This window comes from Orbilia oligospora, assembly GCF_000225545.1.
Source record: "Orbilia oligospora ATCC 24927 unplaced genomic scaffold scaffold00097, whole genome shotgun sequence".
In the NCBI taxonomy this organism is placed as follows: domain Eukaryota; kingdom Fungi; phylum Ascomycota; class Orbiliomycetes; order Orbiliales; family Orbiliaceae; genus Orbilia; species Orbilia oligospora.
Genome location: NW_011645654.1, coordinates 179,230 through 715,360, shown reverse-complemented (window position 1 = coordinate 715,360; position 536,131 = coordinate 179,230). Strand labels below are relative to the sequence as shown.

Sequence of the window (536,131 nt, the reverse complement as noted above, 5' to 3'; positions counted from 1 at the left end):
TCAAATAGGCAGGCAATGCCCCCCAAAATGTTTCTGAATAATAATAAAAAGGGGAGGGTTAACTTACATATCAAAAGAGAATTTATGGGCAGCGTCAAAGTCGGCATCCGTTAACGGACGGTCTACTTTGGCATTACATCTCGAGACCTGAAATTTTTTTAAAAAAATTTATTAGTATATCTTATTTCCCTTTATATTATGAGAAATTAGAAGTAAAAAAAATAACATACGACAAAACGGATACCAGTGAGCATGTTGTACATGGTCACGTAGTTTGAATGATTAATGTCGACTTTGGTACCAACGAGGACCTCATCTTCGACTTCTTCCTCCTTCTTCTTTCGCTTGCTAGCACGTTTCGCGCGAATCGCTTCGGTCCATTTAGCGGAGTCTTCATCTTGGGGAATTTCGTCGAGATGAACGTCGGAGTGGACCGATCTGGTTTGACGTCTTCCTAGAGAAATAGACGCGCGACGAGGGGTCGACGAATGGTGGATCGGAGAGATTTGGTCCCTGTTGTGGAGAATGTCGTCGGATTGACTGGTAGTGGCTAGGATTCCAGCGCTGGTATGAACGGGATGGTTGTGATGATGCCTCGACGAGGAAGAGGACGAAGACGAAGCCTTGGGGACTTGGAGAGTGTGGCGGTGTTTAAGGGGCCCGTTAGGGGAGTGGTCGAGGGCCATGGGGGAAGAATGACGTTTCGGAGAAGTATTCGAAGTTGTAGATTGATTGGAAAAGGAAGAATCGTTTCCGGCGACGAGAGTTCTGGAGGTGTTTGTGCCATTAGGGGAGGCGGGAGTGGTGGCTAGAATTGGAATTTCATCTCTTTGGGACCTCTCCTCCGACCGTTTTTCGTCGGACTTTTTCTCGGCAGGTGACCTGGGAGAGGCCCAACCGTTATTTTCAAGGGAAGAAGACATGATTCTCTCTTGGGAGAAGGTTTTCAGGTTGACGTTGAATGGCCTTTCATGGTGATGATGATGTTGCATATCCAGGGCGACGTCTTGTTGGAGGATATCGATGGGGAGTTTCTGGACGATGACCGAGTATTGGTTGTTTTCCTCGACGGTCATTATAAAATCGGACTTGTTTTTCTTCTCCTTCTTCCTTTATTTCTTTCCCGGTACAGAGACAGAGAGAGAGAGAGAGACGGACAGACGGTGGATCCGAGAAGTCTCGTTTGAATATCCTTTTTGTACTTTTTTGTATATGTTTGGTGGTGGTGTCTAAGGGAGGATCGGGGTCAGTGACAATCAAACCCACCACGGACAGACAGACAGACAGGCAGACAGATCGGTCTGACAGAACAAACATACGATTTATAAAAATGAAAAACAGACACTGTCGTTCAGAGACGGAGAGAAGTGTCAGTTAGCCATTCAATGATCCCAAAAAAAAAGAGGCTGACGTGCGTGGTAAAATGTGTCCGAATCCACGTGGAAGACAAGACGGAGATGGAGGTGATTGATTGACTGATGGCAGCCAGATGGATGGGAGATGGTCGGAGATGCACTTTTCGCAGGCAGCGGGAGGGGGTTTAGTTAGTTACTTACGATTCAACCAACCAACCAAGAAAGAAAAGAAAAACAACCAAGAAATTAAATAAAATAAAAATACTTCGAAAAGGACAGTGAATGTGTAAATATGAATATGAAGATGAATATGAATGTGAATATAATGAATACTAAAAGAAGGAGAAGAATTAGAACAAAAAGAGAGAGAGAGATAGTAGAATATAACTAATAAGAAAAAAAAGGCTGACGACTTTCTTGGATGGTTCAAAAGGGAGAGGCTGAGTCTCCGTTGGAATAAAAACGGGAAATTGGCATTGGCATTGGCTGTGAATTTGAAATGAAATGAAGCGAAACCACAACAACTTCCCTTAACTTATGCCTCACCCTCACTCTCAGCCACTGCACCGTCATCATGTCCCTGTCCCGCATGTTGTGGCTGGAATGCGGCATCTGATATGTTATATGCCAATCCTTGTTAGTTAGTTAGTATTAGTGTCAGTGTCGGTGTCAGTGTCAGCGAATTGCCTGCATAGCTGGTTGCCGAATCCCGATCTCCAAACAACGTTAACGTTATAACCCCTGGCCAAACCATACAATACAATACGATTATACTTATACTTATACAATACAATTAAGTATATAAGTATATAAGTATATAAGTATATAAGTATGTATTATCGATATCCTTTTGTCACTTTAATAGAGTAAATTATAATTATAATTATAATTATGGCATTGAACTGATGGTGTTCGATCTTATCGTTGTGAAACACCATATACATACTCAAGTACTTGTTATAATATATGGGAATGTTCAAAGTAATCGATATCTTTCTTCTCTTATTTCCTCTCTCTCTCTCTCTTTCTCTTGGATTCTTCGAATTTAATATGCCGATGCTCTCACGTTAAAAGAGATATGATGGAGTATAGGTACCTACTAGTTAAAACGTTAGCCACCACGCTATAATCTTACAATCACAGTACTTTTGAAAACTAACAAATTTGAACACCATTCCGGACGGGAATCATATTGTAACACGGTAAGATTTTAGAGGCACTCTAGGCGCGATTCGCGATATCTGTGCCATATTAGGCCGATGGTAATAAGTATTCAGAATGATATGCTGGTGGTGCTGGAGTCGTTGTAAGGTTTTATCTCTCCTTTTCTTCTTCTTCTTTTGACTCCATTAATCTCTTTCAGATCTATATATCCTGATATATATTTATATGGATATGGATATCGATAGTTGGCAAGCCATGCATGTCGTATTGGAGTATGAATGGTGGCTAATGATATGTGACGTATGAAGGGAGAATTGGTCGACAGAGATATCGACATTTCCTATATATTTTATTAGACCCATAAACAACTAGACTAGATATCCGATACAAATAATATATCAAAGTCAATAAGTATTTAGTATCGATGCTTCTGGATGTGGACTTACTAGTTTTTAGACAAATTAGGTTAGTTAAGTGAATAAGTACTTAAGTAAGTACCTCGGGTAAAAGTGGGCGGTGGTAAGAAACGGGCCCTGGTAAAACGCTCAAGCAGCAGCAGCGGTAACAAGCAGGCTCTGGGCAACTGTCAATCAGCTGCTGCATCAAACAACTAAAAATTTATTAATTACCACCTCACTCTACATACATTTGACATTACATACTACATCACATACATCACATACATCACATCGACACTTGACACTTACTTACTTCTCACACCTACATGCACACCAAGACACATCCTCTCCACTCACACCTTCGCCCGCTCTTGTACTTGCTCCTGCACTATTCCATTCTATCCTTCAATTAATAATACCTCCCATCCGTCAGAGGATAGAATAGGAGGCCGACCGAAAAAAACACCCTGTGAGAGAGAGGCAAACCTAGATGGCCTCGAGGAGTGCCAGCAGAGACCCGGGCAGGACCACCAATAAAACTTCCTCCACCGGCGAGGACGACGCCTCTATTCTATCAAATGCCCTAACAGCTGTCTCCGTAAGTTAGCTTCTTTATCTTCTCTTCTTTCTATATTTTATATATACTCCCCTCTCTTCCCAATTGCCCTTTCCCCGCTTTCTTTCTTCTCTCCCTCTCTTCTTCCTTTCTTCCCTTCCTTTCCTCTACACTTTTATATACTCGTATACATAAATACATACTATACATCTACATATTCCCAGAAAAAATATATATATCATCAAAGAATATATATATCAAGCGGATATAATTGTATAAGAGTATAAAAGATATATAAAGTGGTGTTATTTCTTTTGATTTGATTTGATACTTTTTTTTTGTTGGGAAGATTGCTCGATATATATATAAAAAAAAATGGTCCGCCGGAGACATGGCTCACTCGTCTTATACCACCAGAACACAAACATCTCCTCCTTCTCCCGGAAGGTCTCCTCCACCGCCGGAACTCTCATCGGTCCTTTCTCTGATCCGGGCTCTCACTACCATAATGCAATGTCTGAAGTTTCAAAGGACCTAAAACGCCCTTCCATCCAGAAGAGGGTCTTCTCTTTCTCGAAAACTTCCCCCTCCGAGATCGTCCGTTCAAAATTATCCGCCACCGAAATCTCCCACCGTGCCCTCACCTATCTTCCTGACGATCTCCTCAAGGACATCCCCGAAAATGATGCCTCTTACTCCCTCTTCCAGGGCTTCAAGGCCTCCGTTGACACTGCTGCCACGAAAAAGCACCGTGAAGGTAAAAACTTGCTAGAGGAATCTACCGCCGGAGGTCCAAACAACGTCACCCGTTTGTCCAAGGAAAGAGACCGTACAAACGAAGAACTCGACCTCCTCGGCGTCAGGAAAAGCATTGCCTCCGGTGAAATAAGAGAAATCGACCGCAAGATTGCCCAATTGACTGCCATCCGAGGTGTCGTCCTCGAGAGACTCGCCAAGCTTGAACAGGAAGAAACCCAACTCGAACATGACTGTACCTCACCCCTCCCAACCCTTTTCTTCTTCTTTTAACTATAATAATGCTAATATATTTATTTGCGTAGTATTGGAACTCGACAATAAGATTGAGGACATTCAGTATGACATGGTCGAGGAGGGTGGTTCCCCCATCGAAGCTGAGGAAGCCGAGGCCGGCTTCATGTCCGAGAGCATCTACTCCAAGCTACCCAGCCCTAAAGGCCGAAAGCGTCAGAGTATGTTTTCCTCTCTTCTCTCCTTATATATCCCTATAATATAGATAGGTACTTATATAATTGATATAATACAGAGAGAAAGGCCATGCCTATCCTCCACGAGCACATGTCCCCCGGCAGCGAAATCAAGGAAATGCAATGCCACGCCGACCTCATCACCGCCCTCGACTTCGACTTCCCGTTCGGAAAACTTGTCACCGCCGCTCTCGACGACACCGTCCGTGTCTGGGATCTCAACTCCGGCCGCAGCCTCGGCCAGCTCGAGGGTCACCATGCCTCCGTAAAATGCCTGCAGGTCGAGGACAACTATGTTGCCACCGGCTCTACCGACGCTACCATCAGATTCTGGGATCTCAGCAGATCGGACGGACCTTCCCTCCCTGGCTCAAACAGCGTAACTCATAAGCGTGGCCCCCAATCTAACCAGGAAGAAGACTTTGAAGACGACATGTCCGCCATCTCCTCGCCTACCGGACCTAGATCTTCCGCCGGAACCCAGGATTGTCACCTTCTCACTCTCGACTCCCACATCGGAGAAGTCACCGCTCTGTACTTTCAAAATGGCACACTTGTTTCCGGATCTGCTGATAAAACTCTACGTCAATGGGATCTCTCCACCGGCCGATGCGTACAAACCCTGGATATCCTTTGGACCGCATCGAGCACCGCTGCATCCGAGGATAGCGGCTGGAGCTTCGCCAGTCTCGGACGGTCGAGTAGCAGGTCCAACCTACCGGAGGCAAATGCCGACTTCGTGGGAGCCCTGCAATGCTTCGATGCTGCTTTGGCTTGTGGTACCGCTGATGGTCTCGTCAGGCTTTGGGATTGTATGTTCCTTCCCTTTCTGTTATCTACCTGGGAGTGGTGTTCTAATTATTACTAGTGAGGAGTGGACAAGTTCATCGATCTCTCGTTGGCCACACTGGCCCCGTCACCGCCCTCCAATTCGACGACACCTACCTAGTAACCGGCTCAATGGATCGAAGCATAAGAGTATGTCACTTTCCTCTTCCTATACTTTCGTATCGATTACTAATGATGATGTATAGATCTGGGACCTCCGAACCGGCTCTATCTCTGACGCTTTCGCTTATGAACACCCAATTACATCAATGCAATTCGACGCCGCAAGAATCGTTTCCGCCGCCGGTGAAAATTACGCAAAGATCTACGACCGTGTAGACGGAAGACACTGGAACTGTGGAGCTGGAGCTGAAGGTGGCAAGGAGGACCGGTTGAGCACACCGGCTATTGTGGAGAGAGTTAGAGCTAAGGAAGGATATTTGGTTGAGGGACGAAGGGATGGTGTTGTTGGCATTTGGACTTGTTAAAAAAAAGCACATATTACGTATATATAAGAATGAAAGTGGGAGGGGGGAGGGGGGTATATAGAGTCTTCGGGCAGTGGTGTACATTAGATACCTTTTTACGACCAACTTTTCTCTTACGTTTGGATTTATTGGGGAGGGACACGACTAAAGACCAGCCATGCCTGCGACTTTGCATTGCATGAAAATTTGTATATAGATTTTATTTTCTCTGAAAGGGTCTTTTTGAGCGGAGCATCATTTCTTCCTTCCATTCATTTTTCTTTCTTTTTAGCCATCCTTTTTGGTAGACCTTGGTTTGTTGGTGCGGCTTTTGTCATCCTTTTTGGTCTCTTGGTTCTGACGAAATCGCGCTGCATGCATGCATTTGCTTGGGTTAGATGAGTAGATAGGTCGCCCACCTCTCCCCCCCTTGATGTGTGTTTAGAGATTCGAAGCTGGTATATGAGCCCCATACATCTACATTCCTTCTTTCATAAATCCTTTTCTGTCCTTCTTAATCATTTTTTTTTGTTAAATTCAGAAATATATCCATACGAACAGATGCTTTTTAGCTAAAATTACAGGTCTATTGCTTTTGAACATTCCTATTATATCCTACACCATCCAACGTCCACACTAAATTATTCCTCCCCCCCACTCTCCTCAATATCGAGAGAGAGAGAGAAAGATAACCCATAAAAAAACACCCCCCCCCACCTTACAACCCCTCCACCGCCTTCTCAAACCCCTCTTTAGTCATCAACACCATCCTCCCTCTCGGTAAAATCCCGACATCCTGAAACGCCCTCTTAGAATCCGCACTTTCCTCTGGTGGCTCGTGTTTATATTTATACGTCAACTCTCCTATCGAGTTGTTCAAGAATACATCATCTTCCGGATGGAAATTGAATATTAAACCCTTGTTATTGTTATTTTTCGACTTTGATTTTGATTTTTTAGAAGAAGAAGAGTGTTTTAGACGTTTTGATGACGGTGGCGGGGAGGAGGATTGAGGTAGTGAGGATTCGATTTCTGTGTAGACTTTTGAGAGGAGGAGGTAGTGGGTGAAGTTGTATGGTTCGTTCTGGTACCATTGTTGCCATTGTTAGTATTAAGAAGGAATATAACTGGTTGTTCTTTTTTTTTTTTGGTAAGATGGGGGGAACATACATCCTCAACAGCGTAGCTTATTTCTTCCAATAACATTTTATAAGATGGAGGAGAAACGTCCGGTGGCATGTTTATTAACCTTTCGGAAAGGATTATAGCTAATCTAGTTTCTTCCTGTTCTTTTCCATCTTCTTTTGGAGTGAATAGTGGCGTTAAAAGCTCATGTAATGGTGTCGATGTACTCTGCGAATGAAGATAAGTAACCAAAGATTTAACAGCCGGAGTATCCTATTCTCTCATTTATTAGTCCTTCCTCCCTCTCAATCAATCAACTGTCACAAATATACATATTATAATAGGTATATAAGAAAAGAAGGAGATGGATCATACAAAATGCAACCCCAAATTAACCACACTCAAAAACGAATAAGGATCCCCTTCCCTCCCATCGACTTTCACAGTAGATCCGACAAGTTTTTGATCTAAGATTAAATCCGTTAGGGCGGATAGATCGAGGAGTTGGGAATCTGCGTCGAATAATTGACGTAATAGGAGTTTTATGCCGTGGAAATCGTGGGGTAAAGGGTCGAAGAATTCGAAGTCGATGTTTATTAGGTCTTTTTCTGTGTCTGAGGAGGAGGAGGAGGAATCGGGATCGGAATCTGAAGAGGCGGTGCGTTTTTTTGATTTTTTTGATTTTTTGGTGGAGTGGTTTGTGGGAGGGGGGTCGATGTCCATTGTTGATGGGGAGGGGTTTGTTTCTGGGAGGGTTGGTTGGTTGGACATTGTGGATGGGTGGTGATGGTGGTGATGATGATGATGATGGTGGGGTTGAATTGAAGGTTTGGAGGTTTTGATAACTTTTTTTTTTTAACAGAGCTGTCGCGAAAGCATCGAAAAGAGCCGCGAATCTGACCTAGAAAAAGTAACTAGACCATTTTTGGAAATACAACAACCAACAAATAAATTATCTGTGTTGACAACTCTTTTGCAATCAATCCTACGACATCTTTTCAATATAGCCCATGGCCAATCGAAAAAAGAAACTCGAGCTCGGTATAATTTTCCAATTTGACAAAGAAAAAAAAAAGGATCCAAGCTAGTCTAATCACAATAATCACTAATCCCCACCGAAACCACTATCCCGAAAGAAAGTCACTTCTCCGATCACTCGCATACGCTTCTAACTACAACAAGCCTTTACCCAGTAGAAGTTCATGTATCACAACACGGAATATGCGTGGTGTGACCCTTTTCCCTCACCCAAAAAAAATATAAATGCAAGTCGACGTGGTCGGGTGGGGTAAACTAAGGTAGATCGTTATCTTAACACTTCCTTTTTTGGATTGTTTTTTGGAGGAGTATAGTATATATCTAGGCCTGGCTTTTGTTATCGGCGAATGATTGTCGATATATTTTTGATTCGTGTTCAAGAGTGGTTTGGTGGTTTTGTTTTCTTGGATATGTCGTACTGCTCCCTTTCTTACCTATCGATCACGATCATCAGGCCGGACACGGGAAAAGTTGGCTTGTCGTTTTTTTATTGGTAGTAGGTTTTTATTGGCTGCTTGGGAAGTCTTTAGTTAAATACTAAGTACCTAAGTACTTGATCTATCTGAATTATTACGACCATTGGGTAGTATAGTCGGGGAACAATTAAAAGTATATATGGGCGGATGAGGGTCGAAAGATAAGTTATCAAGGAACCTCCTCGGGGTGGGCTAATTTAGGATTCCTCGGGTGCTGTATAGCTTGGGACAGCTCGGGAAACCGACATAGCTAGGAAAGATCAGTATGGGCTTGAGCTTGAGCTTGAGCTTGGGCCGCCAACCAAGGAACCGCTGCACATTTACATACATAAATAACTTAGCTAGGCGTATATCTAACTTAATTAAGACAAGGGGGGATGCAATGCCGCATTATTTATGAAAACTGCCAATCTAGAACAGTGAAATCGTAAGCGCACACATATACGGCAAATAATTTGCACATTTATTGTCGCTCATCTTTCGATATCATCAATGACTCGACATATACATTTTCTTTTTTTTTAAAAAAAAAAAACGGGGAAAGAAAAAAGAAAGCCATAATCCCGCCATTCACCCCCCTCCCAAAGCCTTAGGAATCTCACCAAACCGCCAATACTTATACCTACAAACCTCCCCTCCCCCTCCCCCTCCCCCTCCCCCATCCCCATCCCCATCCCCACAAAATGCACCCTCCCCGCTTCCACCACTCACCTTCCTCTTCAACGCCTGTAATTCAGAATAGTCCCGTCGGAAGGGACTAATAACCTCCACCTCCCCTCCGCCCACCTCCCTCGCCAAAGCACGGGGCTCCGAATCCGACATGGGAAGTAAAATATCCCTCGTATCCCTGCCCCCCCAACCCAATGATTTCCTCCCATAGACCAACCGTCTAAATCCAACTCCCTTCAACATCTTCAATGAATTTGCCCAAAGGGCGAAAAAGTCCCCCCAGGTTAAATCTGGAAGGGGACAACCAGTCAGGTCGAGTGGAACTATTTCTGCATCTATGTACGTAGGATAGTAACCCGTCGCTGCGAGGTATGATAACCCCTCGGTCTGTCTGATTGCTGTGGGAGTAGTTATCGGTTTTGTGTCATACGTCGGAACTATCACTATTGTATCTAGCTCTAGGTATTCCAGCAGGGAACACCCTGCTATGGTGTTTTGAAATACTCTATATACTAGGGGATTGTTCCCCTCGAGCTTAATGTTGGATAGATGAAGGGATGAGAGCTTTGGACAGATAGAGGCGGGAGGGGGGAAGTCGAATGAGATGAGAGGGTGGGAGTTTTTGAAACTGTAGGAGGTGAGATTGGGGAGATGAGAGAAGAACCCGGTAAATCCGCGCTTTAGGATGGATACAGGCGCTTCTTGCGATAGAGAATTAGCGTTTATTTTGAAGGATGTGATGCTGAGAGAGAGAGAGTGTGTGTGTAGAATTAGCTATCCATTCCTTCTATTATCCAATTTATGTATTGTGGCAGTATACACGGTATACTGGTAAGGGAGGTAATATACATACTTCGGAAACACCACAGCCCGACCATCATCGGCCTTCTCACCCCCCAGTAGCCTCTCCACGTCATACCCCCCGAACATCAACCAAACCGCCTTCACAGCCCGCGGTATTGAAATCTCAATCTCACATACCCCACCAGTATCAGCAATAACCCTCCAAAGTGTATCTCTAAACAGAATACACCAGTCGTCCATTCTCAAGGCTGCCCAAAAGACTCCTATAGCTATATGGATCCTTTTTAGGTTTGGGAGCGATTTAATAAGATTTACTAATGAGTTGGTATACTCATCTCGTTGCCGTTTGTATCTTTGTAATTTGGGGTTGTATTCAACCCATGGCCGGGAGGGGCTTTCGTGGAAGATCGTGGGGTTCGTTTCGAGATCGCGGTATCGCAAGTGATTACCGCGAGCATTGCTTTTTTTGGGTTGTTTGAGAGCATCTGAAGTTCTCTCGGGATTACGAGTCCAAGGGAATTTGGTGTACTCAGGGAATGTAACTAGTTTGTAGCCAAGGAGACGTTAGAAAGCTACGTACAAATAGGTATATACCATACTACTAGTATATATCAATCCCCCCATATGCACCCAATAACAAACAACGCGGTAGTTAGGTAGGTAGGTATATATATCTCCACACTTACAGTCTTCGGAAATAGGAAAAAACGATTCACCAGGCAGAAATAGCGATCGTACCGATGGTCGTACTGTAGGTGAATCTGCCAAACCATTCATTTGTGAGACGGAGCGGGTGACTCCATAGTGTATGCTAACTTCTTCGAAGAGGACTTCGGTGGTTATATCATAAGCCGATTTCGTTGCCAGGCGAAAGTTACGCAAGGCTTCACGATTTGGTTTTAGGAGTTTGGCGATTTGGAGACATAGTTCTGGTGGGAGGGATAGGAAGGACATCCCTTTTTTTGATCATATGATTGAGATTGGATTTTATACTCAGGTACTAGTACTTATAGCCTTGTGGATTGAGGTTTAATTTGGTGTCTGGTTTGTCGATGGAGAGGTTGTTTTGTGGTTGGGAGTCTGGCGATGAGTCGACAATGTTGTTGTTGGATATTGAAATGCATGTTTGGCGCATGTAAGCACCCAATGCCGGTAAGTAAAAGCCGTTCTGATATCGATATCGCCTCGAGACTGATGATGATGACATGCAACAAACCATCTTGTTGTGTTACTATGAACCGCATCTTATTAGTTCGGTTTCTTTTTGATAGTTAGAATGATTCCAACTAATTGGATCATTAAGGTTAGTACATACTTAAGTAGTTAATTACTCTATTGGTTTTGTTTTATAGATATGTGGTTAGTCGAAGCGAATGGTCTCGTTTTTAGACGTCAAGATTAGAAGCGAGAACTATAGCTAATGATCAATGATACGACCCTGCTGGTCCGCTGCTCGATAGCTTATACTTTTTTCACTAGAGCACGGGGATATTCGAGTTTATCATGCACTAATACTGGCGAGCTTGGATGTCGATATACCAAGGTGGTTTGCTCTTACATCAGCGCGATGCGGCATCATGGTATCATGCGTTCAACCATTGCTAATGTATCGATATCGCGATATCAGATCTAGATACTCGCTAAATTAACGCAGTGCACTGCACCTAAGTACTTATTTGTTACTCTGTGATGGATTAGATCATATCATTAATTCTGATCTACGAGATAAGATTAGATCCTAGCCAATGTTAATTAATATATATTAACTAAGTTTAACGATTGTGGCCTACTAAAAACGACCTATGCTTGCAATAGACCGCTCGGAATCGATTTTTTGTACCTACGTGCACATGTGAAATAATTTGATATCAATATCTTAGGACAAATCTTAGTAGATCTGACACTTTGGTTTTTATTTTGTTTCAAAATTTATTCCATAAGCTTAAGGGGCAGTGCACGCGCGCGCTCTAGAAGGTATATCTAGCTATGTAGGCCTAAAGTCTATAGATATCTAGATCTAGAATCTTATATCTTAAATCCGCATCATTTACTCATTCAACGGATTACAAACTAACACCCTCCCTTTTGAGTTCACAGAAATTCGAAAGCTATAACCGATTCTGCAATTGATTTTCAATTCACCATATGTATTAGAATAAACATGCATGAACAATTCAACTATCACTTAATTTTCCGCCTCCTTTCTGTTGCTGCCCATGTGGAGTCAAGTTCGCCACGTAAGTCAAGCATTAGCCCAGACGTCACACCCCTCATTTTGGTATGCAGAAATGCAAAGGAATTTATAATTTAAACAAATGCATCGTGTGCTGGACGTTTCACGCGCAGGAATACCAAGATAAGATTCCAACGGCGGCGGCGGGGGTGTCGCGACCGCGTTAGCTAAGCTGTGCGTATAATTTCCCTCGTGGTCGTGGCTAATGGTTCGTGCCGCATTTTATTAGTTACCTATGTATGAATGTACATACATGTACCTGCATGCGGCCGCCATGAAGCTGGGTCGAAGATCTCTGGTTTCCCCCTTCCTTCTCGGATGGAATTCCGAGATACAAACAACATGGGTAAGGGCTTTTAAACTTTTAATCTCGTTGATCATGGATACTCGAGGGGCACGGCCGGGGTAGATGACGAGAACGCTAGCGATTGACAGGAGCTCGAGTTACAACCTACTACCACTCAGCCTAACATGTTTTTTTTTCTTCTTGCGATCGATTTCAAAATTTAAAATTTATAAATGCGAAAAAAAGACAGATAGCAGTGGAGTATGTAGATATGCATACATACGGAGTACATACATATACATATGTACTAATACCCAATTATAGGCTGCTTCAAGACAAATAGTGAGTCTGTAAGATTAACCTCCGCGATTGAGGAATATATAATTTCCAACGCAGACTGCATAGATCTAGATCTATTTTCGTTTTCCAGGTCGCGAACATCACAGGCGGTGGCGTACCAGCCTCAAATAAGAATTTATAAAATAAAAAAACTTTCATTTGTTTTGACGTGACAAGCGCCACAGAAAAAAAATACCGAGAATGTCACACTGCATGAAATCGACGGTGATCTCACGTTCGCTCGGCCCCTGACAGAAAACCCGTCCGCCCACGCTGACGATGATCTTTTTTTCGTTTGGAAAAAAGAATCCATGCGGCAGTTATGTAAGTTCGTATTTTGTTCCTGGGAAAAGCATCAAAAGTAAAAACAAAATAATCCAACGGATTTTTTTGTCTGTGTGAAGCTATGCTGTATGGGGGAAGATAGCCAAAGCTCGCACGTTCCTTTCATTTCGGTAGGCCCATGGCATCATAACATTCGAGGCTAAAACTGGACCAGGCTTTGCGGTTTGGCAAGGCAATCCCGCGCGCGTTTCTAAACGATTGAAATTTTGCTTGATGACCTAAAAATGTGAGATAGTATGTGTAGCCCCAGAATTAAAAAAGATGAGACGAATAAGATGAGACGAAGTTGGAGGGGAGAGAAGAGAGAAAGAGAAGAAAAAAAGACTGTTATTTGTTATGTTTTGTGTATCATTGTTATAATGTTATTTATTAATCTCTCTGAAGCGCACAGCATGAAAGATAGTAAATTGCGCCGCTAAACGGGCGGGATAATTCGAAACCTACAATCAATTTCTGTGAATCCACGGTTCTGTCAAATCAGAAATGTTCATCCGCCATCCAGGCACAATCGGTAAAAGGGGAAGAAAAAGGGAGACGGCACGTAAAAGCAAGATATCCGGCAGGGATTTCCCTGAGAACTTGAAAACTGGCCGGTCTGACTTGCCCTTGAACGCGGTGACATCTGGCGCGGTCTTTATTGAGGAGCTTGTTCAATAAGTGCTGTGTAATAATATTCCTCAGGAACAAATAGTAGTAATCCCGGGCGATGGAGCCTCGAGTCCCACCCACAGCACACTCGCGGTTTAGTGAGCAAGTCAGGCTGCGAGATTATTTTGTATTTCTTCTTCCACTCTGATAGGTAGAAAGGGGTTATCGACTTTTGCAATTGGATTTGGACATTTATCCATCCTTCATTGCATAGTCACGCCAACAAAGAATGCTCAATCGGAGTTTTGTGGAAGGCCCTTGAACTGCGAGACGGCGATATCGATAGCACTCTTTCTTTCTTCCTCAAGGGCCTCTAGAAAGGAAGGAGCCCTGATACCGGAACGGGATCCGAGGGGCAGAAGCGACCAGGAACAGGTTGAGAGGGGAGTGAGCGAGCGAGTGTAGCAAGCACCATTACTTACAGCCAGCGGAGTGAATTGAAGTGAGAGTGAGAGTGCAGTGGAAAAAGAGAGAGAGGCTGAGTGTTGCATTCGATTCGGGTTTCCCCCCATCATCTCCCGCCGTCCCACCACCATCACTCATCCTTCCTCGTTATTATTCTTCTCCTTCTTTTTTCTTTAACCATCAACTGTGGTCGTATTCTTCCTTTCTTTGGAGAGTGCGAAGGGAGTTTACGGGAAAAAGAAGCTGAAGAAGCAGAGAAGAAGACGAGAGAGACAATAATAGTTACTTGGACCGGACTCGAATCAAAGGGCGGTTAGCAGGCTTCCTACTGGCGACGGATTGATCACCAGAGCCACCAGCTCGTATGTCTCAACACGCTACTAATTCCCATCGACAACGTCAACCATCCTTTTCCAGTCCTCCAACCACTCCGTAGCCTTCTTTCCCTCATCGACCAAGGCTGCCTCGACTTCAACTCCAACAATAATAATAATCTAATCGACTTCCTTTAATACCCATCGGAACGACTCTTCTTTCCAAGTACCAGCAAGCCGTTCTTTTACATTTTTTTTTTTGTGTTTCTTTTTTATGTTTCTTTCGCTGGTATTTTGACGACACCTTTTCGCCATCCACACGCCAACCTCCTCGTTTGGCTCTTACGATCGTTTAACTTGCCGACGCTTGTTCTTTGTCCGACTAGCCGCTTTCGTCTTCAGTTTAGTACCATTGCAATCGCTATTTTAAGACTTCGCGATAGAATCCAGGCTACTTGATAAACCTTTTTTCTGATACCGATAACTCGCCTTTTTGCCGGTTGGATTTGGCCTTTTTTTATCTGTGAATTTTTTATTGTCTATTCGAGTCGGAAATTTGGATAATATGCCCGCGGCTCTTCGACTGGCCGTTGTGGCCATTTTTGGTGCAGCATCGACATCCGCAGCCTGCATCTCGCTTTCCGGTTCTCGCCTCTGCCCGGCATTCAATGGCTCGTCTGTTTCTACCGATAGTGCGGGGAATTTGTAAGTTGAAATAATGTTATAATATGCATGCAAAGGGGGTGCATGTAGATGTTGGACCACGAGGACCACGAGGACCACAGCACTAACATAACACATCGAAATAGTCCATTCCTGGCCTTCGTCTCCAACACCCAGGATTTTGATACCAAATTTGCTACATACATAACGGACCAATATGTGCAAACAAAATACCAGGACCTACTCGGCTGCACCGGACTGAATTTATCGGATACGTCGAACTTGTACGCACGATTTACAACCAGCATTCTTTGCAATCGTATGGTGCAGGAAGCCCAGGGATCGTGTAGATCGGAAAATGCCCCGGCTGTGCTATGTGCTGACAGCTGTGTAAGTTTAATATGGAAGAGGATGAAAACCAAAAGACTGGAGCTAAGACTTCGATAGGCACAATTCGCTACTAGCGAACAGATTATTGCGTCCGATCCTATGACCTGTAATTCGACACGGTCCGACAAGACTGATCAAATTCGCTCCGACTTTACAATTTGTGCGCTGCCTGCCGATTCTCTTAGTGGGAGATGCATACCAGCTATTGAAAACGAAAGCAGTAATTGTGGTTATAAGTACGTCTCGAAAAACCAGCATATGAATAACCAAGCTCTTACTAATATTATGTAGTAATAATCTTCCCGGGCTATGCTCTTATTGTGGCACAAGTTCTCCTAATGCGACAGATACTTGCTGCTATAATGTCGACCTTAGCGAATGTGCCGGGGTCCGACTACCTCCGACAACTTCGCTGCCTCCTCTGTTCACTACGACTGTAACTGCTACCCCAACGGGTGGCGCTGGATCTGGCAGCGACAACAAGCTATCGGGCGGTGCTATTGCCGGGATTGCGGTCGGTGCCATTGCAGCTATCGCCTTAATTGCATTACTCGCCCTCTGTCTGGTCCGAAAAAAGAGATCGAAGGTTACCAAGGACGAAGGCTCAATTTTCAACCAACAATCACCCCGCCGACGAACATTAGAGCAAGGTCAGATGGTGTATCCACAGGGCAGTCGAAATGAGGGGTATGAGGCTCTTCCCAGCAACAGAATTGCTAGGATGTCTGCGCTGGAGAATAATAATACCTCGAGCGAGGTCGGTGCTACACCTTCGACCCGGGGAGCACGTAGTGGGCGTGGACGGTTTAGTTCTTCGTCGCCCGCTCCATACGGAGAGAAGGCGTTGATGCCACCACCCAGAGGCTCTAGGACTGTTTCGGTATCCAGTGGCTCGATGCTTGATACTATGAACTCGCCAATGTCGGATGCTCGGGGTGGTATCTCATCACCGATGTATAACGGTAGTTCCCAGTCGGAGCAGTTGCCAGCGTTTAAGGTAAAAATCCATCCAAATCCTTTGGGGATTTAATATTTGTGTGATGTTCTAACAGCTTGCGTCTAGGATTATTATTCGGCTGACAACATCAAACCGGGTGACGATGTGGCGACTCTTTGGGCGTATGCTCCCCGTGCCAAGGACGAGTTTGAGCTAGAGAGGGGTGATATGCTTCGGGTCCTGGGCATCTGGGACGACGGTTGGGCTACTGGTGTCCGCATTAACGGTCGAGCAGAAGATTACGTGCAGAGGAGACCGCAGCGGGACAGTGGCCTTTCTGCTCAAACAGATCCGGAACTAAACGACCCCACAATAGGCGCAGACGTTAAAGCTTTCCCAGTAGGTTTTTACCTCCTTATAGCAGCTTATAAAGTCTTTACTAACATATGCAATAGCTTGTTTGTGTATGCTTGCCACAACATTGGCAATTGACAATCGAGCGAGAAAGCGAAGAAGAGTTCGGCGGGCCTGGAGTAGAACACCGCAGCTCGGACGAAGTGAATGAGAAGGCCAGCTCCTCTGCATCGAGAAGGAATCTTGGTTCTGATCCTGCTTCTGATCCTAAACGGTAATTCTCAACTAACAAAAAAAAAAAAAAAAAAAGTAACCCGGTTTAGTTTGCTATTAACTCCCCATTCCACCATACATTGCTTGCAAGAAAGCCGACCAGAAAATAAAAGAAGATTCTGATAGATTGCGGCTGCGCACGCGGCAGTTAATAAACAACTAATCGATAATGTATATACGCACGCTTGTTGACAAAAAAGAACCAAAGAAAAAGCTTTTGTCCACGCGAGATTGGCTGTCGTTTTTGCTTGCTGATATCCCTTTGCTATTCCCCCTACCCTTGAGCCCTCCCCTCTTCCCTTCCCTTTTCTTTCCTATTCTCGTTCCTCTCTTCGATAGAAAGAGCTAGCGGTTTCTTTTTTTCTCACGGAAATTTTTTGGTTTAACGGATTCATGATGACTATTAACTATTGGAATTATAGCTGTCTCCTTTTCTTCCTCATTTTTCTTTCCCCTATTCCTTGGTCGGTTGATGTCGTATTTTACTGTTTGTTTTTTGTTTTGAGCCTTTGGAAAGCACCATTATACCAACTTATACCTCTCCTTCGCGGTTTTTTTTCTTTTCTTTCCACTTTTTCTAACTTCTAATGCCTTGGGAGAGATTGTGGTATCTCTCGACGACTATTCGGCATTCTATGTATTAGTAGCTATAGGTTTCCTTCTTTTATACTTTTTTCTCTTTTTGGTTTTTTATTTTCAGATCGGATTTATACTTGGGGGAGGTGGAAGTCGTTCAGCTTATCCTCCTACATCCATCCTATCTTGTATTTATGGATGACAATGACTTAGCCACCGTGCAAGTTTGCACCCAAATATCAAATATTTGCCAATACAAAGTTGACCTATAATATCGGGTTGGTTAAGGATCCTGATTTTCTATATGCTATAATCTCTTGTTGCACTTTGACCCAGTTAGAACTGGATCATGTTAACAAACCACCAATGATGCATACGCAATGTCATCCCTTCTAGCCACCCCCGCGGAAATCTGCGATCAGATCCTAGGCTATCTTTATAAACAAGATATTGGAAATTTCTCGCTATGCTCGAAAGCATGTCGAAAAGTCGCCCTTCCTTCGTTGTTTGCTGGGTTGGATCTTACGCCTGAATCTGCGGCTGCGTTTGGAGATGGGGCGGCGTTCAGTTCGCTTCGATCAGATGTCCGGTATGTTGCATTGGTTTTACTCCTGAATCACAGTTAATCACATTAATTTGAGTCATACAATACAATTTAATATAATTAATACTAACGTCCCCATTTCAACTTTAATTTAATATATATAATAGCAAATTATACCTACAAGGGAGGGTATATTCAGGCTTCGGTCAAGAAGGCAATAAAGACACCGTAGCATACGTCGAAACATTCCGTTTCTGCGTCGAGTCCATCCGGTTATTCCCTTCCGTAAGGAATATCTACATCGAGTATGGTTCGTACCTCTGGGAGAACCTATGCGTCGCTCTTTGGAGAGAAGTCTCGATGTTACCAAACCTCAAGGAAGCCAGTCGCAAAGTAATCCACATAGGATTTTATCAAGGTCAATATTGGAAGAGTTATGGGGATGCGTACCCACATTTATCTCCGATTACCCAAAGCTTCGTCGGGTCGGAAGAAGTAAATCATGACGAGGATATGGAAACGTCCAAGGATGCCCAAATGCCGGGCGGGTTGGAAGTTATCCGTCTATACTCAAGGAATACATCGCTCGACCGAGATGAAGAACCATATTTCCAAGGTTTTCCGATTAAACACTCCATCGAGAGTTTACGAGAACTACACATCACCGCCCTAACAGTCAATATAGAAGCCGGGCCCGGAACTCTAATACTCCCGAACGTCGTCAAGTTCAGCATCGACGGCCACGAAAGTAATTACGTACACCAATGGGTCTTCCAATGGGTTTCACGCCACTGTCCTAACGTCCAATCCCTCAGTATGATCAAAGATATCGATTCCCGTCCGTTTTACGTTCCTGTGTATTTCTCACCGCAGGATCAATCTCCATACTTCCCCATGCCGAAGTTGGTAACTCTTACTTTACAGTGGTTTTTGGAAGATCCTATTCCTGGTGCGGGGCCTACACAGCCTCCCAAGAAGTATAAAAGAAGACGGTTGGAGGCTCTCGTTAGGGAGTTTATGGATCAGGGGATGGCGGGGTTGAAGGAGGTGAAGTTTTTTAGAAGACCGGCTTTTGGTAGTCCTGATCATATTATCGAGGGAGGGTGTAGGATTAGTAAAGATGAAGGGGGTGGAGGGAAGATAAGAGTGTGGTGGAAGAAACCGTTTTATATAATGCTTGGGCAGAAGAGGTTTGAGGAGGAGGAGGAGCTGGGGGAGAGTGTAGAGGGAGTGGATAGTGATGCTGACGATGATTTGGATGAGAATCTCCCGTGAAGGTATGATGTATTGAAGCTGCTAGAAGTAGACTATTATGTAGAATTGAATTGAAGGCTCAACGCCAAAGTCGGTGTCACGACATCTGACGCATCCCCAGAATCTCACACTGAAAAATCAACTTACTTAATACTCCAACAAATATCTTTATTTAAATTTTATTAGAATCGCTGAACTCGGACAATTCCAAATATGCTATTTTTGTGTGATCCGGATGATCCGTTCTTCTTGAATGTGGAGAAAGCCATTTTGGATCCCTACCAGATCAATTCGTCTAAATCTCTGCTTTTGAGCTTCAAAACGGTCACGTGCACCGGATTCCTGTCAGGCTCAACACAGAAGTTGTTACCTAGTTGGGGGGGTTCATGTAGGAGACAGAGGTCCATGCATGCTTTATAGCTATGGCAACGTCTGCCCCTCCGTTTCATTATGTCTGTGTTGTTTTTGTTGTAGTCGATCGATGATTTGCCTAATTTAGCCTTGGATCAACGGTTCAGTATCTGATCGATGATCATTAAGCTTAGTCTAGCCATATGTGTGAGATATTCTTGTTCTCCTGCTACAATGCAGTTACCGGTCTTACATGAAGGCCAATTATGTGTTCTAGATTATGTCTTTGATTTGACTACCACCTCGATATCAATGGTAATACGTAATTGATAGTGAAAATAATTCTCTAGCACATGAATATGCGGGTTTGAGAGGGGATTGGACTACTCTTGCTTCATGACGTATCGGACGGTATACATTATATACATATATATATATATATATGGGCTCAACATGATCATATAGATGGCTGTATAGCTATGGCATTCTTAGCAGTGTAGATGTTATAAAATATGCCTTAGAGGGAGAGTGTATTACTCTGAAATGCATATGACATTTTCGATCTAGTCCTAGCTAGGGAACTATACAATCATAGATATTTTATGGGTCTGGTTCGAGACTGGAGACGACTGCACCGTATACGATGCAACGCACGGTTGCTGTTGCATTGTTGCATGGAATCAGCTTGCCAAGAATAAAATGAGTCTGAAGATGATTCTGTAGAGCGCAGGTCGATGGATCGAATATCCTGCAACCTCTCGGAATTTACAGAATTAAAAATGTTAAAAATACTGATATGTATCCACATTGATAGTATTCTCGGTATTGGCGTCTAGAAGTTCAATACATAATCTTCGGGTAGAATAGAATTCTGCTGTGTATGGTACTAGTAGTACTTTATCTGCTATACTTTATATAAGTATATACTACATATACCTAGTACTTAGCTCAGTAAATAGTAAATAAGAACCACCTGTTATACTCCGTACATAGTATGTAAACCGATCCAGGGGAAATACATATCGGATGCTGCAGGGCTCATCGCAGCGGTCTGGCGGACCAATGCTTCCGCCCATGTGTAGCCTTCGATTCTGGTTAGCTGTCTCCGGTTCGGCAAAAACACCAGCAAAACTGACCAACCGTTTTCGCCGCGAAATTAATGACCCGAGACAGACTGTGAAATACACCACCGCCGCTAAACCTGCGCGAAGGCAAAATATCCATCCTTCCCTCCCCTCCCTCTCCTGTTTTATATATAGCTGGTCCTATAACCCCAGGAATATTAATTATCTCTTTTCCTTCTTCAATTGTTTATTATTTTTTTTACGGTCGATATACAGACTTATTGTGAGTCAATTGCAGCTAATAGCTACCTCTATTATAGCTTCACCCCGCTAACATTAACTCCCCTCCATCCATCGCAGAACTCCCCGCCAACCAATCCATTCTCAAAAAAAAGACCACCATCGCAATGGTTTCCGCACAATCATACCTCAGCACCAGAGGCGGCTCCTCCGGCGTAAGCTTCCCCTAAAAACCACCCATTCAATTCTTCATCATCAATCACTAACAACCAAAAAAAACGGATAAAATTAGTTCTCCTTCGAAGACACAGTCCTCAAAGGCCTCGCCAGCGACGGCGGTCTTTTCATCCCAGAAGCCATCCCAACTCTCCCCTCAGACTGGCAAACAACCTGGTCCACCAAATCCTTCCAAGAAATCGCCTTCTCCCTCTTCTCCCTCTACATTTCCCCCACCGAAATCCCCTCGGAAGATCTTAAAAACCTCATCGAAAAATCATATGCCACCTTCCGAGCACCCGAGATCACACCGCTAACCACACTGCGTAAATCGGAAAACCTACATTTGTTGGAGTTATTCCACGGACCTACTTTTGCATTCAAAGATGTTGCGCTGCAGTTCGTTGGAAATCTTTTTGAATACTTTTTGTCGAGGAGGAATGGAGGGAAAAGTGAGGAGGAGAAGGAGACGTTGACGGTTATTGGAGCTACTAGTGGAGATACTGGTAGTGCTGCTATCTATGGATTGAGAGGCAAGGAGAATATTTCGGTGTTTATCTTACATCCTAAGGGAAAGATTTCGCCGATACAGGAGGCTCAGATGACTAGTGTTCTGGATAAGAACGTTCATAATCTAGCCGTCGTGGGGACATTTGATAATTGTCAGGTAAAGCAATACATACCCCCCTCCCCCCTTTATAACGCTCCACTACGATCTATAGCCCCCCAATTCTAACAAGAAATCTACAGGACATCGTCAAAGAACTCTTCGCCGACACAGCCTTCAACGCCCGCCACAAACTCGGCGCCGTAAACTCCATAAACTGGGCCCGCATCCTCGCCCAAATAGTCTACTATTTCCACTCCTACTTCGCCCTCCAAAAGGCCTACCCGGGTCAAAACCTCACCCCACGTTTCGTCGTCCCCACCGGAAACTTCGGAGACGTCCTCGCCGGTTACTTCGCAAAAAGAATGGGCCTCCCCATCGAAAAATTGGTAGTGGCTACGAATGAAAACGATATTTTGAATCGATTTTGGAAATCCGGGACTTATGAGATTCATGCGGTTTCTGGGAAGGATGCTGAGGGTGGGATTCCGGCTGATGGGGTCAAGGCTCATGAGTTTGGGGTTAAGGAGACTTTGAGCCCTGCTATGGATATTTTGGTGTCGAGTAACTTTGAAAGGTTATTGTGGTATTTGGCTTTCGAGAGGGAGACTACTGCGGACCAAGAGTTGAGTGAAAGACAGAAGAAAGCGAGCGAGAAGGTGAAGGAAATGATGGTAGCATTGAAGACCCAAAGAGGCTTTAGTGTCACACCCGCTATGTTGGAAGAAGCCAAATCCGACTTTGGAAGTGAAAGAGTTAGCGATTCTCAGGTAGGCAAATCTACATTTATTTTCACTTTATCGCATCCGAAAAGAGAAAGGAAAAAAAAAAAATAAGAAGAAAAAAGCTAATCCAAAAAATCATAATCCAGACCGTCGAAACAATCCGAGAAATCTACACAGCCTCAGACTCAAAATACGTCCTCGACCCCCACTCTTCAGTCGGAGTCACAGCAGCACTCCGACATATCGCATCAAACGGATCACAAATCCACCAAGTCTGCCTCTCCACCGCCCATCCAGCAAAATTCAGCCATGCCGTCGATCTGGCGTTAAACGGACTCGATGGATATAACTTCGACGACGTGCTTCCGGATCAATTCAAGGGGTTGGCCGTAGCCGAGAAGAGAGTGGAGGATGTTGCAAAGGCGGACAAGGAGCTGGTGAAGGAGGTTGTTGAGAGATTGTTGGAAGGGGAGAAGGCTTAATTGGTTGATCTTCAATTAGAGTAGCATACTTGGTATTCATGCGTATGAATTCATTGCATGTCGGATTGAATTGATTTAGAAGATCAAGATCTAAGTGTCGAAGTTGTATATAGACTCATATAGAATCATATTTTTCACACGATATCGATATCCTTGAAATTATATAAGTTCTCTAATGCGATAGATTCAATCAATTGGGTATTAATGTAATGGTAAGGGTAATAAACAAAAGAAAGAAGAAGAAATGGTTAGCAGCATTATTACATGCCCAAATCCGGAAGAGAAAGAAAAGGAAAAAAGCGTTACAAGTTATGTCGTCTACCTTACCGCCGTCATCGTCGTCGTCGTCGTCGGTACCATCTCGTCGTATGTACATACCGCCCTTCCCTCCCCAAAATTAAACATATCGACCTTCTTCCCATATCCGCTAAACTAAAGGAAAAAAAAGTAGAAGACGTAGAAAATTCCATCTCCTCTAAGAAAGGAATATAAAGGGCATCGGTATGTACCGCTATTCGTCCGCGTATGTATGAAAACGCCTGCCAGCAAGCCCATAACAAAATAGACCGTTACCTATGTAATACTTAAGGGTAACCCTTGTGTCGTCGCCAGCCTCCTCAGCTTGTGGTAAACTCCCTCCCCCCTGGTATTTATTTGTTTTATTTATCGGCGCCCGGTTGACCGGCACCAAGCCCCACCAATTCAAATAGAATGGGAGTACCCTCGACAGCCCACCATGCAATTCCTATATCAAAACCCCATTCCTCGTCAGTTGTGCCATAAAACAAAAGGGGGGAGGGGCCTAGGTAACGGATACATACCGCTATAAACCAGCAACTTCGTCACGACCTCTACATCGTACCTAACCCTAGGTTTTTCAATCTGACTCAACATATCCCTCTCCTGCTTCTCATAAGTTTCTTCAGAAGCCTTCTCTTCCTCTTCCTTCAACCTCTGTTGCTGTTGTTGTTGTACGTAACCCCCCAATGAGTTATTAACATTATTATTCCCATTCTCCTGTCCTAGTGGCGACCTAACCGGTGATCTAGACCCAGGGCTCATCCCTTCCTGTCCCAAACTCTCTCTTCTCTTCCTTTCTCTAAAAGCCAATGTTTCATAGGCATCCGCCGCACTCTGAGGCCCGACACTATCCGACCTCCCGCGCCTAATCATCCTCGGCAGCTGTCCGATCGGCGGAATCGTCTCATCCGGCAAATGCGACGGAACGCTTTTATATTCCCTCGCATCGATAAAATGTCTTCTGGGCAGAACCAATCCAATTCTTCCAATAAACCGGAACAAAGGTGGTAAATACCTTAACAAAACTGACTTCGCCACTTCCCTCCATATGAAGATTATTGCCACCCCCATCACGAATCTCAAAGCTGTTGATACCAACCCGACGGATTGAAATGAATACGGCACTGTAGCGGGCACGGGCGTATTCCACCCAAATGAAGTCTTCGAATAATGCCATTGTCCAACTTCAATCCCAACAACCACACCAGCAAACGCAACTCCATCATCAAAACAAGGACACGGATCCGCCGGTTCCGGATGAATCCTCACAAACATAAGAATAGCCAACGTCACCGTCACCGGCGCAACCCAAGTTCCATACCACACCCATTGGTTCGTAAGAGGTCCGTATACCCACTCTGCAAGCGCAAGTATAACACCGAGGATCGAACCGACGACCACATCGAGGAATCCATGCATACCACAGTAAACTCGGCCGAATACGATGGATGTGGCGTAAAGAGCGGCAAGGACTATGTAGATTATACGTTGGTTGTCGGGGATTGATGGGTTATCGCGAAGGACGAGGAGGGAGTAGAGAGCGACGGAGACGGCGTTGGTGCTGTGGGTTGATGGGAAACCGTATTCGAGGGCCGCTGAGCCGGACTATTATAATCCCCCCCAACCATCAATTAGCCACCTGTATCCACCTTTATTCGGGATAGATTTCGTCGAAAGTAGATTCCGTACCATGGTAATCCGATGTAACGGCGGGGACAGCGGCCGAGGTAGACTGGATAATTTCCCAACTCTGTTAGCCATCAAAAACGAAGGATAATAGGTAGGCAAATAACAATACCAGAAGAAATCCTTCATAAACCCGCTAAAGAACACCCCGGAAGCCAGAACATGAACCAATCTATCCACCGTCACCACCATAAAATCAGTCATTTTTGAACCCCACCCTCCCTAGGCGCACGCCCCGCTCCTCTGAAAGAACTAGATGACGATGACGATGATGATTATGGACCACACACCCTCTCCCAAACTCAGTATACCCAAGCCAAAAGCAAATCGGTAGAAATATCATGAAAAATGTATGTGTCCCCAGATTGGCCGTAATCGCAAAGTAGGTATCGAGAGGATCGGATCGTAACGATTCCTAATAGCCACACACAAAAAAGCCATTTACGTCAACATTAAGATAATCCCTTCCATCTTCTATAGAATATATAGAATAATATCGAATCTTGTTTGTGGATAACGAATGGAAGGTGAAAGTTACCTGGATAGCAGCCAGATAAGGGGTCTCCCATCTTATCAACGGAAGCAGCTTCTGTCGCAGCGAGTATCTCCATTTTGGAAGTCGTATTTTATCTATATATTTTTGCGTTGGATGTATGAAAATAGTTTATTAGTTAGCGGATTTATTCTTTTTTTTATTATTATTCTTCTTTTCCCTGTGGTGATGACAGAACAACGTGATGTAATTGGAGAACATAATTTATTGGATGAACAGGAAGAACAAGGAGGGGGAATTACAATGATCATGAGGCCTAAGACCAGCATCCGGGTCTCCGGCAGATAAAGGCGGGGCCATAATGCGACTTCTTCAATGACGCTTTTAACTATCGTAGACTGAGGGGGGAGCGGGGAGGATGAGAATCAGAAAGGGAAAAGGTTGGAAGATGAGAGAGAGAGAGAGCGTGTGTGTTTGATGTTTGATGTTTGATGTTTGAAGGTTTGCGCAAAAAAGAATAGGTAAGCAATTAATCGATCATTAGTTTAGTTAATAATATGGAAGTGCAAGAAAGGCGAGTTTTGTGGGAGGTCTTGGCTTCTGATTGAGCTGGATTTAAAATGGAGTTAAAACTTGCAGAAAAAAAAGCCTCGGGTCATTTTGGCATCTGCATTTTCGCTTCGAATCGAATCGTGTTCGATGGACTAGTAGCGGGCTTTCTTAGCTTGAGCTTGGTCTGATTGAGAGCTCCACTGCATGCTATGATACCAGCTACCCTTTTTGGTAACTCTAATGGTCACTAGATTTTCCCGAAGGGCTTGGAGGGTTATACTGTGGCGCTATCTTTGTCGGATATCTTATGCATGTATCATGTGGTTATTTATCGTCAGAGCGGAGCTGAGGGTATCGAATCTAGCTTATATTGAATGTATCTCTCCATCTATCTAGAAACAAGAAGGAAACGAAGAAAAGAAAGTGAAAGTGAAAGTGAAAATGCACGATACCTCCTTCCCATTCTAATACTTGATCACAAGAACTCAATAGTTCCAGGCGGCTTCTGAGAGACTAAAACCCCATCGCATAAAGAATTAGCATCGATATCCCCACTCGGTAAAAATCAGGAAAGCCCAAGCTTGCCCCGCAATACTCAACTAGATGAAACGAAGGAAGCAAAGAAAAGAAAAAAAAACTTACCATCATAAAGAACCCTGCAAACTCCATCCACCTCGTTCACAATCCGGTTGCTGACGTGCTTCAAGAACTTGCTATCAAAATCATACCAATCCGCTGTCATGAAATCGGTAGTCGTAACCGCTCTTAGAGCGATAATCTGGTCATATTTTCTTTGATCGCCCATAACACCAACGGCACGGATAGGTAGAAGGGCGGCGAATGCCTGTGAGATTTCTCTGTAGATACCCGCCTTCTTGATTTCTTCAATGAAGATATGGTCTGCTCGTCGAGCAATGTCGACTTGTTCCCTGGTGACCTCTCCGAGGATACGGATGGCAATTCCCGGGCCCGGGAAGGGGTGGCGCCAGACAAGATCGTCTGGAATACCCATCAAGGTACCGAGTTTTCGAACTTCATCCTTGAATAACTCACGGAGAGGCTCAATGAGCTTCAACTTCATGTTATCTAGTAGACCACCGACGTTCTATTCAAAAAAAAGGCACTGAGTTAGCTCCAAACAATTCCCATACCTCATGTTCGGGACGTGTGAAATACGTACGTGGTGTGTCTTGATAGTCTGACTTGGTCCCTTGAAGCTGATACTTTCGATAACATCGGGGTACAGAGTACCCTGCAAGAGGTAATCAATATCCTTTCCATGTCCAGCAGTCAACTTCTCAGCTTCCCGCTGGAAAACATGAATGAAAGTATTTCCGATAATCTTCCTCTTCTTCTCTGGATCCTCCACGCCAGCCAACTTCTCCAAAAACTCATCACTAGCATCAACAACAGTCAAGTTGATTCCAAGATGCTTATTCAAAGTTTCCAAGACTTGTTCACACTCATTAAGTCTCATAACACCGTTATCCACAAGGATGGCATGGAATCGGTTTCCAATAGCTTCATGCATGAGCTTCGCAGCAACGGTGGAGTCGACACCACCGGAGACAGCGCCAATGACGTGACTATCCGGACCAACGATCGTTTGGATTCTCTTAATTTCCTTCGAGATGAATTCCTCCATAGTCCAGTTTTGCTGGCATTTCGCAATCTTAACGGCGAAGTTCTCGAGGATCTTGCTACCGAATGGGGTATGTGTGACTTCTGGGTGGAATTGGATTCCGTAAATTGGGATTTCTTCGTGCGCAAGACCGGCCCATGGTGCATTTGGGCTGCTGGCAATGGTTATAAAGCCAGGTGGAGCAGCGGAGAGCTTGTCGCCGTGGGACATCCAGACCTATAATTTCGTACTTATTAGCAAAGAAATCCTTCCAAGATGGAAACTCTGATACAAATCTCACATTTGTATCATCTTCAACACCATCGAACAAGGCATCAACATGAGGAGCCTTATCATTGTGTCTCTCAATACGAAGTGTCGAGTTTCCGTACTCTCTCTTCTCTCCGGCAGCAACATTTTTACCCCTCTGCCAGGCAATTTCTTGCAAACCGTAACAGATACCGAGGATTGGAACCTATTTAAACAACCATTAATACCCAGAATCTTTCAATTCAAAAAAAAACCTGGTATCTTTCAGGGACATACACCAAGATCGAACACAGCAGGATCGGCATGAGGGGCTCCCTCAGCGTAGACGGAGTATGGGCCACCAGAGAAGATGATAGCCTTAGGTTTCCAAGTTAATTCTGCAATCTTCTGCGTGCATGGCAGCATTTCAGCGTAGACATTGATTTCTCGGAGTCGTCTTGTGATTAAATGGCTGTATTGGGAGCTATTTCAAACAAAAACGAATCGTTTTAGCTTCCGAAGTCGCAATTCAAGCTTATTTAAGTAGTAGAAAGAGGAGGGAATAGCTACCCAAAGTCAAGAATCTACATTGTAGAAATAAACCGGTATCATTTGTTAACCAATATTATTCAATGGGATGAGGTGGACGCAGAGTTTTTTCGAGAATTCGGACCGAAGGGTACATACAAGTACGGTATCGAAAAGCTCCGAAACCTAGATATAATGATATGTCCGATTTAGCTTATAGACCCAGTTTAATAGATATGTAGGAGTATTAAAAAGAACTTACAGCTTCGGGACCAGACCCGACTGAGGTCTTTTCAGTTGCCATCTTGATTTCTTTCTATTTTGTGAATAGCTTCGATGTCTACTTCTTTTCAATGAAAGCAACAAAGGTAAAAAATAGATAAAAATTAGATTCGTCTGAACAAATATCTTCCCAATGAGATTATGTAGAAATATACCTAAGAGAATACTAACAATAACTTGCGACCCTCAAAAGATCGTAAAGTCAAGCTGGATGGAGGGGTAGCGGGGTGGTGGAACCCAAGAGAGAAGAGAAGAGGGAAAAAAAAATTTGGGTTAAAGTTTCAGAGCAGTACAGGTGCCCCCAGCCAGCCAGCCCAGAACCGGAACCAGAGCTCGGACCAACCAATCAGACTAAAATCATCCTCGCATTTAGACTAGTGTGAGCGCCGCAACTTCACCTCACCACCAACCACGAACCATCACAACCATCACAACCACCAACAAGTCCAGCATCATCATCACACGATCCAATCAAGCTCGACTGATCGTTCCTTGGAATCATCACGATCAATTGATATCTGTTGTTATAACTACTAGATATCTTTAAAGAGGACTATCGGTTCTCGTTTATACCAACCACTGCACACCACCCACCGCATACAAATACATCGACAAAATGCGTCTTTCAGCAGAACTACTGGCGGACTCACCGTCGTACCTCAATCCTTTAAAAGAGAGAGAACTAGACCTCAGAGGTAACCCATCTCCATCTCCATCTTCTATCAGACCCTCTAGCTTCATATCTAACATTAAATCCTCTTTCAGGCCATAAAATCCCCATCATCGAAAACCTCGGTGTCGCAAAGGTACCACCAAATCCGTCCCACCCACTCACCCACCTAGAACCGCGTCCTTCCATATTCCCCCAAATACCTTATCTCTCCCAAACAAATAAAACCAAAAACTCAAAGATAAAAATAAAAATAAAAATAAAAATTCACAACCAGCTAAAACCACGAATTCCCTTCTCCAATTCGCTGATTTACTAGGATCAAGACGCCATAGACTTCACCGACAATGACATCCAACAACTCGGAAACTTCCCTCTCTCTCCGCGTCTCAAAACCCTCCTACTCGCTAGAAACCGTATCTCCAGCATCCAATCCACCCTCGCTTCTTCCGTTCCAAACCTTTACTGCATAGCTTTGCAGAATAATAGCCTCTCGGAGTTGGTCGATTTGGTCCCCTTGGGCAAATTGAAACTGTTGGTTCATCTGGTCTTGTTGGACAATCCTGTTGTTAGGAAGGATAACTATAGACTTTGGGTCGTGTGGACGTGTCCCACCGTCAGATACTTGGATTATGAGAGGGTGAAAGACGCCGAGAGGAAAGAAGCAGAGAAACTGTTCGGAACAGAGGAAGAACCATCACCAACCGCTGCAAAGGTACATTATAAACTATATATACACCTCCCCGCACCAACTAAAGACAGAGAGAGGTTATAGAAAGCTAACAAAATTAAAATCACAGATCCTCGGCGTAAAATCACGTCACTTCGACGTCTCATCCGGCGACTCCCGTGGTGAAAAGAACTTCAAAACAACATACACACAAAGCGAAAAGCTTCACATACAAGATATGATCAGGAACGCGAAATCACTCGAAGAAGTTGCGCGATTAGAGAAGCAGTTACGCGACGGAACTCTCGTCTTGGCATCTGCTGATGATGTAGAAATGAAAGGTTGATTCGAAAGGATTATTCACCCGTGGAACGGTTACATATTATAATCTTATACGATTCCTACTATTTATCTATGCTTCCCATATTTTATTCCTAGTGGAGGGCACTTCCTTAAACGCCAGCGGGTATCATATGTACAATATGCATGAGCATCATATATCTTCAAAAGCTACTGGTGAACAAGCACAACTCCAGATCGGTCAGTAGAAATGACCATTCCGTATGGTAACTCCAAAATTGCAACCTAGAATGAGAAACCACAGGTTAGAAATCAGTAAAACCATGAAGATTTGAAGTGGGAAAAAAACTCACATCCAAAATCGAATCCAAATGCGACCTCAACATTAACTGCTGCTGCAAAGAAATAACCGTCGATCTAGATGGCCGACTTGGCCCTTTATGCTTCTTCATGTCCTTCGGATCTTTTACAACCGGCGGCTTCTCCGTTGTAATGGCCAAATTCGGCACCGGTTGTGTAAACACGTAACTCGGCTTTCCTTCCTCAGCATCCAACCCACTAAAGACCGCAGAAGCCTCAACCTTGCCCAAGTCCCAAAACCTTAACTTCCTATCCGCACCAGAAGTGACCAAGAACCCTGCACCACTCTTAGTCTCGTCGTGATGTGCATCAAGTCCCACCGCAATACCTCTAACCCCACGGTCAACACTAATAACCCCGCTAGGTTCCAATATCTGACTCGCAAATCGCGATAGTACAGCCTCAGGTGTCTCCTCATCCACTCTCCAGGGCTCATAAGTCTTTTCGGATTCAAGCTCGCCATTGGCACGATAGACTTCCCGACATTGACACTTATCCACATCCCACACTGTAATCTCACCTTGTCCGCTGCCACCTGCTACGCATATCCATTTGCCTCGCCCCTTTGAGGGATGAACTAGCAATCTGTGGATCGGTGTGGCACCAGGAAGACCCCATGAACGTAGTCTCAATCGGAATCTAAGATCGTAGAGATCGAGGATACCATGTGAGGTACCCACTAGCATCCATGTGTGCTTGCGATCAATATGGAAGCAAGTTGGAGTACCGTGGTGTACTGGATTAGGCAGACTATATTCCTCGCTCATCGTACGAAGATTCAGCGCCACGACCCGGGCCTTATTCGTCGCAATCATTAAAATGGAAGTCGTATCTATAATAAAATTAGTAAAAGGCGCCACTAAAGTGAACTTGGAACCAACTACTCACCAGCCCTGAAATGCTCAATCCAAGTTGCAACCTCCCCGCTTTCAAAAATATACTCCCTCAATAACGTAAACTTCGGCGCCTTCCTGCTTCCACCGTATTCAATCCTAACGATATTCAAACTACCATTCGACGCCGCACTAATGAAAGTATACGTATTCTCCACAAAGCAAAGGCATTGAACCTTCGCCCCATTGCTATGCGTATACGTGCCTCGAGCCTTTGTTGCTACATTCTTCTCCAACCGTTTCGCATCCCATACTTTAACCGTCCCGTCATCGGAAGCGGTCAGGAAGAAGGTATGATCCGGCGCGACCACAATCCGGTTTACGGCTCCAGTATGCTCGTTTAATTGAGCGACCAAACCACCATCCGGTTTCCATATTCCCGCCGTAGATCTCCCAGTATTCCGTTTAATCGGTTGTCTTCTGGTCGCCGGCACAATCATGGGCCCAAACTCTGCAATGTCCGAAGGATAATTATCCTGGAACATATTGTCTAGCAGCCCAAGAACATCCGGATCACCGCCAGAGTAAGAATGTGTCGGTCCGGAAGTATCGAGACCAAGAGGTGCCGGGAATTGTAGTTGTCGCTCACTGTACGGTGAATGAATAGGTTGAAAACTTCCAACTGCGTTCTGGGCTTCAACTCCAATCGATGCAGCCGCCTTTGCCGTTTTGAACGGTGGTAAAATCCCGTCCTTAGAAACCGCACGGTGCGATGAGCCTGCAGATTGGATCGATAGCCGCTCGTCGAGACTCGATGGGGCTTTTTGTAAACTTCTAGAAGTCGGTACTCTCTCAAGTGCATTATCAACCCCTAGCCTGGCAGGATGCCTATCGATCTGCGGCGTCCTCGGTGTAACAGCTCCGGACGACATTTGTGACAAAATCCCATTCCTCCTTACATCCCCAACAAGCTGCTGCCTCAACCCATGCCTATCATCATTCAGCTCCTCAAAGAAGATCGTCTGAGGTGTAATATTCAACGACGACAATGGCACCACATTATTCAGCATTGATGTCGTAATCTCCGTGCCAGGCTTCGCTCTTCTCTGTGCTGTCCGATAAACGTAATCCCGCAACAAGAGCAATAGTTTCTCCTCCTCCTCCACCATCCCAAAGTTGCGTAGCTTCTGCAGCCATCCCTTGTCTTCCTCACTTCTGGCTCCGGATTGTACCTCCGCCAACACCATCTGCCACTCCTGAGGGTTAGACAGAAGTGCAGAATCCCTGAACGCACCGGCTCTTGAGTTGGCGTTCTTCGCCCAAAAGCCGGTTTTATTCGTCCCACCGGCCCAATTCACAGCTGTGTCGTAGACCGCCCGCTGAATTGGCCGTTTGAGGCTATTCACTAGCGCCACGTCCGACACATCGCTAACAGATCCCCTCAAGAACGGCACGAGCATCGGCTCAACAATCGTTAAAACCTCAGCCCTAGTCAGCCACTTCGAGCTCGTTGCCAAAAACGACACAGCAGCTTCGCGTATCCATGGGTTAGGATGGATCAAAAACCTTGATACTGTGGTCATGAGTTCCCAAGTCTTGTTCTTCTGGAATAAACCTAGCTTCGCCATACGCCGAAGTGACTTGATGACTTTTGCGATTACAAATTCTTCTGGATCCGTGAGAGCTTGCATCATAAGTGGTAGTATGAATTCTTCCAAATTCGCAGACCCGACGAATGTAGCCATGCCCACAATGGTTTCGAAGAAAGCGCATTTCAACCGCCAGTCCTTGTCATTTAGGTATGTATTCAAATGACTTAAAAGCACGTCGTTCGCTTTACTTCGTCCAAAGAAAACGCAAAGTCGCGAAACGCAAGGTAGAAACGCTCTTCGGACAGAGGAGTCGCCATCTGTAAGGAGTAATGTCGCTTGTTGTTCAAAGTATGATATTAGGTCGTTTTTTGACATATCGTATGACGAGGAGTGCATCCCATCTAATTTTACGCTAAATTCTGCTTGCGGGTCAGCGCTAGGCAAAGATCCGTCTGCACGTAATGCTTGTGCCATATCGAGGAATCGGGAAGCAGATTCCGCAAGCGATGCCATGCATGATCCCAATGTAGCCCGCGCAAGTGAACCGTGCAGTTTAATCCCCATGAAATCATTTCCAGTAATTCCAGCGAGATTTGGAAGAATATAGTCAGGAAATACAGACACGTTCACTGGCGATACTACCTTGACTTGTTCCATCTAGAAGCTCTCAGTTAGCACTAAAAGTGTTATAAACATTCACAAAAAACTCTTAAACATACCAATTGTGTGATTGCCTTCACAGCAGCAACTTGTACTGGCTCTGCTGCGTCTTTAAGTAAACTGATCAAGTAGGGCAAGCACCTATCAACCTTCGATTCGTCTGTCACCCTCTCCGCAAAAGCTAGTATTAAATCGCAAGCTCTCAACCTCGCCCTAGCTCTAGCCGCGTTCCTCAAGGAAGAAGTGATAAGGGTCAAGAACATTAATGTTCCATCATCAGACTCGATATTTGATCTCTGGCCATAAGCTTGATAATTTGGAATATCCAACGTCACTGGAAACATCTCTCCATGGAGTTCTGAACTTGGTACTGGGTTTTCGGCAATGTGACCTAGAAAGAAGGATATTTTGTCGAAATCCTGATATATCCTATCTATTCTCTTATCGCATTCCCCGAGATTGACGTGATCAGACGACATCGGGCTCCTTCCGGACGTTGGATCATTAACAGTATTCATATACTGGTGCAAGAAGCTATAGAAATAATCCGGAAAGGCCTTCTGTCGCCATTGCCTCAGATACCCATCAGCGCCCAACCGTTGTGCCGGATTGACATTGATCATATGTGTAACCAGTGAACGTATCTCCGGGTCCTCGATCTTGATCAGATGCGTAAGTGCCGGGTCATACTGCCCCCTCTTATATTTAAAAAGTGTCGACAGGTTGAACAACGTAGTCCCTTCTAAAAATAACTCTGCAATAACACAACCCAAGCTAAAGATATCCATCGCATCTGTGATCTTATCTTGTACGATTTTTGAAGGACTATAAAACCTCTCCGGTGCAACGTAACAAGTTCTCCTCCCCGAAGAATCGAAGAAGTAAGAAAAGTCCGCTGGATTATCTTCTGGTACATAGGTTGGCTTGAAATGCGCAAAGTCAGAGAGGTAGGCCCAGTTCGAAGTTGTAACTAGGATATTTTCGGCTTTAATATCGCCATGATGAAGGCCCTTTGCATGACAATCTCGTAGGCCGCAAAGAAGTTGGTAAGTTATCCATCGCTTTTCGATGTCCTCGAGAAACGGACGGGTGCTTATACGATCGTAGAGACTGCTATAAAGATGCTGACGGATAAGGTATGCTGCACGATCGGTTTCATAGACTCGGGAGTATGTCAAAGCGTTTGGAATATCGGCGACGATGTCTCGTTCCACTAAAAACAGTATGTTAGAGCAGAAGGAACTAGATAGCGGGGTGGTGCGGGGCATGTGTACTTTGGATCTCTCGCCGGTAATCATCGAGCGGTAAAGGTTCTAGGGGCTTTGCGAAAATTTTAACAACCAGTTGGCCTTCTTTATGCCGTACTCGTATCGATTTCATGAATCGTGATGTGCCCATAGACCTTTCGTAGGTGACATCGTGGAGCTCGCTGGTATCGACGCTGAATGCGCCGGCCGAAGGCGCAGATGTAGAATAGCCTTGACCCATATTTTATGATATCCGGATTTTAAATATTAAGAATATAAAGCGTCGGGTATATTCTATATGAGATATCGGGAGCCTTCGATATGTGGGGATAATAACTGGGAGAGCTTGGGAAGCTCCGTTGATGTAGTGTATTGTGTAAATGCAAGGTTAATAAAGCGAACCTAGTGGACGTCCAAAGGGAAATTAACATTCGATACGAGGCCGTTTCTCATTATAGCAAAAGCATGTCGTAGAAGTATCAGAAGTTTGAACAATTCGTATCATCAAGTAAGGGAGTAGAGAGATTTTGTGATGGCCTGGAGCTATCCATCACGAAGCCTAGAGCACATGACGCGTGTTGGGCTGCTACAGCGCCAAGCCTGTTGATGCCGCTTAGTCACCCAAATATCACGTGACTTGATAGAGCCCAAAAAGGAAGCCATTTCGCTCACCTCAACACAATTGGAAGTATGTACAAGTACTTAGGTAGCTCGGTTCATTCATTGTCTTGTGTCTCGACACTGAATCTACTGTCGACTCGGATATGAATTTAGATCACAATATATATCTATGTTCTCGTATCTATGAAATTTGACTTCCGTTGAGAGGCTTCTGGTAGCTTCTTCTCATTCATTCAAATTATGCTGCCAAAGTTTAGTCTGTTTCAGTGGTCAAGCTAGTTCCTGTTGGCAGCAAACTAGGTACTTAACTGAGAATTCCAACATTTTATATTTATGATACAATGCCAGGCTGGACTTCCATCAGAACAAAGTCCCGTCGCTTCGCATGAGGATCGGGCTGGACTTCGTAGTAGGTCTCTTTTGTGCAGCTATTTCTCTGCCAGACTTCCAAGTCCCCGCCTCGAGGACTTGGGCCATACTCAAGTGCACCTTGTACCTTTCCTCAATACTTGCCACAATCTTCTCATAAACAGCATCGAGGAGTCCAAGCGTCAGCGCGCGCCATTCCACAATAACATCGTCACTAGCGTCGAACAGAGGCAACTCCTGACCAGATGCCTTGAGCCCTTTTTCCAAAGCCTCCGGTTTCAATGTTATAGCTCCAAGGTCGACAAATAAACCACCATTTCGATATTCAGCAAGTGCGGTCAATGCATCTGAATTCGCCCACCGCTTTTTTAACAGCCTTTGGAACGGAACCATCAATGAATAGGTGAGCCATTGAGTCAATTTGTGGAAGGGCTGGATTCCGGCCGTTGTCGTCGTTGCCTTTTTTTGCAATGTGCTCAATGGCCATGCATCTCCGACGGGCACTCCATTAACTGTTGTTCTATCCTTAGGCCAGCTAGGAATTAAGACATCTTGAAGTGCGTCCCATAGGACGAGAACATCGAGGTCGTCCGATGCCCCAGCATGTTTCAACATATAATCTAGGAGAACATTAGCAAAGCTCTAAACCGTCTGTCGGGTTTGAAATAGAAATATTGAATGTTTCTTACCAACGACATTTCCTGGTCTACCTTCTTCTCCAAACACCTTGGGATGGTCGAGTAAAGACGTTCCAAGACTCTGTAAAAGAGCGGCGCGAGACTCTACCCCGAGCATCTCGTTGCTCCCCGATGATTGGAACCCTGCGGCTAGTGCGTCCGCACTAAGGTTGACGAGACCTTGGCCTAGTATTCCCCAAACAGGGTTAGAACTGTTGGATTTTACTCCGTCAACGAAGCAGATACGGAACAGCTATACGCTTACCATTTACTGCTGGAATTTTCCCTGTGGTAAAGGCAAATTCATTGAACATATATAAACTGGCTACAGCAATGCCTTCGCTACGCTCATATTTGTTCTCGGTGCCTGGTTCAACATAGCGCCAAACATCGCCTGCACCTGCGTCTAAAAGCACAGAAACGAAAAAGAGATCGATCAACCGACGAGTAACCTCAACCTCATCGCTTACACCCTGACTTTTCCAGCTTTCGATCAAGTTAGCGACTCGAGGAACTCCTCCAACTTCGAAGTGTTGCCAGCGGCCGTGAGGTGGGATAGTATCGAATTTATCAGGGCCAAAATCACGCTGTGAGTTTGATTCAGTATGTCAATATATATCCTACGTCAGGCTAATTGCAAAACGAAAAGGACTTCACTGAAAAATATAGGCAACTTTTTAGGAAGGCATATTTTGAATATCTACTAACCTCAATTACTGACAGCACAAATTTTGCGACATCTTCAAGGCGGTCCTCGTGAAGGTCAAAATGACTGAGGTCTCCAGCTTGTGCTGCCGCCCAAACAATCTTGGCCCTCTCACGAATTGCCCGCAAAGATAGGAGGTGCTTAGTCTCGGAATCCATCTTCAAATATTAATGGAAAATTTCAAAGTTGCAAAATTGGTGAGTTCAAATTTAATTTAATATGTCAGTGTTTTTTTTGGTGTCTTCGGATGGATATTGAGCTTCATTCACAGAGTGGCCTAGCCAGAATATAAAGACCTGCGGCTCACACTGTAGGTTTCTCACGTCGGCAGTACCCCGCGCATGCAGAGACCTTGTTCTTGGACACAATGTGATAAGGTCTCGCGTTCTTCACCCTCAGAGAAAAGCAAAGTAGCCGAGACTTCGTTTGCGATTTATGGGCGGCTACAAAATAATTGTGTTTGGCCAGATTCTGCGCCGCAATTGGTTCCGGATGGTCCCGTCAGGAGCGGGGGGCACCGAAAAATAGGTAAAATGTTCTTTCCCAATGGTTAAGGAAAATAGCTCGATTATCTAGGTCGCTTTCCTTCGGCTCTTCGTGCAACGACTTACGCATTTAGATACAGATGAGAGCGCTTGTACATGGAGGTATCTCATTTGTCAATCTCGTCTGACCAAGGAATCGATTCCTGAGCTCCGAAGTGTTGGATGGTCATGGCAGATGCTTTACATGCTCGTTTGACTGCTTTCGCGATGTTCCACTTTCCTTGGCCCTTAACCTTGCTCGTTACATACCCTACCGCATACGCTCCCACGAAAGTATCGCTATATTGGTGCAAGGTTGCTCATTAGTCAAAGGGTTCTGGATCCTTTAAATTCACTGGGGATTACGTACCCTGCTCCTGTCGCATCGACAACCGTAATGTTTTTCTCTGCCTCCACGTATCCAATCTCACCTTCGTGTGTCGCATAGAAAGCTCCTTTTGCGCCGAGTGTGATAACCACATTCTTGACACCAAGTCGTATGAAATACAATCCCGCTTTCTGCCATGCAGTGGGGCCTTGAAATTTCTCAAGACTTTCTCCAGATAACATGGCTGCCTCTGACTCATTGAGTACCAAATGTGTGAGGTGTTTATAGGTACTGCTATTCAGAGGAACAGCGGGAGAGGGGTTGAGGAGGGTGTCCACTCCTGTCTTTGCGGCCGTGTTCAGCACACCTTGCACAACGTCTGCCGGAATTCCAAGATGGAGAACAATGAGATCTGGTACCCCGCTTCCACCCCCTACAAAGCAGGATACCGAACTTGCTTCAAGTGGTGTCCATTGGAGATTTGCCCCCTGATATGCTATATTCCTGCTTTCACCAGTTCTCTTCTCAACGAAAACGCAGCATGTTCCACTGACTTGGCCGTCTAGAACTCGCACGGCGGCCGTGCTGACGCCGTTGTTTTCTAGTTGCTGCTTAAGCTGTGCTCCAAATGCATCACGCCCAACTGCGCCGTTCATGAACACTCGGATGTTATCGCTAGTACTAGTGCTGCTGCCGCCCTGTCGGCCAGCTCTTCCCTTCTGAGATGGGTTGGTATGACTTGCTCTGTAGGCAGCCACGGCTGTGTTCGCGCCTTTGCCGCCAGGGCATTGAACAAGTGAAATTGCATCTTTTGATTCACCCACATCTGGAATGCGGTCGACAGAGTATATCATGTCCATGTTAAGCCCGCCGATTATGGCAATCGAATGGGAAGTCATATTGCTGAATTTTAACTTTTAAGGCTATGAAGGTTTCGAGAAATATGTGTATAATATAATATTTTTGCGTAAAATAGGGTGATTCCAAAGAAAAAATATATTCGAGAACGGGGAGTATGAGAACGGCTGCGCTGAGTATGAGCTTGATCTTGAGCAAGTTCAGGAATACAATAGTAGAAAGGAATTGCCGTTTATATATGCACCTTCCCATCTAGCTGCAGCGCGGCCTGCCCGACCTACTGGCGAGACTGGCGCTCAAGGGTCGACATGCTGACGAAAAATTACTGCTTTCGAAACGCAGTTGGATGGCACAACGATTATATATAGCAAATTCGGACATCTTTCAGCTGGCTATGGACATAGAGCGGCGGGTACTCGAAGGTAACGCCTGTCCGTAATATATGATGGTATGAACCAATACAAATGGATATTTTGCAAAATGATCTCTTGCAATGCCGTGCCCATATTCGTGAAGGTATTAGCTACTGTCTCAACGGTTTAAATTACTACATGATGATAATCAAATACGCTCTCGAAGTACACAATTACATACATTTATCCATGAATCCGGCTATACAACTAAGACACTAAAAATATATATAGTTAATGTCCTGAGTTAGGAGTGTGGCCCATACAAGCGGCGCAAATTTAGGTCAACTAGTCCCATCTCGATCCTCGACGCTCGGAGTAATCTTCCTGCTCCCAAATACTATTTGGTGTCCGTGGCCTCGACATTGGCGAAGGCGGGGGCAGGTTTACTCTCAGTGAATATTCACTAATCTGCCCTATGTTCAAGTTGTTCGAGGTCAAATCGAGACGACACTCACTATGCACGAGTTGCTTTACCCTCTTAGTGCTTCTCCCAGGCGTTGTGCATAGTACCTTGAAATTTAACTCAAGATTATCATTTTGGATGATATCCTGAAGCCTTCCAAGTACTATTTTCATACCTTCGAATAAACCTTGGTAATCTTTATCGTAGACTGAGATTCCATCGATAATGCAATATATGCTGGTCCCTACGGGAAATTGGTTTATCAATTCCTCAACTGCAATACAGAGGGTATCCAGGTCGTGCATTTTCAGGCGCCTAACGTATCTTTTTGAATGGATAAAGTTGAGGTTCGGATCACCCCTCTGATCCAGAGCTCTTAAAAGTTGGATGATCAAAGAGCGTACTAGACCGCTGGGGCCGTAAAACCAATCTCTTGCGGAAGTATGTAGGCCGCAGAAGAAATGTACAAATACGTCCTCCGTGCGAATAGATGCCATGCTGATGGCGAATGTTGCGTTGAATAGTGACATTGCTGAGAGGTTATCCGAAGCCGACGAATGGAGGTTTCCATCTACCAACAGGATATCGGATTCATCATTTGACATCCACATAAGGAATCTTTCCTTTTGTACTATCGACTGGGCTTGACTTTGAGATCTCGCATCGAAGTCTTCTACTCTACTTAGAATACTTTTGATGTCCCTGTGCGGTTGGGCTAAAACACTTTTTATGTCATAGCTTATGGTTTCTCTAGTCTCCGGATCTTCTCTCGATGCTAACAGCATAATGAAACCTTCTAGAGGGAGGGTTGATTCCGTGTTTCTGTTTTTCCGTAAAGCAGATGAACTTGGTCTTCGAATATTAGACGCTATTTCTAAAAGCTCAGTCTGTTAGATCTATAGAACTTACATCGGAGAAATTTTTTTTTTGGATTCCCCACTAACCTTTCTTAATTTGGTCGACAAGTAGTGTATACATGCTACCTCTCGCTTGTTTGGTGAAGAACTCAGCAAAAGATTTTAAATCCTGATATTGCTGCTTTTCATCCATGAGGAATTTTAGTTCCTCTGGTGGGAGACTAGCCGTTTTTGTCCGAAACATATCTTCGTATCTTTCTAGATAACCTTTTATCTGCTTCAATTCGGTCCCTTGTTGGTCTACGGCTTCACTGATGTGTTTTACATCAGCTTCAGTCTGGTAGAGTGTTTCGCTAATTCGTTCAACCTTTGACCCTGTCTCTTTCACATCTTGACCAATTGTTCGCGCATGGATTTCGATGTTCTTCGTATTATACCGTATTTCTGAGACTTGACGGTTTCCTTCCAAAGTGAGCTTATGCGTATCCATGATCGTTTTATCGCGCCGGCTACCAACAAAAGACTGCAAGCGAGCCGCTTTCCCTTCTGTTGTAGCCAGTAACTCGTCCAAATTACCCGAAGGCTTCTCGCGCCTGCTAGACTTCGTCATCTTCAAGGATTTAGAGGAAAACATGGAGCTCCTGGATTTAGGAGAAGAACTTCCGTCGGAGTCTTGTTGAACTATTTTAGGTCCGAGTTTGAGAAGCTCTATGATTATATCCGCTATAGCGCCAAACAAATCTAGTGCACTTTCTCTCACAAGCTTGTCCCAGTTCAGACTGGTTGTATTTATCTCGATCTCAGAGACCATGTCATTGACTCTTCGAAAAGTTTCAATGATCTGGTCCCTATTTTTGGCAGACTCCTGTGCCATCTGAATTCGGTGCATCCGAGTTAGCAGGTAGCGCTTGGGTCAGTCGCTTCAAGACAATCCTTACACATGCATACGCATGTCGTAAGATTTTTGCATACCTCGAGTATAACACCGAAACCCGCTTTCACAATATTAAGTCCATACTCTTCAGGGAGAAACTCGAGCCACGCCTTCAGTGACTCTGCTTTGTTACCAAGGAATAGCCATCCCTTCTGGACTTTACTCAATCCCCCAGTGTAATGCTCGCCAGCAGTATTTATCCGTGCTAGAACCTCATCCAAGGAGTAGTCTTGATCTTTTATGCCATACTTTGATTGGAAATGCTCTCGCAACATCTCTTCAAGGATCCTATATGTATTTTAAAAGTTTAACAATCATCCATAAAAATACCCACTACATGTGCAATAGAGACGAGACTAATGACTCCAATACATACTTAAATGCGGGTGGTGGCTTATATTGGGCTCTTTGTTCGTCGAAACGTGGACTCCGAAAAGCAGGGTGTACTTTTGGCATCTCATTGTCGATAAACGACGCTGTGATGTCAACATATTGTCGAGTTTCTGTGTTGTTCATGTTGGAATATCTTCCGTCCTGTACAGTGGTTTCGGCCTGGTCGGGTTCGTGCGGATGTATGCTTGAGCTAGCAGGTCGATACGAAATTAATGATATCGATAGTTAAAGGCTCTAACCCATATTGTAGGATTTCCAACTTTAAAGCTAGCCGGCCCATGGTGGACAGTGTACACTTGGTTTCCGTTCCATACACCAGCATAGAATGCTGCTATATTTGACCTGCAAAGCAAGTTCTCAGCTCAGAAGCGCCGGCGCATGTGGCACAGCATGTACTAGCACCAATTACCATCCCACTCAGTCACTGTTGTATTAATAACCATGCTATATGCTACGCCTAATGAGCCATTTTCACCGCATCTTGATGACCAAATACTTCTTGCAAAGAATGGGCCGGAACTTGTATACAAATGTACCTTTTTCATCGGCTCGTCTTCCTCACATTAATGGTGCAGATTAATGTTATGCACACATCCCTGCAGTCTACAATCCTAAAACAGTCTAGACGCTTCACTTCGTCCCGTCCCGTCCACTCATTGTTAGTCTGCGAAGCTAGTCTCTTTCCTAATTTCCAACAGACGTAACGAGAGGCCAGCGTGATTGTATTATATCGTCTGTCTGTGCCTCATTCATACATTCAAAATTTGCGCCCCATATATGCATGTCTGTTTCGAGAATCATGCACAGTAATCGATTAGGAAAAGGTTAAGGGCGTATCCACGAGATTTCCCACTGCATCGTCGGTTCAACTGTCGGTAACATTATAATGTAATCGATCATTTGCATTCATATCGATATCAAGGTCATGAGGCTCGAGGTGCGGGGTCCGAGTTGTCCGATGATGCATCCTGCGTCGCAAAGTTGAGCCGCGTATGGGCAGTTCCCTGAAAAAAAAAAAAAAAGAATTACGGCTGAAAGGCAATTCGTATTTTATGTTTTCCTGGCATTCATTCCGTAGGCCGAAGCCCAATCCGGATTCTGCTAGCACAGGAATTGCCTAATGCTCGTGCATGCATCGGAGTTCAGTCACGCCTATTTTTTCTATTATTTTCTTTTCTTGTGCATGTGCAGAATAGTTGTGCTTGGAGAAAAAGAAAAGGCGTGGGGATACTTTCGAGTCTCAATATCTTCCAACCAGGAGATCATTGCAAATAGTTTAGCGATTTCAATTACAAAGCGCCTCTGTTCAAAATTGAGAGTCTGGAACCTAAAAAAAACGAAACTAGTCACGCCGCTCAAAAGCATTCTGGGACTATAGTAAAACAAAAGAATCGACACTAGTACTTTAATTTTCTTTCTACAGGTTGGTTATCCACACGAATTCAAGTGCCTAGAAACTCTTCTCTCGTTTATTAACTTAAAAGATATTCCTTAGCTTAGTGAGCTAGAGGCCCCAAATGGCTTCCGGGCTGCCGCCGATGAGCCCGAGTAGTTTTCTACTTCCATCAAATGAGAATCCAAGTTCGTCAGCCGAAAGAAAACGTAAGGAAGCCTCACACATATTGTCGGCATTTACTTATGCATACAGTGTATGATACTGACTACAAAACTTGGACCGGCGATGTGAATATACAGTACCATCAGGCTTGGGAATATTTACGAACTTCCAAAGCCCACAGCCACCTGAGCCATTCTTTTCTGCTACTAGTCCTATTGGTGATGCAGCATGGCCGTGGCCGCTTCGCCGAGAAAGCAATGCAAATACACTCAACAACTTGATACCCTCTGTCAAGTATATGGACTTCGAAAGGTTCAAGAACCGATACACATCTGAAGATGGACATAATATCATCGAAGTTCTTAGAGGTGGCAATGATCTTATCAAAGAAGTATACCGAGAGGAAAAGAGAAGAAAAGGCCGCAAGAAAGATTCATTTGCAAGAAGAAATATCAAGCCACTAAGCGATGATGTGAACTCGAATGGTTGGATTCACAGGATTAGGATACAATCCCCTCCAGTTCTTAAAATCCTCGGGAGGATTGCCAACGGCGATTTTGGCCGTTCGACAACCCCTTTGACCTTTTTCCGACCTTTCAAATTATTTATCCATTACCAGCCTGAAGTTAAGAAGGTTCTCAGTATATTAGAGGAACGATGGGCGAGTAAAGCGGAAAAACCGGGTACTAGCGAAGCGAACCCAGAAAGTACAGCACAGGGAAACACGAAAGATGCCGATACCGATGATATAGACCCCGGCGAAGAATCCGACGAAGAATCGGTCGACGGTGGCGGTTCAACACTTGGGATCGAAGGCTCGGATATCGATACCATTGAAGCCTTAGAACATTTAAGATGCTATGTCGAATTCGTTGACAAAGAACTTATGCACTTGCCGGAATCATTCAGCGGGACTACTCGTCGTAGAATCCGTTTTAGCGACTTATGGTACCTTTTCAAACTCGGAGACTATGTCTACTGGCGTCCCGCTGGGGATTCAACCGCATCGAAAAAATCCGATAAGTTCGATGCTACGAGACGACCTCCCAGTACATCTGCTTACCAGTCAATATGGATGGTATATGGTGTTTCGTGTTCAAATATAGATGATGACGACCCGGACGACATAGAAGGGAAAAACAATTCTTTTACGGTTTGGGCATATAGTATTGACTATGATGGACAGAGGTACGGGATGATCACCAAGCGTTTCGATATGGGCCAGTGGGCTGGAGAGAAGGAAATAACATCTCTCGATGTGTACCCTATTCGATACTGCAAACAGCCAGATGTTATTCTTGCGGATCTTAAGGACCGAGGGAGAAGATTTCAAGCTTGCGTCGAAAGACGACATCTCTACTATGAAGGATGGACAATGGCCGACGATTCGAACGGACTAAAAGAGAACCATATCGATAGCCTGCCCCAACATGTGGAGAGCGATGTCATCGTCGATTTTTTGGAGACTCTGCAGTCTAACCCCTCCTGGAAACCTGAGCATGCCAATTTGAAACTACACCCAGATGACTATCCCATCGGAGAGGACAGCATGGTAATATTCGAATGGCTTGATGCTAAAGGTGGTAGACAAGAGATACAAGAGCGCACCCTCCGCAACGACAGCGTGGTTGACCGCCAACAAGAGGAATATATAAAATCAAACCCTTTCCTTCTTACCGTCCTCAACGGCCTCGACCCGGAAATAACGGAGAACGAGTACATTCTTTTACCACGGCGTTTATTCGTCTACATTTTACGCGAGCGCAAGTTTGCCAAAATCGATGTTACATACGTGAAGGATATATCAGTAGACTCTAATCCCTTCGACGACTTGAAGCTTAAATCTGGATACAAGGAGCTGGTGCAAAGCTTAGTCGACTCTCACTTTAAGAAGAACAAAATCCAGAAGGAGAGCCAGAAACTACGAACGAATCAGGACCTAATACTCGGAAAGGGTGCAGGGTTGATTATCTTACTTCATGGCGTTCCTGGCGTCGGGAAGACGGCAACTGCTGAGGCAGTAGCACAATCTAATCGGAAACCACTCTTTGTGATAACGTGCGGAGACCTTGGATTCACGCCTAAAGAGGTTGAGAATTCATTAACCGAAATATTTCGGCTTGCCGGCCTTTGGGACTGTGTTCTACTGCTGGACGAAGCGGATATCTTCCTTTCAAGAAGGGAAAAATCTGACCTCAAACGAAATGCACTCGTCTCAGGTATGGATACCCTCATTTTATATGAGAAACCCATAGGATCTTCGAGAGCTATAGCTAATACATTTAACGTACAGTTTTCCTCAGAGTTCTAGAGTATTATAGTGGAATACTATTCCTTACTACTAACAGAGTCGGCCATCTCGATGAAGCATTCAAATCCCGTATTCACATCAGTCTTTACTACGAACCTCTCGACAAAGACCAAACAATCGAAATCTTCAAAATGAACATGGCAAGGCTCGAAAAGATGGAAAAGGAACGTGTCCAATTCCAAGAAACTTCCGACGAGAAGCTTCCGGAAGTATGCATAGAGGAGAAACGCATCCTCGACTTTGCAGATCGCCATTTCGATGACTCCGACGAGTTCGAAAGGTGGAACGGACGTCAGATACGCAATGCTTTCCAAATTGCATTCTCACTCGCCAATTATGAGTTCCAGAAAAGTCAAGCCGCCGATGTCAATAAACAACGAGTATTAGAAACCGCTGATACCACTACCCTCAAAGTTCGTGGATCGGTTACAAAACGCTCATCATCTAGAGCACGGTATCATGATTTCCCGGTTCTCGACGATATCCACTTTAAACAAGTCGCAGAAGCAACTAGGAAGTTTAGCCAATATATGCAGGCAGCAACTAACAGCACTGATAGAGATTTTGCCCAAAGTGGTGGTTACCGCGCAGATGATTGGCACTATGATGACCGCCAGTCTCCGTGGGCACGCCAGCCAGTATATCCGGGCCCAAGGATCTCCCAATATGGGGCCCCTCCACCACCACCACTTCCGCGAGGAAGTGGAGGAGGAGGAGGAGGTAGGTACGGCTCACGCCCGCCACCTCCTCCACGGGGTTATAGTAGAGAGGCCGACGGTTATGACTGGGGTATCTCATATGAAGATGCGGCTCCTCCCTCGAGAAATACATATATTGAAGGACCATATGATGACAGAAGAAGAAGGAGAGACGGTGCTCAACTCGACGATGATTACTCACAAGCTTCGGCATCCCCCCCGCCAAGAAAACAAGGGGACCGGAGAGGCAGTAACAATGTGAGACGAAAACCCAGCGACACAAGGGAATCTGGCCGGTCAAGAAGGAAGGATTCTCTATATAGGGATAGCGAAGATAATAACCCGTCTGAGGATGAGCTGTCACACTGAAGATATAGGTACGAGGAGCTCGGAATACGCGGTTAAATATGTAGAGGCATTCTGCTGTACGAGTCCTGTATATATCAAAACAATGAGGGGGTCTTAAGCTTATCTCACAAGTCATATGCTCCGGATATATAACCGATCCGAGTTCCCAGGGTTTCAAAAATGTAACATGGTGCACACTACCCCTACCGCTCTAGCCATCAAGATTTCTATACCTCGAAAATAGACGGGGATTCGTTTCGTTTGTCGAGAACTCACATCTGTCGAACTCCAAGCCTAGACAATAATCTAAACGTTCTTGTTCATTAAAGCTTAATTCCTTCATTCGAGTTCTTCATGTATTTCATGCACTATATTCTATGCAATTCATCTTTCATTACCACTAAACACCCCTCACCCAAACACGAAAAATCATCCGACAAATTTCGATAACGAATGTTTCTCGTCATCGGTAAGCTGTCCATAGATCTCATTAAATCCCCCAATATTATTATTCGATGCCTCCCTAAAGAAGTTGACAATAAATGCCTTTCCCACAAAGGCCGATTAGCAATGCTCAACATTGGGAAGAAAGGTAGGTATATCACTCACTGTTGTATCATCATCACCGCCCCTTCTTAGTCCCGACGCAGATCTCTCAGTCTCCTCTCCAAGTCCCAACAGGGCCTGCTTGACTGCATGGCTACCCAAGTCAATCACATCATCGTCATCCTCCCACTCCGCATCTTCCTCTTCAATAGGCTCTTCGATCGCCCCCTTGGCTGTCCCTGCCATATCAACCTTCCAAGTAGAATTCGAAGGCGATCCTGATCCCAGCTCATTGACAAGAACCTTGATGATCTTCAATGGTGCAGAAACTGAAGTATATCGAATCGGATCTAAGTGTAAATCAGTACCCATAATATAAATTCCCAAGCGGGTGATCCGACAAGATAAAGTTTAGTAGTCTTACTATTCTTCCTTTGCGCTCTAGTCATGATTCGTGTCGTCTGTTCTACAATCTGGTCTCCTTGTACCGAAATAGCCGCCACTCGAGGATCATTCAAGGCATACAAATTCGCCAGAGCGACAACACTAGGGGGCTGGTCAATATCTGGAACTCTCTCGTTGTGATCTTCGGGTTAAAATCTTACTTTTGCTTAATTTCCGAATATCCACTAAAGACGCCAGAGTTCTCAAGCCATGCCGAGAGAACGACCTGTAAACCAGATCTATCCCCGATGGAATTTGTGGCTAGGAAATCAACAACATCGCTAGGTTGCTTGATCACTAGTCTTGCGAAAACCACGATAAGGCTCTGAATGAGATTTGGTTCAGCAGCAGTGGCGAGCCTTGTGGCAACCCCTCGCAGTAGAACGGGAAGATAGGGGCCAAGTTCTTGCGCAGCCTGTTGTAGAACATTAGAACAAACCCACCGGATAGGAAGACGAGAGACTGCGTACCTTTTCAACGACTTCCGCAGCCAACCCTCCAATTTCGAGGGCAGCCGAGTCTGATAAATCCGGACCAAGGAGACGGTCGATAACTAGAAGAACCAACTCCAAACCCGACTTTCCGTTTTCATCGTGCCTAATAAAAGTCAGCATCCCCCGACATAGATTTCACCAGAACCATCCTACCATTGTAATAGCTGTGCGCTATCATTCTCAACAATCGATTTCAATGACTCTGCACCAGCCTTCAGAACTATTAGTAAAGTTTTTTTTTTTTTAGGTTTTTTTAACCACTTGTCTGCTCACCTGGAGGAGAGGTGTCTCGCTCGAGACCATAAGGAACTGAACGAGACGGGGAACTAATGTTGCAACGAGACCTGATGGCAGGGATCCCGGTGCGTTTCGAAGCATGATATTAAGGAGGTCGGCGGCCAGCTAGTTTAGGGTTAATATGGCTCAATCAATCTAGATAATCATATTACTTACGTTTGTGAAAGAGTTGTCCTCTTGGTATGAATCACGGTCTAAGATTTCAACGATCGGAGGAACAGCCTGATTGCAGAGTCCAACAAAGTCATCCGGAAGGCCTTCCGTAACATCCTCAATGATCTCTTGGAGTTGGTTCGAAAGATAGATGTTCGCTGCACCACTTTCGCCCAGCATGAGGATGAGTTTGAAAATCGGCGCCGAAGGATCGAGAGCAATACGTGGGTCGACCCTTATTGTCGCCTTAAGTGTACTTGCAAGCACGGATAACGTATCCTGTGCTTCTTCCCGATCTTCTGGCGATTGGCTTGAAAGGAAGTTACCAATGCTCATCACGATGTCAACCTGGAATCGAAGAATATCATCTTTGTTTGTGTTCTCCGCGATACTAGAGTTATGGTTAGCTCAAGTCACTGGTGCGGGTTTCGAGTTGACGAACTTTTCAACTGCTCTAAGAGCGGATATTTTAACAATATCAGATGCATCGTTTGAGGTGGCCTGCAAGCAAGCTGGCACGAATTTACTCAAGAAACTGGACAAAAGATGTGATTCGATACCGGTCAAACTGCTTCCGAGTAACCATCCTCGGGCCCGAAGGAAGATGTTTTCTATCGATCATTAGTGACCCGGATTGCATTTTCATTTCAAGCTCTTCTCAACTCACCATGCGTCAATGCCTTTTCGAGATTCGATAATATCCCGGCAATAGTATCGGGACTAAGCTGGGCAAAGGTGTTTCCGCCATCACCGTTTTCAATGGCCTGCTCTAGAAGGTAAAAGGCTGCTTCTACTATTTTCCAGCTAGCCTGGTCCTGGGCGGCAAACCTCGAAAGCGAGACCAGAACGGGGCTTTGTAACCAATCCCACAAGCGCTAAATTGTACAGAATAAGCCTTTCTATTCTATAATGAATTGCAAACCAACATTCTAGCTTACCATCATTAAGTCTCCAGCTGCTGTTCGCGCTGTATAATTCGCTGTCATGGCTGTCTCCTCGGCAACAAAGACATTAAAGTCTAGTTCCCAAAGCCCCTCATCCTCTCCGGTGATTTGAGCTAGGAGTATGGAAGTATAAATCAGTTGCTCAAGCGGCTGTTGGTTTACCTGGAGGCCCTGCATGAACTTCTCTTTTACCGACTTAGCACGTAAGCAAACTTGGAGGAAATCTGCTTCCTCGAGCATAAGAAGGTCAAGAGTGAATGGAAGACCATCGATGTTGGAAAGCCTGCCATCAGCATCCCCTACGACGAAATCCTTGACATATCTCTCCGTCGTTCCATTAAGCTCAGACCAAGTAACCTCGAAAAGCTCTGGCATGTACTTTGTCATCGTATTTGCAAAAACACTGACAATTTTGCTGATTGTCTGCAAAACTAAATTAGCCTCAAACGAAACTTAACTAGTGACAAAGTACTTACCTTATACGATTGCAGCTTCAGAGTAACCAACCCGTTGTACTCTTCAACGTTCGTATCCGCCAAGTGAAGGAACGGTTGTTTTAGTATTTGAATAAAGAATGACATCCAGCCGCCGACAACTTCAGTCGCGAATTGCTCAACCGGACCTGGGTGGCCGTCCTTGACCATTTCTAGAAGCTCGATGCATGATCTTATCGCCTGCACTGCCAAACTTCGAATATTGGTTGGGCGCTAGATATCCCCACGCTTCTTAGCACATCTTGATACCTATTCGAACTTCACAGGGATACTATAACTCACGTTTTCGGAGACAGCAACATGATGCAGAACCTCAACAAGTTGGCGGGCCACCGGGAAGAATTGGTCTTCGCTGAATCCATCCTCGACAAGATCTGTAACAGTTAACATCAAGTGTATCCCGCAGTCTAACTCACATATGCCTTACCTGTAAGAACCTTAAGTAGACCGTGTAGTTGCTCATCAGTCGCCGTTGGAATGGCATTTAGCAAATCTTGCAGCAAAGAAGGCCATTCCTCGGGGAAATCTATGCACCTGTCAGAATACCACCATATACCACCCCAACTCGACTCTGTAGAAACACCAACCGTATGAAGCGATTCTAGAAACTGAATAAGCAGCCGCAGCTCTTATTTTTCGTTCCTTATCAGAGAGCAATTGTAATAGCGATGTACGGATCTGGTTCTTGACTTCATCCTTAATAGGCGGGCCGGTGTATTTATCGTGTGGAGGTGTCCATGTTTCATCGATAAAGGAGCGTAGATAGACAATAGCTGCCTGTCTACCTGTAAAATCGAGTTCTATGGCAGCTGCAATATTGATAAGGGCGATCGGGAAGCCTGCGAGGTGACACAGAGGTCAGATACGTTCAGGGTAGAAAAGATCGTTCGAAAACTATATCGATGACAATTTCGGAGGGCGAGACAATGGGTCTTTACTATCTTCAGGGTAGAGTTGGAACAACTCTGCCTCTGCGGCACGGCGTGGGCCTTCTTCAGACGATTGAAGGGCGGTAAGGAGGAAGTGGACTCTACATTGGTGTAGCAGACTCGTAAGCTTAGAGTACCTCAAGAAGAGCTTCACCGAAACAGCCTACGAACTGCACGAAATATCGCGAAAAATTGTACTAACTTTTGCTCCATTGCGACCCGGGATTAGAGACTCAGAAAAGGCGAAGGGTAAACACTCTAAATTGTTCTCAGCTGCCGTGTGAGAGCCCTGGAATGTCTCCCAAATTAATTCTGAAGTCGGTAGGGGCTCGAATCAACGGAATGGAAGTGATGGGGCTCCCCAATGGACGGGGTAAGATGGAATGGTGTCGTGATAGATGATTGGTGGAGTTGGTGGGGTGGGATGATTTTAGTAAGAGTTCGCGATAGTATATTTTGGTGGAGCACGCGTTGAGCGGTTTACCCCTCCACCTCGACCTCATCCTTGCTCCATTCCACAGACTCACTTACGGACTCACTCACGACTACATACCCCCGAATACGTCTCTAATAGGGTCGGTTTAATATCATTCCGCGACGATGTAGCTGATTGACTAGGCCTCCACCCTTCTATGAACATATCTACAATCCTAGCCTCGAAGGCGCCTGAGCCAGCGGCAGGTCTCCACCAATAGCCAAAATGCCACCCATGGACACTTACGCCAACCTCATAACTTCCTTCACCGACCTTCTCCTCGTTAGCATCCATACTATCCTCTATGAACGTGAAATATACCCTTCGACGCTCTTCATTCCTGCTCGCAAATACAACCATCCAGTCCGACAAGCTCGCCACCCACTTGTCTGCCAATGGATCCAAGAAGCTGTTGACGCTTGCGCCGAAGAGTTAATGAAATGTACGGTGGACCTCATAGCGGTTAACATCATTTCTTCGACAAACAAACCTCTTGAAAGATTTGTATTTGATGTGTCACGGTTCCCAGTCATCGCTACCACAGATATACACTCTCCGTTTGTAGTGACGGACGAGGATGGGAATGAAAGGGGATCAGGCACGCTGGCGGATTTGGAGGAGCATATGAGGGCGGTTATCACGAAACTTTCGTACTCGACGAGGAAATTAAGGAAGTTACCGAAAGGTTGCACATTTTCTGTCTCAGTTGAACTAAAAAACGAGGCTACAGCGCCGGAGGGGGTATGTTAGAATAGACTACACCAGGATACCTAGGCAAGTACTGATTCAAATCTCGCTAGAACCCGCCAGTCTGGATAGCTGCCGAGTACCAGGAGGACGATACGCCTCTTGGGAGAAGAGGGACTGCTTTAAAGACACGGGATACTAATCGGACGATACCAGTACGCAGCTTGGTCATGGGTGCTCTGGCACTCGAAACATGGATAGAAGAAGCGGAGGGTAACAAGGATATGGCAACAGACGAAAACTAAAGGGATATCTTCGACCGGTAGAACTCATTACTATCTCGTAATATGAAGCATCGAAACCCGTGACACGACGAGGGTCACGGTTGACGTACCGACATAAACGGAACCTGCCGTAGTTTGAACAACTGTCTCTTTTATATATCGACCTCGTGGGAAACCCCACTTCCATCACATAGCTACAGTTACCAACAGAAAAGAGAAGAGCTCCAAAAGGGCGGAAGAAAGCGCGGATGTTCGACACATGGCATCGTCGCCAACGTAATCTTCCTGACAATACTAAAATTCAAAATCGCTCAATAATTTAGACATAAACCAACATACAGTTGGTAGCACATGACGGAAACCATTTGTACACACGCGCGCAATTCTAGCCTGTATCTAAACATAAACCACGAAAGTCATAATTGTCTATCTTAGACCCATAAGTTGCTTCGAGTTTTCATACACGAGATAAGACTTGATAATTTCGTATTAGCTTAGGCATTCCAAAGATAGCAAGGATTGGATAGCAAGGACTTACAATAGAAACCGCGGGAACAACCTTCATCAAATTAGGCGTTAATCCCTTGAACAGCCCCTTCACACCCTCCTGCTTCAGTGTTCTACTAGTAACATCCCACATACCTGTATAGGTTTGTGGGTGTTGGGCAGTCCCCTGTGCTTGTAACCTAGTCCTCAAAAGATTAATAGGATAGACGATGGTCGCCCCGACACTACCGGATGTGGCGCCAATCGCCAATACAACAAAGTTGGACATTTGGAAATCCTCCTCTCTAATTCCCAAGGTTTTCGATCTAGTAGTGATGTACGACCTTTTCATCCACTCGAATGTTCCGAGGTCGATAGCGGAATATGGAAAGATACCGACAAGGCCCAGCGGTAAGCCGCGGTAGAAACCGCCAGTTGACCAAAGTTTTCTGGCGGTAGCGACAATAAGCTGGTTTCCGCGTGGGCCTCCGGCAACCATCTCACATTGCATCCGACTATAATAACAGTCAGCTTCATCCTGGATTCGTATTTCGCGTAAGAGGCTTACAATTTCAAAGTGTCGATGGGGTAAACGGCGAGTTGGCTAACCACACCGCCCACACCCCCAGCCAGAAATCTCGAGCCACCTGATATATGTTTAGGGTCGTCTGCGCCCTCGAGCCGAGCGAAAAGGCGCTTGGCGGCCTAAAATATTTCCTGTTTTAATTGTCTGAAAAACCTATGAATTAACTGGAAGGGAATCAAACCTCGAATGACCCAAATTTGATGGCACTTTCAGGTAAAACCTTTACAACATTGAGTCCATTGCCAGCAAAAAAGGATCTCACGCCACCGGCATTCCAGAGAGTGCGAATAGCGTCTCTCATCGGCCTTGTGGCAGTTTTGGCAAGCTGCCCGACTTCACCTTTGACAGCTGCCGTCTTAACTGCCTCCTTCGTTTGGCCAACATCAGTCTGCGCTATCAGGTAGACCTTGAGTCGATCAAATGGAGCCGTGGCGGTCCTTGAGACCACACCAGCGGCACCTCCTGCTAGGAAGAAGCCTACAATGACATGATAGAGGTAAGCATCTGATAGAGTTTCTACCTACTTCATAAATATATGGGAGCCGTATAGCTCAAGGCTTACCTATGCTCTCAAACAAATCGTCATTCAGAGTAACATCGCCTAGGCGAAAGAATCGACTAATCAGCGATGTTCTCAAGACTTCCATATTTATTCAACCCGCGCGACGCTGCATTTTATATTGGGAATGAATTTATTGGTGGTAGTGTTGAAAATGATCATTGGTCGATGGTATGAATAAAAAAAAAAAATTTCGCGATGTGTGGTGTCCAGGCGAATGTTGTGGTGTCGATGGAAGATGGAGGGGGTAAGAATACCTTCAGGATTGACATTCACAGTAGCCAGGTAGTATGAATATATTGCCCTTATGCCTGGATCCAGACCGTCGTCTCCGAACTGAGGGATGAAGACAAGAAAATCTCTTCACGGTTTTATACCCAGTTTAAATTAGTCTTTATCCTACTAGATATCGCTTATCGAGCATTCTCGACCAAGACTAGAACTTACCTCCACTCCTCAAAAGTAATCTGTCCATCACTATTTTTATCTAAACGATCAAAAAAGGCCTGCAACTTGTGCGGTTCGACCTTTATTCCATTGCTCTCAAGGGCATGTGCCAATTCCGACCGGTCTAGCTGACCATTCTTATCCCTATCGATAGCATTAAACAGACCTCGTAGGTGCTGTTCTGTCGCCTCCATAAACACTACAAATTCATCGAATTGAATGAAACCATCACCACTAGTATCGCAAATATCCATCAAGTCTTGCAGCATCTTATCGGCATTTTGGAGAGCTATCCGGATGGCCGATAGAAAGCGAGAGAAGGTGGTCGTCAGCCGTCTGGGTTCTTCAAGTATTCCTTCAAGGAATATGATATTCGAGCTGTTGGTTCTTCTATTTGACTGCTAAGGACATACGGTGGTTGATTCTCTTCAGACCGTTTCTCAGACCCTCGAGGTCCAATTGGCCTTGTTGATTGGTATCTAGTGTCTCGAAGAGCCTGAGCAAGCGGGCCCGCCTGGCTCTTTCCGGCTCTTCCTCTCCCTTATTCGTCATGAGGATCGGCTACCCGGAGGGAAGGGGGTGTGGTTCGAGATGTGATGTTTAGGGAAGAGGTTTATCTCGGCGAGTTACGGTGGCATCTCGCGTGCTCTGTCGTCGCTTACTTTTGGTCGAGCCCCGCCTGAGTGGGTAAACGCTTATGGGATAACGTGGATTGCGGCAGATTCAAATCGTGGCTCCCTTGTGGGTAGGGCATGCGCATACGACGACAATACGAAAGGTTGAATGTAATGAGTCGGCGAATTGAGCTGAACGTCGGACAAGGCGTTAAAACAAGGTCTCGAGGTAATGTGTGGGTGCTGTTCTAAACTACTTCTATCGCAGAACCCGAGCCGAACCGGAGCAGTAGGTTTTCAAAGATACTAGTAGTTTTCGAGATATTTTGTAGAGGAACAATACATTACGGTCTGGTTGAAGTTGTTCTGAGAAACCTTGAAGCAATATCTGGTAAACCGAACGGTGGAGGTTCGATGCCCAGCCGGCTTTCTCGTGTGATATCATACTTGATCCAACAACGCGGCGCAACTGGTCGGCCCCGGCTCAATGTCTTATTAGGTGCAGAGCCAAGACGAAGCGGCTATCGCCAATAATCCTTCCAGTCCTCCAACCTCATGACACAAGCTCATCGATTTGACATCGTGTGCCGAACAGCAGCATCCGCCCTTATTCCTGGTGTTCTTCTAGACGGGAGTACCACAATATGTTAAAAATGTTCTAGGATTACTTTACCATCATTGACCGGACCGATACCCACACTTGGCGATAGTTCTCGATCAGTCGCGACTCGCGCGTAGCATATACACACATACCCATATACCTACACAAATATATACTAGCTAGGGTGCTACTCGATACCAGTATATATCTGGGCTTCTCCAACCACCTCACGTTCATTCCTTACCATATTGCTATACTAGACAGCTTTCCCTCTTACAAGCTTCAAAAATGGCGGCCAACTTCTGGACATCCACCCAACGGGCACACTGGCAGCTCACCCGAGAGAAGATTGCAGATATGCGAAGAGGCCTTGATGAGGAGGACACCAATAAAGGGCTGGGCCTTGCTTTCCCATTACCGGATCATAAACAATTACAGTTGTATTTTCATCACTGTAAGTTCCCAGCCACCAGCTTTATGAGTGTGGCGCCAGGCCTTCATTCTGGACACCCTGAAACTCAGATTCAGAGAATTCTACAGGTCTGCAACGTTTAGCTCGTCGTCTTCAGCTCCGGCAACAACCCCAAGCCACAGCAGAAACATATCTTAAGAGATTCTACCTCAAGGTTTCAATACGGGACACCAATCCGTACCTTATGCTGTCAACTTGCGTCTACCTGGCTTGTAAGATGGAGGAATGCCCCCAGCACATCAGAAGCGTCGTTAATGAGGCGAGAACTTTGTTTCAGGGTATGGCCGCAGTTATTTCCCAGCCTGCGCGACTCGCGTGGCTGGCTGGCTTGCCTCCAAACTATAGTCGAACGTTATGCTGATCCGGATCGTTATATAGAGTTTATCCCGCAAGACATCGCCAAGCTTGCGGAATGTGAATTCCACCTGATATCAGAATTAAACTCTTATCTGATCGTCCACCACCCCTACCGAACACTAATGGAGGTACAGGTACCGTTGAAATTGTCTCCGGACGAGATAATGGCTGCATGGTCGTTTCTAAATGACTCCTATATTACTGATTTGATATTACTTTATCCGCCACATACTATAGCATTTACTGCTATATTTCTAGCGGTGTTTGTCCGACCTGCAATACACACGCAAGCAAATTTAAATGCTTCTGGTTCCACGGCGTTAGGTATGGGCACCGCTGCGGGAGCGGGTGGCAGCATAGTTCAGCCGTCGGTTGGCCAGAGTGCTGCCGTATCCGCAGCATCCGGTATCAACCCTCAGAACCATAGTAGCGCGAGATTGTCTCAGATGAGCGAGTGGTTTGCAGAATCAGGTGTTGAGATGGAGGCAATAATCGAATGCACACAAGAAATGATCTCGCTATATGATGCCTGGGAGACATGGACGGATAAAGTGTGTAGGGAAAGTGTTGCCAGATTGATCAGGGGGCGTCAGCTATCATAGTCGCCTCAGCTATCGCTTCAGAGGCGAGTCGCAAATCGCTTCAGCACTCGGGCCGGGCTATGACAAGAAGCTTGGAACCATTTATCCAGTCGCTCCTTCACCGAACAGCATCGATATCTGGATCATGCATAAGATGCCTGGGTCAGGTGGGTGACCTGCCATCTCGTCTCGACTAGCCTTATTCGAACGGATGTGGATCTCTCTTTGATGTGTAACAGGTGTACATGTACATTCCTGCAGTGGCAGGAATTCAATTTTGCCAACGAACGACTACCCTTGGCTGCGACCGCTTACCTGTCACGCAACTCAAAGCACAACAAACGTCTATCTGAAAGAAGCTTTTTTTACTGTCATTTTGGATCTTTCTTCGCTAATGACTGACGGAACGGGCGAGATTGGGTATTACGAAGGGGGCGTTGGTGAGGGCCTTACATAATTCCTTCCAGCTGGTATTTGATAGCGAACCCTGGTCGGGGACAGGCGGTGCACTCCGGATTTTATCAAGCTTCGACTTCGCCACTCACAGGCCACACCAACAGATGATGGAATCATCGTCGAGGCCGCACCGACAGGGCAGGACAGACCGAGCACTAGTCTGATTTTACAGTTGGCCAAATGACCGGCACCGGACCTGTTTCTTGCTGCATTGCGAGCTAATGCGCCAAGCCTGTGTAGACCCCGGTGATTGGCCAATCAAGGAGGGGAGCGCACACCCCTTTGCCCCCTTCTCCCTGAGAATTTTACCCAGACCTTCCCCAAAAAGAAATTTTCCCTTGTCCAAAGCAAACCTTTAGTTCCGTACCAGTACTAGTTCTGTACCATGATTGTCATGCTGCAGGAGTGGTGCATCATCGCAAGCAGGCCTCAGCGTGGAATTACGGGTACATTGTACCAACAAAATACCTGGTGGCTCATAGAATTTGGAGCCCGAAAAAACCTGAAAAACCTGCTGGAAACCTGGAGGGCCTGCCACGATACCTGCTGGAGGGAGTCAGCGCGCGGGGTAGACGTTATGTATCAGATACAGCCACCGGGCAAAAATGTTGGAGGGCGGGTCCCATGTCCGAAGCCAGCATCACCCTTGTTGAGACCAGTGCTTGAGAAGCGCTAAATGTTGCCTGACCCATCCGCCAGAATCGGGTGTGCAGAAAGATGTACATGCACGAAGACCAGATTCTGGAGAAGTGTCTACGGACGATGGATCTGAAGGGAAGTACCGGAAGCTATGATATCGATCGACCAGAATCTGACCATGCCTAGCCACTACACTTCCCAATTTATCCATGCCATCCATCCAGGGCGCCGTGTGGACAGACCCTTTCCTTTTATTGCTTTGTAATAATTGTTTTTTTTCTCGTTCTGTTAATTTTTCAGTCTTTCGAAGAGGATGCTGCAGGACTAGTTTTAGAATAGAATTGGGTCCATTCCTCTGAATTCTCCATGCAGCCAGCATCGAGGGTCGCCTAGAGAGACAGCAGGTGTATGGTTCGGAGACAGGCCAGAGCCAGAACCAGGCCAAAACACCCCCAACAGCGGGCGAGACTGGCTCAGACCAAACTAGCCCACCCCGGCTGGCATTCGGACTGGGCAGAACAGAATAAAACCTGTGCGCCGTCCGCTGTCTGTCTGAGTTCCTTCTTCTTCTTTCCCACAGTCGCATTGCCGTAGTACATTTAGACAAGAGAAAGTTAATCCCAGTCCACTCACAGTTGCCCCTTTACATACTTTTTGCCCCCAAATCAAATCAAAACCAAAACCTCCGTGCCATCCCCCGACACACACCATCCCAACCACCTTTTTATCTCCCTCATCTCCCTCTCTATCTCTCTATCTTCGCCCCTCATCGACATAATAATATAACCCATAAACATCATCTCTTCTTCATCTTCAGAATCAGTTGTCGTCGTATCTTAAAACATCATCATCATCTCATCTTTCGACATCAACTCGAAAACAACAACAAAAAACAATAACAACGCAACACGCAACACAACAACACAACCTCCTCTCCTCCCCTTTCTTAATCCGTCGCATAATCAAATCCAATCTCCTTTCACTTTCTCCAACCGAACTCTCCTGCCCAAACCTTCCTTCGACCTAATCACTTGCCCAACATCTCCCTCATCTCCCTTCCCACCACCCCCCACCACAACCACAACCACAACCACCACTTCTTTCTGATACATCTGTCCTTCCCTGCATTCTCTCTGCCGACGACAATATTTTCCTCTAAAATTCCCATCTTAATAACAAATACACATACTTCATCATGTCGTACGCATACGCTTCCTTCCAGGCTCAGTCACGATCATGTAAGCATCTTCCATCCCTTCCCGGGGATAAGACTCGGTGATACCCGGGTCTTCCTTTCTTGTGATTCCTTTGAGTTCCAATCCTAACGGAATCCATTAGTACTCAACGCTCGTTTCCGTTACGAAGCCGCGAGGTCCTTCGACCTGGATGATGATCTAGAATTCTGCCCGGCGCTGTTATCGGAAGAAGAGGTATGTCCAACAAAAAACACACGCAGACCAAGCTCTCGGCTTTCGCTAGGGACCCCTCGCTAACCCTGCTGTGCCTCAGTTGCAATCCGTTCACTCCGGATCTGATCGCTCGTCGCTATCGAGCGGATCTCCAAATGGCTCTCCGTTACAGCATCAGATTCAGCCATCTTCCGCTTCATCCTCCTACTCCTTCTCCTCCCACTCTTCCTTTGGCGGTCCGATCAACTACCATCACCACCACCACCATCAGCAGAAGTCTCAACAGTCTTCTCAGAGGATTCGCAATGCCATCCCCATCGTTAATCCCAATACTGGCATGCGAGTCTCCAGCCCACCAAACATGATCCCTCACCCCACACAACGACCTCATCACCACACCAACTCCTCCCGCCGATGGTAGTTGGTGATCAAGTCATCAAATTAAACCTCGCATTGTAAATTTCAACATAAATCTTTTTTGTTTCACGCTTTCTGGGTTTTTCATAATCAGGAGTTCTGCTTTCTAGTTCTTCTTCCTTTGTTTTACTCGGGCACCGGATGAAATGGCTTTAACGGAACATTATACTATACAACAAACAACCCCCATCGTTGACAAAAAACATCAATACCCTTTTGGTTTGCTACGCTCTGCCGCTTGACGGTTACATATCATACTTAATACTCTTTTACTCGACCTTTCTCGACTCCCCGACATCCTTCGACCATGTGTACATATGAGATCAGGGACAAGTACCACACCTACTCTTGTCTCTCCCTCTTCACATTCACATTCAAACATCACACTACCTCCTACCCTGTCGTGCGAATGAAATTTTGGAAACTAGCATTTGGGTGTTTCTCTTTTCCTTTACTCTTGTTTTTCTCTTTTACTACCCTCCAAAAAAAATCCCCGCGAAATAGATCGAGTTTCACATCTCCTATGTTTTGTTTCCGGAGTTTCTTTCTATTCTTCCTCCCACCCACCAAAAAAACCACACCTTTTACTTCGTTTCCGCTATTGTATTAACGCGATACCTCATTATCTTTTTTGTGTACAAAGCTTTGATTGCGACATTGGTCTGGGTGTTTGCGTTTTATACGTTAGGCGGTTGAAATCAGACGGGCGGGCAAAGGTGTTTTACAACAGTTTTCCTTTTATGTCGTTCTAAGGGAGTATTCGAAAGATCGAGAGAAAACCATCAGAGCATTTGCTTATTCATTTGGGTCATTTTTGTTTATTGCCATCTACGGGGGCTTGTTAATTCTCTACCTTTCTGTATATCTTCTCACCTTTTTTCCTTTTCATTTTCCTTTTCCTTTTTACCGTTTTTTCTATATCTTTTGGGTGTACCGTTGGAAATTAAGGGTTTCCGTTAGCGGGTGTCATATGGTTTTTTGAACTGGTTTGGCCGGCCTCTTGATCGTTGCTTGTACTACTTTCTTGAAAAACACTGGAAATCTGGATGGTTATCTTTTTTTCTTTTACAATTACTATACTATTACTACTATTACTACTAGTTTTCTTTGTTACTTTCGCTTGCTTCAAAAGAAATGAAATTGAAGAGGAGAATTGCTTCGGCGCTCCCCAATTTGCATCTTATCAAAATCATATCCTCACTTCGTAGAATTCATAAATGGTCATAGTTGTCTGGTAGACTTGGAACCCCAGAAATCCCCAAATATCCCAGGAATTTCCCAGGCATGACAGACAAGACGGACGGGCTTGAAGGATTCATCCCAGGCCCACCCCGGATGGAGGATCAACTGAGCTTATTTCCACCTCACACCTTCACCAGCTGCTTTAGCTCTAGCTACATCAGTAGCTTCTGTGTTTTCACATAAGATAATAGGAAGGTCTTATACCATTGACCAATAACTTCATTACAAAATATCTAGCTTCAAGAAGTGAAACATGTTGGGGCAACGGGTCATGCGTTTATTGGGTGTAAGCGCGAGGATATTTTATTTTAAGTTGTTGTTTTTTTGGTGACTATGGTATGGTGATAAGTGTGAATTCAACCGGCATATAGATGAAATGTACAAAGTCTTTCTTTGTTTTTTTGGTTCCTCTTTTCCGAGGTTTGTGATGGGTTCTTTTGATGAAGTTAGGTAATTCATTTCTTGTTCTGTTCAGGAAGATTCTCTTGCAACGTTTAGGACCCAGGATTGATATCTTGGGAGGGTGGTTATATCGTGATGGTCATTCTTGGGCTTCTGAATATACACCTAGTCGTATAACTTTTTTTTTATCTGATTAGCTAGCTGGCTAGCTATCGAGCTGAGCTGGTTCGGGGGTAACCGGTCAACAGGAAAGAGCTAGGATCTATAGCTAGGATCCAGGATTTGGGACTTCCCGAGGAGATAGGCTTTCGTTGGTGGAGTGACATTTCCGTGATACCACAGCTATCGAGCTTTTAAACGACCAGAAAAACAAAACCGTTTAAAATTTTTACAAGCTTTTTTGTCCGAACTCCGAAATTTGCGGGTAACAAAAAAGACAATCAGAGATCATAAGATCGTTTAAATTTCAAAGAAAATGCAGGCGAGCTCCGTTCGCGATCTTTTTTGACAGCCTTGAGTCTTCTCCCTTTGCTCCTTTCCTTCTCCCTGTACTCCCTGTAGGGATTTTAAATTTTTACTTTGGTGGAGTTTAACCTGTTGGGTATAACATCATCTCACATCACATACCAACATCATATGTCAAGTACATAACACGCAATAACAATAACATAACCATACAAACCCTGTTTTCCCTACATGAATGCTTGGTATTCGGATCTACCTTTACATAGTAGGTTTAAGAAAATGGCGTACATCCTTCGAGAAAAAAACCACCCCTTTCCATGAATATTATTAAACAAGAATGGAATGTTCAAGGCCTAAATGCTTAGGTTTGGGTATTATACCTTAACTAAGGGTCCTTGAACACCAACGCTCCGCTGTCGCTAAAGTAGACAGACATATGTTAGAAAAGGTTATACGCAGACGCATAGAACCCGCTCATTCTAGAAGAAAAAGAGAGAGAGAAAAGCCATCAGGAAACAAAACGATGCCTACCCCTTAAACATTTCCCCTCTACTCTTGTTTAAAATGGAATAGAAGAAAAAGGGAAGAAGTAAGCAATCAGGGGTAAAACTTCGTAGACGGCTAACCCGTCTACCCTAGCAAGTCGAGACGATAAAACGGTCGTTGTTGTCGGATTTTGGTTTGTCGATGCGAGAGAAAACAAACGGTATTACTTGTTCGTCCGGAAAGTATATTTAGCTTAGTTAGTTGCTTAGCGGTTTAGGGATGCGGTCCTAGTACGTAGGCGCTAGGAAAGGTGTTAAAGGGTGGTAAGACATCATGGGGCTGTTGGTCTTTTTCTCTCTCCTTCTTTTCTTTTTTTTCCCACTTCTCTTTTTATTTCTAATTTTCTTTTTCGTTTTAGGACTGGTGTCGAAATTCGAAGACCTTTCTGGTAGATGCCGGATTGCGTGTATGCGAGGTTTGTTTTTCTTCTCTTTGTTTTTCGAACCTCTAGGTTACCAGGAATCCCGTTTATGGACGGGATCATGTGCGGCGTTTAGGCGTGGTTGGGAATTTTTTGGTTGGATTCTTCCTTTCCGGGGAGCGCATGAGCGCATAGTAACAGGAGTAAGGAATTCTGAAAAACGAACGGTTGGAGCTCCATGTCTTTGAATGAGTTTCTTAAACGAAGTTTTGTTTTTTAATCTGATCTCATGATCTGATAATGGTGACTTATGGCAGCTGAGGTTTTTGGAGAAACCCAAGACATTTTGATATTGATATTTATATTAATAGTGGATGCATATGCTGGGATGTTAGTTAGTACGCTCTTCTCAAACTGAGACGTTGAATTTTATGGGGGTGTTTCAGAGGGGTGTTGGATATTTTGCGTTGTTTTGAGGTGGGTCATACTAGGGTTTTGGAGTTTCTGAATATGAAGATCTATATCAAGGTGGACATTTCAAGATGATATGATATCATGATCATGATACCGAGGACCTAAGATCTCCTTGGACTTAGCTTTCACAGGTTCTCAAAGTCTCGGGAAATAACCTCCCACAGTGAATACCACAGGAAAAGCCACAAATATTAATGCATAAAATTCAAAACGCAATCGCTCGAAGAGTTCCCAAAAAACCGATCCTTCCGAAACTCTCACTTATAAGAAAAATAAGAAAAAATCAATTAAGTTGTCCTAAAACTTCTACGTTGTACAGCCGTTAGCCCTGCAGTAGCTCTTGTGTACCATACTAAGACACCCAGGGTATCAGGGAATAATAAGAACATGTAGATCATAAAAGCCTTCCCGCACGGTTGACCAGCCTAGCGTAACGTCCACAGCCTTGTGTAACGTAACGCTACACGAGAGAGGAAATTTTTATGAAGGATCTAATTGGGCCCCACTGCGCGCGCTTTCGTACATTGCAGAATCAAGTGAGTTAAAAACCGTTTGTATGTTTGACTTTATCGATTACATATATAGGTGAGTTCCGATTGGAGCGTACGTGGGGGTTGTTGATAATTAATGACAGCTCTGGGCTGAGGTGAGCTCCTGGCTCCCGAACCTGAAAGAGAGAGGGAGGGAGGATTAGTTAGTAAATCGGCGTTGACGGTGCCCCGACTAGCCACTCGAGCTCACAAAATCTCCAATATTGGCTTGTCAACTGCAACGGCGGAGCTGCGAACAAAGCCAGTTCATCGTGCAGATATTTTGCATCACGATACCGGAATCTTTGGTGTTAATGTTGGCCGGTATGTATATAGGATACATAGTACTAGTCTAGAGGCAAAACGAGTACGAGTTCAACATGCATAGCACATAGGTTAGTACTGGCAACTAGTATTTTCGCAAGGCTATCGCGATATCGGTAATCGATATCTTAGAGATAGCTGGTCTCGTTGATAGCCGAGTAGTTAGCCCGCGTTTGACATTGGCATATGGTATATAAACCAGAGGTGGTCACGTATGTCTGCATATTCATATGTACTGCTGATTGTATTAATTTGTTCAGATATTATGCAATAGGTTTTGAGCATCAGCTATCCCTTGCTGTAGCAAAAGTGTGATCTAACATCTTACTAGACAGGCAGATAGTAAATGGAGTAGAGCAGCCACAGAAGGAATAATGCAATACATAAGCCCTATATTTCCTGTCGTCATTTTTATCGTTCATCATCGCTTCCGATGACATGGAGCACGTGCCCGGTTTCTCTAATCTATCACTTCACTAGGAAGATATAGATGCTCAAGGTAACAAAATTTTCACCAAGACTGAATCGATGACAGACGGTATCGATGGCCATGGGATTACAAAACCTGTGCCCCCGCGACGACTATAATTAAAAATAAGCCAAGACTACGCTCCAAGACCAAAGAAACTCTAAGAATGCATTAATGCTTATAACGCGCAATTCCTATCACTCAATCTAAAATACGAGCACCAGGAGACTCTTAATTGATCAATTATTATTTAGTCATAATTATATAACACATCCGGTGATGCTTGTTGATACGGCCCCCAGTCCATCAGCTGTCAGGCGGGTTAATATTACCAACACGCTCTTTGTGCGATTGTTGAAAACTCGCCACTCTAAATAGCGTCTGCACTGCATCTTTTCATCGATTCAGCCGCTTTCCTTTTGTGTGCCTGCAAGTCTTGAATTGCCCTTTTTTTTTTCGAGCCCAGAGATCCCATGTATCAACCCCGTAAATACGACAGAACTCTCTGAGAATGATGTTGGCCTAAGATTTATTGTCCACTGGCTCAGTTAGTCGCTCAAGTCCCAACAATCATATCATATGGATATATCTAGTCTCGTGGATATATCCAGATTCATGTGGATAGAATTACGGGATAAACCTACCAAAAGCACATATCTAGCTCAGCTGGCCGCAAGTCCACAAAATAAATACCAGTTTTTGAGCTACCTTAACCACTTGAATACGGGAGGCAGCAGACGCACTCACATATGATTTGAATATGTTGGACTCCTTCCTCCAGGGATTTAAAGTCCATAAAAGGAGACTAGAGGAACAGCGATTGGGATTTTTAAAAAAATACGTGCATAGTATTGTGAAATGTGTCTTTGACCGCTGTCGGATGACTATTAGAGCTGTAGCGCTGACGTATTCAGATTAGACCAATAAATGTGCTAACATCAACCTACATGTTTGCGACCCAAACGAAAATAATTGATGGAAAGAGTGTATTTTTTTTGAATTATAACATAAGGAAGGGGTGGAGGCAATGTGCTCCTGCGGGGATTCTGGGATCTTTCGGATCTGAAGACCAATTGGATGAGCATGAGTCGAATATGAGAATCCTGGTTAGATATCTTGATATAAATAAATAACAGCTGATGAAGCTTGATAAAAGGTTAAAGGTGGTTTCTGAACTTAAATTCCGGGTGAAATTTCCATATAAATTTATGCCTACGGCCTCATAGTCTTTGAAAAGAGTAAGTAAATTTCGATTCTATATAAATAACTAGTTGTTTAGCTATGATGCTAACGCCTGACCTTAGGTGGGCTACATATATATATACTTAGTATATATACACATATACACATACATACTGTCACGAACTTCTCTATCATTGCCCTTTCAACTACCTCCTTCTGAAAGAAAAAATAAATTGAATTTACAGATTAATTTTGGTTAGAATTCCATATACTACTTATATATTCCACTTACCATGGAACCGCCAATGTTGTATTTTCCGCGTTGTCCCAACATCAGATCTTTCCCAAATGGGTGGTCGTTTTGGCATCCGTTAACAGGAGCATTTTGACGTCATAACCCAGTCCGGGACAACATTCGGAGAGATCATGATATCATGCTCAACATTACAATTGTATACAACTCCGGGACTTCTTTGATTGTGCTATGTAATAAAATAAAATAAACTATCCGAGGTAGCCTAAATCCTTGGCCTGACATGCTATCAGTTATTTTCAGCCAAAATATTTAAATAGTTTACAAAGGCTTTCCGACTGTTTCCTCACACTCCTACATCTTCCTACTGCTCTGATATTGTCCAATAGTTGAACCACTATATAAACATTTATATCAGAAGACATCTTATTCGCTGTTTGAGCGATTGGTAATTGTATCTACGGAAATAGTATCCCGACTTAAGTCTTGCATATCTATTTCGGTTAATTACTTATTACGTCAATCGTTTCTTCCAGAAGTTGATTCTAATAACTTCTATTACGATTACATCAATCATTTCTTTGACCTTTTTTATCAAGTGATTCTTACTTGTACGACTCCCCTCCCAAAAAACCCAATTGTTTATCATATCACAAGGTACCTTCCGTACATGCATATTACTTCCTCACTTTCGTTTCAAAAGCTTCTAACCACCCCCATCTATCTAATAGACTCAATTCACATTCAGAAAAAATGACAACCATCTCAAACATCTCCCGCCGTCTCCCGGCCCTCTGCACCGCCCGTGGTTCCTTTGCCTACACAGCAGCCACCAGACTCTCAGTATCATCCCAACAGCAAGCGAGGTACTCATCTTATTCCTCCAGTCACGAAAACGATCCGGAGAAGTTGGATGATTACAAACGCAATTCCTTGAAGGAGCAGAAGGAGGGGAAGGGACAATGGCATGAGGAGTTGGCTAGTGATGCTGAGGCTTTCGTAAGTTTTTATCTCTCTCTCTCTTTTTTTCCCTTTTTATTTCTCCTTATTTCTTGGTTATTATTTGATGTTAACAATTTTGGAATATGTTATATAGATCAAAGCAGAACGACAAGAAATCAAAGCCACAGGCGAGGAAATCGAGAAGTTACAACGGGAGACGACTAAATTGCTAAAGAAGACAGGTTTGAAGGGATAAACAAAAAGTTTGTGCTAGCATTGGAATAATTCTATAAGGAGATGTGGTTTATTGTAATTACCTCTAGCTACTTTTGATAACGCGTTCATGGTGTCATTAATCAATTTTTTTTTTTTTTCATTTTTCATTTTTTTCATTTTTGATTTAGTTGTGGGAGAGATTGTAAATTTGCATGAGACACTTATTCACTTACTCAAAGTTTAAAAAGGAATCAATGGAGGTTTAAGTGGGAATAAATTCAAGATGATATAGACATCTATGATCAAAATAGAACGTAGACATGAAAGTGCTATGATATCTACAGTATAAAACCATGCAAAAAATCGACAGGTCCTGGTTAGCACCTATGTGAAAACCAATGGAAAAAATGAGGAAGAAAGAAACACCGATATAAACAAAAAGGAAGCCCCAAACAACCCTGACGATTCAAAAACCTGGATGATTATGTTACCGATATATTGGTATTCTTTTTCCGAAACCCGGGACCGTGATACTCGCTAGCAAAAGGCCAATATACAATCGAAAGAATCAAAGAAGGAAGAAAATGAAAAATCCGTATGATAGAAAAGAAAATGAAAGACGAGGTCTATTTCAATAGCGCGATCAGGAGTACCAGGACTATGATCAGTACTACTATCGTGACCATTGAGCCTGTGGTTTATTGGTTAGATTTCTGGTTTGTATGAAGTTGATGTCTGGAAGATTGGCTGGAGTCTTACCATTATCCTTTGCTTTCCTAGCGAAGGTATCCAGCCTCTTTCTAGCTCCCGTTATTCTCCTTTGTGCCCGATCAACTCCATCGTCTAGATCATCTAGTAATTCTCCTTGACTATCTAACTCATCACCAATCTGTATACTCAGTTCTCTTTGTCGGGTTATACTTTCTGATAACCTATCTAATGTATCATCCTGTTCTTCTATTATCCGCTGATGAAGAGTCATGACCTGTGGATTCGACATTTCGGAAGTATCCACCAGAGAATCTGAGAAACGAACTTGTTTTGACTTCCGTGTGGAGGCTGTGAGATCTGCGCTGCTTCCCATGAGGGAGCCTCTGGAGTCTGTGGTGTCATCGTCGGTGTATGATGCTAAACCTCTTGCAGCCTTGTGATGATGATGGTCTGGATCGTCCGTATAAGGTAGGGAATTTGGATCTAACCCTTTCTTGGAGGTGACATTTGGGAGGTCGATTGTGGATGACGATGTAGAGTCGGATTGGGAAGTAAATTGGGATGTTAGGGTGTCGTAATGAGATCGGAGTTTTATGAGGGTATCTTCACGGTCTTGAAGGGATTTTGAAGAGCTATAATAGGTACTCCGGTAAGCATTTAGAATATATCTTTTAATACTGTGATTTTATTGGTGGAATGCAAGGGGTGGAGGAGATTTGAAAGTGGGTTTCATTGTGATTGTGATTGTGATTGATATCGGATATGATCAGGGGTGTTTCTCTCCGCTGTACATACAGTTCGCCATCTTGCTCGAGTCTTGTTTGCTCCTGTTCGATTTGTTCGATACCTTGCCGTAGAGTCTCGAGCGACCGGGTAATATATCCATCGGCAGTATTTGGCTCGAGTTTTAAGGAGATGGCTCGAGATCTTTCGAGGAGGGAGAGTTTTATATGGTCGGCTAGCAGCAGGAGACGGTCGGCGTTTGTCGGCATCTTGTTGGATGACGTCGGCGGTATACTACCTGGTGGATAGCTATAGATTCGTATGTACAGGATATGGCGAAGATATGGAGAGTCGAGAAGATGTCGTCGTCGTCGTCCTTGTTGGGCCGGTGGAGAGGAGGTGAGTGGGTAAGGGAGGGAGAGAGCGAGCGAGCGATGGAGGTTTGGAGGACGGTTGTTTAAAGATGGATTGAAGGGGGTTTCGAGGAGGGGTGTTTGGCAGGCAGTTGGAGGTCACTTGGCGGCATTTAGCCGTTTGAGGGCCTCGTCATGCGCTGTTGGACTGTCCTTGGACCGACCCGTCTTATGCTCTAACCAGACATCTTCTCAGCTTACTTCTAGTGCTTAATTTGTTCTAAGGCATATTAGTATTGTCACTGCTATTTGAATATGAGAAATTCAAATGCCTGCAATTAGATACTGAATTGATAGGTTAACGGTTATAACGGTGGTGTAGTTAAATATTAGTTGCTCGGTCAGGAACTGCGCCGCTGCAGACTAACTGACCCACTGACCACACAGATCACGCCGATAAGGCATTACCAGCACAGTTAATTACCAATAGGAACTAGCACCGGCGATAATAATTATTACCTAGATGACAGGTACTTCTTTATCAAGTATCTTGATTATTCTTTTTGTGGTCGAGCCCCGCTATTTGTTTACAGTAAAGTACAAAAAAAGTGGTCTGCTGTCTGCAGCTTTTAGTGGCGGCATCTGGCATGGGTAGAAATTTTCGACCGAACCACCAAAATCAACTTCAACTTCAACCTCTTCTTCTCTTTCCTTAGTCTCCAGAAACACAGCTTAACGGCAAACTTTCGACCATCAAATGCTTCTTCGCCCGGTCAATGGTGTCGCACCATTCCGATAACCGCGGGCGAGAAGGCTTCCTTGGCTGAGATGGATGCAGAGTTATGCTCATCGGACGACCGCTGCTTCGAAGGTGCTGCAGTCCCTCCTCGAAGCTACCTGACACACGACTACTCTCGAGCACCAACAACAATTTCAAACCTGTTAATATAGCCATTGCCCGGTACGAACACCGACAACCTGTTGGTATAGCCTTTGGGAGTGGGATAAATTCGCATTGGGGGTTAATACGACCGTTTTCGACAGAAAGAGGGGAAGGAGGGGGAGGATATCAGGATGGAGCTCGTGGGCGACATATCCGTTCGAGGCCACATACCGGCTCTTCAGCCAAATCTTATAGAGCACCACCATTACCTACGGAACGAAAGCTCAAGGTCAATATACCGCCGGAACTTGAGAGGGATTTTGTTGATTCGGTAGCCGAGGATCTTGTTGACGACTTTGACGACCTTGAAGAACCCGGTCCCAATTCTCGACTTTCAAATGGTCGAGACCGACAGGCCGATGAGGAGTTCTTTGCTATCCTCGATAAACAGCGTAGAGAACGGGCAAGTCAGAATAAGGATAGTGTAAGAGGTGCCGGACCGTCCACGAAAACTCTCGAAGATACATCCAGGTTCCTTCTGTCCGAACTACTGGCTACAGAGACTGCCACTAAACCAGGTTATAAGAGAGGAGATGCAAATGCCGATAGTGAATCCGACCTTGTCCTTCTCCAGAAAGCCCTTGACGTCAGCATCACCAGAATCCAAAAGAACGCGAAGCCGGGATACCATCCTCTCCCATTCTACCTCCATCAAAACTCCAAAACCCTTGACGAAGCTCTAAAGGTGGTTCTCCAAGAAAAGAAACCAGACATAGTCAACAAAGTCTGCTACAATCTACTAATTTCAGATGCTGCACCGTCAATCAAAACCTTTAATATCCTTATTCGCCGGTTCACAAGACTTCGTATGACCTCTTTAGCACATGTAATCCTTTCAACGCTCTTCGCAATTGGATTCGAACCAAATGCCTACACTTACTCTGCAATACTACAATACCTCACCGTCACCCAAAACTACGAAGCTTTCAACCGAGCCGTCCAAATCATGCGCGACACTTTCTTGGATTTCAAAAATCCCGTCCTCGGAGCAGCCGAACTCAATGGTTGGTCAAAACTAGGCAACTTCATGGGTATGCGCCGAAGGTTGAGGCTTTTACAGGAAGAAGGACTACGGGATGATATATACGTCCTTGCTATCGAACTCAGGTACTTCGCAAAACGACATATGTGGGAGGGAGGATTGCCGGCTTTGACATTATTATTGAAGAAAGAGGCGCAAGATATCGATCATCGGGCTTTGTTTTGGGCGTTCAAACTGTGCGTTAACTGTCACCAAAATGAGTTCGCAGATCGATTGAAGGCGGTGGCGCAGGAGAAGCGGTGGCCGGTTGAAGCTTTGTGGGCGAGGCCGACGAGGACTCGTGGGTTGCCGTATGGATATAAAGGCAGGGAGTCTGGACAACTTGTGCCGAAGGGGACAGATCCACCACAGTGGACGGAATTGTGGAATCCTGGGGTGAAAAGTAAAGAAACGTGGGAGTTGCAGAAATTCAAAATTGGGTCAATGGCGAGGGTACCAGATGCCTGGAGGGAGTATAGCTCTGTCTTCTGGGAGAAGGCTAATGGAGAGGATGGAGGTGTGGATATGAAGAAGTGGGAGGGAGATGCTTTAGAAGATACCGTGGATTCATCGATATCGGACGTTAAGGCCAAAGGGATGGCTGTAAAACATCAAGGACTAACTGTTCTTGAAGATGAGAAATCCGAGAATAATGGGCGCAGGTCCTCCATGTTTCAAAATACGAAAGGAGGGACGATTGCTGCAAAGACCAGCAACCTGCCAGAGATGCCCGAAAGAGCGTTTAAAGCGCTTGAAGAAGATAATGTCTGGAAGTCGCTTCTCAAAAAGAGGAAGCGCGAGCTGCTTCGGCCTGAAACTCGGGGCCCGAAGCCACGTTAATACCGAAGGTACAGCATGCATTGTAAATATGAAACGTCTGGTTCTGTAAATATTTTTGATTGAGAAAAGCTTCATTTTGTATATATTCCCGATTGAGGGGCCATATATTTGGTAGCCCCCTCGGGTATTGGATATAAGTTTAAAATATATCTAATTAGAGAAGAGTACAATTTTGTTTTGTCTATACCGTATCATCTCATAAAAAGGATAGAAGCGCCAGTCCGTAGTACATGAATGCATGGGTATCATAAGAATATGGTGATAACAAGAAAGGATGAATTAAAACGTGTCGTAGTGGCGGTACCACGGTTTGTTAGGGTACTTAAGAACCTTCTTCACTGCATCGTCAAGTCCCCATCGTGGTCTCGTGATGACTTCTTACCCTTTTTCGTCCCCGATCCGCTAGGTTGGGAGAGATGCAAGTCCTTGAGCCGTGTAGTCTCACTACTGGGAGAACCACCATCAGAACCCTCCTCCTCCTCCTCGCCCTCCTCGCCACTATCATCCACGACAGCACCCTTCACCGCCCCATTTCCCTTCGACCTTCCTTCACCAGCACCGGAGCTACTTTTCTTAACCGTCGTCGTCCCCATCTTTTTCATCATAGCTTTCCCAAACGGCACAGTCCTGGGAATAACATCCGCCAAAAACTCCAAATTATCAATCCTAGCAACTGCATTTGCCAAATCTTTATATTGAATATTTTTTCTCGGTTTCTTCTCGACTTTTGTCATCTTGTGGGCTTGCTCGGCAATATGCCAGATGAACTCTTCAGCTGCGACGGAGATTAGGAATGCGGCGGCCGGGGTACAGGCGTCAATGTCGTCGTCTAGTTTTATGATTTTACGCACGCGGGCGACTATATTGGATTTACATTGTTAGATGGTGGTTTTTTGGGTAAAGGGTGTGAGGTTTGAGGCGCGAGCTTACGCGGGAGGTACGAAGTGCCATCCCATTCGCCTTTGCGTTTGGGAGGAATTGAGTTGGTATTATTTGGCATTGTTGTGAGGATTATATATTGGTGGTCTTGTGCTGCGACGATAAATCGGATGGTTATAATAGGCTCCACTTAGTTAAGGCCTAGATGCTATATTTTGCTTCGGCTGATGAAGTCTCGGGATGGATGTTGATGATGAAGATGAAGATGAAGATGGAGAAGGAGAAAAAGGCTTAAGGGCCGCCCGTCACGTTCGATTTCGGTTGGCGTCGTTAAGGCAGGGCATCTGAACAGGTACTTCTGACTTGCTCCAAGTTCAAACAAGCTTACGCAAATGACAGAAGCTAAGAGACCAACTTAACAAAACCTGCGCAACCAACTAGAACAGGACATCCTCAACATCCCTTCGTTTCCCACCTCGTCGACTACACGAAAAGCTTCAAGACCTAAAGGCCTTCCGCGGATGTATGCTCCAGTTTAAATAGGCGGTCCTGACGACATATGCCGGACCCTTCCCCGCGGCCGCCACTACGGCGCAGTTCTTTGGGGTCTCGCTCTTCTCGACTGTCCCTCGCGATATCGGCTGTGGAAGCTGGACGGCATTCTCATGATTCAAGGGATGACAGGCGCGAACATATACAAGAGATTGAAGAAATTAAACGATATGAAGTATGTCACTATGATTTATTGTTTTAGTGTTTTTAATCGAGATTCTAGTAGAGCTAACGATTGATACCTTAATGTTTAGGACTTTACTACCATAGGTACTCCTCCCACCGCCCTCTCGCCCTCTCGCACATACTCCACCCCTCCCACCTTTTTATTATGGCTATGTCTTCTCGATCAAAACAGGAGCTGCTGGCAAAAAGTTGCTTAAGTAATTCTAAATCTCTAGCAAATACATAGACTGGGTCCAAGACGCCGCAAAAGCACAACTACAACGCCGATTACAACAACGGAGTGCCGGGAACTTTATATCCGGCAGAGTTGGGTGGAAAAGAAGGATATGGGAATCTTATGAAGCTGGACAGGCATGGATTGTGGTTAGTTTGGTTGGTTAGTCTCTTTTCCTATCGTGGTTCTTCAAAACCAAGAGTTTGGGGGAAAGACTAATGGGTGTTCAGGTGCTTGTATTGGGCTGAATGCGGCGTTTTTGAGTATTGTGACAGAATGGCTGTCAGATATTAAGCTTGGACATTGCCAGACGGGGTTTTACCTCAACGAAAAGTTCTGCTGTTGGGGAGAGGCTGAAGGTCTGCAAATACACTTATGTCTTCATTGAAATATAGTTCTCTTTTAAGCTAACTTATCGTTATAGGTTGCGAAAACTGGATACCGCACAGCTACTTTAGCGGCGTAAACTACATAATTTATATTCTATTCTCAACATTGTTCGCCTTGATCAGCGCCACCCTCGTTCGCTCTTTCGCACCCTACGCTGCCGGTTCTGGTATTTCGGAGATAAAATGTATTATCGCAGGATTCGTCATGAAGGGGTTTCTAGGCTTCTGGACGCTACTTATCAAGTCTATCGCCTTACCATTAACAATAGGTTCTGGGTTGAGTGTTGGGAAGGAAGGGCCTAGCGTACATTATGCGGTATGCACGGGAAACGTTATCAGTCGATTTTTTCAAAAGTATAAGAGAAGTGCCTCGAAAACAAGGGAGATCCTTTCGGCTTGTGCGGCTGCTGGAGTGGCAGTTGCGTTCGGTAGTCCTATCGGTGGGGTGCTGTTTTCGTTGGAGGAGATGTCGTCAAAGTTTCCGTTGAAGACTATGTGGAGGAGTTACTTTTGTGCTTTGGTGGCTACGGCGACGTTGGCGGTATGCTCTAATATCCCTGGTTTTGTTTTAATATATAAGGGCAGAGGCTAATAGGTGGTTGTACTAGGCTATGAACCCTTTCCGCACAGGACAATTGGTCATGTTCCAGGTCCATTATGATCGTGACTGGCATTTTTTTGAGATCGTATTTTACATCATCATTGGTATCTTTGGTGGACTGTACGGCGCCTTTGTGATCAAGTGGAACTTGAGAGCTCAAGCGTTCCGAAAGAGGTTTTTGACATCCTATGCAGTCGCCGAAGCTACCTTTTTAGCAGCAGCTACGGCGTTGATATGCTATCCAAACCACTTCCTGAGGATAGACATGACTGAGAGTATGGAGATTCTGTTCAGAGAGTGTGAAGGGATGGATTATAACAATCTTTGCGAGTACGTGTATCCCCTTTCTCGCATACTATATAACCCTCTCAAGACTAACTATGATTTCTTGGGAAATAGCCCGGACTACCGCTGGCGGAACGTCTTATCGCTCGTTATGGCAACCGTGCTCCGTTTATTCTTGGTCATCATTTCATACGGCTGTAAAGTTCCTGCTGGTATTTTTGTACCTTCCATGGCGATTGGTGCATCGTTTGGGCGAACGCTTGGAATAATAGTACAAGCGCTCTTCGAAGCATATCCGACGTCAAGTTTCTTCTCTAGCTGTGCGCCTGATGTTCCCGTAAGAACTCTACACTCTCAGATACTTAGTTGAATAGTTACTAATTTGTTATATTGTACATAGTGCATAACACCAGGCACTTACGCCTTCCTTGGTGCCGCTGCCGCCCTTAGTGGGATAATGCACCTAACCGTATCCGTTGTCGTCATAATGTTCGAACTCACGGGCGCGTTAACCTACATCCTACCCACTATGATCGTAGTCGGGGTTACCAAGATTGTTAGCAGTAACTTTGGAAAAGGCGGGATCGCGGATAGGATGATTTGGTTCAATGGGTTTCCGTTTTTGGATAATAAAGAGGAACATAGCTTTGGTATTCCGGTATCGCAGATTATGAGTGAGCGTGTGTCCGTTATTCCTGCGACGGGTATGGGGTTGAATGAACTAGGTAAGATTTTGAAACGGAATTGGGATAGTCCGGAAGTTTTCTTTGGCTGACTTTGAGGGCGGTAGAACATCTTTTGAAAGACCATGATTATCGTGGGTTCCCAGTTGTCCAAGATAGATCTTCGAATCTCTTGATCGGATATATCGGTAGAACAGAATTAAAATACGCAATAGGTATGCTTCCCCCGCTTTTGCCAACATCTAGCATACAAATTCTAACCAAACTCCCTTCGATAGAGCGCGCAAGAAAAGAAAGAGCGCTATCACAAAACACCCGCTGCTTCTTCACAATCTCCACAAACCCCAGCTCTCCGACTCTCTCCCCAATCACTGACCAGCCCCCACCACTTGCCTCCTCCTCTTCCTCCTCAAATAGCATAGACTTTAGTCGTTTCATAGACGGAACACCTATAACAGTCCACCCACGCATGGCCCTCGAAACCGTAATGCAGATATTCAAAAAGCTCGGGCCGAGGGTAATACTCGTAGAACAAAGGGGAAGATTATGTGGACTAGTCACACCGAAGGATTTGTTAAAATACCAGTTTAAAGTCGAGAATAGAGAACATCCGAGGGATGATACTGGAGAGGCGGAGATGCAGGATAAAGTTTGGGCGTGGATTGTGGGGGCTGGGGACTGGATATGGACTAGGGTTAAGGAGTTGAAGATTGTGGGTGTTTTCTTTGGGAGGAGGGGTAGTATTGGTGGTGATAGAGGGAGGGGGAGGGGAAGAGGTGGGGAAGGGAGAGGATATGAATACTCGGAGTTGAATGATGGAGTGGAGTTGGAAGGGGAGGTTGATGAGGATGGGGATTTGGGGTCGCCGAGGCAGGAGAGGGTGAGATGATTTATGTTGGAGGATTTCCTTTGCGGGTGATTGGCTAGATGTTGAATTATTTCGCGGTGACCTGGATTCTTAGTTTTGATTCCTAAGGTCTTTGTTCGGTTTTAAGTTAAATTTAAAGTAGCAATTTCAATATTACAGATATTTAAAAGACCTTATGATCAATTCTCTTTTAAATCTTGAGGTTGGTAGATAAGAATTCGCCAAATATTAATCACGATATCAACTCAACTCAGATAAGAGGCCATATAATTATAATTCTAGTATGAAGGCGTATATAAGAAATCAGAGCATCGGTAATGTACTTTAATATTAGGTAATATTACTATGAGAGAACTTAATATCACATCGATGCATTCGGATCGTTACTTCCTAGCGTGAATTTGCAAGTACATTTGCCAAAGATACAGATAAATCTCGAAGGAACCTTGGATCTGGTTCCTCTATCTTTTTTAGCCCACCTCTTAGGTTTCCTATGAAACTATTACCCCCGTTTTCCTTAATTTCCCGAATCACCCTATCTAAGTATTTCTCGGGTAAAGAATAACCATATCTGTAGATACTATTCAAGGCAGCTGGGATATTGCGGCATGTTTCAGGCACAAAATATGGCGGCCCCCATTTGAACTTTCGACATTGATCTTCCATAAATCTCCAGTAGAAGACCTCGGCGCCTTTTATTTGCAAAAAGTCAAAGGCCTGAAGTATGTTATCGATCTTCTTCAGCGTGGTATTAGAGAAGAGATCATTAACTGTTTCCTCCTTTTTAAGATCCGTGTCGTAGAGAGGGGTGAGGGGTACTCTGTAGAGCCAGTTCAGAACGACGGTCATAGTATCTAGCCCGATATCATGTATTTCGATTCGTCTTTCATGAGACTCTTTAAGACCAGAGTTAAGAGCGGCTTTGAAGAACCCGGAGTACACTACGATTACAGTCTCATGGACTTTGATTTCTTCTTCTTCGACGACCAAAGTCGCGTCGGGCTCAAAATAGAGATATAGAGGCGACCTGACCAAAATTACGTTAGTAAACATGTAGGCAAGCGTACATAGAGCCGGTTCTATATGGATATATATAGAGGTAACTTACTCCTTGAACGACATTGTGTTTGAACAATATAAAAGGAATGGGCCGTGAGAGTGCGTACTTGGCTGATGCTGGACTGAGAAAGAAGTCAAAGGTGGGGTTTGGTTTTGTACTACTATGTATGTACATGTACGATGACGAGGCTGGCTAAGGGCCAACACAAGCCAAATTAAACAGCCTGGTGATCGATGAGACAAGGCCGCATGTTACAGGCTGAACACAAACGCTAGCTAAGCTATAAGCCATTATAAGGGACCTATCACACACGCAACAACTAAGAAATGTTCTGAAACCTCCCCGCATCCAAGAACCTACTGGCTCCCACGTACCAGCAGATACCCCAGCTGTGACCTACAGAGCTGCGGACTATTAACCTACCATGTCTAGAGAGGACCATACATATAATTATCGATCATCTGAATCAGGAACCAATTCATTGTTTCGAAGCTCCTCCCGACACATTTCCCTTAGCTCTGTTAAGTCGAGCTCTAAAATCCTATCAGGGTCTACGCCTTCCGGACACTCCCCACCATATACCTCACTGAGATCCAGAAAAAAGACCTCTGTCTGACTTGAACGAGGTGCAGGAAATATCGTCTAAAGCTTCTGATTAGCCCGCTTTCTCTCCCTTCGGCGTTGTTTCGGTATCCGTCAAAAAAAAATACATACGCATCTAGAAGAAGTAGATATCCCATTTGCCGCATGGGGTCGATGAAACCAAACATCCGCCATGACTGTCCCCCTCCCAGTCACCGCAAATTTTGTAATAATCACAACCTTTGTTTCTCCATTGGTGAAGTTTTTCCAAATCTCTTTGTCACGTTCAAGGTCTATTAATGGTTGAGTGTAGCCTGTTTCCACAACGACCGAAGGGAATGGTTTAGACCACGGTTGAAGGCAGAAACATGGCGTTTTGATGATTGTATCAATCGTGAAAGTTCTTAATTCTGCACAAAAAATATATCATTAACATTGGGAACACAATCTTGCATTTGCAGGTTCTCCCAGGTCCTGGTTTGAAAAGCAATTTGAGCATGGACGGCTGGATAGGAGCTTTCGAACATACCGAGTCCACCGTAAGATAAAATATCATTCTGATATGTGAACATCTGTACAGCTCTATTCTCTTTCCATTTTTTCTCCTGCTTCTGTAACCAATTCGCCGTAACATCGATCAATGGACTGCCCCTTGTAATCCTAATTTGCCCGAACATGGGATCATATGTGAACCTTGCGTATGCGGCGTCAAAAATTGGATCATTGTCGAAGGCGCTTCTAATAGCATGAGCATTAACAGCGGAGATGTTACTGAAGGATATGTAGTCGGTATTATCTGGAACAGATTCTGGTAGTGCTATAAATGCCTTGATAGCGGTGATTATGGAGTCTTGCTGGGCCGCTGAGGTGAAGAGGTCTGCCATTTTCTTTTGCCATTGATGGAAATGTATATTTGGGTAGGAATACGAGGAGAACTTCCATAATTGGAATAACTTTAGTATGGTCGATATTCCAATGTTGAAATATTGATGTTTTTTTTTATATGATCTGTTTGTATCATCATCAGCTCCTCCCCTCGTGGTTATCTTGTCCAAAAATGAGCTATATATGGAAATGTGTTGACCCTGTTGTGGGTTTCGAGAGCTTGTTTGGTTTGTCGTCCGAAATTGCTTTAATTAGAAATTCTTGGCGTGACAAACATTCTTAACTGCTTTGACTCTTCGTCGTTGGTCAAGCTTCCCAACTAAGCTCTCTACATCCATCCAACCTACCATAGCTCTCCCATCACGCGTGCAAAGTTGCAGGCCTACAATCATAATATGTCTGAAGTAATCGATGACGAGGGTTCCCTCACTCTTGTGAGCAATGATGGGTTTCAGGTTCGTTAAATGTTCTGTTCTTTTACTAGCATTAATTCAAGTTCTCTCTGTTTGCTACGATAAGGTACTAATTGCTGTTCTGTATGGGAATAATAGTTCGTTCTGCCCAAAAAATGCGCCTTCGCGTCGAAGACAATAAGGAATATGTTCAACAAAAACAGTATGTATTGTTCATTTTTAAACCTTTTCGAGCCTATTTATGATTTGCAAAATAGCTAAATCGGAATATTGCTGCTATAGGTGGATATATCGAAGCTAAAGAGAACTGCGTAAAATTCGAGGATATGCGGTTCGTAATGACTTAATTTTGCTAGATGCTTAGATACTCCGAGGACTAACTTTGGATCATTTTATAGCGGTGCCGTTTTAGAGAAAGTCTGCGAGTACTTTATTTACAAACACAAGTACTCGGGGTATAGCGGACAAGTTCCGGAATTTCAGATCCCGGCGGAAATGGGATTGGAATTATTGACCATTGCCGACTTTTTGGAGACTTGAGATATTGGATGTTTGTGGCTGTCTACTGCGATATTGAGGATTTGTGTATTATATATACAGCCAAGTGTCATCTTAAAGATAGATTTCCAGCCATCACATGAACAGGCACAGATAATCAAAATATTCTATGACTTCAAACCTCTCACTTTTTCACAGGAGGCCCGCCTTTTCCTCCTTTATTGCCGGGTTTCCCTTTACCTTTAGCAGGCGGATCAACTTCCAACATTTCATCTCCAAACCTCGAGTCCGAAAACTTCATATAGCTGATAACACCATAATCCACCGTTGCCAGAATCACATTCCTCCTTCCTTCTTTCAACCCTTGATACAATCCCCTCTGCTTTGCAGTTGCTCTATCCACTTCTGGAATATCCTTGAACAATCCATCCATCTCCGCTAATGAAGGTAGCCTCGTATCCAGTGTCGAAAGCACACAAACATAAAAGTCTGGCGGTCCGGGCGCAGATTTCTTGAAGTTCGGACGAGGTTTCCAAACATGATATGTAACCGTAAATCGATTAATCTTTGTCTCCTCCTCTCCTGTCTTTGTAGTTGGCGTCCATTCGACCTCTTTTCTTGGAATCGCTAACCGTCGATACATCTCCGCATAACTCCTATATGCTCCCGGTGCAAGCATAGACCGGAATGGATCCCCCTTCCCAGGTCCCCAAAAAGTTCCATTGAATAAAGCCCCGAATATTCCTAATCCCCATAGATTCCATCCTCTTCCAGCTGGAGGAGGGGCTTTATACTCATACCCCACATTCCGGAACAACTCATCGTACTGTCCCTCCGGATCGCGAAAAACGATATACCCGCTTCTTTTCAGGTTCGAATAGACTTGATATCGTTCCAATCCACCTGTAGCTTCTAGTGCGGCTGCATAGACAGCTTGTACGCTCATCGGAACATTAATGGTAATGCCCTGCTTATGTTCTGGCTCAGCAGGATCCTGTGGTCCTTGTTCTTCTTCGTAGAAACACTCCAGACTGCCGCGTTCAACCATATACATCAATTCTTCAGGAAGCAGCCACATCGTGCCGGTTTTGTCGGCACGGCCCATGGCTTTGAATAGCACACCGCGTTGTTCATGGATTTGGGCGAGGCGGCGGGTGGAGTGCCAGGTTGCTGTCGCGCGGGTTTTACTGGAGAATATTGCAGTGGGAGGTTAGATGTGTATGCAATATTCGGTGAGATATGTTATATATACCCAGTATGTGAACGCTCCACGGAGAGAGCCTGGAACATGGCATTTCGGCTGTCGTCTAGTGTGTTAGACTGGAGGTTTGTGCCATCGGGTTCGAAGTCCTTTTCTCCACGTTTGGGGATCGAACCACCACCTTTTCTAGATTAAATAAATGTATTGAATTAGTTTTGAAGAAACTTTTATGCATAAATACGTCTTTGGTAGGTGATGGTGAAGTACTTTGTGATGTTGGCCAAGAATCTGAAATCTTGGGTTTCATCTGAGAGGTCAATATCGCCGTCATCAAAGCCAGAGGTTAATCCGTCGGTCTCCATGATCCACGAATAGAAAGAAAAGGTCTGTTGGGGGAATTGACGATGAGAAAGGACCCTTGTTATGGTGGTTGTATATGTCTTCGCTCTCGACTAGCTGGCCACTCAATAGTGTGTCACCAAATTTGAAGATTGTGGTTGTCATCAAAAAAACGACACAAAAAATGCAACAAATGCCAAGACATTCATTAGTCAACCCCGAGTCGGAGTCTCGCGAGCTCGTTCGGCCCTTGCATGCAGATCTGGACCGGGACGCTAGGATTCAAATCCATTGGGCTAAGCTATAAGCTTGGACATCCTCTTTGTCGAATTATACTTTCTTCCTCTTTTTTACTTTTCATTTCTCCTTACTTGTTCTCACCATTTTATTCGGATTCTCTCCTAGGTCCTGCCCCGCAGCTTATCACTATCATTCGAGACCCCACCATGTCGTCAACACAGATACCCCCGGCCGTCGTTTTCAGTGATTGGGATGGCACAATTACGTCGATTGATTGTATGTATCAGCTCCAATGAGCGAGAAGTTTGATTTATAAGAGTCATGGATAGCTAACATTCTGTCCTTTTAGCCAATGATTACTTGGTACGACTTTTCTAAGCTCTGATCTTGATTGTATATCCCTTCGTTAGAGGTGTATAGAAGAACTACATGCATAGTTCTCATAATAATGCGTATTCTAACATATTCAAATCCGAAAACTAGACCGACAACTTAGGTTTCGGCAAGGATGAACGTGAAAGACTGAACGAAGAGATGATCTCCCTCCGCTTCAACTTCAGGTAATTACAAGACCTTGTATAACATATCCTAGGATATATAACCTCAAACTCAACTATTATTCAAATACAACTAGGGATGCATTCACATTGATGCTAGAATCAATCAACCACCCCTTTTCAGAATGCATCGACCTCCTCAAATCCGAAATCCCTCTGGACCCAGGTTTCAAGGGTTTCTACGAATGGTGTAAATCACAGGGAATCCCTGTCATTGTCGTCTCCAGCGGGATGCGGCCAATCATCAAAGCCTTACTTCTGAACTACCTCGACGACCCTTCTGCAGCCGAAGAACTAGAGATCTATGCAAACGACACTGAATTCGGCGAAGACGGGAGCTGGAAGATTAAATGGCGACACCCGGAAAGTGGGTTTGGACATGATAAGAGTATTACTATCAAGAAATATATTAGTGATGCGGCGTATCCAGAGGGGAAGAGGCCGCATTTCTTTTATTGTGGAGATGGGGTTAGTGATCTTAGTGCGGCTAGAGAGACGGATTTGCTGTTTGCGAAGAAGGGCATGGATTTGGTGACTTATTGTGAAAGAGAAGGGGTGCCGTATACCACGTTTACAGACTTCCAGGATATTTGGGATGGGGTGAGGGATGTGGTTGAAGGGAAGAAAACGATTGAGGAGGTTAGGCAAGAGAAGAAGTAAATTTAGTCTTCATACAGATCTATATGAAGCAATATTTGGGGGGATCAGGGAACACGGCGTTATTGTTATAGACATATACAGATAGAGATATAGGGATATAGCTTCTAGCATTATGAATAACAACATGAACGCTTACTTTTCTTGATCCGTAAATACATACTCTCAAAAATTAATCCCTGGATCTTAAGTTGGCACTAGCTCTTTAACTATCATAACCGTACAGCTAATACCTCTCATGAAGTTGGAGTGCCTGTACCGAACAATCTAGAGTCAGCGCCTTTGATAATATGGAATTTCATCAGCCAACTAGTCTGGCAATCTGGCTCTATAAAATCACGTGTATTCGTTTTAAATTTCAAAGGGAGGTTTTACAACGTCATCATGCTCTGATTTGGTGAGCCTCCAGGGGTACATACTAGTCTCTAACCCAGATAGCAAAATTCCTCCAAATATTGGCCCCCCACGTACCCCAAGACCCACAAATCGCGTTGCAAAACGTTGCATTCCCGATGACTCGGCATCGCCAAGAATCCTCCTTCGGGGCGGCGCCGGCTGAAAAAAAATCCGCCAGCTGCATGCATTAATATTCCAGATACCGTACATCCGGCTTACTGATCGATCGTGTGACACCCGAGAAACTGCAAAAGAAGCTGTAAAAGAACATTGTAAATATTTTTTTTCTAGGTGAGAAGGATGATTTTAGTAGATCATATTTTATAGAGAGTTCTTTCTATCGTCTCATTTAATCCTTGAAATAAATTTAAACGCACTTTGTTAAAAAGGCGCACTCATCCTTACGTCTTCCCGGTCTATCGGATAACGAACCGAACTAGATTTGTGAACTGAAGTACAATTACTATTCACTGAAAACTAAACATACAGTAAGTACCATGCAAAGCGGAATCTATATTAAAACAAAAGGTTCAAAGAAGAACAAAAACGCTCTGAAAAAAAGATAGCCATTTGAGTTAACGCCCCAGTGTATATTCCTCCCTTCTCCCAGTCATTCTCTCCTGAATTCTATCATTGGGGTATATATAATATCGTCTAAAGACCAGACATAGCAAAAGGCCGGCTAGTCTAAAACACCCTGATGCCGCTCGCCAGCACCAAAGTAGATCTACCCCACCACTCAAAGCGGCTACTTCATTCTAGAAAAGATAAAAGAAGATAAAAAGAAGTAATGACCACCTCTCCTACTAATATAAACGAAAGGTATTAAAGTCATTTAAATCTTCTTCTCAACAGCCAACCTAGCTTCAACACCATGGAACCGTTCAATAGCCTTCAACACCCTCAAATGCTCATGCTTGAGCTGATCAAAGTCATCATCCAATCGCTTGTGCCATGGGTATAGCACAAAGACTTGGAATGCTAGCGCCGACGATGCGACGAAGAAGTTTGTGAAGGAGATGCCGCGGGTGACAATCATTGTTATGGTACTTTTTGGGTTTGAGGTATTTATTCTTTTAAAGGGGGTATTTAGAAAAACGGTTATTTGGAGGGATGATACTAGATATTTAAATAAAAATGGTTAGATATTTAATTATTGGAATTAGATAAGGTAAAGAAGAAGATCAGAGGGGAGTAAATAGAACTTACGAAGCTATCGTTGTTCTAAGTATAAATAAGAATGAAAATAAGCCGAATGAATTAACGCCTGAAGCCTTTTTTATTTTCCGAGGAAGAAGGGAGGGAAGCCGCCGTAAGAAAACCTGAAGAGAAAAAAAAAACGAAGAGAAAAAAGAGAGAGAGAGAAAATACCTAAAGAAACAATCTTGAGTTCTTTTTGCCAACGGGGGCAACCGACCCTTCTTATATTCCCCCAGAAGCAACCTTTTCGAACGAATCGCTCACAGTCCGAAGGCCTGGGAAACTCGTCACATCACATGCGGACAAAAACGTGCAATTGGCCCCCCCAGGCTACCTGACTATTATCCATAAGACATTTCTTTTTAAGAAAAAAAATCTCTAACTCATAAGAAAGGCACTTACCAAACTGGGTACTTCAGGAAAGGTCGCTTTTTTTTTTTTTTTTTTGCGCTGTCAGCAAAAAACCTAAAGAACTTTTTGCTGTGCTTTGCTTTACTTTGGAAAATGCGCAAGTGCTTTCACACACAAAAAAGGTGTCACACCACTCAAAGTTGCGGCATCCCGTATCGAGTTGCGGATTGTTGGATATTTTTTGTTGTTTTGCCAAGACCGTGAAGCATCGACAGGGGTCCCCGAAATAGCCTCACTGAATCAAAACGGATGGTCGATTTTGTCCATGCATGCATGCTTGCTATATATCTGGAACAACAGCTTTTAGCTTAACGGCCGGAACGGGATATTAAAAAAAAAAAAATACTGGGTACCCGGATGGATTGGCAATTAAGTCAGCTTTAGCAAGGGATCGTGGTACTTCAACTAGGTAGGTAATTTTAACTCGTCATATTCTCTATCCTATCTTCAATCAATTGCAATCTTCATCATGATCCGTCGATAGTCCGTCTGTCCGTCAATATACCCCATTGACCTCTTCTGATCCCGCCCATGCCAAATCTTTCTCTCCTCCGACTCAAACCTGCATTCAACAAAAGTTGGCTTTATCCTCTGATAGTTTTCCTTCTCATCCTCCCACGCACCCGTCGTTTCTTTTTTTAATTCAAAGACTAGAACTAGTTTTTTGGAGTACACTGTATTTCCAGACATCGTGATGCCATAACAAAATGAAAGCGGATCTGGCGGTGAAGAAAAGAAGTCGAAGAAAAACAAACGAAATAAGCCGCCTTTAAAATTTATTTTGCCAGCGTAAGTAGAGAAAGGGGCAGGGACAGAACCGAAAGTGTATATATATATATATAATAAAAAGGGCGAAAAAGCAACATGACTACTGAAAGAAATAGGAAACATATAAAAACAGTACTTGACCGCATAGAGTCGCGTAGAAAAGAAATAAAAAGATATAAAAAAACCAAACTTTCTTTTGTATCACCATTCATACCGCCTAAAAATATGGGTATGAAATGGCTTTGTCCCCGATGTCCGCCATCAAAGAGGTTAGCCCTTCCCTAATTTTGGGGCGTTGAGTTCCGTAATTTCATATACACAATAAAAGAATGGCAGAGGCGGGTGCTGAGAGGGGCATAGGTATGCTATGAGATGATCAACTATGAAAGGAGAAGCTGTATGATATAAAGGTACGTTAGCATGTCTCCAAAACCCTACACTACGAAGGGCCAAAACTTACGTCAATATCCAGACCCAAGGCCCTCAAAAACAAATTCGTATTCGCCAGTTTATGCTGCCCCATCTCTTGTGGCAAAGTTTTGCTTGCCTGTACATTGTCGTTGACACGGTCCCTAACATCATCTATTAGTCCAATATCCAGTAGCTTAAAAAACACCCGAGGAAACCTACTTGACCGCCGAAACCATCTTCTGCTGCTGTGACATGTTCGCCCCAACCGCCATGCTTGCCAAAAACTGCCACACATACATATCATCCACCTGTGCCCCATGTGGCGGGAAGATATCCAACAAATGATCTTCGAGTACCTCGAACAATCGGTCGTACGTCTGTGTCCACTTTAATACACCCTGATCGTCCGCCTGGTTGGCCTGCTTTATGATCTCTGCACGGCTAGTGAACATTGTCAAGAAAGCGAGACCGATTTGGGTCTGGCTGAGCAAGAGGACGTTGACGCGGTCGAGGAGGATGCCGAGCAGGCCAGTTATAACATCGAGTTGTGCGTCTCCGACATAGGAAAGAAGTGGTGGGAGAACATATTGGGAAAATCCTTCGATTTTCTTCTTGGTTTCATTGGAGAGTGAAAGAGTGTCGGGCAGGTATCGGCCATCCTTGATGACATCAACTTGGTCGAGAGATATTGTGATCATAGTGAGAATTGTGATACGTTGTTGTAGATCGATATATCTGAATACTCGGGGAATAGCCTCCTTTGCTTTCTTAACGGAAAGGATGGCGATGAAGGGATGCAGTGCGTTAGGCCTAGGAGTGGTTAGTAAGTCAAAAAAAATCAACAATGGTGATTTGTACTATACGTACTCCTCCTTAATGGGTTCCATAATCCGCATAGACCTCCACAACTTCGCGATTAAGGCGTCCCTGACTTCAAACCATTGGATTGTATTGGCATCGGGTTGCTGGCCGGTCAGACTAGGACCTGGGTGTTTTCGTTCATGGGAGTCTAAGTCAAGTAGGCATCGATAGATGTCTTCGGCAGCCGCTAAGATACTCCTCCTGTCGATGCCGGCGAAAGCATGTGCTGGTTTTTGACCCGGTTCTACTACGCCAGTGCTGTCTTGCTTCTTGATGCTTAACAGCGGTTTCGGTGTCTTCACGTTGCTGAATGATATCTTTCCTAGTGAGCCTTCTAGAACTAGCTGTGACGCCTTTGGACGAGCCTTAGCAGCAGCAACGGCACGTTGAACCTGTTGCTGCATTCGGAGAAGATGGTTATCCTGACGACGAGCTCTACCGCCCCGGGCTCCTTGCTGGCCGAGATATGTCTGGGCGAACTGATTCAGGGGTTGTTGAGGGTTATTCCGGGCTCTGATGGCCATGTAGACTTGGTAGTAGAAGTCCTCATTAAAGGAGTCTTCGTTAACCGACACCAGTTGCTGGAGCTGGATCCTCGTAATAAAATTCTTGTCCGAAGGGGTCATTAGACCGTTATATCGGGACTTCATATATTGTTAGCACGACCGTATGTATTTGACTGGGATAGAAGCCTTACCAGTTGAGCGATCTTATGGTTCCGTTTCAGCCGCTTGCTCTCCTCTTCCAAGAACTTAACCCTCTCCTCTTCGGTCATCTGCATCATCTGTGGCTGCATAGGTGGCATCCCTACAAACGGCGGCTGCGGTCCTTGCGGTCCCTGTGGTCCCTGTGGTCCCTGTGGTCCCTGTGGTCCCTGTGGTCCCTGTGGTCCCTGTGGTCCCTGTGGTCCCTGTGGCCCCTGTGGCGGGATCATTCCCATTGGGAATGGAATATTGTTACCTTGGAACTGTGGGTTGGCCGGGATCTGTGGAAATGGTAGCTGTCCACCCGGGCCTGGTTGAGGCATGGGCCCACGTTGAAGATGCTCTGGGGTCCGGTCATTTTGAGGTGGGCGTTGATTTTGCTGGGGTGGTGGCATGCCCCGGGGTGGGAAAGGCAGCTCGATCTGCTGGAGGGGTGGTTGCTGCATTTGCATCTGTGGATGTTGAGGGAATCCCTGCACGGGCCGACCAGGCCAGCCATCTTGTTGGTTTAATTGGCTATGTGGAGGGAGTTGAGGTTGGGGCGGTTGTTGTGCGGCAGCGAGCCTAGCCTGCTTCTTCGCCAATATTTCAGCTTCCACTTCTTCTAAGCTCTTGTACTTTCGAGTAGCTGGTGCAGGTTGTGAAAAATTTGGCTGCGTTGGTGGAGGTTCCTGCAGAGGGTTATCGATATGAAGGTAGTGAACTGCGGCATGAGCGGAGAGGTTCTTGGCTGGGGTAGCTTCTGGGGACGTGGTAGCCCATAATGACATCTCAGGCTTCAGCTCGGGGATCTCCGTGGGAATTTGGTGCTTAGGAGCAGGCTGTAGTTTGGGTTTCGTGGCAGCGGCATAGCTAGGAGCTTTGGGTTGGTGATCTTGGTGATACGAAGGAGGGGCAGTTTGGGTGGGCTTTTTGGGACCACGAGCGTAGAGGAGCTGTTCTTCGTTGATGGCATTGGCGACCTTTGCGGTGGAGCCGAAAAAATCGAAGTCCTTGCCGGGGGCGGCTAATAGGAAAGTTAGAAAGAACGAGATGATATGGGAGATAACAGCGGTTTACCAGCATTGCCTCCTCCAAAGGTCTCATCATTGAATTCATCATCTCCTTCATCGAGTTTATCGCCTAGACCGTCGTAGGTATCCTCAAAGTCGTAGCTAGAGCATTATCGTCACGATTCTCACGGTCAGTTCGAATCCTTTGTATCAAACCCTGCACCTCTCTCCAAGACAATTTTCCGATTCGGACATACCCATCATCGTCAGCCTTTTCGTTTGAGTTCCCTGAAAGGCCAGCGAAGGCGTCAACCTGCTGCGAGAAGCCGGGAGCCTGTGTCGGGTGAGGAGCATGGGCAGCTCGGTCCCTCGGCAGGGTGGTATTGAAGCCGAAGAAAGACATCCGGCAGGGTTAAGGCAGAAAAGGATTGACCTTAACGGCCTGATCGGCAAGAAGTTGTGAGCTCTTTATAGGAGTGTAATGTAGTGCTAGATTGAAGGATGGAGAAGGTTGGAAGCTTGGTGGAAACTATTATGGTGGGATGGATGGGCGGCAGCAGGAGTTTAGCGTGGATGGGAAGGAGGGGGATTTCGGCGAGAGGGTGCCAAGCTACAGGTGGGGAGAGAAAGAGGGAAAAGGAAAGACTAGTGATGATATTGATGACGATATCGATGTAGCAAGTGATAGTGACGAAGCGGATAGAATAGGGAAGAAGGGTGGTTAGGGGAGAGGAGAGGAAAGGAGAGGAAGAGAGAGGTTGGTGATGGTGATGGTGATGGTGAAGATGAAGGTTGGAAGGTGGGATAGAAGATGTGTGCAGCAAGCAGATCGTGGTGGAGTTGAGATTGTTTGGTGTGGGCGAGAAACAGGAAAAAAAATACAAGTTTCGAAACCACCACGAACGTTATAATTACCACCACCAGACCAGACAATTGAGATTGATATTTACAAGCACTACCTCTAATAGCTACTGCTTCACTACTTAAGTATGTCTACATCCCTGGACGTCTTCATTATTACTACTGCCACTATCACTAACGCCTTTTTTTGGGTCTTGTAGATAAAATATAAAAAAGGGTGATCAGATACTGACGTTACCAACATGGCCCGGCCAAGGTTGCATTGGAGGTCGGTTCAATACCAAATAGACGAACATTTGCCCTGAACCTTGCCGAAAAAGTTAACCATTCTCAATTGAATTGCAATTACAATTGCAGTTTCGAGACCCGGGCCATATGCAGATATTGGTCATGGCTATGAGACGATGTGGTTGAAAGATATCGATATATCTGTCCACGAGCAGCCCCTATTAATAATATATTGACATTACATGCGGCATCGATGCTTACACACATATATATTACTACAGATGCACATGCTATTCCTCAAAAGATGTACTGCCGTTCGTCGGTGGAGTTTTAAAAAGCGAAGAAATTCCCGACAATGCAATTGTAGGGCATGCAGGCAGGCAGGCAGGCAGGCAAAGAGCCTATCCATTGATCAACTGCTCAGCTGTATCTACATATGTATGTACACACTGGACAGTATGTACTTATGTCGGTATTGGACTGGATCGGACTGGACTGGACTGCAGCAGGATACATACATGTGCACATACAGACAGACAGACAGACAGACAGACAGACGCCACAGAACGGTGTTTCAACCCTATCAATTGACCGTATCAGATCACATCATACATATCCGCATCCACAAACCCACAAAAAATCCACAACCGAATGCTACATTGTGATACCCACAAGTATTTGATACAGCTAGTCAGGGCTGAAGAAGAAATGGAAAAAGGCGGTTGAATCAAAACGCCGAAAGCGAATGGACAGAGCTAGAGCCAAGGCAAGCCAACAATTTTTTTGCAGAAGCTTGCGACGCCGAACAGGGCTTGTTTGAACATAGGTACACGTCTGGCCGAAACCGTCGAGAAGTATTTATCTACTGGCCATATTTCTCGTGGGTCTCCCTTTTTTTCTTTTCTTTTCTTTTCTTCTCCTTTTCTTTAAAGATCAGACGCGTATTTATTGCTGTAGAAAAGTGGTTGGTATATTTTCTTAGTATAGTATATATGTCCATTGGGTTCTGTTCATCCATCCATTTTACCTTTGGATTTCAATTCATCCATCACTCGACATCCATCAACTCCCGATTGAATTAAAACTCACCGGATATCAGCATAGCTGAAATTATTTATTATCGTCTCCACTTAATTTGAGGGAGAGGTGGCCAAGTCTTCTTAATAAGGACGTGGGCTAGCTATACCGGGTACTAGTTGTCTGTAACATCGGCTGCTTGGCTGCATCCATGTGGTAGTCCCACGCTGTTGCACGATCTGGCTCCTATTTCTGTCTGTTTCTATACAATCTAAACTGAACCCTTCGAGCTTCCTCTCAACCTCCTTAACATCAACATCAACCAATTCCATTCTCCGACCGGATTGTCAGACAAGATATTCTTCACGGGTCGAAGCTCTGGCGCTTCTTCCTCAGCCATCATGCCTGCTACAGCTAACGTCAGAACCTTGAGGTTCATCTTGCTTGCATTCTTCGTATGTTGCCTTATCACCCGTCATCCCCTTTTTGGCGGCTAAACTGCCACCTTAACCTTCCCTTTACCTTGGTTCCGTACACGCATAACCTGCATCAAACACGAGGTTATAACAACTAATCCTATCGTCATCAATTAGTCTATTGCCGTCCTCTACAAAATCTTCACCAGTTCATCCTCAAACTATAGTCCTTCCCTCAACGTTCCGCCCGCCGGTGGAAGCGACATCGGGAAAATCCCACCACAGCTTCCCAAATCAGAGCTCAGCAGTGGCGACACCAAACCCGATTCCGAAGAGGATCAATCTCCATTCTCCCATGGTACTACTCCAAATGCCAAAAACAACTTCCCCCTCACCGGAACTGCTCCCGGAAAGCGCGCAAATGCTACTTTCATCACCCTAGCTCGTAACAGCGACACTTGGGAAATCGCTAAATCTATCCGTCACATCGAGGACAGATTCAACCGTAAATACAACTACGATTGGGTTTTCCTTAACGATCAACCTTTTGATGAGCAGTTCAAAAAAATCACCACCCGTCTTGTCAGCGGAAAGACCAAGTATGGCCTTATTCCAAAAGAACACTGGAGCTTTCCCGAGTGGATTGACCAGGACAAAGCTGCCGCTGTTCGTGAAGACATGGTAAGGACAACGTGATCATAGAAAAGGAGCTCATAATGTCAGTTAGAACCGTAACTAACAAACCATTATTAATACAGAGACAACGAAAAATCATCTATGGTGATTCCGTCTCCTACCGCCATATGTGTCGATTCGAATCCGGATTCTTCTTTGAACACGAGCTTCTCGCCGATTACGAGTTCTACTGGCGTGTAGAACCCTCAATCAAGCTCTTCTGCGATGTCGACTACGATCCATTCCTCTACATGAAAGAAAACAAGAAGAAGTACGGCTTTACCCTTAGTTTGTACGAATACAAGGACACTATCCCAACACTCTGGGAAACCACCAAGAAGTTCATGGCCGAATACCCCCATCATATTGTTGAAGGCAACAGCATGAAATTCATCTCTGATAACGATGGAAAGGATTATAACAACTGCCATTTCGTGAGTCAATTTCTTCCGTCATATTTCTCTAGCCTTATAAGGCAAGGCCTCTGAAGCTAATTTTTTGTAGTGGAGTAACTTTGAAATCGGCTCGCTTAACTGGCTCAGGTCGCCTGCTTACAGGGACTACTTCAAGTATCTCGATAGGGCCGGCGGTTTCTTCTACGAGAGATGGGGTGATGCTCCGGTCCATTCTCTCGGTGCGGCTCTCATGCTTAAGCAAGAAGAAATCCACTTTTTCGACAACATTGCGTATGTTACCCGTCTTCCTCTTCCCTACCCTAGTACCAGGAATACGTAAAACTAATCGACCGATTAATAGCTACTGGCATGTCCCGTTTACCCACTGCCCCACGAGTGAGGAAGATCGCGAAAAATACAAGTGCAGCTGCAATCCCAAGGACAACTTCGACTGGAAGGGATATTCGTGTACCTCCCGATTCTTTGAGATGAGAGGATGGGAAAAGCCAAAGGGGTGGGAGTATCAGATGAACTAAAAGTTGTGTCTCAGAACGTCTTTTCTTTTCTTTTTTTACCAAAATCCTTCCTACCTTTTTGTAGTCCTTTTTCTTCCTTTCTCCCTGCTTTTTCTTGGGAACCTTCTCTTCGATGACCGAATAACGTATACCAGAAGGAATGAGATATTAGTAAGTAGTAGTTATAGTGGTCATAATTGGCGTTTTCATCTTTTACTCTTTCTTCTTCTGGGTTCTTTTAAATAAGGGAAAAGGGAACGTGATTGTCATTGCTTATCTAGAAACTACCGGCTGATTTACGGGAGGGAATTCAATATGATTGTTTATTTAGCAGTATTTCCTGATATTTCAACAGCATAGCCGTGTACAGTGCAGGTCGAAGCACTTCTTTAAGTCAGTAAATAGTAGATTCGAGGCTAACTAAATAGTTGAAATTGAACCCCGAATACCCAAGTGTACCCGAACACTGCACTCGGGGCCATATAAATACGGAAAGGGTAAATTCCAACCTCACCGGAGTCATCCCGCCTGAGAATGAGACCAATCCCACGCACCCGCCTAGACTTGGCTAAGTATACAACACTCCAAAACGGTGATAACAAATCGGAGCGGGGCACATAAGACTCACTACCTTATATATCCCTGGTATCAGCTCTGGCAAGCATGGGAGCTTCAGCTCGGCCTGATCAAGCAATTTGTTTATAAAGCGGGCATGTTCACCTTTACATGAGATGAACTTCTTGTTGACTAGAGTAATTTACTCCGTTTTCACAGCTTCTATTCGGACACGCGGAAAGCCGTGAATTTAAGCAGTCTCTTAACCAGACATTGTTATCCCCAATCACACCAATCGAGAGCGTACCATCTTTCCCAAAATGGCTGCACAAAATCCAACAGATGCAACCCGGACACCCTTTTACACGCTACCCAACGAAATTCTAGTCCAAATCTTCAGTAACAAATCTTTATCAAACAAAGATCTTACAAACGCCCAGTTAACATGCAGGCTCTTCAAGGATAATATCCAATCTTTCATTACTTCTAATCGACACTATATCTTTAGAGTTGATGAGGTCTCACAGCCAACCTGGAAGCTCATCCGTTATTTGATAAATAACCCGGAGTTAAACTCAGGCCACCAAATCGTCTCAATTACGGTGGAATGGCACCGAAGGGTCGCAAAGTCGGAAGATACTTGGACAAAACCTTGGTTTTGGATAGCTGCCGATGAATCAAAACTCGAATCCCTCTTCTATAAGTACCGATTAACCGACAATACTCGATCAAACATTTTACACCATGGCAGAAATTCGGAGTCCTTACTGCCCCTGTTATTATATTTTACACCGAATTTAAAAATTTTGGATCTTGGGAACATAGATGGACGTATTGTTGATGGTACTAGAGCAGAATGCACCTCGAGTTTTGACGTCCTTAGATCCTACTGGGATAGATCTCCTGACCGAGCATATCGCGACGAGCCAGGAACACTCGAAAGCGATGGAACGTTGTTTTTCTTCGACAACCTCGAATGTTCGGATTCCCTACCAGCCCTGAGAGGTCTTAAATATTTCAGCATGAAATGTCGAGATGAAACTAGTAATCGTCACTCTGAAATGACTCTCCCACCCATTCTGGGACTACCTAGTATTGAAAGTATTCAAGCTTCGTTTACCACAAGTGGCAGCCGGAACATATCTGGATACGGCCCTAACTACGATTTCGGTGCCAAAAGCACGTCGAGTGTCAAATTCCTGGAGCTCAGCGTATCCGGTACCGGCGGCCATTCTCAAGAATACTTTTTTTCGCTCGCAAAATTAACCGGCAATCTCTCTCACGTCAACATAAGCAGAAAATACAAGGCTGGCGAAATTACGAGGACGTTAGAAGGTGACGAGGAAATCGCAAGAACTTTCCTTCAATACAACAGGACCACACTTCAGTCGTCTAAGATATTTATCAATGGTGGAGGTTTCAATGACGATGGGAAATATGCCGGAGATGCGAAAAGACGTAAAATGGTCTTTGAGAAGCAAAGATTATTCGAACTAACCCGCTGCCGTGGTCCGAGTTCACACCCGCCTTCACCATTTATCGCTCTGAAACCGCTCCTTCTTTCACATATAATACCTCATCTCAGCCGAGCCGACATCTATAACCTCATGTTATCATGCAAGGTCTTAAAAGATATTTGCCAACGGAACCTTTGGTCCATTTTTCTATTTCCTAAAGCCGAGGATATAAAGACCCGTCCATTAAAAGAGCGATGCCTCAACGTCAATAATTGGGCGGAATTGGAAAAAACAATCGAAAAATATGGAATAAAGGACATCGAAAATCTTGAAACCCTTGGTGTTGGTGACGAGGTTTTCGTCCCCAGTGACGGAGGCATTTATGACACAAGAGTCAACAAAAAGCGGGTGTTTACCATTTTCTCGGATCAACTTCGAAACGGCAGTACCCCGAACCTCAAGTTGGTCAGTATCCAACTGGGCTGTTATGGTGGACAGTGTAGTCCTTTCCATCCGCTCTTCGATACGTCGAGTTTTCCTTCCATGTTTGGAGGGTTCGGATTCTCTTCCAGGCCCCCTTCCACAATGCCATCTGAAAACGCCTCTGAAAACGCTTGCAAGGATTTTTTGACGCTGATAAAAAACTATTCTGAACCACTTCCTCCCTCAAAATTCTCACTTCACCTTACAATCAATATCCAGAGCCATTACAACAGCGAAGCCCTCCTAGCGTACTGCGATCTTACAAAACTAACAAAGCTCCAGTTAATCGGCAAAGGTTGCAGAAATCTGACAGATGCTACTCTACAGCTCGATAGACTAGTAGAAATCCTTTCAATAGTGTCCTCAGTACCAAACCAACAACTAAAAGGCTTGGAAATTGATGCGTTCGGATATAAAGATAATGAAGATGCCGAGCCATCGGAATATTGGGAAGGCCTACAAGAAAAGCTTGAGGTTTTGCAGGGTTTGGTCTTTAGATTAACGAAGTTAAGGAGATTGAAGGTGGAGGGCTCTATCTTCGATCCATCATTTATCCTCCTCCCACCACCCAACGTTAAGAGTCTATCCTACAGCGGTAGAAACACGCCCCCGATATGGTGGGAAACATTCTCGAAATACCCATTTACGGGACTGGAATATCTGACTCTGATATTCAAATATTGGACTTCAAACGTCAAACTCCCCGCCCTAAAAAATATCCAATTATCCAGTTTGAGGGAAATAACAATCAATGACGATGCTTATGACAAATATTCCGGATCTCATCCACCGGGGTTCATAAATCTCATTGTCAACACTAACCCCGGTTTATCACCCCGTTGCCTCCAGGCCATTGCGGATAAAAAAGCCGATAGGTGCAATTATTACATGTCTTGGAGGATCCCAAAGATTATAGAGTTGTGTGGTGGGGAATTGGAAGGGATGCTTAAGGCCGCGGTGGCGGGGTATGCGAAGAAATTGATTGATGAAGTAACGGTGGAGAAGAAAGGGGTGTTGAACGAAAGGTTTGATGAGGAGGTGGAGGATGAGGTGGCTGGATTGGTGGCTGAAGAATTTGAGAAAGTGATGGTTGGGATTTTTGCGGAGAAGTGTAAGGAGATTATTAGGGGTGGGTTGCAATGGAGCGATTGAGGAAGGAGCGGCGGGAGTTATAATATATTTGCCTTTGGCTTGGTCCAATTTTTTCTTTTCACACGTAGACATGTATAGCTGAGAACATATGTGATATGGAACTGTCTGGTTTCGCTTGGACGTTGCCAGATAGCACGAAGTCCAGAACTTTCTAACTATAATAACTAATTGAGGAGACCGCGGTTGTATCGATTAATTCCTCCTCCCTGGGTAACTATAGCTATAAAACCCAAGGCCAGGATCCTTTTCCGCGACGGAAAAGCTCAAAAGATCCTAATAATTCTTGGCAGCGTACTCCAAGTGGGCCGATCCCGACACTAGTTCATATTGGAACTAGTCTTCGGCTAGCCAACGACATTGCATTCCAATTGAACCAGCAAGTGGTTTTTTGTTGAAGTTTGAAGAACTTATCTCTAGAAAAACATCAAGATCTGGAAACGGTTCTATTCCATTAAGTCCCTTTCAAAATTAGATCGGTGATCGTGACTTCATCTCTCTTCTCTGCCCTACTGGTCTGTCGTAAGTTTTCTACCGTTTGGGCTCCGGCCAAAAACTAGCCCTCCACCGTCAACATTTCGTCCCAATACGTCTTACCTAGCATCTTATCTCGTACCCAGACCTAGAAGGCTAACACTTGGAAAAAGATGACTTTTCTTTCTCCTCATCGACGGGTGTTGATCACAAATTTGAAGCAGAGGGGTCTCGTTGAAGCAAAGATAGAATTGTTTGGCCAAGAAAAGTGTTGTAATTGTTGGATTTTGTTTGGAGAATATGTTCAGGTTTGGTTACGAGACTGGGTTCAGGTCGAGAGATCAGAACGTTTATAGATTTTATAAACTTTTGGATGGAGATATCATATAGTTTAATTAATATATGTAATGAATTGATCATGCATGTTACCAGTATTATATTAGTACATCTGCTTAATTATAAATCTAGTCTCGTTCCCAGACGTCACAAAGGGCAACACTTTGTTTGGCTTAAGCTTAAATCCTTCGTGATGCATGAAGTAATTGAATTGCGCATCGATGCTGTGGGAGGACAGGAGGTATTAAGTTACAATGTTTCGTAAACCAAATGCTATAGAACTAAGCGAGTACTCGAGTTTCTCGATAATGAGTATTCATACAAAAAAATATTCAATGCAACAGTAGTTATGTGTGTGCATAAGTAGGTATATACCTACATGGTTCTAGATTTTAAAATACCCCCAAAGTAAACAGACTCCAAGATCAATATCTTCCAAGACTAAATATATCCCCTGGCAAGATTCATCATTTCAAACAGAATCACCACCACTCCCAGTCCAACTTCTGCCTTTTTTGTGATATACCCAACGAGGGTACCACAAACTAGGGAAGCCGCTATACCGAAAAGAATCCAACAGAGCATCTTGCGTTGGTTTATAACCAGAGCCATGATGAAAGTGTAGCGAGTCCTCGATTGTGGAGCCATATCGTGAATGTACATCTGATGCATGCCCCAAAGGTCGATAGCATCAGGGAATGTTATTTGTCCTCGAAAGGCTGCTGTCAAGTGCGGACACTCTTCGGAATCGACGATTCGGACCGGCAGGTTGTCAAGAGGATAAGAAGCATTCGCTCCCATACCAAGAACCTAGTCGATATCATAAATTTGAATAAACAAGATCACGTGATGATATATAAGGAGGAAGATAGTCTTTTTTGTACATACCTCGACCTCTCCAACAGATAGAGTAACATCGTATAGGAGATGAGCGAATATATAACTCTGATATAGTGTTTCCTCAAATAGCATCATGGTTTGCTCTGAGGTCGCGGTTTCTGGGAGGGTGCTGCTAAAGAGGCGGTTTTGACCCCGAGAAACGACTGTGATATCGCATGTAAGGTTGTGAATTGAAGCCATGGAATTATTTGACAAGTTGAAATAAGCTTAACAGAGCTGAGTCCGTTCGCTTTTCACCAAAAAAAATCAAGAAGAGAGGAACACCAATTTAGTAGCTAGCTGGGGAATATTTCATTGAAAGAATATATATTAAAGAGGGTAATGTATTTTATTTTTTGGCACGGGTTGGAAGGGACTGGGTCTTATAAACTGTTCTCACACCTAAGCGACACGAAGCAAACGTAATGTGGGATGACCATATGCATGGCGAGGCATGAGCGGAGAAAAGTGGACTTTCAAATAAAACTACGGCCGTGGGTGTGCATATTGTACGGTAACAATTTTACTGCATCCAAAAAAAAAAAAAGGAACTTTCAAAGGAAGTAACCATTCCAAGACAGTTACCGACACCCGGAAATGTTGAAAGTTGTGTTTCGAGTATTTCCATGAGAGTTCGGGCTGTCAGAGTTAAACTATGGCCCGCCGCTTGAAAACTTCGCGATCTGCACAGGGACGTACCTTCTCAGGGTATTAATTTTGGCTAGGGGAGGTACTAGATATCAACATGGCATTTATATATCGTCTGTTGGTATTATTCGAATGAACTCCCTGGATTTCTTATGGAAGCATCAATCGATCTAGAGCTTCTCCTAGGATATAAAACTGCCAACTCGAATCGAATCCGGATCTGCTTCGGTTCAGTATGCTGATGGTATCATGCATAATGCCTCTCCCACATTCAACACAGAGCCTCGCTGCGTTTGATGATGATCGGAACCGCACTGACATTTCTGTACTTTCAGCTTGGTGTCCCAGACGCCGCTCAGCTCAGCCAATGTTATCTTTGGCGTAGCCTCGAGACCGGGCGCAGGGGGAGCTAAGGGTAGGGTCTCTGGTGCAATTGGCCTGGTGGTTGTTGTGTATGTACCCTGGAGGGAAACTGGACTTTCACCCCCAGTCTACGGAATATGTACTTTCACTAGTCTGGGGTTTCTATTGGACTGAGTGCAAGACGGGAGTTCAGGGGACTATTAAGTGTAAGGAAAAGCAAAACTGTACTTTCATCTATCGCTCCATTCGGCCACCCACATCAATATGTGACAACCGAATAGATCGAAGCTCCCCATGGAAGAAACGGCGGCGGTGAGCATAAATTACGAGCGATTCATCTGCCAGCTTCCCATTTCATTAATTATTATTCTTCAAACCCACAATTCTATCAAATTCTAGATTTCTTCATTCGAACTCAAAGAAATTTATGCTGAACATTTGCTAGCTAGCTTGCTTAGCTTAGCAAATGTTATAACAAGGCTGAATTTCTACTCCAAAATATATCACATTCTTCAACACATCCTGAAGATTGTATCCATTCAATCAAATACACTACACAACCACGACCCACACCTGCTAGGCTGCACCGCTACCATTACGTTAAAATCAAGAGAAGAAGGAAAATGACATATGACTGGAAAAAGCATAAAGAAACTCTCCGTGATCTCTACAAGTCTAGAAAGACCTACCATGAGATTCGAGAGTATATGATTCTCAATCATGGCTTCAAAGCTAGGTTGGTAACATGTCCCTCTCCATATTCACGCATTGCGCATCAATCGATCAAGACGTGGTCGTGTTACCCAAGAGAATACTAACGGGTTAAAAAAAAAAAAACTTAGTATAAATGCGTATAAAGATATGCTTAAAAAGCAATGGGGATGGGATAAGTATATTCGGTACGTGTGGCAGTACACCTGTTCTATGCCGGACTAAAAAGGAGTTCGAACGCTAATGTAATCTCCGTAACAGCGGCACGGTTGCTGGCCATAATATCGTAAAACGAAAGAGCCGCCCCAAGCGACAGACGCTAGAACTCGGTCAGAATAGCGTCCCGGGGAGGCTACGAGAAGATCCTCTACCTAGCTTCCAAGGGCAGCATAACGGAGGGCAAGAGAACACGAGTTCCTCCAGTCAGCCTTTTCAAAACATGGCAGACACTCAAGCGGCCCGGAATACAGAATCTCCGCCTTTAGAATCCAACGATATAATCGATGAGCGTACATGGCCTTACATTGAAGGCAGCCCACAGTGGTGGAGAGAGGGAAAAATTGATCCCTATGATGGGCATGTTACCTCCAGATGGAATTATTTAGGATGCTTTTTGCTGTCACCAACTAGCTCGGGCACCGTTTGCAATTGCCCGAATTTTTCTAGCCCCTGGAATCGCTTTCGATACTTTAGTCTCCCCGAAAAGCTGCGGCTCCTTAAAACCTTTAGCATTATGAGCTGTATGGGAGAATACCATAGGACTGGGTATGGGAAAGATATGCTGCGGGTCCTATACACTGTACTCGGCACAATAGAGGTATACTATGGACAATATAGTGTGGACACAGACAGTTTTGGCAAAGGGATGAGGTGGAGTTTGGACCTCATCAGAAGAACTCAGCGCCGCGTTGAGCGAATGGGCCAATTAGTTTTAAGGTACCCAGCAAGATACCCCCTGGATATCATTCGTTTAGGGCATTTGTCCTTAACACTGGTCTTACCCACTTTGACATTTATATTTCGTGGGGAAGAGTTCATCGCCTTGATCGAAAAGACAGCCTCACTGTTTTGGTGTATGCTTCGTGTGGTGGGGGAAGGGTGGAGATCATCTCTCCGCCAGCAGGCACTAGAAGGGGGTATTGGGGGGCACGATCATCTAAATAGTCTGCTTGATGAAATAGGCCAACCTCAAGGTGGATCGTTTGCTTTACATTGGGACCGATATATATCCCTTGTTCTCCAAACTAATCTTGGACTATACGAAAACCAAAGAACTGACGAACTGCGACAAAGTCAGACCGCCTTTAACCTTAGGCAACTCGGGACCGAAATTCTATCCGGGCAGGTTCCATTCGGGAAACTACACCTGCTTGTTGAAACTAGTGCCCATCTATTCGAATTGGGTACAGGACAAAGCCCCAGTTGTTCAATAAGCTTGGATGCCTTTGTTAAGCTCTGGCCAAAAGATCTACAGCTCGAGGAACCACAATCAAACCCTCTCGAGTTGAAGATACCGTTACGAAGAAGCCCTGGCGGCAAGCCTGGGGCACGAGCATTGGTAACCACGAAATTTGCGGAAACAACAAAGCTGCTCGCCGGCAGCTGCCAAAAAAGAGGTGATCCACAAATCGCCGTCGATATATACTACGTGTTTCATCGAATACTAGTTGATGTCGATACGGATTTGTATATCTACGCTCTCCAGACTGGACCCACGAGTACCATTTTATCTAGCATTTCTATGCTCCTAATTGAGGGAAATATGCGAGGTGAGGAGGTAGGTTTTTGGGGAACGCATTTCGATATTGTTATGGGCCTCCATAGCCCCACCTGGTGGTTTCGTGGATTTAGCCAGCGTGAAACTAAGAGAGATTTCATTACCGCCTTTTCAATACTTTTCAAATTATCGACTCAAGATCCTAGAATAAATAGGCACCAAGAAGACAACAATCGGCTTAGGAAACGGTTGACTGAAACCTGGGATTGTAGAGTCCTAGAAATACCTTGGCCATGGTACCACGAGAGTTCATTAGGATTAAATCACCATAACTTTCTAAGTCCAAACGATCTAGTGCTGTGAGGACACTCGGCAAAAAAGCTACCGGATTTCTTAGGTTTTATGTACATAGACTTTCTACTAAGCACGATAGTTGGTATTTACAATCGAAACTAGTCCGTCTTGGTCTTCTTTGTTCCATACTTCGACCTCGAAGTCGCACGATTCGGTACACCACCCTATAAACCCATTAGTATTTCTCCCATAAAACCAAAATCCCCTCCCCAAAGGAAGAACTTACCAAATCATAAGCACCTCTAACCAAATGATACCTCACACCAGGACAATCCTGACTTCTCCCACCTCTAACCATAACCACCGAATGTGTCTGAATATTATGCCCCTCACCAGGAATATACGCCGTAATCACATTGCCCGAAGACAATTTAACTCTTGCAATCTTTCTTTCTCCTGAATTTGGTTTCTTTGGCTTGACGATACCGACACGCAGACAGACTCCTTTCATCGATGGACGGTTTGTGAGTTGTGGAGAGACGGGTTTTCGGTTATAGTCCTTTTTCTTCTTACGACAGCCTCGGAGGACTTGGGAGAAGGTGGCGGAGAGGGGTGGGGTGGTTGTGAATTGTCGGAGAGGGGTGGTTGTAGTCGTAGTTGTTGTGGGGAGAGCGAGACGGGAGGGGAGGGATTGGAGAATCGATGAAGGACGGAGAAAGGAGGTTAATTGACGGGAAAGGAAATGGAGAGTTTTCCGGGTAATCATCGTGATAGTAATTTCCCTGTCGTCGTGACAGTGACGATGAAGCTGGTAGATAGATGGTCGTAGAGGTGAGGTGAGGTTGTTGGAAAAAGAGAGATGAGGTTGGAATTGAAGAAACCAGAATAAGATGTCGTAACAGGAACAAGCGAAAAATTCCGACCCGGAACCCTCTTTCTCTTTTCCCTCGTCAACAATGTAATGTACCGACCACCACCATGCCACCGCCACGATTACCCCTCCTCCTAACATGCCTCTTCCACCCTCCCCCTCCTACCGTCTCCTCCTCCCAAACCGCCACTCGTTCGTTCTTCTGCCTATCAGCAGCCAAATCGTTTAAACCCCCAATTACCGCCATCCGACAATTCACCACCACTCCTTCCCGGAATGAAGCGAATACTCAATCGGAGTTACCGTCGGAGAAGGAATCGAAACGGTTAACCATCGTTAAGAATCTGACGAGTCGATTGGATCATCTTCAGGCTGCGATATTTACGGCTGGTCAGAAGATCAATGATTTGACCGGTTATTCTGGAATTGAAACGTTGAAGAAGGATATTGAGTTACAGGGTAGTTATTACATCTGATGTCCGTTCCTCGCTGAAAAAAAATAAGATGGAGAAAGTGAATGGAGTAGAAGATGTTATAAGGGTTAGATGCATGGTGCCTTTTGGACTACAGAGGCTAATAATATCTCTGGGATGTTAGAACACAGACTATCGACCGCAAAATTCCTAGTTGTCGAAGCTAAAGCCGCCTACAAAGCCGCCATTGCCCGTCGTTCCGCCTCTCAAAAGGAAGTAAACGAACTCCTCACCCGTAAAAACACCTGGTCACCCACAGACCTTGAACGATTCACCGAACTGTACCGTTCCGACCATGCAAACGAACAAGCCGAAATCCAAGCCCAAAACAAACTCACCGAAGTCGAAAAGGAAGTTGAAAATGCTAGTAGTTTACTATCGAAAAGTATTTTGACGAGATACCATGAGGAACAAGTTTGGAGCGATAAGATTCGACGGGCAAGCACCTGGGGTACTTGGATGTTGATGGGGATTAACGTGGTGTTGTTTGTGATTGTGCAGGTCGGCTTGGAACCTTGGAAGAGGAAGAGGTTGGTGAAAAGCTTTGAGGATAAAGTTAGAGGAATGTTGAAGGAGGACAGGGAGGTTGCTACTGCTGCCGCTGCTACCGTTGCTGCTACTGCTGCTATGGCGAGTGAGGCTGTCGCTGTGGGAGACGAGGTTGTTGAGGTTGTGAAAGAAGAAGACGATGAAGTTAAGAAGATTATCGAAGAGGCACCAGTTGAAGTTCCAGTCGAGGTACTAGAAGAAACGATTGAAGGGGAGACGACGGAGACAATACCGGTGGAAGAAGAGGGAGAAGCGACAACAGTTGAAGCTGAGGCTACTGCCGCCGGTGAGGGAATTTATGAAAAAGAGAATGAAGACGAGGGGAATGATATAGGAGTTCTGGACCTTATTATGTCCCGATTGAACGAATACTTTGCAGAAACCAAGATATCTGTGCCGCAGATAGACGTGACGTTGTGGGTGATCGAGGGGTTTGTGGTGGGGGCGATAAGCTCGATAATGATACTCATGGTGGTCACACTTGCGAGCGAGTAAGCTACATCAACAGCTATCGCGCACATGGACCAGACCAGACCAAACAAAACAAAACAAAACAAAACAAAAACAGAAAAAACAAAATCTCTTGGGGGGGGGCCTGTTTATAGGAATGATATTGGACCGGCGCGGAGACATCTTTTTACATATTTTCTCATATTTTATATTTTGTACATTTTGCATGTGCATGGCATTGCATACCAGCGGCAGATTCATACAAATTTTTTAACATTCTGGACTTGTAATTAATTGCGATAGACGAAAAGGAAAAAAAAGGGACAACTGAACTAGAAGCCTGGAGTGGGTTTGTACATACATACGGGCATACTGACATATATTTTGTATATGATATCAAGCCAGGCATCGACAAGAGGACGTAATTGTAAAGGTGGGCCTGGAGGATTCCAAAGAGTCATGGAACGGACCCATACGAGTACCTAGGTACTTACATATGCTGACCGCGGGCTTGTACCTACCTCTGACATATGCATGGAACTTACTTACTTGACATCAGATCTGTCAGCATTTGAGTCTGCATGAGATTATTATATATTCTAATTATCTATGGCGCTATCTGCTGATATGATTTTATCAGTCAGGCCGGTAAGTAAGTAAGAGTATTTAACATAAAAAGTATTAATACCGACCATATTTGAAATCCGACGAGCTCGAGATATTTTATATCTATTGCATGTATGCACCATTGCAATTGCGTCCAAGGTATTTACCTAGCTGATCAGAGCGGAATAGTGTAGTTCGTCTCCACGAGATTTCCCGTATTCGTTTCAGCCGCTATTCACGTTTCCATGTCCATGCATGAGAATGCATCGGAGAAGCCAAGCCAAGCGCTGAACGTGAACTGAAGCATGCCGCCCGAATATTAATCCATTCGGATAGAAGTATATAAGTTAACTGGATTCTGCTATTTATTCCGGCCGGTGTTCTACTGACGGCTGAACTGAATTAATGCTGTTGATGCCCTTCGTGACGTCTAGAATCATGAGGGTACTTATACATAGTACACTATTAGTTACTACTGTAGCATTCGCATAGCTTTCTTTAGCACCGGCTGATTACAATCGCCCAAATCCCGCCACTTTCCTTCCCTCCATCTGCATCATCCCCATCATATCGTATCGTATCGTATAGTATCATTATTTCTACTATCATTCGCCGAGGATTCAAGCTTATAAGACTCATTCGCACCTTAACCTTCCTCTCTTCTAGGATCTTGGGATTATCAGCTTCCCTCGAGACTACTTCCTAGATATCATTTCCAGCCGCGGCTCCCTTTTCTGCCCCGCATTCTTCTCTTCCTTCCTTCTCATAAGCTTTTTTAAGCTATTCGATTCGTCTCGTTCGATTAAACAAAGCAAATAATAATAATAGTACACACCTCCGTCTGGCCTGCTTAGCTTACTTGACTCCGACGAGAGCACCATCCATCCCAGAGAGTACAATCCTTCTCAACAATAGAAAATTCGGGAAAGTGAACAAAGGACATTTGAATACCCGCCCGTTTCAGGAACCAGGCACCATCGATAACGAAGGGAGCAAAAAAAAAATAAAAAATAAAAAAAAAGCGGGGGAACGGCTGTTATTGATTTCCCGCCTTATTTCCCTCTCCGGGCGTCAGGGACCCTAAAGAGGTGGGAGGAGGGGGACTCTTTCTTCTTCTTCTTCGTCCTAGCTACTGCTATTGTCGCTGGTTCTCGGACCTGCCCTTCTGGCCTTGCGATTTACCATACGGTTTACACTTTGCAGTTTACAGCTTACAGCTTACAGCCTCCCAACTTTTCGACCGAAAGAGAAAACCGGACCTGATCGATCTCGTCGTACAAGACCGTATTCACTAGTTACCCGATCAATCCAATCCAATCCAATCTACTACCAACCACTCCGACCACATAATTTTGGGGGTTCTCTTGTTTTTTCTGCTCTTTTGTTCACGGCTGCGTGCTATCAGCACCTGGGCCGGATAGCCAGGCGAGGCTCTGCATTCTGGGGGAGTGAGAGTGAGAGCGAGAGTCAGAAAAAGAAGGAGAAAGATAAAGAGTGAGCGACAGTCGAGAGTTAAACGGCGGCTTCCTCCCCTAAAATACACGTGCGATGACGACGGCGCGGGTGAGAGTGAGTGGTCCGCCGAATAGCAACTTCCTGGTTGGATATCCAGGCATCTCGGCCACATTGGTATGCACGTTTCCCCCACCACCACCACCTCATTTTAACCTTAAAAGCATCTCAGACAAAAATGTCGCATGGCTTTTAAAAGGATAAAAATAAGAAAAATAAAAATAATCGAACCACTTAAACTGACGACATCGTTGGAAATTAAAAATAGCCGCGAATAGAAGGCAAAGTCGAAATCCGCCCCGCCCTAGGTCACAGCGCTCCCTTCCATATCTCCTACGTCTCCATAGGCCTCTACCGCCGCGAAACTGTCCACCCGCACGCCGATACCAAAATCGTAAACCACCTCGCTGCTCCTCGCAAAGAATGGACCGACCTTGTTGGCAAAGAGCTCATGCTCTACCGGTGTCACCCTGGCGTTTCACACGAAGAAATACTGTACATGGATCTACCTTTCGTCCTATTCATCCCCTTCAACAGACCTGGTTACGATGCTGTACGATTACCACCTGCGACGATATCACTTCCCAGCCGGACCTTAGAAACATTCTATGAGCTTGTCGTATCTTTACATCAAGGAAATCAGAATAATAGCGAGATGAAGCGGTTCGCGTTCCCTGTACCCCTCTGCAGGTATGACAGTCTATCGACATTCGGAATGTACAACGTACAGGAAGTACAAGAGAAAACAACAGACCACCTCGTAAATCTCGGTATCAAACTTCCACGATGGAGTTACGGCCCCGGCGATACAGTGCAGATTAATATTTATGTCTCCCCAAATCCGGACTGGTCGAAAGCGAAGCGAGTATCGATTCGAAATATTTCGGTGGTGATTGAAGAGGCTATCACGTTTAATCCGGAGGGCGACGAACCGAAGACCGTGATCAATAAGATACAGCGACAGACGCTGAATGTACAACGAAAATTACCGGCTGAGGGGTTTCAGACACATTGTGCGCTGTTATTCCCGAGAAAGGAGGCGAGAGATAATGATGGGTGTCTACCACGACAAAAGCAAGGGTTTCCATTATACCATGTTTCCGGGTTCACGACTACGGCGTACCTTTATAAGATTGAATATTTTTTGACTGTCAAGGTTAGTAACTCCGTCTCAAGCTCTGGAATTGTTTATTCGTTTTTCTCTCTCTCTAACTTTTTGGGTGTTCAGGCGACATTTAGTGCAGCGAGAGATATCACATTAAGACAGAGGATAGTGGTTTGTCCACTGGACCATGAAAGCTGCAAAGAAGAGATGGATGCGATAGAACAGGCGGCGAATGATGCGAAATACGTGAACCCAGATAACCCGATGCTGCCCTCGCCGGTGATTATCAGACCGAAGGACCGAAATGCATTACATAAGCTGGGGATGACTTATGTGGGGACGGATAGGAAGCTGTTGATTGAGTAGGAGTAGCGTGAGGGGCATTTATTTGTTTTTATGGCGATGCGAGGGGTTTTTTCTTATCAAAAGAATCATGGAGGGGTCGGAGAGGGCATTGTTTTTTTATCATTTACACCGTAACGAGCGATGTGGCTAGGCCTGCATATTCGCTTGTGTTTTTTTCTGCTATGCCCAAAACATGACCGGACCATTCGCATTCACATTTTACATCTCTTTTGTTTTTCTTTTTCGACGGACATTTGCAAACTAACTAACTGTATATTGGAAACGGTTCACACTTTATGGCTTTCCTTTGATTTTCCTTTCTGTTGTTTTCCCCCTTTTTTTGTTATTGGCGTTGGAGTATTTAGCCACCGACGTCGTATGTTTTTGTTCTCACTCTTCCTCCTCCTCTTCTACCCTGACCCCATATGCATCTTTTACTGGCATACACTTACTTCTTCATCTTCTTTCTCATCATCATCATCATACCTATCATACCTCATCCTGCCAGGGAATTTTAATGACAACGATCGATTCAAGAACAAGTACTGATACCATTGAGACCAAGTTTCCATTTCCACATAGAAGGTCGTTTTGTGTCTCTCTTATGTTTTCATAATTTTCTTTAACTTCCTTCTCGGTATCATATCCCGGGGCGTATACTGAGTTGATAGCACCGAGTATCGGGGTTTCTTTCTATTAATTCTAGATATTTCCTTTTTATATACCCCTTTAAATCCTGCTTCGAGGAGTACATATAAGTATCTACCATACCATCAATACTGACGAATAATATCATCCTTCTGCGACTCCCTCCTTCCAATAAACAACTTTCTATTGCGCACTGCATCTTCAGGTGATATTACATTCCCCTGTGTATATTCCAATATCTGCTGGAAGATTTCTTCGGGGAGTAAAGTACCTATTTTTGATTTTCGAAGGAGGTCGGAATGGAGGTATTGGGATTGTTGTTGCGGTGGGATTGTGGTTGTTGAAGGTGGGGGGAATGGGTTGAGGGGGTCGAGGAGGTGGAAGAGGAGGAGGGTGGAGGGGTGGGAGTTGGTGGAGAGCTGGTATTCGTAGGTGTTTGGGAAGGCGAAGGCGGTGTTTTGCTGTGAGAAGTAAACAGTACTAGTAAGTATCTGCCTACCAGGAAATTCAGTGGAATTACCCAGTTACCTTTATGAATATGGGCTCGGAGACAAGAGTGTTGGTAAGTTGTGTATCGTGGCTTGGAATTGGAGGTCTTCGGCGGAGGCGGATGCTTGGAGGTATGCTTGGAGAGGTGATGGTGGTGGTGCAATTGTAGATTACTGTTGCTGTTACGAGTTCGTTCTATATAATACACCTCACATGATTATATATTATTACCATACTATTTGTATCATCTGAGAGAAATGAACTTACGGCAGCACCATCGAAATGCCAGTCAAGGCACCTTGTATCGTCATGTCCAATATAGCTATCACCCTCACCCTCGCCGGAGGCTTCGGCTTCAATATTGACCAATCTCGTCACTACTTTAGCAACTTTCCCTTCAAGTCTATAATGTTCCAAAATCTCAGGTCGAGTCCACATCCACCTATTTGCCAATTCCCTTCTTTTCCCCTCATACGACCCCGGTGGATGCCATCCTTCCGCCCACGGTGCACGGAGTAATTCCGCCAGTACGTGGTTAAACAAAGGAACAACCTTCGTAAAGATTTCCTCGAATATCGGGTGGAATAGCTCTGCTTGGCCGGGAAGGGTGAGGTTGTTGATGTAGGATAGGATATTTGTTTTTCCATCAAGCGTGATTTGGAAGTCAGTGGGGAGCCAGCAGGAACCACCGTCTGTTGGGCAGGAGCAATATGGGGGTAAATCTGGAGTTCGGACTAGCTGGAAAGGTGAGGGATGTAGAGACGAGGAGAAGGAGGAGAAGGAGGAGAAGGGGGAAGAGGAGAGGGTTTGGTGGTAAATTATTGGGTACATGAAGGGATCGAGGAGATCAATGGCTTTGGAATGGGGTATGAGCAGACCCCATCCTCGGGTTTCGTAAGGTGTATTTTTGAGGATTGTTACGGCTGTTATTCAATCGATCCGTTTAGTATAGTCGATATGTATAATAGGTATAGATATACTCATGCTCAATCAAGTGCTTAGGTATTATACTCTATAAGATGGGTATAAAACTCACCATCAATCAAAGCCTTCCTCGTTTCCTGATCCAAAACGTCATCTTTTTTCCATACCGAAACTGCCGCCGGATCAGGTTCAATAGACACCCCTTCCTCTCTCAACTGTAAAATATACTCTTTATACCCCATTAAAACCTCATACACATCTTCCACCGGCATCCACACAGGTTCATTTTCCTTTCTTCTCCTTTCTTCTTCTGCCTTTTCTCTCTCATCTGTACCATATGCCGTTATTAAAGCCTCTATTTCTTGGTCCAACCAAGCTATCGATGCAGTTCGATCGGAAAGCTTTGTGAGCCATGAAGATTGAGATTGGAAGTTTGTTATGCTTTGTAGGACGGCCCTCCGACGGATCGTGGCGGCTTCGAAGGGGTGGTAGCTGGTTTGATCGAATATTGAGGGGTAAAATAGTTGATGGTCGGGGGCGGACATTTGTTGCATGATATGCCATCTCCGCTTCCAATCAGCAATTGGCATTGTGTAACATATACGTATGCGGTGGAAAAGCTTAAAGTAGGACTTTAAAAAAAGATATGGGAGGGTTATGCCTGAATTTGTATAGATAAGTACTTACTTACCAGATATATCTAACTAGTACTTGTTTGGTTTTTATAGAAGGCCTATTTGGGTTTTCTTATGTACGTTTAGGACAAGCGGGAGGGTTTAGAAATGCGTTAATGTGCTGTATGCGCTGTTTGAAAGTGCAGGACTGGATGAGTCAGGGTGGTCTGCGTTCGGGTATACTATAACATGCCGGTTTGATCTTATTTGGTCTATTTGTAATTACTAGACTGTTAATTCGAATTAACTCAGAAGTAATTACTTCACTAACTAGACCTTTTACATACTTGGGTCTATATGCATTGACTCCCAGGAGGACCAGTAAGCTGAGTCTTGTGCTACAGGACTTGTGGCTGTGGAACTGTTGCCATCGATGTGTTGAAATTGTTGTACTTTAGACCGGTTGGAACCCTGGTACCAATGCAATGAGACCATTGAAACCCGATTCGATTCTTTGGTCAATCACCTTGCTGAACTTAGGTTCCTGCAAAAGTCAGAATAGCTTTTACTCCAATTACTTTAATTATATATCTACAAGTTAATATCGTTTCCCCAGAAGAAGAAGAATGGATATATCCATTGTAGAGTCTCCGCCATAAGTATCACATGTAATGAATGTAAAATGGACTATGTGTTGAGTGTTGTCGAAGTGTTGTCAAACACGCGAAACAAGAAATCTGATCGCAGCTTTCCCTTTCTTCCGTTTCACATCCCCCATTCCATCCGACTCCTACAAACCCAAACCCAACTGCATCCATCTCCATCACAAAACACCTACACATCCACCCACACATCCACCAGATACAGCTTCCTGTCCCTCTCCTTTACCCATTAGGCCTCTGGCGCTACTTTATCCACTTATTTTCAATTGCTGCTCTCTTCCACCTTCTTCAGCGCCCTTTACTTTTCGCAGCAGCAGCTCCCTGACCCCGCGCGACTGAAACTGCGATTAGTTATAACAGGCAGTGTTTCTTGTCTTGTCTTGTCTCGTTTATAACTTAACTAGTTGGAGGTTGTCCCGTATTTTTTTCGCAGGGTCCGTCAGCCGCTAGAATACATCATCACCTATTATCATTATCCCAGTTCTAACGCCCACCCGCTACTTCTCTCCACGGATTCTCTAAACGCCCAATAAACAAAACAAAAAAAGAGACATATTTATTTATCGCTCTTCCGGCATATAGAATAAGTTTTTTGGGTGGGTTTTAGTTATTGCTTGGTTTTTGGGATGGTACAGCGAAGCAGCCGATAAGAGACGATACGGACTCAAACCGCCCATCGCGAAGCGAGTTTTATAGGAAGGAGGAAGGAAGGAAGGCAGGGAGAACACAAGGGGTCCACGGCAGGGCAAAGAAGAATAGGCGAAACAAAATTTCCGAATTCCGACTTTTTTGAATAAGAAGGTTCGACTTTGACGGAGAGGGGTGTTATGTCTGAATCCTCGAATACAACGGCGGTATCTACGGCGCGGGACGACAGTAGCACATCCTCAGCATCTTCATCGTCATCTAGTAGTAGCATTGGTTCCGACGGAAAAGACGACAAGATAAGTTCGACGCAGCCACCACTGCCGCCTGGTCAGAAGAAGGAGGAGTCGGTTATTATGGAATTGGCCACAAATTTCAAGAGCATTCTGAGGTGGTGTAAGATGTCCCTTTCTGTGGTCTAGGGAGTTAGGGGGGAATGTTCTAGGACGTGCTTTACTGACGGGTCATTAGGTGTGAGCTGGGGCGATGATCCGAAAGATAGTAAAACTGAAAAGGAAGAACGAGATGATTTAGTGGAGGAAAGGCAGGACACAGGATATACCTTGAAGGTCGAAGGGAATTCTAGGAAGCGACGGCGGCTTACTCCACCCGGCGAAGACGATGAACTACCACGAGTCAATGGCGGGATACAAAAGTCAAAACTCCACGTGTCGGGAATAACGGCGAAGGTCGAACCCTCGAGAAGCGAAATTGCGGCGCCCAGATATACTTCCGAACAACCGAATTCTGTCGCCACTACCAAAGGTGCCTCGGTACTTGAGAATGGCACTGCAGAACCAGTGTCGTTAATCGAATTTACTGAATCGAAATGGAAGGAGCAATCGCAAACGCCGTCGTTGGAACCCTTGAGGACTATACATGCGCCGTCGGGGAAAGATCAACTTGCCAGATCGCTGGCGAGACGGAATAAAGCAACCCAACAACCGAAATCGGTTAGTTCGATTGCGTATTACAGAGAGTCGCTATTGGGTAGTAGTCGGATTAGCAAGAGGTCTGCGACGCCGATGTCGATGAGTGTGAGGAGTCGGAGACAGACCTCAACACCACACAGAAGTGTGATAGGATCAACGCCTAACCGATGGATGGAGCCAAGCCAGTATAGCCCGCCGTCGGCATCTCTAAACAGTAGGTCATGGGTCCTGTGCGTCTGTTAAAGGGCGTGGAGCTAATTTAGGATATAGCATCATTCAGGAGTTCGGTTGGGTCGGTAGGGAATACTTCTAATTTTAGAAGTTCGGTCGGATCGGTGGGACGGAGCACCGCCTTTTTACCTTCGAGGTCAATGAGACTTGAGCAGTCGAACCTAAGAAGTGCCAAAAAACTGGAATCCAAGAAGAGACCATGGCTCGACCAAAAGGTTTGTGGTCATTTGTTTTTGGGGATGGTTTTGATACAGTATGGCTGATATGATTTGGTACTAGAAAACGACGTCCGGCGATAGTTTTGATGGTGAAAGTCTAGTGCTGCTTATTCAAAAACTGCAGGAAAACAAAGTCGATGGATTCGAAAACTATACTCAGATGGTGGAGAGGCAGAAGATTATCGACGAGCAGATTAAGCGAATGAGAACAATCGCGGTATGAACTAGGAATTTCTCGTGAATATTTGATTATATGGTGCTAATTTTTAATGTGTAGAAACCGCCAGCAGAGGTTCTACGGAAGATTTCAGACGGGACACTGCGCGAGTTGCAAGGATTCCTTAACGACAAGAATCAATTGAAGGAAGCAAGACGAGTTGGTAGGGATCCAGTCACCCCGCGAAGCCTGAAAACTCTCAACGGCTCGCAATGGCTCAACGACGAGGTCATCAACTCCTACATCCACCTTGTCAAGGAACGGGAGAACCAGGACGGCAGTCGGAGGATGATTACCATGAACTCGGCGTTCGTCAGCTCCTTCAAAGAATCCGGGTACGGCCGAGTAGCGCGGTGGGCGAAGAAGGCAGGCGCAGCGGGCGAGGAAATCCTAGGATTAAAGGGTATTATTATTCCAATACATCGGAATTTCCACTGGACGCTGGCGTTTGTCAATGTTGAAAAGAAACGGTTCGAATACTACGACTCACTGGCGGGAAACTGGGACCCCATTTCACTTTTGAGGACCTGGATGAAGAATGAGGTTGGATCGAAGTACATCGACGGTGAATGGGAGGACTTTTATCCCGGATCCCAGACCCCACAACAAGGGAACGGGTATGACTGTGGAGTTTTTCTTTGTAAGACGGCAGAGGTTATCGCTCGAGGTGGTGTTCTGAATTTCTCACAGAAAGATATTCCGGTGATTCGAAAGATGATGCAGGTAGAACTGCTGAAGGGAGATCTGGCGGCCCTATAGGACCGATTGTCTATATGATGCGAAAAAGAAGCGACGAGATCAATGTTCTAGAATCCAGAGTGGATCATACGCATGTTGAAGCGCGGTGATACGATATAATGCTTTTTTACATTTCGGGGAGTGCATTTATTTTCTTTCCCTCTCTTCCCCTTTCTTTTAAGCTTTGTTTTTTGACCGCGGCTGGCGAAATTCTGGTGTCTTGAAGGCTGTTTAATTTCTTTAATTTCTAATTCTTCTTGCCTTGTCATACTCTCCCTTCTTTCTCTCTTCCTCTATACATATTAATGATGATAAATGTATTATCTAGCGGGCTCCTTGCATGGCATCCTTCTTAAGATCTTGCTAGATATAGTGGGAGGAAATACCTATTTATATTACCTTGATTTGTCGATTTTGGTTCGATGCACCGATCCCTCAGCTCAGGTGTGTATTTGCGATGTTGCAATTGGGGCTGCTATTCTCGTGATGTCATGTGTGCAGGGAGTGGCGTTCAATTGCTCAAACCGCTTGCGCGTTCCCCACAGTGCGATGGATTTGGGCCTGGACCCGCCGCTTCTCGTCCTGTGACACCTTCCAGCCACAACCTCCTCTCCCTCTCCTCTTTCCCAACAATCGTAACATTCTCCCTTCTACACCATGTACACATTAACGATATCAAAATGTACGCCCGATCAATCGCGATAGCACCGCTTAAAATGCCGTCTGCTAGTTCGACAGCTGTGGCTGCAGCTGCAGCTAAGGCAGCGCCTGGCCTGGACATCCGTCACGACGAATCGCTTGGAGAACTGGTAAAGTGGAGATTGAGAAATTTTACGTAATAGCGAACGGGACTTCTGTCTTCTAACTTCTATTCAACCGAAATTTTTTCTTCTCTCCTTTAGATATATAAACTTCAAGCATACTTTGTCGATATTATCGATACTCCTTTTACTTTCGATCAATTGCGAACTACTACGTTCTCCACCCGTTTGCGGCCCCTGATAACAGCACTCTCTCAAAATTGTCACCACCCGGCGATTGTTGCTGCTTTACTCTGCTGTAAAGCCATCTTTGCGAATGAAGATGACGACCGAGGACTCAATGAATCCCGTGGTTATGCTGCCGAAATTGTCGCCTGGAGGTTCTGCGCTCATCTGAACCAATTCACCGAGGTTATCGACTACCTCTGCTACGAAATCCCCAACGACACTAAATCGTTGTCATCGGACTCCCGTCGTCCTTCAGCCGTCAACGAATCAAGTCCCTTACTCGAAGACTCCTCCGGCTACTTCCCCCGCGACCTGGATGGTACCCCTGCGAAGCACACTTTTGCAGGACTCTCAACCCTTGAGCTTGCTGTAGTGTGTGATGCCAAGAAATTTTTGTCTCAGAGGACGGTGCAGAATGTCGTCAATGGGATTTGGGACGGGAGTATAGTGTTTTGGCAGGACCTCCGGACTGATTCACAGAAACGAGCTTCACTTTATAATCCTAAGAAGACGGATCCGTATTGTAGGCTCCGTGTCCCACGGTACCAACGGGTGTTTGAGGCGTGTTTTAATGTCATGTTTTTGGCATTGTACTATGGAGTTCTTGTGGAGAGGAATATGGAGAAAGTTAGTGTGATAGAGTGGTGTCTGAATGTGATGTTTTTGAGCTTCTGCTATGAGGAAGTTAGTCAGATCACTGATGCTGGAACATTGTTCTACGCAGCGGACTTCTGGAGTTGGGCCGATATATTGATAATTATCATTTATACGGTGTTCTTCATATTCCGCATGGTGGGACTGGCAAAGCATGATGCGGATTTGATCAATACATCATTTGATGTTTTATCACTGGAAGCACTGTTACTACTACCGAGGATATTCTCGTTATTCTCACTGACACCGTTCTTTGGAACGCTAGTGCCGGCACTAAGGCAGATGACGAAAGACTTTATCAAGTTTTTGGCGTTGGTGGTTATTTTATATTTGGGATTTTTGACGACGTTTACGTTGTTGGCGAGGGATACGTTTAGTTTGGGGGATATGACTTGGTTGTTGATTAAAGTATTCTTTGGGAGTAGTTATGTGGGTTTTGATATGATGAAGAAGATTTCGCCGGTGCTTGGGGCGCCGTTGATGGTGAGTTTCCCTTAATTATACCAATAACCCGGGCCTTTTATGTGAACTTTATGACTAACAATTTGGGATCGGGATAGTTGATATTTGTTACTATGACGAATATTTTACTTATCACCTCCTTGATATCATTGCTTAGCAATTCATTGTCGGTGGTGATGAGTAATGCAAGGTACGATATTTACAACCTGACCTCCTATCATCATCCTATACTAACATATATATCATAAAACAATAAAGAGAGGAATACCTCTTCATGTTCTCCACCTTCGTTCTTGAATCCGCTACCTCCTCATCACGACTAACATACTTCCAACCCCCACTAAACCTCCTCTCCCTCGCCGTCCGCCCACTCCGCCTCATCCTCCCCGCACCACATCTACGAGCTTTACGAATCAAACTACTAAAAGCTACACATTTCCCTCTGGTGGCGATTATAGTAATGTATGAACGTATGAGGGGGATGGAAGGGGAGAGTCTAAGGGATAAAGTGTTTACCATCGGTGGACAGAAGAGTTTTAGGAGTAGTCTAAAAGCGGCGGTTGATAAACGGGATCTTAGAAGTCAGGTTGGAGCGTTGATGGAGAGGAGTGGGAGTGCTGGGAAACATGATGATGGTCATAATCATCATGTTGGGGGGAGTGATAATGGCGGGAAATGGAATTCTGGAAGGGCGGAGAGGAATAGACCGCCGCCAACGCCGGGGACTGGACCGTTGGAAACGGGGTTTGTGTGGCCGAAGGATTCGGGTAGGAAGAGGGAGGTGGAGGATGAGGGGGATGGGATTGGAGATGGGATTGGAGACGGGCTTGGAGATGGGCTTGAGGAGAATGTGGATGATGGGGTTGTGACAGTAAGGGATTTGACGGCGCAGATTGAGGGGTTGAGAGAGGAGTTGGGGAGGAAGATTGAAGAGGTTGCGGAGCTTGTTAGGAGAGGAGGGAGGGGTTAGAGATTTCTGATTTTGAGTGGGATGGATATGAAGTTGAGATGTTGAGGGCTGATGATGCTTTTTTTTTTTTGGTTGGTTAGACGCTTGGAGTGTAAGATTGTGGTGATGGACTGGTTTCGTACACCGGTCTTTCATGATGGTGTCGGTATGGGCCTTTTGTATTTGATTCTCTTGTATTTGACGGTTTAGCGGGAAGTATTACGGTATGTACGTGGGGTTTGGAATTTGCAAAATGTCATAAGTTTGTGGAATAAATCTCATTATTTTATTTCGATTTAAGATGGATATAAGATACTATTTGATAAGGTTTTTGAATACATGCATGCATGCTCGAGATGGATATAGAATTACAAGTTTACAACGGTTTGGAGGGGCTATCTATCGATATTACGACCTATAGCCTATAGATAGACCCGGGAGTGTTCTATCATTGATCAATTCTTATGACGGTATACTGGTAATCACTACTAGAGTGTATTTGCATGGCTACCGGCCTTGTAGATGTCATGTAAGGATATCGATATCGCGATGCTAATTAACTACTTAACGATGGGGGTTACTACACAAACAGTATACGTATTCTCGTCAAGAGTGAGATGCGCATTTGAATCCTTTTCTAGATTGCCGGTATTATATTTTTGTTACTGGTTTTAACTCACACAGAGGTATGCACGCGTGCAGTATCTTGATTCTGGAGATTGAATTTACAAAATTAGTCTGTTGGGATACATGTCGTGAGATTTGAGATCGAGGTTATATCGTTCTATGCCAGTAATTCTATTTGGCTATGTAGTAGTACTCGTGGCGTGTGATTGATGGTGTCCATTACATTAATTCTTTAGCTTTTGGGGTTTTATTGGTATTTGTGGTCTTTTTGTTGGAATTTTATGGGTGCGCCGGTGGGAATGAGTCGTGTAGACGGCTCGATACCTGCGATGTTTGGTTCGAAAGGTTAAAGTTGTATCAATTGGCCAATTGGTATTCACCCGCGCGGGAAGTTCCAGTTAATTCATGACCATAGGCCCACAGCTACGCGTATGGTCTCCTCAGATGAGCCCATGGATTCATAGAGTTGGTATGTTCTAAAGTCATATTCTAGATTCGATCTAGCGCTAGCTAGCTAGCTAGGTTGAACCTTAACGGGATCCAATCGCGAGCCGATTCATTTCCAACATAATGGTTTATACCAAAGTCAAAGCTAAGCATGGATATAATAAATATCATATAATGCAATCTCTGAACTCGAGCCGCCTTTCAACAAAGAGCTAGCGTATATCATAGATGTTGGATTCCGAAGAATCGGATCGACCGACCGATCGATCGATGTATTACTTGAGAGAGATGGAGGGCGGTAGTATCAGTGGCTATCTGAGGTCTCATTGAAAAGCTGAAGAGCCATTACTATAAGTATAGTATACAACAGTTTGATTTTTTTTTTTCTCCCCCGTACATGTATACAACGAGTCATGAACATGGGCACTGAAGGTGGTATTTACCGTTTTCTTTTTGAGGCTAGCGTAGTATTGGTTAGATCTGCAGGTACGGCATATGTATGTACCGTACGGGGTTTTGATGGGTTTTTGGGGTCGCTTTTAAATTTTAAGACGCTTTATCCAGCAGTTAAGACGTCTTAATTTCCCAAAAAGCAGACTTAAGGCGGAATTTCTGCCCTAGAAAACCCTCAGTTTCCCCTACGGTACATACGTAATGTTGTACCGGGATGTTATGTGCATGAAGAAATGACGGTTACGATGTTTATATATGGGGATGCATGGACGCAGGTACTACTTCACTAGTCTTGATGTTGGATAACTAGGAAGATAGTTGAGGATCGAGCTAGAAGGTCGAACTGAGGAGGTTCTTCCACAAATTAACCGCACATGCATAGAAAGAGAGACTACAATTTCCCTTCTTACCCCGCCATAGCTATCTCATAACCCGTCACGTCAAGCAGGATGTTGGTGATAACAGCGTCGTGACTCGTAATAAATATGTTTGACAAAGCGATATCAAATCGAAAGAGAGTGCGAACTGAAACTTCCAACAACCGGGAACCTTCTCGCTCGAGTATGAATGAATCAAAGTCGGCTAACTAAGCTATCGAGCTCGAGTGTTAATCGAAAGGAAGTATACGCCGAAAGGAAAATTTCGGCTTCGATTAAACCCTTTGTCGACTCTCGCTCTTGTAAGGCATACTGTAGTACCCGCCGGCACTATCGGCTTGTGGGGCGTGCGATTCAGTTAGATTTTCGAAATAAATCTACAAGTAACATGACGTCTATACCGAACCAATCAGGTCTTTTACCTAAAAAAAGTTCGATACACAAGATCTATATCTTCTCAAGCCACTTATGCGCATGCAAAGGGCGTGGTTAACGTTAAGCGGGTACTGAAATCCTAGGAATGGGCGGTAACATGCATATATCCACGAGCTGAAAAAAGACAGCGTTATGTATAGCAATATGGTAGATAAATCTAGGCAAAAAAGCATTTTAAAACGTATGGATATGGCAAAGTACTTCCGTCGAGCACTTCCTAGCGATTGGAGGGGAGATTTTCAGGCGGGACCGAGAGGTATACTAGCGTGCGCCTGTGGCAAATTTACTAAAATCTAGAGAAACTTGTCTCCAAAAGCAAAATGTAAAAATACTCTACTATTGGAGAAGTATATCGTGGTGGGTTACCTAACATATTGCATGCGTGATTTTGTGCGTGCGTGCGTACCCGTTGGCTCTAAGGGGGAGTGCAGCTCAGGGTTTGCCTAAGCGTTTTGTGGAAGTCAAGAAGCGGCAGGGGGAGTAATTCCTTGTGAGGGGGGGTATTCAAGACGGCTCGTTATTGGCTCCAATATATTTAGAAGGGGGGTAGAAGGGTGTACTACATTCCCGAGTATACCTCCCATCGTAAAGATCTCAACGGTTTTCTGTTCTTCCGGGGATCAAAGCACGTTTTGGTTGTGGGTACGGGGAAAAGTATCTCGTGGACCAGAATTAGTGCTGCTGCGAAGCAGTAGGGAAAAGAAGAAACGATATGTTGCCTGAAGTGAAGCCGCGATGGGAATCATTCTTGAGTCCTATCGAATCAAAATAATCAAAATATGATCTAGATAGTTGTCTCGTACCCAGACTTGGAAGTCCGGATAGGTCATAAAAGACAGACGGGAAGTTTGTCAGGGTCTGGGGTTCAAACGGTTTGATAAGTTTCGAAAGGAGGGAAAAAATGGACTCGTGGGATAAGTCCCATGCCAGTACCTACCTAGCTCACCAATAGAAGATCTCTCGGAAGAGAGAGACAAATCAAGGGAGGGGGTCACTAGGCACATTCTGGTTTAGAGGCCTCGAGGTGCCCAAACTAGGTATGTTCATATGCATCTATTCCTTTCGTCAAGAAAAACTTTGGAAAGGAATTAACCGTCGCAGAATAGTTTTAGGGAGCTAGGATCGAACCACGTCAAGAAGAGGTGATCTGCAATTGGAAGCTGAATAATCTTGTCAGTTTGCAGGAACATACATACATGTATGAAGGGGGTATGCGGGTGGACTAGGAAGGACTCAAAGGTTTGGTGAATATGACAGCTGTACAGGGTCAAGAAGTATTTCAGCTGGAAGGGGGAACTGGATCGAGAGGCCTTAAGGACAGGGGGTAAGAGCTAACTGTCTCTTCGATTGGTACTACAAGTACACGATCTGAACGACAGGTCTGCTCTCGAGGAATGTTGGCAGGATAGTTCGGGATGTTTGCTGTCAAGGATCCATTAGCCTAGTATAGTAGCCTCGTATGTGGTACTTCCTTTCGCTTGTGGGCGATCTTGAGAACCGTTGAACATTTGCCCTCGAGATGGTTAATATTTACCCGGCATGTGCTCTCGGAAAGTATCCTTTTGTGTTAGTTCTTTTCCAACTCACCTCTTGGGGGGCCTCGAGGGGGTCTTCTAGCTACTACAACAATCCGCGCGGTTTCATGAACTCGGCCTCGGGGAAATTAAGTCCTGTAAAGGATCAACCGACCAATGAACATACTTACAGCTATGTAAAGTCTCGGAGATACTAGGACGGCCTTTCTCTATAGAACAAAGCGACTCTGTGTGATGCAGCTGAACAATAGTCTCACGCTCAGATCAGTAAACGTTAACGGTTAACCTCAAGATGAATTTGTGGGCCGCATGTGGTACAGCCAATTGTCTCTGAACTGAAATTCATGAAGCGAGGAACACCGCTGTTTAGACAAGGCACGGCTGTCAACTTGATCTGTGCCAGCTGCAAATATTTCGCAAGGTGAGCGCCGCCGGTGGCAGAGATGCCTTAACAGAACGTTTTGAAAAGAGACAAAGGTTTTTTGGTCGGCAACATCATCATACGGCGTCGTCCACAGCTCTCGAAGTCCCCAATAATACATCGGATTAATAATTAAGTGTCTACAAATACGCCGGCGGCACGATACCATTGGTTGGAAGTTTAAAAATATCAATCAAAACCCGGGTTGGGGGATGTGTAAACAGTGCGTCTGTGCCGCAAATTCGCGATATTCGTGATGTAAACGATGTTCAAATTGGGTTAAAATTTCAAACGGTGCCTCTTCTGTGCACTCATGACACGCATATCCGAATATTTTCTCTCTCTCTTTCGCTGGCTTGACATGCGCTACCACCAAAAAATGACATGATTTATAGACACCATCTTAATTTTATAGACATTTTTGCCTAGAGATCCTAGATCTAAAGTTATCTTGCTCTTCGTCAAAGCATGTCGACCCTTGATGCTGCGGGCGGTTAACATTGTTCGACGGGTGCGAGCATATTACCCAAACAATGTGATAGGGATCCATAAATCAAAAAAAAAAAATTTAGGACATCTGAGGATTGGTCTTTTTCAGTGGCACAGAACGGGCAATCCGATCAGTATTCATGGAAGGCAATCAAGTGTGCAGACCCGGGTCCTTAACATTGCACGTACATACTTTGAACCGGAACTCGGATGCGGTTCAGGCTGAGGAGTTTCGTCCTGCAAAATCCAACATTGTCGAGCTGTTTGGTGGGCTTTCCTTGTAAAACTTGGCAACTGTTGGATTCTGAATATGATATCCCCAGACTCCAACATATGTCAGATTTTCGAGTATTACACTGCGAAGCCTTGCTGTTTAAGAAAAAAACCCCTCATTGCCATGCCCTTCTCCACGGCTGGGCTCCGATATACGAGCGAGCTGCAAGCCTGGGCTAGAAGCGACCGAAGGGCAGTGAGATCTTTGGGAACCGAATCGATCTTGGGTGTTGGGTGGAGGTGCGTCTGGCCGCAGCGGCCCTGGAAACTACAGGGGCGGCCAACAGGGTTTCAGCTTTTCCAAGCTCATCCGAAAGCTCAACCAGCAGTAACGAAAGGAAAAGAACGATGTCGTAAATGAATGAAACTTGTTTATCACGCCATCTAAAATCCTTGTGTGGTTCTTCTTTTTATTTTTATTTTTTTTTCCCTACTCATATATTGCGTCTGTCAAAAATTTCGCCTAGCCAAGTTTGGAGAAGGCTGAGTGGTCAGTATGACCCGCCCGTCCATCGAAACGTTAATGCTCCTGCGGGGGATGGGCAGTGCCGACTCGTGCCTCGTTAAAACCTTCGGGTTCTGTGAAATCCAAGGTTTCTGTTTGAATATCTCACACTAAAAAAATATAATGCCCTTGGGAAGCATCCGGTATGTATGCGGGGTAGTGTTTTTTAAGGGGCTCCCGGGTCCCGGGCAACTAGCTGGCGCACCGGGCTCATGACATTCTTTTCCTGTGGGCTTTGAGTTCATGATAGAAAGAGGGGAATGACTAAGGCTATGCTCGACACCCTTGCCGGAGCAACTGGACTCCGGGGTTCGACCGAATACCTCGTCTAGAACGCCTCTACCTAGACGATCGATGCTATATCATAGATTTCTATTGCATTCATGATGCATGTAGTAATAATTCCCTAACATCAATTATCGTATGATACATAGCGTATAGTTCAAAAAATTTAAAATATAATGTTACACGACGTTGACTGATACGACGCCGATGCGCGGAAAGACTCAAGTAAGAGATTGGCACAAATCTTAAATGAAGCCAGTTATACTTCATGGCAGGTATGCTTTTTGTTTTTTTACCCTCCAATTTTTAATACTTCAAGACTTGTCTTAGCCTCAATTTATTCCGAATGGGTGTGCATTGCATACACGAACGGTTCCGCTGTCCAAATGCCAGTTCAGAACCAAGGGTTTATCAATAGCTGCATGATAGCAGAGTCACGGGAGCTAAGAAAGCAAATTTGTGGAACAGTGAAGCCTCACTATCTGTCCTCTTGCGGACTAGCCCGATGATAAACGGCGAGAAGCCTTGAGGACGGGGGGCTCAATAATTCTAGCGAGTTGACTAGCCCAATTGATCGGAAACATTCGAGAAACTAGATTCTACGGCTGTAGTCGGTAATAAATTCTGGTTATGGGTGGGAACACTGCCCATTAGTTCGAGTTAGCGATCTCGAAGGAGTAAGGTATGTAAGGTATAGAGCCTCCCTCATATGCTCCATGCAATGCAATTTCAGGGGAAAAAACTGGCGAGAGCTCACACAAATGGCAGTGCATCTGCTAGCTGGCAGGCCCGCTTGAGGCGGAGAGGAGCGGCAGACTTTAGTCGCAGAGGTGTGATCCACAAGCTTTGCTGCCACAGGCCTCGTCGACCCCCCAGCGGCCGGAAATCGGAATAGTTATGAAACTGCAGCATCCGAATTGGGCGAAGGTTAGGGGGCTTATCGAGATGCACATGTAAGAAGTAGCCTCGCGCACACCTCGAAATCCCCTGTGAACTTGGAAAAAAAAAAATAAAATAAAAAAGGATAGGTGGGAGAGAACTGTTGGGGAGAGATACGAGGTACCCGACGGAACGAGGGATGAATTGAATGAATACGAGCCGCCGGGTGCGAAGGCCGTAAATCACATTTTGAATCTTTCCGCCAGTTAAAAGGAGCCCCACTTTCAGAGGGAATATCGAATTTAGAAATTCAAAAAATAGATGGCCGAGGCAAGCGGGGAGGCCCAAAGTCTCGAAACTTGAGACCAGACTAAATTTAGTAGTTGTTAAAGGTGGGAAATATTAATACCTGCCGCTAGTCCGAATTTAGGACTTGACTTCACAATACCAAGGTTGCGTTTAGATCCCCGAGAGGGAGGTGTGCGGCTCACAATCCGCCAAGGGGGGGCTACAAGGAAGAATGATGTTGTCGGTTGAGGTCGATTCTATTTGCATTCATGTGCATTCGTTTTCGAGGTGCATCGAAGCGACATGTCGACTCGCGGGTACATGTACATGAAAGGTATTGTTTGCGGTTAAGAATAACATTGTAAGCTGCAGTTTGATGTCAACGTCGGAAACTAAGGATGCGTAAAGCAAGCAGAGTTACATCAATTCAAAATGAAATCAGCTGTTCAGTGCTGTGAGGAAGCGGCGAGCCCGCCTCCTGGCATCGAAATGTAGTTAACTCGAGCGGCCAGAATGAGTTGAGTGTGTGGTGTTAAGCGCCGCTACAAAAGGCAACAGGCAGGTCTGGCCCTGTGAAACATGACAAACTTTCGCCCACATCCCTGCGCATGCTTGCATCCATTCGGCTACTGCCCAATCAAGACCATCTTCACCCCTTCAACCCCCATGGGCATGGTGGCGTCTTACCCATGCCAGAAACAGGTTTCCCGACCTGCGCCCTGGACGATTCACAAATTCGACCTCCCATATTCTCAGATCAGGCGGTCTGCCTTAACGAGCTTCATGATCCCGTTTCGAACTTTCTGACGGACGCAGCTCGTATAGATAATGCAACGGTTGGTTGATCGATTAAAATTCTGACTGCATGTCATGTTGTAGACATACATATGTTCTTACAATACAAATTTACAGGAGACAATAGATGGAGCCGGGGGGAGTAATGCGAAAGCATCAGCGACCGCGTAGTCGATTTTGGGGGGAGTACCGTCCGCCAGCTCACAGGTTGCGTATCTCTGGACCTACTTGTCCACTTCGAGGAAATACCAAGACGAACCGTGCAGGCATTCCAGCAGGGTTGCGTGAACTGGGCGCTTAGACCACTGCACACTCAACTGCAGTTTAACCGCCTCTAATAATAACATTTGATCTCCCACACACCTTTTCTTGCCCCATGCAATGCAGTAGTCCAAAGTGCAAGGTGGGTGGGACATCAAAAGATAATATCACAGTCGATTATCAAGAAACCGGTTGTCCATTGGCAACGATCGATAAGCGTTCAAAGTTTTCTCTGCCCGCATTTCCGAGTATTCTGGCCGGATCGGAAATCCCATGCACGGATGACGCCAAGGAGTGGAAAGACTGTGGCATTCGGAATGGGCATCGCTCGTAAAGCCCTTCAGGGATATCAGACAACCTCTACCAAACCGTCGGGTCGCACTAATATATCGACATGATCATTTTTTCCGACCAAATTTTGTGAGCCGGGGGAATTCCGGACTTCCTTCTTGACCCTGCTTCATTATTGGTGAACAGACACCACACCACCACTTTAATTGGCGGCGCGGAGTCGGGAATACTACACGAGCGACTCTGAAGTCCCCACGCGGGAAATTCGTTTCTAAAACGCGGTGTGATTCCTTGCCCATTCGCATCGGCGGATCCGACAAATTATTAGGGGTATTTCTCTTCCAAGCTGAAAATACATGGTTATTGCAAGTATCTCAGCAGAAGAGAGGCATTTAATAACTTTCCAAGGACGACGTCGGCTCAATCCTCCACGGATGCCTAAAATCAGGTTTCTTTTGCGGCGGAAACCATTACATAGACGATTGCAATGGCGGGTTTGCGGAAGGTGCGACTCGTTAGCCCTTAGCGGCCTTTTCTTGGAACGCAATGTAAAACAGGTTTGTCAAGGTACCGCCGACAGGCGCAAATATCGCCTAATGTAAGGATCGGTCCCCTCCATGTCAGTGACCACCTGAATCCAAAGTGTGGGCCCCACCCAGCGCAGCCATACTCTTCAGTTGTACAGAACCCGAAACTAACTGATTGGTTTTCCGTCCCACCCAGCACTCCTAGCTCGAAATTTTGCATGATGATAGGCACACTGTGGTGTGGACATTGGAACCCACTCTTCAGCGCAAGCGGTGTTTTGAGGCTTACTTAGAAAAGTGTATTTTCCTGTTCTGTTGAGCTCGCTAACCCTGTCCAATGTGCGTGCTTTGAGGATGCGTCCTGGCGCATTTCTTAGGTTCGTCTACCGCTCATACCGATCACCCGTCCCTAAATTAAGTGCGGTCGAAACATGCGCGAGGAGTCAGAAAATTTACCCTCGACAAGTACCCGTGACTTTCGGGCCCAGACTAGACGCACAATTTTTTGACACCTCATGTCATTTTTCGAAGTACTTGGTGGGAACATCCCTGCTAATTGCGCTTTCAGCGGAAATTGAATTTGGAGTTCCTGCTGCATGGTCTTCTTTTATCCTGTTCGAGCGAATCGATAGCTGCAGGGCGGGGATCCGGTTTCTGACACCCAAAACAGCCCGGCTTCTGTGTCTCCCTTTCACGATCAAATCCCTGAAGCTTATAGCAAACTTCGGCAACCGTATGATACAAGGACTGGTCAAGGGTCAATCTTTTTTAAATAATTTTTCTTTTAGTGTACATACAGGCCATGCATGATGGAGGACTCGAGCTTGTGGGGCAGTTTTCCTATGAAGCCGCAAGCACGAGCTCAGAGGATAACATTCGGGTGCTGCGCCTTGGCTGCTCACGGGTGGTGTCCAGGGAGATAATGGCTCGAAAAGTTAGGCCAGGTTCGAAGGACCATTTGAAATTTAAAATGGGAGCTTAATCCTTATTCGTTTCGACTTTGCCATGAACCTGCTTCTGGCAGAAGGAAATTCGGCAGCTAAGCTCTCTCGTGGATGCATACAATGGATCGCATGAAGGGACGTACATGGGCACCGCCAACATTGGTTTCCTAAACGCGAAGCGCTTCTACGTCGGGCACCGCTAGGTCGACATCGCCACAGCCCAGTATCGACCGAACAAAGCCCTACCCGGACTCCATCAGGGAAATATTAGACGGTCTTTGCATGAACGTTGGAGGCTTGTTTCTTCCAGGGCCAGTACAGATCTCATCGTCTGTTCCCTGGGTCAATTTGCCTTGCTGCATTTAGCTCCCCGACGCCAGGTACCGTATCACTGTTCCCTGGGAGAAAAAAGATACCATTCTACGGGTACCTTTTGACACCCTCCCATACAAAGAGCAAACTGGACATAAAGACTCGCGTATTTGCACAATAGGAAGACAGCAGCTTTCCTTCTTCGTCGACGCAAACTACATAAGGACCGTCTGAGAACAATCAAGGCCCTCCACACACTCCTGACAAGCCTCAAAGTCTACTCACTCTAAGACAAGGCTCTTACTTTACTTCCTTTTTAATTACACATACCCTTCTTTACCTTTATCGTTCATCCACCTGCTTTATTTTGTCCAAGCTTTTCCACCAACATCCAGCAGGAATTCTTTTGCCTCAAACGCTTTTTGCTTCAACTTCAACAAGCTATTTTTCGAAATTCCTTCACGCCATATTTTCTCAAAGAAAACCCATCACAGCTCTCTTTCACCCGCATACCTCACAGCTTCAGTTTGGGTACAGTAGATTATAACAAAGGGAGCATAACCGTCCTGTTGGTTTGGGTCCATTGTTGGATTTTTATCTCCCCGGCTGGGAATATTTCGCCTACTACAACCTCGTCAACACTATATCCAACAGAGCGCACCGATATCACGGAATTCGAAACGGTTAACTTCAACACCAACTTGAACTGTCAACAGCAACAGTAACATCTCATACGACAGACAGTAGGCCCATAGTGGAATAGCTGTAGTAGCTCGTGCATCTACACCAACAGCAACAGTGCATCAAAGAAGATCAAGGAGCCCACTCTCAAACGGACACAGCCTACTTTTTCCTATCGAACCTTCATCGATTCCTTGCTTTCCCACTATACATCTATAATAGCATCTGCTGTGCACGAAAAATTCTCTCTCGATTCCGAGCGCCATACCTAGACTACTCCGAGTTTATTTCAATTCAGTACTTTCACCAGCGACGTCCGTGGCACTGCGAAAAATTTCCAACGACAATAACACGATACGCACATATTCGAACCCTTGAAAACGGCTTCTATTGGACGATCTGAAACGTATACAGTTGGGGCCCTTTGGAACAAAATCTCGGTCCAACGTTATTACTACGACATTTGCTGCCTTTTCAAACGCACAGTAGCTATATCCTTTTAGTCGAGACTTTCGCTCACCCTACACCATTGTCGACGCTGTCGAATTTTTCGCCTCAAAGTAAACACCGACGGCGTAGCCTTTCTCTTCAGAGACTCTAAGTTTCGTAAGTGAAACCCTGTTCTGTGAATACATTTCTGTTCTCCGATCTTCAGATCGCCTCTATTCCTATATGGCGGTTCTCTGTGTTTTTTTCTCTCGGTCCGGATATCATCCAACATAATAGAAAGACCTGTTGAATCGAAGAACAAATGCGAAACGCATGGACCTAAACCTTGCGACTTTCTGGGATCAAGAAAAAAAGAACATGCTAACAACACCGCACATTTGCAGCATCTAAGCCTTGCTTAACATAGAAAGTCTAGCATTACGCAGTTATAGGCCAATAGCTCGTTCAAAGGTTTGTTTGTGACATTTTTGCTTATAAGTGTGGGTGAATCTCCTACTGACAAATGACGCCCGTTACCAAGAGTCTAGATACCCACTCTCCCACCAATTTCTACCTCAGCTGCTTGGATACCACACTTTCCCAAGAACAAACATAAAATAATTCCATTTTTCAACCCTCTTGATTTTAGTTGTGAGCTCGGGTCAGTGAGCTTCTTCAAGTCACTGTCAGTTTTCAAGGTATCCTCATGACTGAAGTTCTATACCCTATTGCGTTTCCTCAGGAGTACGCATACTTTGGAATGCCTAAGAGAAAGACTTCAAACTTGGGCATGTCATCAAGCTCCGAAGACGCACAGGACTATGGTATCTTGGATGAAAGAACCCTTTTCAAACAACCTCCAGAGAGTTATTTGAGCACACCAAGGACGTCGCTATCATACCACTCTAGTGTCTACCAAGACGATTCAATCCATTATTCGTACTCTGGTGTTGACACGGCAAATATCCCAGCTGGATACTCAAACCATTCGAGTGGTCCTGTCTATATGCCATCTCCAGAACACAGTCTTCATACTTTCCAAGACGATTACAGTATGAGCCCGAACTCTCTTTCAATCGGCAGTGTTCCGATGCAACAGCAACTCTCTCATGAGAGTATCTATTATCATACTCCTGCTCCTTCTACAGACGATGGTAACTCTTCAGTTCCACCATCTACTCAGGGCCTTTCAGACTCTTTTAATCTTAATGGTGCGCTTTCTTCATCTTCATCATCTTACTCTTCATACCCTCAGCACGATAGCGAAACTAAGACAGAGAACCCAGATCTCTCTATGGCTTTGCATAGATCTATGCCAGGTAACCGTGGCGATAAGCCTAAGCGTCAGTTTACCTCTGCACATGAGGCTGTCTATACTTGCCATCTTGACAATTGCGGTAAACACTTCAAGAGGATATGGAACTTTAAGGCGCATCAGAATACCCACGACCCAGATCGCCCTAAGCCATTCCAGTGTTCACACCCTACTTGTGGCAAGTCTTTCGTGAGGAAGACGGACAAAGAGAGGCATGAGACTTGTGTAAGTTCAACCAAGTGCTATAATTACAACATCAGTTGCTAATATGAGCAATCATCTAGGTTCATTCTAAGAAGAAGGAATTCAAATGTCATCTTTGCAACAGCATGTTCGCAAGAAAGGATACTCTTCGAAGGTAAAAAAATTATTATCCAACCCACTATCCAACCACATCCAACTAATATCTGCGTTCTAGGCACGAGGATGACGGTTGCGCAAAGCGAAGTGGCTTCCCAAAGTCCAAGTCAAAGAAGAGAAGAAGCCCAATTATTCCAAACCGTGAACCAAACCCATCTCCAATCAAATCTTGCTCTTCATCAAGGAGCGGCTCCAGGAAGTCATCCTTCGGGTCCCGGCCACCAATGGAAGCCCATCTTTTGATGGGCCGTGCTTACAGGATCGACTTGGAACGGTCTCCCAGTCTGCATCTCTGATTGCCTCCCACCACATTTGAAAAAAAGTTCTTGTTTTACTATGAAGCATTCCTCTAGGCATTTGTTTTCTGGAGTATCATCATGCGGCGTTTATGTGGGAGGCACCCTCATTTGGCTCTCTGAGCTGTTGCTTGCTTTGCTGTTCTTTCCCTTTCTTACCATAAAATTTCCTCTTTAGGATATTTGGAGTTAAGTACTGGTGTCACTCGCTTCCTCATACACATACAAACATGTTTTTCCTTTTTCCCTCTAAGGCGTTTTGTTAGAAGAGCTTACAATGTATCTGCAAAGAACGCCATTATTACTTATTTTAGTCTGCGAAGCAAACTTTCGACCTGTATTTGTCTTTTCTTATTCCCTGTTACATTTTTTCGTTTATCATTTATCATTTTTTTTTTTTCGGCGTTCTGGTGTTCTGCTTGCAACCCTTGAATTCTGTTCAAACGCATTGACTTTGCATCTTCCTTATTGTAACTGGGAGGCCAACCGAGTTTTTGAAGGTTTCGTGAATATTACTTAGTTATTCAGTTGCTTTTACTTGTATTTACTACTTTTTTTACTTATTCGTATTTCTCGGGTACCTTTTATCCTATTCCTTCACTTCTTCTTTTTGTCATTTGGTGGATCCCTTCCGACTTTTTTTTTTCTCTTTTATTTTTCTTCCATGTTTGGATGGTCACTCGTTGGGGCTAGGCCGCCAAAACCATATTGTTTGATAGTTATCTTGGTAAAGTCCTTCACGCTTCAAGATTTTCTTCCTTTCTTATATTCCAAATTCATGTATTTAGCACTATACAAACTAGGCATATTGAACCTTTAGAGGCATCAGATTTGATCTAAACCCACGGCGAAGTTATTCGGCATCTCCCATTCACGTTCAATCCAGGGTGTTCCTGATAGTTATCCCGCTTTTACAACTTGGATCCCGAATACCCGTTCGAGGATCCTGAAAAACTCCGTATCCTTTCATATTTAACACACCCTTAACCCTTGTGCATGCGTTTGCGATCTTGTTTCCAAAGAAGCCGGCATCGTATGTATGTGCAACCCCAAACCCCAAACCCCCAATGCAAACCCAGGCCAGGATAATATTACACCGAAATCGAACTTAAGGAGAACTGCGTTAAGTCCTTTCACCCATGGAAAGGGGAAAAAAAGAATGCGAGGAAGGTTTTGGTAAGTACATTAACCAGTTGGGTAGTATAGTCGGGCGGAAATTTATGGTGTTGGCGCCGTTAAGATACGAGATCAACAGCCCCCCAAAAGAAAATGGGCCTGTGTTACTTTCCCTGTGCAGCCAAATACCCAATTGGTCTTAACTCTTCCGCCATTTCGTAAAACTTCAGCCCTCAGAGACCTTGTTACTCTTTTTTTCCACCCTGCTAATCCCTGGTGCCGATTTGTAAAAAACAAAATAAAATAGTGATAAATAGAAAATAAATATATATATATATATAAATAAATAAATAAATAAATAAATAAAAGGTTGCTTTGACCTTCTATTCTTTCTTGCAAGTACGGGAGATATTTCGGATTACCGGTATAATTAATAGTAATTCTATTCAATTGTAGGTATACATACATGTACTTTACCACAATATTCGTGCTTTGAATATATTAGGATCGGATCTAGGGGACCGCGCAGATACGAGATGGTAGATTCACCGGGATAATATGCTGGCTAACAGAAATTATGAGCAATCACGCGGAAATACCCAGACGAGCGTGAGCCTGAAGGCGACTGACCGACCGCGGGAGGGCTACCATCCGCGATAAACCAACAGTCAAACCATCACCCCTCTCTCTCCCTCTTTAGCTTCCCTGGTCCTTGTGGAGACCAATCTGCAAGAGTCAGGCCAGAAGTCAAAAAGAAAAAGAATTAACAACTTTCTTTGCTTAGTTATTTGTGAATATGCATGGATATCGATGTGTCGTTAACTCGAAGAAGAAGAAAAGATAGTCGATGTACTCGTTCGTATAGACGTTTCAATATTCGGATTAGTTAGTCTTAATGCTCTTCTTTTTGTTATAATGCGATTATGATCGGGGATTTTCTTTTCCCTATGGAAAGACTTCGACAAAAACGCATGCCGACTCGCGACCTCCTCGACCAAGACCGCCAATCCATCAATTGGATTGTCGGGAACTAAGGAAGTAAAAGTCAGTAAGTAAGTAGTAATCCAACAGGGACCAGGGTATTCGAAGAACCAAAAGCAAAAGTAAAAAAAAAAAATCTCTCAAAAGCGCATGTCATGGTCTGTCGTCTTTTCCGTCTATCATGTCAGATTTCGTCTAATACCCCTCCTCTATCACTTCCAATTTCCCGCTAATCCAGAAACATTAAAAAGAGGCGGATATGTATGTACATGTATCATCGCAAAAGCGATGAATGTTGGACTGCAGCCCTCCATTGTAATCAGTGCAAGTACCAGGTACCTTTTTCTCATTCTTTGCGTATCACGTCCGTTTAGTAAGGGTCGAAATCAAATCCACCCGCAAGAAGCAAAGTTCTCTACACGCAAAGCCATGCACGGCCGCGTCAGATCTTGGGAAAACTTTTGGTAACTCTTTTTTTGAAAAATGGACCCTCCCTGGTCAATGCATACACAATCCATGTATTGCATATGCACGACGAAAAGAATAGGCCCTTCCATCTTTAGGCGGCGGGTGCAGCGTAAAAATAAAGAGGGAAGGAAGTGAAGATGCATGTCTCTTTTTTTTTTTTAGAGAGAGAGAGGAAGGGGGGGGCGGGAAACCGGCTAGTTTGTGAATTTTTGGAAATATTTGTGATCATGGGTCTTTTTTGAGTATTTTTGCGTAGACGTCTACGGACCCACATGCACAGTCGGTCGGAAAACCCCCCCCTTCATTGATTGTATATTTGGAAATGCATGATACAAATTTACAAACTTACGTGATTACATCCCGACAATATCGCTTTGCAGCACACTAGCAGCATCCTACATAGGCGCTGTATTCAACAGGTCCGCCGACGTCGTGGTGGTCACCGATCCGCAGCTAGCTAGTAGCGATGACGAAGCCGGCAGGCGGGAGAGAGAGAGAGAAAAAACTGATATGTTTTAGTTTTCAAACGATATACATGTATGTAAGCGGGCAGGAGTTCCGCGCACCTCGCCTGAGGTTGCATTGTCACTCATGACCCACTATTATTAGTGTTTGTCCTTGAATAGCTTCTCATATCTTCGATGATCGATCTTTCTCTCAAGACTTTTGAGCCGAGGACAAGGTGTCATATTTCCTAATCTTTCTGAAGGAATCGAATTGCAAATTACAGGGGGCGCAATTTGACAGCTGGGGGTTTTCAGCTCGTCCAACAGAGGATTACATAGAAGGATTTAAGAAATCTCGATCTCTGATGTGATTCGTCGGCAGGTACTACCGTAGATAGCTGCCGTGGAGCTAATAAAAGGGTACTAAGCTTTTGCGGACAACTCTCAGCCGTCCGGAAGTATCGATCCCGTTTCCTAGTGGCATTGTATTGTGAGGTTCTATTCATGTCGAGGCATTGCATTGTTCTTGATAAGGTAAAAATCGAATTCCCTTTCTTCTCAATCAAGGCCTTTTGGGGTCGAAAGTTTTTCCCGATACGATGCCAATTCGCCTTGCCCAGACAAGCGGGGGAGCCGCAGCATCGATGAAACAGGCACCTCGTGTCGATAGCTATCCGAAGTTCTGGAACATCTTGGACCACGCACAAACACTTTGCGGCAAAAGGTTCGAATTGAGCCTTGTATTATGCGGTCTTTCCTTTTCAGCAAAAAATTATATATTTTTTTTCTTAAAAAAATAAAAAATATATTGGAGGCGTGTAATCAATTTATTCGAACCGTCAGATTGTGGCCATGGCCCGTATATTCTGACGACAGCTAGGAAGGCCTGGACGGCCTGATATCTGATTCATTCAGTGTTTTCGCAAGCACTTGGTTTTTTTTCGCATTACATACATAATATTGATACTTAAATATGTCGTTTCATCATTCGCCGGGGTGCAGTGGTGTTCGGTGTTTGCTCTTGCAAGCTCGGTTCCAGCGCATGTCCAGCCTTCCCCTACACGATGATTGAGAGGCTTGAATGCAAATTTCAAGCACACACATTGGAATGAAGCTGCAGCGCAGCGGGCCTGCAAATATTGTGGATGAAAGGCGATTTGGCAAATTTCTAAACAGCCATTCGCGTCTGTCGTATAGGGCGTCCCCGAAATAATATTTGAGATAGTGCTCGGATACCAATCGGCATCAGCGTTAGTAGGGGCCACCAACCGGGCAACTGTGGTTTGGCCTGAGGAGCCTTGCCCAATGCAACAATAGAGGAAACCACGAGCTAGTATTTTGAGGTGATGTAAGCTTAAGGATCGTGTCTCTGTAATGCTGACAGAATCCAAATCCAAATACTTACTTATCAGTATCCATCCGAGCCGTCGCCCTAGCGTTCTAAGATCGAAATCTGATATCTGGCAGCCGTGAACTAGTTCATGATAAGGGTAATCTGGTAAGACATGCAACTTCGAGGTTTTGAGACAGCCCAACCGTTGTAATCTTGTTCGACAACACATTTTTCTGTACCAAACCCGAGAACTGGCAAGTTTAGGCTGACTGACGAAGCTAAGTATGTGCGCATAAACTTCCAAGCGCCGTTAGACAAACCAACCCCCCAGCACTTACAGGCTGTAAGGGAAACATGTTTTAACGTGATCTATCTTGATCCCGATTGCCAGAACACTAATCGGACGGCATTAAATTCCTTATGCACGGTGTCCAAGGTGTCAAGTAGTCGCAGCTATAATAGCTCAGTGGTCGTTTGGGATTCACAGGGGACTGGCAACAACTGGCTGCAAGCGATGCATATGGAGTGTGTGTGTGTGTGTGTGGTCTGCCTTTGTCTCGATCCGCCTCTTCAAATTCTCGTTCGCTCTTCCATACTATTCAATAAGCCTAGCTAGGCCGCAGTCTGTACACATGAACGGCAGACCATACCCTCAAGGTAACTAAGGACAGATTGTACTATAAACGGACACTGGAGGTTTCCATGTACCCCTCCCTCGCCAACAATTGGTCATTATCATTTTCTGTCATTTGACATTCAAGGCACTAAAACTGATACCAAAAGCAGCTAATATGACACAGCCTGCTGCATCGACGGTGTCCAGATCCTCTTGTCGTAGAGTCATTTCATTGGTCATGCCGAAAAATGAACGGATAGGGGGTCTTGATCAAGGAAGCCCCACCTCGCGAATCCTTTCCGTACTGCCTCTCTACCCCCCTCTCGCTCGCTCTGCCCTTGTCGTATTCCGTGCCGTGATAAGGCATCCTTGACCTAGCTGGGCTAGATGAAGTCACCGGACCCGAATCCGCCAAAGCCACCACCTGGACCCCGTGGGAACCCCCCTCGAGGTCCCCCAAACCCTCCCCGTGGACCCCCTCCGGGTCCTACGGGGTCATACCTCGAGCCGGGCGGGAACCTGTACCCAAGTATCAGCATCACCAGTATCAAGGGCCATACGGCTTCACAGCCTTCTCCATGATCCTAATTTTTTTTAAAATTTTTTTTTCAAAATCAGAAATTATTTCATCACTCACCGCGGATCCGGCACACCGCCGCCCTGCCTTCCACCGAACATAGGGTGATTAGGACCCACAAACATCCCATTGCCTCCTTCCTCCCCAAAGAACGGACCTCGTAACGTCGGATTCGCCCCCAACCCAGGTGGATTCAGATCATCATCTCCAATCCTATAGGGATTCCTTCCGCCTCCGACGCCACCACCAGGGAAGCCCCATGGGTTCCCAGGTGGGCGATTAATCTCGTATTCGTCTTCGAAGCCAGGAGGGTCTTCAGGGCTCCGGAACGGTCTAGGTGGACCTCCCCTCGATGGTATACGTAAAGGATCGTAGTCACCAGGACCTTCCATCCCTGGCGGGCGGGGAGGTCTTCCGCTTCCTTCTCTTCTTTGATTTGAGCTTGATGCAGCAGTAGAGGCAGATGTAACCGCTTCTGCCGCCTCCTCGTATCCTGGTTTATGTAGTCCTGGAACAAGTTTCTGTATAATATTTGATTTGAAGGAGGCAATTAGGTCACTAATCCTTGAAGGGGATATGTAGGCTTCCTCTACTGGTCTCCTAGAGTCGGATGATGATGTGTCTTCGGAAAAGAATGACTCCGATATCCAATCCTTTGTGACAAGTTCCAGCGTGGCAGTCTTGTCATCCCCCAGACCGAGAGCCATGATGACTATCTTGCCACCTAGTCGGTTGATCCTTAATAGAAACTTCATGGCAGATTGATTATGAGAGTACCGGAACCCAAGTGATGATGTTGAGGAGCTCCATTGTGATGGTAGTGCCTTCAACGATTCTAGGTCAATGGCCTCATCTGTATATTCGAAGAAGTACCAGTACATTAGTTTTTTTGTCTGATGCAAGATATCCTGAGAAAGGAGAAGTTAACACACCTATCCTATCATCCTCTTCAAATCCTAATAATTTGAAGTCGACTGCTACCATGCATGCATGTGAAAGTACTGCAATAGCTTCAGTAGCGTTGCGGAGCGGGGCTCTCGACGCGGGGTTCTCATCGGTCCCGCCTAAGCTTTTCGTTATTATCCTAGTGACATTCGATCGATCTAGTGGGTTAGACGCCATTTTTGAAGACGTGATGGGCTTTATAAAAGGAAATATTTGGCGGTATTGTCTTTTTTTGATACGATCGTTGGATGGGGAGCTTTCGTTTCGTGAAGCTCTAGCGAACGCGACTTTGTTGGAAAGGTTGACGTCGTCCTGATTCGTCATCGACGGTTCCACAAGAGGCCACTAGTCCTTATTCGGATATTTCACGTGACCATGTTGGATTTTGTGCCCAACCAACACAATATGTTTCTCAGACGATTTAGAAACGGGTTTGGGACAACATGCAGTTGGTGAGGAGGTTGTCTATGTCTGCCTACGAGTCTTTGATCAATGTATGAATGTTTAGCCCTAAAGCTACCTATGAGCGAAGTGTGGACCGCGTCTGCAACACAAGACTAACCTATGAGCTGTATTAGAGGTTGTGTCTTAGTATTAAGTTTTTATAACATCTAATACAGACACCTAGCATCTTAGAGGTCGAATAGAGTGGTTATTTGTCGGAGGTCACCCGTCTTATAACTCTCCACCTTGTCGACCGTAGACCTAGTAGCTATGACAGAGAAAAAAGCGCCTTAGGCAAGGAATATTCGAGACTATAGTGATGCCATAGTCCCAAATTCAAGCACCCTTGAAGCGGAGATGGTGTTGCACTACCCCCCAGAAACCGGGCAAAGAGCTCAGTAAGGATCGTAACGGTGTCGTACCCAACACAGTTTGGTTACGGGACTGGGTCGTAAGTGGTACTAGAAAACTGTTAGAGTCGGTAAACAGTTTGTCTTTCTGGGTGTCGTCCTGTGTAAACGCGTGAGGAAGAGAGTCTTGATCCGTTGCCATCCGCCTATTCTTCAACGACTAGCCGACTCCGAATTCAGATGAGGCCTCCTGCGAAAGAGACATTCTTCTCCGAAATACCTATTTAATGTTTGTCAAAATCCGCATAGGCACAATACGCATAGATTAATGGTTCCAAGCGCTCATACCGTGGATCAGGGCGGAAAGACTCATTGGGGAGACTTCAAGTGTGTACATCCTGGACGTTTCTATAGAATTATCCGATCTCGTTCCTAGATTGTCACAAAGGGAAGCATGAGTTACTAGGGTATGGGGTTCGCTATGTAGTTCTTCGGGTGATTTTATACCCTCGTAGGTACCGGTATTTTCAATACCATGCCTAGTAAGTATATGTACCTTGCAGGTATGCATTATATTGATTAATTATCGATATCTCGAAGCTCTTGTATACAAAATGGATGCAAAGGCCCCCGTGCTGTTCAGTTCTGCCACTGCATGCTAGCACCCATAATGTCGACATTGACATCATAGACTTGCCCTGTCCCGTATAAAAAGATGGGTGATAGATGACAGGAATGAAAACACGAGTATGTAGGGAAATCAGAGGCTTTTGAACAAGGAAAACAGTAAGTTGTGCAGTAAACCATCGCCCCCCTATTTTTGTAAACTGTTGAAAACCCTCCACCCTAGCATCATGAATAAATAAAAGAAAAAAGGAGAAGCAGAAGCAGAAAAGAAATCGCAGCCCATCATGAAAACGCCGACGCCACCGCTCCCAAATAACAGATATATTCGCTAAAAACGGCACACTTTCGGGAAATTAGTAGTAAAGGTTGAGTAACCTAAAAAGAAAAGAAAAGAGAAGGAGTTTTGAAGGCGGGGTGGGCCTAACATAATAGAAAAGGAAATATAAGGGGTTTGGCAATAATGATGAGATGACATCGACTAAGATCAACTTGAGTTGGTGTAATATGAGAGGAACACCGCTCTCTACTTCCTCTTCATGATCTTCGCTGGACGACGAACGACGGGAAAATCCGGGGCAGGTGCGGGCTTAGCGCCGTGAGTTGCGGGCGCACCGGCTCGCAGATCGGGAACGGCAGCGTTAGCAGCCCCTCCAACATCGTTCCCATTGTCGGGGATAAGCTGGGGGTGCTGGATAGCTCGATTGTGAGCGGCTTGTCGGCCCCTGGCTACCAATCTATTCCCACCAAAGTTTCGATGGATAAATCCGGGATTGCCGTTGGCTCGCGCTTGCGCGTATGCCTGGGCCTGAGCCTGGGCCTGAGCCTGAGCCTGAGCCTGAGCCTGAGCTTGAGCCTGTTGTGCTTGAAGTTGAGCCTGTTGTGCTTGAGCTTGGGCCTGTTGTAGACGAGCTCCTAATTCTGCTTGTGCTCGCGCTTGTACTTGCTCATGGGGTTGTAGACCAATCGGTTGTTGGGCAACCGGGAACCCATATTGATTAAAGGGGTCTTGAAGAGCTACACCATAGATACCGTCTACCATCTGCGGCTGTGGAGGGGCCGGGATAGGGGCCGCTGGCGGCCGCTGCATAAAACGTTGGATGAAATTCAGAGGCTGGGGAGGAGGAGCCGCGTATCCGGGAGCACCTTGGAAGGGAACAGCATTACCCAAGTATGGGAGTGGATTTACCTGGATCATTGGGTTCCTTAGCATTTGTAGTTGGTACATCGGAACTCCAATTCGGAATCCTGGATCTAGGGGGAATGCTGCGGGGACCTGCAGCATGGGTTGGAATGGTATCCGTATCATGGGGTTCATTACCTGAAGAACCTGACGTACATTGGGTCCTGGTTCGGGTGGAAGCACTGGTGGTGGGGCTGGTTGACCAAGTGGGAAGCGTCCTGGTGGCATGTGCTGGATTCTACCATGGTGGATTTGGGCCCTAGGAGCGTGGCGATTCCCTGCCTCAATTTTCTGTCGTTCATCATCGATAATGACTTGTGAAAGCTGAATCCGCATCTGTTCTTCCGTAATTTCTGGATTCTCAGCCCTAATTTTAGCAATCGCAGCTCGCTCTGCGGCTTCAACTTCATTGTGGTGTCGTTCTTCGGCTGCAAAATGTTAGTATAAATGGAGCAAAGGATGGGTCTATGAACGGCCTTACTATTGTCGAATAGAAGACAGTTCCCGGACCTCCCCCCTCGCGCAGGGTCATTGAAATGATTGTAATCTCTAATTACTTTCGAGCATAGGTAGCTAGCGGAGAGTTTAGAGTTCGATCATCTAATCAAGAAGAATTTGACAATCTTACCAATTCATGGCGCCGCAGCGAGTGCAAATGCTAGAATAAAGTTAGTAAAAGCGCTCTATTGGGGGGTTCTAAGTGAAGTACATTTTGTTGCATCCAGAACTTTCCTTCACATAAGGAAGCGAGCATTTCCTAGTAAAGAGCGCCATGAGTAAGGCTCGTTATCTTCCATAGGAGGGATTCATACCCGCATTTACGAAGCAAAGCTTGAGTCATCGCTTCTTCAACGTCCTTCCTCAGGTTTTCATTCTTGTTTTTGGCGCTCTCTTCACAAGTATAAGGGATGTGAGTTACTTTGTTGCAGAGTCGGCAGCTGATTTGTCCACATTCGGGGTTTTGGCATCGGAATTCCTTGTCGTCTTCAGCAGACGACTGCATTATAAGAGCAAATTCGCAAAAAGGACATTCTACGAGGTCTTCGATGCCGGCCTGTCATAACATTAGCGTGAGTTTCCTTTGTGAGAGGGTGGTCGGCAACGGGTAAATACCTTCATAATCATGTCTCGTTGCTCAAATCTTTCCAATGCTGAAACCATTTTCTCATCACAGAATCTTCGGATTTCACGTGGCGAGAATTCCTTTCGACACCCCGATGTATCCATGCAAAACAGCTTGTACCTTTGCTGGCCAATCTCTGTTTTAGCGTTTTGCTTCCCACATTGGAGACAGAAGAGATGGCCATCCGTGCATTGTGTCGCCTGTGAAGGGGGGACCTCGCCGAAGCAGCATCCACTGGTTTACCGGTTTTCACGTTAAAAATCAACTAGATCGCAATTCTAAGAGAGGGTGTAACTTACCATTCAACTAGTTCTTCGTCAGACTGGTCGGCTGGCCCTGCCCCAGCGCCCCCTCTGACTATGCCAATGGTTAACGCTTCTTCTCTGACCAGTCTTTGGGCACTTCAACTTACAGGTTATTGGCTCGTATATTCTCTTGGCCTGTCTCAACTCCTCCATGAAGCTGTTGTATTCCTCCGGTTGTATTTGATTAACATAACCCTTGAGTAATTCATCTGGAACCGCTTTTCTGACCCTAGTAAGCTTCTTGTAAGGCTTGGCAGGGTCTGCATCGAACTTCGATTCAGCTTGAGCGAGCGCTTGGAATGCACCAAAGATATAATACCGGCTCCTAGACAATTCCTGATCGATATAGGCGGCGGGAATCAATGGGAATGCATTCCTGAGTAGCTTAGAGCTAGGCAGATAAATTGTTTGTTAGTGATTGATATAAAGAGGACTTTTTTGTGTTTGGGATGGGATGAAGCAAGTAGGATGTCATTTTCCATGTATAGTGTTCAATTTCGAGCAAAGCAGTGTAGCCGGAAGTGTGGTAACCACAGGTCCACAATGATGTCGAAAGATGCCGATATTCCCGGAAAGGAATTTACAATTTAGTTGTAAAAAATAGCACTTACCTTAGCTGGCGGACAGGCATCGAAGGAATAAATCTAGTGGGATCGTTGCAATATTTATCTTCTAGCTCTTGTGCATTCATTTCGGAAGGACTTTGCTCTCTCTTCCTTTTGGCTGCTCGGTCCTCTCGCTTTAACTTAGGATAGCCGCCATTTGTCTCGAGAATTTGATCAGCTAGAAAATCAACCATGTTCAACCCTTGAAGTTGGACATTCTCGAAATTGTTTTCGTAGAGACCCATAACGTAAGTGTGATCGATATCAGGGAAAAGACCAAGTAGCATTGCAAGGCATTGATCTGGGGAGGGAAATTCTGGTTCTGGTGGGGGAGGTTGCTCCACCTGCATTTCTAAATCATGGAGGTTGAATGGAGGGAAGAAGTCGTCGTCAACAACAGGACCGATGGGGCCTTCGTTCCTAGCCTCTGGAGGAGGAGAAGGTGAAGGAGATGGAGATGAAGATATGACAATGACATCGGCCATGTCAGGCTGCGGTTGTGGGGGACGTTGAGCTGCCATGTTAAATGAAGTTGGAAGTATTGAATGTGAGGTTGCTGTGATGCAAGTAGGTTGGTTGTGAAGTGATGTCGCGTCAAGATAATAGGGAGTCAGAGAGAGAGAAGGAAGGAGGGAAGGAGGGAAGGAGGGAGAGAAAGGATAGAATCGTCAGTTCTGTATACAGATGACTTCCTACGCTACCAGGTTCGAGAGCTCGAGCACAGAGCTATCATCGTCAAAAAATAGACTGCTGGTGGATAGTTGGAGGTTCTATAAGAAGTATGAATGCGAGAAATATTTGTCTTGTAGACGTTTGCTTGGTTGGGAGGTTAAGAACTAGTGGTTAAGGAAATGGTTTGGAATCGAAAGACGTCGCCGAAATGCAGGCACCGTTGAACAGCGTCGTATGAAGCAGCCCAGCTACCTATGTCCTACTCCTACCACCCATTCACATCGTCATCCGCAGCCACAACTACATCAAACAGATACGGTAACTTCCTACTCAAGTGCTAGCCTTGCGAATGTTAGAACCAGTCCAAGATCCTAAACGAGATCCTGTTGTAACAAGGAAGCCGAAACTAACTTACTACTTCGAATATTCGAGAAGGCGACGGCGACGGCAACGGCGACGACGGTAACGATAAAGAATACACTCCGGCACAGCCTAGAACAAATATTTACTCGAGTCCCAAGTTCGAAAGCCTTCCTTCTTCCTTCGCGAAAGCGACCGATGCGTATGAGGGTCACCCTGCACGAGAGGGGAGAAAAACCACACGATTCAAACCCAATGGTAATTCAAGACCGAACCAAACAAAAGCCAGCGAATGAGCGGACGAACATCGGTATATGGACGCAGACAGAATATATGATGCTTGTGATGATGATACAACGGTCCCCGGAGGACCTTCGAAGCCCTTTCTTGCGGCTGAATAGATGGCCAAGCACAGGGATTGCCTGTGTCGTCGGTGTTGGTCGCCACTGTGCTGCTCAAAGCGGTGGATTGGATCGGTATGATGGGGTGATGGAGACGTCAAGATCAGACGAAAGCAGTCGGACTGCGGGGTGGTCTTCTTTTTATCTAAAGGAGTCGATCGGCTAGGCTAGCCGTTGGCTTCCTCTCGAATCGCTGGAATTTGAAGTGTGACCGGGGTCCTACTTGCATAGAAGCAAGTCTAACTCCTTGTCTGTCAGCTCTATCTTGTCTTGTCTGGTCTGGTCTTGTCTGGCTTGTCTCGTGATGCACTTACTCACTCACTAACTGCAGGAGCTACTGCAGCGGTCGACGCGTGAAATTGTTACCCGCTGGCTGGGCCTGCCAATGGTACCGATAGCTTAGCTTGTGGGAAATTGGCCCGCCGGAAAGGTCAGCCCTGAACCTTTGTGGGCTCGCTAATGCCGCCAATTGCAAGGGGAACTATAATTGGCTCCGGAAAAACTCTCGAAGAGGGAGAAGAACAAGAAGAGGCCTCTGGAGGAAAAATGGTGGATTGGTCGAGGAAGGCTACGGTGCGGACGCTCCTCCTTATATATACTGATATGTATCTATGGTTTAGAATTGTACGGAGTACATTTCTATTCTAGAATTGAAAGAAAGCGAGGGTTTCTAGCTCATTCGACTTCCAAAACAGGCACTGTATAGTAATCTGGGGCACTACCTGGCACGCTCCTATGTTTTACTATCTGTCACGGGACTATCTCCTCATTCCTGGAAACTCATTTGAGTATTGAAATATATATGTACTTACCTACTTCCAAGTACCTACTTAAGTATATACTCAGATACTACTGTCCGGGGGTGGCCTCAACTCGATCTTGATCGGGTCTACGATTAACAAGCATCTTCCCTTTTTAGAACCCTTTCTACCGGCCGGTTTGCCTTCAATTGAAACCCAAAAGATTTAAATACTCAAGGTAAATATGGTCCATGACTGAGTACGTAAGTACTTACTTACTTACTTACCTAGGTAAGTACTCAAAGATATAAATATAATCAATTAGGCCACGTACATGCAGGGAACAATTTTCACTATCATAATAATTGCCTCAAACCTGTCATCTCACCCATTCGCCACCGTTTTGGCAATGCAATGCGAAGCGTGGCTTGTAAGGATATGATCATAGTCACTTTTGATAGAAGTTGTTTTAGCAAAAATACACACACGAGTATGTGAACATTCAAGGCAGATGTACTCGCCTTTTTTGATTCATTCAGACGATATCAGTCTATTATATGTTGGAAAAAAGTATTTGTCTGTGTCCTCTCTTCCCCCCCGGTTCCGGCAAGCTCGATAATGCATTTCACGGAATGCCTAATGCCCCTCCGCCAATTGATATTCGCCATGCATCGACGTTTTGTTTCGATCGCATATGGTGGAAATTGATGTTGATAACTTCTCCTTCTCTCCTTCTCTCCTTCTTCTTCTTGTTATTCGGTCATAACTTTTGATGGGATAACAATAATGTCGCCTCTCATTCCTTCATTGCCGTATCCTCCGTCTTATCTTGGTTGGCAGCAGAAATCCACAGGACATTGTTACACCTGTCGCAAACCCTCTCATCAGCTTGAAGTCCATTGATAAGATACCGGTATAAAAACATTATGCTCTACCTGATCATGACTTGTCCCAATGTACCAGTGCTTTTGTTGTCAATGAACTCCTCGGTGTCGGAGAGCTGGATGTTCATGTACGAGTCCACACTAACAAGTCGGCCCTTGTATTCGGTCTGACCCCATTTCAACCTGACGATCACGAAGTCATTGATGCTATGCGTCGTCGAAAAAGACAATTAATTAGCTTCCTGGTATCCGGTTTTCGATCGGGATTCAAAGGATTCGGTGTTGACATACAGGCCTTGCAGCATCGGCCGCGGGTTTATAGGTTGGAACTATCACCAGCATCAATTAGTACCACCCACGTAATAATCATCCGGGAGAGGGACCTACACTCATGATGTCTGGTTGGGAGTGTCGCGCGATAATATCGTAGCTAAGCTAAATATCTGGGAATGATGGGAAGTCAAACGCGTCTGGTTGTGGCCAGTAAATTTGCACCGAGCGCCAAGACCCGCTACAGGGCCGACCAATCAGACAACCGACATTCCGACGTCCATCCAAATATTTCCGTCATAGAAAGAACAACCGGAAAGACCTCACTCATCCCACTTCAGACCACCGACAGACTACCAAACCTCCTCTGCTCTTCTCTCGAAGCAAGAGCCTTCAATTGCTCGCCTTCTCCTTCTCCACTCCTACCATAGACATCGCCCACAATGGCCGCCCTTCGGTCCCTTTCGACGGCCGCCTCCAGGTCACTCCTCCGCTCCTCGACATCTGCTACTCCCCTCGTCCGAGCGACCGCTGTAGCCTGTGCCGACCAGCGTCGCCAAATCACCACTCCAACATATGGCAAGCCGACGACTACCATTCCCGACTTCAGCAAGTACAAGTCAAAGAAGTCCGAGACCTCCAATAAGGTTTTTGGATATTTCATGGTCGGAACATTGGGTGCCTTGTCTGCCACCTCTGCGAAGGCTACCGTTCAAGGTATGTCGCTCCATTCTTCTCGGTTCGATGTCGCTATCTATTATATTCTCGGTCGCTTATAATTTTTCTTGCCGGAATCTAGACTTCTTGGTCAACATGAGTGCATCCGCAGACGTTTTGGCTATGGCCAAGGTTGAGGTCGCATTGAGCAGCATACCGGAAGGCAAGAACGTAAGCCTTATCCAAATCCACCACTATATCATAAGATTACAAATCTCTAATGTTGTTTTTTCAGGTTGTCATCAAATGGCGTGGAAAGCCCGTCTTCGTCCGACATCGTACCTCCGATGAAATTGAGGAAGCCAACAATGTCAACATTTCGTCTCTAAGACATCCAGAGACCGACGACGAGCGTGTGAAGAAGCCTGAGTGGCTTGTTATGGTTGGTGTTTGCACGCATTTGGGTTAGTTTTCTGTCTAGTCTTTTCATTTTAGAAGTTCTAGAACTTTTGATATTGACGACTGGAAACAAATAGGTTGTGTGCCAATTGGTGAAGCCGGTGACTACGGTGGTTGGTTCTGTCCTTGCCACGGTTCTCACTACGATATCTCTGGTCGTATCAGGAAAGGACCAGCTCCTCTAAATCTTGGTATGTTAAATTATACCTCCTACTGTTAAAGCTTCTTTGAACCCAGTACTAACATTTCCTCTAGAAATCCCTGCCTACGACTTCCCAGATGATGATACCCTCGTCATCGGTTAAAAAGCCATCTCCCTCATGTGCCAATGGTCTTTATAAAACTACCCCTACTGTACAGATAAGTTTTTGAGACTTTGAAAAGAACAAACACTCTATTACAGCAAAATAGCTTTGTTAGAAGCGGACGTTTTTTTAAACCTCTTTATTTTTATATTTCTTCGCCTGTTTATACCTTTCCAATATCTCCTCTAGTATATATAAATCCTAAGTAGAAGTCACCGGAGATCGCATAAATACTTCATACATAAGTATATCTTGACTAGAAATTAGTATGGAAGCGCTGAGAGACTACTCTGTCAATGCTTCGACCAGCACGCCTGCCTGCTCTCTCACTAGCCCATCATCATCCGTTGCTCTAGTATACCCCAAGACCCTCACGATATCTTCTAGCCGTTCCCTCGGTATAACCTTCAATAGTTCCACTGTCCCATTCTTCTCTAATCCGTTCAAAACACTGGATACCAAATGTACCGCGGCCCTCCTAACCGTTGCCTGTTCCTTCCCCCTCTCAAGTTCCAAAATCCTCAATGCAACTTCCACCGCGGCGAGGGTAACACCCACCGGCACGCCAGAGGCATTAGTCTCAAATAAAATACCTAAAACCGATAAAGCCGAAGTCCTGACCCTATAATCCTCTTCCCCAACCTTTGAGATCCACTGTTCGTCATCTTCCACCTCCTCTATCTTAACCTTCTTCCCGCCTTCGACATCAATCCCCGCTTCAACCCTAGCTTCATTTAATACCTTTCTATATTCTTCATCCATCTCCCCTTCCTTTTTGATTCTTCTTTCCGCTTCTTCCTTCTCCCTTGTAGCCTCTCCGGCTTCTTTATACCTCCTCTTCCTCCTCCCCGCCAGCCCAACCATAACATTTCCTACCTCTTCAGCAACCTTTCCCACCGCCGTCTGCCCAAGCCTTTGCACTGTTCCCATCAAAGCCTCTCCAACTTTTAGTCGCTCATCGATCCCCATCTTTTCTTCCTCGTCCACATAAACGCCCACCAGCATCCCAATCACCGTACCAGGATGTTTATCAGCCAATTCACAGAGTGTCTTAACCACACCCAGATACACGAATGACTCTTTATCTTGTAACATATCGATTAAGAGCTTTGTAATCGTCTGGACATCAACCACTGAACTTCGTTCCTTGATCAACCCCTTCAATATCTCCAATCCATGCGCACGGATTGGTACCATCTGGTCTTGTAGATATAATAACGCAGTCTGTAACGTCTGTTGTTGTTTCAAAACTTTCTCGTCGACTGGCTTGACATCCCCATCTATTGGACCGGTTAAAGGAATATCCTGTGTCGAGATAAAGAGTCCCAAACTCCTTGTTAGAGATGCAATAGATCCACCCACACCTCTTTCCGAAGATAAATACTTCAGAGAAGGTTGTAAAGTCGATAATAGTTTCTTCTCCTGTTCAGATACAGTTCTTGAAAACGATGTCGATACGATAGAATTTAGGAGTTGTAGTGCAATACCTATTGCATCGCCACCACTAGAAGTTTCGTCATTGTCATCGGCAACCAGAGAATCAAAATCTTCCTCTCCATCCATTATTTTTCCAAGCGTATTCATTGACGGATTCTGCAACGCTTCAAGTCTTTCTCTTTCTTTCTCCAGCGTCCTAACATGGGAATCCAGGATTTCCTTAACAAGGATGATGACTTGTTCTGGCCGCCGAGTCAACCGTTCCGAATGATGTTCCAGTATCCCCTCCAAAACTTTTAACTGGAACAACAACCCAAATGCAGCTCTATCGCCACCTTCGGCACTTATTGTAAACCCACCACCTAACCAACGTCTACACAAACTTAAAAAGAAGTCTGTGAATACATCATCATTCGCCGCCAACGCTAGAGATATAAAGCTCGGGGTTCTTTCTTCGATATCCTTTACTTCAATTGCCTTGGATGGGAGATCTGTATCTCGTGCTACGATCTTCACTTGTCCCATTTCTCCTCGGGTGAAAATCCAGTGGTCGTCTCCGTCATAACCAAAGTTTTGTACTATTTCGTCTAAGACTGTTGAACTAGGTTTGAGTTTCATGTAAGCTATAAGGAGGTCTTGTGGCGTCTTTTTAACTGTTGGGCTAGTTGCTTTTATTGCAACAGCGAATTGCCAGAGACCCCAGAGAGGGAGGGTTAGGGTGTCTAGAATCCGTGAGGCCAGGTAACTTTTTCCGTTTGACGATTGGAAGAGGGATGATATTCGATTAATTGCTCGTTCAAGATCTTCTTCCTCCGTCAAGGTGATGATATCACCATTTTCCACTTCTTCCGCCACTGGGATCTGTGATTTCGCTGGTCGAAGCGGACGTAACAACCTCGGGAAAAAATATTTTTCAACTCCTTTCTTCCGTCGTTCAAATACATCGTTAATAACTATCCCCGCGGCGAGCCCCAGATTTCCGACTTCGTCTAATAACTCTATTAATTGCGGTGCAACCACAGAGAAATATTGGTCGGGAGTCGAAGCGGTCGGTACGGATCCTATGAGCTTTGACGCCTGTTGAAGTGCTACCCGCTGGGTTGGTATCTCGTTAGTAGGATCTATAAAGAACGTTATTTCGTCTTTTACACCACCTGGACGGGCTAGTGGGATGCTTGAGAGGTAGGTTGTTAATGGTTTTTGGAACCATGGCGGGGTCGTGGGGAGGATGAGGGGGACAAGGAGGGGTAGGAGAATAGGCGTTTGAATACTATAGTAAATATGTTAGCATACCTTGACCATATAGAAGCGGAGCGTTGAAATCTGAAAAATAAAGAGACATACTTATCTAAAGCACTATAAAACTTTTTCCGCCATTCTTCGGTTCCATTCTCAGGGTTAAATGCTAATTCACCCAGACAAGCAACTAAATCCATCTGCAGCCTTTCCCGCACAGCATCACTAACCTCGTTCGATGCTGTTACCAATATAGGTTGGATGTTATCCACTATCATCGCAAGTAACTCGACATTGCGACTATCCGTCCCATCCTCATGCTGACTAATTGATGCGGCGGCGGCAGCAGCCTGTATTTGTGAAAAGTATCCAGAGGATTTTGTACGCCTGTCTAATGGCGGTAAGATCCCAGATGTAGTATTTGGGTATATTCCCTCTAGAAGTATTAGGTCCGCCAATCCGAGGATTATACGTTGATCTCTAGGTGCGAAAAGGGCGTCTGGAGATGAGTTCTTAGGGGTGGCGGATTGGTTGAGCTTTGAAAGAAGTGATAAGGCATATAGTATCACTTTCGAGGATTTAAGATTGTATGAAGGAGCTTCTACCGATGAAGAAGAAGCTGATATGTCATTTTTAGGGAGGGTTTGGTAGAGAGATTCGATGATAGAGGGGTGATGTCTGTTTGATGCTTGTGAGAGTTAGAGTCGGATATTGAATGGAACCTAGTAATGTCTGAAGAATATTCGGACCCACCATTTTGAGGTTTGAAGACTGGCTGGAGGAATGTAGCAGCTGTATTGAGGGTTGCTTGAAAGGTCTTTTGGCTGGACATGAAGATTTATATTCCTTAAAGTCGAGATCAGTTTTTAGTGGAGTCGTGGTGTTCTGGGGTCTTGAAGTCGCGAGCTAGATTGGAGGTTGAAGTTGGGTGGAAGCGACAAAGCCAAGCCTGTGTTTCCGGCGCTGAACAAGAACCCTGTCCAATTTTTTTCTGATGACCAAAACCACCACCATTCTCGTCTTCTTCCCTCTATTCCTTCACACTCTTCCATCTTATCTTCTCTTCACTGTCCCTTCAGAATAGTTGGTGGGAAGGAGATAGAAACAATCGCCTTCGATTGAATCCGTGGCTCCTTCGAAGCATCTTTTTGGCTATCTCTTGACTGCCACTTATCAGGCGGTTAGCAGGCACTACTTACGAACACTGCTCTCAACGGCTCACCGACTGACAATCACCAAAGTACCTTTCATTAAATCGCAGCAGCTACAGTAGCCATCACAAAGGCCCGTCCATCCTACTCTCTCGCTATGCCGGGAGAACGTGAAATCCTTGATAGCGACCGACCGACCAAAAAAGCGAAGGTTAGCACCGCCATAAACGGGGCTTCCAAAGACATGGACAATCCTTACTTGGCTCACATGTACGCACCTTCCACTGCCTCGTCGGCAGGTCAAGATCTATTTGCTGGGCTTACTCGCCATCAGACAACCACCGCACAGGCGCAGAAGGCCGAAGATGGACCGTTCAATCCGTTCACTGGGACACAGTTGTCGAAACAGTATTTCGATATTCTGAAGAAAAGACGTGATTTACCTGTTCATGCTCAGAGGTAAGGCTCCCTTTATTCCATTTAGATGTTGCTCGGTAGAGCTGTTGGGTATAAATTTGCTAACTGGTATTACAGAAATGAATTCCTTCGACTTTACCAGGAAAATCAAATCCTCGTCTTCGTCGGTGAAACCGGTTCCGGCAAAACCACCCAAATACCTCAATTCGTTCTGTACGATGAAAACCCCCTCCAGACCGGAAAGAAGGTTGCTTGTACCCAACCTCGAAGAGTCGCTGCTATGTCCGTCGCAAAGCGTGTTGCCGATGAAATGGATGTAGTTCTTGGAGAGGAAGTTGGTTACAATATCAGATTCGAGAACAATACGTCTTCCAAGACCGTTCTACAGTACATGACAGACGGAATGTTGCTTCGAGAAGCGATGAACGACCCAAATCTTAGCAGATATTCGTGTATCATCCTCGATGAAGCTCACGAACGTACCCTTGCAACAGATATTTTGATGGGATTGTTGAAGGAAGTGGCCCTGAGACGGCCGGATCTGAAGATCGTAGTGATGTCTGCTACTTTGGATGCGCAGAAATTTCAAAGATACTTCGGAGCTAAAGAAAATGACTACAATGCTCCTTTACTCGCTGTTCCCGGTCGAACCCACCCAGTCGAGATCTTCTATACACCAGAACCAGAAAGGGATTATGTTGAGGCTGCTCTGAGAACTGTCTTGCAGATCCATGGAAGTGAGCCGGAGGGTGATATCCTCCTCTTCTTGACTGGTGAGGAGGAAATTGAAGAGGCTTGCAAACGTCTACGTGCCGAAGGGGACGAGATGCAAAGGGAGTATGATACTGGTCCACTAAAGGTTTATGCACTTTATGGTACCTTGCCTCCCAACCAACAACAGCGAATTTTCGACCCGGCACCCCCACCAGCCCGTGCTGGCGGGAAGCCAGGACGAAAGGTCGTCGTCTCTACAAACATCGCCGAAACATCGCTTACCATCGACGGTATTGTGTATGTCGTTGACCCTGGATTCAGCAAGCAAAAGGTCTACAATCCACGTATCAGAGTGGAATCTTTGCTCGTTTCACCAATCAGTAAGGCCAGTGCACAACAGCGTGCTGGTCGTGCTGGTCGTACACGGCCTGGAAAATGTTTTAGATTATACACAGAGGATGCATTCAAGAAGGAACTAATCGATCAGACATATCCCGAAATTTTGAGGAGCAACTTGGCTAGCACCGTGTTGGAACTGAAGAAGCTCGGGATTGATGATCTGGTTCACTTCGATTTTATGGACCCTCCTGCTCCAGAAACAATGATGAGAGCACTTGAGGAGTTGAATTACCTTGCTTGTTTGGATGATGAAGGTGACTTGACAACCATGGGGCGTATGGCTTCTGAATACCCCCTCGATCCGGCCCTCGCTGTCATGTTGATCTCCTCGTCCGAATTCCAATGCGCTAGTGAAATTCTTTCTATCACTGCCCTCCTCTCTGTCCCCCAAGTCTTTGTCCGCCCATCACACAAACGAAAAGAAGCTGACGCAGCAAAGTCTCAATTTGCGCATCCGGATGGCGACCATCTTACCATGCTCAATGTCTATCATGCCTTCAAATCACTCGATTCGGGCGCCGGGCAAAGATGGTGTTCGGAGAATTACCTTTCATTCCGTTCACTCACGTCGGCCGACAATGTTCGAAACCAGTTGAGGGTTATTATGGAAAAGCAGGAAATCGATATGAAGACCACAGATTTCACGGACCGAAACTATTATAACAACATAAGACAGGCGTTGTGTGCTGGTTTCTTCATGCAGGTTGCGAAAAAGATGTCCACGGGGAAAAGCTATAAGACAGTGAAGGATAACCAGGAAGTTCTTCTGCATCCTAGTACAATGTTGGGTCAAGAGAACGAGTGGGTTCTCTATAATGAATTTGTTCTTACGACTAAGAACTATATTCGAACGGTTACGAGTGTCAAGCCTGAGTGGTTGATGGTAAGTTTCTCTTCTGGTGTACACAACCCCCACGACAGAATATTATGCTAATGGTTTTTCTCATAGGATATTGCCCCCAACTACTACGATATTGACTCCTTTGAAAAGGGTGAGATTAAAACGGCACTTGTGAGAACTGCTGAGAAGATTGCAAGGAAGGCGAAGCTGGATAAGAGGCTGCAGAGGTAGACATTGGGAAACACTTGAATGGTTCCTTGGCTCTGGTGAAAATTTTCCTTTGGGTCTTATTACTGCGTTAAACTACGAGCCAGTGTGGCCTTGTTTTTATTATTATTATTTCTATTTCTCTGATGAATGACGTTAATCGCTATGGTTAAGTTAGCAGTTGTCACGATATGAAAATGGCGCCAATTGGCGTGGACCCTAGTATCGCTGGTATAACTTACCATATGTTTTCTTTGTTTCATTTTTTTTCTTTCCCACTTTGTTCATAGAACGGTATTATGCGATGGGCCGAGGTTTGATGGAAAAATAGAAAAGGAAAAGTTTGAAACTGGACCAAGCTACCCCATAATCTGAAGATGTCTTGGAGTGATGCATCAGATAGCGAGAAGCCCCAGCCTCTGACGCCACCGCCATCCGGTCAGTGCACCAATCCGCATTAGCGGATAAGATTCCGTCAGTTGGCAATAGATCGCGTGCCTTCATTGATAACCAGAACTATCTGACCAAACAGATTCGAACATGTACAGCAATTACAAACACCAAAAATACCATACCAGAACACATAACTCGGTGAAATGGGATTACCATTGACATTTCGTTCTGACATGGCCCCATTACATACATGTACTTACTTACTATTATGCATCTTATCGACATGGGAGTGCTCCGTAGTGGTGGTTAAAAACGGCCCCCAATAATCCACAACCAACGAATTAAACATGCATGCAGGCTTTAAACACTGCAGAACGGTGCTACCCTTGCAGTCGTGGCTCTTCCCCGGATGTTCCCATCCTTGTCAAGGAAGTCAGTCTGTCAGTCAAGCTTGCAAGCTCTCAAGCTTTAATTCTGGCCAGCCCCACAACGTCTATCTACCACCCATAACGAACGTCTGATGGCCGACCCACCCAATGCCCAATGTTCCAGCCCCCCCTTCCCTCAAGCGAAAGGGTCATCGGTTGGGACTGGTGGCATCTGAACCAATGGTTTTGGCACGTTAGAGGAGCCAATCACGTCAATTTGCCTGTGAGAAGATTACATGGGGTGGAGAAAGATTGGGGGCAAGAACAACACCATGAGCTTCGAGTGATGCATGTGTGCATTCTATTCCATCGATGCAGGCAATGGTGGATGGAGATATATATTTTTGGACATCGGAAGTACTCGGGCATTCATCTAGTTCTATAGCTAGTTCTAATTTTTATTTAAAACTTCCCCTCCTCCTCTTACTCGACCTCCTCTTTTTTTTCCTCCCAAACCCTAGCTTATTCTTATTCTTACTCTTGTTCCTTCTCCATACCGATGTCTTAAAGAGGTGGTTCCAGAGCTCTGCATGATCACATTCTCTCCAGCAATAACTCCACTTTCCTTTCCTCTTTAACCAAGCCCGCATCTCATCATACATATCAGCTGAGCCCTCAAAAAAATTGCAAAAAAAAACAAAAAAGCAGCTACACAATCTAGTTAACATTCGGAAAAACAATAATAAGTAGGCTAAGCTTTCTTTTTCGTTCAGGGTCCATCGCATTTTCCGGCGCAGAGAGGGATCTCCAGGGGTCAAAGACCTTAAAAAGAGGCGTTCCGTCGAGATTTATAAACTTGTGTGCGTCGGCGAGTTCCCGCGAATAAATTTCGTTTCGAACTCACCACCAACCCCTAAAAGAAAAGAAAAAGAAGGTTCGAAAGGGAGGTATTCAAGCGAAACGAACTCCTCTCTCTCGCTGATTGTAGATTTTTTTTTTCGGATTTCGGACGTTTATTCTTCAAGTGAAAAAAAGGAAGTCACGCGGCCGTTACCAAATTTAAACATAGCTTATTTGAACCAGCGAGAGGGTTTGAAGATACATATAAAAGTATAAAGAGCAACGTGTGAGGAATCTAGAATCTACTACCTTAACTCTTTTTTTTTTTTTTTTTCCTTTCTTGATTCCCCTCTGCCTTTTTTGATAATGGACATTTCGTTACCTAAAGTATCATCACGACATCATTGGCGTTTCGACCGTTTGTAACCCGCCTTTTTTCCCCTTCCTTTTCTTCTTCTTTGCTTTGCCGTTTAAGCTTCACGCCTCGAATTACAACAAACCTGGCAACTTCACCCAGTTCTGATTGATAATTTTAAAGTTAACCTCGAACTCTCTCCCCTCAAAAAGATTAATAATTCCCGAGCAAACCCGGCAAACTCGCCCAAACGCATCAATTTACCCAACTTTAACCAACTCTCTCGGAGTTCGGAACTACAAATCATATCTCGTTTCAGGAAGGCGTAACTGTCAAGTACAAGTTCCTCGTACCCATTGCATTGGATACAGAACCACGACCTTGGTTCTTCGAAGAAGGAATTGGACCGTTTGGGAGGAGTGGTCTAAAAATCCTCAACCATCATATCACAAGACAAGCAAGCTTTAATTGCTTCAACCATTTCCCTTTTTCTTCTAGGAATTTTTAAAACGAAGAAGACAGGATGAAGTTTGGTCAGAAGTGAGTATTTTTTTTTGCTCTCCCACCATTTATTACCTAATAATTTTTATGAATATTATGAGCTAACTATCTCCCTCCCTCTCTCTAGCCTCTACCGTAATGTAGTGCCAGAATGGCAGGCGTCGTATATCGATTACAAGGGCCTTAAGAAGCGGATAAAGCGTATCTTACGTAGTACACAAGATGAAACGGATCCAGATCTTGCTCGTACGTTCCCGGAATCCCCATCATCTACTCTACTTTTAAAAGAGAAAATAAAATTCTACATATTATCACCGAAGACTAACATCATTATCACTATCAAGCATTCATATTCTCCCTTGACCGCGAGCTAGAAAAAGTCGATCAATTCTACAACAAACGGTTGGCGGATTGTACCCGAAAACTAAAGATCCTGGGAGAAAGACACAAAGAACAGTTTGAGAACGTAGATAACATCCCCAGACATGAGCTTGAAGAGCATGCTGAGGTATTGTTGGAGCTGAGGGGTCAGTTGAGGAAGATTGCTTGGTTTGGAGGTAAATGACTGGTTCCACGAGATCTACCTATATAGGTAATGCTGGGATAGATGCTGATCTGTTACTGAGTGTAGACGTCAACCGGCGGGGGTTTGTGAAGATCCTGAAGAAGTAAGAAACCGAACGCTCGTGCAACATACTTCCTTAGGGAATACACCTGACTAACAAGCTCCTTTCAGACTCGACAAGAAACTTCTAGTCAAAGTCCAACAACGCTATCTAAACTCCAAGGTCCTTATCAAGCCCTTCGCAGCATCAAGTGAAGTCACAGCTGCCGAACGAACTGTAAACGAATGGCTCGAAAAGCTTGGTTTGGGAATCCAAATCAAGGGGAAATCGGAGACAGAGAAACCCGATGGCTTGTCCTTCAAAAACTCGTCTGCTGGAGGTGTTAGCGGATTATCTCAGGAAGTTCTAAAGACCTTCGATGTCTCAATCAAGAACGATAATAGTGAAAAACTGGATAAGGCGCTGAAGGATATGCACCTCTCGAAAGACCAGTTTTCACAAAACTTAATCCTGAATCTATTACAACGTGCCGCTTACGCCGAGGCATTCAAGTGTATTGATTTGCTGCTCAAGCAAACAGAGAGTTTGAAGGATACCGAAGATATCAACGAAAGGAATCTACTCCACCGAATCGTCAGAGCAATGGGAAGGAGTACATCCACAAAGATGAGGAATAACCTAGCGAACTACTCAGAGCTATCGGTATCCTTTAGCCGTGGTGACGCCAATCGAGCATTACCCGAAACTCCTGAGGAACAGGACGAGCTACCGGGAAGCTTTGATGGAATATTCAAGGTTCTCAAGTACCTCCTCGCGAATTTCCCACCTAGCTTGCGAGTAGCTTTGACAGATCGAGATGCCTATGGAAGGATACCATTGCACTATGCTGCCGAATATGGTATTGTCCAGGTCTGTCAGACGCTAACAGAGTACATGCATAAATGGGGTCAAATCGACGGAACAGCCGGTATTGATAGTTCACCGTGGTGGGATAATGAGGGCCTTGCACCCCTTCACTTGGCGGTTATAGGGCAACACCCAAAAACCACCAAGATCTTACTTGATGCGGAAAGGTTGGAAGGAGATCCGATCGAGATTATCGAGGCTCGAAAGAGCGTTTCCAAATCTTCGGCTGTCCTGTGTCTAGCTACACGGAATAATGCGCCAAAGCTAGTGGAGTTGTTGGTAAAGGCTGGTGTGGATGTCAACTTTGCGGATGAGAATGGAGAATCGGCTCTCTTTATCGCAGCGAAGTTGGGACATCTTGAGTGTGCAAGAATTTTGTTGACAGAGCCGGAGACGCAAAAGGTTGATATTGAGTTTGCAGAGGCGGCTTTTGGCTGGACCCCTCTAGTATGTGACCCTCTTAGGTGTCGATCTTTCTTATGCAACTGCTAATATCCGGTGCTTAGTTTACTGCTGCCGTACACGGCCACGTTGAAGTTGTAGCACTACTTCTCCAATACGGAGCAGACTACGAGCGCCTTGACTCGTCAGGATGGTCCGCCGCGGAGCATGCTACTCTCAGAGGTCATCTCAAGATCACATCAATGATATTTGATCAATCTCAGCCATCCGACGGGTCCGACACTCTCTCTGATACTGCTAGCACAGTCCAGCAGGCAGTCTCGTCCCTATCTACATCGCCGTCAAGGTCACTGGCTGAGGCTGGTTCTCCGCTTGAGAAAGGGAGGTTCACACAACCGAACACCAAGCCGATTAAGACGTTCGGTCACAGATATATTCGAGATAAAGCTATGGTTCTCGTGACCCTCGGGTCGAAGGACCTTAAAGCTCCAGTCGACCCTGTGAAACTCGAGCAGATCCCTCTGGCGCTAGCTCATGCCACACAGTTGGATACTGCGCTTTCACTGGTTGTTTCCGCAAAGTGTGCAGAGGGTGAAGAGAATATCATTGATCTCCCATTGCAGGATTCAATCCTTACCGAACCTCTTGTTTTTGAAACCTCGGACGTATCAAAAGTCAAGTTGATATTTGACTTGGTCCCAACTTACTCCGGTAGAAACGACAAAGTTCTTGGTCGTGCCGTCGCAGTTTTGAACAGTCTTCGTCCCGAAAACGCCGGTGGAAAAGTTGCCCTGCAAGGTGGACATACCCTCCCGATCCTCGAAGTTAGTACCCTCGAAGTCATCGGCTACGTCAACTTCGAATTCTTGGTCATAACTCCGTTCTCTCACGAGAACATGAGTGTCACTCGTGACCACACCTACTGGAAAACACTTACTGTTCCATCGATCATTGGTCACCGTGGTCTAGGTAAAAATATCGTGGAACGTAAATCCCTTCAGCTGGGCGAGAATACTCTTCAATCCTTCATCTCTGCAGCAAACTTAGGCGCCAAATACGTGGAGTTCGACGTTCAGTTAACAAAAGATCATGTACCAGTCTTATACCATGACTTCCTCGTTTCGGAAACCGGTATCGACGTGCCAGTTCACAGCTTAACCCTAGAGCAATTCCTCCACCTTAGCGAACAACAAAATGGCCAGTCTCGCCCTGTATCCCCCGCCCTCTCCGACAAACCCGGCGACAAGGGCCTTCCTCGCCGCTTCAGATCACTTTCCGTCGGCTCTAGCAGCGACGACAGAACAGTCGACCTCCTTGAAAAGATGAAATTCACAAAGGCCCTCAAAACCAAGGGATTTAACGCCAACACTCGTGGCAGTCACATCCAAGGACCTTTCCAAACCCTCGAAGGCGTGTTCAAGAACTTGCCAAAGGACATTGGCTTCAACATCGAACTGAAATACCCCATGCTTGACGAAGCACAAGCAGAGGAAATGGACCACCTAGGAATCGAACTAAACACATGGCTTGATAAGATCCTAAAGATAGTATACGATCACGGCGAAGGAAGAGATATTATCTTTTCCTCGTTCCACCCTGATATATGTCTTATGGCGTCTTTTAAGCAGCCTAGTATTCCTGTTTTGTTCCTGACGGAAGGAGGTACGGCGTTTATGTCGGATATTAGAGCGAGTTCGTTGAAGGAGGCGATTAAATTCGCCAGTCAGTGGAATTTGATCGGGATCGTTTCGGCAGCTGAGCCATTGGTGAAGTGTCCGAGGTTGATTAGAGTGGTCAAGGAGACGGGGTTGGTGTGTGTGACTTACGGGACGTTGAATAACGACCCGGAGAACGTTAAGGTGAGATCCCTTCTTTTCCTTTAATCCACTAAACCGGCATAACAAAAGTTTACAAGATTGCTAATATGTGACCCAATATGATAGATTCAAGCAAGTCAAAGCATAGATGCGGTGATTGTGGATAATGTTTTAGCGATTAGAAAGGGGTTAACATCCTATAAGGACGGGGCTACAGATAGTGGAAAGGATGGCGTTAAAGATGTGATTATTGAAGTTAAGGCGTAGATATAAAAGGGGTTTTTATTCATGTTTTTCTACTTCTTTCTTTTTCTTTCGATTTCAACTATCGGGTTTGTGCTTTACACCTTTTGCATGAAGGGGAGGATCGAGGGTTACCATTGATACGATGGAATGATTGATACGACAATGCATTGTTTTCTCCCTCTCTTCTCATTTCTGTTTCTTGGGTTCTTTTCCTAGTTGGATTTCCTTCTCGGTTGATTGTATTATTTACCTACTTACCCTTTCTTTCTTTTGAAATTTTCGTACTTTATACGTGTATGGAGATCTCGAGAGCCTATCAGGGCTAAAAGTTCAACACTAGTTTTAACTATTCTTACGGGTGGAAGGAGGATCTATCTTGACGTTTCAATTGTCCCATCAAAGACAAAAGACATGATTTTAATAATAGCATATTCTCTATCTTCAAGCCACTGAAGATAAAACTCGCGTCTCTTTTTCTCTCTCTTTCGAAATTTCTTTTTTGTTATTGATATATATCGCGGGATGACGTTCAAGTCCGCGTGGCCCAATATTCTCCCTTCGGCTAGATCCGAGTTAAACAAAAAAAAACGTAAAACATAAATTCGGATGGAAGAACCGAGAAAAGTCGTGAGAGCCTCAGGTGACATCAAAAAAGAATTCTAACGACGGGATTATATAATCGGATCAATTAAAGGGCGCTGGGAGAACAACCGACGCCCTAACGTTATTTAATCAGATGGTCTAGACCTAGACCCTCGAGATATATAGAAGGCGAGAATTGGGATATATTTAAACCAGATCGATTTAATAACTTCAACATGCATGTGTGTAATATGTGTAATATGAATGTCGGTGGAAACATATCCCCAAAGTGGTCAGTCCAGCTGCAGTCAGCCCAGTGTAACTAATAAAAAAAATTATTAAAAAAGAGAGACGGCCAAACGTCCGACCGATTAGTAAAGCTTGTTCTGGGAAAGATTGAACATGATTGGCTAGTCGGCGTCTAAGTTGGCCGACATGTTCGACTTTGGACCCCTGTTGCCCCAAGAACTTGAAATGGCCGACTCCCCGATGCCATAGTTACTTACTTAATGCCCCAGATGTTGGGGAATCCTTTTTGACCTCATGAGAGCGCCACTATGCTGGTGGTGGACATTTATTTCGCACGAGAAGAAAATCTTAAAGGAGATGGCTGCAGGTTTCTCCTAGGGAATAGTTACTCATGCATGCATCCTTATGCTTGGTTTCGTAATCGATCCCTTCTGAATTTATTTTTCTTTCTTGGGGTTCCGTTTCCCCATGTAGGATTAGTATTCCGATAGATCGAGATGTGTGTGCATTGTTCATTCGATCGGGTCGCAGGACGAGATTACATAAATTGAGAGAGTTCGCTGTTGGATGGTGGCCTGTTAATTTATTAACTTCACTAAATTCCTATCATATCATATGATTCTATATTTTTCTACTGTATAAGCAGTATTTGCGCGACTTGCGATCTATTTTTCCCCTCTTTACGTCTCCCGATTAATTGTTTTTGTCAATTCACTGACTATATCAATATATCACGGTTTGACAAGAACTTCAATCGCCAGTTTCAACCACGAGAATCGAATCGCGATTACAACGTCACACAAACCCACTATCGCGGATCGACTCCAACAGCCTCAACTCAATTCAACTCAACTTTGTACAACCCTCCCAGTTCCTCGGGTCTTAGCACCCACCAAACAAAAACCCTATCTATCTACTACCTATTTCATAAAACCAAAAAAGTATCGAAATAAGCGTAGCTAGTAGCAGGAAAATAATATAAACACCGCCCACAATGGCCTTCCTAACCCCCATGGCAATCCTAGGAGGAATCCCCTCCAAAATCCCCGACTTCCCCGCCTCCCTCGTCCTCGCCATCTTATTCCTCTCAATCGCCATAACAAACATCATAATCTTCAGAGGCAATCTCTCCAAAGGTCACAAATTCAAACTCTCAATCTTCATGATCGGTTTCTCCATGTCCCGAGTCGTCACACTATCCCTCCGAACCGCCTGGAGTTTCAAACCAACAGATGTAGACCTGGCGATAGCAAACCAAGTCTTCAACGCCGCAGGTGTAATAGCTTTATACATCCTAAACCTAATGTTCTGTCATCGACTTTTCCGGGCAAGACATCCTTCCGTTGAACATGGTAAGAGGAGGAAAATATTCTATGGGAGTTTTGCGGCGATATATGTTGTTATCGGGTGTACTTTCGTATTGGTCATCTCGACGACTATTTGGAGCTTCTTCACCCAGGATACTAAGTTACTAATGAAGTTTTTGACGATAAGAAAAGTTGGTGGCACGATTTTGGCGGTTATTGCCTTTTTACCGTTTATTATCGTGCCCATTGCTTTGTTTACGCCGCATAAGGGCGTGGAAACGAGTTTGGGGGTTGAGAGGAGAGCTGAGGGAGGGTTTTGGTTGAAGGGGTTGATTATTTTGGTTGGAGCGTTTTTCTTGGGTGAGTACCCCTCCATCCTTCTATAAAAATTATATATATATATCATCTGTTTTAGAGGTAGAAAGTACTAACTGAATATTGCGAATATATAGCATTCGGCGCCGGCTTCAGAGCAGGAGTTGCGTATACACCCCCGAGACTAAGATTTAACCCAGCATGGTACCACTCGAGGGCCGCATACTACGTTACATACTTCGTATTCGAGTACATCGTCGTCCTGTGGTTTACGATCATGAGAGTCGACCAACGGTTCTCGGTTTACGATAAGGAGGATAGGTTGGAGACTTTGAAGGATAGTTCTGATGGAACTTTGAAAAGAGCGGAGGCTGGGGAGGGGAGTGGAGAGGGTACTAGTGTATAGCTGGTCACCAAATAAAAAAGAATATGGAGAAAAGTGGTGGAGAAAAAGCTGATGAAGAGCATAGTAGGAGGTTGTTTTAATTTCTTTTAAAGAAAAGCGATCGATTTTGAGGGGTCTGGCTTTTGTTCTCTACGTGCAATCGGTTTTGCGAATGCCATTTAGCGGTTTTTCTTTCAAGGGGTAGATGGGCTTTACTTTTTTTATTCACATGATACTTTTAATGTTTACTACAGATATCTCTGACGAGATACGGTTTAATGCTTCGGATTGGATTCAACGACGGTTCTAAAAGACACTGCAAATACTGTATATATATATCAACTATATCCTATTCATACCATACAAATATCATTAAATACATAACCAAAAACAGAAACAATCTTATCCCCAACTATCAACTAACAGCCCTCTATCGATCTATCCAAATACCTAATATGTACCCAAGCGTATATATAATCATCATGATCTAGAAACCCATCTCTTCAAGAATCCCATCCCCGCAGTAAACTGATTATTCGTAAGTGGGAACGGCGAACCACCCGCCATTCTACTAGGAGTAGCTCCCACGATCTCCGAGAAGACAGCTCCGGGCCCTTGAGTAGCAAAATCGGCGATTTGATCACCGACCCATCCCCAGAATTGAGGGATTGGGAGAGCGTTGGTGCCGGTGACGGCGACGACGACGACGAGGATGGTGGAGAAACGCATTTTTGATTTTATCTTTGTGGGTTAAGTAGTTGAAAGGTGAGAGGTTTTTTTTTTAGGAATTAAGGCGGATTGGTGGTTGAAGTTAAGGTTGAGGATTTGATATAAGCTTAATGCAGTGGGAGTGATTGAAGAATTGAAGAAGGAAGCGGTACCAGCCCGTCGTATCCTTTGTAAAAATTAAATAGAAAGATTTGTAGAATGGGAAGACCCCGAAGATGTAAAGCTGTGAAGATTGGATTGTTTGATGATGATGGGGGAAAAAAGAGTAGCTAGGGAGCAGGACCATTGAGTATTTATAGACGAAGTTTGTATAGAATGACAATTCATACCATTCAGTCGTTATAATCAATCTCACAATAATATCACGAGATCTAAAATTAACTAGAACGTATATGAGCAATAAGCTATAGCTAGCCAACTAGCTAGCTCGTCGCAACGTCGGAAATCCCGATGTCTCGTACTAAAAATTCGAATTAATCTTGCTCTGAAACTTCGCCTATTCATCTAGATGTATTCCATAATACCCCCTCTTGTCTTTGCCACAACATGCATCTAACCACTTACATCAATCTATAGTTCATAATATAGAAAATATTATTAACGTAACTCTTCGCAGAGGCTATAACAGGTGTATTCACATATGTACAAATCGTAGAAACAATATATCACACTGTATAATATGGTATGGAGTGCATACATCCATATACATTTTATTACTCTGAAACAATAAGAATCTCAATTTCGTTCGTTACACCAGAAAACGCACAGGGATTGTTGGAGTTGTTGTGGTCTTCAATTACTTTATTAAGCTTAACTGCGGGTCATTATTACTACATAAGGCTTAGCGCTTTACTTTCTGGAACAGCGCTAGTGTACATCCGTATGTTTGGGAATAACTCGATTCAGAATACAACATCTTCCAGCCGACATTCCGACTGCCAAGGACCAATCGATAGTATTATAGCTATAGCAGGACATATTATATTATCATGATATCATCGGAAAGTGTCAATTTGATCTGGAATGCTGCGGTCTAAGTCATTCCTCTCTTGACATCTCGGATATACCGATCTATAGCTATTATATCGAATGATATATATATTGATGAATTCTAGCTGAATATTCAAAACTTCCAGATGTTTTACAGGGTTCCTTTAGATCATGAGCTTTCAAGTCCCGTCTTATGACAATCGTCGACAAAGTGATACTGCAGAAATGTAGCTAACAAGATCAAAAATCTTAAGCTTCAGAATGAATCACGAGGAGCTTGAGAACTTCTAGAATCTAAAAATACATCTTTCAATACGTACATACAGCTATAGACGTACTGATAGTCTAATCAATCACTTCATCAGACTTGGTATTCTATAAACCAAGTTTCTCTATATAAACATCAATACCAGACCCAATTCCAACATTCCCTTCACCATCACCAGCATCAATCCATCAACTCAAACAATCATACAACAGTCTAAACCTCTGGCAGGTCCCTAGATATCTTCACTTCGTCTCCTTCCATTACCAATCTTATAACTTTTTAATTAAAATAAAACCAATCCCCTCACATCACTCCCACAGGCCGGCCTACCAACCACCATTAAATACCCCTTCAAGCTTAACTTTCAAACTCAAAAATGCAATTCAAAAACATCATCCTCATCTCCACCACCACCGCTCTCTTCATATCCTCCGCCGCCGCAGCTCCAGCTCCCAAGCCAAACCCATGGGTAGACCTCTACGGCGGTATAGTCCAAGACTTCACAAACTCAAACGGTCAATACTATAACCCCACCGCCGGCGCGAACGCCGATACACCACTCTACGGTCTTCTCACCGATGTCAAGAACTGGTGGAACAATTTCAGGAAGTAAACCTTTTCCTAGATTATAACACAACATCTTTAGGGATTTACAACCTATACCGGGTGTTATTCTGGGGTTTAAAGTACGGTATACTTATATCTATCACACTTATAATATACTGAGATATTCATACAATATGTATGCATTGAGAAGGATATATATACTACACTAAGTACCTATTTGTATAAGATATATTCATATAAACCAAATTGTACCGTCTGCAAGCTGTAACTATATTTATATATATTTAAAAACATCAAAATTTTGAGAATATCTTTTTTTTTTCTCCCTTCGCAATCAATCAATCAATCAATCAAGATCTTCAAAAGAAATAAACTGGTGCAAATCGTGTCCACTTGAACAAATACATATATATATAGGTACTTTGTATATCCTTATATATGTATATCTTTCAAAGCCCGCATTCCTTCTCTTTTTTTTTGTTCGATTTAAAACCATGGGGAACAATCGTAAGGCAAACCAAATAGTAATAATAGTAATAGTAATAACACACTAGAATCAGAATATAAGTAAGACTGATAATAAAAATAAATTTGTCGTGGACAAGCCACCGGCACCAAGAAGAATCGTTAATCCCAAAGGGAGAAAAAAAAAAAAAATAGGAAGAAGAAGAAAAAGAAGAAAAGAATAGAAGAAAGTCGATATCGCGAAAAGAGAACCCCTAGATAGCGAGGTATCGATTGGCACAAGACACAAAGAAAAACGATAAAAAGGAAACTCCGGTGCCAATTTCCCACTCCAACGGTGTTTAAAACATGTCCGCAGCTGCATCCCTTTCTCAACATATAAAAAGAAGAACAAAAGTCAACAAGGAAGGTACGCAGTAATAGTTTTGTTCAATTCAACGCCTGAACCCCCCAAGAATTAATCCCAGAAACGTAGCAGTAGCAGTAGTAGAGGGGGAAGCTCTCAACAAAAGAAACCCAGTCACAAGTAAAGCTTTCCAACCCAACCCAATTCAAACACCATCATCCGTCCCACTCGCCCTCTGCCTGCCAATTCCCAAGGAAAAAGTAAAAAGAAACCAAAAAAGCGTCCGGCAAAATCACCATTAAAACCAGTAATTTTAACTCCCAAGAAAGAAAAAAAAGGGGTCAAGAAAGGAAAGCTCATCATCGCTTGTTCGCTAATTCGAAAAATAAGAATAATGATTTAATGTTCTGTTCTTCAACAAACCACTGTCGCAATACTCCGTCCTTAACTATACTGGTCGAACGGTAACAGTTGCGTGATCGGTGGAAAATTGACACATCTTACCCTATCGTGAATATGGTCGGTTCATCAGTGCAATCTCTCGTGCGATAGACGGCCATTCTAGTTCGCGCTTGATGCCGAGATTGTTCTCCGTTCGTTGAGCTTCTTCCCATTTCAGCAATTCATACATGAATCGAAGATGAGGTTGAATGATGACGTTTAGTCGTCGAGCTCGGACATAACAACTGTATCCATCAGGTTAGTATATATATATATATATATCATGTTGGTAGATAGGTGGGAAGTCTTACTATGCTCGGGGAACGGAAAGGTTGAGTCGTTTCATGACTTCAGCTATGCAAATGGTTGCGGATCGTGACACACCGACACGACAATGAACGAGAGTCGCCTCTCCAGCCTCTCTACCAGCATCTACAAACTTTTGTTAGCGCTTATCGTGGAATATAGGAACAAGGCAGAGGAAAAAAAACATACTGATAAAGTCTAGGCATTTATCTAGTCGGCAAGTCAAGGGGTCTACGCCATTATCTTGAATATTCTCGACCTTCATAATCTTCTCCGACGGCCATCCTGAGATCTCATCAGCTGACCAGTTTGTAAACTCGCCAATGCTCAAAATGCGTTTGATTCCAAGCTCTTTTAGCATCTCCGGATTATTCGCATGCCCTAGGTTACCCAGATACATATGTGGCAGGATCCTACTAGGCAGAGATCCATCCAATTTCGGTACCCATTTAGGGATTTCAATACTGGCGATGAATGCAGTAGCGTCTGCTTCATTCTTTAGGGCCGGAGATGCCTTGAGAATTTCAGTTTGTGCATGTAGGAGGATTTGGAGGTCGGTTTGGTAGGCGAAGAAATTACGTCCCTTTTCACGGTGGAGATGGATCCATGCGTCGTGAACAGGGAGGCCTTCAGAGTACATGAGATACGCAAGAGCCAAGAGTGAAGTTTCGGTGTACCCGTCCATGCAGTGGATGAGAACACGTTTGCCTTGGTCGTGGTCCTCCATGGCAGTGTCGCCATCTGCGTCTTTGATTATGATTGGATTTGCCGAGAAGTATATCCATCGGCACATATCAATGATAGCATCAATATCGAATTTTGCCCAGTTGGAAGTCGCAACGCTTCCGGAGGCTGGGAACTCAATATCCTGAACACTGGTGTGGTCCCTCATACGGCGGGAAATCAACCGTAGCATCGGTGCAGTTGGAAATGGAGCGCCATCGCAAGATTCGATACAGATGTTGAATGGACCAGAGGCATTTACGAATTCCTTGTCGCTTGTCGATCCTAGCCAGACATTGTGTGCGATCTCAGTAGCTCTCGACATCGTACACATTTCTTGGCGTTCAAGATAAGGAAAGTCAGGGATAGACCCAGAACCTAGACCTCTCGAGTCGAAAGCGACAAGTTCAGGGTGGTTCTGTTCAAATTCGGAAAATGGACTGGATACGACAAATGTGTTGTACTGTGGATAGTCGAGGTCTGGGTGGCTCATATGCATGCTACGGTACTTAACCTGAGCTTGTGCGATCCGCCTGGCAATATTTTTGATGGCATCCTTACTCGTTCGGTCGTCGCCGTAGACAATGATGTCAGAAACAGCGGCGAGTTTGGCGGTTTGAATATGGAAATTCCGGACACAGAAACCCTCTTTCGGATCGACTTCCAGGAAACCCCCCTGGTATCCTGGGGCGGTGGGGAGAATCTCAGCGGGATGAACCGCTCCACGCAACTTGGAACTTTCCAGAGCTCTGCCGGCTTTTACAACAGTAACACCTCTCCAGCACGACGGCGTCCTCTGGTGTATTTTTCTTCGGGCACTAAAAAAGGTAAGTTGAACGGCGTTATCCGAGTGAAGACCATGAAGCCATGGGAAGACCTTGTCGGCAGGAGGAAGGGGATGACAGGCAGCTTGGTGGATTGCAGCAGCAGCCGTAGCAGCATCAATCGAATAGATAGGAGGTTCGACAGATATCTGCTGGTATGCACTGGGTGGGTAGAGGACTGATGAAATTGGAAGGAGAGGGGTGGCCTTCTCGGTGGGTGGTGATGCAGGCGGGGTCACAGGTGACGGAGACACTTTGGTAGTAATGGTATAAGTAGGAGTGGGTAGATGCTTGTTAGGGATCGCGAGAGGAACCGAAGATGCTAAAGCGAGAGCCATTGGAGACGGTGAGTCTTCAGGAGGAGAAGGAGGAGGAGTGATGGATCGAGCAAGAGTCGAAGGACTGAGAGTGAGAGTTGCGGTCGCCATGATGGGCAGTGTGGTTCGAGCGATAGCCTGAGCGCTGGCTAGCCAGTTGGCTTGTGAACGGCGTGAGCGGGTCAGGTCAGATCAACTACCAAAGAAATTCGACTTCTGTCTATGCTGGGCTATATTATCATGATAGTTAGTATCCTCAACCAGTTACAGAGTATAACAGAAAGCAATCAAAGAATTCTTTTGCTTTTTTTTTTTTTTTTAGAAAAAAAAAGTCCTCTGAGCAAGAAATGACAAAATAGAAAACAGCGACAGCGAACTACTAAGTACTCAAAAAGTGGCGAATCGAGAGGTGCGCTGTTTCGAACATCTCACTCGATTCTTCTGTGTAACTTTCGGGGCAATTGCAAGCATGCGAGACAGACCAAAAAGGCGACAAACCACATCTGACACACTAACTCGAACGAAAAAAACCCCGCAGGGAAGGGGAGCCCATGTAACAGCGCAGGGAGAGGATTTACATTGATTAGAGCTGTAGAAAGATATCAGAGGGAAGGGGTATGGACAGGTGTCTGTGTAGACGCAATTTAATTGTGGATGCATCATTTATGCATGAAAATGCGAATAGGTAATAGCATATCAGAGCTGGAAGTACCTCATGGCCGATAGGATATATAGGACGAGCAAACAAGAAGATGGTGGGGTGCCCATGGTTTGGGCACAAGGGATAATTGAGAATTGTAAGGATTGCATGGTGAAATCATTGCACGGCACTTACCTTTGGTTTCTTTATTCTTTCCCATGCAACTATGATATCGATATCTGACCGATCCTAGCGCTGTAATGCAACTTTGATTCTTCTAGGCGAGGGATTTATTAAAAGACAATGTTCGAGAAGAGACTACAGCTTAGTTGACTGTACTGACTCTGGCCCGCAGGTTAACTTGGCACCAAGGCGAGAGTTGAATCGAATCTTGCTGCCAGAATTGAAACTTCTCTTTTGTTCTTTTGCAAGAAAGTTAAACTTTTTTTTTAGAAAAAAGAATAAATGAGAAGGCCTGGAAAGATAACAGAATTATATATGTTCCGTAGGATAGTATCGTGTATTGTATGCGTATGTGTATACGGTGAAAGAAGGTTCCAGTTTCAGGCTATTATCCAGATAGGTCCTAGAACTAGTTTGATCCCAGGAGATAGCAAAGATATGGCTGAAGATATCGGGTTTGATATAGTAATGGTGATGGTTGTGTTGTTCTGTTCGCCCTGAATGAATGTGCTACCACACAAGATAAGACCCACAGCTGGTATCTTTCGCCAGATTACCTCCTGCAGGTTCCAATGTGTCGGTGTATGGGTGTAATAATGGAAGGGAACAGCCACGATCGATTGTGGTTCGTGCGGGAATAGTTCGATTGCGCTGTTGTAGTGAAGATAGCTGAGGGGCGAAATAAAATAAAAAAGGAAGTATTGCGGCGCAATTATATTATCTCGGAGCTCGGAATAGGATGGCAGAAAACCATAAAAATAATGATAAAAGGAGATGAAAAGACTCAGAGATCTAGACCTTTATTAAAGCTGATCTCGTGATGCTTCTGTGTAATTATGTCAAGCCACCCTTTTCGACAGTCTACAACATCAGCAGGGTATAGCGTCCAGTAGCCGGAGATACCAAGCGGTGATGTTCCGAGGAGCTCGATTCAAAAGAGAGAGTCGGGCCAGAGTTAGGTGATACCCGTTTGCTTTAGGCCCAAATAAGATTCCCTCCGTCGTTTGATTCTGGTCAAGTGTGCAGTGGCTATGACTATGCCGGGGAAACTCGTCGTTCGGAAGTTTTCAATTAGGAAACCAAATAAATTTCCTTGAGAATGAACCTGGATACCGGGAAGCCTTTAAGGCTTTATGGATTTCTATGGTGGAGTGAAATGCGGTTTCGTTTTCCCTCCTTGATTGATTGATACGGATGAGATGATGCTGTGGCGGATCGAGAGTGGGCTAATTTGCGGACGGGCAGACCAAACTCGTTTGCGGTTTTTTGACTTGACTTGACCTGACTTGACTTGGTTTGACTTGACGGGGGGTAATTTTGAGACGGTGGATACAGAAATAGAACGGGTTCGATGGCAAAGTTCAAATACCACTGCTATCAGGAGGTGAATTGAGGAATTTCAAACTCGAGTAATGTATATGTGTCAGACAGATCTTCAATAGCTTTTTGGATTCAGTTGGGACCCTTCTTTTTGTTATATTGCTGTGCCGCTGTCAGTATTCGAAGTTTGGTTATCAAAGTTGTAAACAAGTGAAAGTTGGCTTCGGACAAGACTGAAAGGACTTTAAATCGATCGAGAGACGTGAATTGTGAATTGGACAAAGTTAACAGCGCAGAAGACCAGAACAGAATGGAGACAACTTTAACAGCACAGAGCGACCAAGAATAGAAAAAAGAACAAAAAGTAAATGCTGGTTTCCTTTCTTTCTTTCTCAATGCAGGCGAGCTGGTATTGACAAAGGACGGAGAGGAAATAGGCACTATTTCAACAGTTCTTAAAATAAAAGGACAAAATAAAAATAAAATAAAAACGTGCGTGCTGTTGTCGCTGTAAAGCATCGACAAAGACCGCCGACTCGAAGAAGCAAGCTAATGGCGGAAGCAGAATCGGTTGTGCAGTGCAGCTACTAACTCAGAGGTAAGCTGGGCTGAAAAGGGTGGTGGGGAAGCTCTCACACCCCACTCTCTGTAATCCACTCCAGGCACTCTTGAATCATCGGCTAACGAACCACCCCGGACTAGCCAGAGCAGAACCAAGATGATAGGTACTGTGTAGTAGGTATACGAAGATACTGAGGGAAAGAAGGAAAGAAAGGAAAGAAGAAGAAGAAAAGAAAAAAAACTACCACACCAGCATGCATTGCATAAGAAGAGGGAACGATGATGTACCAGGGCCAAATGTCAAATCGTTGCGGACCACACCTACCTACACTACAGATACTTTCATCTAGCCTTCCCTCATCCACGAGACCTGCAGCGGTTCGAGGACGCACTGGTTGATTGATTGATTGATGGACTGATTTGATCCCTGTAGACGAGACGACGGCTCTCGAAACCCAGTTTTTCTGTGCGGAATAAGGTACAGTCTCTCGGAAGCAGTACAAGTCTGTCGGTACCACCTCCCTCAATCCGTATCCCAGGCCTCCTTGTGCGTCGGAGGGGCGTAGATTGATATAAAAAGAAGCAATATAATATGGCTGCTACGGCTTATCCACGTCGCTAGATGTTGGAGCTGTCCTGTCGTATGTTCCGGCTGCTCCTTCCCTTATGTTTTCTGCAAGCAGTTAGCGAGCAAGCCACAAAGTCCGAGAGAGAGCATAAGACAAATCGAGGTAATCGGCTTTTTAGTTGGAGGTCTTGAAGATAGATAGTGGAGCAACGCCGGGTATTTGCGAGCTCGAGTAACTTATGTATGAAGGGAAAGATGCTGTGACTTCTTGGAGCTCGAGAGATATGTATTCCGTACCTATGTGGGTAAGGTGGGTGGGTATGGATTCCAAGGAAGGAATCTGCTCACGTTGATAGATAAGTAAGTCAGTAAGTACTTGCCTAGGTATATTCTATCAATATCAAACGGCGCTCTAACATGCATGGAATGATATCGGTGTCGTTTGAATATCTCCTTGTAACGGCCAGAACAGATCGTTGAAACGGTGACTGCACTGGCGACAAGTAAACTATTGGAAAATCGAAAGGGACAATTGTCAGAGACTGAGAGCTGGGAACCTGCTACTTTACATACGGTTCTCGCACGCTGACGACTAGGAAGTACCAAGTACTATACATACTTCTTCTCCTTCCACCTACACGGGAGAAAGCAATAGTCAAGCAAGCAAGAAAAGCAAATCTACGATAGCAAAGCAGCCAAACCTTGCATGTAGGCCTATTTTGGGCCGAGACTTTGAGCTTGTTGCGGAGAAAACCACAGACTCTGAGGAATTGGACCCGATTGCTTGCGGCCTTCTCTCTCTTCTAAGATCATCGAAAGCATTTTGATTCTTAACTGCTGTTCAATTCCTTCCAAAGTCCCCGTTTATCTACTCTTTCAAACGACATATTCAGTGGCAGCGTGATCCTTTATTCACATACCAATGACCCGATTTGTGGTTTGCCTAGCTCGAACAGTCACCTATTCGCTGCTTTCAGCATTCCGAGCCGTTGAACGATCCCCTAGAATCGAACGAAAGTGCAAAAGAGGGAAAGGGAGAGGAAAGGTTGGCGGACTGCATTGTGGAGCACATTTCGGTACCTGTAGAGCATCTACAAATACACTCCGGTTGGTACCAAAGTCAATTGACGAAAATGGTACCTTTTCTATCATTCGCTGCAAATCTCAAGGATGTGGACCTAACCTCGACCCACACAGTCCTTTCAAACAACGAACCATCAATTGCAGCCGGGTATGCCCATGCTGACAGAATCAAGAAGCTCGAGAAGTAGTTAAGTAAGTGGCTACCGGTACTTATCGCAAGTACGCTCGAGAAAGACAGAAGTATATTCTGGCTGAAAGCTTCTTTCCAACGAATTTTCAGATCGAAGCCGTAGGGAACGTGGAAAACATGGCGACTGGATGGCGACACAGAATATTCTTTCTCGAGGCCATCGGATGTATCTGTCTCACATCCACTTTGTTGAAGCTTGCTTTTACCTTCCTTTTGTTCTCCAGACCCTCATCAACGCTTCAAACCATCGATATCTAGACTCTCAAGATCGGCAGAATCCCATAGAAACTCTAACCTAAACATGTTAACACAAATAGCCTTGCTTATGAGCTATAACCAAACCTATTGGCAAGAAAGGTATAACGGGCCTGTTATCTTCCGCAAACGACCTCACCAATTCCAAAGGATACGGAAGTTGATCGTCAACATGGATTGTATTGTGCCTGTGGAAGAAGTACCACAAGTTCCTGCCGGCCGCCTACACACCTCCTACCCTCCCCTCCCCTCCTTCCCTCTTCCTGGAGGCCTTGCAAATGTTTCGCGGCATTGGATGCTCCCTTCCCCCCGAAACGAACTAGGCCTCAAATGTCGTAGGAGAACTGAGCTACTTTCGATTCCTCTGGACTCGTTGCATTTGGTAGTCTTTTCGGCAACTTCGCTCGCTCAATTCTCGCTCGCTTCTGATCTGCCTGCAGTAGTATCGCTACGAACTACGGGGTATGCCTTCATCCTTGTTAACACCACCCTTGTCCGTATTCTGGTAAACCAGCCAACGCTGGTAAAATCTATTCCCGCTACGGTAAGTCAAGTTAAATCGATGTTGTAAATTGCTGTCTGATTACGCAAACTGGCGTTAGTTGCGACAATACTTGGTAAGATTATCTGGTGAGGCCGACATGATCGTTAGTTTACTTCCCTATTCCTTGCTATTCAGCCTAGATCATGGAGTTGGCAACAAAATGGTAACTAAGAACGGCATGTTCATGATCATCGAAAACCCAAGCGACGCACAAGCCAACGCCCAGAAAGGGGGCTGTGAACTTTAGCTTCGGAGGTCTTACATAAAAGCCTTGGTTCTTTTTTGTTTCTTCATGGCGCCCTTGTCGATTTAATGACGGTTGGAGCCAGTGTAACATTCCAGGAAGTTGGATAAAGAGGTGTTTAGCATGCATCAACGTTGGTTATTCCCGCGGGGTTTCCCATACGTTACTTACATACATTACATGACCTATCCCAATATATCTCAACCCAACAGTTGATTGTATCATCGATCGAATCTGGTTGGAAGGCACAGCCGTCGGGACGTTGGAGTGTCTTGATCTTCTTTGCATTGCGTGTGATGGGTTTTATGGGGATCCAATGAAAGAACGCCTATGAGGTCCTGGCCTGGTCGCAGTTGTAATAATCCTGTGACTTGCGGCGCGATGACAGCTAAGTGTATTTGAAACGGGCGATCTGATGATTTTGACAGGTAAGAATGATACCGATATACCCGAGAGTTCGGGATGTTAGCATTATCATGTGTAGAAGGCGCCTAGCTTTGCCTTGAAGTTCTAGGCCAGCATTGCAAGCTTAAGATTGTATCGAAAGCGTGCATTGTGTTGGGGCTGGTGTCATACACTGTCGAGCGCATCTAGCGCTAGCATCATCATCTACGAGCTACTACCAGAACAACAGAATCAACGTTAGCTTTAAGAATCTCAAAAGTGAACGGGTTTCCGAAAGTCTTTTGCACAACAGTTCCTTTGCTTTCGGGTACTATCATCTCCTGCTACGTTTCGTATATTAATGTCACAATCAAGCTCGCCTACGTAGGCCTACTATTAGGTGCTCGACGTCTCGATCCAGTTTGCAAGTTAACTTTGCCCAACATCCAGGCTATCTTTGACTCCACTTCCAAGGCAAAATGCAGCAACATCGGGATACGGAACTTGGCTTTCCCCAGAAAAATTAAACTTACTTTTGATCATATCAAGCCATCAAACTAAAAAAAATTACTAAATCGTTACCGATATCACACGAACAAAGACCCTGGATTCAATGTGGATCCCATCTTCCTGCAACCTGTGTGACAGTCCAGGATCACATTTGCCACATGATCCCATGCCCACTTGTGGAACGAGGCCTTCAGATTGGTCCTTTGGCTCCCTCTTCTTCTTCTTTCTTTTTTTTCTGGGGGAGGCAAATGCACTTGAATCTGCACGGAGCACATCGATGGCAATTAACATGCCAATGTCACGAAATCGGAATCATTTGCTGAATTTCAATCGTTGAGAATACTCTGGAGGCAAACCGTTGGATTTCAATTGGCTTTTAATAGTCCATGGCTAGAAAATACTTGGTTTCAACTACGCCTTGCTCGTCCCTTGTGAATAAAGTTCACAGAATCAGAATAGAGCAATAAAGAGCAGTCACGGAAATATCCTGTTGTTCAACTTCCGTCGAATCAGAACGCTACGAAATAACACCGACGATCACAAAGCTCCCAACTAAACAACGTATCCTTTTTCTTCATACTTCCTTATTCAAGGTTGGTGATAACCAAGATATAGAAAACCCCTCTGGAACGGTGTTTTCCGAACCACCAAAACGAATATCAGACAGTACATAACCACTTGGTTATCGTTTTGATCGTCTTTTTTCAGCTGTTGATATCATGATAAACGAGACTGTCGTCATAACCCTCAACTTTCCAACGGGGTGATATCATAGCGCAGTGTTGTGATTCGCATGGTCGTCATAGCAAGTGTGCCCATGTACACCATGCATCAAATAGTCGCAGCAAGAGATATTGGTTATGGGGGTGGATAGCCATGAGAAGAAGGAAGCTATGGTATACATGGTACACTGTACTGCCGCATTATATCAATAATAGCGGCGGGATGGCATATAATCCCGCATCTCAAGAATGGCGCACTATCGAGGAGAGTGTTAACCACAGAAGCAAATGAACTAGACATTGCCCGTCATGCCGCATTTCAAAATGAAACATCCTCCTCTTCAACAAATTACCGTACTGTATAAGTAAGTACAGTTCAGAGGGACTTCAGGCCCGATAATCCCCTAAGCGCCTCCTCCAGTATGCCTATCAATCCCACAGCTCCAACCATTGAAGATCCCAGCGAAAAGAGGCATCCAGTCACATGCAGCTTCAAAAAAACAAGTACTTAGTTTTCCCGATCGCAAGTACCCTTCAATCGAAAGGTCTCAGAACCCTTTCGTTGAAAAGATCTGAGATTCTGGAAGAAATATAAGATCTTGAAGGCCAAATGGGCCCTTAGCCGTAGTGGTGGATCGTCATAGTGCATGTGAGGGTGCATGGCAGATCGCGCCACTATCGACCAAATGTGGCATGCCTTTTTTTAATGTCTCATATTCGCGGTTGGGGAGAAGGGTTATGGGAATTCAAGTTTGGCATTTTTGTCTTTATCGAGGATTTGAGAAATGTGATTATGGACTTGCACGTTCAGGTTCGTATCCCGTGGACAGTTTGAGGAGGTTCGCGATATCATTGGGTACTTGTCTGGTGATTCCAATCTTTTCTTTGACGTGATATCTTAAAGAAGCCCGCGCGTGAACGAAAATTTTTTTACAGCCAAAGCCAGTCATTCGGGCGTCACTTCAAAGGGTGCCAGCCATTGAATCCCAACGTGGAAAAGAATGTCGAAAGTCCATTCGCAAGATTGACCTTATCTATTTCGTAACCCAGCATGCCATAAATATCCATCCTAACTACAATCATAACAACCCAATGCATTATCATTAGTTTCTGTGTAAAATCCCATAGTTTTAGGAAATTGAAATGCGCCCTATTATGAAATGATTGATACCTTCGTAGTGATTCCTAAAGTTATTCGGTCTCTCGTTCCGAGTGGCAAAATTGATATTCGCCTCAACATAATATCATGATTCCCGGTAACGTTGAGAAGCCTCCTAGCGCGCCAATTGATATCAGCCTCTTTGTCCATTCGAACTCCTTCCCTTCCACTTCTTTTTTTTGTCGTTTTTGATGCTTGATTCGTGATCCCTGTCGTTTTCCTAATCGGGTTTCAACCGTCACAATGTATCCCACATTCACAGAGGACCTTACATCTACGACCACAGAAAGAGGATTATTACGTATCCCGTCCGCTCTGCGCTATACAAGCCTCTTATCGATCAGCCAGTACTACAGTGGGTGACCATGTGGGAATCCTGATTGTTGTAGATTCAATTTTCTTTTTGAAGTTTTGTTTTTGGAGGTCGTGATGATTTTTTGGTGTTTCTGAGTTCTCATTTTATCGACCCCAAAAGTTCGGCACAAACGTGATATCAAAGCAACTATTTTGACCCATCTCAAATGAACTATTCGAATACATTTCTGGGATCTATATCCTACACAAACCCATACTACGATATGTTTGTGGTTTCATGCATGGTTCTGAAATCGTTGCGTTCGTGGGGAAAAGTTTTGGCTTCCACAATAAGCGAAAGATATAACCCACACACTTAATCGAAATGATATCTACGACCACAGAAAGAGGACTACTACGTATCCCGTCCGCTCTGCGATATATAAGCCTCTTATCGGGCGCTTAGTATTACCGTGGGTGACCAGGTGAGAATCGCGTCTGTTGTAGATTCAATTCTATTTTTTTTTTTTGATTTTTGAAGGTTGTCAAAAAAAAAAAATCTTTTTGCCGTTTAAACCCGTAAGGTTTTGTTGACTCCAGAATTGAAGTTAAAGGTGATATCAAAGCAGTTCTTTCGATCCATTTCAAATATGAACCTGGGCTTTCAAGTAATATTTCAATACGTAAGCATATATAGATATGTATTCAGCCCGTGATCTGGACTCTGGGCAAGCCTCAGTTAGGATATTCGTGGTTCTGTGCATGGTTTGGTATTCGCCAAAAAAAAAAAATGAAGACCTTCTAGATCTGTAAAGAGTAGAACTATATTACTGGCACACCTAAATGAATTGATATCTACGACCACAGAAAGAGGACTACTGCGTATCCCGTCCGCTCTGCGCTACATAAGCCTCTTATCGGGCGCTCAGTATTACCGTGGGTGACCAGGTGAGAATCGCGTCTGTTGTAGATTTCTTTTTTTTGTTCCCACTTTGGTTGTCTCGTCCACTTTGGTATCAAGTCCAATTTCGCGAAGAAAAATTTTTTCCCTCTGGTGTTTTGAAGGTATAGATTGTGATGTCCCACCAGAACGAAATGGTCTCTTCACCAATAGCAGAATTTGGCAGAATAGTCTCTGGATCTGAGATTGGGCGCGATGATATCTAAAAGCTTTCCGTTTTGTTCTCCACTTTCTTTTGGTTCATTGTTGTTTTATAAATGTAGTGGCGACGTATATGATAGATATGACTTCTTGAACGATATCAATATCTACGACCACAGAAAGAGGACTATTACGTATCCCGTCCGCTCTGCGCTATACAAGCCTCTTATCGACCCCGTAGTAGCAAAGTCGGTGACGATTTGCGAATTGGGATTGTTGTAGATTGGAAACTTTCTTTTTGCGAATTTCTTTTTCCATAGTCCTCATGCCGTGTTTGGCAGCTGGAGATATTTTTTTTCATGGTTTATCAACAGGGGTGTTCAACCAATGCATTAATCTTATAAGTTCATGACGGTAAGTATAGTTTGTGTGTACGTACTAGTTATACGCTGCTCAGCAAATTGATTCTGATATCATTGTATAGAACGGGCTTCGACAGCGTATCGATAATGTTTATATGGAATCAAACCGTCATGGATTAACCAAATTCACTATTCGGTCTAGATTGAGGTAGTCTCTCCGAAGAGACGGGACATCGATACCAGTGATTTCTTCCAGATTATGGTCTAAGACTAGCTGTACTTTTTTTTTGTTGCGAAGTCTGGTTTCAGACAATAGCTGTATGAACAAAAGACTAAGCTGTACGTACACACGTATATGCATATGTAAACCTTTGAGATATCTTGCAGGTGTAATTGCACTTCCTATATACTGTTCACCATCTACATATTTGATATCCATATAGGTAATAGTATACTGGGTACATACGAAAGCTTTCTATCAATATTTGAGACCTTTGACTTCATGCCGCCATCGTTTGTGACGTTCGGGGATGGGACCTTGAGGCCATGCACCGCCATCACATAATCATCAAACCTCCAGATCTAGATACTCAGTGAGGCAGATCTTCACCCATTTAATCCATACCATCTCCTCGGTATCCTTTACTCGACGTACCTGCGCAGTATAAAATCTTGCTTCTACGTTGTGCCCTTTCTTTCTGAGGATACTAGCCATCAAAAAGTGTGCAACGGTTTTCATCTGTGCGGAAAACACTTTTTCATGCTGTTCCAGAACACCAATATATCGAAATAGTTTGGTGCAACGGTCCTCTGCCATCTCGGAGTCCGAGTTACAAACCTGAATTTGCACATTAGTCAGGCTTAAAATAACCCTTTCAAGTGCTGCTCCAGGATGTGTTACGGCAAGCTTGGATGCACCCGCACAAATCCTGCATCTTACTTCCCCCTTTGGCTTAATAAGTTCAATTATGGTCTTGAATATGCACCAAAATTCGTATATTAGGCGGGTATCTCTAGGCCAATCATGGTAAGGTACTTGATTTGGGCTTCCGCCTTTCCTTAAAGAGTCTGCTTCCAACTCTAATAGTTCGTGGAAAAGCCTGTAGGCTACCTCACCACTCTCTTGAATATGCTGCCAGTCTGCGGCTTTAATGCCCTCAAGAGTTTCAATATGGTGAAATCTGAGACGCTGAACTGTCATTGATTCAGACTCTGAGCCTTCGGGGTCTAAATCCATCGGTTCGTAGTTCCCCGAAAGCCATTTTAAGATCATAAGAGTATTTCCAGGATTAGCAGCGACAGAGTCCATGAGGAACCGATTTTGGACTTTGAATTTGGACACTAAACTGGGCTCTGTAGCTTCATCTACCTGTGGCTCCTCAGCGAATGGTTTTGACTTCTGCCGTGGCGGTTTGCCTGTAGGATTTTGAGTGGGTTTGGTCCCCGGGGCAGCTCCGCTGGTGGCAGCTACATCAACAATGGGTTTCAGAGGGACTTCTTGGGTAACTTGTTTCTTTTTGCTGGCCGAGGACTTGTTCTGCGGTGAGTCTCCTGGAGAGAGAGATCTTTCCCGGTGGGGTCTGTGAGCCTTCGGTTGCGGGGAAGCTGGTGGGGTAGCTTCTGGTTCTGACTGCCCGGATACGGGTTTCTCCTCATCTTCCGGAATACTCATGGGAATGCTGTGCTCTTGAATCGGCGGTAGGTCGAAAGCTGCTGGATGAAGACTATTTGATACAACCCCACCCACAGGTGCCTTGATGACCGGAACAACTACATGCTCTTGGCATTTGGTAACTTGAGACTTTCTAGCGTGCTCGAGAACTTTACTCCCGGAAGCTATCCTTGCATTGTTTTCGGAGCCACTAATTTTGGAGCCAGCTGCTGGTTGCACAGCGGTTTCTCGACCTTGTAGCGGGGAAGCCTTGTTGGGGACCGAGCTCTCTAATTGAGGCATATATGTATGATTGCGAGTCCTATATATCGAATCGCCCAAGGATCTCGATATCTTGATGCTGGGAAGTAAGTACCTAGCGACCAGACTGCCTAGGTTTGTGGCTCCGCGTATTGACTTTGAGTGAGATGGATATGATCGTGACCAGTATTATATTCCCCCATTATATCGCGTTTCAGCCGGTTATCGTATAATAGTTTTTGGGCACAATTCAGAAAAAAAAGGTAGCCTTGTCAAACAATGCATAGCGCCAATGAATCTTCTAAAGTGGCGGCGCTTAGCATTGAGGATCGATCAATGTAGGAAACATCTATTTTGCTTCGATTGACCAAAATATTTCAGCGTACTGTTAAAGTTCACTAGTAGATAAAACATGTAAACTGAATAGCTTTGCCCGGATACACCTCATAGGTAAAGGGCTAAGCTACGGTATCTGATGCGGGCGCAACATGGATTCGACAATGTTCTCGCGATCCGCGACTGTTATCTAGACAAAAAATTTGTAAATTGTTCTTATAATACACAATACTACTAAATAGAGATACATTAGCGGACCTGATTTAAAGTTTCATCTCCCTCGATTTACCTATATGATTAACGAAATCTGATATTTTGGCATCAACAGGTTGCACATTACAGACATCCAGCTCTGAGCACCAAGGACACTTCGGTACAACCATGTTGTGTTGGTCTCGTCAACGACCATGTGGTATTTTGGCCATGCCCGTTCGTGTTGTGTTGACGATCAAAGCCCAAAATAGTCACGTGGACATCGGACTTAACCCGCTTCGGGACCGATCTTCTTCGCCAAGGCTGCTGACAACAATATTGTTTTCCATTTCTAGTAATTGAGAGGGATGTAAGCCAGCATTTGATGACAGAGACAACGCAATCCCACCCAGGCTGAAATGCACAAAGCTGGCGCCATGCGTCGCCCTGTATGGCTACGATAACGGAGGAATTTGAGGTCCGAAGGATAAGGGAGGCTTAAAACCGATTTTAATTTATAAACTGGTGGGTTTATTGTGTGTGGGATTTTATATAAATTGGCAATGGTCCCCCGTAGATAATATCATGATTATTCTAGAGACTTCAGTATTCACGATAGATCTAAAGAATCGGATATTGCTTTCTAGCTATAACTATTCTATACATCCCAAGAATATTTTCTTCTGACCTAAATTCCCTTTCTTTCGATTCTTTCATATTCCCAATTTGAATTGCCGATATACCACTGTGCATCAATTCATGAATTCATAAATTCAAAATTCTTCCAATACCACCCAAAAAAGATAGGCTCTGAAAACTGATATATACGCCCACATGATGTGTTCATCATTCTCAGTAGATTCATTGCCGGATCTGACCGGTCGTGTTTATATTGTCACGGGAGGAAACGCTGGCATGTAGGTTTCCTTATAACCTGAGTGCCTTATCGAAATACAGTTGATATACTAACTTCAACCTCCCCTGTAGTGGCTATGAAACAGTCTACGGCCTCGCCTCTAAAGGCGCCGCCGTCTACCTCTGCGCCCGATCCGAGTCTAAAGCCACAACAGCCATAACCTCCCTTCGCGAGAAACTCCAAAACCCCAGTGCACCAATCCACTACCTACACATGGACAACATGGACCTCTCAACCGTTGTCGCAGCCACAAACACCTTCCTCTCCAAAGAATCTACCTTACACGGACTTATCCTCAACGCCGGAATAATGTGTACTCCCTGGGAAGAATCAACAGACGGTTACGAATCTCACTGGCAAACAAATTACCTCTCGCATTACCTACTCTCATACCTTCTCTTACCGACTATTCAATCCACGGCGTTGAATTGTGAACCTGGTGTCGTTAGGATCGTTGAGCTGACAAGTGCAGCTTGGCAGATGGCTAAGGGACCTGGTATTTGGTTTGATCAAATAGCTTTACCGAAACATGAGCCATATGATCGGTATTGTCAAAGTAAACTTGCGAATGTTTTACATATTAGAGAACTGCAGAAGAAAGTTGGCCCGAAGGCTGGGGATCCGGTGAAGGGCGAGATTTGGGTTGCGTCTGTACATCCGGGGTTAGTCGAGACGTAAGTAGCCCTTCTTTGATTAAGTGTATAAACTTAATTTCTCTAGGTACCTAAACTAACTTTTATATTTTGCATATGATGTAGGGGTTTATCGGCCAACTTTGCGACCACCAGCGTTCTCGGACGTACGTTGCTCCGAATGGGTATGGGAGCACCTCCAGATAAAGGAGCACTAGGATCGCTGTTTGCGGCGGCAAGTAACGATTTTAAGAGAGATTGGTCGGGGGGTTATATGGTCCCTACAGCGAAGAAAGGGTGGACGTGGAGATGGGCGAATGATAAAGACTTACAGGAGAAACTTTGGAAGTGGACAGAGGATCAAATGAGGTGGAAGGGGTTTTTGAGTAGTTCGATTCGGTTATAGTGGGGTTTTTTCGAGATCTTGTCGTGTAGCTGTAGCGTGGGCTTTTGTTCGAATTTTTACAAAGATAGTAGTTTTGTAATCACTATTTTGGGTTTGCTTGGGAGCTTTATTATACACTTTTGATTAATACAATTGCAACGGCGTTCGCTAGTGAGAAGACTAGTCACATATCTGATATGACAATGCGCCAGGATCAAGATGGAAAAAAAAATGGATTGATAGGAGTAATAGCTATAATAATATGAGGGTACAAGAAGTTCGAATTGAACAAGGTAGGCGATTGACAAGAATGGTGGTTAACATGCTTGGAAATGGGTAAGGGCCAAAAAGTCAGATAGCTAATTTCCTTTGTAGGATTCCTAGTACTGATGGAAAAAGTAAAAGGCTGCAGTACCTGAAGATTGAGATAAAATACTACGTAACATCCAGAGTTGAATCTAGTCGAATAGCATAGTCACAAGTAACGTTGCGTAAGTGAACAGAATTCTTTGGAAATTCAAGGCTCAGTTGGACGTTCGACAAATTCTTCTTCTATTTCAGTCAGAGTAATATTAGTTCAAATTCCACACACAAGGTCATCACGCTCTTAATCATACGAATCTTTAAATATGCCTTGGAGTATCAATTTACTTACGAATCCAAGGCCAATTAGAGATATCAAACCGCCTGTAGGGTGGAAGCCTACCTCCGTGGGACAACTCGTCTGGTAATGGTAAATCAAGGCGAATTACTTTGCTCAGTTCATCATAGAAGAACCTACGAAAACAGTACGTGTTCGGTTAGCTACCAGTATTTTCATTCAGAAAAGAAAGAAAATATTAAGATATACATACTTGTACTCTCCCTTCAATTGACTTTGAGAACTCAAGGCAGTTTCGACTTGGCAGGCCATTTGAGGTTCAATACCTTCAACTGTCATCAGGATAGTGCCATACGTCCTCCTTGTTTTGATAGCAAAAATGATTTCGTGACAAAATTCATTTGACTGTTGGCACGGCATTTTTGCAAGTGAGATATCTGTCAAGAATTGATTGATAGCTTTAATTTGAGGTGATGGCTTATGAATCTGGATAGTGGGTTTGGTGGATTGTAGATATGATTAGATGGAGAACAGCTGGAGGGGGGTTTGGAAGTAGATGTTCTGGTGATTGTCAAGGAGGATGGAGATGATGGCCTAGAGCTGAAGGTAGGCGACTAAAGATTTTTCCCTCGTTCAGGTGACGGTATACTAGGTGCAATGATGTATTCATGATGTTTTTCATGCGGTATGTTAACGATATACTACGAGGTTTCCGCGATGCACACATTTCCTATCGCGATTTTCGACATTAAACCTAGTCCCGGGACCAGACACCAGCGTTGCCGTGTGCAGTAAACTATAGAAATTATGAACTGTAAGTTTAAGTGCGTTCGAATTTCTAGAATAATGTAATAACTAGACTAGATCCGAAACTAGGGGTAGTTATCTCGTAAAACAGAATTAATGCTGCTGCGAAGCAGGAGCGGGAACGGTTATTCCAAGATAAGCACTTGAATTAAGCAAACAATTGGTTTCGATAGGGGCCAAGTGTCGAGGCTAGGCCCCGCGTCGCTTATAATTCAGGATTATTATTGCGGCCAATGCCTTCTATTGGCCATCATAAGGAAATATCTCGCGCTTGGGCTTGCATGGTATCTATATACTATACAGTGGTGATATATCATGATTAGTTCGCTCCACTGTCGTGTATCGATATATAATGTAGTGAGCGAGAGGTTTCCAAAGGAAGTCAATCGAAACCATGCCTTATCCGTCGTAGCTAGCCATATATATATATATGCGTGCACGTCACCATGGTTCATATCAATCCCCGGGGTAGCTCACGGGGAGCCAAGTTCGATAAAGGCAGCGAAGCACTGTCATGATACTGACCGGCAGTCCTTCTTTTCCTCCTGGGATCCCAAACCTCTCGAGCTCTCGCGATCATGCTACGGAGTCAAAAAAAAAAGGCCAATAAAATACCAATAAGGACCCTGTTAACGAAGTTTTTGCCTACTTAAGATGTCTCTTATACACATCTTGATTTTACAGATTTAAATATTTGTTGGTCTACTTGGGACCCCTAAAATTTCTTGCCGCTCAAGGCGGAAGGAAAAAGTGGGGAAAGGACTCTCGAACTACATGGAAGACGGAGCAGTGTCTTCTGTGGATCTTTGCAGATTGAGGTGGCGAAATCATTTGGTACGTTGGACAAGGGCTCGAGGCTATTCAAATGTCCGTACTAAATGTGGGCTGTAACTTTCTACTCTCCGACGAACAGGGTGTATAGGCCTTGTTAAATAAATCTACCTGGCCGAGCTGTAAACTTTGCATGTAATGGGTATAAGAAAGTTATTATCCTCTTGTAATGTTCGAGAATGTGGCGATGTGACGACTTTAACATCGTTTTTTGCTTATGAAACTTGAATGCAACGAACATGCACATATATGACCAAAGTGGCAAGTACCCCAAAGCGGAACCAAGCTGGCAGTTCCTGACCAACCCGCGCTTTTGGCCAGGGCAGCACAGGGCTGTGCATTAACTCGTTCGCTAAATCTTTTGAACCGAAACTGTGAATGGGTTCGAGGCTGAAATCCCGGCGTACTTGCGAGGTCAATCCTTCACAACCCCCCGCAATTGTACATGAGGAAACCTCTAAGTGTTAGGGTTTAGAAGTCTCGGAAGATGCCTAGCTATAGGAAATAGATATGCGGCTTTTGGTGACTCATGATAATAACGTGTTAGCATGACTGCGTAATGCCACTTTGGGTTTTCTCGGGATTACTTTTTTATGAAGGTTTGAATACGAAGCTAAGTACTTACTTGAACATAGGCGTACAAGTTGGAGGTTTAAAAGGCGGGTTTATGTCACGTCGATAAGTCTGCTGTATCTCGCACATCACTCATCAAACCACCATAATACATGCTTCATATCCCGCAGGCAAGAATATAATTAATTCCAAAATTAAAAGATAAACCACAATGAAGGTCGAAGTCGAAGACCCACCACCATACGAGGAAGCCGCTGGAATCAAGCTCGACATCTCCGAGCACGGTTCCAACAACTTTCTCGTCTCTGTGATTCCCCCGCATCAGCCGGAGAAGACGGACAAGGGTGACTTCAAACGGGCGCCACTCGACTTGTGTTGCGTTATCGATGTCTCCGGGTCCATGGAAGAGAGCGCTCCCGCGCAGAGCGAAGATGGGAAAACGAAGGAAGACACCGGATTGACAATTTTGGATGTGGTTAAGCATGCTATGAAAACTATCATTGCGACTTTGAATGATGATGATAGGTTGGCTATTGTTGCTTTTGATACGAGGGCTGAGGTAGATTCTTCATCCCATTTTTTCGATATTACCATTATATTTGTTCTGTTACTAACAAGAATTTCCCATTGCACAGCTTATCACAGACTTCCAGTACTCAACTGCGAGTGGGAAGAGTTCCCTAAACGGTAGTGTGGACCGTCTAGAGCCGAAGGCCTCCACAAATCTCTGGGATGGCTTGAAAATGGGCATGAACCTTCTTCATGATCTCCAACATAAATCCGAGGCCTCCGGGTCCTCGACCACGGCAAAGAAGGCAAACAATCGTCTTGCCAGTTTGTTCATTTTGACAGACGGCCAGCCAAATGTTAACCCTCCTCGTGGCCATATCCCCATGCTCCAGCAATGGCTAGAGTCTCACCCGGATACCCGATTTGCCATCAACGGCTTCGGATTCGGGTATGACTTGGACTCTTCGTTGATGTCTGATATCGCCAGAACTGGAGGTGGCCATTATGGTTTTATTGCTGATGCCGGAATGGTTGGCACTGTTTTCGTACATGCCTTGGCAAATCTCTTTTCAACATATGCCACTACCTGCCATCTCAACGTCGAGGTGCCGGACGGTGCGAAGGTCAAGAAGCCTCGCGGTGAATTCCCATTCACTGAATCATCATGGGGCGCAAAGATTGACATTGGCGACATCCAATATGGACAATCTCGAGACTTTATCATTGAAATCGATGGTCTTTCGGAACCTAAGCCTGAAGATATAATCGTCACACTTGTGGCCAAGCCATGGGAGTCTGAGGATGTTGTAAACCATGCGGTCACAATCACCACATCTCCAGAGCCAACTGATACAAGCAGGGATTACGAATATCATCTACATCGTCTAAATTTCGTCACAACGGTCTATGCCCTCGCGAAGGATGCCTACAAGAAGGTCGGCCAAGATCTAACTGATGCCCTCAAAGAAGTTCAAGCAACCTTTGAGGAACAATCGAAAACGATCAAAGAGAATCTAGGAGATCATCCCGCAGCTGAACCCCTCGGTACAGATATCGGTGGTGAAGGTCTTCTGGCTGTAGCCCCAGATGGTACAGCCTGGAAAAAATGGGGAAGACATTACTTCCCCTCGCTTGCTCGGGCTCATCAAATGCAGCGCTGTAATAACTTCAAAGACCCGGGTCTACAGGTATACGGCAAGGACTCGCCGCTTTTCATCAAATCTCGAGACTTTGCAGACGCGGAATTCGATAAATTACCACCTCCAACACCAAGCTCTACACCAATGCCTGACTTCTCAAATTTTGGTCGTGGTGGCGGAGGTGCTTTCGCCTCAGCCCCGAGGGTAGCCTTGTCCAGCATGTCTCGGTATAACGTCAGAGGTGGAGTATGTTTTACCGGTGATTCGCCTGTTACCCTCGTAGATGGCACCAAAGTCCGAATTGACACTTTAAGACGAGGAAGCATTATCATGACCGGCCGAGGAGCTGGAGAAGTCAGTGCTATCGTCAAGACAAGAATTTCTGGAACAACAGATATCTGCACGATTGGAGATATGAAGGTCACACCCTGGCACCCAATACACTATGACGGGGCTTGGAGGTTCCCAAGTGATATTTTACAGCCGGAGGAAGTTGAATGCGAAGCGGTATACTCCGTTCTCATGATGCCAAGTCCATATGTCGAGGATCACTCGATGTATGTTGATGCCATTAGGGTGGCAACATTGGGACATGGATTGGTAAATACGGAGAATGTTGAGAATGATGTGAGGAATCATGAGTTCTTTGGAAACTATTCAGCAGTATTTGACGGCTTGAGGGAGTTGAAGGGGTTCTATGAGGATGGGGTTTGTGAATGCGAGGGTGTTTTGAGGGATGCAGAGACTGGATTGATCAAGGGATTCGCCAAATCAGCCGAGAAGAGGGAAACCTTGGTTGATATGGTTCTCGGACAGCCCGTCCGTGTCCATTCTTAGGTTTTTTGTATACCGAGCTGCATGCTTGTAATGCATATGAAGTTATGATCTTTGTAGTTTAGTCATAGTATTCCTAACGTAGCTAACTCGAGGCGGTTCCGTTGTTGGATTTTGGAATTTCAGACTGCGGTGCAGTGTTGATATGAACATGATCGTGTTACTCTTATTATAGTTGAAGGAATTAATGGCAAAAGTTACGGATTTGTGCATCATACTATAGCACCTCGTTGTAGCTTCTCTCGTCTCTAGCAGTCTAGGAGTGTTCTTTGTTCGAAAACAGTCTTAGGTTCAGGTTGAAGCTGAAAAGGTTAAAATTGGTAGCGCAACACACAAGTCTGGTTACGAGACTGGAGAAGGTTATAGTTAATCGTGAGACCCGAAGACGGTGTTGCGACGTTGATTGATACTTTATATATCGAGGTCTATTTCAGGCTCACTATAAGCTCCACCCACGGACATCTAACGTGCAACTTAATTTCTACACCCAAATTTACCTTAAATTACTCCCTCACTGTTTCTTCCTTGCTAACGTTACCTACCTTGCCAACATCACATCGTGGACTAGAAACTTCAACTTCATCAACCTTCAATGAATAACCACGCTTAACTTACCGTCTCAGCTCTGTAAACCAAAATGCCAATCCATCCATCGACACCTCCAAAAAAGAACGAACTCTCCACCATCAGTCCTCGTTTTAGCACACCAGATCATTGGAACGAAACAGGTGAAGAGATTGAATTCACACCGTGGGAACAGGTATCTTCCTACCTTCTTACTAATAAACCTACTCTTACCATCTATATCATCAACTAATCACCATCGATTCCCATTCTAGGAGATAATTATACTAAAACCAGGAACTAACATCCAATCCGTACTCCCAAAGCAACCTAAAAGACCTAGAGGTCGACCACCCGGCAAATCAAAGGACTCTTCGAAAGCAAAGACTCCTGCTAGGACTTATAAATCTCGTTGCAGAAGCAAGCCCCTTGACGAGTCCAAAGATCTAGCAAAGACAAACCTCCCTCGAAAACCGATTGGCAAACGAGTCCTTCTGAGTCCTGAAACTTTGACGTTAACTAGGTTTAAGCCGGTTGGATACTTGGATCCGATTGAGAAGGCTGCTACTAGGGTAGGTGCTTTCTCCTGCTGTTCGTGAGATTGTATAAGAAAAGTGAAATTCTGACATATTTATGATATAATTCAGTCAAAGATCACATTAGAGCCCAAGAAACTCGAGACAATGAAGAAATCAGAGAACACCAAGAAGCTCGAGAATACGAAGAAACTTGTGATTAAGAAGAAGAAGCCACTACTTCAAAGTGAAATGCCGCCACAGCGATCGGTACCGATTGAAACTGTTCCAGATAAGCCTGGTAGACATAAAAAGTGGTTCGAGGATATTGATGAAGATCTGCTGAGAGGAACCAAATGGGCTAGACAGGTATGTTTCCTCATCGGTACTACTGTAGCTTAAGCTCTGTCGCTAACTTGGAAACCTAATTATAAAGCTGAATCAAAACTCCCTTCAAAGACAGAATGGAAATCCCGGAGTTCTCTCCGAGTCCAAGACACGAAAAGCATACAATGAGAGCATTTCTGCGAAGCAAAAGACGGTTACTGTAGCCAGGCCTGTCCCTCCTCCTAAAACTAGCGCTCGAAAGAAACCCGAACAGGCAGCCACAACAGATCAGGCACTCGAATGTATACGACAGCACTCTCCCCAACTCGGTGGCATGGTATCTCCTCAGAGCGACCAGCAGCTACAAAACAAAGCCATCGTAAAGGTGAAAGAAAAGGCAAAACCTCAATCTTTTGGCTTCGAGAGCTTCCAATTCGAAGACGTTTCCGAAGGTGATATTGAGAGACTCGGAAACCCCGATGATAGTGCTCAGGAGGGTGGTTAGAAACCATCAGCACTCCTCGATGCGGCGCTTAAAATGCGTGGGAGAGGCAAGGAGCAAAATCCTAGCCTCGAGATGTATCTCAATGATATTGATTTTTCTGATTCTGAGGTTGAAATAACCTGGAAGACCATTGACGCTGCCCGGGATATTCCCGTTCACAAACTCACTGAATTACCAACGAAACCAACTGAAGCCAAACAGCAAGCTAAAATCGATAGCTTTGCTGATTTTTCATTTGAGAGTGTTTCCGAATCAGACTTCGGACTGCCACGGCAGCCGGTTAATGGCGTCCAAGGAGACGGATCAAAACCCTCTATCCCTAAGAAACTTCATGAAGGCACCAACTACAATAACACTGCAATCGTCGATATTGACTCAACAGCTGTGACAAGAATTCCTCAGACGTGTCTTCCAGCACCGAAGTATAATTTCGATTACGGCGACGATGGCAACGATCTTAAACAGATAGAGCTTCGTCTGAGAGACCTTGAGGCTCTTCGTCGGGGGAGGGGAAGGGCATTAATGCATAAGACGGAACCCTTACCTGCTGGAACGCCTTACGTTCAAGTTCCTAAGACGCAGCCGGTTTCGGAGGTTGTCAAGAATGCAGAGGTCATCAATAAGACAACAAGATCGAGGGCCACGAGTGGGAAGAAACGAGGACGTGAGAGCAATGAAGATGATGAAAAGGATGAGAATGGGGACGTTAAGAGGGGGAAGTGGAATACGGGTGCCCGCAAGGGCAATACCGGAAAGCCCAGCTCAGATGCTGGGCAGGGTGTGGACATGACAGATGGGGAGGGAAATGGGAAGCTGGCACAAGAGGCGAAAAAGACGCAAAAGCCTCAGGAAGGAAACAAAGGAGCGAGGAGGAGGAAGACAAAGAAGATAGAGGCGGACGTTGAGAGGGCACTTACGCGGGAGGAAGCTAAGCGCCTCGCACGCCAGAACCCGGGGAAGCAATTCGTGTTTGATCTTGATGATAAGCCTCAAGGTTAGACATCGGAGCCTGTAGGCATAGCAGTTTGGAATCTCGAGGGACATACAAAGGAATATAGACGAGCTTTTGTGATAGCCAACATAGAGGCCTCACAAGAAATAAAATAGAGAGATAGATAGAACGCCAATAAAAACAACTACGGGTATCATCTATAATACATACCGGGCTTCGTATCGTACAACCACACATAAAAGTGATAAACGCCGCCCTAAAGCTTATAGCAAAATAAGCTATCCCTAGTCGTCATCACCGTCATCGCTGTCCACAATATCAACCAACATTTGATCCTGCTCCTCATCAACTGTAGTTGCTGGTTGCCCTAGCTTCCCACCACCAAATAGCCCAGCCACACCTTTCTTGTCACCAGCATTAGTACCGCCGGCACTGGCACCAGTTTTTGCGCCTTTAGCCTCCTTCTTGACCCTCCTTATTGCATCTTCTGCCAGTTTTACAGCCTCAAGCTCGGCCTTTCGAATGGTTCCAGATATCCTTACGACTTTGATGACAGCCGGTTGGCCACATAATTCGCGTATGTATGTTAATGCCGCCCATAAAGTACGATAATTATCGCGTGTGATACGAAGTATCCCCGTTGATGTTGCCGAAGAGAAATATTTTACTGTTTTTCGATCCAATTGTTCTCTTGTTAGTTACTTTCGATGTCTTGGCATTTCAAAACTTTTTGTGAAGGGCAAAGAAAAAAAGATATATATACCGGCAAAACTACCACATTGTCCTATACCCCAGTCGCCGAAGTTGGTTGATATCGAAGAACGGATTATGGAAGCTAAGGTTGTTCTGGTGAGGTTTTGGGGGGAGGGAGAGTGGAATGTCATGGATTGGGTGGGTTTTGAGGATGTGGTATTGTTGCTAGTGGATTGAGGGCCTGATGGGTAGAGGATTGTGAAGAGGAGGTAGCGCTGTTTGACGCGAACCATGGTGGGCCACTGCTACTACTATTACTACTACTACCGATCTGTCATTGAGGGTGAGAGAAGCATTAGTGGTGATAGTCCGAGGTGAAGTTGGTGATGTTGGAGGTGTTGAACGAAACTTGACCGGGGTCTGGGCATTGAAGTAAAGTTGGTCGAGTCATCTCGCCAAGATGCGACCTGACCTTGACCTCATACCACTTTCTACCACGACTTCCGCCCCAACCTTCGCTTCAACTCCACTGCAACCTCCATCAACGACTTTATTATCACCGTCTTCGATACCAATAGCGATGGCTAGCGCTTAAACCAACAATTGACGATTATCACGATGAAAGGAACCTCTCGATCAAGCAAGCTCTTCCTCAAATCCCTCCAAGTGCAATCCAAACCTCTCGGCCCCTTCGCCAAACTCGCTTCCGTCTTCAACCACCCGGTCCTCACCGACAGTGAATCCAAAGTTTTTCTGAACGAAGTAAACTCCTCTTTCCGAAATGCTCTAAAGGAATCCCGTCATCCGGATGACATCCGGCCTCCTCCAAGCATCCACAATGCATATGCAAATAAAGCCGACAACCACATCTACCAGGTCCTAACAGACCCGCGACCAGCATCTCCACCGCATGTTGGCAACTTACGAAATCTCTTGGACTCCGAGGCTCTAGTTGATACTGGGAACAGGTTGGAAAGACATGAGTGTTCCCCGATAACAACTTTCCAAAACCACTTGCTTCAGGGCACCGCCGACCTTAATCTTGCCACTGAATGTTGTAAAGAATACGTCCTAAATCAACTCAAATCGAAGCCTGATCAGGTCTATGGAAATGAAGGTTTCCGAATGTGCAATATGATACGCGGGAACTCACTATTTCTGGACCGCTTTGGCATTCCTCACCCACCGTTACGTGGATGGCTCATCGCTTCTCTGCTCATTTCCCGGCGACCGTTGATACCTTTTCAATGGCTAGTGGCATCATTGGAGGCTTCCCACATTAGAACCTTCCAATCGGTGCTATCTGAAATCATTACTTCATATGGGAAACTATATAATACACCGGAATCACCAAACGAAGATGTCAAGTTCTTTGTTCACATGCTCAGAGCCAAGAACAAAGATTATAGAATGAGGGTATCAGAACATCCCACCACCAAGACTAGTGTCATCCTCAAAGCTATCCCGCTCTTAAATATACATATTTCAATGCAAAATCTGAATAAATCGTTACCAACCTCGGAACCAGAACTGCAGCTATTCGAAGTTATGGCGGAAAAACTTTATAGGAAAAAAGACGACGAGGGTAAACGTATGCTAGCCGAAAGCATGGGTTTCTGGAATACGACACAAAGTCCATTCGGCATGGAAGTTCTCATTGAATCAGGAGACTTTGCTGGCGCGGCAGAGTACCTTGCGAATTTCCCTCGTTCCGGACCACCGATCGAACTATGGCAACATATAGCGGTTGGGTTATTGCTCGTTAGACAATTAAAGCACATGCACGGGGAAAGTAGGCTGTTAGATCGAGTTAAAGGCTTATTACAACTGATATTGGGGCATGTTGATGATACGACCAGTGTCGAGAACGATTCTGAGTCAATGGATTTGTCGTTCCCGGAGACGGTAATGTCGAAGTGGAATCAGTATCAAGGCAACGAGTTGAGATATGATCGTCATATAAGATTAGAGTTAGATTATCTGAATGAAAGGATACGGAATAGCTTGGATATTGAAGATAAATAATTGTTTTGCATTCATTCGCAGGTTGGACGGTTGGACGGTTGGACTTGGACTTGGACTTGGGATATGGGGATTGGGTATCAGTTCTTGGGCGGTTTTCTTAGGCGTTTTTCTTCGAGAGCTCGCTCTCTTTCCTTCGACTTTACGATCCAGGTGGTATCGGGGTTATTTAACATATTTTGGCGCTTATTAGGATTCTATTTTATGTCATATCGTTTATTTAATGATACCTGCAATCTTGATTATGATTTATATCAATTCGTCTGTGGAGAAATCGAATATGAGCAGTTGAAGTAAGAACGTATTATATTCATTAGTCATCATTTTAGTGGCGCCGCGTTGGGTTCGATGTCGGTATAAAGAAACCTTGCTCGCTCGCTATCCTTCAAACTATCTTCACTGCACACACTAGCTCTAGCTACTCAAGTACCTGTACCTAGATACCTATCCATCAATCAACGACACCAGTTATAGCCATGCCGTTCGCGCAGGTGCGCATTACTCTTTCCTATCATGATAACCCCAAAAGCGATTCCTTTTTGTTTACGAAGAACTAACGTCGACTATCAAGCTCGTCATAGGCCCACCCGGCTGTGGCAAGTCCACCTATTGCGCCGGCAGTAAGTCTCTCCAACTCGAAACCTTCACACCAACTAAAGAATATCTGGAAAATTAACATAAAGAGTGTCTTGTTAGTGCACCAGTTCATGTCGGCCATAGGACGTAAATCTCAAGTCGTAAACCTCGACCCCGCGAATGATGCAACGCCGTATCCATGCGCACTTGATGTCCGGAAACTAGTCACTTTGGATGAAGTTATGGATGAAAACGGACTTGGACCGAATGGAGGGATTGTCTATGCTCTTGAGGAGTTGGAGGAGAATGTGGAGTGGTTGGAGGAAGGGTTGATGCAGTTTGGCCGTATGTACTTTTTCTCTCTCCGTCTACCATCTTTCTACTGCGTAAGGACTTTAAGAGTTAAGGGTACTGATTTATTGGTGTATACTAGAGGATTATATTCTCTTCGATTGTCCTGGTCAAGTCGAGTTATTCACACATCATAACTCTCTTCGGAATATATTCACAAAACTCGAAAAGCTCGGATATCGCGTGAGTATACTTCTCAAACAATTGCCTAGTCTTCATGCTAATCCATTTCATTCATTCATACAGTTAGTAGTAATCCACCTTCTCGACTCCCACCACCTCGCCTCCCCATCCCAATACATTTCAATCCTCCTAACCGCCCTCCGTTCCATGCTCCTCCTAAACCTCCCGCACATAAACGTCCTCTCCAAACTCGACCTTTTAAAATCCCACGGTCCCTTAGACTTCAATTTAGACTTCTACACCGAAGTACAAGATCTATCACACCTCCTACCATTCCTAAGCAAAGAACAAGGATCTCCCAAATTCGAAAAATTAAACGAAGCAATCTGTGAATTGGTAGAAGGGTTTGGATTAGTTGGATTCGAAACTTTGGCGGTGGAGGATAAAGCTTCTATGACGCATTTATTGCAGGTTATTGATAGAGCTGGCGGGTATGCTTTTGGTGAGGCAGAAGGTGCAGGGGATGGGATTTGGACGGTGGCGATGAGAGAGAAGTGGGGGGAGGCGGTGGGGGGTGTTGCTGATGTACAGGAGAGGTGGGTGGATGCTAGAGAGGAGTATGATCGATTTGAGGTGGAGAGGGAGGAGAAGTTGGAGAAGGAACGGGAGAAGGAGTGGAGGATGAAGAGGAGGGAGGAAGAAGAGGATTTGGAGAGTAGTGATGAGGAAGGGGGTTGATGTTGCGGACAGTCTTATGAGTAGGAGGAACCACCACGAGAAAAACGACGGAAACAATCTTTTTATCTTAGGGAGAAAAAGGAAAGAGAGGATTTGGGGACTTTAGTTGAGGGTATACCGTGGACCTGAAGTCAAAGGATTTCTCTTTCTTCTTTCCAACCCCTGATACGGTACCGAGCAGAGGAAGAAAAACGATACTATACCGGAGGCAAAAAAACATCGACAAAACCCCATAAACCGAGTTTAAAGACTCCGAAAACAATAAGAGTCCCCAAAGAGAGGTTTGGGGAATTTGAAACAGAGATAAGCATGCATACCGGTGTTAATGGCGCTCAAGGTTCTCATGTTTGGATTTGATACCATAGCCACTACAATTAATGTCTTGTAGTTACTACAACTTTCGAACCAAAAAAAAAAAAAAGAAGAAGCACACTTTACAATTGCATTGGCCGCATCTCCTACTAATCCTTGAAGATCACTACCCATGGTGTATCCCATCCCTCAAAAGTAAGGGGTGGGGTGGTTGTCTACATACCTTGCCCTCAGGCTAATTATAAATACCGCCGATACGCGAGTTATATATGGGGTGATATGTTATCGATACCGATATAGCCCCACCACCATCATCATCATCCCACACCATAATCTGTCAAGCATATATGCCCACACACGTCACTCTCGCGTCATTTCATTTGAAAAATAAAAAAACGTTAATAATGATAATATCAGAATTCCAACGCTTCATTACTGTCTAGATAGGGTTTTCCATCGGACGGTATAGGTAGTAGGTACTAACACGAGGAAGAGGGAGAGAGAGAAGAAAGACATAAAGGGCAACGAATACCGCAAAAAGAAGAAGAGGTCGCAGTTTTTCACACGATAGGAACGAATACAAAAAAAACATCTCCGCCAAACTAAGGAAAATAGACAAGGGGGATAAAAAAAAACTGGGTTTAAATAGAGCGAGAGCGGTATGAAGAGGAACATGGTTGTTGTTTGTTTTTCATATAAAAAGTGGGTGAACTAGACAGAAGGATATAAGAACGTCTAGAACGGAATTTGTTTCAAAACGCCTCAATAGCTTATTTGTTTTCTTTTTGTTTCTGACAGGTTAAGTTGTTAAGAAGATTTTGTTCTGGATGCGTGAAGGAGGAGAGGGGTATACATAGAGGGGTTACAAGGAGGGAGAAGCCATTGTAGAGAAGAGGAAACCAAAACGAAAAAAAAACCATCCAAGCTTCAGACCGTCGTTAAAAGCGCCCTGGCTTTCGCCATCCATGTCAGAAAGACACAAAAATTCGAAACAGTGAATCTAAGAGGGCTTTTGTTGGTGATGTTTTTAGAGGAAGTAATCAGGTGTTCGCCTTGAAACCATCGGTTCCCCGGCTCTCGGACATGGGTCAAATTGCAAGCTGGAGGGGAAGCTGTTGTTAGCACTGAGTTTGTATGGAAATCAAAAAGGTATACATACAATGAATACTTAAGATGTTCATCAATTTCCATGATCGCAGCCTGGTTACCACATCTGTAACAATAGTTTGGTGCTATAGACAGCCATTAGTCCTCCTGTTACATTTCTTGGCGTCCTGCTGCGAAACTTACCAGAAAATATCGTAACAACGTTACGATCTTGCGACCAGTTGTATCCCTCCATAACCAACTGATGTGCTCTGGCAACGAGCGTCAACCCATTGTTATGGTTGAACGCTTCGGAGATATCCTGCCCGAATGTGTATCCAGCACCTCTTGGCGAAATTCCCCACCCGCATCGATCATCAGGATCACTCCATAGCAAATCGCACATGGGGCCTTCATGTGGAACTTCTTGAATTCGATCCAACGCTCGGATATTATCAAGCGTATCGATGCTCGGAGATAGTCCTCCATGCAAGCAGAAGATCTGATTATCGATTAATGCGGTCAAGGGGAGAAAGTCGAAGAGGTCTGTGAAGTATTTCCAGACATTTGCATTGCCATATTTTCGGAGACATTCGTCGTAGAAGCCGTAGACCTGGGTGATTTGACGGGATTCGTGGTTACCACGGAGGATGGTTATGCGATTTGGGAAGCGGATCTTGAGGGTGACCAAGAGAGTAACAGTTTCGACAGAGTAGTAGCCTCGGTCAACGTAATCGCCTGAAGAGTTTGGGAGGTTTCTTTTCATTAGTGATAATGGTGTTGTGAGGTGTGCACGATGGCCTAGGAGGGGTACTCGTGAGACGTACCCATGAATAGATAGGACGTGTTCGGGCAGCTACCGCCGATTCTGAATAACTCCATCAAATCGTGGAATTGGCCGTGAATATCTCCGCATACTGTCACCGGACAACGCTAGATGGATAGGTTAGGCATTTTTGCGTGGCGGTACAGTACAGTGCAGCGGGCTGAGCAAACATACCACAGGTTGCACATTTGACTCCTCTTGTAAGATCTCTCGTGCCTGTAGATACCACCGTCACATCGTGTTAGTGCTCTCCAAGAGGAACATTATGAACCCTAGGTGGGGTGTCACCACCCTGGGATGATTTTAGGCGGGAAAAGGTCGATAAAAAAGGGAAGAGGTGGTAGGACATGCCTTCTCGCACAACCGCAGAATATCAGCCTCTGCGAGCTGTTTGCATTGCAATAGCTGATCTATCCATGAATCCAATGTTGATATTTCAACAGCATCAGGTAAGGAAGCTGGAGCTGGGGTTTTGGTTTCGGAATCTACTTCCATCATCTTGCCGAAGTTTAGATAAGGAAAGGAGTAGGAGTGTGTCTCGTGATCGGGCGGGGGGTTTTTCTAGCTATGAACTGGCTGTTTGGGAGAAGTCTCGAGGATTAGGCGACAAGGATACCGTTTATAAAGACACGTAGAAATGAATTGACGGTGGAAAGTTCGACGTGAAAGATGGCGATGTGATTTGTCAGGGTTATTAAGAAGGGAGCTTGGCTAGCAAAATGTCTGCAGGGAGGCTTTCGAACAGCGGGGAAGGGTCACAGCCCAGATAGACTAGCTAGACAGGCTGGTAAACGGAGTCAATACGCTTGATTGGATGCTGAAGTTCTGTCGATATGCGCTCTGGAGAGCCGTGGCAGATGAGATACTTGCTTTGACGATGGTGGCGAGCTAGGTGGCGGGTGAGGTTGAGGTTGAAGTTGGTCTTTTGAGGAGGATGGTGATGCAAGCAGGGTTGGCGCTTGTTTTTGGTGAGCCAATCCGAGCTCTCTACCACAACAACAACACCATTGTCATCCACTACTATACTGTACCAGGACGTCACTATAACGTATATAACTTCTACAACTTTCGAGATCTCGGTATATATATTGGGAGAAACTTATAGACGACGATAGCAGCTACTATACAGTTTACGCTAAATGGCATAGCAGTTAATATAATATTTGGTGGGATATGGTACAAAACTATTAAATTTCCACGATGATATACGTAGGAGAACCCAAATCTCACAACCTTCGATATTTGGCTTAAACTTTTATATAAATTTATGGACATGTCCCCCAGATATCCCAAAAGATTTCTGCTTTTTGATGATTCTTTGCCCTTTCCTCGATTCGGCTATAAAAGATCACTCAAGCTTTAAAATTTTGATATCGGGCTAATACTATATAATTAGGTTGCAACGGAACTACAGACTTAGAAGGAACGTCCATACTTTTATCTCACTACTGGTAGGTGGGTCCACGGATCCATCACACCCTGCAAACAAAGCCAAACGATAGCTTGACATCGATAAGAAAGATAAGATAAGAGGCGGGCCAAGTTAAAGCGTGGCTAAGGCTTAGTTAGTAAATATTGCTACTGTATATATTCAAAAGAGGATCAACTGGTTAGATGCACCGACCAATTCTGTATACATGTCGACATGAGCGCACATCCCGAGAATCTCAAGTTGATTTCCCTATACCTAATCCGGCGAAGAGACTTTGAATATGATATACATTGCGAGAACGCGAAGCATTTATGTATTTGAAGTATAGTATGAACATTAAATTTATAAAAGTCACATGTTAAGTCGAAAGATACTGGGAGATCTGTTCGTATGCATTGCCTGATATCGATATTAAAATACAATATCCAGGCTCAAGGATAGAGAATAAATTACAATTTACAAACTAATTCCAACTTACAAGAGCATTTAAAGAAGGTGCCTCTATTAGCTTTAGAGCCGTGAGCGCTTGACTCATGTTAGTACTAGGAATCAAAGACTCTCTAATAATAAACGTTGCCTCTAGATGGTACGCGACACCACGAGCCCAATGATGTGCATAAGTTGTACATGCATCCCTATTTATCCTTTAGCTCTGCGTATCGCGATATTGATACGTAATATATTAATATAATATTCAAAATCAAGCGATGTTTGGTCAGTCGTGCGTAATAAGGTGCATAGATCAATATGCCAGGAGAATGTGCGACTTCGATCTTAATTAATTCACCAACTTATAGAGAGTTAATTAAATAGGATCCTAGGACATGCATTGATTTCAACGTTAATATTATTACTAGCTACATGGTTTACAATCATGGTACTAGTGCTACTTTAATTTCCATGCTGTTCTTCGTACGTCTTGAAAAATTTCTGCATGCTTGTGGATACTCCTGCCTCTATCCCTAAGCCTGTGAGCCGTTGTGTATACTGCAGTATTGTCAATTATATTAATCTTCAGCCGGCTACATTAACGCTTCGAGCATTCAAAGGATAAAGAAAAACTTGACTCAAACCGCAGTTTTGGGCACGGCAGCAACTCTACGTCCATAGCCCCTGGGTCTCACTTTTCCGTCTTCTAGGCTGTGTCACTGCTTTGCCCGGGTTCAAATATCTAGGGTCTGGGGGGGCTGTTCCTGCGTACAGCCATCGGATCCCAGGTTTCAACTTACGTTATATAGATAATGTTAATCAAGTTAACCCGTCAATTTAGATGATTTCGTGAGAAAATATTACTAATTGCTCCAAAAGATCCAGTTCCCGGTTCCGAAGCAAGGGGCTCTCCTTCGCTCGCGGGTTCTAGATCTTACGACGCTCATATGCACTCATCTTGCGGATATCTACTTATCTCTTCCGCAGTTTTAGATAACTGCCCATGCACATACATGCTTAGTGAGTAATTTCCTGCCTTTGATATGATTAAAAGAAACACACCTGGCATCGTACCTGCAGATATGCACATATTCTGATGCGTGTCACGCCTTGTTGGGGATGTTGCAGAATTACGAACTCGAAGTGTTGAGATTTGCATGTTGATGTTAACCGTCACAATAACTCGAACGTGTGTCATTGTATCGGAGCTTTGACCTCATCACATCCACATGGCCATGCCCAGCTAGCATCAAGCAAGATCAGTTATCGCTAACTACTTAGTTAACACCTGGGAGTAACTTGGTTTCATCGTTTTTACGCTGCGTATGTATTATATCCTACCATGTTCTCACTGCAGTGCTCAGGAGTCCACATTCCTGCCCTGCCACGATAATACCTCCATCTGCTCAATGCAGGAACGAAAAAAAGAGATCGGAACGCCACTGCATGCAAGGGGTAGCAAGGCTGCTTGGGACTACGGAACTGGGATCCAAGTACTAAGGTCTGGCTTCTTCCGTCCCAGCTGGCTAGTCCAGGAACAAGGATCGTGGAAAGCTGACTTGCGATAAGGGCTCTGGCCATGAGAACAGCGTCCGGCCAGCGAACCGAGAGCGCTCGAGCAGCTGTGCAGAATGGCAACATACCTATGTAAGGCTGAAAAATCTTCCATCGAGTTCTTTCGGGATTCTTATGAGCCAATCTCGAAATGTGGCTTCGTCTCCAACATTCGGCATATCTGCTCTGGCCTGTAGTGGTGCATATGCATTGGATATCGTCGGTGCGGTGTCACAAAAGGCCACTTGGTGAACAGTATTCTCCTTCAACCAAGTGAAGGTTGTGCAACCTGAGCAAGCATCAATGTATGTAGGTCTCATTGTTACGGTCGGGCTCCAAACTGCAACATTTTTGAACAACCATCTCATTCCAATTTGTACGGGGTGCTCTTTGCCCAATCTTACGATAGCCAATGGGATTCAGTGTAGGCTCACGATCGAGTCGAAAGCCAGGCACCAAGTACCCCTCTCAATATGCGATTCAAGTTCGAGACTCTGGGAAATACCTCCACGTCGTACTTTGTTTCCGAATGAAAGAAACTTGCCCAGTCGTTGCTTCGTGCCACCTGTGCGTCGAAACAGGTGTTAGTTTGACAGTGGCGCGCTTTGACTTCTGCTCACGATCCTGTTAACGGCGTTTTATTGTCGTTCGTCCCGTGGCCTGTTGACAGGATTCCCCACTTCTGCCCCAACCAACCACGAAATTTTGCACTGCATGAGAAGGCAGCGATGAGTATGGTGGGTGGTGGAGATGGCTGCCCTTGCCCTTCGAATGCAAACCACTGTTGTGTTATTGGCTGGGCACATTCGACGGGCTTCATTTCGCACCATCTGTCGTGCTGCTCTATCTCACTGTCCCGAAGCATCGAAAGATGCGATCTCATCGTTGGGAACCCACCAAAGTCCGAGTTGTACCTCCCGCCTTGGGTCCTCCTGCAGCTTTCTCCTCTGACACGGGAGACCCAAGTATGTCTCCATGGGTCCATGGATTTGGTCGCACTTTTGTCAAGTTCAACGTCATTGCGGTCTAAGCGAGGCCGCCCGATGCTACAATCAAGATACGAGACGCATCTCGTCATCATGGAGCTAGCTAATACTGTATTTTATCCAGAGACGCCGCTTATGTGTATTTTCTCTTTCTGAAGCTTCATCGCTTTTTGTGGGCGGCATTGCTCTTGCATCTCCTTCCAGTACCCCTCGGTTCTCACGAATCGCTGCCTGGCGTCATATCTAAACCACACAGCATCGACGGGGAAGAAGGCAGGTACAGCACATGCATAGACCTGGTATTGTTTATGCAAGGCCAACATCAACGTGCTCCTGCTGTCACCTCACATACAACCTAACCTGGGGCGCTACCTTGGGAAGCGAAAACCATGACAAAAAATACCGCTCTATGGGTCAGGTCACTTTTTGTATGAATGGTAAGTACACCATTGCACAGCCGCCACTGCCTTCGCAGAAGCCCTCCCACGAGACAAAAATCCTGCTTTTTACTGGAAGAGAAAAGAAGGGATAGAGATAGTGAAAAAAACAAAAAGGCCAACAATTTTTGATGCTTCAAAATTTTCGTCGCGATACGTTTCCAAAGATAATCGCGTCGGGCTACCTCCATCGGTCATTGATTCCTTTTTCCTTTCTAGATCCCCACCCTTCCCCACTGTTTCCCTTTTCTCCTGGCTTCCCAGCTGCAGCCACTTGGTAACGTTCCCACACCCTGCTCTGACCCACCGGACTAAGGGACCACCACACCTTACATTACATCGGCTCGACGAAGGTGTGTGGGTTTGCGTGTGTCCTGTACGAGTGGGAGTGTCGGGACCGTTCTGTTCTGTGTGCTCATTGCCACCCCGATAAATATAGCACCGGGTCCTCGAATTCCTCACCCCTGGCCGCTCTTCTCGTTTTTCCTTTCCTTTCTGTGCTATCCTCCCGATACTCGTTCTTTGAGGATTTCTTTCTTTTAGTGCAGAACTTTAAATTCTGCGGGCAAATCTCTTCCTGAACATCCTTTCTTCTCGAAAGTATTCTCACATGGACATATTTTAAAATTCTCGAGACCTTTCTTACTGCGCAATCTTAAAAGCGAAATTGGATAAAACGGCCCGTGCTAACTTATCGCAGTAGCCCCGGGAGACTTTCTTTTAAAAGCAGGCAGGGCAGGATTATTAGCATGACAACCGACCTTTCTTCACGCCATATCGGTTTCGGACATTTTTTGATATCGACAACTTCATCCTCAAAAAAACTTGATAGCTAACGGGGTAACCGTCGTCGGATAGATGCTATTACGGGCTTCAATATCCTCAACTACACTTACAGTGGTCACTCTTACGGGAACTTCGCAAAATATATGTTTGCGACTCGACACGTCCCTTGAAATAGCACACACCCTTGAAGACACACTTCCTGGCACATTTAATTAAAAAATTTCAGAACCCTGAGGTGGCAGCCGTTAGATATTAGGTCACCATCCTCACCCTCTAAACCCACGCAGCATCTCGGCCCCTCTGCGTAGAGGATCAACAAGCGGCGCCGCAATGGCGATATGGCCATGGAAAAAACGGTCAAAGACCAATTCTGGTGACAAGCGACCCACAAACGGTATAAATGATGAACCTCATGCTAGGTTTGATATATCGACACGACCTCGATCCCCATCAATTCACAGCGTTTCTAAGTCTAAACGGCGAAATGAAACTCTCAAGTCCATTAGGAGGGCTGCCTCACAAAGGAAAAATAAAATGTTCAAACCCGCGCAAGCGGGCCCATCGACACCTACATCCAACCTTCGCGAGGTGCAAGTAGCATCGCCTGCGCCTCCTCCTCCTCCTCCTACAGAACCAACGCAAAGTCCAGTCGCACAACTGCAAACTCCGGTTCAAACCCCTCCACCGTCACAGGCAAGATTTACTCCGGCGACCCCTGAGAACCTGAACCGTCGTTCGAATTCGTCAGCGTCATCCAATCGCCCTAGAAAGCGAAATCTTCTCAAGAAAGCACCAACTTTTCCTGCTGACTATCCTTCCCCATCACCCGATAAAGACCATCCCAGGTTATTCCGCTCGTTCTCTAAAAGATCACAGAGGGGACCTGATAGTAGATTCCGCCCATTCTCGCGCAAGGAACAAATTGACCGCCCTCTGTCGGAGTTGTCAATGCGAACGCAAGAGTCCTTGCATTCAATCATGACGTCGCAGTCGCAGAATTCTCCATTCCGTGCGTTCAAGGTCCGAAGCCTCGATGTGCTCTCTCCACGGCCGACACTTCGTTTCGCGTCGAACCCACACGCTGGCGAGAAGATGCCGGACTATCCATCAAACCACGAGAGGAAGTCGTCAAAGTCCGGTTGGAGAAAAGATCGCCAATCGCCGATCGTAGAGGAATCGCAGACGTTTAAGCGAAACCTAGTATATGGTTTAGCTGACGAACTGGATTCACGTGGGATTCGTGAAGCTTTGGAGAGAGACACCCGAAGGCGAGAACGGAAACAAAAAGAGGATGAAGCAAAAGCACAAGCAAAGCTCGAGCGAAGGGCTGCGAAACAAAGGGCTGATGAGGAACAGAGGAACACGGTTAATGCATTTAGGAAATCCCAAGGCCAGCAGATAGAGAACAGCCAGGCTGGGCCCTCTCGACTTGCCGGCGCAGAAAGGATAACGATACCAACTGCGCCCATCCCTCCTCATGAGCAACCAAGCCCTCGTTCTCCCAATTCCGGGACTCATACTCCGATGTCCTGGCTCCACGGCCCCTCTCAAGAAAACCTTCATCTTCAGTTGCCCATCCAACCGCCGTACAGCAGTGGCGCTTCTTATAAATCCGAAAACGACACACCTGTCGTGGAAACTGCGACCGCTATCCGGCTCTCGGGCTATAGCACAGCGTCGCCTCCACCATCACCTACAATTATGCGTGGCCAACTTATTGACCATTCTCCAACCCATTCAAGAAAGATGTCCCGCGACCAAACTATTCTCGATAATATTCCAGATCCAGAGGATAGACCAGACATCCCAGCTTCGGAGAATGCTTGGATGACTTTCTTTCGAAGGGCTACCGCGGCGCGAGTTCAGAGAGAGCACGAAGCGCAGCAACAAGCATTACACGGACGAGATGAGCTTGGGGATACACATGGACATGATGAAGGCTCTCTTACGAACGGAGGGAGCACAGTGCCAACTGGTTCCTCTAGTATGCCTCGTACTTTCTTGCAATCGCCCACACCCAAGTCTGCAGGGTCAAGAGTCCCGAGCGATCAATATCTACCTGATATGCCTCTTCCCCGGCACTCGCAAATCGCAATTCCAGTTCCTCACGATTACACACAGGAAGAAGTCCAAAGTGAAATTAGGATGGCTCCCCTAAGTCCATCCCGACTAGGGCATTCCAGCTCACTAAGCCGAAACCTTTCCGAAGCGAGGCGACCTAGCAAAAGGGTAAGCGGGAAGGCGCCATGGTCTAGCCAGGGCGATATAACCGATCGATATGCATCCAGTCATTTTTCAGAGACATCAAGCAGACAATCCTTCGGCCATGAACGAATTAGATCTATGGCATCGATCGATTCGGAAGGCTCCTGGCTGTCCGGAAGGCTCACAAACCCCCCATCGGCGCGGCGCATTCCCTCGCTAAGGGACAGTGCAGCATCCCTTAAGCATCAGTATCACGATATAAAAGTTCATGAAGACAGGCGGGCTTCTACTGCCGACGACCAATTCTTCTCCGGCGTTCAAGACGCCGAGTCTGATGAGGATGAAAGAGATATCCTTAACAGCTACCTCGACGATGATGTTTCGATCAGAGGCGGGCCAGCAGGAACTTTGCAATACACTTCTCCGCCACACAGCCCAACGTCGGACCACGGCGATGAGAGCGATACTGACCCCTCGGTCGATCAATACCTCTGGCGGGATGGACTCGGACGGCAGCCGTTTGTGACCCGTGTTGATAGCAGCTTCGTACGAAAGCGTGAGGAGGTCGGAAGTCTTGAGGACGCTAGTTCTCTAGACGAAGATAGTTTTTCCCATGTTCCAATGGCCGCCGAGCTGATTATTGAAGACAATGATGGTAACATGATTGTTCCCGATCGTCGAAGAAATAGCCCAAGCCCAACTTTGGGGAAGCATCACCAAAGCAAACTTCAAGCTGCTAATGGCGCAACACCATTTCTCAGTTCATAAAGTATGAACTTATCTACACACCAACCATTTCTCCTCCTGATATCCTTTCTATACCCTTCATGATTTACGTTTATTTTATGACCATTTATTCTTCTTTTCATTTTTTGTAATGGCTCCTGACCTTAGGGGTTTGTATTCTTTCAATATTGTAATTTTTAACTTCTAACTTGAAATGTCCAACTTTCTCATGCCAGCCACATTTTGATGTCCGTTGTTAATAACTACCCTTCCTCATTTCATCTCTTCTCCGAGAGCGCCTTTTGACGGCAATCTTCTCCTTTGTTTCTTCACAGCCCGCCTGGGTTGGCCCTTTTGCTATTTTATAGCATGTTTCTTTTTTTCTCGCTCTCTTCACAGTTGGCAGTTCTATGCCGCAAGTTTATCCTTTAGAGGATACCTTTTACGACTTGGCTTATACACTATTTATGGATTTTGGAGTTCTTCTTGGTAGCTGGGTTTCTAGGGATGGTTTTTCTCTCTTCTTTTCTTCTTCAACGTTGTTTCCCCGAGAAATCTTTCAGGGCATAAAAATGTGGCAGGTTTTTATTTATTTTTTTTGTTTTTTATCTCTTCATCCCCTTGATTCTCACAGATGTTTACAATAGAAAGATATCGGAGTAGCCAGTGTTTATTCTTTTCGGAGAGTTTGCATGCAGGAAAGTCATATAAAATTCAGTTATCGTTTGATGTCTTTTGTTGGGGTGTGGATATATTGGATGTCCAACTTGCTAACCCTGGTGGGAACTATTCTCAGAAAGATTATTCTCGCCTTACTTCATTCCTTCTGACATTATAATTATCCTTCACCTTTTTTCATTTGTTCCTTCTCGAGGTTGTGCTTTTAAAGTTGTTTTACTGACTTGCATTTTCTGGGATCGGACTGTTGGGGTTATTGCTTTTTGACTTCTGGTATCACTATTCGACGGAGGCCCCAAAATTATCTAAAAAGCTTATGGTGTTTTAAAGTTTTTTTTTTTGATGACTTTGTTTTTTTAGTGTTCGATAGCCCTAGGGAATGCGAATTTTACTCTTCTCATCTATAGTAGATATATCGGATTCAAGGTCGTCCGTGACGCCCAGAAGATATTTTTCTGATGACTCGATACCGCGTTATGGGATCTGAAAACTGTGTTGATGTTGCATTTCGGGCTCACATTGAGCTCGAAATTTGACCTAAACTGAAAGATTCCAAAGGGAAAAAGCTGCGCCCAACCACCAACCATCATCAAGATCATGATAATTACACCGTATACATTCAATCTTCCCCAGGCTCCGAAAAGCAGAATCTATATCCCACCATGAGTTTCCGCAAGCGTTCCGTTGTATTAAATACGTCCGGTGGTAATAATCCCAATCCGACCACCGCTGCATCGGGTGCCCCGCCATCCACCCCGCCAACCCCACCAGCGAAGGGTGTTCGGCCGTCGTTTTTGACCGGAGTACCCACGACTTCCACGGGAACTGCGTCATTGGATGCATTACTGTCTGGCCATGAAGGTCTACCACTTGGGTCGATGATGTTGATTGAAGAGTCCTCGACGACGGACTTTGCAGGGGCCTTGTTACGATACTATGCTGCTGAGGGGATTGTTCAAGGACATAATGTGGTCGTTATAGGAGTTGGTGAAGCTTGGGGTAGGGAGTTACCGGGACTAAGTGATCGTAAAGAAGATAATGAGGATATTAAGAAGAAGGGGAAGGAAGAGAGAATGAAGATTGCATGGCGATATGAAGCACTTGGGAACCGAAGAAGTATGATATCGATTGATATCCTAGTTTTGATACAGTTCACCTACACGAGCTCATAAACTGACATGAAATATATATTTCCACAGCTAACGATTCTTCACCATCTCTACAAATGGGGACGGATGCTTCCGAGCCAATATCTCTCTTCTGTCATACTTATGACCTTACTAAACGGCTCACGATCCCCTCGTCTTCGAAGCCGCCAACATACATTCCACCCCCACCGCCAACCTCTTCTTCTCCGTTTTCTTCAATTCTTTCAGCTTTATATGCTATTCTATCGACAGCATCTTCTACAAACACTATCACCCGGGTTTTAATTCCCAATCTTCTATCCCCGTTGTTTTACCCCCCGTCATCCTCCCACCCTACTCATCTCCTCCAATTCATCCATACCCTCCGCTCTCTAACCCGTCAATACTCCCATATCTTAACCATAATGATATCCTTCCCTCTACCCCTCTACCCTCGCACAACAGGCCTAACCCGCCACCTTGAACACCTCTCAGACGCAGCCATCGAGCTACACCCAATACCCACCTTCCTCGCTCGGTTTGAAATGACAAAATCATCTTCATCGTCCACATCAACAGACGACATCCCACAAGGGCTTGTAAAAGTCTGGAAAGCGATAGAAGGCAAAAAAGGCACAGGGATTGTAGGGAATAGTAGTAAAGGTGATGGAAGCGGTGGAGTAGTGGGAATGGAAGGAGGGGATGATCTGGCATTCATGTTGACGAGAAGGAGGATGAGAATTGAAAGGTTTAGCTTGCCGGTTGATGAAGGGGATGATGGCGGTGATGGGGAGCATAAAGCGCATAATCCTAGTAGTACGGTCGGGGAAGGGGTTGGAGGGGTGGAGACCGGAAAGAAGATGCATAAAGTCGATTTGGAGTTTTAGAATATTCATAATATTAGACTATATAGAACATTTCATTCCTTATATACCCGTCCATTACACATGAGCGAGTTGAAACAGGAGATTATCTTCCGAGTTTAATGGGGAAAGGTGATTTGATGATAAAAGAACCAAGTCGATCAGCTAAACGTTACGACTGAACTGCTCCATGAATATGTCAATTCTCATGCCCGTAATTCCTCATCCTTCCTCGGCCCCATCATATCCTGCATCTCCATAACCTCCCAAGATCCTCCATAGTTATCCCTCATCCCGTCATAAAGCGCATGTCGACTCGCCGCAATATCCCGATCTCTATCCCTTTCCATCTGCCGCTGTCGACGCGACGACGCCCAAGTAGAATTCCCACTTCGTTGATTCGGTCGTAATGAGTCTCCGAGACAAGACGAAAGTGCCAACCATACTATATAATTTAGTTCACCCGACAATTAAATAAGTAAAATCCGATTAATTAATCTCAAAAAATTGATATACCATATATCAGAGCTATGGGTTATATATGTAAGATTGGTTGACTTACCAACAAACAGGAGCAGCGGTACAAAGAATAGAAGGCCGACGATGAATAATACGTTCATGATATCGATCGGTCCCCGGTTTTAGAAATTACTTCTCTTAGATTATGGAAACTGTAATATCTCAATTGAAGAGACCTTTTACGCGTATTGGAAAAGTATTTGGAAGCAACTAAGGTTGAACTGGATTACGTGAGTCTCTTGGCCTTGGGAATGCATCGTTGGTACTACAGGGCCTAATTAGTAAACTACCACATCTCCAACGCAGTTTATGGCTTCAAAGCTAAGTCTCTCTAGCTAGAGGTACCCCCCACAAAACTCCCTCACTATGCTATCCAGTAGTTATAAACCGATAGAGATTACTGGTAAAGGCAGTTCGTTGCACTTTAAAGAGGAAAGAAGAGAAAAAGAAAGAATTGCATTTGAATGCTGCTAAAAGGGGCCAAAAAAACCGGCCTCGAGCCCATTTGCTCGAGGCGAGGCCCCAGGATGTATAGTCATACACGAATTGATGAAGAATAAAGGAAAAAAAAATGGCCTAAGCCAAACACCCCCTCCCCCTCAAAACGACCTGTAGCCCCCATCACCCCCGTACACCTCCACAACACGGAGGTTCCCTTGAACCCCGTCGCCCCCAGCCCCCGAGGTCGCATCCCCCGCGGCCTCCACCATCTGCGCCTCGTGAATGGCGCCTCCATGCCTGGCAAAAATAATTGAGACTGCCAAGGCAGCCAACGTCAACATGAAAAGGATCATGTCGACCGCAAAAACATAGCTCTCCATTCCACTCCTCAACCGCCAACCCCTCCTATCGCCACCCTTCTTCAACGTGGCTCGGCCCCCTTGCCCCCTTGCCTCCAAATCGACGTCGGGGCCTGGCCCCGCGTCTGGTCGTGTATCCTTCTCGGTACACTCGTTCTCGTCCCCAACCTTTTCGGCGTTGCGACGGCGACCCCATGGTACGCCGTGGATCCGGAAATAGTTGGCCTGTAACCCGAGGCTTAGGACGATTATAACCAACATCCCACACGAGTATAGTAGTGGGAGATTCTCGGGGTGAAAATCATTTGACGAAATTTTCAGTAGTGGAATTAGTGTCCACCAATTAGAGAGAATAAAAATGTATATGAATCGTAGGATCCATGGAGTGTGGAGGTAAAGGATCCTGTCGCTGCGCGGGAGCGATGGCGTCATGTTCATTCCGGCTACTTGATTGTAAGCATCATGATGGTGGGTACTGGATGGATGGGTCGTATGAAATGACAACGAGGGGGGAAGCAAAAACTTACCTTGGATTTCCCTCTCTTCGAGGGTTGTACTTTGTCCGTCCTCGCTCGACTCGAAGGACAAAACTTCCGTAAACGCACTGATTCTCCTTCCAATTGGGTACCTGATAAGGGTATCCGTCGATTTCGAGGGGTCCTTTTTGAAGTTGGGAGGCAAAATAGTCATGTCCATTGAAGAGACCTCCCCTGTACTCTTCCATTCCTCCCCGATTTCATATTCCTTAAGAGGTGGCGAGAGGAATTCAGCCCGGTTGTTGGCTGCAAGATCTCTTTCGCGGAAAACGCAGTAGCCATCCATATTCTCTTCGCTATCTCTTCTTGACTGGCTAGCCAGGTCGGATTTGTTCCCGTCTTCGGAGTATCGACAGTAATACAAAGCGGAACCAGGACGGAAAGAACGGATCGATTCTGAGCCCGTGGTTGGTGGGTACGATGGCAGAGCCGCTGGCTCAGGAAGCGTAATGATTTCAGAACTCGCGTCTACCTCCGAGGGTGAAGTGGATTGGTGTGGTCTTGCCCGTGGAATAGGCCGAATCTCAAGGGTAGGTGCTGGAACTACTCTCCTTGGGAGTTGTGGGGCGATGAGATTCTCGCCGTATCTAGTGACGTTGACATTTTGAGGCTCAGGTCTGGCACTCTGCTGAGTTGCGATCTCTGGCTTTCTAGATCTCCAAAATCGAGGCATTTTGAAAAACAAAACAGGGTACGAACAAAGATAAAAACAATCGTAATAATAAGAACAAAAGCAAGCTGGTAGTAAACTGAGAGGACTTGATAGGCTTTTCTGGGTGTTATCGCGGGAGGTTATTCTGTCTGAGGATTGCGGTAGAGGAAGGATATGAGGATGAGTGATGATGACGGAGTCAGGATTGGGTGGATGGAAGTTGAGGGGAGGTGTATAATGGGCAACGACCTTTGTTTATGCGCAATAATTGGAATGATTGAGACTGATAGTCACAAAGTCTCCAGGTCTGTTACCGTGCAGAATCCAATTTCTCCCACGTGGCTCGGCGTTTCTTAATATTTTCATCATCGCTAGTACAGAATATTCGGGGTGTGATAGAAAAAGTGAACGAGTATTGGACAGGGTATGTGTTAGAAAGCGGTCGAGAGAAAGCGGGTATCAAGTGATAAAGCGGCTGGGAAAAACAGTGGAAACGGGGCTAAAAGGAACTATAGACAGGGCTAAAATATATAGGAAAACCCAGATCTCAAAACAAAATCAAGCCAATAGAAGAAGATCTAGAAAGGCCCTGTATCATATCCATTATCCAATATATTGTCAAAATAATCAAAATGGGGGAGTACTGGGCTCTCCCAGAGCATCTGGTGTGCTGATAGCCGTGACCCTAGGCAACATCAGATCCCTAAAGTCCAATCCGACATCTGTAAGCAGAGTAGAGTGGAGAAGCGTGTACTGGACGCATTGTTCAAACACATCATCTTCTCTAGTAACTGATGAGAGCTGGCGCGTAACAAGGTCGGAGTAACCTTCCACATGCTCCTTAGCCCATTTAACGAGAGGACTCGATAGGCGATATTCAAAGCAGGCATTGTAGATCTCTACCGTATTACGGATGAGGGTGAATTGAACGAGGGCAACCTGAGAGACATAGGATGGAATGTCACCTTCGAAGCGAACTTGTCTGTTATACCCTTATATTAGTATACGCATTGGTATTTAGTTTTGAAATAAAATCTTACCTAGTCCGTAGTTTCATAGTGGCACTTCGAGCATCCAACAAGGCCTCTCTAGCTCTATCCTCAAACTCCAACCGTACTAGCCAATCCGCATTCTTCTTTACATAGGTCTTCCAGGAAGCATACTCCCTTAGATCCGCTGTGATCTGTGCACTTAATCTCAATGCCCTTTCGTCTACTCTAAATGTGATGAACTCGCTAGCAACTGTATTACTCTTAGCGTGCTTCATCGCAATACCTCTCAAAAACTCCAATCTCCCGACTGCATCTTCAAAATTTCGTCGGGAGATCAATTCATCCAGTTCATCCATTTGCGTTTCGACCCATCTAAGATTCCGTTGGGTTCCATCGACGTCAATCATTATATTCGGTCGATCTCTCCCCATGGAAGCAGATATAGTTCTCAACAGGTCGTCCTGGTCTTGGAGCGCTGGATCTCGTGTGGAGAGGAAAGTAACGTTATCTTTAACCTTTTTCTGATCGTCCGACTCTGACTTAAGAGCCTTCCGCATCTCATCAACGGTTTTCTTGAACGTCATCAGGAGTTTGGCTTTCTTATCAGCCTTATCACTGCGGTACACGAATGATTCCTTAGCTACTCTAATATTAATAGCGCAGGTTTCCGAAGATGAGGTTGCGAGATCAATCATGTCGACTTCATTCAGCTGCCAGCAGTGTTCCGCGAAGAGCTTAGTAGGCGGTCCGCCGCGATTAGCTGCGTCTGGACGACGTTTTTTCAGGGATGCAACGAGGAGGTGGTCATTAAGAAGAAACATATGCACCTGCCGCGTGGGTTTCCAAGTAGCAGAGTTCAGTTCGACCCACTGGGGGCTATCCATTACTATATGCCTTCCTGGGGATGCTGGGAGGTACTTTTGCGAGTTTTCAACTCTTTCCCAAAGGAGTTTTAGGTGTGTAGCCCACATCTGAGTAAGGTCGGCGATCGAAGTACGATTTCGTTTCTTCCTAGAGGCTGCACTACCACCGCCACCCAACATGCTCTCCATACCACTGGCCTCAAAAGACAGTGGTGACATTAATTCGCTATCTGCATTGCTGTTGAGTGACTGAGTAGTAAGATCCAGTTCAGCTAAGAGGTTTCGGAGAGTCCTCATTTCTTCTTTGACATTTCCAATTTCTTTAGAGATAGAGATAAATTGTATACGGTTGACGTAGACGTTAGTTTGAAGGTCGGCTGATGTACGTTTCCGGGTCCGTATAAGATCGGCCTGATACTGTCGGACCTCATCTTCGGTTGCATCTCGGAGGATCGTAGATATATCTATAATATCGTTAATTAAACGTATTCCACTCAATGGTGGTGATAGAACCAGGTGGCCATACAGCTCGAAGCATCAAAGTCGTCCACCATATAATCTTCAACATTGACAGGAACCCCTTTTCCTTCCGGTAGCTGGATCTTCCTCCCACCGGATGTCCCCGGCCGCCTGGTACTAGGTGCTTCGGTCCTGGAAGACCCAGACGCTCCGGTGCCTGAGAATTGTGAAGGTATAACCGGTACGCCAGGGGCATCCAGCATAGTCTTCCCCACAGGAATGGGGGCAGAAATGATTCTTGTAGATTGCCGTCGTTTTAATAGTTCCGCTACACGGTCTTGGTCCTGTTTCGACGCCTTAGGAGCACCACCGCCGAATGCTATCGATTCCTTTCTGTTATGGGGAGTTAGCGGTGTCGTGGGAAGGTGTCTTGGGGCTACTACTTACCTAACGGAGCCAGCTACTGGCCCGCTAATCTGGTGTTTACGAAGAGACGCCATTGTGAGTGTCGGTTAGGATAGATGATTTGATGGCGATGGTGGAGTGCAAGTGCCCTGTGAAGGGAGACGTATCTAGCAAGCGAGACGACAGGGGAGGCTGATCGTTGATTAATTGAAGGAGGATGAGATGCGGTGGACCTTAGTATGGAACCAAGCCAGGCCAGGTTACCTCACCAGGTAGGGATCAGCGCGTTCAGATGGGGCAGCGCAATGCAACGCGGCAACACAGTATTTTTAGATTCTTCTAACTTTTAACTTAATTGATATCGTGAACTCGAGTATATGGATTGAAGGCTCAAATCTTCTTTCTCTATCTTCTCGGCCCCTTGGAGGCAGAGATTATCGTTCTTGTGTATAAGGTATATAGGTATTGTTTCCCCTGTATCTATCCGTCCAATCTCCATATTTCTTCGGATAGGTGCCCTGTTCTTGGCTTCTGGGAGCCATTTCTGTCCACGGCGCTGCTTATTCCCCGCAACATTGTCGACTAAACAGTCTAGGGTTAAGTAACTTTGAGCAGCTTCAAAATCGTCAGTTATATCTTGGTGAGGATTGTGCAGCCCTTGTTTAATCGGATCGGCGGGTAGTGGTTTGGGTGCCCTGGTCCTAGCTTAGGCCTGGTAAATGGACATGTATGAGCACCGGACGTTGTATTTTGAGCCAACAACACAATTCTAACCTAATCTGTGTAGATCTAAAGGCCCTAATATGGTCTGGCCCCTCGAAATTAGACTAGCTCGTTAAGTGCAAAGTAAGTTACTTAACTGTCTATCCGAATGCTTGAACAACCTTGCCGCAAATCGATAGAACTCCGATTAGATGATAAATTCAAGTTATTTGATGCATATGGTGCCATCTAAGCAACTACTGATAAACTTGGTTCGAGAGATATACAACAATTATTATATATGTTCCATGTACCTTAATACCGGCTCTAAAATTCACAACGTACAATACAAGAACTACCAAGCGGTTAATCACCCAAATATCCAAAAAAAAATAAAAAAATACATAGAAACCAAAGGGGAGGGAGAAGAAATGGAAAAAAAGAATGTCAATTGAATTGCATTGCACCGCCCCAGTTTTGAAATCCGTATGCTGATGCGTCGAACCCACTTGTATCCAGAAGGTGGGATTGTCCATAATACTGATGCAGCAATCTGCGATATTTTTCTTCGCTAACGCCTGTCGCTTCACATGTTTCAATTGTAAGACGTAGGATGGGCTGTGAGTAACGAACAAGCCCCCTGTGTTCCATATAATCAGTAGCATTTTGTATACTATAAAGATACCATTGATCATGTTCTCCAAATTTTTCCTTGCGAAAATCCATAAACTTTTTTTCGTGTTCTATCGCAAGTTTGTATTCTCCAAGCTTGCCACACGCTTCGGCTATCCAGGCCAGGCAGTCAAAAGCAGAATCCCGATATGTATTATCCTCAGTGATGATATGCTGCATAGACTCATAAGATAGTTGAAAGCTCGATCTTCCTTCCAACGGAATCCCAATACCCATGCTCTCCATGCCTATTCGATACCAGAAGCCCCCGTATGACCACCAATCAAGGGTAGTAGTTGGCTTGCTGACCCTCAAAAGTTGATTTTTGGCATATCTCATGATTGATAACCCCCTTTCGGTCTCTTTATTGATGAAATATGCTGTGCCAAGCATATGTATTGCTGAATATTTTGTGTAGACGATTCGGATCGGGGCACCCTCTTGAACTTTAGTTTCCAGTATTTTATAACAAAGTTGACATAATGGTATAAGATCTTTTAGATTCCCGCTATCTTCAGATTCGTTTAGCTCATTGCGGATTTTATCATAAGCGCAGCATAGAAGAGTGATCGTTCTCATGTGAATTTGCATGCCTAGCTTTTGTAAAAGGCAAAGAACCTTGTAGAGCATCTGGATGGGGACTTGATGCAGCGTATGTGCCGAAGGATCATTTATAAACGATAGAAAGGCCCGGACAGTCAAATAGTGATCTGGTCCAAAGCGCTTGACAAGGGTTAGATAATGAGCACCAGAATATTGAAACTGTATGTTGGCCATATGAGATGTAGAATGACTTAGAGCACGTTGCGCAACGTCGTCAAGGTGCTGTGTATAAAATATGCGCATCTCCTCCCAGACGGCAAAGTTTCGTCGGTTCGGATTCCGCACACGTTTGCTAGGATCCGTATTAAGTTGATGTAGTTCCTGGTATATCGAATAGGGCAACGGATCCCAATCAACTGGAAATGTTGTATCAAGCTGTTTCTGGTACCATCGCGCCCGGACCCGTGAATAACATTCTAATCGATCCAGGACCCTCGTTCCGGGTCCTTCAGAGCGTGCTTTTTCCTCTTCCACTTCTTGCAAAAAAGATGACGCAACACGCTTTTCAAGCGCGATCCACTCCTCTAGCTTAACAGAAAACTCGGCTGAATAATCTCTTGATCGTTCTTGCGTAGTCTCTGATTCTGCAGATGTCAAGACGGCTTTGTTTGTGTGGATACGATCTACTGAATTCAAGATTTCTTGGCAGACAGTCTGAACGGCTTCGGGGTTTTCGTCTGTGTGATCTACTGGTTTGGGGATATCAATGGTCTCGTGTCTTTCGTTTACGTTTTCAGATTGGTGCTCGAGCCCGTCCGCCTTCAAAGCGCTGGTGTTCAATTCTCGAGATAACTAGATGTGAAGAAATTATAAGATCAACGCTGTGTTCTGTAGTATCTCTACAACCTACAGTGCGACAGCTTTCTATATATATAGATCTGTTGGCATCTGATTTATTTGCGTACCTCAATTGGCTCGTAGACATTGGCATTGTCTGTTTCATTTGCCGCTGGACTGACTATGGAGTCAGCATGGCTGTTCCTGTTTTCGTCAACGTGAATCTGGTTCTCAGTTGCTGGATCACCATCTACCGGTACCGCGAGTGGTATGGCATAAGACAGCCCTGGGCTTTTGGCATCGTTGTCTTTATAGTCTATCATATTCCAACGGCTCTAAATTAGCTCCTAACAGTATTTCGCTATATATAATATATGTATGTATAGGTAGCCACTATCAAAGTTCGGGATTCTAGACGGTACTCACTCCGAAACTCGCTCCCGTCCCCTTTAAGGGCACTCTCAACCTGACTCTCCGGTACTACTTGATTATTGTCCTTAAAGAAAAACACCGGCCGCGGGCCCGGATTCCCCTCAGGTTTATGTTTCTGGAAAATAGACCAGATGAAATGTCGTTGTTTGAGTTTGAGATTTCTTTTGCTGAGTCCCCAGTCTCCAAGGCACCGCTTTAGTTGGTGCATTCTACAGTAGTCACGTATTGTCTATCAGATACCTAGGTAGATAGCTCTACTCATCATCGTAACGTGTATATATAAAAACTCACTTGATGGTCACCCCTTTCTCATCTTTTAGAGCATCGACAATAGCTTGAAGAGAGCTATTAGATTCTAGCTTATCCTCAATGAATTCCTTATATTCGTTCCATTGTGTCGATGGGACATGAGCCCTTTTTTTATTTGTGAAAAATTTGAAATTTAATCCGGTAGACATTGTAGCTTAGGGAACCCAATTGATGGGAAGAGGATATATCGTTAAACTTTTATCTGTCTGCTAGCTATATCTATTGGCTAATTAATTGGGTAGGTGTAGATGTAAAGATGGGTTTCGACTCTACCGAGCGCTCGAGCGGTATATCTTTGAAAGAACGGAACAAATATGAACGGCGTTCTGTCCACTTATATACATCATTGTATCCTGAAAACTAGTAGCCTTTTCACAGAGCGCGGCCAAGATCATGTCCGCGGTAAACATAGTATACTCCCCCAAGTGTTGTATTGAAAAAGATGGCATTCCTATAAGCCTATAAGGTGCACTGTTCGTCAGCCGCATCCTTAGAAATTCATTATGTGAGAATCATGCGAGTTTCAAGCCGTCCGTATCATAATCTGCATTTCATCGGAAATCGACAGACCAGATATGGTTAGTGCGTCCGCAGTGCCAGTGCCACATGCGTTCGCGTTCACGCAGGAGGCAAGTATTATCCCGGGCGCGGTGATCGACTGAAGTGGTTAGTTGAATATGTCTTGAGTCGAAAGCCTATTCCATGAATTCATGGTGAAAGTGAAAAGAAATGCATATGCATATGCATGCACATCAGTCTGGATATCATAAAATATGAATCTTTGGAACGAGGCTGTAACGGCATAACAAATTCTAGTCTACTAGCAGCGGGTGGTGCCTACTAACTATCAGTTACTCTGCCATATGTGGCCAGCCTACCTACGGTTTAATAGGCCAACGTTGAAGTTAAAAACACAGGCGTAAAATACATGATAGGCATGACCTAAACTTGGAAACAATCTTATCTCTTAGATCGTCGCCCGACGAGATCTCGAGACATACGACATTCCTACAAATATTAAGTCTATTTGGTTGGACCACTTGGCTGGCAAATTAAATTAGTGACGTAAAAATGGCCTTTAATTCAGCGCCACCGGCGTCGGTGCAGGCAAACGCCTGGCCAGCTTGAACTAGTATCCCAAAACATGGTTGCCGCTCTTTAGTCACTGCACTGAGGTCGGCACTCCGTACGTAAGATCCATAGTGTAAAAATTTTGAAATTATTCTTAATAAACCAACCCGACAGAAAAAAAGAATAGGAAACAAAAAGAAACCCGGTTAAATTCTAATTTGAGAAACCACGTCAACAGCTTTGCAATGGCTTTGAATAAGGGCACAGTTCTTGCAATTTTTGGAATCTTGTGTTGCAGGTGTGGTCCTCATGGAGCTACTGACTACTCTAACGCTGCAGCGCTGCACAGCACAAAATTTAAAGTGGTCTCGTATGCACAAAGCTTCTAAAGTCAAAATTAAAAAGGCTTCGTAGTACCTCTGATAACTAGTCTTAAAGAGCTCTTAGCATAGGTTGGGGAGTCAATATTTCTAGCATCACGAGTTATCTCGTTGAAATTTGTATTCTAGCGTTATTTAGGTACCTAAGTACTTAGTTAATCAAGTGGTACCGTGATTCGTTAGATATATAAATTGCTCTATAGATATACTGAATCTCTCTATTTCCTGGATATCACTTGATATATACACTAGCTTATTCAATGATAAAAGAACAGAATCTCCTGAATAGCTGTACCAGGATGCTTCTAGCGTTAACAGTGCGAAAATTTCACTCTACTTATCATGTTTACAGAGTCGGCCCATCTTTCAGTTGGTCACGTCACCAATATCAATCGATCTTGAAACTATAATATCTTACCTATCAACTTACATTCTCAGATTTCTTTAACTGAAATATAGTCCTTGGATGAAGCTTTTGAAATTGTTCTTAGAGGTATTTCGAAATACTGTCCATGCTGTATGTAGCATATTGTGGTTTGGGGCGTTGGTCGTCTCGGGCGTATGCGGTGGCGCGGGGGCAGTGGCGGTGTGCACGTATATATATATACCAACTAATATACTAGCTAGCTAGTAGGCCTCGGCGGATGTAATCTCGGGGGTCCGGGGAAACCTGCTAGGCCATTTGCATTCCGAAGATATTAAATATTAGTATGACAATTCATTGTCGACGATATGCCGACACTGAAACGTATAAACTGGTAGAACACTAGTATCGTCAACATGAAATAAACAATTAGCTCCTAGTCATAGATACAAGAATAGCTCACACCTGATCGATGATCATTGAACAATTAAGGCTATTCTATTTTTTACGACTCAGAGCAGGCAATTACAGCCTCATATGTATCGTATTTCAATCGTATCAATACGCAAGCTAAAGCGTCATGAATTCGAAGGCTCAGCTTAGTCACTCCAAACAGCCAAAAGTGCGGTCCTCTGTTGCATATTTCCACCCCCAACACGAATCCACCTTCCCTGCGGTGTCACCGATATACGTACTCGTCTCACTCAAAATTAAAACTCGTAAGAGGAATTACGAAACCACAGACCTCAGCTAGCTTACCCCGCCAAAAGGAAAAGCCGTGATACAAATATCAATTACCCCATTACATTGTAATCTCGTAAGCACCTATTCACTTCAGTCTAAGAAAGAGAAAAGAAAAAAAAAGACGATTACACCATATCAAATCGACACCCCTCCCGCCTAGCAACTTCCAAGAGTAGTGCAGACGAAGGGGTAAGCGAGAACTGACGATATAAAAGGAAGTTAGAAACGTCAAGGGATGTGTGGGCGGTAAGGCACAATGCAACTAGCTCAATCCATTGGTGGCATTGCATTTTGCCTACGAGCTTTGTTTTGAAGAGCCTTTTTTTTTTTTTTCAATAGTAAAGGAGATGCTTTGGTTAGCTATAGGAGAGATAGATAATTCTAGAAATAAGAAGTTCAATTGATGAGGAGATTGACTGGGTAGCAGGGTGCGGGAGTGACGTTGAATCTTGAACTTCTCACTCATGCATGTTAAACTTTTAATGGCAGGAGACGCCGCGAGGATGTGAGTAGGTAGTTTGATGATAGAGAGTTGTAAAGCCTGGGTACTTTTTGATTATGGGAAGCGCGGGAGTCTCGAAATACAGTTAATCCCCAAACCGATTTGAAATCATGCAAACAATTCTACCTGGGTTTTCTAATAACGGCTGTAAAGGAAAGATTGGCCTTGGATATTTGGGCACAATGGCTACAATCAATTGAAAGATTTTAAATTTTCTAAAAACAAAAAGTTGATATCGTCTTCCCGAAGTGATCTACTAGCTAGACTAAGTAGGGTAACTTGTAACCGTAACCCTGATTCCCGCGGTATCCACCTGCAGATATTGAAAACCCAAAAGTAAAAGGGTACAAAGAAAACGATGGAAGACTCGTAAGTACAAGCATGTGCTTTTTATTTTCGCTCCCAGCTCGGTCCATTGCAGCAATCGAATCCCGCGCGGAGTGGCAAAAAAACTTTTGGTCGATGACTAACTCGAGATTTTGACTTTCAAGGTCTTGAGATTGTAGTGTGATAGTGTGACAGTGTGATAGTGTGGCTGATAGTTTTGCAATGATGGTATACTGACAATCAAGTGGTTTGAACGTCATATATCGATAAAATGTTCTGATAATATGATAAAAAAAGGTCGACAGTAGTGATGGACGGTCTACTACGAAGATGAAGTAGAATTGAAAAGCCGGATAAGAAGAACGAAAAGTCTTTAGACCATGAAATAAAGTGGTCTGTATTCTGCAACCAGAATGTGATTTGTCGAGTAGGCTCGACGAAACGATAGTAGGAAATGGAATAACCTCCACAAAATTCCAGAACGAAACCCCTCTCTTTCACCAATATCATAAACGAAAGCCAGCCTGGAACAACTCCGATCCCCAAAGAAACCCTTCCTCATTACGTATATACAGGCGTAAAAGACGATAATATTTGTCAAAAAAGAAATAAAAAGGCAGCTTCGAGATTAAACATTCGAATTTGTTGCGCTCTTAATGTGCAAGTTGAACATCATTTGTTTGAAAAGGCATTTGTACTTGAAAAAAATCAGAACAGTCGTTGAGTTGCGAAATAAAAGTCAAGGTTCTTGCTAAAGAGCAAGAGCAGGAAGAATAAGAAATCGTCAAGTGATTTAAACGGACCCGAGTTCCATATTCTCAACCTCAGGATAGCCAGGGGCGAAGATCTTAGGCTCAGCCTTGAAGTTGCTCATGAATTGGGCACCGGTCTTGGATGGTGGAGAGTTGTCCCAAGTTAAGCCCATCCAATCATTAGATTTAGAATCGATCATGGTCGGGCGAGAGCAGCTGCAGCGACTGGAGAAGTAGTCCCTGTGTACTTTGTTAGAACTTGTAATATTGATACCAAAGGTGGCGTGGCTTTTGTCACTTACGGTGAGTTGTTGCTTCTATTTTCGCTATCTAAGTATCCCTTTATTGGGCATCCATCATTATGCTCAACCTTATAGGCATCGAGATCTTCCAAATCATCGAGGTCTCCGATATTGCTAAATGTACCAGAGGATGCGGAGCTGAAAGACGAGAACTCTGGGGAGATATCGTCTGGGAGTTCAGTCTCTGGGGTATGTGGAATTGGGACCTCCTCGGATGGGGTTGAAACGCCAGAAGATGTAGTTGGTCGGCTGCTTGAGGAAGACGGGACTTGGAATGCCGTGATTTCAATGAAAGAGGTTCGGTTCTTGGTGTAAGATCTGCGAGCGGATGTCTCTGGAACGAAGTCGGGCTTGAGGAAACCCTTCTCGTCGGATGGTGCGAACATGACCTCTCCATCCATGAGTTTCGACTGATGTCTTCGCTTCTTGACAATTTGCATGGCCGGATCCTCCATCATATAGTCGGGCATGTCCATCATGGATGGACGGTTCCAAGAACTTCCTGAAAAGTAAGATGAGACTGCAGGACGAGGTTGGAAGAGAGATGACATCGGGGAGGAGAAGATGCTCTCAGACTCCGAGAAAGTAGCCTGCAGAGGAAAGTAGACCCTTGTGGCTGGTTGGACCACCGATTCTGTAAATTTCATGTTAGTCGAGTTACGTGTGTATTGATCGGGAACTGTGGAATGATAGCAACTTACCATAGTCGAGGTCTTGGAGATACTCCATAGTCATTGGTGTCACAGCGAAAGGCATCGTGATTAGGCGATTTTCTTTGAAGAAGTGATACTATACTTCGGAATGGAATGGTCGTTTAAGAGGGAGCACGGGTTTGGTTGGTCGTCTTCCGTGGGTGGAGGTTGCAGGCTGGCAAGAATTTATATAAATATATATATACGGCTTAATATCTTGAAATTCGATTTATGCCTTAATTCATGCGGAATAGGAACCTCTGAGTATTTTATCTGCGTAAACTTAACTACAACGAAGTAGTTCAGTTTTCGATAGAAAAGATATTTGTCACTCGAAGAGACTAGCCTGAGTTTGTAAAGGAGGCTTCAAGAGGTAAAGGAAGCTTGAAGCTTTGTGGTAAGAGTTGTAGATGGGGATAGACGGGTGAAGTTGTCTCCAAAACCTGACTCGAGAGGAAAACCCTTTGGAAGAGACGGGCTGTGCTGAGGATTTTAATATCAGAAAATAGAAAAGACGAATGAGCCACGGCTCCGAAGGTGAGATGCCTGTGAGGGCACTGAGACATGCTTAATCCCTGGAGAAGCCATGGGCGATATCGAGAGTCTAGGAGTATCTCCACAGCACATGTCAACCTGCATTTTGTCTGCATGAAACTTTCGTAGGAAGAACTCGGTACTGATACTTTTCTTGAGGGCCTGACATCCTTGCCTAAAGCCAGACATGGGTGGAGGCCAGGAAGGGGGAAAGTCGTGATCGCCTCCGCCTGTTAACATAAATGGCGAGAACTTGTGTTCGAAGTCGGAATCTGTGACAAAAGAAAACATGCCGTTGCTAAAGCACACCCGACGCACAGATTATAATCACAACTACGCCAATTAGTGTTCGTAATAAGGTTAGGCGTTAAAAAGGTTGCATGTACATGTACATGAAATTGACAGTCGATTCTGGGTTTTTGTCGGTGGCAGAGGCAGAGAGAGGTTGCTTGGTTGGGTTTCTCGTCTCGCAAATACAACGTTCAGCGCGGGACGCTACCGCATAGGGCAGGTGGGCCACCCTTGGTTTTTATAATTGACGTCTGCATGCTCGAGACGCTTGCACTACCCTTCCCTGTCATGGCTTGGGGCGGTCTTGAGCAATAAATGGCAGATATGTTACGTGATCGTGCGGACGAGATACGATATCTGGGCGGGGTGGACCTGCAGACTGTCATGCAGCCGGACATGCAAGGCAGCTCTGCCTTCGTCCAGCGACAGAAGGAACGATATAGAACTTCCAGAAAAGCGGGATGCATAATAATTATTCATCCTTTCGTGATTTTTTCCTCTTAAAATCACCGGCTTATTCTCCTCCCGCACTGTGGATTCTCGGTCGAAAGTTCCCCACGGGCCCACATTCTCGCGCTTTCAAATTTCTTTTTGCTGGCTTTGAAGCAAACAATGCAGCCAGTCGAAGATCTTGCAGTCTTTCGAGAAGGTCTCGAAGAAGCATTTGATAATAAGCCTGCACCGAAGACTTGGAATGTTCTCCTGGACATCGCCGTATCGATTCTGTGATCATCGATCATCGATCACTAGCCCAGCCAGCCAGCCAGCCAGCCAGTTAGCTAATGTTAGCCCATTTTCGACAGTGCCCGTTGATCAAATACTAACCTTTGACTGTTTCCCTGAATATCACGGGCCATACACAGCAAGTCCCTTGATTTTCCCGTCAGACCTTGGAAACTTCGCTAGATGGCTTTCTTTGTCACCTTAGTGCCCCTCGTCTTGCAACATTTTACGAAGGCTGCCATCACTGTACCTGCTGCTTTCGCTCTACCAGCTTTGACGGTGTGGTAGAGTGCAGGTTGGAGGGTCAGGTTTGCCTTGTCTTCCCTGTGCGGATTAGGGAAGTGCTATCTGGAACTTCTTCATGGCGCTGGACCATACTCGACAGAAAACACCAGGAAAAACAAGAAAGAAATAATAGATAAAAAAATAAAAAAATAAAATATGAGATAAATAAAGAACAAGCAAAAGACTTACTATTCCTTAGTGATTTTCGAGTTTCAAATATCTCGACACGAGCCAAGATTCGAATTCAAAGGTATTGTTGACGACCTTTAAGCAACGGTGATACCAACGGTGATGTCAATCAGAACAACGTAAGGACAACACATCCTGATTGGCGCAGGATAGCTTTCTTGGGTATACCCAGCTCGCCGGATCTTGATATTTGAAGCCTCAAATACTTGACTACTTGAAATAAAAAACTCTCTTTTTCCCGTGGTACCGATTATCAGTGCCCTGGGGGGCAGCTAGTGTACCTATCGTTCTCCTGGACCCGGGTATTGCATTGGCATCGTAATCTATTACATTGATACTTCCAAGACTTTGATACTAAAGATCTGGCGGATCAATGGAGCCATGGACGTGATCGACACAAGCTTTGGCGAGGGGAGAGAGAGGAAAACATAGAAGTACTTCCACGATAGTAAGTTGAGCGCTATTGGCAGGGGATCTATCATTCAATCTCGGATGCTACTGTTTCCTCGAAATATAGATTCCGGTATTATATCATAACACCCTTCTGTATAGTATCAGCTCTCCAGGGCAGGCTGTAGTGCGAGTCACTGCACCGAGCTCTCGTGATATACTTGGGTACGAAAATGTGACGGTTGAGGTTATTCCGGGGACCAAACATCTATATTTTTGCATTTGTAAGATTATTAGAACGTTGGCGCCTTAGCCGTCGGCGTCGCTGTTAAACATATGTCTAGATACATCCGCCGTATTGGAGTCAAATCTTGGTGTATAGTGGATCCTTAGACAAGGGCCTCTTCACATATATTAATTAACCAGTTAGTGAATTTTGGCCCACCGCACATTGCGAGGGTAGATCTGGTTTACGAGACAAATGCACATATGCATTGTATGATCATGAGATAGATTATAAAAATCAAAAAGATATATCGGTATAAGTTAAGCTTCCAACGCCACGCCAAACTTCGTTGAAGTGCTCCAAGTAAGCACCCGGTTTTCCCGCCTATACTAGCCATGGCCAGCCTAAAAGTCTTCGTCTTTCCTTTTCTGAAAATGCTGCATTCGCGCACTTTTCAGGCTGCCACTAGCAGTGTGAGTGGGGCGGACGGATCACAAAGACGAATGGTTTAATGAAAATTGTTAGTATTTTTACAAGTTATATGCACATATGTACCATCCCACGCTGTTGATGTACCCGAGTATTGTTCCTGCAGATTATCATAATACGTATGTATAAGAGTGGAGCTGAGAGATTGCCATATTCGGATGGAGGGAACTCGGGTTCTTCTGCACTTGGGCTTAATTTGACGTCATCTCGTGGCGTTTGGCTCCCGAATATGCTACTTTATGATATGTTATGATCGATCATGATATCTTAAAAGAAGACAAGTTAATGCATCTTGGTGGGGTGAGATAGAAGCTATTCAAAATGTATAATGTAAATGTTGAGTGTATAAGATTAGTTCAAGAAAGGTTAGCAGCTGCAACTTCGATACAACTAAGCTGACATCATCTGGTGTCCGTGATATTAATAATTTATTGACCTCCTCAACCACATGATCACAATCCCCAAGTTTAGTCAATCTCTGCCGAACCGGCTGACATCCGAGCAGCCCCAACCCCTCATTCTAAGACCCTTGGCAACGTAAGATCGAATACCCCTCCTAGGTTTTGCACATCTCTTGGACGTTCGGATGAAGCAGCCAATGCATTACCATGCGTATCAAGGCGCATACGACCTGTCAGAAAAGCAGATAGATAATACAGAAACCCTGGACCATTGAGATATCCTGTCGACACTTCGGAATCATATGCATGATACAGCTCATTGCCGTCTGTGGGACATTGCTCCCTGCTGTTGAACTGTACGAATGTCTTAGCCCCCCTGGGCCCCCTTGTCACATTTTATAGGAACTAAAAATCGTCAATCGGGTCACAATGCCGCTTCTGTAGAGTTAATACATGTCTCTCTACAATGAAAGGTAGAAGAGCATGTGAGCGCCTTAGCTCAGACCGTGAGATGATAAAGTTAGAAGATGTCGTGAGAGCGAGCTCTAGAATCGGAATTATTAGTATGAGATAGAAGGAGGAGAAAGAGGAGGAGTTAGCAGGCTTGAGCTCCCTCCAGCTCGCTAGCTTACTAGCCCTTGATTGAGTGAGAACTCGTTAGGTTCTTAAGCGGGTTCAACGGTCTCGATTTCTTTTGAGCGGGCGGAGTGCATGAAATTTGATCTCGCTTGAAGTTAGAATGTAAATATATTCTGGGATAATGAGACTCTGGGGTATTTTATTAAGGTGATTCAAGTTAGCATGTTAATACTACTCTTGCTTATAGGGTTATGGTTAGCGTAGTGGCGAATCGCTAACTTGTATCCTTGTCTGAGGTTTTTTCTTCCCTTGCAGGCTCAAAATTCGGTTTGCCACAAGCCTGAGGATGTATTTATCTTATCAAGCTGATGGATTTATGAGGCTGTATCATGTGAAGAAGATGAATTGATATATTTCAGTTCAATCCCGGTGATCAATAATCATACACGAGCTTCTGAATATCAAGGCAATCGCGCCTTTTATATTGTTATCTGTATAGATACAATGGAAGCACTCCGCGATCATGGTTCGATGGATCTATAGATTTTAAATGTATATATATCCTCATATAAAATCTATCAATTGCGAGATACTAGATATTGCAACATCCTTCGAGGTTCCTAGGGCTTAATATCCAGCTATTTTTTTATATAAAATTTTGACTATTCAAATTAATCTCCTCTATCTTCATGCAATTCGGTATCGGTTAGACAGCTAATATCCCTTTATTAGAAAATCAAACTAAAGAGAAAATAAAATGGCGCTTTCAATAAGTTTGATAAGTTCTATTTCAGGGTCAAGTATGAAAATTTATATCTTGCTAGTGTCAGCTGTCGATCCAGGTCGACTCTGTTGGATGTCGCGTGTTGTTTTCTCCGTCCAAGCTCGACTTTGACATTTACTTGAGCATTCAACATCCCACCTCTCTCTCGACCTCATCCTGAACAACATCTACATCTACGGCCACGCTCCAAACACTCGTCGCGCGAGAGAAAATCTTTCTCATTTACCCTCGTTGAAGTCTAACATCAACTTGTCGACATCAGGAAGCTCCGATCTTTGCACGCGCACTACCCTTGTCCCCTGCTTCTTCGCCCTTCCTGCTCTGGATCTTTCTGGTGTCAATTAATTAGCGCCCACGGACGAGCATCACCACAGCCTACGGAATACCGTAAATAGCTATCGCAATTTCTTCGAAAAATAAGCTATTTCAAGACATCTCGCCATCGGCCATCCGCGAGACGTAAGGCGCAAGAGACAGGTTTCACCTGCACGTTTTCTGCGAGAATCCGTTACTGCCGTATCGGGAAGGGAAGGCTGGTTACAGTTTACAGGTGCTTGATTTGATTCCCGGAATCTTGGGTGATAGCATCAACAAAGAAGAATAATAGGAGAGGGCGAAAACATTGGACGATCGTTTACGTTGTGGTAGCCTGCTCTTAGAGCGGCTTCATTCTGATCTTTTGAGATGCCTGGGCTTCCAGGTAAGAAGTTCTGCTTCGTTGAGGGGCCCTTGTGACTTTCAACGAAGTTTTTGAGCTCGTGTACTCCGTATGATCGTCAAAGCTACAACGGCAAAAGGCTAACCCATTCTTCATCTCCGATACCGCACCTCTAGTCGACCTCGATGCCTGCATTGAAAGGTTATACAAACGGGAACTGCTCGCCGAACCGGTAATAGAAGCAATATGCGCCAAGACGAAAGAACTACTGATGCGGGAGAGTAATGTGGTTCATATCCTCTCGCCCGTAACGGTTGTCGGTGACATTCACGGACAGTTCTACGACCTTCTCGAGATTTTCCGAATAGGTGGATTTTGCCCGGATACCAACTACCTCTTTTTAGGTAGGTCAAAAACTTTTTTTTTGTTATTTTTCTCGTTAAGCTTAATGCCCCTTCATAAATTCTGGCATTATATGTTTCGTTCGGGTGGACATTAACCGAAGGAAGGCTGTTATCTTGAGAAGTTGCGATATTCCTCCCTCCCGTTCAAACATTTCATTATTAATGGGGGTTGCCCCCCTGGTCTTCTTTCTACGGGCCGGATCTACAGTAATGCTACCGTGGAGAAAGCAGTATTAAAGTTTTGAGAAGAATATGATGAGATGAAGAAATTATTCTAAAACATATGGTTCTATTAGGCGACTACGTCGATAGAGGGCTATTCAGCGTCGAGACAATATCATTGCTTGTATGCCTAAAGCTACGGTATCCGAACCGAGTACACTTGATCCGAGGAAACCATGAATCGAGAGGCGTTACGCAATCATATGGATTCTATACAGAATGTGCTAGAAAATACGGCAGTGCGAATGTTTGGCACCATTTCACAGACATGTTCGATTTCTTGACACTCAGCGTTGTGATCAACAATGACATTTTCTGTGTACATGGAGGTGAGTACTTTTCTGAACGCATGAGATACCGGGTTAGGATCGGTGGCGTTTTTTTTTAAGGGAAAACCCGGGAAGGAGAAGACTTATAATAACCGTTGAACCTGCTGTTTTAGGTCTATCACCATCTATACATTCAATTGATCAGATCAAGATCATCGACAGATTTAGAGGTATGAGTTATCATAATACCCTAGTTATACACATCATATGATCTAATATTCCGCTGAGCTCACCTGCTAATTGCTTTTTGTGCTTTTTCATTCTGGGTGTATAGAGATTCCTCATGAAGGCCCAATGGCCGATCTAGTCTGGTCAGACCCTGACGCTGAGCGCGACGAATTCGCTCTTTCTCCGAGAGGTGCGGGGTATACATTCGGTGCGCAGGTTGTCAAAAAGTTTCTGGAGATCAACAACTTCTCACATATACTGCGGGCGCATCAGCTCTGTCAAGAAGGCTATCAGGTGCTGTATGACGACCGCCTGAGTACTGTTTGGTCTGCACCGAACTACTGTTACCGATGCGGGAACCTAGCCAGCGTTTTAGAGGTCGATGATGCAGGCAGTAGGTTCTTCAATGTGTTCGACCAAGCGCCGGAGAATGCAGAAAATAGAGTTGATCAACAACCTATAGAGAAGGCACAAGTTGAGTATTTCTTGTGATCTCTCTCCTAACCTTGGCGTAATTCCCTATCCTCTTCTTTGGGCATTTTTGAAATTTTGTGTAATTTACCTACTTTTGTGCTCTTTTTATCTTCTTGAAGATTAGCGAACAGTTGTCGAGCTAGATCTTGTTCATATTATAGCGGTGGGTTTTCTTATCTTATCATCTCTGTATATAGAGACCGAAGATCGAGAGTGCAGTGGCCAGTGGGGTGGTGGTGAGGAGGAGGCTGATTAATTAATAACAAAGGCATCTGGTTCATACTGTCGTCCGTCAGGCTTGAACTAGCATATCATTTCACAGATCACCTATATTCTACATGAAACGTATCTGCCCGTTTATATATGTCTTCTGTTATTGAAGTTCATGATTCGAAGTTGGGATGAAAACACATGTTCAGCCGCGGTATCAAATCCGGGGTAAAATCGTGGCGGGGGCATCGGTGGCGGTGCAGCCGGGACCGACAGCCCCACCAATGCCGCCCAAGTCCGAGACCCGATGATATCACCGAAACCTCACACCACACCACTAGCGCTCTTACAACATCTTTGCAACCTCTCCACAACCGCCATGGCTTGATGAAACCAACCAACATCATTGCTATAAACAATTAAAAATTGTTTCCTTCTACCCAACGTCCTTTTCGACGATGGCAGAAGCAATGCAAGGAGCTGGCCCTAGGGAAACCGGACCCTGGGCCAACCTTCCAGCCTCCAAGGACCCCGCGTCACCCCACTACCTATACCACCCTGAACATGAACGTCTCTCCTCGATGGTACCGTCGGCGATTACCACTCCATATATAATTCCAGCACTACCGGGGTTCATTGCCTACTGGACGGGGATAAATACGATGTATGGTGTCCAAGGGCGTGATAGCGTGTATGTTATCGCCATGCGCCGTCGCGCCGAGCTCTTGCCTAGACCGTTTACACAAACCGAACACGCGATATTAGGCCGTTACTCGCAGAACATGCAGAATGGAGCTGAGTACTTTGGATTGATGGGTTTGGTTGGTGGTGCTTTACACGCTGTTCGGACGGAGTATTGGCCTATGGAGAAGTCCGTGAGGACGATGCTTGGCGCGACGGGGACAGCGGAATCAGCTCCACCGTCTGGCTTTATATATCCTAATGGCTGGGGACAGAACGAAGGGGGTACAAGTGCTACCGGTGCTGCCGGTGCTGCTACTTCTACGACGAATCCTACGGCTGGCTCTGCTTCTACAGCCGCGAATTCCGCCGAGTCGACGATCATACCACCTCGTTCCGGGAAGTATCCACCAATTGATCCCCCCATGCCACGGATCGATGTTACCAAAGTATCAGAGGATTATCTCAGAGGTCCGCGTGTTACACCACCACCCCCATTGATGAATTACAGTTGGGGTTCGGCGTTACAGCGCTGGTTTTATATGTTACAGATGCCCCCACATCCCATGGTGAATTTTACGATGTGGCAGTTAACTCGGCTAAGAAATGCCCCCCCACATCGGAGGGATACAGATAAATACAAGCAGTTTTATGAATTGGTGGAAAGGTTTATCCTTTGGTCGAGGGACTGGGCGCTGTTAAGAGATAGATCTCGATTGAAGATGAAAAGTGATTTCGACAAAGAACGGGCGAGGGCCCATGAATATACAAACCCTATGGCTCAGAAAGAGATTATGACTCTAGGCAAGGAATTGGATGAATTTGATAAGAAGATGGCAGAAGCTAGGAAGGCTTGGGCAGAGAGGACAGCGGCAGCCGGTGAAATCGAAGCCGCAATCATTGCAAGGAGGCCTCTTGACCCCAATGCTAAACCTGCTCCTTTGCCAAGGAACTGGGCGGAGACGGAGGAATATCAAAAAGCATTGAAAGAAGCTAAGGAACTGGACAGGGCTGCGATGAAGGAGCGAATGGAGTCTGCTCGCTCTCCTAGCCTCCAGGATAACGGCGAGGCTCCGCGCAAAACTACTGCCACCGCAACCACCCGATCCGGGAATTTTAAAATGATTAAGGACGCTTTTCGAGTCGGAACCTGGGCTTTCTTTGGAAAATACGTTGTCGGCACTATAGGACTCATTTGGTTGACTTCCAGATCTCGTCAGACGGAAGTCGCCGACGAAAGGCTGCAGGAGTTTAACTACGACCGAACGGAATATGCCAAGCTTAGAATGAAGGAGGCGGCTGCGAGAAGAGGGCTACCAGTACCACCACCAGCACCATCACAGCAACAAGGGGAACCGACACATGGAGAACCAACACATGGAGATGAAGGCGAAAGTGGAACTAGGCGGCCAAATCGTTTCGATTCCGTGGATAATCAGAGTCTTGGCGGGGTACAAAGCGAGAGCATTGACTGGGGTGATCTCGTAAAGGATGATACCCCTGCGGTAGCGAGACAACAAAGTAACGACTCAAGATTACCCCCCCTAAGGCCAGGAGAGAGTGCATGGGATCGTGCTAGACGGGCGAGAGAGGGTCCTCAGGGCCCAGCTATGGAAGAGGATAGATGGGCCCCACAAGGACAGCAAGATACTGCACCGAAAACGGATGATATGGCCAATATGTCAAGATGGGAGAGGATCAGACAACAGTCATCCGAAGGATATGGCAGTGAACGAAGGGTTCCAGGTGAGAACCGAGATGGAGGGGATAGCTCTGGCTCCTTGAGCGGATTTGGAAGAAGGCAGCAGGGACAAGATAGGCAGAAGACGAAGGAGGAGTTACAGAGAGAGTTTGATGCGCAGGTAGAGAAGGAGAGAAGGGGTGAAGAAGGGTCGTGGAAATAGAGGCATATTTGTATATCATTCACATTTGGTTGTACGTGTAGATACTTGTTCGTGCTTGGAAGTAGGGGTTGCATCTGTACATATATATACCGACGGAGACAGCTGGAGATATATCGCAGCTTGTATAAATTATACTCTAACTTGTATTCATATTTGATTTATTTGTGACCTATAAACATTCGTATAAAAAGTCATCTATTTGTGCGATCGAGTGCTTACCGTTATAATATATTTCCCGGATAGCTGTTTAACATTTGGTATTTAACCTGGTATAGGCATAGCACAGTGGGAAATGCTTTTGACTTCATGCGAAAGATCTTAGGTCTATAGTAGGTAACTAGGAATCATCATCTAGATCTATTGATTTGATGTTGATGTTGTCTGGGATGTTCTCTCCATCCACCCATTTCACAACCTCGTCTGCTAGGAACTCGACCACTCGCTCGGGCACTTTGACCCATTCTTCGGGAACTTTTTCATCCCGATCCTCACGGACCTCACAACTGCCATCTTCCAAAACATAAAATGTCATTTTCGAAGGGTTTAATACCTCCGTAATAGCTGTGGTCCCATCTTTCACTCCACCCGACCCACTTTCTTCAACTTCAACTTCAAACGCCTCCAAAGCACATTTACATAGTCGATTTACCACAGAAACAGGGATTTCCAACCCTTCCGGGTGATACGGCAGTACATTTTCGGGAATGAAGTATGTAAGTCTTGTTTGCGGATTATATAGCGGAATTTTGGATAGGAAAGGTATGTCTAGATCTTCCACGTCTAGTTCGTTTGTTTCCAATGTAGCCGGAGTATGTACTAGATCGGGTTCAGACTCTTGATATCGATCTGGGTCTGTGGTTTGGCAGGCGGTGTCTCTGTATGAAGCCGGCCTATGCTTTGCTTCCGTTTCGAGGTTTGGCCGTCTATTGAAAATGTAGACAATCGATAGTATGAACGCTAGGAGTAGTAGGAGAACGGTGGACATTATATTTATGGGTTTTGCATGTCCGGTCTTCGTTATGACAGTGGATATTATTGTATTTGAGGTTGGTAATTGAAGTTATATATAAATCGAGAAAATATTAAATAGATAAAAGTGAGAGGCTAAACTAATTATTCTTAGAAGTTAGTTAGTGTCGTCGAAGACCACCGCACTAGGCTAGCATGTATATATGCCGTATACCTGAGGAATGGATAGCGAGACTCTTAAGATCTTATAATATACTTAAGTATATATGGTGATTTGAAGTAGCCATGTATTGTTGGACAGCTTAGTTGGAGATTCTTTACATGTAAGGCGAACCTCTAGATCTTAGCTACCTTTCTGTCAGAATTCAAGAGAGGAAGAGGGAGAAAAAGGTCCTAAATATTAGTTCTAAGGTGAAATCTTTCTGAAATTTAAATTTAAATTTAAAATATTGCAGCAGGTACGTTTACTCGGGCTTCTGTGACTAGTACGATGTGCACATGCACAGCTACACGGGCTGTCTAAATATGTGTGTCATGTCTTAAAGCTTCTTTGAAACTTTGTAACGTGATTCATATCCTAAGATATGTACATTACATACATCATACATTGCATTGATCATGTGATACACAAAATCGTCGGTTTGCGCAGGCGCCCTAAGATCTAGAGATATACACCTACAAAGATATTTTTTTAGAAGGGGGGCATATACACATATGATCAAATGCGTTCGGGTCCCAAGGGGCCTGACATGGCTAGTCTCGAGGCTATAATATATATATAATATGCAAAGCTTAAGAAGCAGCACACGGACATGTGCGGAACATCACTTGCGATATACTACAGGTATAGGCCTACCGACCTAGATATGTACGTTTACACACATGAGAGCTCAAGAGTCGTCAAGCAAGTAAGTATCTAGATATATATCTGTATCTACACATGTACGTACTATCTACATGACCATGGACAAGTCGATCCGCTGGCTACAAAGCAGAGACAAGAAGTGGCGCAAATAGTATGGCTGTGGCACAAGCGAGAGAGTTGTGGCGTCAACAGTGAACAAAATCCAACAAGAAACACTATTCTGCGTCACCAACTCCGAGCTTCTAGAATGCCGAGTCTACTCGATACATAAGTACATAGTAACAAAGAATTCTGACGATAGCAAGAATCGAAACAAAATTTGTATTCCACCTTGACAAGCCAGATACTCGAGGACTATCGGTACAAAGAGTTGCCAACAAGGCTGTTGTGTGTTAACATGTTGTAAATGGCCTATACGTATCCGGTGACAACGACCGTCGACGAGGCCGGCCAATTCTGTTTGTTTGAGGTATAGCCACAAAGCGACCTGAGAGATACTATAAAGTAGTTGATCTGAAACATAGTGAGCTTTCCGCAAAAAGTTTACGGCGAGGATGTATATCAATTATCACAAATTACGCTTCATGAATTCCAAGACGTCAAGCTCCGGACGGCATAGACCTCGCAAGGCTATCATCACGTCGTTGTACTTGTGGTTCTGTCGATCAGAACCCGGACACTGGTTTTCCTGGATTCTTTCACTCCAAATGACGCCTCAAATGTTTGTTAGCTTCAAAATAGCAATGAAGGCTCGCTAGGGCGCCGGAAGGAAAGGTTTCGTGCGGGCTCATGAGCAAACCACAATTGCACAAGCCTTCCATCGTTATCGTTTGCTACCATATGCCCTCAGTATCCTATTGGTGTGACGGAAACTACAAATTGTATTGAAAACCCATTCTCGCTTCTATGGCCTTATAATTGCTTTAGTTTGTGGGATCATGGGCAAAGAAAAGTATACATATTTGGAAGCACAAACAATGAAGTTTGACCTAAGACAGCTTCCTGTTTATCAAAGTTTAGGATCAGCAAGGATTAAGGAAAACATGCCATGAATGGGGATTTCTTGAAATTGTTACATAGAGTTATAAGGCGACTATCTGGATAGTTTGTCTCCAAGTGAGAGGATGTTTCAAAATTTCGGGGGAAAGATGGGGGATTCGAAAATTGAGGTCTACTGTCGTAATTAATAGTCGTAGTACATGGTCATAGAGAGGAGCGGCGAGTTCGGATCACCTGAGACTAGGCCCAAGATTACCCTAGCCCGTAGGACCTAGCTCTCGAACAATCGTTGCGCGCAAGCGGTGGGGATTCTGTAGATCTAGAAGGCCGAGGATCTCTTTTTCCACCGAACTTCAACTCGGGAACTTGGGTTAATATTGGATGGTGCCGAGGATGGGAAATCTCTAATTTTTGATGGATTGTAGATGTATGTACCTAATATCCTACCAGCCTGCAGGCAGATTTTTGCCACGAGCGGTTGCATGCAGTGAGGGGCTGTGAACCTTTAACTGTAGTTTAACGTTTGCTTCGACCTAATTCGGCAAGTACTTGAAACTTGGATTAACTGGATTGTTCACAAGATAATTCTGGACATTGCCCCTGTTCCTGCAGTTTGCTTGATCTAGCGTTTGATCTAGGACGACATTCAACGGGATCCGGGACAAGACGATCGATCCTGGAATTTCATTCCATCAAGTTCCAGACCGCCGCCCTGGACTAAAATCCGATATCACATGCATGGGCCTTATATTGATATCCCATGTAATTCAACTTCTAGACTCATTTTTGGCGTATTAATACAAGGGTACGGTTATAAATATAACTCGATGGGCCCCAACCTGCAGTTCAGTCCTAGCTTTCAACCCTCCCTTAAGTTCTACCACCATTACATTATATTAAACGTTAAAAGCATCAAACCCACCATCGATCCTCAGCAGTTCCACCTCAAAAAAAACTTCAGAAATCTTTGACCGCTCTCTCGCTCTCTCGCTCACACACCTAGTTTTCATTTCTATTCTCCTTTTACATATACCCCGGCGCAAAGTGCTCCTGCTACCATGGCCGAAGCTTTACTCGTTGCGCTTGCTCTCCTGGAGCTGGTCCATGTATCACTCGATATCGTATTGAAAATTTCGGAAGTCGATCAAGACCGAAGGCTCCGACATGAGGCTGATAGGTACCTCTATCATGGTGACCAAGGTAATTATAAACTAGTCTTTGCAAAAAATATCGCAGCATCGTGCTATTAAGGATAATCGATAATGCACTGTTTGGAGAACCTTTAATTTACTGATGAGTTATAACAATATATAGGAACCCGATCGCGATCGGATCAGATGCAACCCCCTAGACCGCGACTAGTCGTTCGACTCCTATCCCTCGGTTGTTCAGCTATCATAGGATGCCGTGGTATTGCCCAGACGGCCTTTAATCATGCTCGGGCCTTCTTCCGACCATTGCATGACTGATAACCCGATTAAACTCGTATCCGTAAGTACCTTAGTTACACGTATTAGCTTTAATTGCGATATCCCGTAATTTCTTTCATTGGCTACTTATATATCAATCCCCAGCTTTGACTTGACTGATAATCTTGGAAATAGTTAAATACCTTATTATATTATTATAGCCCTCAGTTATAACTCGGGGAGGTATACATGTATACATATCATCATTCGATTGGTCGCCGGGTTTCCAAGCAAGACGTATCATCCCGGACCGTCCATGCATGCATGCGATAGATTTGTCGACATCGATCTCAGCTTTACACATGTCATCTACAGGGCCCGCGCCCGGCTGGTATGTAGCAAGACTGGCCTAGCCTTCCGCGAAAAAAAAAATTATTATTATTATCATGGGACACCTCACCGCACCCACACTCTAGGATTCGCACCGTATCCTCATTCACCTTCGCGGGAGGTAGTTGGATATCAATGCGAAAATATCCATCCCAACTGGCATAGCAGGTCGATGGGACATGTTCCACAGTAGCATGCATGTGCATGATTACCATGGCGTCATCGGGAGCATTATTTGATGACTTCCAGGCAGGAATAATCTGATGACTATAGTACGCATCTCGGGACCGGGAGCTTTCAGGAAAATAAAAGGTGAGAGGCAAAAAAATAGGAAAAAATACGAAGAAGAAAGGGGGGGGGGGAATATAAAAAATTACAAAAGGGAAAAAAAAAGATTATTTATCTAGACGGTACCGGTGGGCTGCGAGGCCGAAGAAAATGAATGTTGATGTAGACTTTTTTTTGACCCTAATTGTTCATGTATCTATAGACTTTTCGAACTTTACATAGTACACAAAATATTAAATAGTATACGTATCCTTATTAAACCACAAGCCACAGATATATCATCTAGATTTATATATTATACCTCCACTACATTAATATCAAGTACTTGGGCCTACATGTATACACATGCCTGTCGACTAGTACGTAGTTACACGCGAGCCACCAGCTCAACTGACAAGTTAGCTGCTAACTAACCATTCATCTAAACTAACATAATGCTCAAACTTGTCAAAAAAAGAAGAATGGTAATAATAGTCAATCTTGGAGGCTTTGAAAGCAATTGGCGCACCACGGCGGTGCGACGCTGCACAATTGCACAAGGCCAACACAACATGGTAACAATGGTACCTAGGCCTAGTGTGGTTCGAGGCCGCAAGGCTGTGTATCACCTAGCTGAATTTAAAACACACCGCACTCTTGAATTCATGAAACTTATTTAATTAGCGCTAAGCAGTCGTGATATATATACCGACGGTTTCGGTTTGCGGTGTTTGTTGTTGGTATACATATGGGAGCTAGGGAGGTTCGTTTTGCGTGTGTACTTCATATATATGTTGGAATCATCCGAACGAACCCTCTAGGATAATATCTAGATCCTAGGATCCTCCCTCTTTCACGATGTATTCGAGCACCTTGAACCCGAGTTATTCGTATATCTGCATGCGCATACTTTTACGCCATGACTATTATGCATTTCATATTTGTTGGTAGACCTTGTTTCAGATTTTTAGCTAGTGGCGGGCCTACCACTACTAATATAACTTGCACATACTTGTCCTTAAGCTATACACGCTGTCATATGATCATGTTGCATTTTTTTATCATTTTGATGCTTCTGTCGAATGTTTTTCATTATCTCTGTTTTTGTTTCTTCCGTTCCGAAATTGCCTATATACTTTATTGGAATAGCTAGTGTCGATGTTTTGCAGAGGGTTCACAATATTACATGTATGAGTTCATGGCGCGGTATGTATAGTCCACTAATAGCTAATTAGAGGGTGGCGCTGCCAGGGTTGACATTATATTATAATCTGTTGACCTCTTCATTATACATGGCCATGGGCTTATTATAAAGTTTCAGGATATATTTCATAGATCTGTTTACAAATTTAAAGGGTCGCCTAGACCTAGAAAGTGCAAATGCGTGCATCATGGATTACTAAGCTAATATACCTGCAAAGTGTTCATGATCATCCTAACCAGCTTGCTGTAGGAGGGCTTCTAGAACGAGGCCAACAGTTCCAACTTCTATAAATAGATATGTAATGCATTAATTTTGTGAAGCTCATAACTAACAAATTCACTAACTGTATAATTGGTGCTCATGATCAGCGATATGCATTGTACATAATCTCGGAGCCAGATGTTCGCATTCTTATCAAAGCATCGTCTATCATTAAATACAAATCAATTAGCATTAGAAAGGATTCTATATATATAACGGCTGTGTTACGATATGGTGCTAGCCCGCAGACTATTCCAAACGGTACGGACACGTGTAAATGTACGCCGCTATAGGTGTAAACTAAACCAAGGTTCGATAGGCGTTCCTATTATATATAACTAGCTGTGCCCTATTTCTACACGCTGTATGTGTATTATCTAGCTCTAACCAGACCCTGGATCCGGACCAGCCGGAGTTCAAATTTCCTCAGCTCATGATAAGCTCAGTTTTAGAATATATATATCATACTAGAACCCCGCTTTTGTTCTAAAACCAATGCATACTTATATATGTGGCTGATATTTAAATATATTGAAACTATCCACTACCTAGGTACTTAGGTAAGTATATATGCCTATCTGTGTATATCTAAATTCTTCACATCAATCAACGATCCAACTGAAGACTTTAGCCTTCAGCTTTAGGGTGCCCATATATTATCTCAACTAGAAGGCCTTTCTAAATGCTTTTTAGGATATCCGTTCCACAAAGGGGCGACTGGATACGTGCCTACACCGGGATTCTCATTTTTGCTCTAAACGTCGGAAGGGTACACATGGCACCCACGCTACCAGGGGATCACCAGCAAATTTCTCCGGCCAACCTGACAATTTTCCATTTTGCAGCAAGTAACTATTCGGCTACTCCGGTACCCTCGGCCGTTCCTAATGCTACCTTTCCAGTATACATACCCCCATTCAATAGCTCTCGCTCAATGATCACCAATGAAGAGTCCTGTGCCAACTGCACTAGAAATGGTACAGATCTGAAGGGAACGGAGCCCCGGATCAAAGTAGGGCCCCTCCAAAACGATACCAGCCCTAATCCCATCAAAAAGGAAGTCCATCCAAGTTTTTTCTATAAGAGGGGTAAGATGAACATTGTATGCGCCCCGCCGAAGGTAGTAATGGATATAGAGCCTCATGAGAACTCACTTAACTTCCCGTTTGAACGTTGGCCCCGTTGGAAGAAAGAGTATTATGATAAGTCGAGAGCTCTTGTGGACATCGAGGTTTTCCAGAGGTATTGCAGACAGTTGTGTGAGTGCAATGATGAAGGTGCTATAGTCCCACGTGCCAGATACGGCGTCAATCAGGCTTGCGGTAGGCAGTGGCAGGCAAACAGGTGCTTCATCGTCCTCGGTAAGGGACCTACTATATATATTTATATAATCTCTCCGTAAACCCAGTTAGCTAGCTCATGGTTCTATAGCTGACTTGTAAATATTTGGCTAGGGTGTTATTGCACAGCTGAACTTGTTCAGCCAGTTGTGGAGGGAGACGCAGCAACTATTGAAGAGTACCAAGCTGCCTTAGATCGTATCCCACAAACTGTTCGAAACGATAACCCAGATTACTTCTGGCGTATGAATGGTCTTGGACGTCGCCCCTGGGAAGTTATGACTTGGGTGCCTTCTGAGATGGATATTGAGATGGCTTATAGGCCCCGCATGGCTGTGGACGGATCCGGGCCGGAGCCAGAACCTCCGCTAGTACCAGAATCAGAGCCAGGGATACCACTTTCAGGACCAGAACCGTTTGTTCCACCCCTCGTAACTTACCCGGTTGCAAGGCCAGTAGGTCGTTATTGGAGGGGCTTGAGATTTGGGCACTTTGGAGCCTACGGGGATCCTGCGCCATACAAGCAACCATGGATGAAGAAAAGAGATATTTCTGATGAATCTAGTGGTACTGGTTCTAGTATGCAGGATGAATCGGAAATCACCCGTGGTCCATGACATCTTATGAACTACACCGGCTATAAATTACGGAATAGCCAATAATGTTCTTGTATACAGAGAGTCGATGCAGAATCTGGAATATGGTGTCGTTTATAAGTTTCTACTCAATTTTGTTCATCACGCTGTCATCAAAACTATACTAGAATTCCGATGTAATGAATTCGTATAATATGTAGTACTGTTGCCTTTAGTCTCGATTACATGGCTCGAGGAAGTCCACGCATATCTTTTCATAGTGAGCGACATACTTTCGCTGTAGTAACCTCTATGGTGTGCTTTTAGTTAGCCTCGTGCAACTCTTTCAGCACCATGCTCACAGTAAGTACAAACGCAGCTCTGTTCGCAAGGAATAAAATAGACCTGCCCCGTGAAAGCGCCTGGGAAATTACTTTAGGTGTTGACAGTGGAGCTGCATATTTTTGCATCATTCTTGTATAAGTCTTGCGCCAAATTTCAGTTTGTGGAGCTTGGACCACCGTCTCCATCTGTGTTCGGTGTATCCGCTGTTTGCAGTCGACCTTCTTGTGGTGTTGGTGACAAGGAAATCCTCATATGTGGCAGCGGCGCCCATTTGTTATCAATCCCAAGCAACTGGCAATATGTTTCTGTTTGTGGGTTGTTAAATCTGTCCGCTAAAAGGGCGCTCGTATCAAGAGTCAGCGAAGGAAAACCCATATATTGAAATACAATTTTTAAAAAAAGCTGAAATCTTACGTGGGTTTGCGGCGTTGGTATTCTCATCAAACTGTAGCTTCGCTGTCCGCTCCCAGTTTTCCGGCACTACCAAATTTTCGTCCGTAATGTTGTCGTTGACCCATTGAAGTTCCTCGTTGATTCTTGTTGCGACTCGTCTACCATTTTGTGCAAATTTCATGTACTGGCTTAAGCCCACCCCACTAGAGACGTCCAAAGGCTCGAAAACTCGGCTAATGGCTAGCCATTCGCGATCATAGAGGAGACGAGTACGAAGGGGGTTGGATGTTGGTAAAGGGCTTCGAGACGGGACTGTCAGAATTTGGAGAAAATCCCGGCGAGGGAGGAGTTTATCGAGTGCGAGAAAGTGGGTTCTTGTGCCTGTTGTCGGCGGAGAAGGGTAAAGCACTGAAGAAGGCGCTGGCGTTATATTTTCCGGTAGAGTATTAGGCACAGGTTGTTCTTGTTTTCTTTCTTCTTGTTTTGGCGGTATACTATCATCATCCATATCCAAGTCGATTTCGTCTTCATTCTTCGCTTCTAACGTATCTTCTCCCCGCGTCCAATCGCCCTGATCATTCTTGGAGGTTAGTCCCGGGGCCTCACCATGATCCACCACCGCCGGAAACTTGATATGCATATGAGCTGCAAACCAATAAGTCGGTTTTAACTTTCTGAGAACCCCCATCAATGGCGGACTACCCAACCTGCCCTCCGCTACTTCTTTTCTGAAGTGTTGCTTCACTGCCAGTAGTTTCCCTTCATTTCCGTATTTCGTAATACCTTCAGGCCAATCGTGGGAGATAAATATACCCACGTCTCCACTCAAGGCATTCAATTTGAAGAGCTCGTGCGCCCGGTAATGGTATGCACTTCGCATAGAGCGATCGTCGAATGGAGGCTTCTCGTACCGAGGTCGCTTGTAATTATTCTCGTTGTAAATACCACTAGCTCCGGCAATCCTGATACCATTCACATTTACAACCCCGGTACCGCCCATATAATATATATTTGGGCACACCCAACCACCGAGATTTAACTCGTAAAGATGTGAAGAAGCTTCGTGGTTTCCACCGACGAATAGAGTGGGTATGGGAGCAACCTTAGACCCGTTGTAGTATTTGTAGAAGTCACCCATATGGCGGTATTTGGGTGGAACAGCCATCGAAAGAAGGTCACGAGAGTTACGGACGGCTTGGAAGTCTCCGCAGATTATGAGTAGGTCGACCTTGTAAGAGTGTATCCGACAAGCCTGCTCGATAGTAGCATAGATTTGGTCGAGCGCCCCATGTCCCTGTAATGAAAGTTAGATAGAGACTGATATAATAATACAGGAACGGCATCGAGACTTACACAACCTTGAATGGCAATTCTGAGACCATTTTTAAAAATCATGTTTGGATCTTCGATTTCAGAAGGTTGTACGGATGTCTCTTGCCCTGGCTCCGTTGATAGAGATGATTCCGGGTCCATATTAGCGGTGGTGTGGCGGGATAGTGAAGATTGAAGTTAGATAATAGGTATAGAGTGGAAGTGAAGATAGTACGCGACCCAAGAGCCTATGATTGGTGAGAAACTCGAATTCAAAAGTGCAAGCTCAGGTATAGAGAGAAGCCTTATAGACCTCCAGTACCCTTCATTGTCCCAAATACGCAGCTATGTTTGACTCACAAGGCCTATGCCTATGCCTATGCCTATGCCTAGTATATAGTATGTGCATTCCTAGGTTGTGAGCGAGGAGGATGTCGTGTCGAGCTCGAGGCTAATCCCTGGATCGCATCGCATGAATTCTTCAATTAAGGTGTTGGTGGTCCCGGTATCTTACCGGTATCTTCCGTACACGGGGATAAAGCTTCCCGAGCTAGCCCATGCACCACCGGGGACTCACGCCTTGAGCCAAAACCCCACAATCGGGCTGCACAACTTGTACATGCATGAATTTACATTCATCGTTCGAGTTCACGGTTCGGATTTTCGAACATGGCTGACAACACTGACAAACGGGCATCGTTGTTAGCTTCCACAGCTCTCGGGCTGTTCAGGGCCGGTAGATTAGAGGTAATTCTCTCGATGTTCCCCTAATCAACGACTCCGTTACATATTTCTTATTGCTAACGCCTATCCACATACACCTATAGGATGCCGCCAGGGCCCTTCGAGAGGCGATTCATCTTGCCCCGCAGAACCCACAAGTTCGTGCCGCGTTTCAACACATTCAAGAAACCCAAGATTCAGGTTCCAAGATCCCAGAGCTTTGCCGGAAGCTATTAGAAGATGGGGATGCCGAGTCTGGTGGCGAAGCTGTAAAGATAGTACAGAGTGGAGGAAGCCTGACTGCAGACCAAGCAAAGGCAATTGTCCTTGCAGTTATTCAGTATGAAGGAGAAGACAACGTCAAGGCTTTAGCGGGAAGGCTGCTTGGTGCTGTGGTCAATCAGAATACGGGTGGAAAGGCTTTACTTACGGCTATGGTCACCGACAAAGGAACGAGAGAACGGACTTTTGAAAGAGTGCTAGACCTTGGCATCGAGGCTGTAGAGTCTCTTACATCGACTGTCTTAGACGCAAAAACTTGGGAGGGTGAACAACGAGACACCGTTGAGAGGGCATGGTTTCGATATCTTGTTAGCCAATTGGCTAAAGGCCAACGGGGAGAGTCATCTATCCGGCCTATTTCGCGGATGCTGGCTGCGGATGCTCAAAAGCTACAATCTTTAATTGGAAAACATGAGTTCATAGACTTCATAACTCTTATTACAAACGGATCAAAGGAGGACACAAGAACGGGAGCCTTGTTGGCAGCGGCCAAATATCTCGAGTCAATCGAGTCCGAGTTATCCTTACAACTTCTTGGTGACTTCCTGACGACAAGGTTGGCCTCCGGTGATGACGAGGAGATGGCTCTGGCATTTAATGTCGCAGCAGCGCTATTTCCAGTTGCAACAAACAGTTTGTCAAATTTGTTCCATACAGATGGTTTTGTTCAGAATCTAGTACCATCTTTACAAGGGCGGCCCCAGACAGTCGAGCTAGCTGCTATTAACTTAATGTCTGCAGCTTGTATCGACAAAACTTGCAGAGATGCCGTGTCGAAGAATTGCGAAGACTACCTCACTGCAATGGCTTCCAGCAAAAGTGACGCAAGTACAGCCGCATCCCTCGCTCTTGCAAAGCTTTCAGGAGATACTCCGGCACCCCCCCCTGGTCAAAAGGAGCCAGTAAAACCGCCGAAGTCAGACAAGGAGATCGAAGAGCTGGCGTCAACATTTAAGGGCCTACTATCATCATCTTCTGATGCCTCAAGGCAACAATCAGTAGAAGGCTTAGCATACACTTCACTCACACCCTCCGTAAAGGAAACTCTTGCAGCCGACTCCTCAACTATAAAGTCTCTTCTTAGCCTTCTCAATCCTAGTACGAGCACATCAATAGTGTTCGGCGTCCTCACCACGATTGATAATCTCACTCGCTATACTAAACCTCTAACAGAGGAACAATTAAAAATGGCGCAGCTGAAAAACTATGCTAATGCCACACCATCCTCCAAAACTCCCGGCGAAATACCCAAGTTGGATCAGGATCCTTGTGTTAACAAACGTTGCCAGTCACTACTTGCTGCGGGTGTCGTACCGGCCTTAGTAAGGCTTGCTAAGAAGACGTCCCCGCAAGCTACGGCATTAACTTCATCTATTATTCTATCTCTCTCCAAAGTCAGTGCCCATCGTGGAATAATGGCACAACAAGGTGCTGTTAAACTTTTACTCCAAATATACTCCTCTCTCCCGACAATACCGACTCCATCATCCTCAGATCCCGAGTCAACATCCTCGGAAACCCATCCGGAGTCTAGTGTACACACTATCACAGCACACGCCCTCTCCCGGCTCCTCATTTCAGTGAACCCATCATTAGCGTTCAGCGCCTCGGTCCCCATCAACTCGTCTCTTCCACCACTTTTAAACCTTATAAAATCCATCCACAACTCCACCGCTGATTCAAGAGATTTATTACCGCTCTTTGAAGCCCTCTTAGCCCTTACAAATCTAGCCTCTACAACGGATTCTATTCGTTCGGTTATCGTCAAAAAAGAGTTCACAATCATAGAAGAGCTGTTACTACATGCTAATGATATGATTCAACGTGCTGCGGTGGAGTTAGTGTGTAATCTTATGGTTGCACCTGAAACCGTCAGTTTATTTGTTGAAGGGCCAAGGAGTGGGAATAGGCTGCAGATGCTATTGGCAATCGCACAGGCAGATGATGTACCAAGCCGTTTAGCGGCTAGTGGGGCATTGGCAATGTTGACAGAGTGGGATGCAGGGGTTAAGAAGATTTTAGAGAGAGAAGGTGGGGTACAGAGAGTACTTGAAGTATGTGAGGATGAGGAAGATGGTGTTGTGTTCCGAGGGGTTGTGGTGGTCAGGAACTTGGTTATTGTGGGAGGTGAGGATGGTTCAAAGAAAGTGAAGGAAGAAGGTGGTGTGGATGTATTGAAAAGGATATTGGAGGAAGCTGTCGCTGCAGAAGAGAAAAATGGGGACATGATATCCGCTTTGGTGGAGGTTTTGAAGGTTTTAGTCAAGTAGGGAGTTCAAAAAGGACCGAGCAAGCCAGCCATACACGGCTGCACTTCAGGTATCGAAGGGGGACACGTAATACTTTTGTAGAGGCATCTAGGTCATACGAGTAGCTCTCGAGATCTCATGATCTGCTGCTGTTTAACCCAGGGTTCGATTTGAGGTACACATAAGACACTTAACATATGATCCCATTACCCTCGCATTGAATAATAATACATAGTCCATCATGGTGCGTAAATTTAAAGGGGTCTCTCTCATCAGGGGCGACGGCAGCTGCTAGGTATTATCGGTTGGCGGAGTGGAGTGGACATAGTTTCCATGATACAATTCTCATTGCATAGCCGTGTGCAAATTACCAGGGAGATCGAGAGCTGAGGGTATACTAGGATTCGAAGTTAGGTATACCAGAGCCAGCTCGCTGTGTTGCTGTTGCTTTTCGAGTCTCACCGCCACAGTTGCTGGGTCAGCCACATGAACTTGCCACATCTGTGCAAGGATCGTAGCCCAAGTGCCAAGCCTTGACTTTTAGCTGTATTGCATCTCGAAAACCTTCAAACCTGCGCCCGCGTTCATTCCTCTTCACGCTTCAGATCTCCATCAAATTCCTCCCTCCAACCTCAGTCTACTGTCCCCGAATCATGTCTCGCTCAACCGCCACTTCCTCTGCCGGCCCGACAGGTGACGCAATTCTCCTCTCCGAAAATTTCTCCATCAACTCCATCGATTCCCAAAAGTATGACCGCGTCTCCCGTATCACAGGGTCCAATCCAGATGTAAAATTCCATCTCGACATCGCTCACGATCTATACCCTATGCAACCCGGTGAAACGATTGAATTGGTCCTCGCATCTACTTTGAAGCTCGATGGGAGCAGTGACATTGGCGAGGCGAAGCAAGGGTGGAGGGATATAGACGAGATGCCGACTTTGGCAGACGCTTACGAGTATGTTTGTTATGGAAAGATCTACCGGTTTGAAGAGGCCGGTGTGGACTCTATGTAAGATCTCCTTTCTCATTATTTCATGAATTTTGTCTGCGTCTGTGTTCATGGTATTTTGGAGGATCGCGACTGATTAACTGGTGCCTGGGCTATAGAAAAGCGTATATCTCGTTTGGAGGATTGTTGCTCTACCTTGAAGGGTCGGCGAAGAAGTTGACGACATTGAAGCATGAATACGTATACCTCCTCGTTAAGAAAGTCTAAGATGGTTGTATCATATGTGATGGCGATTGGTCGTTATTTGGCTTCGACCTCCAAGCTTGATATGGACTATAATACGGAAGCGATCGATTTGAACATATTTTTGCATATAGAGGAGTTCATGCGGCGCATTAAAATTCTCATTCTTGTCATCTCATAAAATCGTCCCGCTCTAACTAAAAAAAGAAACTAATTATGTCTTATACATAATTCCCGGGTCTGTCTAAAATCCCCTAAAGCGAGGGTAGTCTATCTAGTTGGGAACTCCAATCTCCGATGTAATCGAGTATAAATCTCCAGATAGTCCGTCTCGTTTTCTGCTGTTATAACGCCGTGTCTGATGAAGAAATCCAGCAGGACTGCTGCGCAATTCGGCTTGAACTTGCCGTTCTTAAGGTTCGTGATAACCTCGTCAACGTCCATAAGGATATGCTCAGCAACCTCTCCATCAAACGGCTTCGGTACTGGACCACCTTCACTGGGTTCCTTCACAATCATATCATAACAGTACTCAACTTCAGGCTGCAGGAGCCCTGCTTCACCCCCGGCTTCTTTGTGTCTGACGTAGAAGTATGAAACGAACCCGACAGCTTTCGCGTTGGCACGAACATAGTCTTCTTCCAAGGAAGCCTCTTCGCCCGCTTCTTTGATGATACATTCCCAGGGAGTTTGGCCATCACCCATACCGCCGGCGACGGTATTGTCAAGCATACTTGGGTATGTAGCCTTACCAGCTGCGCGACGGGGGACCCAGATTCGGAGTGGGGTAGTGGGGGTGGCGGGAATATAGACGGTCATGTGAGAACCGTATGCAACCACACCGAAACTATATGGCATACATTAGTTTTTTCTCATCCCATTCCTAGTATTATATACGAACATAGACTTACAGAGGATGGGCGGATCGTTCCATATAGAAGCATGGTTTACCCTGTGGCGCATAGACGGTGTATCTCTCATCTCTCCAGCCTATATAATTGACCCTTTAGCTTTCAATTGTCACCGCTTATGTATTTTGGTCGCAAGAAAGTAATCTGTCATACCGGATAGAATCTCGAATCTCTTCGCATCTCTCCATCTTCTAGTAGTTTCGTCGATATTCTTTGTTCTCTCTTCAACAGTGTCGCCCAGGAGTCTAACAACACCAGGCTTGATCTCCCACCAATCACCGGACAGAGCAACATCTTTCAGTGCATCTAGGACCATGGGAATAATGTACCCGACTGTATGAGACAAGTACATGAATCGCGAATGGTCGGCCGTTCTTTCGGCAAAGGCTACGGGATGAGTAGCAGCATTTGGGAAGCTATATAGACCCATTATTAGAACATGTCACAGATGTATGCATGTATATCGGATGTCTTAAACGTACCCGTCAACCCCGTTCACAAGGTCGAGATATGAAAATTTGGGAGCCATGATAGGAAATTATTTGCAGGCTGAATCTGGAACCGGATAATATCCTTTATTATAATATGCAGGAACAGTATGTGCTGTATGGATTTGGGCTGGGATTGTTACTAAGCTAAGTGTATTGTTATGGATAGAACAAAGAAGAGCCCTTAAGACTAAATCCATAGACCCTTCCACTGGTATTTATAAACCGCCGCTGGGAGCGGGAACTGGAGCTGCAACATGAATCACTCCCCGCCATTTGACTTCTAGAACGTCGATATCCTCGAGACAGCAGTTATCGATATCCCAACTATCATCTCCAAAAACTAAACCAGCGAATCAACCTTACGAAGTCGAATGACCGCTTTCCCAAATTAAACAAATTGGATTGCTGTGCAAAAAAACGCAAACGCTGTGCCGCATGTCTGCGTTCTTAGCCTTCCTGGGTGGATCCCATCGGCTCATCCCTTCGCCCGCGTTGGGTTGGTACGTTTGGTTCCGCAAATGACCTCACCGTTAGACCCGCTCCAATCCTTCACCCCTCCGAGATGGAAGAAACCCCGCTACGGTGAACTGTTCCCAATCCTTTTTTCAACCTCATTGCGATAGCTTTCGATCAATTGGCCAGTCATTTAAACGCAAATTCCTTTGAAAGCTGGCTAGTTTTTTTTAACTGGTTGTTCAAGGACGTCAATAAGAAAACTTCAGCCTGTCCACGTATTAATCCGCACTCATAAATTGAGCGAAAAGATGTCCGCGACAAAGGAACTGACAGTTGGTTTGCTGATCGTCTCCGACACCGCCGCTGCAGACCATGCCACCGACCGGGCTATAGACACTCTAACCGCGGTGATAGCCGAAGCAAACGCCCAAATTCATAATAACGCCTACGAATGGCTTGTTGAAGAACGAAGAATCATTCCTGATGACACAGAAAAAATTCAGGAAAAAATCAAGGATTGGTGTGATAACAAGGCGTTGAGTTTGATTCTCACGACTGGAGGAACTGGATTTGCTAAACGGGACGTGACGCCAGAGGTCCGTTGACCTTTTTTTTCTCTCTTCTGCTCTATGTTTTTCCCTTCTGTTCATAGTTATTATTGCTATGATGATCGAGGATGGAAGAAATTTTGTAATCCTATTGGAGGATGTGAGGGACTGAAACGCTGCGGTGGCACAGGCCGTTAGTGAATTATTGGATAAAACAGCAAGTGGATTAGTGTAAGTTCCCTCGAATATTTAAAATTCAGAAGCGTCTATGGAACTTCAGCTAAGGAATGATTTGAAATCCGGGGGCACAGACACGGAATGCTCGCTGCCTCTTTGAAAATTACGCCTTGTGAGATCCTCGTCCGTCCTAAAAGGTATATACAGCGCTTTGTGAAAAAACCACTAACACAGGCATAACCGCACTAGTCGCAATAATGTCCCGCCCAGTCGCCGGTGTACGTGGTGATACGGTAATAGTAACATTGCCCGGATCACCCAAGGGCGCAAAAGAAAATCTTGAGTCCATTATTAAGCTCCTTCCGCACGCATGCATCCAAGCTGCAGGCGGGGATTCTCGCGTTTTGCATTCAGGAGGAATTAAAAAGCTCGAGAAGGAAGCTGGGGTAGCTCCCCCTAGCGGAGCGCATGATCACCACTCACATTTACATGAGAGCGGAGGGCTAGCGTCGGACGACGCCGTCGGAATGACAAGTGGATGTGGTCACCATCATGGGGGTGGTGGGCATCATGCACCTACGCCACGAACCCAACAGGGTGGAGAGCTTAAGTCCAATGATTTGACCGGAGATGTCGCCAGACGGCACAGAAGCTCTCCATATCCAATGATATCTGTCAAGGAAGCACATAAACTTGTGGTTGAGAATATAACTGCGCCGGAAATTGTGAAAAGGAAAGTGGATGCGAATTTAGTTGGGTATATACTCGCGGAGGAAGTAAGGGCGAAAGAATCTGTCCCCGCGTTTAGAGCTAGCATCGTCGATGGGTATGCTATCGTGCATACCGACGGTGTCGGTATCTATCCTGTCGTTGGAGTTTCACATGCTGCACCGGGTGAAATCAAGCCTTTGGAGGCAGGGCAAATTGCCAGGATTACCACTGGAGCTCCTTTGCCGCCTGGTGCTACTGCAGTGGTAATGGTCGAAGATACAAGAATCGCAAAAACAACCGACGATGGGACTGAAGAGCTAGAGATTGAGATCTTAGCTAGCGGGCTTACTGAATTGGAAAATGTTAGAGAGGTTGGGAGCGATATGAAGACGGGTGATTTGCTCTTGAGTAAGGGGGCTGAGATAACAGCTGTTGGCGGGGAAATAGGATTACTAGCTAGCGTTGGAATAGTCGAGGTTGGGGTCTACAGGAAACCAGTAGTCGGTGTGCTATCGACGGGTGATGAGATTGTGCAGCATGACAGGGCTGGGGATCTTAGTATTGGAGAAGTGAGAGATAGTAACCGACCGACGTTACTAGCAGCGATAACAGCTCGAGGCTTCGAAGCCGTAGACTTGGGAATTGCGAAGGATCAGTAAGTCCTACATTGCCTCCGCCCTATAAATCAACAAAGGCTAACAATTTTGATATCTAGACCTGGGACATTGGAGGATGTTCTCAAAGAAGCCCTTTCGAAGGTAGATGTGATCATCACCACAGGTGGTGTCAGCATGGGTGAAAAGGATCTTTTGAAGCCAACTATTGAACGGACGTTTAATGGAACTATCCATTTTGGTAGGGTGGCAATGAAACCCGGAAAGCCGACTACATTCGCCACCATCCCCACCGAAGGCAATATATCGAGACCGATCTTCTCACTACCAGGAAACCCAGCCTCCGCAACCGTCACGTTCCATCTATTCGTTCTTCCTGCGCTCCGGCAACTATCGGGATTCATTGGCGAAGATATTCACCTTGCAAAAGCACTTGTAACTGTCGAGGAAGATTTGGTTTTGGATCCTCGACCGGAGTATCATCGTGCTGCTATAAGGATCGATAAGTCTGGAGGCTTAGTGGCAAGGAGCACTGGTGGGCAGAGAAGTAGTAGGATTGGAAGTATGGAGGCTGCGAATGCGTTACTCTGTTTACCGGGATTAAGTGAAGTTGGGGATAAAAGAACTAGGATTCCGCGAGGAGATAAAGTTGAGGCGTTGATTATTGGGGAGTTGAAGGTCTTGGACGTTTAAAAGAGACCCTTTGCACTAGTTATAATATAGATATTAGATTGTTTGTGGTGGTACTTTAGTGGCCTATTGTTGTTGCGAGTAAAGTAGAATAGGATCGATACGCCTGTGCTGGGAATATCTTGATAGAAGCCGTTTTTAGTATAGACAGAACGTGTGTTTTGAATTACTGGTTAACTTTCTAGGTAGTATAATATTCCGGGATTCCTTTTTGCTGTTTAGTATACTACTTAAATCTAGATGAACATTTGAAGAATTTCGAGATATCCTGCTCGCGGTGCACGTGCAGCACATCGTAGCCTAGGCACCCTATTGAGGTCGTAATGGTCTACATATATACAGATCTGATTTTATATACATAAATAGTCTAGAAGCTCGGTCGTGCGGTAACCAAAGTTTTACTCCTAATTTCGAAAATTTCATGAAACCTCAATCCACGCGACGGAGTTCCGATTATGTAAGTGATTATTTACTTTGTAGCTTGATCAATTGATTGATTTTGGCCCACCAAGCACGGAATTCTTCGGTATCGAGTCTAGACCTTATTCTCATAACATGCGTTTGTAAGACTTAGACAAATAGATCCTTCCGTATCAATATTAACTCTCACATATACGTATCTCTAATTAACAGGTCATTAACGGAAAGTATATAATTCAAAAATGAAACGCCAGCGCTGTGTCCAATGCATAGGTGGGGAACGGGTGTAAATGTTCGGGCAAAGGTATTAATTAATTGCTCTTAACTAGTCTCCAATCTATAGTTGTAAGATTTTGAAGTCAGCATCGTTATCAGGAAGGGAGAGAAGGAATTCAAGGGCCTACATAGTGAGCATGTGGATCCTCCCGCCACCGTCTCGCTTCCAATTGTGCATTCATCGTTTAGGTCCACTGAACTATAATTTCGGGCTCCTAGTTAGCTTTGTGACGGACAGACAGAACCATGAACTGGGAATAAGAGGGATGAATTTCTGGAAGAATATACATACAGAATATACCTCATACGCCCCGTTTCCTCAAACAATAAATGGACCGACCCCGTAAACTCGCAACCAAAAACCGTCGGAACAGTAGATTTCTTAAAATCCCACGCCGGAACATTGGTAACAGCTTGAGGCGCAAAAGTCGCAGTCGCAGTATATCTCTCGCCTTGAATGGTTACCGTAGTCGGCGGATTTGTTACTATGACTTGACTACTCGTTTGCGCCCATGACGCCCTATACCCTGTTTCAACATTACCATAAATCCAAGGTTCAACAATTGTAGATACTGGATGAAGGGCGTTGAAGAAAGTGCAAAGATCGCCAGAAGTCGAGTATTTGCTAAATGTGATTGTCCAGAAGCCAGTGCCTATGGAGAAGCGGGTCGCCTCGGTGGGAGCGGGGCCGTCAGGAGGCCTACTAGTGATGGATGTACTGGAGCGGGTGTCATCGGAAAGGGATGAAGACGTGCTAGAGGGGCCATCGGGGCCATCGGAGGTATTATCAGGCCGGTTATCGGTAGTTCTACTTGGTGAACCCGCACTCGCGCCTTGAGTTACTGTCACTGTTTTCTCTCCGCTGGCCCTGTCAGCCCCGGCCCCACTGGTTGTACTGGCCGCGCTGTTGTTATTGTTTTTACTAAGAGCGACTCCTAATCCAGCACTTAGACCCGCAACTATGGCAATTATAGCGACCGCGAGAATGACATAGAAAACTCGTCTTCGCACGCCGCATATTGTTTTGATCGGTTGCAAAAGGGTCGGATCGTACGCGATGCCGCCCACTGCTGAGGGTTTTCCGACATCATTGGGGAAACCGCTTGGCAGGGGGGGTTGCGGTTGGGGGTTGTGCGCAGGTTGCATTGCTATCTGGTGTAGAGCCGCATGAGTTTCTCGAATGTTGTCGCGAATGATAGCGTTGACCGACGGCGCGACGGGATCGGATCTGCGGAGTGAATTGATAGGATGTTTTTTTTTCAAGAATTAGATCTTAAATTCGAATTAATCTACGGATAACGTCGCCTGATATACATTTTAAATGCCGTTGAAGGCTGGATGGATTTATCATAATGTTATTTGCTGCGCCACTCGCCTAAGTCTTGGTTTCGATTCTGCAGGGAATCTGTCGATATTGTTGGCGCCTAGAGCCAATCGGGTTTTGGGGTATGCAAAAAGCGAAGGATTGAAAGGATTGTGGTACAGGGACTAGGACTTGGGAGGAGCGAAATATTGGGTCAGAACATAGCTATCCTACAAATAAGCGGCTCATAATCCCGGCAAAATTGGATATACACGGAGCGATGAAAGATAAAAGTGGAGTTTTATACACAGTACTGGTAGGTCTTTTTGATAGATTTTATAAGCATACGGCTATGGAAGCTATCCTTGGCTTGGCAAATACTCGGGGGCCGGGACTGCAAATAGTAAAATACGACGTACACAGAACCCAATGCTATGTATCTGGTAGGTACGGGCACACCAGCGATGTTTTACAACTTGTTAACCGGAATTATTGGATTTTGACAGTCCTATAAGTCTCTAGGTATATATCCAAACGTACGCGTGAATAATTTTGCTTTCGGTCCAGGCGTTGGCCAATCTCCTGAAATTACTCTGGTGATAATTTGGCTTCATATTTCGTACATGCTATTCTTTCACAGTCGTAGATGTACTCCATAAGACAATCATATGTCTACTTGTACAAAAGACTAATCTAGCAAGCACTGGCAGTACTATAAGGTTATAAGATAGTTTGGCTTGTGCTTCTGAAATGCGTTGACAAGGTTGCAGTTCCGTTTCGGTAGTTCCACAAGAAAGTCACACGGTAGCCGGGCAGCCCATGCGTTGCCGTGTTGCGTGGTTGAGATGTTTGACCACACGACCTTCCTGTCATAGCAATCCGATGTCTTAGTCCGCTTCCAAGTCGAAACCACCCAAAATTTCTTTGCGCGGCTCTTCCTCTTCGTCTCGACTGCAGCTATCCATAACTATCTTCATCCAATTCACCATCCTCGTCGACCTCCTCCTGTTTACAGTCCCTCAATACCCTTGCCGAAGTACCTATTCTGTATAATACTTTTCGTATATCCGGATATAGATACTTCATTGCTCTTTGCTGTCTACCAACTTCGACTATCAATATTTTACGATAAGCAGTTTTCGACGTCACTTGCGCAAGTTGATATCAAAGTTGCACCACCCACTTTGAACCTCATCTCAACCACGCCCCAAACGGCCACAACCTTATTCTTCCGCCGTTATGCAAACTTCTCAAATCATCACTGCTAGTGCGGTCACTGCCGTTGCTTTAACTTTAGGTATGCTTACCGTCATGTCTCCGTTCACCCGAATCCAAATTATCTCATCCTCTTAAAACAAAAACCCCCACTAACATTGCATGATATGATAACATAGCCTACGCTTTGTATTTCGACCACCGCCGCCGCCACGATGCTGACTTCCGAAAATCCCTTGCCCGTGAACGTCGCAAGCATGCCCGCGCCCAGAAAGCAGAAGTAGAAGCCGAGGTCGAGAATCAGAAGTCACAGCTCCGTGCCGCTGTTATGGCAGCAAATGAAGAAGGATATCCTGAAGGTGTGGAGGAGAGAGAAGCTTACTTTATGAATGAGGTTGCTATGGGAGAATCATTGTTGTCTCTGGGTGAAACCAAGGCGGTGGATGCCGCACTGTGCTTTTATAAGGCTTTGAAGGTCTACCCGGATCCTCCAAACCTGATTGGAATTTATGAGAAGACTGTACCCAAGGTAATTTTTTTTCCTCTCGTTGGACAAATTTCCACATACTTTTGAATATTATGACTAACTTATTTGTGCAGCATGTTCTTGATATCCTAGGACAGGCGATAGCTCTTGGTGATTCTAGCATCCTCAGCAGCGAGCCGATAGAATAACTGAATGCAGCTCAAGTTGCATAAAACCAACTACAGAGGGACACGAATTCGCAATATCTAATGACATAGGGCGACCCTCCATCACATAACTATTTCTGCCCATCCGACAAACTGTACATATTACAAACCAAAAAGCAGGGTGATCATTCGCGTTTTTCTGGCCTCGGGATTCGTTTAGTCTTTCTATTTATCTTTTGAATTATCTCCCCTCATATGACGGGAATGTTGATGGTGGGGAAGAGGGGAAAATTGCGGGGCATTTCACGGATTCTCCTTTATTTGGCAACAATACGACACCGAGTCTATTGGGGATTCCTCTGAGAAAAGCAGAGAACGTTATATCACCTGCTTATTTGCATATTTAATTTTACTACTATCTCTTGTATTATAGATTACTGCCAAACCCCTATTTCTCCACGCTGTCTGAACAAGGAAATCATTATGAATGAGAGTAGCATTCTAGACTAGAAATTGGGAATCTCTAGCCTTTTCCCCACGGTTCCTCATAGTTACTAGACTTTTAAGCAGAAAAACTATCCCATGTTCTTCGGCTTAGCCTCATTTTCGCCCATCTCTCTAACAAATAACTTGTTTTCTGGACTCGGAACTGTTTCCTTCCCATCTTCAAACCCATTGCAACTCGCGACAGCCAAATATTTTCCGTTATTTGAGAATCCCATTGCCGCGATTGATGCTGGGTATCCTGGGTACTGCTTTAATCGTCTCTTTGCTACACCGTCCCACAATGCCACTACACCGTCTCCGCCTCCAGAGGCAAATGTACCGTATCTAATACCAAAAATTAGCGGAACTCCCAAACGCAAAAGCGATAGGATAACATACGTAGGATGGAAAGCTAGCGCATTGACCGGATAAACGACATCGACATCACCTTCAGGCTGTCTATGACATTTAAACGCATACTTCCGACTCTGACTCTCCTTGCTCGGATCGAAAAACTCAACCGCAACTCTTCCTTCAATGCTACTACTAGCATAACCTTCACCATTCGGCATACATCGTACTGTCCTTGTCATAAACTTCAAGCTAGATTCGCGACGTTGGAGGGGTTCCGCCATAGCACGCAAGTCGTAGATGTGAATTGAACGGGATGCCATAGCAACTACTAGCTTGTTCGTTATTGTCGATAAGCTGAATATTTTGTGAGGGAGAGTATGGGACGAGGTTTGGGACGAGGTGCGAGCATCGTGGAGGTGTAGAGAACGATCCCAGGAGCCGGAGATTATGGTTGAGAGGTCGTCATTGTATGCGACGGACTTTACGGCGGAGGAGTGTGTGCTTAAAGTTGCGGTTTGGGTGGATCGGGAGAGGTCGAAGCTATATCGTTTATAGATATACGTTAGCATAATATCACAAACTAGAGCTTCATAGCTCAATGATAGCGGCAGAAAGGGCGGCAAGTACTATTTAACACCCTGATCCAATCCACCAGCAACAGCTTTCGTTCCGTCCTGACCAGCAAAACACGCGTCTAGTATTGGCGCCGAACTATCGATCTGTACTAGCTCACGACCGCTTGTTCCGGCATGCGTATCTATCAATCTTAAGGTTTGGTCCCATGATGATACTAGGAGGGTTGTGGACGCCGATGGTGAGTAGTTGACGGATGAGATTGCGTCCGAGATGGTGGTGGAGATTTCGAAATTGTCTGTTTGGAAGTTATTGAGGCTGGTTAGTCCCGGGGTTTTTGTATCAGCATGAGTGTCGGTTTGTGAGGTGTGAAGGGGTTGGAGACTTACTTGACATTGTTGAAGTTGAAGGTTGAAGGGGTCTGGGTTTGGTGATGATGCAAGGAACTAATGGGAGGACGTGATGAGGTTGTGGTTTGGTTTAGCGTGTTCGGGTTACACGATTTGAACGTTGTTGGAATTTGGGTTCGACAACACAGAATTTATTGAGACCGATTCAGTTCGAGTCGACACAGTCTCGTAACCAGAGTCGACACTAGATTTCTCAGACACTAGATTAGCTAAGGCCAGACGGATTTTATATGCTATCAGCTTAAACTTTCTAATCTTGGGAAGAATATGCTGTGATTGTCGACTACGACGAGTCTAGACTTTACCAGGCTGGGTTCCCTATCATTAATTTGTCCATTCTTAGTCGAATATCGAATCCGAAATTTAATTTGTTTCCTCGCTCAAACCCCTGGTAGCTAATATTATAACTATAGAGTATAAATTGATGATCTAGTTAATTAAGTACTTGAGTGAGCAATTGCGAAAAGATGCCATGGGCACACCCGACCTTGCATCAGTATAGCCTCGAAGTCAGGCGCCCAAGGAAGAGTGGTGACAAGCAGATATATCTAGATAGTGCTGTCGTCGAGAGGGATGTAAAAAAATCGTATGAGGTCAATTGAAGGTGGGCTGGCGGCCTCACACACATTTTTTTTACACCACTGCCGGCTATAGAACCACTAGTACTCTCTACCTCGGGAGTGCCTGGATTCGAGGCTAGCATCAACCCATGAATATACTTCTGTACATCAAGTAAGGATGTACACTATATGATAGTCTCGGGCATACACGAATCAGTCTCATATTGCGCACACGGTCTATACAAGGACAGCTTTACAAAGAGCCCTACGTGTGGGGCTAGTATATATATCTAGAACTGACATGAAGGAGGCAGAGCTATAAGCCTTGTGGCTAGCTACTATGTAGAGCTTCCTCTAATATTCTAATCTTCTAAAACGAATGAGTCTTGTTTTTGTGATAAAATATATCACTTAGGCCGTAGTTGGGTTAGGGAGGCCGATATGCTCGCGCACGATCGTACGACATCTTTGAGTGTGCCAAAGGTCGACGGTCGTCGCGTTAGATTGGTAAAATCATTTAAAACCCCGTCCACAACTCCCCCCTATTTTGGGTAGGGAAAACACCAAAATCATTGGTTCCGACTTCATCATCTTCACAAAGGTCTGCGGAGATCACTTGCTCGAGTTCCGAGTTTGCCCCACGTTGTTTATTGAACACTCTCCACCTGTTTGTTGAGCCGAGAACTTGAACTGTTCCCTCGGACGTCCGCTCGAATTTCACTTTCCGAAAGCATATTGCGTAAATTCGTTCTCCGTCTGTATCATAGCGAGGCTTATAGGAAAGGTTGCGTGAAAGTCGTCGGTTTTGGGGAGATTTTATCTCCTTCCCAATAAATTGTGCATCAGTGACTGTCCGGTAGCCAACGACAAAGTAGAGCGGCTTTCTTCTCGCCCAGGCATCACCTAACCAATCTTGAAATTCGGTTGTACTACTAATATTCTTGAATAAAGTTCGCGGCTGTAGTAAAGTATAGACGGAACTCTGTTTAGACATAATTTGAATATCTCCTTCAACACCTTTCGTCGATGGTGGTAAGAAAAGTTTCGCAAGTGCCTTTTTGAATACAGGACTTGATTTGGCACATGCCCCAACGAATTCGTTAAAATTTTGGTCGATGGAAACTGAAAAGTCCTCTCCTTTCTGTAAGGATATCATGGAAGACGAGAAGTAGTCTTGGTTTGGATAACGTCGGTCCAGAACAAGGCTAGCTAAGGATATACTATCCTTTAGATGAAACCTATCTGTCAAGATAAACGACGGTGAGGGCGGCGTTTGCACTTCTGCGGCGCTAACTTGTACATTACTCGAAGCTTTGAAACTGGTTCGAAGTGCTTTTAATTCCTTAGCAAACCCAACCTTTTAAAATTTAAAATTCTTCGGGAGGCTAACTCACCAAGAGTCGGGCTGATAACCTCAACACTGATGTCTCTTGAAGGTACAGCACAGAGAAGTTCTTTCGCATATGCCGCTGCTGCCGCAGCAGCATACTCTTGCCAAGCCTTATTTTTATGGGCATCTGCATAATCACAGATACCTCGTATTACGAGACACGGAAGCTGGCCCATTAGGCCGGCGGCCTCCATTTCGAAGCAAAGAATATTATTGTTTTCCTTAGCCAATCTGTCTCTCATAACACCGTCTTTGATAACCAGATTCCCAGACCCAATAGTTCCATAAAATATTGCTGGCTCTGTATTTTTTCGTGTCGCGCGAGGTACCAGTTTCCCCGAGTCGCATTGATCGCAGGTGGGGGTATCCGCAGTATGGCCGTAATCTGCCTCATATAGTAGGTCTTTGTCGGTGCCCGGATATGAGAATTTTTCTTTCATTCTCGGATACCGCTCTAGCATTTTTGATACATGAATGGAAATCTTGTTACCGGTCATCATGTGGCCCGCGGCAAGACTTGACATTGCTGTTAACAAAACTTTGGGCGGCATGTCCAAAGAAGAATTCGCGATAATTTCTCCATTTACTGCCTTTCCAAAGTCGTATTGGACGATACCCGGAGAAGTCCCTCTCGGTTTGCTGACGACAACATCTCCAAGTCTAATATCGTGGCTCACAGATGGAACACCACCACCGATTCCAACAATAAGGGCAAACTTTATGTTTCTAAAACTGGATATCATCCAGGTAATAAGCGATGTAGCCGCCGTCATGCCATAGACTCCTTCGGGGAGACAAGCAATGACAACGTAATGTTGACCTATTCGTCCCAAAGTATAGTTATTCTTATCTCGAGGGTCTTGCCATTCTGGTTTTCCATATACCTCGTCTAGCATCGCCGTCGTTGCTGCCATTTCCAAAGCTAAAGCGCAAACCATAGCAACGGTATACTCAAAAGTATCAGGTTTTGGCGCCATGGTATAGGCAGCCCTGGCGTTCCCGAACCGATGATGTAGAGTAGACCTTCGGTGATTGTTTCCGGAAGTAGGATTAGTGTGGGCAGAGGACTCGAGAGGAAACGACAATGCTTAAGGAATATAGGAATAGTTAAATATATATATATTGGAAGTTTTCTCTGTGCGATTGTGCTGATGTATATAGTTACTCCTAGATACAATTGCACGAACCTTTTAACTTAGCTACCTGGCTTAAATATAAATAAGTGGCTACCCCGCTTATAAGTTTAATTATGTACAACTAATCAAGCGCCCTGTATATCGTCATATGACGGCTTGCAGTAAAAAGCTCTAAGCAGTTACTCGCATAAGGCCCGAGACATCTGTAAATTTTTGATGTGCGCCAGAGGCTACATGTAGCCGTATGATTATTACTGGCCGTACCGCGGCCGCTGCGTCTTCAAAATATTTCCGCACAGCGTTGGTGCATTGTTTCAGCCCGTGGCAACCCATTCCCAATATTAATACATCCAGCTTTCAATACACCCCGGAGACTAAATGACAACTAAGATTTTTTTGCGAAGAAAAAAAAAATTTAATTTCTTATCGCTTCAAAGGCGTCTGGCCTTGAGTCCACTTACGCAATACGGGAACCTGCTGGTACATGGTTCCGAAACACAACTGCATATATACTACGGCACAGTACTAAACTGTCCTACTATTGTACATGTGCCCTTTATGCAATTTACTAGTCTTAAATCGGTAACTTGGTGTTGTATTTTACGTTAGTCTGGGAGTCGCTTCCCGGCGTTCACGATTTTAGGTAAATTTACGTCGGTTATAATTAAGTAGTACCGAAACTAAGGGATATCAAGAGGGAGCTTCCTTCACCCTTGAACCTCTCTCCCAACTTGCAACTTGATATACTAACCTAGACAGCTAGCAGACTTCCGGTTCTCGGTACGAGATAAACTAGCACGGCTGTAACACATACCCTAGTATGATTCAACACTTTCAAATAAAACAAGGCAGACAGTGCGACAATTAAGTATTTCCATCGGGTTAACTTGGGAATATGGAGGATTCTAGGATTTATCACGGCCGCCTCGATCAACTGCATCATCGATAGGAACCTCCTATCTAATTTCACCATCTTTTGGAGAAAACCTATGTAAGAAGCTCTAAAATTATCAAGAATTGCATTGTGCGTATACCTACGCACATATGCATGTAATGCGGCGGTGTTTATTGTAGTGAGCCAGGGCAGCTTGCATCAGGGTGTTTATGAGCTGTTCCGAATACCGCTCGCAAATTTAGCCATTAGCTAGTGGGATCATAAATGCAGATTTTATCAAGATTTTTCGGAAGCAGTAGCATTTCAATTTTGATATAGACCTCGGCCGACTGGATAGATTCTACTCTGTTATTATCTTGTCGTGTTAAAAATCAATTGGGCGTATTCAAATCCCTCTTGCCTGACCCAAATCTGCAAATCCAAGACTTTTGCCATCAAGGTTTCCTTTTTAAGTTCTTTTTTCTTTTTTCGATGACCTTGCTAGTGTTCTTGGTTCCGAGCGCCTAGGAATTGAAAGCCTTTCAACATTCCCTAAAAGCCTCTGGTGAACATGGCCATTTGATTATCATTCGACAACTTAGGCATGCTGCAGCTGTAATATTGTCGCACAAAATGCCGGTGAGGATGTTCTCGTTATAATAAGGCGATACTAACCTTTGCCCACCCCTTTGAAAAACAATGTGGGATTCGGAAACTTTCTAGTTGGAGAGGAGGTTATGTCTTAATGATGAGACACTATCGCGGCCGCACAGCTTCTGAGAGCATTACGGAATAGTGTATTCTGATCATGCAGATATTGCAGGGAATCGGAAATCGAATCCCAGTAGTGCCACTCGTTACTTTTTCCGACTACCTGGGGGCTGACTTAAAATGTGGTTCCTTTTACGAAATGAAGATACGAATCTCTGACTAACGAGAGCTCAAGCTCCGTAAATTGCCGACTAATCTGAGCTCGTGGATTCTGGCCGGCCGAATACTTCGATGGTCGGAGGGCTGATATAGTTACATTAGCGTAACGTTCGCGTCCTCTCCAGATATTCTTACATGTGCTTCCGTCGTTTTCTAATACATCCGGTGTCATGATGTACATCATAGTCGCATATAAGGTGGCTGATTATCAATTCCGACACTGTATGGGCGGGTATGTGCTTACTTGCTTCGGGAAATTGCGCATGCAGCTTAGATGATCATATTTTCCTTCGAGGCGCGAAGCAAGCTTCCCACAATTTTCCTTCGAGGCGCGAAGCAAGCTTCCCACATTCGCATACAAATCGATGGATGTGCCTTTGGTAGATTGCACCTTCGCGAATCCGAATCAATTCTGTACAAAGTGAGCTACATCTACACAGAGCCACAGCAAATGAGGGTTTTATTGACTTACTAGTTATCTGCTGAAGCCTGTGTAAGTATTAGAGCAAGGATCATTCTTCTAACCCGCCTCGCGAATTCGGTAATTTTCCTATAGTATTATGTGGAATTCAAACTTCAATATGTACAACTTGTATATATATCATCAATAGCAACGACTGACTTCGAAACCCTTGCTAACAATTTGACACCGTATGTGAGTTTTTACTTAAATATAGGGCTAAGAACTTGCGCTCTGAATCGTCCATCTACTTCCTGCACTAAACAGTCTAGCCATAAGTTCCTTTGCTCCTTTGTAGGTCTAGTGTCCCAGTCCATGCAAATTAAGTTGTGACTTGAGCTTAAGCAATATGCAACCAATCAAGGTGCTTTGAATATTAGTTTTAGTTAAAATAGGATGTGCAATTTTAGAATTTGATGTATTTCGAGTTGACTTACATTGATATTCCGCGCATTACTAAGCTGATCATTCTTGAGCAGTGCGTATTATGAGATCTAAAGTGCACAAGACGGGCCCATCTTCTTCATCAAAACAAGATTTGATCATGTTTCTGGATGAAAGCCCTTCATTATCCGTATTTTGAGCCGCTGTTGTGATGCCATGATACTGAGGGACTACCATGATCTCATTTAATGGATCCCTAGGGACATATATTTCCTCCATGGAGATATCTGGAAGTGTCAACTCTTCCCAAGAGACTTCTCTCGTACAGATAAACGCCCTGATCGTGTCTTCAATCTCTTCCGAATTATCTCCACCAACTGATGAAGCCTCTATATCGATCCTAAAACTCTCGAGTCTTCTTCGTGGTAGTTTTATGGCGGTTTGGCCAGGCCCCGGGTGTATTTTCTGAATTCCCCAGGCTGAACTGAGGCAATAAAAGCTGACATAGACAGATTCTAGAGGACAAATATCGTTCATCCTGAGAGATAATATCATTGCCTTACCTCCTTTCGCATGGTATCTGCCATTAACCTCCTTGATCGGCCTTAGGTCCTTACCCTTGGCCGTGTATGAGAACCAATCCACTGGCAATGAATTGCGGGACCGAAGGTAGTCATTTGGGAGGGTACGGAGTGCTTCGAATCTGGCCAGGTGAGACAGAAGGTACGCCACTTTTTCAACCCATTTTGTATCTTCAATCGAGATTCTTGGGACTCTTGGTATTCGCACCCCCATGCTCTCAATCTCAAGTTCGTTATTAGCATTAAGTATAACGTTGAAAGAAGGATCGTCGGCCATAGAATCCGTTTGTAGATACAGCCCTGAGGTTCGCTCTATTTCTATTGTTAATTTTTCGAGATTGATCCCCCGCAGTTTTTCGCTAGACTCTAGGAGGGAAACATCTATATAAACGTCCGAAGGGAGAGCCCAAGTTCGAAGAACAGCAATACCACCTAATCCTACCTCCATGCGCATATCTAGACCCCTCGAATCTTCAGCGAAAAGCTCGGCTGTGGACAAAAATATGGAGTTCTCAGCAACTTCTACGATCTGAGCCTGTAGTCGGGGCCTGCAACCGCTCATATTATCAAGACTTGAGTTCTCCGGATATATGTCGTAGATGGCACCTATAGACGCTCCTTGGGCCTGTCCGATATCTAGCTCGACGTAGTTCTCCCATTGTTTTAAGATTCGACATGCCGGTCTTTCGACAACCGCTTCGTTCCCAAGGAAAACATAGTCTCCATCACCATATAGTACTGGTGACTGCCGCAATCCCGGTTTCATGCGCATAATTTTTGATTGCACATAGTCTCTAATTTTCGCATGAGTCGGTCGCTGTACCAGAGGGTTGTCCGCTAGAGCTTTAAGCATCCAGTATGTCAGCACGCCATGAGCCCCATCCATGTCTGGAAATTTGTTTTCGCCTGCAGTTTCGTCGAACTGACAGGCGGTTAGGACTGTGCATCCACTGGGATTTGACAACCAAGATCGTTTGACGTGCGCTGCTCGGCCCGTCATGGTGGCATTTTTATCAGCTGAGGCAGCTGTTTGGTCGGCGCGGACATCGCTGTTTAGTAATGAATTGTCTGACTGTCCTACAATCGTCCGGGGAGCATATTTTGAAGAATTGCGAAGGCCTTGTCCAGAAAAACAGCTGTCCAGTACCAATGTCACCCGTAAGCCTTTTTCTTCAACCATTTTTTTGACAAAGACCCCTAGTTGATAGCCCGTAAGGTAGGCGCCTCCAGTCATGACGTCTGCCAGTGCCAATGCAGTACCAGTAATTGTATCATCGTCTTTTTGCCGTTGGCCAAGTACATCGCGGCGAATTCCATGTCCAGAATAGTGAAAATAAACAAGATCGGCTACGCCAGCATTATCGGTAATATATTGAAACTCGCGTTCGATATTCTCATATATTGGGAGTTCCCTGTGATTTTCGATTGGATCTTTCTCTCCTGACGCTGTGAGAGTCTTGATATTTTGCACTCCCAGTCGCCGCAGGTATTCCTCAACAGCCCTGACATCACGAACACAGCCGTTCAGCCTATGATACTCGAGCGGCCGTTCCTTTCCCTGGAAATAGGACTCTACTCCTACTAAGAGTGCCCATATTCTGTGACCGCGATCCATCTGCCTGTGTGATCATTCTCACCGTTAGCATCGCACCGACTCCCGATTATAGTGTGGCTAACTTTTAAATTGTTGAGAAGGCTGCGAAATTAATGCAAAATCTTGTACGAATCGATTCGACGGGTATCTAATGTATGGAGCAGATTTTTCTTTTTATTGGTGACGATTTGCAGTTAACGTTTTTTAGGCCATCCCTACTGATCGGGGTGGGGCTTGTAGTTGCTGGGTTTGGGAGAGGGAGTGGGGGTTAGCCAAAGCTCCTATATCGGATGCTTAACTAACCATTCGAGGTCAGTAATTATAATTATACTAACTAGCTATTAAAACCCACAAATAAATTTAACAAATGGACGAATTGCTCGATGCGAGATATTTGTTCTGGTAAGAACTTATGCAATTATGGTTTGATCTATGCAGTTGGGCCTTCGAAGGGTACGTCGCGACGTGGCAATGGTTTGGGTAGAGTTATGTCTGATCCCCGCCATCTAGCTGTCTGTGACAATGCGCAAAAATTCGAAGTATCGCGGCCTTGGTCACACTACTCCAGGTATGCGTATATGCGGTGTTAATTGGCTCCACAGAGTGCCCGGCTGTACCCTTGTGTGGATTGTCGACTATCCGCCCTGAGATAAATGCAAAACAGAACGGGCCGATAGGGAACTCGTGGAACCACATGGCCACAAGTGTACAAGTACATTATCAAAGAGCGATGTCCTGCAAATGCGGGTGCTAGGAGACCGGGTCCAGTGCGTGGAATAACTCATACATATGCATGTACTTAGTTATACATACATGCACGCCAGCGTGTTTGGCCACCTGTGCTCATTTGCGTTCGAGCGCCGAACTGCGTTTTCTTGCAAGGCTGGCCTAATCCTGCGTCTAGATCTGACTAGGTAACTAGGACTGTATACTGATAAAATAGTGATTTTTCAACTGCACCGCCAGCTAGCAGGAGTAGCGCCTTTCCTTTTTCTCCTTCCAATTTTTGGTCTTTCCAGTCCATCCCTTTAGACCTTTTTGGTTTCAAATTCTTGGAGGTTAATAGTTATGTAAATTATAAAATGTGCAACGCATTTAGTCTCGAGGCCCAGAATAATATTCCTGAGCCGTAGCAGAAAATCAACCGTGATCACAGAATTCAAATTCGCAATTGTTGACTGGTTAAGTCTTCGAAACCGAATAATCTACAGGTGGGCCGAATATCCTTTAAATACTCATAGAATCATATATTATAATTACAATTGAAATGGTGCTGTATTCAAACATTCTGAGTTCGCCCCATTTATATGTTTTTGGATGGATAAGTACCGTCCGGAATCAAGACTACCGATCTATATTATACTGATGCTCTCGGGCGTTTATAAATATCGGTATACCTATATAGAAATTCCTGTGTGGTTAAGCGGAATGCAAGTACTATTTGTTACTACACCGGCAAATTATGTCGGAGCGCTGCATGGAAATATATAAGGGGGTTTCCTTACAGCTAAAGACAATCATGACGACCGGACCATCTTGTCTTGTATCATTGGCCGAGTTGGAGATCATCTCACTCACTAAATTTGACTCTCTCCTCGAATCATTATTACATCTCACGACCGATATATAGTTTCGACATGGTAGAATTATTATCCTTAGATGGACAATGAATATATCTGGTACATAGATCTAAAATCTTTTCTAGAATACAAGAATACATCTATTGCATCATGATCTAAAATCATCATGATCTAAAATCATCAAGATTCCAATATATAATAACGTTAATCAAGAAATTCAATAAAAGTTTTACCAAGTTTACAAGGGGCACTGCTTTCAAAAGTCATATTTCAGGTGAATAAAAACTTCTAGTATATACATCCTCATGTCCATTGACACGGTTCTTTGAAAAAGATTCTTGCAATGAATTGTACAATCGTCCTCTTGACAATATGATAATATATATCAAGATTCATTCAAACAGCTGACTAAGAAAACTTAAGCAAGACACTACCCTCAAATCTAATTGCGGGTGACGCATATAGAAAATACTACAAGGGAGAGAAAATGTAAAACAAACTAAAAGAAAAGTCAATCGCCATTTCATTCCAGCTGAAAATGACAGAGTTATTCGAGTAGTAACTTCCACATCCGGGCGAGTCAAGTCTGCCATAATCTTGGGCTCAGGGATTACTAGCGGTGTAGTGTTCTCTGGGTTTATCGGTATACGCACCTCGCCTTCGGCGTCTTTTATGCCTGGTGGTGAGACTGCCGCCGCCTTTTCCACCATTTTAGACACAGTTAGCTTCGTTGTCCCCCAACTGAAATTAATGGGAACATATTTGACTTTGCGTAGCGCTGGTGTCATCAGCCTTTCCTGCAGTTCTTCAAGTTTATTTTTTGGAGAAGCTGCACGGGCTCTCTGGGATCTAGATCCTTTATCGACATCTTGCAGGCTAGGGATTTCCAACCATCGAAAGTTTGTAAGCTCGGACGTAGTGATAACTTTTATAGTATCAATTATGTGCCCTGGGGGGATATCATCAGGTACAGATAATTTCAACGGGAGAAGTAGAGTCTGGTTTGGCTCCAATGGCTCCGCTATGGCACCGGGGCCTTTGGGAAATATTTGTTCGACACACCAATCTGAGTCGAGGTCCATTACTGCAATATATTTTTTCTCTCCTGACTTGTTCACCACGCGGAGGAGGACTTCGCCATCTGTATCAACCTCCCATGGTTCTTCAGAAGGGAGGTCATCAGCCGGCGACCCTTCGCAGACACGAACAGATGTTGGGGAGGCTGGTGTTCGTTTTTCCAGCGTGGTAGAGACTTGTTCATTCGAATTGGCTGATTCATCGTTTTGCAATTCAAGAATGTTGTAGTATTTAGTAAGGTGCAAGATATTGCGCGCTAGCTTTTCCGCTGCACCGTCGACATTTGTAGGTAACGGGGGTATTGCGTTTAGAAGCCGTTGATTTCCGCCCCCGCAAATCACATAATTCCCGTCTTGGGTGTGGACCTCGAAGAAAGCTTTAGATAGAGTATCTGACAACGGAATTTTGTGTTTTTTGAATACGCCCCTTAGCCCATCCATTTGGTTCTCGGCTGTTTGCATGATATCAAGTTTTGTAGAAGAAGAGAAGTAGACTGGTTTTTGTGGCATATGGTGTGGCCGTCCTAAGAAGCCGGGTTTCAGTTGCTGTTCATGTTGACAATCCTTGTACCATTGGACTATATCAGCCTTCAATGTGAATTCTTCGACGTCGACCACTTTGAATCGCGCTACTCTTTCGGAAGAGTTGAAGCCATCGCATGATGAAGGCCAGATGTCAATCTCGTCTTCTTCGGAGATTCCTTGGGCAGAACCTGCGTCGAGTTCAATACTGGGTTGTTTGTTCGGTTCGGTATGAACCTTTGTTACTCGGACTGTATAAAAGAGTTCCCTGCGAATGGAAGAAAGGAACAAACGGTCTGCTTCGCCACCTAATGCTACCGTCTGCTGCTTATCATGCTCTTTAACCTTCGCACTGACAAGATGGTACAGATCATAATATGTAGGCTTTGTTGATTTGTATTCTCTAATGGTGTTGATGAAGTTGTAGGTTAGCAAGCCTTGTGTCTTGCCATTAAACGTAGCCTCGCTCGCAAATTCGTCTGCGCCACAGGCAGCGAGAAAGGCGTATCCACGAGGCTCGAGTGACCAGTGGTTTCCCACTTTGACCCCGCGTTTCGTATCCTTTGAACGTTTTCCCCATGTGATAGAATCCAGCTCGGTTTTTGGTGATATAGTATATCGGTCACGGTCGAGTATATTAAAATCTCTGGACGAGGCTCCCCTTGCAGTTTTATTCTCAGAGCTGCGGTTTGCACCCCCCGAATGGCAGGAGTCTAATATCAGGGTCACCAATAACTCTTTTTCAACCATCTTCTCAATCAACAAGGATATTTCTCTGTCGCGAAGATACTTCCCGCCCGAATTGATGTTCGTAGGTACTAGAGCTTCATCAAACTCACGGTGTTCTGGGTCCGGAAATATTGTCTTCACCCGAGCACCATGTCCAGAGTAGTGAATATAGACAATATCATTAGGCTTGGCCTCTTCTGTGACTTTTGTGAATGCTTTGATGATGTTTTCGTAGGTGGGCCAATCAGATTGAGGTTCCTTTGGCTCGTTTTCGCCATTTTCTGGTGCGGTAGCTGTCAATCGAATGACAGACAACTTATCCGGGGCGAAAAGTTCGTGTAGTAATTTTTCTACCTGATTGACATCCTCCACACATCCTTTCAAATCCGAAAAGCTCGTATCCTGTCTTTCCGAGCCGCGTATATAGAAATTTGTTCCAATCAATATAGCTCTTGTTATAGTTTCATGCTCCATATTCTGGGCTTAGCAGTACTAGCTGAACTGGGCCTCAGTTTTCTGTATACCCTCACTACTAAATGTGGCGTTTCAGCATGTATCACTTGCGACAAAGTTAACAAAGTGGCCGAGCAGAATTCCTACCAGTGCCTTGATTTTCCTTATCCTCAAATTGGGTCTATTCGCAAAAATACACTTTAAACACCGATTCAGGGCGAGATAAGTATCTGTATAAGATCTCACTCTATTCAGGGGTGCTTGCAGCAAAAGGTCCGGAAGCTAAAGTCAGATCCTCGCCGTATTGGTATGAAGTCGAGGCGGTTAGTACCTCGGGTACATGTAACTTCCGTGTAGGTGAGGAACGAGCAAAGTCAACCTCATGCAAGGATCGCTGCTTCGCTACAATCGTTATCAATAGCAATTGGTAGATAGCTAGATATAAACGGACATAGATGTAGGAGACAGAAATTTAGGTTGCATATTTTGTGATGCGTAGTTGTGGGCTTAGTGAGGTTGAGGGGGAGCGGCTTCTTATTAGGTGGAGGATAGGCCTTATGATATAAGGATCGAAATGCAGAAGGCCATCCAAGAACAAGGGAGAGAGACACTTGCTTTTTGCTGCGTAATTTCTAGCCTCGTGTGCATGCAAGCGGCCAATTCATCTTGCGTGGATGCTGTTAAGATATCTGCATCTGTAAGGCGACCACGCAGGCAGATTGCGGCGACGAAAGCAAAATCCTCAATCTTCAGCATCAGGGATCAACCTGTCAGAGAAACGGCAGTTATCGAGCCTCTGCTCTAGATTACGCGCTCCAGTATAGTACATGAGTCACTAACAGGATCCAATCTGAAGTCATATATGTAGCCACTGACATAAATTGCCAGCTCATCAATTGGTCAAACAAGTAGGTTGGTGAATAAACCGAGAATAGTTTAGCATGGATTTGGTTGGTTTGTGCTTTTTTCATTTCATGTTGACCTTGGTTTATGTAGGGATGTGCCAGCAAGATAGATAGTATGACTGAGAACAACGTTCGTAACTTCATTTTTCTTTCTTTTTCTTCTGATGGAGGGCCCTAGGGACAGTGATCGAATTATTGTACCAGACGTTTGCCCATGCCCATAATATATTTACACAAGATATCTAGATCTAGATACTTCGAACAGATACAAAATTCAAAAGGCACGATAGCGAGCGCTCGCGATACCACTATTGTTGACATCATCATCGCCTCTTATTGGCAGATTTGATTAACAAGTATAACAGTATCTCATTAAATTTATGCAGAGGATTGTAATCTATGGCTATCTATAAGCCGGATTGGCAGTCACCTTTATTAATTGACAAACCTTTTCCATTTACGTCAAGTGAGATCTCAAGAGACCCTCTTGCCCTGTTTCGTATATTCAAGACAAAAAAAAAACCTCGGAAGTTCACGCCACTGCATGGCATCGATAATGTCTAGGACAATCGACCCGTCGATAACCCGGGTCATAAGAATTAAATTAGAAGAATAAAGCTGCGTTATGGCGATAATATTTTATATGTGTAACAAAGTTTCCGTACACGGTTGAGCTTAAAATGAATACGTCAACGTCGAAGATTCCGGTCAGTAATTATATCGACTCCGATATGACATCTGCGTGAACATAAGTATTTCACATCAAGTAGTGATATTAATTCCAACTCGCAGCTTAGCCAGACATAGTATAAAAAGCACAACCAAGGCAGGTTTTAAATTTTAGAGGCTGGCAGATTCTGATCCGTCGAGGTTCTACTTCCAGCCATGCATATCTTTATCTTACAATCGCTCTTCCTCTACACAAAATAGTTTCCGTAAATAGTATCATCAAACCAATCCCTTTTCAACTGAGAGCTTATCAGGAAAATGATCGAGGCTGCTGACTGTACGCTAAAACATATCCCCGAGGGGATATTAATGTATTCATGTCATACACGTGTTAACGTGTATACGAGGCCCCACCAACCTTACCCTGACCAACTAGAAGCAATAACTTAGTTCTATAAGCTATCATAACTCTTGGAGAGGATAGTACCACAGGATCTTCCGCAGATTTGTGGCGTTGGTCGCCGGTGGGATTGTGACTATATGGTTGTAAGATAGTGCGCATGACCCAGATACCCCATTTTTATTTGTTGCTCCCACGCGCGCTATAATATCTATATTTATAATAAACAGGTACACGCATACATCAATCACACTTTCGATCGTGATATTGATTTGGATATACTACGCGCTCGCGAGGCTGAGCTGAGATTAATTAACCCCGGCTAATCCATCCGTACTGTCCTGCATAGGACAGCTTGGTACAGCACATGCACCAATGTATATGTACATATTTGAAACGTATGTTGAATCCACCTCTCCCCCGAATGATACTCTCAGCTAATCTCGGACTGCACTGAGCTAGCCCTCAGTATTTGAATGATCGGATTTTAGCATTATATGTGTCAAATTAAGCTTTTAACTGTCATTCAGCAAGGAAAAAGAAGCCGATTGGAAGTAGCCCATGTGGCCATTTCAGCATGATGGACTCTATACTGGTGGTTCAAAGCTGACCATATGCTTGAAAATAGATATTACTGCACTGAATCTCTCGGTTAGAGCTATCAATTCCATCAGAAATGACCGAGTCCCGCCTAGCTAGGCCGGCCTTCTAGTATTGATAGAACTAGCTGTCGGTAAGTAACAAATGGTATTCAAATAGTTTCTGCATACCATAAACCATACAGATAGCGTGCGTACCCAGTCTTGAATCCGGTGTGTAAGCTATAAGGCTTAGTTAACTGTGCGTACTTTTGCATACAACGCATGGAATATGCGTAACTACATAGTATTCGAACCTCAGCCCAGTACTGGCTACTAGCCGTCCATGCCGGTACACCTCGAATTAGCCCAAGTGTTTTTGAACATATTTTATTGGCGTATACACTGTATGTATGTAATTATATACGCATTCACGTCTTGTATTTTAAGCTGATGTATCCAATGGAACACAAAGGTGGTTCGCAAGATCGAATAGGCTGACGAATCAACCCGATTCCCGCCGCCTCCCCGCCTCCCCGCCTCTCCGATAAGCAGGTCAAACATTGCATTGCAGACCTTAAATTTGTTGCTATACCCACCATAACTCCTAGCACCAACAGGACCCAAAAATAACATACTGTTTAATTTATAAAAACCGATACCAAGATCTTTAAAATAATTAAATAAATAGTTTACATACTTTGTACAAATGTTGATACGGGAAAGTAACCTGGATAGTACTCTAGTGGTACAATATTTTTCTTACAACGGCTACGTTTTCTAACGTTGAGACAAGATCAAAACGTTGAGGTTTAATTTAAGAGATATCAGGATGCTGCAGTCAGCGTACTGTATTAAAAGTGCCATTAGATATCTAGATTATGATGTTAAGATCCGGTCGGTTACCCTGAAAAAGTAGGTATAATATCATCAGGCGTCGTTGTGATTATTCAAAGGACGCATGCAGGGATGGACAAATTCAATATTTGCCTTCTTTGCTATATACCAAGCACCAAACCGGGTTCCAGAGCCATTATTACCACGAACACGACAACTTGTCAAAAAGATACATAATTTAAACAATCGGGATGTCCTTAGCCTAGGAAAGTCTGTTGTATGTTGCCACTGACGTAAAAACTTTGTAAATTTGGAAGCACGTACATTGAAGTAGATGTAGAAGGCGGGAACGTGACAATAGGTTGATTTGGTCGCGAGTCTAACTCTCCCAACGTTGTTACGTAAAAGCCATTCAAATATGATCCCCGGATGAGACGGTGGATCGTGGCCTGCGTACAGAAGTAAAGGACGCAGGCCTCGAAGGGAATTCACGATGGGTAAAGAAAGAAAGAAGGTTAAAGCTACATTATTAAGACTCATTCAATATCTAAAACTTCTTTCTGACGTATATATAATAAAGACTGCTATAACCCAGACCAGCTATAACCATTAGTAGATATGTAATTATAAGTACTGGATGTCTCGTCGCCAGGCTCCTCAACTGTGGGTACTAGTGAAGGTCATTAATATAATAATATTATTAATCTGGCGCTAGCGCCAATCGAATCGTACTCATGTATGCATAAGTATATATGTTAGTCGAGCCTATTGAACGGGGTAGCTAAGTCTAATCTGAGCTTATATCCCCAAATTACCTAATTTTAACAAATTTCTCTTTTGTTGAATACCGGCATGTTTTAATATCCTTGATCCATGAATTTAATTCCGTTAGAAATGATTAGTGTAATATTGCAATGAGTTGCTGCTGTTGTATATTTTTCTGGGGCCTTGAGCAGCGCTGTTGATTAGCCACGTAAATTCATAACTACTACTGGAGTATCTAACAATCTTCAAGCGAAGGGATTGGTGCAAATTACTATTGGTTTTTATGATTTTCGGGGATCTATGTCATGTGCCATACGTAGGTAAGTTAAGTAGGCTTGAACACAAGGAAGTATTTTTGTGTATAAGGACATTCGGCTTATGTAATCCGAAGCTCGTGTGTGTTGATAACGTCACTTCGACACTAAGCTCCTTCAAGTCGTCGCCGTCCAGCTATCGCCATCCCACCTCGGCCTTCAACCTCATCCCTCATGAACATGGAGTCCTTCTCCAAAATATCGAATATCATCGGGCAGGGTACTTGGCCTTCCATCAAACTCCAGTTCCTAGAGCTAATCCAGTAAATTTTGATAGCCCGGGATCTCACTATCGAGGCAGCTACATCTGCCTCCGGCAGCCGTACTTATGGCACCAGAGTCGCCGTCGCACCCGCCAAGGCTTCGTCGCCAAAGGAAATCCACCGCTTTCTCTCCTCCCGACATGATAGGGATATTCTTGATGGCCTTAGGCGGGTCGTATCCGTATACCACCATTCTAGATAATATATATGCCGTGATATGATCTAATAGTTCTTAGATGATGTCCCGCGGCGTCGACTGTTCCGAATACTTCGCCGATGTCGTCAAGAATGTCGCTTCTCCTACACTGGAAATCAAAAAATTAGTGTATATCTACCTTCTCACGTATGCCGAATCTGAGCCAGACCTCGCTTTGCTTTCCATAAACACCATTCAAAAGGCCTTAACCGACCAGAACCAAGTCGTTCGTGCCATGGCTATCCGCGTTATGTCTGGGATTAGGGTGCCAGTTATTTCCCAAATAGTAGCTCTGGGAATCAAAAGATGTGTAACGGATATGTCGCCTTATGTTCGAAAAGCTGCGGCCTTAGCGATTCCAAAGTGTTATAGACTCGACCCGAGTACGTTGCCGCTCCTTACGGATCTTGTGGCAACATTATTGGGGGATAAGAGTTACTATGTTATTGGAGCGGCAGTGATGGCTTGGTGGGAAGTTTGTCCAGAAAGAATCGAAATGGTACACCCGCATTATCGGGGGTTGTGTAAGCTGCTAATCGATATGGATGAATGGGGTCAACTAGCGTTGCTGAGACTCCTAACTGTCTATGCGCGTAAAAACTTTCCACAAGGGAAGGTCAAGGAAAGCAATAAGAAAAAGAAGACTACTAGTGGAAGCGGTGGATTTTATTCAGATGAAGAAATGGAGGATGAGGTTGCAGTAGGGGGTATTGATCCAGACCTAAAACTTCTTTTAGACTGCTGTCCACCCCTCTTACAAAGCCGCAATAGTGCAGTAAGTTCACATCGATCTCTTTCAAACGGTTTCATGTTATTGATATTTTATAGGTTATTCTCGCTGTTGCGCGTGCATACTATCATCTGGCACCATCTTCTTATCTCCTCCCTCTAGCGCCACCGCTTTTATCCCTTCTAAGAAGCCCGCAAGACATCCAGCTCATAGCACTCACAAATATAGTCTTTATCGCCCTAAGATACCCTTCCATCTTCTCCCCACATTGCACTCACTTCCTCCTTTCACCAGTCGACACACCTCAAATCAGCAAGTTAAAGCTAGAAGCTCTCACACTCGTTTACCCTTACTCTTCAAAACCACATCAATCACTAATTCTAACAGAATTATCATACTACGCGGGGAGTTATGATAAAGAACTGGTACGAGAAGCCGTCAAGGCAGTAGGACGGTGTGCGCAGAATAATCCCGAGCAGTCTAGGCGTTGTTTAAAGCTATTGATGGAACATATAAACTCACCGGACCAACATTTGGTAGCAGAGAGTTTAACGGTTGTTAGGCACATTATCCAACAGCAACCCACACTACACAAAAAGACGGTAATAAAACTTGCGAAGGCATTAGATACTGCTACTAGTAGCACTGCCCGAGCCAGTATAATTTGGCTCGTGGCCGAATTCTCAGGGGTGGACAACGGAGACAATGTCTCTGCGGATGTACTCCGTATTCTAGCCAAAGGATTTGCGAATGAAGCCGAAGGGGTCAAATTACAGATACTGCTTCTGGCGGCAAAGGTCTATGCCCATTATTTGAACCGGACGAATACGGGTTTCGAACAACCATTGTCAGAAGATGAAGATGCACCTGAAGACTTTCATCCTATCCCTCAACTCTTTAATTATATATCTCGCCTGGCGCGCTATGATGTCAGCTATGATATTAGGGACCGGGCTAGGATGTATATGTCGCTTCTTTCAACACCGAAATCAGTGCAGTTGGCGACATTGATACTGCTGGCGCCGAAACCGGTGCCATTCGCGCCTAGTCCTAGCGCAGCACTGAGGGAAGGGCTAACAGTGGGCAGTTCGGCGTTGATGATTGGGAAGGATGAGTATGTGAGAGGATACGTCGGGTTGCCGGAGTGGGTTAGTGAAGAAGACGCACCTGAACGCCGGATCAGGGACCCAATCGAGAAGGAATATGGGTACGAAGAGGTTAAGGAAATCAAGAGTGTGGAGAGGAAGGTCGAGGCTCCTCGGCAGGTTGTCACTCCGGTGGTTAGTGTTGGGCATACGCAGGAACCCCTGGATGTGGTAAGCAAGAAAGAGGCCAATGGAAAGACTTTGGATGAGTGGTTGGAGGACTCCGATGGGGAGGGAGACGGTGAATCTGAGGATGAGGAAGAAGATGAAGATGAAGATGAAGATGAAGAAGAGGAAAGCGAATATGAGACGGATTCGGAAGAAGAAGAGACGGATGATGAAGATGTTAAAGAATCCTCGAAGATGTTACCTTCATGATATATCTTAGATTCCACGCGAATAATATTGGTAGGCAATTTAATACCATCGATTAAGCTAGTCCCACGGTTTTTTTTTCCCTTTTACATAGGAGCAGTGGCATAGAACGTCTGTATTAATATCGAGTATGGTACCTTCAAGAATTTTTATCGGCTTCATAGTCCGATAGGATCCTCTCTTGTCTCGTTGCCAGACTCCTCAACTGTGCGAGGTACAAGGAGGGGGACTAAAAAGCTCTAACAACAATGGTGGACCCCTCCCCGCTAAAAATTGATTATAAATCATGGTTGTGTGGCTAGTCTAGCAATAAGATAAAGCTTGTTATAGGTTCTATCTGTAGGAAATGGGGTTGCCAAGTCAGCAACAAAGAAACTGAAATTAGCTTAGATAGAACAGGTACATACCAGATAATAAATCTGCATTCATTTCGCTAAACAAAGAACCTCGCTAATCCTTCGTCAAAATGGGAACTATTCACTTCTTCGATTCTAGTTCTTTTGTCCATTTTCCTGTTCATTCTGCTTCTTCGCAGCAACAGAACGAGCGAGGGTCGCGTGCAATTCCGAGATCTGTTCAGACAAACTTCTACGCTTTTTCTCGATTCTGTCCACAAGCATGAAAGTATGTTGACTATTCTCTCGAACTTCGGCAACGATTTTGGCCCATGGAGTGGATTGGTGGATTGTTTTTTCCTTGGTAGGGGTGGGGACCACTGTTGGTGATATTTGCGGGGCAGCCTTGAGGACTTCGGGAGCTTTCACTGGGGATTTCGGTGAGGCTTTCTGAGTGACCAGAGTCTTTTTGGTTGATAACTTTTCGATAGGTTTGGGGGCATCGGGAATCTTTTGGGCTAGCAACTTCTCGAGATGCTTTGTTGGCTGCTTTTCAGTAGACTTCGTAGCTTCGATTGATTTGTTGACCGGGGCCTTCTTGATTTCAGGAACATTGGTAGTCGGTTTGTCCGGGGTAGCAGTAGCTGGCTTGGATCCAGTGACTGTGGTCTTGCTAGATTCGGATTCAGCAACTGGGGCCTTGACGGGCTTATCATTTTTATCCTAGAGTTTTGAGGTGAGTTAGAACGCTTAAATAAAAAGAGAGAAAAGAATACGTATTCTGACAGTTGACGTATTATCAAGGGCTTTAGCAGTCTCCGCTTTGAGATTGTTCCAAAGGTTGACCTTGATTTGCTTCTTGCGTGCACCCACTTTTGCAGCTGGTAGTTTTGGGGGGGTTAATTTGAATCGTGGTCCAAGGGTTGATGGTAGTAGGAGGATATTGTAATGGAGATAGGGGTTACTAGACGTGAGAGAGGTTAAGCAGACGGTGAGGAGGATGGCGATAAGTTTGTTTGTTGGCAGTGTGTGAGATATCGAGATAAACGTCGTATGTTGCCTCGAGGCTAGCCGAGCCCGCGACTAATTTCACATAACATTAATACATTATGTCACGGGTCTTGTTGAAACACCTGCGATTTGATAGTAGTGAACTAACTGATGGAAATTTTCATCGCGTTGCTAATCTATCAAACATTTGCTGGCCTTTGAAGAACATATTCGAAGATTCCTGACAAGGTATATAGCTCTAAGATCATCGCCCGCTTGTATAGACCCCTCTGGTCAACTGCCGTAGTCCAACAACACCTCACGGCGTTGCAATTTTGGGATTGTACAACCAGCGAAGCAGCCAAACATTTTTGTCAGTGCGCCGGGAACCGGCAAATCATTGTAATGTTTGGCCTTGAATTTAAGCAAACTGACCCGAAGTTAACACCTATAGCTAACATAATAAACTGAATACCCTTTGCTTAAGATTTTATTAGCATACGTTCACGATGTTTTCACGATGTTGCATGTTGATATTGCATGTTGATATTGCATTGATAGGGTCAATTCAGCCAGCAGAAGGTTGTTCCACAAAGCGTTGATCGAAACCTAATTGGGTCTCTCTCCTTCAACGGAGTGTACCTTGTGTTGAGTCTGGTGACACAAGGCTGAAGACCAAAAAGTCCTGGGAGTGTGAAAGAACAGCCCTGAAACTCTCGACATATAACACGGAGACCTGCGAGGCGAACTGACACTATACTGAACTATTCTCTAGCGCCACTCGGGTTGATTCGTTTGCAAGGCCATCCTCTCTTGTTCTGGTACTCCTTCTTAGCGAGCGGCTGCCAACAAGTCATATTTGTTGGATTTTCGGCAAGGCAGAGCCACGACACTGCCACCACAAAAGTCGAGATTGAAGCTTGGTAATTAACGGCCCGTGTGCAAAAGGGGGTATCTCGATTTACGATCGGGGTTGAAGGTTTAGGGATCATATAAAGTCAAAAGCGAACCCAGAAGTTCAGAATGCCATCAAACCACGTTAAAACCCCTAAGGATTTAAGTTTGGTACGGTGTCACGGGATATCGTTATCATCAAGTTCTTCCAAGCCCATACCGAGATCCATCGAACGCCATGCATATGCGCCTCCGCATAAGATCGCGGAAAACCGCGACCACTTCGGTTAAGGGAAAACAGCCGGAGACCCATCCCACATCCCCCATATTCCTAATACATGAGGTACTAGAGGGTATACTTCTGGAAGTACCCGCGATCGACCTGATATTGAATTGTCGCGCTGTTTGCAAAACCTGGAAAGATCTTATCGAATCTACATCCCCGGATCTAAAATATTATTCCCTTTCTGGCCTTCGACGAACAAACGCAAGTGCGAGCGCGACCGAAAATGAAGAAGAGAAGAGACCTGAGACACCGACCCTACCACCATGGGTAGATCCGACCCCAACCTATGATACCATCGTCAAACCCAATCCAATCCTGACCCCACTCGCTCTTGACATACTCCGGATATTCTGGAAAAGAATGGGGAAGAACAACGTCAAGACTAGGAAAGCGCCCCCAGTAAGACAAGAGGTGCCAAGTTTAAGTCTGCACCTCGGCAGAAAAGTCTATAAAGCAATGCACTGCGGGGCGAGGAGCTACGACAGTTCCCGAGAATCCGGCGTCGTCTACACCTCATTCATGTGCTTTATCTTTTGCATCGTTATGCCGATAGGTACCCCGATATACAAATTTTACGATTGTGTTCTTCGAGAAATGGGCCCGACTCATATTAGGCAAAGAATATTCAAGAGAAAATGCATCCGCCTTGTCAGAGAATTCCAACCAATCTGGCAAAAGATTCAAATATTCTATCCACGTGGCTCTGAACGTATTAGCGTCAATATTGGAGCCCATACAAACTGGAGATCTGAAGAAAATTGGTGGGATTACGATTTTGAACTCAAAACATCCTTCGACGGTCTTCCAGAAGCGGCACTAGGCTTGATGATGCCTTTAATCGCAGCGGCTTACTCTCACCGACCAAGGGTGGTAGACCCTATGCTAGCAGCGTCGAATACATATGGCGCACAGGCAGTAGTAATTGATTTAAGGCACCGGAGTGAGGTGAATCACGCGAATCGATATGTCGATTACTCGCCTAGAGAAGTTATTATATTTGGAGGGCAAAGACCGTATGATGTATCGCGAAGGTTCTTGAGGCCTCCAGATGTGGGGTATGCTAGAATCTCAGATAAAGTTGTGAGATCGTGAATATATCCGATCTCAAGGTCCTTTTACGCATTTTTTATTTCTTTTATTTCTTCAGCCTGCTATTTTAGCAGACCTGAGACCTATGGCCAAGTTGAAAACATGTTCAGCGGAGTTGGGTGTTTTTCTGGTTATTTAAAAAATCGATCTATGAAATCGCGCAGGAAGCCTGTGGCTCCTTCTACATTTATATTCATCTTGCATTTGTTGGTTATCCTTATAGGCCAGAGGGTTTCATTTGTTGTATAGTATAGCGCCAATTTCTATATATACCCGGAGCGCATTTCACAACCCTACAAGAATTTTTTTTTTATTGAATGTCAGATACATGCACGTTCTCTCAAATAGAAAAGGTTCCAAGATCGTTACTCAACCAGTATAGGCGTCTCCATAGACCCTACCATTGCTTCATCTAAACCTTGAATAACATGCGGGTCCCCATTCTCTCTCAAAAACCCCACTATCGCTTCCCACGCAACCCCCCTTCTCATTCCAGTCTCATCCTCCCAACTCGAATGCATTCCCACAACTGAACCATCCTTCCTCATACACAAAGGTGCCCCACTATGTCCCCAATAAGTCCAACAATCATGCATCATTGCACCAATCTCACTATTATCATGCACATCCGCGCCCTCCGCAATACCCCTGTATCTTCCGTAACTGACGTGAATTACGTCGTAATTCGTTTTGACGCCCGGTTTTGAGGTTTCTAGATCTTCATCTCCAGGGTGACCTATGCATATCATCTGGGCATTTTTCTTAGGCGGTGCTGAGGATATTGGGAGGAATGGGACAGATGTGCTTAGGCCTTGATTGTTGGCAGGAATGTTAAGTGGTAGACCTGTTGCTTGTTCCGCAGAGGTGATTTGTAGAAGAGCTAGATCGCGAATATGGTCGTACGCCGTGCACTTCGCCTGGACAATCTGCCCTGACGCGAAAAGAAGCCATTTGATACGATTTTCTTCCAATTCTGAGGGATCTTCGGAAACGCAATGGGAACAGGTCAATAGCAACCCCGTAGGAGAAATGCAAAAGGCAGTTCCTGCTTCAGACTGCGCGAAAACTAGAGTTGCCAAGAGGGCAGAGCTGAGATGTGGTTCCAATGATGTGAGGGCTCCTGGTGTCGAGGTTGTTAGAAGACGCTTTTTTTTAAGCAACAGCGCTAAATCGCGTTTTGAGAGCCCAGTTGACTTTGTAGACAGGCTTAAGGAAGAGGAAAAGAAAGAGATTTGGGATTGGGAAGAGGATGCATAGTTGGGAGGTATAGGTAGCAGTTTCGATATGGGCATAGAAGTGTCTGGTTGCGGCGATTTCTGAGACGAACTACGAGTAGTACGGCGAGTCGCCATCCTCTTTTATGGAACGGGCCGTAGCTATTACGCTTATCATAACATCGGATCCTAGTTAGTAAGTTCATACTAAAATTCAAAAAGCTAGAGACGCGCTTGAGAATTGTCCTACAAACGGATCCTAGATTAAGTTTTCGTTGTCCTAGCCAATGTACTATGTAACTGCTAGCAAGCGTGGAGTTCAGTTGCTCGGATGCTTAGTTACGTTAGCTATAGGCCGGATGTTTTTTTGATCAGGGGCTTATAACTACCAGAAGCAGCTAGAGCTAGCACTAGATACTAAATAGCTCGTATAGGGGTAGGACCGTAGTTGTGATCTAGGACGCGATGGCCGATGGACTGGATAACTTAGCGCCTACTCTCAATCATCATTGCATTAGCCAGAATCCGGTCTGCAGTGGCTATTGAATTAGCTAACGATCGAACTGAGCTAGCGTTAGTTGGCTCCGGCGCGCCTTCTAACTAGTTATACCCAACTACTTAGGTACTGTCAGCCGACAATTCGGAACTGTTGCATTTTTTTTCAACCACAACATTCATATTCTGCGTGTTGTCTAGTTTAATTTACGACGCCAGTCTCGACGTCTCGGTCCTAAGACTGGGCCCCACCAAGTGCATATGTTACTTAGGTTACCGTTTATTGCTGGATTCCTCAAGGCAGTGTAAATTATAAACCGTATTCTTATATTGTGTAAAATGGAGGTACCGTATTGCTCAACGCAATACCCTAGACTTATTATGAACTTAAGCTAATTAAATCTTAGTCCTTAAATTGTCAGGAGTATATTACCTCTTTAAACTTTTCTAAGTTTTAAATTTTAAAGACTCAATTGGCTGATCAAATTTTGGAAGCCTCGAGACTCCTCATTGAGATGAAATCGGTCAACTAGCTCTACCAACGATATATATTGGCCCAAGGTTCCGGGTCGTTACCTCTTTATCGGTATAGAGTAAGGGTTTTCAAATGCATCGACGTAAAGCCCCTCAAATGTGGAGCGTTTATTTTCAAGAGTAGCCGCTACTATTCTAGCCTGGTCGAACATGAAGACTTGTCACTTCTTTTGTGTTTATGTAATATATATTAATATATGCGTTCATCACTCTTTGATTTCGAAGCAACCCGGCTTTTCCCGATGACTATGACAAAGAAGCATGGCACTTCCCGGGTTTTTCTTTGGATGAAGATAATACATGATTGCAGGTATATACACAGCCATAAGGGCCATCCTGCATATCTATTGTTCTGATTTTAGTTTGTAGACTTGGTATACAGTTCGTGAGACACCACTAGACTAATCTTTCCCCCCTAGCTTTCCTGGTTTCTCGAACAGGCTCGTGCTACGCGAGTAGCTTTTCCAGGATACGTTGGTTTCCGAAAAAGTCCTAGTCGCACAAGCTAATTATTTGTTTAGATGCAGCACGTGGCCTTTAAAAGTCAGTACAGTGTGAAGTGACTTCCTTCCATTCATAATATCGCTCGCGCTCTATATCTCTTGTACTCTAGTTTTCCGTCACCATATGTCCAGCCTTCCAAGCGTTGTACCAAAAGCAGGAGATTAATACGAGATGATAACAGGGGCCCTCTCCCCGGAGCAGTCGTTATTCCGCTGCTGTTCGATTTGAACGTAGACAGCTAACTATAGTTAGCGCTAGCCTTATTACATGTAGGGAGGACTGTCTACTGCCCCCTACATAATTGAAGGCATATCAAAGCTCTCTTAGCTATGGGTTTATGACTGATAAACTAGTATTCAATAGGTCCTATTATTTGCCGCATGAAAAAACACACTATCTCTTTATTGTAAATGTACATGGAGCCCGCCAAAAGACAATTAATTAATATTCCAGCCAAGAAGTGCACGCAGAGCGACATCAACACATACAATAGATTCAGAAACGCTAAGATAACATGAGGATGATCAATGAATAAAAATAGAGATGGTTACCTGCAGACTCGCACATCAGGTATTATACACGCATAGCGAATTAATGTGGGTTTTTGGTAATATAGCTTTGGTACCAAGTTTGGCCAATCATGATCCAAAATATTGCTGTGCCTAACAATCCCCACGGTAGAATGGTTGAGAACTGGTACGAACGTGATCCCTTCATGACAGCACAAGTTTTCAGACCAGCGTTCGCCTTGTAAATGCTTAAGTTCTCTTCCGCGTAACTAGACATATTCTTCGGCTTGCTCAAGCTCCCTTCTGCACTCGAATCGCTCTCTTCCCCGGTCAAACTCGACTCGGTCTCGGTTGATATAAAGCTTTTCTGGCTCGAACCGTCATCTTCAGTCCCCGTATCCGAATCTTGCGGCATTGATAACTGGGTTTCCAAGGGCGCTGCCCTTGGAGCAGCTTCTTCTTGATTGCGCTCGAGATCCCATTCAGGTTTCCCCATCGACAATCTCAAAGTAACTTGCGCTGTGTCCCACCAAGCCGTGTCAGAGTTGCGCACCGACACACTTCGCGCCTTTGGTGCCGTTTCCCTTGTAACCTGCTGTAAAAGTTCAAAGGCATTTTCATGTTTCTTGTTGATGTCATCACCCCGATTTGAAGTTCCAGATTTAATTTTATCAAGACTTGGCAATTCCAGCCACCGGAAGTTAGTGGGTTCTTTTGTAGCAATAATTTTGATTGTGTCGATAATTTGGCCCGGTGCAACATTCTCCTCTGTAGAGTCCACGACCAATGGAAGGGATAGGGTCTCGTTTGGCGCTAGCAACTGCTGCGTTCCACCAGGTGCGCAGGGAAATATCTGCATAACACATCCCGAATCATCGAGATCTAGAACCGTAATATGTTTTTCGGTGCTGGAAATATTTGTCACAAGGACCGTAACTACATCAGCTGCCTCAACCTCACAGCTTTTGCTTTCTAGCGTGTTATCAGGTTGATGGTTAAATAGTCGAGCCATTGGTACTGGGGGGAGTCCTTTCTTCATAGATAAAGATGCGGATACCCACTGGCCGGGGGACCCTATCTCTGGGTTTGATAATTCGAGTATATCATAGTATTTTGTGGCATGCTTTATACAACGGGCCAGCTTTTCTGCTGCACTCTCATCGTCGATGGGTAGAGGTGGTAGTGCAATTCGATTGGGTAGTTTCTTGGTGTTGCAGAGCGTTTTATAGTTTCCATCCTCCACGTGTACTTGGAAGGAAGCGTTCGCTGGATCATCCGATATGGGGATGTTGTGTGTCTCCAGTATCCTCTTTACTTTGGCTAGATCTTGAGGAGGGATCAGGGTTTCTTTCTCTCCATGCCTCCAAAGTGGAGGTTTGGCTTGACCCATGCCGGAATTATTGATGGGATCGAGGTAAACTCGCTTCTTTGAAAATGTATGCGGTTGGGCTAAAAATCCAGGCTGTATCTGGTGCTCTCCTTTTGCACCCCATTTTTCTAGCTCGGCATCTAATGTAAGCCCTTCTATTTTGACCGTACGAAAGACGGCGCTTTTCTCAGAGGGTTCGTAATCAGAGCCGGAGTATGACGGAGGCCAAACGTCGATGCTGGCATCATCTGGAATCCCGTGGGTAGAGCCAACATCTAAATGAATATGAAGCTTTCCTCCTTCTTTGGTAACTCTTTTTATAGGAACCATGGAATGCAACTTGCGGCAATCTGAAGAAAGGAATATGCGATCAGCTTCACCGCCAAGTACAACGGTCTGTTGACTGTTATGTTCAAGCACTTTTGCTCTGACAAGGTTGTATAATCCGTAGTAAGTGAGGGAAGCCGTGCTGGCCTTAATAATATTTATCATAGTGTGCGTTAAGAGGCCTTGTGTCTTTTTATCAAATACGTCTTCCATGGCAAACTCGTTCGTCCTGCACGCAGCGAGAAAGGCATATCCACGAGATTCGAGTAGCCAATGATTTTCGACAGTTGCAGCACGTTGATTTTTAGGTTCGGGCTCCTTCCAGACTGCGATAAGTTCCTTTTGGGGGGATAGTAGCGAAAAATCACGTTCCGGAATGTTTTTTCCGACTCTATCTATTCCCCGAATGGTGCCGCCACTGGGACCACAACCGGGACCACCACTCCGGTTGGCCCCTCCAGAATGACAACAGTCAAGCACGAGGGTAACAATGAGTTTCTTATCCACCAGCTTGTTGATTAAGTATGCTATTTCTACATCGCGGACATACCGTCCTTGACAAGAAATATCAGTAGGCACGAGTGCCTCATCGAGGCGTTTTTCTTTTATGTCTGGAAAAATGGTGTCAACACGTGCGCCGTGACCTGAATAGTGAATGTAGACAATATCGTGAGGATTGGCTTCCCGGATCACCCTTTCAAATGCTTGAATAATATTCTCGTAGGTTGGCCTGTGCGGTGGGAGCTCCTTTGGGTCGCCTTGGCCGCTGTCCGGCGTGGTTGCGGTTAACCGAATTATATAAGGATCATTGAAGTCGAATCGAGTGCGTAGTAATTCTTCAATCTGTCGTATATCCTCCACGGACCCCTTTAGGCTACGGAATTTGATATCTGTGCGTTCTTTACCGTCTTGGTAATAGTCGACTCCGATCAATATGGCCCACTTAGTGCCTTCCATGATCGGGTTATGGCTCTGGAGCCTCAGGATCCAGGTTTGTAAAGAAGCCCGATGGGTAGCCTTGCGCGATGAGCTATGAGGGATTCGAAGAAGAGTAGGGCACAAAAAGGAAAAAAGAGGGTCTAGGAATATTCCTAGATAGATTGATGCAGCGCTGTAGCCTCTGACCGTGATGATCTGGATGGCGGAGTATACGAATGTGAGGTACTATTTTCCCTGTGTAGCCGCGGTATCAGGAGATCAGGAATGGCTTTATTATGCGAGCAAATTAACTAGCTGAGGATTTTTGATGAAAATAGCCCAAGGCGGTTGTCGAGGTGGAAGTTTCACCTCTAATAAGGAAACGAAGACCTGGATCCTTTTTTAATAACATACACTACAGGCGCTATAGCTTCAAGAGGCTCCCAAGTTCTGTTTCCACGTGCACATCAGGCCATCAGATATTTCAACAAATTCACCTTCAATGGATAGTTCTAAGCGCCCTGGCGAGCAGCTAGCTTCCTTTAAATAGCCTACTATCATATAGTTAAATAATTTTGGACGAATAGTTTCTACGGAAGCCACAATCTGTGGGAGGGGATGCTACTTTGTATCCGCCAAATCATACTAGTCATATCTTCCAATTTTAATTAAGATCTCGCATGAACACGTCAGAGGTATGACTATGAAACTGCGCTTTCTTCAGCTGACCAGGTTGGCCGTGAAATTTCGATTCGAAGGGACTAGAAATAAGAACGTACACATTTGACAATATTCACAACAGACCAAACACACCACAGGCCATTTGAATAGTTTCACGAGTCATGATACCTTAAATATTCAGCAGCAGTTAGCTCAAACGCTCGACTAAGAACGTATCATGATACTAGAGAAAGAGGGGTAATCCTATGACAAGCTGTAGAATTAGGTGCCACAGCTGGCGCACCGCCAACATCGCGACTTTGCCTTCAATTTACTAATAATATTCAACATCCATACATTCATCAAAGCGCAATTGTAAAGCGCTACGCTGCGGTAACGATATGCAGGAGTATTAGCAATGCAACGGGGTTGAATGCTGGATTTACGGATGCTGCCTGCTTTGAAAGGTGTTTGCCAGGAGGAATCATCGTCCCAAAGTATCCATTGACTGATGGCATGCCTCCCTGGAGCAAACAAACAAACATATTTACTTAAAGGCTTCTGCTGATCTGAGACCGTATCTCGAATACATTTATACCTGCAAATCTGGGTACGAGACAAACCTGCAGAGGATATTCTTAACTTACTGGGGGTAATAAATTCTCGCGATTTAAACAGTAGTCGTCACTTTATTATGCATTTCACAGCTGTAATTTGGAGTATACAGGTATTTTCTATGGTGTGTGTACTCGCCAGGATAGCTACAGGATTATACCCAGCTGCGGGGGGATACACTATATGCAATGCAATGTGCACGTGCATAGAAGGTACTAGTACATAGTATCAATCGTTGCGGTGTAAAGTCCAGATACGTACATGTACAGTACTCACTAATGACCTCTTTATTATAAGTTTTTTTCCTCCAGAATTTCCTTGATGTTCTTTCCTTTGTTTTGCAAATTGTGGGCGGCTGGATTACTACGGCCCGAAGAATACGGACCGGGACACACATAGCTAAAACTAAGCTGACTAATTAGAACATTTAAAGCAATCGACTACCAGCCAAAAAAAAAAGCGGGATTAATGTCGGGGGTAAATGGCGCCTAGTAGATATTAGCTAAAAGCCATTTCTTTCAATCGCCCAGCGGCCCACGGTCAAGAGTATCAGATCTGAAAACCACATTATGATTTCGGCCCAGCCTCGGCCAAGATTGCAAGATTTGAGGCTTTCCCAGACCTCCCGTGTACTTTTGAGTAAGGCGCAGAGTATTTGGTTTCATATCCTACGCAGGAAGATTCTAGCCTCACTTCAAGGCTAGGACGATGCACTCTTTGTGGGCGGTATGTATGTTTGCATACAACTCTGAGTTGGCTTGGCTGACTATTTACTTAGGTCAAACTGTTTCTTGAATAGTTAGAATTCATCACGGTGGCCCTTGTAGCTTCATAATTGCCATATACCCCCAAAGTTAAAATGGCTCGTCTAATACTCGAAGGTTTTAGTTTAGATTGCCTGCTTGCGTATATATGTATAGTCTGCCACCGGTCTAGGTGGTGGCAATGTATTTATAAATTTAGCGAATCGACCGAGATAGCTGTACTTGTCGTGGTTTCCCGATCGAAAGCTAACGAACCGAACTTAGCGGTAAACCATTTTTACGAAATATTAGTTTTAAAAAGAGGCTACGGCTGGTTGGAGGAAGTGACTAAAGGACACAGAGAGAGAGAGATTTTTATTGTTTGTATATTTGGGGGCAGACGCAAGAAAAATGACTGTTAGGAGTTCTCGGCTAGTCTATAGCTCTCGTTCTCAATGCTAACTGTATTTAAATGAGTATTTTGAGAGGAAGGCATATGTCGGTGTATTTATACGACCTTTGCAGGTTCCGTGTTCATTACCTATCATCTACGAAATGCTCTTCTGGCTCCCTGCTGTCTATGCTTCATAGCCATTGAATCAAGTATAGCGATTTCCGAAAAAGCACAGCAGATGCTACTTCAAAGAGCGCCGGAGCTCTTTTACACTATTTTCTGTATAGAGAAGAGATATCACACATGACGTGACGGAAATGCATGATTGCTTCGTGGGAGTTCGTAGGGCGGCTGTGCTCTGCTCCAAGGGAATAAAACTATCTCTAAATCCTACTACCAAAGGCGGCTATTCATTCAAGGAGCCAAAGCACTAAATCTGCTATGCACCAGTATACTTGTCCAATAGAATATGAACAGTAATGACGGATCTCCAACCTAGGGGTTGATTGAAAGATTCATTATGGACAAACAACATCGGGTGGATTCGTAGAAATAAGTTAGTTGCATTGCAAAGTGTAGTCTCAGATGGATCTGGGCGCCGGCTGTGGCACGATGAATCCTCAGATTGGGTGGTAGAGAAAGTTCAAAGACTGAGTGGTATAGTAAATTTGGGGGCCGGGGGCGATGGTGGCACGGTACATTAATCTAGTATATGGAACGAGTAATATTCTTTGATGGTCTATTTCTGTCGACGTTTTTAAGTTTGAAGTACTCTAGTCAGTCTATTTACCATCATATATCATGTGCCAACTGTTTTTACGTTTATACTCGGAGACCAATCAATCACGATATCAGCCCGAGGCTCTTATCTGTATCTAGATATATGATAACAGGATCTAGCTTCCCATGCTGCTCAAAGACCCCTCTCTGGGCGTCAACCTAGCATAAAACCCCCATGACCTGATCCTGGAGTGATGCTTTGGTACAGGCCATGGACCTAAGCCAGTCGAGCTAACGGGATATCTTGACTTTGGCTGAGTGATTTCATCCTGATGCAAGACTTTCACATATGGGACTTTCTATAGATCTATGGACTCTCAATCGAATTTGAATCCCCTTTCTTCTTATCGGAGCTCAGCATGTAATAGATCACAAGCTATCATACAAATAAGAGCTCCCAGAGTACACCCACCTAAACGCCGCGTTGACTTCACAGTTGGTCATATATAGCATAATTATATAACCTCTATAGCTTGGTAGGATTTGAGCCATTCGGAAATAAATTCCGCATACTGTATTTCGGAGGCTTTCAAAACCGAAGTCCTCGCCGTTTCAAAAAATTGCTCGATAGGAATCAGTATCATACTTCTTTTCCTCCGTTGCTTTCTCTGGACTCGGTTTTGAGGAGCTCTGCCCGCCTGGCGTTTTAACCCGGCTGCATATACATACAGTTATAGGCCTGGTTGATTAGTCAAAATCCCGCGAAAAACAAGGGTCCTAGAAGATCAAGTCAAAGCCTAGCAGTATGTCCCTAATTGACACCTCCTCGGTCCCTAGATTCTTTCTACGCAAAGTAGCTATAGCGCAATGTTGTTTTTACTCACATCAAACATCGATACACCCCAAACGATACAATGTTGGACTTTTTGTGTTGCGGGGTGTCCTTTCCAAACAGCCAAGCTTCCTGTGGGCCCGATATATATCGCGATATCGATAGATTAGCAATAGATTTAATTCCGCTACTCTTGAGCTCAAGCGACCTATCCAAGTCATAGTATCTTCATATTCCAGGGGTATTCCGACGGAAATCCGATTGAATCCCGCTAGTCAAAAGCGGGGCTTTATCAAACCTCAAGGTTAGTTACGTACTCCGGCCCATATTCCAATTGATTGATATCACGAAAATCAATTCCTTCCGCAAACCGTCCATGGCGCGAGTAATGTCTCGATGCCTGCAAGTCTCCATCCACGATAAAGCTTCAAATCCTCGCTATCGATAATCGGCATTTACCAGGGGACGAGCTCCCCCAGAAACCCGCAGGCAGCAGCCGCATTAGCTCCGCTTTAGGTAATCCCGCCAAAAAAAACCTAGGCTTTTCTTTCCCCAAAAGAAAATCTTCCCGCATCGTGCTCCATGAAGTACCTAATACATAGTATGGAATCCCGCGAAACAAAGCAAGGTGTTTCCGATTTACCGTTAATGTTACCCGGCCCACTCGTTTACTCCAAGGATGTTAACGTTTGACAGGTTGGACAGAACCAAAGAAGAAAAACAAGCACACAACCAGGGAAGAGCGCAGGTAGCCGGGTGAAAGCTTGTCCTGCTTATCGAACGGATGTCGCGCGGACCCACTTTTTTTTTCTAGGGCGGGAGAGGCAATCGAATCCAGACCATTAAGGACTTTGGGATATGGCCTGATCGATGCAATAGCTTCCGGCGGGATCAAGATACGGAGCTCAATAAACTAATTAGTTAAATTAACTAAGTACTTATTTAATGGAATATATATCTACCCCAGTGTTTTCACTATTCTCTTCTTCCATTTGTTGGAATCGAATCAATTGTAATCGTAATCCTATCTTTAAATCTAGCCACTACTTCAAAATTGGAAAACACATTGTGTCACCCAAAAATACAACATCACGATCAACAATGTCCTCCGCAAAGATCGTAGTTATTGGGTACAACCCCCCATAACATCCCCACTATCGCCGCCAATGGTACATATACATACTAACATAATTTCACCAGCGCCGGAGTAGCCGGTCTAACCACCGCCCTTCTCCTCGCCAAATCCAGACATTCCGTGACCGTAATCGCCAAACACATGCCAGGCGATTACGACATCGAATACACCTCCCCATGGGCAGGCGCAAACTACTTCCCTTTCTCCATAGCCGAAGACTCCAGTCGTAAATGGGAACGTGCCACCTATCCCGAACTAATGCGTCTAGCGACACAAGTTCCCGAAAGCGGTATTCACGTCCAAGATGCCAATATCTTTATAGTCGATGGTATCCCCATCACACCGTTTATGAAGGATCTTGTGGATGATAAACCTTGGTTTAAGGGTGTGGTTCAGGGGTTTAGGAAGTTTGATAAGGAAGAGCTGCCGAAGGGGATGAAGTCTGGAACTACGTTTAAGAGTGTTTGCATTAATACGGCGATTTATTTGCCGTATTTGGTGGGACAGTGTTTGAAGTATGGAGTGGTGTTTAAGAGAGGGATAGTAAAGCATATCGCCGATGCAGCAGATCTACATTTCAGCGGGAAGAAGGCCGATGTAGTTGTCAACTGCTCAGGGTTATTGGCGTGTAAACTTGGCGGGGTTGAAGATAAGAAGGTTATTCCGGCACGTGGACAGATCGTATTGGTCAGAAATGAGGCACCGGGAATGTACACAACCTCGGCAGTTCACGACGGAGATGATGAGATGCTGGTATTGCCCTCCCATCTTTTCTTTAACTATGTTTTAAATTATTTACTAACACAATAGTGAAGTACATAATGATGCGAGCAGCCGGCGGCGGCACTATCCTCGGCGGATGCTATCAGAAGGGCAACTGGTCACCAGAAATCGATCCAAACCTTGCAAACAGGATCATGAAACGCTGTGTCGACGTTTGTCCTGAACTTACCGGCGGTAAGGGCGTTGAAGGGCTTGATATCATCCGACATGGTGTCGGATTAAGACCATGGAGAGAAGGAGGTGCCAGAATCGAGAAGGAAGTCATAAACGGTGTGAGAGTTGTGCATAATTACGGTGCCGCTGGATGGGGTTGTAAGTTCTTTGATCCCTTTCGCCCCTAATTGAAAATTTCAAAAACGGAAAGATACTAATATGCTAAAATAGACCAAGCTTCGTATGGCATGTCGGAGGATACAGTCGCGCTTGTGAAGGAATCGCTAAATTTATCGGCAAAACTGTAGATATATTTCCCAATCCAGATGCGCACGTATATATACTTGGACACCATGATATCCAAATTTAGAGTCTTTTGACTCCATTCACAAGAACGATCGTATCACAGATGACTATTTTCAAAATTAAAACATCAAAGGTTTTTGTTGGTTTTGGAAGCCGATTGGTCGATCTTTGAATTTCCAAACACTTCTATAAAATACCGGCCCTGAACCCCCTGTGCTCGTAAAAGTTCCTAGCTTCAACCATTATACAGTATCTCACTGAACGAACCTCAATTAATAATTAATTAATTAATTATACTCACAAACTAACGAAACCATTGGATATTCGATATTCTCAAAATGTCTTTCGGCTTCGCCCCGGCCCCTCCGCCCCAAAACCCCACAGCGCCAGGCTACACCACCAACATCGAATTCCAACTCGATCCAATCGACCCAGGTGACGGAGCAGCCAATCGTGATGCAATCCTGGCGGAACAGCAGCGTATCCTTACAATCTTCAACGACTGGTTTATCGCCCAAAAACTCAAACTGCTGGGGCAAGTCAACGCCCGAGTACCCCAGATATCAAGCGAACAATCCAATAGAGATCAATTACAAATGTTGATCAAAGATATCGCAGAAACAAATGTTAATAAAGCTACTATGACCGGTTTGATAAATAACTTTGGACAACAGTATTGTAAATTCATTACCGGTATGCATAAAATGCCCTAAAATCTATCAAAAGCAATTATAATTGATTAATATTAATTACGAGAACAATAGAACGCGACGCCGTCGAAGCCCAACGCCAACTAAACGAAATCGAAAAGGCTCGCACGCAAGGAATCGATTTCCTCCCACCCGCTGCCCAAACCTACGTCCGCGTCTGTCAAGTTGGTGTGATTCTCTCCCTCGGCGGCACCTTCGGTACTCTAATAGCAATCTGGACCGGCGCCAATGCCGTAACCACCGGTCTCCAATCCGCCAAAACCGCCGGTCTCCAACTCCTCGTCATGGGTATACTCCAATTCATCTGTTTATGCATGCGAACCGTTGTCGTCATGAACGTGGGAAAGCTTATGATCCCACCCGAATCATACGGGAAGGATAAACTTTTTATCACACGCATCTGGGATGTTTATATTGTGGTTGTTTTGACTACGATTATTAGCTTTGGAGCATGGATGTGGACTAAGAGTAATGTGAATTTTGGGAAAGTAAACTTAGGTGGAGGTAAAGGTGGAGTCGGGTATGTCAATAATGATAAGGCTGCCGCTGATGCTCTTAGTGCTGCTGCTGCCGCGGCGGCCTCTGCGGCTACGGCGGCTGTTTCTAAAGTGCTGCAAGGGAATATCAATGGTATTAAAGCTACGATGTCGGAAAATGTAAACGTTAAGGCTATGGCAACGGGAATGAAGGATGTTATGACGGGATCGACTACGAGAGGTCTTTTGGCAACTTCGACGAAGGTTTTCAATGCAACTGCGACGACATTTTTGACGGCTACGAGACGTTAGGATGTATAGAAGGCTTCTTTGGTCATATTAACTATACTACAAGTTAACTACTTGAACATTTAGAGTAGTATTAGTGATAGTGTAGGCTGTACATCAAATGCATTTACATGCAGTATACTTACAAATAAACTACTAGATTATACGTACCCGAGAATATTTCAAGATGCGATAGTATCTGTCATCTGTCACCTAAAATGCTTGTCCCTGTAAGACTGGGTCTGAAGGGTGTATAATATAAAAGCCCTCATTAACCTCGATATCTCCGAACAACCTCAGCCATTCCACCTCGTCCCCATTACACGCCACCTATCAATTTCCCAATTCCTCTCTTATGTATATAATTAGACCAAAGGAATTACAACATGCACAGATCATCCCCCACGATTCAGGCGATCAAATCGTGTCAACACAGGTATTCTCCAAAATACAACAAAAATACAAAAACCAGAGGACTGGCCCCAGACCCCAGGATCCTGAAGATATATTGTAAAAAATTTGAATATATATGATATTTTATATTATATTATAAAATATATAAAATATGTCTATAACAGATAATTATTGTGAGGAGAATGAAATCGACGCCGACTCCTCAGACAGCGGCAGCACAATCCGACAATTCCGCCCTCCCTCCACCGCCACAATCCTCTCAAGGGCAATCTCAGACTTCGAAACCGACTTTAACACCTGGGATTTAGCATACAAAAGCTCACGTCGATTATCATCGCCGCCACCACCACTGCCTACAGTAAATTCAAGACCTTATACGCCTACTCCTTACTCAAATTTTCCTACATACCCTCCTTCCGCAATTTCACGAGCAACTTCGGTTGCTGGATCAATACACTCTACCAATACAACAAATAGTATTTCAACACAAAAAAGTAGTGAGGAAGAGGGAGAAAACGTCAAGGAGGAGGTGAAGAGATTAGGTGGTGTGGGCATATATAACCCGCATTTTGAACCTGGAACGACGTTTCCGAGACGGATGAGTCGAGTTGCTATTGTGGGAGATATCGATACCGATACTGGTTCCGGAACCTTGGTTGAAGGCTCTACGGGTACCACTTCTCGATCCAATCTCTCTAGACAGGAGGGAGATGAAGACCATGAGCTTGGGTATTTGAGTAGACTAAAAAAGGATATTTTGAGAAAAGCAAGGGAGAGGAAAGTTCGCAAGGAAGGTTAGTGTTTGATTTTACTTTTATTTTTTAATTTTTAATTTTCATTTTTTTGGGAGTTATCTTTGGCTGATATATACTGTTGGAAGTATATATTGTTTGAGTAAATATATTTGATCGACTACGGTTCAAAGCTGTTTCGATTCGAGTCTGTTGCCAACATGGAAAAGTGGAATTATCCCGGTTTTTTTTCGAAGAGGAAGAGTAAGACCCCAAGGGCTTTATCAGACGAAGATAACGACGCAGGAGAGGCTGGTGAAGCATCTGGAAGTACGCCCGCCGGTGATACCGCTGCGAGTGGATCCGGCGATGCCGGCTCGAGTTCAAACGTACCAACTTCGGGATCAAGCCAAAGACAAGAAACACCAGGATCGAGTTCTAGGAATATTGAAAATATACCATCGACCTCGGGAGCATCTGCTAGTTCTTCATCAACTTCAAAGCCCTCGGGAGGAAAACCTAAGCCTCCCTCTCTTACACTCCAGACGGGAAAATCCTCTTCAAATGTTAATAAAACGGCCGGGCCTCCACACACAAAAGCTCCATCTTCTTCACCGAAACAGGAACCTACAGAATCTCTGAAAGGCGGGCTAAAGGATCTTTCGAAGACGTATCCGGAAGGTATTCGTAGCCCTTTAGGCTGGGATGATGGAGGTCCTGTTCAAGAAGGGAGGAAGAAACCTAAGGGACAAGTAAGATTTGGCAACGTGGACGTAAGGGAAATTTCAGGTTCCAGCGGATCCTTTGGATCTACGCCATCTCGAAGGGACCAAGCGAGCAGTAGTACCAAACCCGAACCCGAGCGAGATTATTCTCCTACTTCTTCTTTTTCTCCTTCTTCTCCTTCTTCCCTCGCAAGGAGGTCGCCTCAAAAGCAAAATAGAGATGAGAGGGGACGTGGTGCTTCCGCTTCCCCATCTTCACTAGCAAGAAAGCCGTCTTCAACACGAAGAAGGTCTGGAGGTAGATTCTCCTCATCACTGAGCCCAAACCCTCGAGGTCGGAAAGGGAATGAAGAGGAGGACGCAAGTTCCATGAAACCAATGTCTCCACCACGACCCCGTGATACAGAAAAAACCCGTTGGGCAGAAAAATACGCAGCCTTCTCCAAATGGAAGACGAAGCAAGAGCGGAAAAACGCACCTGAGACTTCTGAACCGGCTAGACCATTAACACAAAATGAAGCTCGAAACCAGACGGCTTGGAGAACCCCCCGTGAAGCAAAGGCGGCAAGGGAATCGGAATTGGCTGCAAAGGAGGGTAAAATGATTGAAAAATTATCGGATTTGCTTTCAGATGAAGAAAGAGTGAGGGAGAGAGAACGGTCAAGGGATAGAGCTGTGGAGGCGGCGATTAGGCATGAAGAGGAGGAAAGAGGAAGAGCAACTGGGGTTGAGGCTAGTACTAGTGCATCTAGGGCACGACAAGCAAGGAAACGATCGGTGGATTCGAGATCTCCACGTTCAGCGATTCAGGATAGAGGTGCCATGGAATCTGATCCTAGAGGTTCAGCTGGTCGTTCTGGTTCCGCTAGTCGTTCTAGCCCAGCTGGACGTTCCGGTTCAATCGGCCGTTCTGGCACAACCCGAGAACGGTCCCAGGGACAACCACAAGAGCAATCTCGAGGACAATCACAAGGACAGTCGAGAGGAAGTCCCAGGAATAGTCCTACAGGAAGCCCAGGAGGAAGCCTAGGAGGAGACTCAGGAGGAGGCCCAGGAGGAGGCCCAGGGGGGGGTCCAGGAGGTCCAGGAGGAGATCCCGAGGGAAATAGCCAGACACCCCAGGGCACCAATAAACCCGAAAAGAAACCAAAAGACTCCAAGAAAGATGCACCCAAAAAACCAAACTGCAAAGATCGCTTCTTTACCAAATTCCGTGCTCGCGTTCTTAAGCCCAAAAATGGAAAGCTAACCAAAGTACCAGACAGGTATAGGCAAGCTAAAACTAGAGAACTAGAAGCCATGTCCGTTCCAGAAAAACGACTACGAAAACTCTTACAAATCAAACGCAGGTTGAATCAATACGGAATGCTCGCAACGGTGGTAACATCGGTATACCTCATATGTTTCGGCGTAGCATGGCAGGAACACCATCGTTGGAATAATCACGACAAAGAAGAAAGACCCCGAACTACATCACCGTTTGCGATGTGGTGTGTTTGTTTGGTGTGGATTTGTATGGCTACAGCGCTTAATATGTTGGCTATCAGGACGATTTTTAAGCTATGGTTGTTCGGAAGGAAGTATAAGACTTGGTCGTATGGAGAATGGAAATGGCAGTTGTTTTCGAAGGCCGGGTTGGTGATTTGTATACTTATTGGAGGGGTTACTCTCGCGTCGTTTGGAGGAACTGTGACGATGTTGAGGGAGGCGAGGACGTTGGAGATTGAGAGGGGGTATTACGTTCCATGATTATGAGGGGAAGTATGATTCTGGTAATCAGGCCGTCCTGTTGCTATTGTGAAGGGGTTTGGAATCATTGCGGGAGTCTTTTTTCTTTACATGCATGGAAGTATATTCAAAACTACCTCGAGTATATTGTACTTGAGACTAACGGTTGGGATTAAGTTCTACATGGTCATTGCATCGCATGCTTAAGTCGATTTTTTTTTATCCGAAGTTTCATAGGAGATCTCCGAAGAGCTACACGGGAGAAGAAGCTAATATAATTCCTCCAATGAACAACTGTCAAGGAGAATTAAGCTCATATAGAACATCTATCCGTACTTAAACCGAGCAAGTTGAACCGTTACAAGCCCCCCGGATATGTAGCTTGGAAGCGAGGGTGCCACGTTTTTTTTCACACGATACCACCGGAAAGGGAGCATAACCCCTGAAATTTTAACAAGAAAGCTTGGTGGTACCTGAGGCTGAAGCTTTCGGGTGAAACATAATTTTATAAGTATTGAGTAAAAAAGTATATCCAAGCTTTGGGGATAAGTTCGTTCGTCATGAAGTTTAAACTTCGAAGGACCGGATCCCAATTGCCTGCCGAAGAGAAAGGAAGAAAGGAAGAAATATGTGTTGATTCGGCAGAGCCGAGTTAAAATACCACACAGACTGCGGGCCAAACTAGATTTGGCTGGTGGCCAATCTAGTGACCAATCTAATGGGCATGCAATGGGGAAGGCTTCGGATTCCGGGGTTGGGTTCTAGACCTTCGATTCGAATTATTGTATCATCGATGATGAGATTGATAAATACGTACATACATTTAGTGTAATAACTTATGTTAGGGAATTAACAGGATACAGAGATGTTTCGAAACACCCTAATATGTGCAATAGTTCTATCTATTATGCATGTACGCATGTATACAACATTAATTAAACTCTTTCAGCCTAATTTATAATTCCAAGCTTCGCAGGTTATGTAAGTACAAAGATGCGCAGATGTTATGTAGTTCAGCCCCGCGCACACAGAGATCTGTAGATTATCTCAAATCTGAACCGAAAGGATTGCACGAGTCAGGCCGGTGCATGGCTGTACCACCGTCATCCCTACACCGTACATAGTCCCGGGGGTCGAAAGGTATCATGCCACTTTTTTTTTTACTCTCTCTTGCAGGAGGTGTTTAGCTCGAATGCGGTGCCGCGGTGCACGGGCTTTCCGTTTTTAAAATAGTTATTGCGAAATGGATTTGGATGCATTTGAAGATAGTTTTCTTTGACATTCCACGGGTTTTTATTTTTTATTTTTTATTTTTTTGGTTATTATTATTCTTCTTCTGATTTGGATCAAAGACAGTAGCCAATAATTTCGAGGCTATTCCGGTCAATTCTCTTTTTTCTTCTTTTGCTTTCTGTTCGGTAGCATACTGATTGATTGGTATTAGTAAAGTTCAGTCGGGGGTATTCGGGTCCGGGCTGCAAGTGGTAAAGCTGCCGAAGCTTCCTCGATCTTGAGTTTATCGGAGCTGGTTTGGCCCCACTGCACCGGCTAGCTCGAGCTCGTTTACTTTATACTTTATACTCAGATCGAGTAATAGCAATAGTAATAGAGGATGGGAGAAGGTTCAATTCCGACATTTCTTTATTTTTAATTTTTAATTTTTTTATCTTTATTTTTAAAGAATCTAGAAGATCTCGAGAGAAAGAAAGAGAGAGAGAGAGAGAGAGAGAAGTGTATATAGATGGGCACTTCCTCGAAGTACTCGACTCGATCAATTGAATCCCAGATCATATCATATCATATCATATCATATCATACCGGCCATACCGTACTTCATTACTCTACCAAAAAAAACAAAAAAAGTTACAGTTCCATCTTTTGTTTTTCAGCGCCGTCATCGTCCTAATTCATATTCCATAATCCCCGTTAATATTAGTCTACATCATCATTGATTGATTTCAATTTCGTTTTGGAGGTGCAGTGGTTGCATTAGTAATAAGAATAGTTCAGGCGTCGCTTACCAAGGCCCGCTGTCAACATCACCTCATCGCTTTTTCCTTTGCTTTCACCGCCTCTTTTTCTTTCTCTCCGTTTCTTTTTCCTCCTCTTCTTCCTTTTTTTTTTCAATCCCCCACACCACCTTTTTTCCTTTTTTTTTATAATTTCTTTCTGGATAGTGATAAACAGACCCCATTCGAGATTTTTTTTAGAAATCAAAAAGAAACACTGGCTTCTCCAAACTATTTAAGGACCGTCAAGTCCTTGTCGTCGTCGACTATTCGTCTTCAGAAAAGGTCTTTGTCTTTTGTTGTCGCTACGAGAAATTCGCTCATCGGACGATACCCCACCACAACTTCTACTTCTTCCGCTACCACTCCCACCACCACTTCAGCTACTACAACTTCAGCTACAGCTATAGCTACCATCCCATCTCGAATTACAAACTTCCAGTCTTCTAGACAGTTTTCTACTACATCTATCAAAATGGTTGCCGAAATCAAGAGGTTCGTTTGTCTTCTTCTCTTCCCTTCCCTTCTTTTCACTTCCTTTTTTTCCTGCTATGTTTTTTTTTGCCTTAATTTCACCCCGCGAATTGCCGTTTATCCGAACCTCCAATGAAAGATATCAAAAAGAAAGAATGAAGGACGAATAAAGAGACATATAGAAATTGATGCTAACAGAAACTACATTAAACAGCCAGAAGGAATTCACCGACCTCATCGCTGGGGATAAAGTCACCGTCGTCGACTTCCACGCCACATGGTGCGGTCCTTGCAAGCAAATCGCCCCATTCGTCGAAAAGCTATCGGGGGAATTCAAAGACGCCAATTTCGTCAAGGTCGATGTCGATGAGGTCACCGATGTTGCCGCCGAGTGTGGTGTCAGAGCTATGCGTTAGTCCCCTTTCCCCTCTCTATTTCCATTTCAAAACTTCAGTATATAAATATTTTTTTTTACTGACATGTTTTTATTTTATGGGAAATACAGCTACATTCATGATCTTCAGAGGAGGCGAAAAAGTCAGCGAAGTCGTTGGCGCCAATCCGGCTGCCCTCAAGGCTGCCGTCGCTACCGCCGTCAAGGCGTGACTAGCCGGTGAACCCGTAACTCCATTCTCGAAAGCTCCTCCGAACGCCGCCCTAGACTTCGTCAACACCTACGGTCGATTCATTGTTATTGTCATCGGATTGTTGATCTGGTATTTCAAGAAGGATCCTGCTGGGAGCCACGCTGGAAACCAAGATTCGAAGGAAGCCCCGATTGGATTTTAAGAAAAGAACTACCAGAATTGAAAAAAAGATAATAAATAAAAAATTCAATTAGACATGAAAAAAGGGAGAACAGGGGATTGAAGCATACCCGGTCGCTTTTGCTTGTTTTTTCTTCTTCTGTTATGACAATAATGTTTCTTTTGTAAATTCAAGCTTTCTTTCCTGTCTTGGTTTATTATCATAATGTTCTGCGGTAATACATTGTCGCCAAACATTGTTATTTTTGCATACTAGCACTACCTACCTACCTACTTATCTACTACTATTACTATTACTATTTTTTCTCACTATTTACTACTATTTACTACATGGGAAGGCCATGTTTGCTCTTTTCCTTCCTTTTCGATATTCAAAAAGGCTGTGGTCATTTGGTATTCATTTATCTAACGCCTTGCAATCATCTTACCTAGAACTGCTTACTCTGAAATGGAGTAAGGCTCTAACCGCCAAACGCTATCTAATCCACGGCAATCAATTTAGAGGGCGATAAGCACCAATCTATAAACGCTAGGAACCCCTGATCCTGTAAGCAAACCAGGGTTGTACAGTGGTAATAATTACTTATACATGTAGGGTCTTGATACCCTCGCCCGACGACATCGGTGTATTAGCCGACGTAGCGGTGGCAGCAGACCCCTTCGAGTCCTTACCCGAAGTAACGCCAGAACCACTACCGCCGTTAGCTTTAGCTTTCTTTTTCTCTATTTTCTCTTTCTGCTGCCGTTCTTTCCGTTCCCGTGCGGTTTCCCGTTTTGGTTTATTTCCTGTTTGCCTTGCGTATGGCGGTGGCTTTTTCTTCGGTCTATTGTCTTCGTTTATTGGCTTTTTTAGGCCTGTATCTTCTTCTTCTTCTTTTTCTTTTGATGCCACTTTTTCTCCTTCTGCGTCTATATCGGCTTCGGCTTCGGCGTCTGCTTCAGCTGCATCGAGTAATTTACTAACTGCCAGACCGACGTCTCCTTTACTCTTCTCCAATGCCTCTCTGATCTTCTGTTTAGTAACCACGCAATCACCCGGAAGACTCTTCTCGACCACATCCTCCATCCAGGGCATAATAACCACACCTTCTTCCAAAACCTTCTGCTGTTTCTGCCTCCCTTCCTCGGTCAAAGGTTTCGGACTAACATTAGGAAGTCCCTTATGCGGACCATCAATATTCCTCACACTGGAATAATGTTCCCAATCATGATAAGCAATATGCATCACCTTCCTCTCACCCACAACCGGTTCCTCCTTTCCCAACATCGAATTCCCACCATCATCATCAGATTCCTCACCGACATCTCTTTCACCAGAGACTAAATAAGCGAACTCTCGTTGGTAGATTTTGACATCTACACCGTAACATCTTGCGAAGGCTACTATTTCGAGGTTATCGCCGTATACGCCGGGTTTTTCCATTCTTTTAATATGATCTTGGAATACTCGGTCGATGGTGTCTTCGTTTGGGAGGGTCGTGGAGGATGAGGAACGGGTTTTGCGGGTGGGAGGGGGTACGGAGAGGAAGAGTTTGAAGTAGGAGGAGTGGCGACGCATGTAGGATGTTGTACGGAGACGGATGGTTGTTGCGCGATCCTGGTTGTATCATCTTTGTTAGGTTTTTATTCATTTAATTATTTATTTTAATTATATTTTGAATGCATATATATATATATAGATATATAGATATATATATACTTATTTTGGGTAGAGGAATTGAAGGTGGTGATGGGAAGGTTGAATAGAGGAAGGAAGGGGAGAGTAATTGTACTATACTTGATGACCGTACAGCTGGTCGCTGAAGCTGCGAAAGAGACAATCACCGTCACCGATGATGTCGGAGGCATAGAGCCCCTGCCCCTCGAGGAGGGGGAACTCGGAGGACATTTACATGTAGTTTTTATTTTATTTTAATTTTATTGGTTTTATGGAGGAGGAGGTTTGAAATGAATGTGGAACTGAAGAAGTGGTGATGTCGGGTGGGTTGGAAGAAGCTGTGCACATGTGGAGTGCTTGTGTGGGCCGGTGGGAGGATCCAGCTTCTAAAACTAAGAACTTTGTGCTGGCTGGAACTTTGGACGGGACAACGCGGAATATGCAACAAACGTCATCTTTGGATTCTTTTAAAATATTATAAATAAATAAAATTTAGTTTATCGACGATGTCTCGATCGATTATTTCAGGATGGTTATTATATTACAAGAAGTGATATGTATATAATAATATACTATATCCTTTGTTATATGCTATCAATGGTAGTATAAAAGAATATATTATATTATAGAAAATCAAATTAAGATACTCAATATATACATTACCATGTCATCCTCCTCGTCAGTAATATTATATTTATAATCAGACTAATACAAATGAATCCTACAAATCCCCTGAGGACTCGAAGTCCTACATCCACTGCCCCTCACCACATTCCTCCCCGTCGAGTTCACAACCAAATCCACTCCATCCCCCCTAAACCAATTCCCCAAAACCACATTCCCCCTCGCCACAACCTTCGTCCCCCCATTATCACCACCATCATCGTCAACAATAACAACCCCGTTCCTCAAACTCTCAAACCTATTCCCTTCCACCAGTGTCCCAATCCCACCTGATATAGTAACCCCACTCGAAAACACCGGTGTATTGGCAGGACACGATGGTAACGTATCCGCAAACCTATTCCTCCTTATCCTAGCCCCCTCAACCCCAGGATCAACAAAAGCACCCGCACATACACCGTGCACATAATTTTCATAAACATTCGCACGTGGAGTTTGCACGCATAAACCGATAAAATACGATGAAATATCGTTGCGTGAGATGGTAACGCTAGATCGATCGTCCATACATATTCCAATAAAATAGAATTGAAATACCCCCGGTACCGACGAAACTACATTATTAGATATCTTCGTATTCTCGGAACCGACGGTTAAAACTCCATATTGCGAGGAACTGGTAACCGTATTCCCATTTATCACTGTATTTTCACCACCGACGATGGCGATACCCAGACCTCCGAAGTTTTTGATGGTGAAGCCGGTTATTGTGGTTCCTTTTATGGATTTTCCGACGGAAAGGACTTTCAAGTGTTCTCCGTTGAAGTCTTTGAGGTCTTGTAATACTATTTTTGAACCGGAGATACAGATCCCGGCTTGTGTGCCGCCGCCGGCGAGGTTTGTACAGGTATTGTTTTTGAATGTTGAGGGAGGGGTTAGGATGCTGTTGTGCCCGATTAGGGTTATGTGGGAGGTGGTTATGCTTAGTTGTTCGGTGTAGACGCCCGGCGGGACTATGATGGTAGTGCCGGGTTTGGCGAGGTTAATGGCGGATTGGATTGTCCCACCGCGTTTGACATTGATTGTGCGATGAGGAAGGGAGAGGGAGAGGGATGTGAGGAGGGATAAGAGAAGGAGGAGATGTTCGAAGAGGTAGTTCATCCTTATATATAATTATACCGGTATGAGACTGGGTACATAGATCGATATCGCGATAATGAAGACATTTCAAACATGGAAGAGAAGACTTGGAATGTTATCTGTATTTATAGATTAGTCGATATGTATATACATCACATATAGAAAATCACTAAATGTAAAGAAGGGCTGAACTCGGCTTTCGCCGTAGTTCGTACGATATATATATCCAGATCGATTAAAATTCTATTTAATAGGAATAAATCTTTACCTAAATCTGATCCAGACTAACCACGTGCACGTTCTAGATCTCATGGATATTCAAGTTTAAATTCATGAATGTATGGAGAAATCCATATCTTTCGGCAAGCATTTCAGTACGCAGCTAGTCCCGCGCACGTACCCCCCCATTTCCTTTCCGAGACCGACATCCCAAGAAAAAAGCTTGTTTCTTTCAAAAATGTGGGAAATTCAGCCGCATGTTCTAGCTAGTTGCATCCTACTAGTATACTAGCTAGCTAATATTCTTTCTATAAGCGATAATTCTGACGTATTCCATTTTCCTGACACCGATTTAACTTAATTAATCAATCCAAAAAAGATCTTCTAACCTTCCCTAGCCATGCACTGTCTGAACAAAGCCGATAGAGATCAATCGGTCGTCTATGCGAAGCCTTGTACACCTTTCAAATGCCAAAATTCATTTACGGACTAGCTAGTACTTCATCCAGAACCTTCAGTTTTCCCCCGTATACAAGATATCGATATCAATATGTTTATAATTTATACATGAAAGTATTAATATTACATTAATTGAATGCGAATTCATCAAAAGACTCCATCGCAAAACTTATAATTATGGTAAATTGAGTAAATAAACCGTATACCACTCGGAAATCGGCCATAGATTTATAGCAATGGCTGATTGGCTCGGCCGGGCTTGGTATAGTATATTTTAAAAAGATAGATACTTACTATTATAGTCAATTGGTGATCGCGGCGAGGCACCCTTAAATTATAAACCGTGCTAAACACTTAATTATGCCAGCTAGCGGGCGAGCTCGAGACAACAGTAACTCCCGTTGCTTTAGATTATTAATTGTGTTAGCAGTTGTTAGGATACCTTTTATTTCATTCTTAAAACTCATCAGATCTATTGCAATTGACCGAGCTAAACAAGTACTAGTATACTGAAGTATAATCGATCGTTACAAATTACACATATAACATGGATATTGCACAATCACGAAGATTATTTCCAAGTCCCAGTTGTCCCGTTAGATATTCCTTGTATTGTCCTCTTTACACAGAATGCTTCATTCGATCTCCACTTCCTTTAATTGTTTTTATATCTACCACATCTCTAAATCAAAATTGCCAATCAAGTCAAAAACATCCCATCCGGCCACTTCCCAACCAACAAAGCCTTCGACGGCACCCTCCCAGGCACAGGGCTCAAAACCTTCATCCTCCTCTCCTTCTCATCAATCTCCTGTACAAACAAGAACCCCAAAACCGCACTCTCAGCCACCTCTTTAGCCCCAGCATCCTTAGCATCAACCTGCAAAACCGCCACCACCAAGTTTTCAAACCTACTATCCACATCCCCCGGCGCCAACTTCCTAACCACATCATCCTCCCCGGTCTGTAAACTACTCTCATCCTCTCCAATCGGTAAGAAAGAAATATTCTTCTTATCGGAAGACGAGTCTACCGTCTCCCATAACGAAAACCCGGGAGAATCTAGTTCGATACTAACGGTGTAAGGACTTAATGTACATTTATCATCACCGAAGAAGTATTTTTTCACTGTTGCGTCTCGAAGGGATTTTTTGTAAGGGACGTCACGGTCGACGCAGCCACCTGAGGTGGGGAGTTTGATGACATTGATGTTGGTTGAGGCGGAGAATGACTTTAACATGGTGTTGTAGAGACGTTCGGAACCTAAGATCGCGATTGTGGTGATGGAGAATTCGGCGACAATGTAGGAGATTAGATCGCCGTTTGTTTGGTTGTCGAAGGACGGGGTGTCGATTATTAAGCCAGTGTTTTTAGCTATATCATCCCGTATATAGGTATTAGTATATGTTACTTATAAACCCCCTCGATATAGAATGAAAGAAGGAAGAGAGAATAGGAGGGGGGGTAATACACTCAATATCTTCCTCCAAGCGGCTATTAACCGCCACCGCCATCCTCGAAATCAACCGTTTATATCTCCTAACCCCACCCTCCGGCGTCTCCAATCCATAATAATACACCAACGGCAACTTCACAGGAATAGCAGACGGAGCACTCATAGGACTATTCCCAAACCCATCCTCAACATCCATCACACTTCCAAAACTAGCCGCCGTAATCGTCCCAGGAACAGACAAAACCCCTTCTCCGCCCGTATCAAGGTTGATAACCATAGGCTTCCTCCCCTGTCGTATCGAATACCCCGTAAGGATCTTCGCCACTGTCGTTTTGCCCACATCCGGTGGTCCTATCAGTAGGATTCTGGGCCCCTGAGCACCTTCGGTGGTAGGAGGACAGTCGCTGGCTGCCACACGTAGCTTTTCGAGTGCGATATGGAGGTTTAGATATGTCGTCATGGGGGTTTCTTCAGCGATATACTCCACCGAGGGAGACCCTTCGATGGAGAGGGAACATCCCGTCCATGTGTAAATGGCGGATTTGCAACAGGTGAAGGTATACGGAAGACCCTTTGATAATTCGGTACCAAAGAGTTCGGCGGTACCTGCTGTTCCGGCGGTTAGTCGGATGGTGATGCTGGTGTTCGGAGCGACTTCGAAGCGGAATTCTTGGTTTGGTTTTAGTTCCCGAGTTAGGATTGTAGAGGAGTCCTGGATTTTTTAAAAAAAAGAAAATTTGTTAGAATAAGATGAGATAAAGGTTTGGAGGAGTATAGATGGGTGGTCTGGGATGGTACAAACAAACAATTGAGTCGGTTACGTCGAGGCCGGGGAGGGCCATGGTGGGCTGGCACGAGGCTGGCGATAGGTTGATTGCCTTAACTAGTACCCTTAACTGCTACTTGCTTAACTATCTAGTCAGATAATGATGAAGCGAGATAGATAAGTATCGGCACAGGAATGATTGTTTTATTGAGGTTGATAGCCGCCGGGTGATCAGTGGCGGGGATAGTTGGTTGTGAGTGGATCTTGAGTGGTTGAGCTTTGAGGTTGAAAACGTCGTGGAGTTGGGAAGACGCGATTGAAACGCCAATGTTTAGCGCTGCACAGACCAACATAAAATGCACGACACCAGCCAGTTAGCTGCAGCTTCACGAGAATATTATCGCCGACTAGTGCAGCTGTTCGGACTAAATAAAATAATTTAAAATAGAGTAGAATCGAAGATGGTTTATTTTAATTCAGAAGAATTCTAGTTATATCATAATTTGTATTAACTAATATCAATTAGTATAGAATCATAAGTCTGTCAGACATTCCAATCCACAAAAACCACCGCCAGTAAACTTCAAAAAACTAATTTTAAACCCGGTATATATCTTCATCTTACCATTCTCTTAATTATTTCCACCATTCTTTTCTTCTACCCCACATTCTCGCATCCATTCTGTGTACACAATAATAGAACTAAACGGTCTCTCCGAGTCCATCATACCCTCCTTCCCTCATATTCTCTGGCGGCTCTATCGATGGCACAAATTCCAATCCAATATATCCGATACCGACTAATACGATAAGGCTGCCAGGGATCCAGCTGTACCATGCCTTATGGTACAGGATCGAGCCGGTGAAGATGTAGACTAACACAAGCACAAATACATTAATTAGTAAATGAAAGATATGAGTAGAGGGAAGGATGATAAGGAACATACAAGCTCCACGGCCGATGAACGAAAACATAAAGTTCGCATAACGGCTAACGGGTGGTGGGATTTGGAATTCTATAGTATAAAGCGGTTAGACTTTCGTTAAAAATATGGTATCGATGGAGGATATATATACCGAGTAGGGCGGTGGCTATGATATACACAGTTAGCATTCACGACTTCTAGCTTTTCAAAAAGGAGAAAGGAAGTGTAGACATACCAGCACCGAATACGATGATGTAAATGCCAAGAATGACATGCTGCAACGTCAGGTCGAAGAATTGAGCGATTCCTATGAAAGACCATATATTAGCAACCATACAGTGGTGTTTACTAAAGAAAGCCATCTGGATGAGAAAAGTATAGAGGGAAACGACGAACCTCCGAATACCATCAACCCTCCAACGACCAAGTTCGCAAGGCGACTACAATACAATAGACGTCAGTAAGTGATACTGTGATGCAATGTATCGAATAGGTATATATCGCGAAAAACCCACAATGCCTGTCCGAGATCCATCGTGTGCGACTTTAACGAAGAAGAAACAAAAAGCGGGGGAGGGACTGGAATGAACGGTCCGATAAAAAAGGTACTATTAACACCGGTGATACCAAGCGATTATAGTATTTCCGTCCGAGGGGATGGTTTATTATTGACGATTACCAACGAGATCGAGATACTATGTATAGTCGAACGGGATGGTGTTCGGTGGGGGGAAGTCGGGTGTGGAGTATTTAAAGGTAAAGCGGGAAAGCTTGAAAAGGGCAGAGCTGCAGGTGGCCATGGGAGTGGAGCTGCCATAACATTCTTGGCACACGGATGACGCCTCTTTTCTTTTGTCGCGCTGGTTAAAACTTCACAGCATGATGATAACGTAGGCGGCTTCGTCAGCTGGTTCATTGTGTAAGTACATTATACGAGGTCAGGTGGGATATAAAATTAGCAGGGGAAGAGGTAGCCCAGCAGGTATTATGGTGGATGTATGGATATGGATGGTATGGGTGTATATGGTATGATATGGTATGATATGATATGGTATTGAAAAGACTCCCATTTGCGCCGTCTATGATATGAGCATTATAACATTCTCTCTTTCGTATCTCGTATCTTATACAAATCTAACATTCTCCTATTCGTTTCTTCCCTCGGTCGGCTTGTCCATAAATAAGGTCCTTTAACTATAGTACCTATCGATCGTATACTCCATCAGCATCGTCCTAGAACTTCATAATCATAAGATCAAAAGAAAGTAAAGCTCACAGCTCAATAGAACTTCCATTCCCAATCTCATAATCTCCAAGGGTGATATGATCCTTAAAAGTCGTGTACCATTTCTTCAAAATGATTTTTTCGGGAGATGTACCGATCTGGGCGGCCAACAGCTTCTTGAAGTCACCGATGGTATCGTCGGGTTCGCATTTTACGTTGACTTTCTTGCCGAGACGGTCGTTACTATTTATCTCACCCTCTTAGTGTTAGTAACAGTATATAAAACTACAGATGATAGTTTGTATGAATATCCTTACCAAGTAACTTCGATCATGGTGTCTATGGATGAGCTATATGTACTTAAGTATGTATGGTAGAAGATGGGGGATGGCGTGTTAGTTCAATGGCGAGGAAGGTCAACAGAGAATTGACAGGAAGAGGAAGAGATCGAGAGGGGCTGTTCTGTCGCAACACAATACGCAACACAAAGCATCTCAGACCCCGTCTACCTCGACTTCCTTCGACCAGTCTCGTAACCAGACTTCGACCTAGTCTCGACACTATGACATGCGTGGGAACATATCGACAGGCGACATCTCAAATAATAGATAGCAATTGGACCATTCAGACAAATAGAATTGATATGACCCTGAAACTAATTAATTTCGGATCATGGCTATAATACACATATCAATCCATTAAAAAGTTATAATTATTGTGTAGAATATGGGAACTCGCGGTGTTCAAAGCTATTTAGTTAGTTGAATAACGTCTATAGTAAACATCTATAGCGTTATATAACATCCATCCGCATCTATTCCTTCAAGACTACAACCTTCACAATTGCAAGCAATCACTCTACTATATAGATCTAGGAAAGCAAGATATCATTGTGAAGTATATCACTAACAACAGCCTTACAGAATGTCCATGAAGTTTCACTACAAGTGCTGTTATTGCGACGACCTCTTTCACGACAATGGTGACGAAGAAGACCAAGATCTTGAACCATGCGATGACGCCAATTGCAAAGAATACGAGGACGAGCCCCCCAAGAAGGGCCGTAGTGGAGTTAGGAAGAAGAAGAATGTTATCGTTCGAGACAAATACATTTGTATCAGTAAGTCTTCCTCTTTCTTCTCTTCTTCTTTGGAATTATAATTACAAGTATACTATACTCTTGCTAATTACTACATATCCACTTACTTAACCATTGATCGTGATATAAAGCTTGCATGAAGTCCATCTATCCAAGACCACAGTTCGGTCGACTCTTCGGTCTAGGACTGGTAGGAAAATACGCACCTATCGCCTCTCGTTCGATCTTTGGAGACCCGAAGTGGCCCGAATATCCACCTGGATGGAACTTTCACTGGAGTCCAGAAATCTTGATTATGGGAGCGAGAGCTAGGAAGTGGGCTAATTAGCTAGGTGAGAATTGATACTATAGTATGAAGTTAATGACCGTTTGTTTGTCTGGAACCGACTCAAACCAGGCTAAACTTTGGAAAGAAAAGAAAGAAGGACGAGGTTCCTTGCAGTTCAGGTGATTCCGGGTCCTTGGATTGGCTATACTAAATTAACCAGGATGACATTGGCCAATTGCTGTGTGTCTGTGCTCGGACTTGGGCCTGTAACAGCGTGTTCTCGAACTCGAAAGCGGGTCCGATCTCGTCTGACCTGACCGTGTTAAACTTTAGTAATATTACTATAGCTAACGGGTAGAGAAGCGACTCTTGAATTCAAAAAGTATCATCCATCATCTTCTTCTTCTACTTCACCTCCTTAATCTCTTCTGATTTCATTGTTCATTGTGTATCTCGAGTTTTTTTTCTTTCAATTGGAAGGTATCATGAGAAGCATACTCTCCGTCCTCTCCGTCCTCTCAATCGCCACTGGCGTTCTGTCTCATGGCTCAAAACCACACCGCGATGAGCATAAGCCCACCGGCGATTGGGCTACTGACCACATGATCGGTATATCTTCTTCTTCTTCCTCTACTACTACTACTCACCATCCCTACTTCATCATCCGTATATCTATGCTAATTCAATGCCTAATAAAAAGCCGAACATCACTTCGACAACTTCGACCCCGCCTCCTTCTTCCACCTTCACGACTTCGACCAATCCCACACCTGGACACACGACGAAATCCTTCGCACCTACGGCATAAACCCTCACACTGGCAAACTCTACGATGACACCGGCCACGAAGGCAAAGAAGTCCCCTACGAAGAACGCGAAAGAATCGTCTCCGAAGTCCTAAAACTAATGGACTTGGATTCGGACCATGCGATTACAAAGGAAGAGTTCGAAGCTGCTATACAAGATGGGAAAAGATTACCGGATTTCAAGTTAGGAACCGGTCATCATGGTGATGATGAATATGAATATGAAATTCATCACTTTGAGAAGTATCATGGTGATGGGGATGTTAGAGAGGAGGATTTGAATCATCCTGAGGATATTGCGCATTTCAAAAAGGTAATCTTCCTTCCCTCCCCTTCTTTCGCCTTCGGCTCAATCTGGAATATACGTTAATGATGGAATACAGCACGAAGAAGACGAGAAAGAAGCAGAACGCTGGGCCAAAGAAGCCGCCCTAAAAATAATCGAAAAGAACATCCCCACCAAATTCAGAGTCCAGCGCGCCGGTAATGCCGCAGATAATCACCACTAGCAGTCCGTGTATAACACTGCCGGCTCCCAGCGAGCCAGATTCTCCACGATCACCGTCTACACAACCCTTCGACCAACTATTACCTTAAATTCCGCCAAACAAAAACTAACACCAGATGCTACGAGAAAAACATTGAAAAAGGAACCCATGGATGATGATACACCGAGGAAAACTTTGAAGAAGGAAACGGGGGGTAATGAAGTTTCGCAGAGGAGTCAGCAAAGGATGGAGGAAAGGGCTAGGAGGAGGGCTATGGCTCAACAGAGTATTTGGAGGCATATGGGTGGGTAATTAATTTCTGGAAATTACTCCCTCTCCTTCTCTCCTTCTCTTTCTCCTTCTTTTGCTATGAATTCTTGCGATTGCATACGATTGGATACGATCATGATGGATCTTTTTCTTCTTTTTTTTATGTAAAAACAGCGGAATAGAGGTCTTTTGTTTTGTCTCAAGCGATTTTTTATACAAGCTTATCCAGCGAAAGAATCCAATTGACCCGTCATTGTCATCCCATGATATCAAAATGTATACTACATCCGCCCGAATCTATGAAACCTTCACATCAAAAACACAATGCCAAACCCCCGGCGCCCAGCTCTTCACAAACTCCACATGTTCAACCTCTATGCTCACTTCTTCCATCCCCTCAACTTCTCCTTTTAATTGCTCAAACTTCTTAATAATACCGTCCTTCATCTCATCAACATCTTCTTTTGCCACATTCTCATGAACATGTATCCAAGCCTCCCCGTCTCCATCATTTAACCCAAGAACCTCTAATGCGGTTTTATAAGCCCCAGAACTAGTCGGTAGTAGGCCCAAATTCACATGGAGTATATGAACCCACTCCTTTCCCGCTTCCGTTGTCTGTTGCTTAATCTTCCGTAGTCGATCGATGGCATATTCATTGCTCTCTTCGAAGATAACCAACCTCTCCTCTCTCGTTCCAACATTTTCACAATCACTACCCTCTCTACTAACCCTCACCTCCCATTTATTCCCAACTGCCCCGCGTCTACACCCCTCAATACTCCAGTGATTAATATCCCATCCATAAACAACATCAACTCCAGCCTTCAAATAACTAAACCCGAAATATCCAATCCCAACGAATAAATCCACCGCAGCAACTTTCCTCTTCTCTCCGCTTCTCCTAAGCTCCTTTAATTGCGTATCGACCAACCCATAGATCCTATTCTTCTCTGTAATATTTCCGCGAGAAAACATAGTATGTAACGGACACCACGTTTGGAAAACACCATGCTGTACCGTTGACGTCCAGAATACTTCTTCGAAATCGGTGGAATCGAGAGGTCCAAAGGAGCCGTAGAGAGGTGTTATCTGTGGCGCTCGGATGGCGTTTTGGTGGTCGACGGATTTGGAGGGAATCGGGGAGTTGATGGCTATGTGCGTTACGTTAAGGGATTTGGCGAGGGTGGCGTATAGGGAGGATTGGGATTGTGGAGGGAGGGATGAGATGTAGGTACTCCATGGTGGACTTGTGAGCGGTGAGGTCGGCGGGAGGAGAAGGAGAGGGCCGTAGATATCGTAACGGAGCTTGGAGGGCAGTGGTGGAGGTTGTGTGGTAGTTTGTGGGAGGGTGGAGAGGAAAGCGGCGAGAGCAGCGATTGAGGGGTGCGGTTTGGGAGGCTTTGGAGGCCGCGGAGGGCGGGTTATCGGGGTGGCATCGTTGGTGGTGGTGGACATTGGTGATGTGAAGGTTGTGGGGTGTGGCGGTGTGGCGGTGGGATGGTGATGATGAGGCTGGTGGGTGTGATATATGTGGCTGCGCCACAAAACGATATATGTTTGGATATTGAATGTTATAGCTTTGCAAGATTATGTTGAGTATTATTGTAGACAAATTCCTTCAATCAAAAAAGTCCTCGTCGGCCATAATATCGATCTTAGCTCTTGCCGGTGCTGCCTTCGTTGGTATCATTCCCGGCCGAGTTATCCGTGCTGATTTCTTCGGCTTCGTCTTAACTTCCTTCCTCTCAGGCCGTTCTACAGACTTAAGACTGCTCGTATCGGGTTCCCTTATAGTCGTCTCTTCTGACCCAAGAAAGTCGTCTAGTCCATTCGAATGTGCCCCTTCGTCCAATTGGATTTCTACCCCGACCGCCGTTTGCGAACTCTGAGACGTAGTAGGCCGCGATGGACCCCTCGAAAGTATAGTAGGCCGTGAACTCGTCCTCGGACGTTCGAAGTCTCGAGATACTGCGTATCGATCCCGTTGAAATGACATCAGCTTTTCGGCATACTCTTCTTTTTTTCGGTTTACTTCCGCCCTAAACACATATCAATTAGTTACTCTGCGAACCCCCCAAAGCCGTCGATGAAACTATTGTACCTTCTCGCTTTCGCATAATTCTCAAAAACAGCATCTTCGGTTTGTTGAAGCCTATCTAGCTCAACATTTGAAACGGCTGCTTCGGCTTGACCGAGTTCACGGTCGATTTCGATAAGTTGTTGGTGGAGTGAGTCTATATATTCGTTAGGTTCCCCCGTTTTAACCGCTACTAAAGAAGGAGGTTCTTACAAGCTTGCTCTCTTGCGAGGGTAATCTGTGCCTTCACATTCGATATCTCTTCCACGTACTTCCGAAAATCATGGGCTGCTGTAACATGGGATTGAATCTGTGTCCACCTTGTTAGTAACTCTCTTTCTCGACCACTGATAGATATGATACACACAAGGCCGTCAACTCGGTGGAGCAATTGAGTAGCTTCGACTGCCTTCTTATCGTTTTCGGCAGCTTTTTTGGATACTTTATGATGAGGAAGACTGTATATTATATATAAGCCACTGTTTTCATAGATATAGAAACTGGGGACTGAGGTAATCTCGAACCTTTCAACAAAAGCCTTGGTGGCAGGAAGCTGTTCGATTCTATCATCCAGACATTTTAGCATATGCCCTAAAGATCGTGAAGTATGTGCTTTCATACATTTTCTCAAGTTCATCCACTCGTTCTGGAGCTGGAGGTTGTGGGCTAGGATCTCTGGTTGAACTTTCGTCAGCATGCGTATATACTGTGCTAGGTGGGGGTTGGAGTAACATACCTTGTTCGGCTTAAATCCCCGACGTTGAGCTTCGAGACTAGCTCTCTGAAGCGGTCCATACCGTTTGATGTCCTCCCCCAGGGTGACTTTTGAGGTTTTATCTGCTTCAATCTTGATTGGAATGCATTCGTGGCGCTGTGCGGCGGTTGCTTGCACTTTACGGTTGTCTTGAGTGGTTAAGCTGGAGCTTTGGAAGCCGAGCAAGTTTAGCCGAGATGTTCCGTTTTGGGCATCTACCTCCAGAATCCAACGCATCAACACAAATATGCTAGTGCGTTGACGCAAAGTTCAGCTCAGCACTCCCCCCTTCAAAGATTCTTTTTTTTATAGCATAAGATTACCGCAATCCAGCTGCGACGCGTCTTCTCCTCCATCCCCCTTACATCTCACCCCGTCCTCCTTTTACCTCTACTCACCGTTGCTCTTCTGTCATTCTCGCGTCGCTCTAGCTCCCTTTTATACCGACAGAGCTGCTGAGGGTGAGGATGAAGCTGTCTATACAAGGTTCTCGACAATCGCATAGCTTCATTAATACGGACCAAGCATCGGAGGGGAGCTACGCAGGGTTAGAAGACAACGATTACCTAGAGAACCCCTTTGAGCCAGAGAACCCTTTTGAGCTCGAGAACCCCTTCAGGCTCCAGAACCCCTTTGAGTCGGGGGACCTATTGGAGCAAGAGAACCCTTTTGAGCCTCCAAACGCGCCGGAGCCTGAGAATCCTTTTGAGTCTCCACACTCACCGGAGCCTGAGAACCCTTTCGAGCCTCCACACTTACCGGAGCCTGAGAATCCCTTTGGACAAGAAAATCCCTTCGAAACAGCTGAAATAGTAGAAGAATCACTACCAATCCCCGTCGTTGAAGACGACGGTGACTACGAAAACTGGTTTGAAGAGAAAGATCCACAAGAACAGCTACAGCCACAACCATACCAAAGACCGTTAAACCCAAAGAAGGTTGAGTTTATCAGGGCTTTCAAACGCTGGACAAGGCTTCAAAAGCACAATAGACCTAATAGGAAACAAACTATCGAGTTCATTCTCAAGGCTAGAACTGGTTACAAAAGGCTTGGACAAAGATACCATTCGTATACTGGTATAATTGGCAAGAGTCGACAAATCAAGCAAAAATCACATTGTCTCCTCTTTCAAAACTTACCAGAGGAAAAAGAAATAACAAAAGATTCAAAGTATTACCGCCATCCAGTTGAAAGATTAAACCAAGGGCCGAGGTTTCGAACTCAAGCTGCTCTACACGGCCATCAAATCGCAGCTCGTCAATACGCCGACTACATCACTCGTGAAGTTTTGAATTTCAGAAAGGGGGAGTATAGAGCGGCGAAAGTTTACCAGGTTGTTACAAACCAAATTGACGCCATTTTAAAAATTGAGTTGGGACTTGCCCACGAGAAGGGATTGAGGTGGGGCTGGTATCTTTGCGAAGGCGCTGAAGGTGCTCCCTGGGAAAATTGTGAGAAATTCTGTGTTTGGCCTGGGTGTTTGGGACCTGAACCAAGCGAATCTTTTCATAGAAAAATGGAAAAAGCTAACGATAATATAAACGAGGTATGTATATTTTATTTCCAAAGATAAAAAGTGGTTGTGGATACTTGTGTTAACCGCCTTTATAGTCGGACAATCTTCCTGTCCGCTTCCCATTCCTAAGCGAAGTAAGAGGCGGGAGCGAAAAAGAGTCTACCAACAGATCAGGTCCTGGATCCGGCTTCAACGTTGGGTTTGACCTTAACCATTGCCTGGTCGGACTTCACCACACTGTACGACGAGCCCAGGACCTCATATACGATCATAAATCTACACAAGCCTTCGACCTCTGCCGATCATACCTCGAAGATGGCTGCGAAGAACTAATGATTCACCCACCAATCACAACTCTAGACAAAGCACATCTCGCATTCAGTGCCAGCTCAGCCGCTCGATTCGCCTACGCTGATTACTGGAGCGTCAAACGTCGTGTCGTCGAGATCGAGAAGTATATGACCTTAACGGTTTTTTATATGCTTTCCGACCCTAAAATATTGAAGGAAAACACCAATATGCACTTTTATGCTGATGTTAAGGCGAAAGTTCACTACTGGGGTGAGATTCACCAACTTCACTTTTTGATGCCTCAAAGGTCGTTGGGTGATTTGATGGATATCTTGTCACGCGAACGACTCAAGCGGCTCGTCCGTTTACATAAAAACAAAATGAATTTAAACAAAGAAGAGCTGAAGAAGGGGTACACGTTGCAAATTATATCTATCCCCACCAGAGAAGCGCCGAAGCCGGTGGTCAGCAGACGCAAGCACTTGGTAGCGAAGATCATAGGCCGCGGCGACAAAGTCAAAGGTGAAACCAACGAAAATGTCAAGAAACCGGCGGAGGGTCAAAATATTTTCAAACGACTTTGGAATAAACTCTTGCGTAAGGAACAACCGAAACCTGCTCAAGAGACTGTTCCAGGAATTCCACAGAACAATAAAAAGGGAGACCCAGATATAATCGAGATGCTGGATCTCCACGACCGCCCGGAGGAGAGCAGAATCACCTGGATTAGCAAGGATGGTATTGGGAGAAGACGAACAACCCCAATGCCCAAGTTCAGCTACCATGACACCATCCGCAAGGATCCTTATCACGACTATCCACCGACCATAGAGTACAGACAGGCTGTTTTGCGTTAGTTCTGTAAGTCTATGATGTTTGGATACCTTTTTTCCCCATTTTCATTCTCTTTTTTTCGCAGCAAGTCATTCGTCGGGGTTTAAATGTTTTTGTTCCTTCATTAATCAGTATAGTTGTTTTGATTTCATGGCGCATAGCGACTTGTCAATGGCGTATACTTCCCCCGTTTGTTGAGACATAACCCCCTTATGAGACGATAAACTACCCCTTCGCCCCTATTTTTGAACTAAAGGACAGATCTTTTTTTTTTACCCCTACCCCGCCATTGACATTGATATCATGTAAGCTAATACTATCATTGATATCACCAAACGGTGGTCCTGACTATTGAATACTGTGTCCTTTTCATTTCCAAATTGTTCAAGTTTTCCAAGATTATGAATCTTTTGGTTTATTCTTTCATTAGGGGTTACTTCTTTTTATTGTCTACGTGGCGTCATCGCATCGTCTCATGCTGGAACGGAATTAACAGTACATAATTTTTGAGTCATTCGATTTGATTAATCTCTAACAAGTGTTGCTGTTCAAAAAATACCACAGCGCCTGCTGCTGGGGCTGAAGGGAGAGTGGATAACGCCAAGAATATATATATTGAACTGGTACTTTTATATTAATATTCCGGGGTCGACGTAACGTTAGCTCGTATTGGATGTATCATGGTTTCGGCAATTGATGGTTATAGCGTGATACCCCGCGTTTAATCAGTATACTTCAAAGCATGAATGAAGTTGCAGAAGTTGAACGTTTAATTATAATTATTAGTTAGAAATGTTTTTGCTTGTCAGCTTTGCTATCAGGGCCGTGATAAATTCCATCAGGATATGATATCTTTGGTTTTATCAAGCCAAGGACTAGTACCAATACCGTTCGCTTCAACTGAATGTTGCATTGAGAGCCACAGGATCCGGTTTGGTTCAAAGCCCGCGGACAACTAACATATGGAAGCGCTGCTCTGCAGGATTCCTTTATGCTTGGCCCACCTGCAAACAGGATCGGGGCGATAAATTTACACTTTTGGATCCTGGTTATATAACACCCTTACGCCGGCCTTACTGCTGCCACAGTCTCCTCTTCCAGCTTCCAACTACCGTGCCGCATTATAATTCTGTTATTGCATTATATCGGCAATACAACGTAATCAGGCCTGCCCTTCTCAAACCAGAGTAGGTTTATATAACTAAGCCTTTCTCCCCCACGGCCCAAGGTTCTTAATATTTGTTTCCCTCTAAACCGTATTTAAAAAAGTGCATGGGTCTATACATCTCTGGAAGAATAATCGCCATGGAACACCAACAATCTACCAAATCAGACGATAATGAAGACTTGCTCTTCCACAAATCAAAGTTTTTGCGGGTTCTTCTAGGCATCGGTCTCGCTTTCCAAACTACCATCGGGTGTTCTGCCCTTTTTTGGTTGATTTTCCAAAACTACGGGTATAATTACGGCAGCGGTGGATTTACTTTTGAGATGTATGTCCAACTTCTCCTTATAATTACTATCGGCAATCACTACTTTAGTCATAAACGTCTATGAAACCTATCTAATGTTAATAATTCTATCAAATGTAGTTTCCGTCTCCTTTGTCTCATATATGCCATCGGCTACCTATGGAATTGTACGATCTGGTTTTTCTGCATATACTACAACAAAACCCTCCCTCGCGACAAACTATTCATTCTACTCGAATTAGCGAGATCGATACCATGGCTCTTGGCTTCGCTGGTCTTCTTTGCCGTTGCCATCCCGGAGGTTATTCGTGACTTCCGGTATATTGTTGAAGGAGGTTATTATGTCTTCGAGCGTATTGCTAAATTGGTGCTTTGTGGAGTGGTCATTCTGCCGTCTTTGTAAGTTTCCACCTTGACGTACCGTTTTTCTCTATTTCTCTTTGAGTATTCTTTGTTGTGTTCGGGTTGTGTTATGGAGTACTGGCTAATCCTTTGATGATAGGTGGTCTTTGATCTACATGTTTTTGTACTTCATTAGAGAGAGGAAGGAGGAGATTGTGAAGGCTTTGAAGATTGGGAAGAAGAAGGGGGAGGAAGAGGATAAGAAGGCTGGGGGAGATGCTGAGGAGACTACGGCTCGGGATGGTGGGAGTGATCACGATGCTGAAGAGACACCCTTGTTGATTGATCATGATGAGATGGTTTGAATATTTGATGAAGTCTGAATCGATCATGAAGAATACTTTCTAGATAACGTGGTATACTAGTTTGAACATGAACTCATGGTTAGCTTACATTTTACTTGTCACAGGGAAATTTGATTTATATCTTTGCATCTTTATGACCCTTGCGCTGGAAATTGAACCAGACCAGCTAGAAATATAAATTTGGGAGAACTTGGATTTGATTGTGATGGAATCATGCCGTATGATATTCTTTGTTCGCAGTTGGTATGTGCCTTGCCTTTGATCAGTACGCCAGTGTCTGGCTATCAATATCAATTGGTATCTAAATTCGCTTGCTGTTACTAGAATCTTATCAAAGGTTATATCCGACAACCTGAGTACGTATTCCCAACTCACTAAGGTTCCTTAGCTCAGTCGGTTAGAGCGTCGTGCTAATATGTTAAGTATCTTAACTGTTACGCGAAGGTCGCGAGTTCGACCCTCGTAGGAACCAGCGAGTTTTTTTTTGATTTTTTGCCGTTCGCAAACATGAACCAGCGCATCGGTCTGCCATTTTGCAGTCCCATTTTGTCTTGTGGGCGTAGACAACACACGGCACAGGGTTCCACCCGATACTGGAATCGTTCGATATGGTTGATCAAACTACCTGACGCTTAGCCTTTTTATATTTCGATTGGCGGAGATTCTGGTTTGGAGAGTTTACAGTTTTAATGACATACAGTTTTACAGTACTCTGGGGGACACTTACCTCTGCCTTGCTCGATAGCTACGTCTTCTATCACAGTTTAAATTTACTGTCGAGGCTACACAGTTTGGTTATGGGGCTGCTTGCTCTGGACTAGAATAGAAATACCACAAACTGCAACACACTTCTTAAATTCCTACATAATACCAAAGGGAAGAACCTAGGTGCGCGAGGAACTCAGAGATAAACTAGAATTGGTCTACGTCCAATACCTCTCAAGTGGTGTTACCTGTTATCTGGTTTTCTGCCCCAAACCATCCTCTTTCATAGCCCAGGGTGAAAGCAAAAAGTGACTAGAGTGTTCCATGCGTTACCACGATGTTGCAATGAAGGGAGAACACAGGGACTTACAGATTTGGGGATAGGCGCTCACCACTCCAACATTGAACTTGATTCTGAGACCAACCGACTGCAGAATATTAATATCAATATTATTCGTGTAGCGTAGCAACAAATCCAAAGGGACGCATGCCATTTTATTTCACGAAGATCATGGCTTTGATCGTATACGTCGGTCCTAGTTCATAGTACGGAAATGAAGGCCATCCTGCCTCAGGAGATGAACAATAATTTGCGGAAAAGTCTAGCCACCCACTAATTGGAATAGCCGAGTCGTTTTTAGGACTACCCAAAGAAGGTCTACAGTCTAACTCAAATAAAACAAAATGCGATATCCCCCCCTAAGAAGCCATTTCTTTCCAGGAACAATATTTGACGCCAACGCTTGAGACTGCTAGCTAAGACCAAACTATGGCTGAATAGAGGTGAAAATTAAGTACTAGAGGCGAACTTGTCCCTTTTGCTATCACTACAAAAAGGCATGCCCCGATCTCTTCTCTTTGATCTCAAAGGATGCGGTATTGACTTATACTTCAAACGTTGACAACCGATTCACCTTTATTGATACTGCTGAATGCAGGTCCCACTCTACCAAAGCTGCTACTACGGTATCCTTGCCCAAGATAGTTTAATATTTCATAATAGCCAGATTTTCAGTCGTCCAACACGAGAAGGGTTCTAGTCAAGTCTCCACCAGAACTTCTTATATGTATACAGTTTGAAGCTTTATTAACTCTCAATATCCCGTTGTGGGCGAGCTGTACAAAGAAAAGATATCTGCGGTCTAGCTGTTAGAGCAGGGAAATCCCATCAAATGTCTGCAGAAGTGTCTATATAGATCAAAGAGAGACGTCAAACTTTCGCAAAATAAGCTAGGGCTACTAATAAGAAGGACAGTTATACTTCGGAGCCCTCATAGCGTAGGCGGACCTAATATTTGGGGCGTAGAATCGTCCGCCTTTGCTGGAGCTATGTTCTAGCCCGAATTCATCGCCGTACGTTTTTATATAGGTGTAGAATTGATACTATCTGTCTATCTATACTACTGCCGCCGAATCCTGACCCTCCAAGTCGGCTCATCGGTTTCTCATGGTTCAGAAGCACTGCTCACAAAGTTTATGTAAAAGGAGCAAAAAAAAAAATTAAAAAAGATTCTGGTTCCTACGAGGGTCGAACTCGCGACCTTCGCGTAACAGTCAAGATCTTAACATATTAGCACGACGCTCTAACCGACTGAGCTAAGGAACCCTACTAAAAGGTATGGTTCCTACGAGGGTCGAACTCGCGACCTTCGCGTAACAGTTTAGATTCTTGAACTTATTAGCACGACGCTCTAACCGACTGAGCTAAGGAACCTTTGTAGATGGTATCGCTCGATCCTCAAGCGGTAGAGGTAGCTGGGTCCGTTTTGCAGCTTCTGAGACCTTCCGAGTCTAGCTTAGTTGAGTAGCTTCTTCTTAGTTCGTGCATTTAGCGCTAATTAGCCGGATACCCCACAGGCAACATGCAACATCGTGTTTGTTCAGATGTTGCAATGTTAACATATGTTAGGCTTCGCTATTCTATATAAAATTGTTTCTCACCTATTGGGGGCGCATCGAATATTTTGTATGGCCCATCTATGATGTCCTATGATTTTGATGGAAACATCCACTCGGTGTCATACGCAGAATCAATAGGACCGAATATTTATTGCTGCCATATTACATTAGCAACAAAATATTTTAGTGGAGTTCAAGTGGGAGTTAGATCTATAGGCAGCTATTGCAAAGGATAGCTTTGACGTATCCAAAAAATACCACTGGGAGATATATAAGTAGGGATAGAAAACGGTATACTTGATGGACCCTGTATTCTTGCGTTTAGCCCTGAGATTAAATCGTTAATTTTTATGAAGATGCTAATGATTATTCGGATTAAAATTTTGGTCAAGATCCTGATGGATTCATCATTTATTGATATTTTGCTTAGATCTTTTCAATATATTTATATTTACGAGATAATTCTATAGTACCTGTTGGGGAAACAAGAGTAATATACTTTGAATGTATTTTATACACTTGACTCCGTTCACGTTTCTATGTATGGTGAGGGAACACGTCAGAATGCATATCTGAATGGGAATACTCGAATTCATTGATGCATCCTAGAAAATAGGATACATCCTAGAAAATAGATTTGTGGGGGGTTTGATCGTGGAGTTCTCTACATAAAATACTTCCTATCTTCCATTTTTAATTATAAACTCCGTGGATCCGGAATACAGTCATTCGATGAGGCACGAGGTAATCCAAATCCAAGATGTTCAGGCTTTATGTTTCCTGAAATACAGTATATTTAATAATACCTCCATAATTGTATCTTCATGATGTCGGGAGTCGGAGAGGGATCCTAGAGAAAGAGAAGAGGAGACAGCGATTAGTCAGCAATTACATAATCCTAGGTGGTTTATAACGTTACGCAGAAATCTCCTTCCCAATTTGGTTGGGTTTGCAGGCATCTGTCGTCATGGCTTCGACAAGATCTCGAGACCATGCATATATGCATATGACCATTGAAGTTGAGGATGCATATACAAACCCTCGTTTGGACAATGTCTATAAGTATGCCAATGAATCTCACCTTTAGGATCATGTAAAAAGCCAAATCTGATTTTCAAAATATGATTTCACAAACTTGTTCACTTTGCAGTAATATATAATTTCAACCCCTTAGAGCTTTTTTTCCCCGTTGAGCTTAGCTTCGATCTTCACAGAAGACTAAGAATGGCTGCTCCAAATTCCAACACGATAATATTAACGGCGCGTTGTCACTGCAAATCCAACCAATTCACTATAGAGGTCCCCAGATCAGCACTTCCACTCCGTTATGCTCTTTGTCAATGCAATACCTGCCGTCATACCACTGGTAATTTAACTGCAGGCACCATATCATTCCCTTACTTCCTGGGTATCCCAAAACCAGATGTATCCAACCTTGTCGAGTACAAGACATCTGAAAACTTACCTAGATATTTCTGTGGAACATGCGGTGCTCATATTTGCACTATTGAGTCTGATTGCTGGGATGTTATGACAGGGATCGTTGATCAGACTGGGGACTTGGTAGAGAGGTTGAATATTTGGTCCGACGATACTGGGGATGGAGGCTTCGGGGCATATTTCACCGAGCATAAAGGGAAGAAAGTCAAAAACTATCGTACCAATGGCCGGGGGGGAACTGGTGAAATTGAAATGGTCACAGACGAAACCATCAGGAATTACAAAACAAAGTCAAAGATTGTTGCGGCAGCCGAGAAACACAAGTTTCTCGGGTCCGACGAAAAGCTACGCTGCAGATGCCACTGTGGCGGCGTCGACTTCTACCTTACGCTACCAAATCCTCATATCCCAGGACCAGATCCAAATAAATTGGACAAAAACGACGGTTTTTGGTGGTTGGCGGGGAATAAATATAGAACCGGCATTTGTTCCTGCGAATCTTGTAGATTATGTTCGGGATTCGAAATTAATACGTGGATATATGCTCCGAAGGCAAATCTTGTTTGGAACGACGGAAAGCCTATGCATTTTAACGAAGGTACGTTGAAATCGTACGAGAGCACACCCGGGACGGTCATTCGAGAATTCTGTAGTGTCTGCGGGGCCAAAGTGTTCTATAGAGCGCCCGCAAGGAGAGAGCCATCTGGAGTACTCGACATCGCCCCAGGCCTAATCGTAGGGATGGGCAGCCGGGCGGAAGAATGGTTGAAGTGGGAACCTGAGACTGGGTTTGAAGATGATGCACTAGACCCTGACTTTGTTATTTCTATTAACAATGGGATATCCAAATGGAACAAAGAAGCTGCGGGAACAGAATAGTTCTTCACAGCATGTATAGTATATATTACACAATCAAGGAGTTAGAATTCAACAGTTTTATAAAAGATGCTGGCTATTTATGGTAACGTGGTAGTGACTCCTAGCCCAATATCGAACAGACCGATCGTCGTCGCATAGCAACAAAGCTGTCGCCACGTTTCTAAGTATATAGCGATAGGGCTATGCTACTCACGACTGAGGCCACGGGATCTTCGTGTCATATTAGAAGTGTGCCACCTCTACTGAGACTCTTCAGTCCTAGAAACTCATCATCAATCGTCCATCAACTTCAATCATTATTGAGCAGAGAACGAACGCTAACAAGAAGGCTTAGGCCACAAACAACATGGCTCCTAGGGTAAATTCTAAGGTTTCTATTGCAAAATTGAGCACCCATGAAATACAAAAGAAGGATCTAGAGCAACAGATTAGCCAGCTGGCAGTCGACCTCAGATGGGCTGACTTAATCGAGAATACCCGAAGAACCCGAAAATTCACGGCCAAAGGCGCTAGAGCTAGAACTATCGGAACCTGGAAAGGACGCACTAGAGCCACATCGAAACGTCTAAAGATTAGGGTCAATCCGGATTTGCTCCCAAAGCCACTTGAAACCTATCCCCAGGAGGAGAACATCGTATGTTTCACCTGCGAGTCAACTATTCCGGGCTATCAAACGGTGACACTCAAATGCGGCCATATTCACTGCCACACTTGCTTACTTATAAACTACGAAACGGTTCTTAAATTCCCCACCGGATACCCACCACGTTGCTGTCAGCCTCTCGAGTTTGAAAGCACAGCATTTAATCTATCCGCGGAACAAATCGAAAGCCTCCTCCGAGCGAAGGCCCAGCATGAATCAACAAGAATTATCCCGTGCGCCTATTGCGGAGAGGACCTGTTCGACGCCAAGGCCTTAATCTCAGAGTCGGCGGCGTACTGTTTAAGCTGTAATAAACTTACATGTACAACTTGCCGAAAGGAGATGCACAAAGATGTATGCCCGGAGTCACAAGGAATGCTTGAATTTCAGAAAGCCGCCATAAAAGCGAAATGGAACCAGTGCCCCAAGTGTAATCGCATTATAGAGAAGAGCGGAGGGTGTAACCATATTAGTTGCGAGTAAGTATGACCCAATGCTTTAAATCTTTTCGCCGACAGCATCCTATCTAGAAGGCGCAGCTTGCTTATAAACTTTACGATAGGTGTGGACAAAGCTTCTGTAGCAAGTGTGGAGAGCCAATTCGACTCGAGGATGGTTGGGGTTGTCGTTGCATCGAAAAGGTAAAGCCTAGAAAAATAACCTTCGGAGAGTCGTTTCAACCAGCAACCGCAGATAGCTTTACTCCTATCAAAGGAAATTACAAAAAACTGCTCTATGCACATAAAAGGGCAACGATTAAGAAACAAACGAGGTTTCTCGAGTTGGGAAGTTCAATTATGGCTGCTAAACAGGAAAACGAGGATAACTCAAGAATGGTTCGGGAGCTTGGCGATCTCAGAGCCCAGCTGGCAAGGTTGAAGCGAGAAAGGGTTACTCAGAAACTTGATGGGGACTGCGAGAAGGCTACGGTTGAAACAGATGACGAGACTCTGAGCGTTGATCAATCTGTGGGGGAGAAGGAGACAATGGAGGTTGTTCAAAGCCCTGTTCAGAAGAAAAGACCCACTCTTCCAAGAAACAAAGGTACTTATTCTATGCCGTGACGCCAGATGGTTTATATACTAAACGGCACTTTCTAGCTTCCAAGTCTTAATAGTGAAATTTAGTCAGCTGATATGAAAATTTTGGCGTAGCGAGGCGGGTTTTTACGAAACTTCGAAAGATAGGGCCTGGCTTGAAGTCAGTGGTCTCATGGTTTCGCAAGTCAACGCGACGGTGGCATCCGCAACAGTCTTGATTAACTCGCTCATAGTATCTTGATACTTGATGTTTTAGAAAAACGTTTAAAGAATACTCTTTTCGCCTGCTTCGGCTTCTTTCTTTCTGTTTTTTCTTACTGCTTTCTTTATTCCTGTCTCGCATTCTCTCCTTGTTGTTTTTCAGTTCGGAATTTTCTTGGTTTTCCTGACTTTCTTTAAGCTTTTGATTTTGGCTATAAAATGATGGTCTTGTCACATACATTAAGTATATAAATGATGCACAATCATTTTATATTGTTTCCTGGAAGGTTAACATCATCTACGGATTTTTAGGTTCGCCCTCCGCGAAGCTGCACTTTGTGGACGATATATGAATATCATATTCACATACTGGTTCCAGAGACTCAAAAATTTGAATTTTTAATGTAATAGCTCGTTTTATTGGACAGTTTCAGTAAATTCAAACGATTGCACGTGGGTACCGTTGTCCAGAAATGAAGCCGGCGTGCTCTCACTAAACAAAGCCTGTTGGATTTTTGGCGAAAAGTGCGTTGCGGTGGGCCGGATCCGCCAGGTGCACCAGCCTTGACTTCGGTGAGTGGTGGTGGATCATACCGGATCCCTGTTCCGGATTTGCCTGGCATGTCCCTCGATACTCGGCGATGTTTCGGTCTGAGAGTTAGCCGCAGGATCCAGCAAGGAACGGGTTTCCTTTGGAATTTCGAATTTACGGGGTGGATCCTGTGATTTGGATGGCACTTTTTCGAAATATAAAAGCCGGCCAGAAATGCACTCAAAAAAGGCGATAATCTGGCCGTTCCTCTTCTTTAGATATTCCAGATTAGGACAACAGAACAAACCCTCTAAGTTAGATCCTGCATTAGCTTGGTCCTAGCTTTAGCTCCCACCCAACCCTTGTTTAACTTGATCACTTCTTCCCATTATATGCCAACACCAGGCCACCATGAGTTTGCGAAGCGGTAGGTTGCCCGGTCTAGGCAAGGATCCAACTACAGCCGCCGAGGCATCAAATCTCATACATGCACATGCCGTTGCCCTTCGCTGGGCGTCTACTCGGAATGTTACTAAAAGACCATTCTTTCCCGAAAGGAATGGCAAATGTACTATCTGCGGCGACAGCTTCCCTGGCTACGAGCTTCAGCGTTTAAACTGCGGCCATCGACATTGCCGCGATTGTTTGCGTCGAAATTATCAGCATGTAATCAATAATCCCGAGAATCACCCAGCGAAGTGCTGCCAAGGTCTTTCATTCTCAGAAACTTCATTCGTGTTAACAGATGAAGAAATGAAAGCCGTTTTGGAAATTCAGAGCTCCCATGAGTCCACAAAGATTATTCCTTGTTTTTCTTGCGAGGGAGATATCTATTTCAGTGATATTGGCAGAGACGCGGCTTATTGCAGTAGTTGCGATAAATTGACTTGTACTATATGTCGGAAGGAGATGCATGATGACTTATGCCCGGAAGATCCTGAGACAGAGAAATTGAAGGCGCTCGCTAAAGAGGAGGGGTGGACGCAGTGTCCAAAGTGTAATCGCTTGGTTTTCAGAGTTTCGGGGTGTAATAGCATGACATGCCTGTTAGTTTTTCAGATTCCCTTACGCTGACCCGAGCTACCCACCCCGCGCAGGTTTTACTAACTACTTAACTTTGAACGAAAAAGTTGCAAGACAAACTTTTGTTTCCGTTGTGGTGGTTTGTACGGGAAGTGCAACTGCGCTTTTATACCACGAGATCCAACCGAGGCCGCGAACAAGAGCAAAGCTGATATCCACTTTGGCGCCGCATTCACGAGTGGGTCGTCTTCGCGAAAGGCCAGCACGAAAGAGAGATTGAATTACAGGATCTTAAGAGATCATAGAAATTTAGCACTACGGAATCAACAGAACCAAAAGGCTAAGTTAAAGGATCTTAAGTTAAAGCGGCAACTCAAGCTGAAGGAAGACGAAATGGCTAGAGAAATTGTTCGGCTGAGAGTCAAGATGCATGAATTGGCAGCAGCTGAGAAGCTCGAAAAGAAGGAGAGGAAACAAGCTATTCGAAATGGGGAGGTTGTCGAAGATCTAGGACCAGATCCGTATAATCAAGTTACAAGGGTACTTGTTACCAGGAGAAAGATTTATACTTCAACAGGGGTGATTGCAGCTAAAGATATTGACCAGAGGCCAGTTTCAAGGCGAACTAGAAGCCAGAACTAGCGTTAATAGACTGTGTTTTTTTTCTCTTTTGATTATCTTAATCTTAATTCGACTACTTAAAGTGCTTTGTATCACGCAGTCTGTACTCAACTGAACGTTTTATATTTTGCTGCGTTGTATGCTGCTGGCATCCAATGGTCTTGGCTATCATGAGGTGCATGCCATGACATTAACCTATCGTACCCGAGTATAATTTTGTATATATGTACCAATACATTAGGGTTAAGAAACGGATGCTATTGAAGATGTTATTTTCGCGCAACTAAATGTGCTTCATAAGTTACTGGAATTATTTGCTTATCGCTCTACCCCGCATCTATCCATATCTTGATACTTCAGCACCGTGCACATGTGCAGCTCTGCATGCAGCAATTTGAAATTAATGCATTACCCCGCCCGCGAGCTCTATGGCAGTGAGATACAAGAGATCAAATATTTAAATGCCAATATAGTAGCCCACTGGGTCGATAGTTTAATTAAATAATACTTTTCAACTTGTAACTACATTTAATACATTAAATTTGCCTATAGCTACCTAGCAGACGCTGCTGTCGATTTAAACCTACAAGCGGATTTAACAAGTTGCGACTGAGGGCCGTCTCGGTCGAGGCCCGGCGTCAACATGGCGAGCAACCCGGGGATCCAGGATGTTACATTCGACACATCGATATGTTGGAAACTCGGCCGCGACAAGTTTGAGGAGAATATACGGAAAAGTGAAAAGATCCCGGAAGACCAACAAAAGGACCGTTTGAAGAAAATTTTTCAAGAAGTACCCATTGGATCAAGCCTTTAATAGCTGCGAAGAGACCAGAGGTCTTGCAGCCGAGAAGTATGGAGGCGAAGAAAGGCAAAACAAAATTGGGAACATTCTTGAAACCCTGAATACTTTCAAGGAAGCTGTGGATGGTATCCTCTCTCGTGCGCCAGAGTCAGTATCAGCAGTTTGGTTAGGACTCGGGATGATCATAAAAGTAAGCGACCCCAGATCTTGAAGCCTAAGACGCTGTACTTTTCAATTGGGAACCTACGCTAATAGTACGGTTGATAGATCGTATATGATGATTTAATAACTTGTAAAATAATCGTTGACGCATTTGACAGCATCGTCACAATTACATTATTTACACTTTTGGTAGAGAAACGGTATCTGCATGATGTGTCTCAGGGCACTGGAGACAAATCGATGAAACAAATGGCTTTTAAGAAGCTACAAGAGCTTGCTTGCGCAATTTTCGACTTCAGCTGGCATACGCAGTACCATCTCTCTCCTCAATGGGACAAAGGCTAGTTATTTCTCTTCAAGATGGGATTATCTATATGAGACTATCTTTTTCTCGAGGTTAAGACTAACTGCAGTGTGACAAATTAGAAGTCACCAATTCTAGCTCCCAAGCCCAAGGCTTCAGCGAAAAGGTCAAGTCTAGTGCGGTGAAAACTGGTCAAAAGATCAAATCAGCAGCCAAGACTGTCGGAGCAAAATTCAGAGAGGCAATTATTGGGGATATAAAATCAAAACATGAAGAGATCCAAGGCCTTTACGAAGAGATCCAAACTTTAGTCTCTAGCTTATTCCAAGAGGCTACCATTATTCATAACGAAGGTATTTAAATATTTCCCTGATCAATGACGATTTTCAGCTAAGATTATTTTAGCGAGGCTAACAACGAATAAATCCGATATAGATGCTGAGTAAGAGTGAGTACATCGCTTTGTTTTGGTTTGGGGAACATAAGCGGATGTCATGATATCATGGCCTTGCCCTAGCCTGATATCTATGAGCTTCGAAGAGGGTTTTGATTGCAAAAGCCTCCCTTAATACTGACTGTGGAAACATTTCACGACAACTTATAGTGGACAATGCCCTCCAAGCAACTGAATCCCGTATTTCACGAGGAGTTCAACAAATACAAGGTAGAATAGCTCATCTACGGAAGCCCCAAGGCCACGAGATCTTTAGCTACTAGGTAGTACTAATAATTGGGGCTTCATAGATAGTATTAAAGAAGGCAACGAGATGCTACGAAATGCAATTGAGACCAGCACAGAACGATTAGAAGGTAGTCCACACATAGAAAAAACAGCTGTATTATCAGGAACTAACGAGTTATTGTCCAATTTAGAAAAAATCAAAGAAGGCAACGAAATGGTTGTGGAAACAGTTGAAGCCACAATGCAGCATTCTACCAAAGTAATCATTGAGGGCGTAACAGCGGCCCTAGAAACGCCTGACGATATTCTCACTCGATACATAGAAGTCTTCCAACCTTCCTCCGCTCTCGAGAACTTTCTCCTCGGTTTAAATAATAAGAAAATGGTAGATTCTGCTCTCACAGAAAATTCCTGGATTCTCGCAAATGGTGATTACAAAAGATAGCAGGGCCTCCATAAAGCTGAGGATGTCTTTTGTATCAATGGAAGAAAGGGACATGGCAAAACTATGACCATGTTATCCGCCTACGAAAGTCTTCTCAGGTGCCACACCGGCGACGAAAAGGTATTAGTCGTACGGTTCTTTTTCAAACTCGGCGATAACGAGCTACAATCGGGTGTTAGGGCGTTTGAAAGTCTTATTCTTCAGGTGATCAAGATTATCAAAGAACGAGGGAGTTCCCGCGTCCCTGCGCTGCTGAACAAGATTCTGGACGGTAAAAACGAATTTGATATTCGGGACTATAAGACAGGTTCTGGTAAGAGAAAGTGTGCTATGATCCGATACTATATCACGGCGATATCGAAAATTTTCAAGGTTCAGATATATTTTCTTCTTGATGCTCTCGACGAATGTCACGACAGAGGCGAAATCAGACTACTAAAAAACCTCGAGAATCTTGTGCTCGCGCCAACGCCGACAATCAAAGTTCTTGTATCGGTTAGGGAAGAAATCGGTATTAAGAATGAACTTGAAAGATCTGGGGTTGAAAGGTTTTGTATCCTCAACCTAATGCCACAGGACAGTTCCAACGAGATGGAACTCTTCCTCAGGAAAAAGCTTGAAGAAATTATATTGACCAGGATAAAGGACCGAAGTAACGAAGATGCCACTAGAGCCGAAGCAACAAAATATATGCCCAAACTTCAAAAGAAGGTCGAAGGAGACTTTGCATATGCCAATATGGTCGTTGCCAGTTTACAAGAGCCATCTAGGATGAGCTTAGAAGCAAGGATCAAAAACCTACCCTCGAGCGTAGACGAAATATATCGGAGATCATTAGAAGGAATGAAACCAAGTCAACGACATCTCATCATATTCGCTCTACAGTGGATTGCGTGGTCATTTTCAGATATTACGGCTCTCGAAATTGCGGAACATTATCGAGGAGTCCTACAAGGCTTTTGATTACTCCGACCTTTCAAAAGACCCCGAGATTCAGGAAACAATAAACCATCTCAGGATAGTTGGGAGGAATTTCTTCACGTTTGTTGAAGAAACTGAGCCTATTACAGTACACTTAACTGTTAGAGAATGGGTTCAAAAACCCCTTAATCTAGAGAAAGCTTTGCCAAATACTCAAATGCAAGCTAAAGTGTTAAACTCAGTCGGGGGAAATTTAGTTTTTGAAGTGCAAATTCCTGGTAAGCCTAGACCCTAAAAAGATCTTGTTTTTTCGTCAGCCTGAGTGAGTTTCGTACTAATTTTGAAACCGGCTTTTCTTCCTTTATATATGCGAAGTGTCTGGTATGCCGTCTGGTCACCATGAACTCTCGTCGCTTTTTAATAAAGAAAAATCACACTTATCGATTGCGATAGATTGTCGTAAGCTTCCACCATAGACTTGCGCTACCACATCTCCCTTGGCTGATTCTATATGCTTTTGGTATGTATATAGTCCGGGCAATCACAAACCCCAACTTCCAAGAGCAACATCTACCATGGGATCCTCCACAAGATTTAATCCAGACGTTTGGCGACCCAAGACGCCAGAAGAGTGCCCCCTCTCCTCCGAAAAAGAGTCGACGAGTGGATGGACCCTCCCGGATTCGAAAATTACGCTATGAGACTGTATATCTTTGGAATCATTTAGAAGCTCTCGCAACATATTACTCTCGAAAGAAAGTCCAGAGTGACCCGGACTGGATGACTTTGCGAGAACTTTTTATTGAACTTACACACAAAAAAAATATTTGGCAGTCCTGGTATTCTTGGTGCTTATTCAGCCAAAGCCGAGGTAAAGACCTCAAAGTTGACGCCAGTGGCGATCACGGTTTTTATCGGCATTACCAGATCCCCGTTTCGCCTCTGTGTGCTCTCCTTCGGCTTCCAGGGTGCGAATATCTCATAGAACTGTATTGTTATGCGGCTGGCTGGCCCACTAAAAACTTAGTACACGAACCCCATATGGTATTCACAGACCTTAGAAGTAGAGATTATAATCAGCTTTACAGGTTACTCTCAAATCGAATGCCACGCTTTGATAATTGGGACGCGCCAGACTCTCTAAGTCTTTGTGTCGTGATATCGTGCAGCGAATCTTTGGGATTCGGGAATGGGACCCTATCCGACAGCCAAATATCTGATGCGCTTCGATTTTTTACGAGCAATTCATCTGTTCAGTTGACGACATCAGCGATAATGACGGTCCTCCTAACGCTCCCCTTTCTTGATAAGTACGAAAAGTTGGTAGATGACGCCGTATTTGGCAGGTTTCTACTAAAACCACCACCCAGTCTCCTTGATATCCTAATGCTAAAAGATTCTGATGTGCAATCGGTGTCAGCGAAAAGGGATGCGATAAAAGCGTTTGAAATATTCTTTGTAGAAGCGGTGCAATCGTTCATCGAAACTGAGTCGGATTATACCTATAGATTTAATAGATGGAGGGTTTTGAGGCTTCTAATCGCCAGAGGCGCACCATTTGACCCGAATGCCGACGGCGATGCCATATTTTCGTGTTTAGTAAAGAAGATAAAGCTAACTCCCAACTTTAGCACGTTTATGGAACACGATTTCAATATCTTCGAAGACTTGTTGGACCTAGGATATGGAAGTTCTAAGTCTGCGAGCAAGCACTTGTTTGCTGTAGCCAGGATTGGTTATCTTAACCTGTTCCAGAAGCTGATAAGGGGGAACCCTGGGATCTTGAACCAAGTCGATAAATCGGGGTGCTCCGTCATGCACGTCCTATTCCAACGAGTTGACAATAGGATGAAGATATTCGGCAACCTTGAATCTTTGTTCAACGAAATTTATACAATCCAACCAGTCCGTCAACGCATAGGATAACAAAAGCAGAGCGCCACTGTCATACGCAGTTGAAACTGGAAATTTGGAAGGTGTGGAGTTACCTTTGAGATACGGTGCAGATATCCAGGACGACGACGAACTAGGCCAAACTGCACTGCATACACTTTGTTCTCAGGATAACGTTCTCGACTATCCAGATGGTCATTTCGATAACGAACTTTGGCATACGCACTTTAGGCCCTGGTATTGTGATATCAGCGATAGCAAAGTTGAAAACGATCTTTTAATCCTTCAGAAACTTGAGTCCGCTTCTATTGATCTGAATTCTCGGACGAAGAGCCTCGCAACGCCACTAGCAATGGCGCTTCAACATCAAAGGCCCTCATTTCTATTACAATTTCTCAATGTCCTTCAACAAAGGAACGAACCAAAGGAATATCATTTTTCAGTCATACTGTCTTGCGACATCGACCATCGAAATATTTTACACTATGCGGTGGGCCGTGGCAGCTTAAGATGCGACAAGGAGCAAAAGGATTTAATTGAGGTAATAGAGACTATATTTGCATCTCTCAGCGAAGAGCAACAGCAGCTTTTGTTAAACGGTCAGAATCTTTCTGATGGTTTCACACCTCTTCATGCAGCCGCAAGCCAAGGGTATATTCATCTGATCAGGTTCTTTCTCCGTTATCGTCCCGACGTCAAGCTTGAATCTACAGAGGGATTTCCGGCGATTCACTATTTGGTTGATGGAAGAGCGTTCGAGAAAGCTATGACGAGTGAATGCTCCCATCGTCGGATACCGGCCACAGAGACCCCTACAGTTCATAGCGAGGCTAGAGATGTCATAGAAGGCGAGGACGTTCTAGTTTCACTACTTGGAGACATCCAAGGGACAGAAAAATATGCTAGGATGTTCGCGAATCTACAATGCCTCGTACTACAAGGGAATTGGGAAGACCTTCATGAAATATTAAATACGAGAGGCGTTAACCCGCTATATGAAGATGACAATGGATGGAATAAATTTCATATGGAGACCGTCTATAATGAGGTTTGGAATGAGTCTACCAAGCCCGCGCTCGATATGGGGCCTCTTCCAACCCCTTCAAGGTTGGAATACCACTGGGAAGTTGGGACGGGCAATGTTAAGCTCGATTCAGACAAACTTAGAATAAAATGCTTTGACAGGTATGCGCCCAACGGTATGTACCCTAATGACGCTATCACCTGATTATTACAAGTGGGCTCGACTGATTGCGGAACTAACCCATAATTATCAATACATAAGATGCATCCATATTTCTAGCTGACAATTTCATATCTCCCGTGCCCTCGCGATTCTACTTTGAGGCAACTCTCACGTCAAAACCTCTATATTCTTATACCGAAGAATGGACTGTGGAGTAAGAAGTCCAAATTCTGCTAGCTTTGGAAGCTTAAAGACCCATCTTCTATGGCAGAACTAATGGATATCTCTGAATTCTAGCTTTGAGATTGGGCTAATGGCCTCACCATTCGATACAAAGCAATGGCCGTATAGGGATAGCAGACTAACAGTTTATTGGAATTCCGCTGGTCGGTTTGTATACAACTATGCTGAGTTTCCGACGGCCCGAGTATGGGACTGGGAGTTTCCCAACTACCGCTTCAGTGGCGTTTTAGGCGTTGGATTTGATTATCCCACGGGGAAGATCTATTTTACTCGAGATGGCCGTCTAGTTGGGGCCATTTGCAAAGTTTCCAAGCGAGCTCGATGGAGGCCCGGTATTCGCTGGCCATATACAGGACCGGCGGATATGAGTTTAAATTTTGGCTCACGCAGTTTTAAATTTCTTGACTGGGAGGCACCCATTGAAGAGATTGAGGCTATTTGTGAGCAAAGAAAGGAGGAGAGGCTAAAACCTAAGCGAGAGGATGAAGTTTAAAGGCATGATTCAGCTGACTGAGCTAGCTAACGTGGAGCACATTCCCATTATAAATGCGTTTAAATGGAACTATGGTACTGGCCTAATCAATGCATGGAATGTCTAGCGAATGTGCGGGAATACGCCAGCCATAATTTTAAAACTAAATTGCATATCGATCTTAAAATTGTCATAAACCTTTTATCACTAGTAAGACCTGAACATCTTAATCTAAAAATCCGTGTTTGTCAACTTCATGGCGCGCCGTATATGCGTTGACCGTGTGTCATTCCGCTATCTCCGATCTCGGCCGTACGGGGCGCCCGTTTTCGGCTAAGCAGGGGGAGCTGTCACGTACCACGGAACCAGCGCAACATCCAAATGCCCTTTTTCCACCGTCGCACCGGCGGCTAAGTTTAGCTCTGTCTTTCTTTCAATACAGCCAACCAATTCAGCCATGGCTATGACCATTACTACCACCATCTTTATTTCTATGTCACCGCGCGTCGCTCTTTTCCATTGTACTTACATCCCCCCTTGACGGCCTCCAACTTCCATCTTGTATCGATCCAATTGAGCTTCATAACTGAATACACGCAGCTACTATCCCGGCCTTGAGACCAGGTAGATTACATATTATCTAGAACCACAGCGACAGCAACAATGGATTCGACAATCGACCTCCTCGACCCTTCCAAGGCCTTAGATCTGAACTATATCCGTTACCAACTCATGTCCGTAACCCTCTCAACGTCTCCAAGACCCCCCATGCCCCTGTTTCCAAGCTAACCACTCCCCAATGCGAACCAACAGTCGGCTAGAAGACACAATAATCTTCAACCTTATCGAACGCGCTCAATTCCCCTTGAATCCAACAATCTACACCCCTACTCCATCCCTGCCACTTCCCGATTTCAACGGTTCATTCATGGAATGGATGCTCTACCAACAAGAATCCGTCTATGCAAAAGTCCGACGATACCAAGCACCAGATGAATACCCTTTTTTCCCTGAAGTCAAGCAAGTCGAACCGATTTTAAAGCCATTGGCTTATCCGAAATTATTACATCCGAATAATGTTAATATAAACACAAGGATCAAGGAGGTTTACGTTAATAGTATTCTACCTGCGATATGTCGTCGCAGTGCGGTCGAGAGCACGGAGGGTGTGGATAGTAATAAATCGGGCGATAGAGGCGAACAGATGGAAAACTATGGATCAACGGCTGTGGCTGATGTAGCGGTTCTACAGGCTCTGTCCAGAAGAATACATTTCGGCAAGTTTGTCGCCGAAGCGAAGTTCTTGGATGATACTGAGGGGTTTACAAAATTGATCAAAGAAAGAAACTCGGAAGAAATCGGGAATAGGATTACCAAGAAAAAAGTTGAAGAGGAGGTTTTGAGACGGTTGCGGTATAAGACTCAGATTTATGGAAGGGATCCTACGTTGAAGCCTGGTGAGGGAGGTTTAGATGATGATGTTGGGGTTAAAAAAATCGATGTTGAGGCTGTGGTTAGGATGTATAGGGTATGTAGTATATACACATCTACGGATTCCACCTTTTATGAAGTTTAAGAGCACATTGCTAACAAATTTCTGTTAAATAGGACTTCGTGATTCCTCTGACAAAGGATGTAGAGGTAGACTACCTTCTACAACGGCTAGAAACTCCCCAAACCGATGAAAAGCCACCAGCCGGGATCGCCTAAATTGGTCGTCTAGAAACCGCCAAAGCCATATCTTCTTTTCAAGTTTCGTATTTAATTCCTATCTCGAACCAACTAACGGGGTTATTAATAAACCTTCGGGCCCGCGAAGCCTCCGGAAACAGTCCCGCGAAAACTTTCATATATACGACATTAATTAGATTTGATCTTCACTGCTGATTTGAATAGCAAATGCGTCAGTTGTAATTCATCCATATCTAACCAGCCGTTAGTAGGCGCAGCAACAGTACCCCCTATTAAAAAAAATAATTTATTGTTACCAGTCGCCGTGATACTGATATAATATAGCAATCTCTTTTAATATAAAAGCCGCTAACCCAATAAACTTTTCTTCTGATCTATAAAAAACCAACAACCTGGGTATAAGAAAATCGCCGCCTGTGAATGAATTCATGTCTACAGTCTCCTGCGAGAATGCTCTTTCTATTCCATTTTATTTCTTCTTCACAGGTTCTGTCACGACTTTTCTTCCTCATCCTGTTTCTCTTCTTGCTCATACCCCTCGGTCACCATATCATTCAACCCGAGGTCTTCGTTCTGCTCCTCAGTTCGATCGTAGTCCTCAGTAATCATGTTGGGATCCACATCCGGCGCATACAAGTTCTGCAGGTAACTCGCTGCCAAAGGATCTTCGAGGATAACTGTATATGGAATCTTTCCTTCCTTGGCAGCGAGCAATCCTCCAAAGAAACCTTCCCACCTAGCCTTCTCCGCGGGTTCCATGCTGTCCGACTCATCACCATCGAAGATTCTGCCCTTCAATTCTTCATAAACCTGAGCCAACAGACCTTCCAAGGTGGTGAAGCGACCTCCAAGGGTACCAGGGGTAAGGTCAAGTTTAATTTCTGGGATTGAAAGGGCGCAAGTTTCGGATTTGAGGATATCACGGGCAAGATCTTCGGGCTCTGAAACCTTGAGTGTGATTCGACGACCCCTGGAGGGGACGGCACCGCCGGTTTTGACCTCGTTTGATTTGTCTATTTTTAAATATTAGTATATATCGAGAACAAGTCTTGGCAAAGGGTGTCATACATCCACAATGGTCGCAGACAGTGCTCATGATGACGACCTCCTGGAAATGAGGAATATCCACCATCTTCATGTTAGTAACTGCGTGCATGGTACAGGTAGGACAGCTAGCCGGGAAGCTATAGACTTCGTCTTTATTGATCTCAACATTGTCTCCAGCGCTGAGGGTGGATATTTCCTGCTTTTGCTCGGGCTGTTCATCCGGGTTGAGCGACAAAGCCTCGTTTTGCTCTCGGCTTCGAGGATAATCTGTACGAGTCCATTTCCCTCTAAGATCATCGATAATAGGTTGAACCCAACTGTTTCCAGCTGGATCATCAAGCTCAAGGGTCCAAGGGTAGGTCCCCTTATTGACATCTTCCTCCAACATCTTCTTCGCCTTCTCCAAGAAAGCCTCGATCTTATAAAAATTCTCCTTATCAAGGTCCTTTCTCTTCTCTTGGTCTGTTTCCAAATCCTCCAAGGCCCCTCTCAACAACCCTTCAACGGTCGTGAGCTGCCCTCTCTGAGCGGGGATCTCAAGTTCCAAAGCAGGGAACTTGCAAGTACAACTATCGGATTTGACGACTTGACGTTGCAAATCATCTGGTTTTTCGATTTGGAAGGTGTACTTGACACCACGTGGTTGGATTTCGCCTGCAGCTTGGACTTCGGAGTTTTTGAAGTGACAGTGGGGGCAATCAAAGGACATGAGGATGACCTCTCGGAAGAAAGGGATGGAGATGAGTAGAAGCCTGGTGGTACCCTTTTTTGTATTATTCTAGTTAGATCGATCGACTTTTGTACATTATGGAAATCGAGCAAAGAGAAGAAAAGGTGAGTTTACATTCTCATGGCAGTTCATGCAAAGAGACTCGATTTGGTCAACAACTCGGTCCTCATCGTTATTGGCGTCCGTAGCTTCAGCAGCCGCACCGACAGACTGGAAGAGATCGGTTCCAGAGGTGGTGGTGGTGGTAGTGGCCTCAGCCTCAGCAGGGGGTTCGTTCTCGAGGAATGGCATTGTGGATGTTGATTGTTGGGTAGAAAGTGTTGTAGATGTTGTTGAAGTTGAAGATTGAAAGTTGCCTTGACGTTCTTGAGCGGATTTTATGACAAATATTTAGTTGCTTATGGTAACCAAGTAAGTAAGTACTATGTAACAGCTAGGAAACTGAGCTCTGATGCGGGTATTATGAGGGTATTTTATAGCCTCGACGCCCAGTTGTGGTTGTTATGAGTAATAGTCGATTATAATTCTTTCCTAGTCATAATAAGAAACTCTGTTTCCACACCCACCAAGTCTAAGAGCAATTACTAAGACACGGGGAGAGAAACTTTTGCAAGAAGGGCAAATCAAAAAAAAAAAATCAAAAAAAAAAGTTTGAAGTGGGATGTTTTAGTTTATGTTTTTTTATTTTTCTGTTTTTGCGCTATCGATAAGCCCCTCCATCGAACCAACACTTTTTCGCCGCTATCACAACACATCTTGGGGTTTGCCCCCTGCCACCTCAGCTTGGACAACACCTGTCCGTCATGGAGCTAGCTAGACAAGCTCTACTAGCTCATGGAGGCAAGGAATTCGAGACTAACCTCGAAAGAACTATGAATTAGACTATTAACTTCCGCTTATTACCGCCGACCTCCGAGTTTCAATATGATACCCCTGCCGTTTAAACTGTAGACCGTTAGTTGAAGAATTAAGCTTAAACGCCGCGCTGTGCGTTCTCGCGAACGTGAGGATCGAATTAAGCCCTGTGACTTTCGAATTGAGACGTACGAGTCCCTTTTTTCGAAATTTTCTGTACTATCAGAGCAAAAAACTGCTCGGATGTACACGTTCGATAACTTGATACTCCATAATATTGACTCTTAGTATCTTAAGGATATAAATATGTCGGATACATCGCCTGGGGTATAGTTTTTGTTCTCTTCGACATATCCCGGTTTACGCTTGTCCCGCTTGTACGCACTCGCACTAGCTACTCAACTTAGGTACTATACGAAGTATACATACAGTCGGACAACACAACATCTTGTTGTACTTTCGCCCAGAGACCCATTTTGAGTCTTAGCAACGAATTTATTGCATTGACCGGCCGGACTAAGTCTTTCTTGATACTCGTATCTTTTACACGATATCAATCTCTTAAACTTCAAATCTCGTACACGAATTCTCAATGTAGGACCATCCAAAAATGGAGTCTTCAGACATCACCTTCCTTAATCTCCCATACGACATAATCCATGAAATCTGCGACCACCTCACCGACAAACAAATTCTAAAGCTCCGTTTTGTATCAAAGCAAACATCTTCAAACATACCAAAAGCCCGTTTGGACAAAATCTTTGCAAAACGAACCTTACGATTCACAGATGTCGAAGCGATCAGGTTTCTACACCTCCTCAATACTAGCTCGGTCGAAGATTTGGCCCGTACAAGACATCTAGTATTTGATCTTTCAAATCCTTATGTTGGGCTTATATCATCCGAGCAGTTTCATAGAGGGAGGTGGAGGTACAGTGAGCATATGAAGTCCAAGATGATGGTTTTTCATAGAATTTATAAGGAGAGGAATATGCGAGACATGGCGTCCGGGATATGGAAGCCGCGAGATCCAAGGAAAGTTAGCATACCTGACAACTTACCGTCCGGAAGTCACCCAGAGTACTGCTTCAAAGAACTGTACAGGATCCTCGAGGAAGATATCGAATGTCCTGATCGCTACGACCAGCACGCATATTTCTCTTCTAAAACAACAAATAGTCTATTACCGTTCAACAAGTTGGCATTCTTTGATGCTTTAACCGCAGTATTCAGACACTTACCGAATCTAAGCATCATCGAATTCAAAATATCGGACCCACCCAAACGTCCAGAATATAGAATCCCACAGGCGTGGGTAAGACATAACTTATCGCTCAAAAGTTTTCTCGACAAGCATCCAGAATCGAAATACCTACCCTGTGGTGACTGGTTTGGTCCACTCGGTAGCATGATCGACCTCGAGGTCGCCTACACAGCTGTATTATACTGCGCCACACAGGCTAATTGCCGGATATCAGAAATTAAAGCGAACCAGTTCCCACACCTCATAGTCTCAAGCTTCGGAGCCGATATCAGAAACTTCGATTCCTTCAACTGCGGTACCACCACTTTACCAAGTCCTGGCTCCATAGATTATAAACATCTAGATAAATATCTTTCGGATTATCAACGTACGTTCGCCACCCTAAAACGGTTAGAAATATACCTGGCGCGGGATTATTGCATAAGAGACCATTCCGGGGCGCCCATGACACCTTCACGTTTATTCGGGGTGACATTACAAAACGTCGAAGAATTTGTGATCAGAGGGTCGCCGAAGTTGGATGGACATTTGGAACCTCAATGTCTCCCATTGAATATACGTTTTCCTAGGTTACGAAGGTTGGAGACTATATACGTCCACATGGACCATAAAACTCTAAAAAGCCTGATCGAACCCAACAAATCTTCATTGAAAGAGTTAATATCGACTTTCTCCCTTACCGAAAATATTCACTACCCAGGAATTATCAGTTTTATAACAGATATTCGAGAAAGGTTCGACCTTACAACATGCAATATAGACTTCTTAAATAGCAGGGATTATGCGTACCATTGCTATACATTTGTGGAAATTCAAGCAAGTGATTGGAAAAGCGACGAAGGTTGTAAATATAGAGCCGGGAGCTTAGAGACTTCTGGTATCAAAGTTTTTGAGAACAGAATGAAGAATGAGGTTAAGTGGAAGGAGGAGAGTGGTTGGGAAGAATTTTGTGGGCTTTTTGAAGGTGATAATTTGACACAAGATATCGGGTATTGGGATGGATGACAATACATGCTGAGGGAAGCGGCGGAGCAAAGGGCTAGTGAGTATTGGTATCTTACATTTGGAGGTCTGTGTACCTTATATTTCCAAAACTATCTGTACCATCAGTATCACAGAATGAATTAAAGCATAGCCTGTAACTTTAAGCACCGGTACACGAGATTGCTATCCAAATTTTTTACTCCAACCTTTGAAACCATTCCCGTAATTTCCCGAGGGCGTAAATATCATGTTTCTTCTCAGAAGTGAAAAATAATTCCTCCCTCCAGCCCTCCGTCCCATTCGACGTCACCCGTTTACCGAATGGCTGGCATCCACCAAAGTCGATCAGTACTGGCATTCCATCCTTGATCATAATATTGTCAGGATTAATATCATTATGAGCCAGCCCCAAAGAATGTAAATAGTCTACAGTCGACTCAAAAGCCTCAAGGAACTTTTCTTTGTCGAGGGGTTCCCGGTTCGGTGTAGATTCATACTGCGTCAACGTCTGACCAAGTCTTTCAAGAAGTATTGCCGTAATTCTACCCCTCCTCACACGACACCCATAATACCCAACAATACCTGGATGAGGTGTCTTTGAAATTTCTTCCATAGTAAGAGTCTCACTCAAAAGAGCATTTGAGATATAATCTGTCCCCCTCATCGCTTCATAAGAAACCAACCCAGGCCGTTTGACGAAAACCGAATCTCCGCCCCTCAAAACGTCAGGTGCGATGGTTATCTTCACATCCTTCGGAATCTCGGGGTATATTTCATTATCCCTGACGCGATAAAGTAAAGAATTATATTCTTCGATGGTGATTTCTCTTTTGTTCTTTGGTGATTCACCAAACCACAGTTCCTCGTCGTCGGTGACGAGATAGAATGTAGTGTATTTAGGTTTGTTTGTTTCCCAGTCCCATGCTTCTATGATCGTGAGGTCTCGCAGGGATGTGACGGTTGGAGGTTTCTTTGTTTCCCCGCCGCCGAAGGTAGATGGTTCGGCAGTTGCCATTTTGAATTGATTTCGGTGATTATAGAACTAAACTTGCCAGTTTATAGACACAAATAAGCCTAAGTAATGAGAATGATGATAGAAGCCTGATGGCAGGACTATGAATTGAAGGGAAGGCTGATGATGATGAGGCTCAAGTCCTGTTACAAACTGATGTTGTCTGAGTGTTGTGGGAGGGAGGTGGAAATCAAACAAAACGCCTTTTGGCCGTTGTGTCAACTTAAGAGTGTGTGTATCGACATGTACAGACCCTAGTTCTGAAATCTATCAGCCATTTTAGTTATCGAAACTGTCAAGTAGAGAATCCCAACAGAAAGAGTCTCAGGTCCACGGAGCACATAAAAAATTGGTAGGGAGAGCCAAAACATTACTCAATTCAACTTTTGTGATATGATACTGATTTGTATCGGTGACTCGCCGGACATCGACCTGGAAACCCACCACCAGAACGGTGTCTTATCCTATCGATTCTTTCAGATTCTACGGATGGTAATCAGAAAGATTATGGAAGAAGCAGGAGGTTAGGATTTCATTACTCAACCCTCGGTGCCTTTTTCCGGAATAGTTGCGATTGCGTTTTCTATCCATATTATGGAATGGATAAATCTCCCCACATGGCCAAACAGATCCTGAACTTCAGGCAGGATAGCTTTGATGCAATGGAAGACAAGGCTTAGTTAAAGACTACTAAAACGTCCAGGATGCATTGTGGACTAACCAATTAGACATGCATGCCAGCTGAACGAGTCTTTCGGTTATTGCCTTAAATAAAGGTGCTCCACTTTTATAAAGTTCTACTCTGCCTCGTCGCCGGACTCCTCAACTGTGACTTCTACTATGCATGCATGCCATGGTTCCACAAAATGGCTTATGTTATCAAATTCTCAAGGCTATCATTGATGCAGCTTCAAAAATATCAATAACCCCATCACAATTACCCCTCACTTATCCATATCATTTATGACACTTCTTATCAAAGGACCCGGTTTCTGCCGTCCTTCGTAGAATACAGTTAATACCAACGGTTGAAATCCGACGGCTCCTGTCCGGCGGCTCTAATTTCAGTGATATCGAAAATTCCTTGATGGCACATTCTCAAGCTAGTTCAGCTGGTACCAACGAGATCAGTTCGAGTATATATTTATGTCGTTTTCTCCAGACATAGCTACCCCGCCCATCCTTTAAACCTCCACCTCATAGATAAAAGATATTTTAGTCTACCATACTTTCTAACCTTTCACCGGCCTCCTTGCTACTATTCCACTTCGGAATCTGCTCTCAGAATCTACGATATTCTATTCTCCTCAACCCAAACAATTCCGATCATCTTTAGACCAACTCTCTCAGTACGAATCAAGATGTAATTCAAATTTCCAATCTTTTCTACTTGATATACCTTTAACCAGCTTTTTATCTAATAATGGCTTAGGTGCACTCGAACTACTACTACCGTAACGCATACCAAGCCTGATGGGTCGGTGATTGTCACTCAAGTCGGAAAAATCGTGGACTGTAGAAGCAGTTCCTGCCCAACCTCGGCATCCTACGTTGGTCGATAAGCTGGTTAATTGGGGCCCCGCATATATGTGAACCGGGCCTTCAAAGCTTTTCAGGCCCTTTTTTTTCATTTTTCATTTTTCATCATCCTTATTTTTACAAAACGCAAAAGGGCAGGGAGAAGACAGAAAAAAACTTTAGTTGGCTGAAATTATTCATGTCTGGTAGCTTCTAGTTCCAATGTCCCCATTTTTTTGGAGGATGAAGAGATGCTGGCATTTTGGAGGATGGGAACTTGAAACTTAGCAGCCATTTTCATTGTTTCTATAGTTTGTGAATTTCGTACATCAATTAAACAATCACTCTCGTTAATACTGATACCTGGCTCAATTTTACGCTCTCATATTTTCGAAATATTCCCTTTAACCACCGTGCTGATCAGCTAAGAGCTTATCTGAGTGTGTATTATACAGTAGGCTACTTAATTACCTAACTAGTAGTTAAAAAAAAAAAAACTAGTGTTTGTAGGAGTATGGTTCTCTATGTGTACAGCATGCTAATAGTGATGTATTTGTGAGTGTGGATTAAAGTGTTGCGGTCGGCAGAAGGCTGTGGTATTTTAACGATCGACAACACAAAGCGCGGAAATATTCTTGTCACATTAACAACCGACCAACCACGTTCCGGCCCAGTCTCGTAGCCAGACTTTGTTAACAATTGTTCCGACCGAGGAAGTCGACATGGCCAATCGATTCAGCTTATAAATTTAAATAGCGTATGTATCCTATCATGAATCCCTCACAAACACGAAGATATCTTCATGGGCATAACTTTATCCAATCTCCGCTCTTTTTCATCTTTACGGACAAATAATAGTTAATAATAATCAATAATTCATCCGCACGTAAACGCTGACTGTGATCTCCTGTGCTGCATAAACCCCCTTTTATTGTTGTTCTCCCAAAATAGTAAGCTTATATGGCAAAAGACAGCCGACGGATTGGGAATCACGGAACAGGAGCAGCCACTTTGCAGGTGCTCGAACCGCAACTCCAAAAAAAAAAAAAAAGGAAGGGGAATCCCTAAAAAGGGTGTCGACAGGGGAAAGATTGTGTCGGCGATGCGTGTAGATGTCGTCAGCAGTGTCAACCTTAGGAATATTCTATTCTCAAAAGCGGTCTAAAAAAAGTCGAAGCGGATTTTAAAGAACCCTTTTTAGGGAACCTTCAAAAGAAAAATAGTGACGTTCTATAGAACTCCTTTATAACACAGCCGACGGAACTAAAGGTTCCAAAATAACTGGTCAAGAAAGGGGCTTTAAGGCTAATATATTCCAACTAATTGACTTAATACTCCCAATCCCGTGGGAGAAAACCACTACGCCTCGGTGTTTCATCTTGTCGCAGTCTGAAGCAGAACCTGACCACATACGTGCATATCCCAACTGTTCGTCTACGCTTGCGTGGCAATGGATAAGTAGCCGAGTCGAAGGAACAAAGGAACCACTATCGATCGATATTCTTCTGATATTTTGGGAAAATGGGGTAAGGTGTTGCTTTCACGCTAACTAGGAAGGGATATCCAAGGGCGCTTCGAAATACCGTAGGATGACGGGGGCGGAAGGAGGATGTACATGCGGTGAGTGGGAAGCCTTCGGCACCCGGAAAATACCTATTAGAACTGAGTGGATAGGAGAGAGAGAGGAGAACTCCTTCGAAAAGACCAGAGTTTATATATATACTCCTTCCACCAACCGGCCTTTTTTTAAAGGCCTAGGAAGGAAGGTGCAGTGGCTTTGTTTTCTATTCGTTCTTGAGTGGTTTTGGGATATTTCGAGTTCAGGGCAACATTGATTGTTGCATTTTTATATTAGACAACGCATATCTTTTTCTCTAAATCTTCGAATCGAATTTTAATTCCCCGCATCCCTTCGAGATATTAATTTCTCCATTGACCGTATATCGTTTATTTGAAACCGCTTAACTCCCGAGTATAAAAAGTGCGGGGAATAGTCTGGTTATAGCAAGGGTTGGACATACAAATTCTTTGGATAAAAAGTAACAAACCCTGTAACCATCATGGCGGCCATAACGTCTCCAACCAGTCCACGTCTACCTGTACCACCTTTCACCAGAGCATCTTTCTCTTCACTCCCACACGACATAATCTTCGATATCTGCGAACGTCTCTCCGACAAAGACGTCCTAAAACTCCAACTCTTATCCACTACAATCCGCCAAAAACTCCCACAGTCGCGGCTAAACCTCATTCACGCAGAAAAGACATACTACCTCTGTTCCTACAGCATTCAAAAACTCGAAAGATTAGTCCGAGATCCCATACTCGCCGGGCGGGTAACACAAATAACCTTCGACGTCGGTGTTCCAACTGTTCGACTCCGGTCTAAAAGATCTTGCGTCACTGACGCACGAGAATACCCTACCGATGCTCGAGCTAGAATACACCGCTGGTCTAGCACCCACATGCGAAGGCAAAATAGTCTGGTAGTATCGCCAAGAAGTTGTAGGCCATCTGCTTCAACCAGCAGAGTCGATCCTAGAGCCGCAATAAGCTACGAAACCGTCCTGGACCAAACCTACAACCTCTTCAAAACACATTTCCTAACCCATGTCGATAACTCAGAAGAAGATGAAAACGACTTTACTATCTTCACCAGGATAACAAAGACTTTTAAATTACTACCAAGCCTAAGCATTTTAACATTTTCACATACAAATCCCAAAATGGTGGAACGCTCGGAAATGTTATCTCGCTGGAAAGAATACAACGACCACCTTTATGCGTTGTTATACATCGATCCAAAGATAGAATTACAGTCAGGAGCATGGCCTTGGTGCTCGTGGTTAAGACCTAAGACTCCGACATTTCTATTGTCGACGGCTTGCCCCGCGATATTATTCTGTGCTACACAAGCTGAACGAACAATTTCTGAAGTTAGAGTGGGGAATACATCATGGGGACCCCAGAACTTTGGATTTATGATTTCGAAATTCGAACCAATGCAGGTTAGGTTGAGAGATGGGAGTAAAGATGGTTGGGAGAAGGCTTATTACCACTGGGTTTGTCGATATGTCGACGACTACAAAGCTACATTCGAAAACCTCAAACGATTCGACTTATGCTTAGAGCCCGAGGAACAGCAAGTTATCGTTGAACCAGAAGTCGAAAAGTCAGGAAAACCGAAAACAAAAACTAGAGGAAAACCACCACCAGTCTCACTTTGCCTTCTTACAATGCTAAAGAATGTAGAAGAACTGAAAGTCTGGCGGTTACGCGGTGATCCTGAGAAACAGGTTGAACAACAACCACAATTGCAACGCAATGGAGGCTTTGTGATTCCGACGGATACACAACTTCCCAGGCTTGAAAAACTCGATGTCGGAGAATATGCTGGAATAACCGTTGACGGTTTACTCGCTTTCTTAAAAACAAACGCTACATCAGCCCGTCATGTGGCATGCGATATGTTCGCCTTTCGCGAACAAATAGTGTCCAAACAGGAAATAATGCAGTTTCTAAACTCATTGAAAAAGAATGCCAGACTGGAAAGTTTAAAGATCGATTTCCTGGTCGATCAGGTTAGGGAAAATAATAAGAGGGGGGATGGAGATAACTTGAGCAATGTTTATCTCCGTATCGATATCCGAGGACCCTGGGATAATCCAAATTGTGAATATAAAGTTAGTCTTAGGAAGGTATCGGCGACAGGGTTCGGCGACGAATTTAAATCAAGTAGCTATTGGGCTAAGAAGCGGGGCTGGGAGGAGTTCTTTTCTTACATGTCAAAGCTTGATGTTACGAGGGCATTGTGGAGATAGGACCCCACCTATAGCTCCGAGTTTTTAGGTTGAAGCGATGGTTTACTAGGCTTGCACTAACGTTCTAACGAGGGTGTACTGGATGATACTGTATATACATATTTCTTTCTCGATACCACATTTACAGACAAGAATGCCTTAGGAGGCCAAGCAAATCACTTTTCGTGATGTCTATCCTATGTATCTTTCATTTTCAATGCAGCTAGATCTTCACAGTCACAAGGTGATAGCCGATCCGACAATATTTTATGCTGCAGAAGACGAGCCATATGCCACGTCTAGAGTGAGCAGCGCTAGGTTAGGGCATTTTGGCGAATTTTGGCGAATTTTGGGGGAGCTCTTCCTGGAACAAAGTTGACCTGCAGGAGGCTTAAAGAAATCTGTTGCCTTCACAATATAGAGAGGGGGTATATCTCTTCAACGTTTAAAGTCCCTTCATGTTTCCAAATTCTTCTAATGTCAGTTCCATACTTAAATGCAAAAGTCACTAGTGAACGTTGTAGACTCGTCGTTTGCATAGATGTCAATTCGCTCCGAAAGTGTGATCTTATTCGAACCTGAAGACTCCTCAACGCGGGGAAGACCGATGGGACATCCAGATTGAGGACAAAGATGATCCAAGGAAGATTACGAGCGCTCAGGGCTTCGATCTCCAGGAATTTTAGGCCCGAACATTGGCGGACTAACGCCACGGCGTTCCGGGCCGGGAGATTATCCTTGGGTGGGTTCGTTAGTTAAAGAGCGGGGTGTAATTTAGTTAGATGCAAATTTAAACTCACTGGATTATCCGGATCCAAATTTCCGACCGTCATCCCGTCGAGTGTTAGTTCTTCGATACGAGCATAGTCGATTTCGCAAAATTCCGCCAGGAACCTGTTGGTTGTCTCACTCAGGATAGGGAATTGCAGGGCCTTGAGCGCAGGCATGTTCCATTTTTCTGGGGGATCCGTGGTCTCTGAAGAATATAAACCAATTCCGTTTACAATATAATCGATTTTGAAGGTACGAACCGAGGCTATCGAAGTGCCAAATACCCTGCCTAGTATTTCGACTGGATATATACGACTCCTGGCATTGTCGTCCGAATCATCTGACACAACTTTCCACAAGGGTGGGTTTTCCTCTATAATTGATATATCTAGGGCTTTTAAATTTGCGGTGGTTGTGGAATTGTTATCAGGTAATGCCCTATATATGCTTTCGAGATAACCGCCACCTTCTTGTGAGATGATAAACAAGAGTTTGAGTTCCGCCAAAAGAGGACAATGCTCTAGAATGGTTTGTAGTCCTGGAATTAGGTGAATAAACAGACTTTCCGGAGTATTCTGTAGTGAGGCGATTGTTAAGTTCTGAAATCCTTTGATCAGATCTTCGTAGACTGTGTTTAACATTTTAGTTGAGAGGTCAAGCTCAGATTCCAGCGCATCCCGACTGTCACAGCTTGATGTTGAAGTATTAGACAATCGGTTCTGGCTGTCTTGGTACTCAGTATAAGTTTTCCGGAAACCGCCGTAGATGTCTAATTTTCTACGAATCAAACATCGGTGTTAGGCTCGAATATTTCCTTCAGTATGGAAGATCTTGATTCCTACTTCACAAAGGGACCGCGTGCTCCTTTAGTATTATGCTTCAAAAGCCGGTAGCTGATATTCACGGCTTTCCCAACTGTAATGGGCACTGTAGCACCAGCCACCGGCTGCCTCACTGGTATTGAAACCCCAACGTAGCATGTCGATTCTAGGAAATATTGCATAACCTGATGGAATCGTCGACATGTCCAACTAAGCTGGACGATCCCACTGCGGATTGTTTCTTGGGGCTTGATAACAGCCACAACATCTGCTAAGATTGGGACTAGAAGTTCATTAGGGAGGTCTAGGAGTGTCGTTCGCGGAGGCATACTGGGCATCCGCAGTCTTGAGATGGGGCCAACGGTTGTTTGTTCGGAGGTGGAGGGGCATGCAGGGGTCTTGTGTTTAAATTTGCGCAACGAGAATAGATACTTTGAGAACGGCATGAACTTGAACACTAATGGGACGATAACTCTTAAGTATTAATGCACCAGTCAATGCTGTTAGAAAGAGTGGAAATAGCTCGGAGGATCGAGCTCCGAATGCCGTCCTACACCATTAAGACGATTGAGCTAGATGTTGTATTGATCGTGATCCTAGAACTCGAACACCAACGTTTAGGCAGTCTGTTGGATTTTAGAGAGGTCAACGCAAACGGTCCTTCAGTCCGTTTCAGCCTAGAACTATAACTAGACTTTTGAAGGTCACAGATGGCTGGTATCAATCTCTAGAGGCTCCGGGTTTCTAGAATTCAAGAATAAAAAGTGCTTTTTGGTATATATATATATACTTCAAATCCGAGATAAAGCTGAATACCCAGAGTCTAGCTAGTGAAATCATGTTCCCAGACGGATAAAGATATCCGTTATCGACCCAGTCCCCTAGTAATCTGATTGTGCGATATAAATTTATTACTCGTAATAAACACGCCATAACGCTAATAGAGCACTTGGACTTTTCGAAAAGAAGTTCGTATATATCGAGTCACCTGACGGCTCTATGATCCGAAAGAGCAGCCATAACTGCCAAAATTGAATGCTGGAGCCTCGACCACAGGATCATTCAGCCTTTCGACCAACCCTCTTAATACCAACTCCAAGCTTGGCTTCAGCGGCTGGATCTCGAAATATATTCTTATTCGCCCATAGGCCACTAAACCTTGTCCAGTATAGAGACTTTTAACGGAGGTCTCCATCATCTCCCTAATCGTCGAAACTTGATCAAATCCAAGACGGACGTCCGTAACCGTCAAAAGATCGCTTGAGTATGGGTCTCGCTCCGAGTATTCGAACTTCACATTCCCCTGGGAAACTGACAACCGTCTTTTGTGGTTTTGTTGACCTGAAGCACTACCCTGAGATTTCGCCTGCCGAGCACCTTTATCCCGATCGATGAATTTATCTTCAAGAACCCCACCAGCCTCTCCAAGCTCAATATTCCAAATCCCCCTTTCTTCGACACTAGCATTATCAAGTTTCAAAAGCTTTGAAAATAGGTCTGTCGGTGATACCCTCATTGACTCGATTTTCCCGTGATTTATCGTAAACTCTAGGATCCGATGTGCAGCCTCGCCGTCGGTGAACAGCCGATGAATAGGAAAATCCAACGAATATCGTGCTTTATGAGCTATTCTTTTGAATGCAGCATCTTTGATCAGCCTTTTCCAACGTGGATAGGCCCGACCCATGGCGATATGGGTTTTCCATGAATCAATTTTGTAAAGGATATCGAGGTGAATTTCGTCTGGGATAGCGTCGAGGTGGCAGACGGTGTTGGTTTGGGAGTTTGAGGGGTCCGCGGGGATTGCGTTTGCGAAGATTTTCATCGTGAGAGTCGTGATGATTGTATATTGTTCTCGTTCCAAGATCAGCGATAATATGTAATTTGGGAATTTAGATGCAGACTTTGGCGTTCTGGGACAGATATAGTTTTGGGGCCAGACGCCAGCGTGCCGTGAAGATTGATATGGGGAGCTATACGACAACCAGGTGGCGGTTGAGTGGGGCGGTAGCTGAGGAGGCATCCTGGAATTTTCAAACGCGTTCCTAGTCATGTGGTGTGTCTTTTTCTTCCAACACAACATTTCAAGCAGATCGATATCAAGTCGCACATATAGTCTTTCGAATTCCGTCTTATTAGGAGTTATCCATTGAACCGTGCTAAGCTACTGACATCTTGGAGGCCATCTCGAAGTCAGACTCTCAGCCATTTCCCCATGAATATTCTATTTTAAATTTTGTAAAGCGAAGTATTCAATTGATCAAGTGGTGTTGTATAAGTTCATTTTCATTAATATGCTAGTTGTATAAATAGATTTAGTACCACTTTGGTTTATAGGTATTTACGGAGTAGCTCTTCGGGGATTAGGAGGGTTTATTGAGCTTGGTTTCGTCTGGCTTCGAGACTATTCCGTAACTATATCAAAACGAATAGTTTCGGTTGATTCCCTTGACTAGTTTATCAAAACACAAGCGTTCGAGCGTTCTGGAAAACGTATTGTAGTAAAGGGGCCAAATTTAAAACTACGTCAATCCAGCATACTGTTTGCTATGACTTTTTGCTATCCCAGTGCAGAATCTGCTCGGCTTGTGTTCTTGGTATCGCCTTTAGAGGTGGGGTAGAAGGAGACAATCTCAGGATTTAGGGTGTTTTAGTTAAGTGTGGCTACGTGGCCGGTGAACCTCGGATCAGAAATACGTTTCTTGAAAGAACTGGACAATATGAATTTAATTGCCATACTTGGTAATTTCTCAAGGCTCTGGGAATAAATCAATACTCAGGAAAACCCTGAGGTTAATGTTAATTGGTTCGTGTTTCGCTGGTCTGACTTCCGTGTCATTGGTCTCGTACTGAACTATCGTATTTTGTGACTTATCGTAGCATTCTTGTAGAAATTAAATGTGAAAGATATTTCTGAGAGCTCTCTTTGAGGTGCTAGTCTTGGGGTTGGCCACCAATCTGGAACTTTACTTGATAGTTATCACAATAGCTTCTTTTATAATAATTGATTTGTCTCGTACCCAGACCTGGAAGATAATTGATGTGTGAATCAACTAGTTCTGGTACCTTACACTAGTTTCGTGTTCTTCAATAAATTTATTGTGGTAAAAGGGTACTTTGACTTAGTATAGTATAACTAATGACCCAAGCTAGGACTAATTTATTCTCGTAAAATTAATAGACATACTGCCCACAAGTTTTGAGTCGTACATTATTCATGAGCTCTTCCCGCACCCAGGATAAGCTGGAGTAATAGTTGCGTACGATTTTGGAAAGTTAGGCGGAAAGAGGTTGACCGTCATGGCCTGCGCCTGGCGAGGGCAGCCGTGGTCGGAGGGGGATGGCAATGAAGCCGATTTCCGGAATGGCATCAATTCATATTTATTGTTTAAACTTTAATTATCTCGAGATATATTTCGTTCCAGTCTTCTATATTCTTCGATCTCTAGCCTCGTTCTTCGATCCCTAGCCTCGTCCAGTGACGTCCTACCACGCTAAAAGCTTCGAAAGTAAGAACTAAAGTCACCAGCAGTGGTGTAACCAACTCAAGGTTTCAGGACGTTTGTCGATTTGATAACTTCCTAAGGTGGAAGTTTCCTAAACTAGCGCTTCCTTGGCATTCACATTTCTGTGTAACGTCTTGACCTTCACCAACGTTTGCATGCATGAACGTTTGAACGTTCGCGTTCGCGAACGCGTTAACGTTCGGACATGCGACGTTGCAGCATTGCAGCATAACTGCAGCTGCATGGCATTAATATCGTGATATGATATGATATGATATGATATTTTGTTTTATGTTATTAGCGGCACAACGAATTGACTTTAACCAACAATAGGTGCACTGTGGGTTTGGTGCGTAGCCAGCAGTTCCATGGCCGGAACTAGCGCTGCTAGCATGCCGGGCCCATGGGCTCGTTCCTAGACGTCACAAAGGAATGAACTAGCTAACTTTTGATAGCAACACCCAAGGCTAAGATACTTTTCAGGTTTTATATGGCAAGCGGCAATGTAATCACATGTGCACAATGCATCCGATCTGCGGCGCGTAGTGATATTGTGATGGAGGATATCAATTACAGGCCGAGCTAAACAAATTCATTTAGTATCTTTTTTCAAGAGGATTTCATTTGTAGGCCTATAGGGGGAGTCGTAACGGGAAACGCTGAAATGTATGCCTCACTTCAAATGTTTCAATGCTACATAAAACGTGACGGTGAGGAGCGTTAAAAATTCATCAAAGTTAGATTCTTCAGTTATAATGAAAAATTAAATATACATAATTGGAATATTCATACTACATTAAAGTAAACTCGGTGCGGAGTCTAAATTTGGCATTTCGGTGTAGCCGAACTTCGACAGCGGTTCATATCGACGTATACAATATCTCAGTGCCTGCCATCTTGTTGGTCGGTGTACCAATCTCTGCATTAGACTGATATTTTTCTAGGGTTCTTTCAATAAGTTGCCTTCTTAGGCTCTCCCAGTATGTCTATAAGCTTCTTTTCGTCAAGGATAGGATCAGGAAGAAAAAGTCCCTCTGAAACGTTTCCACCTTGTCTCGTACCCAGACCTGGAAGGTTTTCACCTAGAGACACCTAAAGCTGGCCCTCCGAGTGGCTCCGGATCTCCCAGTGGCTTGGAGTTCCCCGCCTAATTCCAAGTTTTCGAGTGGCTCTAACTCTCGGAGCTCTTTTTCTTCCTCCATATATAGCTTTCTCATACCACTATTTATTTCATCTCGGGGAGTTTCTTTCCCTCCCCAGATACCTCCCAAAGTCTTCCCGTTTGAACTAGGTCGGCACTCGTACTGATTTATTCCCCACTTTTTCCCATACACTAACCTTCCCGCGGCTGCCATATCCCACCATGCCGTTTGAAATCCGCTAGGGTCATACGTCCACGGCTCTCCTTTTCCACCCTTTTGTGCGTCCTGCCATGTATTTCTCCCACTCGCACCTTTCTCTTTCATCATCAATTTCAACTTATTCTTGAGTTCCATATACTGCGGGGACCCGCACAACTTTCCCAAATCCTCTTCTGTATTATTTCGGGCTTTCCCGAAAAAGGCGCTCTCCGCATTTGGCACTGGTTTCGATAAATCGAATATATCTCCAACCTTCCTCTCCAATATTGGGTATCCCGAGAGCCTCAGCCTCTCGTAATAATCACAATCAGTAGCATAGTATGGAACAAATGTATCCCAGCTACCAACACCATTCTTTGGACCCGATGCGACACCAACATTTACCAAGGTAAGCCAATCAAAGTCGTACCAGACTATGCTCCAGCGGCTGCCCCCCTGTAGAGTCGATTTAGAATTCATGGTAGGGAGTAAGGAGATGAGAGACGTGAGAACCCTTTCATATAATGAGTGGTAGGGGATACTGAGTTCGTCGCTAAGCACAACAACATCTTGGTGTGTCCAATAAAAATGAGTCCAGTTTTGGTTGATTGCGGTGGCCAGCATGTAATTTTGAAGTTGAGCGAAATTGAGTAGGGTAGGTGTTCGGACGATATTAACGCCATAACGGCCGCGGAATAACTTGTAATTTAAATAAAAAGGGTTGGTGACAGAAAGAAGACCATTATAATTGGCATCCATGGTGCCACTGTTGTCGATGATGTAAATTTGATCGCGCGGCCAGCCAGCAGCGATATAAGAAAGGATAGTTTGACGTAGCATAACAAAATTTCGAGTAAAGGGGACAAAGAGTGGAGTAATAGGGGACTGCGAAGTCATATTTCGAGCGGATACAAGAATATCAGATGTTTCCGAGAGAATGTTGTAGGACGGGACGGCTGGGTATCGCCCCCCGTCCAAGGGAGGGTAAAAATAGAGATCTTTGCCCCATTTTGTGCCTGATTGTTCCGGCGATATAGGTTTATTGAGAGAAATAGAATGTATTTGATCGTATGAAGCTCCTGTGGACATTGTGTATCCAAGGGAGATCCCGACTATGAAGCCGAGTATCAAGAACTTAGAACGAGAGGTAAACACATTGAAAAAAAAGCCTAGGTAAACATCAAAAAACATCTCTTTCCAACAAGCTTGCCATTTGGGTGGTCCTTGCTCCATCTTTTCTTCGAGGTTTTCAGGATCACCGAGATGACGAGAGATATCATGATATTGGTTTGACCGCCACGGCCAGGAAGGTGGGATAGAAGACATTTCTTGCACTCTAGGTGATGAGATATGTATATGCATTCAAACTGAAGACTGGTCGATAATGAAGGGTAATATAAAGCGAAATCAAAAAGAGGAAGTTGAGGTAAAATCAACCTCTGATTTAGTTGAAGTATGTTTGTGAATGTCCTTCCCCCTTCATCAAAATTGTAAAATCGATGATAGAGGAGTCCCCTGTCCTAGGAGGCCTTTTTCTCATAAACTAAAAAGCCTCTTGGCATCGATGAAGGGCTCCCAACTAACGCAACGGTATTCTCCAAGTTTTGCAAGACCAATCTGTCAGTACGTAAACTGAACCGTCTGTCTGACCAAAGCGGGGCGTTTTCTGAAAAACAAAATGAACAGCATAATATGTAACCGCTTTCTTCCGTGAATACAAAAAAAAAAACTGTTTATCCCCGCCGATGATATTCTAGGACCATGAATTCATGAAACTAGTTCTGGGGCTCTCACTCAAATATTGTAAGGCACTCTAATTTCAGTCTCTATATACACTGTTGTACAAATGGCCCCACCAGGCAATTCGAATCAGAACTCGATTAGCCCCGCGGTTTTCTTTGGTGTCCGGTAAACCACGGTGCATGTGGCATGGGTACCCTGTGTGGTTTAGCAAGTGGAGTTTGTGTTACTACATGTCACATATACCCAAAAAAGGACAGTGGCTTACAAGAGAATGTGTTTTGTCAATTCAATGGTTATATGATCATTCAAATCAGCTTCAGAACAAATGGCTAGGATAAGCTCTGCCTAGAGGCTAGCTACCCTTCGCAACCATGCATGCATGGCACTATGAAATACTTGCAGTGAGCAGATACCTATATAACGGTGGATCAGAATCGCCTTAGATAGTAGAATATTGATTGAGCTGATAATCTGGAGAATCGTACGATATTCATGCATTTCGGAGAAAGCCACCTATACAACGCCGTTATATATATTTCCTTTGCAGTGTTAGCCCTGGCACCTCCAGAATATGCAGAGTACGCATTGCTGCCCCATTTAGCGAGCAACCCGAGGACCCGAACCACGTGTACCACATCAAGGAGCTATTTTTCCGCCCATGCCCATGTTTCTGTGCTTCACTGACGCATCAAATATTTCCCAACTACTCTCATGAGCCAACCACTACCATATTCTGCGGTACGACCCATATCTCAACAACTCTCAATCCAATGAAGTCCAAAAGTAATCTCATCAATTTTGTGATTACCTAGCTACAACATCAATTACTACCAGAATAGATAACCAACTTCTTTGATTCGAGTTATTGTTGACTTCATTATTTCGTTTAGGGTTTGGCGAGCTCAAATTCCAGGGACGGCTCACTAACCGGAATGAAACGTAAAACAGTTGAGAGGTTTCCACCGCTTCGCGGAGAAAGTGCGAGGACCTGCTACAAAAGGTATCATGAAGAGGCATCGTGCTTATGCCGACAGGTATAGCTTTCCCAAGGTGGATACTCGCCTCTGCAAACCACGCATGGGTGCAGCAATCATAATTCGTCCAATTATTACTAATATTCTCCTCTACAGGGATCAACTTCAACCTAGAAAGGCATGGCGGGTATGGTGGAGAAAAGGCCGACAGCGAATTCTAGGAAGGAGGTCAAGCAAAGTGCAGGGATAAGGAAGGGCTAATCTTTACATTCAGTTTCTGATAGTTAGTTGATTCACTAATGTGGCTAAAACTTCTTTGTATGCAGTTTTCTTGTCTGAGCTTATGTGTCGCGCCTGAGATAAGGTATAATTATCTAGTGGGTCGGCTTGCTGTAAGGACCAATGTTGCAACGATCCGCGAGGTACTATTGTCGGTTATCGGGCGCAAAAGTTAACGTATCATCAAAGCACATACTGATGCAAGAACTGTAGCTCGATTTTAGTCGTATGCTAATCTCATCAAAACATCCCGCTGAAAGCGCCAAAAGATGTCGAATGTCTCTTCTACTTTGCCAAAATCCACTGTATACACTTCCATAGACGAATCCAACAAAGAGAAAACGGATTTGATCTCAGATGGCGATTCTGTGTCACGAGTCCGTTCCTATTCGAAGGCACGGTCTTTGAAAGACCTTCTCGGCTTTCTTATGGGCTTATCTGTGATTATTTTTTTCATGGGGTACCGACTTGGAAAAATTATAAGCACGAGTAAAAATATACATCTCGAAGGTCGAATAAGTTCAATTGTAAGGTCCGAATCAAAGGTTGGCCCATTACTCTACACAACCTGATTGTATCACTCGCTGACTACGAGAAACTCTCCTATTAAAGATGCCATATCAACCGTCTATCGATTCGTTACAAAATCCGACAGCGCAAGCCAGATTAGATGATAGATCTGACGCCGATTTTGATGAATCCACAGGCCGCGCCTTAGTTACCTACGTTTACTCAGAAACCCCCAATTTTCGGAAGAATGCTCTCTTTTTCGTCAATCACGGCTTGCACGCCTACGCCGATTTTATTTTTATTTTGAATGGCCCAACCGACCTGATTAGCTATATTCCGGGACAACCAAATATTCAAGTTATTCGGCGGAATAATATATCATCTGATCTGGAATCTCACGCTGAGATATTACGAGCTAACCAAGGTGCCTTAATAAAGAAATATAAGAAATTTATCATGTTGGACGCTTCGATACGGGGGCCATTTTTGCCAGCTTGGAGTAACGAGTGCTGGAGTGATGCATATTTGGATCGGCTTACAGTTGAAACCAAAGTAATCACACTCCCTCGAATTTGGCTTTTTTAATCCTGCTAACTCTTAATACTCATCGATAGCTCGTTGGATTGTCTATGGATTCAAAATGCAACGCAGATGGAAAAAAGCACACAATCATACAGCCTATGCTGCTTGCGACCGATCGTATTGGCTTATCTGTGCTTCTTAAACCAATCAGAAAATCTTTTACAACCCTTAAGGATGTTGTACACATAGAAGAATCCACCGCTCAAACCATACTCGACGCAGGGTATGGTATTAGTGTTATGAAGGCCTCTCTTGCTTCCAATCGTGGCTATCGGCTTGGCAAATGCGCACAAGATGAGGTCCCCAGTTTTAATACAAGCATTCATCCGTATGAAACTATATTTCAGGAGGCAAATCAAGATAACACATCTCAGCAACTGAAACTATTGACGGAGCAGCATGGCCAAGCCAGGTATTCAAGCTGGGATACCTGTTGGATGAAGAAAATACGGAGTAACGGCTAAAGGCTACAGAGTACGTTATCTGAGAAAGCGGAAAGTCAAGTTCCGGCTTGCTTTCACATAATTTACTTGTTTTTTAGCGACAGTTATTTTCACCGATTACATCATTGTATTTCTGTAGGTTTAATTCTCTACCTGCATACATAGCGTTAACTCCACTATAGCTATGATACTGGTACCATATATTCGTATTTGTTTTGTATAGAGGGTGTAAAGATAATGAGAGAGGAGGGAACCTAGAAAAGGGGAGCTCATAGATTTTAGGAACAGGTCTTCCGTATGGATTACACGGAAGGGAACAACCCCATTGAGATTCACAAGAAGCCTCCGTATATCACCGGAGGCGGACCCTGAACTCGGTTATTCCTTAGCCTCAATTTCAAGAAATAATGAGCGGACGCCTACGGGGGGTCATATGAAGCACCCCTCAGGTCAATTCTTTTTTCTTAGTTCTTGCGGTTTACAACAGCCTCAATACATAAATTTCGTGTTTACTCCAATAAAAATCCAGAAATCTGGATTTTTGAAATGGAATAAAATAAAATAAAAAATAACTGGTTACTTTATTATAGCTATATACTTTCTAGCTAAATAACTGAGCAAGCACATAAGCAGTTTCACTAACTGGGTAGGTAAATAGGTAGATAGATAGGTAGATAGGTAGGTAAGTAGGTAGGTAGGTGGGTAAGCAAGTAGGTAAGCAGACTGGCAGCTGAATAACTGGGTAAGTAAATGGGTAGCTGGGTGGGCAGGCTGACAGCAGGCACTTCGGAATTTTAATTCAGTTTAGGCGTTGTGAGCAATTTGTATGTTATCTGAGTTTGTTCAAATCCAGATTTTCACAACATTTAAACCAAACTGAAAATTTAAAATACCTACCTAGTTACCTACCCAACTGCCGACCTGCTTAATTACCCAGCTAACAACTACTTACTTAGTTATTTAATCAGTAAAACTGCCTATATATTTATTTAGATACTTAGATATTAAATTACCTACATACCTGCCTATTTACCTAGCCAAAAATATGTAGCGATAATTAATTGGCTATTTTTATTTTATTTTATTTTACTTTAAAAATCTAGATTCTGGATTATTATTGGAGTAAACATGAAATTTATATGTTGAGGCTGTTAGAATCCGCAAAGACCAAGAAGAAAAAATTAACCTGAGGGGTACTTCATATGACCCCCCGTAGACGCCGCCAAAGCCACAACACGGGACATTCATGCACTTCTCTCAGCTGAGAGTATATTATATTATGTCTATATTTTATAAGATCTGTTCTTACTTGAAACCGTTAAGAAGCGGCTCAAACACCTTTTGCCCCTTCGGAACTTGCAATTTGTGATGGCAAAGTTTTCTCGACTTTCTACTGAATTGGTGTAGTGAATTGGTATATATGTGGCTCTCTTATGCTCTAAGCCGGAGGCCAGGCCGGTTATCCAGGCTGGCTTATAGGTTTTCAAGAATATATTCACTATATTCATTGACCAATTCCGTAACAGCCTCGAAAGAAAGGTTCCCCGCCGGATGTGTCGTAATGTTGCAAAAAGAAAGAAGGGTCTCGACACTAAACCAGCTTCTGAGCTAAGTTGGTTTAGTGTCGAGACTGACTTGTGAATATATATCGAATCAAGCACACTTGGAGCACACTTGCCCCACTGTGCTTCTTCCCCTGGTACTGTACGGAGATGGTTCCAAAAGTCAAGATAATCTTTGGTAAGCCCAATTTTCATGCTAACTAGACCCGGGTTGGTATTTGAGGCGTTTGTCGAATTCGATTGTCTAAATTTTTGGACGTGTGGAGATCACCCTAGCGTGATCACTGACAAAGGCCATGATATAGTTCAAGACTTATTTAATTCGCAGGGGTAAATTGAAGCAAATAGGAAAATCTCATCGATAATGCTGGAACTTTTCTAAAATCGATCGAGGAGAATTTTTCTATATCTCTACCACTGTGTTAGAATTAGTTATAACATTATATGCCGTCCGTCGAGTATACATACGCGTAGGGGAGATACTATTATATCTACGGAATCCTCCTTAGTTCTCGGGGGGCAATTAAGCTCGATGCATAGGTAAATAATATATATATGCATATACGCGCGTCTAAATAGTATATATGCATAGGCCGGCAGCTGTCCTTTCCTGTTTGTTCCGACCTATAAGTTTGCTTAGTGATATATATTCCGTGGTTGAGCCGGGAACTACACACTCGGGGCTTTCATGACTAGATTTATTGTTTTCTATATCTTTACTCTCAATCAAAAATCCACGGAAGGGAATATTAGATGATTCCCACCAGTTATAGGAACCCAGAAGCACTACGCAGAAGGCCTACCCTTTCGTCTTACAGCCGCTCGAAGCGATATATATCACACGACTACTATTCATCCGCCAAGGGTCTAAAGAAAAAAATATATATATATATTCTACTCGACGGAGCCGCTACTCGCCTAAAAAGCGCGTTTTAACGATGAGCACTATGTGAACCGATCTATGAGTTCTCATTCCCAGGGGGTATTTGGATCGTTTCTTCCCAACTCAACAGACGATATTAAGAAGCGCCGCGGAGGCACATCAGAAACATTATTGCAAATTTTAGACCACGGCAACTGCTTCTCTCGGTTCTCCTCTTCCTACTCCCAAGCTTCGTGCCCGCTCGATACACAAGGGTTCGTCCGGCACGGAAATTAACTTCGACAGCATGGTTGGACGGGCTACGCGGTATCGCGTGCCTTATAGTGTTCATCTTTCACTACCAGTACGCTTATTTTGCAGGCTGGAGGAGTCCTTATATCTTTGACGCCAAGGGAGATAGCTACTTCATACAACTACCTATAATCTACCTACTCCGTAGCGGGCCACCTATGGTTGAGATATTTTTTAATATCGGGCTTTGCGCTATCTTATAAAAGCGTTAGATTAATGAAGCGACCACTATCAAATGTCGATAGCCACGGAGTCCTAGTGAATATCGCGAGTTCAATCTCAAAGCGATACCTACGTTTGATATTACCTTGTGTGGGTGTTCATCTTTGTTCCCTTTTCTACGGCAGCGGGATGGTTTGAGACGGTGCCATACGGTCAACGAGGGTTCTTGCATGGGAAAGTTGAATCTCGGTTGCCAATACAGGATAGCTTTTATTTACAGATTAAATGGGCATTTAGAGATTTATACTCTTTTGCCGTCCTAATTACTCTATTTCTTACCAAGTCTGTATAACGGTGCGAGACTAATGTATTTTTCCTCTTCTCAGATGTTTGAAACCTGGTAGCTGATCGCTGACATAATATATAGCCCCACCTTTGGACCATCCCTACCGAGTTTCACCAATCTCTATATTTGTTCCTCTCGATTGCCGGCATGTCGCATCTGAAACGCTGGCTGCGCGTGAAGGTCCTTTTGCCCATTATCATTATCGTGGCATTTTACAATGGTTTCTGGCAACTGAGTCTTTTCCATTTCGGATTTTTCCTCGCTGAGATTCATGCTGACATTACACCGAATCATGATGATCCCCCAACTTCAGAATTAAATTTCGATTCACTGCCAATATACAAGCTTCAAAGGATGGTTTTCAAGCGGCCTTTCACGATTTTGAAAACAGGTGGCCCCGTTAGTTTATTTGTAATTGGATTGTACTTTTGCTCTTACCCAGAGACTCTCCTCGACGCAAACTTACCAACAGGTTACGGCAACTTGACATTATGGAGACCTCCAGCGTATAAAGGGTTGGATATCATGGTATTCTGGCGGGCGCTAGGTGCAAAGCTCATCTGTTTTTCGATCCTCTTCTTGCCGCCGATTCAAAATGTTTTATGCACAAGATTCCGTCAATATCTAGGCAAAATCTCATTCTCACTTTATCTGGCACACGTCACAATGAACTAAACTTTGGGATACAGCCTGGTGAGCTGGGTGTGGAAAATAATAGGAGTTAGTGGGGCTCATGTGGGCGATTACCAGTCAGATTTGGAGAATATGAAAGTTTTTTGTAGTTGTTCTGGTTTTCTTGTTCATACATTTGCCTGTCACAATGTGGGTGTCGGATGTTTTTTGGAGGGCTTTTGATGTGCCGGCGGTTAAGTTTGTACGGTGGCTCGAAGTATATCGGTTAGGCAATAATCGAGGATGCGTATTGTTTTCGCTCTGAACAGGGTCAACAATGTAATATAGGAGTGATGGGAGCTCGGATAGAGATTGGCAGTTCTTGTTTGTTCTTACGATTCGTCATGTCCAACGCCGAAGAATTCATGTATATACGTATATACTCTGTATTAATCTAATCCAAAAATGTGGTAAGTCAAGATAAGGTGTAAGAGCATATAAATATCGATACTTCTTGGCTCCTAACTAAGTATGTGGTGAAAAATAAGTTTGTATGTAGGTTGGTCAATTCGAACACGATAAATTTTATTAGGCTTATTAGAAACATAACTAATCTTTCGAATTAAATTACGATTTGAGCTAGTTCATGTGAGAGCTTAGCAGCTATCTTTGCAATATGTAGAGTTCATAGAGTTCATAGTCCAAATTTAGATTTCTAAGTTAGAAAAAGGAACGTTCATATATAAAATAAAGTGCCATTCATGTTGTCTCGTGCCCAGCCCCACCCAACAAAAGTCCCTGGGTGGTCATTCATGGTAACTATCATTACATACCATTAAATTGAGGGGCAATGATAAGAGTATTTGCGTAAGAAGAATGTAGGTATTCTAGAAGGTATGGGTTAATTCGAGGCCGGCCTTTATATTTCGCCTTATGCCCCAATCCGGCTAAGCCATATGGCTTTGAGGCTCGAGGCACAATTCAAGGCCTAGTGTTATTCATGGATGAGCTAGAACATGTATCATCAAACTCGAGTAATCTCAAGGGCTAATTAGAAATCTATACATATATATCTTTCTCATAGGTTCTTCACCCACGATGAAGCCTCTGTACCCATTTTTACTGATTCATAGAATTTGGGAATGGCTTTGAATATATATATTGTATATGGTGGCCGCTAGTGAGTTTAATAGACTCTAACCATTACGCATCCCAACTTTGGTAAATAAGGCCGAAATGTTCGAAAAGGCTTAAAAGTTTTTCCTAGAAGCGAATACACCGCTCAATGTCGGAGCATTCTAATACGAAGGCCAGCATTGAAAAACGAAACCCCGTTCTGGTCGCCAAGACAAAACATCTACATAACCTCAGGGAGTACATTAGGAAGGAATACGCTAGAAATTATTCTTGAGCAAGCTCTTGGAGAGTATGAAGATCCATTTGCAATGGTTGGCTGCGACCTTTGCGGGGAGCAGATGCGGCGGTTCCAAGCTCTTCGGATACCACAGTGCAACCACATAAATTGTTCAGACTGCATCACCGCTAATGTCAAAGCCGCGATTAAGCAGAACAGAGCGCCGAAATGCTGCGACGAAATTCCTCCCGGCTTAATCGCGTCTGCTGTATAGGAGACAGAGGTTCAAATAACCCAATACCTTACTATGGTTGAAGAATTAGAGTCACAGAGAATCATTCCTTGCTATAAATGCAGGAAGACACTATTAGATGGAACGATTTTAGACGGTGCAGCGTTCTGCCTCGATTGTAGCGCCATCACTGCACAAAATGTCAGCAGAGTATGCATAGCGGTGAATATGGCCAATCAGAAGCAATGGCTCTTGCGAAGAGCTTGGGGTAGTCCGTGTGTTACAAGTGTCAAGTTGTCGTCATGAAAAGCGAGGGCTGTAACCATATAACTTGTCGGTACGAGATGCCCCCGTTTTAATTCTTTCGAAAAATTTAAAGAAACAAATCTCTTAGGGGCATGGAATACATATGCATGCAGCTTATATGAATACTGATACCATTTTAGATGTGGAGCAGAATTTTGTTATATTTGCGAGCACAAGTGGCCAACCTGTGACTGTAGAAGCGGGAACAGAAGATCAGTCCTCGAAGAACAGGCATTGATCTCTGAGGGGCTGTGGGAAGGCTATAATATTTCTAGAATGACAACTCATAGAAAACTAGCGGAGGCGGCAAAAGCTTTATCGGAGAAGAACTTGGAAAACATGCTCCAAAAGTCGGGTCAATTTGCCTGCTTTCAGGAACTTTGTATCGAAATTTTCACCTTAAGGAACCTGTACTGTGACCGAGGGCAAGAAACTGCGAAACTTTCTCAAGAGCTTTTGCGGCTTGAGAAATGCCTAAGAAAGGCTGATACCGAAAGAGCTCACCTAAAAAGGAAGTTAGATTTATGCTTCCGACCAGAATACAAAAACAAAGCTAAGAAATCCGATTCTTCTTTTCCCACCAAGCTGCAGGACGAATTGAATGTTTGGTGCGTTAGAGTTATCCTTAAACTAATGGTTGCAGCGGCTTTCCAACACGTCCACAACATTATTGAGCGGGATCATATCTCAATGCTACAGAATATCTTCGGACTAGCTTGGCGGTGGGACACATTAATAATAGTATCATCCCAGCTGAATCAAATGATTGTGGTAGTACTTTATTCCATAGTGGTATATGGCCATTATGAAATGTTAGAGGCCGCGCAGGCGAGAATATTGATCTAAGACGGCTATTATTGTTGCCTCAACGTTTAGCTTTTTGTTTTAACAGAAACCATATATCTGCCGTAGTAATCTGCTGCATAGTCGATGAGGCAGACTACGAACGTCATCACAGCGAAGAAAATCTTTGTTGTCTATATACTACATTTACCAGTTGTTGACTATTTCGCACAGTTATAATTCAGATAGCTGAAGATGGTACATATTATTAATTAGACTGTTGAGTGGCATATTTAAAAGGGTAGAGGCCTTAGCGCGAGGAATAAAAACAACTTAAGTTATGTTTCTAGGCCTTGAATATATCCCAATCGTCTATTGGATAAACCTAGAGTATCCAGGCAACTCGTTTTGGTTAGTTGGTTTGGCCTGGGTAATTCGCGGTAGGGGTATTCCACTTCCTGACAGCACCGCAAGGCCTAGACCAAATAATCGATCTCCTAGAGAACATTTTATTAATGCTAAATCATCAGTGGATTCTATTATTACCGACTTACTCCGAACATCTGAGAAATCGACCATCTTAAATCCGTTTTTATAAGTTTGGATGTCCCGGGTACCTTGCCCGACAATCTGTACAGCGTATGTTGGTGCGGAGAACCTAGGCGTTCCTTCCGCCGTTTCCATAAAGTCTTTCGCTACTAGGGACAAAGGTTAATGTGGTGTGGAAATAAAAAGAACCCTTAGGATGACTAGGCTCACTCACAGTCTTGACTAAGTATGGTTCTTTCGTCCTTACTAGTTATGATGAGCCTTAAATCACCGGAAGTGTCCGATTGTACAATGGAGATTTCGCAGTCAGCCATATCCACTCTATCGGTATGAAACCCTTTTGCCTCCCTGTGTAATTGTCAGCCATGATAACACGGACCTGTGAATGTGACCTTGCTTACAGTTTAAGCGCAAGTCTTTCACCTGGCCTGGGCGCCTTGAGAGACATGACAAAAAGCTCTTCTCTCATATTTTGAATGCTGCGCTGGAGTAGCATAGCAGCTTTTCTCTGTCAGTTTACACATAAACTGATTTATATGCACCCAAAGGAAACCAACCTTCAGGCGATTTAAGCTGTATAGATACGTTTATTCCATTTAGGGTACTCTCTTGATTTTTGGTGGTTAACCCTGCGCATGCGATGTTCTCTAATATAAGGCTGTCGCTATTTGGGGAACGCTTTGATATCGTCTTGTATGTTACTGAGAGAGAACGATATTAGGCATAGAAATAACTCGTTGTAGAATAAAACTTACTGTACAGTATCGATTTTGCGATGTCTGAGTCCGAACCCTGTGTGTAGGTAATCTCGAGTTCTGCCGTATCTAACGGCAACAAATCTTTGGGGTCTACAACGTAATCCATGGACAAATATTCTCTCGTTGAAGACTTGTAATGCATCAACTTTATTGTCGTAATTTCGGTCCGCGTATATGATTGGTCTTTCATAGTGAATGTCACTTTTTCGACTTTATTTCGCACTTGGTCGAGGTCGCTGTGTACAGGCGTGTTAGAAATAAAGGCAATAGGCGGAATATAAAGCATCATACCTCAAAAAGTTTAAGATTCTGTGTTCAATAGGTTGAGATTTTCCTGCGGTTATGTATGCTAGCGTGGTACCGCATCCTGGTCGAAACATCGCTTTCGCATTGTTGGTTGCGAGGACGTCTATAAAAGACGTCTCAAATTCATGTATACCTATCGAAGAAATTAGATCTCATCATGACTATATAAGGGATTTCATTAATCTAACTTCTTGCGAGGACATTTTCGATCACCAATGATATCACCATATTGGTCGACCGGTTCGCTGCGTTGTAAATCATCCAGCTTTTGGTGGCCCCAGTTTGCCTCAATGCGAATGTGAAGGATGAGACTAAAATAGCAGATTAGATAAAAATCTCTCTTTGAGTTTCTGTGCCGCATTGGCTGGTAACTTAGCGGCCACTGGAAAACAGAATCATGATCACATACCCGCTAGAGAATCTACTTCGAAAGGGTGCGGTGCTGTCTGCCCAGGTAGTAGGGGGCAGTTGCATTTAAACAGTTTACGGTGGGACCAGCTGTTTTTTAGATCCCATTCGCTTCGTTTTTGATTCCACATGGGATGTATAGAGGCATTCGGGCAGAGTACCTCTAGACCTCGTAGTGATCTTGCGGATATCTTGAACTGGATCTCGGTCAACGGCGGCGGCGGCTCCGTTGCAGAAGGGTACATGACGTTTGTATTCTGGGCTGAAGTCACTACGCCCGACCCATTGTTATCACGTATGTTTGTGACGAACCATGTGTGGATTTCTGTTAGCATGAGCACCGTATTAACCACGCCTTTTTCCACCCGATCAGTTCGAGTACTAAGGCTTTTCGTTAGTAATTATAAATACATGCACGATATATCGATATATAAGCTGCAGCTGCGATTCGCACAAAGAAGTTTATGTTCGTTAGTGGGAGAATCACGTACTGGCCGATAACACCTAGGGCGAGGTCCAAGCAATTAATATGAATACTCAAACTTCGCTGGAGCGCCGCTAAATCCCCGCCCTCTGTCGTCCAGATTATCTTCTTCCAGTTCTTCTTGACGCCGCTCTTCCACTTTTGGAAACATGGTCTGTTTGATTGCTCGGGCTGGCCAATTGAGCTGTACTTTTCTACAACACCTTCAAGATTTTTGAGAACATCCTGACAGCCTTGAAGCATCGACAATAGGGCATCGTCTCCCTTATTGCCTCGCGGGCTTTGGACAGGATTTTGGAGCACCGTATTGTTGATTCCGAGCTCGAGACCGTTATTTCGACACGCATCGCCTAAAGCCGTGAGTGCGGTACTAATGGAATATAGCTGGCTTTCAACTTCTCGAAACTCAGCGGGCGCTGATTTTCGGCCCGTAGTGAACGTTTGGCCCAGTTTTAGAGCAAGTTTAGCCAATAGGAATGCATCTCCGATAGAAATTGGCGAAGCCATCGGTTTTTATTACAATATGGGTAGTTGATGAGAAGGTGACTTGTAGCGTAAAGTCAAATAGTATATGTTTTAGATTGGAGAAATAATGAAGTTAGGTTTGGGGGTCTGCGGCCGAAGTTATTTGAAATGGCAATTGTACATGTATATACCTAGGTATGTATAAGGTATCCGTACGTATAGTTGATACATCCAAGTAGCATTAACGTTATGAATGAATCAAATGAAACTGCACCTCAAGCTACGTACTCCGTCGGAGAAAGTTGAATCTGAACCCAGCCTTGCTCGTCTCGAAATCTTGAACCAATTATAAGTGTCTACGCACGGAGGCCGAAGGGCAGAAAGAAGGCTGTGACTTTACAACCCGCACAAAAGACTGCAGCAACGCGAACGCGAACGCAGACCAAAGATGCAAGTCCTGCGCGTCCGGCTATATGCATCTGCAAAAGGCTTCCTATAACAGACAAGACTCTAGCAATTTGGGATCGAATGAAAGACGACCGGTTTTTTATAAATTGACCTTTCGAGCGCGAGTTTTTCTCATCAAAGATAATAGTTCTAGCTGCCTTCATTGATTTTCTTCGAATTGGCGGGGCTTAAGCTTAAGCTAGCTTAAGCGCTTCTAGTACCTTAGCAACACTGTGCTCGAAAAGCACGAAGCTAAGCTTATAAGGTACTTCTTTGACAACGAATTTGAAACAACTATATCTTCGATTACTTACGGTTATGCTGGGCAAAACTTAGTAGTTAAATGCGCGGAGCATCACTTACAAATTATTCAAGCATAAGAGTCTACGGAGTGAAGAGATTGGGCGCAGAGGCTGATTCCCGGCGCCTGAATTTTGACACAGACAAGCAGAACTGGACGCGGACGAACTTACATATTTAAAACAAGGGCAGTCGTGCCGGCCATTAATTACCCTATGGAGGGCGGGCCGGGACTAAGATACTACGATCCCCGAGAGCCGATTCCACCAGAAGCATATCAATATTTTAATACAAAAAACATACCAGGGCAGGTAACTGAAATCCTCCGCGAACTCGAGGCCGCTCAATTACAAAACCGTCTCCGGCCACCGCCAAAAGACAACTTTCTCCCGCCGCTTTCCGCTTCGATTAAGGCCCAGATCGTTCAAGATACTGCCAGAGTTACCGTTACCCACCTGTTCTTGAATAAAACCGACGATATTATTCCCCAAGCCGCATACACATTTCCCCTACCACAGGGTTGCACTGTGACCGACTTTGTCTGCCACATTGGGGAAGATAAAATCCTAAGAAGCCAGGTCAAGATTAAAAAAGAAGCATCGCAAATTTTTAGAGATGCTGTTCAACAAGGAGAATCTGCGGCACTCCTTGAGCAAAATACCCCTGAGATATTTACTACAAAGCTGGGGATTATACCTGCACGAAGTAAGATCAAAGTAGGGATATCATTCATCTTTCTTTTAAAATATAGGATAGAGAAAGACCACGGGCTTACGACATTTACATTACCGGTTTATATCGCACCTCGCTTTGGAGACGCTCCAGTTGGCATATACGACGCATTGAGGGCCTCGACAAGCCTACAAAGCCTGAAGGTTGAAGTAAATATTCTTGCGCCGGCCAAAATAACGTCGGTCCGATGCGACACGCATAATTCGGAAACCAAGATTGATATGAGAGCCGGTACTAGGACATACCAGAGCTGGGAAGTGTTTGGGCAGTCTGGTGAGGGCGAATACGCGAAATCTGCTCTTGTTTGCCTTGAAAACACCGTTAAGTTCCTTGACCGAGATTTCGTACTCGAGATTGAAACGGATTTAGAAGATAGTCTTGAGCAGCCGCAAGCATGGGTCGAGACTCATCCGGACCTAGATTATCATCGAGCTTTAATGTTGACAGTCCCTTCGGACTTTTTACTGAAAACTGGGCCTAGGCCTGCTAGCTCGAGCGACGGGGAGATAATATTCCTTGCTGATCGATCAGGTTCAATGGACGACAAAATTCAGGCCCTGAGATCGGCTATGAAGTACTTTTTGAAGGGTATTGCCCCAGACAAATTGTTTAATATCTGGTGCTTCGGGTCAGATTTTGAGTGTCTTTGGCCTCAGTCACGCCGGTACAGCAACGACACCCTTCAACAAGCCCTCAACTATGTTGAAGAAATCTTTCACCCAAACATGGGAGGGACTAATTTGCTGCCGGCCTTCGAAGCCATCATAGCCACTAAAAGCCCCCATCAATTTGTCGATATCGTAGCCCTAACGGATGGAGAGGTTTGGCTATTGGATGAGACGCTTAACTTTGTAGAGAGAACAAGAAATTTGAGTGAAGGGAGAGTTCGGTTCTTTTGTCTTGGTATCGGTGCGGCTGTATCCCATGCCTTAGTTGAAGGCATTGCTCATTTCGGTGGTGGCTACGCCGAGGTAATACCTCTAGCCCATCAAGGGGGTTGGGAGTCTCGTGTCGTCGAGGCCTTAAGCGCTGCTTCAGCGGACCATATAGGTAAAATCGAGATACAACTAGAGGGCCTCCCAGTCCCCAATAATAACGCTAGATTGGCAATATTAGGTAAGTCTGCCCGGGAACTGAGTGAAACAACTTACAAAGCATTCAATGATTCACTAACTCGACCGGGTTATTTAAAATTTGTAGACGAGGGTCATAACTATCTTATCCGGACTCATAAAATGATGCAATCACCTGCAAGAGTCTCCGATCTCAGTCCGTTTTTACGAAACCGAGTTTTCATATTATTCGAGTCTCTCGATGCTAAATTGCCGCTTTCAAGAGTCCATATGCGAGTGGTGAAACCTGGAAGGGAACCCATATCCATATGGATTCCAATCAAACATCTAAAACTGCGGGATAATACACTACACAAGCTCGCCGCCCGAGCTCTTTTGGGGGATCTTGAACGAGGGCGAAGCTACATCCACCTTAGTAATCGTGCTTCAGCCCGGAATTTTACTGGACTGAAGGCTTTGGTAGCCCGTGAAGGCGAGCGTCTAGGATGTAAATGGTCTCTTGTGTCCAAATGGACCAGCTTTGTAGCTGTGGAAGAGCTCGTTGAAAAACAAGGTATTGATGGTAGAGGTACTTTGGTTGACCATGGAGACAGTTTTGTAACAATTGCCCCGGAAAATGACCTGGATCTTTTACAACATAGAGGGATCGGGGTAGGTCAAGCTATAGGATTTGGATTAGCATTAGGAATACCGGAAACAGAAAAAAGTGAACATACGGATACGGATGACAGCGATTCTGATGCTGATGGCTCACTAAACTCGGACCGAAGGGATAACAATCACAGTGATGATGAAGACGCTAGCGGTAGCGGTAGCGGGCGTGCTGGAGCACCCGGAAATAACTTCGAATTCCACAGAGAGAACGGATACGGGGGAAGCGGATACAGGAGCGGATACGGGAACCGGGGCGGTGCAGGTAGCTCCTGGTCCTCTAATTCCGATTCAAACAATGGTAGCCAGTCATCTGGCCCGTCCGACAGATATCAGCATACACCGACCCAAAAGCGTATCAGCTATGGCACTGTGAGATGTCAATCTGTAAATATCGCAAATTCACCTAGCCTTGATTACTACGAACAGCCACCATTGATACCGAAACCACTGATACCGAAACCATTGAAACCGAATTTAAACCAATCAAGGGAAGATACATGTTATAATTTCAATTTAGTTCCATTACCACCCGTCCCTAAAGACAATCACATAACCGAGCAGCGGGGCTGGAGACCACGGCCTCGTCCCCCAGTATCAACAAGGGGATTTTCGGTTCCGTCAACATATAATAATCATAGCTGCGAAAAGCTCTCCCTTCCACCTAGACTAGCGGCCCAGGAGCCACTTCAGAGCACTCGTCACGGATCTAGGTGGAAAGAACGTTCCTCCGGGCGTTTGAAGCAAATCCCCCTTAGTTCTGAATCCATGGTCAACCCAGATCCATGGAAATATTCTCCAGAATTAAAAGGGATACCTACGTCTAGTCTTGTGTTACCTACACCTCACCCTCCCGAAGTTCCGAACGGCCGTAACACCGAGACATCTAAAAGTAGTCAGGACTCTAAGAGCCAGAGCAGTCGGTACTTCCGTGGGAGTCTATTCCTACGAAAACGCCAGGAAAAACCTAACAGCCCGGCGACTTCGAGCGACCTTCCTATTATGCCAGCCCCCCCCTTGAAAGACGTAGCCGAACTAGCCTCGAGTTCAAGCGCTAGAGGCGGAACATTTGACCCCAGCTTGATGAAAGAGCAGGCTCAGCCCCGCATGTTTTTCCCTCAGACCAAAAACCAGAGTTCGTATCGAAGATTTTTAGAGCCAGAAGATCGGAGTCCAAGTACACTAGGTTTCTCATCATCCGCAGTTTCGTTACAAGACTGCCCATCATCATTGGATCTTAGCCCCATTGAAATAGAAACACCACATCATAATGTTCCCGCAACATCTGCAATGAGACAAATGCCTCAATCTCAGCCTTTATCAACCGAAATAAAATCACATCGCGGCTTCATTACTCACCTGCTAGATAGTCAGGATTACGATGGTTCTTTCGATATATCAGATAGCCATTGCGCCAAGCTATTTGGAAATAATTTCCCAGGAGTAGTCAGGAGGGTCGGTATTGATATTGAACAGAAGCTTAGGGCTTGGGGTAGTCCTAGCATCCCTAAAGTTGCTTTGACAGCCTTGGTAATTGCTCTATTAGAAACTAAAATGTTGTCACAAAAAGCTCTCTGGATGCTCCTCGTTGAAAAGGCACGAGGCTTTATCAAGTATTTCTTTTCCGTCGAATCGTTAGTTTTGGGTACCGGTGATTCGCTTGATTCGATTATCAACAATGCTAAAGAAGTAGCGGCACATATCAACATTAACTTCGAAACTTTTGGTGAAGAACAGCCAGACCCCGGGAATATAAATCTATTCACACAAGCCGGGGAAGACGATCGGGTTTTGAACCAGACTTTACTTCCATACCCAACTTTCACCCCTCAACTCCCTGATAATACTACAAAAGGCTCAAGAAGGACACCACAATATAGTGCCCCCAACATCGATAGTCACCAATCCAGCCCATATGGTCCAGGTGTGCACAGCCACAAAGACGCCCCTTCCCCGTCCCAGTATTCTAGTCCGGGCAACTACAACGTATCAAGCCCCAGTTCTGGAGCGTGGATGCCGCAGAGTGAAAGTCTCGGGGAAGACCCGGCCCCATTTTGTTTTGAGCCAGCAAAGGTCACACCACCGACGCAAAGGAAATTCTCTTCTACGGGTTACCTCGCCTGACATTCACGAATTCATGAGTTTTCTTTATTTTGCCTTCCCTGACCGCCGGCACCTTGTCCGGTACAAGGCTAGCCATATCCTAGCGATAGTAAATTTTCTTTTCTTCAAAAGATTTCTCCCTACGGTATTATGTCGCGTATGTGCATACATAGGCGATTAAATCCCATCGTCCATACTTTTTCAGACGAGGTTCAAACTGTCGTATACGTGTAATAATGTCTTCTTGATTTCCGCGGTTACATCCATAGCTCTTATCCTTGTTATTTGACTAAAACTCCGTTCGAGTTAAACTTCATTTCATAATATAGATGGTATGAACTGCGTTTGATGTTTACTATATATAAAATTAAATTTGGTACAAACTGTAAAATTGCAAAAATTAGATGTGCGAAGATTTTGGAGGTTGTCAAAGAGAAAACAAAGCAAATAGAGGTCGAGAATAACGCTATAAGTGGTGCTAGCCATTCAGCATATAACCTTTGCCTCCTCAACATGTTATAACGATTTCAATTATTTTCTGTGTCGATGTGAGAATAAATATTATATCGCAGCAAATCTCTAGCCTCGTGACCAGACTTTCGCAAGAATCTGGATTATGAGCCGGGGGATGTATAAGCGTAAACTTCGATAACATCGGTGTTAACAGTATAGGATGAAAGCGTAAAAGCCTGCGCTGCTACGCTATCTTGTGGCCATCTACAGTAACACTTTCCATCGTTTCCTTTTTCTCGAACGACCTCCCAATACTTTGCAGATGCAGTAACTGCTACCATGCAGAGCTGCCCCCAAGTCGGTTGGTCGCTCGGCCTTTTGCCGTTGTTTTCAGTGCAGCCATATGTACAGCCTGCAGTCAGTAGGTCAGATGTCGTTACCGCGAGACCCCCCCAATCATACAATGCTTTCGTAGTCGCAAAAATGCTTGGCCATATAACAAAACCCAAAAATTGAGTAGCTGGCGTACAAATCTGGTAGACCGGCGCAAGGTCGGATGTGATTGGTTGAGAAGGCTGCAGCGCGAAAGTATTAGTGCAGAGAAAGGCGACATTAGTACCATAGAACGATGTACCAGCATTTACAGGAATTGTACTGGTCATGGTGGCGTCGTTGGCCCCCATTTTCACACATTGATACATGGGTGAAGCTCCTGCTATTACTGTTGATGTCAGCACACCTATGCCAGAGCACGTTTCACCTCCCAGGCAATAACTCGAAATGCACTGATCATAAAATATCTGATTCGCTGTTCCCGTCTTGATAGGCCCTAGGGTGGATGCAACTGCCCACATACACCCTTCGCAGATATTAAACACACTAGAACCCCATGTATATAAATGCTGTGACCTTACGCCGGGGCAGCATGTGGCAGTAGAAGGGGTTGCTGCTATTGCTGCAGCACATGATGGCAGTGCGAAACCGTTCGGACATAGATGTTCTCCAGCGGTGAGCCATCGAAGAGTGTTTGCGACAGCAGGGTCTGTTGTGATGAGTGCCAAGTCGTCTCCAGTAGCCATAACACACTTTGCCCTGTATCCATTCGATAGTGAGGTCGAGTCGACAACAAGTGCGACACCCGGGCAAGTATTGGGATATCCAACTGCCGCTGAGCAGCTTTGAAGGCAGGTAGTCATATCCACTGGAATTGGGTAAGTAGTAAAAGTGGACCATGGAAAGAGGTCGGATGTAGTGGCGAACTTCGCACCGCGACATAAGGATGTAACGACTTGACCATCGCTGTATATTACGTTTTGCCAAGTATTGGCGGTGTTATAGGGACACCTTTTAAATGCTGAAACCTTGTCAGTTACAGGGAGGTAGCACTCGGATACTGGCGGGACTGTGATAGTATCACGGGCAGGGTTGTTTGTTGAACCGGTGTAGTCGAAGGTATTACTGCAAATAAAGACAGCGGCAGTCTTTGACGTAAACATACCAATCGGTGACACAGTTGGGAGGACAAAGTTATTGGTGGTCGTGCCGCACCCACATTGCCAGGTGTTTTTAGTAAAACCCCATTGAGCATGGGCACTGAATAGAGCACCTTCATAGCCGGCAGACACACAACTTTCCAGACAGGGGAGAAGGCTAATCGTTCCAGGATTAATAGCATCAGCATCGGTTGTGAGGCTAGATGTCAAAGAAATACTGTATCCGGTGCATAAGCTATAAACGTCTTTATCAAGAGTAATATAATCCCATTCAACGTGATTGGGGCAGCTTAGACTCGCTGGTATCGGGGTTTCAGTTACACAGCCCCAGGTAGTGCTACTGACCGAGCTACTGCTATCCGAGCTGGAAGATGAGCAGGTAGTGCCAGAACATGATTCAGGCGAGTCGGTATTGCTGGGTGAGGACGTTCCGCTTGAACCTGGGCTGGCGGAAGTCGTCGAGGAGCCTGAGTTTGAGGTTATCGGTCCGGAATCAGTAGAGCTGGGTAGATTGGAGCCGGAGGAACTAGATACTGAAGTTATAGAGTCGTTATCAGAACTATCGGAGCTGCCAGAGCTTTCAATTGGACTGTTTGAACCGTTAGAAACACCAGATTGACTAGGACTTCTTGATGCGCTCCTAGAAGCACCGCTAGAGCTTGACCCGGACGCAGTTTGCGTGTCTGTACCCGTATTTACATCACTGCTCAGTGAAGAAACACCGCTGGCTACTCTTGCAGATAGGGATACCACAGCGCAACCCGGCAAAGTATCATAATCATCTGCTGTACCAAACGCCAAAACCGAATCCGGGGCAGCCAAGTTTGTGGTGCACCCTGCCCCGGTCCCAAATAAAGATTCCCGTTGTTCCCATGTTAATACTAACTCTGTATCAACTTGGCGCAGAATCAATGTGAAGTTTGTCGATGCACCATCTGGAATTATTTCTGATGCCTTGATTGTCCCACGGTTTGTGGAGTTGGTTAAAGTTTGCCTATCGGCCAATCTTATGTTGCGGCGGGAAGCCTCGTTATCCGGTAATGCTAAGAAGCTTCTGGGGCTCGTTTCATAAGTCTTTAGAGTAGATTCTGACCATTGAAACAACTGCCCAGTTCGAGAGCCGATAAGGTAGGCAAACCCATCCGAGTTAATGGAGACATAAGCAATAGTTCCATTTTCTTGAGTGACAAAGAGTTGGAAAGCACTACCAGATAGAATTTGTTGGAACTCGGCGCTGGCGCTGGCGCTTGGCGATTTCGTGGTAGTTGTGGCACTTGGGTTTCCACCTGTGCTATTCATGGAACCGAACTCGTTAGAGTAGAACCATTGGGACCGGACATCCGAGCAGAATTCCAGGCTCCCTCCTACGTCGCAAAGTCCTTCTTGGCGCTCGTAGAGGGTTTCCACGAAAGAAGAGGTGACAATTTCCCATACTGTAGCAGTTTTAGTTGTAACTCGTCGAGGAGTAACGCTTTTGACTGCTGCCTCAGTACCGGTGGCCAGCAGTCCCCAAAGGAAGATTTGGGACCACAGCCGGAACATTATATCTTAAGTGCTTGCTGAAACTAGTTTATAGTTTGGTAAAATCAGTGAGATGTATATTTATATATATACTTATATATTGAAATATAGATGGAGATTTGCCCAGCGAAGAAGCATTTGGGTTGGAAGATAAGATTTGTGAGAGTATTGTACTTAGGCGCCAAAACAGATTTACGAGATAAATCAAGCATAAGCTGGCGGGAGAGACCGCTATATATCTGATCTGTCTTGCAACTATAACCTGCATCTGCAAATAATTGCGGCTTTTAGGGCTTGTGGCTCTTCTAGATATTAGGTCTCGAAATACTTTGAAACTATAAAAGTAGTGATGTGTCGTTAGCTAAACCGAATATAATTTGATCTTAGAGCCCGAAAATACTCAGTAAAGGCCCTAATTTGGGTCGCAGTATAGTTTATGGAAGCGATTAATTGCGCTAATGCTATGATGTGCACTCGTATACAGAGATAATACGACTTCAGTGTCCCCAAATCTAGGAATAGACCAATGAACTTCGATATATTCAACTATTTTAAGGTGGGTTGCCCGGAGAATTATTGTACATACACAAATGTTGTGCATATAGATCACAAGAGCACGATAGAGCTGCAGTAAACTGATCTTGCATACGTATATATTCACTGTGTCCATGTATAGGAACAAAGAGTCTTATAATTAGTTGGTGGCTAGTGTTCCTTGTTCGGAAACACACCGAACACATAACGTAAACGTGCTTTCACATAGCCGCATTAAAGGGCGGGGTAAAGGGATGGTATTAATTCAATTTGCTGTGGCATTAACGGGGCGCGATATATCCATTCGGCCTTTATATTGATCCTTAAAGTCTAACCAAGAAATTTCAAACAGACGTTTCGAAGTGCTGAGTCCTCGGAGTTCCTTAGAATATAGCTACTGCTAACTAGTTTATATATAATCTCGAAATGGCCTTAACTTCTAAGTACGTGCGAGAACTCTTTTATGCAGGCGCCAGTCTCAAATATATTAGCCAATACCGCTGCAGATAGTTTGCAACAGAAGCGACTCTTAGGTATATATGCTCCCTACGAATAATTAAGATAAAACAGTATGCTTTAGACTTTACAGTTTTGCGGTATAATCTAATATCGATACCGTGATGTGGGTTTAACCATACGGGAACTCGTTCCGAACCTCGGCCTACTCCAACTTAGCTACACCAATCATCTGGTACATCTTCACGTTGGGCACTATTCACTATGTTTTGCGGGTTTTATGTTAATAGATCTATGGTAAATCTTCAATCTTGATATATATAGTAGGTTACTACAGGCGTTCCCAGGGGATCTTATTAGGCTATGTGTCATCCACATGCAAGCCTCATAGTTGTTGATTAGTGATTTGTGGTCTATGCGGCTATGATCATCCAATGCAATCGGGCGTGATCGCACGTGAGCACAGCTAAAAATGCATGAATGGAAGTCCACGTTTAGAGATACCCCACAAATGTGGTCAACTCTTCAAGTTTCTCTTTTTGGCTGGAAAGAACAGAACGCACAAAAGGCTCTACTGGACTAGCAATTCACCCTTTGAGCTCTACTTTGTAATGCTAACTCTCTAATACCCGTAGCTAATTTGACGAGCCTCCCTTTCAAATATGATAGATATATATAAGTACCTGAGTTTAGGTGGCTCCTAGCGGTGACTTTTGAATCTAATATATTATGCTAGGAAATTATAATAATATCGTTATTTCCGCTTCTGAGGACGGCATTGAGGGCTTGTACGCTTGATTTGGGGGCTCTGATGAGACCACTCAGATCCACAGTCTGAATACGCTATGAGAAGGGGTGATCCTCGAGACCCCCTGCTGAAGATCTATCTCGTCATCTCGAAACACTAGAATCGGGAAAGGTAGCTCTTTTGGAGATTCAAAATCTAAAAAGGGTGTGGGCTTTAGGGTTTCAAAATTAGCGGAGGTCTTTGTCATCATATGCTCTACAGTACGCCGATGGTTTCAAGTGGGCAGGTTTTCAAAATGATGAATTAAGCTTTTTAGAGCGTTCTGATGGAATCCCAAATTATTTCCACTTTGTAGTATTCTCTCTACCGTATGTAGTCATGAATCTGGTTGGCTGAAAACCGAATCTTAGGAATTCGAAATGTACAGTCGTTACGTTATTATGGTAAGCAAAAAACAATCTACTACTCCAGGGTTCTTGGCTTCGCATCTAGTTTAGCCAAATATCTTGATCTCCTTCTTCAGAGCCAGATTTTATCAGATTCGACGTGCATGTTAATATCGATCGTAGCTGCCCCTCATGACGGATTGAACAAATGAACATCAAGGAGAACACCACAGAGCACCTACCTCATGCATATGAGCCTTTTACCCGTTCCTCGGCTTGCCATTGTGCACACGTAGATCGACGCCAACGATACTATACTAAATATACTTATTGATACGTTTACGTGTTAACATTGTATTCGAATCGACTTTTAGCGACTCGAGATGGCTTATGTCAGCATCCAACAAAGTACTGTGTTGCATGATCATGATCCTCCTCGCGGCTTCGAGAGGATTTGATTCATACGCCTCATAGCATTGTTAGCTATATTTTCTGTCAGCATCGGTAACTCATGGCCTAAAAGAAGACTCGCCCGGAGCTCTCCAGGTCCCCTATCAAGATCTTGGGACCCAAGAGGCCCGATCAATTCCCTATCTCTTACCAACATGCAGACCACATTCCTCGCTAACCCAAAAGCATCACATGAGGCCTTACATGTACCACCCTCCTTTTTTTTCAGCCCTTTTTGCCACGTCCACGTTGAAAGTGTGACATACCTAAAGTACTTAGTTTCCCCCGATTCTCCCTGATGAAAAGAGGTCTAAGTCCTCTTTAGCCGTTTTGATTTTCCATGACCTTGGTTCGAAACGTAGATATTACCGAACTTTCCAGTCCTATGATGTTATCTAGCTTTCTTTTTTTATTGTAACCAATTACATTGCTATCGCGAGCGAGAAAAGAGGAAAGGGTCTTGTGAATAGGTGGGATTATGTCGTACAGAAACGGGGTTTGTTCTTTTCTAGAAGGATGAGCTTACGGGTACTGCTCACACTTCGTCAGCCAGTCAGTGTTACTTCCGGGTCTAAGAGTCGACGAGAGAGATAGTCCGCGACTAATTAAATATGTCTCGTACCTAGACTTCCGATGTCTTGCTAATCCTCAAATCTACCAGCGTATCAGTACAAAGTTAGTGGCAGCGATATCGCTATGTCGCCATGATTACGCTGAAAAGGAAGAATGTGTACATACTTCCGACACTAGTGGGGGTTTTATTCGATGAAAAGGGGGGGTTGTTCAGGTTGGCGGCGCAAGGCTAGTGGGTAGAGTTCCCATGTGCCGGGTTATTCTATGATCACGTTGGATGGTATGGCGCTCCTTCTTCTCTTTTTTTGGTTTTTTACGTTTCATGTCGTCTGATGTGTCCGCGCCTCTGAGTTAGATTGTTAGCATGTACAAACATGTCCGCATTATGGATGTTGGCGGAGTGGGATCGTGGCATCATTCGGATGGATGGGTGGGTTAGTGGAGGGGCATGTGAGGATATATACTAGTATTCTCCGCCCGCTCCCTAGCTGGATAATTAATTGAAGTAATGTTTCTACCATATCCTTCTATTTCTCATATATAATACTACCTTTATTATTAACTACCTATACGGATAGAAATTACCTAGTTACTCTAATTACTCGATAGCGTTAAATTATCCGTCTCCACCCCCTCATTATATATAAAGTGGCACTCTGTGCATTTGGCGACGAATAAAAGGCCATAATGATGAAAGACCCACAACCCCCACAGCCTCCACCGACTCCACTCGAGCTCGATACCAAATCCTTCGTTGATCTCTCAGAACTCTCGCCTACAACCTTTTCCCCTACAAGCGAGTGTACAAGCGCGGATGGACTACTCACTGCTTCGTTATTACCCACGCTGTCTAATACTTTTATATTTCCCAACCCAGGCGATGACAAGTCGATGCATGGGGCGTCGACTGAATCTATTTCTTCACGTGGTACGAGACCAGAGTCAAGATATGGAGGGAGTAGAAGTGATGGAAGACATTATCCGGGGTACGAATGGGGTGGAAGGAGTTTAAAGAGGTCACTGGAACAGGAGATATATGTGCCGCCATCATTGTCTGAGAAAGAAGGAAGGGAAAAATTGGAATATTCTTGTCAAAGGTGCTGTGGCCGGGGTATACAGAATCCCATGGCCACCAGTTCTCCCGCGATAGATTCAGCGATGGAAGAATCCCCAATTTCGGAATCTAGAATTTTGAACTTTTTCCTCGCGACATCACGGATCCCACATATCCAGCCGACGGCTACAGATTTGTTTTTGGGAAGCATGTACACCGCCTCGGCTCTCCGGCTACTCTTCCAAGGCATTTCCATGACAGTCCTTCGATCTTCTACAATAGTATTGTCAACTGAAATTACTATTCTGCTCTCAATCATCTGCCTCACAAGTCTAACGGCATGGTTCGCATCCGCAGGACGAGCTATGAAGAGCGGATGGGCGGCATGGGGGTGCACCGTTACCTTCCGCTTTTTAACAACAGTGGCTGGGGGTTATGCGCTCCTACAATTGATCCCAGTACTCACAACCGCCCTTGACCCTCACAGCGCGCCCCAAAAGGTTGAAAATATCACAATCACCGTACCGAGTATTCTCGAGCGGCAACATATTCTAGATATACTTGTGAAACTGCAAGGGCATGTTAGCGAATATATTTCGACGGTCGAACGGGATATGATTTCTTATGTCAACTCAAATATCGATAGCGGAAATATGGATGAGAAGGTTATGGAAAGATTGGAGAAGCTTTATGCTGGTCTTGTCGCTCTAGGAGAACTAGATGGGGCAGTCTTAGGGGAAGTTTTAAAGGGATTGTGGGGTGGTGTTTAGGTTTCACCTAGGTGTTCACTTGGTGCGCATACTGAATTCATAAAGTTATAGCGTTTATAATTTGGTGTACACGTGGGTGTGGAGCTTTGGTTTCAAGGATAGATCTCTTGTATGTAACCTCATTTTCTGTATTCCGTACCAATTGAAAGAAATGTATAAACAAAAGATCCTCGCTACTATCACCAACATCCCCAATGATATCATCTAAAGTAAAAAGAAGAAGAAGGCTCAACTTATGCATTACCTCCCGGTCCACCGAGCAGAGCAAACCGTCTAACAATACTAGGTCCAATCTCATCGTATTCCTGTTTAGTATGGCAATAGCTTCTGAATTCTGGTGTTTGACCGAGCAAACTACCACCGAACCACGGACCGTAGCGTTGGCGTTTATGTGTTATAACCGAGACTTCGAGGCCGCTGGAGCGAACGGATGTACCCGCTCTTTGTTCGGACAGGCGGATACGTGCGTCGACGAGGTGGCGAATATCACGTTGGAGACGGCGGCCAAAGTCTTTGTAAAGGGTAGAACCACCAGACAGAACGATATTCTAGAGTCCAGTTAGTTGGTTTGAAGCATTGGAGTTTTGCCTTAAATGGTGGACTTTACCTTGTAAAGACCCTTCCTCACGTCGATAGGCGAACTTTGGATAACACCATCCACTACCTCTGGCAAAGGAGTCAAAAAGTCGCTGCTATTAATCTCCGGGTTGAAAAAGATCTCTGGTGCCAAGAATCGTTCATATCCGACGTCCACTGTCACTTTCCTACCAGCACCCTGATCCACCACGTACTTTTGGAACTTATCGGGTTCTCTGTCGTACTTGCTAAACTCCTTCACGATATCGGGACAGACGTAACAAAACTCTTCTTTGATACTCTCTGCAGTTTTGAGACTGCTGTCGGGTTCTCCACGGTCACGAAGGAGCGATTGAACGAAGTACGTAATATCGCGACCGGCAATAGGGATGGACCTAATAGAGGATCCGATGACGTAACCTTCGGCAACAGGGATTACGTGAGTTACACCATCACCAGAGTCGATGACTGTACCGGTTAGTGAGCGGTCTTGAACTTTTGAGGAAGTCCAGGAGGCAGCGAGGGCGAGGACGGCTTGGACGGCGATATAGAGACCAGCGCAGTTGAAGGACTCGAACATGATTTCGGCTGTCGATTCACGAGATTCTGGAGGGTTCAGAGGCTAAAATGTTACATGTTAGAGAAGAGCCGAGGTGTAGGAGTAAGACAGTTTGTGGTATTACTGGTTCGGTAAGGAGGAAGTAATGATCTTCGGGTTCAACACGAAGGTACTTGAAGATTGAGGATTGCCAGAAGCGTTCCATGTGATCCTAATACACTATTAGCTACGTTCATAGTTTCAATAGATACCCTTTATACATACCCAATTCTCGATTTGACCGTGTCGAATCGGGTAGTCAATTCCATAACCTAAACATTCTCGTCAGACGCCGTATTGCGGATATGTAGCTTCAGATATGCGTACCCGGCCCCTTAGCAGCATTTAAAGCCTCATCACCGATGAAAAAGTCGAGATCCTCCGTTCCACGCTTCGAAGATAGGTGCCCACTTGGTCCGGCGCCACCGGTAAGGAAACTGGGTTTCTGAGCAACAGCAGGACGGCCACCGCCGCTTCCGCCTCCGGCTGCAGCCTTGGTAGCTATAGCAGTTGGAAATACCCATGATGGAGCGTCATTGCCGGCAAAACCTGGGATAGTGGTAAAAATAAGTACGTGCCCGATGATAGCTGTAACTGGTATTGAATGGCGGACCTAGCTTGGAGTAACCCGTTCCGCTGAAGATTACTGGTTAGCTGGGTGTTCTTTTTGGGAGTCTGAAGCTGGAGGGGTAGCTTACTTGTCCATGACAACGGCGGGAGTTTGGGAGGCCGACATTGTGGTCGGATATGAAGCTGGGAGCTTCTACCTGTCCAAACAAGAAGACTGAATGAAGATGGAGTTCGTGAGAAGTCGTGAAACAGTGACGAAGTCTTGTGGGGGAAATGGTGATAGCTTACGTCGGGCTTTAACCAGGCAACCAGGCGGTGTGGACGAGTAGCTGGGTTGTTGGCTTGGCGGGAGGCTCCATCAGCCACATAACGCCACATTTATAATAACGCCACACTCATACAGCTTCCCGCCTTGGCCTTGGCTTTGTCTTGGACCAGTCCCTTCTTGGTAGTATGTACCGTACATACCATACGTATACTTGCGGAAGCCTGACTGAAGATTACAGTGACAGCTCGACCGTTGGGCCACGTTCTCGGCTGACTTTGAGACTTTCCAATGTGCGTTTGTTCTGCCGTATTGTCTGCGGTACAAATATCTCTGGTTTTACGTACGGGAGAGTCGAGTCTCTGCATGAGGCCAGATCGGTTTGGTGACGTTCTCCAGTTTCAAGAACCCAAACGAATCAAGGGATGCAATTAATGCATTGGCTGGTAGCATGTATCCGCATATCCCTAAGTATCTTGTACGGGGCAGATACATCAATTTTTATGCATGTCCAGCTCAGCCCGTCGCGTAGAATTAAGATCTAGACCATCTCGATCATGACCATGGACCTATTGAAATAGATGCCCGATTCTTCCCTCGCTTTTTCTAGTGGTTGGATAAATATACTAGTACCTATTCTCTATCTGTTCGAAATAACTAGATAGTAACCACGACCTGTATGGTACAAAACTGATCGACATAATATTCGAGCCTACTAGCTACTTACTCGCTGACAGGGGTTTCGAACTTGATACTCTCAAATAAGTTACCATACGTACGCCGCACGGTACGGCGAACACATTAACTTAGGCTTCGAATTCATCCTCCGCATTAATATTACGAAGTCGAGATGACAGCCAACACGGTTCCCGGCGAAACCCTCATCCAGATTTTCAATTATTTGAAAAGAGATGAGTTAGTACACGTTATGCATGTCTGTCGGCGTTGGAGGGTCTTTGCGGGGGTACGATTCTTTAGAGAATTACGGGTTCGACATCAGCGGGAGAGATATTTCTATCATCCCGCGTTCACGGACGTTGTAGAGGATTCAGCACATGTCAAGTAACCAAAATTATATTCCTCCCAGCCTTTCTAGCTACTCCCAAACCAATAAGAGTTGGTATCTTCGATTTTGATACTAATCAATCGGAAACATGATAGGAAGATTATCTTAGAGATTAGGAGTACAGAAGAAGTCCCTCGTGCCGAAGTTATACCCCGAATAATCAAAAGTATTCAACCATTTCACAACGTCCGATCGTTCATTTATGACGATACGAGGCTGGGATACCTTGACGCCTCGCCATGGTCTGTTCTCTGGAAAGTTCTTGATCACGTCATTATCTCGATGCCATTTCTCGTATCGCTTTCCATCCACCATGCTCTGACAAACCATGGGTGGCGCGTCTATGGCTCCTGTGACGGTTGGACAGGCCCTGATAAACTTCCCCGACGTCTACCAGACTTAAAGGAGATTGATATTACACTTATGATTGATGGCACCAACGCCAAAGCTGTTGATCGTTTTTTCATGCGTCTATTCGCTACCTTCGATGACGCCGAAAACCTCATTTCTGACGTCGAACTTCACTGGACTTCTCGCAATTTCGAAGACTATAATTCTAAAGCGCGCAGGTTTCCTTACATATGGAAGCTTAGAAATATCAAACGCCTAGAGACGACGACAGATCCTGAGAAGTCCAATTTGCCTGCGGATTTGATACTCGTTGATTTTTCGAAACTTACCGTATCGACACGAGATTTGCAAAGTTTTAGTATACTTTCGTCGCAAGTGAGTAGACATCCGTCTCCCAGAAATTTAAAATCGAAGATATTTGTTGATTTGGAGTATCCATCATCTTAGTTAGCTACAAGGAGACGGACTAGTGGCGATAGCGGTTCGAGTTCTATCCTGGCAAATTTCGAGAATACCGCCACCATATAATAAATAGTCATAACGGATGTCGCGCATGTAACGTTCAGTACGTCTCATGAAAGATCCGATTGACAAGAAAGAGAACAGGCATTCTGAAGTGCGCCGTGAACGTATGGCGCATGTCCCACTTTCGGCATTAAACGGCCTGCTTTAGACAGTAACAGTGTCCGCGGATTAAGCCCTCCTCAATGCAACGTGCAACTATTGTCGATAGATAAGTACTTAACACGAATTGTCAGCCCGACGGAGGCTATTCGTTGGGGCGCATCCGCTTCTGTAACAGACAACCAAATTGACAGAAAGAAATAAAATTAAACAAATAGAAGAACTCCCATTGAACATACTTCTCTAAAAACGATAAACTCTGATTTCAGAGTGTTTTGAAGATACATAGACGTGCCAAGCCCCTGATGACAAAGCTTACACGGATCCCCTCAAAGCTGCTCGTTAGAATATTGAATGTTGCATGGCACTCACGCAACGAGAGATATCGATATAGATACTGCAGTCCACTACCTAAGGAGTCCACGATCCGACTCCTGATACGACAAACCTACGGTGGAAAACCAGTGCAAATATTACTGTATAGTATAGGTCAGGTTGGAGGTTGAGCATCGGTGGACACATTTTGCGTCTCTTGCAGGGACACCGTGTGGTATTTTCGAAGATCTTGGCACCTCAACACTATTAATATTACTATTGCATGATTGCAGAATTCGAATTCTCTAGATCAATATCTACGACTAGATACCCTGTCTATGGCGCCGAAATAATACACTATCAAATGTCGATTTCATACCTAGCACTTTGAATATCATTGTAGCTAGTGAAACACCGATGATAATCAATACCGGCTGGTTGAAGTTGTATTTTGCTCTTTCGATCGTACGAAAGCTGAGGCAATATACGCAACACCGCGGTGATTGGCCTGATCTTGAGCTTAGGATATCCGGATAACTTATATGATATTGCGCATTTAGCCATCGACATATTTCCAAATATAACATCTTCATCCACTGCCATCTCCCTGTTTACCATCAATCAATCAATCACTCTACTCCACCTCGACTTCCGACAGCTCTCCTGTCGACCGACCTTAGCTTTCAAGAGAAATTTATGTAAAAAGGCTTTCAAATTGGTTTGCAGCTGTTGGTTCTGCGAAGCCGATCTGATCTGCCAATCAGCTGGTAGGTCCTACTTGCCCATTATTATTGGCTATAACCCAGCTGGAATTGATTGGCTGCCTCAGTTGTCTATGATAATTAATATGCTATTTTTTATAGGCGCTTGAGGGCGTATAGTAGCACCTACCTCAGCTGGGCGCTGACTTTTAGAAAGAGTCCTGATAAATCTATCTATCCATCCACTCACCTCGTTTTATCTTCTCCCTTCTTTCCAGTGTTCTTCAAGCTCCAAGCTTCTGGCTAGCTGCAGTACCATTCTGATCTACCTTCCGCTTGGCTGCTCTGAGCTTCTACCGACCATTTCGCACTCCTTGATCTAATATCTTTCTTCCAAATGGCACCTCGTCAGAACGAGATTCCTGACCAATCTCTCTACACCTCTGTCAGACAATATGCGAGCGGCTATGATCACCCGGATTATAGCTGCATCTTCGTGCATGCGGGCGCTGGGTATCATTCGACTGAAAATGAACAGAAACATCTTAGAGCATGTCGAAAGTACGGTATCCCCGCAACGATACATGCCAAAGAAATTGGCTTGCTGATTATAAATTTTTCGCTGTTCCATATAGTGCTTGCCAAGCTGCAATGGCTGCCTTAAAGGCTGGTGGGACCTCAACTGATGCTGTCGAGATTGCTATCCGAGTTTTGGAAGATGACCCTGTCACCAACTGTGGTTACGGCAGCAATCTCAACTTTAATGGTGTTGTTGAAGCCGATGCCTCGATTATGGATAGCTTCGGCCGTACCGGTGCCGTTGGTGCTACTCCCCGTAAGTATATGCACCATATCACTCAGCTCCATTCAAAGGATATTAACATCAGACATAAAGAAATACAAAACCCCATCTCTCTTGCACGCCTCATTCTCGAACGATCCTCCCAACCAATGACTCTTAAGCGAGTGCCCCCTAATTTTGTTGTTGGAGAGGGTGCAGTGGATTACGCCCGCGAGCAGCATTTCCCTGTTAGCTCTAATGAATCTCTTGTCGCCCATTCAGCCCGTATCCGGTTTTCTAAATGGCAGAAGGAAATCGAATACCAAGAGATTATGAAACGCAGAGGGAAAGCACTAGATAGATCTCGTACCGCCGATTTTTCTCTTCTCGGGGCCAGTACCCGCCCCATTCAAGAAGCCGGGTCTGCTTTACCACCTACCGAAAAAGAGTTGCCTGGGACCCCACAATTGCTTGAACAAAAGGTTGACCTCGTTACCGATACCGTGGGAGCTATTTCTATTGACCGTTATGGAAATATGGCTGCCGGTTCATCTAGTGGCGGTATTGGAATGAAACAACCTGGCCGAGTGGGCCCCGCTGCTTTGATCGGAGTTGGAACCTTCGTCAAAGATCGAGGAGAACGGCAGGCTGCTACCGTAGTTAGCGGAACAGGAGAACATATGCTTCATACTTTGATATCTGCTCAGGCTGTTAACCGCATCTACGATTCCAACGATGAATTAGACGCCATGAAGAAGGTGATTAATGAGGATTTCATGGGTAGGATTCTTTTCTCGACGTATTCAACTCATGTTTTCTTTTTCGCTAACTTGACCTTATCTCTCAAGGTTCTCAAGGTTATGGCAAGGCAAACATTTGGGGCGAACCTGCCATTGGCATCATGTCTGTCAAGGCCGAAAATGTTTCTTCTAGCAAGAGGCTCATTTCTTTCGTGTTTGGTCACAATACTGATTCTTTTGTATGACATCCAAGACCCCAACACCACGAATTCCCTGAAGCTAATCAGTCACACAGGCCCTCGCTTCAATGACGAGCAGTGATACCGCTCCGAAAACCATAATGTCTCGTGTCTCTCGTGAACCCAAGTTGGCTGTTGGTGGGTCCTCCCGTCTTGTCCAAATGCAGGTCAAAACGCACTCGGACGAAAAACATAAGAAAGATAAGATGTCGAAACGACTTGGGAGACACGATAAGAAATACAACGTTCCACCTCCAGCTAAACAAGAAAGGAAAGCTACAATTGCAGGTGGACTAGAAGGCTTGCATCTCGACAATCGAGACGGTGAATCTAGCGGGCCGTCTTCGGGTGATAGTAACAAGGCTAATTGTGGGAGTTGGTTGATTGACCTTTCCGACAGGGAGGGGCAGGCGTAAACCGCCCAGCATCTATTTGAGGTATTGTATTGTATTGGTAGAATTTAACTGATGCTTCTATTATGGATACAACACCTCAATCCCTCTTACCGCCGCTTGCCCAACTCTACTTAAACATCCTACCACAGTGCACCTACTCGGGCTGACTCACATCGTTGGAAAATTGTCTCGCCTTTAAGGATATTGACGTGCACTCTGCTTTCATTCCTCCCCTCTTTCTTTTTTATCCTTCATGGCGCCGATTCTCTGCTATTCATTATGCTTTCTTTTAATTGGCTCAGATAAATATTTGTATCCCCTTTCTTACTGTGGGACAAGAAGCTTCGCTTTTTTTTGGGACGTTGTTCTAATCCAGAACTCTTATTGATCCCTCTCTTGTTTTTCTTTCTCTCGTTCTCTTCCTTCTTTTTTCGATTGCGGGAATCAAGATCTATGCATCGCGCCAGGATCGCTATTGTATTTTTGTGATCCGAATGGACCCTTTCCTCCTTTTCTCTCCCGTATACCCTGTCAGACCTGTCAGACCATAATACATTCCATATCTTTCCCTTTTTATGCTTGGTTATTCCGGCGGCGCTTCCATTTCTCCAGTTGAAATATTTTGTTCAACTTATCTAAAAAAGCCGATATATACAACTATCACAACTCAACCTACACATCTATGGGTTAACATAATTCAGTGTTTCTCGGGGTGCACCGTTTTCGATATGGTTTAGCCCTCCAGTACTACATCTTTTTTATCCAAGTACCCTCAGACTTGTATCCACATACTTTATCTCTTCCACAAAACTCACCGGGCAGATAATCCTACTTTCCTATACACCACACTAATACCCTTCGTCTTCGAGCCATTGTATCGAACCACAACCAGGTTCCCGTCCAAAACAACTCATTATAATTACGCCTGGATACAAACCACAATATTCTAAATCAATGATCATTTACATACCAGCTAGGCATAACACGGAGTAAAGCCTGTTATCCAAACTGCCAAGTTTTTTTCCTTCGAACCCCGGCCCGTCCGTGCGTCCCGTCTGCAAGCTTTGCTTGCGATTTACAAAATCCCATTGCCTGTCCGGCTCTGGTTGGATAAACTTCGTGCCGCACTTACATATCCGAGCATTCCTCGGGTAGCCTCCGCATGCACGAAAAGAACATATGATTGGTCAATTGTCTCTGACTGCTCTTACGCGTTGATATGACCCCCTTCATTGAACTCAATTCTTCTGAGGTTTTTTTAGTGCGTGTTTCTTTTCAGTGAGGGGGTTCGCTCGTTAAAAGCGGGGTTTTTTGGTGGCAGTTCATTGAATGCAAGGAATCGAGATCATCGTATTATATGTCTTGGATTATCCTAGCTCGGTTAGCCGGTTACTGTCGTGCTCATAAAGTATTCATGTTGGAAGATATTTTGGTGTGAACTACTTCTGCACAGAGCCGTTCTTGTACTCGATGTCTGTCGAAGGGTCCGCGAGTTCGTGTAACTAAATTACCTAGACTTTCAAATTCACCGACTGCGATATCTTCCGACTGCGACGGCTTACGAAGATCTTCCCTTTGACATACTTGCCGATTAGCCCTGAACGATATTGATAAGTTGGAAGTTAATATCTTTGGAGTTTAGCTTACAGCCGCAGGGTGGTCTTTTGACGGGAAGATTTAGTTTCCCGGAGCCGAATATAGCCTCTTAACTCAGCCTTGACTAGGTTTGATTTTCATGTGGCAATTCGACTTGCAGATACAAGTCTAGAAACTACATGTATTTGAATTGATACACGCATGAAGGACATTTGCCTTATCCCTTCCGGTCAGAATACTTGTCACCAGTACAGTCTATGCAATACACTCACATCTACATCTACATTCTGATTTTCTTTTTTTTTTTTTGAATCCTGGCCTGCAACTACACAGCTTTATGCACCCCATTCTTGGTATTAGCCAAGTTCGCTATGCATATGATTTGCAAATTTGCAAGAGTTATAATGTTAACCCCGGACTTTGAGCTTCGTCGTTTCGTCCTCACTTACCGATCTTCAATTAATTGTTGGGGTGGAATTTAAATCGGGGGCTATCCAGAATGCTTTTAAATTTTATGCAATCGTTGTCAGGGCTAATCAAAAAGCATGAACATAAATTGGCTATTTTAGAACTTCTGCTACTCATAAATCTATAGGTTCTCCGCAGATAATATTATTGCGATCTAGCCTCGCAAACGTTTAAACCTGCATTGCTATGATGAAGGATACGCTTCGTCATGCGGATTGTGTAAGGATACAATATAACGATCTAGCCATCATTGCGATGTCGCTATCGATATAAATCCTCAGACTTGACATACAATTCTGCAAATTCAAAAGTGATTTTGTAATGAATTTGCTCAACTCGTGCTTAGAGCAGGAACGAATGTACCACAAATGGCTTAGATACAAATAAGTGATTATATAAATGAACTTTTTATGATGGTACTTGCCACCCCGAACGCGATGCATCGGTCCATGAGTGCATTAAATTTATGCAGTGGGACGTAAGCAGAACTTTTATCCTCTTCTCACCTTCTGGTTATGAGCTCTACCTAGACGCCACTGGAATTTATCAGGGTGTGGATATGTTATCGATGCATGCGTCGGCCAATGACCTCACATAAGGACAGGAGAAAGCGGGGTATGCTATCTCATCTACGGATTCAGGGCTTGGTAAGACGTGAGAGGCCTAGGTCGGCGTATGGCACACTGATGTCGATGTAGTGTCTATGGCACTTGCAACGGGATGGAGATGCTACACTTGGTCGCGAATGATTGATAAACATCTATAGAGAGTGATTGATTGAAGGGGGTTGATATCTGAAGGATGGTTTTGAAGTATATAAAGAGCCATCTTCCCCTCCTCCCTTTCGACTTATAACATTGTAGTCTCGCATTCAAACTTCCTCGCACCCAGGTATCCTAAGTGTCTATTACTTTAGTCGTATTACCCTTCTGACTTCTTTACATAGCAGATATTCTATAGTAAAGTGAAACTCTAAATTTTCATAATGGTCCACCGAGTGACTCAATCTCTCATAAACCTGATCGGTGCCAATAGTTGGGAGCATCGTTTCAAAACTGCCATCAAGACCGCCAAAGAGTCCGGCGCTAAGGAGCTCGCCGATATCAATACCCTCACAGATCTTTATAACTACCTTGACGCTTTCCTCCACTGGCTACCCAGCGAGGATAAAACTGGACTGAAAGTCTACCAAGAGCTATGTGCCTACCACTACGTCCTCGGCCAGCCGTCCGTCATCGGTTTGCAATCCACAATCTACCCTGGAAACGAAAACCGTGAAGAACTTTCCGAATTATCACAATGGATGGTCATGTTCTCGAATTCTATCGGTACCTGGCTCGACGAGCCCGGGAAATCGTTGACGGAGGCACAATACAAAACTTTCTTGGAGACGCCGGATACCTATCCAGATGGACGTCCTGGATATCGTGTATCTCAGTATAGACTCCCCGGATCTGGGGTCTGGTGGAACTACTCTTTCAATGACTTCTTTACCCGTGAATTCAAGGACATTGCAACTCAACGTCCGGTTGGCAACCCCGATGACCCTCTTACCATCTGTAACGGTGCAGACAGCAGTTTCGACGGTGCATGGCCAATAGAAGACGATGCAACCGTAACATTCAACTACAAGAACGCTCACCAAGTCGAAATCAAATCTCTACCATACAATATCTCCCAACTCCTTGATGGAAGCGAATACTCTAAGAAGTTCGCCGGAGGAACTTTCATGCACGCCTTCCTAGGACCTGCGGACTACCATCGTCAACATTCTCCAGTTGACGGTGAAATCCTCGAAGCTAAGGTTGTACCTGGCAACGTTTACTTGGAAGTATACGTCAAACAAGAGGCCGGAAAGGCACCAACCCTCGCCCCAAGACGTCCACTCAACCCTATTCATCACACCCGAGTGATACCACGCCACAGCACCAGCTATATTGGCAAGAAACTCCAGATCCCCCTTTCCGGTGCTAGTCCCGACGATAAGGAGGTCAAAGACCTTGATGCACCGGATTTCCCTGGTTACCAATTCTCACAGGCCCGTGGTATGATGGTCATCAAAACAGAGGCTATTGGCCTTGTGGCATTCTTACCTATCGGTATGAGCCACGTCAGCAGCGTGGTTATCAAGGACAACATAAAGCCTGGGTATAAAGTGAAGAAAGGAGAGGAGTTGAGCAAGTTTATGTTCGGAGGAAGTGATTATATTATGTGCTTCCAGCGAGGTGTCAAGTTGGACTTTGATAAGTATAAGATCCAGCAGAATAAGTGGTACGCAGTGAGGAGTCCTTACATTCAGGCAGAGTTGACGGATGAGTTTCAGACTGTTGGGGAATATGGGTATTAGATCTATAACTCCAAGGGATCTTGATTATGGTATCTAAGAGCAATATACATTTCTTTTGCAGTCGGAGGACGTATTTCTTCTATCATATTTGTTTTATTTTGTGTCCTGGGATGCTCGGATTCTGAGAAATCCAATTGAAAAGCTTGTTCAATGCCAGCCTGTTCCATAATGTTAAAGGTTGGTTTTTTTTCTCAAAAAAATATACTTATATACCTTCCCTCTAGTGATTGTACGTTTTGTTGATTAACCTATATAATGTCAAATTGGGAATTGAATTTACTTGACTCCTTGAAACCTTTTAAATTCTATCATGGTTGTTGCTTCACGATAGCCATTTTGGAATTGTTATTATATATGGTACACATTCTTTAAGTAGATTTGGGGTATCATCAGTCTATGAATTCGCTTGGTGGATAAACTTTATGGAGGTGGCTTATTCGGTTGGGACCGGACTTTCAGCTGCGCTCGCGACGCCACTTTCTGGGAGTGAATCAATCGCCTTCTTTTTCTTCTTTTTCTTCGGCGGAAGAACCACAGGTTTGCCAATGTTCTCTAGGGAGGTGACATCTAGCTTAACTTGGCAGGTACTGCAAACGGCGCCTTGTGGTGGCTCACAGAATACTAATTGGAAAAGTTAGCCTCGTACGCTAGAAAAAGATTTACCGAAAGTGATACATACTACTTAAGCAAACCGAACAAACAAATCCGATGTCTAGAACCTTTTTGTGACAGAAGCATGCGGCACGGAAGTCTACATCGACTTTCGTCGGCAGAATCAAGCTTTGTCGGGCTAGATGGTCAGGCAAGAACCCCATCATAAGATATTGTATTAGACCTTGTGGGTGCTCCGGCTCCATGTAGACCCCACCGGTCGCATCGGCAGCTTGCTGTAGAAATACCGTGGAATCTCGTAGCTTGCAAACATCGATTGGCACTTTCTATGATATCATAGTATCACGTTAGCCCCCGTAGCCCTCAAACGATGGGAAGTTTGAATCCATACCAGCCTCTGAGCGGCAAAGATACTATTCATAACGGGAATATACTGATTTGCAGGATCAGGTGTAACGCTGACAACCAGTATTTTGGCATGCATGGTCCGTCCTGTCTCATCAACCTTCCCACCGGCACTATTCACCTTGGACTTTTCATCCCCAGGGACACCACTAGATCTTCCACCCGTTCCACCAAAGCATATACGATTGATATATGTCAATGCCGCACTCAGTGCACCAGCCAGGTACGATGAGTTCGGACACGCCATCACAGCCTCGGGAGTCGTATTTTTAATCAACCGTCTATACGAAGCCCTCACCTCATCCTCAAGCAACCTAAAAACCCGGTATTTACTGGCATTTTGATTTGCTATCTCCTTAAGATCTTCGGGTGTCAAATCGGCCTCGCCAGGATCACGATGGTCCGTACCAGGGTCCGCGGGGGAGAGGAAGTGTACGCCGTCGATATGGTTGGCGATAACAGCACATCGATTCGATTGCGAAAACGCCAAGTGGGCGTTTGCGAAGATTAGAAGCTGGGAGAGGGCCGCCGGGAAGGATAGCGAACTCGACTTTTCGAAGGTGGCCCAGGCGAGCGGGTTCGTGTCGAGGATTATGACCTGGAGGGTAGCTAAGTCGGCGGGGGCCTTGAAGTTGTAATGTTCGGTGCCGTCAACTTTGTCCATCGTTGATTGGTTATGAAAGAGAGCGAGGGATCATGATATTGATTTATATACCATCAGAGGAAGGTAAGATGATAGGAAGCAGGCCAGCTGCGTGGAGAGCTTGTGAAGACGCAAACAGAGAAGGAAGCTTGTCGGCAGAGGGAGTCGCGTGTTGTCGGGGACAACTTGCTTTTTACTTGTGTGACGTCGGTTGAATCTGCAACATCGTCAACACAAGGAGGATGGCCTTTTTTGCCAATTCGTAGCAGCGATATTCCTTCCAAGGCCATAGGTATTGAAAATTAAACACGCACATGTACTCTGGTTTCAAACCATCATTCTTTCAATAGATTGTTTCGAGGACGTGCCTGATATAGGTTTGTCTCATATTGAGGTGAAAGTGTACCTGGCCCAAGAAATCTTTTTTCTTGAGGCTAGATATATAGTGGTGTATAAGCACCCACATGGGAGCATATTCTCTGAGTGTATTCCTGGTTGAGAGCTCGTTAAGGGATTATGTACAGCAAATTAATGGGGTTCTTGGTGATTTGAAACCAAGCCAATACTTTCAGCTACTAAAGCAGAAAACGTCTTTTACCTAGACTCTATTAAAGTAGAGAAGATCACAACTACACACGGCAGTCAAACAGGCTAGTACTATAGTGGTATATGCGGATTCGAATATTCCCCGGTTTGGTGCCATTAGGGATCCCAACTCCTACCCGACGTGATTATTTCGGCTGTAATGATTGTGTTTGAGGTAAACAAAGATAGATTAACTAGGTGGGTAGTGATCTTTAAATATCCAAGCCTTAGGCTCTTGAAGATTCCTTAGAGTCCATCTTTGTCCTACCAGATAGGGCCAAGTGGGCTGTTGACCTAAGGTGCGTTTTGATCTCGACATCACAATATCGCTGTCAACTAGTCCTTGGGCGGGATATATACGATTTAAAAGTGGGCGTACAAACTAAACATATACTAGTCTTGTTCCCAGAGCGGGAAGGCGACTGACTTAATCATGCCATGAATATCAGAGTATGAAGCCGCAAGATCACGCCGTCAACTATTAAAACATAACTTATTGGAATTGGTTCTAGGTGGAAGCCACTAATACTTTATAATTCGTTGGTATAACGGGAAGGTTTGGACCGGACGTAGATATATAGCCTCGAAATGATCGTGGTCTCCTCCCACGGAGATTAAAGGAAATCAATTGCGTGTCTACCTAAGGCTACCTAAGCTAAAATCCCCTAACCGTCGCCTCAATGGTCTCAACGAACATCCCACCTTAGCTATTCCTATTCATCTTCATAAAAATAATGTGCAGGTCCAAGATTGTCATCGTCGTACCAGGGATCTGGAAAATCGTCGGTATAACCCATTCTAATAACCACCCGGCCGCTAGTCAATGTTTCCTTATTGTTCTCTAGAAAGAAACCTGCAACTTTTTCTCCCTCTTCCATTGTAGCATCACGCCCAAGCACTAATTCAAGACTCTCCAATTTTCTAGTAAATTTTGCAAACATCTCGAGCCCCTCCTTCTCAAGTTCTTCGTATCTCAGTTCAAGGTGTTTGATCCCAGACCTTCCGTCTGCAGGTACCATTTTTGTGGGCCGTGATTTCCCCGGGCCCGAATTTCCTATCGTAGACATGGCCGCTTTTACTCCCCATTCATCGAAACACCAGCGCCTACCGACCCTTGCTACCTTAAGGTGTGGGAGCAAAAGGACCTTTAGGACAAACTCAATCATTTCCCTCTCGGGGCAATTTTCGCATACATCGCCCAATTCAAGGCCCCAAAATGTAAACTCCCTAAGGTTGGACAATCTGGAAATACATTGATCCATGGTTGCAGAAAATGTTAAACATGGTTTCCAATAATCGTCGTAACCCCCCTCCAGGTCTTCTTTGTAATAAATATCAAAATAATTATCTTCGCGTTGACTTTTGAATGTAGATAGGAAATCCCTCCCGCAGCAACCGTCCCATACTCGGATGACCATGTCGGATGTATGCAATGAGTGGAATGGATTCGGCCACACGAACCCGTCAACTCCATAACCGAGGTCGAGACTTTTGAGGTTGGTAGTGTAACAAAGCAAGAGCGGGAAGATCGAATTGCCGTAGATTCCATCACTAATCCATTTATATGCCGCAGATATGCCCCAATTCTGACAAAGCTGTTTAAGTTTTGCGTCTTCTTCGGTTGTCCAATGCCATTGCAATGCCCAAGTTTGAGGGTAGCTGCAGCGGCGAGGGTGATATGTAAAACTGAGTTTCTTAAATCGTTCACCGAGTTCGGGGTTAATCAGGAGGCGTCTAATCAGCATCCAGGCGCGGTGGGAAGGATGGTCTACTTTAATTGTGTAGTCCTCGATTTGTGTTCTTGAAAAGATGTTGTGGAGCCTTTTGCAGACTCGGGCGCATACAGCCGCATCAGAGTAAGGTAAGTTCTCAAAAATTTGTAGAAGAAGTTCGTTCGAAAGCTTGTCGAACGGATGCATGTCTTCAGTGCAGGCGGCTTGAAAAATCTAGTTGTTGGGATAATAACGAGAATTTCTGTCTACGACAGGTTGCAACGTTGCGGCGAAGATAAGTAAACTGCAGCGTGGTACAAAAGGTAGTGAGATGTTGGTGGGATTGGTATAATATTGATAATGAAATCCTCCAATTGTTCTTTCTGGGAAACTCCGGTAATAAATGATATTCGTTTTTTCGTGAAGCTAAAACGCCTTGATTTCGTCGTTCCCTGTTGATGGCCGCCTGGTATAAATAGTCACCCTGTTCATTGAACACGATAAAGGGGCGTGTATTCAGGTGATCAGTTGGATGAATTTGTAGATAGCCCTATTATCAATCATGCTGCCTGGCAGGTGACCATGAGTAAATGAATCATCTAGTGAATAAGGGATATAAGGGGTAAAAGACCTACTGATATCTGCTGATTTAGTAGTCATTCGGGTAAGTCGTCGTATATATCTCCCCTCGGCCTCCCCTTTCGAATAAAATCCCGTTGCGGAGCTGGTGCCGATAAAACAGTACGGTGTATGACTACAAGTCACCTGCGGGGCTTGTACGGGGTGCCCTGCAGGTCAATTTTACCCGGCCGTGCCACATATATGCATTCTATCCCCCCGACAACAGCCTCTCCTCATACATGAATATTCCTTTTGCCCATCTCAGCGCATCTTCTCCTCGTCGCCAACTATCTACCCCACGCGCCAAATCGATGCTATCCCACAACACGCACTGCCGGTCTGCCTTTACCTCAAACCAAGAGCACCCCTAAGGTTATCTTCGTGGGTTCGGGTACCCGGACGCTGGCGTGGCCGTCTGTGGTTTGTTACAGCACCTTGCCGGACCTCTCTCCCCCTAATTACGACAGGGCCGTGATTGAGAACATTCATCGGGATCTCTGAGAGGCCGACTCTTCGTGGCGCTTGCACTCGTGGGACCTGAATCCGCGCATTTCGACCTTCTGGGACGAAAGTCTCCTCGACTCTTCGTCGCAACTGCAGCAAGTCCCTCAGGTACCGCTCTTCTGCAGCTGTATTTGTCATGGTCAGGAGATGGTTGCTGGCTTCTAGGGTCTCCTCACGAGTCAGCTGTCGTGTTGGCTGGATACCACCCTGAGAGCGACTTGCGGAGGGCGCCCTTTGTCGCCGTTCACCATCTCTGTTGTGGCGCGTCCCCTGCTCATGTAAGGCGGGAACTGGCTCTCCCCTGACGGGTGCTACTCTACCGTCTGCACCACGACGCTGACCACTAAGGACAGCGACGGGGGCTCCGGTATTTGTAGTCACGGCCCGTCGTCGTCGAACCGTCGTTCGTATGCCTTCTTCTGGGGCATTCTCGTCGATAGAGGCCTCAAGAGGCTGTTCACGGACGATTCCACCAATCCGACGCGCGCCACGTCGCACTGAGCGACGGGCAGGTGGACCAGTTTCATCCCCGTTCCCGTTCCCTGTTGGCTGTCCAGCGACGACGCCAGGTCGGGCACCCGGTGGCGTCATCAGCTGTCCTTGGTTCCCGACTCCAGATCGACGCTGGTCCGAACGTACTAAACGTTCAGTCCTTGCGGACCCGGCTTCGTCAAGAATCCTGACTGCCTCAGCCTCCGTAGGGCGCCCTCTGCGTTTGTCCCCAGGTTTAACTGTTGACTTGCTCTGAGAACTCGTGGCATTGGGTCTAGGACCCTTTTGTCGTGACGACCCCTTGGCCGTCTTCTTGACTCCACAACGAGAAATCTTCTTCAACGGGACAGGTAGTCCCTCCAGAGGGGGTTCTGACCCGTGTCGGCGCCGTTGTAAGGGAGATCTCGGTCTCGGCGAGGCTGTTTCTCTAGGCTCTCCCAGCAGAAACGGAGAGGATAGATGGGCACCCCCAGCCGCGACCCGCCTTGTTCTCAAGAACATACGAATATCGAACGGCATGCCTGCAGCTACCTGCGAGACACTTCCCTCGGGTCCGCCACCCGAAGTGAGGGTTGGAGCGGTTACTGTGATCGTAGTAACCTGTTGTCTTGGTGATAGTGGTGGTGATCGTCGGTAGGGCGCTCTGTGGAGCTGACCCGGGGCCGAACGCGCCCTCGTAACTGTTCTCTTCGCTGGCATTCTATTATCAAAGTTTGGTGCGTTAGTGACTGTAGCAACGAGTTTTTGAGAGTTCTATATCGCGATGAAAATTGAGTATTCGAGGAAGCTGAACCAATACGGAGTAGCAGAATTGGCTGTTGCAGTAAGAGGTGGAAGGAGCTTGTTGACGTTAAGATTTTGGTCGCAGGGTAATCTTATGTCACCAAGAAATCTCGTTACAAGTCAGAAGCGAGATAATATCGTTTGCGATGAGCAACCATCAACGCCAGAAGATCGAGCTAGCAACGTTGTTTTTATGACAGGGCTTTGGAGCTCCAACCGAAGCGGGAGATAGGAAGCAGTAGACAGTATGACTTAAGACTTTAAAGGAGGCCACTTACTTAGTAGTGATGGTAGTGGTAGTAGTGATGGTGATAGCGATGGTGGTGGTGATGGTGGTGATGATGGTGATGGCGATGATGATGGTGATTACGAGCTAGTGAGGTTGGAAGCAGGTGTAAGAGTGGGTTGAACAGAACAGGGAGGGAGGAAAGGAGCAAGCCTCAAATATGGTGGACTTCGATATACCAAAGATTTTTACTTCTGCAACTCTGCGTTGAAATTAAACCCTCAAAGCAAATGCTCAGTTAAATTCAACCACGGTACAGAACATCCCGGACCCGAGTAGGAGACGCTACACACATATCGCAATTACCGTACGTCTTCAGAAATTATGTCTCTGCTTCGGAAACCGAACAATTCGTAGTTTAACTCAAATCAATCGGCGACCGTGCCTTCTCGCTGGAGGGATTCATGAAACCTTCATACCAGTAACACAACAAAATTTAGCTCGTCAGTCTTCCAATGCGAAACTCATGATGCCGGTCCTATTCTAACTACGTAAATCCTTAATTAGGATAGCACAGTCCATTAATTTTAGCTTCCAACTATTGAGAATGAAACTCAGTAGATGGATAAAATATCCCTGGCTTTGTAATAAACACAGAATAATGTACAGATTATTAAAATATTTACGGCGACATGAACGAGCCGAGACTATCATCAATCAATTAATTAACCAACCCGACATCTTCGACGAGAGTCGACTATAGACTATACGCCGAAGCAGTCGTATCAAAATGCAACATGCCAATGTGTTGTAACGACGTCGATGTTGCACAAGCTTTAGCGAGACAGACCTCCCCACCCAGTTGTGATGTCACAAGCCGATTACCTGTTGCCGAAAATATCTCGGTCGAGAGATATTACCGAATCCAGAACCCATCCCCGTCCCCATATGCATATGCATAGTTCAACTATATCAAAAGCCACTTAAGATCACATCTCATTCACGAGTATTTCAAAGATGTTTTCCGCAATATCCTCCGTTGGGTCTATGCTCTCCCGAGTGCTTGGACCCACTCCAAAGGCCGAAAACCCTTTCGACAACGAGGCATACCGAACCGAATTTATTTCACAGTTGAAAAACCATACGATAGCGTTAGCAGATGATATATGGAAGAACTTTTGGGAAACGGATATCGATTTATTCTGTAACCAGCGGCCAAGCGCGGAGACGGTATGCGGCGGCTTCTAGTTTTAGTTGGATTTACCCTCGCTAGACCGGGTTGATTTGGCTAACTTCGTACTATGTTGTATTAGGTTCAACTAGGGAGATATAATGGATATACTGTTTGGACATTTGTATGTGTAGCCCCAGGTCCACCTAGAGCCTTGGCTTCAGGAGAAACAAGCTTTCTGACACCATGATAAGACTTTAGGATTGCAATCTATTATTGAAGCAGAAAGGCTTTCGCCGGGGAATTATGGTGATAATATTTCAACGGCGATTGAAACACTCCGAGAACGATATTACAATCCAGAGTTCAAAGCATACTCAGCTTGGCTATACGCAAGAGGGGATACTGACGTTTACTACGGTTCGTATAGCCCCAAATCGAAATTATTCTAAGGAATTTGAATGTTAATTATAAATTCAAAAACTCTATAGACGACAATGCACAAATCGCTATAGCGTTGACAGATGCATTCCTCCTACTACATGACCCAATATACTTAGATCTCGCCCGTCGTCTTTGCAATTTTCTAATAACTGGTTGGACAAGTGGCGACTCCCCACCAGGGGGCATTCAATGGCATGTTGGCGACGAAGCACCACATAACGACCGCTGCTGTTGCTCAACTGCTATAACCGGGGTTGCGCTCCTTAGAACAGCTAATGCTTTAAAGCCTCATATCAAAAATTTAAAGTCATACCCCTCAGCGGCAAAACTTCAGCTTACAGACGAGGAAAAGCAGTCGGACTGGGTAGCGTTGGAACCCGGTTCAGATGAATCGATAGAGGAAATGGAGAAAGATGTCCAAAAGTTCATCTCCTTCGCTCAGAAATGTGGCGACTGGCTCGTTGATACACTCTTTATCAAAGAGGAGGATAAGAAGGGCGATTCCCTTACACATCTCATCGCAGACAAGCTCACTCAATCGGATGACTCAAACTGGAAAAGGGACGAACATACAATATTATCATACAACATCGGGACGACACTACACTTGCTTTGCTTACTGCACCAAGAATCTCAACTCTCGAGGGAAGCGAAAATCCCGGACTATACCGAAACAATCCACACACTCGCCGGGACGGCGGTCACACCATATAAAGCAATTTTCAACATATCAGCCCCGAACCCTGATAAACGGGTTTGGGCAGACTTTCCATATTTTACACATTTGTTGATTGAGGGGCTCCTCGTGTACACGTCCACATTCCCACATCACACTAAAATCCGCGAAGTAGAGAATATGATTCTTCATAACGTCAAGTTTATGAAAAATCACCTATCAGCGTCGCCCGAAAACCAATTATTCTATCACCGCAATTTGAAATTGAACAAAATCTCGAAGGAGAAAACTGAGGAATGGAATAAAATTATGGGAACGAACGAGAAAGAGGATCTTGACAAAACGGAAAGAGTTTACGATGAACCTTGGGAGAAGCTTGAGGAAGCTACAATGGCGAGGACGCTTCTAGCACAAGGAGGTGTTGCAAGGGGCCTTGCACTTGTCGCCGGGACTATAGGGAAGAAGATTGAGATCGAGGAGGAGACTACACGAGTATTGAACTCTGCCAGCTTAGTGGCTGGAGACTGGTAAGGCAATATATCTTTTGCAATTCACCCCAAACTGTATTGCTTGCGGGATACGGGCTAGCTATCCACTCACACATACCGCATACCACATACGAATGAAAGAGATCTCCTGAAACTCAGAGGGAAAATCGTCACTCATGTATATAAAGCATAATACATACAAGAAGATCGCGAATTGAAGATTAAAATGAAAGGAAATTCATAACATCATCCACACATTAATCGCCGGTACTCCTCTGACCCCACAAATGTCATTCGGACACAAACACATGATAATGACGATATGATGCCCACACCTGCTCCTATAAGCGCCATGCTGATGCTTTCATCAAAGCCGAATTACCAATGAGATGAAAATCGAATTACCTGCTACGACGGCTATAGGCTACCGCCGAACCGCCGACGCATATATGGGTACCCTGGCCATATGCCCAACTTTCATCAGGCCACCTCCATGTCACATGATATATCATATAACTCCCGACTCGGAGCTAGGTATCAGGCTAGATGACCTCGAATTATACCTCCAGTACCAGATCCTCTTTATAGTCAGCCCTAACGGTATTTTCATACCAATAACCCCTCTGATTACTAACAACCCTGACTCCGCTAATCATCAAATCGCAGCACCAGTGCGTATGGCCGAACACCCAGGCCTTTATCATATCTTTACCCTTCCAACCCCTATAAGCGCCACCCTCCAATATCCCCGTACAGAACGCCGAATTGAGTGGGGAGTCCTCATGTTGAGGTGCGCTTGTTTTCTTGAAACTCGGCGCATGATGGGTCGCAACAAATATCCTCCGGTCAGGCTCGGTCTCCGCGATTTCTTCAATCTGATCGCGTAACCATGCAATATCGATCGAATGCTCCGCATTGTGATCATCGACCTTCCAGTCTTTGATGACACGGAAATCATTTAGTTTACTTTCGATAAGAGACCGCTGTTCCGGTCGGATCTCCGATTGAAGGGTACAACCCAAAACCGTGAGTTTGGTGCCTGGTATATCATACCGATTACGGTTCAAGACAACCAATTTCTCGGCAATCACGGGATCTTGGAAGAACGATTTGAGGGTGGCGAGCCCCTCACGACGGGATGTACCGTAAAACTCATGGTTTCCGAGGACAAGGAATACCTTTTCGAAAGCCTCGCAATGGCGGCGTAGGAAGGCAAGGTAGTTGTCTGGCTGGTTGAGAGTCCCGATATCTCCAGCAAGGATCAAATATGGGCAATTTTGCGCGATGTTATACTCAAAGTATCCGCGATTCCCGTGGACTGTATCTGTGAGTTCCAAGTGGAGATCTGAGACAACTTGGAAAGGAACGGTAGGGTAACCAGGAGAATGATTGGTAACAGAGTGGATATAATCGACCAACGACTTCGGAAGAATGGAATGACCGGATGAAATGGAAGACGATGATTCTTTAGAATGTCTCTTTTCAGAGAAGATGGAACTGAAGGACATGGCGGAAGAGACCTCGTGGTATGGTGTCTCGGCAGTATGATTGGTTCACTTCCGCGAGCAATCAGCCCATTGAAATTGAGCAAGCGGCCGGGGGTGAATGACTATTGGCGTGAGCACGGGACAACCAGTATCCCAATCAGCGCAGCATAAGAACGCAGTACTGCCGATGGTAGCACCGTAGGAGACGAGGTATATAAAGCAGGTATATGTGACATGCAGCGATTGTGATTTTTTCGTCTGATGTGTATGTATGTATGAGCTGGTCGCCAGGAGAGCCCAGATTAGTCCCAAGAAAGGAGGCACCGCGCTTGTCATGCACTCGCGGATATCGCCGACCTGTGGATATTAGCCGCGATAGTGGCCCGAATTGCCGAGAAGATGGAGAAAAAAGGGAGCGGATGGCGGCTCGAAAGGCAACTTAGGCAATATTATTCCCCAGCGGAGAAGATGGTAACATCTGGAGGATCAGAATGTGGGTCGTCCGAGCCCTAACCGGAGGATCTTTGGTCTTAGATGTCGTCCAGCCCTCCGAATTGGCTTCCTGGTCGAAGGAGATACACTGAAAGACACTGGATGACGCTAAAGAACGTTGAAGAACGAGGAAAAGGAGGATGTGAAGTTGGAATGTGTTGGAGAGGACGTTGCACCTCGTCGAACCCCGCCAGATGGCCTATCGTGATGCTGACAGATAAAAATCCCAACTTCTTACAACATGCACCGAAGTAACGGCGAATGCCCTGCAGTACATGGTACCTATCGATTCAATTCCCTGTCTCCTCGCTCGCTGGACTTCGGTTACCCATACCAGTGCCAGCCTGTTTTGAGACAGTAGATGGGCTTTGTATGGACTCGTTTCGACAGCGAATGAACGACGATAGATCTCGCACTAGTCCCTTGGCAGGACACACGGTCCCAAAAGACCCCTGCTCGAATTTCACCACCCTCGGAGTCCATCCAGTCCGTTGGTTTGTATGGGGATTTTGCAGCAGAATGTTCAAGAAGATGGCATTTAAGGTACGGGAAGATCTCCTTCTTGCATTTTAAAACTGCGATTTAAAAGGAATCCGCTGTCCGCTTCATGAACGAAATATAAATCTGTTTCCAATCCTTATCAAAAATTCTAATTCCATGAAAATCTTCGGATTCAATCGATTCAACTTCACAGGATAGTTAGTAGAACTGGGTGTTTTCGCTATTCGTCAGACCACTCATGCTGGGTGGAGCATGACCCCGCTCTAAACCTTCTATTCAACGCTCAGGCCTCGACACTACATTCTTCCAAATCACCTTACTACCTGAGTTTTTCCAAGAAACAGCAAACGTTTCGATTTCCAGCTTTGCCTTCAATTGCCGCGGTCAATTTTTTTATTTCAACGGCAGAAAATTCGCAAACTTCAAAGGATCTTGGCTGCGCTGCGCTGCGCAGCGAGACTAGACTTTGACGCACAGATATTAAACTCGCGAACCAGCTGCAGAACAGACGGCATAGGTCGACTTGCATATATCTCTGCATTTGCAGATCAGGTGGCTCACCTGGTCTCGACATTATTTTCGACTTTTTAAAACTGAGCAGCTTCATTTTAAAATGCACTCACAAGGGGGTCCATGCTTCATCCCAAGTCCGGTATTTATCACCAGTTTTTGAGGAGTTCCCCAGCTCGACCTGCATATATCGGCGGAGTTTTAAAATTCCTTCATGTTGCGGAGACGGCATAGCAGTGCACAGTCCTCTTTATTCTTGCGAGTTCAACGACTTGAAGAGGTTAGCGAAGCAAGTTTTGCTTGAAGAGCAATGCATCCTTCGGCGGCTCGAAGCTCGTCGGTCCTGACATGACATAGGAACAGCATCCCGCAGTTGAACAAAGGTCACTCCTTGCGGCATCACTGCTGATAGAAGTGGGGCACCGGACATAGAAAGATACGAAACCTTATTTAATATGTCTATACGGGTCGTTTCACTTGTCCCTTAACTGTCGATCAAAATCTGAAGATGGAATGGACCACGCCGCAGCCCTTTGATATTTGATGCAGGAAGACGAGGAATGCAAAACTTCCCCGCTTGACGATAATAGAAAACATGACTTTCGCTAATTCTTGAAATTCCACTGGCTGGAATTTCGAGTTCCTATTTGGCACTAGCCATGCAGAAGGTAAGGTCTTCTTGCCTACGTTTTGACATCTTCATGGGCCCACATCAAGTCCACACCAAACTGCGTTAAACTGCGTCTGTGACCGTTTTTCAATATCAAAGTTCTTCCTCGGGATCGAAAATTCACTAGTTTTCTAGCGGCCCGGGCAGGTGGCAAGTAAATATTTGGTGTTCTTGCTCCGGTGAAGTCTTTGACCGAAATAGTCTCAATCCCGGTGCCCGAGCCAGGTCCCACTGTTTAAGGCGTATATGCGGTATATTAATATGAGGCTGAACGTAAAACATATCCCGCAGAACACACACAATGTTTCGAAGTCGTTTATCAACTGATCAATTTAATTGCCGCTGTTTTGGGCTTAATGACCCGCCTCGGCTGCTGTTACATATGTTGGGATGAGCTGGACTTTTGCGTTGAAGTTTCACTCTGACTCGCCGTTTCTTTGCGAGTTTGCTGGCTGACTCGCTTCAATGGCGCGGAAATACTATCAACCGAAGGCTTTCTGGGCAGACCTTCAACTTTGGTACTCGAATTGGCTGAACCAATTTGACCGCTAAGAGATCCCAATAATTTCATCCTTGTGTAGATCAATGCGTTAGAGCCAGTAGTTAGCCAGCATTTGCTTAACGAAAAGAAGTCAAAACGTCCAAGCCTAGCGCTATAACTGCAATCTATTCCACGATAAATTGTGGGAATACATGTTAGAATGCAGTTACCAGATTTTCACCCGGACGCCATCTCACGGACTAAACACAAACCGGGATTAGTGCCTGGGCTTTCGGTATACGCATAGATGCAAAGAAGCATGACAACTTTCCTGGTCTGTACTGGACTTGCGAAGTCCTGTGCATACATGTACCTTCGGCCTTCGGGGACGGCTGTCTAATGTCTTAGTGTCTGTGCGACAGTTCGCAGCCACACCTCACATGGAATTTTCACACCAATTCACGGGTCTAACGCACCGTCGAAGCTTTCAGGTTTCTAGGCCCCTTCCCATCCGGACTTAGAAGTTTCCGCTTGAAAGTACGTTTGATGTTTGAATGGATTCACCATGATGACGGAATCGCTATAGTGAATTTTCTAGCTAGCTGATTTTATAACTTTATCAGGATCTAGTTACGTATACAGACAAATAAATGGTAGAAATAAGAATGCGACTTCAAGATAAAAGAGTTCATGAATTCATCACGCCTAGCCCGTAAAACTCAAGAACTCGCACGGCCACGATGTAAAATAAATTAATGCCACCATAAACTCGATATCCCGCCTTTCATTGCTTCAGATACCAAATAGCCGGCCAATATGTGATTCGTCTACTGCATCAGGCATATCCAAGGGACCCACTATTTCGTAAATGCCCCCAAAAAGCAATCCTTGCCACAGATCATTCCATCTTCAAAGTGTGGGTCGTATTTTTTCCAATGCAGCCCATGGCCCGGAGGTCGAGAAGCATGACCCACTTGGCTTAAACCCCGGACTATTTGTGAGTGGCAGAAGGGCCTAAGCCAAATTTCCTCCAATCCCACAGCCGAATCAGCCATCCTTCAGACCCACACGGTGTCGAACCCACCTCGGCCCCAGAATCTCCATCCTGACGGGTAGCGGAGAAGGCCTTAGCACGCTGAAGAATTAACAAGTCGGTCTTGTCAACAGAATAAAACCGTCTGCTAGTCCCCCTTGATGACTGTGTTCAACCATATTTCTCACGCTCTCTTTTGAAGTTTTAAATGTCTTTCAATCTTTAATTTTTTATCACCGCTATTATAATAAAACAGGCCTTGTTGCATGTTGGCAGCCTGTACCTACGCCCCACTATCTAGCACGTACATCCCTAGGTAGAAGACTGTGATCCTCAGTTGTCGGTTCCACAAAGTCGACGGCTTTTGCCAACCACAGTCAACACATTCCACAGTTATCATGGCAGAGAAGTGGGATGCATGGGGCCCTGCTGAAAAGCCTGGAGTCTACCCTAGACAGAACTTCGCATTAGCTGTGGTAGCGGGGACGCCTCTGATATCCCTTGCTTTCACATCTTTGCGATTACATGCAAAGAGAAAATCTGGATGGGGGCTAGATGATCTGACAATTACTCTTGCGACAGTAAGTCCTGCCAATAGTAATATCGCAACTCCGCAAAATATTAGATGAACTTGGAAAAACTAACGGATGCAGCTTTTATCCATTGTCATAATATACCCCTCGTGGAGGTATATAAAACTATGGCACTCTGGTATTCACATATGGGATATCAACCAGAGAAGGCTAGAGCCGCCGATGGATCAAAGTTATAAGATGTTAACATGGTTTAACGTCTGTAACGCCTTCATTCTTCCTCTAGTGAAGGCATCCATTCTTTTCCTTCTTCTCAAAGTGGGAGGTGTGATTGACAACGTTCGCAAGTTCGTGTATGGCGTCTTTGTCGTCAATGCGATATCTTGCTTGGTTGTTGCCGTCTTCTTCATCTTCCAATGTCCTCAGCGGTCAGGAAATAAATGGCACGATCGCACATTCGGTGGATTACGTTGTTCTGGCCGGATTATCATCGGGCGCATATGCATCTTTCAAGTGTGCATCAATATGTTTACCGATCTTCTCATTTTTCCGATTCCTTGCTACCTTACATGGAAGCTACAAAAGGCCAGCCTTCGGAATCGAATGATCGTTGTCTTTTTATTCTCCCTTAGTTTAGCGTAAGTCGCTACCTTCTCGTCCTAGAAAACGTATTGCATAACGCTAACATGAAGCCATAGTGTCACTGGTATCGGCGCTGCAAAGATTTATTACACATATCGTGACCGCCTCTACGTCTCTGCCTCAGATGACTGGACCTACGAAATCATCTTCACCATCAACCACTGGGAAAATTGTGTCGCAATAGTCGTCGCATGTGTTCCATCCCTCCGCGTCCTCATCCTCCGCTGGCTCGGTAAGGAAGAAGGCCAGTCGTATGCCGGGAGCGGCGGCAGCCCCATTCGCATCACGGGTGGTAATGGTGCATCTGCCAGTGTCGGACAGACCCAAAAATCCGCCCGTGAGAGTTTTCTCGCAAAACTGCGGCCTCCACCCAAGAGGAGGGGACTATATGACACCACTATTGGAGATCAAACCATCGATCTTGAGAGCTGTGTGGTTAAACCACGGTTCGGAGAAACAATCATGGAAGATGATCACGATGGAGCGAGTTGTGGCAGTAAGACGGAAATCAACTTTTACAGAAGTGCGAGTGTATCTACGACGGGTATGAGTGATGATGTTATCGAGAAGCCGGCGCCTACTACGCCAAAGTATTAATTCTTTTCTTCTTATTATTTTTTACGGAATCATGGTTTTCTTTCCTTTCTCTTTTTCCCATTCTGTTCTTCAGCCAGGTTGATGGCGTTTTTGTTGTTTGGGGCGTTTATGAAATGGTGGGCTACTTCCATTATAATGTCGCTTTCTTTCTCTACCGGACTTTGTTCCTAATTCATCTTTATACTTATGTGTCAAAGGATTTGGCGTCTTTGGGAATGTACGCCTGTATCCAAGCGGCACAACTTTGATTCTAGAATCAAAACAAGTCAATGACATACTTATGACAAATAATTATCTTTCTCAAAGACATGCATATTCTTTCAGATCCATAAACTTACGTACGTAAATATTGATGCTTAAGACTTTAGGCCAAGTTTGCCATCCGTCTTGACAAGCCAAATAATTATAAATACCGTGCAAACCAGGGTTAACCAGTTTCCCCTGGATGTCTATGAACGAGACACCGAGTGCTCCGAATGATCCAAGCCCCGCCCTCAGATTAAATGATAGCTAATAAATCGGTACCTAAAAATACAAGGCGAACGTCCTAGATGCCGAACCCCCCCTCACTTTGCGCATCAGCCCTCCAAATCAGTATGTTTGCGTTGACTGTGGAAATTTGGACTAGCGGCGAAATAGGCTGCATTAACTCCGCTCCGTCCCTTTCCCATCCAATCGAGTCCTGCTTCCAAAAAATCTTAAGACACGATTTGCCTCTAGGACTGCATCTCGGGGTGGGTGTAACTGGCGGGCGTGACGGAATTATTTCCATTTTCGTGTTAAAAAGTCCTTCTACGAAAATTTCCATTAGGTATTCCATCGCTTGGAAAACTGAATGGTGTGTATACATGTAATAACTAGTCAGAGACATGGGAGCGGCCAAAACGGACGGAATAAGGCCGTCTTATTCGATCGTCATGGGAGGAACCGAAAGGAATTCGGGTTTCCAGGTTGTGATTAGGTACCATTCGGATCCAAGTAAACTGAGGTCTCAAGCAAAAAAGAAAAAAGGGTTTAATGCTCACAAAAGAGCACATGGGCAGACTCCTTGCCTACATGCATTACCTCGTCGATATTCTCCTTTGGTTTGGCTGGCACCAAGGATTCGTAACAGTACATAATTCAGTCCCGACCTTTTGCTTTTGAACCCGACTTTCTGCATCTGCAGTGGCAAATTCAAGCCACCTTCTATAATATCGACCTCTTATTGACAGTATATCCACTCTCGATCTGATTTTCCTCGGTTCCACGATCCAAACAAATGGTATTTACTTGGCATTCACAAGGCTTTCACTTTCCAGAAAAAAAGGGATATCGAAGAGACAAAATTCAAATCAGCCGAAGTTTTGATCGACCTCCGCACGGTGGTGTTTGCGAATTCACCCTGCATGAATAGCGAGATTCCGCTACAATTACTCAGTCAACCACCTCGGGATCGGATCTAGGCACCGAGAAAGGACTTGTTTCTTCTATAATTATTATTCTAGCACCGACAATCGGAAAATAAGTTAACAATACTACATCGAAGATCATTTCTTTAAACATCGATTACTTGGTCTAATCTACAAATATTACGATCACGGAAATTTAACCGCCCTGAAAAGATAACCTATTGAGAGACGAAATTTCTTCCGGGGAAATACTTGGTAGATCAATTAACAAAAAAATATAACGTCATGATACTTCAAAAACAGACAGTTTCTTCAAGATTAAATACATGCTTCCCTTTCACCCCTGGCGCCTGCATATACACATATTCGAGTAAACCATGTGCAAAGAATTGAAAAATATTCCCCGAAGAGCTAGGTTTAAAGATAACGATTTCCACTAATTGAAAAATGGGAAACCATACAAAAAAGAGCCTCGAAAAGAATTCGAAAAGAATTAAAGAAAGATATGAACTGAAAGAAATTTCAAAACATGAACTCCAGATTCATCCTCCCCTACAAAGTTGCGCACATAAGGTTCGAAAATAATTAAAAGTGGTAAGAAAGACCGTAGACGTCATGACATACCCAGACCAAGCCGAAGATCAATATCCGTTCCTTAGAATGCAACGATAGCACTGAGAGCGGCTGCAAAGGCAAAGGTATAGAACGCAGACATAGAGCCGACAATTGGAGCAGCTGATGGTGGGGTAGCAAGTGTGTCGTTTGTCTCGGCCTTGGTAATGAACTGCTGTTCATCTGAACGAACGCACCCTGAGATATCGGTCAGAACCTTTGGGCAGGCCGTTCGCTTCCATGTTATGCTACAGTTCTCGTTAGTATTTATTCTAATAGTGGAAAATCTGAGTATTTGAAAACATACTTCGGTCTTTGCGCATCCTTAAACCAGTCAAATCTCCATTGACAGCCTGGCTTCAGAGTGTTTGGAAGAAGATCACATTGGTCACGTCGGAGGACGCCATCATTGTCCTTGGTGTTGATCTCAGAAGGACCAAATTGCTTTGCGCAGGCGCTAGAATAGTCATAGCCTCCAGGAATCTATCGCCATAATTAGTATCCTAGATTTACGGCAAGATCTTGTAATTTTGATACTTACACCAAAGTTAAACTGAGAATAACCTTTGGCGTCGTAATTAGTATTACTAGCCTGAACAACCATTTTGTTGCCCTTGATCGGACCATCTGTGAACTCAAGTTCATAACATCCACAGCACCATGTTCTCTCACCGTATCCATCAATAAAAGCACCGACGAAACCATAGGAAAAGGTCTCGTTGACTGCCCATGGAATTTGGTCTTGGCAGGAAAACGACTCGCCGTCGCTGCAACCGGTCCCCAAATTCCAATCTGTCAATCTAGTGCCATTGATATCGCAGGTATTGATTGGGTTCCCGACGAAGAAACCATGGTCTGCCCATGAACAGGAGGCCTTGCAGCAATCCCAATATAGAGATGTTTGAGCAACTCCAGAAACTGACGTTTTGGCTTGACCATAAACGACTTGAGGAACTGCTGCAAGCAGTACAGAGGCAGTTAAGAATTTGGAGAAAGACATTTTTAATAGTATTATTGATGTCTTGATTATTATTATTGCAATAGATGGGGATGTTTCAATTGCAATGGAAACTTAAAATAAAAGTTATAGGTATTAAAAAAAGAGTGTAGACTAATATCGTCAGGCAGAAGGAATGGTAGTGTCCCACCTTACGAAATAGTAGAAGCGAGAATAGATGGTTATATAATAAGTTTAATTGAAAATCGACTAGGGGAAAAAAACCGCTACCCAAATGTTTGGTTAGAGCTGCTGTAGAACCTTGTTCAATTACCCACTTCCAGGGCGTCCTCTACCTGTGTTTATATGTAGTTAGATGCGAACCTATCAGTGGAGACGACTTCCCCGGATTCTGGCTGGACGCTATCTTGGTTTTCGGGTTGTTCTACTCTGTGCTACGGTTACAAAATGGCTGCCACCGATTGGTAAATTCAACGTTCGCGTTCGAATATGCAGTACGCAGCCCGATATTTGCGCAGGCATATTGCTCTGATTCACCACATGGCCACAAAATGCTCCACCCCTGAATCCGAAGCCGAATATGGGAATGAAAGCTATACGACATACTAAGGAAGAGGCGAACCTTTTTTCTTCCTCGTAGTTCGGCTCTGTGATTGATTTAATCGCGGCCGAAAACTCGACCACTCCACAGCTCTCCCACCGACGCTAAAACCGCCAGGGCCTTGGCGTTCTGGACGTCCGTGCGACAGACTTGCATTCCTGTGAAGTGGGACCCACATGGCCACCACATCTCTGGTACTTTTATGACATCCTGTGCAGATTATGTGCCTGAGGTCTCAGAAGTGCCTTGGAAGATATCGGGACACAAAATCTTTTACTTTTTTTGGAGGCGGTTCTATGCATAACCGGTTTCGACGGGTCCGTGTTTGCAGTTCCAACCCATGGCCCACGGCATGAGTTTTCGATGTCGCCATATACGGGAGGTGTAACCTATGTGAAGGTCTCGCACAAATCCGTGCTCGAGAATCGATTCAAGACCTTGATGAAGCCTGGTAACTCTGATTCGCTTAAACTAGACCAGGATTCTGAAGTTTGGTGGAAAATGGCGGGGTATGGCATATGGGGAACTTATTCAAGGAGGCTAGTCTTGGAATGAAAGCGTATTTTGACCTAGAGGACCTGATAGCAAACATTCGGCCGGTCGGGTCGTGCGACCATCAACCCCTTGAGCCCTAGGTGGGCCCATACACCTGGAAATCCCTTTTAGGAGCGTTTTAAAGTTAACTTTTCATGGTTTGACAAGAAGTCTCCGTAGCTTGGTAGTATTTTGCAAATTCGGCACTCATAGCCAAGTTGCATTTTTCGCTGCGAAGTGTTGGTGAGGATTGCACTGAGTGACAGTGCACCAAATACGCAAATTCCATATCAGTGTATCGATTGTGGTACGGCTAACGGTCAAACATGGCGCCGGCCGGAAAAACACGGTCGGCTGGACCTGTACCGGATTAACTTGAACTTGGGAATCCTTGAAACACAAATCTTAATAGTAACGGGCTATATTATAGCACATGCAGCAACCAAATATGCACTCAGAGGGGCAAAAAAGAAGAAAATCTCAATGATCCTGGTGGCGCTTTGATCCCCACATAAACGCGGCAGTTGCGTCAAAGCTTTTTTTTTTTTTTTTTCCTTCGCCGCTGGTCAAAATATGATGTCGAAGGATTGGGTTAGGTTTGAATATGGAGGAGCTAGGAGTGGCTTGATCAATTGAGTGTCAGCTGGCAGTACATAGGTGTGACTGTCAGTTGCATCACTGCATTTTCTTTTCTCGTTAAATTTCGTTTCAGGTTTTAACGGTGGTGTGTGTGGTCGGAATCGGTGTAGAAAGCTTAAATCTTCGCATCCAGGAAATTAATTATGTAAGTCCAAGACCTGTTCCTGTACCTACATGTCGAAAGCCTACTAGAGAGCGCTAGAGCGCGCAATTCCATAGCTGAGATATATCCGAGGGTTTGCAGGAGACGGGACGAAATACGATAAGAATATCTTTTAAAACTCACAATGCAGGCCTGCAGGGATATGTAGACACGTGTGTGGGTGTGATGCCTCAGCTGATATGTATTGGCAATGCATACGCAGAGCTCGAGCTCTCGAGAAAAGGTGAACAGTGGCATGAGATTGGACAATTGATGAATATTGGACTTTGTGCACAGCTATCGGAGGATAAGCCTCCGAGAAATAATGCGAGATGCGAACTTCAATTAATTGATCAACCGTATTAATTTTTTAAAAGTCAAAAGGCGGGATGAATTAAATGGCGGGTACCTGCGTGCACGGATTCTACAATATACATAGTATATCTACAGGCACACAGGTGACTTGACTTATACTTCGTCGAATAGAAAGTGAATAAAATTACTATTTTGTCAGCTTTTGATTCGAGCTCGTCCGAATCAGGTCTATGATTGGAGAAAGACTTGACCTGCATCGTGTCTTTTAGTTCTGCGACTTTCAATACCAGTTTATCCACCAGTAACAACAGGCTTTTATTATATCGGATCCCTCTTTCGTCTGTGAGAAGGCGGGGTATACAGTATACATATCAGGTGGTTGGCCTCAGGGGTAACTACGCCTGCCGCATTTTGGCCCAAGCGCCCTCAGCCGGACGGTAGTACTAGAGAGCGAACGAAGTATCTGTTGATATCATGACTGTTGACGCAACTTTGTTAGTATACTCTGACTCTCAGACTCTGCATTTTTGACCTTGCTCAATTCACCATCTTTCCTCAATCCTACGCCCGACTACATCTCCTGCATGCTTGACGAATCTGAGTGTTCACGAAATCATTCGAAGTTACGTAAATCTCCCGGAGGGCTTGGATCGGGTCGTTCATGAGCATATCACATTTGAGGAGCATTCTAGCGGCCGTGCATAATACTTACAATATCCTAGCACAGAAGCCGTGAACCGCTTTTTAGAATTTTGATTTTTCTGACTAGTCGCCTGCGATCACATTTATCGTATGATCTGCTCGGTTTTAATTGACTGTTGGTCAAACTAGATCTAGAATCCTAAATTCCGCAGACGTGTTATTGTATCCCGTCCTGAACTAAAAACGATTGGGCGTTAAGGCTAGGTGAACAGTTGAAAGTAGGTACCTGCAATGACGGGTGAGAATGAACTGGCTTTTAATGTAGAAAGGGGCTGTATCAAATTTAGAAAGCTACGGTCCTGGGATACTTGGAACAGGTCTGCTACGATACTAGGTCTGCTACGATACCAGGTCTGCTACGATACCAGGTCTGCTGGTCCCCCGAGTCCAACCAAGTGATACGATAATTCTCTAACAAACAAAAACAAAAAAAATCCGAAAGCTTGCTGGGCGGGGATATCGGATCCAGGTTGAGGCTCAAATTCAGTTACGTTACCTCCTTATCAATTTTCTGTCGATATCATTCATTAATTCCGCTGTTAATTTATACCCTCCACCCTATCGGGAGTCCATAATATTTAGAGCATGAAGAAATTTACTAATTTTATCTAAACCTCCCACAAGTAGCGATTGAGTTATATAGGATCAGGTACCTTCGTAATACGTAGTACTACACTACATGAATCATGAAGATCCCAGTATCGATGGACATATTGATCGATGTATATATCATGAAACTAAAACCTATAAAGCTTTAATGAACCGGTCCCTATACCACAATTACTCTGTATAAATATGAATTTGAACAGCCCCGCTCACATTCCTGTAGATACAAATCCACTGCCTATTGAGAAATAGAAAGGTTTTGGTACGAGACTGAAACAAAATACCCAATTGCCCCCTGACACAATCGCGCTCCATAGCCGACCAGCTTTCAACGTGAGGAAATTCCAGATTTCTTTATTTCCACAGGGGACTATTCGTACTATTAATTTGGCTAGTACGACGGGACCTGGCCAATTGAAACTCTCACCCCTTGAGCAGTTCTGTTGTATTTTCGTTGGACAACACACAGATACATAGACTCCAGACTAATCGAGTGATAGAGAGAACCGGGGCTTCAACATGACGTGACGCCCTCTTCGAGCATCCTAATTCGAGGCTAAATCTTCTGGAAATTATGGGAAAAGAGTACTTGGTAATACGATGGTACTACGATGGCACTACGTGCCGAGTTACTATAAATCTAGTCTGGGAGTCTGTAAATCCAGACCCTCAGGGTTTACGATGAGAGTAGATCGTCGTATGTGTCATCAAAAAGTTGATTAAAAAAAAAAAACACTAAACTAAATAAAAAATAAAGAGGAAGAAGGAGAAAAGGAAAAGAAGGCTTCACTGGGAGGAAGAAGCCCGGGCCAGAGATCGGGCCGGCAACTTATGTCTGAGGTGTGGAGGGACATAAGGCCGCTCCACGGCTTTAGCCACAAGAGGCTCGGCCTTACCCAGGCCCAGAACCTCTTCCCCGCCAGTTTCTTCCTTCTTCTCCTTCTTCTCCTTCTCCTCATCCCCCCCTTTCCCTCCCCCCTCTCCTTCTAGATATTTGAGCATCCACCGCTCATGAGGGCGAGGCTTAGCGCCCCCCCTCAGTCTTGCGAGTGGAGCTAGGAGGTATGCTGGCGGGGCCGAGACCGCAGTGACTGAGCGGGCTGCCGGAACAGCAGGCTTGTCAGAGGCCCCTGCAATGGGCTTGACAGAGGCCCTCGTGGTGATGGGAGCTCTGGTGGCGGTGGTGCTGATGGTGTTGATGTTGTTGCTGGTGGTGGTGGTGGTTGGTGATCCGGCACTCCGGATCTTCTCGATGGTTTGGGGGTCAGTGACTCCGAAGAGTTTGACCCCCCTGATCACGGCCTCACAAATGCCGTGCCCCTCCTCCTCCATGATCCGTCGGATCATGGCCACGGCTTTGGCAGCGTTGCCAAAGCCGATAGCCCCGAGGGGCAGGAGGTTTAGTATAAGCCACTCGGGGACTTCTGAGGGCTTGTCGTACATGACAGAGCCAATTGGCTCGCCAGCTATGATGGTCATTATGTTAGCTAGATGTTGCAACGGATAAGCTTTAGAGCTGGGCTGAGACGGAAAAACCGCGTCTTAAAATATCACTTACTAGTTGGGTCTCTGCGGCAGTCCATTGCTCTTTGAATTTTGGAGCTTGGGGTTTGTAGGTTTGGAAGCTTGGAGGTGGAGGTTGTGATGGTGGAGGTTGATGGTTGATGGTTGATGATTGGCGGTTGGAAGGAAGATGGTGACGGTGGGGCGGTGGTCCTTTTATAGCGGGTGACTTGGAGCTGGGATCACGCACGTGGTGCGCAACGTGCAACAATTGCACGGTAGAAAGACTATATAAAGTATATACTACTAGTTCACACTATAATTATCCACATATAATATCTTCCATATGCCGATAGTGTCTTTATACGACAAGAAATAGGAAAGCATTCTTAAGAGTCTCCTTATATACAATAGCTGCCAAATAATGTTTTTAACTAGCTCATTGGTAATCCTTTGTCCGAAATTGTACTGAGACTCCGGCTATAGCTATATATATAGTCCTTCTCCATTGTATGAGGAAGCTTAGACCTTGATCGTCTCCCTGAACTCCAAAGGTCTAAAATTGCTTTTACAAAAGCGGTCGAAATCCAAATTCCTAAATTTACTATTGCTGCCATCGTATATCTTTTTGGATGGCATTTTTTTTTGGGGGAAGATCAACTTAAATGAGAAATTATATGGCCGTTGACCAGGGGTATATCTACAGGACCCGGTGGCCACTGAATCTTGAATTTTTGTATTAAGTTGCGCAATTCTAGGATAGAGTCTTCGGCGGGTCTGAAGAATTCACAATATATATAAGTGTATAACTTGGAAACTACATTCGAGTTATCGGAGTCAAAATATAATAATATTCCATTCGAATCCGCTGGATGTTCGACTTTCAACGCCCTTAATATGTTAGCGTAATATCTTAGTTCATATAGACATATAGAGCAGCTTTTATATACTAGAATGACCATATTCAAAAAATAATATCAACATCAATATCTTGGCTATCCGCGGACCCGGGAGATTTCAATTCCCATTTTCACTAATGAGTATATTATATTTATCGTATTGTATTAGTGAATATTTGCGAAGTCTGGTTTGAGACAAGTCTCGAATAGGAGAGACTATTGACAATCAACTTAAACATGAGAAGCAGAATGATAACTACTTAAGTAATAAGAAGGATATTTGAACTTGAGGATCGAGAAGCCACTGAACTCATGGCCTATGACAACAGTGTTCCCGTATACGGCTTCACACGACAGTTTATAATCACCCGGCAGGTAAAGGAGCCTCTCCCCAGCCCGAACCACCCATTGATCGCTAACGATAATAGGTTCGTATTGATATTGATGTCCGGGCAAATATTCGTTTGTGTTAAGGGGAAATACCTCACCGTCAGTACCTCGGGTGATGATATATCGGTTATCCTTCGAAAAGGATATCCAACCGGGTTTAAATTTTGTAGAGAATTTCTGCTGTGGAGCCCAATATGAATTGCAAGTGGCCACATCCCAGATTTGGATTGTGTGGTCTACGGATGCCGATGCCAGCAACTTGCCATCACCGGAGAACGCAGCACCCGTAACCAAATCGCTATGTTTGTTTAGTATTTGCAACAAAATTCCAGTAGCCAGGTCCCAGACTCTGACCGTGCGATCATCTGACGCCGATGCGAGTGTTTTGCTATCAGGAGAAAATGCAATCTGGTTAACAGCCCCCCAGTGTTCCCGCAAAACATGTAGTAGCTCCCATGTCGACGTGTTCCAGATTTGGATGCTCCACGCCGCTGACGCAATCATTTCGTCATTCGGAGAAAACACAATACAGTTGGGCCGGGAATCCACCCGGAGCGTTTGAAGTTGGTCTCCGGTAATTGTGTTCCAAACCACGATCGAATGACTATGAGACAAATCCAGTGCTACAAGTTTGCCATCAGAAGAAACAGCGACCTTCCAGTTAGAATGCCCCCGATCTATTTTCATCGTCCATCGCAGGTCCCCGGTAGCCAGGTCCCACACACTAACGTCCGAATTCTTCTGTACCGAAGCAAGTGTTTTACCATCATCAGAAATAGCAAGCCCCCAAACTCCGGCAGTACCAGATTTTTGCGAGCCTGATAATGAGCTCTCAATTCGCATTTCCATGATCCTTAGTCTGCCATCCTCCGCCAATGCTAGAATTCCTTCATTCTTAGACAGTGCAACACTCGAAAAGTCATAATTCGGGGTACTCCCATCGTATTCTTCTACTACGGCACCAGTAGCCACATCCAGAGCCTGGATCGTGCCTGCCTCCGACGCCAACACCAGCTTTCTCTCGTCTGTGGAAAACCTCATACCAACAATGCTACCTATATCTGGGCTCAGCATCCGCAGCAAAACACCTGTAACCGCGTCTGCAATTCCGACTATTCCACCCCAAACTACGATCGCTAAAATGCTGATGTCAGTCGAAAACGTAATCCGTTCGACGCTATCGTTAAATTCTAGCTTGTGCAAAAACATTCTAGTAATCGCATCCCAAATTCTAACCGTCTTGTCGTCCGACCCCGAGGCCAGTATTTTACCATCACCTGAGAACGCTACTGTGTTAACACATCCTTTGTGTCCTTCTAGAACCCGCACTAAAGCGTCATCGGCCACGTCCCAGATCCTGACTTGTCTGTCATCTGATGCTGATGCGAGTACGGCCGTATTGCCATGTTTAGTAGATGCGAGCGCTATTATCTGGCCTCTGTATACCAGCGTCTGTACTAGCACACCAGTAGCCACGCTCCAAAGCCTGACTGTCCTGTCATTCGATGCCGATGCCACAAACTCGTCCCCTTCAGTAGTATAAAATATAACATCTCGAACCCAATCCTTATGGTCCCTAAATATATGTAGCAGAGCTCCCGTAGCGACATCCCAAATCCTGATTGTACAATCCCATGACCCCGAAGCCAGCAATCCACCGTTGGTGGAGAATGCAAGGCTCGTCACAAACTCTCTATGTCCCTCCAGTGTCTGTAATACGGCGCTCCACTGTTCTTGAACAATAGATGATCGCGTCAGCTCTACCTCTGGGATTATCGCCCGTGGGTCAAAAATAGATTTTAGAACGCTTTTATTCGGTGCAAAGGGAAGCGCAGACCAATACACTTGTAAGGGTGCCCTGTTGATAATAGTTTGATTTTGGCGCACGAATCGTTGTATGTCGTAAATTAAAGCTGATGTATTCTCGCTCTAAATAAAAACGTTAACGGTCAGCGCTTTTACAACAAAAAGAGGGGAAAATACCCTCCAGTTTAGGCGCTAGGCTCAAGGATAGGAACAATGAGGTAAGGAAGGGCAAAACATTGGCGTGCGTTTTAGGAAGGGCCGATGCGCAGGGTAACTTACATCTACTGCAGCCTTCAGAGCATCTATTATGTACACCATTGCTTTCATCTCTCCAGACAAACCAATGGCCTCAACCCAGTGGAGAGTATGTTGTCGGAGAAATACATCGACGATACCGCCATCCTTGACCTTATCCTTGCTGCGTTCCAAGTGGTATACCCAATATCGACAAGAATATTGAATTTCAGTCGGCAAGTGCTTCGTAATGAGGTTTTCATCGATATCAGATCGAAATATTCCAGGTACTCTCAGATTGCAGATGTTCTTTTTCAGGTGTTTCGACATGAGTTCAATGCATTTCCTGTAAATGTTTCTGTGAGCTTCCTTTTCGTCTATCCAGAAGTCACGAAACTCGACATTATCTAGAAGGGTCTCTCCCGAGAGAAAATCTCGAAAGGATAAATGTAGTATCCTGATGGGAGCATTGATATTAGTTTGTGTAGCTAATCCGGATGAAGGCTTTGGGACGTCGAGGACGGAGTGTAGTTGCCGTAATCTACTCCTAACTTTTCTTTCCGGGATCACTAAGAACTTCGACAGCGATGGAATAGGCATTGGGCTGGCCAGGTTTATAATCGTCCCGACGATTTGCTGAAAGTCTGTTATCAGTGTTTGATACAAGATTGCCTTTTGTTTCAGTCGATGTAATATCGGTAAGTAGGTCGCTTCCAATTGGGATGTGTGCCAATTTGATTGATAGCTCATTACTATCTCGATTTGTTCTTCGGGGTCTGTGTCCGCAATAAAGCGACAAGCGGTAGCAGCGAAAATGAATAATGGCACAGCCATTGCCGCTAATTTACCGATTTTCTCGCTTCCAGGCCATTCAAGTGGCAACAAATACAAGTCTCTGATTTTAGCGAACTCGAATTCCAAGAACGTCGCGATATCTTCCTGAATTCCGGGAATCTTGTGCAAAATCAGATCTCGATGCATGTTCCCAGGCAACTTTTCAAAACTAATTCTTAGCGGTAGTTCCGGGCGGCTCGTTAGGAAAATATATATCTTGATAGACTTGATTTCCCCTAGCTTTGCCAAAAGAGAAACGATGAGCTCTTGATCTTGTTCGCGGTCACATTCGTCTAACGCATCAATCACCAAAACGGCTTTGGTCGGTAAGGGTGGTTGTTGAAATTTTTGTGAGGCATCGGTCAATTCCGAAAGGGGGTTGAAGATCAACTGATTGAACTGCTCTCTGTGGTTCGCGGTTGTAATCTGTGGGTACTGCTCGATTACATTTTGTATACTCGGAACAATATCGTTGATGTAGTCGGCCAGCTGGGTTGCTAGAGTCGTAAAAAATTTCGAAGCATCCCCTCTGTCTTTCTCACCCCTTCTGAAAAAAAAACTACTCGCAAGAAATTTTTTATCTTCTAATTGTTTTGCAACAGTTCGGGAAATAGTAGACTTCCCAGTCCCAGCCACACCGTTCAGCCAGAAAATACAGTGCCCTTGCGGATCTTCTACCCAATTTTCGATATCTTTGAGGAGCTGGACTCGAGTGTTCGGTAAACATTTTGGTTCATGTTGGTCTTTGAAACTACCGTATTCTGCTCCCTCAGCGGTGGGAAGGGCCCCGAAGTCCAGTTTTCGACTGACTTTCTCAATTTGTATCCTAAATTATAGATCATGCTTGTAAGCGCTAGTCATATTAGCTACGCCGTTCTTGAATTACTTACGATTGGCCTATAGTAAGGGTCTGATAGACCTGAGTGATATTTTTGTTCCGCGTCTTGGGGTCCCGCGCCATCTTTACAGCCTCAGGGCCCATCAATAGCCGTTTGACACGCGCTTTAACTATACCAAACAAATCGGGTTCTTTTCTTGTTTCAGCCTCTCTTTGAGATTCTCTAGCTATCACGAAATCATTGGTACGGGGCCCTTCAACAGGAAATTACATACCTGGGCTTTCCAATCTTTGCAATGTTTCCCTAAGACGATCGCGGACGGTCGTATATGTTTTATCTTGCGGGCTACTCAATTTGATGATCGTCGAGTGGTCCGCTTCCGCCGCCATCGTTTCTTCGAAATCTGTGATTCCCAGCTCCACAGACCTTTCTTGGACTATTAATTTGGGGGTTCCACGTCGCGCAAAATCTCCGTTTTCGAGCTAAACTTATTAATTAGCACTTTACTAAATAATAACGACATCACAGTAACCAACTGTCTGAATTCAACTACCTTGATAACCTCCGGTGTCTTGTGTGTTTCATAGAATGAGTGAATATACGTTCGATTTTCTGGAACCTTTTTCATGAACGTTCGGGTGGTTTTAGTCAACCTTGCTGTTTCGTAATCGATGTAGTTAACCAATTCACGTCCCTGCCCATCGATCCAGCGGCATTGGTCCGAAAGCTCCTCGTTGTCCTCCAACATTGATCGAACATCGTCAAGCTTGATACCCGCGAAGGGTACTCCGAAGAAAAATATGTTAGTTATTGCTTCGTAGAGGTCTGTATATTTTTCATCTTCAGACGCTGTTACATATGCCTAAGACTGATCAGTATACAGATACTATAATGGCGGTGGGAAAGGGTGCTTTATAGATATCGCTGGCGTACATGTGTCACAATGGTGCCGCCGAAACTATGGCCCATAAAAACCAGTGGCCTCTTTCGCTCCTATTATTCCCTCAATTCGTTAGGTAAATTTTCTTAATCCCAATGAGACATAGAATAAACCTCCCGAAAGAAATAGCCTTCGGGGTTGTATCAAGCCCGGCCCAAAAAAATACGGGGTGGATAAATATACCTCTTCACGTCTCCGAGCTTTATTTAATTCCGTCAAAAGGATGTTGACGTAGTCCTCGATCCAAAATTGCGCCTTCGAGCCATATTTCGTATCATACCCGAATACCATTGTTCGACAGTATTTTAACTGCCTGTCTTGGCCGAGGAAATCTTGAAGCCACATTGGTTTCCAATCCCCACTTTGTGGTCCGATCCATGATCCGTAAGCATGAGAGTTTAGTCCCGAGAGCGCGACAATACTATTATGAGAATAACGGTTATTTTTTGGTTCCATTTAGGATTTGAGATTGAATCAATATTTTCAAGCGTTTCAAAAACTGCATGCTTACTCAATTTTTATTTTATCTTCCGGAACATGATATAACTGAGTGAGTCCATAGAAGTCGGAATCAATCTGTATAGTTCTCCCGCGAAGATCAAGCGACGGTCTCTCTCTCTCCAAAAAGGATGGCGTCTCGGACGTTAACGGTGTGACTCTGGTCTCTGCCCCAGATGTTACGAAGGGAGCACTCGTGACTCTGAAAGTTGCAATCTGAGACGATTGTGGTTCGATGCAGAATGGTGCCAGACGTGTATCGAATTCATATCTTCCTTTCTCGTCACTTGTAAGCTGGTCCTCGAGCGCAGCCGTAAGTTCGTCTTCGGTGGTGTTGATATCGATTCCCTGTGCTCTATAGGTGCCTCGATTCTTCTTGGTCGCCATGATGAACGGTATCCCAAATCATGAGATACGAACCCCCTAGCCGGTAAAGTTAACACTGTAGTATAGCCGTATATGAAAATCATCCGAAGATAGGCAAATTCGTGAATGGGGTTTTGCGCAGCCTTGACTCAAGATCGATGGGTAGAGGTATTATTCACCAACCTTAACATTTCGAGTCCAATATTACAGTCACTTTACGGCCACGTCAACTCCAAGTATCTTCGGCTCATATTCTCACCTCGATATTTCCAGCCTCGTCTTCCATTTTGCCAAGCTGATCCTTCAGCGGGGTAATTGGGGCGGCTGTTGATATCTTTTGGCGGATGCTGATCCTGCACCTTGCGAACGTTGCATATGCAACACCAACATTGCATACTGTCTCTATATCTACTATTATTCCTTACTTAGTTACCACACACACTGCCAATATGGGGTTCTGCAGGCCTGTCATCAGCAATCGCAATAAAATGTAATAATAACAACACACTAGCTATAGAATCAGTTCGAAGATCATTATTTTATCCATACGACACTCCGAAGTAGGAGAAAAAGGATGAAAAATGCTTAAATGGCCATATGTAAAAGTTAAATTAATGACACCGTCTATTATCTCACCTGTCTTTTTGTTCAGGAGCTTATTTACGGGTCTTGGTACTGATATATATAATTACATACAGGTCCTATTTAGTATTAACTTTCTGTAATGTATCGACTCGTACCGCGTTAGGAGCTTATGGCGTTCTGAGATGGTATTGAATAACCTACGGCTGTCGTTTTAGGCGAAATGGCAGGCACAAGGTGACAGGCTTTATGCCCTGCGTACGATGCTCCCGCAAGCAAATCGAACGGCGACCGATCGAGTGGGTCCGATACGACGGCGCTGAGACTGAGCCCAATTCCGAAGGATAGTTCGGCTATGGAAAGTGATAGCGATTCATTTTGTCGGCAATTTTGCTTTAGATTTGTGCAAAGTTTCAATTTTGCCGTCTCCCATCATCCGCGTGCGCCTTTAGATCAAAGGATATTTCGGGTGCTTTGTTTGTTTTAATTACAGCTGTTCTAGGCGTTTTTAGCCCGCGCCCGGTTGTTGTTCAGGATAGTTTTAGTTTTGAAATAAATTTCGGTTCTCAGTTTCGATAGCGATTAGACTCATCCTTATCCCTAGCGGACGATTGTTCCTTTGAATTATAAATCATAGTCGTATAATCTCTATGGATATATTCCGTTATCCCACTAGCACTTATAAGAATAAGCTAGTAACCTCATTTCGCTCGAAAGAAAATCCTTCTAATTATGCTCGAAAAATCATCCTCCGTCTTATCTGAGGGACATACGTTGGTTGTAGATGACTCGAAAGTAGGGCGGGAAGCGAAGTTAGGGGAAACATAATTATTTTCACACTATTGTTCAGCCAACCAGCCAACCATCTCAAAGCTTCCTCTCTCCTCGACTTCATATGCATAAATACCTCCTCTCGCACTCAGATTACCTGAGTGCCATAGATTAATTTTTTTATCTTTTTAGAATCAGCCCGATCACGACCTTGTAGCATTTCAACCGCTTATCTGATTGGTCGAAATTACCTAATTCGCTCAAGATCGTCGGCCCGATTTGTACCAATTTACAATTCCAACAACGTGTCAACGCAGAAACAGTCGATTATATACTATTGCTTGCAACTTAAGATATTAAAAGATTGAACTATTCGACCGAGTTACGAGTGAACCTTGAGTTCAATTTAAAGAATTTAGCTACGCATGTGTATATTATGTCTTATTATAATTTTAGATGCGTGTGTAGCAGCTCTAATATATGTCAATATGAATATACTCAATAACGCTCATACATATTTTATCAGTAACTGTTTTCAATATTGCGGTCATTGTTAACACAAGCCGTGGTTTTCGGCAGTCTTAGCGTTAAAACCAAACCTTCACAAGTTTGATGCTAGTAGAATAATACAATAGAAGAATCCAATTGTTTAATTGATGTAAGCCGCCGGAGTCCTAATCAACTACATGCGTGTGGAAAGACAGCCGATACATTTTGACTGGTATCATGCATGATGTGTGTACAATCGAACGGTTCCATGGCCAATTAACAACCAATAAAGAGAAAGATGAAATTAACCCAAAGCTCATCAGCTAGTAAACTTAAGCTTAAGAGTCGCAACATCAGTCGGTACCAGCTTCTCACGCAATCAATAAAGACAGATACGTACTGAGTTGCTCATCCGCCACGTTGAGGCACCGATCTATGGGTGAGTACCATATATTAAATAATGTTGTAGGCCTAATTTGTGCTCTAGTTTTTGAGCAGACTTTCTTCAAAGTTCTCTCTTACCTGACGAGTATATCATACATGCATACATATATCCATACGGGCAATAGCAGAATACAAATATTTAATATAACTTAACCATACTTCTTTTATCCTTTTCTTCTTCTCACCTCTTTTCCCCCCGATTCATCTCGAAATCTTTCTACTCATCGTCCTTCCTCTCTCGTTTCCCTTTTCAATTCAGGAGAGCGGCGAGACTTCTCCCTATCCCTTTTATTTACCTTTAATTTAAACTTTATTTTCCCCTTTCCGTTTTGGATCATTCTTTGGTTGAGTCGTATCCTAATGGCGGAAGTTCAGTATTTTCGGCGGAAAACACAACAAAACCAAAACATCGGTAAAAATAAGGGCCTTATAATTAGATGTTAGCAGTGATTGATTAGGCATCCGACTTGATTTGGTTGGATCAAATTTTAGATATTCGCGATTATTTTCTCAGTTTAGTATAGCTGAGACGTTCGTGGCCGGCCAATCGTGTTTTCTTCTTCCGCTCTTTCCAAGCATAGCATATAAATTCTTCAGTCACCTCGAAGGCAGCATCGTCTATCCCACTACAGTACTGATCATCTGGAGCTCCATCTAATTTATAACGGAGCAGTTCGAGGTGCTGACTCTTTTTGAGATCTTTATTTTTCATATTTATCGATATATCGGCGCGATCTTAGGATTGGCACAATCAAGTATAACATATTTTTTTTTTTTCCTGTTCGTCGAATATAGGATTCCAAGGCCTGAACTCTCTTAACGAGAGCCATGTTAGCTATATATGCATCCTTCCATTCTTTTGAACTCGGGTCGACGAATTTCAAAACTTCGTTTATGCAGAAGCGTAAATATTCTTTCCAACTCAGTGACTTTCCAACTCCACATCGTTTCGAGCGCATAGTTTCGAGATATCTACAACTTTCGCGCTTTTAAATTTTGATGCCGACAGCTGTATTACCACCGCCCCCTAGTAAAAACTTCGCTGAATGAGAACTGGTAGCTACTGATGCCTGGGTTTGATTTATTATAACTATCTTGCTCTTTTAATTTGAGGTTGATCATATTTTAGATTCGAAAATGTCGTTAACATTCTTCTTTCGATCATGAAAGACATCATAAATCTAGATTTTACCTTGCTTTCATCGGCATCATTGCTTCCTTCGATCGACTAATTATCTGATGAGATTCCGACAGGCTCTTTCATAGAGGAGTCGATTACTTGTTCCGCCGTTTCGTATTTCCTTTAACCTTAGTAGTTCTTGTGGTATCTTGATTTTGCCTTCAGAATGGCCGCCAGCGGGTATGCTGTTCGAACAGTTTTTATGATCTCTATAATACCGAGCCTTTTTGCACATCGATTGTAGGGTTTTATAGCACGTGCCTAGCTGCAAAGTTTGATTAGCCCAAACTTAACAGTTTTAATTGGAAGTTATCATATTGCCCGATCGACTTTTTGTGATACGGTAGCTATGCTTCGACCGACTAGTATACGATCGAGGCCAAGCCCGCGATTTAAGCTGTCCTTTTGTCCGCTAATCTTAGAACTCTATAATAATACTCGAACTAAACGTATAAACGTTGCAAACACAGAGTTATACAATTGTGCAAATAGATCGAATTCGAATTCAAACAACAAATATACGGAAAAATATATGGCAAAAATACTATTTAATCCGTATTAACTTGTAATTGAAGACTTAGTTCACAGCTCATTTTCGAAACTAACAGATTCAATAGGGTAGATTACGTAATTACAGTCCTCGTACATAGATATACCTCCATACATGTTCACAACATGAAGGTATTCAACATAGCTAAGTAATTGCCCGAAAGCCAAGAATTAGTCGCCTTTCTAATTCATTGACCAAGATTGCTTTTAATAAAACCACTTATTTGCGACTAAGTGCCTACATAGACTAGCTACTAATAATAGTTAACCAATCTGGTTTAAAGTTGTTGTATTTTACCCGTGATTAGTCAGCAAATTGGTGTGGAGTCACGACAATTAATCGGCCACGGAAATAGCTAGCTTCGAACTTAACTTGACTTATTTCATCACTCTGCTCATAAATTTCTATAACTTGTCTACAAAATAAACTACCGATTATACCATGGAGGCTGGCCCAAACACAGTTCCCGACGCCACATATTCTCAGTGGTTTGATTCTATCATCGATTATGGGCAGGAACGAAATGTTGGGGGAACCGATGGTGACCAACAGCTATACATGCAAGAACGAGCGGAGGCGAATTCGCAGCCAGGGACGACCAAAAAATCCAAAGGACGAAGGCATCTAAGCAAAGGTTCAAAACAAGCTTTACAAAAATGGTTTATGAGCAATATCCAACATCCATATCCTTCGGAAGTCGAAAAACAATCATTAAGCAAGGAGACGGGTCTCAGTGTACGTCAGGTGGCTGACTGGTTTGCAAATACGCGGCGTCGAAGGAAATACAAGACGGAAACTCCCTCGCCACTCATACAGGCAAAACCACAATCTATTACTCCATCACCAATTCCTGTACCTTTAGCACCAATGGCTTGGGAAAGCATGAGTCCGCTTGATCGTTGGCGCCACTCGCCCCCGGATCAAGAGCCTGCTCCCTTAACTGCAATAACTGATGCAGTACTCAATGTTGGGACCAATACGCAGAACCATATTCCTCAAGACTGGAGCTTTTTTGACTCTAGTGACTCTAGTGTTGGAACGTCAGTAGGCTCTTTTGGGTCATCTATTTCGGGTAGATTGAGCCACTCCCCCAGCATAGTAGGCAGTGGTTCGGAAAGCAGCGGGCCCTTAAAGAACAGTCGAAGACGGCGACGGCGGTATCGGCCTAATTCACCTACGAAAACGTCTCGGAAACGCCGAGGTGCTACTGAGGACCGGATATATCAGTGCACCTTTTGCACAGACACTTTCAAATCGAAATATGATTGGACAAGGCATGAGTCAACGCTTCACCTCACACTGGAAGCCTGGGTATGCCATGGACATCAAGGGGTCTACATTGACGACAAAGGAAGAAAATGTATCTTTTGCGACGTTCTGGATCCTTCAGATTCCCATCTCGAACAGCACAACTTTGACAAATGTGCGAAAAAACCGGAATCCGCGAGGACTTTTTATAGAAAGGACCACCTGACCCAACACCTCCGCTCAGTGCATAACTCTAAGCGAGTTACAACCGGGATGGCAGAGTGGAAATCAAAACTGGATCAAATAAATTGTCGATGTGGATTTTGTGGTGAACGATTCTTGCTTTGGTCCCAGCGTAACGCACATATTGCAGAGCATTTCACAGATGGCGTGAAAATTAAAGATTGGAAAGGATGCCGTGGGCTTGATCCATCAATATCTTTGCTGGTGGAGAATGCCATGCCACCTTACTTGATAGGAATGGAAGCCGGATCATTCGAACCCTTCCGTGCATCACAGGGAGGTCGAGCACGTTCCGATCACGAATCATCCGATCAGGAAATCCCACCGCCAAGTGGTACAAACTGTTTTGAAGAATTGACAGCACAACTTAGCGAGTATATCATGGCTGCCCGAGCAACTGGAACCAACATCAATGACGAAGATATTCGACGGGAGGCGCGGATCATTACATATGGCGACGATGATCCCTGGAATCAGACCGCAGCCGACAACCCACAGTGGTTGGAGTATTTCAAGCAGGGGCATGGTATCCCTAGCGGGGACGGGGCGTTAGATTTATCGACACAAAGCGATTTTGACCTCTGTAATTTTACAGCGGACCTAGATCCTAGTTTTGGAGCTTTATTTGGGTTTAGCCAGACGGCCACTGGCTATGGAAATCTACCTTTGAATTGGCGTACACCGGAATGTCTTGCCGAAATAACGAGGTGGAGAAACCTGACACAATGCAACTCCAGTTATGAATGTCAGGATCCAGAATCAGGTTTACCTTGAATCGCTTTTTTATCATCGGAGCTTTTAATTGTCATGGATAGGAGTTTTTGTCTTCATACATATTTACATATTCCGGCGTAGCATACTTCGTTAGTTCTAACCCTTTTACACGTTTTAGCTAATCTGCTATTGATGCATCTTAATCTCAGGGTCAAATTGCATATTCTTTATTGTACGTTAATCGACACATGAAACAAGGCCCACACATATAAGAAACCAATATTAGCTTCATGCGTGCCGATATTGAAAGGCTTTATAGGGATACCAAGAGCCTTAAGAAGTGCAGGCTTCCTCCAAAGCCGATAAGATATCCTTCTTCAGATCCTCGATACCCTCAATACCAACACTTAGCCTGATCATATCATCGAATACCCCAGCGGCTTGTCGAGCTTCTCTTGAGAACCCCCCGTGCGTCATCCGTGCTGGGGTTTCACATAGACTCTCAACCCCTCCGAGGTTTTCTGCCAAAGTAAACAGTTTTGATGCTTTACAAAATTTGCAAAAGCTCTCCGCCGCCTTAGCGCCTCCGCGGACTCGAAATGATATCATCCCACCTCCCATGCCTAGACGATGCTGTCTTAAAACAAGTTCTTGCTAAAGTCCCGGGTAATTGACTTTAAGGAGGGAAGCAATAGCGGAAGCGTTGTCGCTGGCGGTTTTGACTCTTAAGTGAATGGTCTTAATATATATATGTAATCCCCCGTCGCGATGCGCTAACCAACAATCGAAAGGACTTGGAACGCTCCCGGTGGCATTTTGGAAAAAAGATAATTTTTCAAGTAGTTCAGACGAGTCGAAAGCTACCCATTAAGACATCCTGAATACACGGTAAGGTATTTATTAGTTAACGTTGCACTTATTGAATAAAAACGTTAATTATTGTAAATAGATTACTCTAAAAGAACAGATTTCTTACATTATGCCGATTGATATACTTGGTCACAGAATGGAGAGCCAAGTCCGCTCCTAAAGCCAAAGGGTTCTGTATATACGGAGAAAAGAAAGTATTATCTACCAACACCAGTACTCACCGCTGATGAGCCATCTCCACCACTCGCGTGAAATTGATTAACGTGAGGTTGGATTACTCGGACTCTCAATCCATATCAATTTCGTATCTTCCCGAATCTTAAGCGCTTCGGCGAGGTCTCCCTCTAAATCGCTAATATAACTGACAGAGAGTCCATGGGACTTTCCAACTTTATTAAAGTATCGGGCGGTGCCGCTGTATATACCCATCATTGTAATGACGTGACTGTTCGTCGCGAGAGTCTGTAGGACTGCCGTCGTAGCTGCAAGGCCCGAGGAGAACGCTAGACTGTAACTGGCACCCTCGAGTGCAGCTATTCTTACTTGCAGGCTTTCGCAATTCAGGCTTTCGCAATTCGGGTTATTCGATCGTGAGCAGCAGTTTTGACCAAAGGGCTCGTTCACGTCTTTCTGGGCGAATGTAGTGGATAGACATATCTAGGAATAAATTTTATGTAAGCATATTTCTTTCGAAATATGTTTCTGCTGGACGGATCGGTCAATCCCAGTCTAGGCTTGATATTTACGTGCTCGGAGATAGCACCCGTAGTAGTGTCGTGAGATAGTCCGCTTTTGTGGCGAATTCAAACTCTGCGAAAGATTGCTTGGAAATATTGAAACTTCGATCTTCCTGTTGGTGCTGTCACAAATGCATTTCAACCTTATCTCACCAAAAGTTTAGACAGTCTCGAATGAAGGCGCTGATTCTACTGCTGATCCTTTAGCTTTCTAAAGGGTTGGAATGAGCCTGAGAATTCTAAGCACGAATACCACGTAAACGGCAGTACCTAGATCAGTTGTATTTATACATAAAATCCTTTACCCGTCAACCGAGAAGATTTCCTGGATGAAGCTTACAAAGCTCAGAGAGTTCTTTCTATAGACCTATTTAGTCACAATTATTTGACAGAAAGTAGGGCGTACATACTCCCCCGCCCCGCCCTACGGGCCAGCTGGCGTGGCAAAGTTGTCTAGGTAGGTGCCGTGCTTTCCTGCTAGAGTGGGTGTCGGTGTCCCTCGTAATTATGATGCACATAAAGCCAATTGAGCTTTTTGTACAAAACCAACAGAAATTAAATCGGTCTCGCAAGACAATACCAACATCATACATTATTTACTAAATTCTGATCTTAAATTCCAAATCTTAGATCTACAAAAAGATCGATCGACCCGGATTACTCAAGAAAACCCAATTGAACATGCCTCAGCTACCATTATCGCCACCATTAACATCCGCATTGGATCTCATCGGCAATACTCCAATGGTTCAACTCGGTTCCCTACCCAGATCCCTCGGTATTAGAGCCCAAGTATTCGCAAAGCTAGAGTATTATAACGCGGGAGGCTCAGTGAAGGATCGAGTGGGTTTGGCAATGGTAACGGCGGCCGAGAAAGAAGGTCGTTTGAAGCCCGGGGATACGATAATTGAAGCGACGAGTGGAAATACGTAAGACAGACCATCTTAATTGTTAATTCAGCCATCGCGTAGAGGGGCAGGCTTAACTTCGTTATGTTATAGGGGAATTGCATTGGCGCTTATCTCCGCAATCAAGGGGTACAAATGTATCATTACGATCTCTGAAAAAATGTCGGAAGAGAAGATTCTGATTCTGAAATCGTTGGGTGCTACAATTGTCCGGACGCCGGCTGGTGTGCCGATAGAACCACCAGAATCTATCATTAGTGTAGCTAAAAGGCTACAGAAAGGAACCCCTAACTCCCATATCCTCGACCAGTACAGAAATCAAAACAATCCAGAGGCGCACGAGTTAGGTACAGGACCTGAAATATGGGCGCAATGTGAGGGAAAAGTGGATGCTGTTGTTGTCGGTGCAGGTACTGGAGGTACTATAACGGGAATCGGTCGTTGTTTAAAGCGATTGAATGAGAATGTCTACATCGTGGGCGTGGACCCCGTCGGGTCCGTCCTCGCCCAGCCAGAGGAATTGAACGAAATAAAACGAGAATACAAAATCGAAGGGATAGGATACGATTTTGTACCTACAGTCTTGGACCGGAGCATCGCAGATATCTGGCTTAAGACCTCCGATGCAGATTCTTTTAACTATGCGCGAAAATTAATTAAGGAAGAAGGGTTACTTTGTGGAGGTTCGTCCGGTGCTGCATTTGCCGGTCTTGTTGAATTTCTGAAGTCGCGACCTGATTTAAATTGCGAGGGAACGAGGATTGTTTTAATTCTGCCGGATGGGATCAGAAACTACCTAACAAAATTCGTCGATGATAAGTGGATGGAGGTCAATGGATATTTTAACTATATTTAGCTTGAAATCCAAAAGATGTACCTGATGAATACTACGAAATGTAATAGACCTTCGACCTTCAGCTACTGCTAAGCTATGTGTACTAGCCCTGTGGAGCCTGCGCAAAGTCGCTAGTTTTTCATTCCTCGAGCTAACAACCCCCACCCTGTACGTAGCCAAGATTAGCAGTGCTAGGTCAATTCGTTGTAAATTTTATAATGGATAGTGAATATTGACGTATTTCAAGCTTTAAAGAGGTGGTTGACGACGTCAATATCAATGCGGATGAATACTACAGAAATGTTTTAATTCAACAATATATTGGCCAGTCTTGAAATATCAATTGCCTCGTACCCAAACTTTTCCGGAGCTTTTGGAGATAACCAATTACTAAGAAAATCCCAGGAATTTCCCAACCAGGTGTCATCCGGCGCCTTATAGGTCATCCCACGCCCTAAAGAATGTCAAAATGTTCATAGGAGAAAAATAACACATATTGAAGTGTGTTGTCGCGGAGTGTGACGAGAAATCATGGAGAAACCCTCCGTCTCGTCACGTACCAATAGAACGATTTAATATAATGCGCGCATAGCTGCGACTTTCCGAGTGCGAATAGCACACGTGTACAGGTAAGCCCCAGACCCCTTATTTAAGAGGGCTGAACGCCATTGTTGTCAAGGAAATCATTCATGAAGATCATTCTTTTCCTTGCTTCTTTTTCGAGCTATCCCTTCACCAGAGTTCACCACATTATATACACATAATATTCTTTCGTAAATTTATAGATATGTCGCCGTATTGTACAAAATTGTCCAGCTGCGATCGTTTTGCTGAGCTTCCAGCTGAGATAGTGGATCTAATCCTGATGGTAAATAAAGCTATACGCGGCGGATAGCTGCTCCAAGCTCCGGCCGCTCCTATATAGTGCAGGTGGATTTATATTAATAGATTTTGAATCGGCAGAACGTATCGAAGAACGATATAATAGCTCTCCGCTCGACATGTCGATCATATAACAGCTACTTCTCCCATTGTCTCGTTCGCCGCATAGCTAGTGAATCTAGCACGGAGCAAATGCTCAGATACCTACAAAGGGCCATCAAGAACTGTCTTCATGGAGTTCTTGCGTTGCTACTGGCCGAAAAACGAACTTTAGCAGACATGAAGACGGGGTTGAAAGAAACTGCACTACATATGGCAGCGAACGAGAACTGCGCTTTTGCGGCTCGCAGGCTGGTGGATGTCGATGCCAATCTAGAAGCGGTTACGAAGTATGGATGGACCCCGTTGATGGAGGCGAGTCGATTTGGGCACGAAAGTGTCATTAGAATTTTGGTTTCAGCAAAAGCTGCGATAGACTATCAAGGGTTTCATGGTTGGACGGCCTTACATCTTGCGATACGCTTTGGTCACCCGAAAGTTGCACAACTGCTACTTGAAGCGGGAGCAAATCCCAACTTACAGGATAATGATAGGAGCTCTTCTGGATGCGGAAAGGTGAAGGCCTGGGGTGCTATTTGATTCTATGGCAATTTGTTGGCCTTTTTATTTCTCTTCTTCATAGCTCGGGCGTTAATTATAGATCCATCAATTACGTATTTAGATACTAGAACCCTAATATATATAAGCTCAAACTTTCCAATCAAGCCATTTATTTAAATGAAAGAAAATTCGTAAAGGTGCAGAAGTTAAACATTTTAAGAAAATGATATATATATATATATATATATATAGGGATGGCAGGCTCTAGGAAGCCGGCCTCCAAATACTCATCATATCTGTGCCCCGGCCTTGGTCATAAGACCTATCAGGCTTATAGTGTACAAGCCTTGTAAAGGGGCCCTTCAAGTCTGTTCCATCTCTGGTCGCCAACGCTGGTGTAGAAGTCAAAATACCATCCTTACCTTCTGCCAGTAAATTCCAATAAACTCCATCAAGACCCCAAGGCGGCCCAGCAGATTGGTGATCTTTCCATAGCGGGAACTCAAGGCAAACAAGAACTCCTCCCGGTTTGAGAAGATCTTGCATTCTTCTTGCCCAATCGAACCTCATTTCTGGAAGCAAGGCACAGAGGAACTAATCATGGAAGAGTTTAGTATATAGGCTCCCCCACAAGTATGAGAAGAGACGTACGGGACTCACCGTATAATCATATATCAAATCGAATTTATCATCATCCTTTATGCCGCAATTTGTTTCCCAATTTTTCTGAAAGAAATCCCCCAGAACAAAATTCGCACTTCCACGAACATATTCCGACCTTTTCTCGCCATAAAAGCTCGGGTCGGGGGATTCGAGTTGGCTCTCAGCGTATTCCTTAGCAATATCCACGACTTTGGATGAAACTTCTAGACCGTAAGCATCAAAGCCGTGTAGGGCTAGCATTATGACTTCGTAGCCTCTTCCGCATCCCTTTATCTGTTTTATTAATTTGGGGTCCGGAATATTAATGAAGAATATTAGAAGGATACTTACCGGTACTAAAGCCTTAAGACGACAACAACGATCATCTTTCTTCATGTCGTGAAATATGTTTCGGCCATAGCACTCAACGAAGTCAATTAGTGCTGGCGAGGGTTTACCGCGATCCCAAAGGTCGCTTTCGTCGGTTTCCCAAAGACTTGACCATCCATCACTTTGATCCTTGCGCAGTCTAATTTGATTATTATTGTTATTATTATTAGCATACAGGATACTAAGATTTACCAACTCGAGTATTCGTCCGATAAATTTCTACCTGTCTTGAAAGTGATTCAAAAGGCGACCAGGTTCTGACATATTTTTCGCAGAAAGCCTTGGAAAAATAGTGGTTGAGGAGAATTTCCGGATGAGATATAAAGACCTAAATCTCAGGATTGTAGCCCTGAAATAGACAAGGTGCATGTGTATGTATGTAAATTTGAATATATTTTATCGTATGCATACAGCCTCTAGGTTGGCGGGGTGCACGCGCATGATATAGATGGTCCCTAGCGGGTCCTCATATATTATTCTTGGTTCGCTTAAAAAATGGTAGGGCGCGAGACTACATATGAATAAAAGATTCAACATTAGGGTTACCAATCAATCAGATCTAGATTCTTTGTTATGGCCCCTGTCATATAAGCTAATAAATCCAAGATCATAGATATTAGTTGATCGAAAAGGGTAGGTTGCGATAGAATGGAAGTGATTTGATATATTTTTGCGCACGGTTAGGCTTTTAACTAAATTAGACGCACCGATGTATATGTATTCCAATGGAGCGAAAGCAGAAATCTGCCCCAATTCAAAGACTTTTAGATTCCACCCTGATAATTTGTCAAAACTAAGATTTCTTTGAGTGCCGTATAAAAGTTCGCTAACGGGGGCACTATCAGTCTCATAACTAAACCAGAATGATAGCCTCCCGACTATGCCAATTGTCAATTTAGTTTTCGCGACAGTAGTATATTATAATAGTAATTGGTCCTTTACACGGTTATAGGTTAAGGTGAAATAGCGATATAGTAGCATTATTGTATTCTGAAATAGCGTTTAGGTGACCTATCGGCATTGATTCATGCAACTCGATTCAGCTCCTTACTGATAGAGTTTACTATGAAATATTTTAGATATTGAACAACGTCACCAAAAAAACGACGATACTTACAAGAATTCTTTTGACACTTTCGACAATTTCGAAATCAAGCTAATCTAGGTACATAATGTTGAGATTTCACCAACCTGCCTTTAATACATAAAAAACATATATATAAGTAGCATATATCGTAACATCTGGTTCATCGGCATGGACAATCTTTAGGAAGATATATGACTCCATCAATGGCAACCTTCCCATCGGCCTTTTTACAAAGCTTGCATAAATTTCCATCATAGACGTAGCCATTAGCCACTGTTGTCATCGGGGTTAACGTTGGCATAAAATCTGTTTTCAAAATTGAAGTCGGAGTTGGAGTCGAGGGAACCGGTCCCGAGGTCAACCCCAGCACATCGCATCGAGTTATAGTTACAGAGACTGTTTCAACAGCCTTCTGTGGGGCAGCTTGCTTCGAAAATACGGGAAATAAAACACTAGCTATTGTACGAAGCTCAGGTTGTCCGTTTGTCGGCGTACCTTTATTGCAGACGAAGAGTACTTTGATAGGAAACGGAGCTTCGGGACCTTTTGCGGGACTCATTTGGCCATTCCAGACGACTAGCGGATTGGTTGATGAGTGGTGACTAGGGCCGCGAGCGTATCCCAAATAATCCAATTTTCTTTTCGCTCCGATAACCGTCAAGTTACCGTCGGCCAAAAAGTTCGCAAGGATTCCAGAGATCATTGGTGCAGCTATGAAAAGAACCCGAGTCCGGAGTTAGCTACTTATCAAAATCGTCTAGGAAGAAAATGCTATTCGAATATCTACATTGAGCATTTTTTGAGCTTAATACCTAAAGAATTTCCAGATAGCATACCGACCCCTCCGTCTTTCAGACCGGTAATAACCTTAGGATTGTTCTTATCCTTTATCACCTTGACCAACGCCGACCTAAGAAAATTTGCTGGTGCATATGTCGCTGGTACCCTCAGTTCTAGATCTATTTTTCCCCCTATTTCGTCGACTCCACTCACAAGAATTGCATTTGGGAATTTATTCTTCCATCCGTACACGATGTTGTGAGGCCACCAAGACCGAGGTTCGTCCTGTGTACCGATGATAAGTCAACCAGCGTTTAAAATCATGTTACGAATATCTAAGATCCTAAGCCTTGTAACTAAACTTACCTCATCATTCGGATTAGCAATGACGAGTAAAGCGTCTTTCCTTGCCCCAAACCTAAGCATGGTTGTATTCAACTGCGTATGAAGCTGTGCGTAAGTATCATATTGCTCAGTTGGCCAGAGATTTGAAGCGTTCACATAGTATCCCAGAGTTGTAGTGATAATAAATCTGGGAGGGATAATTTCGCCTCTTTTTTTTGCTATTGTGGCTCTTCGCTCCATATCATCGAGCACTCTTTGGTACATGACAATCATGTCTTGGAGAGCAGTTAGGCCGTCTTGTCCCCAACTCAGTACCGGTACAGCAATAACGTTTGCATAACGAGCCGTTCCAGTGTTCCAGCCAATGATTTTGCTTAACACAGCCGTTCCGTGGCTGGGATCTATAAGGAGTGCAGAGTTGTGTTTTGGATTTCGATCTCTAGGAAGGAATTCTATTAGAGGATTGTGGCGAAACTCCTATGTATATGTGTATATATAAAACAATGATTAGTAAAACGATTCAAAAACCCTTCAGCTTCGCTTCATAGTCAACAATCCTAAAATGAAGACTTCAGTATATCTCGCCCAAATCTGAAGTAGTATCTCCTCAACCTAGCTATCTCATTTATTCTGGCCTTTACTATGGGGTAAGCGAAAACCGTATCGCCGTAATTTATAAAAAGAATGTAGCGGGCGAGAGACCTCAGCTTTGCCAGTTCACCAGAAAACCTACATTATGGTCCACCAAAAAGGACTGGTCTACAACATAGATAAATGTATGATTACTCCTCCCCTCAGTCCTTTCATAATAATACTCTTCAGTATAAGGCTGGCCCGGTGGTTGAGATATCATACGAAATCCCCAATCTGGTTCCAGCCGAAGTAGCGTGCCCGCGGGTATTTGCTCATTCCGAAAGGCACGCTTTTGCCTGGATGTCGTATAATTCAGATGGGTGATTCCAGAAGAGGCGCCTTCGCCGCCATCCTTTTTAAATAGAAAACTTTCATTTGAATATGATGAACGTATATCTTTGGATTTCCTGTTTGTCAAAGAGCTTGTGGTTATTGGGAAAAATTCAATGTGCCCGGGAAAGAGTGGAATCCGTTTTTTAGGACTATTTTCGGTGGCTTTAAGGTTACATTGGGCCTCAGCAGTTGTATTCCGGCTTTGGCGGGGGGGGGGGGGGGGGGGTGATGGGCGCATGGACAACTGAAATCCCAAGAGTAAAACGGGTAGGGCAGCTAAAACCCACCAGAACAGCTTCAGGGCGTATCTACGGCCTTTTCGCATGCTGGGCCTGTATTTCTCTTCGAAATTTCTTAAAATTTAAGCAATCCTTGAATCGGTTTCCACCGGGGGTATCTAGGATCTTTAAATCACCATAAGCAAAGAAAACTTTTGAATTAGAGAAAGCAGAAAGCTGGTCGGTATTTAAAACGTACAAAGAGGGCGGAAATTAGTAGTCAAAAGACTATAAGGATATGAATAAATGAATAAACGCTACGTACTCTCTAGTAATATAGTAGTAGGAATTTGGATCAAGAACTAAATTGGGCTACTAGACGACCCTAAAGACTTCTAACCCTCTTTATAGACCGGCTAGCTTTAATAGCCATAAAACACCGTACATATCTCAATCTGAATAAACGGCCGGTCATCTCTTATGCATCAATTCCTGCTAGTCCTTCACTATCATAACTTGCATATTCATACATCTACGCATGTGAAACCAAACTAAGCATCTTAAGTCTCCTGTGTATCATCTCTATCACGTCGTATCAATATTAGACTGGCGGCTAATGGCTCCCCTCTATGAACCTTATAATTAAGTAGTTTACGTGTCCAAAAATTATCATTATAGATGGTAACTCCGGTCCAAAATTAATGGCACTGTACACTTCCCGCCTATTTAATTCTAACATAGCTAACTAACAAACCAACTACACACATTACTCGAAAAATTTAATCCCCAAACAGCTAGATTAGCCTCGAAACTACAACAGCCGAGCAAAGCACAAGTTGTTTAGTGTCGAGACTGACCTAGATCATATGAACAATGCAATATATGCAATATCAAAATCCAACATGTTAACAAGAAGACGTAACAATTGTTAACAATGCGATGGCAAAACATCCGCGTGCAAGCACTTACTAATTCAAACCCAAACAACATAGCCCACCTTCAATCAACAATGTCAAGAGAAACTATTGTTTGATATGAGTATATAGTTTTAGGAACACGCCGTGTATGCCCATATGGATCAAACCTCCCGTACGTCCTAATCCGGGCCACTATTAATATTAATATATTACGCCAATGAAATTCGGGAATTCAATCCTGTTGTGACCCTCTCAGGTGACGGGTAGCCTGATTTGCAAGACAGCCGCAGCCAAGCATATCATGAAGTCCATGAAATCAATTGTAACCTCACAAGCGCACGGCCCCGTCATAATCTATGCACAAAAATATCTAGCAGACCTTCGAGCAAAAAACGTCAAAAACCTTTTTTTGTTAAGGAGAGTAAGATAAACCCGGAAACTAAAAGTACACACGCGAACCATGAAGAAAAATAGATGTCCCCCGTGTATAAATATAGAATGGAAAATAAGATACGACACACTGTCTGGGAAAGATAAGGAATAGACGTATACGCATTAGGTAATGCAAAAGAAAAATGCCATTACCCCCCCAGATCTCATCTCATCTCTCATCCTCGCCTTCACCATGATATATATGCACAAAAAAGAGTAAACGAGAACGCCACCTTGAAAAAAAAGGAGGAAAGAGAAAAAAAAAAGGTCATAAAACAGAAACTTGCATGATTATCGTCAACCAATCTCACTAGTCAAAACATCACCATAGCTGATGTCCCTTGTGTCCTCTTCCGCCTTTGCCCTCGCCTTACTAATCCTCAACAGCCGATCCATCTCCTCAATATCCTCCACAACCTCCTTAACCACTTCCTTTGCCTCCCTCAAAATCTTATTCCGATCCCAGTCCGCCCTATACTGCCACACCAAATCCATTATCGCCGCATTCACCTGCTCCAGTTGTTCGATTGTGTAATCATGCGAAGTCTGAACCAGGTATCTGTGGAAATTGCCCAACTCTTCTTCGTCAAGCTGAAGTGGTGGATCAGGGTCAGGGGTTGGTGGACGTCGAATGATTGGTGGGGCGGATGATGAAGGTGAAGGTCCCGCTCCGGCGAGCTCAGCCATTCTAGCGGCTGTAGCGGCCTGCCGAATCGCGAGAGCGGCAAGCGGTGACTGCTGCGAGCCGTTTGTGGCCTGTGTGCTCCTCAGATCTGGTCCAAAGGCGAACTGACTAGGTACGCTTCCATCAGAGGATGCAACTGCTGTTCCACAAAAAACTAATAATTAGCCTATGATACCAACGCAACTTGGTTGTAATTGTATCAGAAATAATGGAAGAGGTACATACGCTGTGTATCCGGCAACTGACTATCTCCAATCTCAATCGGATGCTCATAGCCCGTGGTTGTCGATGCGTGCCGCATAAGGTGCTGGGTCCTCGCACTATTCGTACTTCCCAAGCTTGCCATGTCGCTACCAAACTGATAAGGTCTTGCAGGTGGTGTGTCCTGCGGAACATCGGTAGTTCTTCCACCGCTACTGCTAGAAGCGGGATGACTACCTTGACTAGGTCGCGTAGCATTACTATTTTCCTTTCCACCAGAAGTCGTAGAGCTGGCGTTCAGCGTGTTTTGCTCGAACTGCGACTGGGTGGTACTAACTACCACAGCCGACGAGTACTTGCCTCCACCGGCTCCGCTTCTTTGTGTGTTAGCTACGGAGGAAACCATTGTCGAATGTTGGGTACCGTGGACCAAAGTTGCTGATGGTTGCGGTTGTCCAACATGGCTTTCTGGGGGGATGCTCTGAGCTGCTGTCTTAAAGGTGCTGCTGACGTTACTATCTGACGCAGCTGGACCTGGCGTGGCACTTGAAATCGCGGTTGCGGCTCTCGTACTTCCACCAACAGCAATATCGCTCATAACCGCATCTCCATCGCTATCCTTAGCCCCTGCCTCGCTCGCGGCGATGTACCCATTAGAATTAGAACTCTGTTCTGCATGTTCCTCCGCTAGTGGCGGCATCAAAGGAGGTAGAAGGGGTGGCATCATCATTTGAGCTTGCTGATACTGTGCTGCTGGTGTATGCAGAGTAAACACACGTCTTGTATCTGTGGTGCTCGGACCAGCCTGAGCAGGTGTTTCCAGTGCAGAAGGCTCGGCCCTGGGAGTACTCTCCTCTCCGCTTTCGGTAATAGCAGCAAGGGTACCTCTGATACCGCCACTCTTGCCTTCTTCATCCTTCTTTAGTCTCCTAGCCTCCGCTCTATTCCATACATCCTGCCACCCGGCAACCCACTGAGGGTTCTCCTTCTCCAAATCAAAGATCGAGATTTCGACATTTGTCATCATCTCACTACCCAATAGGAGTGCAGATCTATCTCCGCTAGCTTGACAATCCAACATCAAATACTGGATATCTTGCACAAACTGGCTGGGCTTCACATAATACCCATTAAAGACACGCTCTTCAATAACTTCTAAATCTAGGTTGTAGAACCTCTTATCCTTGTGAATATCAAGGATCATATCGGTTCCCTCGCTATCCTTGACAAGCTGAAGATCGGTGACTGGAGGAATATCACTGGCTACCACGTCGTCATTAAATTCCGGTCTGCCGAGTTGTTCCAACCGTTCCTGAGGAATGAAAGGTCGTTTGAACCGTTTATATTTGACTTTGAGCATATCGATGATGGGCATGAGCCGGACTTTCAATTGGTGGATGTAATATTTGTCAGCTTGCTTTTGGGACTTAGTCTCCTCTTTAGTCTGAACTTTTGGTGGTGGTGGTGGTGCCAGAGGCAGTTGTTCAATCTTGCGTTTTGGACGCATAGTAGGGTCTGGGAAATCTCTCGGGCTCTTCCTAATAAACCCTATTACGCGCTTAAAGAACTCCTCTCGTTGTACCTAATCACAAGCTCATCAGCTATCTAGACCTCAAGGCAATGGGGTAGCTATACTTACTGCCTGGGCCTTTAGTATGGGTACTCGACACTTTCTGGAATACCCGAACAAATCCCGAACAATAGTTGCACTGATCTCGCTGATCTCAGCGCTAGTAACTCCAACAATCAATATCCTCTCAGAACTTCCGATGCTTCCAACAAGGTGCAGGAAGGTCATAAGAACATCATTCGAAACAGCTTGGAACCAATTCTCAAGATCAGGTATATAGAGGACACTGGGCTTGTGCCTTCTAAGCTCCGTAAAAATCTGAATAAGAGTCGCTTCCGCGTTCTTGGCAGGGTCTCCCATTAGGACGGGGAGGTTGACTGTTTGGACGTGAGCTCCTTCAAATTGGTGCAGCAAAGCGGCACCGAGGTATCCCTGCCCCATCCCCTGTGGCCCATGAACCAAAAGTCTAGGTTTGAAGACTCTCGTGTTCTCGAAGTCCTTCAACATCTTCTCCCTGCCGAAGCCGCCATCCGCATCGGTATAAGGCTCATATTCAGCTTCTTGTAATGCAGTTTGCTTCTTCTTCTCTGGGAATATCTGATTAAGTTTATCTTTGATGATGTCAAGTGTCGGCGTGAGTAATGGAGCAATATGCTCAGGCAAAGGAGCAGCACCGGAAGTAGAAGATCTCTCGCTAGAAGGCACAATCTTTTCCACCGAAATCATGAAATCACGTGCATTGACTTCGATCTTTTTGGGATCGATCAAGAATTTCTTGTCAGTATCCTTGTAAATCTGCGGATACTGTCTCTGCACGGCATTCAACGCAGCTTCTGTGCAAAGGGCTCGGAGATCAGCACCACCGTACCCCTTGGTTATACTGGCCAGCTCGCTCTTGAAGGCGTCAGAAAGAGGTGGGCTCCAGCCTGCCGTGTGGATGTCGATGATAGATCGGCGGGAAACTTTGTCTGGCAATGGAAAGTAGAACTCTCTATCAAACCGGCCAGGGCGTCGGAGAGCGGGATCAATAGAGTCAGGCCTGTTAGTCGCGCCAATAATAATGACTTGACCGCGGCCATCCATGCCATCCATTAGAGCCAAAAGGGTAGAAACGATAGAGGCGTGGATTTGGTCCTGTTTGCTGGATCTGACAGGTGCGAGACCTTATAACGGAATGTTGGTAAGTTTCGAGAACTAACTAGATATGTAGAAAATTATAATAGAAGGTGAGAGCCTTACCATCAATTTCATCAAAAAAGATAATACTAGGTGCGTTCTTCCTCGCATCCGCAAACAACAGCCTGATCTGCCTTTCCGCCTCACCAACCCACTTACTAAGAATATCCGCACCTTTCCTCATGTAGAAAGTAATCTGTTTGCCGTTCGCACTACAGGAGTTCGCAAGTGCTCTGGCAAGCAATGTTTTACCAGTACCTGGGGGGCCGTGGAACAGCACACCACGTGGTGGCGTTAACCCGAGACCCTGGAATATCTCAGGGTACATTAAAGGCAACGCCACCATCTCTTTCAACTGATTGATATGCTCTCCCAGTCCTCCGACCTTGGAAAAGTCCACATTAGGGTCAATACCAATAGGATCGGCATCAGCAAGATTTTGCTTTTGGTGAGGTGTAATCTTGCCCATATCCATGGGGGTACCATGTGCCCCCATCCCTCCAGCACGAGAGATAGAATCGCGTTTACCACCAGAGCCAATAAGCGGAGCAATCGCATCCGTACCTCCTGTGGGCATCATTTGGATATCGTCATCACTACTATCGGAATCATTAAATCCGAGGTTGCGATCAGAATTAAGAATAGATCGTTCTTGGCCAATGCCTCCAAAGATGCCCAAGGTGTTGAAGAGTGGTCGAGCGCCGGGGCCACCGTTCTTGCCTCTCCTCCCATTCTTCTTACCGATAATAGTCGGCGGTGGAGAACCATCATCATCAATGATAAAATTTTCCTCAGGTCGAAAGACTCTATAGTCTACGGGTTTCTCTGCCGCTCGGCGGGGTCTTCTATTTTGACTAGAATCTTCTTCAACGTGGCGGTATAGGTTTTCGCGCCGTGTCCGCTTGCGCTCTTTTCCGAGATCACGGGCTTCCTCTGCCAACTCATCTAGATCAAGATCCGGGGGGTCAGTGGACATCTGGCTGCGTCGTCGCTTCTTCTGCGAAGCGGCTCGGGTACGACGGCCCCTATTATCATTCCCATAGTCGTCGTCATCGTCCTGCGGCTCAGGCCGGTCGCTATCCGAATCCTCAGGCTCAGGCCCTTCCTCACCATCATCCTCCTCATATTCATCGTCGCTGTCCTTACTGCTACGCTTAGACTTACGAGAAGGTTGCTTTTTAGGAGTAGCAAAATTTGATGGAGGGGTGAGTTGTCGCTTAGCCGCAGATCTGGTCCGACGGCCAATAACCGGTTCATCGTCATCATCATCGTCTTCCATATTGATGTCCGCGATATCACCTCTGACTTGGGCATCTTCTTCATCATCCCCGTCGTCAGGAAAGATACCGGTCTCGACGGCTTCCTTCTTCAGAGCAACGTCTCCCCCATCTTCGTTGTTGCCTACAGAATTTAAGTCATCGGTAAGCCAAAACACGCTGATAAAATAATATGATCTAGGGAACTAATAATTATATTCATACCAAGGTGGAAAGTCCCATCTTTGTCTGCTGACCCAGAGCCGTTACCGTTGGTCAGCTTGGCAGAAGAATGCTGTGTCGATTCTTCTGTTATGCGAGACATCGCAAGAGCATTAGGAACAGCGGGTTCCACTTCCATATCCGAAGGAGCATCAACACTTCCCGCTTCTTCACTGCCAGCTCTGCTTGTGGCGCGAGTGACCCTCCTAGGGCGGCCAGGGGCTGCCGAGGGACCCTTGTTCCCTGTTGTCGGACGACTAACACTACGCGACCGTCTATTTCGACCAGTAGGTGACTGAGTGAGCTCCCGGGATTTCCCACGTGTACGTGCTGGAAGCTCATCCCCAGTGTTCTCGGGTGGTAAAGAGGCTAGGCGAGAGGATCTTCGCTGCAGCGGAGGGGCAGCGGCAGCGGCAGCGGCAGCAGCGGAAGAGGCACTTCCTTTTCGAGGCATTTCGTTTTGTTGTAGCGCGGCAAGTTTAGATTTGTCGACGTGAAGTGTAACTAGAAGAGACTTTTTCTGATGTTCCGTCTCGTCGTCAGTGGGCGGGACACTAACTTCGTCCTCGTCACGGATAACCGGGCGCCTAAGGCCACGCCTTGAAGCAGCGGGAGCTTTCTTAGGGGCCTGCTTTTGGGCCGTTTTACCACCTTTGGCCTTGCGGTTTCTCGGTTTGACGTCTTCGTCGGTAAACGTAGCCTCTTCCTCTTCCTCGCCTGAGAAGCGTGGTTCCTCTCCTTCCGAACCAGAAGAAGACGACTCTCGATAGTTTGCTGTATTGTTCTTGACTGCTCTTCTGGCCGGGCGTCCAGCAGCGTTCATCTCAAGCTCGTCTTCGTCTTCAGAGCTAGAAGGACTGGTCCAGGAGCCTCTACTAAGGTTCCCTTCGTCGTCTTCTTCGTCGTACTCTTCGCGTTTCTTGCGAGACTTAGACCTCTTCGAGGGATTGGTGGAACCTTTTTTAGGAGTCCGAGTTTGTCTTTTGGATGGTGAGGCGTGAGAAGCCTTCGGGTCGAAATCGGAGTCCTGAGAATCCTCCCCGAGGGTCTCTGGGTCAACAGCGAGACTTGTGATACTTGGGCCCTTTCGATTACGACTTGGCATCGTTAGGTGGAGGGGCAGTAGGGATGGTGGGGGGCAACTAGGTGGCGATGATTTCTGGGACCATCGAGCGCGACCTAGACAGAAAAAGGAAAAAGAAGAAGGTTAGACAAAGCCAAGGTCATATCATGATAGAGAGAAAGAGCATTATAAAATGTATACTTTTTAAAAAAAAATAACAGTAATAATAATTATTATTCTGGTCGTCGGCTTTTCGATATTGAATATCGATAGTGGTATGTCGTCCCTAGAGATGCCTAGATATTCCAATTATGATTTTGGTGTGGTGTTGGGTTTGGTATAGTATATAAGGGAGGCGCAAAGAATCCAGCTAATTTCAGTGGAAACGTAAAAATAAAATAAAATATCACCAACAGAAAGACTAGAAACTCGGATCAAGAGAAAGAAGTAATAACAGCAAAGAATATCAAGAAACAGAGAGAGAGAGAGAAGGAGGACAGTAAGGTATTTTTAGGAATTGAGTATTGTTTGTTGGGGAAGGACGCGAGAAGTGGGATGTGGACGCGGATAGGACGTTGGATTTTAACGGACAGTCAGACCCGACTGAAGGGGAAAAACAGGGCCGTCAGACGTGTAGAGAAAGGTTTAAACCTGACCAAGACAGGATAAGTGCCGGACAGAGAAGATAAGGGTGGTAGTGAAGCTGGTGATAGCCTGATGGCGATTGGGCTTGATGGTGAACGAAGGAAGAGAAGAAGAAGGAGAGAACAGAAGGAAGGAAGAAGGAAGGATTGGGAAGACAGAAAGAGAAGAAGAGTCCGAAGAAGCAAAAGTTGTGGCGGTGCTGACCCGCAACACTTTCTGTGTGCGCTGTGGGTCAGCCACAAACACACAACACACAACACCAAAAAGACTCATTCGATTCGACTCAACAACATTGCCAATTGCCTTTTCTCCATCGAAAGACTCACTCACCACCATCGTCAGATACACCACCGAAACCGACAATCCAAGACGGTATTTTTTTATTTTATTTTATTTTTATATAAACCCTTCGATTGATAATAAGAGCTAATCTAGGTGGTTTCCTTTTTTTTTGCAGATGTCTAACCAATTTCTCTCGAGAAAAAAGGACCAATTCCGAGTCATATACACCAAAATACCCAATTAACCACACAAATTCTGTAGATACCGTCTGATATCATGATACATCGCCATCTGCAGCCCTTCATCCCCATTTGATAGGCTTTTTCGCGTCGACGAGGATGTTTCTCCTGGCTTCATTAGCTTAGGGGCCCAGTCCAGTGTGTTTTAGCGAGAATAAAATGAACAGATCCAAAGTGTGGCGGTGCACAACCCATCTCCACACCAAAATCCACAAATCCACAAAACGTTCCAACACCAAGCAAATATCACCGTCTAAACCTCGAAATCCCCCAATTCTGACCCTCATTATATCACCTCGTATAATGCCAATATTAGCTCTGAATATATGATATCCGTTGTCGCCGGAGCTAGGCGACACCATTTCCAGCTTCTCCCGTCCCAATTCCCCCCTTCAAGACTATCTTTTCCGGGGTCCTCCAAATCCTCGACCGATAGCTCTCGACGATATAAGTGAACCTGGAGATTAGATTATATCGTCATCGTTACCGATTGAGCGGATCGTTTTCCCCACGTTTTTTCTGACATGCGGCTCTTTTCCCTTTCTTTTTTTGCCCTTTTTCGTTCTTTCTTGTGTTCTGGTCGGCTGCACCCGAACCTTATTCCCTGCCTGGGTGTTTGTCACTTTTCGTTATTCCCTCTTTGGGACGCACACTATTGCATTGTTTACATTTGTTTGGCTGAACTGGCAGGCAACCTCTCTCAACACATTCTGCATCCCATCACCGTCCGTTTGTTTACTGTCAAGTCGAAACACCATCGACAGTCGATACTCTGTTTCTAACCTTCACTCTACTCGACCCAGCAACCCAGCAACCTGCCCTTTTTGGCATTTCCTCTTTGTTATAGCCAGTTCAGCCTTTTCTTCCTTTTTCAGCTACTCGATCACCCGTTTAAACTACCTAGGTAGACTACTCCCCGCCCATCCACGCGACTTTTACCATCAACTTACCACTTCAACTTCAACTTCAATATCAACATCTCACACCATCTAACCATCCAACCATCCAACAACAATATCAACTTCATTGATCCTTTAAATTCATAGCATGACCACCCAATAGGGCCATACAATCACAATGGACCTCCTAGAAACACCTTGTCCACGACCGGCAAACCGCCGTCTAAAACGTCGTCGTCCCACATCTCCTGGCCCAAACTCTTCGTCCCTCCCTACCCCATCAACTACCGATCTAAAGTCATCACGTCCACGTCGTTCCTTAACATCTCTCTCAATCCTTCCGAAACGTCGCAAGATTCCTATCAGCCTAGTTCAAAAATCTGCTATAAATAAGAAACCGGCTTCTCAACTACCAAGGTCTTCTATCGGAAATCAAAGCGATACTAGTATCATACAGAATACTTCGTTGGAAGAATCGATTGGAGGTCAGGATGAGTCGACCATTCTTATACACAACAGACGGATGTCCCTCAGATCTCACACAATCCCGACATCTCCTATCCTCCCGCGACAAGATACCAACAGTTCTGTTCTACATGCTGATATCTCTGCCATGGATTCTACATCCTCCACCATCTTTCCAACTTCTTCGCCAAATTCGTCATCCCAATCAATATTAACAAAACCACCGGCTCCACCTCCTAAGAAACGACGAAGAATATCCGAAATAGTGCGTCGAGTAGCTGCATCCGCTGTTACGAAAGCCACTACTTCAAGCGCAAATACTTCAAAACCAAGGACTTCTATAGCAAGAACTACTACCAAACCAATTACCGTCAAGCCAACAAAAGCAATTGATAAGAAGAAGATCCCAATAAAGCCAAAACCAGCCGTTGAAACAAAAACGAAAACAGCTTCTACAGCCACCACCTTACGTCCAGCTCTGAAATCAATATCTCGAGGCATGAACCCTCCTTCTCGACCCCTCCCCGCCCATGACCTCAAAAAACAACCTTCAACGCTCAACCGTCTCCGTCTCCAAAAACCTAAATCCCACTCTGACTCGGAGTCCTTCCGGAAGCCACTCAACCCCTCCAGGAAACCCGCCCGGAAATCTGCTTCCTCATACCCACCCCTCTTATCAACCGACCAATCTCTCAAACCAGAGCTCTACGCATCAACCGCATGGCTATCAACCCAAGAAACTCTCCTAACCCAGATTCTTGACTCTATTTTAATCGAAGGAACAAATCGCTCCGCACAGCCTCTTGGAGTCATCAGAAAGGAACTACTATCCCTCTACAACACAGATGCATACTGTCTGCTTCAAGACCGCCTGAAAGCTTCAATCCTTCACGGCATCCTAAAACCTTCTGAGGAATCACTCTCCCAAAACCCAAAACTCTCAGAAGATCTCGGCGCACGGGATAAATTCACCAAGCTATTTCTAGAATCATACAACCCTCTCATCCTCCGTCTGTGTATGGAGGTAGTAACCGGCCGCCTACTAAACACCTCTACAAAAATTCCAACCGACCTTGAAATCCGAAAATTCTTTGATACATTCTTCGTGGATATCAACGATCAAAACGAAGAAGGTGGGGATGAACAATGGGAGAGTTATGGTGCAAATGCGCATGGGACGTTACGGGTGTGGACCGAAACCGAGGTTCCTAGCGATAAGGCATGGGCATTGAGAAGAACAATACTGAGAACTCTGCTATTGGTACGTTTGATCGATGATGCCAAGTCATCTGGAATATTTGGAGACTTGGTATTCAGAAGGTCCTCGGAGATGAAGAGTTCGGAAGAGGTACTCGTGGCTGTTGGGAAGATGGTATTACCTTCTCTTGGGAATATGGCGAAAGGTGTAAAGGGGTGTGGATATCTCCTTAAAGTGGAGCAGAAGTCCGACGAGGAGTACGAATACGCTATCAAGAATTTGAGGGTTGATTTAAGAGATGGTGTTAGGTTGGCAAAAGTTGTGGAATTAGTATTGAAGGAGAAAGTTGAGGGCATTCTAATGAACCCGAAGAGCAAAGGAGAAAAATTGGTGAACGTGGAAAAGGTAATATCGGTCCTGTACAGAAATGGAGTGGTACCCCTAGGAACTGTGAGGTCCAAAGATGTGGTTGATGGACATCGAGAGGTTACGTTGAGTTTACTGTGGGCGGTTTTGGTGGAGAAAGGAGTTAAGTATCTTGTTGATTTTGAAGAGGTGGAGAAGGAGGTTACTAGGCTTCAAACAAAGTACAAAATTGTGGAAGCCGCTAAGGAGGATGAGAGTGGTGAAGAAGGATTGAACAAATTAGAAACGTGGGTCAGGATTGTTGCTGTCGGGCGAGGAATCGACGTCGAGAAAGGGATTGGAGGAGTAATGAAAAATAACGTACTCGAAGCAGTGTTGGAGGAGTATGAACCCTTGATCGATGGCGGAAATACAACCGTTACAACTACCTCGACAGAAAAGGAAGGACGATTGAAAAGGCAGCTAAAGAGCTTCGGATGCAGCGATTCCTTCATAAAAGCCTTCACACCCGATGGAAAAACAGTCGTTAATTCGCGGTTCGTACTCGCTACGTTGGCATTCCTGGCATCGAGAGTATTATCTTCAACGAAGATTACAAGATCCGCGGTGAAGATTCAACAATGGTGGAGAGCTGTGGAGTTTAGAAGGAATATATCAAGAAAAGTTGGAGAGTTGCTTCAGGAAGCTGAGGAACATGAAGCAGCCATTGAGGAGTTTAGGAGAAAGTGGGCAGCGAAGAGGATCCAAAGAGCTTGGAAGATTGCAGTGGAAAGAAAAGTTACGGAGTTAGTGGAGATCGTGGTGGGGATCCAAGCGCTCGCCCGGGGTTGTTTGGTGAGGAGGAAGGTAGACTGTAGGTATAAACCTGGAGGAAAGAAGGCTGAAAAGGTGGAAAAGCAAGAAGAGAAAAAGGAAGATCCGTATAAATTGAAGAAAGAGGAGAAGATAGGAAAGAAAGGGAGGAGGAGGATCAAACATGTTGAGGCCTTTGTGGAAGATAACCATGATGGTGGTGATATTGATATTTGGCAGGAGTTGGCTGATGGGGAGTAGCATAGCACTGAAGAAAGCAGGAGTTCTTATTTCTTTATCTAGGAATTAACTTTGACGGGTGTTCTTGGTGTTTTTGGATATGTATTTTATTAGCCAGGGCGGTTTTCTTTTTCAATCAAATCTACATATTTGATATTCCCCGATGATATCAGTCTCGCGCCGTCTAGATACCTCGCTCACGACAAGTGTGCCACACCCAAGCATATTCTCGTTCCATGGATCCAGCCAGAGTGCTAGCCAGACACTCGCCCAGCCTGCTTCGTGTAACATTCTACCGTCGGAGCGACATTGTACTTTATACGCTTTACAACATATATCAAGGCTGAAAGGCACTAACCTGATTTTACTTACCAAGAAATGTTTTGTTCTCCAAATCTAAGTAGGTACATGTAGCGCAAGCTTGTTTGTACATACAGCCAAAGTGACAATTAGCATAGCCTCGCGCTACCAGGGAGTATACAGTACTATAGTTATCTCTAATAGCTCTCTCGCGCTACCAGCATTTGCAAGTTTAGAATGATAGTTCTCCTTTAGACTTAACTTTAGAGTTAACTTTCTCGCGCTACCAGAAGCGAAATTATCATTTTTCAAATTACTGGTCTCCCTATAGTCTATTTAACTTATTAAATAGCCAGGTTTGGAATAATTAAGCTGCTGATCATATATCTATAACCACCAGTTCATTGTTTGTCTTATATATATATCTACTTACAGATAAAAAATGAAGTTTCGAAAAGCATTTAGGGATCGGTTTACCGAAACACAGACGTTTTGTGTTATCTCGAGATTTGATAGAATTAGGAGACCGGTATATATATCTAGAAATAACGAATATTCACATACGCAAATTTAAGAGTTTGTAAACATAAAGGCATAAATCTTCAGTACCGTTATGGAAAGGGCATTTCTGACAGTCGTAGAAGTAAACACTTAGTAATAAACCCATTCTTGAAAAGTATAATGCCCTTGTCTTTATACATTTGCAAATTTGAAGTTGCAATGCAATGTGCGAATTCCTAGAATACGGTTGAGAAGATGTATACGCCTTTTCGGCGCCAATCGACCCAAACATCTGCGCCTTGTATTTTTCTTGCCTGAATCGGGAGATACAGTGAGACTACCCTTATTTTAAGTCCAAGATATTGTAGGAAGTAAAAGTCTTGTAACATATACCGTAAATACTGTAGGAATGCCCCTGTCCCATTTCGCTCGATGAATATGGAAATCTTTGAAGTTTATTTCAAGAGAAACCGATACACACAAGCAGAACGTCTTCAGGGGTGACCAAATAAACGTCGATGTCGTCGTTAACGTCATGGTGTCAGTTTCAATGGCTGGTGGCCTTATCGGCAGCGTTATTAGGGTTGCCGTGTACTGAAGCCCTATCGACGCACCTGCGTAATATATTTCCCATCTCGGCCACAGTCAGACTTAAAGCCACAGTAAAACTATTTTTTATCCGTCCCTTTCTTTCCAATCTTCAATCCAAAACTTTTGCTCGAGATCCAGCAACGACTTTGAACCTCAACCTCTGCTTCTGTTGATATCGCGAACCTTTCCGCTCAAAAGCTGCCGAACACTTTGCCTCGAAAGTTTTCCCTCTCTGAAGTTTTCCCCCTTCTTAAAGCTCGTAGCTCGATATACTCTTCGAGAAAGTTTTCCCTTCAAGGTTTTGCTCTTCATCAAGCTCCAAGCTCGATCTCCTTCTCCTCACAAAGTTTCCCTCTGAGGTTTTCCCCTTCTTCAAGTCCTAAACCCATTCTCCTCCTCTTGCTCTTCTTCACAAAGGTTTTCCCCTCGAGGATTTGCCTTTATTCAAGCCGCAAGCCTCAACCTCGATCTCAACCTCGAGAAAGTTTCCCCTGAAGTTTTGTTCCTCCTCAAACTTCAAGCTCTCCTCCTCGAAAAAGTTTTCCTAGGTTGCTATTTTGGAACCAGATATCAAGATATCCCCCCAGTCTTTCCGCCCCTCGAATCACGATCCTCCTTTCTCACGACGATTTCTGGGCTGCTGTAACTTCCGTTGCTAAGCACAGTGAAAAGAATTGACCTGCCTGCGAGACCAAAACTTCTGGTAATTATCACCGAATATCTCTTTTTCACATTGTGAATTTTAGCTTTTTAGTTCAGCTTCCTCCGTTGGAATAGATTGGGAAATATACTAACTTTGCTATGGTCTGGAATTTAGCCGCTGCAACAGTCTGCAACGCCTTTTTCCAAGACCAATTGCAATCCAAACCACAGAACAACGTCCTGGGTCCTCGAAGTTAAAGTTCGAGACTGATTTGTTTTCCCAAAACCTCCCTCAGAATTCAAGATACAACATCTTGAGAATCTGTTGAGATAACTCAAAATCCAAAAGACCGATTGTAATTGAAATCCATCATTTCAATTTATCGAACGGCCCCGCCTTCCAGCAACGATTTTTTTTCAGTTCCAACAATTTGAAAATAATTCCTGCTCCAACTTCAAAATGGTTTCTTTGACAGACCTCGCCGCTCAGCCCGAGACTCTCTATATGATCGTTGAGTACCTCTCCTCTAACGATATTTTCTCCCTTATGCAATCTTGCAAAGAAATGTATCCAGTTTGCCAAAAAGAACTATGGACCACGATTGCATTGAGCCGTAACAAGCACTTACATTCCCCCAACCGAAACATCACTCGCCTAAGGTATCAGTCGTTCAAAGATCTTGTTCGAATGCATGGCCGAAAAAAATTATTCTTCCAGTACACTAAAAACCTGGTACTTGACGGATTGATCCGACTCAAGTATTTCAAAAAGACCGATATTGGCAAAATATTTTGTCAGGTTCTTCAGAGCGGAGAGCTTCGCCCGAGAACCCTAGCCGTTGCCATCGGTAATCTCCCTGAGGGTAATGGAGGGTATACAGACTATGATGGTGGTTATGGCTCTGAAAGAAGACTTAAACTATTAGATTGCCTGAAGGAATATGGGAAAGGCAAGAACTTACGAGAGTTTTCAGTCTCCATACGAGCGTCTTGTTTGCGACAGCTGCCCGTTTATTTCAACCTGTCTCAAGTCACCCAACTTGACTTGAATCCCAACTACAATAGTATACGCCGTGATTGGAAGGCCGGGAAAGCCAACAAACGGACCGATAGACAGATCGAGGAATTGACCACACTCCTCGATCAAACACCAAACCTAAAGCAACTGATTATGGGCGACTGGCTCCGTAATCATGACCAATTCAGACTATCCACCCGCCCACGCGTCAAAAAGGAATGGAAGAAGCTCCAGCGGACCATAAAAAGCCTTCAGAACCTAAAAACTCTGAAGGTAGTCACCTACCTGTTCCACCCATCCCTGTTCCTGATCCCTCCCCCCTCAGTCACCAACCTGCTCTGCACGGGAACCATCTCTCCCGTTTGGTGGCGATCCTTCGCAGTCTGCGAGGGACTCGGAAACGTCCGTCACTTGACGATTCAAGTGACCGATTCCTGGCTGCTCCCGGAAAGCACGCTCGAGAGGGGAGCCGAGGCCCCTCAAATTCGAGATATCAACCTCGGAAATTTTGCAATCTCCGGATTGCAAGAATTCAATGCCGTTTGGTGTCATCACGACCCGAAGATGTATTTCCGGGATGGGAACCCGGAGGGGCCATCCGGCCCAGACCGCCGCAATATTCCGGCAGACTTGGAAGATTGCATCGTTCGAAAGAACGATAATCTTTCAGAGAAGTGCTTGGTTGGGCTCCTCACACCCAGGGGGATGATTAAGAAGGAGGAGGAGGACGACGAGTGGTGGTGAGGAGTGGTGGAGGTAGAGGTGGAGGTGTCGATACTAGATCGACAAAATGTCAAAGTGGTGAAGGGCCCGTAGGGCGTTAATTTAATTTCATCTTTTTTTTCCCTTGTAAGTATTCCACAACTTCGCTCTGCTCCAGCTCTCACCTAAAGATACGTTATAAATACTTCGGTAGCTAGAGAGATTCTCTAGTAATAGCTAAGAAAGCACCCTAAAACCAATACTAAGAACTTGACTTTTACTTTAGAAACATACAAATACAAACTATCCGAGAGTCCGCTGCGCTCACCATGCATGCACCTAGCTACCTAGGTATCCACCCTGCGCTACCTTCTCTTCACAACCCCTGTCCTAATACTACCTAGCTCTAGTAGCACCCCAGTCCTCAAGGCTACCCCACCGTTACACAGACTTTATAGCACCGTACCAAGATACTAAGTAGTCATATTATAACTAGAACGCTTAATCCCAGCATGCAGCATGCAGTCCCACTTACTCTTTCTTCGCCTTCCCTTTTCCCTCCTTCATTTTCTTCTGCACATAAGCCTTCGTAACCTTCTTTCCACTCTTACTTTTAAACTTCTCAACAATGCTAGCCGCGATGTCGCCTATAACCTCCTCGATAGTCTCCATCAAGAGTTTATCCTCATCACCGCTTAACAACATTGAATCCCTTATCGCGAACCAACGGTTTTTAAGATCTTTTGAGCTCTTCCCACTGTGAAACTTCTTTTCGAAATCGACCCAGATATCATCTGCCTTTGAAGACTTTTGACGGAGGTGGATTAAATAAGCGTCTTGTTCTGGAGTAAAAGCCGAGGACACGCCAGCTGGACGACCGCGTTTGGAGGGAGTTGAGACTTTTTTAGTTGGTGCTTCGATATCTGTGGTGGCGGTAGTAGTAGTAGAAGTAGGATGGTACTCTGATTTGACTTTTGAGATGTGATCGATGGGTTCATCAGTCAAACGACGCTTTTTGGAAGGTGGCTGTTTGATGGGAGAGGTAGGTGGAGTTGGAAGTTCTGGGTTATCATTCTCATTTTCATTCTCGTTCTCATCGTTGAGATTTGGAGAACCTGGGTCTTGAAGTGGAACGGTTGAGTAGGTTTCATCCCCTGATTCTTCGTATTTGATAGCCATTTTTGGTTAGGTATTTAATGTTCTGCTTGCTATTTTTTCAAGGAGTAGATAGTTCTTTCGACGAGAATATGTGTAGGATTTGGGAGTAGTTGGTGTAGCAAAGTAAGATATGTTAGTATTCTATACCCATGCATATGAGAGTTCGAAAGTCTCATAGGGGAAGTTCGAATATTTCTAATACTAGTACTGGAATCGACCTATTTGGTTCTGGAAGTTCACTTAAACTGCTAGAAAGGCCGTAATATCTGTCAAAGTTCCACGGTTATCGAGGTTTATCGAGGATATATTAAGGGAACGTTCCATGCCCAGTTCAACTTCACGCCAGCCTATTTTCGAAATACAACAGTACTTCTCCTTCTTACTTACCTTTCGCTAACATCTGTCACTGGAGCTTAATCCTACGAACTTCGAAATTTTGAAAACTTGAAAGACACTTTAATATAATACTACGAGCTTACCAGATTAAGGTGGCTAACCGTGGAAATTTCATTCTCAATATATTAATACCCAAGAAATGGATACCATCTCATATCTTCCATCCCCACCACTCTCTGATACTACCGCATACATGAACGAAGACCAAGACCAAGACCAAGAAAACACTTTCGAAAAGAATACTATAACTACCACACCGTCTAGCCCCCCAAAAGACACCATCACCGAACTTAAACTCGACCTAGCTGCAACTCCATCTAAAAAACGCGGCCGCCCAAAGGCAACCGACAAAGTCCCCTCCCAAAAGAAACCGAAGCCAGATACCAAAGAAAAGAAACAAAAACAAGACAACAATAATACTACACCGAAACCAAAACGAGGTCGTCAACCCGGCTCTACTGCATCAGAAACTTCATTCACTCAAGAACAAGATGCATACATTCGAGAACTTTACACGTCCTCTGAGAAGTTCAGCAATAAGGATATTCACGCTAAATTTGAAGAAAAGTTTAGTACGGGAAAGTCAAGTAATGTGATTCGATTTCGGTGGTATAAGTTGAAGGAAGGTGCTATTGTTTTGAGTTCTCAGGAGGTAGGTATTCTCCATTTCCCATGCCTCCCTTTCTTTTCTTCTTCTTCTTCTTCTTCTTCTTCTTCTTCTTCTTCTTCTTCTTCTTCTTCTTCATATAGAGTATACTAACGTTAATATTTGTGATAAAATAATTAGGAAGCGGCATTAAAGAAAGCTATTGAGACTATCGAAACGAATAAAGCACAGGCTGTGTTGAATGAGTATGGGAATAGCGGAGACTTTACAAAGTTAAGTCAAGGATTTGTCATCAAGAAGATGAAGGAGTGGGCAGCGGGTGGTGGTACTACTACTACTCAGGCGAAAGAAGAAACTGGAGATGGAGAGGACGAGGAAGAGAAATAAGCATCGATATATTATCATTTTATCATCTAACGGTGTAGTGCTTGGGGAACGTGATTTCGACTCTAATATCCTTGGTAGATACACTTGGGGAAGACAGTTGTGTTGAAAATGTTGCATTTATTATATCGGTAACCCTTTATCGGACTGGAAAATCTTATCAGATCGGTCTAGAACAAAGCTGTTTTCTTTTCTTTTCTTTCAGGCTAAAAATAAGCATTTTTTTCCGTTTCCAAATTGAGAATAACCTTTTTTTTGTTATGGGATTTAAAACGCTGGCAAAATGACTTGTTTATCTTCAAATTAGTTCTCATCTTTCTTTCTTACTCGATCTCTCTTCCATTTCCATTATTTCAGACGATATTCTTTAGAATTAGACCAAAAATTCATACAGAAGACAGACTATTCTTATTTTTATATTTTAGAAGGAGAAGCTTTTCGATAGCCATAAACACTTTATATCCGTCAAAATGAGTAGTATACGAAAATAACGACCCCCTCGACATCGAGGAAAAGCAACTTGTTCAACTGCTATTACCATTTTACAGCAGAGTGGACCCCCAGAGTTATCGCTACTTTCAGAATATCGATATATATATATATATATTCATACCGAGATTTCTACAAGAATATCATATATTATAACATATTCAGAAAACCTTAGCTCAAATATATACTGAAATACACCCCGACATCCCGCAGAATACTATGACAGTTCCCGACCCCCCGATAGTTGACATCTCGACTCTAACTCTCACCGATGTGGCTGTAAAACTTTCAACGGATCCGGGTTCATACACCCGTCGGGATCTCTACGAGGAACGTCAAACGCCTGAAGCTGGTATCGGAGCATTCGCTATAACAAATATTCCATCCGGCACCCGTATCTTTTGTGAAGAAAGTGTTGTAATGTTACCAGATGAAGCGGATCAAGTTGAAGTTTATAATGCGGTGAAGTCATTGGGGGAGGAGAAACAGGGGATGTATTGGGCTCTCGCGGCGTCGACGAAGGCTAGTAGGGATATTGGGTGGATTGATAGGTTGAGGAATGCGTCTCATGGTATTTCTTCCTTTCTTTAATCGACCATTTTTTTTATCTTAGAAAAATATTTAAGGGGGGGGGGGTTTAGAGTGTTAATATGCAATGGGTTATAGAAGATATATCATCAACCTTCAACGATTTGGTCTCATCCCACGAACACGCCTGGTCAATCTACGAAACCAACCGGTTTACCTGTAAATCCCTCGACGGCTCCTCGAGATCCCTGGGAATATTCCCAGAATCCGCCCGCCTAAACCACTCTTGCTCTCCCAACGTCTTTCATCGTTACAATCCCGTTATAAACCGACTTACCGTCCACGCATTGCGAGATATTGAGAAGGGAGAGGAGCTTTTAACCTCTTATATCGATATATGTCATCCGACAGTCGTTAGAAGACAGATACTGAAACATTGGGGGTTTAGATGTCGATGTTCTGCGTGTGATAACCCCGATGATGATGAGGATTATAGAAGGAAACAGATTGAAGATTTATTTACGAAAATAAGTAAGAGGGAGAGTAAAAGAGTCAAGAATGAGAGTAAATGGACGGATAAAGAATATAAAGGGAGTTTGGGAGTTGTGGCCAAGTGTATTAAATTATTGGAAAAGGAAGGAATGGAGGAAACTGATACCCTGGGGGTTCTGTATACAGAGGGGGTTCGATTGGCAGTGAAGATTGGGGAAGAAGAGAAGGCTGTGGAATGGGCAGAGAAGGCGGTAGAGATTGAGAAAAAATGTTTGGGAGAGGATAGCAGGGAGTTTGTAGCTGCGAAAGAGCTGTTGGAAATGGCGAGAGGAGTCCAAAGTGCGAAGGCTGAGAGGAGTTAACTTGATATCATGATAATATTACAATGAGAGTACGGACTATCAACTGTCTCAGGAGTAGCTTCTATAGCTATCCATCTGGACTAGTTTCCCTCGGTCGATTTTCAATTTACAATTTATGGTCTCGTGGTACCTCGGAGCTATAACTTAGCTTGTCTGGCAAGTACCGAAACATTCCCAACAGATCACGATTCATATATTATATCGATTATACATCAGATAAAAATTAGTAAAAATAACTATAAGGAAGTTGCGCACGGTCGCCTAAGTCTGCTACAGCTCTTAAGCTGTTTATGAAGTAATTAAGATACATTTAGCGTTCAAATCGAGCAGTTATACAAACCGAACGAATGTTCAAACATGCAAATGTATATTACTATGCAGAGGACATGTTGAACATGTTTGATTCCGATCCCATGTCCAGGATCAGGATTTGGGATCTAATTAGATCTGATCAAGTCAGTCAGGGGGGTTTTCCCGCTGACTAATGTCAATAAAAGGCAAAGTCCTTAAATAGAGAGAAGAACAAACAGGGCAATCCACGTGCGCCTTAATCTTCGGTCAGACTGCAGACGCCATCCACACTCGCACTGATGAAATGCGACCGCGGATAACTCATTCGGTCCCACGGGGTTAAAGAATCATTCCCTTCTCTTTTTTTTCTATTTTCTTTCTTTCTCATGTTCTTGCAAACTGTTGTTTGTAGAGTCGACAGACGTCGGGTTTGATATATTTGGAGGGTGTTCATGTTATAGTTTCCTCATATGGGCTTATAGACGGTTGGTATTCCCCGATGCAGAACTGTTGAAAGATATAGCGTTTTACAGCTATCATCTAGCTGTCCTTTCTCTCGACATTCTTAAGCTTAAGCTTCGAATTCGGTTGCTTCAAACTCCGAATTCTTTCCCCCCCTTGATTGAACCCCTTTCTTCGAAATAATATATTTTAAAATCTAGAGGAAATAAAATGGAGTAAAAGAGAACTAATCATTCTGGATTTTCCCTTCCAGTTTATTTCATTCATCTCCATTCGGCCAAATACGTATACAATACAGTACAATAAAATAAAATAAAATAAAAGAACTAAAAGAATGACCGCGATAACTTGGCGCGATGTCGCCGAAGGTATTTCCTGGATAGTCGGATGGACATAGTAAGTTACATCTCCTCGATACTTCATCTTTTAGTATCCTATATGTTATCCTACCTCAGTTTTATATTATATCATATGGGTACTAACAGAGGATAATTATAATTATACAGTTTCGCCCTCTGGACCTTCTCCTTCTACCCGCAATTCCTCCAAAACCGCGCCCGCCGTTCCACCCTCGGCGTCGCAACCTCTTATTTCCCCCTCAACATCCTCGGTTTCCTTTGCTATAGTCTCTACACTGCCTTACTCCTCTACTCCCCGACCATCCGTTCCGAATACGCCACTCGCTATCCCAACGCTCCAAATCCGACCGTCAGGCTCAACGACCTTGCCTTCGCTGTCCATGCTTTGGTACTAGCTACTTTAACATATTCCCAGTTTTTCCCAGCAATCTGGGGTTATGAAACTGGTAGAAAGAGGGAGAGAACACGACCGATCATTTGGGGTGTCATTATAGGGATCATAAGTACTTTACTACTTATAGCCAGTATCGCAGCTGGGAACGAAGCAGACGGAGAACTCGACACTCCTATTTCCAAAAACGTCACTGCCACTCCGACAACCCCCAATCCGTTCCCAAACCAAAGAATCACAATAGCTGCCGGGTCGATAACAGTAATCAACCAAGACGAGAATAACAATTTCTTCAGTTTCGATAAGATAAATTACCTCGATGTCACAACCGCTTTGTCCCTTTCGAAATTAATCGTCACGTTGATTAAATACCTCCCGCAGATATATATCAACTACGTCAATAAATCTACAGAAGGTTTCTCCATCTGGCAGATTTTGGCAGATTTCTTCGGTGGCGTTTTGTCATTGGTACAGTTGGGTATTGATGCCGCGCTCGAGGGTGGATGGGATGGTGTTAAAGGGAACATTGTGAAGACTGGATTGGGGGTTATTAGTATGGCATTGAACGTGGTGTTCATTATCCAGCACTATATTATTTATACTGGAAGGGAACAGGTCGTAGGAAGCGATGAAGATGATGAGGACGACGAGGAAGAAGAAGGAGGAAGAGTGGATGAGGAGGCTGGAAGGGGCTCGACAGAACGGACACCGTTGGTCAGGGAGAGGGAGAGGTATGTGGACGACGGAGGGGTTTCTGAGTAATATTCTCATATATTCTCCGAACTAGCTTCTCGTCACAGGATTACAGATAGAAAGGAAGGTACCTAGGTAGGTAGCCAGGTAGGTATGGTTGAAGAGCTGAGGGTTTAAGATCTCGATAGAGGAAGAAGCTTAGGGGTGCACCGGTGGCGGTATTCTCGATATTCGGACAAGGAGTTTATGGCATTTTGATCTTTTTTATATATTATGGTTTACCAGCGTTTGAATATTCACCCGTCCTGCTTTTGTTCGATGTCTTCATGTTCAGGGAGTATTAAATCCTACAGGTTCAAAGAGGGATTTAGATCGAAGGAGATACCAAAGATCATTGATTCTATTTTTATTCTAACCAGATTGAAATATAAAAAAATTTGCGTGTATGAAGTCTAGAATGCAAAAAAGATATCCTCATCTCTATCCGCTAAAAGAGCTTAACTCCGCATGCAGCATCTATACTTGAGGCTACCTCCACCCATCTCGACCCCTCACCGCACTCCTCTCATTAACCTTAAAAGCCGCCTTCCCACTACCACACCACCATCGTCCATTGACACCACCTTCTTCCTCCCCAACTCCCTTCGCTGGATCAAACCAGTACATGGGAACATTGAACGTCGCTCCTCTTTCCATCTCCTTCTTCCTAACCTTCTCGACATTGCTCAATCCGAGCCCCCATTCCCTTCCGACTTTTCTTTTCCGGAAATCCATTTGGAGAACCGTGTTTTCCGCTCCGATGTATACCTTCCCTGACGAGGGAGATGGTGAGGAAAGGGAGTATATGGAACTGGTTCCTTTCCCTGAGTTTCTCGTGTAACCGTTACGGCGAGCGGTGGGCAATCTCGCTCCAGCGACGTTGTCGAAGAATAATAAGCCGCCTTCGCTGACAATATCTCTCATCTTTTCGCCATCATTCAAAGAAGCAGGATCGAAAGCATATGGCGAAAAATATCCCACCATATTCCCACAGTATCTCAAATCATGTACCTCAACAGCATGATGCAACGATGACCCAGACAACAAGATATTCCCAAGCGGTGCGGTATGTAGAAGACTGTAAACAGGCACAGCTTCGTTGGATACCGGATTTTCATATTCAGCTACATAGGCATTCGCGCGGATATCGAATAACCGGGTTATTCCGTCCGACCATCCCGAGGCGAAAATACTGGGTGAAAATGCAGGGGAAGAGGAGAGACGCGTAAGAGAGTGGACGCTCAATGCATGGTTATAGCTGGTTAAGGGTTGTGGGATCGTGGTTGAGGAGATTTCGGATGGGGTAAGGTTGTGAACGGTTAATCCGCTGCGATGACCAGTCGCTATGGTTGTGTTGGTGATGAAGGTGGAGGTGTAAGGTTTTGAAGGGAGAGGAGAGGTAATAGTTGGAGTCTTTGGAAATGAAGGTGTGGAAGAAGTGGTGTTCAGAGTGAAGAGCTGGAGTGAGTGAGAGTCTGATGACGTTATTGACGTCGTGATCGCAAATGATCGGGTGGATGAAGACGAAGATGTCGTATCAAGACAGCTCGAAGAAATACCACCCGTAGGATTTTTAGGGCCAGACGGGAATAACTCCGTTACACCCACGATCCGTGGAGGGTTACCATCATCTGCGCCGCTAACATTGGAGATTATTTCCACACTGGAGCTTCTAGTAGAAATGACGGTATCCGGGTTGTAAATATGAACCGAAAGAATATCATCGGCCCCCGGCGTCATTCCCTTCCGTTTGATCTCCTGCCAAGCACCATATTCACCGGTCCTAAGAGCCACAGAGGGACCCTGTCCAATGACTAAAGTCTCAGTTCCATTGATGGATTCGGAGACATCGATGCAGGGAGAATAAGAGTGGGATGGTTTAACAGTCGATCTATGGTGGGAATCATGTTGGCGCGCCGGGGATGGTTCCACCGTTTGAAGCTTTGAAAGGGAAAACTGTCGAAGATTCCATCGGTGACATAGTTTCTCTGATTGGGTAGCTAGAGAGGACCAGTCAACCTGATCTAGGCTTGCAGAATGGCGTGCGATTACGTGCGAGTAGACGGTAGGATATTGATGTTGAACGTATGCCTTATATTGGCTTTTAACAGTCGCCCTGAAGTGCCTTGATGTCGCTGCGAGCTGACGAAGAGGACTTGAGTCTGGCGAAGACTGTGTGGTTGGATATTGGGAGAGGTGAATTGGAGGAGAAGCAAATTGGGGGACTAGATCGTGGGTTAAGATGTCGACCGGAAGGGTAGAGAGATTGTGCGAAGCTGAGACCGAGGCCAAAGATACTGATTGAAGTTTCGATGATAGCTGGGAGATATCGGACATAGTATGATATGAGTTAACGAGGTTGAGATTGATATAGGTGATTGTTATATTGCATGGTTGGTTGGTTGGTTGATGTAAGATTGAAGTTCGAGATGTTCCTTTCCAGCCGCTTATAAGACGGATATGTAGTCACGTGACTGTGTTCTTTGCCTTAGCTTTCGATTTCGCGTCGTTTGGAACTAGTAAAATCTGCCGGTTTCCTGACTCATTCGATCCAAAACTCCACCTTCGCGCTTATCGATATTCTTTGACTCTTACTTTGTAGAATTTTGTGCTGTTAGCAAAGTTCGTCGAAACAATTAGACGGGACGGTGGTATCCGAGGTATGCGGTGACTCTAACCTAACGTCATGCTCGAGCCTCGCCGCTTCACCCTCCAGCTTTGCCTCTTGATGATTTTTTCTTAAAAAAAAGAAGGGGGGAAGGTGGCCCAACTAAAAAAAAAGGCTATTCATGCTTAGCTCTACAGAACACATAGGCAAAGTTTTGAGGTAGCTTAGTATCTCTGGGCGAGGGTTTGTTTCACAAGCTCTCAGGCTCATCCCATGCACAAGTACGTATAAGCCTATGGATATAAGATATTGCTTTTGAGGTATAGCTCAGATAGTTTCATTTCAGATTAAATTAATTATCTTAGGTTATCATATAATTATCAGACTATGATCCTTCCAATGCGGATGTCTAATCAATCTTCTACCTTCTAGGGCACTGGAACCGAAGGTACTTGGTATTTATACCTCGCACACCCCGGCCCATTGCTAATCTCCTTCATCCGAGTCTTTCCAAAAACATAAGGTATCAATTCAAACCCGTGGGTCCGACAAGTAGCCTCCTCATCTTCAGAGATGATAAGTTGACATCTCATCCAATCATCCGGATCGTTTGGACAAAACTCCCAACCGAGGAAAACTCCGTCCCTGAAGGCGTCAGGACAATCTTCCTCTGGAATCTCTGCACCACGGAAGTTGTAAATACTACCCATACATTTTCCTGGCCCGCTGTAAGTGTGGCATAACATGCAGCAAGTCTCTGGTGAACCATCCGCAATAATTTCAACTACTTTTTCCTCCGGGGCAGGGCCGTAATTGCTCAAAGCCCTGGGAGGATTAATAACGTAATCCGGTGTTATGTTACTATTAGCGCAGGCCGCATAAACCGTCGTCGTTGCTTGGGATGTTAAAGAAACAGTCGTCGAAACAGTAATGGGATTCATTGTCCAGATTGTCGTAGTGGAAGTACCAAAAATGCTTGTGTATTTGGTAACTATGACACGAGTAGTCGGCGCATTTTTTGCAGTCACAGTTTTAGTCGCAGTCCGAGTGATTGTTAAAGTTTTGTACACCAGCTTTGTAGTTACACCAGCCGTCTTGGTTGTTGTCTTCCATAGATCACTTGTGCCAGTCTTTGTGATGAGGGTCTTCGTGCAGGTTACCGCGGCGGCGTATTTATTCGCCGGATCGCGAGGTTTGATATCAACATTGATATCTCGTTTTCGATCGGGCTCTGGGAGCGCGGTGTATTCCGGCGAAGCGGAATTGTCCGGATCATTATCCACAGCCAAAAATCCCGACGCCGCAGGAACGGTATAAGTCGGTGTCGAAACAATAGTCCTCACGCTGGTTATCGTATACGGCTCAGTCGCATAAACCGAATTAACCAAAGTCTGAGTACGTGTAGTAGTCCCAATGATAATTGTAACAGTCCTCAAAGTACTCGTCGCATAACTGGTCGTCGTAGCATATTTTGTAGACGTGAGTGTATGAGTCGACCTATATTTTGTAGAGATCTTCCAGCGAGTTACGGTGTACCGCACGGTTTTGTGGATAGTCTTGGTGGTACGAAAGACCTTGGTAGGGTTGGCGCAGTACCGAGTGGAACAGCTTTGGGATGTGATTGTTGTGCGCGCTGTGCAAAAGGAAACGAGTGCGATAAGTGCGACTACGAAGAGGTTAAAGCGAGAGGAGATATACATGATGATATCTTTGAATTGATCTATTGGTCTTAGATTAGACCAAAGAAAAATTATAGTAACGACCGTCAATATATCAATAAGTGTATGCGCGCGCTGCTCGAGAAAGGAGAGCGAGAGACAGGCAGCGAAACGACCATTCAATATTATATAAAAAGCGCGAAATTCTTCGCAGTTCCGTTAACCAGAACCCCAGATGTCATGTTAATTTCATTTAACCGTAAGAAGACTTCGACACGGCAAAAAATCCAGCACTATAGCTTGGCTGCATATTCGGGGTTGTAATTCGGAGGCTTGAAATCCCATGACCACCGCATGTATATATAATAATATATTGCAGCTATTGAACCAAAATTCAACCGTACGAAGAAAAATCGTGGATTCATGGCAAATGGATTGACAACGCTCCGACTTGGCGACGGTGCTGACCATTAACTTTCGGTTGAAAGGGTCCACATTATCTGTCGTTTCGTGGTGCTGGGGTAAGCGAGGGGAACCGTGGGTTCCCCAACTATTCCATTCTTGAATATGAGAGGGTCCCATGAAGCTTTAGTCTAATGTACGAAGCTTTGAAAGCAAGCTTTGTGGTTCAAAACTCGGCCCGTTCTTAACCCGGTCCTCGCCGACTTGAATGATAGTATGCCCCTTGGCGGTGATTGCTTCTAATTTATTTTTGGGATTTTTGCATATAAAGTTGAAAAATTCATGTTGGTGAGGTTGCACGAGGGCCTGGAGAGGAAATAAAATCCCCTAGGGCCTCCAAACCACTAACGTTATGCATACTAATTCTTGAACGGGAGGGTTTTTCCCTTGGTCTAACTGCAAGTCATATTCGGTTGATTATCGATCTAAGACGAGGAGCTTCCGCGACCCGGAATATGTGGGTTATCTATATATCACCCCGAGCTGAGCTAACTCTAGAGGTCTAAGTCAAATTCATTACTACAATAAAGTTAAGGACGGGATTTTCTGGGGAATGTTACTAACCCACACGACAAAAGATCTTAAGAGGGTGTTAATATTCAGACCCACTAGATGTTTTATAGGTTATTATTTAATAGGTACTTCAATGCACTGTTGTTACATATACTTAAGTAATTCTCAGGCGAATAGCTAGGGCTAAGTACCAAGTTCCACTCCCCTCAAGGCGTCGACGGTTCGCCCCTTGTCTTTGATCCATATGCATTCCAGTGCTAGTGGTCATCGATACGTTTCAATATGTATACTCCAGTGCCAGTCAGATGGAATTAATTGATGTTGCAAATCGCAGCCGGGTGTGTTGCTAACTTTACCCAGCTGGCGCCATGGCCAGGACTAACCAGCCTCGAATCCAGGCACTCAAGTTAAATGAAGACCATATCTTAACGTCTATTGCATTGCATCGGGCTAATTAATAGTTTGCATGTATATGTACATACATACCTCTAGATGCAATTGATCTAGGGGTGAAATGAATCAATTGTACCAGCCACCTAAAGTATCAAAAGTTAAGCCCGTACTACTATTCTTTAACGAAAGATTTCTGGCGATACAAAGAGATTCGTTATATACTCATCAGACTAATAGCACATAATATATACAAGATTCGAGATTCATGATCTCATGATCTCATGAATAGTTGAGGAACTTTCGCTAGAATAACTTTCAAGTACCTGAAGGCCCGCTTCGACCGCGACGACTGTCAATCGATCCCACCTCTTGAATACGGAAATATTGGGGGGAGAGAGAACAATTTAAAGAAAAACGAAATAAATTTATAAAAAGGCAATCCCAAATGATCATATAAAAATATCAACTATGGATCCCTTCCAGGTTTGGGTACGGGACAACATGGATCCCAAGGTGTCCATCTTCCTGGTCTGTTATTGGGGTTTGCTCTCCGATGTTGGGTACGAGACAATCCCCGATGCCAAAATCATCAATAGTACACCCATCGGTATCCAAATCTTCAGTTTGTAGCTCAAATTCATCCGTGAGGTTATTCTGGGCAAATCGCCCACTCATTAACGCCCCACTTGTGTAGAGTTTTAACTGAGCGTCACCTTTCTTTTTTCGTATTATCTCGGTGACTTGATAGGAAAGAACTATCGGGTTCTTCTCGTCGAGGCTGAACTCTGTTTTTTCAAACGCCTTACTTCCAAAACCAATGGCGGGGCCGGTTTGAAGCGGGATACCGGTCAGGAGGGCTGCATCAACTTCGATTCGAGCAAATACTCCAGTATCTCTCCATCTAATTGTTGATATTCTCACGCCTGTTGCTATTTTGACCCCAGTGACCATGAATAACCTTCGACGTCGAATGGCAAACCCTTTCGATTTGACATACGCAGCCATTTTACCATCCTTAAGTGCATTGGTAAGGGAATCCTGTAGATACTCCTGGGTTGGTTCGAAGTGCTTTGTCTCTAGGCTGAGGCATAAGATATCCCTCTCCTCATTCCGCGCAATCCCTACCCTAGCATCGGCGCCCGCACCGAATATAGACTTAAAAAAACCGGCGGATATACCACCAAATATACTGGAACCTCCCACGAAATTCTCGTGGTAGATTTTTGTTTCGACCGTTTGGATCAAACAAGGATCTATAGGCAAGGGCTCTGTTTTATCGACATGCGGGGCATTTATTGATTTGATGATACTGCCGAGTTTAATTGTACCTGGACTTAGATCGAAAGATGGCGCTAAGAAATAGGTTTTGACTTTGCTTGCCATGGCCGTCGATTGGTTCGGTTTGGCAAAAGAACCAAAGAGAACAATTCAAAGAATTTGGAAGATAATCGACACTTAGGGACACCTTTTTGCGATTGATAAATGCGAGTGATGGGGTGTTCTGAAAGCTAGCTAGAGTTCGATTATAATATTAGGGCTTGAAGTAATGAGATTAAGATAGACCAGGCAAAGGCATAACTACCGGCAAATATTGACCCTGGAGTTTTAAAGGACACAGATGAATTATAATATTAATTTTTAAATTTTGTTGAAGAAGATTTAGGCGCTCTTTTATGAGGATACCCCGAGAGTCCAAAGTAAAGTGGCCATGAGATAATATAAAACGCCCTCAATGCCTAGGAGGGGACGAGCCCTAGGAGTGGTACTGAATTGATGGCCATTGCATTGCATGAACCCGCATTTTGACCACGTCAAACCAATCCGAACGACCGTAGAATTGTGCTCCCTGTAGATGCATCAATGACGTGGAGCATCAGCAAAAGGGAACCAAGACCGCTTTGGTCAAAAATTGGCCATTAAAATCATTCATCTATTTCGTATCATGTGCTTTTTAAATCCCACCCAGTGTTGCTATTCGATCGCGAACAGTTTCTGACAATATATACACCAATCCAAGAAGAACGGGACGTGCATTGATGCACATTCCAAGCCAAGCCGGACCTCAATGTCGGCAGATTAGCTCTTGTTTATCGGTAAGAAACCAGCAAACCACCGTTCAGTAATTCTTTTTTAGAAAAAAACACTCGTCGACCGACCTATTCGAGATTGAACGCAATATTAATTAATAGCTATGTGGAAGTCAGGCGCGAAGCAAGAATCCACAAATTCTTAGGCCACATCAATTGCTGATCAAATGGATGACAAGGCCCGCTTATCTTTTTCTTTACCCCTCCGTCCATTTCTTAGCTAGAATTCCTCCTCTCAATTCCGTCGTGGTGTTCGAATTCCCCGCACGATATGTACATGTAACTAGTCTTCCGAACCAATTTTCTCCCTAGCTATCCCATAATCCGATACCGCAGCACTTCCAATTACTCTCTTTCATCTAGAAGGCTTGACTGACATATACAGATAGTTTTATAATTGATTCGATTCAACAAAAAACAGGCACATCTAGAGGCGTATCACCACCCGAGCCGACCCGGTTGATATCGATATCAAAATATTAATACACATTGCCAACACATAAAATGCAACAGAAAGCCTGTGATCCCTGCCGTCGGTGGAACTCCGAAAAGGGCTTGGTTTAACCAGTTAGCGTTCTACCTATCAATATCAATCCTTGCTCGAAATTAATTCATGGTTTATAAGACAATCGTGGCCTGCTCTGCAACTGCAGCCCTGACATGTCCTGCATGCATAAAACGGTCAAGAAGTTTTTCCAAAAAAGAAAAGATTCTAGTGTCAACTCCCCGTGACCTCTATCAGCACGGTTTTTAATATTCGGTAGAAGTATCATAAGAGTCTTTTGTAAGTCAAGAGTAAAGGAAAGTACTATTGTCGAATATTTATTGGATGAAGGTATGTTTTATAGATGTAAAGGAAATTATTACCGCAAAAACTAACTAATCAGCAAAGAGCTTTTATTTGCAATATTTGAACATAAGGACATTGAATAACCGGTTAAAACAGGTCCGAACCAAAAACATGCAAATGGAACAACTTAGCCCCTCCCTTTTTCTCATAACGACCCATTCTTTTCGTTTTCTTCTCATTCCCTTTTTTCCCCCTTCCCTGTGGTGCCGTGGTGGCGTTCCACCTTTTTATATTTGCAAAATCTGCAAGAATAAGAAGTGACAACAAAATCCCAACGTGAAAGCATTTAGAAACTGAAAATAAAAAGCAGTTGTAAAGTCGAATTTTATAATGCATGTGCGCAGAAATTCCTTATTCGGAGGGGGCTGCTCACGATGCCGAAAAAATCTTCGCAAAATTGGCTAGGGTAAGTACGTATCCAAAGCCTAGCTAGGCCAAAAAAACGTATATACCTCTTCACTATCCCAGCAGGACTCAACTAGAGGCGGTTAATCCTCTTGGGCTTTTATCAAGGTAGCCCTTCAAAACCTCGTCGGTGACTTGTGTTGGGACAAGTAGGTAAGCCCTGCGCTCCGGTCTCTCCATACGACCCAAAATTTCTATTAAATGATCCCTCCTTACTCTATCCACTGCCTCCTTAGCAGATTCCGCATCTAGACCACAATCCCTTATAGCTACCTCGTATAGTCTCTCGAGGATATTAATGGAAATGCCTCCGAGAACAGAGCATGCGAACGAGGTGCCAGATACATACGTAAACCCGCCCTTCTCATCAGGACCTAGAGGATCAATATGTTTGGGGAAACGTTGTTGCCGGTGGCATTTGCCCGGCTCGATCCAAGCGCACTCAATCCCCTCGCCAGGCACAAGGAATTCCGTCTTCTTTTCGGCATTAATCTGAATAGAAGGGCTGAACCCAGATGGTGTTCCATTTCCATCACAGGAGAGGGCACAGAGTACCTCCGGATAGCACGCTGGTGGTGCAGGGTTTTTGCAATTTCCCTCGTTCCCAGCAGCTGCGATAAGAGTGATCCCCTTTTTGGATGCAGCTTCAATAGCTATTTTCAAAACATCCAGACCTATAGTTCCCTCAGGGAATCCAAGCGGCATGATTATGAATTGAAACTTTACACTTCCTTGGTTTTCTGCGCTTTCTTGGTTTTCTATGGCGTCATTGATAGCCTGTGTGCCATTAGTGTGAGCTATCGTTGTAGCCAATATAAACGTAATGGGGCTTCATACCTTCGCCACGATTAGTGGGTCAACTTCTGTAGAATCACTCTTACAAACACGAGCAGAGTATACCACTGCCGACTGGGCAATCGTCACAATAATATGTGCACCGCTAGTCCCATGGCCAAATTCATCCTCCAATGATGAACTGATACCGGTGTCCGTGTCATTAGTATTCATGATTGTATAGTCCCGCCATGGCTGAATCAAGCCATCTTCCATCTGAAGATCGATAGTTGTGTGGGTTATATCAATACCAGAATCAATAAGGAGAACGTTAGTATGGAAGTTGTCTTCTTCGGCAATATATTTTGGCTTGAATGGTTCCAGACAGTTCTGTTGATATAACTCCCAATACACAATTCTGTGTTAATGGGGAAAGAATATTTTTATTAGCAATAGATCTTATACTATTCAATGTAGAGCATATATCTGGGCTAAAACCTACTTGTCAGAATGATCAGGTCGACGGTAGTCTAGGGTTTCCAATTGGAAGAAGCTGTGATGCTTGGGCGCTGTAGGCCTGCAAAAGCTCTTGGCTTCGGCCCTCTTCCTAAAAGTGCGGATAACCTTGGCTGGACGTAGCGCACTATGCTTTCGATAAAAGGAAGCGATAAGGCTGAGAACTATAATGCCGCTAGCGAGGTATGCTGCAGCCATGTCTCGAACATCCTGGCTCTCTTTCTGATCGTCGATTGGCGACGAAGAATTTATTGGCGAATGATAAGCCTCGGCCTTGAAGGATGGCTGAGTGGCACACATCCCTGACGCGAAGAGCATCTGAGCAAGGAAAGCAGCCGTTCGGGCCGAAGAGCGACCGGAACCAGAATTCTCAATAACGCTCAATCGAGCCATAGTGTATAAGTTTCTTTGTAGGGGGCGTAGGGCTAATGTTGTAGAAACCTGAAGAGGAATCACTTGAGCAATGTATACTCAAGAAGCTAGAATGCAAGCACGAGTGTACTCTCGAAACTTCAAAATGGAATCCGAATGGAAGAAAGTCTAGCAATATGATATTTTATAAAAAGAAAAGCAAGCTAGGGCCCAATAACTAAGAAGAGGGTTCAATTTCGCTGACGGTAGCCTAGACCGAAAGGAGCTGGAGAAAATATTGTAGCAGTGATCAGTTTAAATTTTTAATCCTTAATTAATAAAGAAGATAGCAGAAACTGAAGGAGGAGGATGAGAATATTGTAATCAGATGATGATTGACCATAAATTAAGTTAGACCCCTCAGAGCCAAAAGGCAAGTACTTATAGCCTTTGAGATTTGAAAACTTCGAGTAACAGAATTCATCATGATCTAGTACCAGGTACATCAAAGACCTTCTATCCCCTGGCTGTTGGCCATCAGCCGCTAGGCTGGTACCATGTCGCGGAAGATCCTGAAGGGCCTAAATGACTAAAGATAGACGTTTAGACACGTCAACTCCGCGCTGGGGGTCGCACACAAGGGAAAGTAAAAAGGAGTGCATTGACACTGCGCAGTACTACCGCAGGACTCTAATGTAACAGATCCTTTCGAAATTTCATGGTCAAAAAGTGTCCCTATGTTTATACACATGTCTGAGCCCGCACGCATGCAAATGCATATATGCACATTCGTTTTTCAGGATTTTGAGATTTCTTCACGTCTGAAATATTAGAAACATCCCTGTTTGTAACTTCACATCTAGCCCCAAAATCCTACTTGTCTTTGTCGGGGCCGTGCTTAAATTAATTAAATCGCGAAGGTCGGATACTTATCGATAATGTTCTGCAAGGACCTATAGGCCTATCATCATCAATGCCCTAGAACTATTTGAGCCCAACTCTGCAAGCTGAAAGAGGAAGCAAGGCAAAGACAAATAAATTCATTTGTCTCATTCGACAAAGAGAGACATATTGGCATGCACGACATACAGTAAGTTCATCGCATTACTTTTCGACCCTATATATCGATACATATCGATACCGATAGACATGGATTAGAACTTACAGCGCGCAAAAATACCCCACCACCTCCAGAATGACAACTAGACTTGCAGATTCGCTTTGACCGGTGCAATGTATCAAACTTTCCTTTTCTTTTTTTTCCTCGGCGATGAGTAGGCCGTAGGTAGATGGCAACCATTAATATTTCTGGTATCCGTTCTACACATTCAACCGTGGTTCATCGGCAGTAAAAAATACAACATAAACAACACGTGGCCTGCCGTTTAATTAATCACTGATGTAGGATTCAGTATATGCAAGCAAATAAAATCCAGGTATCAAACTTGTAATAAAGAAATATATATCCTAGCGAATATTAACGGTGAATAAGGACTAAGCATATTTGAAATCAGAAAAGAAAAGGGGAAGGATAGTGTAGAGGTGTTTAGTCCCCAGCAAGATGGTGGCGCCTGCGCCTGCAGCTGCTTCTAGAAACAATTCAAACCTTAAGTCCGAATATCCACTTGAATTTCGAAATTGAACTTCGAATCCAGACAACTATATCCTCCAGACCGTAGGACCTACCGATGTCACTAAGCGCAGCCCCATACCCGTATTTAACGTTGAAACCAACCCGCTTCAGCGCTGGCATGCATGCCGCTCAGTCAAGCTGCTACACAACTCATAAGGATCCATGCCTGCATCGGGAAGTGTTCGCGAAACATACAGCTGCGCCGCACAGGCTATCCTGGTGAGCACACAGATATTAGGCCCGCAGGAAGGCTGCAACCATCAATTGCGGCAGAGACCTACGAAGGTTCGACAAATCTCGAATACAATTTGATGATTCATCACTCCAGGCCATCTCATGCTCATATATACCCGTATACGCACGGATCAGTGAAACCCTACGATCACTAGGGAAAATAAAGAAACTTCTTGAACCTGCCAACACAGCAAGCTCTCCGAAGCGAAGGTGGCCTGGTTCATAATCCAAAACTGATATAACCAGGAGGATAGCCATGTCCTAATTAATAACGGAACCGGGGCGAGTAGTCCTCTCTATTTTGGTCACATCGGATTTTCAGCCTAAAAATTTTATGATTTGCCACCGATCCATACACCACCAGGCACCAGGACACAGCGTTGACTGTGGAAAATTGCATAGCCAAAGCTGGTCGAAGGTTTTCATGGCAGGGATACTCTCCAAAGGTAAATGCGACTGCGATTAGGACAGTTACATGCAGTTTTTTTTTTTTTTTTTTCTTTCCTCCCGACAAAACAAATACGTAAATTTGAAAATTTGACCACATCAACCTCAGCGCCCGCTCAGCTTTTAGCAGCAGTCAACCAGTCGACGAATACATCATACACGGAAGAAAGCGAGATCCCGGGTAGTAGTGCGCACACTTTGACAATTTATTTTAAAGTTGCGCGGTCAGCTTCCCTTTCCCCAGCACAAGCGAGCAATAATAGCAACAAAATAAGTATACTAACAAGGAGCGGGCCGGACGGAATGATGCTAAGATCGATACACAATATTGATGACTATAACAAGGACCAGGGCCTCAGTTATCGTCGGGATGACAAGATAAGAGCTAATCCAGGATCCATGCAGGTCAGGGTTTTGTTAAAAATTGTCTGCCCTCAGCCTTCGGCCTCGCCTAACGAGTTGACCAGGCCAGGACAGGTCGCAGACCAGAATTCAAACCACAATTACCATTACCCTTTTAGCACAGCTGCACAGCTATGCAGTTGGAGTCGTGTTGTACTTCGACGCACTGTATCGCATTGAATCGCGATAGACATACATTGCATTATGATTACACACGGCATCTCATCCTCAGGATATGTATATGTATACCGCTTGGAAGTAGTATGCACAGTCGTGGTTTGTTGCGCAGTCCCCAGAATCGATTGACCGTAAGTGCAGATTTGCCACCTCATAGTGTATTATAACGACACTAGTATACCTACCATCGATTAATTAATCATAAGTTGGCAGTATACCCGTATCAACATTTGGTCCTTCTAATATAATGGTTCCTCAAAACTTGTTTCCGATGGCACGGCACATCCCGAAACCTTAGGACCGACCTGCATCTCCTCGGATGACCAACTTCACTTTTGTCCTGGTTGATATGCGCGTAGGCCTAATCCGCGGGCAAATTAACTTCACAATAGACTAGCCCCGACTTTAGGCGCCTTTGAGGCGGAGGAAACAAACCCAATATATCCTACAAGTTATGGAAATATACATGTCTGCATACCTATTAGTTATGTCCACGAGCTTAAACTGGGGGTTTTGCAGCTAGGAAGATTAGGTTTCTTCCAGGATTTTGCCACTATAACTGCAACCACATTCCCAATTTTCGGACCGTTTGAACCAATCGCGATATTAATGATCGTGATAGTTTTCTGAAAATCGTTTTACAACGTTAGTATATACTCTAGCTCCTAATACAATTCGGTAATCATAATAATTCTAGTTAGTCTTTCCTATGATGGGCGTGGAATATTTCCTAAAAGACTCAAATGCTGGGTACTTTTCAAATTTATATACTTAACTATCCCGTTCAACACCGGCACGCCTCATTATTGAAAGATCACGCTGGCAAGTCGATAACAGGATTGATAGTATATCATAGCAAGACCGTCTCCGCGATAGGCCTTCCTTTGTTTTCCCCAGATACGTACTTAATTTGGTAGCCTTAGTAATTGTAAGTCTTAATTTAATTTGATTTCCTTGGAGTCTACCAATTGAAAGCGATATCAGATCGCGCCAGGGCCTGATATCGATATCCGGATGGTCTATTCTGAGGCCTTCTCTGTCGCGTGCATCTGCAGGCAGGCCACAGGCTACACGTATCCACATATATATAAGAAAAGGTTATTCCCCGCAAGTTGTGCATACATTTCTGATACTGCACTGAGATGCACATTGTACCTGAAATCTTGTCTCCGAGGGGATATCTAGGAACCCTTCTCACACGAGCTCTAACAGTGCAGATACTACAATTCGCTGAACAAGTAACCCGAAGCAGATTTCCTAACCTGAAGAAGCCTCGTCCCCGAATACAGTAATCAGATCCGATAATGGTCTTCCAATAAAGTCACATGCATCGTTCTTGATAGTGCAGCGCCGGACTCCGTATGCAGCCACATATTAGTGCCTCTTGTAATTTAATTTCAGCCAAAGCAACGAACTCCAAAAGTAACGAGCTTCTGGTTCAGACTGCACACCCCAAGCCGCTTGCAGGCAGATAAGCATAAAGGAGGTTGTCAATAATATTCTTGAATAGAACCTATCATCTTTATTCAATGAAGCGCCATGGTCCCCGATTCCAGCACTAACAACAAAAACCATAAAAAAATGGACGCAAGCAATGCAATAGGCAGTACAATCCCTATACACCATCTGATACCTATAACTGCAGCTTTCTAAGCTCCATTTCCAAACATCATACTTCTCAATTCCCTACCACCCAAACCAGGCCCCATGGGTCCTTGTCCGCTGAGTTGTCCCTTTGGAGGTTTGATTTCTAAACCACTTCGAACGACGTTTATTTGCAGCATTCTTAGTCTTGCGGCCCGCTCGTACTCTTCTGCCATTGCTAACGTCCCTCTGTGCACTTCCACCCTTAGCTGGGTTTCTTTGCTGGTTACTAGTCGGTTCTGGGTGTCAATTCTAGCGTGTAATTTGCCGCTTTCGATGAGTCGGACGAGTTCTTTTTCCATTTGTTCACTAGGAACGCCGAATGCGGTGCTCATAGCATCTAGTGTAACACAGGAGAAGGGAATAAAGTATTGAACGATACTCTTCGTCCTCACAGCTTCATAGATCTTATCAATGTGTTTTTGAAGGAAGGGGTCGAGGAGGTAGTCATTTCTGTAGGCTTCAAGGATAGATAGACATTCGCCATATCTCGAGGAATGGAAAGCCGTCAGAGCACGGCGAATGTGTGGCTCCAGCTCCAAGAAGGTGCGGAAAGTTGTAGATTCCAAAACTTCTGTTTTGAGCATGTTTCTGTCCATGGAGGCCAAGGCTGTTAAACCACCATAGATAGCTATATCGTTCATGGTAGCGACGGTGTTGTAGTCATTACCAACAGCAGGGCTAGTGCTGATGAAGGATCTTGCAGCGTCTAGGTAGTTCCCGCTGGCGAGGAAGGCCACACCGGCGGCGATACTGACTTTAGGCTGATGGACCTTGAGGTCGTCGTCCGAGCGGATGTGGTTACGGATCTTTGCAACGTTGGTTTGAACGGAGGTGTATTGGACTTGGTCGATGCAAATAAGGATACAGGATAGCGTCATATCCAACATCTGTTTGTTAGACGTACAGTAATCACGCATCCTAGAGAAGGCTCTGTAGGCGGAAGCGAGGTCACCGGTGGTGTAGAAATGGTCTCCTAGATCCTTATGACCAATCTAGCGAAAGAAAATCCAATTAGATAAATAGTATGGAGCAACATAGTCAACCAAGGACTACATACGCGTATAGACTCCTTGATCATGTTGTTTTTATAACTTTTCAGCTCAGCCTCCAGACGATCAGTCTTTTGTTTGACCTCCCGAGTAGTCTTTTCGATCCATTCTTCATCTAGTTTGGCATCTGGGTCATTTGCTGCATAAACTTGTAGACTCTGGACGGCTTGACGATAGAGGCGAACGTCACGATCGGCCTTCACGATGGAAATAGCTGTTTTTAGGGCTTCGACGGCGAGGGGGGGGCAATGGTTTCCGATGAAAAGGAGACGGGTGACTTTCATACGGCCTGAAGGGGAGCGGTTAGATAGTGTACTATTGATATCTTTCGATGGTGGGAATATGGCTGTGACTGAATACCAGAGTAGTTTCCGATGTACTGCTCCAAATCGAATCTCGGTAAGTCTGTAGGTGCAATCGCACATTAGATTGATAACGAAGTAGTATGCAAAGAAACACGTACCGGTCACGAGAATAACAGCCGTGTTCGTCGGTGGCTGTGTGGGAGCCTGCTCATACTCTTCGTATGCGGGCGCGCTGGATGCCCCGCCTTGCTCGTCAACCATCGAGAAGATATCCGTCATGCTAGACTACTATTTGATCGAAGGAGCCTGGAAGCTATTCAGAGGGTAGAGGACGGCAGATTGAATAGCGAGCAGCTGAGATGTTTCCGATGGAGGGGCGAGAAGAGATGGCAGAGAGGTTGAGAATGTTTGTAGTCATGAAGCTGCGCTTTTGGAGCTTGAACGGAGCTAAGCTGCCTCACGTCGACAGGTACCAGCCACAGCCATACACTAGCCACATAGTGTTACCGATACATCACTAGCCATATTTTCCACGTTTACGCTGTTACCAGCCACTTCTTCTAGAGATCAAGCCACACACGCCTACAGATCGACCCAGTCACATAATTATAATCACATCTACAAGGAAGCACAAGTACAGTATACATGTGTATATGACAAATTAGCCATCCGTTTTCGATGAGAGCTTAATTCTAAAAGTGGAGTTCGGATGATGGGAAATCGACTGGCTTTGGTAGGCACGGACCCTTTCTTTATGTAAGATCTCAACTAAAGCTAATACAACATGCTTAGCTGTGCTGCTAATTAACTTTAACTGGGCACTTCATGCAATGCATCCATCCTTCCATCAAGATCAAGATCCAGAATCGATATCGATACCTATCGAACATATTTACACTACTACTTATAGCATGTATACAATGTATACTGATGCTTAGACATCTCTGCTTATCTACATATATGCACATTCCGCAGGCGAATACCCCCGTCATAGATCAATTGAATACATTGTCTTGCGACTTCTTCCAGAAGCGAATGCCAGTGGCGGGGCGGTTTCCGCCAGCCGGTGTATAAACTCCGGTATGCCATGGCATCAGACAACGGCGGTATCATCCGGCGGTTTGGGTCGTTCAAAGAAGTTTAAAGTATCTGTTCTAGATCAAGGCTAGGCAGATCGCTGCGCAACCGCCGTTCTGGACTTGGAATAGTCTCCGATTGAGCGCCAGATCTCCACGTAACAGTGCGGAGTACGGAGTATCTACTGTGGTACGGAGTGCGTATGTATGTGCATGTACGAATGCCGCTATTCTGTGGGGTTGATTTGACCACTATCAGGGTCCCGTTCTGCCTTTACTACCTTCCTTTCACCCGGTCATCGAATCAAACCAGCCTCTAATTATAACTCCACAGCAGAAACAAACAGATTATACCGGGATATACAAGTGTCTACAACCGTGGAAACGTCAAAAGGAATCCCAAGATCCCGACTGTCATTCCAGAGAAAAGATGTACCGGTATGCGTACGTCAATGATCGGGATACATTTAGCCAAAAGGCAAGATAAGATAATATGGCGACAAAAAAAAGGACCCCACCGTACCTTAATTTATTGACCCCATCATCGATTCGCTTCTGAAGCCCTTTCAGGGCCCTCGTGCCTGCATGCGAAAGAGCGCTCGGAATATCCACCTGGGCGGGGCATGGGACAAGCTCTTTCCGACATCCCCTGGTCACTGGGCTGGCATTTTCGTTCGAAGCTGGAAATATATAAAGTGAGCTCCTGCGATTTCGGCCAAAACCTCTACCCCCCTCGGTTACTTTCCAAATCCCATCCATTCAGCTCGTAATAATATTTGAGGATTCGGATGCTAATAAGGTCATCTCGTTGCGTGGGGTAGATGCCACTAGTACTTAACATTCATTGTTCAGTCGGCGAGTTAGTTCTGCAGCCGCCTCGAGTCGACTGCCGGCCGTGAAACAAATTTTGCATTTGACTCCCCGCCTCGCGCCATCTTGGCTCCGACTAATTATCTAGCTCCCTTCAAGCCATATCCCTTATTTTTTATATAGCTTTTTTTTTTTTTTTACTGATTTTGTATTATCCGGTTGAATATCTCCAATTCTCTGTATTTTTTTTTTATTTTTTTAATTTTATATTGTGTGAGGGTATTGAGCTTAGCTTGGTGGGAGAAGCTAACTTAACATTAACTCGAAATTAACTACACCTCACCCATTTTCCCTTCCCCTTTCAATCCCTCCTTCCCCAGACATCTTCTCCACGTCCAAGTGCTTTCTCCACAATCGCTCCTCCCGTCGCTCCCTCCTGCCGGTCTATCGCCATCTCGAACTTTTATATACAGCTTCGGTGCCCCTCAATTGGTGGTCCGACAGTACAGCCACGACGTCATAAAAAAATTTTCGGGTAGGACAAACATATCGGTGGGGCTACAAACCGTCACATTCGCTCCTTCCACAATGATCATCTTGCTAACTATAGTAACAGACAAACATAGATAGACCCTAGATCCGGTGCTTCTATCATCGATACAAGACTCTTTCAGCAGACATACACATATACCCATTAAAAAACACCAACAATGGCTGGCCTCACCGATGAGGTCGTGAGCAAATCGCAGCAGACCGCTGCTGTTGTCGTCGACGTTCTTGTCGGCCATGATGCTCCTGCGCCGGAAGCTTCCGCCCAAATCCACGCTCATTTTGACAAGTATGCCTCTTCCGCATCGCCGGAGGGTGTGAAGCTTATGACCCAAGTCGATTTCATCGAAGCTATCACCCCTCCCCCCAATTCTGTCGCCGCTGCATACCATAAGATTCCTCGCGAGCAATATGGTATTCTTTTCCTCGTCGCAGATCGCAGTCAGAAAGGCCAGATTACCGTACAAGACTACGCTTTCTTCGAAAACCTTCTGTCGAAACCAGATGCTGAATATGAAATCGCATTCCGTCTCTTTGACCGCGATGGCACCGGTGTCGTAAATTTCAATGACTTCATCCAGCTATACAAAGAAAACAAGTCCGCCGATGCCCTCCCATTTGATTGGAACTCTTCATGGGCTTCTCTCTACCTTGGCGGTCAAAAGGCCCGCCGAGAACTCACCTATGCCCAATTCTCACAGATGTTGCGGGGTGTACAGGGTGAACGTGTCCGACAAGCGTTCCTTCACTTCGACAAAAAGAGCACCGGTCACATCACACCGGCCGAGTTCGAGGAAATCATCGTTAAGACACAAAAGCACAAGCTCTCCGACCACCTTCTCGAAAATCTTCACACACTCTGCAATGTGGGACTCAGCTCCAAAATTTCATATGCCCACGTGCGTGCCTTCCAGAACTTAATGAAAGATATCGACCTCGTCGAGGTTATTGTTCGAAAAGCAATCTCGAGATCAAAGGACGGGAGTATCACACGTGCTGATTTCATCAACGAAGCTGCACAAACATCAAGATGGGGTACCTTCACACCCATGGAAGCCGACGTGCTATTCCATTTTGCATCGCTAGACAACCAAACCGGCCGTCTCTCCATCCAGGACTTCGCCAAAGTCGTCGATCCAAGCTGGAAACCGAGCGAACGTTTGTCGTCCGAAAAGGCTGCCGCCGCCGTTTCTTCCGGTCCCAAACCTCTCCAAACTGTTCTCAAAAGCATGTATAACTTCGGTCTCGGCGCCATCGCGGGTGCTTTCGGTGCTACCATGGTCTACCCAATCGATCTCGTAAAAACTCGAATGCAGAACCAAAGAGTTACCGTTGTTGGTGAGAGGCTGTATCTCAACTCGATAGATTGCGCCAAAAAGGTCATCAAAAACGAAGGGTTTACGGGGTTGTACAGGGGTTTGGGACCCCAGCTTGTGGGTGTGGCGCCAGAAAAGGCGATCAAATTGACGGTGAACGATATAATACGAGATTATGCGAAGGGAACGGGCCCAGAGGGCAAAGGTATCAGCCTACCATGGGAAATCGTAGCTGGTGGAACTGCTGGTGGTTGTCAGGTCATCTTCACGAAGTGAGTCTAACTAAAACTACATCATAGGAGGCCTAAATGTGAAAACTGTTAGCTAACCCCAATATCCTTACCTAGCCCGTTGGAAATCGTTAAAATTCGTCTCCAGGTTCAAGGAGAAATCGCGAAAAATACCCCGGGGATGCCTCGTCGTTCCGCTCTATGGATTGTAAAGAACTTGGGTTTACTCGGCTTGTACAAGGGCGCCAGTGCGTGTTTGTTGCGTGATATTCCGTTCAGTGCGATTTATTTCCCGACATATTCGCATATGAAAAAGGATTGGTTTGGTGAGAGTGAGACGAAAAGGTTGGGAGTTGCGCAACTATTGATCAGCGGAGCTATTGCCGGTATGCCCGCAGCGTAAGTTTCCTATCCTGCTCGCCGTCGGTTTGGATTAAGAATCCCGAGGATGCTAATTGATTTTCCGGGTAGATACTTGACTACTCCCTGCGATGTCATTAAAACTCGTCTCCAAGTCGAAGCCCGAAAAGGCGAAACAAGCTACCGTGGTCTTACCCATTGCGCAAGTACTATCTACAAGGAGGAGGGGTTCAAGGCCTTTTTCAAGGGTGGCCCAGCCCGTATTCTCCGATCATCGCCACAGTTTGGTTTCACACTCGCAGCGTACGAGGTGTTGCAGAATATCGCACCGTTCCCAGAACATGATGCAGATGATTTGTCTGGATTAAATAAGAAGGCCGGAAGGTTACATGCAACCGGCCTAGGGGATTTCAGTGGGGATATGCCATGGGTGAGGAGCAGAAACGCTCTAAAGATTATTTTGGATTTGGATCAAAATTTTGGGCGATCAAAGGTTAAGCCAACAGAAGAAGAATGGAAAAGAATCAGAGGTCTGGGTGAAATCTAAACGGGGTTGGAGTTGACTGTTTTATAGAGGTGGGTTGTGGGGTGATGGTGGGGTGATGCTCAAGTGGATGGCGGGGGAGGGGCTCCCTTCCAAAAAATGTATGACCGTGATGATCATTCGACTCTTTCCTCTTTCCTCTTTCGCTCCCTTCTTTCTTTCTTTCTTTCTTTCATTCATGTATAGTATACTTATTTTTCTTCGTTCACATTTTACATTCCCCAATGTTTTTCTTCCTCTTCTCTTTTTTTCGCGCTCCTGTTCTGAGTTTATAATTTATACACCCTTACCATGCCTCCGCTAATGTCTTTTCTTCGTTGTTATTACTTACCAAAACATCCTTTCCACATACCCTTACTCTCAGAGTCCGTGTCTATTCGATTTTTGCATCTGTATTCCGAGACGCCATTATATTCCCTTCTACATCTTGCATTCGCATTTTCTGGGTATTTTATTTCCATTCGCGGGTCAGAGGATTGTTGGAGTATCAAAAGTATAGAGAATAGAGAAGATGTGTTTGAGGACCAGATGATAAATTTACGATCCTTATCTCATTAGAACCGCGTCCGTGATCTCATTCGTTACATATTGGATGCACTTTGCCCGAGGCCCGTGTAGGTACATAGGCTCTTGTTCTCGAATAGTAATATAATGGGAATCCTATCAGCCGGCGCATCGGACTCATGCATGCACCGCATAGATCCAACATCCCATGCATGCGTGGCACAAAAGAACCAAACTCTTCATGGCATGCACCAGTTTTTAGCCTATGTAGGTGCTTAAGTACATATATACCTAGGTATTTACTTACACAGAAAGTTAAGTGCATACCTAGGTACTTACATGTGGAGGTAATGTATGTACCTAGTATAACTGTTTTGGAAAACCCGGCCAACCTGAAGATCGAACCAGTGAGAAACTTGAAGGCCAAATGTTGTGAGCTCATTTTCCAGTCATGTGCTACACAGGTTCCCTCTCACATTTGAGATATCACGACGAGATCTCCGGCGCTTAGCGGGTGGATTTCATAGGGCGGACCGGGATGTGGATTGAGACTTGCAGGTAATTTATATCAGACCAATATCGAATATCACATTATTCCCGACTTTTAATATGCAGACCCATCAATCAATCTACAACCATTGAACATCGATGAGAGAGTTTAAATCTATATTTTTTTCTTCTGTATCTTCTTAGATTTTTTTTTGAGTTTCGCATGGTCCCCAAGTTAGTTCGATGAAAGAGGAATTCTGGCTAGAAGAGGAAGCTAAGACGTCGGGTCCATGTTGGAGAGATTCGATGTGTTGATTTGTGTGTTGGAGCCTCATTTGTCCAAGACAGGAACCAAAGGTTTCCAAGCTTTTGCTTGAATGCATTAAATGGAGTCATCGGATAGCCGGAATCCCGCAAAAGAAAGAATGAGAACTGCAGCACGCGCTCTGTATCTAATCTGCTGCTAAGAAAACGCCACAGAATCCTACGCAGCAAGCAGCGTCGCAAGCCTATCCATTCCTGTCGACCCGTGAAATTTGATATTCAAGAAAAGTGATCTTCTGTACCTGCTAATATCACACCACAGACAGGGCAGGAAGAGGCCATACCGTGCATGGGTTACCAGTTGCATGCGACACCACGCCTCGTCGTATCCAACAACTTGGCGCTGCGGAGCCCTTCCCCTGGCGTTCATCAATGGCAGATCGGTGGAGTTAGTAACGTCAGAGAGGTTGGGGTCTTTGTGGCATGGTTATATGGAACATCCCGTTTGTCAACATGTTTCAAACTGTTGGATATCGAATTAACATCAGAGGAGTATGTAGCCGGTCCCTTCTTTCGGACGAAAGATAATGCATGGACATATGTGATTTCCGACAACCTGCGATCGATGTTCGTTTATGACGGCAAACCCTTCACTTTCTTGATAGAAAGTAATAATTACCGTATATGGCGGCTTTTTATGTAAAAAGGCACAGTTTGGATTGACCGATTAGGGTTTTTTTGGTGGACGAGCGCACTGGGCATGCCGTTCGTGCAGCAGAGAACCCTGGTCTGATGCTTACCACCCCACCCCTGACCTGTCGAATAGGATACATTGCAAAGGGGTTTCCTTTGACATACAGGCTTGTCGGAAAACTTTGGCAGATTACGGAAAACTTTCTGCGTGTGTCGAAGGATAATGTTGTGGGATGAACCGATATTGGGCGACGTCGATATCGAAAGAGGGGAAGGAAGAGAAGGAAAGCGAAGGTCAATAGAGATCTACTGAAATCGATGGGGGTATATTAATACTCAGAGCACCCGTCTGGGGCCGTCAAGTATGGAACTGGGTGGTGTGAAACGGGAATCGTTTAATTGTCTCCTCTCATTCTCGCTATATTTTCTTATTCGGGCCTTTCTCTCCGAGACCCAAGAAAAAGCGACTGACAAGGGCAAGAAAAACGAAGCGTGTAAGGTGGAGAAACCCGTGTCAACATTTGTTCATTGAAAAGGGAAAAGAGATCCACATCTTTTGGTTTTAAAGATTCGTGGCTCGACCCTTTGAATATATATCGTATCTTTCTTATATTCCTCCTATATTTTTCTTTCACTCGGTGATTCGATATTGGGCGACGGACGCACAAGCTTATTCAATTTTTCTGACAGGAAGGGATACGGACGGGAGGAAGGAAGGGACGAAGGAAGGAAGGAAGGAAGGATAGAGGGAAAAGCGTCGGGTATTGTAACCGACCGCGATCTCGGATCCGACAATACATACTTATCTTCGTCGACGAAGCGGGCACAAGAAACAAAAGGAAAAGGGAAAGGAAACCAAGAAGTTTGGGTCGGTTATCCATTTGAACCCCGCCTGCCGACATATTAGAAAGCACTAGGCCGAGTTGCCCGCGTCGGAGAGGGGAGCCTAGAGCTGTACGTTTATCGAGGGTAAGCACATATGAATTGCATTTGATCATCCGTAAGACGGGTACGGACAGTTGCTGCTCTGCCTTCTTCACCTCGTTATTTCAGCCTCCCGATCCCTTTGCTTCTTATTGTATGATTATTCAATATATATTCATCATACATCTAGTCCCTGCGCTCTGCGTTTCTCTTGCGCGAGACGGGGGTAGCAAAGATGCAAAGACCCGTTCGAGGAGGGGTTCTTCCAGCTGGAATATGCAACCTGGCGAGAATACGCACGCACACCGCCTGGGTTTGGGTTTTTGTAGGTATGGTTCTTTTTTTGTGACGCACAAAGCCTACGAGAGGGAGGCACGCTGCTTCCGAGGATTGCGTTCGTCCTTTCCCAGACGAGCGGGACTATACATTTTGGCAAAGTTTTGTGCGACCTAGACGAGAAAAACCTTAGCCCTGGAAAAGAAACCTCAACGGAAGGCTACAGAGGGATGGTCGCACTAGTTACCCTGCCTCTCCACCTTCTTTGGGGGCTTGATGTTGGGAATAATCAAATAAAAGAATAAAAAGTTGAAGCCGTTGGATATCCAATGCAGAGTTGATACGCCATCAATTTCGTTCGTTCGTTCGTTCGTTCATTCGTCCTGTTTGTTGTTCTTTTTTTCCTTTCCCCTCTCTCTTCCTTTTCTTCCCCCTCGTCTACAAAAGGACTAGTAAAGAGCTGAAGCTGCGGCGTGGGCGAGTCCTGGAGGTTTCTGATTCGCCTGCAATTGAGATGTTGCCATTCAGCCAAAACCTCCAGCTGCAGCAGCGCTGTCATTCCTTTTAAAGTCCGAAACTACGGTGCCTGACCTGACCTGACCTGACCTGACCTGACCTGGCTGGCTGGCTAGAAAAAAACTATGGTACGCTCCAGATTATTTGATTCCAAGATCCACAATTGCTCCACCACACCCCTCCATTTGATATATTTATTACCCACGTTGTTTCTGCAGTACAGTCAGCAGAGCATCTCTTCGTTTCGAACGTTCTACAGCTTCTGTGGATCGGAGGGTGAGAATTGCGACTTTATACGCATATTCTATCCCATCCCATCATCCCGTTTCGTATTTCATACATGCTTGAGTATACATCGGTACTGCGGTACGTATCCTAGTCATAGTACGTAGTGCTCCGTACTTAACTTAGCAAATGCTTGGTCTATCAGTGTCTGTTTTCTACAGCTATACAATCCCATCCTAGGTCTCATCTTACCTAGAAGCAAAATGTTTTCCCAGATCGATACCATACCTATCACTTCTCATCCCAGACTCATTCCAACTTTCGGGACCCTCGTCCGCCGGCAGTTCCCTTTTTAGTCCTACTGTCACTTCACCTTGGAATCAAAGTCTTGGTAGTTCCCTTTCCTTTCGCTAGCTACATAGTTTCAGCCTTCCCCTTGCATCGTAAGGCATTACGTAGCGGAACCGGAATACTTTTTTTTTTTAAAAAAAAAAAGACTTCTTAACTTGTCCATTCTTACTTTTACGATTCCCCTTCAAGAACTTGTATTGTATTTTCATTCGGATTTGTACCGCCCGTTCGTGTGTACGATTCTAACGGAGACGGCCAGCAGCACAGGTCTCAGAAGTTTTCCGGGCTTCGAATTCGGGGTTCAATTCATTAGCACGCCTGCCGTTAACGACAAAGACGACATCCTGTTCCCAAGACCGTTGTCCTAAAACAACTTCCCTGCGCAACGGAGTTCTCCACCCGCTATAACTCTATCTATCTACGGAATACACCACCATCCCCAGCTCCATATCATAATCCCGCGCATGCATACATAGACACAGCATTTTACCACTACAACAGCACTGGCAGAATAATACATATCTATAATCGATAGTGCAAGTTGGACTCCTCAGCTGGATTCCCTTGACGCAAAACTGGACCTGATATCGACAGTGCGACCGCGGCGAGGAAAGCGGAGGAAACGCATACAAACTACACACGACCTGACGCTGACGACCGTGGACATGAAGGCTCCGTGATAGCCACCAAGATATCCTTTCTAGTGCGCTTTTGCTTTCTTATTTTCATAATCTGGTCCTCGTTTTTCCAAAGTTTTCTCTTTTTTCTTTTTCTTTCTTTCTTTCTTTTTTTTTGCATGTCTACAGCTCCCTTCCGTCTTAAATCTTTACTGGTTTCGAATTACTTCAGCCTATATCTGTCCGTTGGAGGTGTATTTCTTGACACCTTAAGGTAAGAAGAACTCCCTTCCCTGTCTGCCCTGTCATTGTCATTCTTCCCGCGTTTACCTGCATTTGCAGAGTTCCCTTATGGCAGGTGTAGCAGATGCTAGATACAGCATGTGTGGCGGGCCTGTCAGTTTGGCTTCGTCTCTATACCACCTTTCCATATACATACCACATGTCGTTCTGTTATCCGCTCCCACGAGCTGCTTTTTCCTTGGATCAGAAACATCCGTTGGAGCCCGGAATATTTACTAATGATAGTGGGTCCTGCATAGTAACGCTATTTCGGCTAGTCTCCAACCTAATAATACTATTCATTTATACCTACGGTCTTGTCGAAATTGAGACAACCCCGTCTACCAATATTGAACATTTACATTCGCAAATACATCATCGACTGAAATAATATTATATCTACAAAGCATCTCTACATACGGTCACGCTATTATCGATATAGCTGACCCCATAACTGGTCTTGGCGGCCTGTGAAGCATGTCATTCGGTTCCTTGCTTCAGCAGCAGCAGCCATCAGCATTCCATCGGCACCCTTCCCAACTTCTTCCTCCTTTCCAGTCCAGTCATGGCCCACAGACATCCTACAACGTTGGTAACAGGCATTTGGCCCCACTCTCTACAAGTAACCTTAATCCACAATCAAATTCCATACAACAAACAGATTCTCCTAAAACACCTGTACAACGAACCTTTTCGGATATGAGGGATAGTAACATGTCTGTGGGGATAGAGGGGATGGTAGGGGGGTGGAATAGGATTGGAGCTGCTGGTGGAAGTGGTAATGCTGTTGGACAGAATCGACAATCAATAATATACGCTTCTCCATTACCATCGAGACCCACGCCCGCAGAAACACTACTACGAAGGAAGACACCTGGAGGTGGGATGGTCATTGGAGGATTCGATGCTGCTCCACCCATGCATTTCCCCGGTGGCAGCGGCATTGTGCAACTAGAAGGAGCGGACGATGCAATGATTGGACGACCTAGGAAACATATCCTCCTGGCAAATTCCGGGATGATGCCTAGTAACATGGCTGCCCTACACAATCTCACAACTACCTTTCAGCAACAGCAGCAATCTATGGCGGCAAATTTATTTTCAAATAATGGGAATACTGGTGATCTAGTCGAACCTCTAACACCAACGAACCCGGTGATGGCCACACAAGGTGGGATGCTCAATGCCAGTGGCCCGGTACGGCAGCAGTTCTTCAACGGTGGTGGATCAGTGCCTCAAATTACAGACCTGAGCCGAATACCAGCAGCTTCTATCGGAGCTCATTACCCCAGCAGCCTCAACATCAACATCCCATTACAGCATGAATCAGTTGATGATTCTGCTTTTCCTAGCAGAAGCAATAATGCCACTCCCGTGCCAATGGATTTCCAAGGACGCAAATCTCTTACGCCGACGTTCACGACATTTCAGCATCTACAAAATGGTGGTATACCGTTTCCGCAAAACAACATGCCACAGTTTCCCCAAATGATTCCTAATCAGCATCCTATGGCGTTCTCGTATCCCCAACTTGGTGCGCTTGTGCAAGATGGTGGTCCGATGCCTGCGGTTCTGGGGTTTAACTCGCCGACCAATGCTTGGTCGCCTTCTGTCATGCTTGGAGCTGGTATGGAAGGACCTATGCCTTACCGCAGATATTACAGCCCGCATCCAATGCAATTACAGCAGCAGCAGATCCGTCAGCAGACACCTTATCCGATTTCAAACTTACCAGCTACAAACTTACATCTACCACAGCAAACAGCAATCAATACGAATGTCACACCAGGGAACCCTTTCCAACATCCTCTATCCCCGAAATCTCAGGAGCGGGAGAAGGACATGTCAAGAGATGTTATGTTGGTTTACTGCAACGATGCCTATGTGGAACTCATGAGTCTCAAGCAGCAGCAACAGAACGCCATGTATAACAATGGAAAATTCAGAATTCAACCACTACCCCGGCACATTGGATTGACGACTAAAAGTGTAATGAGTGGGATTTGGAGGAATGGTGCAAGGCTGTACACTGGACGCCCAGAATTACAAAGACATTTCTCCGATCCGACAACTGTGGTTGGGGGGAATGGTGGAATGAAAGGCGCGAGGGAGGCCTATGCTTTGCCAATCATAGGAGGAGTTAGAGGCTTCGACTCTACCATGGAGCAAGGCGAACAGGTTGAGAATGGGGCGTCGAAACGAAGGAGGCTGAACAGTCTTCAAGATGTTGCTTCGCGAAATACACCGCCACAGCAAGCTGCAGATATCATGCAACAACTCCCTCTTAATAGACGGTTTGGACCACAACATCGGGCTTCGAGTATGACAAGCTTGGCGGAAATGCGGAGGCGGCATCCCGATGTCAGGGTTCTGAAGGCGGAACCACCAATTTACCAACCGAGGTTCGAGCAAATTCCACAGCAACTAGGTGGAGCAGTCGGGTTCCAAGCTAGTCCGACCGGGTCTCCGATTACATTGCAGCCTAGTATTTTACCTCAACCTATCCATGTTGCGAACGGTGCGTTGGAGATGCTGGAGAAACAATGCGCGGAAGACGATTGGACTTGGTTAGAGGGTATGCTGCTTGCTGGATGTTTATCTTACGCGCTTGGGGATATTAAAAAGGCCAGGCTGCGGTATGAACAGATATTAACAATTGACCCTGGATATGTCGAAGCTTTAACCAATCTTGGATCAACGGCACTATGGATGGGGAATAAGGCTGATGCGGAGAGGTTTTGGGTGCGAGCTGTAAAGATTCGACCGGCATACTTTGAAGCGGTAGAACACCTTGTTTCGCTGTTGTGCTCCGAAAAGAGGACTATAGAGGCAGTGAATTGGATTGGATTCGTGGAGGATTCGATTAGGCGGCAAACAGCTGGTGGACCACTTTGGAAGAGGGATTGCTCCGTGGATTCAATGTCAACGGATGGGTCTAATGGAGTTATCTCTATGAGTTCCCCACCGGGAGAGGAGTCGCCTTCTGGCCCTGCTAAGGATGGAGACTACTTTTCGCACCAGCAAGGAGGCTCCAGAGGCTCCACGTCGAGTTCAGCCGGTGGTGGAGTTGTGAACATAGGGAACCCAGCACCGATGTATATCATTCCGCCTGCGGAAAACGGGAGACTATTGCAACTTATCCACGCGAAGGGGAATATGCTGTATTCGGTTGGGCAGAACCTTCAAGCTGCAAAAGCATTCGAGCACGCAGTACTCCTAGGCACTCTTATGAGCCCCGAGGAAGGCATAGAAGGCCTCATTCGGGGAATTCTAGGCGTTTTAGCTGGTGCCGTCGAGAAAGCCATCGGTATGACTGGTAGCGGAGTTATAAAGAACTCGAGGGACCCGTTACTCTTGAACCCGGACTGTGCTCTGAAGACCGCGAGGCTACTCTTCCCACCTCATGGAGACCTACCCGGACTAAAACACGTCCATGTAGGGCCAGCACGGAAGGCTGCGATCAACACCACTAGCAATTCGCTTCTATCGTTAGCAAAAATCTATCAGGACGCGATCTCCGCTGGCAAGGAAATCGGCAAGGCGGCAAGCAGTGTAAGGGATATCCTTGCTCTCTACTATTTGTCGCTTGCGCTGCACCCTTCGCCCTCGACAGCCAATAATGTTGGCATTTTACTCGCAAGCGTCCAGCAGTCTTCACCTCTACCAGTCCCTACTTCCGGCAGCCATTTACCTCAGATTCCAGGTATAGCACCAGGGAGTGGGGTTGCACTCGCGCTTGGATATTACAACTATGGTTTACAGTTAGACCCTCGACATGCACATTTGTATACGAACTTAGGCAGTCTCTTGAAGGACATGGGAAATCTATCAGGTGCTATCAAAATGTATGAGCAGGCTGTCGACTGTGATGGGCGGTTCGATATTGCACTAGCCAACTTGGCAAACGCGGTGAAAGATCAGGGACATGTAGCCGATGCTATCAGATATTATAAGAGAGCTGTCGAAGTCAACCCCGATTTCGCAGAGGCGGTTTGTGGACTTGCCAATGCTCTAAATAGCGTCTGCGATTGGTTTAGTCGAGGAGGAGTTGTAGGTGCCAAGGTAGATAGATGGCACGTAGGCTCTGACGGGAGGTTGATCGACTCTCGGGGCAAAGATGCGGGTGGCTGGATGAAGAAGGTGGTGGAAATCGTGGAGAGGCAGTTGGGGGAAGGGAGAGAATGGGGGAAGGGTGTCTTTAGTCCTATAGTCGTGGAGGCGCTCTTGGGAGATGCACAGAGGGCGGATGGGAATACATGGAGCGAGGGACGCAAGAGCAGATTTAGAGCCATGCTCGAGAGCTGGAAAGGACAGAGCTGGCAAGGGGCGAGGCTCGTGCAGCTCGTCGAGCGCATTTCCAAGAAACTTGTCTGGAGATGGTATCAAGATCTCTACGTTGAAAGGATCACAAAGCCCGAAGCAGCGTATCGGAGGCCTGTCGTTCCCGCCGCGTTATCTGTCCCGAATGCTCCAACAGTCCTGCCATTCCACACATTTACGTGTCCGTTGTCCGTTTCCCAGGTCAGGATGATTTCGCAGAGAAATGGGTTGCGAATTTCTTGCTCGACCCTCAAGGCTCCATGGTTATCACGGTTCGTGGCTCGGCCACCCCGACCACCATCACCTGCCCTCCATGTTGGCTACGTTTCTTCTGATTTTAACAACCACCCTCTTGCTCACCTTATGCAGTCCGTGTTTGGGTTCCACGATCCTACACGAGTAAAGGCATTCTGTTATGCAACATCAGGGAGTGATGGATCCCAGCACCGCCGAAAGATCGAAGGGGAAGCACCAATATTCCGAGATGCAAGCGTATGGAGTGTTGAGAAGCTCGTGAAGCAAATCCAAGATGATGGTATACACATCCTAGTCAATTTGAATGGCTTCACCCGTGGGGCAAGGAATGAAGTGTTTGCCGCCAAACCGGCTCCCCTTCAAATGAGCTTCATGGGCTTTGCGGGTACTCTTGGTGCTGAGTGGTGTGACTACATATATGCAGACGAGACAGCGGTTCCCAAGAACATGCTGCGGCCGTGGGGTAGATCCGCTAGTTTTGAGGATCTTGAGGAAAGAGGTGGGGTTGAAGAATGGGAAGGCGAAGATTACGAGGAAGGCGAGTGGATTTATGCAGAGAATGTTATTTATTCAAAGAATACTTTCTTCTGTACGGATCACAAGCAAAGCTCGCCGGATTCCAAGGATGGTCAGTTATCCTGGAAGGATGAGCAGGCGAGACGTTGGAAAATGCGAAAGGAATTGTTCCCCGAGTTGAGCGATGACAAGGTTATTCTCGGTAACTTCAATCAACTCTATAAGGTAAGATAGTTGTTTACGTTACTCTTATATTAAATATAAATTCTTGCTAACTAACGAGCGGTATCTACAGATCGAACCTACTACTTTTCGCACTTGGCTCCGAATTCTAATGCAAGTCCCCAATGCCGTTCTATGGCTACTCCGCTTCCCAGACCTTGGAGAATCCAACCTCCTTCGTTTCGCTAGACTTTGGGCTGGTGACGAAGTCGCTAGTAGAATTATTTTTACGGATGTCGCTGCGAAAGACCAACATATCTCCCGAGCCAGGGTCTGCGACCTCTTCCTTGACACACCCGAGTGTAATGCCCATACCACGGCTGCCGACGTCCTCTGGAGCGGCAGTCCGCTACTCACCTTCCCACGGCATGAATACAAAATGTGTTCGAGGATCGCGGCTAGCATCGTTCGTTCATCGGTGCCCCCAGACGCTACCCCACAAGAAAGAGAAGTTTCGGAGAGGCTTGTTGTTGACAGCGAAGACATGTATGAGCAGCGAGCAGTAGAGCTTGCTAGTAGTCTTGTTTATGATGCGGATGGTATAGGGAGAGGGGAGTTGGTAGATATGAGGCATGCACTCGTGATGGGGAGATGGAAGAGCGCATTATTCGATACCCAGGGGTGGGTGAAGAGCCTTGAGGAAGGATACTGGAGAGCCTGGAAGCTGTGGGCTAAGGGAGAGAAAGGAGATATAGATTTGTAGAACATTATTTTGCTGGATTCACGGTGTTTTCCTACGTCTGGGGTTGGTTTTTTGTCATTTCTTACAGTTCGGGTCTGCTTTTATTTTATTTTCAAATTATTATTTTTTTTCCCGTGTCATGGCGTGTGTGGATTACTGCTCTCCTTCTCTCTTTTTTTTATTTTTTATTTATTTTATCTTGCTTCCTCTTTCAATTATCTTGAACTCAGTTTTTTTAAGAAAATTATAGTCTTGGGAAGTTAGGGAGTATTACGGAGAAATTATCCTTTCATTTGTTTGATGCCGTTGCTGGGAACATGAAAGATTTTGCTCTACGATACAAGACTTATCTGGATTCAAGGTTTACCGCGGTTTTGTGTGGATTATTGCTCCTCCATCCGAAGAAATATCGGCGTGGCATTTTGACTATTTTAGTCCCGCTTCATTTCACCCATTTTCTTTTTTTTTTCCCTATTACATTTTTTTTGAAAATTTACTAGTGATGCGACCTTGATGGCTTCAATTCGAAATCGCCGTCGCAAGTTGCATTTGCAGATTTTATATTTAGCGGGATAGGAGCACTACCGCCCGAGCTTGGACACTCAGGTATGCAAACGTATGTATTTACAACATGTCCACGGGGCATTCTGGCGGTTACGAGAAATAGGAAATTCAGCTAGCGCTGCAAAGATCCGAATAGATCATTCAACAGCGTTCATTTAGGAGAGATGAACCAGGCACGGAATTAATCTAGGTACAAAACCAGGAGAGAGACTCATGATCATTCCACCAGGAGGTTGGGTTCGTGGAATTCGAGCCGATGAGAGACGACATTATATCCCCATATCGCATGCATCTGCCTACATGTCGAGCAGCTATAGGTTGGGCTTATAATAGCCCGCTACAAGTTTACCCGCTTGCATATAAATGGCTTCTAATCGGTTAACTCGTTAATATTTAGATTAGGCAGAACATTTTGTCTAGTTAGGGCTGGCTATATTTGACAATTAAAGGCGTAGAATTATAGCTAAAGGTGAACGCACGGCTTAACCTGGAAATTATGCAAATGGGGGTGCATGTGTGCACTGCATGCACCAACGTCGTGGAAGCCACTGATCCGTAGATTAACGCCCGAAGGCCTAAGGCTGGCCGAAATGGTTCCTTTCCCTCGTGTGGACCGAAGGAAAAATCTACAGAATAGACGGAGATACGGAGCGTTTTTCATCAATTAGTTGGAAATGTATACCACATCTTACCCCGTATGGAGGCGCTATCACTTAGAAGCAAGTGGGTTGCGAGGTAATAGCAACAATGTGTCTATAGATCTAAGGGACGCCATTTAACGCCTCTCCGTCCACCACACACCTCTGCGGTGTCCCGCGACGGTTGGCGAGTTTACTTTGAGTTCAGATGAAACATACGGGAAAAAAGAGAAGAAAAGAAGAAAGCAGGCTTTACGGGGTATTATAATTTGTTGCAATGGACGTTGGTTTTGGGTTTCGGAGTCGTGCCGTAGGCGGGTGTACTTTTCCTTCTGGCTGGATGAGGAAAGTCTTCCTGTTCTGTCGACAGCTGCAGACACTGGGCAAGCTACCCTCTGTGAGAAGGCTGTCCGTCGATCAGACAATGCACTGTCAGCAAGACTTTACAGCTAACAGCTTTGCAGACGAGGATTGGCGATTCATAACAGTATTCCTGCCAGATCAGATCCACTTCTGAATAACGAGCCGGCTAGTTGGTAGTTGGGTAGCTTCCTTGTCCTCTCGCTCCTCCCAGCACCGGACTTGTGCGGGGTTGTCCTCTTTAGACGAATGCAATGCTTTGTAGATCTCGAAATTCCCCGAATGCAATGGTTTTCAAAAAAGAAGTCATCCGAACTTATGACCTCTAGAGCAAAGGACCCTGCGTCAATGCGAATACATTCTAGACCGCACAGAATCGAAATTGCCCGGAGGCTCAGGTCGGGGACGCTCGGGCACATATGTCTTCATGTCTTTCCTTATGAATTGGCACAGGCCGTTGATATTATTTCTCCCGAGCGGAAATTTTCCTTTTGAAAACAAACCAGGCCAAGTGTACATATCCGCATCGGCTCGGAGGATTCTTCGATATAAAGGTATGTACTCCATAGCATAAAAGGAATATATGTTGTTGCGACGTGCTAGGCCAGTCCTGGGCACCGTATTTCTCGGAAGTAGAACAACGGCAAATCAGATCGAACGAATTTTTAGTTGAGCCCTTTCCCGCTAATGAATCAACTCTCAGGACGAGCGGAGCTCCAGCCTCTGACGTCGTTGACTAGTAACTAAGCCACTTGCGCTTGCTGAAGGGAGGGGATAAGCAAATTAATCGAAACTTTAGCTCAGAGATCTAGATCGCGTGGAGTGGAGCCCACCCAAGAAATAATAAGCGGATGTGTACCGAATTCTGCGACCCATTTTAAGATGACAAAACGGAGTTTAGGAATCTGCGCTCGTCGGGCCTTAAAATGCAGAGAAGTTAGAGGAAAGAAGGAATATAGGATGAAAGAAGGGAGGCAATTCGGAAGGTCGGCTGAGAGAAATTAAAAGTTAGATCTGCTGGAGAATTCAGGCTAGTGGGAAAGTATATCTGTGATTTAGATAATAGAGATGCAGTGTCTTAGGTCCATCCACCTATCGAAAAAATGGGAAAGCATGTGATCAATTTTAAGGGGGGGTTTAAAGTATACGTAGTGTACATATGTACATATGTGCTTATTCGGAACTGTTTCGATTGAACGCACGAGCTCGGTGGAGATATATTCAAACTAAAAACACACAGATGCGATTTGTTAGCTTCGGTGTAATGACTCGTTGGCAATATCAGATATTGATCAATCTAATTAATTGTTCGTATTACTCGAGAACAAAAACCACCATCGGGCACAAGCTTCTTGGCCATTTGCCTTAGATGAAAGTCGAAAAAAAAGAAGTTTCGAAGAGTCTAGACCAGAGATAGTGGCCGAAAATGTGACAAGAGAGGCTGTCTCGATGAGAAATTGGTATCCCTAGAGAGGTCCGGACAACAAAGGTAGTGGATTCCTCCGTCATCTCGCGAAAGTCGAAGGGCGTAATCGAAGAGCTATAGCTCAGCTTCAAAAGGAAATATCCGGCTTTGAAATATAACGCCGAACATCGATTCGATTCTCCGGGTATCGCGAGGACCGGACCGGGGGACGCACCGACCTAATCTTACTCCCTATTACAAACTACCGTTAATGAACTTAACGTTATGGCTCTTGAAAGATAGGCCTCTAATAGAAGTGCTTAGAGGAGGTGATGTGGTATCTTGCGGGGTCCTAGAAACGATATTGCGTTTATCGACGACCGCACGGCGGCCTAGTGTGATTGAAGATGACAGCGGGGAGTAAACGGGGAGTTCCATGCTCCATGATGGATCCAGTAACCTATTGGATTTTGCTCAGAATAAAAAATAAAACTAAGAATAAGTTGCGCGGTACTTCAAGGCATCTAGATCTTGTTAAAATTTTACATACCGGTGCTCATTGGAGTCAAAATTTCTTCCTCGACGTCGTGAGTGTTTTAAATTCGTACAGCCTATTTCCCTTTCCACCCATGGATAGCAAGCCAGCATATACGATCTTGAACATGGTCAATATAGGGGACCCCGTTAGTAGGTTTCGATAGAAAAAAAAAAAAAGGTGGTCTTAACCTTAGTGGAATGTTGCATGAAGAACCTGTCCCTCGTGATCACAGAAATTTTGTCAGCTACGGAAGTCTAGAGTTAATACGGGGAATCCCTTCCTAAGTTAAGATATAATATTTGAAATGCCATTTCTATTCCTTATTGCCCACTACCATAAAGACTAAGCAGCCCAATTTGAAAAGCCCCCCCCCCAAGCCCCTCGAAATTCCCTTCGATCTAGCAAAAGAGGACTCCACAGATATGCAAAAGTAGACAAAACGCAGAGCGCATTTCTGATTTTGGTGGACTTGAGCGGCTGAAAGACGAGTTTACTAAATCAAGGACTTGGAATTCGTGCCACAAAATGGCTTTTGTCGCATTAACACGAAACGCCAGTCTATCTATCCATACAGCAGTACGATCTTGAAATATGCGTGTGTCTAGGTTTAGTGAGACAGGAGTATTCTACTACATATCTTAGACTCTACCGTGGAGGAGAACTATTGAAAAATCCTGAGCTGAGTATCATATGTGCCAACGTACCGAGACCAGGTCTCTCGACCCGGGAATTATCAAGAGCAGCTAGCTACCGATACGTATACTGCAACAATGACTCGACCTATTTCAGGAAATTCAAACTGAAGCTGGAAATGTGTTGCCAGAATATATCCTGCTAAGCCCTGCGCAAGCCTTTGTGGTCTTCTTTTTCTATATTTACGATATTCCTAAGCTCGGGAAGCCAGTTTGGGGGTACCCAAACGCTCGGGGATGTCTGCCGCTGACAAGTTGTCCGGCTGAAGTCTCAACCCTTCGACCGAATCAACGCTTGGGACTCCGATATTGTCTCATATCGGCCGGCCGTTACGGCTTTTAGCGATCAAGTTTTCGATCGTAAACACTGGATGATATACGAATCATAACGAAGAAAGGATCACCCGTGGCCAGTCCTGCCGCTTGTTGTTTCTAGTTTAAGAAGGAGGTGTGTAAGGCAAGGATGTACGGGACTCTTGACAGGGCTACCGGATTCAATGACGAGGATTCAAAAACGTAATTATGTCTTTCTTCTCTTGGTATCTAGATCTAAAACGGATAGGTGTCATATTTGCTTTCGCAATTGAATGGATAAGTGTTCGACAATGAGACAGTGGGATGATACACGATAGGGGCATAGTTGATAAGGGATTCCTTGGATAAACCCATCACACCAAGGATATTAGATCCGGTAGATGGAGGTATGTATGGCTGAGGTACTTACGGAAAGTACGAGCCCCTCCTAATGGTAAAATCTCATTCGCAAAAAGACGGCATCGACACCGACGGAATGGGTAGCAATGGTCAGCCGACACGTCGACTAGGCGAGGAATATGGTGTCTTCAGCCGAAACATGCATATCAAAAGAGGCGAGAAAAAAACCGTCGCCTCGAGTATGTCTTTCATCTGTGACGCCGCCAAATACCTAAATTGCTGTCCCGGTCTAGTCTGCTGCGTGTTAAATGATTGACAGGACGCTAAGTTGTGTCGACTGCATGGCAGCTCTACGCACATATCCTCGCCCTGATATGTACTTGCTTGCATTTTCGAGGACACTCAACCAAGAAATCCCGATACGAAAGCATTTCGCTTGATCGTAGTTAGCCCATAACTTCGAATCATGATTGGAAGATTGCTTCCGTGACCCCGATTGCGATTCCGATGCATGGATGTGTATGTATGTATGAATGTCTGGAGGAATGTGGTATTCTCGACCATTCTGGTACGCACGCACACGCAAGCACACACCATCAGCGGGGCGTACATACATAGGCTTGAACCAGCGATTGAGAAATCACTGTTTTTGTGTTTTCTTTTGTGTATGCAGATGCGCCCAACGGATCTAATAATCATGATTAGCAAAGCTGCAATTCAGAGTGGTTCCCCCCCGTGGGACATGATCTCCGTGCATACATAATTACATACCTCCTTGCCGCACCCCAAGAGCTTTCTGGGAAAGGCACACCTCTTGTGCCCAGGCTCGGAAGAAGTGGAACCGGTGGCTCCCAGGGGACCTGCCGGCCGCCCCTACTGAATTGAAACCGGGCGGATCGATCTACCAAACTTGATCAAATCAAGTTCTTGGGAGTTCCTAACTTAACTCCGTTCCACCTCAGCTGGCCGAGGGTTTCCAGACTAAAACACCATGTGAATATGCGTTGGGAATAAATCGAATCAGCAGCTCAAATATCGGTTACATGTTATTGCCCCGTCGCTCTGAAACATTTAGAATTAACTGTCTTTCTACAAAATAGTACATAGGAAACTTCAGGCAACAGACACCCGGTGTTTGGCTTTCTTACTCTCGAAGCCTTGCTGTGGGTCGAACGGATGGAATGATTTCCCAAATGTAACTTCCCACCGTTGAGGTTGTGCGCGAGGCGGGGCGAAATTAATTAGAAAAAGAGGGGAAAAAGCAATGCTTCCCCCCACAGATCAGCGAGTTAGTCCCTTTTAGTCTATGCAAGCTCTCCTCAATTGTGAGAGAGGTTTTAAGCGGACTGCATTGAAAGAAAAAACTTTATGCAAGTACGATTTTATTCACGTCTGGAAATCGACACTAGCCAAAGATAGTGAGTTAACATGCAACTGAAATGCGGTCACCGTTTTCCCGGCGTCTTGCGTGAGAGCTCAAATGGTGCATAGCGGCCGCCGGAGAAATAAAATATTATCAGCATGCACGGTGGACACGGCACACTCGTACTCCAGACTGTAAAAGGTTTTTCGCATGCGTGCTAAGGCTAAATAGGGAGTGGTTTGGAAAGAAACGTGCAGCGCGTGGTCCTAAGCTGATCGACCACACCTTGAAGGAAAACTCGGGCTAGCTCTAAGTCGACATCTTTTTTCCATTAGGCGCCTTTAACGAATCAGATCCAAATGAATTTCAGAAGCCGTGTAAGCACGAGTTCGAAGGATGTTTTTTTCAGACCGATAATCACAAGCTCATCTATTTCTTTTTAGTTTAATTACGAATATTTCTTTATCAAATTTACCAAATTTACCACATTTTCCTTATTTTTATAATTTTATATTATGATTTAGAATAAACCCTTTTATAAACAGGCCTGTCACAAAAAGGGTGTCAACGTCGCTCTGGACCAGGCCTGCTGCAGCATTTGATTTGTGGTCGCGCTCAGGCGAGACCCTTGCATCTATTAAATATTTCATGTTTCGAGAGACGAGACATGTGCGGCAAAGGTGTTTAATTTGTGCAGACCCCTATAGCTTCAGAACGAGGCTCGAGTGATACAGCCGGCGAGGCATGCGCAGATGATTCATGCGAGGTTCTCTTGAAGTTTATTGTTCACCAGGTCCCTGAAAATTGAATGGCTTGGATGCCGCCTTCTGCTTCCGATGTGGATAAATCTTGTTCATACCGATAATAGCCATTTTTACCTTCTTAAAAGATTGTTATACCCAGTCGAAATATATTATTTCCGATAAAATCATATTAGTTAAGGGACGCAGAACCGTTGCATGTTTCGGTTATGATTGCGTATTAGGAGCAACCATGGGTTCATATCGCACTCGGAAAACCTATATTATAACGGAATTAAGAAAATAGTCTTTTCCAAAATGTGGGGACATACAATTAAGTACGCAGAGCATCTATGTACATAATAACAATCAACCGCTGTAAATAGCTCAGCATTGTAAAAAAAAATAAAAAAGAATAAAAATAAAAGAATAAAAATAAAGAGTTCCCTCAAATGCTTTGCAACGTGGTAGGCCAAATCGAAGTCTCGGAAAAGCAGCCGTAGGTTTAAAGGAATAACTCTGATTGGGTTCCAAAAGGCACAGACCCAGCACTATGCCGTCATAATGGCTGGGTTTCACTGGAAATACACCTCGTTAGTAAAGCGCCACACAAACCTTTTCGGTCGGCGACCAGGTGTCATTTGCGCCACATGTTCCGGGACGCTCCTCCAGCAAAAAAATTTCCCATAGCCCGGATGCCCCGCTTTTGTCCCAGTTCCATGTGTTTCTTTCCCACTTCGTCCCGGCTTGATGCCCCCAGTACCGCAAGTCTACTGCGTACTACATATGTACTTGTGATAGCGAGTGCTCTGTAACCGTTTCGCGCATGGGCTTTAGCACATAATTGCACACAGGAATAAGAATGTGGAAATTGAAGGCGTTGATATCACCTTTTTTGATCAGATTTCAGCCAGCCTGTGGCTGAAGCCCACAAGGTCTTTTGGCCGTTAGAAACAGCGGGTCTGGAAAGACAGTTTCCCATTCGAGAACTAACGAATATTCCCAGCTTAAGTCGTTAAATGTCTCACCTGAGACATAATGGGCGTTTGCAGTGAGGCGTGAATTAAACATCACTCGACAGTCTCTTCCCACTAAGGAAGCCATGGAACGCCATAGCTGGTTATATTCTCCGAAAAGATAGGAAAGCGAACCGAGCAGCGTGGTCGTATGATTTAACCACAACGGCGCACTTTGTCACGCCATCTTCCTCCAAAGTTCTGTTCACGGAGTACTCAGCTGTGCACATACTACATATGGGGCAAGGGCCGCATAGCTGTGGCATAACCACTGGCTGCGGGTTGAGAGGTTTGAGTTTTTTCATTCAGTTACTCGACGCAAGTTGTGAACGGCTGAATATCCCAAGACAATGAATCCCACATTTTCAGACAGAACAACCGAGCGGCAGGTGATGGAAACGATTTTTTTTTCTCGTCGCTAAATTATAAATAGGCAGCGACCATCTGGATAGTACATTGAAGCAGTCGGTTGATCATCAGTGATAGAGACGCCGCATTCCGGCTTAGGTCCTTTTTGCTTCTTTAATGCTGTGCTATGTAATAAGGAGGACTTTTTGTAGACTCCCCCAACGGTTTTCCCGAGGACCTGTTTCCTTCTGCCGGGAGTATTTCCCCTTTTGCGTGGAAAGATTTTGAGCATGGGTATGACATCGACACTAGCCCGAAATAGTGGAATATCGCCAACGTTGACCAATCAGACAAAAATGATGTTGAGGAGGTCGGCTGCTGCCGACCGGTATTGATATCAAGGGTTCCAGTACCGGTACGAGCCTAGAGTTTGATGTAACCAGGAAAAAAACTATCTTACTACCTCAAAATTTATATCACAATGCTCGGTCCGTTTTTTGGCAAAAAAAAAACCTGCGATATGATGACCAAAGTCGGATATTTGAAGCTGGCCTGGAAGGTCAACATGTACATACCTTAGCGCTTTGGCGAATGGCCTGGAACGGAGACTATGAGAGGCGAGCTCCAGTTCCAACATTTCAAACCAATCTCCGCTCCCAAGTGTTTAAACGAGGCATGAAAGAAACTGGTCCGGATCGATAACGTACAGGCATATCCCATGTTTGTGAATCGGGTGTCTCTACGGAAAAACACGGTATAGCTACTGGATTTCAGATCTGACATTATTACCCGATAAATCTGCATCCATGGTGAATCGACAGGGGTTTCCGAGATCTTCGATCGTAAGATCGGGAAGGAACGGGGAAAAACGCGCATGCGGGATCAATTGTCGTCGTCAATTCTGCCCGAACCGAGATACCACTTACATATATTGAATCTCCCGCTTCGATAGTTTTTCTTTGCTCAGCCGCTGAAGGAAAGGAGAATCGATCCATCCGATGTTTGCCAATTGTTGGAGAATGTTATGACGAAGTTGGTAGCCTTTCGAGCCGATTTAGAATTCCCGCTATACCACTTTGGCGACCGCCCCATTTTCCTGAAATGGCGAGAGTGGAGCCTATGTTTCCGTAAACCTGAGGAACATGCAAGATTGTCCAATGAGGTGGGCCCTCTGGCTAAATCTTGGGCGGCCAGAACGGTCTGTGGGGTAGCCTGAAATGCAGAATCGGTCTGTGGTTGCACCGCTTGGCTCGCCATTTCCTCTCAAGGTATGCAACCACAGCTTGCATATCGTTGTCCCGGTCGAAAGTTGTCATTGCACATACAGAGTCGTTTTTTTTTCTCTCATTGCTTGCTGCACGAGCATCCGAGATCTTTTCGAATCGTCGTTATCGAGCATCACCCACACGGAACCTGGCGTTTGAACAGCACAGCACCTCCTTTAGACTAGAATTAGCTTGATGATTTGATTCAATCAACCCAAAGCAGAAAAACTCATTCCCCACAAGATATTCATGCATATCGATTTCGAAAGAAGAACCCGCTTCTAGAGACGACCGTATGCACTATACATCACTCGGCCGCGCACCAGGCAGCATTTTTTTTTGTACACATTCAGTTATATCTGCAAGTTGTATGTCAGGCAAGCCCCTTTATTTTCTTTGTTGGACCGCTGGGCGATCGGAGAGTGTCGATACCCGGAAATCGAGTTTGCATGCAATTTGTTGCCTTCGGTGTACCGGTACCACAACATATGCGTCCTAATAGGACGCTCGGGAAGCCCCCAAAGCTTCCAAAACTTCTAAACCCCGATTCCGAGAATCAAGCATTGGCAGTCAAGCTCACTGGTTGATTGCGTTATAAAACTAATTAATACGGCAAAGTACTGTCATAACAGGAAAGTCCTAGAGCTAAAACTGTCCGTATTGGGCCCCGCACAACGAACCCCGAGTGGCAAATTTTCAAGTCCAAAATTCCACAACGTCCTATGAATTCATGAAGCAGCGTAGCAAGTGTCCAAGTTCAAGATTGGCGGGTATTCCGGTCTTAGACTAAAATGCACAGATTAAACTTTGGCGACACTTACAGAAGTGATCGTAACGTTCTGGGTTAATGATCGTTAAGATCATTCCCCAATTGAATTCGAAGAAAGCCACCCGATGCACGATCCTCTCGTTATCACAGTGCATCACCTAGGCCAGGGTTCAGCTGAAGTTATGTAGGTCCAGGCGTAGGAAAATGCTCCGATGTTTTGCTTCTTGCTCGATACATCCAATTCCCCAGAGCTACAACAGTGCTGACGTTGCAAAGAATGTGAAAGGGCCACGCACGAGCCGAGGCCTTGCGAGCTTGTCATGGTTCGGAAGCAGGGAAACAGCCAGGATATCCGCAGCTGTGTTGCTTCAACCTTTCTTCAAAAGAAATGCTCTGCATCATTTAATAGGCTGGTTGAATATTCCCCTTGGCTGGGCGGTCAACCTCAAGCTAGCGTCCGTTTAATCATGATTTTATGGAATCGACAAATCCTAATTCTCATGAAATACCCCGTGGGAATTATGTTTCTCAGTCGCAAGTTGGTTAGATCTAAAACTAACGTGCAGGCATAGATCTGGAGTCGCCAATCGAGATCGAATCTTGAATATTGAGCTGGGGTTTACTAGATTTCCGCTTCTGTGCAGCATTGATCATGGGCCTAATATTTTCAAAATACCTAAACACACCCTTAGATCCCAGATAAACCAGCTACCCTTGAGTATTGCCGCTCTCTTGAAACGCCGAGAAGTAGTTGATGTAAAACTACTAGACAAATTATGTGTAAGTTCTATCAGACTTACCAGAGTTTGGGGGGATCTTCGCAGAAGGATGTGGATGCACAGGGGAATCGACCTCGACCTCGCCGTCTTTTCTCTTGCCTATCAGGGCCGACGAACGGGTCTTTTTTCTGTAGAAGTTCAGGTCCTCCCGGGAGCTTCCCTGGCTGCTCGCTAGGTTTCTTTGACTTTACGTCGAGAAGAATTCAAGGAAAAAAGAGCGACTTTCCTGCAGTGTCAATCGTATATCCGTTATCCAGCCTCTTCTTGCCGGCAACCAAAACGACCTTTTTGGCAACGGCACAAGGGTGAGGATCTACCCCCCTCGGCACGAATGACATGTCTATACCCATAAAATCTTTTCACTCTTATCCTCATATATGATTGGGTGATATATTGCGTCCGGGTTTTGCCTTGAGGGAAATATTGTAAAGTTTTAGGTACCTGTACGTATGTATGTAATTATGCTATCTTGGAACCAGAGGCACGCATTTATCAATATGGTAAGACAATAGCTACGAATCAGTTGGACTGACTATGTTTTGATCACACTCAAACTGACATATCAATGTATACTGAAGTATTTCTTGCAATGAGACTTAATGATGTTGCATACATGTACTTAGTGGGCAGGGAATCCATGACAATTAGACATAACACAGCTGTTGGCTTCTAGATTACACTGGTCTATCGGTATAACAGTACATATGAAATGGGTCAGTACTATTTCGTTACGTCTGTTGGAGCTACCTAAAACAAGTATAACCGCAATGTATAGGTCTAAGAATGTCAACAACTAAGCCGTTGTCCATCACAAAAAAAAAAAAAAATCTCCGAGGTGGAGTGAAAATTGCTTCCAGCGAGGGGTAAACTAGCTAATGCAATGGAAATAGCTTTTTTAAAAAACCAAAAAATTTCCCGCAGGTGGAAAACAGGCCCGTGGAAGAAACAGCCATCTCTTTTCTTACTCGTCGTGCTACCACCAAGGCACATTCCATAATGTGCTGGCGCTACCGTTTTTTCTTCGTGACCGGTTATTAGAGTTTAGGCCACACTGCTCTTCAGCGTGATAGCCCATCCGGGTTGTGGCCCATATGCATTAGTTAGTAGCAGGTGAACGAAGCGCCCATCTGGCGATGTTGGAGTCTCACACAACCTTGGAATGATGATTTGAGTATGTTGATTATAATACGGAGACACGAGTAAAGTGTTGATATCCTCAAAATGTGTTTTTGTGGTAAGTTGTTCAAGTTTTAGATACACCACTAATTGTTGGTACAGACCCCGAAGATTCATGAGGTTGACAAAAAAAAAAGGATAAGATGGAGAGAGCCAACTATAGGCCAGTGGTTGAGTAACATTGGTAATGGTGATCAAAAATCACCTACTATACAGTTATTAAGAAAGGAGCCCAAGAACGCCGTAGAAATCTGACATGAGATGGAGTGAGAAAATGAATCAGGCAAAGGAGATAGGTATTCCGCCCAAGCAGCAATAGCGATAAAAATGCACAATGTCGACGCAGTAAAAAAAAAGACCTGTCAGACTCCGTTCCCTGAGTTCCCTTCCAAAATGGATGATAGAAAAACAAAAACATGAGAGGGTGAAAGAAAACCGAATGCCCAGATTAATTCCCGGGCAAAGGAAAAGTATTTATAAGAAAAATGATGTGTGAGCATGTCGTCCACAACGTAGGGAATAAAAAGGCATATAAAAGGACGATATCGCTAATAAAACAGTTGAAGTGGGCGTGCGTGGAAGTCTACTAGCAATTATGAGGATAGTGTTGCAATAGTTATTATAGGAGAATGCTAGATAGAGTCATCCTCTGATCCTTATTAGGGCCTTCAGGAGAAAGCGGCGTAGCCGGAAGAGTTGGGAATGATACTGTAACCGGAGTAGATGGAGGGTGTGCAATATGCTTCGGTTCTGTAATTCGGAAAGATTGTGAAAGCTCTGCAAGTTGTGCAAGATACCCACCATGCTCTTGAGAGGGTCTATGAGCAAGAGGGCTGTGTAGGTATGCCTTCTCGCACTGTGTCGCTTGTGGGTACCTTCTTTCCTCGAGAGGGTGAGGAAGGCTTCGCCTGCGGTCCTCATAGGAAAGACCTTGGAGATGCGGGGTTTGATGGGAATACCCAGAAGGGGCTCTATTCACCAGAGGTGGCAAGTTAACATCAACTGCAGGCGAGGCAGGTAGCCTGGGAGAAGTTGAATTTGGTGAAATCGAATCCATAGTCAAAGCAGGAGTTGTTTCTTTTGACCCTCTCCTCGACATTGAAATCGAAAGAGGGGGTGAAAGCAGAGCAGGTTCGACGTAGTGCCTCTGGGAATGAGTCGATGGGATAAGAGTTGGATGATGAGGCGAATGCTGCTGGGGACTACCATTGAAAGGAGGCGAGTGCGGCATAGGCTCGATGGATACTAGCTTATATGCTCGCTCCTGTTCTACCGATGAGCGACCTGCTTCAATCTGTTTTTGTCGTATACACATTCGCTTCCGTCGATTCATGCCACCGTTCCACCAGTTTTTGACCGCATTGTCACTTCTGCCTTTTAGTCTTCGAGCAATCTCCGCCCAACGCTTTCCCATTTCAGCGACAAGCTGTTCTATTAAAGCACCTTCCTCTGGTGTGATTGGGTCACGGTTGAGCTGAGGCTTGAGGTTCTGATGAAACCGTTCTCTGCACTGCTTTGGCGACCTCGTTCCAACAAGTTGTGATATCCGTACCCAGTTGTGGGCTCCGAATCTTTGGACTAAAGACACTAGGTTTGCATCTTCTAAAGGAGACCACGGCCCCCGACGTTGCTGCATGATTGTAGATTTGAAGGTTTTGAAGAATCACGATCGGGTGTATTCAAAGTAAATATATAATCTCTTCCCTGCCTTTGATTCAATTTTTGTCTATTTCTTTTTGTGTTTCTTTGAGGATATGTCGTGCAACCGCTCGATGGCCCGACTAGGAGTTAATATAAAATCAGTATTGACATGACATGACAACGCAAACTTGATTGAGAAGGGTCATGTCAAGAATTACCTTAGAAGAATATGTTCCAGATAGATGTGCGGTAAGAGAAGTAACGGTGTGATTCAAGATGGGGAACTAGCTGTGTGTATATATGCAGAGGAAGAATATTATAGTGTGGAGATATGAACTCGATGGTGATTATATAGGTAGAGTGGTTTTATTTCAGCGTACAAGCGAACGGGAAGACGGCGGGAGAAGGGTATATGTATTTGAACTCTCAAAGTATGCAAAGGAAAAGAAACGAAACTAATGGATAATATGCAAATGCGTACGTCTTGGGTGCTTATAGTTCCGCTCCTGGGCTCCTGCCCAAGGTGTGGACATGAAATTTCGTCCACCTTTGGGAGAAAAAACACCCCATTCTCCTAAGAAAAGCTGCATAGGCTTTCTATTCCCTGTGTGTACAGAGTGGAGAAAAAAGAAAGGTGTATACAGGGCGAACAGGGAAGCCGCCACGGGGGCTACCCTTGAGCCATGGGCATTGGATCCGGGAATACCGGGATGTTGGCAAAAAAAGCACACCTCCGTCAGAAGCACAATAGGCCGCTTGGCAAAAGCAAAGGTAAACAGAATCGCTAAGGGAAGAGAAGAATTCAAACAACTGTGAGGCTAAGGCTGAAAAGGCCGTGGGACCCGCCGTCAAGGAAATTAAGACTTGACGATGACGATGTGGAGGCAGCAAACAGTTTGCTTTTTCATCGAGCTAGTTTTATTTTATTTTTTATGTTTTATTCTTTTTTTTTCTGCGGCGCTTTGGCTAGTCAAAGTTCACCATCAAATCACAAACCTCGTATCGCATTTACACGGGCCCTTTGAGTACCAGAACTTGACGATATCACGGGGATGGAAATTGGACTATCGGATGGGGAATTCGAAAGCCACTTTTCTCGCATGTACTATAGTCCAGAATCCCAATCCATGTAAAACTGTTGAGAATTTATTGAGCGACCAAAGCTAACCTGTGGCGTTTAAAGGTCTACTTTCTCGAGTCAAGAGAAACAGAGCGAGCAAAGATCGGATTTGGTAATAGTACGTAGGGGGGTTTCATGAAAAGTGTATATTCATCGATCAGAGTTCCTATCGCGCTAGAGAATGTGCTACTCACGATCGAAGCCAACGTGATTGTACGAAATGGACTAAAATCGTGGGATACATTGCCAGACAAGTTACATACATGAACTCTATCCGGTTTGCTGGGGAGAGGTATTCGATCGTCGACGTTTCTGTAACGCAGCTGGCACCCAGCTCAAGAAGAACTGGGTTTGCTTCTTGCTTCCTGCTCCATGTCCGCTTGGCCTTCCTGATAATGTCTAGTGGGGATCGGAGATGCTCGTTATGCAAATCTGATATTGCCATCAATCCGATCTCCCGAGTATGTTGTTAGAAGTCAGGGCGGGACCTTGCCAAGGCTTATCCTCTCGATTCTCGATACAAAATAGCTTGAAATTCCATTTCCTGCTGAGTTCAACTGAGTCTCATACACTAGTCAGTACTCCACATTGTGGCCTAATTAATTTGAATCGAGATTTAACTTAACCGCGCAATTCTCCCAAGCGGGTTGTTTAAGCTTAGCTTCAGGGAAAGCGGCATCTTCTAAAGAAAGTAGTAAAGTCACAGGCTCCTGAAACACAACTTGTTAAAATTACCGATCTCAAAAACCAAAATGGCTAAAATTAAAAGAAAACGGCAGAACTTTTCAGACTCCTGATTCCGGATTTGCCATATGGGTTCAGCCGAGTTTTCCAGGTACAATGTGGGATTGTACCCATAGGAATATTCCAGCCTTGCCGTGAGGGGATCTGTTGCATGTAGGAAACAGACTCTACATATGTAAGCCATCTCATTCCATCTTTAGAGAGATCCCTTCTTGATTTTGGAGTGTTCTGAACTGATTATATAAATCTAGTGTTCTTTCCTTCGAGAGAATGCTCAACATTGACATATGTGGAAATGGGCTACCACGTCATCTCAAAATTCCTAAGATTTTATACCAACTGAAGACCATGTAGCACAGTAGTCCAATTCTCAAGAGTCTATAATTACGTATAGGTATTATGCTTTTATGAGGGGTCGGAGCCGCTGGGTCTTCGTGACACTAGGATTTACTCTTGGGTTTATGCATCCAATGATGTGGAACCTTTTTACATAGCACTTTTAACGGATTCCGTCAAGATCACACAAAATCGGAATCCAGCTGGCAAAACCCCTTGACAACCCGAAGGTCTGGATGCGGCCGAAAGCCTTTTCCATCGTCTATCCCGCAGGCATATGCTTGTTGAGTCCTCCGGTCTGCCGATTTTCGTCACAAGTCGGTGTGATCGAAAACGGCGCTAACTAAAGGGTCGAGTTCCTCTCCCATTCGGCTGCTTGATGCAACGCCGGTTCTAACGGTATTTACCGAGGCAGCAGATGGATGTCGGTTACATACTAGTATACTACGTAGCAGAGCGTCTGATATCCAGCAGCCCCCGCCAAGGTTGGCCAGCTCGAGAGGATAAGGAAGGAGGTCGCCGATGAAAATCAATACAGAGGTCTTAACTGGGGTGATGGAGAGAACCCACTGCCAGATTGGGGACGATTGTGGCGCATTCGAGTTGAACCCATGCCAAAAAGAGATTAACTTTGGAACCTGACATTGGCAGCTGTTTTTTTTCCCCGGGCTGCTTTCGTCTCTTCGTCGCTCCTTCGGGGTGGTCACTGCCAAATGGAGGAATATTAGTCCTAGCGGACGATCTGGCGGCGGAGATAGAAGTCTCTTCTCGTCCCAGCGCTCCGCATGATAATACTTAAGTATGTATGCGTATGTATAGTTGGCTCATTGATTGACATATTATGGAGACTAGCTAAGCAGCCTTCAGTAGGCTCCCGCCAAATCTTTAATAATTGCAGATCGTATATGTTCATTGGAACGTGAAGAACACGCGATATCTTCCCCTTCCAAGTGGATTCATCGTTCGGGATGGCTATGTACATATGTATGTATATTGGCGCCCGCAAAAGCTAAAGCCTCGGCCGATTTGGGTCGTGGTACCCACTTGCTTGTATTGGCTTCGGACTGCACTTAAGAGTCCAAGGGTATTTCCACTACGTCATAGCTAGTCCCAATCTAAAATGAGTCCACCAATAATCAGGAGTCGTCCCGCGTGTCTTTGATAGTAAAGTATTGCCTTTCGATGAAATGGTTAGGGGTAGGCGAAATGAGTGTTCAGAACGCCAGGGTCCCTCCAATAGTGGAGCTCTTGGCCAAGTCGGATCACGGTCTAGATCTCAACGGCCGGGATGTTTGTTAGCACAACATTTGCTATATCCCTGGCGTCCAAGCAGGGCAAGTTTTCTTCTGGGGAAGTTCCAGCAAACATGCAAGATGGAAGGCAGCTTTGATGTTTTCTTGAGACATGCCCGCATCGGCTAAACGGACAGTTTCGAAAGGGTTTGGAATGTAGAGTCCTCTTCACTCTCTTCACAAGATCCTTCTAGGGACATCCACGTCGCAATATAGGTTCTTATATTAATAGCTGCCCGTATCGTGGGTCACTCATAATGCACGATGTCCTTTAAGATCGAAACGGATATCCTTCGGGTGTGGGGATGCAATGCTTCGGATCTGGTCCACAGGTGTACAGTTTGTTTGCCGCAGCATTGATGATTGCTTTCAACGGTTTTGATACGATCCTGCAGCTAATTAGAATTAGAGGAAGCCTATCCAAACATTTGACTTCTTTTGGTGACTAAAACAACAAACGGTTTCCCTTTTCCAGAGGCAATCTTGGGCGGCATTTCTCCCAACCGCCAGCGTGCGACCAGCTTCCGTTGAGATCTGAAGGTATTCCTGATACGGCTAGCGGGCATTCTTATCCCGCACAATTATTGGGCCCAATCTTCGTTCTCTTGTATGGACCCACCCCAAAAATAGGCTCTCAGATCTTGATCTAACCAACGGCCTTCGATCTTGCAATTTCGTCATCCAATCAGAGAACAAATAGATATCCCGTCGTGCAGACTGATGCTTGGCGGCCTGGAGTTGCACGATACGCGATTTTCGGTTGAATCGAGCAGATGTCATACCACTCACGGATGCTCCCAGAACCCTTGGAAGATAAAAAATTAAAAATTAAAACAATCGGCTCTTGGGAAACTCTCCGATTGTTGAAGAATTGGGAGTGGATGAGATGTGCCGTTGGCCAGGTTTGCATACATGCATATCGCTAGGCCGCAGAATTTGAGCACTGTGCAATCTGCATTGCAAGGTGTAGATGTTGGTTATTTCGAAATTTTTCGTTAATCGCATCACGCTGTTGGGTATTAGCTAAGCAACTCGATGCTAGGAATTCTAAAAGCCTTCTTCCAAGCTCAATAGGCACATACCCCACTTCTGCTGATACATACAACTAGGGTAATAGGAGAAAGGGGTGCCGACTTCGAATCCAATTGGCCGGAATATCATATCCTAGAAGTTCGATCAACTTCAGCAAAACCGAGAGTACACAAAGATCTGGGTATCTTAACTTAAGTTATGCGGGCTCGATTTGAGAAACGACATGGTATTCCAATCGACCAAATCATTTTGCCCGAGCCGCCTCGTATGAATTTGAACACTGGGAAAACACACAGGGCTTTCGCCCCGTTTATTTAGGCTGGACACAGATCTGAAAGATTAGTGCGAATCTGACCCTGCGGCAGTGAAACGTCTGGATTGCTTATGTACCAGGAGATGCGCCAGGGAACAAATTTTTTTCGATCACATTCAACCAAGTGAAGCTACTCGCGGGCCCCACTTTTCAACTTGGCAGTTTCTGTGGGCACAAATGTATCTTGACGCTTCGAATCGACCAGAAACGATACAGGAGGCGACGAGTCCAGATGTGGAAGGGATCAACAGCGCCTTCGGGTTTGAAAGCATTTCCGTCTTTCGCCGACTTAAGCTCAGGCAAGAGTTCTTCACCTTGCGAACTCCTGCCCGGATTTAATATGGGTTAAATAGTTCCCCCCTCCCTTAAAACCCTTTGGTGGGCCTCGAGGCATGGATGTTGATACTAAAATACTGAGACCAGAATATCGAAATTTCGATGCCCCCCAAGCTTTTCAACTTACAATTTGGCTGTTGGTTTCTCGTACGACTTTGGTGACGTTTAATTGGGTCCAAAATTGACTTTGTGACATTTGCAGCTGCACCGACTCACTAGTCTTCAGTATGCATCGGCTCCATTTGGTTGCAACTGCAATGTGGTTGACTATTCTGTAAACCTGCCCGGTTATCACCACATAGCTTTCGTAAAGAGAGGCACATTTGGGATAACCTTCTGCATGCATATGCCTACAGCCCAGGGGCCTTCCGGCTACCATCAAGCCGCCCTGTCGATGTGGACGAACACAAACAGGACATTCTCTGTTCCCTACTTGGCTGTACATGCATAGCTAGCGTGTTTAATGACCGTATTGGTTGCACGTTTCAAGTTGTGATAATCGTGTTCAATTTCCAGATCTTTAGGGCTTGCTCAAGAGCAAGAGTGGGCCAGCGCCTTGTTGTCCACCCCGCTCGAGAAGTTTGCAATGATCATGAGAGGCCCCCCTCCCATTCACGAAGCACCCGCAGACATGATTTCGTTGTAGATTTACCAAATGCACGCCTTTGATACAGATTTATTGGGGCTCTAGGCCTTTTGCCTAACTCGAAAATGATCTTTTTGGCTGATGGCTTGCCTGGTTAGAGCGGATATATTATTAAATCCTCCTGGAGAAATCGAATCATATCACTTGACACCCCTCCATTTCGACGACCACGAACCGACGGTGCATGATGCATTGATGCAAAATGCCTGCATTTAATCGTTCAGGCGAGTAATCAAAAGAAGAAAAAAATAACATCCTAGGGGTGGTGTTCATAATAGCTACAGGTCGCGATAACGGCGCGCTCTCGACCCGGATTACGCCCTCGGATTACGCCCTCGGAAGCCGTGGGCTGGATAGAGTACTAGGATATCTACGGGAGGCTGGTCGCCCCTCCCGGCTCAGACATATTTCGTACGACAGGTGATATTGTATGTGGACCAAACTGTCATGTGGGATTGATGCACAAGTTAACGTTGCTGGTACTTGGGGACCTCTTTTCGGGGAATATTTCATGCCGATGATCTTCTAACATACGGGATCGATTGCTTGTTGGACTGACCAGTCAACTTGTTGCTTGAAATGCAGGTTGTAAAACAGGTCAGATGGAAAACTTTTAGTTGGTTTGTTTACTACCTGATGTAACAAGGTTCCCATTATATTCGTAGCCTTTCTCATAGGTCCATTCAGCGCGGGCCCAAGCCCGGAGATCAACATGAGGTATATCAATTCTCGGCGGTATGCTCCCGTAAAGACCGCTCTAAATGAACTGGCAGGTAATTAAAAGTAATAAACTGACGGAGGGCCGTTGGAAATAACCCTCTACATCCGACGGAGCCATCCTAGGCTGGATCCTCGAGAGGGATATTTGGGAAGGTATAGCATGTATGGACGTTATAAGATTGGCTCGCCTGTAAGAAGCTAGTACAAGACACAGTGACTCCTGGCCCTTGTCGGTGACCGTCTTTGATCGGTTGCCTCTACTTTGGACTTAGACTTGCAAAATTTTCTCCCGTGTGTCGAGTCCCGCGGTCCATCTTGGATTTTCAGAAAGAAAGGAAATATGAGGGCCGAGAGTCTAATTCCAACATTGTGAGCTTGCTAGATACTTAAGTGTGTGTATTTGAGTAATATTTAGCTAATACCAACTAGATATTTAAGACGTATGTAACAAGCGTACTCCTTATGTCGGCTATAACTAGATAACTGCATAATTTCTTAAGGTCTCTGAGATAGCCAGAACCGAGTCCCCATGCATTGATATGTCAAGAAACCCTCAATCTCAATGGGTTTAAAACTTTCTCAAGGAATATGCCGCACGGAAATTCAAGGTAACTGAGAGATCGAACATGGACGGAGTGTTGATAGTGCAGGGAGTGTCTAGATCTAGAACATACATACACAAATCAATTTGCATATTTCATACAATCATGCATTTTGGCCTAAGTCGATAGTTCTGTCTCTAATCTTCTTAAGACATGGAACTCTTAACAAATCTAGCACATGTAGTGATACCATCTGTTAACATGTTCACGAATAATAGATAGACATTAAACTGCACATCAATCCTGCCAGATGGCACAAATTTTTATCATAAGTTTATTGATCGACCTAAGTAACTTCCAACACGCGTACTTCGTATCTAATGTTCAAATACCCAGCTAGCTACACTACGCGGATGAGGCCTTTTTGGCTGCCGTTTGCACTATGTGTAGACTAGTATACTATGATCTAGCTCGTGAAAGATATGCATATATGGAACCATTACACTCATTCTAGAGAGTTGGTTTCCGGGCGGAAGCTCTTTCTGGTCTGTTTCGGATACAGAACCATTGGATTCGGGGCCCATAATGCCATGGCTTGCTAGTTTATTTGTCCTCCCATGCCATCCCTGCTATAGATGTCCAAAAACCGATGATCATCATACGTTTAAAAGAATAGTTCGAAAGAAACGCTAAAAAAGACGTAGATACACCACTATCCGTGTGATGTTCTCGAGACTTCTGCCTAGGCGTCAGCTCTTCGCCGGAAATGGATTGTTGACATGCAAAACACATTCCTAAGGGTGGCAGCTTCATTCGATTGTTGCACGGGAAGCCAGAATAGCCCCATTAGCCTTGAATCGGAACGACCGTGGGGGCGGTGTTATTTTTGCAAACGCAGGCGAATACGAGGCGATATCGTCATAGGAGCAAGACCTAAGGCTGATTGTATATTCGCGGAGGCGATGGCTATGGAACTGATCGCTTTTGTCACACAGTACACGGGATCGGACAGGATCGGCTAAGAAGTTCTTCAGTACCCCGAGATTCCCTGATTCAGGAGACAAGTCGGTTTTGGTCAGTTATACTAGTCAAAAGCAAGAGACAAAACGCTATAGTGTCTAGCGTAGAGTACTTAGCTACATATCTTGAGCTACCCCTCACTTTTCTTTTCATTCATTGTTGGATCTCAGCCACCGCATAAACAATTTAAAATTTCACAGAAGATTTAGAAGCATGACTTTCATGCGTTCATATCCGTTTTCAGGAATTTGCCATCAATGTATGTAATACATGTTAATAGGTATCTCGGGAGGAGTACATGGACCTGGGTCTTTTTGGTGAGGGCTTGGACGTCCATCCTGATTACACATTATATATCCGATCTGAAAAGGCGATCTAGAGCCCTGAGCCAATCCTACCCTGATTCTGAATATTTCAGAATCCTAGAAGGTTTTTTTTATCGAATCCTACCTTATTGTTCTTGGTATCAACTTCATGTAAGGATCTCATAAAGCTGTGTTGTGGCGTTGCAATTGCGGTTGAACTGGTGTCCTGTTGCATCCTCGTGGCTTGCAGGAGGCGTTTCAAGTTCTCCACCGACAAAAAAAAAAATTCCGAAAGAGTCTGTGCGGATCCGGAGATAGCGGGTTACCTTCATCGCGTATCGTAAACGGTTTAATAGGGTGACACAAATGGCTCATACCGAAGTTCAGCTGGAAGCAAATGTGGAAGAATGATGCATGTTTTACGACAGGACCTTCAAGGAGTTGAATATATCGACGCATTGATCTAGGCCCGACGAACGGAGAGGGTCTAGACAGCAGTAATTATGGTTAAATCCGGTAATAGTTTTAAAAAAAGGTAGAAAATAAGATACTAGTACGCGACTAAACTACGGCTGATTCTCTAACCGTAATTATACGTATTTGACTTTGAAAAATTAAACTAATTGCGCCATGGTGGCGTTGAGCATGCGCATGGCGCTGCAACGTTGAGGCCAGTTGTAACAGGTACAGGTATACGCACCATACGACGACGAGTTCGCGGTGCGGTAATGTGTTGTGTTGCCAACGTTTATGGCAAAGAAAATGTGTTGGATGTGTAGTCGTTTTGTGGAACACAAAAATCGGTCGACTAGAAGGTTTCAGAGGATCGGCTGCAACTCAGCTGGGATAAACCTTCCACGAGACTACGGCATTCCGCGTATGTAAAACTTTGAGCCGACAGTCGTTGAATCTCGGAGACCCTTAATTATAAACGGTGCCATCTAAAGTCTTAGGAAACGTCGTTTGGAGCCAGCGTATATATTTATATAGAGATATATATATACGTATACATATATATATATGTATGTATGAGCATATGAGGGCAGCAAGGTTTCCTGGGACGGTGGCACGATTCACTTCGTCGCATTTTCGATCTCAAATCAAAAGTCGTGAGGCAACCTTGACTACAGGTTTCCGAAATCAGCGGATTTCACAGCATCAATACAGGTCCCAGCGATGGTTTACAGTGTTGGGTGTTGAATCTTCCTGGTGTGCCATAGAATACCCCCATTCCCTAACAGAGCTAGGCCGTGGAGGACTTGGTACCTGGTACCTGACGAGCTAATGATGGTGGCGCTTTATACTTTAGTGACGATTCTTCCGTGGCTATTCTTCAAATCCCAGATTTTGGGAAGCCAACTCTTCCGTTTCATGGCAAGATAACTGCTGATACGACTAAGTTTCTGGGAATAAATCCGATAACGGCGTTTCAGTCACACCGGCGTAGCCTAGCTCCATTGATACAAGACGCTATAAAGCACCTGCCTGATGGCCGAAAGCCAAATATTGTCGCTGTCACACGTGGCCCAGGGATGGTATCATCTCTTGATGTCGGACTTGAAACTGCTAAGGGTCTTGCTCTAGCGTGGGATGTTCCACTTGTTGGCGTCAATCACATGCAAGCTCATGCTCTTACGGTGAGGTTGTGTAGAGCTTTGGAAGGCAATGGACTCGATAACCCCCAGTATCCCTTTTTAAGTTTGCTTGTCAGCGGCGGCCATACTATGATTGTTGTGAGCTGGAGCTTGACTGACCATGAAGTACTGGCTGAGACGATTGACACTGCCGTTGGGGATTGCATCGACAAAGTTGCTAGAGTCGTCGTGCCGGAAGAAGTTGTCAAGTCTAAAAAAGATACAAACTATGGCAAAATGCTTGAAGAGTTTGCATTCTCAGGCGGCATCGATAGCAAGTACGAGGTCTCAAAGACCGATCTAATTGGAGATCGGCTACAGGAGCGATATGGGTGGCGATTGCCTGTGTCGCTAGGTGGTGCAAAGAAAGGGGGACACCGGGGCCTCATGAAATTTAGCTTTGCAGGTCTGAGGAGTAGTGTCGATAGGCTAGTTGACACGAGAAGAAAGATGAAAGGGGATGACTGGGCCGAAGTCGATGAGCGTAAGGCACTCTCACGAGACGTGATGAGGCGCTGTTGGGAGCACCTTGCATCTAGGGTTATTATGACCCTAGAAAGCTTACGCGGAAAAGATGTAGATATCGAGACTATTGTAGTCAGTGGCGGTGTTGCCTCCAATGCATTTCTACGAGAAGTGTAAGTCTGGGCCCCTAGTCTGAGTGCATGCATGGAAGTAATGAAATGTTAATAAACGATATGATACAGCCTTCGGAAGCAGCTTGATTTCAATAGTTTTGACAAGGTGGACCTTGCATTTCCACCAATCGAATTTTGCACCGACAATGCCGCAATGATTGCATGGACCGGCTATGAAATGTATCAAGCAGGCTATGAAAGCACCTTGGATATTGCACCATTCCGAAAATGGAGTCTGCAGCCGCTTGATGAGGCAATCCACGATGTCGAAAAAGACTGGGAAGAGAATGCATTTGGCATTTTGGGAGTAAGTGGATGGAAGCGGCGGACTGTCGACTAGCTAAGAAATACTTCGCGGATATCATGGCCACCCCTTCGGAATACAATCTTATCCATGTACATACTGATATATCACCTATCTAGCATAAAGATACCCATCCGTATTAGAGCTTTTGATATTTAATGTTTAGCGTGTCTGCGTGATTCAATCATAGTAAAGCTTGGACTTCGACGCTAAAGCGGTTTCATTAGTGTTTTATTGACTGCTACGTATATTTCTTATTAAATCCTGAGTCCCCGTCATATAAATTTGGTATTTTTTTATGGCATTTAAGGCTGATCAGAATCCCCTATCGAGTGCATGCTATGCATAGCTATGTATGTTGCATGTTGACACGAGTCTGAGTTGGCTGGGTGTTGGATTTCAGAACACCAATGATGAACAGTCCTGTTCTATTTTTGGTGCCAAGATATCAACTAATCCAAGGGTTCGTTTCTCGAAGCGCCTGCCATCTATTTTCTTGGATTGAAATCACGTACCTTGCCTTCTACTGGCGTAACAGTCCATGTCTGCGGGGAAGTCTTATCGCGACTAAAATAAAGACACGATGACAGCTGTAGACAAGGACGGGTGGCCATGCGCTGCGGGTGGGGACAGCGCGTTTGTAGCGCTGGGTGGAGCCTCAGGAGATATTAATCCTCGACGGCCATAAGGTAAACAGTTTTATATTTATACTGTTGAAAATACATAAAATTAATGTAAGAGGAAGGGGGGCTATTTGATCCTCTTGACTGCTATTTCACGTTCTCGCTATGGTACTCGGTATACTCTCTTTCTTCTTTTCATTTTTCCCTCTTGGTAGGCTCTTTTTCAACCAGGCTGGTTCCGGATCCATTTAAACGTTGTTACATTGATTTGCACCGTTGCATACAAATATCACTGCCAGACAGACGCTTTAGCTTTGATGTACTGTGTATATCATAGCCTCACAAAACTTCAACCTATAGTTTGAAATGAAACCGTTAGCAATTAAAAATAGGATCAAGGAAGCCTTCGGAAGAAGGTTCAAGAGGCGAGGCTCATCCGTCTCCCAGAACGATGCAATCAAGGCAACAATCTCCTGGCGTAAGTTTTCAACCAGTTCTCTTCTGATATAAAAGATATATTTTGATTCTAACTTGAGGGTAGCTGTCGGACGAGGCGACGACCTTACGGCCTACGACACCCATGTCTCACGCGGGCTCGGATTTTTCAAGGACAACGCTCATGGAGACGGCTTTCCGCCCGCTGTCACCCCTGTACGGTATTCCGCAGTATCGTTCGGCGCAATCCGTAGCAAGTCCGAATCTTCACCCTGGCCCCAATGGACCTGATCAATACGATACCGAAAACTTTTGGAAACCTTTTACAATTCGGCTTCCATATCTTATCTTCCTTAATATTTTGACCTTATCTTTTATTATAATTATTGAAACACTTTACTATATTAGCAATCGCAGAGATGGCTTGCTTTTTATGAAGGATATCGACGATCTGCCTCTCGGACAGTACTTTACGATCCAGTACCTTCCGACATTGATTGCCGTTCTTTATGGGATTGCCTGGTCAATCGTGGACCTGGATTGTAAACGGCTAGAACCATTTTATGATCTGTCTAAAGAAACGGGTGCGAGTTCGGATGCATTATTTTTGGAGTATCAGTATCAATTCCCTCTCTTGGTTCCGTTCAGGGCATTTTTTAAGCGACACTGGAGCGTATTTCTTTCGTCAACAATATTTTTAACTACAACCCTTATTGTCACTCCACTGCAGAGTAGTATACTGGCGACAGTTGACAGGACTTCTGAACTCCGGGCCGCCTTCAATATTACTGCTCAGTTCTTACCCATTAACGGCAGTGATTCAGCTTTAACACCCGAGTTTCTCTTCACCGAGTATACGATTAGTAGACTCAATGGGGGTTTACCGGGGTTTACAGCTGAGGGAGATAGCTTCCTCCCAGTTATCCCTTCGCGGGCATTCCAGGAGGATAAATTCTCTCTTTCAACTAATTGGTCCTTGACCAATCTATTTTATACATTGGATGTCAATTGCGTCGAGCCGTCGTTTTCAAATGTTACTGATGTTATGGTTATTGGAAGCGAGTTGCAAGACGCGTTCATAACCTATGTCGTCTCATATCAATTCGAAGAGAACCTCTGCAATGTCACAAACACCCTCAAGATCGCCAGGGAGAACGCAAATATTACCGGCCCCCTTGATATTGCGTATGGATATCATTGGCGGCGTCCTGAGCTAATTAGCCAATGGTGTGGTTTCAAAAATACTACAACTGTGGCGACACTTGGCCAGTTCAACAAAACAGATAGGAAGGTTAAGATCAAGTCGACTTTGTGTGAACTGAGAGGAGTTCAAGAGTTCCAGCAGAATGTGGTCATTAATGCAACCACCCATGCCATTTTAGAACGGAAATCCGCTCCTATCTTTCGAAGATATATACAAAAGGAGGAAATCGACCTGCTCCCATTTGATGCTGCACTCTTCAATCGTGGAGCACAGGAGGTCCTTGGATCAGACATATCCGTATTTGCGAACACCAAAATCAATGCTGCAGATACTTTATTCAACGGAACAATCCCAAAGAAAGCTTTCTTGGATGGGTCGGTCCTACAGGATACTACTAAACGGACGTACAAGCATTTCTTTAGCCTGGCGGTGAGCACAAGTTCTGCGTTTTTTACCCGCAGCAACGGAACATCAGTTGGTAAGGTTATAGTCCGAGGCCAAACAGTAGTTATTGATCGGACCTTCGCAATCGTGTCTGATATATTTCTTGGCTTGGTACTCCTGATGGGTATCATCCTTTGTGCTTATTCGTATCAAAGAGACTCGACCCTGAAAAGCGACCCGGATTCACTCTCCGCTACGATGGCCCTCATTGCTCGCAGCAATCTACCTTCCAAGTTTAATGGGCTGGATAGGGCGAGTACCAAGATCCTGAAATCGAACATTGGTCAGAGCAAGGTAAATATCGGATACTGGGAAGATCCTAATTCTGGGGGCTTGGTATATAAACTTGATGAAATACCGGATTCTCAATCTCGTAGGTGGACCAAATCGTGCGAAAAAATGTGGCGTCTTTAAGATCGTAACGAAACTGACTGATCCCAAAACTGACTTATTAGAAATCTCGCTTCCCCGGACTTCATTAAAGGAAGAGTCTATTCCTTTCCATTTGCGACTTAACATCGGAGTTTTGTTCTTCGTGACCCACCTCGCCATAATCGGCTTTTTGACTTTTCTTTTTATCCAGAGTAGAGGCTCGGGGCTTCCGCGTCTTTCTGATAACTCCTTTACATTCAATTTAATCTGGGCGTTCATACCCACGCTTGTTGCCACAGTGCTGGAGCCGATATGGGCCTCCATCAATCGAGATATCTCGGTTCTCCAGCCTTTCTACAACCTCATCAAGAGGAACGTCAGTGCAGGGCGGAGTTTATCTTTAAAATATCAAACAATACCGGCGGTACTTATGGCGAGGTCCCTTGTTGCCCATGACTTCCTCCTCTCTGTTGTGTCTTTTGTGACAGTTTCTGTCAGCCTTCTCGCTGTGACGTTGCCTGGTATATTTTTTGAGGATGTTAGAGCGGTTCCGACGACAATGAACTTTCAACCTCAAGCTACGAAACCTATAATCCCGATTGGGTTTTACTTTTGGGGGTTTAATTCGCGGCGGGATAACAATTTCCTGGATTCGTTTGCAGCAGCGCGAGCGAACATCTCAGAGCATGTACCATTACCACCATGGTCGACACGAGAGCATATGTTTTTACCCGTGAAACCAGCACCCGAGCTAAATTCCAGTCTCGACTTTGACTTCTACCGCACAACCACTTTGGGATTTAGTGGTAGCATGGAATGTCGTCCAGTTTTGAACGGCACTGGCGGCGAATATATTTACTACAACCCCAACAACGGCACCACAACTGCCTTTTTGCAAATCCCAAACACATACCAAGGAAACCCTTCAGATATGCTGCCGTGTCAAACGGTATTTGGGTACAAACCGCCGGTACTGAGAGATGAGTCGCCCGCTCATCATAATTCTATTGTAGGCAGATGGCCGTTTCCCAGTCTCTACAACGCCGGAGAACTCTACCTCGATACTTCAGAAGATGACACTAAGTTGGTGCATATATCCGCTGAGAAGCGTGAATATTCCTGGGAGGAAGAGCGACAAAAGTATATCAGGGAAGGATTTTGCTTGAATATCATACCTGTTGCGTGGTCACATCGTATTTATAGCCGGGGTGCAAAGGGTTATGTCATGGAGGGCCAACCGAAACAAACATTGCTAGTTTGCCAACCAAAAGTTACAGTTGCAAACTTCAGCATAGAGGTCGACCGAATCGGGAACATTCAATCTTATCGAAAACTAGGAAATTCATCTGAAATCGACGATTACCTCGAACCCGGATTTACCAAGACACAATTTAATGAGCATTTGTCCGGTATATCCCGCTCGCTCCTTAAGATTCCAGAATCTAGGGCACAGGACTGGGAAGGTCTTCTCATGACCCGCCTCGCGAAGAATGGCACCGACTACTTTGACCCGGTCGAGCTGGGTAAGCTCGCTAGCGAGACCTTTGCTTTGTCCTTTAGTATATTTGCCGCCCAAAACAAAGCCGAGTTGTTTTTGGAAGGGGGTAAGAGCTCTGACAATGGATATGTTAGTGGAACCATATTTAAGTATGAGAAAAGGGTTGTTATGTCGCCACCGTTGACTATAGTATCACTTGCTATCCTAGGGTTATTTTGTGGGGCTCTCGTTTTGGTGTATGTTTTCCGAAGGAAGCGATACCTCCCGAGGCAACCAACTTCACTGGCGTCTATGATTGCTTATTGTCAAGATAGTACTCTGTTGGATGATCTTGTTGATACATGGGGAATGTCAACTGTACGGAGACAAGAGATCCTTGAAAAATTAGGGCACACGTATGGGTTTGGTTGGTATAAGGGCCGTGATGGAACCCGCCGGCTAGGAGTCGACAAAGAGCCACTGCTTGCTAGTTACGATATTTCTTAATAAAATTAAAACTTTAATTATTTTTAATATAATAAAGATACTAATTAATACATATTATCATTTCTGACTACAGATGTAGACTCTTTGACGCTCAGTGTGAACGACCAGATTTTCTTATGAAAGCTAAAGAAGATATAGAGCTACTGACTAGCCGGAACTGCAACTACTTGCTTTTAGAGTGTTTCAAATGAAACGGCTCTATCCTACGATCTAAAGCCCTCTCTACAAAATCTAAGTGATGGGATAGAGAAGTTGAAGCTACTAGTAATAGGTATTTTATAAATTTATAAATTTAGTGTTTATTTGCCTCCAGACCAGTGTTTATTAATAATCAAGCAAAATAACACACGGCATGTGTTGAGATGCTTGAAGCCAGAAGACAAATACAAGAACTAGCATATATTTTAGGCCATAAGATGGGGGAGCTGGATCATGATCATGATATGGATTCATGCTGAGGTCGTGAATTCAGATATATCAATATATCCAGATGGTAAGTTATTTTACTGTAAATCTTCATATTGGCAATGGAACGCACCAAGAATATATACTGTATTTGTCGGTTTCAAGGTGACTCTCTAATCAGTCTGGGTTGTAATTTAATTTTACTACCTAAGTGTCAAGGAATTAACTGGAAAATAAACTTCTGTGGCAATATAATCACTTAGGAAACGACTATGCTAGACAGTCAAATAATATATGGAGAATGAATAAATTTTTGAAAGCTGAATGCTTTCATTGTTAGCGAATCGCTCAGAAAAAAACTCCAGGTGAATGCAAAAAAAAAGAAAATGCTGAATGCTGAATGTAGGGTATATTCAGATACAGAAAAGAAGAATAGAAAAAAGAAAAGAAAACGCTATAAAAATACAGTGAAAAGAAGCTGCAGAAGGTAGATGACACCCCTACAGAAGAATTTACAGGTTTAGGATTTGGGTTTAAGCTGGAACGCCGGGGAAACCGCTGTTCAACAAAACCTGGCCACCCCTTGGAACATTGGCTCCGGCCCTAATGACACCTTGTTGAGCCTTAGAAATAACAAGTCTCTTCATACCGACGGGATCTTGTCTGAGGTTAGGGTTGAGAACGAGGAGGTCTGCGATCATGCCAGTAACGTGTGGGCAAGCCATGGATGTTCCTTGAAGAGACCTGGTGGCAGTGTTACCAGTGCTGAAAGTGCTAACGATATCGACACCGGGGGCGTGGATATCGACGCAGTTACCGAAGTTGGAGAAAGAAGCACGGGCATCATCGATATCGGTGGCACCAACAGAGATGATTGGGATCTGACGGGAGAAACCGGCGGGGGAGGTATTACAAGCATCTTGGTTCTCGTTACCAGCGGCGACAGAGATGTGGATACCAGCTCCCGAGGCCTTTTGAAGTGCATTAAACATGGCCCGGGGGAGACCGTCACCGCCAAGGGACATGCTGATAACGGAACCTTGGAAGTCGCCTTGGTTTGAGCGCTTTCCGTGCTCAGTGACGACGAAATCGATACCAGCGACGATACCGGCGATAGAGCCAGAGCCTTCATCCCCGAGAACCTTCACGCCAATGAGGTTAACATTCTTTGCAACACCGAAAGTCCTAGAGCCAACGGTTCCAGCGGTGTGGGTACTAAATGGAATGTTAGCTGATGTTCTTATGCAGTTTGAAATATTCGTATGTCTCTTACCCATGTCCTTGTGCGTCGTTTGCACCCCTGCTTCCATCAACGCTGAAGCCTGATCGGGCTCTTCCAACGAAGTCAACGTGGTTAACGTTAAGACCAGTATCCAAAACATAGACATCAACACCTGAACCAGAAGCTTGGTCAAATCGATACTTGAAGGTCAAGTCGGTGTCCCTGCGGCCGTTGGCCACGACGGTCTTGTCGCTAGAAATTCGCTGAAGACCCCATGGAGCGGTGCTCTGTTCAATGAAGACCTGTTGGCCGTTCTGTCTCTTGGCCAAAGAGCTCAACCTCAAACTTTCCTTAACAAGATTTCGAGGCATGATCTGTGGCTCAGTGTTCGATGGCATAACAGCAGCCTTGTAGATGACGTTCTTCTCAACAATGGCGACATTGGAGAGAGCGAACATGCTGACACCCGTCGACTTCTTCATACTTGTGGTAAAACCTCTTATGTTTGTGCCAAAAGTCTTTGCTTCGGTTGCATTATATCCCATCTCTGCAAAAATCTCGGCCCAAGGTCGGGTCTCACCCTCAGCCATGATAACAACGTAATCATCGGCTGCGTCGTCGCCTTGAGTTTCGACATCACCAACTTGAGCTGCCTTTACAGTTGGCTGCTCATCAGGCTTGAACCATCTAGCACTGACTTCATTGGAAGCGGTAGGAGCGGCGAAAGAGGATGGAAGAGCGGCAAGGAGGAAGGTGGTGGAAATAAGAGTAAAGGACTTCATCTTGAATAATGTGAGTCGATCGACGACTGTGATAATAAAAAGAGAAGAGAGAAAAAAGAAGGATGCTGTAATAAAACTAAAGATTAGCTAAAGAAAACGAGAAGGGTCCAGCCGATTGCAGGTGTTACCGGCACCGCAAGTTTGAATCTCGAAAGAATCTAGGCGAAGCGTCGATAAGGATAAGCTCTTACCTTTTATATCAGAACTAAAAGAATGCAAGACTCCGATAAAATGGCTGGAAAAAGGCGCTGCCTCTTTGTCCTGTCAAAAGTTATAATAGGGAATGATGGCTGAAGAACCGACAATGGACAAATCGCACAGCGATGAAATTATCTAATAACTTTTTAAAAAGACTGAAGAGGTGGAACGAAAGAAGAAAAAAGAAAGAAAGCACGGCTAGCGTGTTGAAGTGAAAAGATGATGACCGAAGAATGCAGGCCGCTAGAAGCTTGATGGTGGTGAAGAAAGAATGAGATAATGCAGTGGGATCTGCCAGCCTTTATGTATTGGATGCATCTTCTCTACCAATACATATTTCAGATCGGAACATCCGAGTTTACTTGCCTTCGAACGTTTTGTTTAGCGTGGGGCTCATATCGAAACCCTCCGGCTTGGAGGGATGCAAGGTACGTGGCTGTCGACATTCCTGCTACAAAGCCGAGTCCCACACCCCTGCAGGCCTATACTAGACGACATATTCAGCAACTCGTCGCGATTTAGCTGTCTTTGGAAAATAACCACCAAAAAAAAAGGTAGAAGATCAGACGGCGTTTTGCATTTACGACGGGCAGGGTCTGCAAAATAATTGTCATGAGGTTCGTAATGTTTACGAGCGCTCCTACTGGAGCAGGAGGATAGTAGAAGGATTCTTGTAAGTGATTCAATCGAGGATATCCATGGATCTTACTCTAAAAGTTTCAAAACGGTAACGAGTCTATCGAATCAGTTGCTTTTCAGCATGGGGAAAGTAGAAAACAACCGCACTGTCCTCATATCGAAGCATGCGTAGTGGTGTCATTGGGCGAGGCTATCAGAGGCCTCGACATGCATCCCCGGTGTTCGCCAGCCCGGCGGAGGAATGTCACTGGCAAAGTGAACCGCCTGCTTTGTGTGCAGAAGGGGGTTCCGCCAATGATGGCTGGTCGTCGTGTTTTTTGAATTCTCCGACCTCCTGTATCAGCATTTGATGAATACAAAGTAGCTGCCCCTTACCCAGTCATCTGAATCTTCAATGGTGTGACGTTGCTTGTGTTCCTCAGACCCCTGGTGAAACCGAAGCGAGCATCCAGTCGAACTCTTGGCGCTGCATCTGTGACAGATTGGCTCGTTTGGGGACATGGTCCTTTCTGCAGCCTTACTCCGCAAAAACCGACGGTACAGTATGGAAAAATTCGTCAGCACGGCCACATCCAGTCTTCGGGCCAGTCGAGGCGAGCGGCTAGCTAGTGTTAGCTCGAAGAAACCCTTGAGCTTAATAGGAAATCTTGAAGTTAGGCAGCCCCCTCACTGTAAAGAATATATTAATTATTTAAGCTTCTTTTTATCGATTTGTCTAATTAGCCATCGGGGTTCTCCTTTTACAAAGCAACTGACCATTGATACCGTGACATACGGCCACAAGGACCGCCTGGTAGAAGACATATAACAGTAGCCAATAATTCTCTCTTGTGGTTTCATAAGGTCTCGTAGGATTCGAAGCAAGCAATGTCCGACTATTCCTTATTAGTCGCCGCTACACGAATCCGGCTGGATATTGTTTTGTTCTAGAGACATTCGCACCGCGAATTGTCGCGGGAGAAAGGGGTAAAGTCTATATGATCATGTTTCCTACTTGGTCACGTCAGTACCCTGAGCGGATATGTATCCGAACCCCAGCGTTGACTTTTCTACCTTTTGTGTGTTCAGAATGCATAAAGAAACAAATTTATGTTTAGATATATGTTTATGAACTGCCTGAGTTTAGTCCGATATGGTGTCTCTGCTCTTTGAGATTAGATGGATATTTGACACTATTAATATATACCGGTATGGCCGGCCGGCTATGAGGCGTCAGGAACGTCTCTTGTGCATGTGCATGCATAATGCATCTCGGTCATTTCTTTGACAGGTATGATGTCAAATCTGCAAAGTCTAGACAAGACATCGGTTTGATCGCTTGCGATTTCGAAACTTTCTCCAGCCTCGACGATACTATTCTATTCTAATCTTGCTAACGTTGGATTTTGACAGGTGCAGGCGCAGTCTCGCCGCCTTGTGCGACAATGAGCAATCCAAAATTGTGTTGAGCGTCGGCACTCGATGTCTCGACAACACAAAACCTGAACGCGATGTCTTCTTAATTCTTTCAAACTAGGGAATACGTTACACAGATACAAACTATCATGGAAGCTACCAGGTTCATGCTCCAATTGCGGCCCTAGTTTGGTGGCTCAGAATCTATGCTCTCTTTGCCGTATCCGAGCATCTTCGCATAAGTATGGGTAGTGTACTGTGCCGCTGAGCTGCAGAATTTCCCAACCAGAAATCTCAATTTGATTCCCAGGGTCCGGCTCTCATCCAGATCGATCATGTACCACCTCATGCAAATATGCACATATAGCTCCAGAATCCAGAATCCAGGTTCTCGGCTAGTTGGATTCCTCTAACCGCGAACGAACTTTTAAACTGTCACACTGATTCCTGCATGGCATTTTAATCGACTTGATTGGTGTTGGAATGACCATTTTCCATCCACCGCGATTTTGTCAGCACCAAGGCCCTCGTTCAGGTGCTCAAATTTCGGAGCCTCAACCCACAGTTCAGAGCTCGAAGTTTCTAAGCGCCGGCCTTATACAAATACCCTTTTTTCTCAACCACTAGATTGAAACACCAACGGAATCAACCCTAGCACACGTTTTGTGGATGAGCTCTGATATTTGAAATTCAATGTGCTAATTATCACATTTTCAGCCTCAGACAGATTGCCACGTCAGATTCCTAGCTTTATCTTGAGCTCCATCTATTTGAGCTTCCTCGCTAGCTCGGACTAGGGAGCTAGCTATACCGATACCTAGCCGCCTCCCCTAGCTAAAGCCCTCAAGGGGTAGCTTTCGAGGGCCGCACCGCAGAAGATGAAACTAAACATTGGAAACTACTCTAGTTCCGGGATCTTAGATCACATCGGCTATTTTTTTGTATCCAACTTTTTTTTTTTTTGATAACCGCTAGGATATCTCCTCCTAATCATCGAGTCATCGTTAATCTTAATATTTGACAACATGCTAGCCCTATTGTTTGTCATGATATGATCTATTGTCTTCAGAGGACGAACTAATGAGATCGCAGATTCACCACCTGGTGTGCTTTATATGTGGGTTTCAGCTGGTATTACCGCCCTAGGGTATTGCTCCTGAAGCCCATTGCTATTTTGGCTTGGAGTACTTCACCGACTACCAATTGATTTACGAATTCAGCCATATCACACTATCAAAATGTTACAAACATAGAGTTGTTTATAGACGCCGATTAGCCAGAGTAGTGAAATAGAAATTAGTTTGGTCCTAAACAAGATCCTAAAAGCAAAAACACACGCATTACAGATGTAAAAGTAAATAATGATAATAATTATAAACTTGAATTAACTAACTGTGAATGTACACCAATTATCAAAGATAAAACCCCGTAAGCGCATACCAGCATACACGCATGAATTCTACCCGCGAATCTTTAAGGTTCCTATCACCTAGTTCATCTACACAAAATGCCAAATGAATTTAGTCCCCTAACCGCCCTTCCCTTGTCTTCATATTATAATACCTACCATCAACAACATGCTCACAATTAATCAAACAGCTCTACTGATACTCATCCTCTTATCCATCGAGCCCGTACCACCCCTCCCCTCTCCACCCACAACCCCCTGATCCCATCCAACCTCCTTCTTCTTCTTCCTCCTTACATGACTCCCTTCATTCTTTCCTTTATCTTCCCGGCCACCGGGGTAATACACATCCGCACCACTGACATTTCCAGCGGTAATATGTTCATGCTCTCTCGCTTGAATTCTCCCAATTTGGTCCGTTGAGGTGTTGTAACCACCTGATGAAGTTGGCGGGTGGTTATCGCCTGCATAACGATCTGTGTCGTATGGACCATTAATTATATCTCGGTTCTGGAGACGACGAGGGAGCAGGTGACCGAAGGTTCGGTGGAAGGCATAGGTTACGTCGCGGTAATCGAATTGGCAGGGCAGACCGAGTACCATTTTTAGTCTTTTCCTTCTAGCTTGAGGTCTTCTCAAGTTAGGTAGGTTATGTGGCTAATTAATCGGGGTGAGATGGTTTTAAAATGGAAGTCTCCGGATATAGCCTCTTTTTAGGTACGTAAGATTGTGGAGTGTGAGGGTGGTAGGTAGATTGACAATGTAAACTAAAGAAGCTTGTTCGGATTTTCGGGGGAGTGAGGCCCGTGGTGGGAATTGGGGGGCTTCTGGGGTACTTGTTTGTACGGAATACATATTCTTCATTCAAAAAATCTAAAGGATTTACAGTTAAGTATATATGTGTTATTTAAAGTTTCCATAGGTACTTTACGGGGAGGGTATATAAAGATCGAAAGATCTGAAGAGGTGATTACGTCTAGCTGTAACGTTGGTAGACATAGTATAGAGCTATACTGCCAGGTTTTTTTTTCGTCATTTACCGGATACGGTGTATAACTTAACAAAACCACGGGAATTACCGTATATTTTTAGAGACTTGCATTCTAGAAGAAGAAGTTATATGTATGTTACGAAAGATAGGGTGTTTCGAAGGGATGAAAACGGAACGGTTGTGAGATGGGTTCAGAGCTTAATGATTTTCCCTTTAAACAGCCGGGAACGGAAGAGTCTAGCGATCGAGAATGAAGAAAGCTAAAAGTGGATGATATCCGTTTCATATTCATATTTTGGTTTCAAAAGTTTGGTAGTTGGTATGCACTTAGATATGAAGCTCATTATGTTATGATAAATGATAAAAGGTAAATATCGATATATCCGGGTGAAGTCGAAGCCATAGACCCACATCGCATTGTAAGGCCAAGGAGTCGGATTTGCCAAGGAGTGTGGTATTTTGTTGAGGTTTCGCGTTGTTTGCCTCCCGGGTGTCAGAAGTACTTGCGTTGCCGACATAGCATAGCTTAGTACATGATTGCATCGATTGTACCCTTTCTGTCGACGACAATCATGATCAACCAATAGCTTCGAGGTCGTGGAAACAAGGTTAGCAGTCGGAACATGTATGTATGTAGGTATGTACAGGGTCAGCGAGATGCATGGTTTGGATGGTATGTATCTTTTCCTTTAGCACAGCCACCCCGGCCGGGACCCACATCATTACAAAATCATGATATTCGATGTCTACTTCGAGAAGGTTGGCCGGGGCGGTTGCAGGATCGGAATCGGGATGTTTAAAAAGATAGACTCTCCGGTTCTCTTATGTAACTATGATCCTAGACATCTACGGTACTTGGAGATTTTTTCGACATATGTACCGAGGGAGTTACATGTAATATAATATTAGTACCTAGGTATATTGCAAATCGTGTATTGAAGTTATATATATATGATGCGACCATCGATGCATCGTAAACTCAAGACATTGGCTCTCGTCAGCCATGCATGTATATCACGATAATTCTTGATGTGCAATTAACGATATAAAGAAAATGAATTCTATTTCTACTAGCATACCTGGGTGATTAAATTGCTCTATTTACCCAGATTCGATTCTATGACGTTGCGCTGAAGTCAATCAGTGTTGGCCGCAGAGTTTGGCATTTTGTGCCGCAGGAATATACTTTCCTGTCACGTGAAGTGAATACGGCTACTTTTTTGAGTTTGTATCGTTTAAGTTTTTTTTTT

At 44.7% G+C, this 536,131-nt stretch overlaps 166 protein-coding genes across 166 annotated transcripts; 85 read left to right on the top strand and 81 right to left on the bottom strand.

Annotated features, from left to right (window-relative positions):
• Positions 1–63: 63 nt before the first annotated feature.
• Positions 64–1,076, bottom strand: AOL_s00097g207 (uncharacterized protein; the record flags this gene model as incomplete). Its single annotated transcript, XM_011126040.1, has 2 exons — positions 64–147; positions 231–1,076. The coding sequence occupies 2 exons, from the start codon at positions 1,074–1,076 to the stop codon at positions 64–66; spliced, it is 930 nt and encodes a 309-aa protein (XP_011124342.1).
• Positions 1,077–3,848: 2,772 nt separating this feature from the next.
• Positions 3,849–6,015, top strand: AOL_s00097g206 (uncharacterized protein; the record flags this gene model as incomplete). Its single annotated transcript, XM_011126039.1, has 5 exons — positions 3,849–4,464; positions 4,535–4,684; positions 4,759–5,511; positions 5,568–5,677; positions 5,734–6,015. The coding sequence occupies 5 exons, from the start codon at positions 3,849–3,851 to the stop codon at positions 6,013–6,015; spliced, it is 1,911 nt and encodes a 636-aa protein (XP_011124341.1).
• Positions 6,016–6,712: 697 nt separating this feature from the next.
• Positions 6,713–7,890, bottom strand: AOL_s00097g205 (uncharacterized protein; the record flags this gene model as incomplete). Its single annotated transcript, XM_011126038.1, has 3 exons — positions 6,713–7,078; positions 7,165–7,392; positions 7,495–7,890. 3 exons carry the CDS (start codon positions 7,888–7,890, stop codon positions 6,713–6,715), a joined length of 990 nt encoding a protein of 329 aa, XP_011124340.1.
• A 1,313-nt stretch (positions 7,891–9,203) lies between these two features.
• Positions 9,204–11,060, bottom strand: AOL_s00097g204 (uncharacterized protein; the record flags this gene model as incomplete). The annotated part of the gene is made up of 3 exons (XM_011126037.1): positions 9,204–10,044; positions 10,156–10,648; positions 10,793–11,060. The coding sequence occupies 3 exons, from the start codon at positions 11,058–11,060 to the stop codon at positions 9,204–9,206; spliced, it is 1,602 nt and encodes a 533-aa protein (XP_011124339.1).
• Positions 11,061–15,241: 4,181 nt separating this feature from the next.
• On the top strand, positions 15,242–17,298 carry AOL_s00097g203 (uncharacterized protein; the record flags this gene model as incomplete). The annotated part of the gene is made up of 6 exons (XM_011126036.1): positions 15,242–15,381; positions 15,486–15,729; positions 15,787–15,965; positions 16,021–16,726; positions 16,793–17,065; positions 17,122–17,298. The coding sequence occupies 6 exons, from the start codon at positions 15,242–15,244 to the stop codon at positions 17,296–17,298; spliced, it is 1,719 nt and encodes a 572-aa protein (XP_011124338.1).
• Positions 17,299–18,249: 951 nt separating this feature from the next.
• AOL_s00097g202 (uncharacterized protein) lies at positions 18,250–19,688 on the top strand (the record flags this gene model as incomplete). The annotated part of the gene is made up of 2 exons (XM_011126035.1): positions 18,250–18,458; positions 18,581–19,688. 2 exons carry the CDS (start codon positions 18,250–18,252, stop codon positions 19,686–19,688), a joined length of 1,317 nt encoding a protein of 438 aa, XP_011124337.1.
• Positions 19,689–21,489: 1,801 nt separating this feature from the next.
• AOL_s00097g201 (uncharacterized protein) lies at positions 21,490–23,352 on the top strand (the record flags this gene model as incomplete). The annotated part of the gene is made up of 4 exons (XM_011126034.1): positions 21,490–21,537; positions 21,615–22,205; positions 22,289–22,915; positions 23,017–23,352. 4 exons carry the CDS (start codon positions 21,490–21,492, stop codon positions 23,350–23,352), a joined length of 1,602 nt encoding a protein of 533 aa, XP_011124336.1.
• Positions 23,353–24,011: 659 nt separating this feature from the next.
• On the bottom strand, positions 24,012–25,542 carry AOL_s00097g200 (uncharacterized protein; the record flags this gene model as incomplete). The annotated part of the gene is made up of 4 exons (XM_011126033.1): positions 24,012–24,097; positions 24,174–25,257; positions 25,342–25,384; positions 25,451–25,542. 4 exons carry the CDS (start codon positions 25,540–25,542, stop codon positions 24,012–24,014), a joined length of 1,305 nt encoding a protein of 434 aa, XP_011124335.1.
• Positions 25,543–26,858: 1,316 nt separating this feature from the next.
• On the bottom strand, positions 26,859–29,085 carry AOL_s00097g199 (uncharacterized protein; the record flags this gene model as incomplete). The annotated part of the gene is made up of 8 exons (XM_011126032.1): positions 26,859–26,896; positions 27,026–27,488; positions 27,564–28,241; positions 28,306–28,479; positions 28,551–28,737; positions 28,824–28,837; positions 28,941–28,967; positions 29,044–29,085. The coding sequence occupies 8 exons, from the start codon at positions 29,083–29,085 to the stop codon at positions 26,859–26,861; spliced, it is 1,623 nt and encodes a 540-aa protein (XP_011124334.1).
• Positions 29,086–29,679: 594 nt separating this feature from the next.
• AOL_s00097g198 (uncharacterized protein) lies at positions 29,680–30,749 on the top strand (the record flags this gene model as incomplete). The annotated part of the gene is made up of 4 exons (XM_011126031.1): positions 29,680–29,758; positions 29,829–29,869; positions 30,053–30,448; positions 30,534–30,749. The coding sequence occupies 4 exons, from the start codon at positions 29,680–29,682 to the stop codon at positions 30,747–30,749; spliced, it is 732 nt and encodes a 243-aa protein (XP_011124333.1).
• Positions 30,750–30,913: 164 nt separating this feature from the next.
• AOL_s00097g197 (uncharacterized protein) lies at positions 30,914–35,636 on the bottom strand (the record flags this gene model as incomplete). The annotated part of the gene is made up of 5 exons (XM_011126030.1): positions 30,914–30,988; positions 31,057–31,895; positions 31,952–34,145; positions 34,208–35,361; positions 35,423–35,636. 5 exons carry the CDS (start codon positions 35,634–35,636, stop codon positions 30,914–30,916), a joined length of 4,476 nt encoding a protein of 1,491 aa, XP_011124332.1.
• Positions 35,637–36,376: 740 nt separating this feature from the next.
• On the bottom strand, positions 36,377–37,926 carry AOL_s00097g196 (uncharacterized protein; the record flags this gene model as incomplete). Its single annotated transcript, XM_011126029.1, has 4 exons — positions 36,377–37,005; positions 37,075–37,248; positions 37,328–37,649; positions 37,771–37,926. The coding sequence occupies 4 exons, from the start codon at positions 37,924–37,926 to the stop codon at positions 36,377–36,379; spliced, it is 1,281 nt and encodes a 426-aa protein (XP_011124331.1).
• Positions 37,927–38,420: 494 nt separating this feature from the next.
• On the bottom strand, positions 38,421–39,519 carry AOL_s00097g195 (uncharacterized protein; the record flags this gene model as incomplete). The annotated part of the gene is made up of 2 exons (XM_011126028.1): positions 38,421–38,592; positions 38,663–39,519. The coding sequence occupies 2 exons, from the start codon at positions 39,517–39,519 to the stop codon at positions 38,421–38,423; spliced, it is 1,029 nt and encodes a 342-aa protein (XP_011124330.1).
• Positions 39,520–40,176: 657 nt separating this feature from the next.
• Positions 40,177–42,601, bottom strand: AOL_s00097g194 (uncharacterized protein; the record flags this gene model as incomplete). Its single annotated transcript, XM_011126027.1, has 4 exons — positions 40,177–41,162; positions 41,239–42,025; positions 42,124–42,373; positions 42,462–42,601. 4 exons carry the CDS (start codon positions 42,599–42,601, stop codon positions 40,177–40,179), a joined length of 2,163 nt encoding a protein of 720 aa, XP_011124329.1.
• A 1,394-nt stretch (positions 42,602–43,995) lies between these two features.
• On the top strand, positions 43,996–47,414 carry AOL_s00097g193 (uncharacterized protein; the record flags this gene model as incomplete). Its single annotated transcript, XM_011126026.1, has 3 exons — positions 43,996–44,080; positions 44,174–46,255; positions 46,330–47,414. The coding sequence occupies 3 exons, from the start codon at positions 43,996–43,998 to the stop codon at positions 47,412–47,414; spliced, it is 3,252 nt and encodes a 1,083-aa protein (XP_011124328.1).
• Positions 47,415–47,822: 408 nt separating this feature from the next.
• On the bottom strand, positions 47,823–51,907 carry AOL_s00097g192 (uncharacterized protein; the record flags this gene model as incomplete). The annotated part of the gene is made up of 17 exons (XM_011126025.1): positions 47,823–47,939; positions 48,003–48,289; positions 48,364–48,485; positions 48,545–48,798; positions 48,854–48,980; positions 49,031–49,089; positions 49,151–49,279; positions 49,331–49,718; positions 49,770–49,938; positions 49,995–50,202; positions 50,266–50,694; positions 50,748–50,978; positions 51,048–51,139; positions 51,193–51,291; positions 51,353–51,604; positions 51,704–51,795; positions 51,897–51,907. The coding sequence occupies 17 exons, from the start codon at positions 51,905–51,907 to the stop codon at positions 47,823–47,825; spliced, it is 3,066 nt and encodes a 1,021-aa protein (XP_011124327.1).
• A 487-nt stretch (positions 51,908–52,394) lies between these two features.
• AOL_s00097g191 (uncharacterized protein) lies at positions 52,395–53,161 on the top strand (the record flags this gene model as incomplete). Its single annotated transcript, XM_011126024.1, has 2 exons — positions 52,395–52,910; positions 52,970–53,161. The coding sequence occupies 2 exons, from the start codon at positions 52,395–52,397 to the stop codon at positions 53,159–53,161; spliced, it is 708 nt and encodes a 235-aa protein (XP_011124326.1).
• Positions 53,162–53,566: 405 nt separating this feature from the next.
• Positions 53,567–55,770, bottom strand: AOL_s00097g190 (uncharacterized protein; the record flags this gene model as incomplete). Its single annotated transcript, XM_011126023.1, has 8 exons — positions 53,567–53,614; positions 53,679–54,141; positions 54,195–54,331; positions 54,394–54,689; positions 54,775–54,813; positions 55,029–55,132; positions 55,219–55,507; positions 55,632–55,770. 8 exons carry the CDS (start codon positions 55,768–55,770, stop codon positions 53,567–53,569), a joined length of 1,515 nt encoding a protein of 504 aa, XP_011124325.1.
• Positions 55,771–56,721: 951 nt separating this feature from the next.
• On the top strand, positions 56,722–57,864 carry AOL_s00097g189 (uncharacterized protein; the record flags this gene model as incomplete). Its single annotated transcript, XM_011126022.1, has 3 exons — positions 56,722–56,887; positions 56,956–57,183; positions 57,284–57,864. The coding sequence occupies 3 exons, from the start codon at positions 56,722–56,724 to the stop codon at positions 57,862–57,864; spliced, it is 975 nt and encodes a 324-aa protein (XP_011124324.1).
• Positions 57,865–60,133: 2,269 nt separating this feature from the next.
• On the top strand, positions 60,134–60,768 carry AOL_s00097g188 (uncharacterized protein; the record flags this gene model as incomplete). The annotated part of the gene is made up of 3 exons (XM_011126021.1): positions 60,134–60,176; positions 60,277–60,368; positions 60,448–60,768. The coding sequence occupies 3 exons, from the start codon at positions 60,134–60,136 to the stop codon at positions 60,766–60,768; spliced, it is 456 nt and encodes a 151-aa protein (XP_011124323.1).
• Positions 60,769–67,765: 6,997 nt separating this feature from the next.
• Positions 67,766–68,210, top strand: AOL_s00097g187 (uncharacterized protein; the record flags this gene model as incomplete). The annotated part of the gene is made up of 2 exons (XM_011126020.1): positions 67,766–68,011; positions 68,109–68,210. The coding sequence occupies 2 exons, from the start codon at positions 67,766–67,768 to the stop codon at positions 68,208–68,210; spliced, it is 348 nt and encodes a 115-aa protein (XP_011124322.1).
• Positions 68,211–68,796: 586 nt separating this feature from the next.
• AOL_s00097g186 (uncharacterized protein) lies at positions 68,797–69,873 on the bottom strand (the record flags this gene model as incomplete). The annotated part of the gene is made up of 3 exons (XM_011126019.1): positions 68,797–68,861; positions 68,930–69,513; positions 69,677–69,873. The coding sequence occupies 3 exons, from the start codon at positions 69,871–69,873 to the stop codon at positions 68,797–68,799; spliced, it is 846 nt and encodes a 281-aa protein (XP_011124321.1).
• A 926-nt stretch (positions 69,874–70,799) lies between these two features.
• AOL_s00097g185 (uncharacterized protein) lies at positions 70,800–72,761 on the top strand (the record flags this gene model as incomplete). Its single annotated transcript, XM_011126018.1, has 1 exon — positions 70,800–72,761. The coding sequence occupies one exon, from the start codon at positions 70,800–70,802 to the stop codon at positions 72,759–72,761; it is 1,962 nt and encodes a 653-aa protein (XP_011124320.1).
• Positions 72,762–73,096: 335 nt separating this feature from the next.
• On the bottom strand, positions 73,097–73,761 carry AOL_s00097g184 (uncharacterized protein; the record flags this gene model as incomplete). The annotated part of the gene is made up of 2 exons (XM_011126017.1): positions 73,097–73,620; positions 73,692–73,761. The coding sequence occupies 2 exons, from the start codon at positions 73,759–73,761 to the stop codon at positions 73,097–73,099; spliced, it is 594 nt and encodes a 197-aa protein (XP_011124319.1).
• A 438-nt stretch (positions 73,762–74,199) lies between these two features.
• AOL_s00097g183 (uncharacterized protein) lies at positions 74,200–77,439 on the top strand (the record flags this gene model as incomplete). The annotated part of the gene is made up of 10 exons (XM_011126016.1): positions 74,200–74,367; positions 74,447–74,462; positions 74,605–74,754; positions 74,823–74,951; positions 75,017–75,522; positions 75,590–75,912; positions 75,982–76,204; positions 76,268–76,592; positions 76,658–76,765; positions 76,829–77,439. 10 exons carry the CDS (start codon positions 74,200–74,202, stop codon positions 77,437–77,439), a joined length of 2,559 nt encoding a protein of 852 aa, XP_011124318.1.
• Positions 77,440–77,808: 369 nt separating this feature from the next.
• On the bottom strand, positions 77,809–78,540 carry AOL_s00097g182 (uncharacterized protein; the record flags this gene model as incomplete). Its single annotated transcript, XM_011126015.1, has 2 exons — positions 77,809–78,445; positions 78,527–78,540. 2 exons carry the CDS (start codon positions 78,538–78,540, stop codon positions 77,809–77,811), a joined length of 651 nt encoding a protein of 216 aa, XP_011124317.1.
• Positions 78,541–79,464: 924 nt separating this feature from the next.
• AOL_s00097g181 (uncharacterized protein) lies at positions 79,465–79,944 on the bottom strand (the record flags this gene model as incomplete). Its single annotated transcript, XM_011126014.1, has 1 exon — positions 79,465–79,944. The coding sequence occupies one exon, from the start codon at positions 79,942–79,944 to the stop codon at positions 79,465–79,467; it is 480 nt and encodes a 159-aa protein (XP_011124316.1).
• Positions 79,945–80,340: 396 nt separating this feature from the next.
• AOL_s00097g180 (uncharacterized protein) lies at positions 80,341–80,898 on the top strand (the record flags this gene model as incomplete). Its single annotated transcript, XM_011126013.1, has 4 exons — positions 80,341–80,400; positions 80,497–80,560; positions 80,641–80,689; positions 80,757–80,898. 4 exons carry the CDS (start codon positions 80,341–80,343, stop codon positions 80,896–80,898), a joined length of 315 nt encoding a protein of 104 aa, XP_011124315.1.
• A 142-nt stretch (positions 80,899–81,040) lies between these two features.
• On the bottom strand, positions 81,041–82,419 carry AOL_s00097g179 (uncharacterized protein; the record flags this gene model as incomplete). The annotated part of the gene is made up of 3 exons (XM_011126012.1): positions 81,041–82,043; positions 82,109–82,243; positions 82,325–82,419. The coding sequence occupies 3 exons, from the start codon at positions 82,417–82,419 to the stop codon at positions 81,041–81,043; spliced, it is 1,233 nt and encodes a 410-aa protein (XP_011124314.1).
• A 423-nt stretch (positions 82,420–82,842) lies between these two features.
• On the top strand, positions 82,843–83,853 carry AOL_s00097g178 (uncharacterized protein; the record flags this gene model as incomplete). Its single annotated transcript, XM_011126011.1, has 4 exons — positions 82,843–82,912; positions 82,986–82,999; positions 83,120–83,196; positions 83,271–83,853. 4 exons carry the CDS (start codon positions 82,843–82,845, stop codon positions 83,851–83,853), a joined length of 744 nt encoding a protein of 247 aa, XP_011124313.1.
• A 1,228-nt stretch (positions 83,854–85,081) lies between these two features.
• Positions 85,082–85,285, bottom strand: AOL_s00097g177 (uncharacterized protein; the record flags this gene model as incomplete). Its single annotated transcript, XM_011126010.1, has 1 exon — positions 85,082–85,285. The coding sequence occupies one exon, from the start codon at positions 85,283–85,285 to the stop codon at positions 85,082–85,084; it is 204 nt and encodes a 67-aa protein (XP_011124312.1).
• A 1,720-nt stretch (positions 85,286–87,005) lies between these two features.
• Positions 87,006–89,996, bottom strand: AOL_s00097g176 (uncharacterized protein; the record flags this gene model as incomplete). Its single annotated transcript, XM_011126009.1, has 7 exons — positions 87,006–87,020; positions 87,086–87,197; positions 87,256–87,846; positions 87,904–88,541; positions 88,595–89,607; positions 89,661–89,755; positions 89,851–89,996. 7 exons carry the CDS (start codon positions 89,994–89,996, stop codon positions 87,006–87,008), a joined length of 2,610 nt encoding a protein of 869 aa, XP_011124311.1.
• A 2,104-nt stretch (positions 89,997–92,100) lies between these two features.
• On the top strand, positions 92,101–93,721 carry AOL_s00097g175 (uncharacterized protein; the record flags this gene model as incomplete). The annotated part of the gene is made up of 5 exons (XM_011126008.1): positions 92,101–92,154; positions 92,293–92,796; positions 92,874–93,224; positions 93,295–93,476; positions 93,547–93,721. The coding sequence occupies 5 exons, from the start codon at positions 92,101–92,103 to the stop codon at positions 93,719–93,721; spliced, it is 1,266 nt and encodes a 421-aa protein (XP_011124310.1).
• An 854-nt stretch (positions 93,722–94,575) lies between these two features.
• On the top strand, positions 94,576–97,347 carry AOL_s00097g174 (uncharacterized protein; the record flags this gene model as incomplete). Its single annotated transcript, XM_011126007.1, has 1 exon — positions 94,576–97,347. The coding sequence occupies one exon, from the start codon at positions 94,576–94,578 to the stop codon at positions 97,345–97,347; it is 2,772 nt and encodes a 923-aa protein (XP_011124309.1).
• Positions 97,348–98,595: 1,248 nt separating this feature from the next.
• AOL_s00097g173 (uncharacterized protein) lies at positions 98,596–99,234 on the bottom strand (the record flags this gene model as incomplete). Its single annotated transcript, XM_011126006.1, has 2 exons — positions 98,596–98,964; positions 99,043–99,234. 2 exons carry the CDS (start codon positions 99,232–99,234, stop codon positions 98,596–98,598), a joined length of 561 nt encoding a protein of 186 aa, XP_011124308.1.
• A 1,671-nt stretch (positions 99,235–100,905) lies between these two features.
• AOL_s00097g172 (uncharacterized protein) lies at positions 100,906–102,835 on the top strand (the record flags this gene model as incomplete). Its single annotated transcript, XM_011126005.1, has 2 exons — positions 100,906–100,943; positions 101,017–102,835. The coding sequence occupies 2 exons, from the start codon at positions 100,906–100,908 to the stop codon at positions 102,833–102,835; spliced, it is 1,857 nt and encodes a 618-aa protein (XP_011124307.1).
• Positions 102,836–102,924: 89 nt separating this feature from the next.
• Positions 102,925–103,532, bottom strand: AOL_s00097g171 (uncharacterized protein; the record flags this gene model as incomplete). Its single annotated transcript, XM_011126004.1, has 2 exons — positions 102,925–102,990; positions 103,053–103,532. The coding sequence occupies 2 exons, from the start codon at positions 103,530–103,532 to the stop codon at positions 102,925–102,927; spliced, it is 546 nt and encodes a 181-aa protein (XP_011124306.1).
• Positions 103,533–103,744: 212 nt separating this feature from the next.
• Positions 103,745–105,154, top strand: AOL_s00097g170 (uncharacterized protein; the record flags this gene model as incomplete). The annotated part of the gene is made up of 2 exons (XM_011126003.1): positions 103,745–104,096; positions 104,235–105,154. The coding sequence occupies 2 exons, from the start codon at positions 103,745–103,747 to the stop codon at positions 105,152–105,154; spliced, it is 1,272 nt and encodes a 423-aa protein (XP_011124305.1).
• Positions 105,155–107,263: 2,109 nt separating this feature from the next.
• AOL_s00097g169 (uncharacterized protein) lies at positions 107,264–108,698 on the top strand (the record flags this gene model as incomplete). Its single annotated transcript, XM_011126002.1, has 3 exons — positions 107,264–107,344; positions 107,496–108,383; positions 108,456–108,698. The coding sequence occupies 3 exons, from the start codon at positions 107,264–107,266 to the stop codon at positions 108,696–108,698; spliced, it is 1,212 nt and encodes a 403-aa protein (XP_011124304.1).
• Positions 108,699–109,450: 752 nt separating this feature from the next.
• Positions 109,451–111,328, bottom strand: AOL_s00097g168 (uncharacterized protein; the record flags this gene model as incomplete). The annotated part of the gene is made up of 4 exons (XM_011126001.1): positions 109,451–109,786; positions 109,854–110,009; positions 110,082–110,737; positions 110,851–111,328. The coding sequence occupies 4 exons, from the start codon at positions 111,326–111,328 to the stop codon at positions 109,451–109,453; spliced, it is 1,626 nt and encodes a 541-aa protein (XP_011124303.1).
• A 1,513-nt stretch (positions 111,329–112,841) lies between these two features.
• Positions 112,842–113,834, top strand: AOL_s00097g167 (uncharacterized protein; the record flags this gene model as incomplete). The annotated part of the gene is made up of 2 exons (XM_011126000.1): positions 112,842–113,055; positions 113,131–113,834. 2 exons carry the CDS (start codon positions 112,842–112,844, stop codon positions 113,832–113,834), a joined length of 918 nt encoding a protein of 305 aa, XP_011124302.1.
• A 128-nt stretch (positions 113,835–113,962) lies between these two features.
• Positions 113,963–115,016, top strand: AOL_s00097g166 (uncharacterized protein; the record flags this gene model as incomplete). Its single annotated transcript, XM_011125999.1, has 3 exons — positions 113,963–114,037; positions 114,102–114,257; positions 114,318–115,016. The coding sequence occupies 3 exons, from the start codon at positions 113,963–113,965 to the stop codon at positions 115,014–115,016; spliced, it is 930 nt and encodes a 309-aa protein (XP_011124301.1).
• A 470-nt stretch (positions 115,017–115,486) lies between these two features.
• On the top strand, positions 115,487–118,070 carry AOL_s00097g165 (uncharacterized protein; the record flags this gene model as incomplete). The annotated part of the gene is made up of 4 exons (XM_011125998.1): positions 115,487–115,804; positions 115,898–117,121; positions 117,199–117,290; positions 117,359–118,070. 4 exons carry the CDS (start codon positions 115,487–115,489, stop codon positions 118,068–118,070), a joined length of 2,346 nt encoding a protein of 781 aa, XP_011124300.1.
• Positions 118,071–130,009: 11,939 nt separating this feature from the next.
• On the top strand, positions 130,010–131,274 carry AOL_s00097g164 (uncharacterized protein; the record flags this gene model as incomplete). The annotated part of the gene is made up of 3 exons (XM_011125997.1): positions 130,010–130,843; positions 130,903–130,976; positions 131,037–131,274. 3 exons carry the CDS (start codon positions 130,010–130,012, stop codon positions 131,272–131,274), a joined length of 1,146 nt encoding a protein of 381 aa, XP_011124299.1.
• A 5,343-nt stretch (positions 131,275–136,617) lies between these two features.
• AOL_s00097g163 (uncharacterized protein) lies at positions 136,618–137,933 on the bottom strand (the record flags this gene model as incomplete). The annotated part of the gene is made up of 3 exons (XM_011125996.1): positions 136,618–136,753; positions 136,872–137,664; positions 137,744–137,933. The coding sequence occupies 3 exons, from the start codon at positions 137,931–137,933 to the stop codon at positions 136,618–136,620; spliced, it is 1,119 nt and encodes a 372-aa protein (XP_011124298.1).
• A 1,767-nt stretch (positions 137,934–139,700) lies between these two features.
• On the bottom strand, positions 139,701–142,911 carry AOL_s00097g162 (uncharacterized protein; the record flags this gene model as incomplete). Its single annotated transcript, XM_011125995.1, has 6 exons — positions 139,701–140,785; positions 141,180–141,411; positions 141,471–141,714; positions 141,780–141,837; positions 141,893–142,176; positions 142,397–142,911. 6 exons carry the CDS (start codon positions 142,909–142,911, stop codon positions 139,701–139,703), a joined length of 2,418 nt encoding a protein of 805 aa, XP_011124297.1.
• A 2,583-nt stretch (positions 142,912–145,494) lies between these two features.
• AOL_s00097g161 (uncharacterized protein) lies at positions 145,495–145,840 on the bottom strand (the record flags this gene model as incomplete). The annotated part of the gene is made up of 3 exons (XM_011125994.1): positions 145,495–145,654; positions 145,739–145,776; positions 145,835–145,840. The coding sequence occupies 3 exons, from the start codon at positions 145,838–145,840 to the stop codon at positions 145,495–145,497; spliced, it is 204 nt and encodes a 67-aa protein (XP_011124296.1).
• Positions 145,841–146,160: 320 nt separating this feature from the next.
• Positions 146,161–147,138, top strand: AOL_s00097g160 (uncharacterized protein; the record flags this gene model as incomplete). Its single annotated transcript, XM_011125993.1, has 5 exons — positions 146,161–146,434; positions 146,517–146,605; positions 146,670–146,838; positions 146,911–147,024; positions 147,089–147,138. The coding sequence occupies 5 exons, from the start codon at positions 146,161–146,163 to the stop codon at positions 147,136–147,138; spliced, it is 696 nt and encodes a 231-aa protein (XP_011124295.1).
• Positions 147,139–147,423: 285 nt separating this feature from the next.
• AOL_s00097g159 (uncharacterized protein) lies at positions 147,424–150,643 on the bottom strand (the record flags this gene model as incomplete). Its single annotated transcript, XM_011125992.1, has 3 exons — positions 147,424–149,845; positions 149,920–150,499; positions 150,565–150,643. 3 exons carry the CDS (start codon positions 150,641–150,643, stop codon positions 147,424–147,426), a joined length of 3,081 nt encoding a protein of 1,026 aa, XP_011124294.1.
• A 476-nt stretch (positions 150,644–151,119) lies between these two features.
• On the top strand, positions 151,120–153,564 carry AOL_s00097g158 (uncharacterized protein; the record flags this gene model as incomplete). The annotated part of the gene is made up of 3 exons (XM_011125991.1): positions 151,120–151,421; positions 151,497–153,375; positions 153,442–153,564. The coding sequence occupies 3 exons, from the start codon at positions 151,120–151,122 to the stop codon at positions 153,562–153,564; spliced, it is 2,304 nt and encodes a 767-aa protein (XP_011124293.1).
• Positions 153,565–156,019: 2,455 nt separating this feature from the next.
• On the top strand, positions 156,020–159,955 carry AOL_s00097g157 (uncharacterized protein; the record flags this gene model as incomplete). The annotated part of the gene is made up of 7 exons (XM_011125990.1): positions 156,020–156,036; positions 156,125–156,243; positions 156,342–156,554; positions 156,629–156,665; positions 156,734–157,916; positions 157,976–159,730; positions 159,815–159,955. The coding sequence occupies 7 exons, from the start codon at positions 156,020–156,022 to the stop codon at positions 159,953–159,955; spliced, it is 3,465 nt and encodes a 1,154-aa protein (XP_011124292.1).
• A 1,804-nt stretch (positions 159,956–161,759) lies between these two features.
• AOL_s00097g156 (uncharacterized protein) lies at positions 161,760–162,793 on the top strand (the record flags this gene model as incomplete). The annotated part of the gene is made up of 2 exons (XM_011125989.1): positions 161,760–162,432; positions 162,525–162,793. 2 exons carry the CDS (start codon positions 161,760–161,762, stop codon positions 162,791–162,793), a joined length of 942 nt encoding a protein of 313 aa, XP_011124291.1.
• A 459-nt stretch (positions 162,794–163,252) lies between these two features.
• AOL_s00097g155 (uncharacterized protein) lies at positions 163,253–163,501 on the bottom strand (the record flags this gene model as incomplete). Its single annotated transcript, XM_011125988.1, has 1 exon — positions 163,253–163,501. The coding sequence occupies one exon, from the start codon at positions 163,499–163,501 to the stop codon at positions 163,253–163,255; it is 249 nt and encodes an 82-aa protein (XP_011124290.1).
• A 1,634-nt stretch (positions 163,502–165,135) lies between these two features.
• Positions 165,136–165,372, top strand: AOL_s00097g154 (uncharacterized protein; the record flags this gene model as incomplete). Its single annotated transcript, XM_011125987.1, has 1 exon — positions 165,136–165,372. One exon carries the CDS (start codon positions 165,136–165,138, stop codon positions 165,370–165,372), a length of 237 nt encoding a protein of 78 aa, XP_011124289.1.
• A 1,270-nt stretch (positions 165,373–166,642) lies between these two features.
• AOL_s00097g153 (uncharacterized protein) lies at positions 166,643–168,859 on the bottom strand (the record flags this gene model as incomplete). The annotated part of the gene is made up of 3 exons (XM_011125986.1): positions 166,643–166,823; positions 166,890–167,010; positions 167,074–168,859. The coding sequence occupies 3 exons, from the start codon at positions 168,857–168,859 to the stop codon at positions 166,643–166,645; spliced, it is 2,088 nt and encodes a 695-aa protein (XP_011124288.1).
• A 4,735-nt stretch (positions 168,860–173,594) lies between these two features.
• Positions 173,595–174,339, top strand: AOL_s00097g152 (uncharacterized protein; the record flags this gene model as incomplete). The annotated part of the gene is made up of 2 exons (XM_011125985.1): positions 173,595–174,092; positions 174,151–174,339. 2 exons carry the CDS (start codon positions 173,595–173,597, stop codon positions 174,337–174,339), a joined length of 687 nt encoding a protein of 228 aa, XP_011124287.1.
• Positions 174,340–179,437: 5,098 nt separating this feature from the next.
• Positions 179,438–180,823, bottom strand: AOL_s00097g151 (uncharacterized protein; the record flags this gene model as incomplete). The annotated part of the gene is made up of 1 exon (XM_011125984.1): positions 179,438–180,823. One exon carries the CDS (start codon positions 180,821–180,823, stop codon positions 179,438–179,440), a length of 1,386 nt encoding a protein of 461 aa, XP_011124286.1.
• A 1,320-nt stretch (positions 180,824–182,143) lies between these two features.
• Positions 182,144–183,263, top strand: AOL_s00097g150 (uncharacterized protein; the record flags this gene model as incomplete). Its single annotated transcript, XM_011125983.1, has 3 exons — positions 182,144–182,226; positions 182,297–182,899; positions 182,984–183,263. 3 exons carry the CDS (start codon positions 182,144–182,146, stop codon positions 183,261–183,263), a joined length of 966 nt encoding a protein of 321 aa, XP_011124285.1.
• A 496-nt stretch (positions 183,264–183,759) lies between these two features.
• AOL_s00097g149 (uncharacterized protein) lies at positions 183,760–184,263 on the bottom strand (the record flags this gene model as incomplete). The annotated part of the gene is made up of 3 exons (XM_011125982.1): positions 183,760–183,794; positions 183,898–184,019; positions 184,097–184,263. The coding sequence occupies 3 exons, from the start codon at positions 184,261–184,263 to the stop codon at positions 183,760–183,762; spliced, it is 324 nt and encodes a 107-aa protein (XP_011124284.1).
• Positions 184,264–186,265: 2,002 nt separating this feature from the next.
• AOL_s00097g148 (uncharacterized protein) lies at positions 186,266–188,540 on the top strand (the record flags this gene model as incomplete). Its single annotated transcript, XM_011125981.1, has 2 exons — positions 186,266–186,613; positions 186,690–188,540. 2 exons carry the CDS (start codon positions 186,266–186,268, stop codon positions 188,538–188,540), a joined length of 2,199 nt encoding a protein of 732 aa, XP_011124283.1.
• Positions 188,541–189,174: 634 nt separating this feature from the next.
• On the top strand, positions 189,175–190,448 carry AOL_s00097g147 (uncharacterized protein; the record flags this gene model as incomplete). The annotated part of the gene is made up of 4 exons (XM_011125980.1): positions 189,175–189,297; positions 189,377–189,673; positions 189,749–189,985; positions 190,053–190,448. 4 exons carry the CDS (start codon positions 189,175–189,177, stop codon positions 190,446–190,448), a joined length of 1,053 nt encoding a protein of 350 aa, XP_011124282.1.
• A 33-nt stretch (positions 190,449–190,481) lies between these two features.
• AOL_s00097g146 (uncharacterized protein) lies at positions 190,482–191,447 on the top strand (the record flags this gene model as incomplete). Its single annotated transcript, XM_011125979.1, has 1 exon — positions 190,482–191,447. The coding sequence occupies one exon, from the start codon at positions 190,482–190,484 to the stop codon at positions 191,445–191,447; it is 966 nt and encodes a 321-aa protein (XP_011124281.1).
• A 237-nt stretch (positions 191,448–191,684) lies between these two features.
• Positions 191,685–192,386, bottom strand: AOL_s00097g145 (uncharacterized protein; the record flags this gene model as incomplete). Its single annotated transcript, XM_011125978.1, has 2 exons — positions 191,685–192,067; positions 192,164–192,386. 2 exons carry the CDS (start codon positions 192,384–192,386, stop codon positions 191,685–191,687), a joined length of 606 nt encoding a protein of 201 aa, XP_011124280.1.
• A 325-nt stretch (positions 192,387–192,711) lies between these two features.
• AOL_s00097g144 (uncharacterized protein) lies at positions 192,712–194,118 on the top strand (the record flags this gene model as incomplete). The annotated part of the gene is made up of 1 exon (XM_011125977.1): positions 192,712–194,118. The coding sequence occupies one exon, from the start codon at positions 192,712–192,714 to the stop codon at positions 194,116–194,118; it is 1,407 nt and encodes a 468-aa protein (XP_011124279.1).
• A 473-nt stretch (positions 194,119–194,591) lies between these two features.
• Positions 194,592–195,903, top strand: AOL_s00097g143 (uncharacterized protein; the record flags this gene model as incomplete). The annotated part of the gene is made up of 5 exons (XM_011125976.1): positions 194,592–194,606; positions 194,687–194,735; positions 194,812–195,036; positions 195,125–195,225; positions 195,289–195,903. The coding sequence occupies 5 exons, from the start codon at positions 194,592–194,594 to the stop codon at positions 195,901–195,903; spliced, it is 1,005 nt and encodes a 334-aa protein (XP_011124278.1).
• A 1,339-nt stretch (positions 195,904–197,242) lies between these two features.
• AOL_s00097g142 (uncharacterized protein) lies at positions 197,243–200,094 on the bottom strand (the record flags this gene model as incomplete). Its single annotated transcript, XM_011125975.1, has 6 exons — positions 197,243–197,315; positions 197,375–197,447; positions 197,506–198,039; positions 198,129–198,234; positions 198,302–198,343; positions 200,038–200,094. The coding sequence occupies 6 exons, from the start codon at positions 200,092–200,094 to the stop codon at positions 197,243–197,245; spliced, it is 885 nt and encodes a 294-aa protein (XP_011124277.1).
• A 3,987-nt stretch (positions 200,095–204,081) lies between these two features.
• On the top strand, positions 204,082–206,724 carry AOL_s00097g141 (uncharacterized protein; the record flags this gene model as incomplete). Its single annotated transcript, XM_011125974.1, has 1 exon — positions 204,082–206,724. One exon carries the CDS (start codon positions 204,082–204,084, stop codon positions 206,722–206,724), a length of 2,643 nt encoding a protein of 880 aa, XP_011124276.1.
• A 1,298-nt stretch (positions 206,725–208,022) lies between these two features.
• Positions 208,023–209,374, top strand: AOL_s00097g140 (uncharacterized protein; the record flags this gene model as incomplete). The annotated part of the gene is made up of 2 exons (XM_011125973.1): positions 208,023–208,476; positions 208,560–209,374. 2 exons carry the CDS (start codon positions 208,023–208,025, stop codon positions 209,372–209,374), a joined length of 1,269 nt encoding a protein of 422 aa, XP_011124275.1.
• Positions 209,375–209,556: 182 nt separating this feature from the next.
• On the bottom strand, positions 209,557–209,970 carry AOL_s00097g139 (uncharacterized protein; the record flags this gene model as incomplete). Its single annotated transcript, XM_011125972.1, has 2 exons — positions 209,557–209,795; positions 209,913–209,970. The coding sequence occupies 2 exons, from the start codon at positions 209,968–209,970 to the stop codon at positions 209,557–209,559; spliced, it is 297 nt and encodes a 98-aa protein (XP_011124274.1).
• A 498-nt stretch (positions 209,971–210,468) lies between these two features.
• AOL_s00097g138 (uncharacterized protein) lies at positions 210,469–211,878 on the bottom strand (the record flags this gene model as incomplete). Its single annotated transcript, XM_011125971.1, has 2 exons — positions 210,469–211,112; positions 211,197–211,878. 2 exons carry the CDS (start codon positions 211,876–211,878, stop codon positions 210,469–210,471), a joined length of 1,326 nt encoding a protein of 441 aa, XP_011124273.1.
• A 606-nt stretch (positions 211,879–212,484) lies between these two features.
• On the bottom strand, positions 212,485–214,671 carry AOL_s00097g137 (uncharacterized protein; the record flags this gene model as incomplete). Its single annotated transcript, XM_011125970.1, has 4 exons — positions 212,485–212,839; positions 212,898–214,176; positions 214,239–214,564; positions 214,619–214,671. 4 exons carry the CDS (start codon positions 214,669–214,671, stop codon positions 212,485–212,487), a joined length of 2,013 nt encoding a protein of 670 aa, XP_011124272.1.
• A 1,054-nt stretch (positions 214,672–215,725) lies between these two features.
• AOL_s00097g136 (uncharacterized protein) lies at positions 215,726–218,220 on the bottom strand (the record flags this gene model as incomplete). Its single annotated transcript, XM_011125969.1, has 4 exons — positions 215,726–217,345; positions 217,459–217,646; positions 217,757–217,971; positions 218,054–218,220. The coding sequence occupies 4 exons, from the start codon at positions 218,218–218,220 to the stop codon at positions 215,726–215,728; spliced, it is 2,190 nt and encodes a 729-aa protein (XP_011124271.1).
• A 4,032-nt stretch (positions 218,221–222,252) lies between these two features.
• Positions 222,253–223,269, bottom strand: AOL_s00097g135 (uncharacterized protein; the record flags this gene model as incomplete). The annotated part of the gene is made up of 3 exons (XM_011125968.1): positions 222,253–222,451; positions 222,514–223,147; positions 223,215–223,269. 3 exons carry the CDS (start codon positions 223,267–223,269, stop codon positions 222,253–222,255), a joined length of 888 nt encoding a protein of 295 aa, XP_011124270.1.
• A 5,756-nt stretch (positions 223,270–229,025) lies between these two features.
• AOL_s00097g134 (uncharacterized protein) lies at positions 229,026–230,369 on the top strand (the record flags this gene model as incomplete). Its single annotated transcript, XM_011125967.1, has 4 exons — positions 229,026–229,158; positions 229,455–229,709; positions 229,823–229,879; positions 229,984–230,369. 4 exons carry the CDS (start codon positions 229,026–229,028, stop codon positions 230,367–230,369), a joined length of 831 nt encoding a protein of 276 aa, XP_011124269.1.
• Positions 230,370–231,019: 650 nt separating this feature from the next.
• Positions 231,020–233,146, top strand: AOL_s00097g133 (uncharacterized protein; the record flags this gene model as incomplete). The annotated part of the gene is made up of 1 exon (XM_011125966.1): positions 231,020–233,146. One exon carries the CDS (start codon positions 231,020–231,022, stop codon positions 233,144–233,146), a length of 2,127 nt encoding a protein of 708 aa, XP_011124268.1.
• A 337-nt stretch (positions 233,147–233,483) lies between these two features.
• On the bottom strand, positions 233,484–234,131 carry AOL_s00097g132 (uncharacterized protein; the record flags this gene model as incomplete). The annotated part of the gene is made up of 1 exon (XM_011125965.1): positions 233,484–234,131. The coding sequence occupies one exon, from the start codon at positions 234,129–234,131 to the stop codon at positions 233,484–233,486; it is 648 nt and encodes a 215-aa protein (XP_011124267.1).
• Positions 234,132–240,192: 6,061 nt separating this feature from the next.
• AOL_s00097g131 (uncharacterized protein) lies at positions 240,193–241,467 on the top strand (the record flags this gene model as incomplete). The annotated part of the gene is made up of 2 exons (XM_011125964.1): positions 240,193–240,871; positions 240,965–241,467. The coding sequence occupies 2 exons, from the start codon at positions 240,193–240,195 to the stop codon at positions 241,465–241,467; spliced, it is 1,182 nt and encodes a 393-aa protein (XP_011124266.1).
• A 456-nt stretch (positions 241,468–241,923) lies between these two features.
• AOL_s00097g130 (uncharacterized protein) lies at positions 241,924–243,636 on the bottom strand (the record flags this gene model as incomplete). Its single annotated transcript, XM_011125963.1, has 3 exons — positions 241,924–242,102; positions 242,185–243,457; positions 243,517–243,636. 3 exons carry the CDS (start codon positions 243,634–243,636, stop codon positions 241,924–241,926), a joined length of 1,572 nt encoding a protein of 523 aa, XP_011124265.1.
• A 507-nt stretch (positions 243,637–244,143) lies between these two features.
• Positions 244,144–246,749, top strand: AOL_s00097g129 (uncharacterized protein; the record flags this gene model as incomplete). The annotated part of the gene is made up of 2 exons (XM_011125962.1): positions 244,144–244,221; positions 244,302–246,749. 2 exons carry the CDS (start codon positions 244,144–244,146, stop codon positions 246,747–246,749), a joined length of 2,526 nt encoding a protein of 841 aa, XP_011124264.1.
• A 632-nt stretch (positions 246,750–247,381) lies between these two features.
• AOL_s00097g128 (uncharacterized protein) lies at positions 247,382–247,947 on the top strand (the record flags this gene model as incomplete). Its single annotated transcript, XM_011125961.1, has 2 exons — positions 247,382–247,740; positions 247,839–247,947. The coding sequence occupies 2 exons, from the start codon at positions 247,382–247,384 to the stop codon at positions 247,945–247,947; spliced, it is 468 nt and encodes a 155-aa protein (XP_011124263.1).
• Positions 247,948–248,193: 246 nt separating this feature from the next.
• Positions 248,194–249,363, bottom strand: AOL_s00097g127 (uncharacterized protein; the record flags this gene model as incomplete). Its single annotated transcript, XM_011125960.1, has 4 exons — positions 248,194–248,770; positions 248,835–248,913; positions 248,988–249,250; positions 249,317–249,363. 4 exons carry the CDS (start codon positions 249,361–249,363, stop codon positions 248,194–248,196), a joined length of 966 nt encoding a protein of 321 aa, XP_011124262.1.
• A 726-nt stretch (positions 249,364–250,089) lies between these two features.
• On the top strand, positions 250,090–252,524 carry AOL_s00097g126 (uncharacterized protein; the record flags this gene model as incomplete). Its single annotated transcript, XM_011125959.1, has 5 exons — positions 250,090–250,377; positions 250,520–250,560; positions 250,641–250,678; positions 250,756–251,872; positions 251,933–252,524. 5 exons carry the CDS (start codon positions 250,090–250,092, stop codon positions 252,522–252,524), a joined length of 2,076 nt encoding a protein of 691 aa, XP_011124261.1.
• Positions 252,525–253,252: 728 nt separating this feature from the next.
• Positions 253,253–254,363, bottom strand: AOL_s00097g125 (uncharacterized protein; the record flags this gene model as incomplete). The annotated part of the gene is made up of 3 exons (XM_011125958.1): positions 253,253–253,278; positions 253,346–253,416; positions 253,510–254,363. 3 exons carry the CDS (start codon positions 254,361–254,363, stop codon positions 253,253–253,255), a joined length of 951 nt encoding a protein of 316 aa, XP_011124260.1.
• Positions 254,364–255,759: 1,396 nt separating this feature from the next.
• AOL_s00097g124 (uncharacterized protein) lies at positions 255,760–256,410 on the top strand (the record flags this gene model as incomplete). The annotated part of the gene is made up of 3 exons (XM_011125957.1): positions 255,760–255,817; positions 255,915–256,264; positions 256,336–256,410. 3 exons carry the CDS (start codon positions 255,760–255,762, stop codon positions 256,408–256,410), a joined length of 483 nt encoding a protein of 160 aa, XP_011124259.1.
• A 533-nt stretch (positions 256,411–256,943) lies between these two features.
• On the bottom strand, positions 256,944–258,177 carry AOL_s00097g123 (uncharacterized protein; the record flags this gene model as incomplete). The annotated part of the gene is made up of 4 exons (XM_011125956.1): positions 256,944–257,199; positions 257,254–257,748; positions 257,836–258,079; positions 258,171–258,177. 4 exons carry the CDS (start codon positions 258,175–258,177, stop codon positions 256,944–256,946), a joined length of 1,002 nt encoding a protein of 333 aa, XP_011124258.1.
• A 1,091-nt stretch (positions 258,178–259,268) lies between these two features.
• Positions 259,269–261,118, bottom strand: AOL_s00097g122 (uncharacterized protein; the record flags this gene model as incomplete). The annotated part of the gene is made up of 2 exons (XM_011125955.1): positions 259,269–260,083; positions 260,146–261,118. The coding sequence occupies 2 exons, from the start codon at positions 261,116–261,118 to the stop codon at positions 259,269–259,271; spliced, it is 1,788 nt and encodes a 595-aa protein (XP_011124257.1).
• A 2,888-nt stretch (positions 261,119–264,006) lies between these two features.
• Positions 264,007–266,121, bottom strand: AOL_s00097g121 (uncharacterized protein; the record flags this gene model as incomplete). Its single annotated transcript, XM_011125954.1, has 1 exon — positions 264,007–266,121. One exon carries the CDS (start codon positions 266,119–266,121, stop codon positions 264,007–264,009), a length of 2,115 nt encoding a protein of 704 aa, XP_011124256.1.
• A 2,082-nt stretch (positions 266,122–268,203) lies between these two features.
• Positions 268,204–270,481, bottom strand: AOL_s00097g120 (uncharacterized protein; the record flags this gene model as incomplete). Its single annotated transcript, XM_011125953.1, has 2 exons — positions 268,204–268,212; positions 268,334–270,481. 2 exons carry the CDS (start codon positions 270,479–270,481, stop codon positions 268,204–268,206), a joined length of 2,157 nt encoding a protein of 718 aa, XP_011124255.1.
• A 4,621-nt stretch (positions 270,482–275,102) lies between these two features.
• AOL_s00097g119 (uncharacterized protein) lies at positions 275,103–277,640 on the top strand (the record flags this gene model as incomplete). Its single annotated transcript, XM_011125952.1, has 4 exons — positions 275,103–275,148; positions 275,206–275,372; positions 275,428–276,162; positions 276,216–277,640. 4 exons carry the CDS (start codon positions 275,103–275,105, stop codon positions 277,638–277,640), a joined length of 2,373 nt encoding a protein of 790 aa, XP_011124254.1.
• A 488-nt stretch (positions 277,641–278,128) lies between these two features.
• AOL_s00097g118 (uncharacterized protein) lies at positions 278,129–279,491 on the bottom strand (the record flags this gene model as incomplete). The annotated part of the gene is made up of 3 exons (XM_011125951.1): positions 278,129–278,695; positions 278,759–279,055; positions 279,465–279,491. 3 exons carry the CDS (start codon positions 279,489–279,491, stop codon positions 278,129–278,131), a joined length of 891 nt encoding a protein of 296 aa, XP_011124253.1.
• A 603-nt stretch (positions 279,492–280,094) lies between these two features.
• On the top strand, positions 280,095–281,234 carry AOL_s00097g117 (uncharacterized protein; the record flags this gene model as incomplete). The annotated part of the gene is made up of 1 exon (XM_011125950.1): positions 280,095–281,234. The coding sequence occupies one exon, from the start codon at positions 280,095–280,097 to the stop codon at positions 281,232–281,234; it is 1,140 nt and encodes a 379-aa protein (XP_011124252.1).
• Positions 281,235–281,596: 362 nt separating this feature from the next.
• On the bottom strand, positions 281,597–282,583 carry AOL_s00097g116 (uncharacterized protein; the record flags this gene model as incomplete). Its single annotated transcript, XM_011125949.1, has 1 exon — positions 281,597–282,583. One exon carries the CDS (start codon positions 282,581–282,583, stop codon positions 281,597–281,599), a length of 987 nt encoding a protein of 328 aa, XP_011124251.1.
• A 1,986-nt stretch (positions 282,584–284,569) lies between these two features.
• AOL_s00097g115 (uncharacterized protein) lies at positions 284,570–287,140 on the bottom strand (the record flags this gene model as incomplete). The annotated part of the gene is made up of 1 exon (XM_011125948.1): positions 284,570–287,140. The coding sequence occupies one exon, from the start codon at positions 287,138–287,140 to the stop codon at positions 284,570–284,572; it is 2,571 nt and encodes an 856-aa protein (XP_011124250.1).
• Positions 287,141–292,166: 5,026 nt separating this feature from the next.
• Positions 292,167–293,444, top strand: AOL_s00097g114 (uncharacterized protein; the record flags this gene model as incomplete). Its single annotated transcript, XM_011125947.1, has 4 exons — positions 292,167–292,195; positions 292,266–292,953; positions 293,016–293,295; positions 293,368–293,444. 4 exons carry the CDS (start codon positions 292,167–292,169, stop codon positions 293,442–293,444), a joined length of 1,074 nt encoding a protein of 357 aa, XP_011124249.1.
• Positions 293,445–293,780: 336 nt separating this feature from the next.
• Positions 293,781–294,940, top strand: AOL_s00097g113 (uncharacterized protein; the record flags this gene model as incomplete). The annotated part of the gene is made up of 2 exons (XM_011125946.1): positions 293,781–294,135; positions 294,207–294,940. 2 exons carry the CDS (start codon positions 293,781–293,783, stop codon positions 294,938–294,940), a joined length of 1,089 nt encoding a protein of 362 aa, XP_011124248.1.
• Positions 294,941–295,481: 541 nt separating this feature from the next.
• On the top strand, positions 295,482–296,129 carry AOL_s00097g112 (uncharacterized protein; the record flags this gene model as incomplete). The annotated part of the gene is made up of 1 exon (XM_011125945.1): positions 295,482–296,129. The coding sequence occupies one exon, from the start codon at positions 295,482–295,484 to the stop codon at positions 296,127–296,129; it is 648 nt and encodes a 215-aa protein (XP_011124247.1).
• A 153-nt stretch (positions 296,130–296,282) lies between these two features.
• On the top strand, positions 296,283–298,535 carry AOL_s00097g111 (uncharacterized protein; the record flags this gene model as incomplete). Its single annotated transcript, XM_011125944.1, has 1 exon — positions 296,283–298,535. One exon carries the CDS (start codon positions 296,283–296,285, stop codon positions 298,533–298,535), a length of 2,253 nt encoding a protein of 750 aa, XP_011124246.1.
• Positions 298,536–300,998: 2,463 nt separating this feature from the next.
• On the top strand, positions 300,999–301,603 carry AOL_s00097g110 (uncharacterized protein; the record flags this gene model as incomplete). The annotated part of the gene is made up of 3 exons (XM_011125943.1): positions 300,999–301,018; positions 301,212–301,408; positions 301,503–301,603. The coding sequence occupies 3 exons, from the start codon at positions 300,999–301,001 to the stop codon at positions 301,601–301,603; spliced, it is 318 nt and encodes a 105-aa protein (XP_011124245.1).
• Positions 301,604–302,347: 744 nt separating this feature from the next.
• Positions 302,348–303,652, bottom strand: AOL_s00097g109 (uncharacterized protein; the record flags this gene model as incomplete). Its single annotated transcript, XM_011125942.1, has 2 exons — positions 302,348–303,361; positions 303,542–303,652. The coding sequence occupies 2 exons, from the start codon at positions 303,650–303,652 to the stop codon at positions 302,348–302,350; spliced, it is 1,125 nt and encodes a 374-aa protein (XP_011124244.1).
• Positions 303,653–304,126: 474 nt separating this feature from the next.
• Positions 304,127–305,206, bottom strand: AOL_s00097g108 (uncharacterized protein; the record flags this gene model as incomplete). The annotated part of the gene is made up of 1 exon (XM_011125941.1): positions 304,127–305,206. The coding sequence occupies one exon, from the start codon at positions 305,204–305,206 to the stop codon at positions 304,127–304,129; it is 1,080 nt and encodes a 359-aa protein (XP_011124243.1).
• A 1,357-nt stretch (positions 305,207–306,563) lies between these two features.
• On the bottom strand, positions 306,564–308,161 carry AOL_s00097g107 (uncharacterized protein; the record flags this gene model as incomplete). Its single annotated transcript, XM_011125940.1, has 3 exons — positions 306,564–307,237; positions 307,335–308,031; positions 308,126–308,161. The coding sequence occupies 3 exons, from the start codon at positions 308,159–308,161 to the stop codon at positions 306,564–306,566; spliced, it is 1,407 nt and encodes a 468-aa protein (XP_011124242.1).
• Positions 308,162–308,787: 626 nt separating this feature from the next.
• AOL_s00097g106 (uncharacterized protein) lies at positions 308,788–309,546 on the bottom strand (the record flags this gene model as incomplete). Its single annotated transcript, XM_011125939.1, has 6 exons — positions 308,788–308,960; positions 309,033–309,101; positions 309,163–309,177; positions 309,247–309,318; positions 309,408–309,451; positions 309,527–309,546. 6 exons carry the CDS (start codon positions 309,544–309,546, stop codon positions 308,788–308,790), a joined length of 393 nt encoding a protein of 130 aa, XP_011124241.1.
• A 737-nt stretch (positions 309,547–310,283) lies between these two features.
• On the bottom strand, positions 310,284–310,570 carry AOL_s00097g105 (uncharacterized protein; the record flags this gene model as incomplete). The annotated part of the gene is made up of 2 exons (XM_011125938.1): positions 310,284–310,479; positions 310,554–310,570. The coding sequence occupies 2 exons, from the start codon at positions 310,568–310,570 to the stop codon at positions 310,284–310,286; spliced, it is 213 nt and encodes a 70-aa protein (XP_011124240.1).
• Positions 310,571–311,160: 590 nt separating this feature from the next.
• Positions 311,161–311,663, top strand: AOL_s00097g104 (uncharacterized protein; the record flags this gene model as incomplete). The annotated part of the gene is made up of 2 exons (XM_011125937.1): positions 311,161–311,356; positions 311,467–311,663. The coding sequence occupies 2 exons, from the start codon at positions 311,161–311,163 to the stop codon at positions 311,661–311,663; spliced, it is 393 nt and encodes a 130-aa protein (XP_011124239.1).
• Positions 311,664–312,088: 425 nt separating this feature from the next.
• AOL_s00097g103 (uncharacterized protein) lies at positions 312,089–312,918 on the top strand (the record flags this gene model as incomplete). The annotated part of the gene is made up of 3 exons (XM_011125936.1): positions 312,089–312,212; positions 312,304–312,722; positions 312,793–312,918. 3 exons carry the CDS (start codon positions 312,089–312,091, stop codon positions 312,916–312,918), a joined length of 669 nt encoding a protein of 222 aa, XP_011124238.1.
• A 546-nt stretch (positions 312,919–313,464) lies between these two features.
• Positions 313,465–314,625, bottom strand: AOL_s00097g102 (uncharacterized protein; the record flags this gene model as incomplete). The annotated part of the gene is made up of 1 exon (XM_011125935.1): positions 313,465–314,625. One exon carries the CDS (start codon positions 314,623–314,625, stop codon positions 313,465–313,467), a length of 1,161 nt encoding a protein of 386 aa, XP_011124237.1.
• A 163-nt stretch (positions 314,626–314,788) lies between these two features.
• AOL_s00097g101 (uncharacterized protein) lies at positions 314,789–316,042 on the bottom strand (the record flags this gene model as incomplete). Its single annotated transcript, XM_011125934.1, has 7 exons — positions 314,789–315,209; positions 315,272–315,404; positions 315,461–315,557; positions 315,615–315,705; positions 315,772–315,810; positions 315,869–315,922; positions 315,984–316,042. The coding sequence occupies 7 exons, from the start codon at positions 316,040–316,042 to the stop codon at positions 314,789–314,791; spliced, it is 894 nt and encodes a 297-aa protein (XP_011124236.1).
• Positions 316,043–316,468: 426 nt separating this feature from the next.
• On the top strand, positions 316,469–318,666 carry AOL_s00097g100 (uncharacterized protein; the record flags this gene model as incomplete). Its single annotated transcript, XM_011125933.1, has 2 exons — positions 316,469–317,548; positions 317,614–318,666. 2 exons carry the CDS (start codon positions 316,469–316,471, stop codon positions 318,664–318,666), a joined length of 2,133 nt encoding a protein of 710 aa, XP_011124235.1.
• Positions 318,667–319,948: 1,282 nt separating this feature from the next.
• Positions 319,949–320,822, top strand: AOL_s00097g99 (uncharacterized protein; the record flags this gene model as incomplete). The annotated part of the gene is made up of 3 exons (XM_011125932.1): positions 319,949–320,136; positions 320,236–320,514; positions 320,618–320,822. The coding sequence occupies 3 exons, from the start codon at positions 319,949–319,951 to the stop codon at positions 320,820–320,822; spliced, it is 672 nt and encodes a 223-aa protein (XP_011124234.1).
• A 3,828-nt stretch (positions 320,823–324,650) lies between these two features.
• AOL_s00097g98 (uncharacterized protein) lies at positions 324,651–325,745 on the top strand (the record flags this gene model as incomplete). Its single annotated transcript, XM_011125931.1, has 1 exon — positions 324,651–325,745. The coding sequence occupies one exon, from the start codon at positions 324,651–324,653 to the stop codon at positions 325,743–325,745; it is 1,095 nt and encodes a 364-aa protein (XP_011124233.1).
• Positions 325,746–326,091: 346 nt separating this feature from the next.
• Positions 326,092–327,502, top strand: AOL_s00097g97 (uncharacterized protein; the record flags this gene model as incomplete). Its single annotated transcript, XM_011125930.1, has 3 exons — positions 326,092–326,867; positions 326,951–327,432; positions 327,489–327,502. The coding sequence occupies 3 exons, from the start codon at positions 326,092–326,094 to the stop codon at positions 327,500–327,502; spliced, it is 1,272 nt and encodes a 423-aa protein (XP_011124232.1).
• A 1,070-nt stretch (positions 327,503–328,572) lies between these two features.
• On the top strand, positions 328,573–329,826 carry AOL_s00097g96 (uncharacterized protein; the record flags this gene model as incomplete). Its single annotated transcript, XM_011125929.1, has 2 exons — positions 328,573–329,207; positions 329,292–329,826. 2 exons carry the CDS (start codon positions 328,573–328,575, stop codon positions 329,824–329,826), a joined length of 1,170 nt encoding a protein of 389 aa, XP_011124231.1.
• Positions 329,827–330,448: 622 nt separating this feature from the next.
• Positions 330,449–333,166, top strand: AOL_s00097g95 (uncharacterized protein; the record flags this gene model as incomplete). The annotated part of the gene is made up of 7 exons (XM_011125928.1): positions 330,449–330,575; positions 330,634–330,800; positions 330,878–331,116; positions 331,215–331,429; positions 331,821–331,886; positions 331,950–332,143; positions 332,204–333,166. 7 exons carry the CDS (start codon positions 330,449–330,451, stop codon positions 333,164–333,166), a joined length of 1,971 nt encoding a protein of 656 aa, XP_011124230.1.
• Positions 333,167–333,646: 480 nt separating this feature from the next.
• AOL_s00097g94 (uncharacterized protein) lies at positions 333,647–336,939 on the top strand (the record flags this gene model as incomplete). Its single annotated transcript, XM_011125927.1, has 4 exons — positions 333,647–335,029; positions 335,139–336,216; positions 336,303–336,417; positions 336,501–336,939. 4 exons carry the CDS (start codon positions 333,647–333,649, stop codon positions 336,937–336,939), a joined length of 3,015 nt encoding a protein of 1,004 aa, XP_011124229.1.
• A 642-nt stretch (positions 336,940–337,581) lies between these two features.
• AOL_s00097g93 (uncharacterized protein) lies at positions 337,582–338,628 on the top strand (the record flags this gene model as incomplete). The annotated part of the gene is made up of 3 exons (XM_011125926.1): positions 337,582–337,652; positions 337,732–338,446; positions 338,527–338,628. 3 exons carry the CDS (start codon positions 337,582–337,584, stop codon positions 338,626–338,628), a joined length of 888 nt encoding a protein of 295 aa, XP_011124228.1.
• A 474-nt stretch (positions 338,629–339,102) lies between these two features.
• On the bottom strand, positions 339,103–340,678 carry AOL_s00097g92 (uncharacterized protein; the record flags this gene model as incomplete). Its single annotated transcript, XM_011125925.1, has 3 exons — positions 339,103–339,623; positions 339,679–340,420; positions 340,502–340,678. The coding sequence occupies 3 exons, from the start codon at positions 340,676–340,678 to the stop codon at positions 339,103–339,105; spliced, it is 1,440 nt and encodes a 479-aa protein (XP_011124227.1).
• Positions 340,679–341,852: 1,174 nt separating this feature from the next.
• Positions 341,853–343,511, top strand: AOL_s00097g91 (uncharacterized protein; the record flags this gene model as incomplete). Its single annotated transcript, XM_011125924.1, has 1 exon — positions 341,853–343,511. The coding sequence occupies one exon, from the start codon at positions 341,853–341,855 to the stop codon at positions 343,509–343,511; it is 1,659 nt and encodes a 552-aa protein (XP_011124226.1).
• A 175-nt stretch (positions 343,512–343,686) lies between these two features.
• On the bottom strand, positions 343,687–344,505 carry AOL_s00097g90 (uncharacterized protein; the record flags this gene model as incomplete). Its single annotated transcript, XM_011125923.1, has 1 exon — positions 343,687–344,505. The coding sequence occupies one exon, from the start codon at positions 344,503–344,505 to the stop codon at positions 343,687–343,689; it is 819 nt and encodes a 272-aa protein (XP_011124225.1).
• Positions 344,506–348,080: 3,575 nt separating this feature from the next.
• On the top strand, positions 348,081–349,841 carry AOL_s00097g89 (uncharacterized protein; the record flags this gene model as incomplete). Its single annotated transcript, XM_011125922.1, has 1 exon — positions 348,081–349,841. One exon carries the CDS (start codon positions 348,081–348,083, stop codon positions 349,839–349,841), a length of 1,761 nt encoding a protein of 586 aa, XP_011124224.1.
• Positions 349,842–350,230: 389 nt separating this feature from the next.
• On the bottom strand, positions 350,231–351,741 carry AOL_s00097g88 (uncharacterized protein; the record flags this gene model as incomplete). The annotated part of the gene is made up of 3 exons (XM_011125921.1): positions 350,231–350,557; positions 350,621–351,368; positions 351,434–351,741. The coding sequence occupies 3 exons, from the start codon at positions 351,739–351,741 to the stop codon at positions 350,231–350,233; spliced, it is 1,383 nt and encodes a 460-aa protein (XP_011124223.1).
• A 668-nt stretch (positions 351,742–352,409) lies between these two features.
• On the bottom strand, positions 352,410–353,435 carry AOL_s00097g87 (uncharacterized protein; the record flags this gene model as incomplete). Its single annotated transcript, XM_011125920.1, has 1 exon — positions 352,410–353,435. The coding sequence occupies one exon, from the start codon at positions 353,433–353,435 to the stop codon at positions 352,410–352,412; it is 1,026 nt and encodes a 341-aa protein (XP_011124222.1).
• Positions 353,436–356,000: 2,565 nt separating this feature from the next.
• AOL_s00097g86 (uncharacterized protein) lies at positions 356,001–357,347 on the bottom strand (the record flags this gene model as incomplete). The annotated part of the gene is made up of 1 exon (XM_011125919.1): positions 356,001–357,347. One exon carries the CDS (start codon positions 357,345–357,347, stop codon positions 356,001–356,003), a length of 1,347 nt encoding a protein of 448 aa, XP_011124221.1.
• A 2,519-nt stretch (positions 357,348–359,866) lies between these two features.
• On the top strand, positions 359,867–360,810 carry AOL_s00097g85 (uncharacterized protein; the record flags this gene model as incomplete). Its single annotated transcript, XM_011125918.1, has 2 exons — positions 359,867–360,316; positions 360,379–360,810. The coding sequence occupies 2 exons, from the start codon at positions 359,867–359,869 to the stop codon at positions 360,808–360,810; spliced, it is 882 nt and encodes a 293-aa protein (XP_011124220.1).
• Positions 360,811–364,180: 3,370 nt separating this feature from the next.
• Positions 364,181–364,708, top strand: AOL_s00097g84 (uncharacterized protein; the record flags this gene model as incomplete). Its single annotated transcript, XM_011125917.1, has 1 exon — positions 364,181–364,708. The coding sequence occupies one exon, from the start codon at positions 364,181–364,183 to the stop codon at positions 364,706–364,708; it is 528 nt and encodes a 175-aa protein (XP_011124219.1).
• Positions 364,709–367,692: 2,984 nt separating this feature from the next.
• AOL_s00097g83 (uncharacterized protein) lies at positions 367,693–370,332 on the bottom strand (the record flags this gene model as incomplete). The annotated part of the gene is made up of 9 exons (XM_011125916.1): positions 367,693–367,817; positions 367,875–368,018; positions 368,084–368,217; positions 368,271–368,370; positions 368,625–368,863; positions 368,919–369,066; positions 369,122–369,244; positions 369,343–369,722; positions 369,833–370,332. 9 exons carry the CDS (start codon positions 370,330–370,332, stop codon positions 367,693–367,695), a joined length of 1,893 nt encoding a protein of 630 aa, XP_011124218.1.
• A 920-nt stretch (positions 370,333–371,252) lies between these two features.
• AOL_s00097g82 (uncharacterized protein) lies at positions 371,253–375,617 on the top strand (the record flags this gene model as incomplete). The annotated part of the gene is made up of 1 exon (XM_011125915.1): positions 371,253–375,617. One exon carries the CDS (start codon positions 371,253–371,255, stop codon positions 375,615–375,617), a length of 4,365 nt encoding a protein of 1,454 aa, XP_011124217.1.
• A 593-nt stretch (positions 375,618–376,210) lies between these two features.
• AOL_s00097g81 (uncharacterized protein) lies at positions 376,211–379,084 on the bottom strand (the record flags this gene model as incomplete). Its single annotated transcript, XM_011125914.1, has 1 exon — positions 376,211–379,084. The coding sequence occupies one exon, from the start codon at positions 379,082–379,084 to the stop codon at positions 376,211–376,213; it is 2,874 nt and encodes a 957-aa protein (XP_011124216.1).
• A 3,813-nt stretch (positions 379,085–382,897) lies between these two features.
• Positions 382,898–384,034, top strand: AOL_s00097g80 (uncharacterized protein; the record flags this gene model as incomplete). The annotated part of the gene is made up of 1 exon (XM_011125913.1): positions 382,898–384,034. The coding sequence occupies one exon, from the start codon at positions 382,898–382,900 to the stop codon at positions 384,032–384,034; it is 1,137 nt and encodes a 378-aa protein (XP_011124215.1).
• A 233-nt stretch (positions 384,035–384,267) lies between these two features.
• AOL_s00097g79 (uncharacterized protein) lies at positions 384,268–385,944 on the bottom strand (the record flags this gene model as incomplete). The annotated part of the gene is made up of 7 exons (XM_011125912.1): positions 384,268–384,582; positions 384,642–385,232; positions 385,294–385,380; positions 385,434–385,480; positions 385,536–385,757; positions 385,822–385,844; positions 385,907–385,944. 7 exons carry the CDS (start codon positions 385,942–385,944, stop codon positions 384,268–384,270), a joined length of 1,323 nt encoding a protein of 440 aa, XP_011124214.1.
• A 1,630-nt stretch (positions 385,945–387,574) lies between these two features.
• On the top strand, positions 387,575–387,907 carry AOL_s00097g78 (uncharacterized protein; the record flags this gene model as incomplete). The annotated part of the gene is made up of 1 exon (XM_011125911.1): positions 387,575–387,907. One exon carries the CDS (start codon positions 387,575–387,577, stop codon positions 387,905–387,907), a length of 333 nt encoding a protein of 110 aa, XP_011124213.1.
• A 1,590-nt stretch (positions 387,908–389,497) lies between these two features.
• Positions 389,498–391,276, top strand: AOL_s00097g77 (uncharacterized protein; the record flags this gene model as incomplete). The annotated part of the gene is made up of 4 exons (XM_011125910.1): positions 389,498–389,661; positions 389,736–390,661; positions 390,730–390,860; positions 390,917–391,276. The coding sequence occupies 4 exons, from the start codon at positions 389,498–389,500 to the stop codon at positions 391,274–391,276; spliced, it is 1,581 nt and encodes a 526-aa protein (XP_011124212.1).
• A 3,028-nt stretch (positions 391,277–394,304) lies between these two features.
• AOL_s00097g76 (uncharacterized protein) lies at positions 394,305–395,666 on the top strand (the record flags this gene model as incomplete). Its single annotated transcript, XM_011125909.1, has 1 exon — positions 394,305–395,666. One exon carries the CDS (start codon positions 394,305–394,307, stop codon positions 395,664–395,666), a length of 1,362 nt encoding a protein of 453 aa, XP_011124211.1.
• Positions 395,667–396,099: 433 nt separating this feature from the next.
• On the bottom strand, positions 396,100–397,347 carry AOL_s00097g75 (uncharacterized protein; the record flags this gene model as incomplete). The annotated part of the gene is made up of 3 exons (XM_011125908.1): positions 396,100–396,287; positions 396,346–396,604; positions 396,670–397,347. The coding sequence occupies 3 exons, from the start codon at positions 397,345–397,347 to the stop codon at positions 396,100–396,102; spliced, it is 1,125 nt and encodes a 374-aa protein (XP_011124210.1).
• Positions 397,348–398,624: 1,277 nt separating this feature from the next.
• AOL_s00097g74 (uncharacterized protein) lies at positions 398,625–399,830 on the bottom strand (the record flags this gene model as incomplete). Its single annotated transcript, XM_011125907.1, has 1 exon — positions 398,625–399,830. One exon carries the CDS (start codon positions 399,828–399,830, stop codon positions 398,625–398,627), a length of 1,206 nt encoding a protein of 401 aa, XP_011124209.1.
• A 759-nt stretch (positions 399,831–400,589) lies between these two features.
• Positions 400,590–401,939, bottom strand: AOL_s00097g73 (uncharacterized protein; the record flags this gene model as incomplete). Its single annotated transcript, XM_011125906.1, has 1 exon — positions 400,590–401,939. The coding sequence occupies one exon, from the start codon at positions 401,937–401,939 to the stop codon at positions 400,590–400,592; it is 1,350 nt and encodes a 449-aa protein (XP_011124208.1).
• A 1,327-nt stretch (positions 401,940–403,266) lies between these two features.
• On the top strand, positions 403,267–405,071 carry AOL_s00097g72 (uncharacterized protein; the record flags this gene model as incomplete). Its single annotated transcript, XM_011125905.1, has 4 exons — positions 403,267–403,479; positions 403,563–403,604; positions 403,675–403,840; positions 403,912–405,071. 4 exons carry the CDS (start codon positions 403,267–403,269, stop codon positions 405,069–405,071), a joined length of 1,581 nt encoding a protein of 526 aa, XP_011124207.1.
• A 514-nt stretch (positions 405,072–405,585) lies between these two features.
• On the bottom strand, positions 405,586–406,536 carry AOL_s00097g71 (uncharacterized protein; the record flags this gene model as incomplete). The annotated part of the gene is made up of 1 exon (XM_011125904.1): positions 405,586–406,536. The coding sequence occupies one exon, from the start codon at positions 406,534–406,536 to the stop codon at positions 405,586–405,588; it is 951 nt and encodes a 316-aa protein (XP_011124206.1).
• A 4,064-nt stretch (positions 406,537–410,600) lies between these two features.
• AOL_s00097g70 (uncharacterized protein) lies at positions 410,601–410,974 on the top strand (the record flags this gene model as incomplete). Its single annotated transcript, XM_011125903.1, has 2 exons — positions 410,601–410,783; positions 410,828–410,974. 2 exons carry the CDS (start codon positions 410,601–410,603, stop codon positions 410,972–410,974), a joined length of 330 nt encoding a protein of 109 aa, XP_011124205.1.
• Positions 410,975–411,260: 286 nt separating this feature from the next.
• Positions 411,261–411,974, top strand: AOL_s00097g69 (uncharacterized protein; the record flags this gene model as incomplete). The annotated part of the gene is made up of 2 exons (XM_011125902.1): positions 411,261–411,373; positions 411,434–411,974. The coding sequence occupies 2 exons, from the start codon at positions 411,261–411,263 to the stop codon at positions 411,972–411,974; spliced, it is 654 nt and encodes a 217-aa protein (XP_011124204.1).
• A 2,046-nt stretch (positions 411,975–414,020) lies between these two features.
• On the bottom strand, positions 414,021–414,977 carry AOL_s00097g68 (uncharacterized protein; the record flags this gene model as incomplete). The annotated part of the gene is made up of 3 exons (XM_011125901.1): positions 414,021–414,225; positions 414,285–414,460; positions 414,519–414,977. The coding sequence occupies 3 exons, from the start codon at positions 414,975–414,977 to the stop codon at positions 414,021–414,023; spliced, it is 840 nt and encodes a 279-aa protein (XP_011124203.1).
• A 4,283-nt stretch (positions 414,978–419,260) lies between these two features.
• Positions 419,261–420,057, bottom strand: AOL_s00097g67 (uncharacterized protein; the record flags this gene model as incomplete). Its single annotated transcript, XM_011125900.1, has 2 exons — positions 419,261–419,940; positions 420,033–420,057. The coding sequence occupies 2 exons, from the start codon at positions 420,055–420,057 to the stop codon at positions 419,261–419,263; spliced, it is 705 nt and encodes a 234-aa protein (XP_011124202.1).
• A 1,183-nt stretch (positions 420,058–421,240) lies between these two features.
• On the bottom strand, positions 421,241–426,804 carry AOL_s00097g66 (uncharacterized protein; the record flags this gene model as incomplete). Its single annotated transcript, XM_011125899.1, has 9 exons — positions 421,241–421,291; positions 421,360–423,195; positions 423,352–424,966; positions 425,031–425,148; positions 425,254–425,461; positions 425,533–425,841; positions 425,913–425,972; positions 426,103–426,340; positions 426,431–426,804. The coding sequence occupies 9 exons, from the start codon at positions 426,802–426,804 to the stop codon at positions 421,241–421,243; spliced, it is 4,809 nt and encodes a 1,602-aa protein (XP_011124201.1).
• A 4,436-nt stretch (positions 426,805–431,240) lies between these two features.
• AOL_s00097g65 (uncharacterized protein) lies at positions 431,241–433,064 on the top strand (the record flags this gene model as incomplete). Its single annotated transcript, XM_011125898.1, has 1 exon — positions 431,241–433,064. One exon carries the CDS (start codon positions 431,241–431,243, stop codon positions 433,062–433,064), a length of 1,824 nt encoding a protein of 607 aa, XP_011124200.1.
• A 2,228-nt stretch (positions 433,065–435,292) lies between these two features.
• AOL_s00097g64 (uncharacterized protein) lies at positions 435,293–436,375 on the top strand (the record flags this gene model as incomplete). Its single annotated transcript, XM_011125897.1, has 2 exons — positions 435,293–435,540; positions 435,613–436,375. The coding sequence occupies 2 exons, from the start codon at positions 435,293–435,295 to the stop codon at positions 436,373–436,375; spliced, it is 1,011 nt and encodes a 336-aa protein (XP_011124199.1).
• A 1,053-nt stretch (positions 436,376–437,428) lies between these two features.
• Positions 437,429–437,875, top strand: AOL_s00097g63 (uncharacterized protein; the record flags this gene model as incomplete). Its single annotated transcript, XM_011125896.1, has 1 exon — positions 437,429–437,875. The coding sequence occupies one exon, from the start codon at positions 437,429–437,431 to the stop codon at positions 437,873–437,875; it is 447 nt and encodes a 148-aa protein (XP_011124198.1).
• A 225-nt stretch (positions 437,876–438,100) lies between these two features.
• On the bottom strand, positions 438,101–439,132 carry AOL_s00097g62 (uncharacterized protein; the record flags this gene model as incomplete). The annotated part of the gene is made up of 4 exons (XM_011125895.1): positions 438,101–438,430; positions 438,497–438,772; positions 438,830–439,007; positions 439,092–439,132. The coding sequence occupies 4 exons, from the start codon at positions 439,130–439,132 to the stop codon at positions 438,101–438,103; spliced, it is 825 nt and encodes a 274-aa protein (XP_011124197.1).
• A 983-nt stretch (positions 439,133–440,115) lies between these two features.
• AOL_s00097g61 (uncharacterized protein) lies at positions 440,116–442,371 on the bottom strand (the record flags this gene model as incomplete). The annotated part of the gene is made up of 4 exons (XM_011125894.1): positions 440,116–440,666; positions 440,792–441,020; positions 441,102–441,557; positions 441,814–442,371. 4 exons carry the CDS (start codon positions 442,369–442,371, stop codon positions 440,116–440,118), a joined length of 1,794 nt encoding a protein of 597 aa, XP_011124196.1.
• A 1,539-nt stretch (positions 442,372–443,910) lies between these two features.
• On the bottom strand, positions 443,911–449,828 carry AOL_s00097g60 (uncharacterized protein; the record flags this gene model as incomplete). Its single annotated transcript, XM_011125893.1, has 5 exons — positions 443,911–444,437; positions 444,524–446,081; positions 446,139–447,232; positions 447,309–448,646; positions 448,727–449,828. The coding sequence occupies 5 exons, from the start codon at positions 449,826–449,828 to the stop codon at positions 443,911–443,913; spliced, it is 5,619 nt and encodes a 1,872-aa protein (XP_011124195.1).
• Positions 449,829–452,029: 2,201 nt separating this feature from the next.
• AOL_s00097g59 (uncharacterized protein) lies at positions 452,030–454,933 on the top strand (the record flags this gene model as incomplete). The annotated part of the gene is made up of 1 exon (XM_011125892.1): positions 452,030–454,933. One exon carries the CDS (start codon positions 452,030–452,032, stop codon positions 454,931–454,933), a length of 2,904 nt encoding a protein of 967 aa, XP_011124194.1.
• Positions 454,934–457,406: 2,473 nt separating this feature from the next.
• On the top strand, positions 457,407–458,708 carry AOL_s00097g58 (uncharacterized protein; the record flags this gene model as incomplete). The annotated part of the gene is made up of 1 exon (XM_011125891.1): positions 457,407–458,708. One exon carries the CDS (start codon positions 457,407–457,409, stop codon positions 458,706–458,708), a length of 1,302 nt encoding a protein of 433 aa, XP_011124193.1.
• Positions 458,709–459,197: 489 nt separating this feature from the next.
• Positions 459,198–459,845, bottom strand: AOL_s00097g57 (uncharacterized protein; the record flags this gene model as incomplete). The annotated part of the gene is made up of 1 exon (XM_011125890.1): positions 459,198–459,845. The coding sequence occupies one exon, from the start codon at positions 459,843–459,845 to the stop codon at positions 459,198–459,200; it is 648 nt and encodes a 215-aa protein (XP_011124192.1).
• A 514-nt stretch (positions 459,846–460,359) lies between these two features.
• On the top strand, positions 460,360–461,214 carry AOL_s00097g56 (uncharacterized protein; the record flags this gene model as incomplete). The annotated part of the gene is made up of 2 exons (XM_011125889.1): positions 460,360–460,872; positions 461,008–461,214. The coding sequence occupies 2 exons, from the start codon at positions 460,360–460,362 to the stop codon at positions 461,212–461,214; spliced, it is 720 nt and encodes a 239-aa protein (XP_011124191.1).
• Positions 461,215–461,919: 705 nt separating this feature from the next.
• Positions 461,920–463,082, top strand: AOL_s00097g55 (uncharacterized protein; the record flags this gene model as incomplete). The annotated part of the gene is made up of 2 exons (XM_011125888.1): positions 461,920–462,271; positions 462,367–463,082. 2 exons carry the CDS (start codon positions 461,920–461,922, stop codon positions 463,080–463,082), a joined length of 1,068 nt encoding a protein of 355 aa, XP_011124190.1.
• Positions 463,083–464,169: 1,087 nt separating this feature from the next.
• On the top strand, positions 464,170–465,347 carry AOL_s00097g54 (uncharacterized protein; the record flags this gene model as incomplete). Its single annotated transcript, XM_011125887.1, has 2 exons — positions 464,170–464,231; positions 464,342–465,347. The coding sequence occupies 2 exons, from the start codon at positions 464,170–464,172 to the stop codon at positions 465,345–465,347; spliced, it is 1,068 nt and encodes a 355-aa protein (XP_011124189.1).
• A 459-nt stretch (positions 465,348–465,806) lies between these two features.
• AOL_s00097g53 (uncharacterized protein) lies at positions 465,807–467,654 on the bottom strand (the record flags this gene model as incomplete). The annotated part of the gene is made up of 1 exon (XM_011125886.1): positions 465,807–467,654. The coding sequence occupies one exon, from the start codon at positions 467,652–467,654 to the stop codon at positions 465,807–465,809; it is 1,848 nt and encodes a 615-aa protein (XP_011124188.1).
• A 699-nt stretch (positions 467,655–468,353) lies between these two features.
• Positions 468,354–469,625, bottom strand: AOL_s00097g52 (uncharacterized protein; the record flags this gene model as incomplete). Its single annotated transcript, XM_011125885.1, has 1 exon — positions 468,354–469,625. The coding sequence occupies one exon, from the start codon at positions 469,623–469,625 to the stop codon at positions 468,354–468,356; it is 1,272 nt and encodes a 423-aa protein (XP_011124187.1).
• Positions 469,626–471,413: 1,788 nt separating this feature from the next.
• Positions 471,414–472,334, bottom strand: AOL_s00097g51 (uncharacterized protein; the record flags this gene model as incomplete). The annotated part of the gene is made up of 1 exon (XM_011125884.1): positions 471,414–472,334. One exon carries the CDS (start codon positions 472,332–472,334, stop codon positions 471,414–471,416), a length of 921 nt encoding a protein of 306 aa, XP_011124186.1.
• Positions 472,335–474,362: 2,028 nt separating this feature from the next.
• AOL_s00097g50 (uncharacterized protein) lies at positions 474,363–475,976 on the bottom strand (the record flags this gene model as incomplete). Its single annotated transcript, XM_011125883.1, has 3 exons — positions 474,363–475,070; positions 475,131–475,485; positions 475,570–475,976. The coding sequence occupies 3 exons, from the start codon at positions 475,974–475,976 to the stop codon at positions 474,363–474,365; spliced, it is 1,470 nt and encodes a 489-aa protein (XP_011124185.1).
• A 4,500-nt stretch (positions 475,977–480,476) lies between these two features.
• Positions 480,477–482,107, bottom strand: AOL_s00097g49 (uncharacterized protein; the record flags this gene model as incomplete). Its single annotated transcript, XM_011125882.1, has 4 exons — positions 480,477–481,466; positions 481,532–481,812; positions 481,884–481,928; positions 481,987–482,107. 4 exons carry the CDS (start codon positions 482,105–482,107, stop codon positions 480,477–480,479), a joined length of 1,437 nt encoding a protein of 478 aa, XP_011124184.1.
• Positions 482,108–484,424: 2,317 nt separating this feature from the next.
• Positions 484,425–486,716, top strand: AOL_s00097g48 (uncharacterized protein; the record flags this gene model as incomplete). The annotated part of the gene is made up of 3 exons (XM_011125881.1): positions 484,425–485,851; positions 485,927–486,208; positions 486,281–486,716. The coding sequence occupies 3 exons, from the start codon at positions 484,425–484,427 to the stop codon at positions 486,714–486,716; spliced, it is 2,145 nt and encodes a 714-aa protein (XP_011124183.1).
• A 5,615-nt stretch (positions 486,717–492,331) lies between these two features.
• AOL_s00097g47 (uncharacterized protein) lies at positions 492,332–497,870 on the top strand (the record flags this gene model as incomplete). Its single annotated transcript, XM_011125880.1, has 2 exons — positions 492,332–497,170; positions 497,241–497,870. 2 exons carry the CDS (start codon positions 492,332–492,334, stop codon positions 497,868–497,870), a joined length of 5,469 nt encoding a protein of 1,822 aa, XP_011124182.1.
• A 12,905-nt stretch (positions 497,871–510,775) lies between these two features.
• AOL_s00097g46 (uncharacterized protein) lies at positions 510,776–511,792 on the bottom strand (the record flags this gene model as incomplete). Its single annotated transcript, XM_011125879.1, has 1 exon — positions 510,776–511,792. One exon carries the CDS (start codon positions 511,790–511,792, stop codon positions 510,776–510,778), a length of 1,017 nt encoding a protein of 338 aa, XP_011124181.1.
• A 9,447-nt stretch (positions 511,793–521,239) lies between these two features.
• Positions 521,240–522,815, top strand: AOL_s00097g45 (uncharacterized protein; the record flags this gene model as incomplete). Its single annotated transcript, XM_011125878.1, has 3 exons — positions 521,240–521,412; positions 521,513–522,475; positions 522,545–522,815. The coding sequence occupies 3 exons, from the start codon at positions 521,240–521,242 to the stop codon at positions 522,813–522,815; spliced, it is 1,407 nt and encodes a 468-aa protein (XP_011124180.1).
• A 1,038-nt stretch (positions 522,816–523,853) lies between these two features.
• AOL_s00097g44 (uncharacterized protein) lies at positions 523,854–527,841 on the top strand (the record flags this gene model as incomplete). The annotated part of the gene is made up of 3 exons (XM_011125877.1): positions 523,854–523,880; positions 523,944–525,858; positions 525,941–527,841. The coding sequence occupies 3 exons, from the start codon at positions 523,854–523,856 to the stop codon at positions 527,839–527,841; spliced, it is 3,843 nt and encodes a 1,280-aa protein (XP_011124179.1).
• A 938-nt stretch (positions 527,842–528,779) lies between these two features.
• AOL_s00097g43 (uncharacterized protein) lies at positions 528,780–530,250 on the bottom strand (the record flags this gene model as incomplete). Its single annotated transcript, XM_011125876.1, has 2 exons — positions 528,780–529,461; positions 529,520–530,250. The coding sequence occupies 2 exons, from the start codon at positions 530,248–530,250 to the stop codon at positions 528,780–528,782; spliced, it is 1,413 nt and encodes a 470-aa protein (XP_011124178.1).
• Positions 530,251–534,073: 3,823 nt separating this feature from the next.
• AOL_s00097g42 (uncharacterized protein) lies at positions 534,074–534,493 on the bottom strand (the record flags this gene model as incomplete). The annotated part of the gene is made up of 1 exon (XM_011125875.1): positions 534,074–534,493. One exon carries the CDS (start codon positions 534,491–534,493, stop codon positions 534,074–534,076), a length of 420 nt encoding a protein of 139 aa, XP_011124177.1.
• Positions 534,494–536,131: the final 1,638 nt, after the last annotated feature.